This window comes from Triturus cristatus, chromosome 3_1 (assembly GCF_964204655.1).
Source record: "Triturus cristatus chromosome 3_1, aTriCri1.1, whole genome shotgun sequence".
Lineage (NCBI taxonomy): Eukaryota > Metazoa > Chordata > Amphibia > Caudata > Salamandridae > Triturus > Triturus cristatus.
The window spans coordinates 536410944-536987659 of record NC_140583.1 but is presented as its reverse complement, the minus strand read 5'-3'; the positions used below and the strand labels follow the sequence as shown (position 1 = coordinate 536987659).

At 44.6% G+C, this 576716-nt stretch overlaps 2 protein-coding genes and 1 long non-coding RNA gene across 3 annotated transcripts; 1 reads left to right on the top strand and 2 right to left on the bottom strand.

Annotated features, from left to right (window-relative positions):
* Positions 1 to 169189: 169189 nt before the first annotated feature.
* On the bottom strand, positions 169190 to 180790 carry LOC146860554 (uncharacterized). The gene is made up of 2 exons (XR_014979169.1): positions 180703 to 180790; positions 169190 to 169386 (listed from the first exon to the last, which is right to left on the bottom strand). It is a non-coding gene; the product is annotated as an uncharacterized LOC146860554 (long non-coding RNA).
* An 11852-nt stretch (positions 180791 to 192642) lies between these two features.
* On the bottom strand, positions 192643 to 278454 carry MRPL46 (mitochondrial ribosomal protein L46). Its single transcript, XM_085644468.1, has 4 exons — positions 278205 to 278454; positions 242114 to 242318; positions 240135 to 240308; positions 192643 to 195150 (listed from the first exon to the last, which is right to left on the bottom strand). The coding sequence occupies exons 1-4, from the start codon at positions 278415 to 278417 to the stop codon at positions 194900 to 194902; spliced, it is 843 nt and encodes a 280-aa protein (XP_085500594.1). The 5' UTR covers positions 278418 to 278454; the 3' UTR covers positions 192643 to 194899.
* Positions 278455 to 279266: 812 nt separating this feature from the next.
* MRPS11 (mitochondrial ribosomal protein S11) lies at positions 279267 to 469980 on the top strand. Its single transcript, XM_085644467.1, has 6 exons — positions 279267 to 279428; positions 320901 to 321020; positions 335050 to 335148; positions 343248 to 343377; positions 450980 to 451045; positions 469788 to 469980. The coding sequence occupies exons 1-6, from the start codon at positions 279361 to 279363 to the stop codon at positions 469893 to 469895; spliced, it is 591 nt and encodes a 196-aa protein (XP_085500593.1). The 5' UTR covers positions 279267 to 279360; the 3' UTR covers positions 469896 to 469980.
* Positions 469981 to 576716: the final 106736 nt, after the last annotated feature.

Here is a 576716-nt window from a genome sequence, read left to right as displayed (position 1 = left end):
GCTCCATGCATACGCGGGTGGGGGTACGGGTTTTACTTAGACTGTTGGGCTGGGGGGTACGCTCCATGCATACGCGGGTGGGGGTACGGGTCGTACTTACACTGTTGGGGTGGGGGGTACGCTCCTTGCATACGCGGGTGAGGGTACGGGTCGTACTTACACTGTTGGGCTGGGGCGTACGCTCCATGCATACGCGGGTGGGGGTACGGGTCGTACTTACACTGTTGGGGTGGGGGTACGGTCCGTGAGTCCGCGGGAGGGGGTAGGAGTCGTACTTACACTGGTGGGGGTGGGGGTACGGTCCGTACGTCCGCGGGTGAGGGTTCGAGTCGTACTTACACTGTTGGCATGGAGGGTACGCTCCATGCATACGCGGGTGAGGGTTCGAGTCGTACTTACACTGTTGGCATGGGGGTATGCTCCATGCATACGCGGGTGGGGGTACGGGTTGTACTTAGACTGTTGGGCTGGGGGGTACGCTCCATGCATACGCGGGTGAGGGTTCGAGTCGTACTTACACTGTTGGCATGGGGGGTACGCTCCATGCATACGCGGGTGAGGGTACGGGTTGTACTTACACTGTTGGGCTGGGGGGTACGCTCCATGCATACGCGGGTGGGGGTACGGGTCGTACTTACACTGTTGGGGTGGGGGGTACGCTCCTTGCATACGCGGGTGAGGGTACGGGTCGTACTTACGCTGTTGGGGTGGGGGGTACGCTCCATGCATACGCGGGTGAGGGTACGGGTTGTACTTACACTGTTGGGGTGGGGGTACGCTCCATGCATACGCGGGTGGGGGTACGGGTCGTACTTTCACTGTTGGGGTGGGGGGTGCGCTCCTTGCATACGGGGTGGGGGTAGGGTCCGTACATATCCGTCCCCACGCTATGTGATGCTTGTGCGGCCCGTACCCAGGCCTTTGCCACGTGGGTGCGATCCGTCCCGCCATTGTTGGGATGACGTGTGTGGGCGTGGTCCGACTCGTACCCACGCTCTTCAGGCGTGGGTACGGGACGTACCTGTCTGGTTGTGTTGCCGGTTCGCGTGGTGACGGACTTCCGTTGTGGCGGTCGCTGGCTTATCAGGACACGCCCCCACCCCCTCGTGGTGACCAGGGCATGGGAGTCAGGTATGTCCAGGCCATGTGTGGTGTGTGACTTATGTGGTTGTTTTGTGGCCTGCCCTGGTCCTGCCACCCCCACCCCACCCCACTTTCCCCCCTCCCTTAGTTATTCTGACCTTCTGCGGCGTCTGCGTCGTAACCTGTAGAGGAGGTGGACTGCTATGAGGGCAGGGATGACTCGTAGGTTCGGGTCCATGTCTGTCCGTCGCGTACTGGTACTCCTTGATCGCGTCGTCCTGTCGCATACGGGTCCTCCTTGATCGCGTCGTCCTGTCGCGTACGGGTCCTCCTTGGTCGCGTGGTCCTGTGTGTCCGTCGCGTACTGGTCCTCCTTGTTCGCGTCGTCGTCTGTCCGTCGCGTACTGGTGGTCCTTGTTCGCGTCGTCCTGATTTCCCGGCAGTTTTTGGCTGCCGCAAAATATTCACCGTGTGGGGTGACGTCGGTGCGAATCGTGATTCCTGGGTCGTGAATGGCTGGCTGCGAGCGTCCCTACGTCAGGTCGGCGCTTTTCCGGATCGCATTGGTAGGTTTTTTTTGGTCGGTCGGGCTTTTTTACGATTCGTACGGTACTGGTGTACCCGTGCGAATCGTAATTCCTTGTTTGTAAAAATTGACGACCGGGTACGCGTCGGACGGAGATTATGCTCCGTCCGACGGTTCGTACCCGGTTTTTGCCGGATCGTGATCGGCACCAGAGTGTTAATATGCCTACTGCAAAGAACGTGTACAATGCATTTTAAAAAACAGTATTTTATGTGCCAGTGGGTTACTGATTTTGTCACAGAGATTCATTCGTCACTGTGCAATTCATAAAGGACAATCGTAATCTAGCAGTGTCCTATAAATCAAAGAGCTGCTTGCAAACTGCTTGGTAAAAGTTAGCAACATATGTTTATTCCCAGTCTATCATTATCCTGATGCTGCTATGTTCCCATTTCCTGCACATGAACAATTTTGTAATGCTGTTTTGTCACTTCTATGTGTGATGCCTAATGCAGCACACATGGAAGTTACAAAACTTCATTTTTAATAAAGATTGTTTATGTGCAGGAAGGGTCACCTTCCTGAACATAAACAATCAAAGGTGTTTTGCTTTTTCCGTTGGAAAAAGCAAAAACGAGAAGAAATAAGGCATTTCTCCTCATTTCGCAAAGTTAAGACCAGGTTTTTCGTGGTCTTAATTCTGGTGCTGTCTCCTATTTAAGCTGACCTTGTAAATAGAGGGCAGCGTCAAAATCAATGGGTGTCGTAGTGAAACGCCCACTGCAACTCCCACTGCCCACCTTTTTCACGGTAAGCATTGCGTGAAAGGGGGCCTTATTTAAAAGGCAGCGTTAAGCAACAATAAGTGGCTTAACGCTGCCTTGTAAATAAGGCGAAGCCCCTATTGCCACAGGAACATCGCTAAAAGTGACGTTCCCATGGCGATAGGGACTTGTAAATGTGCCCCTGAAATCCTTAGAAATTCGAGTATTTGTTTTGTGTGCACATGTGTTTTTATTTTTTTGTAATTACTGTTTTAATGTTTGAAATTTAATCCTACAAATTGCTTGGGGGTCCCCGGCTTTCAGTGGTGACTCATTGGGGGTCCTCAGGAGTCAAAAGTTTGGGAACCACTGGTGTAAAACAAAAGATTAAGCTGTTGCAAGGACTAGACCCTTGCAGAGTGAGAAAACATACTGGTTTGCAAGGTCATTCTCTTGCTTGTCTTTCTAGGAAAGTTTGTGAAAGTGTTTTTCACCATTTCTGAATGCTGGCAGTACATCATACTCAAATGCGGAAGTTAGTGAGAAGGTTGTATTATGCAAAAAGTCCAGCACTAAAGTTAAGTGAGTTGAACAGTGCTCTTTTACGTGGGTCAGTTTCAGATGTGAAGCAGGTCTGTGAGGATATTGAGTTTTGTTACTTTGGGCCTCAGCTAGAGAGTGAAGAAACTGACACATTAGCAGAACAAAATGTTGAAGACAATGTAGAACCTGTAATTACAGAAAAATTTGAGGACGAAATCACAAAGTTTAAGGTAATTTCAGGTGAAAGACCAAATGTTTCTTGTATTTTTTGTCGGCGAAGTCACTATAAAAATCAGACTAGGGGTGTCAATCTGTATTTAAAAAGTGAAATAGAAGATAATGATAAGTGGATGGAATTTGCAACTTATTTGTTGGTAGAGGATTGTTTTGATTTGGGATGTGAGCAGCGTATTTGCAAATATTGTTATAATAAATTAGATGAGAATAAAATGCCTGCTAGAGCTGTTCATAATAATCTAGAGTTGGTTGCTATTCCTCCAGAGCTGATACATTTAAATACGTATGAGTCTATTCTGATACAATGTTTCACCCGTTTCAGGCTATTGTTCGTATGGAGCCCAAAACAAGTAAATTACCTCCATCAGAGATGCAAAGAGGATTGAAAGGAAGAGTTGTGTATTTACCATTAGATTTAAGGAAAAATGTTGAAACTATTGGTGTAGATCATGCAGAAAATGAGCCACTAGTCATTCTAGTTAATGGTGTTCCTACTAAGAATAAGAAAATCTGGCAAGAGTTAGTGGATGTTAGAAAAGTGCAAAAGGCATCATTATATCTGTTAAAAAATAATGAGTACTATAGAAATGTGTTTGTTGGAGAAGAAGAAATAGATTTAGCAGAAGATAGTGAAACATTAAGTGGACGAATAGAAAAAGTGGACATGTCCAGATGTGAAGAGATCTATGAACATTACAGTGTACATCCACTTCATTCCAAAGAGGTGATGGGGAATACAATTGAGTTGTTCCAAATGAAAAAAGCAACAGGAAGTCCCATGAGTGTATGGGAAGAGAGCTTGGAAGCTCGTTGTTTCCCGCAGTTGTTTCCAACAGGAAAAGGTGGACGATATGATGAACGTCCTGTGCAGAATCCTGCATCTGAATATCGGACAACAAGATTATATGCAGAAGATCCAAGATTTCGACAATGTATCCCTTATATGTTTCATCTTCTGTTTGAAAGTGACTTGTCTGGACTTTCATATGCAGTAAATCACATTTTAAAAACTGAAATGCATCTGCAAAATGTAACTGCAAAGGATTTTATGGATAGAGTGCATCAGAGAGATGATCATTAAGAATCTCAGTTGATTAATATGATGGCATGTCAGCGTTGAAGTACTGGGTTTTTCAAGTCAAGTCAAAAAGCTTTATTTCGATAAAAATTATCATAAAAGCATATACAAGAAAAGCATGATAAAAATAGGAGTTCATTAGGGAACAAATTTTACAGCAAATTCCTGATGATGGCTTATTGACTGGTTTAAAAGACATATTAAAAATACAAATTTAAAACTATGATTTAAAACTGTGATTTAAAAAGACATATAAAAAAAGCAATTCATTATGTCAACTAGTGCAGTTATTAAATTTGTTTCTGATAATCCAAGACCAGCCCAGGAATTTTGCCACAGCACAAACTAACACCAAACTTGTGTCGGAACGAAGAATACGTAAGGCAACTCGATAGTTCGAAATGCCCAGGAGACGACAGGCAGGGGCTAACCATCGTTTTCTTGGATTACTATACACTGGGCATTCAAACATAATGTGCGCTATACTTTCGACCTTTTCAGGGCATATCGGGCAAGTGGCAGGGGTCTGATAGGGAGGCTTCCATTTGCTAGTAAATTCGCGAGTAGGGAGGGTCTCAAGTCTAAATTGAAAATACAATGCTCTGTCCCTAGGTTTTGATATAAACTCAAGGAAGGGCTCAAAGTTAACTGTCTGCTTGAAGGTATAATAAGCTTCAGTTAGTCTTCCAGGATTAGGGCTACTAAGATCCCGATTGTCGATCCAAGCCCAATAAGCTTTTTTGATGTCAACCTTACTCACAGAGGTTCCGTGTTCCCAAAGGTCGTTGAAGCCAAGCTGGATAAGAAATTTTTTGATATTACGTAGCCAGCTTATTTTTTGGGAGCCAGATGTATTCATTATTTCTCTCAAGCCCTCAGTATATTTTTTCAACTCCGGGGTACGCCATAAGCGAGCCCAAAATAGGAGGGGGCGCAGCCTAGCGATGTCTTTAAATGAACGCCTACCCAAGTCACTAAAAAAAGGTTTCAAAGGAGTGCCCCTGGGCATTGATACTAGTTCTCTTAGGAATTTGTTCTCGGACAAAGTAAGTTCATCTGTGTTTTCGAACCCCCACAGTTCGGCTCCATACATAGCCGAACCTAATGCTTTGGCCTGATAGATCATTAATGCGGGAGTAATTGGCTTGCTCCTCGAGGAGCGATGTTCTTTAGCAATTACCCCCGCAGCCCGCTTATGATTGAGCAGCATTTTATGGATGTGGGGCTTCCAGCTCATATTGTCAGAGATCCTAATACCTAGATAGTCGAATAATTTGACATATTCTAGGGGGACTCCATCAGAAGAAATAGATACACTAGATGATTTACGAGATTTAAAAGAGAGGAGCTTAGTTTTGGAAGTGTTAATGACCAGACCTCTCATTGAACAAAACAAGTAAAATCTGTCTAAAAGCTTCTGTAACCCTGCTGGTGTCTTAGACAGTAGCAGGGTATCGTCAGCAAATAAAAGAGTGGGGACTTTTTCCCCCGCCAAAACAGGAGCGTCCGCCGGGACTTCTAGCAGAAATTTCACCACTCCGTTCACAAAAAGGGAGAAAAGAGTGGGCGCTAGTACACAGCCCTGGCGGACTCCTCTACTGACTGGGATCTAATCGGTGCGCTGCGCTTGACTACCCCATCTCACCCTGGCAAAATTCCCCTCATGGAGGCGTACCAGGAGGTCGAGGATATAAGGCGGAAGACCCAAGTCATAAAGGACAGACCATAGACGGTCACGGGGGACCAGGTCGAAGGCCGACTTCAGATCGATAAAGGCTAGATGGAGATTGCCCTTACCAATCTGCACAGTTTTCCAGTATAGCAATAGGAGCCTAAAGACCTGGTCAATCGTGCCCGTGAATGGCCTGAACCCAGCCTGATAGTGTGATAAGATGTCATTGTCAGTGACCCATAATAGAATTCGCTCCAGCAGGACCCTGCCAACCACCTTCTGACTAACGTCAATGAGGCTTATTGGCCGGTAGTTAGCAGGGTCCTCCCTGGAACCCTTCTTAAATATGGGTATGACCTCCGCCCCCCTCCAAGACTCGGGGATGGGTAATCCCTTAAGAAGGGCATTAAGTAGGATTGTAAAATAGACAGCCCAAGATTTGGGGTCAGAGCGGAACAAGTCTCCAGGTAGGCCATCTGGGCCTGCAGCTTTAGCTGGGACCAATCTATTAATAGCAGACACGACTTCTGTTTCAGTAAAGGAATCATTGTCAGGCGGGGTTAGGTCTGTGGGAGCAATAACAGAAAAAGCGCCGGTACTTTGTGCGCTGTCATCCGAGTAAAGTGTCGAAAAATGAGTAAACCACTCGTCATTGGTAATATGGTTGGGAATTGTATCAGGTTCTTGACCTTGGGAGAATCTACAAAGGTTCCAAAATGTGGTCCCATCCCTTGCTAGGCTGGCATCTTTTAAGGCCAGCCAATGAGATTCTTCCCATATACGCTTTGCGTTGTCAACAGCCTTCCTATATGTAGACCTAGCATTCTTGATTAGGATGCAATCCTTAGTTTTGATAGCGGATACAAGCATTTTTCTACTGGATCTGCACTCTGAGTTGAACCAAGAACCGGATGTTTTGTGTTTATGGGAGTTGTTAGAGGAAAGAGATGTAAAAAGAGACCCAATTGACTCAATGGTGTCTGCATGAATAGACACGGCCCTTGATTTCTCGTTAACATCTTCACAGGCTTGCCTAAGTTCAGCCGTTTTTAATAGCAGTATTTCTTTAATAGTGGACAGTTTTTGGGTGTCAACTGCAACTTTGGGCCATTTGAGATATCTTTTACAGTTAGATGGAATAACATCTCTTGTAAGCAATGTCGGACGATGATCAGAGGTTGATTGATCAGGGGTCCATAGGCTCTTTAGAGTCAGGCAAAGGGGGTTATGGTCACTGTCAATGGTAGGGACAATAACCATATCCACTGCATAATGCCAGAGTCTTCGGTCAATTAGAATATAATCGATTCTTGATGGGCTAGAGATTCTGTTGAAAGTAGAAGCTGCATGGAGGTCGGAAGGAAGTCGGCCATTAGCAGCTCTCAGCCCATATTCCATAACCAGAGCATTCAATTGAATTACTACTGGTGACCATCTCGTTATTGGGGGGACAGAAAGGGAGGGTATACCCCACCTAGTGTCTTCCTCTGCAACATCCAAAATGTCTTCAGTGGCAAGGGGTTCAAAAGTACAATTCAGGTCTCCGGCAGCCAGAATAAATGAATTCGGGGGGCAAGAGGAAAATTCCTCTTCTAAGATAGTGACAGTAGGGGACTTAGATCCTCCTTGGGTACCCCTAATGTAGATGTTAAAAAGCTCAATAGTTGGTCCCCCTTTCAACCCATTCAGGGTTAAGTGCAGCACGTCTGGAGACGGACATTGTACATGTCTGGCTCTGCAGGAAAGGGCTATATTAATCCATATTATAAGTCCCCCCGAGGGGCGTCCACGGCCAGTAGTGACCGCAGGGACGCAATAGCAAGAAAAACCTGATTTAAATAAAGGTGTGACACTCCAGGTCTCTTGAAATATACAGACATCGTACGTGGCTATAAACCTATTCCATTCGGGGAGTGAAAGTTTAGCTTTCAGACCCGCAATGTTCCACGAGATAATTTTAAGGGTCATGTTTGGTACTGAAGAGGGGGAAATGGCGGGGTCCGATGAGATCAAAGTTGGAACAACCCTAGTTAGCGCGCCTTTCCCCCTATCCCCGTTGAGAATGATGGATGATGATGTTAAGGAGGTCAATCTATGGTTGGGGATAAGAGCAACTTGGGTTGCTTCAGTAGGAGGTGGGGACGTATGGGACACAGTTGTTAGTCAGTCAATTTGTCCAAGTAAGGATGTTCCCTCGAGCCTTTGATAAGGTAACCCGCTACTCCACCCCACAGGGGCATGGCTCAATGTCGAAGGATGTTTAAACTGAATGGAAGAGGAGTCAGAGGAGGATGATCTATACTCCAGTGCAATGAGGCCCTCAGCTAAGTAATGATTAGCTAAAGTCAATTCAATCGTGTCCGTTGGGGAATTATTGGATCTTAGTCTTCGAGCCCTCAGGAGGTCATCTCTGATGACAGATCGACAACCTCTAGTGTGGCGGATCCAATGCGTAACTTTGTTCTGTAAAGATTCTTCACACTCATACCTATTACTCTTGGAGACTCCCACCATATGGACAATGGGCTGGGAATTGACCCCATGATTTTGCATTGCGGAGGATTTACAGAGTGGGTTGGGGGCTGCAGGTTTTGAAGAAAGATGACACTGATTAGTTGTGACATTGTCATGCAACGTTGAGTGCATTCTTTTATTAGAGATGGATAAGCCAGTCCCAGCTCTGGTAGATGGTATAGAGTTTAAACTAGCTTGGTAAGGTGGGACTGGCGGTTGAGTGGGCGTGATTACACTAGAGTCAGTAGTGGTAGAAGAAAAAGTGCATGGGGCGTGGGGGTAGTGAACAATGCTTGTTGGTACAATTAGTGGTTGCGGAGGCTGTATAAGAGGTCTTTTAACTTCTAATAATAATTCCTTAACTAGCACTTTTAGGTCACTAATTTCAAGTTTTAGTGCAGTAATGGTTTCCATAAGTAGACCCGGCGCTGGGTCTGCAACAGACACCCATTGTTGGCTGTCCATATGCGGGGGCGATCCAGGAGCAAGAACTCCGTCCCCGGGAAGGTCTGAAACGGCAGATATTGGTAAGCTAGAAGCAATGTCACAACAGTCTGCAGAGTCATTGCCCAAGTCAGATAAGACCTCAAAGCGGTTTTTACACAGAATGACAGTGGGCTCAAGAGGTACCCTGTTGACCACAGAAACACAAGAGCTTGAAACTTCGGTAGTTGATCCAAGAGTAGTAGTGTGGTTTTGGGTACTATCCAGAGCTGTTGATATTTGTAAAATAGAGGAAGGTGGGGCAGTTTTCTTTGTGAACATTTGGGGGATAGTAACGGGGCCTGAGCAGGGGTTACTAGCAGGTAAAGGAGGCGGAGACAAGGACACAATAGTTAAATCAGGATCCAGGAGCGTGGTACAATCGTCGACTAAGGATTCAATACGCTGTAGGGTAGAAGATGGAATAAGTTTCTTAGTAGATTTACGGGCCTTGTTTCTTTTGGCCACGCTGCCATTAGCGTCCGTCATTTTCCTTTTACCCATTATGGCTCTGGACCCGTCCCGCTAGATGATATATCAGCAAAGTACACTACAAGTATGGCAAAAGTCCCCACAAACGCAGCACAAAGTCGTACCTTCAGGCAATGTAGCACCCAATGTTGGTGATGGAACACACTGACCTCAATGCTCGGAAGACAGGGACGTGGCCCTGCCCTGCCTCCTCCTGCCCCGGACGGCCACAGACGGCCCGCCCTCTGCCCGGGCTCAGCCCGGCGCCGTCCGCGCGCGTCCCGCGACGCGGAGAGAGCCTCTGCTGAAATAGCGCCTCCGGGCGCGCTGGTGTCCGCCAGGAAGTCCGGTCCGGAAACAGAGAATGCCGGGAGCTGTAGTTCCCCCCCAGCTGCGGCCAACGATGGGGAGTGGCGGCGAGGGGAACAAACAGCGTCGGTATCCCGGGTGCGGTGGTGCCTAGAGGTAGGTCCGGTGTCTTTGGGCCAAGTGAGTTGCCCCCCCGCTCCACCGAGGGAGCCTCTGCTGAAATAGCGCCTCCGGGCGCGCTGGTGTCCGCCAGGAAGTCCGGTCCGGAAACAGAGAATGCCGGGAGCTGTAGTTCCCCCCCAGCTGCGGCCAACGATGGTGAGTGGCGGCGAGGGGAACAAACAGCGTCGGTATCCCGGGTGCGGTGGTGCCTAGAGGTAGGTCCCGTGTCTTTGGGCCAAGTGAGTTGCCCCCCCGCTCCACCGAGGGAGCCTCTGCTGAAATAGCGCCTCCGGGCGCGCTGGTGTCCGCCAGGAAGTCCGGTCCGGAAACAGAGAATGCCGGGAGCTGTAGTTCCCCCCCAGCTGCGGCCAACGATGGTGAGTGGCGGCGAGGGGAACAAACAGCGTCGGTATCCCGGGTGCGGTGGTGCCTAGAGGTAGGTCCGGTGTCTTTGGGCCAAGTGAGTTGCCCCCCCGCTCCACCGAGGGAGCCTCTGCTGAAATAGCGCCTCCGGGCGCGCTGGTGTCCGCCAGGAAGTCCGGTCCGGAAACAGAGAATGCCGGGAGCTGTAGTTCCCCCCCAGCTGCGGCCAACGATGGTGAGTGGCGGCGAGGGGAACAAACAGCGTCGGTATCCCGGGTGCGGTGGTGCCTAGAGGTAGGTCCGGTGTCTTTGGGCCAAGTGAGTTGCCCCCCCGCTCCACCGAGGGAGCCTCTGCTGAAATAGCGCCTCCGGGCGCGCTGGTGTCCGCCAGGAAGTCCGGTCCGGAAACAGAGAATGCCGGGAGCTGTAGTTCCCCCCCAGCTACGGCCAACGATGGTGAGTGGCGGCGAGGGGAACAAACAGCGTCGGTATCCCGGGTGCGGTGGTGCCTAGAGGTAGGTCCGGTGTCTTTGGGCCAAGTGAGTTGCCCCCCCGCTCCACCGAGGGAGCCTCTGCTGAAATAGCGCCTCCGGGCGCGCTGGTGTCCGCCAGGAAGTCCGGTCCGGAAACAGAGAATGCCGGGAGTTGTAGTTCCCCCCCAGCTGCGGCCAACGATGGTGAGTGGCGGCGAGGGGAACAAACAGCGTCGGTATCCCGGGTGCGGTGGTGCCTAGAGGTAGGTCCGGTGTCTTTGGGCCAAGTGAGTTGCCAGCGGTGCAGGGGAACACACCCTAAGACTTTGGGTTCTTCCTGTTTCAGACCTACAGAAACACAGAGTCTTCTAGGTGAAGTCAAAGATCGATTTATTGGCTGCAGACCAATTACAGGTATCCGAGAAGTACAATACAATGTATGTTCTCAGGAGACTGCTTAAACTTACAGAAACGGCCTTCTCCTTATATACAAAATATCATGCTTCAGGCACACATTCCTCGTTTTACGATAGGGTCATTCATATGTATTCATTACAAACGAAAAGGCAGAGTCATGATGACCATCCCACATTCCAGTTAAGCCAGCCCACAATTATTTACCCAGCGAGGCTCAGATCCCACATCAGATATCAGCAGCCCCCAATAAACACAGGCATCTCCTGTTGATAAAACAAGCCATAAAGCAGGAAGAGTCAGGTGTGAAAGACATTAGCCGGAGGCTTGTGTGGGAAAAGGCTTTATGGTGTGAAACCCTGATGCTAATCACAGGTGGCCGTAGGACGGGGAGCTCGTGGGACAGGACTGGCCTGGGGCAGCGGAGCCAAGCTGCACAGGTCACAGAGAAGTCAAATAGAAAGCACATGTAATCTGAAGGCCTGTGCTTGTTCGTAATGTGTAGCCTATGTGAGGGCAACCATAAGATGGCCACCGCTCCAAGATGGAACCCACGAAGTCAATGTATAATATCGTATACAATGCGCGTTTATCGATAAAACGTTATGCAAAGCACTTGTATATACTGCATTGGCCATTTGCGGTTTGCTAATACCGGAATAGGCAGGGGTAGGGCCCTGCCTCCTACGCGGTCCCAAATTTTAAAGTACCACAGACCCTCCTTTTGCACTTACATAGGCAATAACTATACTCATATCAATCCGAGTCCAGGTCTATATTCATGAAGTCATGGAGATGTTGCTGTAGCATCATCCTATTACTTAGCTCGTCCCTCAATACAGGTTTCCTTACACATAATGTAGCACAGAGGCCACATATTGCAGGAGCACACTGTATGCACAGACAGAACAGGAAAAGGATGGCTAAGATCATTCCAATGACCATCAGAATCTTCCAACCCCAGGCAGATATCAGTTCCCAGAACCACCCCACCTGTGACCAATCTCCTTTATCCACGTGTATAAACTCAGATATTTTATGCAGTTTGGAGATGGCTTGATAAACTGTTGGAGCGTTATCTGTTATGAAAATGCAACAGCTAGATTGGATGACCTTACATAACCCCCCGCGGTCTGCAAGTATGACGTCTAGAACCATGCGGTTCTGTAAAGTCATGAGGCGATCCGCTTGGAGCTCAGCTGTCAAATTACCAAGGGCACCAGCCGTTACATTAACAGTGGATTCAACCACACGAGTCAGTTGTCTCAGGTTCCTACTATTGACCATAGGTCCCCAAAACGGCAGGAAACCCAGAAAGAAGTCTCCCGCTTCCTGACCGGCAGTATCCTCCTTACTAATCACGCCTCTTACAACTCTGGTCTTGTGATAATCAGAGGCAGCAGTAAATGTCGGCGGTAGCAAGTTTGCAATATAACATGTGCCCGAGAAATCAGGGGGCAACCATGTATATGCTCAGTCGTTGCAGACGAAATATGTACCTTTGGCAGCCAAAAACGCAGGGGAAAACTGTGACAGAAAAGTGTAAGTTTCAGTACAGTCACTTCTCCCCAGTTGAGCTCTTGGATTCTGACCATTACCTTGTAAACAGAACCGACCTATGTGGGGCACGACCCGAATTGGGGATGAGGTTTTTCGCTGCCTTTCATCCAGACTAATGCTATACCCCGTCGCGTTCCACCCTACATAAGCTCGCAATTCATCCTCGGGAATAGATGAGTATGCGTCGATATCTCTGCTCATATCGGCGACTCCTTTCATTAAGGCTTTATTATTTGTGCTAGGTCTGATGGAACGCGGTTGTCGCGGGGAGTAGGTATCTAATGCAAAGAGAAACATGGTCTGGAATGCCCACGACGATCCATTATAGCTAAACGGCAGCACTAGATAAGGAATACCCTTGTTAATGGAATGTGGCAATAAACCACACACCCAGCAATTGGTTGTATTCATGACTAGTTGGTGCTGGTGCAGGAGTTGAATAAATGAGTTGTTTACAAACTCGGAACGTCTAGCTTGTTCATGTTTAGGCAGAGGGTGGAAAGAGTGTAAGGAGGCAGTAGGAGGAGGTATAGGCTGTTCAGTGGGTGCAAACGGCACTTGAGAGGAGAAGAATACATAACCTACAGTAAACACAATCATACTACATAGTATAAACAAACATAAAAATATAAAACGTTGGCTCTTCATTATTTTACATATTTTCGTTTTAAAGTTCATTTCCTCAGCGGGTCTCTCCATCTTGAAAAACTCCATCCTCTAATCGTGCCGCTCGCGGCGGGTGAGTATCTTCTGCTAAGGAGTACCCCTGTCAGTCCAGGGAACGCCCTAGACCAACCAGAACCGTTGACCTAACGTCTTCGGACTGTACCCCAAAGTCTTGGCACCGCGACCCTGCGGCTGAACCCGGATGGTGGTTCGAAAAACAAAAAATCAAAAAGTCCTTCAGATGGGAGAGCTATAATATCAAAAATAGTAAGGGAAAGGAATTTTTATTTGTCCATAGGCCTTGGTCTCAGGTTGTATCGGTTTCTGCCAGGTACTGTCTGGTCTTGAAACAAGAGTTCAGGCTCTGTGGTGTCCAATCGAATTGACGGTGGCACAGCTTCTTGCAAAATATCGTCACTTTCTTGTTCTGAAGCTGTGCCTCTTACGCGTGCATCACTAAATGGTACAAAACGAGGTACAGTGTCTGTTTCAGAATCAGCGATACCCTCCTGGACCCACTGGTCATATGGTAGAGGCAAAGGGATCCATTTACAGTGGGCGCCGTGAATCCAATTCTTTTTCCCTTTTACTCGAACCGCTGATCTTGTCGACAGAAGTACGAGGTGAGGGCCGATCCAACGGGGCTCATCGTTGCTCTTTCGCTGGAAGTTCTTCACGAGAACCCACGTGCCAGGGTCGATAGGGTGTCCTGGAGCTTCAGAGGCCTGGGGGAGAGTATTGTGCACCTGTTGGTGTAAAACACGCAATTTAGCTGTCAATTCATACAGATAGTCAAGCAGTACTGGATGTTCGATTTCGCTGAATTTTGTCGGTCTTGGCACACCCCATACATTGGCCGGGCGGCCAAAAATGACCTCATATGGGCTAAGTCCCACTCGTGAATGCACAGTCATTCTGGTGGATAGGAGTGCTAAAGGCAGAGCGTCAGGCCATTTAAGACCGGAGCTCGCCTGGATTTTGGCCAGCTTGAGCTTCAGAGTGCCATTGTAGCACTCTACTAATCCAGCTGATTGGGGGTGATTTGCAGCATGAAATTTTTGCTTTATCCCTAACCCCTCACATACATTCTTCATCACTCGACCCACAAATTCACTCCCATTATCACTCCACACCATTCTTGGCATTCCAAACCTAGGAAAAAATTATTTCACAAGGGCTTTGGCTGTGGATAAAGCAGTGTTGTCTTTTAGGGGATATGCTTCTATCCATTTTGAAAAAGCGCAAACAATAACCAGCACATATTTCAAGTTGTTGCACCTTTCCATGTGGATAAAATCTAGCTGCAAAACCTCAAATGGATATGATGGAGGCGCAAAATGACCAGCTGGAGTTGGGGTTCCTCTACCAGGGTTGTATTTCAAACATACCATACAATTCTTGACCACATTCTCTGCACACTTAGGAATTCCAGCATTCTGCCATACTGGAGCCAACAACTTACAGATTCCTTTCACACTGATATGTGCCATTCCATGTGCCATAGTAACCACTGGAAGCACATATGCATCAGGTAGCAACCATCGCCGATGTTCTGACAAATCAACCCAAAAACCATTCTCATCCAATTTACCCGTACTTTCTCTCCACTTGCTCAACTCTTTCTCTGTGGCTTCAGCTTGAAGGGACTTCACACTCTCTATCGTGTCTTCACACATTCCAACATCACCAACCCATCTTGCAGGGCCTGCAACATACATTCGAGTCTTCACATCTTTTGCCGTTTCTTTCGCGATTTCATCAGCAAATGCATTACCACGACCAACATCATCAGTGACTTTCTTGTTCGCAACTTGTATCGGTAGGGTCAGTGACTCAAGGAGATCATTCACCAACTTGCCATTCTGAATTTGAGCTCCATGCGAAGTCAGGAACCCACGTTCTTTCCACAATCGCCCAAAACTATGCGCCACGCCAAAGGCGTACTGACTGTCAGTATATATGTTCACTTTCATTCCTTCAGACAACACGCATGCTCTTGTAAGGGCAATCAATTCTGCTGCTTGAGCCGAATTATGTGGCACACGTGCAGTTTCAACAATCGTGTGCAAAGTCGTGATAGCATATGCAGCAGTCGTATCACCATTCGAAAGCTTAAAGCACGAACCATCCACCCATAAGGTACCATCACACTCAGTCAGGGGAGTATCTTTAAGATCTATTCTCCCTTTTGTCTCTTCTTCTGTTTTGAACAGACAATCATGTTGCTCAATCTCATCTAGGTCTGCTGGAATCGGCAATAATGTAGCTGGATTCAACGTGTTGCATCTCTTTATGTGTATATGGTTTGCCAATAATGTCAATTCATACCCTGACAATCGAGCACTAGTTAAGTGCTGTTGTTGAAAACTAAAACAGCGATATGATTAAGCATTCACTAAAGACATGAATTCTCTCTAGTTAAAACATGTTTCTTGTCTTATGTTGCCTAATGTCCGGACTCCATTTTGTATTGTCATGTCTCCACGTGCTTTGCACGAGAAGAGTCCTACCTTTTCGCTAGTTGCTCTTGTAATCTGCCTAGTAACAGTCTATAAATAGCTCCTTTGTCCATCTGGCGCATGCCCAGACTTGACCACATCTGTTATCAGTTAGTCCTTGTTTGACCATGTTTTCGTGGGCTCAGGAAATTGTTAACTCCGCCCATATATTGATCCTGTATCGAAAATGTCCATAAATGGTAATGAATTTTGCTCTATGTTGTATCCACCCACTTATGAGCCCCTCTGTTGTGTATAAAAGGGGACCACGTACGCAAGTTCTTTGTGCTACTCTATGCAATACTGAAGAGTGTTGTGTAGGTTGTAGGACCACCCTTAAGGGTTAATAAACTCTGTCTTTGTATTTGCAGTTTCCGTGCCAACTTCCTTCTAGCTTTTGTTACAGGAGAGCGAACCCTTGTATTCTGCGGGCCTAGCTGGGGCCTGTACTCATCAATTGGCGCCCGTCACGTGAGGCTCATCGGCGACTCGGATGCTCGAAGGACTGGTCGTGACGAAGGTGAGGAATTTGGCCGGGGATGTGATCACTGCCAGCGGCGTCTTTTAGTCCTGGCATCCCGAGGTTTCTTCCTTCCCTTCAGAGCTGACCATCTGGGTGGCGCCGGTCCTCGACTGAGACCTCTTCTGTCGGTTTGCCGTGTGATAGCCGTTTGGGCGAATTTTGGAACTTGGCAGTTGGAATCTGGACACTCTTGATTGGTAAGAACCGTTGTACGGTACTTGCCCCGAGTTTTGAAGCCTGGGTTGGCTATTTGAGTTTGATTTGTGATGACCGGTCATATTTTGTATTGATTATTGTGAGAATATATGCGTTGCAACACATATAGGCAGGTAATGTGGAGATATTTCTCCGGAGTTGTTTAAATTTGAACGGCGCAACGTTTAAGTGCCATTTTTGATAATACTGCATATTTTGCATTATTTTTGAGCATGCCTGCTTTTAGCGCACTCCGTAAGTGGTGCTGCTGCTTTGGAAACCGGTTAAATCTTGAGGAATCTGCTCCAGCCCCCCCAGAGGGGACTCCTAATAGGGATATGTATGTGAAGCATGGTCTTTCCTCTATAATGTACAGCACAGTGTGGAGGAAATACACCAAAAAGGATCCTGAGTTACGATGGCCTTTGTATGGATCGTTTGATATGCGTAAGATTGAGTATGTGGAACAGTGTATGTGTAAACGGCGTGCTCGACAAGACATGTTTGAATGTGTACGGTTATGGGTGAAGGAAGTGCGTGAGCGGGAGAAACGTGAGAAAGCGCTGATTGATAAAGAGCAGCGGAAAAATTATCATGTGAGAGCACAGGAAGCGAAGCGTCGGGAGGAAAGAGAACTGGCGGAGAGACAAGAGAAAGAGCGTAGGCTGCAAGTCTCGGGTCAATATGCTGTCCGCCAGCCACTTTATCCTGTCCTTACTAATCTCGAAGATGATTTTCATTTATTAGATCGCTCTCCGCCCCCTTATGTTGGCGCGTCTGCCCCGAGGTCACAGGATTCTGGATCGGTTTCGGATAAGGTAGACACGCGGTCCATGTTATCAACTGATCGTATGGGTGAGCTCCGGAAAATTTCTCTTCGTGCGCTTAAGGGCAAGCTATCTCTTACTGAATTATTGGAATTTTTGGAAAGTTGGCAGGATAGAGAGAAGTTGCATTTTGTTGTATTTTGTTGAAACTTTTTCTGATGAAGTGATCACTGCCTTTCGGAAATATTCTGATGTTTTTGAGCCCGATGATGTAGTATCAGATTCTAAAGCATTACGTAATGGTGTCTCTTCTCCCTCTAAGGTACCCGATGCGGTCCGACGGCTGTTTGCATTGCGGGACGCGGCGTTTGAACTCAAAGAGAAAGCACGCCAAAAGACAGGGGAGAAGGAGCAATCGGATTCACACGTCGGCGGGAAACAATCGTCTACCTCCCATTCAGATAAGAGTGAACTAGTGCATGCTAAACCGATGCGAGAGGTGGCACCTTTGTATGTTCCTCCTAAAGGAGCAGGAACTAGTCTAGACATGTCTTCCCCCGATGCTAGGGGATATTTTGTGTATAATTGGGTTTATACTCCCTGGCATAGGACTGATGTTATGGCATTGAAGAATGCATTGCCTGACCCCCGCAAGAATCCAGCGGCCTTTTACGAAGAGGTCGAAGGGGCCTTGAATTCTTGTACCATGGCTTTAGCGGATATAGATTTGTTCTTTGGGCTCATTTTACCACCGGATATGTGGCGATCTGTGCGGAAGGTGGATGATCAAGCCGCTTTTAAGGCCAAATGGTCTGAGATTGAGGATGAGGATAGGGAGAGAAAGCCCGCGCAAAAACCGCCCCAGCTTATTTTAGATCTTCCTGCTGCTATCTTGACTAAGTTGAAAACGATTATCCCCCCTAAAAAGATTGACTGGAATATGTTAGCCTCGTGTAAACAGAAGGTTGATGAATCAGTTTCAGACTTCTTCGCGCTTTGAGGAAACATTTCATGATTTCAGTGGTCAGTCGCTTACGGATGATACGGGTCGACATCTTTTTGTTGATAAATATTTGGCGAATTTATTACCGGGAATAGCAGCTCGTTTAAAAGCGAGTGAAAGTTCTTGGTCCACCTCGTCTCCGGCATCCCTCCTGACTCAGTATTATGAGCGTCAGGAACAAGAAGCGAAGGGGAATGAGGAGAAGAAATCGAAAGATTTGAAAACTAAGGTGATGCTAGCACAAGTGTATGGTCCGCCTCGTCGGGGTGTCGAAAGAGGTAGAGGAGGATTCTATGGTCCCCCTTCGGGTCGGTCGGATGTTAATAGAAATATGTGCGTATTGTAAACAGTTGGGTCATTGGGCTAGGGATTGCCCGGTATTATATGCACCTCGTCAGGGACGTGGTCAAGGACCGCCGAGAGGTAGAGGGGGCTTTTCGAATTTTAGAGGGAATTCCAATGATCGTGCTCGATTTGAGCCTAACGTGCAGCAACGAGATAGACCTAATGTGTTTGATCGGCAAAATCAGTATCAAATGTCTGGGAATGACCGTTCTGGGTACCATGATTCGCAGCATGCATAGGATTGCGTTGGGTGGGGGTTGGAATCAGTTGAAGTGCCAGTTGATCAGAGGGGTCCTTATGTTTCAGCAAATGTTCTGGGTTCTACTGATCGGTTCCTAGTTGATACAGGAGCTACTCGCAGTGCGCTGTCCAAGCAATTGGTTCCGAGGGCTCCCCCATCTGGCTTAATGGTTACATCGGTAGGGTTTGATGGTACACTCTCTCGAAGCCCTCTATCCCAACCCCTTGCATTTCATGTTGACCAACTTTCTGCACCTTGTCCGTTTCTGCTTGCCCCAAACACGCCTGACAACATTATGGGTCTTGATATGCTTAAGTACTTTAGAGCTACTATCCGCTGCTCCCCTACTGGAGTACGTGTGATATTAAACGATAATCACCCTATGACAGAACGGATGTGTGTGGTTGCAGAGGATACTGTATTAGCTTCTCTCCCTCGTACTTTGTGGGCCACTTCGGACACTGATGTGGGACAGATGGTGATTCCGCCTGTCCACATTAGTGTCCAGGAGGGTGCGGTATTACCACGCCTCCCTCAGTATCGTATTTCCCAGGAGGAGGCACACATACAGATTGTGCAGGATTTGATCAAGGTGGGAGTAGTGGAGGAAGTTCCCTACAACGTCTGCAACAGTCCTATTTTACCCATTTTGAAGAAAGATACCGATACTAGGGTTTATCGTTTTATCATTGACTTAAGGGAAGTGAATAAGATAGTGATACCTCAGTATCCAGTGGTTTCTGATATCACGACGTTACTTACTCTGGTCCCGCCAACGGCGACCACATTTTCAGTTATCGATTTGAAAAATGCTTTCTTTTCGATTCCTATTCATCCTGATAGCCGGTACCTTTTCGGCTTCACCTTGAATAATCGGTCTTATAGATTTTGTAGAGTCCCTCAGGGTTATACAGAGAGTCCTAGTATTTACAGTCAAGCATTGAAAAGACAATTGGATTCCTTTGTTCTGCCTGATGGTGTAGCCCTTATACAATATGTCGACGACATCTTGTTGGCGGCCGACACTCCTGAGCTGTGTGAGAAGTGTACGTTATCCTTGCTTTCCTTTTTGGCGTCTCACAATCACAAAGTGTCGAGGAAGAAATTGCAATTCTGTAGACCAAAGGTGACTTATTTGGGTCACCTTTTGTCTAAGGAGGGGCGTGCACTCACACCAGATCGTATTCAAGCAATTTTGGACACGCCAGTACCTTCCACACAGAAGGACGTGCGTGCATTTTTGGGTCTTGCTTCTTTTTGTAGGCAATGGATATTGGGGTTTTCACACATAGCTAAGCCATTGTTAGCACTTTTGACAAAAGATACCCCAATTCCTCTTCCCTGGTCGAATGAGTGTGAACTTGCCTTTCAGCAATTGCGACAAGCCCTTTGCTCAGCACCAGTGTTAGGGACCCCTGATTATACGAAGCCTTTTACACTGTACGTGCATGAGAAAGATGGATGTGCATTATCAGTTTTAGTGCAGATGCACGGCGACAAGCAGCGCCCTTGTGCATATTTTTCGGCTGTACTTGATCCTGTTGCCCGAGCATTGCCTGGTTGTTTTCGCTCGGTTGCGGCGACAGCTGTGTCAATACGCCAAAGCGAGGGAATTGTGTTATCTCATAAGCTATTGGTATTAGTTCCCCATGCTGTTGATGCTCTGCTTAATCAGACAAAGACGCAGCATTTGACCAGTGCTCGTTTAACGGGATATGAGTTGACGCTTTTGGCTCCTCATATTACGTTAAAGAGGTGTGCAACGTTAAATCCAGCCACATTGTTGCCGTTCCCGGAAACTCAGTCTGAAGCACGGAAAGCACACGACTGTATTCTTGTGACTGAGGAACAGACAAAGGGTCGTATTGATCTCCAGGATACGCCCTTTACAGATGTAGATGGAGAACTGTGGGTGGACGGATCATGCCTGAAGCTACCAGATGGTACGACTTCAGCAGCGTATGCAATTACCACATTACAAACAATAGTGGAGACAGCACGCATACCGCAGAAATCAGCTCAAGCAGCGGAACTGATAGCATTAACATGAGCATGTGAGCTCAGTACAGGATTGTGTGTGAATGTTTATACAGATAGCCGCTATGCCTTCAGAGTAGCGCACGATTTTGGCCTACTCTGGAAGGAGAAAGGGTTCCTAACGTCACATGGAGCACAGATAATGTACGGGGAGTTAGTTCATAACCTTTTGACTGCATTGACATATCCAAAGAAGATTGCTATAGTTAAATGTAGTGCTCATAAAAAGGTGGTTGATAAAGTTGGAGAAGGGAATGCTTTTGTAGACCGGGTGGCACGAGAGACGGCGATGCAGCCTGGCTCTACTGCAATGTATGTTGTGAAGTCACAGGCAGAAAGATGGCACAATGCTAGGAGAGAAGTGCTGGAGATACAGAGGACCGCTTCCGATAAGGAACGGGAGCAATGGTCCAATGATGGAGAATTAGATGATGAAGGGTGTTGGAGAAGTAAGCAGATGGATAAATGGAAGTTACCCACAGCTTTTGTACAACCTATGGTTCAGATGGCACATGGACTAGCGCATGTCAGAGCTTCCGCAATTGTAAAATTACTCACACAAGTTTGGGAGCATCCGGAGATCGCTAGTACGGCAAAGAGGGTAGTGTAGACCTGCGTGATTTGCCTGAGGTATAACCCAGGAAAGGGTACACGAACTCCAGCAGGAGGATTTGCAACACCCACTGCACCCTTTGAGGTTTTGCAGATGGATTACATTCAGCTTGAGCGCTGTAACAATCTGAAGTATGTTCTAGTAGTGGTTTGTGCCTTCAGCAAATGGGTTGAGGCATACCCTACGAAAGACAATACTGCAATCACTACAGCCAAGATGCTATTGAAGGAGTTCTTCCCTCGATATGGTGTTTGTAGATTGTTGTGGAGTGATAACGGACCTCATTTTATAGCAGACGTTATCAAGTATGTCCTGAAAGGACTGGGAATTACCCAAAAATTCCATGCAGTGTTTCACCCTCAGTCTGCGGGATTGGTTGAGAAATATAACGGTACTTTGAAGCTTAAGATCGCTAAGATCCAAGCTTCGACTTCTTTGACTTGGCCAGACGCTTTACCGCTGGCATTATTGTCAATTAGATCGATACCGCATTCTCAGACCGGTCTCACACCCTACGAGATCGTGTTTGGACGCCCAATGAATATTTGGGGTCCACCGAAACCGAAGTCAGTGTATTATGTACCTTGTGTAATGATGAATGATTATCTGGCACAGTTAACGGATAATTTGGTTTCTATTCATCAACAGGTTCGAGAAGCGCTCCCTGATCGGTCCACAGGCGAAGGACATAACCTCCGGCCTGGAGACCATGTCATGATCAAGGTGTTTGAAAGAACGAACAGTCTGGAGCCGAGATGGGTTGGTCCTGAGCAAGTCTTGCTCGCAACGAGGACAGCTGTGTGAGTCTCCAATCGGAAGAACTGGATCCACTCCTTGCACTGTCGTAAAGTGCCGCCTGGATTAGTGGAGCCTGCTGTATTGACTGACCATCGAGAAATCCTGACGGCAGAGACAAGCCGTGCTGTGGAACCGAACGACACTGAGGAGCTCTTCCCGGACCAAGCGATTCCTGGAGGCAGAAGGTATCATCTCAGACCGAGGAAGTGATTTCTTTCTGTATCAGGACACGTTGTCAGAACGGCCCTTAGGTTAGTGAAACGGAGAGCCAATGAGGCAAGGGGGGGGGAATCAGCCCTGCATTAGTGTAGTGACACCTGTCTTGGCCCGCTGGTGAAGAAATCAACGGCTGCCTAAGAGGAAGAGTTCTGACAACCTTTTAGTTTCAGGAAGATATTGACTTTTACTATAAAATGGAGAACAAGAAGAGTTTTTGTGCGACAAGTTTTATTATCATTGTAGCCATTGTTGGTATAACCACGTGGTTTGTTGAGGATGTGATTCCTGCCCGTGGGTTGCTTGTTTTGACTACTCCAGTGCCTGAGGAGCACTACTTTTACACTCTTCCATATCAAGAATTGAAGCATCGTCAGTCTTATTTGAATAATACTTTTATCCAGATGTTGCATCATACCCATGTTGCCACAAATGCTACGAACTGTTGGATATGTGGTATGATGCCAGCTCATCAGAAGAAAGGAGGAACGCCGTTCATACCTCTTCTTTTCTCTCATAATGGCTCTTGTAGAGCATGGTATACTTTGCTTTTTGCCACACGGAAACCTACAGTGGGACGACTACTTTTTAGACTTAATAGGGAATGTCATCAAGATAAAGAAGGCTATCCACAAGCGAATGGGACAATATGGGAGGGGGAAGAATATCGACCAGACAATGAATCAATTCCATATATCTTCACGAATACCAGAGACACTGCTGGGAATGAACAATTTGTGATTCAAGTGGCACAAGCTCAAGCGGACCTGTGTGTTCAGAGTGTGGGTCATATTCCTGTTGGTGTTAGTGACTGTATTATTGTGTTGAATATAGATGGATTAAATAATAGTACTTTCTTAGCTTCCTATAATACATATTTCGTATGTGGGAATAAGGGTTATTATCGCTTACCAGCCGGCTGGTCCGGAGTATGTTATGTAGCGTTCTTATTACCCCCTGTATTCTTAGCGCCTGCATCCTATCATAAAGATTTGAAGTTATTGAACAATGTAACTGTAAATAGGTATAAGCGTACTTTATGATGTTGACCAAACTGACACTAGCTTACAGCAGTATGTTGATTTTAACTTAGGATTGTTTTTCTTTGTTGGAGCTGCCCTAAATAGTAGGAAGGTTCGACAATTAACGAGAGTTGTAGAGGCTGTAACGAATCAAGCCGCTGCTGCTCTTGGGAATCTTACGGAAGAATTGCAAATTACTAGAATTGTTGCGTTACAGAATCGTATGGTATTAGATGTTATGTTAGCAGACAGAGGTGGAGTATGTAGGATTATCGGAAGTAGCTGTTGTGTATTCATTCCTGACCACACGCCATCAGTCTATAACGCTATTAATAAATTGCATAAAATCGCAGCTGAGATCCATACAGAAAATGGCACTTGGACCTTTTCTGGATGGTTTTGGGCATTGATTACTACATGGGGATGGAAAGTTTTAACTGGTCTCTGTATTATTGTAGCAGTTCTGTTTTCCTGTTGCATCTGTGTTCAGTGTGGTCCTTTACTCTGTTCTTTATGTGTGTCATTCTGTATTCCTGATAAGAAAGCTATTGCCAATGTCACCTATCAGAAACATTTAAACAAAGAGGTGGAGGAGATGATGAAAATTGACATATATGATGATTATCCTAACAAGCCGAATGTCTTCAGTGAATGCTGAAAGGGTCGTCTGTTAAAAACTAAAACAGCGATATGATTAAGCATTCACTAAAGACATGAATTCTCTCTAGTTAAACATGTTTCTTGTCTTATGTTGCCTAATGTCCGGACTCCATTTTGTATTGTCATGTCTCCACGTGCTTTGCACGAGAAGAGTCCTACCTTTTCGCTAGTTGCTCTTGTAATCTGCCTAATAACAGTCTATAAATAGCTCCTTTGTCCGTCTGGCGCATGCCCAGACTTGACCACATCTGTTATCAGTTAGTCCTTGTTTGACCATGTTTTTGCGGGCTCAGGAAATTGTTAACTCCGCCCATATATTGATCCTGTATCGAAAATGTCCATAAATGGTAATGAATTTTGCTCTATGTTGTATCCACCCACTTATGAGCCCCTCTGTTGTGTATAAAAGGGGACCACGTACGCAAGTTCTTTGTGCTACTCTATGCAATACTGAAGAGTGTTGTGTAGGTTGTAGGACCACCCTTAAGGGTTAATAAACTCTGTCTTTGTATTTGCAGTTTCCATGCCAACTTCCTTCTAGCTTTTGTTACAGGAGAGCAAACCCTTGTATTCTGCGGGCCTAGCTGGAGCCTGTACTCATCACTGTGTCTTGGTCCGATTTAACAATGTGTCCACAGCATGTGGAACCATTACAATCAATGTATTATCCATTACTAGTCCAGCAGACTGTCGAATAGACATAGCTGCTGCGGCTGTAGCTCTCAGACAACTTGGCAATGCCCTAGCTACCGGGTCCAAGGTTGACGAAAAATATGCGCATGGACGCGGTCTGTCGCCAAAAGGCTGTGTTAACACTGATAATGCGCAACCGTCCTTTTCATGAACATACAATGTAAAAGGCTTGCTGTAGTCAGGGGTACCCAACACAGGAGCTGAACATAATGCATCACCAAAGTCCCAAAAACTTTTCTGACACTCTTCAGACCATGGGATAGGATTCGGTGTATTTTTGCATGTTAATGCTAACAAAGGTTTTGCCAGCAAAGAAAAATTTGGTATCCAGTGCCTACAGTATGAAGTGATGCCCAAGAAAGCACGCACTTCTCTCTGTGTTCTTGGCACGCTCAATTGTGCAATGGCTTGAATTCTTTCTGGGGTCAGTTTCCTTCCCTCCTTCGATAAGAGATGACCTAAGTAGGTCACTTCTTGTCGACAATATTGCAATTTGGAGAGAGACACTTTATGATGAGAGGCAGACAAATGGCGCAATAATGACAATGTAGCTTCTTTACAGATCTTTTCAGTATCCGCGGCGATTAGCAAATCGTCAACGTACTGAATGAGGATAGCGCCACTCGGTAAAACAAGTGCATCAAGCTGCGCTTTTAAAGCTTGACTGTATATTGATGGGCTTTCACAGTAGCCCTGTGGAGCGCGTTTAAAGCGGAAGCTTCGACCTCCTAAACTAAAGCCAAAAATGTCCCTGCTCTCCTCTGCAATTGGGATGCTAAAGAAAGCATTCTTTAAATCGATCACTGAGAACCATGCAGCGGAGGCTGGAATCATAGTTAACAAGGCAGTTATATCAGGGACAACTGGAAACTGTGGCACAACAATCTTATTAACCTCTCTAAGATCAATCACAAATCTGTAAACAGGTGGCTGTGAAGGGTCCGTGCATTTTAAAACAGGTAAAACGGGACTATTGCAAACATTGCCTCTTGTCTCTTCAATTACACCCTTTTTAATCAAATCACTGACAATTGCTAACAACGCTTTCTGACCTTCATTGGAGATCTTATACTGGGGAATACGTGGAAATCTGACATTGGCTTTTAAAGTGACCACGTATGGCGGTATTTCCAAGAGACCCACATCATTGGGACCAGTAGCCCAAAGGGCATCCGGAAGGGATGACAATTCAGGCGGCATTGTATTCTTTGACAAATACATTGGGGAAATCACTTCCTTACCTAATGTAAGTTGTACTCCCGAGGGAGAACAATATAGTGTTGCATGCAATCTTTTTAACAAATCCAATCCTAACAGATTTTCACCACAACCTGTCGTTAGGATGAGGGGTGCTTTTAACTCACAAGGTCCAACAGAAAGGGGCATAGGACTAGAAATCGGGTTCCTAACTGGGGCGCCAGAAAAACCTACTGAAACATTCATTTCGCCAGACAAAGGCGCGCCAGGGAGTTTTGAATGCATAATTGAACTCTTTGCAGCACAGTGTCCAGCAGAAAAGGCTCTGTTACAGCCGCTGTAGTCACTTTAACATACGGTCCACTCTGATCCACTGGCACTGAAACAACTCCCTCTCTCTGTCTATGGCTGTCCTAGTAATCATTACCTTCCCCATTGTCGTCTTCTGCATAATAATCATTATTATAGTACTGAGCTGTATTACCAGTAGCATTGGCTTGCTGATCAAAGCTATTTATCGTATATTGAGGCGGAAGAGGACGCGCGTTATGGGGAAAATTTCCACGTCCTCTACCTCTAGGAGCTTGCTGACCACCTCTACCTCTTGCGCCATACGCATTAGTAGTACGCTGCAACAATTTAGGACAACTATACTTAAAATGACCTTCCTCTCTGCAATATGAACATTGGTTGGGACCTATAGAGATACGTGGTTGATAATACCCATTCATTTGCTGGTTATTCTGAAACTGTTGGGGTTGCTGATAGATACCTTGGGTTGGCCTATAATTATTCTGTCCTCCACTTGGCGGATAAGCCTTCTGTAAAAGGACCTTCGTTTTCAGTTCTTTCGTTTTGTTGTCTGTTCTATCCTTCTCGTCTTTATCTCTATTTTCGTAATACTGTGCATTAGCCAGTATTTGCGCTGAAAAGGAAACAGCCCAAGAACTCTCTGAATCTTTTAATTTCTTACACAACTCGGGAAGTAGATTCTGCACAAATTTATCAACAAATAACCGTTGGCCACCTTCAGTACTCATGTCTTGACCACTGTGGTCGATAAACGTTTCTTCAAACCTTGTAAAGAAAACGGACACTGTCTCATCTTTCTTCTGCTTGCATGCGGATAGTTTATCCCAATTTACGCGCATCGCGGGCATTATAGTTTTCATGTAGGTAATAATTCTATCAGGGAGTTCTGCTACGAGGGGCTCAGGTTTTGCACCACCAACTTGTCTAGTGTCTGCAGCAACGATATTAGCCCATGTGCCCCCTAGTTCTGCAGCATGATCTGTATTACGAATGGATCCCTATAAAGGCTGTGGAACAACATTCCCAAACAACATATCTATATCAGCCAGATTCATGACACACGATTCTGCAGTTTGTGATAACTCCTTATAATATCCTGCAGGTTTTTTACGGGGGTCAGGCAATGTCTGTTTAAGCGCTAACACCTCAGAACGCTTCCATGGGACATGTACCCAAACACGCTGAAAATGAGCTAAGACAGGCGGATTAGCATTTGCATCAGCAGGTCTCCAAACTGGAGGAACTTCACGCATCGGGTATTGGCGCGCTTTTAACTTTTTCCCCACAGGGAATTCTTGTTCGAACAATGATTGTTGACAATCATCATTCCTGAAGGACAGTAAAGTCGCAACTGCTTTATCTACATCGGGACCCACAATTGTACCTGTTCCAAAATCAAATCGCACGTGACACAATTCCTGTGGGATTGTGTTTTAACCATGATCCTCCAATTCCTCACAGAGGCTTTCACACATTTTGTCAAACACATACCTCTGTTTTGGGGCGTCCCATTGGTGAAAAACATTAACAACTGATTCCACCTCATAAAGTGAAGGGAAACCAATCCACCTACGCGCCATATGATCTAATACCTCTTTCTCTTCAGGATTAGGCAGCTGACTACGCAACTGCTTACGTTGTAAACCAGGGGTCATACTAGATGACCCAAAGAGAGGCGACATTAAGCTAGTAACTACATTAGCTAGTCGTTGTCGTGCTGAAGGAGAAGTTGAGGTGAAAACGGGGGGAAAGACAGAGGGAAGAAAAGCGGATTCAGATACCTGGGTAGTGTAAGGAAAAGCGCCAGGGGAGGCAGCTGACGTACTAGGCAAAGTCGCAGGAAGCGCAGGGGCAACAGGTAACAAAACTGGTGGCCCTTGAGAGGGCTGCACTGCAGGGATAGGAGCCAGCTGAGGAGGAGCTGGCGGCTTTGGGAAGACTTGCGGCATATTTACTGGAGGCTGCACATTTACGAGCTGTGGAGGCGCTGTGGCATTTTGCGCATACGGGGGTGGCAAACTTAGCAAATGGGACATTAGGGAATCCTTTTCTATCTCTTTTGTCTCATCTTGTGGTAGGGGTGACAAAACTGGGTAACATTTATCGATCCCTAGTTTGCGCTGTCTATGTAACTGCTCATTCATTTGTTCCTCCTCATTATCTTTAAATTGCACAGCTGCTTGCATCATTGACATACCTTTTTCTCTCTTATTCCTTTTCGCTAGCTTAATTTCCTTCTGTTTGGCTTCCTTTCGCCATAGGCGGAAAGAATCAAACATCGCCGGCCGGGCTTTCTTTTTAAATAATTTAACTTCCAAATTATCTAAGATATCTTTATCGAAACTACCATTTTGGGGCCATTTTAAAACACCGTCCTTTCTGGTGTATCGAATCCATACTTCATTATATGCAATGGGGCCCACGCCATGTTTTACATAAAGCTCATAAGTTGGAGTTCCAATTGGAGGAACCAGACATGAATCTTCTAACTGGGAATCCCTTCTACAACCCAAACAAAACAATCTTCTAAATACACTAGAACCAGGCATCTTCGCTCACTAGTCTAGTTTCAAACTTCAAAGGATTATCGATTACGATAGTCTCGTGAATACACAAGTCCTCTGGCTTTGGCACTTGCAAGCTCCAAATCAAAACGATCCCGAAGGATACCAAAAATCCCGAAGGATACCAAACAAACTGGGAGACGCTCCACTTATACTTAACTGAATATCGATGATCGATGGCGTCACCAGAAGACTCTCTCAATTGTTTCGCTCTACCAAATCGTCAAGGGTCCAAAACAGGGCGATTAATCAGGGCAGCAGTCCTTCGTAGCCGTCGGGATGCGGAGAACCTCCCAGAAAAGACTTTCGGACCACGTCGACATGCAGGGGTCGATGAAGTGGCGGCCTTCCTCCGGAATTTCCACACGAAGCTCCTCACGAACCTCTGGCTTGGATCAGTACCGCTGAAATCGCCCCGAGTTGGGCGCCAACTGAAGTACTGGGTTTTTAAAACCCAGCGGTGCAGTGGAACACACCCTAAGACTTCGGGTTCTTCCTGTTTCAGACCTACAGAAACACAGAGTCTTCTAGGTGAAGTCAAAGATCGATTTATTGGCTGCAGACCAATCACAGGTATCCGAGAAGTAAAACACAATGTATGTTCTCAGGAGACTGCTTAAACTTACAGAAACGGCCTTCTCCTTATATACAAAATATCATGCTTCAGGCACACATTCCTCGTTTTACGATATGGTCATTCATATGTATTCATTACAAACGAAAAGGCAGAGTCATGATGACCATCCCACATTCCAGTTAAGCCAGCCCACAATTATTTACCCAGCGAGGCTCAGATCCCATATCAGATATCAGCAGCCCCCAATAAACACGGGCATCTCCTGTTGATAAAACAAGCCATAAAGCAGGAAGAGTCAGGTGTGAAAGACATTAGCCGGAGGCTTGTGTGGGAAAAGGCTTTATGGTGTGTCAAACCCTGATGCTAATCACAGGTGGCCGTAGGACGGGGAGCTCGTGGGACCGGACTGGCCTGGGGCAGCGGAGCCAAGCTGCACAGGTCACAGAGAAGTCAAATAGAAAGCACATGTAATCTGAAGGCCTGTGCTTGTTCGTAATGTGTAGCCTATGTGAGGGCAACCATAAGATGGCCACCGCTCCAAGATGGAACCCACGAAGTCAATGTATAATATCGTATACAAAGTGCGTTTATCGATAAAACGTTATGCAAAGCACTTGTATATACTGCATTGGCCATTCGCGGTTTGCTAATACCAGAATAGGCAGGGGTAGGGCCCTGCCTCCTACGCGGTCCCAAATTTTAAAGTACCACAGCGTGGTACTAATGAATATTGGTACCGTCGACATGGAGAAATGAAATGTATGCTACGGAACTTGGGAACTCCTACATGGTTTGTTACACTAAGCTGTGCTGAGTATGCTTGGGATTATTTACTTGAATTTCTTCGAGAGGCAAATTCCAATATAAAAAATATTGAATACAAGACATCTGGAGAAAATTGTGCTCTTTGGATCCTGTGAATGTATGCAGATATTTCAATCATAGATTTGAAGCTATGATGTCTTTCATCTGCAATAAAAAGAATCCTCCTCTTGGAGAAGTTGTGGATTTCTTTTGGAGAAAGGAGTATCAAGCAAGAAGTGCTCCTCACATACATATGTTGTTATGGGTCAAGGACGCCCCCAAATTTGGAACAGATTCAGATGAAACTGTTTTGTCTTTCATTGAAGATTATGCTACATGTGCTCTTCCAAATAGCAGAGAAGAGAAAAACTTAAAACAACAAGTCTTACGATTTCAAAGCCACCGGTGTGGAAAATACTGTCGATGAAAGTACAAGTCAAAGGATAAGTTCTATACCAAATGTCGTTTTGGATTTCTACATCCTGTATTAGCCAAAGGAAGAGTGAACAGTTTTATATCAGCTGTACGACATACCATCACAAGAAAGTCTCTGAAAAACACCTACAACTTAAGAAGAAGCAAAGAATCAAAATACATAAATGACTACAATCCAGTTATTTTATCCATGTGGAACGCTAACATGGATATTCAGTATGTTGCGGACAATTCCATTGCTGTTGCTCGATATGTAACGTCTTACATTACTAAATCAGAAAAGACTGAATTGAAAGAAATGTGGGAAGAGATTTCTCACGAGAAGACTCTAAGTAAGAAATTATACAGTTTCAGTTTGAAGATGTTATCGCATCATGAAATTGGAGCATATGAATGTGCAGATAGGTTATCATCTGCAAGTCTATATTCCAAAAGTAGAAGAATCATTTGGGTAAGTCTAGGTCTTGCAGGAATGCGAAATCGGGTACTGAGATCTGTTCAAGAAATTGAACATTTAGCAGAAACTTACCCTGAAAGTACAGATATTCTGAAAACCAATATGTTGGACACATACTATCCAAAGAGAAGTCATCATCTTGAGAACATGTGTCTCTATGAAGTGCTGCAAAACTACACTTTTAAACGGAATATTACAGAGAACATCAATGATGGAAAATATGGAGTGATTGGTTCTGAAGGATGTCTGGTGAAACAAAGGAAAGGAAATTTAATTAATCACAGAAAACTGAGTTGCGACACTGGTGACAAAAGGGAATTTTACTATTTAGCCCTTTTGCAAATGTTCAAACCATGGCGTTCTGAACTGGAATTACTTGGAGATTTTTCCAGCTATGAAGATTCATTTAATGTTTGTAAAGATAGCATATAATGCAGTGCTTTCGCAAATTATGTCAAAATGTTGAATGATGAAATTGATCAAGAAGCTACAATTGCAGCTGAGATTGCTAGAGACAGTTCTCAAGACAGTCAAAGTTCTGCTGCACTGAGTCAAGATCCACTAGGACAACCAATTATTGATAATGAAGCAGCGATTGCAATGAATGAGGTGGAAACAGCAATGTATCAAGCACAAGAAGATGCAATACAGTTAGGAAACTTGGAAGAGCAACTAAATGTTGAACAGAAACAAATATATCAGCAAGTGAAAGAGCAGATTGACCATGGATTACTTCATGAAAAGAGAGTGTGCTCATGTACATCATTTCAACCTATCCGAATGTATGTGAGTGGTCAAGCTGGAACAGGAAAGAGTTTCTTAATTAAAGTAATTACAAGTTATCTGCAAAAAACAACTGAGTCGCATTTGTCTTGTGTTGTTACTGCTCCAACTGGGTTGGCAGCACATAACATTAAAGGAATTACTTTACATCGTTTACTAATGCTGCCAGTAGAGCATGAGAACAAATTGGAATACCACAAGCTATCTGGAGAAGCTTGTTGTGAAGTTTCAAGAGTGCTGAAGAAAATTAAACTTCTCATTATTGATGAGGTGAGCATGGTTTCAAACTTGATGCTTGCCTTTGTGCATTTAAGAATGCAGCAAATTCTTAAAACAGAGTATGACGTGTTATTTGGAGGAAAACACGTCATTGTTATTGGAGATCTACTGCAACTGACAACCGGTATTTAAAACACTTGCCCATGAAGATACCAGAAAGTCTCTTGGCAGTGTTGGTAATGTGAACATTTGGAGTAATTTTGAATACAAAGAACTGAAAACAAATATGCGACAGGCAAATGATGCTGAATATGGAAGTATTCTTCAAGATATAAGAATTGGAATTCTTTCAAAAAAAGGGAAAGAAGCTTTGAAGAGTCGATTACTTTGCAATGTCTTTCCAAATGACAATGCAGTTCCTGCAAAAGTGGACGTGGTAATTGCTAAAAATAAGTCAGTGATTTGCTTAATGCCGACACTGCGTGAGTGTTCAATATTCAATGAAGAATTATTAAAATAGGAAAATGAAGAAATTGTAAAAATGGAAGCCATCGATAAAATACTACATGAAGGAATCACTATTATTTTGACGGGTAAGTTGAGATCAAAACTAGATTGTTTAGAAAAAAATATCTAAAACTGCTGGTTTGGAAAAGATGCTGTATGCGTGTGTAAACTGTCGGGTAATTTTAAGGCGTATTTTGGATGTAGAGAAAGGTTTAGTTAATGGTGCAATGGGCAAAGTGGTGGATTTTGTGAATTATCAGAAAAAAGAAGGAATTGAATTTTTAAAAATTTAATTTGATCAGATTGATGAAGTTAAAGAAATTGGTCGTTGTTCAGTTCGTTTTTTGCTTGTTAAAGATTTATATGTCCGTAGGAAACAATTTCCATTTTCTCTGGCATATGCAGTGACTATTCATAAATCACAAGGATTAAGTGTAGACAGTGCATTGGTGAACATTGGATCTACTGTATTTAAAGAGGGTATGGCATATGTTGCTTTGTCGCGAGTCAGAACATTATCTGGTTTGTTTTTGATAGATTTTGATGAGGCAAAGGTTACTGCAGATGCAAACTGTGTAAAAGAGTATAATAGGTTAAGAAGGGTGTATGCTCCAAATTTAGGTCAATATCTTGTATTTGAAAAGCGTATGGTTGGTCGAAAAAGAAGGTTAGAAAATATCCGTTCTGAAGGTATCAAGAAAAGAAAAAAACAAGATAATGTTGTGATTGCAGGTAAAAAGAAATTGGACACTGTTGAAGAGATTGTTGGTTATCAGTTTGAAAATAGTTCTGGTGTCAACTGCTATGCTAATGTAGTGGTCAATGTTGTTTTTTATCTGGAAGGTTTGCAAGCACAAATTATGCAGAATCAGGAAAAAAGATTTTGTTCTCTGTTGCATTCTGTTTATGAAAAATTGACAACAGATAGAAGTAATATACAATCTGTTTCAGATGTTCGTAGTCTTTTGGATGTATGTTCTGGTTCTACACAATTTACACAAAATATCCAACAAGATGCTCAGGAATTTTTAATGTATATGCTTTCGATTTTTGAAAATGAAGGTGTAGAAATAGAAAATATTTTTGGCCTTTCTTACAAATGGGAACATTATTGTGAAAATTGCATGTATACATGTAGCACCAATGTAGACACTGAGAGATTTCTGTATTTACCGTTACCAGACTGTAAATCAGTGTCTTTCAATAAATTAGTGAAAGGTGCAATTCAAAACATGGAGTGTAGCCAATGTAAATCAGAAATGTAATCCTCATTATTCTTAACAAAATATGGAAAATACATAATTTTAATGATGCAACGTTGTACAGCTGATGGAAGAAAATTGGATACTTTAATAAAACAATTTGTAGCAGCACAACAATCAATTTCAGGAAGGACTTTTGTAGCAATTGCAATAATTTTCCATGATGGTCCTTCCACCACATCTGGACATTACACTGCCTATCTAAAATGTGACAAAGGCTGGACACTTTGTAATGATGCCCAGTTGGTTTTCAAACAAAGTTTTCTAGTGAATTACCAAATTCCTACCTAATATTTTTAAAGCCAAAGTTTTAGGAAGATAATTCACTCTCTGAGGAATTTATTATTATAATTTAATAGGACTACCATTGGACAATTGACATAAAGAAGGAGTGCAAAAATACCATTTGGCCTCAAGGAAAGGTATATTTTTAAATCATGGACTTTTTGGTGGTCATTCATTCGGTGATTATTTTAATGCGGCAACATTTACAGTTTTTATAAGTTAAAGTTATAAAATTGTGTAATCTGTAAGTATTTCATATATGTGTGATTAGTATTTTCTGGTATTTTACTGAGAATAGTATGTTGGTTTTTTTTAACAATCCTTCTGATTGTTTTTTTTTTGCCTGCTGTTAAGTGATGAGTACCATTGAAATCACTATTTCTAGTGAAATTCAATATATTCTGAGAACAGCAAAAAAGGCAAACAAATTACTTTGTGGAAATTATGTTGTGTTGTAAAAAATGTATTATTATATGTTATAAGTTTTTTTTTCTTTTCTTTCACAGATCCAAATTTTAAAATAAGCAATTTTTAAGAATTTATATTTGAATGAAAAACAGAAAAAAAATGTATACCATTTTTTATTCCTATTACTGTGAAGGTAAGTTTAACTAAGTCTCAATATGCAGAATGAAAAGGCCTGCAAGAAGCTACAAAGTTGAAACACGTTTCTAAAAACACTATGTTTATGTAGTTTTGAAATCTGACCATAAGCAGATATCATGTGACCTGCAAAAAAAGAGATTTGAGGGGTTCATAATATTTCACATTTTTAGCTGTTGAAGGACGGCAATCATTTCCATCATTCTTCTTTGAACATGTTTGCAGACAAAACTCTGTGCTTACTTTTATCATTCGCAAGAAATTTTAAAAACTAAAATATGTCACTTTTTGTAACATAGTTATTGTGTAAGATACTGTTTCATATTTAGAAAGAGAGGAAAAGGCACTCTGTGCACTTTTTATACTCCATGTAAATACAACCTCATCATGCAGACCACTTTGCGTTGATAGGGTGTTCTATAAGTGTTGTTGTGCATGATTGCACTGAATACTCATAGAACAAGACACATGTCTAGTTTTATCATAAATCATAAATCTCGATATGTGTGTGCATGCTGTACCATTCTAAAATTGGTGAAGGAAAGCACACCAAGGAGAATTGTTTTCATTTCTCCACATTTTTATATCTTTAATGCATGCTAAAATGTTCAGCATACATTGAAGGAGAAAAATACATTTTCTCATTGTTTTTGTGCAGGAAGGTGTGTCTTCCTGCAGAAAAACAAACAGCACATGACACAGATATCCTTGCACTATGGTGCAAGGGAGCCTGTGTCACCACATGGCTGCAGTTTAAGCAGTCGTGCAGAGAGAAGCATAGATTTGCAACATATTTATGTACATATGTTGCATCTCTGTGCTTCGGAAGTACTGCAGCACTTCCTTATAGTTCTGCACTTATACATTCACCATACGGTACTAATGCATTTATTCAGTCAATTACGTACTACACATACATTCATCTAAACTTTCACACACTAACAAAGACATTTAGCTCTTTTTTTAAACCAGGAAAGTTAGTTCTTACAAGAACTTTTCTGGGGTTTTCTAAACAATTTTTAAATTTTGGGGTTTTTTCTGCAACAAAAAAAAAACAAAAAACAAAACAGGAGAAACCAAACAATGAACTTCAGGGAACAATAAAAAATAAAAATAAAATAGCAAATGTGACTTTCTTGGCGGCGGCAGATCAGATCGATCGACTGCTCACCATAGCACAAAGTCGCATTGCACTTAGTGCAGAGCACTTTTAAAAATTGAAATTGAGGACGGATGTCCAAGGTTTGGGCTGATGGATGCACTCTTGATGTGCTCGGCTGCGATGAGGTGGATGGTGCAGGAGCAGGAGTGTTTCTCATCCGTCGGCACTCTTCTTTTGCAAGACTGTTTGGATGAAGGGTCCTCATGTGCTTCATCATACTTGCCGTGCCACAAGAGTATTTCTTGTTAGGATCCCCTCTCGATAGGACTCTTTTGCAAATCTTGCACGTGACCAAGGTGGCATTGATCTTATTCTGCCCCTCGGGAAAAGTGAAAAATGTCCACACCACTGAAGAAAAACGTTTTTTGAGTGGTGCCTCCGGCAAAAATTCATCCTCAGAACTATGGAGTGATGCAGGTGATGCCTGCTGCCTTGAAGCCATTTCTGGTTGAAAAAAGTTAGAGCTAAGTGTCAACTTAGTCTAAAAAATCTTCTTCTCTCCAAAGAGGTGGTTCTCCAAAGAAACTCAAAGAAGAATGATTGAAATGGGTGGGGTCTTTCAGTAGTTAGAACAGGAAGTGTAATGAACCAATCAAATCTCTTTTTTTGCAGGTCACATGGGATCCACGCACCCTGCGCTTACGCGGCACGCACCCAGCGCGCATCCGCGAAATTGAATTAAAAAGAAATATAGGATTAGATGTCAAACTATATTACTTTTATGACTAGTTTAGAGTTTGTCTTCAATTAATATTCACATGAAATACATAAATATGTTTTTTTAAATGTTAAATACTTCGTGGGATCCGTGCACCCACCGCGTCATAGACGCAGATGACGCATCGCGGAAGCGCGTAAATGTCGCGTTACGTACATCGAACGTGTCGCGTATAGGCTGGGAGTCGCGTACCGGTCGCATTGGAATCACGCACTAACCACGTACCCGACGCATACCATGCGCGGACGCTATCGCGTAGGGATCGAGAACGGTGCGCATAGGGTGCGCGGATCCAAAAACATGGAAAAAATATATATAAAATAAAGTTTTGCACATATAGTTAAAAAAAAAAATGAAAAATATAAAAAAATATATTTGAAAAACCCATTAAATTCAAATAATATTTTTTAATTTTTAAAAGAATTAATTGAAAAATGCATTTAAAAAATGGTGATAAAAAAGTATTTAAAAAAAATGTAATTAATGAAATTGACACACTGAATTTTTAAAAATATAGAAATCTAATCAAAATCATTAAACATGATATCTTCAGAGATAAGTTATAGATAGGAATTAGCATTAAAAAAACCTTTGAAAATCACTGAAAAAACCATAGGTTTCATGCACGTTATAGTTAGGAATTGGCATTTAAAAAACCTTTGAACTTCACAGAACAAACCATAGGTTTCAGGCACGTTATAGTTAGGAATTGGCATTTAAAAAAACCTTAGAAATTCACTTAAAAAACCATAGGTTTCAGGGGTGTTTTAGTTAGCTGGACATTTCCCTCGTACAAAACCCTAGAAATAGAGTGTGAGAAGATGCAGTAACTTTATCACATGGATGATTTCAACAGTGATGTCATCAGTGATGTCATTTGAGATGTCATCAGTGATGTCATGAGTGATGTCACTGACCATGTCACGAGTGATGTAATATGTGACGTCATCAGCAGTGCATTGCGGGGGCGCCAGTTATAGTTAGCTGAACTAACTATAACAGGGGAACATTCTGAGCGGACCGGAGCTGGCCAAAAGTTTGGAAAAGTTCGCGAAGATTCGTCAATTCGTAATCCGGTCCGCTCCTATCCTGAAAATTTCACGGTGATTCGTCAAGCGGGGGCCGAGAAAAAAGGTGGGTCCCAAAACGCGTTTTCCCCATGCATTTTCTCATAGGACCTGTTGACGCTGCTACAGCCCGAACTGCTGAACGGAATTACACCAAATTTGGCAAAGAGGTAGTCCTCAGTGCAGACTCGTGCCTTTTGCTTAAATGGTGTAAATCCGTTCAGTAGTTCCTGAGAAAGTTAGAGTTAAAGAGATAGATATATCTGGGTAGAGCCTAACCACACATCTCATCGTGAGATCTGATTGGCTGTCAGCACTTCATCCAAGAAGTGTTGGCAGCCATCTTGGGACCACTATACATGATAGCACCTTATTAAAAAGCATTGCAGTTAATAGAAGGGTTTAAGACTTTAGTTACATTATAAATCATTTGTTGATGGTACCATACTCATTTTAGGAATTGTGGTGTGTTCTAAGGTGATTTTACCATGTAAAAAAGCCTTATGATGAGATATCATTATTCATGTTTGAGAGAAAACTGTTTTCTCATGCTTTTCCCACAGAGGTTTGGAAGGTGATCTATAAGCTAAACTGGGAGCATATTTTCTGTAAATTCACATTATAGAAGTCTGAGGGCCCGTTTCACAGAACTAACTTAAGACAAAATCCTAAACTTACTACCATTTTCTTATTCACAGAAGGCACTTACTCATTTTGGTATTCACAGAAGACACTTACTCATTTTGGTATTCACAAAAGTTAGGAGTCCTAAAGTTAGGACTCCTAAATTCCTTCTGTGAATTCCTAAAGTCTTAAAATTACGATTTTTCTCAGTTTAGGAGTCCTAAAGTTAGGAGTCCTAACTTTACTACGCATAAACTGAGAAAAATCCTAATTTTAAGACTTTCGGTATTCACAGAAGGCATTTAGGAGTCCTAAAGTTAGGAGTCCTAACTTTACTACTACTAAATTGAGAAAAATCCTAATTTTAAGACTTTCGGTATTCACAGAAGGCATTTAGGAGTCCTAAAGTTAGGACTCCTAACTTCTGTGAATACGGAAATGAGTAAGTGCCTTCTGTGAATACCAAAATGAGTAAGTGCCTTCTGTGAATACCAAAATGATAGTAAGTTTAGGATTTTGTCTTAAGTTATTTCTGTGAATCGGGCCCTGACATTCTCAGTAAAACATGTACATCCAACAAGGGAAGAGACTGTCAGTTGATTCCTTTGTGCTCTACTGCAGCTTCCCAGAGTGTTCTAAAGAAGAGCACAAACAGTCCTACGTATGGCACACCTGAAGCCTAAAGTTGTAACTCTTAAAACATTTAATTTAATAAGGAACAACATGAGGGGGTTCCTTTTGCCATAGAAAGTATGATTAGTGCTGCAGAAAGAAAAATTAGGGCACATTTTGAATGACTTCTCAAATCCTCTTCTATTTCATTAAAAGATTCTGACATGCAGACTGAAACATGCACTTTCAATACCAGCAGCAGACTTCCCTGGTGAGCAGTACCTTTACTACAGTGATCTAATAAGCAACTAGAGTGCTAACATTCCGAATTTATGGCAAATGTGTGACATATCTGAATGCCTTCTTGATGGATTCAAAGTAGAAAACTGAAAGTATTTCCTACTGAGGAGACTGTAGTAAATGAAGAAATTAGGAAACTTCATAACAAATAAGTCTCCCAAGATGGCCACCAGAGACAAAAGAGCCCAAATATAGTACAAATATCACCCAAATGTAGCCTAAGTATAGCCCAATGGCAGAATGTCCCAGAGTGTTCTCAAGAACAATTAGAGCGCTAACAGTCTTACTTATGACAAAAGTATGGCACACCTGAAACCATCTTGATTGGAATAAAGTGGTAACACTTAAAACATTTAATTTGTAAAGGAACAAAATGAGGGGGTTCATTTTGCCATAGAAATTATGATTATTGCTGCAGAAAGAAAAATTAGGGCACATTTTGACTTCTCAAATACTCTTCTATTTCATTAAAAAGTTCTGACATGCAGACTGAAACATGCACTTTGAATACCAGAAGCAGACTTCCCTGGTGAGCAGTAGCTTTACTACAGTGATCTAATGAGCAACTAGAGTGCTAACGTTCAGAATTTATGGCAAATGTGTGACACATCTGAATGCCTTCTTGATGGAACCAAAGTAAACAAGCATTGAAAATGCAATAGGTCTCGCCCTCATTTAAGTTAAATCAATTCTGTTTGTAATTAGGTGGCTTTTTAGCTTTGCTTGTATTCGTGTTTTTCAAACTTTCATGTACATAACATGCATATGTATGCATATATGTATATGTAATTGAATGCATGCATTTATATTTGTATTTATATAGATATGCAGATTATATATATATTTATATATGTATGTATATATATACACATACATATATAAATGCATATGCATATATATGCACATATATATATGTGCATATGTGTGCGTGTAGAGAGAGGTAGAGAGGTAGAGGTGTAGAGATAGATGTAGAGAGGTAGAGTTAGAGAGGTAGAGGTGTAGAGAGGTAGAGGTGCAGAGAGGTAGAGAGTAGCAGAGAGAGAGGTAGAGAGAGGTAGAGAGGTAGAGAGTAGAGAGTGAGTAGTAGAGAGTAGTAAAGAGTAGTAGAGAGAGTAGCAGAGCGTGAGTAGTAGTGAGTAGTAGAGTGAGTAGTAGAGAGTGTGTAGTAGAGAGTAGTAGAGTGAGCAGTAGAGAGTGAGTAGTAAAGAGTGAGTAGTAGAGTGAGTAGTAGAGAGTGAGTAGTAGAGTGAGTAGCAGAGAGTTGTGGAGAGAGAGTAGTAGAGAATAGTAGACAGTGAGTAGTAGAGAGAGAGTAGCAGAGAGAGAGCAGTAGGGAGTAGTAGAGTGAGTAGTAGAGAGTAGGGGAGAGAGTAGTAGAGAGTGAGTAGTAGAGAGTGCATAGTAGAGTGAGTAGTAGAGAGTGAGTAGTAGAGAGTAGTAGAGAGTAGTAGAGAGAGAGTAGTAGAGAGTGAGTAGTAGAAAGTAGTAGAGAGTGAGTAGTAGAGTTGTAGAGAGTGAGTTGTAGAGAGTGAGTAGTGGAGAGAGAGTAGTAGAGACTGAGTAGTAGAGATTGAGTAGTAGAGAGAGAGTAGTAGAGAGTAGTAAAGTAGTAGAGAGTGAGTAGTGCAGAGTGAGTAGTAGAGAGTAGTGGAGTAGTAGAGAGTGGGTGGTAGAGAGTAGTAGAGAGCGAGTAGTAGAGAGCAAGTAGTAGAGAGTGTATAGTAGAGAGTGAGTAGAAGAGAGTAGTAGAGAGTGAGTAGTAGACAGAGTAGTAGAGAGTGAGAAATAGAGAGAGTAGTAGAAAATAGTAGAGTAGTAGAGAGTGAGTAGTAGAGTGAGTAGTAGAGAGTAATTAAGAGCGAGTAGTAGAGAATGAGTAGTGGAGAGTGAGTAGTAGAGAGAAGCAGAGAGCGAGTAGTAGAGAGTGAGTAGTAGAGAGTAGTAGAGAGAGAGTAGTAGAGAGTGAGTAGTAGAGAGTAGTAGAGTGAGTAGTAGAGAGTGAGCAGTAGAGAGAGAGTAGTAGAGAGTGAGTAGTAGAGAAGTAGAGAGTGAGTGGTAGAGAAAAGTAGAGACTAGTAGAGTGAGTAGTAGAGAGTGAGTAGTAGAGAGAGTAGTAGAGAGTAGTAGAGCAGTAGAGAGTGAGTAGTAAAGAGTGAGTAGTAGAGAGAGTAGTAGAGTAGTAGAGAGTGAGTAAGAGAGAGTGAGTAGTAGAGAGTAGTACAGAGCGAGTAGTAGAGAGTGAGTAGTGGAGAGTGAGTGGTAGAGAGTAGTAGAGAGTGAGTAGTAGAGAGTGAGTAGTAGAGAGTGAGTAGTATAGAGTGAGTAGTGGAGAGTGAGTAGTCAGTTCTCATAACATATCAATAGCTATGGTACTCTAATAAGTCTTCTGTGCAAATACTAAATCCAATCACGCTAATGATTTCAGGTTTGAACAACAGTATAGTAAGGATTTGAGCAAAACCGGCTAGTGAGCTTAATAGTGTGTATAATACATATGGTAATTTGTTAGATGATAATATATTAAGAATTATTCAAGAATTTCTTATTATTGCACTCAATTGATTAAAAATCTCTTTTTAGATCGTATCATGGATCAATAGCTGGAATACCATTTTGATTAACAATGTTCTACCGCAAGACTATTTGAAATTAAAGGCTTAATAAGGTGAGATTATCTTTCACAATTGAGCATTTATAATAAGGAGTCTATTTAGTATACTAGTTAACCTTGGATTATCTTATCTTTAGGAACGAGGAACCTAAAATATAGGGACAACATATCAAGGATGAAGAAATAATAATTCTTTCTTACGATTCAATAATACAGTAATAAAGGAAGAAGAGGTAATCTCTGCTCCTGTACCAGAAATATTGCAGTCTTTGGTATATGAGGTATCAAAGTTAGGTTGGAAATTTAACAGGCCCTTTTTCTTCTATTTTTCGGTTTAATATTTCTCAATCAAAATTTTTTTTTGGGGTGTATATGGATTTATGTATGTCTAATGCTTATTTTAATATGTATAACTTTCATAGATGGTTGCATTTGTTTGTAAAAATTCATTTACTACTGTTTAGAAATGTATGAAAAAATGTTTTGTTGTATGTTAAAGATAGATGAATCAATTCTAAAATATATATAATTTTTGTTTACATAACAGCCCTGAAGAAGCGCAGTTGGCGTGAAACACGTGTTGGCTTTTCTCTGTGATTTCCTTTTGTGAAACTGTTGGCTTCTTAAAAGAAATAAGAGAAAAATAAACATCATGAAACAAATGGAAGAAGACTAATCATTCATGGATTTTGAATAATCGACCAATATTGTTCTCAGAAGTTGTTTTTTGTAATATATATATATATATATATATATATATATATAGATATATATATTATCTACTGGCGGTCGCCAGTAGATAGTTATAGTTAGGACCTATTTTCCATAGGAAATCCACAACATTCTAGTGGGAATATCTTTGGCGCCGATTGATGAATCTTTGCGAAATTCTCCAAACTTTTGGCCAGCTCCGCTCCGCTCCTACCCTGAAAGTTTTGTGGTGATTCGTCAAGCGGGGGCCGAGAAAAAAGGGGGTCCCCATGCAATTTCCCATAGGATCTGTTGTCGCAGCTACAGCCCGAACCGCTGAACGGAATGACACCAAATTTGGCAAAGAGGTAGTCCTCAGTTCGGACTCGTGCATTTTGCATATTTGGTGTGAATCTGTTCAGTAGTTCCTGAGAAAATTAGGGTAAAAAAGTTAGTGATATCTATGGCCGCGGAGGATCCGCGGACCCTACCCACACCGTAAGCGCACCCTCCCCGAATGGAGCGCGCACCCTCCCCGAATGGAGCACGCACCCTCCCGATCGCACACTGAATGCTAATTGGCTGTCGAGCGTCTCTCTACATTCGAAACCAGGAACTGTTGGCGGCCATTTTCTGCCTCGGTAGAAGGGAGGCTGAAGAAGCAAGGGGAATAAGTGTGTAAAAGATAGAAAGGGAGCAGAGTGGAAATACTCTGACCCTCTAGAGGTGCTTAGGGGGTCCCAGAAGGACTCCCTGGGGCCCCCTTATTTTTTTAAAAACAAAGCTGCGAAATGCGCGCACGGATCCTCCCGCGGTGGGTTCGCTGATCCACGGCAACGTTTTTTGAAAAACGACAAGAAATCATTGGTTGTATAACAACTTTCTACACTGAAAGGTAGGGTGTATATTTTTGTTTTTTGAAGGTATGATTGTTATTGGTGAATAAAAACAGATTGTAAGGAACATTATATATGATAAGCTGATATGTTGAAAAGTCAAGCACACTTCCTGTCTTGTGTAGGAACATTGTGTGCTGAACTTGTGACCCGTGAGCTCAATGCAGTGTTCCATGACCTGTTTCTATGGTAACAGGCAGAAGGCAGATTGGGGGAAGGGTTGAATTGTATTTTAGTTGGAAAGGGTTGAAATGTTTAACCAATAGAAATGTGTGTTTGCTTTTGAGTTTATGTGCGAAGGATTGTGATTTGATGTTTACATGTATATGTGTGGAAAATGAAAGGGAAACTTTTTCATTCTTTTGCTGGGAATTGCACAGTGCAGAGATTCTGTACAAGAAAAAATGGTGAGTGATTGATATACTCCTTAATCTACAAAAGAACTTCAAAGATGAGTTATTTAATTGTGAGGGGATGTATGTAGACTATTTTGATTTTAATCAGACTAATGTATTTTTCCTGCTAAAGTGTAGGGAGTACCTTTTTTCTCTACAATGTGTGTGCATGTAGAAACCATTCTGTGATAGGCATTTGTGCTTTTCATGTGTTTGTAGACAGATAACTGTGCAGTTTTTATATTTTGGTAGAATTAGAAACCAGTCATTGTTTATGAATTTGAGAAATGAGTTATGTTATGTTTCTATACTAAAATGTAGTACTACTTCTAGATGAAGAAATGTGTTTTGATATAGTGCAAGGGATAGTGTTGTTTGTCTAGAATCACACAGTGAGTCTGTGTGCATTTGGGAACCGCTGTGAGAGAAGCATTTGGTAACATCGCGTATTTCTGACAGATAACTGTTTTAAAATCTGTCATGTTGTGAAGTTTTAGTAGCATTAGAGTCCAGTCTTTGCTTATATGTTGATTAAATGAGTCATGCCTTGACTCTGATGTGCTGCACTTAAATATGTAGATTATGTGCAGTCCTCTTACCCCTTCCACACTAGTGAATGAGTTTTGGTAAAGTCCTAGGATAGTGTTGATTGTCTAAAATCACACTGTGAGTCTGTGTGCATTTGGGTAAGGATTGTGAGAGAAGCATTTGGTAACATCGTGTATTTACTGACAGATAACTGTTTTAAAACCTGCCATGTTGTCAAGTTTTAGTAGCATTAGAAGCCAGTCTTTGCTTATGCGTTGATTAAATTAGTCAGGCATTGACATTAAAGTGTAGTCGTGAAATATGTAGATTGTGTGCAGTTCCTTTACCACTTCCACTGTAGTGAATGAGTTTTGGTAAACTCCTAGGGATAGTGTTGTTTGTCTAGAATCACACTGTGAGTTAGTGTGTATTTGGGATCACTGTGAGAGAAGCATTTGGTAACATCATGTATTTGCTGACAGATAACTGTTTTAAAACCTGTCATGTTGTGAAGTTTAGTAGGATTAGAATCCAGTCTTTGCTTATGCGTTGATTAAATGAGTCATGCTTTGACACTGATGTGGTGTACTTAAATATGTAGATTGTGTGCAGTACCATTAACTCTTCCAGAGTAGTGAATGAGTTTTGGTAAACTCGTAGGATAGTGTTGCTTGTCTAAAATCACACTGTGAGTCTGTGTGCATTTGGGTAAGGATTGTGAGAGAAGCATTTGGTAACATCGTGTATTTGCTGACATATACCTGTTTTAAAACCGGTCATGTTGTGAAGTTTTAGTAGCATTAGAAGCCAGTCTTTGCTTATGCTTTGATTATATGAGTCAGGCTTTGACATAAAAGTGCAGTCCTGAAATATGAAGATTGTGTGCAGTTTGCTTACCACTTCCATAGTAGTGAATGATTTTTGGTAAACTTCTAGGTATAGTGGTTGTTGTGTAGAATCACACTGTGAGTCTGTGTGCATTTGAGAACCACTGTGAGAGAAGCATTTGGTAACTTGTGTATTTGCTGACAGATAACTAATTTAAAACCTCTCATGTTGTCAAGTTTTAGTAGCATTAGAAGCTAGTCTTTGCGTATGCATTGATAAAATGAGTCAGGGTTTGACACTAATGTGCAGTACCATGTACTATTCTGTTAACTGTGGCAGAACTGAAAATGTAAAAGTTTTACCTAAGCACTGTCCTAGAAGTAGTCTGATTATTTAGTCAGTTTCTAAGTACCAAATAGACTGCTTCAAATGTCTATGCAGTATGCATGTAGTGTTCTAACATACTATACACTTGTCTTTTACACCTTCAATTCCCTAGTCAGTATCCATACACTTCCAGGAAATATCCTGTCACTTCCTTTGCAGTCCTCTAGAGACCCATTCAACAGCATGTACTAATCCATTCACTGTGCCAAAACTCAAACACTTATAAATTCACCAAGACACTCTCTTTCCAGTACTCTAATGATTCAGTCACTGCCTAAGTATTCATGCACGGCGCCAGGTCTTAGCATATGGACTTCTTCAAACCCCTATCCAATATGCATGCAGTCCTCTAAGCACCTACACACTTGTCTTTCACTCCTTCAATTCCCCAGTCAGTATCCGTTCACTTCCAGCAAACACCCTGTCACTCCATTTGCACTCCTCTAGTGACCCATTCAGCATAATGTACTAATCCATTCACTGCGCCAAACCCTAATAAATTCACCCAGGCACTCTCCATGCAGTACTCTAATCATTCAGGCAGTACCCAAGTACTCATCCAGTGACCCAGGCCTTAGTATATGGACTGCTTCAATCCCTTATCCACTATGCATGCAGTCCTCTAACCCCCTACACACTTGTCTTTCACACCTTCAATTCTCCAGTCAGTATCCATAGGTGCACAGTCTTAATATCGAAAAAAATATATCGAATGGACATAATATCGAGTCTAAAATATAGAATGGCATAATATCGAAGTACATAATATAGGCATTAAAAAATATCGAATTTACATTAATATCGATTTTTTAAAGTGTTTTGCATGTTAGTATATGTGTTAAAAGTGTATATTAGTTTTAGTAATGTATGTTTAATTATTTTTAAAGTAATGAATTTTATGTTATTTAATTTTTGTGTAATTTAATTCCGTAGCGGGTTGTGGGTTTATAGGGGATTAGGGTGGGAAGTAATTTAATTATAGTACATTAAATAATAATTTTTCGGAATTATTAATTATTTTAAATTTAATTTTGCGTTTTACTTCTGTAGCGTGTTGTGGGTTTATAGGGGAATAGGGTGGGAAGTAATTTAATTGTTATTAAGTAATTATTAATGGTGTTGATAATTAATGTATTGTATTTAATTATTAATTGGTAATTACATTTTAATAATTGGTAATTATTTGTTATTAATTTGTATTAATTGGTTAATTGATAATTATATTAATTGTATTAATTTATTATTCGAAGCGGGTTGTGGGTTTATAGGGTAATATGCTGGGAAGTAATTTAATTATAATGAAGTCATTATTGAAAATATTTTTGTGTACTGATAATTAATTTACTGTTAATTATTAATTGGTATTTTTGAATTATTTATGAATTTTTGTTATTGAAAATTAATTGTTTGTTAATTAATTATTAATTGGTAATTTATTAGTATTAATTGGTATTTAATATGTATTAAATGTTTATTTGATAATTATGGTAATTGTATTATTTATTATTTGTAGCGGGTTGTGGGTTTATAGGGGAATATGGTGGGAAGTAATTTAATTGTAAATAATTAATTATTGAAATTATTTGTGTATATTGATAATTACTATCTTATTCATTAATTATTAATTGGTATTATTTGTATTTAATAATTTTTGGTATTGAAAATTAATTGGTTGTTAATGAATAAATAATAGGTAGTTAATTAAAAAAATATTTATTGGTATTTATAATTAATTAATTATTAAATATGTTGTGATTGGTAATAAATTGTAATACTTTTTTTATTGGTATTAATAATTAATGTATTTTTAATAACATATTAAATTATTATTTTCCCTACTATTGCACTCACTGGAGTGGGAATAGTAAATTTTACCCCTACGCTATCCAACGCTTTCCCTACTATTGCACTCTTTGGAGTAGGAATAGTAATTTTTACCCCTATGCTATCCAATGCTTTCCCTACTATTGCACTCTTTGGAGTGGGAATAGTAATTTTTACCCCTACGTCATCTGACGTTTTCCCCACTGTTGCACTCACTGGAGTGGGAATAGTAATTTTTACTTCTATGCTATCCAAAGCTTTCCCTACTGTTGCACTCTTTGGAGTGGGAATAGTAATTTTTACCCCTATGCTATCCAACGCTTTCCCTACTATTGCACTCACTGGAGTGGGAATAGTACATTTTGCTCTCACGCTATCCAACGCTTTCCCTACTGTTGCACTCTCTGGAGTGGGAATAGTAATTTTTACCCCTACGCTATCCAACGCTTTCCTTACTATTGCACTCACTGGAGTGGGAATAGTAATTTTTACTTCTATGCTATCCAAAGCTTTCCCTACTGTTGCACTCTTTGGAGTGGAAATAGTAATTTTTACCCCTATGCTATCCAACGCTTTCCCTACTATTGCACTCACTGGAGTGGGAATAGTAAATTTTACCCTCTCGCTATCCAACGCTTTCCCTACTGTTGCACTCACTGGAGTGGGAATAGTACATTTTACCCTTCCGCTATCCAACGCTTTCCCTACTGTTGCACTCTCTGGAGTGGGAATAGTAATTTTTACCCCTACGCTATCCAATGCTTTCCCTACTGTTGCACTCTTTGGAGTGGGAATAGTAATTTTTACCCCTACGTCATCTGACGTTTTCCCTACTGTTGCACTCACTGGAGTGAGAATACTACATTTTACCTTCATGCTATCCAACGCTTTCCCTACTGTTGCACTCTCTGGAGTGGGAATAGTAATTTTTACCCCTACGCTATCCAACGGTTTCCTTACTATTGCACTCACTGGAGTGGGAATAGTAATTTTTACTCTTACGCTATCCAACGCTTTCCCTACTGTTGCACTCTTTGGAGTGGGAATAGTATTTTTTACCCCTATGCTATCCAACGCTTTCCCTACTATTGCACTTACTGGAGTGGGTATAGTAAATTTTACCGCTATGCTATCCAACGCTTTCCCTACTAGTGCACATACTGGAGTGGGAATAGTAAATGTTACCCTCCCGCTATCCAACGCTTTCCCTTCTGTTGCACTCTTTGGAGTGGGAATAGTAATTTTTAACAAAACGCAATCCAATGCTTTCCCTACTGTTGCACTCAGTGGAGTGGGAACAGTAATTTTTACCTGTACGCTATCCAACGCTTTCCCCACTGTTGCACTCTCTGGAGTGGGAATAGTAATTTTTACCCTCCCGCTATCCAACGCTTTCCCTACTGTTGCACTTACTAGAGTGGTAATAGTCAATTTTACCCGCCCGCTATCCTACGCTAAAAATATTGAATATTTTTAATTAATATTACGTCAATATATAGATGTATTAAAAATATATTTGTTTTTTACTTACATTAATTATTTATTAATTTTAAAGTTATTTAGGTATTTTTAAGTATGTTTTAGTTAATTATATTTATTATTTAATTAATTTTACATTACTTTTAAGACATTTTAAAAATTCGATATTTTGACCAACATATTTTTTACAACGATATTTTGGAATCGAAATTTTTGTACTTACCTGTTTGTAGATAGGGATTCGATATTTTGGCATGCAGTGAGCCAGGCCTTAGCACATGGACTGCTTTAAATGCCTATACAGTATTGATGCAGTCCTCTAATCACCTACACAGTTGTGTTTCATACCTTCAATTCCCTAGTTAGTATTCATACTCTTCTAGCAAACACCCTGTCACTCACCCAGTGTGTCTCCTTATAGTACTGTAATCATTTAGTCAGTTAGCATGTAGTCTTTTAGTCAGGTAGGCTTTAGGGCATGAACTGCGTCAAAGTAGTATGCACTATGCATGTAGTGTTTTAACGATCGTCACACTTGTGGTTCCGGACTATAGTTTCTTAGTCAGTTTTTATATAAAATGTGTTTGTACAGTAATGGAATAGTATAAATTTGAAAGTTATTAATATACATTTATTTGTGATTCTTTTTTAAAGGTACAGAACAGGAGTGTTTCTCATCTGTTTGCACTCTTCTTGTGCAAGATTGTTTGGATGAAGGGTCCTTAGGTGTTTCATCATACTTGCTGTGCCGCACGAGTATTTTTTGTTAGGATCCCCTCGTAACAGAACTCTTTGGCAAATCTTGCGAATGAAGAAGGTGGTATTGGTCTTTGTTTGCCCCTTGGAAAAAGTTAAACATTTCTTCACCACTGAAGAAAAACGTTGTGGGCGTGGTGCCTTCTGCAAAAAAAAAATCTCAGATTCGGTAAATATTTTAAAGCGGCAACATTTACAGTTTTTGTAAGTTAAACTTATAACATTTTGTTAGCTGTATACATTTTATATATCTGTGATTTGTTTCTTGTAGTATTTTGTTAAGAATACCATGTTGGTCTTTTTTTTTAACAATCTTTTGGATTTTCTAGGTCTGTCGTCGACATCCGTGGTTCCCACAGGAGTGTTCCGATATGTTGTTTTGTATTATTGTTGTTACATTTTGTTTATTAGTTTATTGTTTATATTTATGTTAATAAAAATATAAAGTTTGAAAATAGTTTATCGTTTATATATTTATTATTATAAAAAATAAAGTTTGAAAAAAAAATTATAACGTTTTTGGTTGTTCTCTTAACTGCTGTGTGACTCTTTTTTGTTCTTATTACTGTTATGGTGTTACATTTTGGGGCACTTATCGCTGGAATACTAGTGATATCTGCAGTTTGCACCAACTTCTGAATAGTGTGTTAGATTTATCTCAACTTTACTTCCGTTAAAGTGCTGATAATGAAATGGAGAGTAGCCGTTCCCGTGCAAAAAGACATGAGGTGCACCTTTGCGATTTATTCTAAATACTAAAATCCTATATTGTATTGCACTTAGGTATTGGCTGCACTTACAGTGTACACACGAAATCTATTAAGAAATCTCATTGTATTTATATTGATTGGGAATAGTGCGTCAGGTGCTGGATCTTGACGAGATACACTGCTCAGTTCGTATATTGTTCTGCACACGAAAAAAATCACATCACAACTTTCACACCAATTGCAATGCGAAACAAATTCCGGCGATAAGACACGTTAGCACCAGGGATTTTACACCTGCTTTCTGCTGGTGTTAAGCAGGACAACTACCTGCACCATGAAAGGTAACACAGCCAAGAGCCACACCAGAACACCCACAGGAGACATATAGTCAATGAGCATGATACAGGGATACCCATGAGGGCCAGAAGACTCATCTCAACAACTCCAGGACCGCCAATGCCCCCCAAACCCATATCTTAGTAAGTGTGTCCCTGTGGTCATTGTCTTAGCATGATAGGCACGAGCCCTGCAACATCATAGTGTGCTGTCACCTCAGCGTTGGCAGTGAGCCTGGATTTGTAGCTACGTACGCATCCTCCTGCATGCACAACTGGCGTGTGCTGGTCTGGGGTTCACCGGTCAGTGCAGGGGTGTGCCTATCCGGCAATGGGAACGGGGTGTCTCGGACATGTCCATGTACAGGAAGTGCGGTAAGTGTGTCTCTGTGTTCTGGTGTGGCCTGTTGCAAGAGCCGCAGCAGTCGATGTTGTAAAGTGGCATGCACCACCTCCAAACGGCACTGTGATGTTGTAGTTGGAATGTAGCAGGACATGCGCAAATAGGCATTACAATGGCGTGCCGTACGAGTGCACGAGATACAACAGCTCACCGTACAAAAGTGTGGGGACTTGTGGGAGGGAGGAGCAGCCGTTTGGCAGCATAACACACAGTGAACTCAACCATGTGCCACATGCTGAGCATCTCATCCATGATGACCACGGTCGCAGACATCCCACAACACCAACGACTGGCCTTTGTACACATCCTGTATGAATGCAGCGTGGTTTTCACTTCTATGCTCGTTCAGTGGTGTGATGTTGGCGGGTTGTGTGACTTGTGCTCCTTGTTGGTGTGTTTCATTTTGGCCATTGTTAGTCTATATGTGTGTTGTACTTAATTTTGCATGTGTGCCATTCTGCCCATCTCCCCTCCTCCCCCCACTCCCTGCTTCTTCCTCTTCCTAGTGCTGTTGTGTCTATAATTTTGTTAATGCACACATAAATACATGTAAAGAATAAATTAGAATAGTTCCTTGATTCTTTTAGGTTTCAAAACTTCTCTATTGGTTTCTTTTTAATTTTCCATATGAACCGGTTTTTTTTAATATTCAACAACACATAGAAGTCAGAAGTGCAACGTATTCTATCAACACACTTTCTAGAACATTCTACAATACGTGCAGGTTAAAAGTTCATCAATTTTTTAAAACTTTATGATATTTTTTGTAACATTTTCTTGAACATTTAACGACACATGCAGGTTAAAATTTGACGATTGTTTTAAGTTCGAACAGTGCCTTCCAAATGCAAGTAGCAGGTGTGGTTGAGCTGAGCAAATTGTATCCTATGATATGTACTCCACGTTGAAACTGCTTTTTCTTAACCAATCACAAAGATGCTTTTCCACAAAACTAATGTGCACACTACTTTTAAAAAAGAATGCTTTTCATGATATCTTCAGAGATAAGTTATAGATAGGAATTAGCATTTAAAAAACCTTTGAAATTCACTGAAAAAACCATAGGTTTCATGCACGTTATAGTTAGGAATTGGCATTTAAAAAACCTTTGAAATTCACTGAACAAACCATATGTTTCAGGGGGTGTTATAGTTAGCTGGACATTTCCCTCGTACAATACCCTAGAAATTCCCCTGTTATAGTTAGTTCAGCTAACTATAACTCGCGCCCCCGCAATGGCCTGCTGATGACGTCACATATTACATCACTCATGACATGGTCAGTGACATCACTGATGACATCACTGATGACATCTCAAATTACATCACTGATGACGTCATCCATGTGATAAATTAGTGCATCTTCTCACACCCTAATATAACCTTTGAAACACCGACTCAAAATTTCAGACGGCCGTTTTGACAACCATAGATACTCCAATACCAATAACTACTCACCCACTCATTGACTTTTAGGTCTACATACATCATTCTCCACTCACTGACCTGTACAGTCACTCATACTTACAGTCACTCTGTGCAATTATACACCTATATAGACACTCACACACCGCCAATCATCCATTGACGTACTGATACATCTAGTCAGTCATGCAAATAATTAATCACAGTAAAATTTACTCACCTATACAGTTAAAAACACTCAAGTTCACTTACTCATAAAAATACTAACAAATTCTGTGTCTTCCTGCAGAAAAACAAACAGCACATGACACAGATATCCTTGCACTATGGCGCATACAGCCACTCCCAAAATCACACACTCTCACATATAGATAGTTATATACTCTTACACACATATACACTGCGTTTCAGATATGTAGTTATTGACACATATACAACTGAGATATACATTCAATCACTAACACACCCATACATACACTCACCCAACCATACAGTCCATCACAGATGCACTCTTAAAAACATGCACCCACTGAATCACCCACTCACACATCTAGTCACAGAGTCACACACACCCTACCCACACAAACACTCAGGCACCCATACAGATACTCAGACAACCAATCAATAACCCATATAGACACTCATATAGCTATTCACAAAACCATGCAGCCACTTATACACCAACACACAGACACATACAGACATTCACACAGTTTAGTCACTAGTCTGCAGTAAGATACATTTAATGACTCACTTATAGACTTAGATACGCACCTAGAAAATCATCCATTCACACACTTGTACACCCACTTATTTTTTAACAGGCCTTTCCCTATATATATTAAACATAACAAAACTGTTCAGAAACACATACTCAATGGATGATTTCATCAGTGATGTCATTTCAGATGTCATCAGTGATGTCATCAGTGGTGTCACTGACCATGTCATGAGTGATGTAATATGTGATGTCATCAGCAGTGCATTGCGGGGGCGCGAGTTATAGTTAGCTGAACTAACTATAACAGGGGAATTTCTACGGTTTTGTACGAGGGAAATGTCCAGCTAACTATAACACCCCTGAAACCTATGGTTTTTTCAGTGAATTTCTAAGGTTTTTTAAATGCCAATTCCTAACTATAACGCCCCTGAAACCTTTGGTTTTTTTCAGTGAATATATATATATATATTTATACATATATACACATTGGTTAAAAACAGCCCCGAAGTGACCACAACTAAAACTTGGCTCAACTCCAGAAGAGGGTTTGTCAGGTGCACATCTTGTGTAGCGTGCAAGTATGGCACCAGTACAACCACATATAGAACCCCTTTTAAAAAGGATCCTGTTCCCATTACAAAGATGTTCACTTGCAAAACTGAGTATGCTGTGTATGTGCTGGAGTGTTCGTGGGACCTGCAATATGTTGGTAGTACCAAGTTTCAGGTCCACATGAGAATACTCTACCACATCAGGGGAATCAGCAATAGTGATGCATCATACCCGGTTGCCAAACATTTTGAGGATGTCCATTACAACAGTCTGGCACATCTAAAGTGCTTGTCGGACTCCTCAACTCCTCAGGATTGGAATGATGCTCTTAAATGATCCACCTCTCGATAGTTTCAAGTCTGAGTGCTATTATAGCGCAGATCAGTGAAGCGATCAAGCGAGGGAAGGAAAGGAAGGGGACAGCGGGGAAGGAGACCTGTAATGGCACGAAACAAAAGGCATCAATAAACATCTACTAATAGATTACTCTCCTCCTTCCTGTAATTATTAGGAACACGAACAAATGAACTACCTGTAAAGGAAAATAATGACGGGTTCCTTCTAGTTGATCCAGCTCAACGTATACCTCACAAGAACAGAAAGCGGGTATTTGTCAGACCCAGCGTGAACAAGGTACCATATAAGGCACTACAGAAAAGAAGATGTCACATTGTCAAACATATGCTTGTGTGTATCTCCCTATTAGCATTGCATCATTCACTCCCTCTGTAAATCAATAAACGTATGTACACATACCCATGTTCCCTTCGAGCCTTGCTTCACAGAGGACGTAAGAGACAGAACCTGGGTCTACCTTATTCCACTGCTAGTAGAACACACAATACAAAATAAAGTTTAGATGGACCCAAGTTAAATCATATAGCGTAGCTACTGATCAGTGCTCAGTAAGTTATCGCAATTCTGTACATTCTTACCCAGCTGGGTTACTGCTTGTCATGGCATAAAATATTACTCTTCAGATTACTCTTCCGAATATAGAAAGGTTTGGGACCAATGTAGAAGTTCCCCTCCGCATGAGTCAAAGGATGTCCTTAACTCTCCAACTTGAGGGAAACGCACTGCACGAGTGCCTACCAGCAAAGTACACATTCAGTGAGTGGCTGGTAGTATCAGTGTGCCTCACATTCCTTACACCCTGTACTGGTTTCACTACAACTTGCAAGAAACCACATACTTGTGTCTCACCAACGAGGAGGAATACCTAGCATAATGGATTCAATAGGAGTGTCCATAGAGACTCACATCCAACACAGGTAGTTAGGTGATGCTTATTACCAAGAGTAGTTACAATGTACCCTCTTTCAAGATAGGACTATGAGACTAGCATGATTAATAGAGGTGGTGCAGCCGCACCCTTACCGGACCCGGACTTGTTCCTGCTCAAAGGTTCCCAGATTGAGTCCCATACCGGGGCTCCGACAATCAAACTCCTCACTGGGATCTCCAAAAATGCGCCAATAGCTGAGCTCCGTACTGGGGCTCCAAAACCAACAGTGGTGGATAGACGCAAAGCGAACCTCCACTTGTTTCAAACAAAGAATACTCGGCAGCACTTCCGGGACGGAAGTGTGTATAAATCCCTTCCGTTGCCCTGCGTGCACGACGTGCCACCGCTGGGGTTCATGGGATATGTAGTCCCCAATCCCCAAGGCTAGCGGCACCTGCACCGAATTGCTGGAAACAGGACAGGGCTCATCGCGACTCCTGACAGTACTTTGTAGAGGACACTGTCTTACCCCTCAGATGAGGGGACAACCATGAGGCTATCCTACGCAAACTGGAAACTAAATATATCCTGGAATTAGATACTAAGGGGTCTATTAGGATGTAGGACGGTGGGACCACCGCCACGCTGGCTGTGCGGAAAAATGCCTTTTTCCACCCGCTAGCAGCGGACATCACGCCCGTCATGTTAGTATGGTCAAACATAGGCCAATTCCCGACCGCCACGGTGCGACGCACACCACCATCAAAGTGCCCCCGCCACCGCGACAGTGGGAGCCAATGGAGACCCTCCACCGTGCGGAATGACGTCCGCCCCTGTCCACACATTAGGATGACTCAAGCAAGCAGACGCACTGCAGTGGAGACACGGCCCAACCAGAGACACCGCCCAACCAGAGACGGCAGAAACTCAACAGCGGAGCGCAAAACCAGAGTCCCAGTCCACACCACCCAGACACGACCGCAATGGACCCAGCTCTACACTTCTTTCCGGTGCTGTACCTGCTACATCACCAGGAACTCATGGACCGCCGCTGACAACGCTGCAGGTACGCAATAACATAACACACAACCCACGGCCTGACACAGGGTCCAAATCCACATCAGACACTCTAGGGGGGATAGGGGCACATCCCCAAGGGCACCCACACATCACCCACCTGCCACAAATGCACCCCGCTGCATCCTGGACACGCAGCTACCGCCACCATGCAGCAATGTCCCGGTCACGTCACCGCAGCGGCGAACACAAGCAAATACATGCGCAATGCAGAAGGCACGGCCAGTACCAGGCATGGGCAGGGCATAAAGACCACAGGGCCACACCCACACACTAGCACACCCCATGAAGGCGCATGCCATGTGCCCCCCTTGTGCACCCCATGCACAACAACAAGCCAGGGCAATACATACCCTGCACCACACAACAAACAATCATGGAGACACAATGCAGGAGTGGCTGCACAGGAACAGACAACACACAGCACAGTAGCACAGGGCCAGGGAAACACACACTACACCACAAGCAATATCCAAATGGACAAACAGCCTGCAAAGTCACACATACATATCACAGACTGACACACACACACATACACATCCCTCATGCCAACAGCAATGGAGCACAACAAATAGGGAAACCAAAGTGGGCTGCGCACAAATGGAAGGCCATGGAGACACACAACAAGCATATATACATCACATCAACACAAGGAACAGAGCACAACACACTCACACCATCAAAGCACACATGGCTGGCACAGTCAGTGAAATCAAACCACAGACAGCTCAGTGCAACCACACAGGGAGACAGCAAGGCAAACCATGTATAGGCACAAGGATGAAAGGAAGGCCCTGAAGTCAAACTGGGAACAGCCACACATACATACAACTACTTCACAGGAGTACCCAAGTAGCACTACACAGAGGGACCATCTACACACCTCAGGCCTGACAAACACCAGTAAGAATCTACACACATACCCCCCTCACAGCAGCAGCACACAACACCAGTGCCAAACACACTGAAGGCTGGCAACACTTGGCAGGCAATACACACACAAACAACCACACACCCTGGGCTCAGCCACAAACATTACACACACACGCACAGGGATGCCACCACGAATGTGGAAACAAATACAACAGACAAACACATAACCCAACTGAAACACACACAGATTCACAACAACAACAACAGACATGCCCTGTGCAGCTAAATTGGGGAAAGGCAATGGGAGCACAGACACAACAGGAGTGCACAACCTCATCACTCAGGAACAATGCACAGACAACATTCCACAACACACACAAGAAGTGCACCATCACAGAACAACACAGCCACAGCAAACAAACAACAGATGCACAGGCAGAACAATCACATAGCAAACATAGCACGACATCAGGGGATGCACAACAGGCAATCACAAGGCAACATACACACAGCACAGCAAGCACAACAAGCTGTGTGTGCACACCAAACATACTAGACACACACAGACATCAGTGACAGAACAGCAACCCACACAACACCGTACAGCACATCATAAAGACAACAGCACACCCAGGAAGTGAAGCAATAACACAAACAACACACATACATCCAACACAACACCCAATAGATGCACAAGTCTGGGACACAAAGGTGGAAACAACTTGACCACAGGACTGGGCAGCACACACAGTAGAACTGCATAGCAGCAACCATGACTGACAAACAGCACCAGAACATCACACATGACCCATTGGGGAAATACACTGAGTGATACATTGACCCTGGACAAAGAACTGCACCACAAGGCACAGTTGCACAAATGAAGTCATGGGGAGGCACACACACATACAAACCAAGGGGACAGTTCACACCAAAGTGAAGTGTACTGCATGTCAGTAGGGGACATGGCAGGAGTGTACCATACACAAAGAGAGGGAGTGCAGACCCACAATGGGTAGGCAGCTGAAGCACAGATAGGGGATGGCATGACAACACACACAACATGCCACACTGGAGGCAAGAAGGCACCATGGGACAGCAAGGCATGAGAAAACACAACCACAATGGCAGTGTGGAGCAGCAGGTCTGCACAGACCCCACAAACAGCCACCAGACACAGGGATGTGCAACAAAACACAACACTGAATTGCCAGTAACACCCTCTGCATACTCACAAGTGACAAAAACAACAAGTAGGAGTCAGACAGAACTGCAAGGACACACCAACACACTGCACAGTGCACAACATACAAGTCACACATGGGCATACAACCACATCCACAGGGATGAACAATCAAAACAACAGGCACACAACTCCTGGGTGACACGTGTGTAGTTGACATTGCAGAGGCATGCACACATCAACACTCCCCACAAACTCACCCCTTCACACTGCACAATACCTGGCCATCCAAGAGCACACATGGAAAGTAAGCCATGGGACTAGGATGACTGGCCAACAAAATGACCACACACATACACCACTGGGCACAGATATAGAAAGAACACACACGATGACCCTGGACAGCCTGTCTGTAACACTGTATGCAGAAACCCACCCTCTGCTGGCAGTGCCCCCCAACCTGACATGTGTACAATAGAGCCAACATGAACTAATCAAGTAAATGACTACTGCTAAACAATCAAAATTGACACCATTGCCACCACAAGTATCTGGGCCAAGAAGAACTGACGAACCTGTCACCCCTGAAAAAAAGAGAGCAAGTGAGCCCAAACATTGAACATGTTGAAGTGCCACACAGACCATGTTGCACAGTAAATCATTTACACAGAGCAAAAGAACTTTATTCAGTAAGGACACTGACAAAATAGACAACTGGAGCAACTGTCTTTATTCACAAATTGCACAGATAGACACCATGAGAAGAGAAGAGTAAGGCACAAAATGTCCATGAGAAGCAGCACAGGGAAGGGTCCAACACAGCAGTGAACAACAAGGCCAGTGGCCAGGGCAGAGTGCAGAGTATGTCCATGAGAAGCTGCACAGGCAAGGGCAAAACAGCAGTGAACAACAAGGCCAGTGGACAGGGCAGAGTGCAGAGCATGTCCCTGAGAAGCTGCACGGGCAAGGGCAAAACAGCAGTATACAACAAGGCCAGTGGGCAGGGCACAGTGCAGAGCATGTCCATGAGAAGCTGCACAGGCAAGGACAAAACAGCAGTAAACAACAAGGCCAGGGCAGAGTGCAGAGTATGTCCATGAGAAGCTGCACTGGCAAGGGCAAAACAGCAAGGCCTGTGACCAGGGCAGAGTGCAGAGTATGTCCATGAGATAGACACCATGAGAAGAGAAGAGTAAGGCACAAAATGTCCATGAGAAGCTGCACAGGCAAGGGTCCAACACAGCAGTGAACAACAAGGCCAGTGGCCAGGGCAGAGTGCAGAGCATGTCCATGAGAAGCTGCACAGGCAAGGGCAAAACAGCAGTGAACAACAAGGCCAGTGGCCAGGGCAGAGTACAGAGTATATCCATGAGAAGCTGCACAGGGAAGGGTCTAACAATGCAGTGAACGGCAAGGCTAGTGGGCATGACAAAGTGCAGACTGAGTCCATGAGAAGCTGCACAGGCAAGTGTGCGACTATACCTTTCCTTGGCCAACAACACAGTCAGGGGGCAACAATGTGCAGTACAGGCCCTCCTGTGTGAGACACAGGTGTGTGAGGGTGATTACCACTCAGACTTGGCTGTCAGCTGGGAGCTGGCTGTGCCTCGGGGACTGTCTGGGCACTTAAAGGGGGAGAGAGCAGGACAGCTGAGGTAGAGCGATCAGTGTCTTGGCAGGCTGGAGGGCTGGTTGGACCAGGTGGCGTAGTGGCACGTGGAAGTAGAGTCATGCAGACGGGAGTCACGGTGTGACTGGGAGATTGTGGAGGTGTGCCCTTCCACTTCTTGGGGATCCTAAATGGCTTGACTGACTGTGGATCAATGGGAAGTGGTGTGGGCAAAACAGGCACACTCACCACCACTGCTGCAGTAGGTGCAGGCGCTGGCAGCCCTCTGGTGATGTGCTGGACCCAGCCGAACGCTTTGCCTTGCTTCACCTCTGCACCCCCTTCCCCTGTTTACTAGGTGCCACCCCTACAGTCCCCTCCGGCCCCTGCTTCGCTAGGCTAGGAATGGGAGTCGAGGTTGTTGGTAATACTGCCTTTGAGCCCTTCCCAGGTGTACCCTTGGCATGCACCACCTCATTGGTGGGCACAGACACTGTATGATTATCTTTGTGCAATGCCTTCAGGGGCAGGAGAGTACTTGGATGGGGATGCCACTGGGGCATGTGTGCCTGAGGTCTGCTGCTTTGCTAATTGTCCCCTGGTTTCGCCTGATGGGCTTTTCTCCCTGCACTGTGGGGTGCCTTTGGTCTTCTGTGGGGATGGTGTCTGTGCACGGGACCGCTTGGGTTGCTGCTGCTGTGTGCTCCGTGTGCTGTATCATGACTTTGATGTATGTGGACCGTGGTCACTACCGTCAGACGTGGCCACTGCCTGGGTGGTGGACAAAGGGACTGGAGCTGGACTGTGAGAATGTGCCTGTTGCAGGGCAGATGTCACTGTTGATGACAAAGTCTGGACTGTCCGGTGCAGCTGCCCCACGTCGGAATGTATGCCCTCCATGAAAGCAACCACCTAGGCCAAGTTCTTGTCGTGGTCAATGAAGGCATTTAGGAGAGCTGTCTGGCCTACACACAGCTGGCGCAAAAGGTCCACAGACTCAGCACTGATGGCAGCAGGGGGGACAGGGGCAAGGGCAGTGGTGCCAGGGGTGAAGGACACTCTTCCCCTCTTACTGAGGCGGACACGGGCAGCACCAGAGGAAGTGGCTGGGAGGGTGGTCAATGGCTGCTGTGTGGTGGAAGTCGATGCAGAGTCCCCGTCCCCTGTGCCCTCCCACATGGATGCATGCCCGCTGGCATTGGATGATGTGATGCTTTGCGTCTCAGGCTGGGACTCCTCCAGCAGACTCCTGTCCCCCTCTGATGCGCTGGTGACATCTGTGTCACTGGGCTCCTGGGCAGCTGTGGTTCTAGTTTCACCCCCACTGGTGTCCGTCTCCTGTCCCTCCGTAACCACAGGTGATGTTGCCTGGGAGAGAGAGATGTAGGGTCAGGTCAGTGGCAAAAAGAGACCAAACATATGCAAGCAATGCATGAAAAAAGTTGAGCAAATCTACATGTTGCACACCACCCTGTGCAATCACATCGTGCCAACTCACTACATAGACTCAAGCAGTGCATGGAAACTGTAAACTCAGGCATGAGTGAGCCATGTGATGACCACACAGCACAACACCCTGCTTGTGGCTCTGCTCAAACAGACACACAACTAGTTCTGAGCACACCTAGGGACATGATGGGGGCACACAACTTGTTGCCAATGACAGAACTGGATGTAACAGGAGGGGACAACACAGACCCAGACTACAACATGACAATCGACAATGGACATTAGCCCATTCCACCCACCATGTCGTACCTTGGGGACAATAGAATGCTGCACATTGCTGTAAGATATCTAGCCCTCCCCAATATGGGTGCATTCAATGGACACATTGATGTACGCACAGTCAGATTGGGCACACTGCCGTTCCCTGCCATGGGATTCCCAAGACTACACCAATTCAGAAGAAACCTGAAGAGCACAACTCAGAATGTAATGTGAAGGTACAGCTTCCAAATCAACTTTGTAAGTACAGGTAGGGCAAATGCATGCCACAGGCACCCAGGCCAGCAGCCACTTACATGCCACAGCATCAAACTACCAACATCACAGAGGCCAGCGCTGGCACAGGCTCTGTACACATGCAGCCGCTCCCATCCCCAGTCTGACTCCCCAAATGCTCACCCCTGGCTTGCTGCTGATGCTCCTTCAAACGTGCATCCAGCTCAGGCTGTGTCACCGCCAAGATGCGCCACAGTAGTGGTGTCATGCTGCGCCGTGCCAGATGCCCAGTGCGAGGAAGCAGCCCCAGGGTCATCTCCACCACATTCTTTGCCAGCTGGCTGATGTCATCCCATCTCTTGTGGCAGTGGGTGCACCATCGGTTTGAGACCCCCAGGGCTCACACCTTCGCTGCAATGGCCCTCCATACGGCCTTACGCTGGTGTACTTTGAGCTGCAGGCATGGGAGACAAGAGGGAGAAATGATCAGGTACACAGTGCCATGTACCGACATCCATCATTATAGCAGCAGATACAACCAAATCACATATCCAACGATAGATTAATCAGAGACTATGGTACAGCCCACATGTGACCCCTGCATGGGAAAAGCTGATGTTAAAGCATGCAGGTGTGAGGGGGAACACAGTTCCTGCACATCTCACATACATGCAGGATGCCAGCACTGAAACCTGCCTGCCCACATCTCCAGTCAATTGTTGGGTTGAGCAACACATACATCACATATCAACCTGTTTTGTGGGGTGACCCACTGTGTCCAAGACTGCGTAGCCCTCAATGTCCCTGCCCTATGAATAGATAACTGTGTCATGGATGTCACATTGAGGGACATGAACTAACAAATAAAAAATGCCCTTCACAAGGGCGGTTGTGTGCAATCTACAGTGCTGAAATCGGCCACAGATGGAGTGCAATGTGAAAAGACTGATGTCATACTCTGTAAGTGAAGTGATGTGTCCTTATCTTTGTAGACGGGGACTGTGCTGTCCAGCTGGGCTCACACTGATATGGACTACAGGGGCACACACAGCCATCCAGCCAAGCAATCACTGTCCTGACTACAGGATGAACAATCTTCTGTGTCACTGTATGGCTGACAACACAACACCGGTCACTCATACTTACATGTGCAGGGAGAGAAAGCTGTGGCATTGGGTACACACACCCTCCCACTGTAGACAGCATGTCAGGCAGTGCATTACACTACCCCACACTCCCAGGCACATACTGCATCAGTCCATTACATGTGTGGCCCCCCTGCCCTACCACAACACTGTTTAAGACTCACCACGACATTTGGGGCACCATATAGCCTTAGGTACTGTGTGAGCACCTCGTCCACCAGGACCTCCAGCTCCTCGCTCGTGAAGGGACTGGCACGGATCTCTGTCCTTGCCATCACTGTGGACGTGAGACAACAGCAGGGGATTTTGGTGGCGAGGGTCCCCAGGCAGCAGTCCCTGGAGGCAGCAGCTGGTGAGGGGTGTCAGGCAGCAGTCCCTGGAGGCAGCAGCAGGTGAGGGGTCTCAGGAAGCAGGCTCTGTGAGCAGTGGCAATGTGAGGCTCACTCCCACATATATAGCCCCCTGGGGTCGTTTCAAAGGTGCCAAGCTGCAGCAGTTGGTGGTCCATGTCTGCCTCTTTTAAATGCATCCAATGACCGCCTCCGCGTTGGTGGAGCATGCTAACCGCGACCTACAAAATTGTATCATGCCACCACTATTGAGCTTCGCATTGGCTCTAGGGCGAGCTCCATGGCGGTGTAACATCGCTGGGGCCCGTGGTGCGCTACCGCGATGGTGCATCTTTCAAATGCAGCCAATGACCACCTCCGCGGTGGCGGAGCACGCCTACTGCGATCTTCAAAATTGCATCATGCCACCGCTATCGAGCTTCACATTGGCTCTAGGGCGAGCTCCACGGCGGTGTAACACCGCTGGGGCCCAGACTGCGCTACCGCGATTTTAGTGGCGGAGCATGCCAAACGCCATTTCTACATGTCTCCATGCCTATGACTACTGCACTGGTGTGAATGGGGGTGCTGGTGACACACCGCCGGTGCTAGGCAATAGCTATCACGATATGGGTGCCATGCATTGACACGAGGCACCGCCATTCTGGTGGTGGAGCATGCCAACCGCCATTTCCACATGTCTCCATGCCTATGACTACTGCACTGGTGTGAATGGGGGTGCTGGTGACACACTGCCGGTGCCAGGCGGTAGCTACCGCGATATGGGTGCCATACATTGATACGAGGCACCGCCATTCTGGCGGCAGAGCATGCCAACCGCCATTTCCACATGTCTCCATGCCTATGACTACTGCACTGGTGTGAATGGGGGTGCTGGTGACACACCGCTGGTGCTAGGCAATAGCTATCGCGATATGGGTGCCATGCATTGACACGAGGCACCGCCATTCTGGTGGCGGAGCATGCCAACCGCCATTTCCACATGTCTCCATGCCTATGACTACTGCACTGGTGTGAATGGGGGTGCTGGTGACACACTGCCGGTGCCAGGCGGTAGCTACCGCGATATGGGTGCCATACATTGATACGAGGCACCGCCATTCTGGCGGCGGAGCATGCCAACCGCCATTTCCACATGTCTCCATGCCTATGACTACTGCACTGGTGTGAATGGGGGTGCTGGTGACACACCGCTGGTGCCAGGCAGTAGCTACCGCGATATGGGTGCCATGCATTGACACGAGGCACTGCCATTCTGGTGGCGGAGCATGCCAACCGCCATTTCCACATGTCTCCATGCCTATGACTACTGCACTGGTGTGAATGGGGGTGCTGGTGACACACTGCCGGTGCCAGGTGGTAGCTACCGCGATATGGGTGCCATACATTGATACGAGGCACCACCATTCTGGCAGCGGAGCATGCCAACCGCCATTTCCACATGTCTCCATGCCTATGACTACTGCACTGGTGTGAATGGGGGTGCTGGTGACACACTGCCAGTGCCAGGCGGTAGCTACTGCGATATGGGTGTCATGCAATGGCGATGGCCATCTGTCACACATCAACACTGCATAGTGCCAACATGTTCAATGGCACATCATTGTGCACACAATGCCAATGTTCAATTTACTCCACTGATGGCTACACATGCCATGTTTGTGTGTGTGTAACATACATTTGTCTGTACCCACTCATGTCACTTGAGGATTTGATATTGTTGTAGGTAGGACAGTGTAGTCCTGGACTGTACAATGTGTACACATGTCAATGTATTGAGGTCCAGTGACAATCACAGCAATGCTCGTTTCAATGAATGCTGATCTAATTAGCATTGCCTCTCATGTCTGCTCATGAACACATTCATCATTCCAGCGCCGACTGTGGTCATTGTGTGGTGGATGTGTGCCAGGTTGTAATGACGCATCAAGGTGTGACCGGTACAGCAGCTACGTAGGAGACAGTGGTTTTGATTAGTTACACATATGCTGGATGCTAGACTCCCAGGCGTGCACATGAGTACTGTGGCCATTTCCCTATGTCCATTCACATAGCCAAAGGTGGTGTTTGAGGTACTTGTCTTGTGTAAGTTGACACGTGTGCCCTTTGTGTAGCTGAAGGTGTCCCTCCATGTAAGCGGGTCTGTTAGTCACTCTAGATGTCAGTCATTGTTGTTGTTGTGTCATCCAGAACGTGATATGCTGTGCACATCTCTTGGTGTATTGTATTGACATGTGTCCACTATCAACTCCAATAGGAGGAGGCCAAATTTGATTCGTCACTTGATGGTGCTGGAGGACATGGAGGATGTTGCGATCATACGCAAATGCCGCCTGGACAGAGCCACCCTGAAGACCCTTTGTGATCCGTTGGAGCCCCACCTGCAGCCACGCAGGACATATCCAACAGCTTTCACCCCTACTTATAAGGTGATGGCAGCCCTGCATTTTTTTGCCACAGGATCATTCCAGGAGACTGTGACCAGCGCTGGTGGGATGTCACAACTGGTGTTGTGCATGGTGCTGCGTGATGTACTGTCCGCCATGATGCTATACAAGGACAGATACATCCATTTCCCCAGGGGTGCTGAATTGCCAGCTGTGAAGGGAGACTTCTAACCCCTTGGACACATCCCCAATGTTGTTGGGTCCATTGATTGCACCTGTCGCTCTTGTGCCACCACAGGCAAGTGAGCACATTTACCGCAATCGCAAGCATTACCACTCTATCAATGTGCAGGTGGTGTGCCTGGCAGATATGACCATCTCGCAGGTGTGTGCCAAATTCCCAGGCTCGACCCACGACTCCTACATCCTGAGGAACAGCATAGTGCCCTAGCTGATGGCTAATCTTCTTCCAAAGCATGCATGGATTGTGGGTGAGTATGCCTAGTCGTGTGGAATGCTGTGTGTGTGACCTGCTCCCCTGAGATGTCTATTTGTGTTTGTCATACCTAGGTGACTCTGCATATCCCACCCGTCCCTGGTTACTGAGCCCACTGCGGAATCCCAGATCCCTGGCTGAAGTCTGCTACAATGAGGCCCATGGGAGGAAACGTCGTGTGGTGGAGCGCACTTTTGGCCTGCTCAAGTCATGTTTCCGGTGATTGGACAAGACCGGAGGTGCACTGGCATACTCGCCCGGGAAGGTGTGTCAGATTGTTGTTGCATGCTGCATGCTCCACAACCTAGCCATTCGCAGGGAGGTTCCCCTGCTTCTGGATGATGGTGAGGACCCAAGGCCCCAGCCTGCAAACCAAGCCATGTCCAGTGATGAGGACAGTGGAGAGGAGGAAGGTGTTGACCTGCGTGAACAGCTCATCACTCGCTACTTCACTTGACGGTGGGTGGCAATTTGCAACATACCCATTGTCTGATGAGATTGCTGTTGTCGTGAAGGGACATGTGAGAATTGTAGCATTAGCCAGTTGTAGACTCAGTGGTGGTTGGACATGTTTCTAAGACATGTCATTAGGGCACATCAACGGGACGTGTATGTTGACACTTGGGGGCCATTGTGACATGTGCATGTTGGCTTATCCTGCTGTTAGGGCTTGTGTGATGTCTGTGATGCCACACCCAGACCAGTGACAGTTGTTCTATTGGGTTTCCCTAGGTGCCTTCCACTTCTCCTTGCCTACATACAGCCCATGGTCCTGGTACATTGCGATCATGTTGAAGACTGTACACCCTGCAATAAAGACGGAGCAGACACAACAACATGTGTGTGAGGATACTTTATTTACTATGGTGAGATGCAAGGGGGGTGTATATTTTAATGGGGGAGTGAGTTGACAGTCGTGGTTGGTGAGATGGTTGAGTAGTCTCCACATTGCTGTGGTGACCCAATCCAACAGGCAGATGCCATTCACAAGGCAGTGTGGGGTAGGACAGTCCAAAGAGTCAATGCAGCGGTGGAGAGGGTTGCCATCATGGCTGGCTCCGTGACATGCGTCTGGCAGGTGCTTTGCCTCCAGATACTCCCAGGGTCTTCATGGGACGGCCCCTTTGTCGTTTGGCAGGGGGGGGCCCTTTGGGGTCTGAGGACTCACCCCTCTCTGTGGGCACAGGGGAGGATGGTGAACTGTCATTGAGCAGCCCACCAGAGGGAGGGGCGCATGTCTGTCCCTCAGTACCGCCACTTGCTGGCCCAAGAGGTCTACGATTTGTCCCATGCGTCTGTTGATGGACCTCATCAGCAGGATGAGCTCGAGCCCGTTCGTCCCTGGGCCTGTTCGTATGCACCCAGGACTCTGGTGATGTGTTCCAGGGAGTGTTTCCCAGCCTCCTGGTGTCCCTGGGTGACCCTGCCCCTCCCACCTGCCCTGCTGCCATGGACCTGTTGCCTCACCACTGTGGGCACCCGCATCCTCTCCCTGCCCTCCTCCATGGGTGGTGTGTGCGGTGCATCCTCTGGGACAGGGAGGGTGTTGCAGGCAGCACTGGTGGTGGTGGTGGTGGTGGCGGTGGCCGCACAGGCCGTGACAGCAGGGGTCTGCTGTGGAGTTGTTGTTGTCGCAGATGTGGTGTGGGGGACGCTGGGGTCCTGGAACCTGTTGCTCCCTGGCACACCAGTTGGGCCGGCCTCGAACTCATCGTCCACGGAATCCTGGGAGTCAACATCCGAGAGTCCTTGTACCGGGGGTGGAGACTGGCTCTGCAGGTTGCTGGTGTTGTCCTCTGCAGTGAGTTCTTGGTCACCAGTGGGTCAGATGGGAAATGGTCATTGCAGTGCACCCGGCAAGCTTTGGGTTAGCTGTGTGTCATTCACATTTTGTACACTGCACTATTGACATATCCTCACATTGTTGACTGTGTGCAGTACTGTGCTCCCTGACATGATACAGTGGTACAAGCATTACTTGGCCGTGGTGCGAGATGTCAGGGCATACCATGCGAACCGTGTCCAATTGAGGTTTACTTGGACTTGTTGCCATCTAGGGCCTGGCACAACATGTGTTTAATTGTGGACTCATGGTTTAGTTGTCTGACCTAGCAGACGTCACATCTGGCCATGGACTGGCCATTGTCATCTCCTGCATCCCTTTGTTCTGTCATGTGCATATCTTGATTTGTGGCACCATACATGCTTTCATATTTTGAGAATGGTCCTTGTTGCACTTGCCCCATGGTGATGCACATGTAACTAGTTACTGTGCATGAATTTGCCCAGGCTTTCTTCTACTTGTGCATTGGTGTGTCACACTTTGGTGGTTGTGACAGTTTCCTTGGCTTACCTGTGTGCACACTGTACTTGGCAATAGGGTAGGTATGGCTCTGTGCAATGTGAGGGCTGGTGTTGTCATATGGCACCATTTAATTTGGGAAAAATGGGTGGGTGCACATACTGGCTACCTACCTGTAAGTTTGTTTGGTGTACTGCAATGGCTTCCAACTGCTCCTGGGTGGGGTGTGGGAGGGCTCCATCTTTCTAGGCTGTGGGAAAGGGGGCATGGTGGGAGTAGTTGTGCAGGCCCCCCACCCCCAGACACCCTCATTGTAAAGATGGCTACCTACCTGTAAGTCTGTTTGTTGTACTGCAATGGCTTCCAACTGCTCCTGGGTGGGGTGGGGGAGGGATCGATCCTGCTCAGGTGTGGGACAGGGGGTATGGTGGGAGTAGTAGTGCAGCCATCCCTGACACAAACACCCTCATTGTGAAGATGGCTACTTACCTGTAAGTTTGTTTGGTGTACTGCAATAGCTTTCAACCACCCTGGGTGGGGTGGGGGAGGGATCCATCCTGCTCAGGTGTGGGACAGGGGGCATGGTGGGAGTGGTAGTGCAGCCCTCCCTGACACAAACACCCTCATTGTGAAGATGGCTACCTACCTGTAAGTTTGTTTGGTGTACTGCAATGGCTTCCAACTGCTCCTGGGTGGGGTGGGGGAGGGCCCCATCCTGCTGAGGTGTGGGACACAGGGAATGTTGAGAGTAGTACTGCAGCACTCCCAGCCACAAACACCCTCCCAGGGAAGATGGCTAGCTACCTGTAATTTTGATGAGGGTTGTGTAATGGCTGACACATGCTTCTGGGTGGGGTGGTGGGAGGGATCCATCTTGCTAGGCTGTGGGACAGAGGGCATGGTGAGAGTAGTGGTGCAGGCCCCCCCACCCCTAGACACCCTCATTGTGAAGATGGCTACCTACCTGTAAGTTTGTTTGGTGTACTGCAATAGCTTTCAACCACCCTGGGTGGGGTGGGGGAGGGATCCATCCTGCTCAGGTGTGGGACAGGGGGCATGGTGGGAGTGGTAGTGCAGCCCTCCCTGACACAAACACCCTCATTGTGAAGATGGCTACCTACCTGTAAGTTTGTTTGGTGTACTGCAATGGCTTCCAACTGCTCCTGGGTGGGGTGGGGGAGGGCCCCATCCTGCTGAGGTGTGGGACACAGGGAATGTTGAGAGTAGTACTGCAGCACTCCCAGCCACAAACACCCTCCCAGGGAAGATGGCTACCTACCTGTAATTTTGATGAGGGTTGTGTAATGGCTGACACATGCTTCTGGGTGGGGTGGTGGGAGGGCTCCATCTTTCTAGGCTGTGGGAAAGGGGGCATGGTTGGAGTAGTTGTGCAGGCCCCCCACCCCCAGACACCCTCATTGTAAAGATGGCTACCTACCTGTAAGTCTGTTTGTTGTACTGCAATGGCTTCCAACTGCTCCTGGGTGGGGTGGGGGGGGGATCAATCCTGCTCAGGTGTGGGACAGGGGGTATGGTGGGAGTAGTAGTGCAGCCATCCCTGACACAAACACCCTCATTGTGAAGATGGCTACTTACCTGTAAGTTTGTTTGGTGTACTGCAATAGCTTTCAACCACCCTGGGTGGGGTGGGGGAGGGATCCATCCTGCTCAGGTATGGGACAGGGGGCATGGTGGGAGTGGTAGTGCAGCCCTCCCTGACACAAACCCCCTCATTGTGAAGATGGCTACCTACCTGTAAGTTTGTTTGGTGTACTGCAATGGCTTCCAACTGCTCCTGGGTGGGGTGGGGGAGGGCCCCATCCTGCTGAGGTGTGGGACACAGGGAATGTTGAGAGTAGTACTGCAGCACTCCCAGCCACAAACACCCTCCCAAGGAAGATGACTACCTACCTGTAATTTTGATGAGGGTTGTGTAATGGCTGACACATGCTTCTGGGTGGGGTGGTGGGAGGGATCCATCTTGCTAGGCTGTGGGACAGAGGGCATGGTGGGAGTAGTGGTGCAGGCCCCCCACCCCTAGACACCCTCATTGTGAAGATGGCTACCTACCTGTAAGTTTGTTTGTTGTACTGCAATGGCTTCCAACTGCTCCTGGGTGGGTTGGGGGAGGGATCCATCCTGCTCAGGTATAGGACAGGGGGCATGGTGGGAGTAGTAGTGCAGCCCTCCCAGACACAAACACCCTCATAGTGAAGATGTCTATTGTTGGACAGGCCACATGAAGGGCTTGCTCCCTCCCCGCATGACAAGGCCCAAGCCCCAGACTCCCAGGTGTTACCCACAAGGGCAACCCGCACCCCGTCTCCCGACGGAACTCCTGCCCCCGGACATCCATGTATCATGGGGCCGAACCACTACCGGCTCCCCCGGCCGGATCAGCCGCCATCTTGGACACTGCGCCACGAGGCCGCGTGGCCTCAGCTCAACCCTAACCCTGGGCCTGGCCCGGCCCCGACATCCCGGCACCACCATCCACCCAGGAGGTGAACGGACCACTTGGCAGGTCAATGGGAGAAAGAAGTGTCGATGGCTCTCCCCCGCCAGGTGCCAATCGCCCTCCAGCTCCCCCGGGCGCTGGCTGCACCCCCTGCTGGGTGTCTGGACTCCCTCATCCCGGACCCCCCGACCTCCCAGTGCGAGGGTCCGGACATCAAAGGGCGCCAGACCTATAACTAGGGCAGCTCCAGAGCAGGAAGGCAGTTGTATCCTGGAGTCGAGAGACACCGAGAAGAACTCAGCCTTGACGGACTACTGGCGCTGCCGTAGCCCTGCCTTGTGAATTATCGTCCTGCCTGCTGGCGCTGCCGCGGCCTTCTGCATCATCCATCCTCGTCGGGACCTGCTGGCGCTGCCGCGGACCGTTGTAACGACCACCTTCATCGGGACCTGCTGGCGCTGCCGCGGACCGTGTAACGACCACCTTCACCGGGACCTGCTGGCGCTGCCGCGGACCGTGTAACGACCACCTTCACCGGGACCTGCTGGCGCTGCCGTGGCCCGTCCAAGCTAGAACACCGAGCTCGAGGATTGTGAGCCACCCACCATACCATCTCAGCTACCAGATTGGTAACCAGACTGTCCCGCTACCCCCTTTTCCCAAACCAAGAGACTAGAACCGAGGGGACCCCTGAGTCCAGACCTCCTTGTACCATTTCATCGTACCTCAAGAAATCGCCTATAAAGAACGTTAAATCCTATCCCTGTGTGGTGTGTATCTGTGGGGGGGAAGTTACTCATCTATACGATCGCTGGAGACGGCTCTCCCCGGAGACCTCTCCCCTTGTCCTCGGCCGACCCTCCCGGTCCGTCTAACATTGGTGGCCAGCGGCGCGATCCGAATCAACGCGTAATCGTACAGAGAGTAGCTCACCCCACGACAAAACCACGATGTCAACCAAAGAGAGCGGATCCACCGAGAAATTCCAGATGGATAAATTGGAAGAGTATAGCCATCGTGAACTGAAACAATTCTGCATGGAACTAGGCATTGCTACCACCGGCCTGAGTACCAAAGACGATTTTAAGCACGCCATTGAGTCATGGGCAGAAACCGGGGTCGCCGGATCCCCAGACCAAAACGGCGCAGCATCGGAGAGGAACGCCACGGCTCCCGAGGAGCGAGGAACGGGCCTCTCGCAGGAAGAGATCCAAGAAAGAGAAAAAAACAGATTACATGAGTTGGAAATGGCACGACTCAAAATGGACGGTGAACTAAAATTAGCCGAGCAAAAACTGAACCTAGAACATCTGCGGCTCCGAGAAGAACGGGAAGAAAAACAGAGGCAGAGAGAGCTCGAAGAAAAAAGACTAACATTCGAACACGAGCGCAAACTGGCGGAAATAGAACTACGGAAGCAGAACAAAGAACCGGAGGTGCCCGAGCGACCGCGCACCCCGGGAGCGACAGAAAAGAAAGTCCACATCCCCAAGGATGTTGTCCGAGAGTATGTCCAAGAGACGACATACAACAGTGGTTCAAGGCCTACGAGATCGCCATGACCTCCCACCGGATCGATCGAAGTGACTGGGGAGCCGGCCTATGGGGGAGGTTCGTCAACGAAGGCCGCGATGCCCTACTGCAGCTCCCAGACCATCAGATGTCATCCTATGACCACATGAAGGCTGCCCTCCTCACCCGATATGGGCTCACACCCGAAATGTACCGCCAGAGGTTTCGGGACTGCACCCGGATCCCGGGTACAACGTGGGTGGAATATGTCAACTATTTCAGCCGAGCCTTCGAGGGTTGGATCAAGGGAAGCCACCTAACGACCTACGAGCAACTTTTTAATCTCATGGTGTGGGAGCACCTGTCTAACAACTGCTTCGTCGAACTCAGGCAGCACCTCCTCGACAGTAAATTGACTGACCCACGGCAACTCGCCACCAAAGCTGACCGGTGGGAAAGCACCCGAGTGGGCCGGAGAGGGCCACACGAGCAAAACCGGAACAACCAAGGTCAGCACCGTCCCTGAGGAGGAGGAGGAGGCCAGGGGCGAGGGAGAGACACCGTCCCGGCCACTCCCGCTGCCAGCTCCCCGCCCCCGGCCGGCCGGGGCAACCCCCCGATGCGCCCGGGGTTCCGAGCCAACGTCACGTGTCACCGATGCCAGCGAGTCGGCCACTACGCCAATGACCCGAACTGCCCGCAGAACCAAACGCCAAAACCCCGCCAGGTAGCTGCCGCCGCCCTGGGGGCAGAACAAATCTCCGAGGAACAAGAAGAATATGAGCAGGCACAACAAGAGTGGGAACCGGCCGCCATGGTTCTAGCGTTCCTAGGGGGAAGAGACATGGTCCCGCGGGCTCCCCTACCTGCCAACACCAGAAAATATAGCCAGTGGGTGAACATTAATGGGCGCCGGGCCGAAGCCCTACGTGACACAGGGGCCAGTGTGACGGCCGTCCGCTGTCACTCTGCCCCGTTCGCTCAGCCGACAATTCCGAGAGTCTATGTCGGATGGCCTGCGTCCCCTTCGAATGGGGAGGGGTCTCCGGCATGTTGAAGGTGACGGTCCGGGATGATGCCCCCGTGGACTGTCTCCTGGGGAATGATCTTGAGAGTTCCCCGTGGGCCGCCGTCGAAAGAAGAGAGCACCTGGGGATGCTGGGCCTCCCGGACTGGGCGTGCGTAACCACCCGGTCCATGGCTGCCCGTGCCATCCCCCGACCAGAAGAACCAGAATGGCCTGCACCTCCTCCCCCGATCGCTCCAGTAGAGGACACCGACTATACCGACCCCCCAGAGCAAACCCCCGAAGGGGTCGCCCAGCCCCAGGACCTTCCCGGCCTGGCTCAGTGGCGTCAAGAAGGGGGGCCCACCCAGGAACAGTTCCGCCAGGAGCAGAGGACCTGTCCCTCCCTCGAGGGACTCCGCCAGCAAGCCATCGCCCAGAGCGCAGGGGACTCCACCGGAGCCCATTGGGTCTATTGGGATAACGACCTGCTATACAGTGAACAGAGAATCGCGGAGTTAGGGGCCAGTCGAGTGCTGGTGGTGCCCCTCCGTTTCAGAGACTTCCTGCTAAATTTGGCCCACGATGTCCCCCTGGCTGGACACCTGGGCCAGGACAAAACCTACAGTCGCCTGGTGACCCACTTTTTCTGGCCGAGGATGCGAAACGACGTCCTCAACCACTGCCGGTCCTGCCCCACGTGCCAGGCCAGCGGGAAGAGCGGCCGCAAGCTCAAAGCACCTCTGCAACCCTTCCCAGTTGTCACCACCCCGTTCGAGAGGGTAGGAATAGACATTGTGGGGCCCCTGGACCCCCGCACAGCACAAGGACATCGGTTCATCCTGGTACTGGTGGACCACGCCACCCGCTACCCCGAGGCTGTGCCTCTGCGAACTGTAACAGCTCCGGTGGTCGGCCGGGCCTTAATGGGGATCTTCTCCCGGGTGGGCTTCCCCCGAGAAGTCGTCAGCGACCGAGGCACAAACTATATCTCGAAATATATGAAGTCCCTCTGGCAACAGTGCGGGGTCACCTACCGATTCACGACCCCCTATCATCCTCAAGGGAACGGACTAGTTGAGCGATTCAACCGCACACTCAAGGGAATGATTGGGGGATTGGAAGAGCCCCTCCGTCGCCAGTGGGATGTACTACTTCCGTGCCTCCTCTTCGCCTATCGAGAAGTTCCCCAGAAGTCCCTCGGTTTTAGCCCTTTTGAACTCCTGTACGGGCACCCTGTGCGAGGGCCCCTCAGCCTAGTCAAAGAAGGTTGGGAGATGGCCCCCCTAAAGACCCCTCCAGACGTCTTCAAGTACCTCCTGGCACTACACAATCAGACCCGGCGATTCAGGGAAATGGCAAAAGCGAATCTTGAGGCCAGTCAGGAGGACATGAAAAAATGGTACGATCAAAACGCCTCCTCCGTCGAATTCGAACCTGGTCAACAAGTGTGGGTGATGTCCCCCACCGAACCATGTGCCTTGCAGGACAAGTGGACGGGGCCCTTCAAAGTGGTCGAACGCAAGAGCCCCGTCACCTATCTCATCGATATGGAGTCTCCCCGGAACCCCCTCCGGGTCCTCCACACCAACAGACTCAAACCCCACTTTGTGCGCTCGGAACTCAGCCTCCTGATGGCTACAGACAGTGGGGCGGAAGAAGACTCCGAGCCTCTCCTTGATCTCCTGAAGACTCAGGAGAAAGACGGTTCCGTGGACGGGGTCCGGCTCTCCGATGCCCTCACCCCAGAGCAACGCCAAGGCTGCCGGGACCTCCTGCTGCAGTTTGCTACTCTGTTTTCCCTCACCCCAGGGGTCACCCCCTGGTGCTTGCACGACGTGGACACTGGGGACAGTCCCCCTATCCGACACCGGGCCTACCGTGTACCAGATCGGGTGCGGGCCTGCATCCAAGAGGAAGTGTCCAAGATGCTCACGCTCGGGGTCATCGAGCCCTGGGACAGCCCCTGGGCCAGCCCGGTCGTGCTGGTCCCCAAAGCCGCTGCCCCCGGCACCACTCCTGAGCTCCGATTCTGCGTCGACTATCGGGGCTTGAAGGCTGTCACCAGGACCGACGCTCATCCCATCCCCCGAGCGGATGAATTGATCGACCGCATGGGGGCTGCCCGCTACCTCAGCATCTTCGACCTGACAGCGGGCTACTGGCAGATCGGTCTCACACCCCAGGCCCAAGAACGGTCCGCCTTTTCTACCCCCGATGGCCACTACCACTTCAAGGTCATGCCCTTCGGCATGAAGAATGCCCCAGCTACTTTTCAGCGACTAGTGAACCAGGTCTTGGCGGGGCTCGAAGAGTTCAGCGCCGCCTACCTGGACGACATCGCTGTATACAGCCACCACTGGTCCGACCCCCTCCACCACCTCCGAGAGGTCCTGCAAGCCCTCCAGCGGGCCGGCCTCACAATCAAGGCCGGCAAGTGCCAAATTGGTCAGGGGTCCGTGACCTACCTCGGACACCAGGTGGGAAGCGGTCTGGTGGCCCCTCTGCAACTCAAAATCGCTGCCATCCAGTCCTGGCAACCCCCAGTCACGCAGACCGAGGTCCGAGCCTTCTTGGGACTCACCGGCTACTACCGGCGGTTCGTGAGGGACTATGGCAGCATTGTGGGGCCCCTCACGGGTCTCACGTCCAAAAACCACCCGAAGAAGATTAACTGGACCCCCGACTGTCAAGCGGCCTTCGAGAAGCTGAAAGCCTCCCTGTGCACCGCCCCTGTGCTCCAGGCCCCCGATTACAGTCGGGAATTCATTGTGCAAACGGACGCCTCCGACCACGGCATCGGGGCGGTTCTCTCCCAGCTGAACCCCGAGGGTCTTGACCAGCCGGTGGCCTTCATCAGCAGACGCCTCCTGGCCCGAGAACAGCGCTGGAGCACAATCGAGAGGGAGGCCTTCGCAGTAGTGTGGGCCCTCAAAAAGCTCCGGCCCTAACTCTTCGGTACCCACTTCCGGGTGCAAACCGATCATCGACCCCTGCAGTGGCTAATGCAGATGCGGGGGGAAAACCCAAAACTATTGCGCTGGTCCATCTCCCTGCAGGGGATGGACTTCACTGTGGAACATCGACCGGGCCAAGACCACGCCAACGCAGATGGCCTGTCACGCTTTTTCCGCCTCGACGAGGAGAGTCCCCAAGAGGATGGGTGACTCTCCCCGCCTTCAGCTGGGGGGGACGCATGTTGGACAGGCCACATGAAGGGCTTGCTCCCTCCCCGCATGACAAGGCCCAAGCCCCGGACTCCCAGGTGTTACCCACAAGGGCAACCCGCACCCCGTCTCCTGACGGAACTCCTGCCCCCGGACATCCATGTATCATGGGGCCGAACCACTACCGGCTCCCCCGGCCGGATCAGCCGCCATCTTGGACACTGCGCCACGAGGCCGCGTGGCCTCAGCTCGACCCTAACCCTGGGCCTGGCCCGGCCCCGACATCCCGGCACCACCATCCACCCAGGAGGTGAACGGACCACTTGGCAGGTCAATGGGAGAAAGAAGTGTCGATGGCTCTCCCCCGCCAGGTGCCGATCGCCCTCCAGCTCCCCCGGGCGCTGGCTCCACCTTCTGCTGGGTGTCTGGACTCCCTCATCCCGGACCCCCCCGACCTCCCAGTGCGAGGGTCCGGACATCAAAGGGCGCCAGACCTATAACTAGGGCAGCTCCAGAGCAGGAAGGCAGTTGTATCCTGGAGTCGAGAGACACCGAGAAGAACTCAGCCTTGACGGACTACTGGCGCTGCCGTAGCCCTGCCTTGTGAATTATCGTCCTGCCTGCTGGCGCTGCCGCGGCCTTCTGCATCATCCATCCTCATCGGGACCTGCTGGCGCTGCCGTGGACCGTTGTAACGACCACCTTCATCGGGACCTGCTGGCGCTGCCGCGGACCGTGTAACGACCACCTTCACCGGGACCTGCTGGCGCTGCCGCGGACCGTGTAACGACCACCTTCACCGGGACCTGCTGGCGCTGCCGCGGCCCGTCCAAGCTAGAACACCGAGCTCGAGGATTGTGAGCCACCCACCATACCATCTCAGCTACCAGATTGGTAACCAGACTGTCCCGCTACCCCCTTTTCCCAAACCAAGAGACTAGAACCGAGGGGACCCCTGAGTCCAGACCTCCTTGTACCATTTCATCGTACCACAAGAAATCGCCTATAAAGAACGTTAAATCCTATCCCTGTGTGGTGTGTATCCGTGGGGGGAAGTTACTCATCTGTACGATCGCTGGAGACGGCTCTCCCCGGAGACCTCTCCCCTTGTCCTCGGCCGACCCTCCCGGTCCGTCTAACATCTATCTACCTGTAAGTTTTTTGTGTGTACTGCAATGGTTTCCAACTGCTCCTGGGTGGGGTGGGGGAGGGATCCATCCTACTCAGGTGTGGGCCAGGGGGCCTGGTGGTTGTTGTAGTGCTTTCTGCCTGTACACATGTCCCCATGGTTATGTTGTTAGCTATGTTTGTGGTGAATGGGAGTGGGTGAATGTTAGTTCTGTGAGCCATGTTTTTGTGAGTGTGTGGTGCAGATGGATTGTGTGTGTCCTAGGTGGTGTAGCTTTGTAGTTGTGCAAGGCAGTATATAGCAGAGTGGCGGTAGTCATTTGTTTGTACTTACCAGCCTCCACTTCCCCGGCTACTCCTGTGAGACTCTCTGGATGCAGTATGGCAAGCACCTTCTCCTCCCATTGTGTGAATGTTTTTTGTGGAATGAGAGGGCCACCACCAGTCCTCTGAGCCAGCTCACGGTTCTTGCTCCTCCTCTCCTTGACCACCCTCTTCAGATCATGCCACCGCTTCATGATCTCCTTTTTTGATCTTGGGGTGGTCCCTACTGCATTGACCCTTTGGACTATCCTAGCCCACATTTGTGTCCTTGTGGCTAATGGTGTCTGTTGGACCAGGGTTCCAAAAAGCTGTGGTTCCACTGACTATCTCGTCTACGATGACCTTCAACTCACTCTCAGTGAATTTGGGCATTTTCTGTGTGGCCATGGTGTGTGGTGTGCAAAGTGATTGTGGGTGCAGGGGTGTGAGTGGTGGTTGTGGTTGTGCTGTGTATAGTGTCTGTTGTGCAGGGGGGTTAGTTGTGCTGGTTTGGAGGTGGTGGTGGTGCTGTGTGTGGTGTGGCTGGGGATGTTGTGTCCTTTGCCTCTCCTGTCTGCTGGGGTATGTGTCCCTTCTCTCCTGGAGTTTTGCAAGGAATTGTGGTCAGTGAAGGGGCTGGTTTTATACACAGCTATGCGGGTGTGTCCAATTGGGGTGTTGCTGACAGGTGTGTAGTCCTGGTATTTGTATTTTTCGTTTTGCCATGTGGTTGTGTCATTGGGGTGTGTTTTGTGTATTTGGGAGGCATGTCTAGTTTTCTGTGTGCACTTTTTGGCCTTCTTGTGGGGTTTTGGCTTGGTCGGCCATATTTTTGACGGTTCGTCCGCCGTGGTGACTGTGCTTCAGCTCTTCCGCTGGCTCTCCCATTCATACCATTGTGCGACCGCGGCGGTCGGAGACAGCGGTACGTACCGCGGGACCGTCGGGGATATACTAATTTCCGGGGCGGTGTCTCCGCTATACTTGTGGTGGGTTGTTGTTTTTCCGCCGCGATTCCGACCGCCGCGGATGGATTTTGGCCATCTACGTCCGCTACGGGCGGTTATTCTGGGCCTCGTACTGCCGCGGTCAGATTTTTTGGGCAGTTAGTGCTAATCTGGCTGCCGGTTTTCCCACGGGGCCGGCGGGTGGTTGTTTTCCGCTTCCATGGCGGTCGGGGTGTTTTTCCACCCTACATCCTAATGGACCTCTATGACACCCCAAGGTTTGAATTCCAGTGAGGACTTTTTTACTTGCCTGTGACACCCTTTAGATTCTATGCACTGATATCATAATGTACAATTTACTAGTATGCTGCTATTACTTATTTATAATTTTTTAGTTTTAATATAACACTTTTGCACTTTTTAACCATTAGGGTGGCACTTATTGTAACTGTAAATTTTCCTGAAAGAATCATAGAGAGAATACTAAAGGCCCACTTGGGCTTGACTTCCTCTTTCATGCACCAGCACTTTAGGCATAAGTCTTTAGATGGTTCATGGCCTAGCCAGGAATCTACACAAATAATTGGAAGGATATGACCCAAAAAAAGACATGAAATATTAATGTTTGTATGATTGGGAAGAAGGTTTTTACTGAATTTATCGTGCTTTGTCATATACCATTAAAATTGTTTTTTTATATTGATGAATAACTAATTATTTAAATCAATTATTTAATGTTTTTATCATTATGAATTAATGAGGTAATTTCTAATATTTATGCCCACTGGGGCTAAATTGTCATTGATATGTGCATTTTACAGACTTCTCATTAAGAGAGTGTTTTTTATTTATGCAAGTTAATTACCAAACCTCGATTCTAATGATTCTTTTAAATATTTATGAAAATAATTAATATTTATAACAGCTGTGACTTTTACCTTTCCTACGTAAATCGTGTTTAGGATGTTGTCTGGTTATCTATGAAATTATTTCTCTATGGCTATGATTTCACTAGTCATGTGTTATTGCACTTGCACTTTAAATGGTGGTACACTTCTCAAACGTGTCATGTGATCAAGGCCTCCTGAAGGCCGAAACACGTCATGCCAGTGGTGTTGGGCGTTTAAAGAAATAAAGAACTCTGCACTCTGCACTTAGACCTGGGTCTGCATTTGTCTGTTCCTGTGACCTTTGGAGTGATACAGCAAAGTTTATAGTATATATATATATATATATATATATATATATATATATATATATATATATATATATATATATATATATATATATATATATATATATATATACATATATATATATATATATTCATTTAAAAAACCATAGGTTTCACACATGTTATAGTTAGCTGGACATTTCACTCGTGAAAAACCATTGAAATTCCCCCGTTATAGTTAGTGCAGGCAACTATAACTCACGCGACCGCAATCCTCTGCTGATGACGTCAGATATTACATCACTGTATTTAGACACTTATTTACCCATGTCTTCTTCCATAAATTTTTAGCTATACATATATTACAAATATTTTTTTTTCAGAAAGACACATATGTCATCAGTGATGTAATATCTGACGTCATCAGCAGAGGATTGCGGTCGCGTGAGTTATAGTTGCCTGCACTAACTATAACGGGGGAATTTCAATGGTTTTTCACGAGTGAAATGTCCAGCTAACTATAACATGTGTACGGTGCGCGTACACCGCGATTTTTCGCAAAAAAATTAAAGGAAATTTTGGCCCTTGGGGGTCCTTCTGGGACCCCCTGACAAAGGCTAGGGGGTCAGGAACTGTCCACCCTGCCCCCTTTTCAAGTTCTCCACCTTTGTTTTTCACCCACTCAGACTGCGAGAGACAAAATGGCGGCCGACACTTCCTGGTTTCGACCGATTCGAATGTTTACTGAGATCTAACAACCAATCAGAATCGCACTCGCGCACGGCAGCGTGCGCGTACGGTATGTTTTACTGTACGCGCACGGTGCGCGCTTATAGATATATATATGCTTTTAAATGCTATTTTCTCAGGAAATACTGAACAGATTTAAACCAAACCTGCAAAAGGCACATCCCTGACCTGAGGACTACCTCTCTGCCAAATTTCAAGTAATTCTGTTCAGCCGTTCGGGCTGTAGCTTGGACTAAAGGTCCTATGGAAAAATGCATGGGGAAAACGCGTTTTGGGACCCCCCCTTTTTCTCAGCCCCTGCCTGACGAATCCCCCCGAGACTTTCAGGGAAGGAGCGGAGCGCCCCACCTATTTTAAAAATTTCGCTAGGATTCGTCAATCGGCGCCAAAGTTATTCCAAATAGAATGTTGCGGATTTCCTATGGAAACACGATCCTAACTATAACTATCTACTGGCGACCGCCAGTAGATAAAATATATATATATATATATATATATATATATATATATATATATATATATATATATATATATATATATATTACTGAAAAAACCATAGGTTTCACACAAGTTATAGTTAGCTGTAAATTCCCCCGTTATAGTTAGTGCAGGCAACTATAACTCACGCAACCGCAATCTTCTGCTGATGCTAATACTGTATTTAGACACTTATTTGCCCATGTCTTCTTCCATTAAATTTTAGCTATACATATATTACAAATATTTTTTTTTCATAAAGACACATATGTCATCAGCAGAGGATTGCGGTAGCGTGAGTTATAGTTGCCTGCACTAACTATAACGGGGGAATTTCATTGGTTTTTTACGAGTGAAATGTACAGCTAACTATAACTTGTGTGAAACCTATGGTTTTTTCAGTTAATTTGCAAGGTTTTTTAAATGCTAATTCCTAACTATAACGTGTGTGAAACCTATGGTTTTTTCAGTGAATTTGTACGGTTTTTTAAATGCTAAGTTACTTTACGCCATTCGTGGCGTGCGCGCCCACTTTACGCAGTTAGTGCCGTGCACGCACGGTGGTCACGCGGTGCACTGCGCGCACCCCGTGCCCACGTTACGCGGGATGGGCCATGTACGCACGATGCGCTTCGTGCACCGTGCGCACATGGGGGACATATTATGCGCTTCGTTGTGAACGTTATTCATTTGTACTTTCCATTTAATCATATAGGGCCATGCACAAATGGGGCCCTACGGGCACCATTTGCACACGGGGTGGGGAAAGTGTGGATAATTTTTTTTTTTGATAAACTTTTTACCGTACGCGTACGGTAAGCGTAATCGGCGATTTTTCGAAAAAAAAAAAAATTGTTTTTTTGGCCTTGGGGGTTGTTTGGGGACACATATATGGATGCTGGGTGTTTAAAAACTGAATATACTCCCCCTGTAGATGTTTTTTGTCTTGGTTTTTGCAGCCCCCCTCAGAGTGCGAGAGAGAAAATGGCGGCCGCCGCTTCCTGGTTTCGACCGATTCGAATGTTTACTTAGATCGAACAGCCAATCAGAATCGCGCTCGCGCACGTCACCGTACGCGTACGGTAAGCGCACCGTAAGCGCACCGTAAGCTGGCTCAGAGATATATATTGATTTAAAGGCTATTTTCTCAGAATCTACTGAACAGATTTACACCAAACCTACAAAAGGCACTTCCTTGACCTGTAGACTACCTCTCTGCCAAATTTCAAGGAACTCTGTTCAGCCGTTCGGGCTGTGGCTGTGTCTAAAGGTCCTATGGAAAAATGCATGGGAAAAACGCGTTTTGGGACCCCCCTTTTATCTCAGCCCCCGCTTGACGCATCCCCCCGAGACTTTCAGGGTAGGAGCGGAGCGCAGCGCCCCACCTATGGAAACAGGGTCCTAACTATAACTATATATATATATATATATATATATATATATATATATATATATATATATATATATATATATATATATATATATATATATATTACCTACTGGCGGTCGCCAGTAGGTAGTTATAGTTAGGACCACGTTTCCATAGGAAAACCTCAACATTCTATTTTGAATAACTTTGGCGCCGGTCGACGAATCCTCGCGAATTTCTCAAAATAGGTGGGGCGCTACGCTCCGCTCCTACCCTGAAAGTCTCGGGGGAATCCGTCAAGCGGGGGCTGAGATAAAAGGGGGGTCCCACAACGCGTTTTTCCCATGCATTTTTCCATAGGACCTTTAGAACGAGCTACAGCCCGAACGGCTGAACAGAATTACTCAAAATTTGGCAGAGAGGTAGTCCCTAGGTCAAGGAAGTGCCTTTTGTAGGTTTGGTGTAAATCTGTTCAGTAGATTCTGAGAAAATAGCCTTTAAATCAATATATATATCTGAGCCCGCTTACGGTACGCTTACCGTACGCTTACGGTAAGCGTACGGTGGCGTGCGCGAGCGCGATTCTGATTGGCTCTTAGATCTTAGTAAACATTCGAATCGGCCGAAACCAGGAAGCGGCGGCCGCCATTTTGTGTATTTCACTCTGAAAAAAAAGAGTGAAAACAAGGAAAGGGGGCAATGAGGAGAGTTACAGACCCCCTAACAATTGTAAGGGGGTCAAAGAAGGACAGAAAAGTACAAAAAAAACATTTATTGATTTTAAAAAAAATCACGGGGTACGCGTACGGTAAGCTTACGGTAAGCGTACGGTAAAAAAAAATAAAAAAATAAAAATGAAAAGCAGATTTAAGAGTTTAGAAATTAGGGAGCTCTAAAAAGAGCTGTTGTGTTTATGAAGTCATTTTTTTAGTGGTACCTACAAGTAAGTACCGATGCAGAGTCTAAGGTTCAAGAGGAAGACTCTGTTCCCTTCATCATTGAAGTGCACACCATCTCCTCTATAAATGTCTTGCATGTCTTAACGCAAGTTGTTGTGGTAAATGGCACCCATACCATAGTCACGGAGGAAAGCAGAAACAGATTTGTTGACGTGCTTTCTTGCTTTGTCAATCTGCGGACAGAAATGATTGGACCAGTTCCATTTTTGCCTTTGGCATATGTTGGAAAACACAAAGGCAGTTTTAGGGAAAAGTGTAAACAGTTGTGCAAAGGTGTCCTTCATAAGCATTTCCAGACCTACCCCAGTCAAAGTGCCTAGGTCATTGCCACCACAGTGCACTATTATGAGGTCAGGGTGTTGGATGTGCATGAAGGATTTCACCAATGGCATTAATTGGTGCCACTTTAACCCTCTCTGACCAATCCATTTAATGTCTACATTTGGCAAAGCAAGGTCTCTCACCATACCTGTTTTCTCTGCATACTTTTCATTCCAGAAGACATAGCTGTGCCCTACAATCCACACTGTGAACATCTTCAAAGGAGAACTGGATGCACTCAGGAGGTGTCTTTCAGTAGAATGGCAATATGGAAAGAAAGACAGTTTGGAAATGGAGGCATACATATTTTTTTAAAACAAAAAGAACTGATTGGCTGTTTCATACCATTCAAGAATAAAAACTAGTCTGTATGTGAAAATTAATAGAAGCATGTTTTGTATTGGTACAAAAAAATGTGTAACCAAAGAACAGTACTATGGATTTGCTGTTAGGTTTGAAAAGTCAAGCACTCTTGCTCTGTGGAATTGAAACATTGTGTGTCGAACTTCTGACCTAACTGAACACAGCAGTGTTCCATGAGCTGTTGCTATGGTAGCAGGCAGAAGTCAAGTTGGGGGAAGGGTACTAGGCAGAAGTCAAGTTGGGGGAAGGGTACTTTTGGAAAAGGGTTCGTTTTCAACCAATAGAAATGTGTGAATACATGTGAAAAAAAGGGGGAAGCACTGAGATTTGAAACTTACATGTATATGTGTGGAAAAATAGAGGGAAAGTTTGCCATTATCTGGTTCTGCTGAGAGGAGAGAGGTGAACACAACAGAGATCCTGGCTCTGATAATCTGCTGTTTGAGTGTCACATTTCTTTCACAACTAACTAATTTTAAAGGTGAGTTTACAGTTTGAGAGGGGATGTATGTGGTAACTTAAGAAATGAATAATAGAAATGGGAATTGTTTTTGTTGTAGTTACACATGGTGGTTTCATAATGTGTCAGTGTGTAAAAGTGATTTACACTTGCCCCGAAAAAAAAAAGAGCAGTAAGTGTGCTTTCAAATTGGCAAAGAAATTTCGTTTTGGGACTAATGTGAAAACATGACTCTGTGTGCATAGAAGAATTATAGGCAGAGATTTATTGCGTCTTGCTCTGGTGATTTCACAGTTGCATTAGATGGAAAGGGGGAGCGAATTTTTGGGGGAAGAAGCAGAGGCTTAGCACACACCCATGTCCTTGCCGTGTATAGTCATGCACAGTATTTACAAGCCAGTGGGGTTTTCAGGTTTAAGTCTGTAATGCAAATACATTCAGCATCACTAAGGCTGGTTGCCCTTGGTGGAGTGTAGGCAGTCACAGAGAATGCACATGGTGGTGGTCTGAAAAAAAAACAGCTTGGACACGTGCAATTAAATAAATCAAAAATAGTGGTTTCATAATGTGTCAGTCTGTAAAAGTGATTTCAAATTGTAAAAAGAGATTTTCACTTGGCCCGAAAAAAAAAGAGCAGTAAGTGTGCTTTGAAATTGGCAAAGAAATTTCGTTTTGGCACTAATGTGAAAACATGACTCTGTGTGTATAGAAGAATTATAGGCAGAGATTTATTGCGTCTTGCTCTGGTGATTTCACAGTTGCATTAGATGGAAAGGGGGAGCGAATTATTGGGGGAAGAAGCAGAGGCTTAGCACACACCCATGTCCTTGCCGTGTATAGTCATGCACAGTATTTACAAGCCAGTGGGGTTTTCAGGTTTAAGTCTGTAATGCAAATACATTCAGCATCACTAAGGTTGGTTGCCCTTGGTGGAGTGTAGGCAGTCACAGAGAATGCACATGGTGGTGGTCTGAAAAAAAAACAGCTTGGACACGTGCAATTAAATAAATCAAAAATAGTGGTTTCATAATGTGTCAGTCTGTAAAAGTGATTTCAAATTGTAAAAAGAGATTTTCACTTGGCCCGAAAAAAAAAGAGCAGTAAGTGTGCTTTGAAATTGGCAAAGAAATTTCGTTTTGGCACTAATGTGAAAACATGACTCTGTGTGCATAGAAGAATTATAGGCAGAGATTTATTGCGTCTTGCTCTGGTGATTTCACAGTTGCATTAGATGGAAAGGGGGAGCGAATTATTGGGGGAAGAAGCAGAGGCTTAGCACACACCCATGTCCTTGCCGTGTATAGTCATGCACAGTATTTACAAGCCAGTGGGGTTTTCAGGTTTAAGTCTGTAATGCAAATACATTCAGCATCACTAAGGCTGGTTGCCCTTGGTGGAGTGTAGGCAGTCACAGAGAATGCACATGGTGGTGGTCTGAAAAAAAAACAGCTTGGACACGTGCAATTAAATAAATCAAAAATAGTGGTTTCATAATGTGTCAGTGTGTAAAAGTGATTTCAAAATGTAAAAAGAGATTTTCTCTTGGCCCGAAAAAAAAAAGAGCAGTAAGTGTGCTTTCAAATTGGCAAAGAAATTTCGTTTTGGCACTAATGTGAAAACATGACTCTGTGTGCATAGAAGAATTATAGGCAGAGATTTATTGCGTTTTGCTCTGGTGATTTCACAGTTGCATTAGATGGAAAGGGGGAGCGAATTTTTGGGGGAAGAAGCAGAGGCTTAGCACACACCCATGTCCTTGCCGTGTATAGTCATGCACAGTATTTACAAGCCAGTGGGGTTTTCAGGTTTAAGTCTGTAATGCAAATACATTCAGCATCACTAAGGCTGGTTGCCCTTGGTGGAGTGTAGGCAGTCACAGAGAATGCACATGGTGGTGGTCTGAAAAAAAAACAGCTTGGACACGTGCAATTAAATAAATCAAAAATAGTGGTTTCATAATGTGTCAGTCTGTAAAAGTGATTTCAAATTGTAAAAAGAGATTTTCACTTGGCCCGAAAAAAAAAGAGCAGTAAGTGTGCTTTGAAATTGGCAAAGAAATTTCGTTTTGGCACTAATGTGAAAACATGACTCTGTGTGCATAGAAGAATTATAGGCAGAGATTTATTGCGTCTTGCTCTGGTGATTTCACAGTTGCATTAGATGGAAAGGGGGAGCGAATTATTGGGGGAAGAAGCAGAGGCTTAGCACACACCCATGTCCTTGCCGTGTATAGTCATGCACAGTATTTACAAGCCAGTGGGGTTTTCAGGTTTAAGTCTGTAATGCAAATACATTCAGCATCACTAAGGCTGGTTGCCCTTGGTGGAGTGTAGGCAGTCACAGAGAATGCACATGGTGGTGGTCTGAAAAAAAAACAGCTTGGACACGTGCAATTAAATAAATCAAAAATAGTGGTTTCATAATGTGTCAGTGTGTAAAAGTGATTTCAAAATGTAAAAAGAGATTTTCTCTTGGCCCGAAAAAAAAAAGAGCAGTAAGTGTGCTTTCAAATTGGCAAAGAAATTTCGTTTTGGCACTAATGTGAAAACATGACTCTGTGTGCATAGAAGAATTATAGGCAGAGATTTATTGCGTTTTGCTCTGGTGATTTCACAGTTGCATTAGATGGAAAGGGGGAGCGAATTTTTGGGGGAAGAAGCAGAGGCTTAGCACACACCCATGTCCTTGCCGTGTATAGTCATGCACAGTATTTACAAGCCAGTGGGGTTTTCAGGTTTAAGTCTGTAATGCAAATACATTCAGCATCACTAAGGCTGGTTGCCCTTGGTGGAGTGTAGGCAGTCACAGAGAATGCACATGGTGGTGGTCTGAAAAAAAAACAGCTTGGACACGTGCAATTAAATAAATCAAAAATAGTGGTTTCATAATGTGTCAGTCTGTAAAAGTGATTTCCAATTGTAAAAAGTGATTTTCACTTGGCCCGAAAAAAAAAGAGCAGTAAGTGTGCTTTGAAATTGGCAAAGAAATTTCGTTTTAGGACTAATGTGAAAACATGACTCTGTGTGCATAGAGGAATTATAGGCAGAGATTTATTGCGTCTTGCTCTGGTGATTTCACAGTTGCATTAGATGGAAAGGGGGAGCGAATTTTTTGGGGAAGAAGCAGAGGCTTAGCACACACCCATGTGCTTGCCATGTATAGTCATGCACAGTATTTACAAGCCAGTGGGGTTTTCAGGTTTAAGTCTGTAATGCAAATACATTCAGCATCACTAAGGCTGGTTGCCCTTGGTGGAGTGTAGGCAGTCACAGAGAATGCACATGGTGGTGGTCTGAAAAAAAAACAGTTTGTACACGTGCAATTGATTTTTAGTGTTTTTTAAAAAAAATAAAAAAAAGGTACGCGCACCGTACGCGTACGGTAAAAAAAAAAAAAAAAAAGGTTTTAAAAAACATATGTAAAAAAAAGATGAAAGATAAGGTTGGCTCTTAAAAGAACCGTTGTGTTCATGCAGGGACAGAGGAAAGGAAGCATGGGAAAATCATTCAAAGCTACAAATGTGCTGATCTATTTTGTTGTTCACTAGGGAAACACTGGTCTCCCTATGACAAATTAGACCTTTACAAAATGTGCAATGAATATCAACCTTCCGAAATCGAAGGTTCATTTCCAGAGGGCCAGCAAAAGGAGATTCTCCCCCCACAGATGAAGGGCTCACCTGACCTGCAGAAGAAGGAGTCAGCCCTGCAGATGATGGTCCAGGCTGAGCTGCTGTGGATGTACTGGCTCGTCTTTCTGAAGAGTTACCTCCAAAAAGATGACCATGTGTCCTTCTGTGTACATCCTGGAGGTGTCTCTTCATGGTGTGATTCCCAAAGGAATACTTCCTGTTAGGATTACCTCTAGAAAGTACACGCTTACACAGCTTGCAAGTAACTAAGGGTGCATTCACCTTTTGCTGGCCTTCTGGAAAAGTAAAATAATCCCAAACATAAGAAGGCTTTTGTTTCCTCGATCTCTGCCTCAAGACAGTGCTGCTGGTGCTAGCCTCACTCTCAGAAGAGCTCTGCTGTTCTGCCATCGTATCCCAAAGACAAACCAGCTCCTTCTCCTAAGGGATCACAAGCAGAAATGAGGCGAATGGGTGTGGTGTAGGAGAGTTCTAGAACTGAAAGTACTTTCAACCAATCAAAAGTTGTGTTTCAAGATCACATGACCTACCGTACGCTTACGGTGCGCTTACGGTACGCTTACGGCAAAAAGTACGCGTGCGCGTAAAAAAGACACGCGCTTGCGCGCATGCGCATAACAGTCACTCCCCGGCACTTCCGCGTAACGTGCGCGTGTGGCGTAAGCGCGCACGCGTCCCACGCGCAGTACGCGCGGCTACGCAAAGTACGTAACTATACGCAAGCAGCGTAGATAGATTACGGACGTTGCGTAAACCGTACGCTTACCGTGAGCTTACGGTACGCGTACTATAAAAAAAAAAAAAAAAAAAAATCTGGAAAAAATTTTTACATGTTTATTTTAAAAAATATATATAAAAAAAATATTTAAGGATTTTAAAAATTTAAGCATAGTCTTTATAAAAGGTAAGAAAATTAAATTAAAAATATGTTTGAAAAAAATGAAGAATAAAAAAAAAAAATAGCATTTAAAAAACCTTGCAAATTCACTGAAAAAACCATGGGTTTCACACACGTTATAGTTAGGAATTAGCATTTAAAAAACCTTGCAAATTCACTGAAAAAACCATGGGTTTCACACACGTTATAGTTAGGAATTAGCATTTAAAAAACCTTAGAAATTCACTGAAAAAACCATAGGTTTCACACACGTTATAGTTAGGAATTAGCATTTAAAAAACCTTGGAAATTCAGTGAAAAAACCATAGGTTTCACACATGTTATAGTTAGCTGGACATTTTACTCGTAAAAAACCAATGAAATTGCCCCGTTATAGTTAGTTCAGCTAACTATAACTCGCGCGCCCGCAATGCACTGCTGATGACGTCACATATTACATCACTCATGACATGGTCAGTGACATCACTCATGACATCACTGATGACATCTCAAATGACATCACTGATGACCTCACTGATGACATCATCCTTGTGATAGAGTGGCAGACCTCCTCTTCCCCTAATAAAACCTTTGATACACACATTCAAAAATAGAGACTAAAATTTACAAAACAATGGACATACCAATAACAGTTACAACAACCTCTTCAGTAATTCTAAGATCCACATACACATCCACTCATTCACCAACAGTCCAATACAGTCACTCATACATGTACTCACTTATCATATGTACTCATACACCTATACATCCTGTTACACAATGCCACTCATCCATAGAGCTACTCACACACATAGTCACTCATGCTAATAAAGAATCAAACATACATTTACTTGCATATACAGTTATACACACACCACCACACTTACTTCTACGGAAACTTACACATACTTAGTCTTTTAAACAATCACTTATAGAAATACATACTTATTCATACAGGAACTCTTTCAATCTCTCACTCTCACATATACTCACATATATAAACCAATAGTCACATATACTAGTTTTAAACATATGTAGTTACTCATAAAGACACTATTGAGACAGTCATTCACTCACTAACACACCCATACACACACTCATCCACCCATGCAGTCCTGCACACATGCTCTATTCAACACATACAAACAGTGAGTCACTCATTCATGCACCTATGCACTACGTCATACCCCCCACCGAACCATGCAGACACTCAGACTGATACTCAAAAAACCAACTAATAACCTATATAGACACCCATGTAGCTACTCACCAACCCATGCAGCCACTTATACACAAAGTGAAAAAATGATACAGATATTTATATATTTAAACATTACTCACTAAGCCATGTATTCACTATGATACACTTAATCAGTCAGTTACACAATCAATTTTTCAAAAAGAAATCATCCATTTAGACAGTAATATACCCATTTATTCTTCCATCAACCTTGAGATATACATATATAAAACATATTTAATTTTCAGAAAAACACACATTCACTGGATGATGTCATCAGTGAGGTCATCAGTGATGTCATTTGAGATGTCATCAGTGATGTCATGAGTGATGTCACTGACCATGTCATGAGTGATGTAATATGTGACGTCATCAGCAGTGCATTGCGGGCGCGCGAGTTATAGTTAGCTGAACTAACTATAACGGGGCAATTTCATTGGTTTTTTACGAGTAAAATGTCCAGCTAACTATAACATGTGTGAAACCTATGGTTTTTTCACTGAATTTCTAAGGTTTTTTAAATGCTAATTCCTAACTATAACGTGTGTGAAACCTATGGTTTTTTCAGTGAATATATATATATATATATATATATATATATATATATATATATATATATATATATATATAAATATTATCTACTGGCGGTCGCCAGTAGATATTATAGTTAGGACCGTGTTTCCATAGGAAATCTGCAACATTCAATTTGGAATAACTTTTGCGTCGATTGACGAATCCTCGCGAAACGGGGGGGTCCCAAAACGCATTTTCCCCATGCATTTTCCCATAGGACCTTTAGTCCACGCTGCAGCCCGAACGGCTGAACAGAAAACCTCGAAATTTGGCAGAGAGGTAGTCCTCAGATCAGGGATGTGCCTTTTGCAGGTCTGGTGTAAATCTGTTCTGTATTTTCTGAGAAAATAGCATTTAAAAGCATATATATATCTAGAGGCGCGCACCGTGCGCGTACGGTAAGCGCACCCTGCCGTGCGCGAGCGCAATTCTGATTGGTTGTTAGATCTTAGTAAACATTCGAATCGGTCGAAACCAGGAAGTGTCGGCCGCCATTTTGTCTCTCGCAGTCCGAGGGCGGTGAAAAATAAAGGTGGAGGACATGAAAAGGGGGCAGGGTGGACAGTTCCTGACCCCCTAGCCATTGTCAGGGGGTCCCCAAAGGACCCCCCAAGGGCCATAAATGTTTTTAATATTTTTACGAAAAATCGCGGAGTGCGCATACCGTGCGCGCACGGTAGAAACGGGAAAATAAAATCGCGGAGTGCGCTTACCGTGCGCGCACGGTAGAAACGGGAAAATTACACGAACAGCGTAACGAGGGCGCACGGTGCCCGAAGCGCACCTTGCGCACACAGAGCGCGGACGGTGCGCGAAGCGCACCGTGCGCGCACGGTACACGCACAGTGAAAAACCTTAAAAAATAAATAAATAAATAAATAATAAATACATAACTTAGCATTTAAAAAAACGTACAAATTCACTGAAAAAACCATAGGTTTCACACATGTTATAGTTAGGAATTAGCATTTAAAAAACTTTGCAAATTCACTTAAAAAACCATAGGTTTCACACATGTTATAGTTCGCTGGACATTTCCCTCGTAAAAAACCAATGAAATTCCCCCGTTATAGTTAGTAAAGGGAACTATAACTCACGCGACCGCAATCCACTGCTGATGACGTCAGATATTACATCACTGATGACATATGTGTCTTTCTGTAAAATAAATATTTATTAAATATGTATAGCTAAAGGTTAAAGGAAAGAAAAATGGGTAAATAAGTGAATAAATACAGTGATGTAATATCTGACGTCATCAGCAGTGGATTGCGGTCGCGTGAGTTATAGTTCCCTTTACTAACTATAACGGGGGAATTTCATTGGTTTTTTTACGAGGGAAATGTCCAGCTAACTGTAACATGTGTGAAACCTATGGTTTTTTAAGTGAATATATATATATATATATATATATACACATATACATATACATATATTATCTACTGGCGCTCGCCAGTAGATAGTTATAGTTAGGACCGTGTTTCCATAGTAAATCTCAAAATTCTATTTTGAATAGCTTTGGCGCCGGTTGACGAATCTTCGCGAAAATTTCAAAACTAATGGGGCGCTCCGCTCAGCTCCTACCCTGAAAGTCTCGGGGTGATTCGTCAAGCGGGGGCCGAGAAAAAACGGGGGTCCCAAAACGCATTTTCCCTATGCATTTTTCCATAGGACCTTTAGTCGAACGGCTGAACAGAATTACTTGAAATTTGGCAGAGAAGTAGTCCTCAGGTCAGGGAAGTGCCTTTTGTAGGTCTGGTGTCAATCTGTTCAGTAGTTCCTGAGAAAATAGCATTTAAAAGCATATAAATATCTATAAGCGCGTACCCTGCGTGCACCGTAAGCGTACAGTGCGCGCACCCTAACGTCCGCAAGCGAAATTCTGATTGGTTGTTATATGTCTGTAAACATTCAAATCGGTCGAAATCAGGAAGTGTCGGCCGCCATTTTGTCTGTCACACTGAAAAGGAAAGGTGGAGAACGTGAAAAGGGGGCAGGGTAGGGAGTTCCTGACCCCCTAGCGTTTGTCAGGGGGTCACAGTGGGTCCCCGAAGGGCAAAAAAATGATTTAAATGTTTTTTTTTAATTCGCGAGGTGCCCGCACCATGTGCGCACGGCAAAACATTTTTTTAAAACAAATATTTAAAAAAGAAGATTAAGTGTTTGGATGTTGGTTGGCTCTAAAAAAGAGCCGTTGTGTTTATTGAGTGTTTTTTGGTACCTACAAGTAAGTACCGATGCAGAGTCTAAAGGTCAAGAGGAAGACTCTGTTCCCTTCATCATTGAAATGTACACCGTATCCTCTATAAATGCCTTGCATATTGTAATTCGAATGTATGCCTTTGGCATATATTAGAATATACAAAGGCAGTTTGTGGAAAAAGTGACATCAATTGCACAAAGGTGTCCTTAATAAGCATTTCCAGACCTACCCCAGTTAAAGTGCCTAGGTCATTACCACCACAGTGCACAATAATAAGGTTAGGCTGTGGGAGATGTAGAAAGGTTTTCACCAAAGGCATTAATTGGTGCCACTTTAACCCTCTTTGACCAATTCATTTAATGTCTACATTTGGCAAAGCAAGATCTATCACAATACCTCTTTTTTCTGCAAACTTTTCACTCCAGAAGACATAGCTGTGACCTATAATCCAATTGCCAAACTAAAATCGTTTTTTGGCTAGAATCACACCATGAGTCTGTGTGCACACCGGAATTGATGTTACAGATTTAATACGTGTTGCTCTTGTTCTGTCAGACTTGCAGTTGTAGGAAAGTGACAGGCCGTGTGATAGGATTTGAAAAGCTCTGAAAAAAAATTGGTAATGTATTAAAATTACATAAAGGTATTTTCTTTTTAGTTTCTTTCAGGTATTGTTAAACAACAGTGAAATTAAATAAAGATGCCTATAAAGTCAAGAAAGAGAAAAGAACAGCAACAACATCTATATTTGAAGAAAACTGGACCAAAAAAAATAGTTGAAGAACCTCATGTTGGAAAAAAGAAAAAGACTTCTGGTAAGCAGACTAAGGATTTTTTTTTAAATATCTTCAAACAAAGAAAAAATGTTAAGAAAATATGCACTGCAAATAGTGTTTCAAGTACAAAACAACAACAGAGTCGACAGAAAATACGAAAAGCCAATGTTGAATCAGAAGTAAGAAAGAGTGACTTAACACGAAAAATAGATTTTAAAAACATTCGTAGAAAAATGTTTCAGAGAAGAGTGATGTTAAATTTGCTAAAGGATGTGAAAAAATATAAGAAGAAAACCAAATTTTATAAAAAAAAGAAATATATTGAAAAAATTGTTGCTAAGGCTTTGGAAATAAAACGAAAACTATTCATTTTAATGTTGAACAGGATGCGTAGATTAGAAAAATTAGTAAAAGCAATGAAGTCACAAAGCAAAAGGAAAAGAGTAGTGAAAAAAATAACTTTTGTAAAGTGTTCTTAGGAGAATGGAAGCATAGTTCAAGTACTGAGCCATTTTTTAATGAAGAGAGTTATCTTCAAAGTAATAGTTTGTTGCATGCAGTTGACACCAATGGTCGAGCTTATGAAGTTAAGGATGGTTGTGTAATGGAAAAGGAGAAAATGGTTCCAAGAAATGAGGAAGAAGTGTTAGCTGATGAGGTTATGGGGAGACGTCCTAAAGCCCCAGTGTACACTTGGAATTGTAGTAGTATTTGCACTGTGCGACAGGAATCTATTGATAAATTACGTGACTTCCTAAGAGAATATAGTAAAAAGAGTGTTAAACAGAAGATTAAGGTTCTTCAAAGACTAGACCCATGCAGAGTGAGAGAGAATACTGGTTTGCAATGACATTCTCTTGCTTGTCTATCTAGGAAAGTTTGCCAAAGTGTTTTTCACCATTTTAGGATGCTGGCTGTTCATCATACTGAAATGAGAAAGTTTGTGAGAACATTGTATTTTGCTAAAAGTCCAGCACTAAAGTTAAATGAGTTGAATAGTGCTCTGTTCCGTGGATCTGTATCAGATGTAGTGAAGGTTACTGATGATATTCAGTTTTGTTACTTTAGTCCAGAGGAAGAAAGTGCAGGAAATGACAAAGTTCTTGAGGAAAATGTGGAAGAGAATGTAGAACTCACTGTTAGTAAAAATTTTGAAGATGAAATGACAAAATTTGTTATCATCTCTAATGAAAGACCAAGGTGCCGATTACGATCCGGTAAAAACCGGGTACGAACCGTCGGTCGGAGCGTTTTCTCCGTCCGACTCGTACCCGGTTGTAAAACTTTACAAACATGGAATTACGATTCGCACGGAAACACCATTTCCGTACGAATCGTAAAAAACACCGACCGTCAAAAATATACGTACGAATGTGATCCGGGAATGCTGCGACGTGACGTCGGGACGCTTTCAGGCAGCGTTTCACGACCCAGGAAGTACGATTCGAACCGACAGCAGTCCGGACGGCAATATTTTCACGGCACCCAAAAAGTGCCGGAAAAGCGAAGTACGGCGTGAAACGACCAGAGTAGGTGGCCCGGTATGTGCCGTACCCCCCTCCAGCCCCTGTATGTACGCGCCGACCCCCCCCAGCCCCCGTACGTACGTGCCGACCCCCCCCAGCCCCCGTACGTTCGAGTCGTACCCCCACCCGTGTATGTACACCCGTGTACATGTCGAACCCCCCGTGTATGTACACCCGTGTACATTCGAGTCGTACCCCCACCCATGTATGTACACCCGTGTACGTTCGAGTCGTACCCCCACCCGTGTATGTACACCCGTGTACGTGTCGAACCCCCCCATGTATGTACACCCGTGTACGTTCGAGTCGTACCCCCACCCGTGTATGTACCCGTGGGGGTATGCACCGTACATACACGGGTGGGGGTACGACTCGAACATACACGGGTGTACATACACGGGGGATTCAACACGTACACGGGTGTACATACACGGGTGGGGGTACGACTCGAACGTACACGGGTGTACATACACGGGGGGTTCGACACGTACACGGGTGTACATACACGGGTGGGGGTACGACTCGAACGTACACGGGTGTACATACACGGGTGGGGGTACGACTCGAACGTACGGGGGTTGGGGGGGTCGGCGCGTACGTACGGGGGCTGGGTGGGGTCAGCGCGTACATATGGGGGCCGGGAGGGGGGATTCGACTCGTACATAGGAGGGCTGGGGGGAGTGTTGGGCGCGTATGCGGGCACATGCCTCCATGGTTGCTATGGGAGTTCGGTGCGGACGGTGTTTTTTCCATACGGTTGTAACATCGGACGCACGGGATGGATCGTAATTCCGCGGTCGGACTTCACTTTTCACATTTGTACGGTAAATCGTCCGTGGACGTGTCGGACACATTTTCCGACCCGAGGACGTGTGGGGAAAAATTCCCAATGTGATTCGTATGGACTTTTTCCCATGCGAATCGTAATTGCCAGTTTGTACGGCACTTGTACGATTCGTACGGTAAAAAGACCGGATACGAGTCGTACGGGGAATTTTTTTACCGGATCGTAATCGGCACCCAAATATTACTTGTATTTGTTGCCGGAGAAGCCATTACAAAATTCAAACAAGGAATGTTGATCTGTATAAAAAAAGTTAAAATGAAGATAATTATAAGTGGAAGGATTTTGCAACATATATATTTCTGGAAAATAGTTTTGATTTGGGTGAAGATCAGCGTATTTGTAAATACTGTTATAACAAGTTAGAAGAAAATAGAATGCCAGCCAGAGCTGTACATAATAATTTAGAATTGGTTGATATTCCTGCAGAACTTTCTGATTTAAATACGTATGAGTCTATACTCATTCAATGTGTCCATCCGTTTCAGACCATAGTGCGTATGGAGCCAAAAACAGGTAAATTACCTCCTTCGGATTTACAAAGAGGTTTAAAAGGAAGAGTTGTCTATTTACCATTGGATTTGAAAAAAAATATGGAAACAATTGATGCAGATAGATTGGAAACTGAACCATTAGTTATTCTGGTTAATGAAGTACCAACAAAGAATAAGAAAATTTGGCAGGAGCTGGTAGATGTACGAAAAGTACAAAGAGCAAATTTATATTTGAAAAGAAATAATAAATGGTATGAAACAATTTATATGGATGAAGATGAAGAAGTTTTACTAGCAGATCAGGAATACCAGCTGGGCAAATTGAAAAAGTGGATAAGTCAAAAGAAGAAGAAATTTATTAACATGTCAGCATACATCCTCTTCATTCTAAAGAAGTTATGGGAAACACTATTGATCTGTTTCAGATGAAAAAAGCACAAGGAAGTCCCGTGAGTGTATGGGAGGAGAGCTTGGAAGCTCGTTGTTTTCCACAGCTGTTTCCTACAGGAAAAGGTGGACGATATGATGAACGTCCAGTACAGATTCCTGCTTCTGAGTATCGGACTACAAGATTATATACAGAAGATCCAAGATTTCGTCAAAGTATTCCATATTTGTTCCATCTTTTATTTGAAAGTGACTTGTCTGCACTATCTTATGCAGTAAATCACATTTTAAAAACTGGAGTACATCTACATAATGTGTCTGCAAAGGATTTTATGAACAAAGTGCAACAGCGAGATGATCATTTGGAATCTCAATTGATAAATTTGATGGCTTGTCAGCGAGGAACTAATGAATATTGGTACCGACGCCATGGAGAATTGAAATGTATGTTACGGAATTTAGGAACTCCTACATGGTTCCTTACCCTAAGCTGTGCTGAGTACGCTTGGGATGATTTACTGGATTTTCTTCGAGAGGCAAATTCAAATATTGAAAACATCCAATACAAGACAGCAGGAGAATTGTGCTCATTGGATCCGGTTAATGTTTGCAGATATTTCAATCATAGATTCGAGGCTATGATGTCCTTCATCTGCAATAAAAAAAAATCCACCTCTTGGAGAAGTTGTGGATTTCTTTTGGAGAAAAGAGTACCAAGCAAGAGGTGCTCCTCATATTCATATGCTGTTGTGGATCAAGGATGCCCCAAAATTTGGAACAGATTCTGATGATGCAGTTGTATCATTCATTGAAGAATATGCAACATGTGCTATACCTAAAAGCACAGAAGAAAAAAACTTAAAAGAGCAAGTTTTACGTTTCCCAAAATATCGGTGTGGAAAATACTGTCGACGAAAGTACAAGAGTAAAGATAAATTCTACACAAAATGTCGATTTGGATTTCCACGACCTTTTCTTTCAAAAAGAAGAGTAAACATGTTTTATGTCAGCTGTGCGACATACTATTACAAGAAAATCGCCTAAGAATACCCACAACCTAAGAAGAAAAGAAGAGTCAAAATATATAAATGACTACAACCCAGCCATTTTATCCATGTGGAATGCTAACATGGATATACAGTATGTAGCTGACAATTCTATTGCTGTTGCTCGATATGTCACATCTTACATCACTAAATCTGAGAAAACAGAATTGAAAGAAATGTGGGAAGAGATTTCTCACGAGAAGACTGTCAGTAAAAAGCTATACAGTTTCAGTTTAACTCCTTCACTGCGGCGGGAATTCTGCTGCAGCGCTGGGGGGTGTGGGGGGGCAGCACGGTGGCGCTGTGCTCATGAAATTCAATACATTCTGAAAACAGCAAAAAAAGGGCAAATAAATTGCTTTGATAAATCTGGAAAAATATGTACTGCTTAAGAAAATGTATTGTTGAATATTAATACTTTTTTCTTTTTTCAGATCTTGAAAGAAAATTTAGGAAATGTAATCCATTTTACTTGCAATTAATAAAAAACATTTAAAAATGTTTTTAAATTTAAAACTAAGGTGGAGAACATGGAAAGGGGGCATGGTAGAGACTTCCTGACCCCCTAGTCTATGTCAGGGAGTCCCTGAAGCATCACAAAGGGTGAAAAAACGAATATTTTTTTTTTAAAAACTCATAGGGTGCGCGCACCCTAAAAAAACAATCGACAAATAGATTTAAAAAACAAGTTTTTGTGTTTAGATTTTAGGTGGCTCTAAAAAGAGCCCTTGTGTTAATGTAGGGACAGAGGAAGAGAAAAACGAAAAAATGAAAAAAAACTATAGCCTGGTGCATGAGTGCTGCTCTAATTTCCTCTCAATGAGATCAATACTGATCTCACCAATAGAAATGACAGCATGACAGTCCAAGCACCGTGTATACAGCCTTGCAAAAGAAGGGCATATATCCAGAGGTGTAGAAGTAGGAGAAGGCACCACCGCAAAAGAAGTGCTCGGCTGAGCTGTTGCGGATGTGCTCGGCTGAGCTGCTGGTGGGTTTTCACTAACAGCTAGAGAAAAAGTCGCTGGATGCACTTTTTCAACGTGCCTTAACATTGTGTGAATACTAAAAGAGTATTTCTTATTAGCATTTCCACGTGATAAGGTCCGTTGACAAAGAATGCAGGTGACTTTTGGTGCATTCACCTTCTTTTGGCCTTCTGGAAAAGTGAAAAACTGCCATATGAAGGAGTCTTTCTGCTTCCTCTGACTCTGTCTCACAAGAGTATCCTGTTCAGTCTCAGAAGATGGCTGCTGCTCTGCCATTGTATCCCAAAAACAGATTAGCTCCTTCTCCAAGTGAATCAGAAGTAATAATTAGGGGAGTGGGTGTGGTGTTGGAAGAATCTGGAACTGAAACTACTTTGAACCAATGAAAAGTGTTGTTTCTTGATCACATGACTTGCCATGAGGGGAGTGGGTGTGGTGTTGGAAGAATCTAAAACTGAAACTAGTATGAACCAATAAAAAGTGTTGTTTTTTAATCACATGACTTGAGGTGCGCCCTCGGTGCGCGCACGGCGGAGCAAGTACGCATGCGCGAATGTATTACGCGCGTACGTAGCGCGCATACAAAGCGCGCGCGCATGCGCGTATGTATTACGCGTGTACGTAGCGCGTATACATAACACGCGCGCATGCGCGAACGTACTACGCGCGCATGCACAAACTAAGCGCGCGTAGTACGCGCGCATGCGCGAACTTACCGCACAGAGCACACACGACGTACGCATGCATACGTGGACAACGTACGCATACGTACGTTATCTACGTACGCATGCTTACTTAGTGCACGCACCGAGCGCGCACTATGACGTACGCATGTGTAAGTAGATAAGGTACGCATGCGTACACAAAAAACGTACGCATGCGTACTTAGTGCGCGCACCGAGCGCGCACTATGACGTACGCATGCGTACGTAGATAACGTACGCATGCGTACACGAAAAACGTACGTGCGCACGTTAAAAAAAAAAGAAATAAAATGTATATAAGTTAATAGAGGATATTAACTATGCTGTTTAACTTTATCCAAATACAAAAAAAATGTTGAGCCATTCCAAATTAAAGGATACAGATAATCTATAAATATATACATAGGTAACTTGTTGTAAAAGAAATATATTAAAAAATATAATAAAATATTCAAAAATTAGCATTTAAAAAACCTTTGAAATTCACTGAAAAAACAATAGGTTTCACACACGTTATAGTTAGGAATTAGCATTTAAAAAACCTTGCAAATTCACTGAAAAAACCATAGGTTTCACACATGTTATAGTTAGCTGGACATTTCACTCGTAAAAAACCAATGAAATTCCCCCGTCATAGTTAGTTCAGCTAACTATAACTCGCGCGCCCGCAATCCACTGCTGATGACGTCACATATTACATCACTCATGACATGGTCAGTGACATCACTCATGACATCACTGATGACATCTCAAATGACATCACTGATGACATCATCCATTGAGTATGTATTTCTGATCAATTTTAATATGTTTAATATATATAGGGAAAGGCCTGTTGAAGAATGAGTGGGTGTACAAGTATGTAAATGGAGCATTGGTTACATCACACAAGATCAAATTCATTTTGGTTGTAGACATGGGTAGATTAAGTGATTTGACCAGAATCACAGAATGTTGAGCTGAAGCAGAAACTCCAACCTGGTTCCCCAGTTGCAAAGTCTGCAGCTCTGGAAGTAACACCACATCCTCTCCCCTAGGTGCAACATTTAATCAAGTGGTCAACTTGGTAAAAAAAACATAAAGATTACAAATAATGTAAAAGTTATTTGTCGCTATTTGAAAACTCAGAAAATATGTCCTCATTTTAGTTTTTTAGAGCAGTAACCATAATTTTGATGCAAATAAGACCCTCTCATATATGTAATTTCTAAAGGAAATTCTCTAGGTATTACAGTTTTGATTACATCAAGATGACGGCAGGCGTTCCACACTTTTGTGATAAATATAGAATGTTAGCAATCTAGCTGTTCATTGGGATACTATTGAGAGGCAGAGGCCAGGGGCACGGACTCTGAAAATTGAAGGCAGGTAGGAGAGTGCAGAGGCAACAATTTGACCACACTATGCAGGTAGGAAGGGCAGTGGCAGCACAACAGACTATGGAGGGCAGTGGAAAGGGGGACAGGGGCAACAAACCAACAATACAGGACTGGCAAGAGAGGCTGTGGCAATATAATAGACCATTGTGGGCAGAAGGAAGAGGCGGCAGTGGTAGTACAACCATACATGTCAATGTAACTCAAAGGGGAAAATCAATACCCCAGTTTTTTTTCAAAATCTCCCTCTTACCAATTTCAAAATGTTTGCAAGTATGGTACATTGGATCATGGTAGGCAGGAGGAATTGGGGTAGGGACATGGACTTGGATAACAGAGGACAGGAGGGACATGGAGAGGTGCACCAAACTGTCCCTACAGGGCAGGCATCAGGGTTTGCAGCAGCACAATACACCACACAGGGCATGCGGGACAGGAGTGCAGCACAACAATCCATAGAAATCAATAGGGAGGGGACAGGGCCATGCACATGGACAGCAGAGAACAGAGGGGAAAGAAGCAATGGTAGCTAGCTGACCATAATGGACAGACAGGAGGGAAAGCTGCAGCATAACAGACCATAAAGGGCAGGAGGGACGGATACGGGGCATTACAATGGAACAGACAAGCCAGGAGGTAGGGAATAGGGGTCTGCACATGGAAACAGAGGGCTGGGGGCAAGGGGGCAGGGCAGGAGCAACAAGATGACCATGGAGGTCAGGCAGGATGGGCACTAGAAACAAGACACACCATGAAGAGCAACAGTGAGACTATGATGGCATACACACAGTCCATGGAGGGAAGGTGGGAGGGGTCAGGGGCAGCTAGCGGACCACACAGGGAAGGTGGAAGGGGCCATGGCAGCACAGAAGACCATGCATGACAAGCGGGAGGGTTAGTGGCAGCACAATGGCTATGATGGGCAGGAGGGTGCAGGGGCATGCACGAAGAACCATGGAGGATAGAAGGGAGGGTCAGGACCTGGGCACAGACAAGAGAGTTCTGGGGAAGGGGCCTCACAACAGACAGCGCGGAGAAGGCAGGAGGAGCAGTTGCAGCACAACAGACCAGGGAGGGCAGAAGGGTGTGGCAGTAAAATGGACCATGGAGGACAGGAGGAAGGGGATAGGGGCATGGCATGTGGACAGGCAGGGTGGAGGTGGCAGGGACAGGTTACAGTCATCTGACAATGCTAGGCAGGTGGGAGGGGAGTGGCAGCTCAACAGAACACTCAGAGTAGATAGGAGTGGCAGGTCCATGGAACATTGTGGGCAAAAAGGATGGAGCAGGGGCATGCACAAAGACATCGGAGGGCAGGGGGAAGGAGAATAGGGGCAGCAAGCTAAGCACAGAGACTAAGCAGGAGGTCAATGATGGGCCATAGAATTGGCAATGGAGGGCAGGAGAAGTGGACTGGTATATCATGCTAAATGGAGGGCAGTGTCAGCACACCAGACCATGCATGGCAGGAGGGAGGAGGCTAGTCCATGGATTCAGACAACAGAGGATAGGGAGGAGGTGGATGGGGCAGCAAGCTAACTGTTCAGAGAAGGTGGGTATTAGGAACTTTATTGTTTTTAAAATGTTTGTCTGTGCGAACTACTTAAAATATGAACAAGTATGCAGCATAATCTCACTTTTATTCAGGAAGAAGAGGACATTTGTGACTGTGACTCCGGGCTCACTTGGCAGAAACACCCCCTGACCCTCCATCCCCATCGCAAAATGTAATGCCCGTGAAAAGGGTAGGTGGACGCAGTGTTATATAGAACTTATTCCTGAGAGCACGATTGAAAATGAAAACTAGATATAGTATATGGTATAAACTATGCACCAAAAAGTGTGATATAAGATGAACCGTGCGTGAAATATAATATGCAATACATTGTGCGCAATGACAGATTCATTAGAGAGCGCGAGATAGCACAGGCACTAGCGCATGCTATGCGATATTCGCCTTGGAGTTCTAATATGGACAGGGCAGTGTTGTGTAAACTAACTAGTCTCTAAAGTTGTAATATAAAATATGTGCTGGGGAGTGTAATGTTGCATATGCACTGTGACAAAGATATGGATCCCAGATTGTAATATGTATGGCATAGCGCTGTGCGTTATAACATAGGCATCGAGGAAGGCACGTTAGATGGGGCAATATAACCTGTGCGAAGGCAAGTGTGGCATGACATATTCACGGGGTGATGTTACAGTGCACATGGGCTACAGAGTGTCATAGCATACGCACTAGCTGGTGGAATACAACATAGAGGTGTGTGTAACTGGTGGGTGTAACGCAGCATTGGGCTCAGCTAGGAGCATGCTGTGACTCTCAAGTGAGGTTTGTCTCCTTTCCAGAGAGTAAAATAAAAAGTATTACACATCCGGCGGTAGATGTGTGTTTTATTAACCTTGAGGGGGGTTTCTTGCAGAGTTTGGTCGAATTTTTGTCGAATCCGCTTTGAATGGCTTGGTGTGCGTGTGTATTAAATGTGCCCGTCAATAGCTACCCATGTTTGTATAAATAAACGACAAGGGTGTCTACTTGGAGAGTACCCACCGGCGGGGGCACCGGGATTAGGCACGGTAGGGCGTCAGACACGTCAGAGCTTCACTAGCTGTGTAAATACATTCCACGTGGATTCATTGTATGCATAGTCACCTTTTAATGAATATCAAGCAAATCATCATGGTGATAGGTGCATACGGTTTGTCCAGCATGTTCTAGATGTTTCTATAAATATATATTTTTTTAAAATAATAAAAAAACAAAGGCCGGCCCCGGGGCCATAAGTGGCCTGAGGAGGGGGGCAACGCAGCCCCCTCCTAAAGATTTTTTTTTAAAAAGGCCATGACCCGGGGGTTGGTGTCCCCGGGGCCGATTAAGGCCTTGGGAGGGCCAAATTTATTTTTTCAACAAAATAAATTAGGGTGCAGGCCCTGGGGGAAGGGGTCCCCAGGGCCAATAAATTAGAAAAAGAAGGGGGCCACACAGCCCTCCTTCTTAAAAAAAATAAATAAATAAAAGACCGGCATCGTGCCGGAGGCCACGCCCCCTCCTTGCAGCACTCTGCAAACGCGCCCCCTGGCCAGTTGTAAGTTGGGGAATTAATTCCCCTTCAATACTGAGGGGCCCTGAGGGCCAACTAGCCCAACAGGTATCTCCAATATGCGCCAGGGAGCTGCGTTGCAGACAGGTGTTCTGAGGCCACGCCCCTTTTTACACCTCTATGCAACGCAGCTCTGTGGCGCTTACTGGAGGTACCTAGTGGGTTAGTTTGACCCTAGGGACTCTTAGGATTCAAGGGGACTTAATCTCCCAACTTAGAACGCCCACAGGGCGCGTTTACACAGTGGTGAAGGGAGGGGACGGGGCCTGAGTTGACGTGTGCAAACACGCACTGTGGCGCGTTTTAAGTTGGGGAAATAATTCCCTTTCAATCTTGAGGGACCCTGGTGGTCAACTAGCTCACCAGGTGCTTTCAGTAAGCGCCACTGCTCAGCGTTGCAGAGAGGTGGTGCAGCCGTGCCCCTTTTTACACCTCTCTGCAATGGCGCTTACTGGACGTACCTAGTGGGCTATTTTGCCCCTAGGGACCCTCAGGATTCATGGGGACTTAATCTCCCAATTTATAAAAACGGCCACAGGGCGTGTTTACACAGTGGGGAAGGGAGGGGACGGGGCCTGAGGTGACATGTGCAAACACGCTCTATGGCGCGTTTTAATTTGGGGAAATAATTCCCCTCCAATCCTAAGGGCCCCTGGGGGCTAACTAGCCCACCAGGTGCTTCCAGTAAGCGCCACTGAGCTGCGTTGCAGAGAGGTGGTCCAGGCCGTGCCACTTTTGACACCTCTCTGCAACACAGCTCTGTGGCGCTTACTGGAGGTACCTAGTGGGCTAGTTGGACCCTAGGGACCCTCAGGATTCAAATGAACTTAATCTCCCAACTAAAAATGGCCACAGGGCATGTTTACACAGTGGCGAAGGGAGAAGACGGGGCCTTAGTTAACGTGTGCAAACACACCCTGTGGCGCGTTTTAAGTTATGGAAATAATTCCCCTTAAATCCTGAGCGACCCTGGGGGCCAACTAGCCCACCAGGTGCTTCCGGTAAGTGCCACTGCGCTGCGTTGCAGAGAGGTGGTCTAGGCCGTGCCCCTTTTTACATCTCTCTGCAACGCAGCTCTGTGGCGCTTACTGGAGGTACCTAGTGGTCTAGTTGGACCCTAGGGACCCTCAGGATTCAAGGGGACTTAATCTCCCAACTTAAAACGGCCACAGGGCGTGTTTACACAGTGTGGAAGGGAGGGGACGGGGCCTGAGATGACGTGTGCAAACACGCCCTGTGGCGCGTTTTAAGAGGTAGTTTTAATCCCCTGCCCTATTATATACTAGGGGCTTACAGAGGAGGTCATGCTAATCACAGGGGGGCCCCAACGCATAGTGTTCCTTAGTGTATGTAGGTGTTTTCACTGTATTCTGAGTGTCTTTTAACATAGCACTGGCTCTAGGACTAGTTAGTCAGACTCAGTTACCACCAGTATCCGTCTGAAAAAGTTGAGGGTACAGGATGATTTTGCAACAAGGCTTCTTTCTGCTCTTCTGTTTGTTCTTTCTGCATGTTATCCTTCTTCCTGCACTTTTCTTCGTCTTTGAGGACTTCTGTTGCTTCTTTCTGCATTTCTTTTTTTTCTTTCTGTGCGTTTTTTCTTCTTTCTTCACATGTCCCATCTCTGTAGGCATAGTTAGAAATTAGCATTTAAAAAACCTTTGAAATTCACTGAAAAAACCATAGGTTTCAGGCACGTTATAGTTAGGAATTATCATTTAAAAAACCTTAGAAATTCATTGAAAAAACCATAGGTTTCAGGGGCGTTAGAGTTAGCTGGTCTTTTCACTCGTACAAAACCATTGAAATTCCCCCGTTATAGTTAGTTCAGCTAACTATAACTCACGCTCCCGCAATGCACTGCTGATGACGTCACATATTACATCACTCATGTCAGTGACATCACTCATGACATCACTGATGACATCTCAAATGACATCACTGATGACATCACTGATGACATCATCCTTGTGATAGAGTGGCAGACCTCCTCTCCCCCTAATATAACCTTTGATACACACATTCAAAAATAGAAACTAACATTTTCAAAACAATGGACATACCAATATCAGTTACAACAACCTATTCAGTAATTCTAAGATCCACATACACATCCACTCATTCACCAACAGTCCTATACAGTCACTCATACATGTACTCACTCATCATATGTACTTATACACCTATACATCCTGTTACACAACGCCACTCATCCATAGAGTTAGTCACACACATAGTTACTCATGCTAATAAAGAATCAAACATCCATTTACTTGCATATACAGTTATACATACACCACCACACTTACTTCTACAGAAACGTACACATACTTAGTCTTTTGAACAATCACTTATAGAAACACATACTTATTCATACAGGAGCTCTTTCAATCTCTCACTCTCTCACATACTCACTTATATACACCAATAGTCACATACACTAGTTTAAAACATATGTAGTTACTCATAAAGACACTATTGAGACAGTCATTCACTCACTAACATACCCATGCACACACTCATCCACCCATACAGTCCTGCACACATGCTGTCTTCAACACATACAAACAGTGAGTCACTCATTCATGCACCTATGCACTACGTAATACCCCCCACCGAACCATACAGACACTCAGACACTCATACTGATACTCAAAAAACCAACTAATAACCTATATAGACACTCATGTAGCTACTCACCAACCCATGCAGCCACTTATACACAAAGTGAGAGACTGATACAGATATTTACATATTTAAACATTACTCACTAAGCCATGTATTCACTAAGATACACTTAATCAGTCAGTTATACAATCAATTTTTCAAAAACAAATCATCCATTTAGACACTTATATACCCATTTATTCTTCCATCGACCTTGAGATATACATATATAAAACATATGTAATTTTCAGAAAAACACACATTCACTGGATGATGTCATCAGTGATGTAATTTGAGATGTCATCAGTGATGTCATGAGTGATGTCACTGACCATGTCATGAGTGATGTAATATGTGACGTCATCAGCAGTGCATTGCGGGCGCGCGAGTTATAGTTAGCTGAACTAACTATAACAGGGGAATTCCAATGGTTTTGTAAGAGTGAAAAGTCCAGCTAACTATAACGCCCCTGAAACCTATGGTTTTTTCAAATAATTTCCAAGGTTTTTTAAATGCTAATTCCTAACTATAACGTGCCTGAAACCTATGGTTTTTTCAGTGAATATATATATATATATATATAAACATATATACATACAGACACATATACAATAAAACTATACAATATATAAACAATTCATCAACAAAAAAAATTAATTAATTTAGACAATAAATTAAATATTGAAAATTAAAACAACTCCAAAAACACATTTACTAAAAATACTTAACATTAAAATAAATGTAAACATAAATAGTATAAAATATATATTTTTTTAAATGCTATAAAATCTATTTAACCAATATATAAAAACTATTGGAGTATAAGAATAATAAACATACTATTTCCACTGTAGTTTATGCAACAGTAGGGAGAGTGTTGGACTTCGGAGGGGTTAGATTCAATATTCCTACTCCAGTCATCGCAACAGTAGGAAAAGTGTTGGACTTTGGAGGAGTTATATTTACAATTTCTACTCTAGTCTGTGCAACAGTAGTTAAAGGGTTGGACTTTGGCGGGTTAAATTTACTATTCCCACTCCAAAAAGTGCAAAAGTAGGGAAAGTGTTAGAGTTCATAGGAGTGAAATGTACTATTCCCACTTCAGTCTGTTTGACAGCAGGGACAGCATTAGATTTCAGAGCAGTTAAATTTACTATTCCAACTCCAAACAGCACAACAGTAGAGAAAGTGTTGGACTTCGGACGGGCAAAATTTACTATTCCCACTACAAACAGCCCAACAGTAGAGAAAGTGTTAGACTTAGAAGGGGGGAAAATCACTATTCCCACTCCAGTTTGTGCAACAGTAGAGAAAATGTTAGACTTCAGAAAAGTTAAATTGACTATTTCCTCTCCAAAACTGCACAACAGTAAGGAATGTGTAGGACTTTGGAGGCGTACAATTTATTATTCCATCCCCAGTCTGTACAACAGTAGAGAAAGCGTTGGATTTCAAAGGGATAAAATGTACTCCTCCCACTCCAGTCCAAGCAACAGTAGTAAATGTCTGGGACTTCGGAGGGATTAATGTTCCTATTCCTACTGCAGTTTAAGCAAGAGTAGGGAAAGTACTTCACTTTAAACAAACTACATATATGCGTTACACCATAAATGAACAAAAAAAATAAAATCTTAATACAAAAACATATAATTAATATAGAAAAAAAAATATATATATGCATTAAAAAACTAAAATCAATTAATTAATTCACATAATTAGTGTTCAATAATTATCAATTAATAAATAAATGTAATTCAATTATTAATGAATCAACTTCACACCCTATTCTCCTACAAACATAGCTGCCTACAACAACAATATACTTAAAATAAATATTACATAATTTACATATTTAAAATCCAATCAAATAATTAGCTTATAAATAGCAATTAATAGTTAATGAATTATTACTTAGGGTCCTATTACAATGCTGGTCAGATGAGCGACTGACCAGCATCGTGTCAAAATGGAAACTGACTGACAAGCAGTCGGCGGTTCCATCTGACGAATTTGGATGTGACTGCCCATGAGTGTGACCACCCATAAGGCAGTCGGAAACATCAGTTTTCTCATTGCGGCTTGTGCAGTGGACAGAAAACGGCTGCAGCACAAGCCGCATTAGGAAAATGAATGTTTGCATACATCCATGCACCATGTGCCAGGTGTAGATGTTTGGGGGCACACCAGATGGAGACTGTGTAGGGATGTGGGCCCTGTAGGGGCACCTAAAGTCCATTTCTGATAGCCTTTCAATGGTGGTCGGACTACCACTGATAGGCTGTCAGAAAGGGACATCATAATCCCTTATTTTAGGGAATTACATTCCAACAAGTGGTCGGACAGGCTCCTTGAGCCCATCGTAATTGTTGGTTGGTTTCTCCACAGCAGTCACCGACTGCTGTGCATCATAATGCGGCAGTCGGACTGTGGCAGCAGATGTCGGTCGGATCGCAATCCAATGGACATCGTAATCGGCCCCTTAATTAACTTCCACTCTATAGCCCTATAAACCTAGCGTCACACAACTAAAATGCAACTAAAATAAATCTGTATTCTATATTTTACATAATTAAAAATCAATTAAATAATAAGTAACAAGTAACACATTGTTAATTAAGTATTACTTAATGAACTTCCCACCCTGAACCCCTACAAACCTAGCAGTACTCAAAAAAAAATAAGTTAAATAAATAACAATTCCATAAATTACATTATTAAACATCAATTAAAATATTAAAGAATCAACAGTTAATTGTTAGAAATTATTATTTAGTTAACTTCCCATCCTACACGCCTACAAACCTAACAGCCACAAATAACGTATAACTTAAATAAATAAATACATCAGTAGTACATAATTTACATAATAAATATCAATCACATAACAAATAAAATGTAATATATAATTCAGTAATATCCCCTTAAAAACCCAGCATCCCACTACAACACTGTTAATTAAAAATGTTTAAATCACTTAAAATGACATGCTTTACTTAGAAACAATTCATAACATTTATTTCAACAATAGTAACACATAAAATTATTATATCAACTAAAACACATTAAATAATTAAAAAACAAAATTTTTAACCACCATATTACTGAAAACGCTATGAAAAATATCTATATCATTTAAAATGATGTTACTTACCTCAAGTCATTAACTTTATTAGGTCATTAGACCATAAAATCAAATTTAAAAATCTTATTTGGGGAATATCACATGATAATAAAATCATATTACAATTGAGTTGTGGTTACTGTGCCAGCCTTTGGCATAAAACAATTATCAAATATCAACCAGTCAGGAGGGAATATTTACGATTATAAAATATCAAACAGTCAAGAGAAAATGTGCATAATACAATCTCATCTAAAAATATCACCTTGCAATGGAATCGTGTAGCAATCAGGCTGTGAGAGCTATATTACTTACCTCAAAAAACGATATTCTTGTCAACTATATTCCTGCCCTTTACAAAATAATGGGATAACCCGATAAGCGTCACAGGACCTGGGTACAATGTAATATGAAAAAGTTGGTCCTTGACTGGCTTAAAAAGAACAATTGATTTAGGAAAAGTATTGATTTGAGGGCTGCCAGAAGGGTCAACCACAGGTAATTAATATAATACAGCTGTGAATGTACACCCTGAAAGACAATTCCTCAGACTATACAAAGTATGTATACAAACTACACCCACATGTCTTTAGTTGATAAAATTCATTATTCATATATATTTCTCAAAGTTGAGTACATACATGAGTCAACAAGCAAGGATATTACCACACGAAAGTAATGAAAGGTTGCTCAAATGAAAGGGGAAGGTGGTGCTTGTGCTAGAGAAAGAAGGAGTGAAGATCAGAAGGTTTAAACTTAAACACTGTTCCTTATTTCAGAAAGATGCTGGTCTATGAAGAAACCAGTATTATAAAGCCTGTCCATGACATTTATTCAGCATATATTCTCATTATTAGTGAGTGCATGAATGCAACATCCCATTGTGGGGGACAACAGGTGGTACAGGCCCTTACTGAGGGGAATGCGTCGACGTTTCGACCAATCTTATGCGTAGAGGGCGACTTGTAACTTCCGCTTGCAGGTCTTCTTCTGGACAAGGGGGTGGGGGGAGCAACCGAATACTGGTGCCAGTAAAGGGTGTCCCAAGTAATTAATTCAATGTATCCAGGCGCCAATAAAGGGTGGGCCCGGCAACTATTCCCATTAGTAGAATAAGTCCACAAAATTGCGGTGAAGTCCTCAAGGGTAATGGAGAACCCAACTTAAAGATTTGACTGGAAAACGTTTTAATCCATTCCTGGAAGAATGAGGATGCGCCATGCCTCATGGAAGCTGCTCTGTCAAGTTTCCGAAGGATCTTTATTCCTGCATCATTATATTTTTGTACCACAATATTTTATTTCCAATATTTCTGTCTCCCGATATTTACGACTGTATATTTTGTCCAAAGACCCCTTATTGCAATAAGGATTAGGACAATTGAGGTGATGAAGAGGTAATGTTAAAATTACTTACCTGTATTCTTCATTGCTCTGATTCTTCCTCACTCGTTCCAGTACTTACGTTACACCCTCCCTCCCTTCTTACTCATCAGCCTGATTGGAATTGCTTGTTACAAAAGGAAGTGAGGTTAGGGAAGAGGGGTTGTTGGAAAATGGCCCTCTCTGAAGGGTCACCTCAAACTCTTTGCCTTCCTCCTCCTCCTTTTCTGATCTTCTCTTTGTTGGCCGTAGGACTCTGGGCACTTTACCACTGATGACCGGTGCTAAAGTGCAAGTGCATCTATACATAGTTTGATTGGTTTAAAGTTATTTGGCGTATTTGATTTACTTGTAAGTCCCTTGTAAAATGGTATATCATATACCCACGGCCTGTACCTCAAGTTCTACTAGTGGGGCCTGTAACACTATGTGTGCCACCCACCAGGCCTGTCACTGCTGTTCCTGTGTGTGCAGATCACTGCCACTTCAACTTGGCATTTAAAACTACTTGTCAAGCCTTAAACTCCCCTTTTATTAGATATAGTCAGCCCTAAGGTAGCTCTAAAGGCAGGGTGCTATGTAAGTAAAAGGTGGGACATGTACTTTTATATTTTGCATGCCCTAGTAGTGACAAACAGCCTATTTGATTTCTCACTTTCTCATAAGTTAGCATTGGGAATTCATTAATACACTTTTAAGCTCAGATCAGAGAAGAGTAGCTTGTTCATGTTTCATATGTTTGTAATGGTAATGAAAAATCTTCCATGCTGGTGACATTGGATTCAACATTACTGTTTTAGAAATGCCACTTTTAGGAAGTGGATATTTCTCTGTGTTTATAACTCTGTGTGCTTTGCAGCCTGTCTCCAATACACACCTGGGTTGGGTGATAGCTACACTTTGTCCATTCCCTCTAGACAGCCACAAACACAGGAAGGTGAGGCTCATCGGCATTCCGAGCACTCATCTTAATTCATTTGCATTCTGATTGGTCTTCTTGGACAGGGAGAAATGGGAGGGGCTGACACTTACATCTCAATGGGTAGTGTCCTGTCCTCACACAATGCATGGATTTACCCCCCCCCACACACACACAGGTAGCCGGGGGGACAAGACTGGGTTGAAAGGGAGCCTTATGCACTTCAGAGAGCTGCTTTGAAGTAACCCCCTACATCCAAGGCACTTTTGGGTATACATACTGGGTCTATGACCCCCTAAAATAAGACACTTCTGGATCTTGAACTGAAACTCTGTCAGAAGGACTGCTGTGCTGCTTAAAGGACTCAACCAAACTGCTTTTCTGAAAGTACTGCTTATCTGCTTTTTGTCCTACTGCTCCCTGACTCTGATGGAAAGAGCATTGGACTCTGCCTTCCCTCCAAGTGATCTCCAAGGCTTTGTTGGCTTGCTACCTGTTCCCGAAGTCTCAGGGCCCTTAAAGACTTCATTTTTGTTTTTACTACACTGCTGTAAGAGTCTGTTCTCTGAAAACTAGCGCGTAGCCCTGCATGAGATAAAAGTTCCCTGCTGAGCAAACAAGTGCTCCGCTCTGCACCAGAAAAGAGCTTAGGGGCTCATTACGATGGCGGACGATCGCTGCGGTGTTTGGGACCTCCCGCAAGACATGCGGCAGTCCCACCACTGCAATTAGGATGCGCCCGCCCTACTGGCGGGCGCGTCCAGGGGATTTAACATTGCGGACAGTGCTGCTGGCTGCAGCACCGTACGCAATGTTAAAAGGTGATGCTGTGCATTTCCCTGCACTATGTGGCAGGCACCAAGCGGTGCCTGCCACGCAGTGTAGGGAAATGGCCAGTGCAGCAACACCTCCCCCAAAACAAGGGGGGCCCACAATGGGCCCCCAAACCCAATCACCACCATGGAAAGGCAGTTTCCTAACAATTTGGTGGATGGTGCCTGCTATTCTGTGTTCCCACACATCTCCCAATAAAAGTGCTACCCCACTTGTGTGGCTGTTCCTAACCCCTGTGCCACAAAATACCCCAAAACGCAACCTGGAGACATCATATTTCTCCCCGCAGTGTCCTTGCTTTTTTACAATGTGGATAGCTGTGGATTGTGGGCCCTAGCAAAGTCACCACCCTGGAAAACATACCATACGCAGACATCTCTTACACTAGACACCTGTGGGAGTCCAGGGTGGTGTGAGTTGTGTGGTTCTAATGAGGTTTTCTTACCTAGATGCCCTTACAAACCTCAAACTGTGCTTAAAAACACATATTGTCCTTTCATGTTTGTGAAATGAAGTTCTGGAATATGTGGGGATCCAAACATTTCCTACCACCCGATATTCCCCCATATCTCCCGATAACAATGGTACCCCATTTGTGTGAGTAGGTGTTCACCCCAAGACAGGAGAGGATCCAATCGGCAACATGGAGAGATCACATTTTTCCATAAAATATACAACCCTTTTTTTGAAATGTTGGTGGCTTTAGAATATGGGCCCTGGCTCAGCCTGCACCCGAGGAAACCTACCGAACTGGCACATTTCTGAAAACTAAACAACTGTGGAGTCCAGAATTGTGTGCCTCACATGGAACCCATTGAGTTTTCTTATCCATGATTCCCTATGATTTCCCCCCAACGTTTTGCTTTCTATCTTCCTGTTTTGCTGACTTTGTTTTTGCCAGCCTTACGACTCTCTGCACTTCATCACTGCTAACTAGTGCTAAAGTGCATGGGCTCTGTCTTTTAAACATGTTAACATTGACTTAAACCCAATTGCCACATTTAATATACTTGGAAGTCTCTAGTACAATTTTACTACATGTACTTGGGACTTGTAAATTAAATGCTCCTAATTGGCCTGTAGCACTTATTGTGCCACCCACTTAAGTGGCTTTTAAACATGTCTTAGACCTGCCTTTGCAGCATGCTGGCAGTTTTAAACTGTCATTTCAACCTGGCAAAATAAACCTTTTGCCAGGCCTAAACCTTACTTTTTAATACATGCACGTCACCCCTAGGGTAGGCCCTAACAGCCCAGAGGGTAGGGTGCAATGTCTTTAAAAAGTTGAACATGTACTTTTGTAAGTTTCTCATGTCCCGTTAGTGAAAAACACCTACATTTCTCTACTGTGAGACCAATTTCTCCAATATGATAACATTGGGTTGCCTACTCACATTTAATAAGTGGTATCTTTCAATTGGGTGCAGATGGAAATGTCGAGTTTGGTATCTAAAGAATTGTAATTTAAAACCCTCTTTAATGGGAAAGTTGGAATTTAATAAACAATTCTGAAAATTACACTTTTAGAAAGTTGACATTTTTAGTCACTTACATTTGGTGCCTGCAGCCTGTATCCTTGGCCACATGACTAGATGCACCTGGTCTTTGTGTATTGCTCCCAGACATTGAGATACAAAGGGGATTGCTGTTGGCAAGATGAACCATCTCTGACTTGATGGGGAGGAGCTGTTACCTTCCAATATTGCTCACCACTTAGGCTGTGCCTGAGCACACTCACAAAGGGTTTGACACTAGTCTTTGTGACCACAGACAAGCTGGGGTCTTGGGTATGGAGGCAGAAAATTCCAAATACGGGTAGAATCTTTTAGAAACCTCTCCTTCTTCAAAATAGGCACCAGGGATAAATGATGGACCCTCAAATCCAACTCTTCAGTAGACCTCTGCACCTGTGGAAGACTCAGAAGGACTGCTGTGCAAGAAAGACAATAACTCTGTTGCCCTGCTACCTGAACAAGAAGAACTGGATCTGCATCTTGAATCCAGGCCTCCTGATAAGAGCCTTAGGGACAGACAAGGCTTCAACCACTTTTAACACAGCACCTGGGCTCTTTCTGCTCTGAGAGCTACTCTCCCAAGTGATGCCACCTCGGTCTTGGACCCTTGTAAGTGAGCCTGAAGGTGATCTGCCAGCCCAGATGTTGTCCTGTGAGCAGAACCGATGCAGCGCAATGCATCACCTCACAGCCGCACCTGAACCTCCAGTGCTTGATGCATCCCCAAGGCAGGACCCCCTGCTACACAGCTTCTTCAGAACCACCGCTGCATGTTGCATACTTGGTGCGGGAATATGCATTGGAAGCTCCTCATTGACAGCATCCTCGATGACGACACAGGACTTCACATTGCAAGCCCCTTGTCAACGGATCCTCGATGATGAGTAATCCCGTAGCTTCCGGGGAACCACCGCTGCACGAAGCATCCTCTACATGGGGTCTCGCAACGCTCCATAACCAGGATTTAAGGAACTTTGTTAAGCAGGCCTAACTTGGTCCCTGTATCTGGCCCGCTCTCCACTGTGATTAGCCTGAACTTGTGACTTTGCCTCAGTCTGACGTGACCAGATAACGACAGTTGGTGATTTGTGCTTAACATTTTGAAATTACATTTCTCTGGTTCTACTGATTAGATTTTTGCTGTTTTGGTCTCAAATAATTTATTAAATGTAACTCTATTTTTCTAAATTATGCTGTGTTTTCACTTGATTACTGTATGAAGTGCTACATAAATAATTTACACATTGCCTTTAAGCCAAGACTGGCTGCTTTTGAGTCACGCTACCAGAGGGTTGAGCAGAGGTTAATTTGGGTGTTGTTTGTGTCTCACCCTGACAAGAGTTGTGATTGTTGCTTGAGTAGGGTTTCACCCACCCAACCAGTAACCCAGTTTCTTACACCCGGCAAACCTTAAACTTTGGCTAAAAACATACATAATCCTAACATTTCTGAGAGGGGGAAAGTGTTTGAATCTGTAGGAAGCCACACATTTACTACCACCTAGTGTCCCCCAAGTCACCTATTAAAAATGGCACCTCACTTGTGTTGCTAAACCTAATAACTATGACATAAATGGGTCCAAAGCTCAATATAGACAGACCACATTTTTCCACTAAAATGTGACCACTTCTTGGCAACTAACTGCAAATTATGGGCCCTAGCTCAGCCGGTACCAAGGAAAACCTACCAAACCTACACATTTCTGAAACCTAGACAGCAAGGGACTCCATGGTGGTGTACCTTGCATAGATCCCATGAAGTTTTCTTCCCTTCAAATCCCTGCAAACTTCAAACTTTGGCTAAAAATACACATTTTCCTCATTTCTTTAAAAAAAAGTTCTGGAAGATGTGGGAACATGTCCAACCATCGACAGTTCCACCAAGTCTCCCAATAAAAATATTACCTCATTTGTGTGGGTGGACTAATGCCCACAACAGGAAATAGCCCAAAATGCAACACAGGCAGATCCCATTTTTCCACTCAAAATAAATCTTTAATTTTTTTTGCAACATGGCTAGCTGTGGAGTTTGGGCCCTAGTTCATCTGGCGCCAAAGAGATCTAGCAAACCCAGACATTTCTGAAAACTGGACCCCTAGGGGAGTCCACAGTTGTATACCTTGCATGAAACTCATGCCATTTTCTTGTCCACAAAACCCTGCAAACCCCAAACTTTGACAAAAAAACATAAATTTTCCTAATATTTCACAAGAGGAGGAAGTACTGGTACCTGCAGAGAGCCATAAATGTACTACCTCCGGCGTTCCTCCAAGTGACCTGATAAAAATAGTACCTCACTTGTATGGGTGAGCCTAACGCCAGTGACAGAAAAGGTCCAAAATACAACATGGACAAATCCCATGTTTTTTACACTCAAAACTAACACTTTTTTGGCAACTTGCCTAACTGTGGATTTTGAGCCCTAGCTAAGCTGGCACCCTTAGAAAACTCACAAATTTCGGAAAACTACACAGACGAGGGAGTCCTGGGTGTCGTGGCTTGATTGGATCTCACAATTGTTTTTACCCAGCAGCCCTTGCAAATTGGAAATTCCTGTAATCTGTGGGGAGCCAAACATTTCCTAACACACAGCATTACTCCAGATCTCATGATACAAAATGTTCCTCACTGTGGGAGTCTAGCACCCACAACAGGAAAGGGCTGACACAATATGTACACATAAAATATTTCCACTGAAACAAACCCTGTTTTCACAATGTGGGTAGCTGTGGATTTTAGGGCTTGTCTTGGCTACCAGCCAGGGAAACCTACCAAAATGGCACATTTCTGAGAAGTAGACAAGCAGTGGCGTACAGGGTGTTGTGTTTTTTATGGATTTCATGCAGTTTGCTTACTCGGAAGCCCTTGCAGACCTCAAACTATGCCTAAAACCACACAGTTTCCTTACATGTCTGAGATAGAAACTTCTGGAATCAGCAGGAATCCACAAAATGCCTACTACCCAGCCTCACCCCACTTGTCACGATGTAAAGGCTGCCCCACTTATCTGGTTGGGCATTTTGCCCAGACAGGAACCAATCACAAGCATGCTATTTGGATTACTTAATCCTGTAAATTATAATTTGAACACCCAGCCTTTTTAATTTTAAACTAAGTGGCTCTTTCATTAACTGATATGCATACTGCATATTGTGTGCAGCCAGTTTTGTCAAAGATTTACTCTTAGTTAGCACTCACAGCACATGTGTGCTTAATAATCGTGGGAGAAGCTGTCCAAGATTTACCCCTGGCAAAACCATGTCACATTGGTCTGCAGTTCCACAGAGATTGTCGCAAAGGAAATATACGCAACAGAGGTAGGAATGCAAATGTTACAACAAGTTTTTATTTGAGGAACTTTGCAACCTTCCAGCTACTGCAATAGTATATTAGATCATGAAAAGGCACTGCATACTCCAATCATCCTTACTTACATCAAGGAAGAAGAAATTCTGCATTGCACCACCGGCCAGTCAGTCAAAAATCCTTCATTTGGTTTTTTCATAACCATAAAGTGCAGGGCATAAAATATTTTCTTTTTGTCACTATTAAAATGTTCTGTTTGCAAAAGTTAAAAGGTACTTGTTTTTTTCATAAAATAATTTACATTTGCCCCTGCATATCTGACATAAATATTAAATCTGTCTTTTGATAAATTCATTCCTTTGTAGAGAGCTGTACACATTACAACTCTGCCCTACCATCATAAAGTTTGAGTTGTATTATCCTGGTGTTTTATTGTAGTGTGACATTTTTTATTAGAATGGTGTTACTGCTTTATAGATCACCATAACAGAACGGGGGGAGTGGGGATTATATATACAAGACAAATAGCAAAAGCACATGGAGAAATAGTGGTGATAAATAAAGGTCTCCAAAATTTAAAAGGATTAGAGTGGAACAGAGTGGGAGCAGCTACGGGCATGTAACAAGAAGCCAATGGAGATGGCAAGTGATTGTGAAAGCAAAAAAAAAGAACAAGAAACAGGCAGAGAATCTATGGAGAACACCACCTGATAAGGAAAGATTTCAAGGCACGACAAATGACTGTAGTCTGGCTTAGGATGGCCTCTCAGCATTAAGCTAACCCTTGGGGTTCACAATATTCTCTTCATTGTGACATGATCTAAGTTTTATTAAGAGAATTATGGGAAATGGAACTTGTAATGGAGAGATTGGAGGTAGATGTATGGGTGCCCTGGTGACGGAGAATACACTGCTTAATTTTAACTCTTGCGAGAATGTTAATTCGCATTACAAAATTATCCGTGAATGAGGTGCATGAGAGACATGGAAAAATGAGTAGACTGGATCTTATGGTGAGATTCCTAATGTAGGATCTCGTATGCTGCACAATTCCACAGTTGTATGGATATTTTTACGACCATTGACAGTTGCAGACCAACAATGGTGTCAGTAAAAGTAAAAGGAATTGGATGCATTTGGTAAAATTGCAACTGGGGGTATTTGTTGAATTTGGAGCTGCATAGATTCTCACTAAGTCAATGGAAATAATCCCGTTGCGTGAGAGCCAAATATGAAAAGGAGGAATGTTGTGGCAGGGTGAGCTTCCAAACATGTGTGATGTAGCATAAAAGCTGATCATTCTTTACACGACATAAAAACTGATTTTGACAATGAAACTGTAATGCTCACTTTGCACACATCTAGAAAAAGAACACTGAAACTGAGAAAAGCTGAAGTACCAGCACCGTAAAAGTGTGTTTGGATTTATAGAACAGAAAGAAGATCTTTGGAAATAATAAATTTAACAAAGTTGTTTTGTGAAGATTATTGATGGAAAAGTTTTCTATAATGCAAAATAACATGACTTGTTAATATGAAGCAGTATATCTATGAAACAAAGGAGTTTTACACACAATTGTGCAAATATTAATAATTAAATTTACCTTCATTGTAATGCACCATAACAAATGAAACACTGGTGTAAATTAAAATTGTTACACTGTATATGACTGACACATTTAGTATAATTGCTTGATATTATTAGAGTCTTAGATTTCCTAAAACAATTTTATTACAGTGATTAATAAGAATTCTAATATGCTCCTTGCCTTTGAGGACCAATATTGTACACCACTTTGTGTCAAGGATTCACATGTAACTGTCATCCTTGCCAACAGGGAATCACGCTGGTGGCCTTTGCCTATAAACCTACGGTTCTCTTGGCACCTTCTTCGGCATTCCACACTCTCATCCACATTTTAAGCGCTTGCACCCACGTGTCTTTCTAAATACACACTTTCAGTTCATCATGGTCTTAGTTATGATTCGGTATGTAGGGTATAGAGCTTGACACCTTAGGTCACTTTCTTGACAGAAAAGTAGGGGGTCTCAAAACTGGTGAGTCATCCTCAGCTGACTAGTCATACACAACAATAGTGAGTCATCCTCAGCTGTTGAGCCATCCACAACAACATGAGATAGCTGCCCAAGATCTCATGAGAACTCAAAGTCTCAACGTCCATCTTTAAAGCTCTGAACTATTAGTAGCCTGGCTCCTGAACATTTGATGCTTCACATAAAGGAATCCAAACTTGACGCATCTCCTGCCCAGCCTCCAAATTCAGATAATACATCAAACCTGGATAAAGGAAAGCTTGGTACCTCTACCCGCTGGCAAGAACTCTGCGCATTCATGCTGCAGAATATTCTAGAAACAGCTATGCTAGTGCTATTTAGCATCGCAGCTAGGTTTGGTGTTTATTCTGTATATTGTGTCCTCTTTCAACCTCCCTATGAACTCTTTATTTTTGTGTAATCTGGGGTGGTATCGTGTGAGGAGAAACACTAAGTGTGAGAAGTTGGCCTGGTATATGCTGTCCACTAGTTATAGTGGGCACCCTGTACCAGTCCAAAAAAACCCTTATTGATGATAGGTTAAAGACAACTTTTATTGAAAGCTATCCTAGTGGTAGCTATGGAGAGCAGCCTTCAGGTTAAGTCTTGAAGGAATGTAAAGCAGCTTGTTTTACCAGTCTATAATCTCTTGAATGGCTAAATGAAAGACAACCACACCAGGTATAGTTATAAAATATATATATGAAATGTATATATTTATTTCTAAACACACCCTCCTAGTCTCTTTATGAGGCTAGAGGTCAAAACACAAAAGTTACACTTCAAATATTACAGTAGAAGAGCAAAAAAACACGTCAGGCCATAGGGGCGAGCCAAACCATATACTAAAATAGTGGTATAAGAACCATGACTTAACTAGACACAAGGCCTAGAGCCTGTAGAATCACCGGGACCCCAAGGAACCACCCAAGGTAGTAACACAGGGGACCCACGGGGGCCTTGTGCAGTGTGAGAACACAGCCGCAAGTTCCCGTTAGCTTCTATGGGGAAAGTCGCGGTTAGATTTTTAAAGATTAGGGACACTTAGAAATGAGTCAGGACCAAACCCTTTGGGACTTAGGAAGTTCTAGGGTCAACACCAACGGGAGCCCCGGAGTACTCGAGTTACCTCACCCAGGGAAGCCGGGTGCATAGGTGTCAAATGGTGGCGAGTTGCGTCGTCGATTTCAAAGGGAGCTGGCAAAGAAGTGCTGCTGCCGGGAAGATGCGAAGTGTCCGAAGAGATCCAAGTCTGGATCGAAGTCGAGAAGAACCTGAAAGTAGAGGGGACAGAGTCTGGGTCACTTGCCAGTGACCAGGAGGATGATAGGCGGATGCCCACCGATGTTGGGTGATTTCAGCCACGAGGACCAGGAGGCGTCGAGGACAACCAGGAGCTGGATTCAAGCTGTCCCACGAAGGATGTTGAGTGCTGAAGCATCGGTGCCCGAATTGGACACAACAAGCCTTGGCAAAAGCAACCCAAGCAGAAAGGAGAAAGATGCTTTGGTGCAGACCAGCAAGGTCTGAGGGACTCACCACTCGGTAGGGAGTCAGGGCACGTCTGGAGCAACCAGGGAAGCCCAAGGAAAATCAAAGTTGCCTTCACAGGGACCCACCAGTCGATGGACCAGGGATCGCAAAGAGCCTCAAGAGGAAACACAAAATGGCAGCCCACGGGTCACTCGGGGTGACTAGACCAACAATCTTTGGGGGATTCTCTGCTTGAGGTGGGAGCTACAAGTAACCCCAAGCATGACTTCAAGAGATGTCGTGAAGTCAATGCACTTGCAAAAGTGCACGGTGACCCGGAGTTCTGGTTCCACGCTACTCACGAGGGCTGTGGGTCTCAGCTTTGCTGGGGACTTGGGTTGGCCTCTGAGATGTCTGGGCTGCAAATACTTCAGAGTCCGGCAGGAGCTACGGAGATGCAGACCGGCAAAATGCTTCTTTGGTGCCTGCCAAGCACTCCTTGACCCCAAGGGAGATTTATTCAGTCCTCTAGTCTGGAGTAGAGCATTGAAGTTCCAGGATTCAGCTTCAGTGCTTCGTCCAGGGATATCTAAAGTCCTGTTGCCAGGGGTTCCTTATTTATACCTAAGGAAGGAGTTGGACTAGCTCTGGGGACCCACCTATGGGAGGGTTTGGAAAGAGGGGTGGCTACACCCATTTCCTTTGTCCAGTTTCGTGCCAGAGCAGGGGCTGGAAGCCCCTGTACCGGTTTGAGCTGGACTATGCACAGGGACACCAAATGTGTCCCCAGTGCAGGACTTCAAAGCACTCTGAGAGTGCTCCCACCCAGCCCCAATACACATCAGCCTGTCTGGGAGGTGTTACACCTCCCTGTGACAGGAAACCTATTGGCCAGGCCTCCCCTGCCAGAGTTTCGGTCAGCAACAGGGGGCCAGACCCATGTCTGTGGCTGCAGCATCCATTTTGTGATGTCAGGGCTCTGTTAAGTTTCTACCAGGTACACCGGTACTGCCATGTCTCTCCCTCTAGATGGGTGAGATCATATTCTCACATCAGGATTTGATGTGGGGGTATGATTCCAAGGTGTTTGACACCAAACATGACATGTTTCCATGCAGCCAGTCCAAAGTTAGCATTAACCGTTTTAGACATAAAGCACTTAAGAGTATATGGTCAGGCTGCACCACTGACAACCCCGGAGAAGAGATTCCGAAGGCTGCAGAGGAGCTCAGCTCATGCCCGGGCACCCTCTCACATATAACCAAGCACCCTGCCTTCAGGATTGATAAGGCCTGCCATAGGGGTGACTGATAGGTTATTATGTGCAGTGATAGGTGAGGTATAGTGAACCCATACCTCAGTAAGGGGTGCATGCACCACCTTACCCAGGCTGCAGTAGCAGACCTGTGGTGTCATTTTGAAGGGCTTTCCAGGGGTGGCACAATACATGCTTCAGCCCCAGGTAGGCCTCTGGGGTACCTATGTCCTGGGTACATAGTATACCTTATACTAGGGACTCACACCTAAAGTACATGCAATCAATTCAGAGAGGAAGCAGCTAGGCTGGGGCCCTGAATAGCAGGGCCCCAGCCAGACTAAAGTAAAAAAAACAGTGCAATACCAGCAAAAAGTGGGGGTAACCATGTGAAGCAGATCCTACTCTCCTACACAAACCCCCCCCCCCAAACTCAGGGACATTAAACTGACCTTGACCAGTTGAGTCTTCATGTTCTAAGTGGACATTTCTGGAGAGTCCATCTGCAATGGAATGGTTACTCCCAGGTCTATGTTCCACTGTATAGTCCATCCCCTGTAAGGAAATGGACCACCTGAGCAGTTTGGGTTTCTCAACCTTCATCTGTTTTAGCCATAAGAGGGGCTTATGGTCTGTCTGAACAATGAAGTGAGTACCAAACAAGTATGGCCTCAACTTCTTCAGAGCCCAAACCACAGCAAAGGCCTCCCTCTCAATGGCTGACTAATGTTTCTCTCTGGGGGTCAACCTTCTGCTTATGAAAGCTACTGGTTGATCCTGACCTTCATCATTCAACTGTGACAGTACAGCCCCTCCCCCAACTCAGATGCATCTGTTTGCACAATGAACTTTTTGGAGTAATCAGGACCTTGAAGACTGGGAGCAGTGCACATGGCCTGCTTCAGGTCATCAAATACATTTTGACAGCTAACTGTCCACTGAACCTTTTTGGGCATTTTCTTAGAGGTTAAGTCATTCAGGGGTGTCACTATTGATCCATACCCCTTGACAAATATTCTGTAATACCCAGTCAGGCCTAAAAAGGCTCTCACCTGAGTCTGGGAGGTGGGAGCAACGCAGTCCATTATGGTCTGGATTTTGCTCTGCAATGGTTGAACCTGGCCTCCACCCACAAGGTGGCCCAGGTCCACAACCTGACTCTGCCCTATCTGGCACTTAGTAGCCTTGATAGTTAGGCCTGCTTTTTGCAGGGCCTCCAAAACATTCCTCAGGTGGACCAGGTGATCCTCCCAGGTGGAGCTAAAGACAGCAATATCATCTAGATATGCTGCACTATAGTCTTCCAGGCCTGTAGGTACGTGATTCACCAACCTTTGAAAAGTGGCTGGTGCATTCTTCAAACCAAAGGGCATTACCACAAATTGATAGTGCCCACTAGTGGTAGAAAATGCTCTCTTTGTCTTTGCATCATCAGCTAGTCTGATCTGCCAGTAGCCAGCTGTCAAGTCAAATGTGCTTAGAAACTTGGCTGAGGCCAAAGTATCTATTAGCTCATCTGCCCTTGGGATGGGATGGGCATCAGTCCTAGTGACTGCATTGAGACCCCTGTAGTCCACACAAAACCTCATCTCTCTATTGCCATCCTTGGTTTTAGGTACCAGGACTACTGGACTAGCCCAAGGGCTATCTGAGGGTTCAATGACTCCCAAATCCAACATCTTTTGGACTTCTGTCCTTATACAGTCCCTGACATGGTCAGATTGCCTGTAGATCTTATTCTTCACAGGCAGACTGTCCCCAGTGTCCACTTCATGAGTGCACCAGGTGGTCTGACTTGGAGTCAGAGAAAACATATGTCTGAACTGGCTGAGAAGTTTTCTGCAGTCAGTTTGTTGCTGGACAGTGAGGCTGCCTGCCAAGGCTACACCATCTACTGATCCATCATCAGTGTTCTGAGAAATCAGGTCAGGGAGTGGGTCACTCGCTTCCTCCTGTCCTTCATCATTAGCTATGAGCAAGCCCATGTCTGCCCTGTCAACATATGGTTTTAGTCTATTGACATGAAGTACCCTGTGGGGACTCCTAGGTGTTCCAAGGTCTACCAAGTAGGTGACATCCCCTTTCTGTTCAACAATGGTATGGGGGCCACTCCATTTGTCCTGGAGTGCTGCTGGGGCCACAGGCTCCAACACCCACACTTTCTGTCCTGGTTGGTAAACAGTCAGCACAGCCTTTTGGTCATGCCAGGCCTTTTGCAATTCCTGGCTAGCCTCAAGGTTTTTAGTTGCCTTTTTCATGTACTCAGCCATCCTGGAGTGGAGACCAAGTACATATTCCACTATGTCCTGTTTAGGGGGTTTGAGAGGTAACTCCCATCCCTCCTTCACTAGACACAAAGGACCCCTAACAGGATGGCCAAACAAAAGTTCAAAAGGGCTGTAACCAACCCCCTTTTGTGGCACCTCCCTGTAGGCAAACAAAAGGCAGGGCAAAAGGCTGTCCCATCTGTGCCTAAGCTTTTCTGGGAGATCTTTGATCATGCCCTTTAAGGTTTTGTTGAATCTTTCAACTAAACCATTGCATTGTGGGTGTGGTGAATTTGTAATTCACTTCACACTCCTTCCACATTGCAGTTAAGTAACTTGACATGAAGTTTGCATCCCTGTCAGATACTGCCTCCTTAGGAAAGCCCACTCTTGAGAATATACCCAAGAGAGCCCTTGCCACCACAGGTGCTGTAGTGGTCGTAAGTGGGATTGCCTCTGGGTACCTAGTGCATGGTCCACCACCAGCAGGATAAATCTGTGCCCATATGCAGTTTGAGGATACATGGGACCAACAATATCAATCCCTACCCTCTCAAAGGGAACCCCCACCACAGGTAGTGGTATCAGGGGGGCCTTTGTGGTTCCACCTGCCTTGCCACTGATATGGCAGGTCACACAGGAGCGACAAAACTCCTTAGTGTCTTCAGACATGTGGGGCCAGTGAAAGTGAGGGACAATTCTGTCCCAAGTCTTGTTCTGGCCCAGGTGTCCTGCTAAAGGAATATCATGGGCTAGTGTCTATAGGAAGCCCCTAAACTTCAGAGGTATAACCAACCTCCTGGATGCATCAGGCTTGGGGTCTCTACACTCTGAATAAAGGAGTCCATCATCCCAATAAATTTTATGGATGCCACTAGCATTCCCAGCAGCCTCATCAGCAGCTTGAGGGGCTCAAGAGAGGGACAGGTTTTCTGCTCCTGACTCAGATCTGACCTGGAAGGGCCCCCTGTCCCCAAGAACTCAATCTGGTCAGGTTCAAGCTCCTCTGGGACAGTTCCTTCTTCAGGCTCAAGATCATCTCCCTCAGGAGGCTGATCTGTATTCCGAGTCAGGTGGGAATGCACTGCCTTAACACTACTGTTCCTCCTCTTGGGAGGCACATGGTCCATTCTTCCAGAATCCAGGGCCTGTCCAGTGTTAGACATGTTGGCCTGTGACCTAGACACAGCAAAGACATGAGCAGGGATCCCTAACAATTATGCACGTGTCCTGAGCTCCACTTCAGCCCAAGCTGAAGTTTCCAGACCATTGCCAAGCAAGCATTCAACTGGTAGGTCTGCACTTACCACAACCTTCTTAAGGCCAGTTACCCCTCCCCAGGAGAAGTTAACAACTGCCAGAGAATGGTCTGTTCTGACATTGCTAGCATTGGTCACTTGGTAAATTTTACCAAGTATAATCTGCCCAGGATCCACAAGATCTTGCTCCTGTGTCCCTGAATGCCAAAGCCTCTTTTCCATTTATCAAAGGCTGCTGTCTGTATTTTCCCAAGTTACTTGGACTCACAAAGGAGGACATATCCATGCCTCCATCACAGACTAGGACAGCCTGAGTTGGAACTCAGACTAGTCCAGAGTCCATCTTAGAACCCAGGGTTAACCCTACTACACCCTTATTCTGAACATTACCACCACCAATTGTGGCTGTACTAGGGGGAACAGTTGCCTTAGGGGCAATGGTGGAGTTGGGTCTTTGGACTTGGTGCAATCACTTGTCCAGTGAGCCTTCTGTTTACAGATTGTGTACCATGGTTTCTTTTGGCCTCTTCCCTTGTTAGACTGTGAATCCCCACCTTAAGAAGCTTTTTGGGGACCTTGTGAAGACTTCTGGTCTTTACCCTTCTCCCCATCCTTGTCAGAGTTTTTAGGATCTTGCTTTTTCTGGTCACCACCTTGGTTCCGAACCTTCTGCCTCACCCTGGTTCTGACCCATTTGTCTGCCTTCTTTCCCAATTCTTGGGGAGAGGTCAGATCTGAGTCCACCAGGTACTGGTGCAACAGCTGATTTTGACAGTTATTAAGGATCTGCTCCCTAATAATTAAATTGTACAATCCTTGAAAATCATGCACTTTGCTGCCAAGTAACTAACCCTCCAGAGCCTTAGTAGCACAATCTACAAAGTCCACCCAGTCTTGATTCTGTGCCTTTTTGGGTATCTCTGAACTTTAACCTGTATTGCTCAGTTGTTAGGCCAAACCCTTCAACCAATGCACTTTTCAGACTGGTATAATCATCTGCCTCCTCCTCTCTAACAGTGAGGAGCTTATCTCTACCTTTGTCTGCAAAGGAGAGCCATATGATTGCTGCCCACTGCTCCTGGGGAACCCTTTGAACTTTACAGGCCCTTTCCAGTGCAGTTATCCATTTGTGGATGTCACCCCCACTCTGGTAGGGAGGGACAATATTATTCAGGTTTCTATGGTTATGAGACCTCTCCCTATCTCTAGAGATGTTGCTGCCACCGTGGGACTCTAGTCCCACCTTTTTTCTAGCTCTGTAGAGCTCTAGGGCCTCCTTACCTGCTGCTTTCTGATTTCAAGCTGGGCTTCCTCATACATCAGCAGTCTCTCTCTCCTCTCCTGGGAGGTTTCCCTCCTATGAGAAGAAATAAAGGTCCCTATAGATGAACCAGAATGGTTAGACTCCACTGAGGGAGATCTAGACCTTCTAGGCCCACCAACTCTTCCTGGAGGGACAAAGAGGGGGCCATTGTGGCCCTCTCCCTCATCTTCCTGGGGAGCTGGATTACCCAGGTCAAGATTATTGTCATCTTCCTGGCCAGCATCAGAGGTCAGGTCATGGGGAATTTCACCCCTAGGCCATTCCTCATTTGCTGCACCACCTGCTCTGCCTACCCCTTCAGACTCTATAAGTCTTCTGAGATCATCCAGCCTGAGTACCTCTATGAGATGCTGGGTGGTTGGGCTTTTGCCTGTCTTCAGTTTCCTAGCAGTGCATAATGCTCTCAATTCCATGAATGGGAGGTTATCATACTCGGAGACAAGAAGCCCATTGGCTTCTGGCAGGGACCCACTGGTTTCTGGCCTTGAAGACATTACTAGTGAGGTGTGGTTTATTGCACTACCTACTCTAGTGTGGCCTACTACATTCTCTTGAGTTGTAGAAAGGGTGTGCTAAGCCCTTAACACACAACTCTAAGTTCAGTTGAACTTACTGTATTCTAAAGCTTGTATTATATGTACCTAGGGTACCTTTAGTGGTTTTCAGTTAGTCACTCAATTGAGATTATCTGGTAAAACAATAGCAAGCTGGAACCCACACGCTGCACACCAATGTGAGAAGTTGGCCTGATATATTCTGTCCACTAGTTATAGTGGGCACCCTGTACCAGTCCAAACAACCCCTTATTGATGATAGGTTAAAGACAACCTTTATTGAAAGCTATCCTAGTGGTAGCTATGGAGAGCAGCCTTCAGGCTAAATCTTGAAGGAATGTAAAGCAGCTTGTTTTACCATTCTATAATCTCTTGAATGGCTAAATGAAAGACAACCACACCAGGTATATATATATATAATATATGTATGTATTTATAAACACACCCTCCTAGTCTCTTTATGAGGCTAGAGGTCAAAACACATAAGTTACACTTCAAATATTACAGTAGAATAGCACAAATACACGTAAGGCCCTAGGGGCGAGCCAAACCATATACTAAAATAGTGGTATGAGAACCACGACTTAACTAGACACAAGGCCTAGAGCCTGTAAAATCACTGGGACCCCAAGGAACCACCCAAGGTAGTGACACAGGGGACCCACGGTGGCCACCATGTGCAGTGTGAGAACACAGGTGTGAGCTCCTGTTAGCTTCTATGGGGAAAGTCGCGGTTAGATTTTTAAAGATTATGGACACTTAGAAACGAGTCAGGACCAAACCCTTTGGGACTTCGGAAGTTCTAGGGTCAACACCAACGGGAGCACCGGAGTACTCGAGTTACCTCACCCAGGGAAGCCGGGTGCATAGGTGTCAAATGTTGTCGGGTTGCGTCGTCGATTTCAAAGGGAGCTGGCAAAGAAATGCTGCTGCCGGGAAGATGCGAAGTGTCCGAAGAGATCCAAGCCTGGATCGAAGTCGAGAAGAAATTGAAAGCAGAGGGGACAGAGTCTGGGTCACTAGTCAGTGATCAGGAGGAAGATGCCCACCGATGTCGGGTGATTTCAGGTGAAGAAGGTGAAGCTTGACTCTTCAGCCACGAGGACCAGGAGGCGTCGAGGGCAACCAGGAGCTGGATTCCAGCTGTTTCTCAAAGGATGTCGAGTGCTGCAGTGTCGGTGCCCGGATTGGACACAACGAGCCTTGACAACAGCAACCCAAGCAGAAAGGAGAAAGATGCTTCGGTGCAGACCAGCTAGGTCTGAGGGACTCACCACTTGGTAGGGCGTCAGGGCACGTCTGGAGCAACCAGGGGAGCCCAAGGAAAATCAAAGTTGCCTTCACAAGGACCCACCAGTCAATGGAACAGGGATCGCAAAGGAGCCTCAATAGGAAACACAAAATGGCGGCCCACGGGTCACTCAGGGTGACTAGGCTGACAATCTTCAGTGGATTCTCTGCTCGAAGTGGGGGCTACAAGTAACCCCAAGAATGACTTCAAGAGACGTCGAGAAGTCAATGCACTTGCAAAAGTGCACAGTGACCAGGGTATCTAGTTCCACGCTACTCACGAGGGCTGCGGGTCTCAGCTTTGCTGGGGACTCAGGTCAGCCTCTGAGATGTCTGGAAATCCTCTCTCTAGGCTGAAAATACTTCAGAGTCTTGCGGGAGCATCGGCGATGCAGACCGGCAAAATGCTTCGTTGGTGCCTGCCAAGCAGGGGAGTCACTCCTTGACCCCAAGGGAGATTTCTTCAGTCCTATAGTCTTAAGTAGAGCATCGAAGTTCCAGGATTCAGCTTCAGAGTTTCACCCAGGGATATCTAAAGTCCTGTTGCAAGGGGTTCCTTACTTATACCTAAGGAAGAGGTTGGACTAGCTCTGGGGACCCACCTATGGAAGGGTTTGGAAAGAGGGGTGTCTACACCCATTTCCTTTGTCCAGTTTCACACCAGAGCAGGGGCTGGAAGCCCCTGAATCGGTTTGAGCTGGACTACGAACAGAGACACCAAATGTGCCCCCAGTGCAGGACTTCAAAGCACTCTGAGAGTGCTCCTACCCAGTCCCTTTCTAGGAGATGGTTACACCTCCCTGTGACAGGAAACCTATTATGCAGGCCTCCCCTGTCGGAGTTTCTGTCAGCAGCAGGGGGCCAGACCAGTGTCTGTGGCTGCAGCATCCATTTTGTGATGCCAGGGCTCTGTTAAGTTTCACCGGGTATACCAGTACTGCCATGTCTCTCCCTCTAGAAGGGTGGGATCATAGTCTTACATCAGGATTTGATGTGGGGGTATGATTCCAAGGTGTTTGACACCAAACACAACATGTTTCCGTGCAGCCAGTCCAAAGTTAGCATTAACCGTTTTAGATATAATGCACTTAAGAGTATATGGTCAGGCTGCATCACTGACAACCCCAGAGAAGAGATTCCGAAGGCTGCAGAGGGGCTCAGCTCATGCCTGGGCACCCTCTCACATACAACCAAGTACCCTGCCTTCAGGATTGATTAGGCCTGCCATAGGGGTGACTGATAGGCTATTATGTGCAGTGATAGGTGAGGTATAGTGAACCCATACCTCAGTAAGGGGTGCATGCACCACCTTACCCAGGCTGCAGTAGCAGACCTGTGGTGTCATTTTGAAGGGCGTTCCAGGGGTGGCACAACACATGCTTCAGCGTCTGATAGGCCTCTGGGGTACCTATGCCCTGGGTACATAGTATACCATATACTAGGGACTCACAAGGGTACCCCAGAATCCAATCTGGAGTGTACCTAAAGTACATGCAATCAATTTAGAGAGGAAGCAGCTAGGCTGGGGGCCTGAATAGCAGGGTCCCAGCCAGACAAAAGTGGAAAAACAGTGAAACACCAGCAAAAAAGTGGGGGTAACCATGTGAAGCAGATCCTACTCTCCTACACTAAGCATCAGTGCGCACTTTGTCAGCGTACTAGTGGAGATCACGCATTTACTAGCTATGAAGGTTTATACCATAGACAGGTTATGTGTTGTGATATATAATGTTAAGCTGTGACACTTGTGATATTCTTGTTTATGTACATCATCATGATGTTATACTCTGTTGCCCCTCCTCCAGTGTGCTTGATTAGTTGGCGCAGTATCTTGTTTCCTCTCTTTGGCAAATGCTAAGTACCCTTTACGTAGCATCTGTCAGTTTCCGTTTGGGTGATAAATCTGTCATGCTATCTGCACTAATATTTTTCTTATGATTACTTGTTCTTAAGTTGTTATCGGGTCCTACACAACCTAAGATCCCGGGATGATATTAAAAGGTGTAGATGACACTATAGATGACACTGTATTGTAATTGTCTGCTGAGGTTTGGTGGGGTGTGTAATGGGATGTTGTTGACAGCCCAATCGAGATCTTTTGTGTAAAAGAGAGGAGTGATTAGTATGTGCAGATGAAAGTTGCACGTATCAGAGTGATTCCCCGCAGAACGAGGTTTCATTTAACTGTGTGGTTATGTGACTTCTGCATGATTGATTTCTGTCAATTCTTTAGTAAAGCAGACCATTGATACTTGTTGCTATTTCATTGTATTCAGTTGTAAGTGTGTTGCTGAAAAGAGTGAGTTTGTGAAAATTGTAAAGGAGGGTGAGCTGCTAGGAGGAGTGAGATTGTAACAACATAAAGCACTGGGACAGGTCGATTGGTGTAAAGCCGTGCTGTTATTAGCTGTCAACATCACAAGGTGCCGCACTGTTATTAGTTGATGATTTGGAACAATTATTTTAAATAAAATATTGATTTTTATGTCAAAACAAACACTTATTTATAGGAAATTAAAAGTTTTAAAATTGTACGAGATTGTATAGATTAGATGTTCAGATACCTCCTGTAGGGTGGGAGAAGAAGCTCCGCCTAAAGACAATGCAGGACATTATATGTTGATAAACGTAGGGTTACACACAAGTATTTTGCAAAAACAATAGCACAAGATCACTGAGAAAGAAGGTGCAATGGTGCTTCCACATTATGATACATTGAATGTGAGAATTATTGAAAATATGAGGAGAATTCTATATGAAATTAAATCACAACCTAGACCCACACAATTTGAAGCACTTAAAAGCTTGGCTGTGTGTGGCTCACGGGGGAGAACAAGAGAGATATCAGGCACGAGCGAAAAAGGCAGTGCGTACTTATGCAGATTCACAGTGGGATGCAGAGCTGAAAAGGTGGAGAACTGACATGATAGAAGGAGCTAAAATATACCCATTATTGCAAAGCAGAGAAGGGGAAAAGGATCGAGGAAGAGAAAGAAGGATAACATAAGACAATCCGGAGAGAAAGATGAAAATAGTGACAGTGAATCTAGTGACAGTCTTTTAGACGTATTAATGTCCAAGCGACCACCTCCATATAATGAGATTCGTACGGAGGGATGTGGAAGCGAGGTTGTAGGTGGGAATACTTGATTGCCTACTGCACCACTAAGCATGAGCCCTGGTATGATCGGGTTTTCTCCTGTGCAGAAGGAGCAGAGAGTAATGGGGACTATTACATTGAATCAAAGTATGAGGAAATCCAGGGACTTGTGTTCCTGGAACCATACTGTCTGTATAGTCCCAGATGCACTTAGAGTTCCTGTTATCATTGGACCAGTGGTTTCTATATATAAACCTTGTTTCGGGGGAAATGGGATTCAAAACTCAGCTGTCCCTGCTCAACAACAAGCCTCAGAGTTACACCCATGGGTCAGAGGGTGGGAAAATGGTTCCTTTTTAAAGCAAGTTCTCCATCTACTGCAAGTGCAGACACATTTGTGCATCTGACTAGATTTTGACCTTTATGTTTGTTCCCAGGGTCACCAGAGCTGGGTTCACTTACTTGGAAACACCTCTTTTGTTATGTTTTAATCACCAAATTTTATTTGGTTTAACAGTACACACCATCATCCATGGATAGTTACAAGTAAGTGACATCATATTTCTGGATACGATCACTGAATATTGGCAATTTCACATCATAATTGCACATTTCAAATAGGCAGTCAATGATAAGTACATCAAGTCCCCCATATTTTCTCATGACTTCAAGTGCAACCTCAATCTTCGAGCTTGTTCTTGGTGCGGGTACCAATCAATGCCCTCTGCCACACCACCAAGGAGTGGGGGCTCAGGACGTTTCCAGGAGTCAGCAATGTCCAGTTTGACCACCAAAGATGCCACCCCTAGAAAAGTCCACTCTGAGCAGGATAGGCAACTCAATCCTAGTGTCCCAAGAGACTCTCCAGGTGGCCCAAGTCAAGTTGGTGGCCCAGGACCTCAGAGATTTCATGGCTCACCCAACTCCAGAAGGATGTCAAGAGTGGGCATGACAAGCCCATGGATCGGAGCAGTGTACACATAAAGTCCAGCTCATCTGGCCCATCCGTTGTAGTAGCTTAGTGGACAGATAAGTTGCGTGAAGATAATTAATCTGGACCATCCGCAAGTGTGAGGGAATTGACAGATACCTTGGGGCCAGACATGTCGCACGCTAGTGCTCGTCATCCAGCTTGATCACCCTGCCCTCCCATTTGTGAGGGAGGTGTTAGAAAAGATATGGTGCGTTGATCATTCGTGAGCAATAGAGCACAGAAATCGCTTCCTTGCGCAGATGACCAGTGAAGGGTTTCACCTCAAGGGGACTATATTCAGGGATCTCTGCATCTGCCAGGAGGTGACTCAGGAGAGCATGCACATCAGTGAGATAACAGAAGAGTTGTGGGTGAGATAGTCTATATTGGTCCTGTAGCTCCTGGAAGGACATCAGGAGCCCAACCTGGCGAACTTCACCCAAGTAGGTAATACCTATGCAGTCCCACTGAGAAAAGCCCACAAGGCTTGCAACCTGGCCCAGTCAAGTATCTCGCTACAGGGATGTCATGTCTGTGAGGTGGAGAGTCCATCGATTGAGGCACAGGGCTGCCCTCCAACAGAGTAGCGTCACTCGTTTGCAGGAGAGCATAGGACCGTCAAAGAGTAGAGCAAGAAGCCCATCAAAGCCTATAAGGTGTTTTTCAAGGTGATAGGCAGGATCATTCCAGCTGTGGTAAACATTTCATTAACAAGGACTAGGTGTGCTGCGAGATAGTACCCGTAGAGATCCGGAATGCTGAGGCCTCCATCAAACGGCGATTTGCAGGCCAATGTGAAAGACATATGATGTTACCCACCTGCCCAGATGAAGGATGTCAATTTTTTAAGTGCAGGAGCTAAACCACGTACATGGAATGAGATGAGGGTAATTCGCTAACACATATAGATATCGGGGTAAACACATCATTTTGAACAGAGCAATGCGCCTCATCGGATTAAATGGTAGGCGGCTCCACTTGTGTAAGTCTTAGTCCAGCATTGACGTGAGAGGGCGAAAGTTAAGAGACCCGGCCAGGTCTGGGAGGCAAGAGATGTAGATCCCTAAGTACATGAAGAAGTTCTATCTGGCAGGGATGTCAGGGCATCAGTGTTGTTCCGCCGTGTTACTAGCTACCATCACCAAAACAGATTTGCTGGTATTCGCACACAGACCTGATGTCTCTGCATATAGTCAGAGGATTTTAAGGCATCTAGGATCCAACATCTGTGGCTCACTAAGGAAAATAAGACATCATCCGCATATAGGGCAATGTGGTCTTCTATGTCATCTCCCCATTGCCAACCCCGAACCCGGGCATCGCAACTCATCAGGCATGCCAGTGGCTCTATGGTGAGAGCGAACAGAAGCTGGGGCATGTGGCAGCCCTGATGCGTTCCAATGCGGTCAGAAAATGCAGTGAGAGGACCCTATTCATCCGACCCTGAGCAGTGGGGGCACTGTATAGCAGCCCCATCAGTCTGCAAAAAGTGGGTCCAGAGCCCGCTCGTTGTAGCACGGCCTCAGGAAGGACCAAGAGACTGTGTCAAAATCCTTTTGGAAATCAACCAGCGGGAGAGCCAGATCATCCCCCAGGTTGCGTGTTTGAGAGCGTGACAGTTGCATCCCCTGACTGCAGTGGCAGGTGCTCTTCCCCGGCATAAAGCAGCATTGGTCCGGGGGTACGAGATATGTGAAAGTTTGACTAAGCCTCCTAGCCAGGACTTTCTCAAAGATTTTGACATCTGGATTGATGAGGGAGATGGGGCGATATGATGAGCAGCAATCTGCTGATTGTCCTGCCTTGGGTATAACCACAATGGTGGCAGTATTTTGGTCTGGTGGAAAAGAATTGCCCTTCAGTGCTTCTGGGTACTGTTTAAAAACATGAATGGGAACCCATCAGGACCATCAGATAATGCTTGTCCTACCTCCTACACAGATAGCAGCTGATCCAGCTGTCGGACCAAAGAGGGTGAGATAGATGGTTGGGGGATAGCTCCAATAAGGGGATGGCCAAGTTCATCCAGAGAAGTTAGGCAAGCCGCATACACACTCTGATAATAGTTTGTAAATGCTTGGGAAGTTGCAGGTAGTTCTTCATATAGGATGTAGGAGCCATCTCTAATGGCTGGGACAACCCTGCTAGAAACCTTCAGAGTCAGCAGCCAGTATATTAGTTTGCCCGGTTTGTCTCCTGAGGCTTATACCCTTTGAGAAGATACCCTCCAGTATTGCCGCACCTCCTCTAGTCAAACCTGACGCAATTTGGCTTTCGCCATCTCCAATGGACAATCAGCTGTCCCCAATCCGGAGCCACCTGTCCAACATTCCGAATCAAGAATCTGAGACTCAAGCTCCATTATCTGTGCCTGCCACTGCTGCTCTTTATGCGCACCTACACATTGAGATGACCCCGCAGTGTGGGTTAACTCACTACCTATAAGGTCCTGGCAGAGGGCACCAAGCACTGATTGTTTTTGAAGAAGGTGCGTATCTCCTCTTCCACAAAATCTGAGCAATATTGGCCAGCAGGTGCCATGTATTAAATCTCCACAAAGGATGAAGGGAGCTGAAGGGAGCACCCCAGTCAAGAAGGAGAGGAGCATGGTCAGATATGAGGTTGATTTAGAGTGGACAAAGGCTTTACACAGAAGCCTCTGATTTCCTTTTGTCCGATTAGGACATTGAACATATGAGAATACCAGGGATGAAGATGCAAATAATGGAAATTAATTCACAGTATCCAAATTTGTAGTGAATTAGAGAAGTGGGGAGTTAAATCGAAAAAAGAACAACTCCTAAAAGAACTACAGGAGAGCCGCCACCTACTAGAGGGGGTGGAGACAGAAGCTACAGGCTTTCCTTTACAGTACGTTCCTAGTGAAGGTTACATATATGTACCATGGAGTAGGAGTGATCTTGCGTCATTTACAAATGAATTTCCTATATTAAGAGAGAAGACTGTGGAGTGGTACAAACAAGATGAGCGGTTTGTGAAAGGTTTGAAGGTTTTGTGGCCTGATTTGAATACCAAGTTTGTGGACGGCCTGCAAAATAGCCATAGAATGGCCGAAGAGAGAGATGACAAGAGATCATGTGATTAATGGTCCTTCAGCTATAGTGATGAGGAAGTATGATCAGGTCATGACGTGGTTGAAGTCTAAGATGCCACCCCAAGATATTGACTCAAGATCGATCGGACGACCCAGAAACCAAAAGAGATGATTCATGCATACTATGAGAGATTGTTACAGGCATTCAAACAGTATAGCGGAATGGAAACACTGGAGCCTAAATATATGGGACATTTTGTGTCCAGGTTTGTGATGGGATTGAGACCTGAGATTTGAATGATGTTTCAACAGTATTTGATTTGCTGGCAGAATAAGTTGGTTGACAAGATGTTGAGATATGCTAAATATTGCAACAATGAGATTAAAATGAGGCAGAAAAAGGAGATATTTATGGTGGTAAAAATGAAGGCTGCTCAGAGAGAAATTCAAAATCCACCTTTTGTAGAGAATGCCTCTCCAATGCAGGGAGTGTATCAACAGGCAGCTCTGGCAAATGAGGGTGGAGGCGGATTTCAGTCACAAGGCAGAGGTTGACATGTCCCTATTGATCCGAGTACTGGAATTGATGTGGTTACATTGAGCAGGTCAAATCCATGCCACTACTGCAATAGGATGGGGCTTTGGAAGCAAGGATGTTATCTTAATTCCACAAATTAGTGTCAAACTTGAGGGTTTCTAACACCTCAGAACTCAAATTCCATGCAGCAACAGAAAGTACCCAGACCTAGATCTAAGAACTGTAATGTGCCCCAATGATGCAGGCTCCCCTACCTCCAATGCCACAGCAAGCTGCTAATGTTCCCAGATTTTCTTCATACCACATTCCGAATTTGAATCAGAATGTTTTCCAGAATAATAACCCTTACCAACTATTTCCCATGTTTGAGACAAGTCAAATTTTGGGACTGTTCAGTCTTCTTGATGGTGCCTGAAGGGGGAGGAATAGTGCATGCTTTGCAAAGTCTTGGAGATAGAATGGAGTGGCCCATTTATAGATGCAGAAGTAAACAGCTATGGCATATTATTTTTGGTTGATACCGGTGCTACCCATTCTACTATGAGATCATAGGATGTTCCAACCTTACCCACTTGGGAAGTTGTTGGAGTTGCTAATCAACAAATGATGAACCCCATTACTTACTGACGATGTCCCTGTCAAGATAGGAAGTTTTGATGATAATCATCAATTTGTGGTTTGTGATTCGAGTCCTGTGAGTTTGTTAGGATACGATTTGTTGTGCAAACTGAACTGCACCATATACTGTACCAAGAAAGGAATACAACTTTTAAGTTGGCAAATCAGAATTTAATTATTGGAATGTATCTGATGATGAAGACAGAAGACTTGACTTTAGATCTCTGAGATTCAGTGAGACCAGAGGTATGGGATTTTTCAGGAAAGGACATTGGACTCATTAAAGGATCTGAGCCTGTTCATATTCACATACAGCCAAAAGTGGAAAATTCCAGAATATCGCAGTATCCCCCCCTGGCCCCTGAAATGAATGCTGAAATAACTCCAGTGGTGAGCTGATGATTCAACAAAGTATACTGAAGAAGATCATGGGGAGTCCATGTAACTCACCCTTTATATGCCTGCAGAAGCCTATCAATAAGTATCGCCAAGTGTAGGACCTTTTGTGATTCTCTTTTGTCCTGTGATATTGAATACGGCTGTAATATTGTTTCACATTCTATGTGAGGCAGAGTGGTTTACTGTTATTGATTTGTGCCAGGTATTCTTCTCCATATTCTTGCATGAGGACAGTCAGTTCCTCTTCGCATTTAGGCTCAGGAACCATGTTTTGGCATGGTGCCATTTCCAACAAGGGTATACGGAGAGACTTATCTTTAACTAGATACTTAAAAAGAATTTGGAGACTGTTGTTTTGCCCTGAAACTCTTAGTCCAATATATTGACAACCTGTTGGTTGCGTCAAATACTTGTGGAACATGCAGAACTAACACTATTGTATTGTTAGTCCACTTGGCTGAGAAAGGACATAAGATGACCCAGAATCAGCAGCAGTACTGTTTGAGGGAAGTCCCATATCTTGGTCATCATGTCGAGAAAGGTGGAAGAAGGGTGTCACAAGAGAGAATTTTGGCGATCATGCAAATGAATCACCCAACAACACAGAAGGAAGTCAGGATGATTTTGGGAATGGTGGGATACTGTTGTCAGTGGATACCCAACTTTTCCCTAGTGGCCAAGCCTATAGAAAGGCGACACACAAGGCTGTATCAAATCTGGTGCCTTGGTACAATTACTATTTAATTGTCTTCCTAGAGTTGAAAGAAAGCCTCTGGCATGCCCCGGCACTAGGAATTCCTGATTACAACAAAGTGCTTTAGCTTTTCTGCAGTGAAAGTGAGAGCTGCACTCTTTCAGTGTTAACACAGAATCACGGAGGTGCCTAAAGACCAGTTGCTTACTTCCCACCCACGTTAGATCCAGTGGCTGCACTGCTACCTGACTGCTTTACAGCGGTGGCAACAACAGGTGTCAGCATCAACAAGTACGAAAGATTAGTAATGGGTCATTCCTTGACTGTTTATGTTCCTCATGCTGTCGAACGTTTGTTAATTAGAACGAGGACACTACACCTCACAAACAGCTGCCTGACCTGGTATGAGCAAATCATACTGGTGGCCGAGAACGTTTCCCTAAAGAGGTGTTCTGTTTTGAATCCTACCACTTTGCTATCCCTTCATGAGAATGTAAATGATGATGGTGAGGTGGAGCGTGACTGTCTCGATGTCACTGAACTATGCACCAAGCCGAAACCAGATGCACAAGATGAATCACTACCTGAATCTGATTAAGTATTGTTTGTGGATGACTCAGGTTTACAAGATCACAAAAGAAATTTAAGAGCTGCTTATGCAGTCTGTACTGTTTCAGGGGTAGTGGAAGCTGCTTCGCTTCGAGGAGTAGTCTGCGCACAAGTGGATGAATTGATTACCTGAGCATGCTATGTTTCAGATCGATTACAGGTGGCTATATTTACAGATAGTTAGTATGGTTTTGGTGTGGTGTATGACTTCAGACAATATGGTCCCTGAGGGGATTTATAACGTTATCAGAAAGAATCCCCTATCCTTAATGGGGAGCAGGTGAGAAAACTGTTAGAGGCTTTGCAATTGTCTGCACAAGTTGCAGTCATTAAATGTTCTACATATTGCAAGGGAGATGATTATGTGACAGGTGGCAACACATATGCTGACAAGGCTGCTCTTACGAAGCTTATACATTTATTGGAGGGTTTGTAAATGAATGAACAGACAAGACCAATTACAACTTTTTGCTCACAGTAGCTGATACTTGGAAGAGGTTACAGGAAGAGGTGTCAGAAGCAGAACAGCATAGCTGGTCAAATGCAGGTTGTGCAAAGAGAAATGAAGATGAAATATGGGTTTCAGGTAAAGGTAGACCTGTGCTGCCAAATAGTTTCTTGCTGCCAATGGCTAGATATTACCGTGGTCCGACTCATTTTGGGAGGAATGCTATAGTCAGATTGTTTTGCCAAACATGGTTTAATCCAAGGTTTAGGTTGATGGCTGAAGAATTATGTCACAGATGTGTTGCGTGAACAAAGCAAACACAAGGAGATGATGGACGGAGTGCCGAAACTTTTCAGACACTCACCCCAGTCACAGATCTGGGTTGGATCCATCATCATTCTTTAGCTCACTTTGCCACCTCAGTTCAGACCCAGCTGTATGCAAATCAGTCTTGACCCTATGCCTCATGGGAACAGTCCAGTCCGAACTGCCAAGCCAGGTCTCCCCTGAACCAGAAACAAGCATCCTGGGACCAGTTTCTTGGTACCACCCTTCATCAGACAGGCTAGCTTGAATCCAGTGGCAAAGTGAGCAAGGGACCCGCGTCTGGACATACCCTGCCAATTTAGGGCGAACAAAGCAAACACAAGGAGATGATAAACGGAGTGCTGAAACTTTTCACACACTCACCCCCAGTCACAGATCTGGGTTGAATCCATCATCATTCTTTAGCTCACTTTGCCACATCAGTTTAGACCCAGCTATATGCAAATCAGTTTTGACCCTGTGCCTCATGGGAACAGTCCAGCCCGAACTGCCAGATGTATTGTGTGCCAACATGACATGTAGGGAATAGAACCGCAGTAACATTGAGCCACATAGGGAGGTCAAGTGGTACCTTCAACAGGATACAAATGGTCTTTATTAAGATGCCTGTGTGCAATGGGCTGAGATACGCGTTGGTTGTTGTGTACATCTTTTCACGATGGGTCGAGGCATATCCCACAAGAAGAAATGATAGTCTCACAGTAGCAAAGTTGCTGTTGAGGAAGTTGATACTAAAGTTCGGCTGCCCGACTTCTTTGGAACTGGACCGAGGCATGCACTTCAATAACAAAGTGTTGAGGATGCTGTGTGCTGCCTTACAGGTTGAACAGAGACTGCATTGTAGTTACTGATCTTTGGCTTCAGGTCTGGTGGAGCAAGTCAATGGGACACTGAAATCAAGACTTGCCAAAGTGTGTGCTTCTTCATCTTTAAAATGGCCGGATGGTTTTCCCTTGGTGTTGATGACTCTGTGCAGCACACCCGATTGTAGGACAGGACTGTTCCTCCTAAGATCATCCTGGGAAGGGCAATGAGATTGCCAGCTGTACCTGTAAATCTGCTTGTGAACATTACAGATGAAATGATAATAGATTACTGTAAAGGATTGGCTGTGTGATGCATTCTGTGTCTCATCAAGTTGAAGCTGCTACAGCCCCACTATACCAGAAGCAGTGCAACAACCTAAGTCCCGGAGACTGGGTGTTGATGAAGAAGCCACAAAAGTTATGCTTGGTACCTCGTTGGGGAGGGCCATATCTGCTGTGAAGTACAGAGGTCTCTCCATTTGGATACATGCTGCCCATCCTCATAGGGTTTTATGCACCCTTGATAAAATAACAGCATCTCTCCCAGAAGAACCAGTGGTGGTCAAGAGATCACAGGAGCATGTTAGTCAAGCTATAGGGGAAGAGACATAAAGTGAAATATCACTTGATTGGCCTGAGGATAGTTCTGGAGAGTTAGATGACAAAACCGGTGAAGGAGAGGCGAATCCAGTGGTGATCATAACATAGACTTAGACCCTGAAGAAGGGCCTAGTGCTAGAGAATGCAAGGGGCAGCAGAAGAATGTTGGCCAAGAAGGCAAGAGAGAGGGAGACTGGTTCTGCAAGGAGAAAGTGATCTCTCAGATATCCCAGAGGATATGGAAGACTCAGTCCTGAGTGAATCAATCAACCTATCAATCAGCATTTGTAGAGCATACCCCTGGAGGTATCCGGTCACTGGGATGGGAGGTCTCCATTGAAAAGCTAGGTCCTGAGGAAACGGTGGGAGGAGGGAAGAAAACAGAGGGCAATAAAACTAGCAGAAGAAGGCAAAACAGAGGGCAGAAAAATTAGCTGAAAAGACAAAAACGAGCAAGAAACTAGTTGAACAGGCACAAAGAAAGGGCATCATGTAGACAGGCAGAAGAGAGTTGAGAACTCAGAGCAAGCTGGACAGGAGAACTGTTGCAGGGGGAGCAGGCAGGAGGACTTGCTCAATGGAGTTGCGCTGAAGCCTCTATTAAGTATGTCCTGGGGAGGGAGGGGCACTGAGTGGTAGGAAGAGGGAAATGGCAGCAGATGGGAAACGGTGGGATAAGGGAAGAAATGAGAAGAGAAAGGAAAAACAGAGGGTATAAAAAGAAGGTGGAAAGGCTAAAAAGAAGGGCAGAAAAAAAGAGTAGAAAAAGCCAAAACAGAGCAGAAGAGGTCAAAACAAAGGGCAGAAAAATGAGCAGAACAGGCAAACAGAGTGCAGGAAAATGAGCAGAAAAAGGCAAAACGGAGGGCAGAAAAACAGGCAAAAAAAGGCAAAATAGAGGAAGAAATGAGCAGAGGAGGTACTAACAGAGGGTAGCATGTAGACAGGCAGCAGAGGGTATCAGACTTTAGGCAAGCAGGAAAGCAAAACTATCACAGAGGGAACAGGCACTAGGAACTGAAGGAGGAGAAGAGACAACACTCAGGAGGTTGAAGAGAGCAAGAGTGCCCTGCCTGTACGCATTCCCTGAATGGACATACTTTCTTGCAAATGACAGGTAGAATGAGTTCTGGGAATTTTGGGATCATTGTGAAACTTCAGTTGAAACTTTGGATCTTGATCTCCAGCTTGATTATACCTTTTAAATTCCTCTGTTAACAAGACTGAGTGCCTTGAGACATCTTATCTTAGATGTGGCTGAAATTCCCTTTTTGGATGCAAACACGCTTCCTGTGCTAGTTGATGAACTGAACCATTTCATATTGGGACTGACAGTGAGTGAATTAGAACCATTTATTATTAAAGACATTTCAATGATTTTGTCGGGAAGAAAGAAGAGTACCAAGGCTCAAGGGAAACAAAAGAGGTTAAGGTTGTTTTCAGAAGAACACTGAGTAGGGCTAAGGAAGACTCACAACGATTCCTGTATACATTTTGTTGCATATCGTTTGAAAATTGTAGGGGTGGGTGGCAGGCTCCACTCAGATGGCGGAGTTTGTGGAGTTCTTGCCACTCCATACTCCGCTTGGAGTAAGGAGTTCGGCAGGGCTCCACCAGGCCACCGGCAGAGCAGAGTTTACAAGTGCGAGCACCGCTCTCACCCCTAATCTGCTGTCTTGGCATGCTTACCACAACGCAGGAGAAAAAATGTTTGCAGGTTCGGGTGAGGTGAGGGGGAGCAGCGAGTGAGAAACACTTACCGATGGTCAGGTCAAAGATTGTAGTGCGGACAGATGTGGAAGGGGCAACAAACCTCCACTACCTTGCCCTCAGTTGCAAACAGATGCGCAGGGCCCATAGCATGATTGTGTCTAGGACGCTGGGCATGCCGTGGACACCATCAGCGTCAATGGAGGGTGTGGGCTAGCAATAGGATTTTTGAAGATGTTGTGGCAGTACAAGGCAGTAGGTGTACTGTACATTATTCCTGCCCTCATACATTTTTTGCTGTGCCAGAAGAATGCACTATTTAGAAACTACACAACCCTGCTGTACACATGACACCATAGTGACTTTAAGAGACTTGAACAATTTGGACACTGTACACTTTAAAGCTTCCATTTCAGCAAGCACTGCCCACAGAGCAGCCAGTGAACCACTGCAACCTGCAGAGGTCGGTGCTGGGGAACTTGAAACTGCAGTGGGGAGAATCGCTGAAGGAGATGATACGGGGGAAGACAGCCCCGTCTCCCAGCATGGTCTGCTGACTAGAGCTGTCCATGCTTGACCTCCGCTTGCAGGCGGAGGTACAGAGCTTACAAAGGAGCACAGAGTCTGCAGGAGGGAACGTTTGCCATCCACAGCTGGAATGAAGGCTCTGCTGCACTTCCCTGGACCCTGGCCTAATGTTCAGTACTCGCTTCTTGGCCGTGGACTCTGGCGCGCCTGTGTGCAGACTGTGGAGGTGTGGTAAGGCACTTTCTGTTTCTGGCCTGGGAAGGTGGGTGATGGGTTGGTGAGACTGCACCCCGAGGGAGACAGTACAGACACATACAGTGTCCCCAGACAGAGCCTGTGCCCTTACCACTTGTTGAGCTGTGCCGCAGTGAGCCTCAGGTGGCATTGCCTTGCAGCAGCCCCAGCATCGTGCCCCTCATCGTCATCAAGTTGGCTGCAAGACAGGCTGGCCTGTGCAAACAAACACAACGTCTGGTCCTCTGCTAAACAGAACCTTCTCAGTGGTCAGGTCACAAAGTTACCGTGCACGCACTTCATAGAAAGTTCCTAGGTTTAATTAATTAATTCTGCCTGCACGTGAAACTCCACGGAATTCCACTGAGTTTTTTGGCAACTCCATGGAATTCCGCAGAGTAAAACTCTGCGAGCTCCGCCCTCCCCTAAAAATTGGATTTTGCTGTTTGCACAGGTGGAAAATGACAGAGAAGTCTTTGCAGCTGCTACATTCGCCCCAAGTTTTAGATTCCAATGAAGCAATGGAAGCCAATCTTAATAGTAGTAGGCATGGATACATCATAATAGGCACATTAATGGCATTAGCAGTAATATTAGTTATAGTGCTTATAGGGCAATATTCAGCTACAGATATAAGTCTCCTGTTGCCCCAACCATGCCACATTCTTCTGATAGTAACATACAGTTGTGGGGGGTTAAGAAATTACAAACAGGTGTATCAAGAGGGAATTTTGGAAGTTGTTATGTTTGTACTCAGTTACCTGCTTTTGCTTCAGAGGGAATTACTTATCATCAGCTCCCTATGCCATATGGCATTCCTTGTAGTCTACTATTAAGTATATTTTATGGAGAAGGTAGTTTTTAATATTAGTTTTCAAATTATGATGTAGTTCTCCCACAAGTTCCTCTTATGAAATATTTAAATAAGTATCCTTATTTTAAAGGTGCAGAGATTGCAGGCAAATATTTTCTATCCCTTAAGTCACTAGACACTGAATATGTACATAAACATAATATGACTTGTTTGATATCAGATGTGGAAAATACATTTTTGAATTTAGTGGAGAATTGATAGAGAGACCTAAAGTTTAAAACTGAAACTGATAAGCATCTTAAAAATCACATGTGGAGTAGCCAAGAAATTGAACATCAGGAAAAAGGAAATGTACCTGCCTTAGTGTTAGATTGGAAACACAAAGGAAAGTTGTGTATGCATGTTGATCAGAGTTATATAGATCAGTTGTTTCTAGGGGAAAGTGAATTTGAACATACTTTTGGAACAAGAGGGAAAGAGTCGTTTCTTGGAGGGACAAGATTCTGTGATTCATGGAGTCTATTTTATTGGTGGACAAAATGCAGATTTGAAATTGCCAAATGGATGACATGGTATCTGTTATCTTGGTTGTTTTACCAAAGATTAATCATGAAAAACATTTTGATGATCCTGAATGGGTAGAGAAATCCGAAACTAAACCAAGTGTTAGTGTAGCAGAAGTAATAGGAGATATTTTTGGCTCTATAATCTCATCTGTAGGTGTGATTCTGAATGGCCTGAAACTTAGAAAGCTGTCTACAGTAGTGGAAACAATTGGCTACTAGAACCACAATTTTCTTATTATAAGTAAATACCGAGATGATTGTGATAAGGTTGCGTTAGACATTTTTTGCTTGCAAAAGAAGGCAGAGTCTGTTGGATGTCAGCAATGCTGTACTAATATTCCAGACAAAAGTAAGGACCTGGAGAAATATATTAAGAATATATCCAGGTTGACAAATGATTTGAAATGGTACGAAGAGACAAATGCTTGGGAAACTAATGGGAATGGGTTTGCCTCAATAGGTTGATGGTTTGTAAGCTTGGAAAGTTGAATTATGAGTGCCATTTTGAAACCTCTTTTGATAATTGCCCTTTTTGCAATATTCCTATAACTGATCTTTAAATGATATCGGCATGCGCAAGCTAGACAGGGAGTAGAGGAAGTGAAAAGAAAGAGAGCGGATGTAGAGGTAGAAAAAGGTCAGGGCAGATATTATGATGATATGAAGCGTCTAGATGAGTCTAGACAAAAGATGCTCAAGACCACTAGATGTTGAGTGGTCTAATCTGATAATAATCTGATTGTAATCTGTGATGGCTTTATCACCATCAGAGGGGGGATTGCAGTAGCATAATTCTGGCTTCATCCATTTACGAATGGCTAGAACATATATATATATATATATATATATATATATTTATCTTCTGCCTTATGTACTCGTGTGATGCAATAATATCAATGAGATATGGTGCACTAAAGGTATAGAATGTGCATTTATTGCGCGCTCTGAATCCGGGTGACACCTAACTTCGTCTTTGTGCTACCTCTTCGTGCCGTGAGGGGAACGGCCATCGCGGGGGTGATTTCTTGCGAAGACCAGCATTGCCGACGACGTGAGGGGAACGGCCAGTCAAAAACTTCAACCCCCAGAATCCTTGGTACTGGGCGCTCGCCGATGACGACATCCGGCAGCGCCTAGGCCTTTCAAAAGACCTACAGGTGCCCCGCAGCACGGGACGCGCGCTCTGAATCCGGGTGATACCTACCTTCGTCTTTGTGCTACCTCTTCGTGCCTTGAGGGGAACGGCCATCGCGGGGGTGATTTCTTGCGAAGACCAGCATTGCCGACGCCGTGAGGGGAAAGGCCAGTCAAAAACTTCAACCCCCAGAATCCTTGGTACTGTGCGCTCACCGATGACGACACCCGGCAGCGCCTAGGCCTTTTCAAAAGATCTACAGGTGCCCCGCAGCGCGGGACGCGCGCGGGCAGCGCCCGTGCAAAGCCCGGGCCAAGGGCGGGCCCGTCATTGCCCGTCACTGACTGGAACTGCCTGGGCTGGACCATCCCTTTAACGTTGTTGCTGAGCTTATGTGCAAAAGGTATAGTTGTGCTTCATAGTCTATAGGGCAGTTGTTAAGTGTGCATTTCTTGTGCTGCTGAGCCTTTAGGGCCATTTATTGTTACTAATACAGTAGGCTATTACACAGCTGTTGACATTGTTTTTGAGTCCACATCTTTATAGGTGTGTTCCCAGCACGTGATGACGGGTAAAGGGAAGCGTACTGGTGGGGGAGGGTCAGTGCCTGGTACTCTGGACCAATTTATTATCAGAGCGGTATCAGTTCTAGAACGCGAACTAGCCATTACCGAGCAGCGTCTTTCTTCAGAACTAACTCATGCCAGACGCTCATCTATGAGAACACTAGCACTAGCAAAATCCCCCAATAGCCTAGCAGGGCAGGGTACTAGTGACTTAGCCCAGCAGGGGAACACCGGGGATAGCCCTATCACCTTATTGGCTAGTGGTGACACTATTGAGGCCCTGGGTGAAGCTGCTTCTACATCAGCTAGCTCCCCTAACCCCGCTGTAGCCTATCCCCAGACAAGGGCTAGTAAAAAAGTTATAAGACCTTCTAATCTCAAGAGAAAAAGAGATGGGGTGGCTCAAGGAGGGAGACAGGCGAAACTTCCCAACGTTTCGAAAAATTTATCTAATGTGACGGGTGTGGCACAGGCTGATGACCATTTACTCTTGGGTGAGATTACTAAAAGGCCCCTTGATCAGCCCCAAATTAGTGATCTGATCCCCCAGATTGAGCAGGTGGTGCGTTCTCTATTACTCCCCCTTTTAGAAAGGGTAAAAGTGGTCAACGAAAGGGTTGAACGTCTTGAACAAACTATCTTGGACAATTTTTGTTCACTGAAAAACGTCATTAAATTAGCTACTATAGATAGTGAAATGTCCAATGGGGCAAATTCTACTCCTATTGTTTTATCACCCCCCCCTGTTGATCCTGCTGTGTCAACTAAGACCAATCCCAGGGTGGCCCCCCTAAGGTCTTGGCCAAAGATAATTTCAACAATCAAGGTGTTGGCCAGGAAAGGACTAACTTAGGGGGAACCTTCAGCACTTATAATGCAAGCAAGGGCGTGAGCGAAGGAGCCAACTGGGAGGCTAGTGATAAAATCACTAAACCTCCTAGGGCTCATATTTATCTTCCTCCGGACTCCATACCTTATGTCGCTGTATTGACTGGTGTCCCTGAATTAAAAGATGGCAAACTGGAATCTTACCAACAACTTAAAAACAAAGTAACATTCTGGCTAAATAAGAACAGACCGATTCCGGATTACATGGATGGGAAGATCCTCTTTGCCAGAAGGGTTAGCTGGGTGGGACCTAGACCGAAAGACGTCCCAGGGGATTCCATTATCATTAATTTTGAAGATAGACGCATAGTGCGCTTCATTTGCGATCATCCATCCGTATGTGATTGGCCGGAAATTGGGGTACACGATTTAAGGCATTTTTATAACTTCGCCCCTAATACAGTTGCAAGAACTAGTCAAGACTGGGCAAGACGTGGAACCAACCTGGGGCTTACTATTCATTCTCCCGACTATACTAATGACCTGTGTCACCCTGTAGTTTTGGCCTGACCGGTGATAGAGGGGTCGATTCCAACGATGTCGCTCATGTTAAACACCTCTAGAGGTGTGTATAAGGGTGGAGCAGATGTAGCCCATTCCACGTCTAAGGGTGGAGCAGATGTAGCCAATTCCACATCTCACGGGGTGTCTAAAGTAACAGGAGCATTAACCTCAAAACTGGATGGTGAAAATCAAAGGGGACCTGAATTGATCTATGCTAGCCTAAACCAAGTTGCAAGGTACGGATCGGGGACGGGCTCAATGATCTCTTGGAATGTCGCTGGACTGAGGCCAAAAATGGATTCTCCACAATGGTCTGCATTCATTGGTGGCTTTGATGTTTGTCTCTTCCAGGAGACCTGGTCCTGTGAGCCCCAGTTCATGCAGGGTTTTCTGAACTTTTGTGTTCCAGCAATCCAGGGACCTAAGGGGCGTCCGATGGGAGGCTTGGTAACCTGGGTTCGACAAGATTTATTTCCAGGAGCAAACGAAGTGCCAACTAAGTCCCATGATATCCAACTAGTCAGGTTACCTTTGGGCCCCCTGGCTGACTTGGACATATATAATCTGTATATGAGAGGGACCAAGGGGTCTGGATCATGGGTTTTGGCTCATTTGGCTTCCCTTATTGACCAGCACTCAGGTGAGAGGGGAGTGCTTGTCTCTGGGGACCTGAACGTCACTTTTGAACCACTCTTGGATCCTGAGCTCGGGTGGGGTGTTGATCTTGAGAAAGACCAGCTCTGGGGAATACCGGAGCTTGACCTTGACCCTATTAAAAGGTGAACTGAGACCATTGTCCAGGTCAATGCTTTTTGTTATGAGCAAGGATTGAGGGCACTGAATGGTAGGACGCCAGGCGATAAACTAGGGGCCAACACATTTGACAACGGTCGGCACTCTTGTAGGATTGACTACGTCCTTTGCAGCCTGAAGCTATGGCGATCTGTATTAGACATGGTGGTTGAGGTAAGAGCTGAGAGTGACAACAACCCTATTTGTGTAACCCACCAATGGTGGAAGAGTAGCTATCTAGCAGCTGAGGACATGGAACCTAAGCCACCTGAAGTTGTTCCCTCAAACGACATGCGTAGACTTAAGTGGCGCGAGCTCAAGATTAACGATAAGGCTATTACTGATATAGATAACAAACTAGCCGGAACCATACTGGAGCTTGAGGGCACGATGCCTATGAGTCAGGTAGCGTTGTAGCCACTGAACTTCACGATACGTTGTTTGATGGAATAAGTCCACATTTTATGAAACCTGTGAGGAAATCTAAGAAGGCCCCACCTAAGCGACTTAGATGGTACGGCGGCGACTGTAGACAAAATAGGGCCAATTTTGCCATAGCCCTCTCTAGTGGACGCAATGATAGTGTTCACGCAGCCAGGCTACTGTACAAAAAAGCTGTAAGACTGGCCAAAAGGAAATGAGATGAGCAATATTGGCTTGATTTAAAAGGAGCATGCCCGGCTATTTTGCAACATCATTAAGTGGGATAGAGGAGGGCGGCCTGATAGCCCTTCTAATTATGTCTCTCAGGAGGAGTGGTTAAAATATTTTAAACCACAATACGCTTGTAACCCCTTATTCAATTTCACCTGGGTTCCAATTTATGTTCTCTACTCCCAGGGTCCCTTCTGTACACAAGATTCTTTGACGGCCCTGGGTTCTGTCGCTAGTGGTCGCGCTCCTGGACCAGATGGGGTCCCTTCTGATGTCTTTCTTTACAACAAAGACAGTTGGAGTAAGTACATCACTCTACTGGCAAACGCTGTGGCTGTAGGTGCGCCCGTTCCTAAGTCATGGGAGGGGGGCAGTTATAATCCCTGTATTTAAGAAGGGAGACAAGACACTCCCAGGCAACTATAGGCCAATTAGCCTAATAGATTCCATCCAGAAGGTGATCGGGAGGATGGTCCTGAATCAGATACTGGAGTGGATTGATGATAACAACATCCTGTCCCCCTTCCAAGCAGGTTTCCGAAAGCTAACTAGCAGAGTGGACCAGGTTTTCCGTTTTGTCCAGCTCCACTGGAAGGTGGTGACGCTGGGCAAGGGCAGCCTCTATGCCGCTTTTGTGGACTTGAGAGCTGCCTTTGACCTTGTGCCTCGTCTTCGGTTGTGGGCAGTATTGGAAAAACTCGGTCTCCCCAAAGAAATTCTGACACTGGTAATGCGACTGCATGAGTCTAACTATGCTAGGATCCAGTGGGGTGGGCCTGGTGAGGTTACTCCCGAGTTCCCGGTTGAGCGTGGTGTGCGCCAAGGTTGTACCATGGCACCCACGCTCTTCTCATTATACATCAATGGGATAGTCGATCACATGCTTTGTGTAAACACTGATGCTCCAAGGCTGGCAGGAGTTACCATCCCAATATTGATGTTTGCAGACGATACGCTTATTGTATCCAAAACTCGAGTGGTTTGCAAAGAGCCTTGCGCGAGTTTGATGATTTTTGTCTCGACCATGGTCTGAAGGTAAATGTGGCTAAAACTAAATTCATGGCCTTCAACCCTCATCCTAGTTTTCGTGGGAAAAAGGTATTCATAAATGGCCAGCCACTAGAGATGGTTAATAACTTTACGTACCTTGGTATGCACTTAACACACGATAATAAATGGCGCAAGCATATCGAAATGGCCACCCTGAGATTTAAACAATTATCTGGTGCCTTAAGTAGGGACTTTAAAAATCTTTCACAAAACCAATAAACCCTGTGCTACAAGTCTACGAAGCCAAGGCCTTAAGCTCTGTTCTCTACGGGGCAGAGCTATGGGGTTTTGATCAGCTAGCATCCTTATCTAGTGTTGAACACAAATTTCTCCGAAGTATAACTGGCCTTCCCCAGAGCACTCCTTTGATTCCTCTTAGATATGAATTAGGTAGGAGGTCCATCCTGGATATAGCAAAACTTCGACCGGTTTTATACTGGCGGAGACTCTGGACTACCCCTGAGCTCTCCCATTATGCTAACGGTCTCATGGACATCATAAAATCAGATGTGTTTCATAAAATCGGATGGCTGAAGAACCTAAAACGAGGCACGGAAAGACATGGGTATGGGGGGGTTATGGAGTGACCCGGTGGCCGCTCTGTTTCCATCAAAGAGATCCCTCAAAATGGCATACTGGGAAAGAGTTGAACTCCAGGTATGGAGTAGAGCTTCTGGGATGTCTGGTTGCTACCTAGAGGCTAAAGTTATACCTGCGCTAGAACCATATTGGGATCTGGTTGCTAATGTCGGAGACAGGAAACTTTACTTCCAGTTCAGAGCTGGTTCTCTGCCTCTTCGGTCTTTGACTGGAAGGTGGGCTAGGGCGCAGGAGGAATCATGCCCTGTTTGTGGGGCACAAGCAGAAACAACTGCCCACTTTTTGTTTGTTTGTCCGGCATTCATTACCCCAAGGCGTGTTTGGCTCTTCCCCATGTGTAAGATCTTAGGTACCAGGAGCAGTGCTGTGGCACTACGAATTTTGCGCACTGGCTCCTTAACAATTATTTCTGTGGCCCTAGCTAAATATCTGGGATGGGCGAGGTCTCTACGGAAAAAAGCGATCAAGCACACCCTAGAAGTCCCTTAATCAAAATTGGGGCTCGGGTTTCTTTTTATGCATCATGACTTATTTTATAACCTGGTGATTCATATATTGTAGTAGTCCGCGAGTCCTTTTAACCATGTATATCCATTTGTCAGTATCTTGACTTGTTAAATGTTTTTTTAATACTTTTTAATGTATTTATTGATGTCTTGTACTTCTCTGTACACAAAATACTGTGTTCTTTGTTTCATGTTTGTGTCTTTTATGATTCATTTTAAATCGAATAAAGACTGATGATGGTTTTTTTTTAATGTATATTGAAGACATTTATGTGTGTGTGCATATTAACGTTTTTCCTTTTCGGAGACTTCTGGATTTGAATCTTCTATAGGTTTAGATTGTAAGGTGGTGTGCTAAAATGCATTTTAACGCAGTGTATTTGCCAGGGATTAGTGAGAATGAATCATGTGTGATCAATGCTTTCTTTATAAATTGCGGCCAGTTGTCATTTTTGGTTAACAATACATGTATTAATTTATTGTGCCACATATTTGAGTACAGTATCATTTATAGGATTATATGTAGGTTGTAGAATTAATATGCATTTAAAGACAACTGTTAAGTTAGCATGATTGCGGGCCTTAAGCTTACAGTCGAGACATTTAATTCTAACATGAAAGTTGTTTTCTGCATGTTTTCTCCTCTGCAGGTGCAGACGGAAGGTATTCATTAGTTAGTAAAAAGCACATTGTATTTCAGAGATAGGGAGGCGGGGAAGAACTGGCACGGTTAAATAATTTTAATGAAGAACAAAGGGAGTGCTACCAGTTGGTACTATCAGATGAAAGGACAGATCAAAAGACGCCCCACAAACAGAGACTGGAATATGGGAGTAGTGTTCAAGGCACCAAGTTCCATCTCGAGAACTGGAAAAGTTCTATTATGAGTATGAGGTAATTTTTCTTGAATGTTGTTTGTGCAGTTTAATTAGTGAACCCACCTTGGGTTTAGTCAGATTCCCTTTAGACTTAGAGAGGTACAGACCTCTCTTGTCATCTCTGATTGTGTAGCTTCATGCTATACATAACTCCTTACTTATAAAAACCTCTACAGATGTTCTAATGCTGACACCTTTCTTGCTTCAATAGGGTTTCCACTATCCTTAGTTTAGTTTAGAGTTTAGTTGATGTTGTGAATCTTTTCGACGTATGGGGAGAAGGCTCAAAACGACTCATCTAGTCATCAAATTCTATTTCTTATTTTCTGTATAGCTGCCACACGAATTCTATTATGCTCCTTGCTGTTGAAGACCAATATTGTATGCCACTTTGGTCTTCCTTTGATAATCCTGTGTTTTTATAGTATGTTCTTGAGATTGATTCATATTAGTGTGGCTTTGAGTTTGTAATAAATCTTTTAACTTCAAGTTACTGACTCATACTTTATTGTGTGGCTTTAATGGGCACACTGTACCTTAAGATTCAAATTGTTGTTAACCCCTTTTTGTCTCACGCTACTAAAAAGGTCTATTGACCAGAGTCGAATTGGAAGGAATGGCCCAGTGCGTTCTCACTATTAAAAATGCTCCAGCACCCGAGAATAGAGATGTTTGGCTGTTTTTGAGGCTGGAAGAATTCTAGCCAAAGTATGTGCATAGTGTGCCAATACAACCAATCACATACAATTACTGAAGAGAAAAGTGAAGATGTTTTCTGGTGAAATTCAGAACGATTTTGCCAGGATAAAAAAAGATTCCATTTGTACAGCCCTTGCATTACAAATTTTGATCCTTGTTTCAAACAAGGAGTGCTAGCAAGAGAGAGCAGAGAGGCGTCTTAATGCAGTGTGATAAATGTGGTAAAGAATCTGTCACTGGATTTGCATTCCAGGCTTTACCACCTGCAGAAGAGAGATACTCGGCTATTGAGCTAGAAGATCTTGCTTGTTCATGGGTTTTAGAGAGTAGACAAGACAGGGCCGGCTTTAGAGCTGGTGGCGCCCTGTGCGACAATGTTTGTTGCTGCCCCCCCAATGTCCACCTCCACCACGGATTCTCTCACTAGCACCCTTTAACAGTCTCCATAACCACACTCTCTCAGATACATTGAATTAGTTATATAGCGCCACTCATACCAGTGTAGGGTGTCAGAGCACTTTGCATCACACACACATTACACAGAGACAATCAATCATACGTGTTTTAAATCAGAGTATAGGAAATGTTTACATAAGCCAAAGGACTCAAAGTGTAGGAGTCACATGTCATCCATACTGGTAGGCAGTATAGTATAAGAGTGCTTGGTGTGGAGAAGCACACACTCGAAAAAGAAACAGCATAGTTGGGAGTTTTCTTTAATAATAAGCATCAATTTCTAGTCAAATTAACCCTTTATGCAACATTAATCAATGTTCTAATGTATGCTTTGAAGTGTGTATGCAGTTCTGTGATGAAAGTTAATAGCTCACTGTTGAATATTAGGACTTTAAGTTATAAATTGCAAGTAACAAAAGGATGTCTCTTTTAAAAGCAGTAACCTGCTGATGTGTTCACATTATATGCACTCTGAAATCGACTTGGTACACGTTCTTTGCAGCAGGCATATTAACCCTCTGCACTAACTTCACAGAGGCCAAAACCTCAACTATAAAAAACACTGAGCTCTCGCCACGAAGATAATTAATCACACAGGTTATTTTGACATTTTTGTGAGGCCAGGCAATTGCCGGAGCAGCAAGTGCTTCAAAAACATAATAAACTTGCAAACACGGCAGGAAGCCAGCACCCGGTGCGGTGGCACCGGTCGCACCGCCCTAAAGCCGGCCCTGAGAAAAGAAACAGTTTCAGTTATAGACTTCCAGTAAAATACACGAGGATAGGTAATTCTATGTCAGGACCAGAGGCGAGGATTATGCTATTCTTTCTTCATTTTATTGAATAGCAGCCATTTGTAGTCAAGCAAAACAAACCACTATTCCCATGAACCATAGGGAATAAGAAACAAAACAATAGAGAGTCTCAGTCAAGAGTGTCCATGCTCTGCACCAATCACAGGCTCCCAATGTGCTGGTAGTCCCCTGTCTCTGCCCATTCCTCCTCTTTCTTTGCTGGTTGCAGCCAAGATAAGTCCAACGTTTTTTTCTCTACCTGTGTTTGTGACTGAAATTGTTTATTCTGTATTACTGTTTTATAGTTCTGTATTGCAGAGCGTGGTGCTTTCCTTCTCGCGCTGTTGCTGTACTTGGGGTTGTTGCACTTAGGCATGTAGCGCCATAGCGATTTCATTGCCATTTGCCTCACAGCGGTGTGCAGGTGGCGCGCATGTCAGGAACCGCGCATCCGCCGTGTGTTTTCTGATTTGTTTTCCCTTTCAGCGTGTATACTCTTACGAGTCCGCCGCTACTCGGCGGCTTGCGTTCGGCCGGTGTGGCGGCTGAGCTCCCTAGTGGCCTCGTTCTTCGGTGCCTGCGACCCGCGGTGACAGCGCCGCCTCGTTAGAGGGCGCTTGGGTCACGCGCTTGACGCGGCATGCGTACTCTGGATTCCACGAATTCTGACATCACGTCTAGATCCAGAGCACCGCTGCCGCGCGAACCTGGTCTGGCCTTTGCCTGCTGTGACACCCCTGACCTGGGTCTGTTGTGTATCTGGGGAATTATCCCTGTTTATTTCGCTGGGGAATTATTCCCGTGCTGCAGTTGGTTGTTACGTCCCCCCGAACGCCCGTAATTACGGGTCGGTACCTGCTGTTAGGCAGTTGTCAGCAGTCTTGTTGCTTAGTTAGGGGTTCGTATTTTCTAGGCCAAAAACGGTCCTCTTTGGGGAGTCAGTATCGCAGACAGAGTCTGCTGGGGACCCGTTTTGCTGCAGGCTGCCCTCACAATCTGTTGGCACCAGGGCTGTTGGGGTCCAGGGCTTAGCCCTTTTTGTTATTGTGTGCATTGCCCGCCTTTATCAGGCTGTCACCCAGCTCCCCTTATATTCTGAGGTACAATCCCTCACCTGGTTCCTGCTCATCTTCCCCTGGTGCTTAGTTGTTCGCCATGGCGGAATTCCAGGATGACGTCTATGAGGATGATCAGTGGGAGCAAGACCCCCTTGCGGCCCTTCAATAGAATGATGATTTCTATTACGCAGTAGATGCGTCCATCCTCAAAGCTGTGGAGCAGACTATGACACCCCTTGAACAGAGGTTGGTTCGTAAGATAGACCAAGCCTGTGATTGCCTAGCGAAGGCTTCTCAGGGGTTTTCTACCGCCCTCCAGTCTTCTGTTCCTTTGTCGGACTCTCAACCACCGGCAAAGCGCGCCAAGTCCGCTGGCCTAGACACCGATGCCTTTGACCGCCTCAAACAGGCATTTCTTGCCAGTACTGCCCCACAACCGGACCCTTCCAATACCCCTCCAATGCCCCTGGTTCCTGTTGAGGATGATGACCAGGACGATGATGATGACGCAGCCGGCCCCATGAGGCCTTGGCGCCCTTCTCACCCAGATCCTTCCTCGGACAGGCAGAATCTCTGTGCAGATATGTTGGGTCCTGATGATGTTCTTCATCCACGTTCCTCCGACTAGGCCCCCTCGGACAAGGTGGCCCAATATGTGGCCAGTCGTATCCACCGCCCGCTCGAACCCGCGACTCGCAACTGTCTTAGGGCAGAATGTCCTCGCCCCTCCCTGGAGGGGAAAGTGGCCGCCTCGCCCGGCATCGAGCCGAGAATGGCCACCTTCCTTCAGAAGTTTATCAAAGATCCTAAAAAGGGCATCGACAGGTCCTGGCGGGCGTGCCAGGACAAGCTCCTTGATATCCTGGGCCCAGCTACCAAGATCCTAGACATGGTGGAGGATGCCAAGGCTTCTGGTTCCCTCATTTCTCCTGAACATCTGTCCTTGTGGGCTCAGCGTGTGGTGGTGTTCCTGGGAAATGCCAACTGTGCTATTTCCATGGAACAGCGCCGGTCTCTTCTGATTAAAGTAGACCCGAAGTTGGGGGATCTGGCCGACTCTGAGGCGGGCGCTGTGGCACAGGACGGCCTCTTTGGTGAACCCTTTATAAAAGAGTTGGGGCGGTTTGTTAATATCTTTACCTCCCTGGACCGGGCGCAGTCCGCTATCAGAAAAGTGTTTCGCCCTCGGGTTTTCCGAGGGGCTGGACGAGGAAGGGGCTGCTCGTCCGGCTGTCCCAATCAACACAGGGAACAAGGCTCCGATAACAGGCAGTACCAAGACCAGGCCCGCATCGGCAACTTTTACCCCACCCAAGGCCGGAGAGACAAGAACAGAGGAGGAAGCGGTGGTGGCATCTCCACTTCTTCTGGTGAGTGTTCTCCCTTCTTCCCTTCTAAAAGTGGGGGGCCGTCTGGTGCGTTTTATCCTGACCTGGAATTCCATCACGGGGTACGCCTGGTTCCTGCAGACGGAGCAGGGTTTCCACATAGAGTTTCTCCGAACTCCTTCGCAACCCGTGACTCCCCGTCCGCTCTGTTTTTCCGTCGCAGACTCTGTTCTAGTCGATCGAGAGGTGCAGTCTCTCCTGGACAAAGGGGCTATTGCTCTCACCCCCATAGTTTTATCAGCAATCTCTTTTTATTGGACAAGCCAGATGGGGGAAAGCGCCCGGTTATAAATCTGCGCAAGTTCAACGAGTGGTTAGTCTACCGCCACTTCAAGATGGAGGGCATCCATCTGCTGCGCGATGTTCTTCGCCCCAACGATTGGATGGCGCATCTCGACCTCAAGGACGCTTACCTGACGATCCCGGTTTTCCCGCCTCATCGTCGGTTTCTTCAGTTCTCCTGGAGGGGCGAGACTTACGAGTTCACCACTCTGCCCTTCGGCCTGTCCTCCGCTCCTTGGCGCTTCACCAAGGCCCTTCGGCCGGTGATCGAGCGCCTGCAGACGTCGAGCATGAAATTAATCGTCTACCTAAACGACATTCTTTAGATGGCTCAGGATCCTCGGATGCTCTCGCGTCACCTGCAGTAGGCGGTCGACCTCCTTCCGAGCCTCTGGTTTGTCATCAACGAGGCCAAGTCTACCCTGGTCCCGTCTCAGACGGTTCTTTTTCTCAGCTTTACGATAGACTCCGTGGAGTACACCCTCAGCCTTCCCTCGCGCAAGATGACGAAAATTCATCACTAAATTCGGAGGTCTTTATCCCAGTCTCCGATCTCTTTCAGACACATTATCGGTCTTCTGTCGGACTCCATTCAGAAAATTACAGAGCCCTTCAGCATCTCAAGGCGGCGCAAAGGCCTTTCTTATTCCCACAAACTGGCTCTCTCAGCGGATGCCAGAGAGGAGCTCCAATGATGGCTCTCGCACATGGAGGCTTGGAATGGACGAGCCATTTTTGGGTACACACCAGATATTGTTATAGAGTTCGACGCGAGCAGGTCCAGCTGGGGCGTGCAGTGTGTCGACTTCACCACGGGAAGTGTGTCCTCTCCGTCGCAGCAGAAATTACACATCAATTGTTTGGAGCTTTTGGCGGGCTCGTTCGCGATCCAGTGCTGTACCAAGGATTCGATATAGTCCTGCGTCCTCCTCAGGATGGACAATGTGTCGGCGAATACATCAACCATCTAGGGGGCGCGCGCTCAAAGGCTCTCTCCGGTCTGGCAGCAAATTTTTGGCAGTGCTGCCTGGATCACCGGTCACAGAGGAGTATCTTCTGGGCCAGGACAACCGGGTGGCGGACTTCCAGTCGCGGCATTTTCACGACGGGAGTCTCTGGAAGCTTCACCCGGGAGAGTTTGCGGTCCTCCAGAGTCTCTGGGGGCCCTTTTTGGTGGACCTTTTTGCCTCCCGTCTAGATCACCAGCTTCCATGGTTCTTCAGTTGGAGGCCGGACCCCCTGGCGGAGAGGTCGGACACGTTCCGTCAGAATTGGGGGGAGGAAGCGGGTTACGCCTTTCCCCCGTTTGCCATGATCACGTGAGTGACAGCCCAGGTGAGGCGCCAGAAAGCGGATGTGGTGCTCATCTCGCCGATTTGGAGATCGCAAGTCTGGGTTCTGCAGGAGCTTTCTTGGGATTTTCCAATCCCACTCCCCCTGTTTCCGACTCTTCTCCTCGATCTGACAGGGAATCCTCATCCTCTCATTGGACAGGGGTCTCTGACCCTCATGGCATGGCAGATTACAGGGGACGATGGGAGGTCGCGGGCCTTTAGGAACCAGCTGCGGCGTTCCTGGCTAGAGCCTGGGCTGACAGTACCGTCAAAAGATACCGGTCCTCCTGGGTACGGTGGTGTCATTGGTGTGTGCGACGGAGTGTCGATCCCATGGCAGCAGATGTGTCCTCCATCTTAAGTTTTTTGTCCTCTCTAGTGGAAGGGGGTTTGGCCTATCGGACCGTCAATGCCTTTCGCTCTGCTATATTTGCTGGGCATGCCATGGTTGATGGCTCACCGGTCGGGGAACACCCCTTGGTCTGTCGTTTGCTCTGTGGCATCCGTCTGTCATTTTCCCCTGAGCCTCGTTACTCCCAACTATGGCATGTGAATAGGGTTCTGAATTTGCTGCTATCCTGGCAGCCGAATAGGTTCCTTTCTAGGAAGGAGCTTTCTGCGAAATTGGCCATGTTGCTTTGTCTGGTGCCTTGCAGACGGGTCTCGGATGTTAAAGCCCTGGATGTCTCGGGTCGAATTTTTTCCCCTACGGGGGTTACTTTTACTATCCATAGATGCACCAAGTGTGGAACGAAATCCATCTCGTATCCCGCATTTCTGGATTCCCCTAAACTGTGTGTGGTTGCTTGCCTCAAGGCATATGAAGTGATGTCAGAGGAGTTCCGCCCTCCTGGGGAACGCCAGTTTCTCATTTCTTTCAAGAAGCCTCATAAGGCTGTGTCTTCCCCCACAATTGCTCGCTGGGTAAGGTGGGTGATGCACGAAGCCGGGATCGACTTGTGTGCTTTTGGAGCACATTCTACGATGGCCTCCAAAGCATTTACCCTGGGAGCTCGTATAGAAGGCATTCTGAACGAGGCAGATTGGTCTTCAGACTCTCCCTGTAAGCGGTTTTATTTCAAACCGGTTATCGATATGGCTCACTTGGTGGTGAGCAAGCTTTAAACTAGCATAATCCTCGCCTCCGGTCCTGGCATAGAATGAAAAATTTCCTAGCTATCGTAACGGAAAGTTTTAATTCTATTAAGGACTCTGAAGAAATCTTCATGACTGACGGATATAAACCTACTGTATCCAATTAAGGAAAGGAGGTCTGGGATGCTGTTTTTGTTGACCAAGACGACAGTAACACCGGTGTGTACAATTCGGTGGAGAGGTTGCAGTAAATGTTTGCTAATTGAAAATAAGGGGGTGGGGGTCACAGAGTAGGGCAATAGAGCCACCTAAGGGGTTTGATGATTTTATTTGTGAATAGATGTGTACATCTTTCAATACAGTTCGCTTATATCTGTTATTGCCATTCCATTCCAAAAACTTTATTTTGGCCACAAAAGACCATAAAAGTAAATTTGACAATAAAACATTAACACGCTTAAAAAATATTTGCAATAATACATTCAATATTACCGAGTTCATTTTCGTTGAATTCACAACAGTTTTACAAAGATACACATAAGGAAGAAAAAGGGAACTCTGCCATATGAATGGTGATTATATATATATATATATATATATATATATATATTATCTATTATCTACTGGCGGTCACCAGTAGATAGTTATAGTTAGGATCGTGTTTCCATAGGAAATCCGCAACATTCTATTTGGAATAACTTTGGCGCTGATTGAAGAATCCTCGCGAAATTTTCAAAATAGGTGGGGCGCTCTGCTCCGCTCCTTCCCTGAAAGTCTTGGGGGGATTCGTCAAGCAGGGGCTAAGAAAAAGGGGGGGTCCCAAAACGCATTTTCCCCATGCATTTTTCCATAGGACCTTTAGTCCAAGCTACAGCCCGAACGGCTGAACAGAATTACTTGAAATTTGGCAGAGAGGTAGTCCTCAGGTCAGGGATGTGCCTTCTGCAGGTCTGGTGTAAATCTGTTCAGTATTTCCTGAGAAAATAGCATTTAAAAGCATATATATATCTATAAGCGTGCACCGTGCGCGTACGGTAAAACTTACCGTACGCGCACGCTGCCGTGCGCGAGCGCGATTCTGATTGGTTGTTAGATCTTAGTAAATATTCGAATCGGTCGAAACCAGGAAGTGTCGGCCGCCATTTTGTCTCTCGCAGTCTGAGGGGGTGAAAAACAAAGGTGGAGAACGTGAAAAGGGGGCAGGGTGGACAGTTCCTGACCCCCTAGCCTTTGTCAGGGGGTCCCAGAAGGACCCCCAAGGGCCAAAATTTCCTTAACGTGGGCATGCGGTGCGCGAAGCGCACCATGCGCCCACCGCGCACGCGCATGGTGAAAAACCTTAAAAAAAAAAAATACATAACTTAGCATTTAAAAAACCGTACAAATTCACTGAAAAAACCATAGGTTTCACACAGTTGCAGGCAACTATAACTCACGCGACCGCAATCCTCTGCTGATGATGTCAGATATTACATCACTGATGACATATGTGTCTTTCTGAAAAAAAAATATTTGTAATATATGTATAGCTAAAAATTTATGGAAGAAGACATGGGTAAATAAGTGTCTAAATACAGTGATGTAATATCTTGACGTCATCAGCAGAGGATTGCGGTCGCGTGAGTTATAGTTGCCTGCACTAACTATAACGGGGGAATTTCAATGGTTTTTCATGAGTGAAATGTCCAGCTAACTATAACATGTGTGAAACCTATGGTTTTTTAAGTGAATTTGCAAGGTTTTTTAATTGCTAATTCCTAACTATAACGTATGTGAAACCTATGGTTTTTTCAGTGAAAATATATATATATATATATATTTTTTTTTTTGTTAATGTCATAAAAAGGATTAAAAAGGATGCAATAAAAATGAAGATAAAAATTTTACAAAGTTAGGAATGGATATAACCTAGATCCTATGCGTAATCAACTATTTCTCTCCTCCCGGAATCAACTACTTTAAAAAGGGACGCCTAATGAACCACATTGAGTTTAAAAAGCATGAAACAGCAAACACTATTGGTGGGTGAGTTACATATTTTAAGACCCTCAGTGCCTCCGCGCAACGCACAAAGCCGATGTTCTTGCACAGTTGGATTAGCCAATGCTTCCGCGGCATGAGATAGGCTGGACAAAAAAAAGAAAATGTGGGTAATTGACTCTTCCTTGTATTTACAAGCGGGGCATTCACTATTGCTTTCTTTAGCCCATTTGCTGGTAAAAGAATGAAGTGGGAGGGACCCTATCCTAAACTGAACATAAAGTTTCATGGCTAAAGGGGGTTCGATGGTATCCAGAAAGGATTCCCTTTTGAACACGTCTTTGACTTGGAGAAACTCCATAGTCAAACGACCGTGAGAAGAACTTTCCTGGGTAACCGCTAGTTTGTGGGATCTATAACATCCAACTATAGCCACCCTGGGGGTCATTGGGCATGTTATGTCAGGTGTCCTCCATAAATCTGGCATACCTAACTTATATGGTTTAACCAGGAAATTTTCTTAAGAGTACAGGGAGCTAAACATTCCTTAAAGGTGGACTGTTCCGGGGTCGCCCATAGACGACGCCAAAATGTGATGGGTCTAAGGGCGATCTCCTCATCTATGGGCCTAATACTCAAGTCCATGCGAATAGGCAGCAGGGGAGTACTACGAGGGAGGTCTAGGAGCTGCCGCAAGAAGCTATTTTCCACCTTACTCAGATCAGAAGAGGGTCGGTGCCCCCACAGTTCTGCACCATATAAAGTAGCACCCCGTGCGTGTGCCTTATAAACTTCCACCAAAGGGCCCGCCGGTTTAAATGCAGAGGAGCTATGTAATTTCATAATCCCTCCCACCGTCTGTGTAAGCCTGAGCCTTGCCTTTGTCATCTGTGGTCCCCATTTAAAGTGTTCGGACAAAGTTACACCCAAATAATCAAACGCCTTAACTCTTTCCAGGGGAATTCCATAAAGAGATGGTTTGGGGCGAGTAGTTTTAGGGGGGTTGAAGACCATATACTTTGTTTTTAAAATATTGATCTCCAATCCCCTGAGCTTGCAGAAATTAGCAAACCCATCCAGAATACGCTGACTACCCATTGGTGTTTTAGCAAGTAGGAGGGTGTCGTCCAGCGCCGGCACCCTCCCTGAGGCTAACTTTGGGGCATCATTGTCTTTAATTCTATTGAGATGGTCAATGAGCCCGTTGAAAAAGAGGCAGAATAAAGTGGGGGCCAGGACACAGCCCTGGCGAACCCCTTTCCTAACTGGGAAGCGCGAGGTAAGCTCCCCGTATTTTCCACATCTCACTTGGGCAAAGTTGTCTTGATGGAGCCTTTGACATGTTTGATCTGAAGCCAGCCAGATATGGGGTCAAAATCAATTTTTTCTTCCATCCAGCCCTGGAGTCAATCTAAAAGGACAAGACCAAAAAGTTTTTGGGTGGTATTGATTAAACTGATCAGCCTGTAATTGATTGGGAGAAGAGGGCAGCCTTTTTTGTGTATGGGAACAATCTCGGCCCCACACCACGTGTCCGGGGGGGCTTCATGCCTTTCATAACATTAAATAGAACCCACAGATAGGGTACCCAGATTTTGGGATCCTCTTTGTAAAGTTCACCTGGTAGTTTATCTAGGCCCGGCGCTTTATTGCTATGGAGTCTATTAATAGCGTTGCCTACTTCGGTCATGGTGATCTCAGTGATCCCCTCACTGTCAGGTTCTAATATTACAGCGGGATTACCGGTACAGTCGGGACGGTCTTCCCTAGCTGAGTACAGCGACTCGAAGTGGGACTCCCATACTTCAGGAGCTATATTTGGCTCTATAGACAAGCTCCTTTCCCTATCACCAGAGCTTACTATTGCCCAAAAAGTTTTCAAATCCTTATTATCTAGGGCAATCCTGAGAGTTTCCCATCTGTCACTTTCCCAGGTTTTCTTTTGCTGTTTGGTTATCTCTTTATAACCGGCCCGGGTAGATTTAATTGAGGGCTTGTCCTTCGCTTTCAATGCCGCTAGTAGGGCTTGCTTGGCCACACAGCACTTGTCATTAAACCAAGGACATTTAAATCGTTTGGGTTCCCTCCCCCACATCAGGTGATGGAATACATCCACCAACTTCTCCAGTAGCTCTTGGTGCGTAAGAGCTGCCTTGTCCAGCTCCAGTAGGGGACCCCTCGCCTGCACTACCTCCCACATTTTAGTCAGTGACGGAATGGCTGCCTGATAAACGTTGGCCAGCTTAGGGGGTGAGTGTTGTATATAACCCCATCTAACATTTCTTCTATTGTTAGTCAATGTTAGTGCTCGGGCGGTCTATCCACTGGGGCAGCAGAGTTAGAACTACCAAGGTCCTCTGCTCTCAGGCTCAAAATCAAGTCGTTATGATCACTATCATGTCTAATAGTGATTCGAAAGTCAAGGACCCATCCCCACGATCTTGTTTCTACCAGAATATAGTCAAGTAAGGATGCTTGACCTGCTCGATTAAATGTAAGTTGTCCGGGGCGGTCCGATTTGGTACGCCCATTACATGCCCTTAGTGACGAGGCCAACGAGAGTGAATTAAGTTGCATTGCCAGTGTTGACCAGATCCTAATGGGACTAATCTGGGGATCGGGGACTGACCAGAGAATATCCTCCTCACTGAGCATGAAGTGATCCTGATCAGTAAGGGGTTCATATTGACAATTAAAATCACCCCCAACAATGAGCCGGATAGCTGGGTCCAGAGTTGGAATAAAGAGCCCTAACTGATCGATGGTAGCAGATTCCAGGCTGTTACTGACAGGTCTTGAATACACGTTAATTAGGGCGATTTTTACAGAGGAGGGAAAAGTGAGCAGAATACACTGGATGTCATTTGAAGGAGTTACCAACTGATCGGCTCTACAACCCAAATGAGTGTCCACCCAGATAGACAAACCGCCTGAGGGTCTGCCCCTTCCCCAAAGGTAGCAAAGGAATTGAAAGAGGCAAAACCCACCGGCTGAAATTCTTCCCTCGTCCAGGTCCCCTGGAACAGACAGATGTCCTGCTCTGCCACAAAAATCCCCCTGGATCTGGACAGGATAGTTTTTTTTTTTTTAAGGCCCGCCAGATTCCATGATAGAACCCTAATACTGTTATCTGTACCTCTTTTCCTTCTCAAGGCATCAACAGCACTGTTATTAGGGGCCACTTTGTCACCTTGTTGGACTAGATGGGAATTATCTGGAACAGGATTGGACTTACTGTCTTTCCTTGACTCACTATCTGGGGCGTTAGAGATAGTAACAGGGGCACATGGTTTCACAAGGAGAGTTTATTAACTGGGGAGGTATAAACTCCTATCCCCAGGTGTTCGCCTCAAACAATTCCCAGCATTACACTTCGGGTCCTGGCTGTATGGTCCTGAATTCCCTTCCATAATTGTCCCTTCCCTCAGGCAATCCACCGCCTCTAAGCTATCATATCTGTTGTTAACCGGGATGTTAAACAGAAATCGTGGATGAGAAACATCCCGGCATCCTTGGATTAGGGGTCTAGGGCCCCCAGTCAAGATGGGATTAATATCACGGCCCCTGTGGTTTGCCCAATGAGAAGGATAAAAAAATTCCAGAGGGTGGAGATTCATTCTAGTTGGAACATTAGAATGATAAGGAGAGGATTTGAGTAGGTTAGCAACAGTGATTGGCTTTCTAAAATTGATAACTGCACAGTCCCCAGGATCTATTTTTTCATCGTTGCCCACCCACCATACTCTACGGCCCATTGTGAACTCGTCGGCTTGAGCGTAATCAAACTGCTTATATCTAGCAAGCCAGAATAAGCATTTGTTACGAAGCTCGAGGTGAGTTTCCTTACTGCTATATTCTATTGGGGGGATTTCTATCAGAATTGCCACATAGGGGGAATATGCGGGGGGAAGGTTTATGTAGGGCAGGTTATAGTTTGTGCTTGCATGCTTTCCCTCAGTGTAAACAAGTGGTGGTTTCCCCATTAGGTTGGTCTTGGGGCCTGGGTCGATTGGCCTCTGAATGGATAAAGATCAAGGGGGGTGAGAGTGAGGTTATGCCCTACCCTCTAAACTTAAATTTGTGTTGCTTTGCTGTGTGACAACACTCTGACCCTTCGTCTTATGTCTGACTGGGGGGGCTTCGTAATTGTTATGGACTCCCTTTGCGAGGGGAGTAGTGGTAGTATGGATGGCTGCCTGGCAGCCCAAATCAATCCCTCCCCTAGGCATATTAAAAGGACATGTTTGTTGTTCTGTTCTTCTAGCTTCCCTTGGAACAGTGATCCTTTCTAGGTTGTCTAAACGACTAATGACAGGGGCCAGTTCTTCTCTAATTATGGCACTCACTATGCTCTGAACATCGTTCATCAAGTTCTTGGCCCATAAAGGGTAGGAGTGATCAATGTTAACGTCCTGAAAGTCACCCTGATTATGAACTTCCTCACATACTCCCTCTAAGTTGGATGGAGGGCCCTCGCAAGTTCTTTTTCTTTCTGGGCCAATCTCCGATTGCTGTTTGCGTTTCCCTGACTTGGGGATACTAGATGTAATTGTCTTCTTCCGCACTGTTCCCTTATTTGGAGCCTCACTAGGAATTACTAAAGGGGGGCTTCCAACTGGGATGGGGCCGCAATAGCTGGAATAAAGGCGGTTGGAGATGGGGATAGTGGGGGGTGAACTTCTAACTGGAGTGGGGTCTCAGTGGACAAGGCGGAGGCGTTTGAGGGTGGAATAAACAAAACCGGAGTAAGCTTGATTTCTGTATTGACCATCCCTATGGCCCTCTGAAGCATTTTATCTATAGAAGTTTGAGGCACTGAGGATTCAACCCTAGTTGTAGATCTGGGAGGCCCCAGCCTCTTCCCCATTCTGGGATACAGGAACCTTGTGTCCCAGCGTTGGGAGTATCAAACCTAGACACCTTTTCCTATAAAAACAGAGCCCACAACCAGCTTACAACCGGGGGATCAATTAGTGCAGAGGTCCTGTAGCTAGTGACCCACTCTCCTTAAACCCAATAGGGGGCCCCGACCGTCCACTTGCAATTGTACCAAGACACCAACACCAATAGCTTTGAGTCCTGCACGGCCTAACAGTCCTTCAAGGGTCGGCCAGTCATTAAGTCTTTTATTAATCCCCGGAAAAAGGGCGTCACAACGAGTCTTATGAGCCAAGACTGGCTAGATTGGCTAATCATGCAGGAATTCAGGCCTCCTAAAGTGTCAACACAGATAGTCTATGCAGCAGCAAATGGGAAGGGGTTCAACAAAACAAGAGCAAGTCAGTTACAGGAAATACCTTATAAATTGAAAGCTTACTCACTGGTGTTAACACAAGATGGTGAGAAATGGAACCAAGAGGACTGGCCCTGCCCTGCCTCTTCCTGGCGAAGACGGGCACAGGACGGGCCCGGGCACCGCCCTCACGCGTCCCGCACTGCGTGGGGCGCTCGTTGCTTTTGAAGCGCCTCCGGGCGCAGGTGCGGCGTCAGGTAGGCGTCGCTGGCAGCAGGGGGCTGCTGGGGCTTGTGGTTTGGTCCTGCTGTTCCCCTCACTGCGCTTGATGGAAAGATTAAAGCCGTTCCCCTCACGGCGCTTAATGGACAGATTAAAGCCGTTCCACTCACGGCATGTACTGGCGCAGGATGTGGCAGGAAGAAGCCGTTCCGCTCGCGGCAATCAGACCACATACCAGAACAGGTTATGTACCATCCATTATTGGTTCTTTGTATGTATCTTAGGTCTGTTGTGGTATTCTGTCCTATTTATTTGTATAGGATACGTTTCAGGACAGAATTCCATTGCCTTTAATTTATATTCCTTCGCATGTTTAATATTATGTATTCATTAATTTTAATCTCCCGAAGGAGGAGAATGTGTAGTGTGGGGTCAAGTTGGCCGATTTACCCAAAACTAATTATTCTGTGCCACCTTATTTTGTTTATTATGATATGATCTAAGTTCTATAAAGGCAATTATGGGAAATAGAACGTATAACAGGGAGAATGGACACAAACGCAGTGCCCCCAGGCCACAGAGAATAAACCACTTAATTTCAATTGTTGTGAAAGTGTTCATTCACACTACAGAGACAGAAAACGTGAAGGAGCCAGCGGTGCGGGTAGGAAATGAGAAACAGTCCCAAAATGCTGAATGGTAGCAAATAGACGCTGAATGTTAGGAAACGGCGGTGAATCGAGAATATAAATACAAGCAGGGATGGATGCATTGTTTGCATCACACAAAAAGCACCTGTTTAAGCTTGCCCTGTGAGATATATGATGAAAACTGACCCCATTTGGTTACAGACATCTCCTCGTCAAAACAATCTGGAACAAGCACACTTTTCTGATTTCACAGATTAATCCAAATCAGAAGACATCAACTAAAGGATTATTTAACTTCAAAACACAATCTGATTCCTGACCTGTTTGATTAACCATGGAGAGGTGACTGCTGAGCTTAGAAGGAACACCGCTGGCATGTCACAAACCCAATTATTAGGAGATCTCAAGTTGCAGAGCTGGATACACAAAGACAGACAGACACACACGCGGAGATACTAAGATAAATTACTATTTGTCGGTAAATACAGAGAATGAACGCTTTCGCTACCATGCTTGCAATTCTGTGTCGACATTAAACTTTGATTACATTTTCTTTCGGATGTGATGTGATTCAATCTCCAGCAGGACCACTTCATTCTGGTGCGTGAGGGCAGCTGCCTGCTTTTATATGTGAACATTTCCGAACCTGTAAAATAGAACAATAGTTCAGACTCATAAATGTGTAATGCTGGAACAAGACGTTAATGTTGCTGTTAAAGAATGTTCAATTGTGTATAAGGAAAGACAATATAGAGTGACTGTGTGCGTGTGTGTGTGTGAGAAAGACAGTGATGGAGAGAACATAGTAATATACATTTTCAAATGTTTGATGTATGCAGTTTATTCCATACATGACATCATCCACTTTAGCGTATTATTAATCTGCCTTTTCACCTAAGCCAAGCGATTTGATGCTCCTCAAAAACACTCTTTTCAACCCTTTTCAATTCTTACCCCTCACACGCTCCCAAATCTTGCATCTCAGTTTCAAGACTTGATGGGAGGAAATTAGCAGTGCATGGAGGGGGCGCAATTTATAGTTACTCGATGTTAGCAATGGAATTCCTGGTTGGCTGAGGTAGGCACCCCGGCCAGGATTGAACCATCACTCTAGTCAGGGCAAGGCAGATATACACTATAAGATAAGCTGTGCTCACCCTCTGGTAGCTTGGCACAGAGCCGTCAGGCTGATCTAAAGAGGCAATGTGTAAAGTATTTTTGCAACACATACACACAGTATCACAATGAATACACCACAAAAACACTCCACAAAGGTTTAGAAACATAGATTATTATATATTGGATGTTAAAAGAATCAATGCAGTAAAGCGTTTAGAAACAAGTAGCGCTAAAATGGTTACATTAGGTTGTGCTGGCCGGGGTAAAGCCAAAGTTCAGGTCAACCGCGATGGAGGGAAGGCTGACAGGTCCCACTGACAAAGTATGAAGCAAGAGTCGATGTTGAAGACTTGATGTGTGGAGTTGAGGGGTGGCGCATCATTGTCAATCCCGTGCACAGTGGTGAAGCATCGGTGCCAATCCATGCAGTCCATGAAAGTTTTGGTGTTGAACCCCTTTACAATGGAGGTGCTGCATCGAGGTCAAGCTGTGCTGTCCGACGTTGTTGAGCGGCACAGACCGTCGAGGCAATGTTGTTGATCGGCGTCAGCGTAGGTTCTGATGGTCAGAAACAGCTGCAGAACCCACTTCTGAGGCCCAGGCCTGGATTGGCACATCAGGGAAGGGAGGACTCACATATGGCAGAGTCCAGCAGCTGCAGCAGAGTTGAAGTAAGTCTTTGATGGCCCTGAGAATACAAGGACAAGCCAACAAGCCCTTAAATATCACTTTGGAGTGAAGGCAGAGTCCAGCTCTCCTTCAGCCGAATTAGAGTCTAGCAGGCAGCAGGGCAACAAACAGAAAAGCAGGCCTTCCAGATTAGCAGTCCTTTAAGCCGTGCAGACATTCTTCTAGCAGAGCTTCAGTTACATGTCTAGTAGTGTATGATGTGATGGGTCAGGGACACAGTACTTATACCTATGCCTGGGTGGTGATCTCCACCCCATTCGCGGAGTTTTCCACACTCGTTGGCAAGAGAGGAAAATACACCTCCAGGGGGCGGTTAAATTCCTCAACGCGGGTGGCCGTGGATGATCACAAGCACTCTTATTGAGAAACCTTTCATTCACATTAAGAAAGCTGCTGTTCGGGTAGAAAATCTATTCGTGAGGCAAGAAAAGAAGCAGCGCCCTCTCGCGCTGCCCATGGTGCCGTTTGCGCAGATTTTACAGCACGGGACAAACACCTGGATATATGTAGATGGGTACTCAGACACAACTATCCTTCCTGTGTGGTAGCTGTCTAGAGGGAATGCACAAAGTGTAGCTGTCACCCACCCCAGAGGAGCATTGGCTGTCAAGCACACATAGCAGTAAGTTTAGAGAAGTGTCCATGTTCTAAAAGTGGCATTTCTCAAACAGTAATGGTAAATCAAACTTCACCAGTGAAGAGGATTAATAATTTCGTTCCAAATATATCAAACAGGAAAAAGCTACTCCTCTCTGATCAGGAAATACAGCTTAAAAGTATATTAACAAATTCCCAATTATAGCCTGAGGGAGGGGTAGGCCTAACAGTAGTGAAAAACTAGTTTGGGGGTTTGTCGCTATCACCAGGATATGTAAAGATTAAACACACATGCCCTACCTTTCACTTACATGGCACCCTGCCTTTACGGTTACTTAGGGCCTACTTTAGGCATGACTTATATGCAGTAAATGGAAAGTTTGAGGTTTGGCAAGTAGTTTTAAATGCCAAGTCGAAGCAGAAGCAAACTGCACACACAGGCACTACACTGGCAGGCCTGAGACAGGTTTGACAGGCTAATGTGGGTGGCACCTTCAGTGCTGCAGGCCACCTAGTGGCATTTGACTTACAGGTCCTGAATATAAATGATACCTCTTTACAAGGGACTTACTAGTAAATCAAACATACCAATCAAATATACACCAACGTCACCATGTTTAGGGGAGATGTACATGCACTTTGGCACCGATTAGCAGTGATAAAGTGCTCAGAGTCCTAGGGCCAACAAAAAGAATCAGCAGAAACAGGAGGTATAAGCTAAAAAGTCTGGGGGAAAAACACCCTGAGGATGACAAATCTAACACTTGAGATAACTATAACTGGTGAATTTCAATGGTTGTGTTAATCTGAGATGATATGTTTTAACAGACATTTTCACCTAACTATAATTGCCTCTTTACCCTTCATCGTTTCAGTGAATTTCAAGAGTATTTTAAAATTTAAGTAATACTTACACTTTACCCTTTTTTTCCAGTGAATTTCTATAGTATTTGTTATTGTACATTTTTTTTTTAACATCAAGTAAGATGTCTGTTGCCGACTGCAGCGTGGGGTTGGGCACAGGGCATGCTAGCACCCAACCCCCCACTTAGCACATCCTTCAGTTTTCCACAGCAGGGGGTTGGGTGCAAAACATGCCGTGGGAGCTAGAGGCGCCTGTAAGTCCTGCGGCAGCTAGCACTCTGATTAGCAGGCTGCAACATGAAGAGAAATGTTGCAGCTACCATTTCAGGGCATGGGGACACAGTCCTCGTATCCTGAAATAAAAAAATATTTAGGTATATGGGTGATGGGTAGTGGTACCTTGACTCCCTGGACCCTTTGCGCAGGTCGGATTGGCTGCCCACGGGTGATTGGGCACAGGGCCCAGCCACAGGCCATGTCCTGCAGCCAGCCCTCCAAAGCACATGCCCAAGGGCATGTGTGGCGTGTGGGATGGCTTTACGTGTGGTAATACAATATTGCATTGTGTTAAAAAACAGAAATTGACTGAAAAATACAGAAGGTAAAGTGAAGTTATAAGTAGGTGAAAATTTCACGGATTAGGTAACATTTCAAATTTAAAAAAACACTGATATTGCCCAATTATAGTTATCTCTAGTAACTATAACTCATGCCCTAAAATAACGGACTCAAGCCCTTGTAATGCACAGCTAATTACCCCACATATTACATCACTCATGACATGTTCTATAATATCTTTAATAACATCACTGCAACATTTCTACCCCACATATTACATCACTCATGACATGTTCTATAATATCTTTAATAAGATTACTGCAACATTTCAAATGACATCATTGATGACAAAACTGTGCATGGTAGGCGGTGTCATTTTACCCTTTGGTTTTTCAGTGATTATATCACCTACTGGTGATCACCAGTAGGTATAGGTACAACCTAGTTTCCATAGGAACATTTTTTTTTTGTTTTGCCAATTACATTGGCGGCACTTGAAAATTTGTCATGATGTTTTCAAAATTAGTATGATTCTCAGTTCAGCTGGTGTGTTGAAAGTTTCGGGGTGATCTGCCAAGCAGGGGCTGAGAAAAAGAGGGAGCCTAAAACACGTTTTCCCTATTTAATATCCCATAGGGATTTTGAACATGACTACAGCCCGAATGGCTGAACGAAATGACACCAGCTCTAGCAGATATTCTTTTGCTCACCATGCCACCCCAGTTGAGACCTGGCCATACGCAAATCAGCCTTGACCCTGTGCCTCATGGGAACAGTCCAGACCGAAATGCCATGCCAGGTCCTCCCTGGACCGGAAACAAGAATCATAGGACCGGTTTCAGGGTTTCAACCCTCATCGTCCAGGTTAGCTTGAATCCAGTGGCACAGTGAGCCCGGGACCCATGACGGAATGCAGAACAAATCAAAACATTCATCCCTAGTCAAGAGATCTGAGTTAAATCCATTATTCTTTTGGTCACCATGCAACCCCAGTTTAGACCTAGCCATATGCAAATCAGTCTTATCCCTGGGCCTCATGGGAACAGTTCAGTCCGACCTGCCAAGCCAGGTCCTCCCTGGACCGGAAATGAGCATCCTAGGACCGGTTTCAGGGTTTCACCCCTCATCAGTGAGGATAGCTTGAATCCATTGGTGTAGGGAGCCCGGACCCATGTCTGGGTATACCCAGCGCACTTAGGGCGAGGAAGCAAAAGACACACAATTGATGGACAGAATGCAGAACAAATGAAAACATTCACCCCAAGACAAAAGATCTGGGATAAATCCATCATTCTTTTGCTCACCATGCCACCCCAGTTTAAACCTGGCCATATGCAAATCAGTCTTGACCCTGTACCTTATGGGAACAGTCCACCCTGAACTCACAAGCCAGGTCCTCCCTCTTCCATGGGTACTGTGCTCACCATGCCTCTGGAGTCAAGCTATCCTGGCTGATGAGGGGCGAAACCCTGAAACCGGTCCTTGGATGCTTGTTTCCAGTCCAGGGAGGACCTGGCCTTGCATTTGCTGGCTGGACTGTTCCCATTGGGAGCAGGGTCATGAGTGATTTGAATATGGCTGGGTTCAAACTGGAATGGCATGGGGAGCAAACGAAAAAACAAAAAAAAATGGATTTAGGCATAGATACCTATACTGGGGTGAATGTGGGACACTGTTCTGTATTCTGTACATCAGTTCTTTTTGCGTTTGTCACCCCGAGTGGGACGGGCATGCCCAGATGAGGGTCCCGTGCTCTCCATGCCACTGGAGTCAAGCTATCCTGGCTTATGAGGGGTGAAACCCCAAAACCAGTCCTAGGATGCTTGTTTCCAGTCCAGGGAGGACCTGGCCTGGCGGCTCAGGCTGGACTGTTCCCATTGGATGCAGAGTCATGACTGATTTGCATATGGCTGGGTTCCAACTGGAATGGCATGGGGAGCAAAAAACAAGGAATTTAGGCCCAGATCTCTGTACTGGGCTGACTATATTAAATTGTTCTGCATTCTGTCCATCAATTGTTCTTTTTGCATTTGTTAACTAGAGCAGCATAAGTAGGAGCACATGGTGAGGGGGTAGCTATTTTACATTCTTTTCTACTGAGAGAGGAGATGGTTTGCAGGAGTTCTGAATGGAATTTCAAATGAAAACAGATGTTACCAAATATAGAAATAAAACAGAGAACAACTAAGAGCTTTTGCAGGTATGTTAATTAGGGTGTAGTACATAAAAGTATATTTTGAAAAAATAGTGAGTATATGCAAGCTGAAAGAAAATGTGTAGCTTCTAGACACTAAGCTAGAACAGAAAATAGAAGGGTGCGTAGATGACAAGATGAACTAAAACTACTGTGAGCAGGAAAGGAGAAAGAGGAGTTGGTATACTGAAGGAATACCAATTGTGTTATTCCAGTATAAATGAAAGTGTTTGAAATTAGTTGTGGGTGCTTGCTTATAGTATGTAATTATAGTAGTAAGTCATTTAATAGTATGTAATTTGCATATGCACAGACAGTCAGGCAGGCACTTGCAGACCCAGTTACACTCCTACAAAAGCACTTATGCACCCATTACACATATAGCCAGACAGTGACTACCACACTCACTCACACGCCCATAAGACCATGCACACACCCATTTACTCACCTGCGCTTCCATGTTTGAATACTAGTTTGCCATTATAGTGTGGAAGGATACCACAGAATGCAATCTGCACCATAGGAAGAGTTTTAAAAGGCCTACTTCATCACTTTAGAGAAGGGAGAACCCCGATTGTAGTCGACCTTAGAAGCAGGGCCCATAAGAGTACTCGCTATGAGAAGGAGGGAAAGGAGTAGAGAAATTACTGGCAAAGGTTCCAGAGGAGAAAGGGGATCCCCCAAAGAGAGAGATCCCTATTGTATTTGATGCAGAAAGTAGTGTCTCCTTCAAAAACTAGTCCTCTGAGGCAGTCAAGGATGGACAGGCTGAGAGGGGCCCGAGTCTGCAGCTAGCCAGGTGCCCGCCCAGGAGAGAAAAGCGGAGGCTGAGAAACCCTTGGGGGAGAAAAGGGTCTTGTTGGCTCATGATGTGACTATCAAGGAGGTGGACTTGAAGGCCAAATAGCTGTTAGAGCCTAGCAAAAATGATGGGATCAAAATTACTGTGTCCAGTACAGAACATAGAGTTCATATAACCTGAGATTTGGTGGCTGACTGTAAGTAGGGCAGTGATACAGTTAGGTTGTTTCAGGCATATGAAGTAGCTCAAGAGGTACGGAGGATTGCTGAGGAGGATTGGGGAGCTGGCCTTTGGAGTCATATTACTGGTGATGGAAGGGACGCCCTAGTGGCCCTAGATAAGGGAAAGAGGTGGAGGTATCCCATAATTAAGGAGGCCCACAGAAGTGCAGGTTGAAATAGAGAGGCAGTCCTTTGAGGATTTTGCGGGGTACTTTTAAAATGTTTGTAAAAAGTACTCTTGTTTTTTAAGAAGCCTTTTATAACAGTTTTATACTTTTTTTTGCCAAAGAGAACTAGGAAGGAAGAACTGACCTTAGACTGTGAAAAACATAAAGGTTCAACGGGGAGGTAAGAAAACAATCAAATAATTCTGCTGACATTACTTTGGACATGAATGTGAATGGATACAGTACTTCCTGCTTTATGCTTTTTTCCTGTATCTTTTGGAATGATACATGTAATATAGGGTCAGAAGTACGACCAAGGAATTTTTGACTCGCAAATTGTGTCGCAATAGCGACTCGCAAATTGGTATGTACTAGTGTCTGCGACATTTATAGAGATTCCTAATAGGGTCGCAAATTGCATGACTCATGCATATTCATGAGGCACTTACAATTTGCGACCCCATTTGGAATGGCTGGCCCTCCCTGGCATGGTGGCCTGCTGGGCTCAGCAGAACTCCATGTGTGGGACTGCTTTTAAATAAAGGAAAACGGGATGCATTTAAAAAAAGAAAAATTAAATGTTTTTTTTAGAGCCAGTCACAAAGGGGAAGGGGTAACCTGGGAACCCCTTCCCATGTGTGTGCGGTTTACCACCCTTCTGTGAAGGGTGGTAAACTGCGACTGTTTTGCAAACGGAAATGCGGTCGCAAAACAGCCATACATGGAACGCCCCTTCCCAAGTCGCCAATCCTATTTAGCAAGTCAGAAATAAATTGTGACTCGCTAAATAGGGTTTGTACATGGCCCTGTAGGTTTTTGCATGCGCAAACGGGTCGCAAACCCGTTTGCGCATACAAAAACGGGCCGTACATCTGGCCCATACATAATGTTACAGTATGTTTTTGTAAAAAAGTTATGCAAGTTATCCCATATATATTCGGAAAAACTCAGAGTTAGACACCAAGTTTTGGGAGGGTGGGGTTTTTGTATAATATTTATGGTTTTCTCCCACTGTTCATTGATGATTCTTTCAACAGTGCATCACTTTTGGTGCATGAGAATAGAAACTAAGAACAGTAAAAAAAGGGAAAATGTACCCACAGAAGACATTTGTACGGTGAGAAGTATGTGGCATTTCATACAATGAGTAAGCATCTCACTTACATTTTTGGAAGGCAGGTGCTAAATTAATGACTGCAGCTGGTGGTGGTTCTCCCAAGGGTACTGTACAGGTGGACTGTCCTGCTGCACCTACTTGTCCTGCATAATTTAGTTGTGCCCCCTTTCTTGATTTTTTTTAAGTGCTTCCACATGGAAGTTGTCTCATGTAATTAATGCTTTTTAGTGCTCCTGGGTAGCTGCTTGCTGCAAGTATTTCAGTACAGATATTTATCTATAACCTTTTTTCTCCTTGACGGTATTGTAACAGCACTTTGTTTTGTGCACAAATGTGTATTTATAAATTGTTAAATAAGTTATGTTGATTGGTTAATCGTTTTGTTTAAATTGTTTTGTAATGTGTTAAAAATGTATTTGTAAAGTTATCAAAATGTATGTTAGTAATTTTAGTTATAGGTCACAAACACACCCACACAGGTACTCATACATGAACCCGCATACCTATAGAGTAATTTAAATAGGTAGAAAGACATACACTCATAAAGCCACTCAAAATCCAATGCAGTCATTCACACAGCCATTTACACATGCAAACTGCTACTTAGATAGACTCATACACCTATTCACAAACCGACACACACTAATACAGTAACTCGCACACCAATGCACACACGGATAGTGACTCACACACCCAGTTATACACGGATACACCCACTCTCACACCCAAGCACATACACCAATACAGCTACTCTCCTACCCAGTCATACGCTGATAAAACTACACAGAAACAAACACATTCATGCAGAGGGCAGTGCAGCCATGAATGCAGCCATTAACACACCAAGGCACTCACCGATTCAGCCACTGACATACCCAGGTTCACACTGATCGCACCTCTGACACACCTAGGGCCACACTGATACAGCCACTGACATACCCAGACACACACTGATACAACTACTGATACACCCAGCCACACTCCGATACAGAAACTGACACACCGGGGCACATACTCATACAGGCAATGACACTCGCAGTCACATATTTATACAGCCACTTAGACATTCAGCAAATACAGATATAGCATCGCAAACACCCATATGCATACTGATACAGCCAGTTACACACTCTCCGCCACATACTAATACAGACACTAACACAGCCTGGCAAACACTAATGTATCCAATAATACTCCCAGGCACACACTGATGCATACACCGACACACTCAGGCAGACCCCAATGGAGACACTGACACAGCCAGGCATACACCTAAGCAGACACTGACACACTCAGCCAAACATAAGTGCATCCAATAATACACCCAGGCACACACTAGTGTGTACACAGAGACAGTAGGTCAGACACTCACCCATACACTAACACACACCAATGCATACCCTAACACACCCAGACACACACTCATGCATACACGGACACACCCAGGTACACATTGACACACACTGAAATACCAGTTCAGACACTGACACACCCAGGCATACAGCAATGCAGACAGTGACACCCAGTCAAACAATAATGCATCCAATTACTCAGCCAGGCACACACATTCATAGACTGACACACCCAGCCAGACACCAATGCATCCAATAACACACTAAGGCACACACTGATGCATATGACACACCCAGGCATACAGAAAAGCAGAAACTCACACACCCAGCCTTACACTAATACATGCAATACCACACCCATGCACACACTGATGCATATACTGACACACCCACTGATATACCAATGCAGAAACCAACACACCCATACAAACACCAAAGGAGACACTGACACATCCACCCAAACACGAATGCATTCACTAACACAGGCATACAATGATGCATACACTGGCATACAATGATGCATACACTGACACACCCACTCTCACACGTATACAGTCACTGACACATTAAAAACACACAGCTATCTCTTTGTTTGTTACTAGAAGGGTTTTTAAACAGTTCTTTGTTTTTTTTTTAAAGTGAACAGGATAAGGGTATGGATGGGGAAATGCAAAGAAGCTTCAGTCTTCAAAAAACATTATTGTGGTCAATGGAAGCAAAACAAAAACCTAACAGCGATGCTTCTTCACTCTATCGAAGAAGGCACCCATAGAAGACATTTTACCAGCAACAAGCATGTGGCATTTTGTGCAGTGAATAGCCATGTTACGCAATTCTTCGCAGGCAGCTGGTATTGTAATAACTGCAGCTGCTGATGGTTCTTCCAAGGATGTTGTTGAGGTCGACTGTCCTGCTGCAAGTGATTTCTCTCACATCATCTGGCTGTAGACTCATTCATGAATTGTTTTTAGGTTCTTACACATGGAGCCTGTCCCATTTGAATACCTCTTTACAATGATTCTGAATAACAGCTTACTGCAAATATTCTATTCTGCAAGGTGGTGTGTCCACATCCCCAACAGGTTGTGGATCCTCATCATGGACAGATGATGTAGCTTCCGCCATTGTGTAAAAGCAGAACACCAGTGCTTGCGAGTGAACTCCTGAATCCGGTCCGTAAATTCTCGAATTCCCAAAACTGGAAGAATGGGTAACTTTGTTGGAAAACAGAGATAAGGAGGTTATATATACCTGTAAATATGTTCACACTGACATCATTAATGGCAATGTAGGGGTGAACATATGCCCAGTAATTTTTCTGATTTTCAGCGAATCTACGAATTCAGTCGTGGATTCAATCCGAGCATGTGATCGGGAGTAAAAACAATACAGTAGTAGTCCGTCTTTGTTTGCAGACCCGTGATGGTACCGTTGTGACCCAAAAATATATTTTTTAAATAAAATTCGCATTTTTACATTAAAAGAACTTGATTCACTTTACATTAACTACATATGAGATTTTTATGTTTTAAGCACATAAAAAGTATATTATAAAAAAAAAAATGTCTACAATACAAAAATTTATTTATTTATTTATTTGGCGATTTTTAGAGCGCGCAAATACCCAAGGGTGTCTCGGCGCTGTGGTTGCGGAACTCTCAGGAGGAAGGGAGGATTAGGCAGGGAACAACCATGTCTTTAGTTTTTTTCTAAAGTTGAGAAGGGTCGGAGCACACTTGATGTATAGAGGAAGTGTATTCCATAGTATGGCTGTAGCCACGGAGAAGCGTTTGTCACCCCAATTGGCCCTTCTTGTACGGGGGACCATGAGTAGATGCGCAGAGGATGAGCGCAAGGCTCTTGTGTGTTTAAGCGGTTGAAAGGCTCTTCTTAGGAATAGCGGTCCGTGATCGTGAATAGCCTTATATGCTATGCATAAAGCTTTGAATTTGATACGGCTCCTCACCGGTAGCCAATGTAGCTGTCGGATGTAGGGTGAGACAGATGCAAATTTAGGGATGGAAAGCAGAGTCCTAGCTGCTGCATTCTGCACTGTTTGCAGTTTATTGAGGACCTTCTGTTGTGCATTGAGTAGCAATGCATTGCAGTAGTCAGTTTTGGAGAATACTAATGTACTGACCAGGGTTTTGCCTGCATGTGGAGGAAGGTATGGAATTAATTTTTTTATCCTTTTTAGTATGTAAAAGGAAGAGGAAACCACTGAATTGGCATGTTGCTGGAATGACAGCTTGTTATCGAAGATAACACCCAGGTTGCGTACCTTCGTTACAGGTTCTGGGGGTTGTCCCATCTGGTGGGGCCACCATTGTGTGGACCAGGTGGGTTGAAGCCTCCCGAATGTCATCACCTACATTAAAAATAAAAATGTATTGTAATACACTAAGTACTAAAAATAAACCCCAAAGAATTAACAAAAAAAATAAACATTAGAGAGACAATCTTTTAGAAATGGAATTTGAAAAACCTTTCAAATTCACTGAAAAAACAAAGGTTACAGGGACGTTAAAGTTAGGTTCACACTTCACTCGTACAAGACCATAGAAATTCAGCAGTTCTAGTTACCTGAGCTAACTATAACTTACACCCCCTCAATGCACTGCTTATGACCTCACATACTACATCACTCATGACCGGGTCAGTGACATCACTACAGTACTATATTCTACACTACAGCTGCAGAAAGGACCACAAGGTAATTTCTCAAGTGAACTTGTGTGCATGTGATTTCGGCAATGTGATTTTCCATCAAGCATCTTCATCCACAAATGTGTGATAACATGAATCCTTGTGAAGAGAAGATTACGAAACTACAAAGAGGTAAATGTCCACCGAACACAGGTACTTACTCTTAAATATATGATGTTAGTGCTTCGTTGTTTGGTGCAGATGTCCTCGTATTCCTCTGCCTCAAGAATATGTCACAAAAATCAGTGGAAAATGTGCTCGGGGCCTTTTGGTAAACTGTCCATCAAAGTGAGAAAAGGCGCATAGACATTTGCATTCTACAAAGGAAAACAGGGTGGGCCAAACGAGCAGAGCTTGCAGATGATTTTGGGAATTTGAACACTCAAAGTAATTAAAAAGGACTCTCTTTTTATATTTTTACAAGGGGAGGGGGCCAAACCCCCCTACCAGGCCGATTTCAGCCCTTGGGACCACATCCCCAAGGCCTGACCAAAAATCAATGGAGGCCGATTTCAGCCCTGTGGCCTGGCCTCTTGCTACAGGTTGCCCTGAAGCCCACCCAGGGCGACAAGTCCCCAGCATTGGGGACAGCAGGGAGCCTCAATACTCCTGCAGTCCCTGCCAGCTCCCCGCCTCCACCAGGAGCCAGCATTGCTCCCACACATAGGGAACAGCAAAAAATGCTGCTCCCTACTTGTGTGAGCAATTTTTCCATCTCAGATGAAGACTCTGCTCACAGCGAGGGGGAGCAGTTTTTTCTCCTACTGTTTACTCTTTTTCCTTATGGCACCCCAGGACATAGGAGCAGGCCCGGGCAGTAGCAGACCCGAGGGTCTAGCCCACCACGGGATTCACCTAAAAACAAGTGTGGGAACCGTGCTTGTTATTTTTCCAATTTTGCGAGTCCGTCGTGAAATCGCGGCAAAAATTGAAAAACAAAAACATTTTTTGCCCTGGCAGAGTTGCTGTGGGACCCCAGCACCTGGACTATAGGGTCAGTAAATTCCTAGTGTGCTTCCTTTTCTTTTTTTTCTACACTTTTTGTTTGGGACTCAGCTCAGACCGAGTAAGAAAATGGCTGCCAACACTTCCTGCTTGAATCAGATCTCTGCACGAGATCGGGAGGATTCATGGAGGATATACACCTCTAGATAAACTAATTTTTCTTTAATATATCCAAAACTACTGCATTAATTTATACCAAATAACAAAAAGGTCACTTTCTGAACCAAGACCTACCTTTCTGCCACATTTGGTGTAATTCCGTTCAGCAGTTCGGGCTGTAGTTGTGTCTAAAATCTCTATGGGAATTAACATGGGAAACACACTTTTTTTACCCCCAATGTTCTCAGCCTCCGCTTGACGAATCACCCCAAAACTTTATATGCACATCTAGACAAATTACAGCACTTTTTTTCGAAAATTTTGTGCAGATGCGTCAAAGGGCGCTGAAGTTATAGGCAACTCAAAAAATGCGTTTCCTATGGAAGCTTGGTATAACTGCCAGTATGATGTATATTAAGAAATATATATTTAACCATCACTTAGAGTTAGGTCAAAGTATTCATATGAAGGCTGTGCACAGCAAGCGGTTGGCTGTCCGCGGTGGGTTGGATGCAAAGCCTGGCCGGAGGCCAGGGCTTGCAGGGAATTCCCTTCTGCAAATGACTGTGCACAGCTGGTGGATTGTCTGCCTGTAGCAGGGTTGGGTACAGGGCCCATTTATGAAATAATTAAAAAATGACACATTAAAACTATATATAAATATATATACACATGGAAAGCGCTAGACTTCAGATGGGTAAGATTTACTATTCTCACTGAAGTCTGTGCAACAGTAGTGAAAGCATTGGACTTCTGAATGATTACATTTACTAGTCCCACTCCAGTCTGTGCAACAGTAGGGAAAGAGTTTGACTTCGAAGGGGTAAGATTTACTAGTCCCACTCCAGTCTGTGCAACAGTAGAGAAAGTACTTCACTTTGAACAAATTTAATACAAGAATAACCCTATTAATTTAGGGCAAATATAAACCTCTTAATGTGATTATTCATTACCAAAACAAAAGTATACATATAAAAAAACCAAATATTAACAGGACTATTAAACAATTAAATAATTATTGATGATTTTAATTGTATCACTTAATTAACGTCCCACGCCATGCCCCCACAAACTTAAAATATAACTAAAATAAATAACACAATTTACATAATAGATAACCAGCTAAATAATTAACACTTAATAATTATTTGCTAAATTATTATTACTTAATTAACAACCCACCCTATACCCCTAAAACCCAGAAACCCACACCTAAAATAATTAAAATAAAGCAATGTTACATAATGTACATAATTAATGATCAACTAAATGATTAATAAATAATTGATAGTTATTACCTAATTAACTTCCCACCTTATGCTCCTACAAACCCAGCAGTCCGCACCTAATGTATATCTAAAAAATATATTTATTACACAATTCAAACTACTAATAATCAATTAAATAATTAATACTAAATTAATAAAGAATTGTTAATAATTTCTTAATTAAATTCCTACCTTATACCCCAACAAACCAACTACAACACTACAAATCATTATTAGCAATAAAATTATAAAGTACTTAATATTACAAACAATATTTAAAAATATTATTAACGATTATACAAACAATAACATGAATGAATATTTGAACTAAAACACATTAAAATGATAAAAAAACATTTTTGAAATCATTAGGAACAGTATTATTTAACTGGAATTTTTTTTTGATATTCTTGACAATTATATTTCTGCATCATATTTCTGTATCATTTTATTTTCGATATTTCTGTATCCTGATATTTACAATTCGATATTTTGTTCAAATACAGTTGAGAGGATCTGCCTCCACTTACTTTGGCTATGGGGACATGGCCTGTATTGTTCTGTGTTTGTCTGGAGACTGCAAAAGCATGTATCGTCTGGGTAGCATGTAATGGGATAATAGACTGGTTGGGTAGGTAGGAATGTGAGAACTCCAGAGACAGAATGTGTATAAGAGTGAATTCATTGTTTAGAGCAAGTGGGCTTTAGAAATAGTGTGGAAGCAGGGAAGATAGGCAGGAGTGCCAGAAACTGAAGCACAGTCGCTCGAAGGATGAATGTGTGACTGAAAGTAGCTGTCCTGGCCCCTTCACTAGCCGCTCCGGGAGCCAGCCCAAAGTTAAGCCGAACACAAGGAGTTCTTTGGGAATATACTTTTCCTCACCCCATCCCATGATATCAGTTAAAAGGATATAACTGAGGGAACCTCTATCCTTTTTTTCCGTTTCCTTTCCACCCTCATCCACTGGAAGAGCTGTGGGCAGAAGGCCAGCAGAACCTTTTCTTGTTACCTCTGTGTTTGCAAATATTTAAAAGAATGGGAGAGAATGGGAGCGACTGAAGGAAGCACGCCGGGGAAAAGGGAAAGTGAGAAAACAATAAATGCTGCTGGGTTGAGGACGCGCTGGTGAGGGCCTCTCTGAGGTATGGCAGAACACCAGGACATCAAAGAACATCGACCTAGCAGAAGTACCCTGGATGCAAGAGTGGATACAAGAGCACAATCATGCAACCAAGCTCTGCCTTGAAAAATGCACTCTAATCTACTACAACAAATTCACATCCCCCAGCATCCACTTTAAGGGTATTATAGAAGGATACAGTAAATGACCAGCAGGATGTTGTCCACTTGCAAGGGAGAAGTCAAAAGCGATGTGCTATATCCAACAGAAAAGCAATAAAGTCCCAAAGACAGAATATCCTACTGCCTGGTAGAAATAGGCACAGCATCTAAAGTCTTAATGAAAAGGAAACTGAGGTAACAGTCTAAAACAAAAAGAGAAGATCGGGAATGAAGCACACTCCCTTCACTTATCTGTTCATTGTCCAAGCTCACTGTTCTGTCACAGGAGCTGAATGGACTGAAGAGGGCAAAAAGACGGGAACAACATGTATCCCGCACAGCTACCGAAAAACGAGGACTCAGGCGATCGGCACAGGCACAGCTGCCGCTGCAGGCAGTAAAGACTTTGCGTAGGACAGAATTCGCAGCGAGGTCAATTGCAGCTGGTACAATGCGCTGACTGAAGGCAGCGCCGGAAGCCCGCCCAAGCGAGCCGAGGAATCCCATGAAGATACTACCAGGACGGCTGGTCACTGGTAACCCTAGAAGGAAGCCGGAACGACAAGCACCGGATCAGAGGATAGGAGGGGCTATATACTGCACTCCCTCAACATCTGACGTCTGTTGCCTCTTTCTGCGATAACTCCAAAGGATGTTGGGTAATGTAGTTTATCAGGCACTCGTTTCCCAGTCATTCCATAGTAGCCTGAGGAGGAGAGTATGTGCCTACGTGTACCCCCATGCCTCACACCGGTCACAGTCACAACAGTATCCCCCGCAAAGACAGCCGTCCTGGCGGTTGACCTGGTTAAGAAAACGTCTAAGCAGGCAAGGACATTTGAGGTTCCGGATGGGCTCCCAAGACTGCTCCTCCGGGCCCTAACACTCCCAGTCTACCAGGTGGTGGACCCGCCCCTCACAAGCTTGGAGTCTAAGATACTCTACCTCATACTCCTCTATCCTTTCAACATCCACAGGGTGTGGTCTGTTGGGTAATCGGGTTTGTGATTGACAGGGTTGAAGTAGGGACACATAAAAGATAGGGTGTATCCACTAGGTAAGTGGCAGGCTCAGTCGCATGACCACTGTGTTTACTACTTAATCGATGGAATAGGGGCCTATGTATTTGGGTTTTAGTTTATTGACTCCTTTTAAAAGCAAATTTTTGGTTGCCAACCACACTTTATCCCCCACTTGGTAATCGGGTTCCCAGGAGCGTTTTCTGTCAGCATAGCGTTTGTCATCTGACTGACCCTTGGCTTCCTGAAGCGCTGCACGCTATGTTCTTGCACCGAGGGGTGACTCGAAGAGTTGAGCCATTCAAAGGGTAGTATGTTGGGCTGACCTCCATTCTGGCAAAAGAAAGGGGAACAGCCCAACGAAGAACGCTCAGCATTGTTGTACACAAACACAGCCATCCAGAGTAAGGTGCCCCACTCTTCCTCGTGTTGAAGCGCAAAGCACCAAAGGCATTGTTCTAGGGTTTGGTTTAACCGCTCTGTCTTGCCGTAGGTCTGAGGATGGTAGCTGGTAGTTAGCCAGGCATCGATCTTCATTGAGGCGCACACCGCTTTCCAGAAGCGAGAGGTAAACTGAGACCCCCTGCCTGTTATCAGTACCGCTGGAATTTCATGGAGCTGTACCACATTCTGTAGGAAGGTGAACACTAGCTCGGAAGATGTAGGTATCTTCTTTAGAGGGATGAAATGACCCATTTTTAGGTCTCGCTGAGTCAGTGCACATGCGCTGTCGGAGAGACATTTTGTAGGTGAGTTTTCAAAGTGCTGCTGGCTGGCCTAGTGCTTGCGTTCACGCGAGCGCGATCCGCCAGCCTTCAGCAGCACTTTGAAAACTCGCTCCGCATCTCCACAATCATTGCTGCGCGATGACGTGCTGAACCAATGGTTTCTTTGCTGAGATGGACGCCGCAGCACTCCCTCGTCATTCTTTCGAGCCGCCAGCTTTGTTTACTTTTGCTCAAGGCCGCGCGATGTTTTAAAGCATTCTTTTTTTTTTAAATCCTCTCCCCTACACCCTCCCTTCTCCGACTCCCTCGTCATTCTTTCGTTATTCTAATGCTTTTGTAGCAGGCACCCGCGCACCACTCGCCAGCCTACTTTTGCCGCCGCGCGCGCACCATTCGCTCGGCGCGCACGCTTGTTTTTCATAGTTTGCGCTTTTTACAAGCGCTCCTGTTTTTAAGGCAAAATTCCACTGTAAGGTTTGTGAAATCAATACACCACAGTAGACATATATCTAGACTCTTCCCCTGCCTCTCCATCCCGCTTTGTCTCTGCTCTGGCTCTTCCTTCTCTTTGAATGTACCAGCGTGCTTCAGCCTGCGCCGTCACAGCAGAGCAGCGGAGCTAGGTGGACGAAGAAGAAGGGTTATGCTAGAGTCAAAACACGACAAAACCTTAGGGGGCTCATCGCTACCTACCACTCACCTGCTGGCTTACAGCATTGCAGTCTCCGGCTTGAGACGACTTGGGCTGCTGGCATAAACAAAAAAAGCATGCTAAAGGCTGCCTAATCCGACAGACACATCTAAATTTACAGCGCCAGGCACAAAGGGAAGCTACCAGTGCTTAGACCCGGGCACAGAGAAGGAGGGCTTCACACATTATTGCACAACTCTGTGCTTGCGTACACCAATAACCAGTGAATTCCTCAGATGTCTTGCATAATAACATCAGATATGAGCGCTTGTTCCTGGTTTAATTACTGTGCACATGCGCCACACTTTGTTTTAGCACGGTGCCCGCATTTAAATTTACAACACGAGTGCTGCGCTTTATGTTTGAGCCCAGAGCCCAATTTTATGTTTAAAAAAAGCATTGGCATAGCCAATAGGTCTCGCCTTTGGGACCTTATAAATATTTAGTTATCCAGCACAATATCCTTGGTGCAACAACATCAACTGTTGCATGGCTAAACACTTATAAGGTCCCAAAGGCGAGACCTATTGGCTATGCCATTGCTTGTTGTTAGATGATCCACAACCACCAAGATCACAGTATAGTCTTCACTGGGTTACATCTCCACTATGAAATCCATGCCAGGGAGTAGGGGGAAGAGGAATAGACTGGAGCAGTCCTACAGGTTTGCTGTGACTGAATTTTCCTTGTGTGCAGACAGCACTGTGTTTAACATACTGCATGACGTCTTGATGTAGGTTCGGCCACCAAAAATGATGCGTAGTCAAAGCAATAGTCTTTGGGTAACCAAATGTCCCCCTATAGTTGAATCACGCATCCAGGACAATGCTTGGGTTTGTAAGGCTTCCGTTGGAAGAAAAAGAGCCTGGGAGCGATACAGCAGGTCTTCCTTTTGTGTCCAAAGGGTTGGCTCTTCAAAAGTCCAAGCGTGATGATCCAATAGGGCTGAGCGAGCTTTTACTTTATCCAGGAAAGTGGCGGAGATAACCGCCGCTTGTTCTGGGCATGGGAAATCAGCGTTTTGGAGGATTACAGGCGGTTCTGTATTTTCTTTTTTGGATGGTTGATTGACCCTAGAGAGGGAGTCTGTGGGTCTGGACGGTATTTTATAGCAAAGTCATAATCCGAAAAGAAAAGGGTCCACCTCAATTGCCGTGGCGTAAGAGACCGTGCTGTTTTAAGGAACAGCAGGTTCCAGTGATCAGCTTAGATATCGACGGTATGGGCAGCTCCTAGTAAAAAATGCCTCCACTCCTCACATGCTCTTTTTATTGCCAGTAGCTCTTTATCTGTAATGCTGTAGTTACATTCGTTGGGAGTTCGCTTTTTGGAGTAGTACGCCACTGGATGCATTTGTCCGGTGTCGTTGCGATAATACACCCCCTAAAGCGAGGCATTGGTCTCCAACACGAATGGCAAGAGCACGTCTGGATGACACAGGATAGGGGCCTGTGGGAATCTTGCATTTAGTTCCTGAAAGGTTAGTTCTGCTTCAGCTCCCCAAACAAATTGAGCTCCCTTCTTCAGAAGCCGGGTGATGGGTTGCACAATGCGTGAGAAATCCTTAATGAACCTCCTATAGAAATTCACGAATCCCAGGAAGCTCTGCAACCCTTTCACATGCATGGTCGACTGCCACTCAGTGATGGCCAACACATTTTATTGTCCATTCTTAGTCCCTTCTCGATCACATAACCTAAGAATTCTATCTCAGTCACATGGAACAGGCATTTCTCCAGTTTGGCATTGAAGGAATTCTTCTGCAAGCGATCTAGCAAAGCTCTCATGTGTCCGAGGTGTTCTTCCATAGTGGTAGAGTAGATAAGAATATTTTCTATATAGGCGATACAGAACACATCGAGGTACCCTCGTAATATCTTATCCATAAAGATATTACATTACAAAGCCCAAAGGCCATCACTTGGTATTCGTAAAGTCTGAACTTGGTTCGAAACGCCATCTTCCATTCATCACCCTGCTTTACTCGTACCAAGTGATCGGCGCCACGGAGATCTTGTCAATAACGGTCATTCCACACTCATGCCGATCTGCAGGGTTACACGACAGGGCTGCCCGGTCTCCCTATTGCTGTTCGCAATTGTGATGGAGTCATTAGCATGTAAGGTGAGGCAGAGGCATGCGGATGCAGGGCGGAAACTTAAGCAGCCCCCTCTTGCTATATTGCTGTATGTGGACAATATGGTGTTTTATGTACACAACCCTGAAGTGCAGTTAAACGGTCTGATATGGGAATATATATCCTATGAACACCTCTTGGTCTCCGGATTAACTGGGATAAATGAACCATTTTTTACCCTAACACCTTTGAGCTGGACTTTCCTCTAGAATGAACGGTGGAAGCGGTCAAATACTTGGGGCTATGAATTCACAATGACGCGAAGAGTGTTCTCAGAGAAGTTTTTGGTCGTGCGTTAGGGTAGGTGTAGGAACAAGTGGAGAAATGGATAAAACTTACCCCGTCGCTGGCGGATAGTGTGGCTGTTTTAAAAATGATAGTGCTCTTGAGATTTATTTATTTTTTCACTAATGTCCATATCCGCCTGACTCAGGCATTCTTTACGAAACTGCACTCCGCTCCAATAAGAACGGTTTAGCCGGGTAAACAGCCTCGCAGTGGATGGGAGGTGCCCACCAGGCCTTATTCACAAGGGGGGTTCGGGGCTCCTGATCTCTACCTTTATTACTTATGTGCACAAGTGCATTTTGCGCATTACTGGTACTTTCCTCTGCCTTTCTTGCCACAAGTAGAGGTGGAGGCGGATGAGGCATACCCGGAACCATTGACTGCCTTGTTGCCCCGGACACAATCAGTATGGAGCCGGCTATAAATGTGCATGATAGGTTGCAGAGTTAAGACGTGACGGACGTTAGCTGGGAAGCTGCCACTGTATGCCCCAGCACAGCCATTGGCGCAAAACCCTGGCATCTCAGTAGCGTGGGAACCTAAAGCGCTCTCACTCCTGGCACAGGTAGGAATCGTTACAATGGGCAATGCATACCTAGAAGGCACATTTATTATCCTGGAGGAGATTCAGGCATGTAAGCCAGTACCCCGCTGTAAGTATTCACATATTATAGACTGAGAAAGGCTCTGAAAACGTTATATACATTGTATCCTTCAGAGCCGCTGACATTGAAGCCACTACAGACTATTCTGGCAGGTCCCTCCCGTATGAAATTGGTTACTCACTTATATGTTGCAGTGCAAGCAGACACTGCACCACAACACAGCAGGGGTATGGAGAGTTGATACTTGACACACCAATTGCAAGAAAGGATTGGGACGATTGTCGTGCTTTAACAAGACTATTAACTGCTAACTGCAATCTGCATATCAACAGTTGTATTATACACCTAAGTAAGTCACAGAGGTATAGGCTGAGAGAATCGGCTAACTGTAAATGATGCAAAATGCAAGATGTGGATTTTATGCACTTGGCGTGGTTTTGTGAGTGAGTGCAAATTTCTGGGAGCAGGCCACAAAAACCTTGTCTGATATTGTACTGGAACCGGTGAGATGTACACCTTAGCTCTGTTTGTTGGGCCTTGTGGACAGTTAAAGCTGCAGAATTGAAGGATGGTGTTGATCGCTCGTCTGTTAGCAAAAAGAAAAGTGGTTCAGTACTGAGATGGTAGAAGTGCCCCCAAATTACAACAGTGGTTGGAAGATGTGACATACTGTAGAGATCAGTTATCCTGCTATGCTGAAGAACTTCCACTACCTTCAAGGCTAAGAACTTTTGGGCCCCCCTTCCTGCGTATTTGCCAACATGAAATGAAAAAAGCATTTATACAGCGTGTAGCTACCCGGGGTCATCCCAGCGCTGATAGCGGTCAACAGTAGACACCACAGGAATACAAAGGGAAGGAGCCAAGTTTTAAGCAATTTCCGAAAGGCCAAATAACTGGACTCCTTACGTAAGCGGAGAGGAAGAATATTCCAAATCCTGGCGGCATTATAGGAAAATAGGCGGCCACCACTTCTGGCCTTATTGATCCTGGGAACAACGGCAAGATGCAAGTCGTCTGAATGCAGATGTCTATTCGCCAGGTAAGGCCGGGCAATAGAACGGTTGATAGATGGTCCCTTCCCTGCTAGCGTCTTGTGGACGATACACATGGCCTTAAAGTTAACTCTCTCCTGAATGGGGAGCCAGTGAAGAGATTTCAGGGCTGGTTTTGCAGATTGACGGTTCGGGTCCCAAGAAGTATCCTCGCTGCGCAGTTTTTTACCGTCTGGAGTTTTGAGATGGTCGCCCGAGGGGCTCCTAAATAAAGAGCATTCCCGTAGTCCAGGCGTGAAAGAATGAGCGCCTGGACCACTAGCCTTCTTGCCTGGAAGGGAAGAAGTGGGAGCACTTTTTGGAGCATCCTTAGCTGGAAGCCGCAACATTCCGCGACTGAACCTTGAAGCTGAGATCTTGTACAAGCAAAATGCCTAGACTTTTCATTTGGGTCTTAGGGGCAGGAACGGATCCCAGACAGGCGGGCAACGTTACTTCTGCTTTGAAAAGGGAGGAATTCCCTAGGATCATCATCTCGGTATTTTCTCCATTCAATTTCAAATATGAATGGTTCATCCACTTGGATACCTCTTCTAAATAGGGACGAAGGCTGAGAGAGGAATTATCAGAATGGTTTAGTGCTACGACAAGTTGAGTGTCATCAGCGTAGGTCACTATATGAACTCCAAAACATCACACGGTGCAAATCCCCCTGACGCCCCTCCTGTCAACAGAGTTCTCGGTCAGTCTTGGATTAATGTATGTAAATACCATACTGTGTAAAATTACTGTGATGCAGGAGTATTTTGTACACGATTGTAGTCATGCGATGTACATTCATGGTTTTCTATCTGTATGTGAAATGTTGTTATACTTGAATAAAGATTAAAAATAAAAAATAAATAAAAAGCTTACTTTATTTTGGAGAATACCATGTTCTTTCTGCGTTTCCTAGGAGGACAGACTCTGTGTTAGACTGCTGCTTTATTAATAGTTAGACATTCTTTGACTTTCTAACTTTCAGTCTATATGATTTATACTCCGTTCTTTCCTTGGGCTTTCTTCAGAGTCAAACCTTATGTTTATACCTCTTGCAGAATTATACTTTGACTATTTTAATCGAGTGGATTCCAAATTGACAAATTACTTTTTGCTTTATGGAATGACCATATTTTTTAATAAACCTACAAGGTTTTATCCTTGAATGCTTATTAGCTTTGGGCTAAGTTTTATGAGGACTCACAAATTGTTACAAAGACTCAGACAGTCCAGATCTTGCTTATAGAACCCTCTTAATAAGTTAAATAGAGTATCACCAATTTTGTAGCACACACAGAGAATGATTGAGGATTCATGAGAATGCGAGTGCTGTATTTTCAATGAGGAAAAATAACATTGTTGAGGATAGAGCACATTTAATCTTTGTGGATGGCTGACAGACTAGAACAACAAATCCATGTATTACATATCTTGGTAATAACAATCTCTTCTCTGTATGAGAAACTGAGCAATATGAAGGTTAAAACTAGCAATGGTTCCTAGCAGAAACTTCGACCTAACCCTCATGACATGTACAGCGATCATATACAATGTACTCCGTATAAAAATAACATTCTGTTAAAGAAAGTATGAAAGTAAAAGTATTCTTGTGATTCTTTGGAGTTTAAAGTATGCTGACTAATCCAAGGCTTAACTAATGTCTCGGCCTAGTGTATACCTTAATATTAGAAACAGTACTACCCATATAAATGCTTACCTTCTTTAAGGGCTATAGAATCAGGATTTTTCTATAATTTGCTACAATTCTGCCCAACTATACATCTTAAGCAAGTGGATTTTAGTGTTACACTTACTGATTCAGAAATAATGAAGACTTCCCCTCCAAAAGTTAATCACTATAAATTAACAAAACCATAAAAACTTGGAGTGTATTCTACATAAAATGTTCAAAGGAAATAGGGTATTTCAGATTTGGCTATCAACATGTGAATATGCCCAACTTGTAATTACGAGGTCTGCAGCAGATCCACATTTCATATTCTTTGCCCACAAGCATAGAATAGGAAACACCTATTGAAATGTCTACGGGATAAAGGGCCCAGAGAGAAGAAAACGTGGGAACCAGGAATGTGAGATTTGGTGAGTAAACACAGATTTTCACTGTGGTTCCCTATTCCCAAATTTAAAAAAATGGAATGGACATTTAATAGCACACCTCAGTAATTATTGTAACCTGTGGTATCAGTAGTAAATACTAAATTACTGATGCACTGTTCCAGCACCTCAATTAGCATATGATTAGAGAACAATCTGGATACAAAACAATCTTGTGAGCAACTGAGGAGCTAAGGGGGGGGCATTAATAAAACAGGCAGATGGATGTAGACTCTTGCATAAGAGTAGGGACATTGAAGTGAAGAGATTTCTATGGTGAGCAGTCCCCAGAGGCTTTTTTAAAGCTCCACTGAACACTGTATTCTCAATACAGAATTTCTGATTAAGGTGGGCTTGTTCCAAGTAGTACAATATCCATCTGCAACAATGAGTTTGGTATGCAGATGTGAGGCATTGTAAATGATGTAAACTCACTTTAAGCCAATCCTTGTTTATACTGGGACTCGGCAAAGACTGTTCAATCCTCTTTGCACCAGTTACGATTCAGCAACTGGAGAAAGGCTTTTAAGGGGCACTGATGCTCTGGACAATCTAGTTAGGCTAACATTGCTTCCATTAATATGTATTGGGCCATTGCCAAGGAAACCTACCTAAGTTCTTATTTGGGAATAGTTTTTCAGAAGTAGAACTAAGCAATATGCAGATTAAGGAATTTTGGAAAAGTGGGGTTGCAGCATAGTTGCACATTCCAAAGTAATCTCCAGAATGGGATCAGTTGGGCATTCTCTTTGGTATACAGCAGGAATAATTATGTCTGGAGGGATTTAGAAGTCTTCAAGGAAGTTTTAGGCCCATGTTAGGAAATGCATCAGAGACTCTGGCAAAAGCCACTCTCTAAGAGGGCATTATGGGCTGGTGCCTTAATACACCCCTAGGGCACGGATTTTTGTTTTTTTTTGTGGCGAAACACTTTCAGAAGGTAGGGAGGACCCCTTCTGAACATCAGGTGCATTCATTATGCACATTCCTTGCCTAGTCAGGACACACACGTTATGGTGTCAAACTTGATCCCTGATTGCTTTCCACGATTATACAAGAGTGTTTGTTTAGAAATGTCACATTTCGCGAAAAAATAGGAAACACACTAGACTAAATGTTTGATTGTAAGGTTTTATGGTCCATGCTCAAACATCATGTGGCTAATGTTCATGTTTTCCTTAAGAGTTTCCTATATTTCGTTCACATTGTAAAAATAACTGCTGCTTTTTTGAGAAAGTGCATACAATACTGGCTAGTCATGCAATGTTTTCCTTAAGAATAACTTCTAAAACAAAAAACCTGAATAATAAATTGAAAATCACTTTCCAAGTGCTACAGTACTAATACCCCTTTGATTTCAGTTTGCTCATTTTCTTTCATAAGGATAAAAAACGTTCTTGGAGAAAATGCGCACAATAACCCAGGTTAGAGGTTGCCTTGTACTAGTTTTGTAGCGTCCTTTATGGCACAGTTCAGCCGCTGTTGACGTTATCTCCATTGGTTACAGATCCAATATAAATTTACTGACTTCGGACAAATAGACTGGCTTTAAATAATCCTGCAGTTCACTCTTGCTGACCCAAACAAAGTTTTCTTTTTGCACCGTAGTTGCCAAATCTCCATTCTGTAGGTATGCTTTGAAGAAGAACACTTTGGCACCAATGCTGTCCTCTGTTCGGGCTGCCTTGGGGAATTTGTACTTGTAGAAGCCACAAGGTGCATTCCCTAGAAATCGCACTCGAAAGTTGCCACCTGTGCAATTCAAATAAATAACAATTATGAGAAATTCATGAAGAATACTGGCACATTACAACCACATTATGCGTTATACCTTCTTTCACACCGTCCAAGATATAAACTCCCACTAGAAAACCGTGACACAGGGACTGATCTTAAAAAAATACTCATACAACCATCTTACTTCAACAGGAGTACCATATGCCGGGTTGAAAAAACATTACAACAAACAAATGATGGACGGAATGCTGACAATGCAGACATTCTCCCCCAGTCAAGAGATCTGGGTTAAATCCATCGTTCTTTTGCCCACTACGCCACCCCAGTTCAGACATGGCCATATGCAAATCAGTCTTGACCCTGTGCCTCATGGGAACAGTCCAGCCCGAACTGCCAAGCCATGTCTTCCCTGGACCGGAATCAAGCATCCTAGGACCGGTTTCTGGCTATCAGCCGTCATCAGCCAGGATAGCTTGACTCCAGTGGCGTAGTGAGTAAGGGTCCCACGTCTGGGAATACCCATCCCACTTAGGGCGAAAAGCGTTACAACAAACAAATGATGGACGGAATGCTGACAATGCAGACATTCTCCCCCAGTCAAGAGATCTGGGTTAAATCCATCGTTCTTTTGCCCACTACGCCACCCCAGTTCAGACATGGCCATATGCAAATCAGTCTTGACCCTGTGCCTCATGGGAACAGTCCAGCCCGAACTGCCAAGCCATGTCTTCCCTGGACCGGAATCAAGCATCCTAGGACCGGTTTCTGGCTATCAGCCGTCATCAGCCAGGATAGCTTGACTCCAGTGGCGTAGTGAGTAAGGGTCCCACGTCTGGGAATACCCATCCCACTTAGGGCGAAAAGCGTTACAACAAACAAATGATGGACGGAATGCTGACAATGCAGACATTCTCCCCCAGTCAAGAGATCTGGGTTAAATCCATCGTTCTTTTGCCCACTACGCCACCCCAGTTCAGACATGGCCATATGCAAATCAGTCTTGACCCTGTGCCTCATGGGAACAGTCCAGCCCGAACTGCCAAGCCATGTCTTCCCTGGACCGGAATCAAGCATCCTAGGACCGGTTTCTGGCTATCAGCCGTCATCAGCCAGGATAGCTTGACTCCAGTGGCGTAGTGAGTAAGGGTCCCACGTCTGGGAATACCCATCCCACTTAGGGCGAAAAGCGTTACAACAAACAAATGATGGACGGAATGCTGACAATGCAGACATTCTCCCCCAGTCAAGAGATCTGGGTTAAATCCATCGTTCTTTTGCCCACTACGCCACCCCAGTTCAGACATGGCCATATGCAAATCAGTCTTGACCCTGTGCCTCATGGGAACAGTCCAGCCCGAACTGCCAAGCCATGTCTTCCCTGGACCGGAATCAAGCATCCTAGGACCGGTTTCTGGCTATCAGCCGTCATCAGCCAGGATAGCTTGACTCCAGTGGCGTAGTGAGTAAGGGTCCCACGTCTGGGAATACCCATCCCACTTAGGGCGAAAAGCGTTACAACAAACAAATGATGGACGGAATGCTGACAATGCAGACATTCTCCCCCAGTCAAGAGATCTGGGTTAAATCCATCGTTCTTTTGCCCACTACGCCACCCCAGTTCAGACATGGCCATATGCAAATCAGTCTTGACCCTGTGCCTCATGGGAACAGTCCAGCCCGAACTGCCAAGCCATGTCTTCCCTGGACCGGAATCAAGCATCCTAGGACCGGTTTCTGGCTATCAGCCGTCATCAGCCAGGATAGCTTGACTCCAGTGGCGTAGTGAGTAAGGGTCCCACGTCTGGGAATACCCATCCCACTTAGGGCGAAAAGCGTTACAACAAACAAATGATGGACGGAATGCTGACAATGCAGACATTCTCCCCCAGTCAAGAGATCTGGGTTAAATCCATCGTTCTTTTGCCCACTACGCCACCCCAGTTCAGACATGGCCATATGCAAATCAGTCTTGACCCTGTGCCTCATGGGAACAGTCCAGCCCGAACTGCCAAGCCATGTCTTCCCTGGACCGGAATCAAGCATCCTAGGACCGGTTTCTGGCTATCAGCCGTCATCAGCCAGGATAGCTTGACTCCAGTGGCGTAGTGAGTAAGGGTCCCACGTCTGGGAATACCCATCCCACTTAGGGCGAAAAGCGTTACAACAAACAAATGATGGACGGAATGCTGACAATGCAGACATTCTCCCCCAGTCAAGAGATCTGGGTTAAATCCATCGTTCTTTTGCCCACTACGCCACCCCAGTTCAGACATGGCCATATGCAAATCAGTCTTGACCCTGTGCCTCATGGGAACAGTCCAGCCCGAACTGCCAAGCCATGTCTTCCCTGGACCGGAATCAAGCATCCTAGGACCGGTTTCTGGCTATCAGCCGTCATCAGCCAGGATAGCTTGACTCCAGTGGCGTAGTGAGTAAGGGTCCCACGTCTGGGAATACCCATCCCACTTAGGGCGAAAAGCGTTACAACAAACAAATGATGGACGGAATGCTGACAATGCAGACATTCTCCCCCAGTCAAGAGATCTGGGTTAAATCCATCGTTCTTTTGCCCACTACGCCACCCCAGTTCAGACATGGCCATATGCAAATCAGTCTTGACCCTGTGCCTCATGGGAACAGTCCAGCCCGAACTGCCAAGCCATGTCTTCCCTGGACCGGAATCAAGCATCCTAGGACCGGTTTCTGGCTATCAGCCGTCATCAGCCAGGATAGCTTGACTCCAGTGGCGTAGTGAGTAAGGGTCCCACGTCTGGGAATACCCATCCCACTTAGGGCGAAAAGCGTTACAACAAACAAATGATGGACGGAATGCTGACAATGCAGACATTCTGGACTGGGGGAGAATGTATGCATTGTCAGCATTCCGTCCATCATTTGTTTGTTGTAACGCTTTTCGCCCTAAGTGGGATGGGTATTCCCAGACGTGGGACCCGTGCTCACTACGCCACTGGAGTCAAGCTATCCTGGCTGATGACGGCTGATAGCCAGAAACCGGTCCTAGGATGCTTGATTCCGGTCCAGGGAAGACATGGCTTGGCAGTTCGGGCTGGACTGTTCCCATGAGGCACAGGGTCAAGACTGATTTGCATATGGCCATGTCTAAACTGGGGTGGTGTAGTGGGCAAAAGAACGATGGATTTAACCCAGATCTCTTGACTGGGGGAGAATGTATGCATTGTCAGCATTCCGTCCATCATTTGTTTGTTGTAACGCTTTTCGCCCTAAGTGGGATGGGTATTCCCAGACGTGGGACCCGTGCTCACTACGCCACTGGAGTCAAGCTATCCTGGCTGATGACGGCTGATAGCCAGAAACCGGTCCTAGGATGCTTGATTCCGGTCCAGGGAAGACATGGCTTGGCAGTTCGGGCTGGACTGTTCCCATGAGGCACAGGGTCAAGACTGATTTGCATATGGCCATGTCTAAACTGGGGTGGTGTAGTGGGCAAAAGAACGATGGATTTAACCCAGATCTCTTGACTGGGGGAGAATGTATGCATTGTCAGCATTCCGTCCATCATTTGTTTGTTGTAACGCTTTTCGCCCTAAGTGGGATGGGTATTCCCAGACGTGGGACCCGTGCTCACTACGCCACTGGAGTCAAGCTATCCTGGCTGATGACGGCTGATAGCCAGAAACCGGTCCTAGGATGCTTGATTCCGGTCCAGGGAAGACATGGCTTGGCAGTTCGGGCTGGACTGTTCCCATGAGGCACAGGGTCAAGACTGATTTGCATATGGCCATGTCTAAACTGGGGTGGTGTAGTGGGCAAAAGAACGATGGATTTAACCCAGATCTCTTGACTGGGGGAGAATGTATGCATTGTCAGCATTCCGTCCATCATTTGTTTGTTGTAACGCTTTTCGCCCTAAGTGGGATGGGTATTCCCAGACGTGGGACCCGTGCTCACTACGCCACTGGAGTCAAGCTATCCTGGCTGATGACGGCTGATAGCCAGAAACCGGTCCTAGGATGCTTGATTCCGGTCCAGGGAAGACATGGCTTGGCAGTTCGGGCTGGACTGTTCCCATGAGGCACAGGGTCAAGACTGATTTGCATATGGCCATGTCTAAACTGGGGTGGTGTAGTGGGCAAAAGAACGATGGATTTAACCCAGATCTCTTGACTGGGGGAGAATGTATGCATTGTCAGCATTCCGTCCATCATTTGTTTGTTGTAACGCTTTTCGCCCTAAGTGGGATGGGTATTCCCAGACGTGGGACCCGTGCTCACTACGCCACTGGAGTCAAGCTATCCTGGCTGATGACGGCTGATAGCCAGAAACCGGTCCTAGGATGCTTGATTCCGGTCCAGGGAAGACATGGCTTGGCAGTTCGGGCTGGACTGTTCCCATGAGGCACAGGGTCAAGACTGATTTGCATATGGCCATGTCTAAACTGGGGTGGTGTAGTGGGCAAAAGAACGATGGATTTAACCCAGATCTCTTGACTGGGGGAGAATGTATGCATTGTCAGCATTCCGTCCATCATTTGTTTGTTGTAACGCTTTTCGCCCTAAGTGGGATGGGTATTCCCAGACGTGGGACCCGTGCTCACTACGCCACTGGAGTCAAGCTATCCTGGCTGATGACGGCTGATAGCCAGAAACCGGTCCTAGGATGCTTGATTCCGGTCCAGGGAAGACATGGCTTGGCAGTTCGGGCTGGACTGTTCCCATGAGGCACAGGGTCAAGACTGATTTGCATATGGCCATGTCTAAACTGGGGTGGTGTAGTGGGCAAAAGAACGATGGATTTAACCCAGATCTCTTGACTGGGGGAGAATGTATGCATTGTCAGCATTCCGTCCATCATTTGTTTGTTGTAACGCTTTTCGCCCTAAGTGGGATGGGTATTCCCAGACGTGGGACCCGTGCTCACTACGCCACTGGAGTCAAGCTATCCTGGCTGATGACGGCTGATAGCCAGAAACCGGTCCTAGGATGCTTGATTCCGGTCCAGGGAAGACATGGCTTGGCAGTTCGGGCTGGACTGTTCCCATGAGGCACAGGGTCAAGACTGATTTGCATATGGCCATGTCTAAACTGGGGTGGTGTAGTGGGCAAAAGAACGATGGATTTAACCCAGATCTCTTGACTGGGGGAGAATGTATGCATTGTCAGCATTCCGTCCATCATTTGTTTGTTGTAACGGGTTGAAAAAACAGGCATGGGTGTGTGCTTGTTTCACTAATCCTATTAGAAAGAATTGTGCACTGTCTCAAGCATGCAATGTTTGGAATCACTAAATTTGAGATTTTTTTCTGTTTTGCAGTTGAAGAATATTTTTGCTCAACATGTTTCTTTTTCCTTCCCCACTCAAATGAAAAGCAGCATAGATGTTCCTTATCAGAGGCACGTGCCCTAGGATGTTTCAATCATGTGGCTATTGAATTTTCAAGTTTATAAATATTAACTACATTACGCCCATAGTGCTTGTTCACTTCATTTCAACTGTCACACGAGACTCACTCTTCCAGAATGCATGAGTGAAAAGTAGGTAAATGAACACTTGCGTATTGTGCAGAGCCGGATTGGCCGTAGCAGGTTTCAGGCATTTCAAAGCAAACACAAGGAGATGATGGATGGAGTGCTTAAACTTTTCAAACACTCACCCCCAGTCACAGATATGGGTTGAATCATCATCATTCTTTAGCTTATTTCGAAACCTCAATTCAGACCCAGCTATATGCAAATCAGTCTTGACCCTGTGCCTCAAGGGAACAGTCCAGGCCGAACTGCATTTCCCCAGGAGGCTGAAAGTGTGGAGCAGGTTTTATTACTGGGAGGAGGTTTTGCTGGGGCGCTGCAAAATCAGCCCCCAGTAACAAAAGCTGCAGGGCTTAACACTTGCACCCCACCCTCCAGGGGTCTGGTTCAACAAAATTGCCAAGGCTGCTTTGGGTTCACAGTCCGGCCCTGGGGTTGGGTACGTTTCGCAAACAGGTGCCACTTGCAAACTATATCACGTGTACTGACGTCTGCACTTTCATCTTATGAATCAGACTTAAGTTGCACTAATTTTAGTTACACTTTCTTTCTAGTGACAGTGGAGTTGTGTGGCTCACTGGTTAGAGGCAGCAGACCTGGAAGCAGAGGACGGACCGGGACCAGGGTTCAATTCCCGACGCGGCAGGGTCGTGGACCAGGGCCAGGAGACTCGATAATTCCCGCCTCGGTGCCTACTCTAACCAGGGATCACACTCGGCAACTCTGGGCATTAGCTTGCCTCATCTCCACAACGGCCCCCCACATTCGCCGGGGATGCCTGGTTTCACCTTGGAGATACCCAGGAGGGACCATCTCACAGGGATAGCCAGGACGGGTTCCCCAGCGGTCTACAGCGCCACAACGCCTCAGGGCAGCAGTGCGCTTTACAAGACACATACATTTACATTTACAGTCAGACACACCCCATAATAATCACTTTGCAAATCAGGCACTTTATGTTCAAGTAAAGTATGAAGGCAAATAGAAAAGATATTGGATTTAAATGGATTACAATACTCAATACCCAATTAATTCCGTCACCATAAAAAATAATAGCTACGAGGAAGATATTTTCATATCTTGCTATTATGGCTAATGGGTGTAAAACTAGGAAGAACAAGTAAACACTGGTTTGTTAAAGGAACTTGCCATTATATTAACATTTTGCATGCAATAACGTTATTGTTATCACCCCCAAAAACAGTCATAATGAATTTAAAAATGAGAAAAAGGGTCGAGCAAGAAACAAACAGTAATGAAGCCTTACATCTGTACTCATACCAAAATGGAGGAGCGTCCAGACGGTCAACCATCAAAAAGAGAATATAACCAATGCCATACTACACAAATAATAAATGTGATAGCTAATTTCATTAATCTGAAACCCATGTCAGAATGGTTGTCTTTTGTACAAGCGTCTTTCAACAGCATGCTTTAGAATACATAGAATTTCCATGGCCACACAAACGCTGCGGATGTAGAAATTATTTTCTGAGGTCTGCTGGGGAAGAACAACTCTATTGAACACAACCATGTAAGTCTTTAGAGCTTGCCATCTTTGAAGCTTTGTTATAACACAAGCGTAGTAAGCACTCGGTATCAGACTGAATATGAAAAACCTAGATCTGATGGTCAGAAGCGCCACCATAATACTCGGCAGAAACAATAGGAGATTATTCTGACTCATGCTACAAGTATTCTATGAGACATTTAAAAGTAGGATGACTGCGATTTTTCATGATTTTTAAATATCAGATTACTTAGCACTATGAAATCTTAGAAACATTCTACAGGGAAATGTAACCCTGTGCTCAGTCACATGTCCACTAAGGTTCAATATAAAATAATGTTCCCCAAAAGCATAGGTAAAAAATACAGTTGGAATCGCTATCAAAATGTCCACTGCTGAGGAACCAGCGTTTGCACTAAATGTTCTTTTGTTGATCACGTTATTCAAAAGCTGTGATGCATGTGTAGTAAAAGAAAAACACACTGCTCTCAGTACAATTTCATAAAATACACACAAATAACACCGTCTAAGACTCAGGCTGATGTCATTGATTTGCCACCAAAATGAAGAAACTGGGACAGTATCAGTGGCGGCTGGTGACATTTGAAAGTGGTGTGACGTAAAGGTTTGGGATGAGTGCCCTTTAGTGAACGAGCTCCCTGTGGTGAGCGTTTCGTGGGTGTTCTCCTCACCCCCCGCCTCTGCCCCCGGGAAAATTTAGAAAAAAAAGTGGGCAAGTGATGCATTTTCAAGCAAATTTGAGGAAGGAAGAAAGTTAATAAAAAAGCAATTGTAGTTAGGACATCATTAGGACAGAAAATAATTTAAGGCTGTAACGCGTAACACAGGCTGATACTACTTTGCATAATTTGAAGCCTCTGGTGTCCTTTTAATAAAAATTCTTTTTTTTAAATGTATTCCGAGAGCGTCTATGATCCTATCATAAGGCAGAATACAAAACTCATGTAACTCCAAGTATTACAGAAACACACCAGGTCAGCTATGACTTTATTATAACTGTTGAAACGTTCTTCTGACATCCAACCACCAGCTCACTAAGCCATCATTTCAGTCACCACATTGGCTCAATACCATTTATATGCGTTATGTACCCTGAATGTATTTTTCTTTATAACCAGAGTCTGGAGACCAGACCTAAAAAAATAAAAAATAAATAGACAACAATTCTGATGAAGCAAAGTATTATTTGCGTGATACATTGGTTTGAACACAAGGAAAAAAAAAAAAAAATCTACAAAATGTTGCCATGGTGTGACTTAAAGCACACATAAGCATTTGCACAATGTATTTCGAAGTCTTGTACATGGTGTTCAGGAGTCGTGATAATGTTAAGCGAAGCTGAATCTGTAAGCAAAGCAGTTTCAAAGAAACTAATCCAACATTAGCATGCACGCAAACATGTGTAAAAGGTTACTGTATGAAAGGGAAGGCAGTGTAGTAAATGTGTTCAAATTAAAAGATGGCAACGTGTTTGCATGGGCCTAACTAAGACACATAACACCCACTCCTCTGACAAAGGGACGACCAATAAGCTATCTAAACAATCATTGAAAATTAAATAGGTCTCGCATTTGTTAGAGGTATTGGCATTGTAAAGGGCAATGTTTTTTACTTATGTAATAGGTCTTGCATTTTATCCCACAGTCGATAAGTGAATCCAAGTTATGTGCTTCACAAGACATCTACCGGGCATCCAGTTACAGGGCGCCTGCTGTGTACATGCTGGAGTGGAGTTCACCCACACTGGCTCTGTCACTAGCCACTGACATATTAGAGAAAAATACTGTAACAATACATACCCAGCTTCCTAGGTTTAGATGCAAGCTACTGCGCCCAGAGGCAATATGGTGGGGGGACAAACAAAAGAGTTTTTGTTTAATAAAAAACAAAATCCCCAAAAGCGTCCTTTTACATTATTGTAGCCCCATTTATTACTTAGAGGCTGTGCTAAAAAGCATCTTTTTTCCTCGCTATCCATCTCGAATGCACAACGGCAGGCTCTTTCGTTCCCAGCAGTTGTGTGCTCGCTACAGACAGAAATCAGAAGCTGCATGGAAGCAGTGAGTGTTACTTACCCGGGCACCTGGCAGTAACTTCCCCGAACCAAACAAGCAGCCCCAGAGGCCTGCTGGAACCTCGCCGACCTCCTCTGCTCCTACAGAACATGAGATATTGCACACGTGGAGGCATTTATTGCATACAGCCAGGAAGTGGCATGACGGTGGCTACGGAACACTTCTAGTAAACAACACTAGCACTTCACATAAGCAGCTAGGCACACTGTCACTACCATGGAGGGGCCGTAGTTCGAGAGGGCCAGGGTCTTCACAGTAAAACCGCTTTCTCCATGAAGAAAATCTAAAATTATTTTTAATGCATTGAATATTAGACGAGGGCCTAATTGAATGGTGTTGACCGAGGGCCTTTAAAGCAATTCTCTCCTACTCCAACAAGCATTGGCATAGCCAATAGGTCTCGCCTTTGGGACATTATAAGTGTTTAGCCATGCAACAGTTGATGTTGCACCAAGGATATTGTGCTGCATAATTAAATAATTAAAAGGTCCCAAAAGCGAGACCTATTGGCTAAGCCAATGCTGGTTTTAACATTGCACTGAGTCAGTCTGACCTGAAAAAAAATAGCAAACCTATTTTGACTTTAAATAAAAGAATACTTAAAAAATAAAAAATAAAAGTGAGTTAGAAGCAAGGGAAAAAACGGTGTACGTGGCCAGTGGATGTCCTCGAAAATGGATACAATTATGGACTAAATGGAATGTATACCGTGGGAACATATGTGAGCCCCCACTGGCCCCCTCCCTTGAAGAACAAGTAATGCTTTGCAGTCCCAGAACCGTGACAGCACAATAGTGTGAATACACTGTTACGCAACTGCTATAAATTGGGACCAACACTGTACCTTGCAGGAAGAATATGTACGCTTGTATGCCACTGCCTTTTGTTATTTGTTTATTAAAAAGAATTTCAAAAAAAAAAAGTGAGTTAGAAAAGATGGTCATTCAAAAAGCGCAGTGTGAAACAGACACGGAAAAACAGGCTCTAGAAATAAACCAACTTAACAATGCAGATGGAGTTCTTTAAACTGTGCAGCATTAAAACATTTGTCTTTAATGTACCATTATTTCCAATATAAATAAATAATGAAACACAATTTTTAAAAACGTTGTGTTGTCGTTTGCCAAAGCCGGAGTACGGCACTTCAAAATATGTGATAACGGGTATATTGAAAACTCTACTGGCCCTGGGGCGCTAGATTACCGAGCTGCAGTTAATGGTACTGGAAAGGAAATGTGCGGGTGTCACTCGCCATATAACAAACCAGGTTACGTCAGCGAGAGCATCTGTAGGGCACATTCCTGACCGTGGATTGCGTAGAGGGAATGGGGGATGTGACATACAGCAACGCAGTTCTTCACAAATTATTCAGCGTAAAAATCTCGGACACAGGGAAAACAACTCAACACTCGCCCTGACACATGAACAATTAATAGGATGTCTGAGCTGTGGAAAACCAATGAATTACGTATGTTGTGACCATTTACGAAAAGTCAAAACACAAATAAGCTTGCAGCCGCCTGTCGGCACAGTACTCGCCCCAAATACCCAATTTGTATGTGGCCGAGAAAGGTCGCGTTCCTGCGCTTAAATTACTTAAACCTACTAAAAAAGTCTACCTCAGTGGTTCCCAAACTGGGATCCGGGGACCCCTGGGGGTCCCCGAAGCCTCCGCAGGGGGTCCGCGACTACTTTGAAAATCGAATAATAATAACAGATCGATAAAGTGCAGATTATATATATATTCACTGAAAAAACCATAGGTTTCATACATGTTATAGTTAGCTGTACATTTCACTCGTAAAAAACCAATGAAATTCCCCCGTTATAGTTAGTGCAGGCAACTATAACTCACGCGACCGCAATCCTCTGCTGATGCTAATACTGTATTTAGACACTTATTTGCCCCTGTCTTCTTCCATTAAATTTTAGCTATACATATATTACAAATATTTTTTTTTCATAAAGACACATATGTCATCAGCAGAAGATTGCGGTCGCGTGAGTTATAGTTGCCTGCACTAACTATAACGGGGGAATTTCATTTGTTTTTTACGAGTGAAATGTACAGCTAACTATAACATGTATGAAACCTATGGTTTTTTCAGTGAATTTGCAAGGTTTTTTAAATGCTAATTCCTAACTATAACGTGTGTGAAACCTATGGTTTTTTCAGTGAATTTGTACGGTTTTTTAAATGCTAAGTTACTTTACGCCATTCGTGGCGTGCGCGCCCAGTTAACGCAGTTTGTTCCGTGCGCGCACGGTGCGCTTCGCGCGCCGTGCGCGCACAGTGAGCACGCGGTGCGCTTCGCGCACCGCGCGCCCACTTTACACAGTTAGTGCCGTGCACGCACGGTGGTCACGCGGTGCGCTGCGCGCACCGCGTGCCCACGTTATGCGGGATGGGCCATGTACGCACGATGCGCTTCGCGCACCGTGCGCACATGGGGGACATATTATGCGCATCTTTGTGAAATGTATTTTTTGTTAATTTCATAGTTGTGATAGGCCATGCACAAATGGTGCCCTGCGGGCACCATTTGCACACGGGGTGGGGAGAATGTGGATAATATTTTTTTTTAAAATTTTTTACTGTACGCGTACGGTAAGCGTAATCGGCGAATTTCCGAAAAAAACATTATTTTTTTTTGGGCTTGGGGGTTGTTTGGGGACCCCTATATCAATCCTGGGTGGTTAGGATCTCAAGAAACTGCCTCTTTACACATTTTTGGGCTTCGTTTTTGCTGCCCAACTCAGAGAGCGAGAGAGAAAATGGCGGCCGCCGCTTCCTGGTTTCGACCGAATCGAATGTTTACTAAGATCTAACAGCCAATCAGAATCGCGCTCGCGCACGCCACCGTACGCGTACGGTAAGCGCACCGTAAGCTGGCGCAGATATATATATTGGTTTAAAGGCTATTTTCTCAGAATCAACTGAACAGATTTACACCAAACCTACAAAAGGCACTTCCTTGACCTGAGGACTACCTCTCTGCCAAATTTCAAGTAATTCTGTTCAGCCGTTCGGGCTGTAGCTGTGTCTAAAGGTCCTATGGAAAAATGCATGGGAAAAACGCGTTTTGGGACCCCCCTTTTATCTCAGCCCCCGCTTGACGAATCCCCCCGAGACTTTCAGGGTAGGAGCGGAGCGTAGCGCCCCACCTATTTTGAAAAATTCACGAGGATTCGTCGACCGGCGCCAAAGTTATTCAAAATAGAAAGTTGCGGATTTCCTATGGAAACGTGGTTCTAACTATAACTACCTACTGGCGACCGCCAGTAGGTAATATATATATATATATATATATATATAGGCTAAATGTACATTTGAACATTTTAAAACATACTGTAAATGTGAAGGAATTTGTAACTGGAGGCTAAAAATTAAATTGGTATCCTCAGATTGATTTGCAGGAGCAGTGCAAGTGCATCAAACTGAATATAGTATGGATGATGAGCGGCCCCAATTGAATTTAGAAAAGCTCCAACAATTCTATTAAAATTACATTTTGATTTCCACTTTAATTATATGTTTTCTAATTAAATAACATGTGTTATTTGTGTATTTGTTTGATGAATGCTTTTTTTTTGTATTTTTGTGTATTGTTTAGTGGTTCAAATCATCAACATTGCTTAGGCTGGGGTCCCCGACTTCCAGTAATGACTCGTGGGGAGTCCCCGGGTTCGAATAATGATTCAGTTGGGGTCCCCGGGTTCCAGTAATGATTAAGTGGGGGTCCCCAGAAGTCAAAAGTTTGGGAACCACTGGTCTACCTGGTAGAAACGCTCAAGCGCTGGATTCAGAAGGTTGCCAGAAAGGTTGACTATTAGAAATAACCCTCCTAGGATTAGTGAGCAGTTAATTTTATTAGCTTCATTGCTACGGTAATGTGGGAAATATGTTTTCCCGTCAAGTGTGTAACTGCTTTCAAATGTATTGTGTTTGCCGTACCTGCAGACAAGCACGTTGCCTATCGCAGCGGTGCTGCAGGCGCACCGAAATCCGACGTTTAAATACACAAAAAACAAGATGCAGGTTTATAAGGGTCTTCACCGCACACAGATCGATTCAATGATTTAAAGTAAAGCTTTTGGGTTGCTGCGGGTCTCTGAAAGCCTGGTGCCGCCCGCCGCTGGGCTGATAGCTGCAGTGGTTTCAAAGCTCCCTCCCACAAGGGAAATCGCCAAACGTGCACGCGTTGCCAATGAAAGCAATACAATACGTGCACGTTTTTAGCCTAAAAAGGGAATCTATTTCAAGAGGTCTCCTCCTATGCAGCGCATGCGTGCTGCGTAGGCGAGACCTAAAAAGGACCTGAATTGTCTAAATAGCACCTAGTGAACCACTGGCGTAAAATAAGCCCCAGAGGTGCGGAGGTCCCCGAGCTCCAGGAGGCACCTTCAGCAAAAGTGGTAGATGGTGGGCTGGGCAGGGGGCCCCTTTTCTGTGCACTTTGTAGGGGGGCCCCCATAAGTTTTGTTAAGCCACTGTAGTGAACATAACTACACACCCAGAGCAGATGTATGTCTACTACAGTTTATCTCCGAGAGGGGGCGCTATTGATGGATAACGGATGCTTCTTTTTTTTTTTTTAACCCTTGATATCACTGGGATTTGTTTTATCGACGTCTAATGAATAAAAGGCTGAGTAAAACCACAGGGATTCGAACATGTGACTAATGGTACTGTACTGAGTCACCAGTCTGGGCCATGCTCGCATAGAACATGCACACAGCCGCAAGCAAATACAAGTAGAAGAGCACTCTCCTCAAAGCACATTTTAGCATAACATGCACCCACCAATCACCTTTACCCCAATGCAGCCAAGATTGTGACTAAAACTCTTCCTAGACCACAGCTCCCAGCTATGCCTAACTGTTTGGGCCTATACAAAATACTTCCATTTCCTGAGCCTGGCTTCCCTTGTTTTCCAACATTTAAAAGTGTGTGAAGTTAATTCAGTTTACAACGTTCTATACAAAAAGAAAATATTTTTTGTAAGCAGCCTGGCTGTGGATGCTTTGATCTAAAATGGAGCGTTTATGTATTTAAACCAGTTAATGAAAATAATTCTTGGACCATGCTTAATCACCATGTGAAGGTATATTTAGTTTTTTCCCGGGCTGTACAGACAGTCAAGAAACATCACTACTAGTGCAAACAGTGGGTGAGCCACTTCATGGTTGCAAAGTTCATATCCCTGAATAACCCCTTATTTATCAGCTGATGTACATTTGGGGTGGTCGCAGCCTAGGACACGGTGGTCTGGTAAGGCCTGCTATAATACAAATTACCATTAACCGTGTACGTTCTTTTTTACTGGGTATCTTTGCTCTGATTTCAACAGCTTCATAACGCACAAACACTTAAGGGAAACGCATTAAAAACACACGCACGGCTGAACAATGTAATAGAGCAGAGCCCAAGACCAACTCCTAAGTCTGTTTATTTTGCTTATTAGTGAGTGGATTGTTCATCAAGTGCAGGACGAATCTAAATGTGTTAAGACACGCAGGGTGTGTTACCAAGCAGGCGGCAGTGCTGTTCCACCTCCCTCAAACAAAGTGATGGTAAGTGGGAGCATTCAAGAGCAGGAGGGGCGGGGGACTTCTATTTCCTCGGGAACAGAGTGGATAATGTATTGCTTGATGAGCAGACCTTCAAGCAACAAGGTCAATGGCAAGAACCCACGTAGGGCTCTCTGCAAGCTAAATATGTAAAAAGGCATCGGTTATTCACAGGTTCTAGAAACGGTAAAAGAGCTGTATGTAAGAAAAAAAAAAACATGTTCGGATTAATGTGACTGTATTGCACTGTAAGAGTTTTGTAGCAGGCACATAAACCCAGGGAGCAATCTCACAAGCTGCTGGTAACAGTACTTGGATTCCCCTGATCTGAGCGCTATACGTTGGAGGACAGAATGAATTACCATGTGACTCTACCCGTCACGTGGGGTGATGGAGGGTTCTCAGTACTCCAGGGGTACCAGTTTAAAGTCTGACTAAACGATACTCGATTTGGGCCCCTATGGACATCGTCCTTACCAGTATAAGTAACAGACTTCTCCATAGGCACACAAAGAGTGCAGTCACAAACTTGTTGAAGAGTAAGTAAGGCACAGCTTCTGCGTGTAACAATTAAGCTGCTAAGAAAGAGGTGTTGGGAAGACGGCGGTGCTAAACAGTGGACATTTGTATACGAGGTTGTTTACCAAGTAAAAATATTTACAAAATGTGCGCCAGCTGGCACAGATAACCAAGCTTTAACAGGACCTAATGCATTCCAAGACAGAATTACAACTTCAGAACACACATGTAAGTCCGTCTGGTTGTATGCAGTGCGGAGGGAAGAGAGAGAAGGGGCCATACCACGCTCTAACAGAAAGAAGACTTTGAACGCGGTAGATGGCCAACAAAAATGTTCTCTTAGGGAAATCGCCTGGGCATCAACCAAGCACCCAGGAGAGGGACTTTGGAAAGCAGTTCAACAATAGAGGGCCGGCATTTTTGATTGGCACAGTAGAGAGGGAGTGCAGTTGATGGGCTTGGTTAAAGCCCATGTTGTTGATACATAGTCTTGTTGATACATAGTCTTGCAGATACATAGTCTTGCAGAGCGGCGCATGTGCGCTGACTCTAAGCTCGACCTAAAAATGAATGAACCTCTAAGTCCCAGCATGTCTGAAGGTGACCATCATGACATAAGGTGCATTGACAGCTGATCAAGGGAGTCCTTAGGTGTCAGAGCCACACCAAAGTGTCTGGATGACAGGGAACTATGTAATTTAATCTGGATCTGGCAAGGCCAACATAGATCAAGATCCATTCCCGACTTTGAGGATGTCCACATAGTATAAATTAAAATATAATAGGAAATATTTTAAATATATTCTGTACGAATCTAAAAAAATCTTGCATGGCTACAGCTTACCTAAATAAAATGAAAAAGAAAAAAAAATGCACACCCCCTCTGCTAAAACCACAGGTTTTAACATTTTCTCTGGAGTTTATAGGAGTATACATGGTATGAAAACATGGTGGATACCCTTATTCTAGAATATTGCCATTCTCTGTGTGCAGTATCACTTAACATATGGCTTTGCCAAATCAGTAGCACAGAACTTGCAAGGATGTTTAACAATCACAATTAACAGTAACACTATTTACTGCTCTTAGGGAGAGGACAAGTTGAATAAAAAACATGAACTACTGCATGCAACAGAAATATTATAGTAAGCAGTGCTTGAAATAGGCAGATGCCGAGTGCTGGGCATCTTTAGATTTTTTTTTTAAATTTTATTACCAAAAGACTCGAGAAACCACAGCATACAGAGTTAATGACAGGAGGACGATGTTTCCATGTACAATGAATCACAGATGATACATTCTCAGGAGGGGTGGGCCCCCCCGGTATTTCACCCCACTTCATAAATCTACTATCCACAGCCCTTGGTACCTCCACAACGGCAGCCATACCCATTCCCACCTTTTGGCACACCCCCTGCTCTTGTACAGTTTCCTCTGCTCTCTGGCACCAATCAAGGTCACGTTTCCATTCTTCAAGCGGGAAGGGGGGGGGCGGGGGGGAAGGCGAGGCTGCACCCCCCAATTCCTGGCTTTGCCATCCCAGCTGCCAACCATATGCCCACATATCTAGACCAGTCTGTCTCCCTTCTAATCATGAGAAGAAGCCACTTTGGGTCTAACGGGATCGGCTCACCCACCACCTCCGACATGACTTCTGTAGCCTTCTGCCAGAATGTGGCTACCTCGGGACACTCCCATAGTGTGTGTATGAAGGTACCTTCTTATCCGCACCCCCGAACGCACTGCGCAGACGTGGCACATCCCCAGGAGTAGAGGTGGGTGCGAGAGTAATCTATGCGATGTAGGATCTTGAGCTGCACTAGCCTGAATATGACGTGCATAGCTACTTCCCTGGGGCTCTGGAGTGCTTCCTGCCAATCTTCATCATTGAGGTCTCCTAGATCTCCCACCCATGCAGCCCTATGTGAGACCAAGGGGTCTGGGAGGTTGTTAACTAGTTTGTGATATATCATGGAGGTGGGTTTCCCCTGTATGGGTCCAGCAAAAGTAGATTCTCAAGCGGGGAGTATTCAGGAATCGAAACCCCCTTGTTGGATATGGGTGCGCAGCGCATGTTAGAGCCACAAGTGCGTGTAACTCTGCGATTCATGCAGGTCGTATTCTTTCTGCAAGTATTCAAACGATTGGGGTGATTCGCCCTTCCACATGTCTCCCAGGTACTCAACGTCAATCAGTCGCCATCTCCTGAATCCAGTCAGCACTGCCACCTCCCTGAGAGGATTACCCACCCAAGCTGGGTTCTGCATGTCAGCCGCCCAGCCCAGCCGAGGCACCTGTTTGCGTCCTTCCAACATTGAACCACCACCCTAGTATGTTCTGGCCAGTCCGCGCCCAGTCGGCGGCAATACAAAAGCGATTTGCAGTTGCCCTGCGGCATAGATTCCCTATCCACTCTGTAGGCCGGCTCTTCCATCCCGACATAGACCCAATTGTTAAATACCTGAAATTTGGGAAGCCCAATAGTATAGCTTGATGTCCGGGATTGCAATCCCCCCATCAAAGACGCCTCTATGTAATTTCTGTGGCGCAATCCTCGGCGTCCCCCCCCCCCCACTCACAACAGAGACCGAACCTCTAGTGTTATACGCTTGACGAACGTCTGCGGAAATCCGGAAGGGAGTGTTCTGCAGTACATAGAGGAGCAGAGGTAGCATCAACAACTTATACAGGGCTGCCCGTCCCATTATCGAGAGTGGAAGCAATCGCCAGTGACTCACATCTGCAGCCAGACGACTCATCTGCGGCCCCAGGTTTCTTGCCAGAAAGTCTTTCTGATCTCTGGTGATGTAGATCCCCAGGTGCTTAAAACCATCCACCACCACTGGGGCTGCACAACACTGCAGGACCCTAGGGGGAGGTCACGAAAGAGGAAAGATCACGGACTTCGACCAGTTGATGGTGTACCCTGAATAGCTACCGAACAATTTGAAGATGTGAAGGACTCGCGCTATGGAGTAGTACCGCCGTGCCAGATAGAGCACGATGTTGTCAGCGTATAAGGAGATACGCTCTTCCCAATCATCCTGCGCTCGCAGCTCCCAAATCTAAGGATCTCTCCTGACCCAATGAGCCAGAGGCTCCAATGCCAGGGCAAACAGGAGCGGGGATCGTGGGCACCCCTGCCGCGTGCCTCTCACGCGTGCTGTCGGCCCCTCGTATAGGAGTTTGACCCAGCTGCAAAAGGAAGGGCCAGAGCCCAGCCGCTGGAGGACCATAAACAGGGAAGGCCATTTGATACTGTCGAAGGCCATCGAAGCGTCCAATGACATTAGAGCCATTTGGTGGGAGACAACACCTTCAGTCATGTGCAACACCCCATACAGCCGTTGCAAGTTGTGGCTCGTGCTTCTACCCGGCATGAACCCCGACTGGTCCACGTGCACCAGATCTTTAAATACCGATAGCACCCTGTCCGCCAGCACCTTTGCCAAGTCCTTGGCCTCCACGTTGATGAGGGAGATAGGCCTATAGGAGATGTACTGATCTGCCGGTTTACCCTCTTTGTACATCACCACTACCGTAGCTGCCATTTGGTCTGCCGGGAGATGACCCACCTCTCGCAACATCTCTAGAAGTGGGGGAAGTAGGATTGTTGCCTGCTTTTTTAAAACCGTGAGGTCTGCTTCCAGGACGTCGCATGCTTCCGGGGGCACCGTTGGCATGTCGAAATCACTAAGGAATTTGTTGCAGTCCACTGCCAAACTTGTACTCACTGGGGCATATACGCGTTCGAAGTACACCGCGAAGGCCTATGCGATGTCTGAGCTGGTGGTCTGCAGTACTCCCCCCCCCCCGTGTCGTGGATCCCCACTACCCAGGACTTGTCTCTGTCCCTCTTCTCCAGCCACGCTAGGAGCTTTAGGGCCTTATCCCCAACATCGTATAGGCGATGCGGAGTGGCCAGCGCATATGCTCGCGCCTCTCCTTCTGCCAGGGCCCGCAGATCCCACTGTTTCAACACTAGCCGATGCCGCGCCTCCACGCACAACGCCGTCTCAGCTTCTCGCTCCATTTGACTAGTCTCCTGTTTGAGCTGTCTACATTGCAGGGTCTCTTCCTTTTTCTGTGCCCCAATCAGCGCCTGCCCCCTCAGCACCGTCTTGTAGGCCTCCCAGAGTGTGATATGTGATGATACTGTTACCTTATTTTCTTTGAAATAGTGCTCGGAACCCTCTCTGATCTTGTCCGTCAATGACGGGTCTCTCAGTCGCCACGGATCTATACGCGGGAAGGCCGCCTTATTGATGATCGGGCCGTTGAGCGTGGCACAGACCGGCACATGGTCAGAGATTCCCCTCGCCATATTATAGAAATCCGAGAAGTCACCTACCCTCTCTGTGTGTGTGAATAAATAATCAAGTCTGGAGAAGGAGCTATGCCTGGCTAAATAGAAAGTGTAGTGCCTCACTGAGGGGTTGTGCGCCCGCCATAGATCAACCAGACCCAGTGCCCCCGTAAAGTCCGCAAGGACCCGTTCCCACTGGGTGCCCCTTCGGGGCCCAGACCTATCCATTTCCAGGCACATTACAGCATTTGTGTCTCCCCCAATGAGCAGAGTTCCTGCGGGTAGGCCAGCTATGAGTGTGGTAAGTTGCGGGAGAGTTACCGAGTGTATCCCCGGCGGTATATAACATGAGCCGAACCCCAACCGGCATCCCTCCCACCTGCCCGCGCTGCAGCAAAACACCCTGCTGTGTCCGTCCATGTCTCAGTGATCACCAAGGGAAGCGCTTTGCGTATAAGGATGCCCACCCCCCTTGCCTCAGATGTGAACCCGGAGTGTACGACCAGTGTATAGCCGAATTGATCTAGGGCTTTACATCTGCTTCCCCTAAGGTGTGATTCCTGAATGAGAACAACGTCTGGGGAATGTCTCTTCAAATATTGCATCACTAGCGTGTGCTTAATTTTATGGCCCAGCTCGTTCACATTCCAAGACTAAACCTTTAGAGTGGCCAGGTCACCCATCAGCGCTGTATCTGACTGTTGGCAATGAGGCCCTCCCATAATTTCCACAACAACCCTCATGTTCTTGTGGATGTATAGGTCTTGAGTGTAACCCCTCCCGTGAGCAAAAACAAACAACAATCCCAACACCCCCCCTCCCTAGATCCCAGCGAGGTGAGTCCCCAACGTCCCACCTCCCTAACTTGCAGATTGCCTGTCGCCCTTGAGAAACCCATTTGTACGGGATCGTGGTGCAGCTTCCAGCGTGAAGAGATATCTGACTGGAATTTTCCAGCCCCATGACTGCATCCCATCATTCCAACGGATCTATGCCACTCTCCGTGAAGCCTCCACCACACCTTGTCAATCCAATGACATGTTACTGCAGTGTTTATGTCCAACTGCAAGAGTCTACGGCACAGTCCCATAGTTTCGGGTGTGATAGTATAGACACCCCTCTCTGGAAGAGCCCCCCCCCCCCCACCCAGGACCACACTTTGGTCTATACCCGCTGGCGATTGTCTCAACATGTACTCATCTGTCCATTGCTGTCGCAGCTATCCGCTGTGGGAGCTTCCGACCTCTGGGCCAGACTCCTCTCCGTTTCGGTCCGTTGCCTGTTGCCTGTGTCCTCCCTTGTGGCTCATCATGCGCCAGCCCTCGTACCAGTCGCTCGCCTCTTCCGGCCTTTCAAAGAAGTATGCCTTTCCATTATCGAGGATTTTAAGTCGGGCCGGAAAGAGCATCATATACTTCACGCCCTGCTACCGAAGGGCTCTTTTTACCCCATCGAAGGAGCGGCGCTGGCGTTGCACATGTAACGTGAAGTCAGGGAAAAAACGGATTATAGCATTCTCGTGTCTGATGTCTCCGTGGATCCGGCCCGCCTGCAGGATGGCGTCTTGATCCCTAAAGTTTAGGATACGGGCAATAATGGTACACGGAGGGGCCCCCGGTCTGGGCTTACCCCACAGCGCTCTATGGGCCCGCTCAATGGAGAACAATTGTGACAGACGTTTCGGCTTAAGTTGATTCAAGATTAAGTCTTCCAGAAAGAGGTCTACTGCTGGCTCCTCCATCCCTTCCGGAACCCCCACCACTCTGATGATGTTGCATCTGGCCCTACCCTCTTGGTCCTCGAGCAGGGCATATATTTCAGCCTGATTTTTCGTGAGTGTCAAGTAAGCCTGAGCGGAATTTGCGAAGGTGCCTTTCGCAAAATATGGCGAAACCGCAAAAAATCTCCGCAATCACGCGAAATTTTGCGTGATCGCGGAGATTTTGTCAATGCAGGAAGAACTGATGAAGCCATTCCATATAACACAAATTTCCAGCTTTCACGGAAATAGGTGGCTTTTAGAGAGGCCTTTAAAGTTTAAACGTAGGGAAGCATGTATTTGTCAGCATCTCATATAATATTAATCAAAAGCCTGCAGGAGCATTTTAAACAATTACTATAAAGTGTAATTACTTCCTGCAGCCGGAGAGTTATTGTATGAGGTAACATTATTAATGCGCTATTACCGTTGGAAGGGATGTATAATTAAGCTGTGCCTCACTGCTCTGCCACTATGATATGCACCGCGCTTTTAACGAGTCCTGCCCTTGTCATGTCTCAGTGCTGTGCAAGGAACGCAGAGGTGAGCCCAGCTCTGAACTGCACGAGCCATTCATCTTTTGGCATTAATTGTCGCTAGTTTAATGTCAAAAGCAGGCTCGGTCTTGCTTCAGCCAGCCCTAATAGAGCTAATTATTACAAGCAGTCTCCTTGCCATACTTCCTAGTAGTCATTCCAGCATGTGCGTGGTAGGCAGGTATGATAAAATACTAGCATTTTAATTGCTTATTCCGATGAAAACTGAGAGTATGCTCTGTTGCCTTACGTTATTTTGAACTCAACTTTTCTGCGCCACAAAGAGTATTTTCTTGTTTTTTATCACTGTACTTACAGAGTACGTCATGGAGCTGGAGCCCACCGAAGAGGGCTTTGTTGGGACAAGAGAGGAGACTGCAGATGTGGGAGCAGTTCTTGAACAGAAATGGTGCACTAAAGCATGACAGCGGTAGGCCAATTGTCAGTAGTGAATACGACCAGAAAGCGATGAGTTCTGTCACCACAGGGCCGCCATAGCTATTTACAGAGTCATCGTAGTACCCATGCGGTGAGCCAGTACAGAGTGTCAGTGGGAGCTGAGTTCACATTGGACTGACTGGAGACCCCCTAAAGCTGTGCAGGAACCCACACTGCGGAACAGGCCTTCAGTGCGCATGCGTTCATTGATCAGCCAAACCTCCCCAAGAGACATCAACGGAAGATTTCGCTAGTCGGATCATCTTCATGGCGTTAAACCAACATCATGGTCGGGTACTTGGACATGTCTGTGCAATTCTTGATGAAGGATATGTTGGTAATTCAAGCCGTATGAAAATGGCACATCAAATCTAAAAAACAGATCACTGCACACAGGGCGCAGAACAGTCTATCAGACTGAGTCTAAGCCATCATGGCCATTCTCCACTAGCCTTCCTCCCTTGATCGGTACCCAGGTGCCCCTCTGACTTGGCCCCGACACCTTTGGCTCGATAGCGTTTACAGAGTAACTAGTAAGGGTGGGCGACAGTTTATGTTCCCTCGCGGAAGTTGACATTTTCGCGTTCCGCGTGGAACGCGAAAACGTTAAATTTTTGCAATTTCCACGAGCGGAATGGAAATTGTCGCCCACCCTTAGTGTCAACACCCGTTTCTCCAGGCGTTTCATTTTGACTTAACTCCCCCAATGTCCGCTTCTGCTGTGGCCACTTTATCAGACAGCTTACGGAAGTCCACCCTTAGGAGGTTTACCTCCTTGGTAACTGAGTCCAGGTTCAGCTCGAGCATGCCTTTCAGCTCACTAAACGCCCTCATAATGTCTCTCAGGGTCAGGTCGGGGCCTTGTTTGTCCCCTTCATCATGCAGGTCCCTTCCGATCGCTCCATCATCTCGTCCCACAGCCACGGTGTATTTATCAATCTGGTTTGCCTGGCCGGGCCCCGGTCCCTTGGTGCGACCCATGCCTGTGTCTGTGGAAGAATGGGGCCACCGTCCACTGGCCTCTGCCAGGTCTGCTGTAGCCAGCACCGGTATAGGTGGATGAGTCTCTCGCCTGTGCCACACCGCTGGTTCGGACAGAGATCGGTGTAAGTGTGGCCCAGGCTCCCGGAGTGTTCTGTTGAAGCCGCTGCCCCAAGCCGTATTCCACCCCTGCTATCTGGTGGTGCTCGCCTCCTCTCACCACTCTACACTCAGGCTGTTCTTTGCGGCTGTCGCACCCCGTCCTGGAGATCTGGACGCGCAGCCCTCAGGGTCTCGCTTCACTCGCCAGGCCCCACAAGGACTAGGGGGAAAGTGGAAGCACTGGCTTCTTCAGTCGTACTCTGGCCAGCTGCCGCCCAGTTGTCAAGGAGCCCCCATCGGCGTCGGCGCGTCAGGCCGGAGACTCTCCGGTATCAAGCCTGCACCACGCCAGCATCAATGCACCCCCAGGGACCAGGTACCCTCAACCCCAGGGCAACTCTCCCAGCACCAGTCTTTGGGGGGGCTCACCACCTCAGTGCCTACTGTACTCTTCTCTGCTGCCCACTGGCTGTGTACGCCCTCTCTCTGCCCGTCGGGCGACTCGGTTTACCAGGACTGGCCTACGGGCCACTGCTTTCCTCGGTTGCTATCTCGCTGCCTCCGGGGGGGGCCACCCGAGTGTCAATCAGTGCACCGCACCCACTCCTTGATCTGCCGCTCTCTCACCGCTTTCTTCAATGTCGTCGGCACTGGATGCCGCCGCCGCCTCGCCTCCCCTTCCGTTGGCAGAGTGCAAACAGGCGTCTGCTGTACCGGATTCGTAACGGTGATTACTCCATCTTGCCTGTAGTCGCTTTCCCTCGTTCACTCGGTGTTGGGCTCCAACTATGCCGAGCTGCGCCTGGAGCACGGTGGAATTCGCTCTCCGACGCTTCCTCAACCCTTATTCGCTCAGCTAACTCAGCCTGCGGCCATCTTCCGCGGCTGTTAGCCACGCCGCCCGGTATCTTTAAAATTGAAAGAGCGAATACCAGCACTCCCTACCCCCTACAATCAGTACAATTCTCATTTTAAAATTCCTTTCATGGTTCCATTCCTAGTGAGGTAAATAAGCAGTAAGGGTGAGGCAGACAACACAGTACTCTCCAAATAACAAGCACACCTCAAATGTAGGTACAATATCCTCCTATGAAATTCTATACCTTTAAAAACCCCTCTCGCAGGAATGCAACTGGTATTGCTTTTACTCTGACTAACCGAAGCCTGAATTTAAATAGAGAGTGTATAAGCCAGGGGTAGCCAAAGTAGGTCCAGGGGGGACTGATCCGGTCACATTATCATGATTTCCACATATGGTCCATTACATATAATGAATCTAAATGTAATCCATGCAGTTAGTGAAAATCTACAAGGATCCAGCCTGCGAGCCCAGGTGGGACACAACTGGCAATGCCTGAAAGATTAGAAGGTGATCCAGTAGCCCCCAGTAGGACTTGGTTTAATCAGCAAATCTTGCTGATAATCCCAGCATCCCCACTTAACCAAACCGTGCCATACTGGGCAAAGTACTCCACCTCTCTGCTCCTAGATTCACTTATCTGCAAAAATGTCATTGACTACCAGTGCCTTTCTGCCTCTGTAACGATCGGTTAACAAAATAAAATATAGAAACTCACTGTCAATATAGTGGAAAACCTTCATGCAAGCATCACACACAGGCCAGTCACAGCACATAGTCTAACAGTACAGGAGACGAAAGGTTTCTAATCTTGGATTCTCCACTGCATCTCATCTTGTGATCCTGGGTAAATCACGCCCTCGCCTCTGCTCCATTATGTGAGAAAAGCAGCACGGATTAGAAAATGAATTTGAATAAAGAGTTTAAAAGGTGTTGATGAATGCTTACCTCTTTCCGCGCAGCTGAAAGGCCATGTAGGGAAATTAGGAGATTTTCAAATTTAGCAATACTGGACCTCAATTCAGCAAAACGACAAGTACTACACTAGTAAGTGACATCACGCAGGTTTCGAAATCTGATGTCATCACATGGGTGTCTACCTTCCTCCTACTCTTAGCCTCTGTGGATGGCAAACAAAAATGCTCTTAGTGAATTTACATGGGCGTCAACCAAGCACCCAGGGGAGGGACTTTGGAAAGCAGTCCATCAATTGGGGGTCAGCATTTGATTGGCACATTAGAGAGCGAGTGGCGACGATGGGCTTGGTTAAAGCCCATATTGTAGACACAAAGTCTTGCAGTGCAGCGCATACTCGCGGACTAAGCTCGACCTAAAAATAGAAAAGCTATATAAAAACAGTGGTATATAAAATTCTATGATTTGAAATCATCTAAACCCAATTCTAAAAAGGCAATCGTGTAATTTGAAAATCAAAGCACACAGAAAGCCATCTGCTAAAAATATATAACAGTCAAGCAAATCATGTTTAAAATAATTTTCTGAAAAATGTGGTCAAATTAAGAGTTCCCACCAAATGGAATAGCCAATTGTTTGTGTTTTCAGAGTGGTAGACAAAACATTTCTGTTCCCAGCAACCGCAGACGATGTTCCCAGAGGCGTACCTTGAAGCAGGTTTATGGAGCAAATGTGTTCCTATCCAGCCCCCACAGCAGCTGCTGAGGGTGTGACCATAGCTTGTAGGCGGTCCGCAGAGTCAAGGTCCATTTCACTAGGAGCTGAAGCATACCAGGATGACTCAAAAAATGCGTTCAGCAGCAATGGAATACACTGGGAACAACTATACAAATGGGCCTTTAAGGGGTCCACCAGTACATCTATGTCAAGTTTCTTTACCTTCGCCATGTGCAAGACTTATTTACACATAGGAACCTTTCTGTCACTCAGTATGAACAAGGGATATTATAATTTTTTCCACTGAGGTGGTGATAAAAAAAAGACCTGTTTTTAAACCTGAATGCTAACGTAATAAAATTGTGTTGTGGTCATGCCGTGCGATCTTATAGTGTTAAATATATGGTCACACTCGCACACAAAATACCTGTGCTTATTTATAAGTAGATAAATACACCTAAGCTATTTATGTACACCATCACACATTCATGTGTTTATCTAATGACAGTCGTGTATGCACTGCTGTCTATCCGCCGAATTTGTCACAGACTGGGTGCACACGGACATGGCTCCGTGTACGGCTTCTGACAGGTGATGCAGTGTGTGGCGAGACGATGGCAGGGTTAAAACACACAGTGCCTTGACTGGAGCTTATAGGTGAGGGATTGCCTGTGGCTGTTCGACTCACTTAGTGCAGCTTCCATGGTAGTTTTTTGATGTTATTCTTTTTTTATCTTTCTGAAGCTCCTGTTCTCGCTCTATTTTTTTCTTTAATTGGAACTCAGAGAGACCAACCGAATTCGCATTAACACAAGGCCCTGGCAGAGAGAGAGACATCCATCTTTTTTTGGGGCTGCTCAGGAGCCTTGATTCGATTTGTCTCCAGACTCGTTCGTTGATAATGGCCATTTGCCATCACTTTCTCTCCATGTTAATTTCAGCATCTCGACCTGACAGCTGGCCTAGTTGAGGGAACGTTGGCAACACAACACATTCATCAACATATTACTCCCATGGTAATAGGGACCAGTGCCACAACAAACACACATTAAAGCACTAATGAGGGGAAAATACATTTGTTGTCATTAATTAAAATGGTACTGCGTCCGTGTTCAAGCAGACTTGAGCCATGAGAATATGCGCACGCCTGAGCTGTTGAAAACGGGTGCACGACATGCCTTCTTTTAAGCAATATCCTTTCCCTGACATTTATAAAGAGCTATTTGGAACCGGAGCGAATAAAATGAGAACACGATTGGAATTGTATCTGTAGTTACGCAGCTCATTGTGCAAATAGCGCTACTGATGTCACTTAAATCACCACATACCTCAGCTCCAACAGTCTACATCAATAAGGGCGTAATAATGATCGGGTGTATCACAGGGAGAGTCACTGTGCAAGGTGAAAGCGGTCATTCATTTGAAATTCAGTGAACCCCCCTCGAACTCAGAGCCGTCTGGTTACTGCATCTGCTGCATTCTTATGAGGTGAGAATACTTAGTCTCAACCAAGGGGAAGGTGAGGGACGGGGTGCTCACCACAACCAGAGATTTCCAGGGTGTGGTTAAAAATAGTTGAACTCGGGAGGCGTGGTCACGACGCCGACGAAGATGGCCACCTGATTTGGGACCTCCGACGCACCGGGTCTAATCCCTGCCTGCCGGTTTTTGCATATTTCGGGACTATTGTCGTACTTTAATATTCGGGACCGCGTAGGGGACAGGGCCCTACCCCTGTCTATCTTGGTATTAGCGAACCGCAAATGGTAAATGCGGCATGTACGAGTGCTTTATATACCGTTCTAGCTATGAATGCACTGCGTACACGTTATTCTGCTTCACTACGCGGGTTCCATTTTGGAAGCAGTGGCCATCTTGTCATTGCCCTCACATAGGCTATAATGGAGTGAATACGGGCCTCACAGTACATGGGCTTTCCCTCTGACTTCTCTGTGACCTGGGCAGCTGGCTCTGCTGCCCCGGGTCAAACCGGTCTCACGAGCTCCCCTTCCTCCGTTCACCTGTGATTAGCATCAGGGCTTGACCCGTCATAAAACCCTTTAATTCTACACAGTCCCCCAGCTAATCTCTTCCACACCTGCTTGTTCCTGCTTTATGACTTGTTTCCCAAAACAGGAGATGCTCATGTTTATTGGGGGGTCTATTGACATACGATGTGGGATCTGAACCTTACTGTGTAAATCATTGTGGGCTGGCCGAACTGGAATGTGGGATGGTCATCATAACTCTGCTTTTTCGTTTGTAATGTATACCTTTATATGGCCATATCATAAACCAAGGAATGCGTGCCTGGAGCATGATATTTTGTACTTAAGGAGAAGTCCGTTCCTATGATTTTCAGCAGTCTCCTGAGAACATACACGCTGTTGTACTTCTAGGATACCTGTCATTGGTCTGCAGCCAATAAACGAATCTTTGACTTCACCCAGAAGACTCTGTGTTTCTGTAGGTCCGGAACAGGGTGAACCCAGAAGTCATAGGGTGTGTGCCCCTGCACCGCTGGGTCTAAATTACCCAGTACTTCAGTTTGGCGCCCAACTCGGGACGATTTCAGCGGTACCAGTCCAAGCCAGAGGTTCGTGAGGAGCTTCGTGTGGAAATTCCGGAGGAAGGCCGCCACTTCATCGACCCCTGCATGTCGACGTGGTCCGAAAGTCTTTTCTGCGAGGTTCTCCGCGTCCCGACGGCTACGAAGGACTGCTGCCCTGATTAATCGACCTGTTTTGGACCCTTGACGAGTTTTGAGAGAGCGAAACAATCGAGAGAGTCTTCTGGTGACGCCATCGATCAGCAATATTCAGTTAAGTATAAGTGGAGCGTCTCCTATTTGTTTTTGGTATCCTTCGGGATCGTTTGATTTGGTAATTTGGTAATTTGGAGTTTGCAAACGCCAAAACCAGAGACTCGTGTATTCACGAGAATATCGTAATCGATAATCCTTTGACGTTTGGATCTAGACTAGTGAGCAAAGATGCCTGGTTCTGGACTATTTGGTAGAATATTCTGTTTGGGTTGTGGAAAAGATTTCCAGCTAGAGGAATCATGTCCGGTTCCTCCGGTTGGAACTCCAACTTATGAGCTCTATGTAAAACATGGCGTAGGCCCCATTGCATATAACGAAGTGTGGATCCACTACACCAGGAAAGATGGTGTTTTAAAATGGCCCCAAAATGGTAGTTTTGATACCGATATTTTAGATAATTTAGAAATTAAATTGTTTAAGAAGAAAGCCCGGCCGGCGATGTTTGACTCTTTCCGCTTATGGCGAAAGGAAGCCAAACAAAAGGAAATTAAGCTAGCAAAAAAGAATAAGAGAGAGAGAGGTATGTCAGTAATGCAAGCAGCTGTACAGTTTAAAGACAATGAGGAGGAACAGATGAGCGAGCAATTGCACAGGCAGCGTAAGTTAGGAATTGACAAATGTTACCCAGCATTACCACATTCTAAGCAGAATGAGTCCGAAGAAAAGGAGAAAGATCCCCTGATGTCACATCTGTTGAGTTCGCCACCCCCGTATGCTCAAACTGCCACGGCGCCTCCCCAGCTTGTAAATATGCCGCCTCCAGTGCATATACTGCAAGCCTTGCCGCAACCGCCAGTTGCTTTGCAGCCAGTTCCCATCCCTGTAGCGCAGCCCTCTCAAGCGCCGCCAGTTGTGTTTCCAACTGCCCACGCACTTCCTGCGACTTTGCCTAATTCAGCAACTACCTCCCCTCACACTCTTCCTTCCACCACTCCAGTACCCGTCTCTACATCCTCTTTTCTTCCCTCTGTTTTTCCCCCTGTTCTCGCCTCAGCTTCTCCTTCAGCGCGACAGCGCTTAGCTAATGTGGTTACTACATTAATGTCTCCTCTCTTTGAGTCATCTGGTGCGACTCCTGGTTTACAGCGTAAGCAATTGCGTAGCCAATTGCCTAACCCCGATGAGAAAAAGGTAATAGATAACATGGCGCGTAGATGGATCGTTTTTCCTTCACTGTATAATGTGGAATCAGTTGTTAACGTTTTCCATCAATGGGATGCCCCGAAACAGAGATATGTGTTTGAGAAAATGTGCGAAATTCTCTGTGAAGAATTAGAGGATAGTGGTAAAAAATCCGAACCTGCAGGAGTTGTGTAGAGTGAGGTTCGATTTTGGAACTGGTATAATTGTGGACCGCGAAGTAGATAAAGCAGTTGCGGTTGTATTGTCCTTTAGGAATGATGATTGCCAACAATCATTGTTTGAACAAGATGTCCTTGTGGGGAAAAAGGCAAAAGCGCGACAATACCCTATGAGAGAAGTTCCCCCGGTATGGAAGGAAGCGGTTGCAGCTGCCGGTGGTAACCCCGCTGTGGCAGCGCATTTCCAGCGTGTTTGGGTGCATGTTCCATGGAAGCGCTCTGAGGTGTTAGCGCTTAAGCAGTCCTTGCCTGATCCCCGTAAAAACCCAGCAGGTTATTATAAAGAGTTGTCACAGACGGCAGGGTCATGCATTATGAATCTGGCCGACATAGACATGTTGTTTGGTAATGTTGTTCCACAGCCTCTATGGGGATCAATTCGTAATGTAGATCACAATGCAGAACTAGGGGATACATGGGCTAACATTGTTGCTGCTGATGCTAGACAAACTGGTGGTGCGAAACCAGAACCTTTAGTAGCTGAACTGCCTGGTAGAATCATCACGTATATGAAGACAATAATGCCTGCGATGCGCGTAAATTGGGACAAGTTATCTGCATGCAAGCAGAAGAAAGATGAGACAGTGTCAGACTTCTTTACTAGGTTTGAAGAAACATTTATTGACCACAGTGGGCAGGATATGAGTACTGAGGGTGGCCAACGGCTGTTTGTGGATAAGTTTGTGCAGAATTTACTTCCTGACCTGTGTAAAAAGTTAAAAGATTCAGAAAGTTCTTGGGCTGTTTCTTCTTCAGCGCAAATACTGGCTACTGCACAGTATTATGAAAACAGAGATAAAGACGAGACAGATAGAACAGAAAAGAAAACGAAGGAACTGAAGACAAAGGTCCTTTTACAGCAGGCCTATCCGCCACGTGGAGGTCAGAATAATTATAGGCAACCCCAAGGTGTCTATCACCAACCCCAACAGTTTCAGAACAACCAGCAAATGAACGGGTATTATCAACCACGTATCCCTGTAGGTCCCAACCAATGTTCATACTGCAAAGAGGAAGGTCATTTTAAATACAGTTGCCCTAAATTAATGCAGCGGAATGGTAATGTGTATAGCGCAAGAGGTAGGGGTGGTCAGCAAGCTCCTAGAGGCAGAGGGCGTGGAAATGCTCCCCAGAATGCGCGTCCTCTGCCACCTCAAAGTACCATCAATAGCTTTGATCAGCAAGCTAACGCGATTAGTAATACGGCCCAGTATTATAATAATGATTATTATGCAGAGGACGGTGATGCAGAGAATAATGATTACTAGGACAGCCATAGACAGAGAGAGGGAGTTGTTTCAGTGCCAGTGGATCAGAGTGGACCGTATGTTGAGGTGACTACAGCAAATGTAACGGAGCCTTTTCTGCTAGACACTGGTGCTGCAAAGAGTTCAATCATGCATTCAAAACTCCCTGGCGCACCTTTGTCTGGCGATATAAATGTTTCAGTAGGTTTTTCTGGCGCCCCAGTTAGGAACCCGATTTCTAGTCCCATGTCACTTTCTGTTGGACCTTGCGAACTGAAAGCACCCCTGATTCTGACAACAGGTTGTGGTGAGAATTTGCTGGGATTAGATTTGTTGAAAAGATTGCACGCTACACTGTATTGTTCTCCTTCAGGAGTACAAGTTACATTAGGCAAGAAAGTGATTTCCCCAATGTATTTGTCTAAAAATACAATGCCACCTGAATTGTCGTCCCTTCCGGATGCCCTTTGGGCTACTGGTCCCAATGATGTGGGCCTCTTGGAGATACCGCCATATGTGGTGACTCTAAAGGCTAATGTCAGACTGCCACGTATTCCCCAGTACAAGCTCTCTAATGAAGGGCAGAAAGCATTGTTAGACATTGTCAGCGACTTGATTAATAAGGGTGTGATTGAAGAGACAAGAGGCAACGTTTGCAATAGTCCGATTTTACCTGTCTTAAAACGAACGGATCCTTCACAGCCACCTGTTTACAGGTTTGTGATTGAGCTTAGAGAGGTCAATAAGATTGTTGTGCCACAGTTTCCGGTTGTCCCCGATATAACTGCCTTGTTAACAATGATTCCAGCCTCTGCGGCATGGTTTTCAGTGATCGATTTAAAGAATGCTTTCTTTAGTATCCCAATTGCAGAAGAGAGCAGGGACATTTTTGGGTTCAGTCTGGGAGGCCGAAGCTTCCGCTTCAAACGCGCTCCCCAGGGCTACTGTGAGAGTCCATCCATATACAGTCAGGCTTTGAAAGCGCAGCTTGATGCACTTGTTTTACCTAGTGGCGCTATCCTGATTCAGTACGTGGACGATTTACTGATCGCTGCGGATACTGAAAAGATCTGTAAAGAAGCCACATTGTCACTGTTGCGCCATTTATCCGCTTTCCATCACAAAGTGTCTCTCTCTAAGCTGCAATATTGTCGACAAGAAGTGACCTACTTAGGTCATCTCTTATCGAAGGAGGGAAGGAAACTGACCCCAGAAAGAATTCAAGCCATTGCACAGTTGAGTGTGCCAAAAACACAGAGAGAAGTACGTGCTTTCTTGGGCATCACTTCATACTGTAGGCATTGGATCCCTAGTTTTTCTTTGTTGACAAAACCTTTAGTAGCCTTAACATGCAAAGACACACCGAATCCTATCCCATGGTCTGAAGAGTGCCAGAAAAGTTTTGTGGAATTGCGTAATGCATTATGTTCAGCACCTGTGTTGGGTACCCCCGACTACAGTAAGCCTTTTACATTGTATGTTCACGAGAAAGATGGTTGTGCGTTGTCGGTGTTAACACAGCCTTTTGGCGACAGACCGCGCCCATGCGCATATTTTTCATCTACCTTGGACCCTGTAGCGAGGGCATTGCCAAGCTGTCTGAGAGCGACAGCTGCTGCAGCGATGTCTATCCGACAATCTGCTGGTTTAGTAATGGACAACACATTGATCGTTATGGTTCCACACGCTGTAGACACATTATTAAATAGGACCAAGACACAACACTTGACTAGTGCGCGGCTATCAGGTTATGAACTTACACTGTTAGCTAATCACATACACATAAAGAGATGCAATACGCTGAATCCAGCCACATTGTTGCCAATTCCAGCAGACTCAGATGAGATTGAGCAACATGACTGTCTGTTCAGAACAGAAGAAGAGACGAAAGGGAGAGTAGATCTAAAAGATACTCCCCTGACGGAGTGTGATGGCACTTTATGGGTAGATGGGTCATGTTTCAAGCTCCCTAATGGTGACACGACTGCTGCATATGCTATCACGACTTTGCACACGGTCGTGGAAACTGCACGAGTGCCACATAATTCGGCCCAAGCAGCAGAATTAATCGCCCTCACGAGAGCATGTGTGTTGTCTGAAGGAATGAGAGTGAATATATACACAGATAGCCAGTACGCCTTTGGCGTGGCTCATAATTTTGGGCGTTTGTGGAAAGAGCGTGGGTTCCTGACGTCGCATGGAGCTAAAATTCAGAATGGCAAGTTGGTGAATGATCTCCTTGAGTCACTGACCCTACCATTGCAAGTTGCGATCATGAAATGCAGTGCGCACAGGAAAGTCACAGATGATGTTGGACGTGGGAATGCGTTTGCTGATGAGACCGCGAAAGAAACAGCACAGAATGTGAAGACTAGAATGTATGTTGCAGGCCCCGCAAGATGGGTTAATGATGTGGGAATGTGTGAGAACACAATAGAGAGTGTGAAGTCGCTTCAAGCTGAAGCCACAGAGGAAGAGTTAAGCAAGTGGAGAGAAAGTATGGGTAAGTTGGATGAGAATGGTTGTTGGATTGATCTGACAGAACATAGGCGATGGTTGTTGCCTGACGCATATGTGCTTCCAGTGGTTACTATGGCACATGGAATGGCACACATCAGTACGAAAGGTATATGTAAGTTGTTGGCTCCAGTATGGCAGAATGCTGGGATTCCCAAGTGTGCAGAGAATGTGGTCAAGAATTGCATAGTATGTTTGAAGTATAACCCTGGTAGGGGAACCCCAACTCCGGCTGGTCACTTTGCACCCCCATCATGTCCATTTGAAGTTTTGCAGCTGGACTTTATTCACATGGAAAGATGCAACAACCTGAAATATGTACTGGTGGTTGTTTGTGCTTTCTCAAAATGGGTAGAGGCTTATCCTCTGAAAGATAACACTGCCCTATCCACAGCCAAAGCCCTTGTGAAGGAGTTCTTCCCTAGGTTTGGGATGCCAAGAATGGTGTGGTGTGATAACGGAAGTGAGTTTGTGGGTAAAGTGATGAAGAATGTATGTGAAGGGCTAGGGATAAAGCAGAAGTTCCATGCTGCAAATCACCCCCAATCAGCTGGATTAGTAGAACGCTACAATGGAGCCTTAAAGCTCAAGCTGGCCAAAATCCAGGCGAGCACCGGTCTTAAATGGCCTGACGCTCTGCCTCTAGCACTCCTGTCCACCAGAATGACCATACACTCACGAGTGGGACTTAGTCCCTATGAGGTCGTCTTTGGCCGCCCGGCTAATGTATGGGGCGTGCCAAGACCGGCGAAATTTAGTGAGATAGAACATCCAGTACTGCTCGATTACCTGTATGATTTGACTGTTAAACTGCGTGTTTTGCACCAACAGGTACATGATACTCTTCCCCAAGCCTCTGAACCTCCTGGACACCCTATCAACCCTGGTACGTGGGTGCTAGTCCGAAATTTCCAGCGCAAGAGCAACGACGAGCCTCGCTGGATCGGCCCTCATCTTGTTCTTCTTTCGACAAGATCAGCAGTGCGAGTGAAAGGGAAGAAGCACTGGATTCATGGTACCCACTGCAAAGTAGTCCCCTTGCCTCTGCCATATGACCAGTGGGTCAAGGAGGGTATCGCCGACTCAGAGACAGACACTGTACCTCGTTCTGTACCATTCAGTGATGCACGCTTAAGAGGCACAGTTTCAGACCAAGAGAGTGACAATATTCTGCAGGAAGCTGTGCCACCGTCAAATCGACTGGACACCACTGAGCCTGAACTTTTGTTTCAAGACCAAACAGCACCTGGCCGTCTCCGCTATAATTTGAGACCTAGGCCCATGGACAAATAAAGATTTCCTCACTATTTCCCTTTTGACATTTTTTTTGCTCTCCCATCTGAAGGACTTTCTTGATTTTTGTTTTTCGAACCACCATCCGGGTTCTGCCGCAGGGTCGCGGTGCCAAGACTTTGGGGTACAGGCCGAAGACGCTAGGTCAACGGTTCTGGTTGGTCTAGGGCGTTTCCCTGGACTGACAGGCGTACTCCTTAGCAGAAGAAACTCATCCACCGCGAGCGGCCCGAGTAGAGGATGGAGTTTTTTTAAGATGGAGAGACCAATTGAGGAAATGAACTTTAACGCAAGGATGTGTAGAATTGTAAAAAGTAAATGTTTTGTCTTTTTGTGCCTTTTTACACTGTGTAGTATCATAATGTTTATTGTAGGATTTGTGTTTTTCTCCGCTCAAAAGCCCATTGAACCCACTGAACAGCCTATACCTCTTTCTACTGCCTTCTCTCACTCTTTTCACCCTTTGCCTGAGCACGAACAGACCAGACGATCAGAGTTTGTAAATAACTCGTTTATCCAGCTCTTGCACCAGCACCAACTAGTAATGAATACGACCAATTGCTGGGTGTGTGGGTTAATGCCACATACCATTAACAAGGGTATTCCCTACCTGGTGCTACCGTATAGTTACAATGGATCGTCATGGGCATTCCAAACCATGTTTCTCTATGCTCTAGATACATACTCCCCTCGCCAACCGCGTTCCATCAGACCTATCACAAATAATAAGGCTTTGATGAAAGCAGTTGCCGATATGAGTAGGGATATCGATGCATACTCATCCATTCCCAAAGAAGAGTTGAGACCTTATGTAGGATGGAACGCGACGGGGTATAGTATTAGTCTGGGTGAAAGACAGCGAAAAATCTCATCTCCAATCTGGGTCGTACCCCACATGGGTCGGTTCTGCTTACAGGGTAATGGTCAGAATCCTAGAGCTCAACTGGGAAGAAGTGACTGTACTGAAACGTACACCTTCCCGTCACAGTTTTCCCCTGCGTTTTTGGCTGCCAAGGGCACATATTTCATCTGTCATGACCGAGCATATACATGGCTGCCCCCTGATTTCTCGGGCACATGTTATATTGCGAACTTGCTACCGCCGACATTTACTGCTGCCTCTGACTATCACAAGACCAGAGTTGTGAGAGGTGTGATTAGTAAAGAGGACACTGCCGGTCAGGAAGCGGGAGACTTCTTCTTGGGTTTCCTGCCGTTTTGGGGACCTATGGTCAATAGTAGGAACCTGAGACAGCTGACTCGTGTGGTTGAATCCACTGTCAATGTAACGGCTGGTGCCCTTAGTAATCTGACAGCTGAGCTCCAAGCGGATCGCCTTATGACTTTACAGAACCGCATGGTTCTAGACGTTATTCTTGCAGACCGCGGTGGGGTATGCAAGGTCATCCAATCCAGTTGCTGCATTTTCATACCAGATAATGCTCCAACAGTGTATCAAGCCATCTCCAAACTCCATAAAATATCTGAATCCATACACGTGGATAAGGGAGATTGGTCACTGGTGGGGTGGTTCTGGGAATTGATATCTGCCTGGGGTTGGAAAGTTCTGATGGTCATTGGAATGATCTTAGCCATTCTTTTCCTGTTCTGTCTGTGTATACAGTGTGCTCCCGCGATATGTGGCCTCTGTACTACCTTATGTGTAAGGAAACCTGTATCGAGGGCCGAGCTAAGCAATAGGATGATGCTACAGCAACATCTCCATGACTTTGCGGACATTGACCTAGACTCGGATTAAGATGAGTATAGTGATTGCCTATGTAAGGGCAAAAGGAGGGTCTGTCGTACTTTAATATTCGGGACCGCGTAGGGGACAGGGCCCTACCCCTGTCTATCTTGGTATTAGCGAACCGCAAATGGTAAATGCGGCATGTACGAGTGCTTTATATACCGTTCTAGCTATGAATGCACTGCGTACACGTTATTCTGCTTCACTACGCGGGTTCCATTTTGGAAGCAGTGGCCATCTTGTCATTGCCCTCACATAGGCTATAATGGAGTGAATACGGGCCTCACAGTACATGGGCTTTCCCTCTGACTTTTCTGTGACCTGGGCAGCTGGCTCTGCTGCCCCGGGTCAAACCGGTCTCACGAGCTCCCCTTCCTCCGTCCACCTGTGATTAGCATCAGGGCTTGACCCGTCATAAAACCCTTTCATTCTACACAGTCCCCCAGCTAATCTCTTCCACACCTGCTTGTTCCTGCTTTATGACTTGTTTCCCAAAACAGGAGATGCTCATGTTTATTGAGGGGTCTATTTACATCAAACGTGGGATCTGAACCTTACTGTGTAAATCATTGTGGGCTGGCCGAACTGGAATGTGGGATGGTCATCATGACTCTGCTTTTTCGTTTGTAATGTATACCTTTATATGGCCATATCGTAAACCAAGGAATGTGTGCCTGGAGCATGATATTTTGTACTTAAGGAGAAGTCCGTTCCTATGATTTTCAGCAGTCTCCTGAGAACATACACGCTGTTGTACTTCTAGGATACCTGTCATTGGTCTGCAGCCAATAAACGAATCTTTGACTTCACCCAGAAGACTCTGTTTCTGTAGGTTCGGAACAGGGTGAACCCAGAAGTCATAGGGTGTGTGCCCCTGCACCGCTGGGTCTAAATTACCCAGTACTTCACTATTTGAGGTCCGTTTCATGTGTCGGAGCACAGCGCGCTTCTGGTGAGCGCTGTTAATTGCACTTTTGCTGCCAAAATGACCGCGCTCTTCTTCTCCTCCTCAGAGCGCCCGCCATCTTGATTAATGCGCGACGCTCGCGCTCGTTAATGGCTTTATTTATTTTTTCTTCTTTTGTCTAAAATTGACCTCCTTGATGTTCTTCAAGCCCCGAAGACCGTTTTTTCTGCTAAACTGGATAATGGACTGCCCTCATTAATGCCTTGCCATTTTATTTTTTTGCATCACAGAAATGAAGTAGATTTCTCACTGTTGCGGTCATAATGTGAGTCTATATTTTTCCTACTGCAGCATTTTGCCACACCTTTGGTTTGGATATGCATTAAGACTGTATTTGGCGCCAACCTTGAGGACTTATTTTTGTTGAATGCTTTTGTTCTTCTATTCAATCGACTACCCTCTCGTGGATGTCTATTACTGTTCAGGTTTGGGGCATTTTTCCGGTCTTCAGTCTTCTTCACAATAAGGTTTTGCCCTTTCTTTCCTTTAACGCAGTGATTTCTTTGGCTGTCCTCAAGTTATCTTTCAAGCCATTCCTCTGCTTGCTCTTCAATGGACATTGTTATTACCTCTGAGTGGATTCCCTTACAGCCTCTGCTCCTTCATCATACAGTTTCCTCACTTATTCCACTGTTGCAAGGAATTAGATTTCTATGCGCTAACTACGCAATCCGAAATTTGTCTTTGTTCCCTCGAAGAGCACTCCTGCGGCATCCTCTTTACTTTCCTAAGCAACAGGTTCTTCTTCCAACGCAGCCCAAATGGCGGGAGTTGCTCTACCTCGCTCTTCTCCCTCAACGCAGCCGATTTTGAATAAGTCTTCTCCTCCATCCACATCTACTAAGCGTCTGAAGCATGACTCTTCATCCCCAGACAAACCGCCATCTCCCATCTCCATGGAATTGCTTTTAGAGGAAATTTGTGCTTTGCGCCTGTTTGTAGAGGAAACCAACAATAAAATGCAGTTTCTTGAGGAGAAATGGTCATCCACATCCATGGATAACAGAGTGACATCTGTGGAGCAGCAGGTTTCGGAGCTTCAATCTACTTCTCAGCGCATCTCCTCCTTGGAAAAGTCCGTTTTGGCTCTTCAGCAACATACTGAGGAATTGGAAAATAGAAATAGGAGAAATAACCTTCGCATTAATGGTTTGCCGGAGTCTCTGGAAGGGGATGACCCTGTACTGTTTTTCGCCTCCTTTCTTCCGAAGCTTCTGGATATGCCGGCTACCACTTCTCTCAGTATTCAGAGAGCTCATAGACTTGGCGCTCGTTCATCTACATCAACCAAACCACGGGGAGTCATTATTCTTTTTTTGAAATTCACGGATCTTCTTTCTGTCCTCTCTGCAGCTAGATCTAAACGTCATGTTTCCTGGTTGGGTCAGAGAGTGTTCCTCTCTCAGGATGTTTCGAATGCAACTGCATCACGACGGAAGGAATTTTTGTCTCTACATGCTCCTCTACTATCTCTTGGTGCTAGATATGGTTTATTTCATCCATGTATTTTCAAGGTTACTTACCAAAATCAAACATGGACCTTTCAAGATCCTGCTGAACTTAAAAACTTCATTCATATTCATTCTAATAGTGTTATAAACACTTCATCCTCTTCCTGTGGCTGACTGTTTAACTTTTTCTTCTTTTACAGGTTTTCGCCTCTGTTTCCATATGTTAGATTTTAGATTGTAGGTTCGCTCCTTCCACCATTTTTATCTAACTACAATACAGCTCCTTCCTCTGTTTATTAGTAATGTATACTTCCTGTTTTGTCTTCCAATCTTTTTAGACATCTCTACTCTCGGATACCCTCATGTCTTTCACTTGCTTGTCGTTCTTTAGTATTTAACCTTCTGTACCTCTTGGTGTATTTCTATTAACTCAAATATTTATTTATTTATTTATTTAATTAGATGGATTGATTTCTTCCCTATTTGGCTCTTCTTCTACGTCTTCCGTCCTGGTGCGGCCCGGTTTGGACTCCCGTTTTGGGAGACCCGTCTCGTTGAGTGTCGCCACTTTCCCGTTGTCCTATTTCGTGTCCCCCTCAGGTATGTTAGTCTCAGTCATCCTTTCTGGATATGTACTGTCTCTTCTTGTAATTTCTCCCTTTTGTCCTCTCCCTTTCTTCCTTTTCTTTCCCTTTTACTTGCTGACCAAGTTCATTTTTCCTTCATTTCCATTTCCTCCCTACTTTTCTACTCTGTCCTATTTTTCTATCCTCTTTTTATTTCTCTCATTTTTCGGCTTTTTAGTCCACGCATGTTTGATATTTTCTGTCTCTCCTGATTTTATGTTATTTGTAAATTCAATGTTGTTTCTTGGAATGTAAAAGGTTTTATTAATCCCATTAAGCGGCAGAGAGTTCTTTCCCATTTAGCCTCTTACAACCCGGATATTGTTCTTTTGCAAGAAACCCACCTCACTGAAATTGAATCTCTTAAATTAAAAAGGAATTGGGTAGGTACAGTCTTATTTTCACCTTCCAACAACAAAAAGAATGGAGTTGCCATCCTATGTCACAAAAAGCTAAAGTGCACTATTTTGTCACAAGAAAAGGACACCGATGGACGATGGATATTAGTTAAATTGCTACTTAACTCTATTCCTTTAACTGTTTTTAATGTTTATGGCCCTATGCAACCGGATTGTTCTTTTTGGCCTTTAATCACAAGAACATTTATTCAACATAAGGATGAATCATTTATTTTAGGTGGACATTGTAACCAGATTTTTGATTCATTCCTTGATCGTAAATCTGCAGTTCGCTTCATACCACACAAATCTCACAAACAATTTCTTGACACTATCTTGCAATCACATTTCATTGATTCTTGGCGACTTTTACACTCTGACACTTTGGACTACTCTTTTTTCTCTCCTCCTCATTCATCTTTTTCTCTTCTCGACTATATCTTTCTTTCTCAACCTTTATCTCAAAACTTATTGTCTTCTTCTATTGAACCCATTGTTATTTCGGACTATGCCCCTATTGTAACAGATCTTGATCTGCTTCCACCACGTCCCAAGCCCTCCTGTTGTCACTTTAATAGCGCACTTCTTGCCGATCCCAATTTCTCTTCCTCTTTTCGTTCTTTTGTTACGGAATTCTTTCTATTTAACTGTGACCCTAGTTCCCCTCCACATATTCTCTGGGACTCCTTCAAGGCCACTGCAAGAGGATTCATTATTGATTTTGTCTCTAGGAAAAAAAAGCAATATCTTCAAAAACGGAAAACCTCCCTGGCACATATCAAATCTTTGGAACACAAGTTTTATACCTCTCAGATAAATTTATGTCACCAGATCTCTTACGAGCAAAATTGGAATTCAATAAATTAACTACTGACAATGCATCTTCGATTCTTCTTCTTCGTAGTGCTCGTTATTATGGAGGCCGCAATAAGTCAGGAAAACTCTTAGCTAATTATCTTAAATCTCGTAAAGAACATACTCTTATCGAATCTATCTACTCTTCTGACAATGTTCTTCTCCATAAAGATAAGGAAATACTTGACCAATTTCAATTATTTTAACAACTCTACACCCCAGAATGCCCCCCTACTCCTTCTCTTATTCAGAATTATTTTGAGAAACTTCCTAAACCTCCAAACTCTCATCTTAACTTTCCGGATCTTGAAATTGACCTCTCATTACATGAACTTTCTATAGCTTTGACCTCTCTTACCAAAGGTAAAGCGCCCGGTCCTGATGGTTTTCCTGTTGAATTTTATTTGCACTTTTCAGATCTTTTATTGCCCAAACTGTTGACCCTTTTTCAATCATTTTATTAATCTGGTGAGGCGGAAGGTACTTTTCAGGATGCTACCATTTGTCTTATCCCAAAAGAGGGGCGTGACCATCAGCTATGTAAAAATTACCATCCGATCTCTTTAGTTAATGTGGATTATAAAATCTTTGCCAAATTACTTGCGATGCGCTTAGATCACTTTATGCCTAATCTCATTGGCAAAGAACAATGTGGTTTTGTTAAAGGTACTTACATCTGATAATTCTCGCTTATTTCTTAATGTCCTAAATAAAGCTTCCTCACTTTCAACCCCTCTTGCCGCAATTTCTGTTGATGCGGAAAAGGCTTTTGACAGGGTTGATTGGTCTTTTTTGTTTGCTTCATTACATTGGCATGGCTTAGGTCCCAAATTCATATCCCTTATCTCTCTGTTATACTCTGCTCCCAAGGCCTTGGTGCTTGTAAACGGTCAGCTCTCTTCACCTTTTACTCTTCGGAGGGGCGTTCGTCAAGGTTGTCCTCTATCCCCACTTCTTTTTGTCCTGGCTCTTGAACCATTTTTATCTTCCATTCGTAATAATACCTCTATTTCTGGTTTTCCTTATGGTAACAATCAATTGAAGCTTTCTGCCTATGCAGACGATATTCTATTGTTTATTTATGACCCAGAAACATCTGTTCCCCCCTTATTGTCTGAATTCAATTCCTTCTCTTTGGTATCAGGATACAAGATTAACTCAGATAAGACTGATATCCTTCCTCTCACCACAACCTGTCTTCCTCATCTTTTCTCCTCTAACGGTTTTGCTTGGAATAGCTCAAAGATTAAATATCTAGGTATTTGGTTCTCTAACTCTATTTCCTCTTCAGTTAATTTAAATATGTCCGCAGTTTACTCTAGAATTGAACAATTGCTCTCAGCCTGGAATCCTCTTTTTCTCTCCTGGTGGGGTCGATTGGACTCAATTAAGATGATAATAGCCCCTATTCTAATTTATACCCTCTTCATGTTACCTGTTAATATTCCTGCACTCTACTTTAAACGTATCGACTCTCTCCTTTCGCAATTTCTCTGGAAAAATAAAAAATCCAGAATCTCTCTTGCAACTCTTCGTAAACCCAACTCTAATGGTGGAGTTAACTTTCCGGATTTCCGTCTCTACCATAGGTCCTTTTCTTTACGACAAGCCTCGAGATGGATCTCAAGTCCTTCCCCTTTTACTCCTCTTTGGCTCCTCATTGAGCAATCATTACTATTGCCCTTTTCCTTCGCCGAAGTGGTACGCTTCTCTGCCAGGAATCCCTATTCCCTATTTCCCTTATTCAAACATACTTCTTCTCTTTTAAGATCTTTGGTTCTTCCTACTACCATTACACGTAGCTCCTTTTTAAATACCCCCATTTGGTATAATTCACTTATCCTTTTAAATAATAGACCCATCTTTTGGAAATCTTGGAGAGTGAGGGGCGTCATGTGGGTTAACCAATTCTATGATGGTGCATTACCTTGCTCCTTTCCCCAATTTAAACTTTTATTTCATTGTCCTCGGTCCTTTTTGCAGAAATTTACTACTCTCATGGCAATAATTCTTGACCGCTATTATTCTCTCCCTGCTTCAATACCTCCATCTACTCTTCCTAGAATTCTCACTACCCTCCCTAAAGCATCTTTTATCTATAAATTTTTCGCTTCTCCTAATCCGGACCGTACCAAAACTAAAGTGGAGCTTTCCTGGGAAGCCGATTTTGGTTGTACTTGGTCTGTTGCTCTTTGGGATAAACTTTGGTCCAGATCTTTAAAAATTTCTCGCTCTGCTTCTCTTACTCAATCCTTATTTTATCTGCATCATAGACTTTATCTCTCTCCTCTTTCCTGGTCTCGCTTCTTACCCTCTTCTGACTCTAAATGCTGGACTTGTGGTACTCCTAATGCTGACCTTCTACATATGTTCTTTTTGTGTCCTGTCGTTTCTACTTTTTGGGGGAAAGTCTGGATATGCCTTTCTCGCATCTTCACTCTTTCTACTCCTTTCTCAATCACTTTTGTCTTTTTGGGTAGTCTTTCTGATTCTTTAGATTGACCCGTACACTCACATGGTCTTTTCGATCTCACGCTTGCTCTTGCTTTCCAGCACATCTCATCTAACTGGAAATCTCTCACAAACATCTCCTTACAAGGCTGGTGGAACTCTTTATGTCATTTTCACAGACTTGATGTTTCCTTTGCCTCCGCTTGCAAACCTATACGTAATGTTGATCTTTTTTGGTTACCCCTCACCACATATCTCGATCAATTGGCTTTGAAGAAATCTATGCATATCAATTCAGAAAATTTTAAACCCCCTTGAACGACTTCAACTCTCTCCTTCTTGTTATTTCTTATAGGTTTATCCTGTTATATTTCTTTTTTATGCTGATCATTTTGTATCGCTCATTTATATAATTTGATCGTATGCTGTAATTATTTTATAGTTTATGGTGTGTAATGCTATTTCTTTATCCCTCCCCCCTCCTTTCCCTTCCTATCTCTCTCCTTCCCTTTATTTTTTAAATCCTCATAAAATGCTTTTTGTCTTTTTAACATTGATATTAGCATGGTTAATGTTTTATACTAGATTCATGTATGTTTCCTATGCACGCTAATATCTTTATTTGTTAACAAATTCTTCAATAAAGCTTTTCAAACATAAAAAAAAATAAGAAATAGTTGAACTACCCCACAAAAGTGAGGTGCGTAAGAGCCCATGTGCTCCAAGTCTGCTGTCTGGTCACGCCAACATGAACCTAACGAATCCAGCAGCTGCTCTCATGCTGTTTTCAGCATGAAAGAAGCATCAGGATTGGATGGAGCATACAAACTCAGCACTCCTTTTGCGACTGGAAGCCTGTGGCTGCAATCCCCAGCTGTTATGCAGTTTCTGGACTGGTGTGGGCAGAAGTTGCATGTCGGGCTGGCCGTCACAAAACAGTCGGCCAAACTGACATGCACAACCCGCACTGTTCTTGTCATTCTTGCTGCTGTCAATCAGCAGAAATCACCGGGCAGGGCCCTGCCCCCCACACTCGCCGATAGCAAGCACATCGTAGGCAACAAGAGTGATACCATTTTAATAATGTATTTGTTGTTGGTTTACAGCTGCACTCGCAGCAGACGAGACAACGCTCCTCCACCCTAAAGGAGAAACCGCCACTGCAGGGTATCTTAGGAAGAATCATCCGCTGCATGTTTATTTATTATCATTTGTTAACAAACAAAAATACAATAGTTTTTATCACTATCTTCACAAAACAAACACTACAGTGAAAAGCTTGCAATATAGTGGCCTGGTGACCATAGCAGTTCCACCACAACTTTGGGCAACACACTTAGAGCAGAGTTGCCCCAACTAAAAGATAAAAGGACTTTACAAAATTTGAACAACACAGAAAACAATGCAAGGATAGGTAGTAAAAGCAGAGATGCAGCTGTTTACCTGACACAGTGGATAAGGCTCGCTCAGCTGTCTGTCTCATAGTTTCTCCCTTCTCCCAATGTATCTGTGGTAGAAGCCAACTGTCCTGACTGCCAAGTCTCTCCTTGACCAACAAGATCAGGTTGGTGTCCAGCTTCCGATTTAAAGACGTTTTGTCATTCTTTGCATCTGCTTCTGTGAAATACATGATGAAACTTACATTTGTAAGATGTATTTCTACCATGATCATTCTTTTTGTCATAATGCCCTTGCTGGTTCAAAAGTGATGCATGCTTTTTGAAAATCAATACCCTATTTAAAATACGTGACAGACACAAGCATGCTGGTTTCTAACATTTATGTTGTAACATACTGTATGTCCTGTATTTTTTTAATCAGGTGACCATATTCAGCTCTACCCCCATTGTCCATCTCTTGCCCTTAATACGGTGAGAAACAAGGTGAATAATAAGACACTTTTAGGATGAGTAAAATTTATACTAGCCATAATAGAGCTCGTAAATCTTAAATTATGAAAACACAAATGCATTGAATCTAAAAAAGCCACTTGAAAACTGAATCATTCTAACGTACAGCAGGTCGAGGTGTACATTGGCATACAAGGTATGTAAATGATGTATATAGATGTAAGTTCTTTAGTAAAAAAAAAATGGAGAAATTAAAGAAAAACTGGTGGGATACAGCTATCCTGGACCTATGCTTGATAGCCCTATTAGAGGCCCTTCAAATAGAGCAGAACTGTGTTCTGCTTAGTAGGGGAAAAACAGAGATTTCGTATCAGGTCAACACGTCTGGAAAGTTGGTAGGGCTAGGGTAAAAAACGGTCACATGTAGGGGATACCAAGACTTGCGACTGCCATGCAACAAAACCCATCCCCCATCAAAAGCAACTGTTTTTCAGGAAACCATAAACTACCCTTATGGTCAGTTGTTGTCTTCTATAAGGTAGGCGGATTGGAGCTAAGAGCAATCCCGTTTTGAATGAATGGCACTCACCAGGTTTACAATCATAACTTCAAGCAAACCATTTATTACACCAACAAATTAAACAGGGTAGCTCCCAAATATCAAACTTTCTTTCATCGTACCATGCACAAATCAATATATCCAGGTGTTTTTTTGGACAGCATATTCTCTTTTTAGAGGTAATACAGACTCCTGCCAAACCAATGCCTTAGTATCCTCTTCCTCACCGTCCCTTCTGCACTTATTATATGCCACAGGTTTTTTTCCCTTGCACTCCCAACCACATTCCCTTCAATCCCTTACCCTCTTCTAGCTCTCTCCCTGCCAGTCATTTCGGTTTCCATTCTTGCCTACCCTTTCTGATCATTCCCATTCTTCAGTCATCTGTTTTGTCCCAGGTTCATATCCCTTTTTGTTTTGGTTCTAGCCGCTTCTTCTCTTCACTTTATTCCTGCAATGCTGCTCGTTTCTTCCTGTATTACTGCTCGTCCACCCTAAAATATTGGTCTTTGCACACATTTAAAATTATATATATATTTAGTCATGTGATCAAGGCTCATCCGAGCCGAAACGCGTCAGGACCGAGCAGGCAATAAACTTACTTTTGGCACTATATAGTGGTCCGTTTTCGTCCATGCTTGCAAGCTGAGGAGTGACGGAGTGCTGTGAATATATTTTTATATATATACATGTCCTTCCCCTGCCATTAGTTGTTTTTTTAGCTAAACGGTGGCAAGTGAGCTCAACGAAACCACTAGATGATGTAGATAAGCATTACAAATGAATAGATAAATAAATCAAGTGTACAGGTTAAAAGAAACCTTGAGTAGTTGTCACCAGACCTAGGATTGAAGACAGGACTGACTTTCAGCTAGTTCAGTTCACGAACATGGTATTCGAGGAATTGGAATTGCATCAGCAACACATTGTTTAAGAAAAACTGAAGTGATTGCTGAAGTCAGTCAAAACAAACTGGTGTAAAGCGGGAAAACAATTAAGAAATTTACAAATACCTGTAACTCGGGGAGCTAGACTAAATTGTCTCATTTTCTGCTCCCACTTGTCTTCAAGATCTTGAGTCATCACTATGTCCTTCCCTCCATCATCAGCAACATCATCATCTGAGTCATAATCATCGGACATCTTTCTTCTTAGTCTTTCCTCATCCTCCATAAGGCGGATTTCATGATCTGAATAAAGACTTTTCTCTACCTCCATCTACGTGAAATACCAAGAAGTTAGAAACATTCAACACTTTGTGCTCTCATATTTTACATTGTGACTATAATTGTAATATAGATTTCTACACATTTAGCACCATGCAATGTGACAAAACAACGCAAAATAAACACGGATGTAAACATAAATTCTCCAAAAATCATCTACTGTAGAAACAACTTGCTTATGTTCATCCTTTCCTGAATAAACAAGAGCTCCGAAAAGTTTAATTCTAGAAAAAAAAAATCCATTATTTGATCAATCATTGACGATTCTCTGCAATTGGTCCCTGTCTAAAGATCAAATATTTGTACAAACATCCCATTCAGATATCCTTGTTGTAGAGACACTTGAATGTTTTTCTTATTGGACAATGGTGTCTTTTAATTGCATCGATTTTGGAATAGGGTAAAATGTATTAACACATGTGTGTTCTTTTAACTTGATAAGCACAAAGGGATTTGACTGCTCTCACAGAGTGTATGCTTTGGCAGAGATAATAATACCACTGGATATTACTCATGTAACAGTCGATATGATTTCATGTTTCTAAAATAAGACAGATTGCCTTAAGGTCACTACGAGGCACTTGTGGATTCAGTTCAAAGCTAGAACTTGAATCGTAGGTTAATGTAGTTGAGTATAATCAATCACACTCATCACTCTGCCCAACCAGCCAGGTCTCCTTTTATAAAGTGGAGTTTGTTGGCTTTGCTCTCAACGTGGGGCTAATAGCATTTCAGGACTCAGGGCCCAAAGCACCAAATAATCTGCTCCACTGTTTTTGAAGGTTTGGTGCTGAATAAGATGCGAGACGGCCATTGTTATATTTCTAGCTAGAGTGTACTAAAGAGCTAGCTTTTACAATTAGTATGAACCAATCTTCTAGTGTGCTGAATTGTACTGAATGTTCTCCTCCAATCTTACAGAAGTCAGTAAAGTACATTCTAGATTAGTACGTGGTGGCTTAATTTATGAAGGTTTAGATGTAGCTCTATTGCCTTCTTTTGTGAAAGGCTTAGTCTACTATGCCAAGACTACACCATGTTATCTGCACAAAAATGTTTCTGGAGGAGGCGCTAAAACCAATTGTAGGAGGCTGACTTAGCATATGAAGCACCTTGCCCTAATCCAGACAACCCTTATGGTGGTCTTATATAACCATAGAAAGCTCTAAAAGTGGTAGCTGTGTGGAGCAGTCTTCAGGCTTAGTCCAGGAGGAGTGTTAAGCAGCTTGTTTTACCAGATCTAATCATATAGTGTAGATTCAATGAAAAAGAATCACACAGTGTATCAATAAAACTATGTATATTTATTATACAACACTCACTAACACATCGGTATATCTCCTACTCAGCGGTATCAACACAAATATACACAATACTTCAATTGGAAACAGGTAAGTAAGCACAATACACAGTGGTCTCCAGGGTGGCCAAACCATTTACTAAGAAAGTGGAATGCGAACTGCAACCGAAGTCGGGACTTGGACCAGGAGATTCAGAAAAGCTGAGTACACCAGGAACCACCCAAGGTAAGTACCCAAGAACCCCTCGGAGGCTTTGTGGAGAGTGGAAACACAGCCGCATACTCAATATAAGTCAACGAGAAAGTCACAGTTTTAAAGAAGAACTCTTCCCAGTGTACCCTGAAGAAGCCCTGAGGAAGACAGAAGGTTGGAGAATCACCACACCCGTGGATACCCCAGGAACCAGGATACCTACACCAGGGAAATTGGGTGCATGGGTGTGAAGTGATGTCCGAAACCGCTGTAGACCACAATGAAGGACTTCAGAAAAAATGCCACAGGCGAAGACTGTGCCAGAGTCTGTTGGAATCCAAGGGTGGAATCTTGAAGAGAAGAACCTGCAAGCAGAGGGGACAGAGACTATGCCACTCGGAGGTGACCAGGAGGCACGGAAGAGCAATGACCACCGATGACGGAAGATGCAAGAGTGATGACGGTGACCTTGTCGCTGCAGCTGTGAGGACCATTTGCCGCAGAGGAAGACCAGGAGCCGCTTACGAGCTGTCCCATGTCGGAAGTCGAGAGCAGGGGGTCGGTGTCAACAGATGTGGAAAAAGATGAAGGCGCAACGTTGGGACCAGCAAAGTCCGAGGGACTCACTGAGTGCAGGAAGGTCAGAGCAGGCCCGAACAAGCAGGGAAGCCCACTGAAGCAAGAAAAGACTCAAGAGGACCCGCAGGCCAAAGGCACAAAAAGGAAGGCCTACGGTGCAGAGGATGCGGTGAAGACGAAGATCTTGGCAGGAAGAGATGCTGGAGCTTCTTGTAGACCAAAAATCTTTGGAGTGCTGAGCCAAAAAGCCTTGGCAATGACAAATTGACACGGTGCACAGGGGTTTTGTTCCCATCAGTTCCAACAAGGGATACTGGCTTCAAAATTGGAGAGAGGACAGGTCAGGCCTCTAGGGAGTTGCAGTACCACCACCTGTGTTGCTGGGCCTTTTGAAGTCAGTGGGATGTCAGGAGCAGCATACCGGTCAACTTCGTTATGGTGCCCGCAGATGCAGAGGAGTGACTCCTTCACTCCAAGGAAGATTATTCGGGTGGCCTTGATGCCCAGAGGGATCCTGGCTGTAGCACAATCACAGGCGAAGAAAACTTGCAGAACAGCAAGACTAGGAGTGACATGGTTTCAGGCTTGAGTCTTGTCCAACAATGAATCTGACAACCCACCCACAGGTAAGCCCTCTTATATACTAAGAAATGAGTTAGAACGACTCAGGGGTCCCTTCCAGGGGAGGGGCTGGACAGAGGGGAGGACGCTCCCTTGCCCTTTGTCCAGTTTTGCAGCAGAGCAGGAGCCAAGGTCTCCCTGAACTGGCTCAAACTGGCGTATGCAAGGAGGGCACCAAATGTGCCCTTCAAAGCAATCTCGTGTCACTGGCAAGTTCTCCCACCGGTGCACAATACACTAAGTCCTGTTTGGGAGGTGGTCACACCTTCCTGTGGCAGGAAACCTATTGTTCTACTTTCCTCTGCTCGAGCTAAGCTCAGCAGGAGGAGGGCAAAGACATGTTTGGGATCGGCAGCAGCACTAATTTCCTGGCAGCCACTGGAAGGCTGTTACCGGGAGTACTGGGGGCTTACCGGAGGATCCCACCCATTGCATAGAATCATACCTCCAACACTGGTTACAGTGTTGGGGTATGATTCTAACATATTCCACCACTATATAGTTTGCCATCCCACAATGATGCCTGGCCACTATAGGTATCAAAATGGCTGACTGCATTTACAAAGACTGGATAATCGACTTCAGGGTTTGCAGGGGGTGTCCTGCTCATGCAGGGCACCCTCATACTTACAACCCAGCACACTGCCTTCAGGATTGAAAGGCCTGCCTTAGGGGTGACATATGTTTTAAGTGTAGTGATCTCAGATATTAGGAAACAGATCTGTCGCAAGGGAGGCATGTATTATGCCATGGGTGGCATAATACATGCTGCTGCCCATGGGAGACCCCTGGTGCACCTATGTTCTGGGTACCTTAGTAGCATATACTAGGGACTTACATGGGGTACACCAGTAGCCAATTTTGGAGGTACCAAAGTACTTACCATTACAAATTTAGGGAGGAGCCACAGTGGCTGGGGTCCTGATTAACAGGATCCCAGCCAGACTAGTCAAAATAACACTGTCACCAGTTACAAAGTGGGGGTAACCATGCCAGAAGGATCCTTCCATCCTACACCATTGACCTCTTTACCTATAACAACGGCTTTAAAAAAAGAGTTTGAAAGTTGATATCCGATTTGGAATTTCTGGTGGTATAATTATTGTAAATGGGACCTTATGAATATGGAGTCAGGTATATACGTGGTAATTAGTGTAGTGAAGAGACCCGTTTCCTGAACACTTTTGGGACATAACATGCATGTAGTGCTATGTCAGTAAAGAATAGGCATATATATCAACCACCAAATTATATCACATAAGTGGTGGTAGGTAGCGAAACATACCCTGATTAAAACAGTTCTAACAGCATCAGCTGTTACATCAACGACGCTGACTACAGGGACCACAGTTCTTTGGGGTAACACGCAGGTAGGTCAGCAGTGTGCGACCATTTTGATGTAACTATTTAGTGGCTCTCTGAGCCGGGGAGTCGACGGACTCAGGTTACGCACATGCGTTGCTACGAGAGGTACTAGACCTGATAATGATTTTAGCAGCTTACATTGCAACCCTACACTCTTTCCTACTCCCTGCTGACGAGAGGCAACTACCTCGAAACACGTGTCCAGGGATGGCTAACGCTATTCACACTTGCACTCACGACACGAGCATAGGTGTATCCGCCGACGCTGACTACAGGGACCACAGTTCTTTGGGGTAACACGCAGGTAGGTCAGCAGTGTGCGACCATTTTGATGTAACTATTTAGTGGCTCTCTGAGCCGGGGAGTCGACGGACTCAGGTTACGCACCTGCGTTGCTACGAGAGGTACTAGACCTGATAATGATTTTAGCAGCTTACATTGCAACCCTACACCCTTTCCTACTCCCTGCTGACAAGAGGCAACTACCTCGAAACACGTGTCCAGGGATGGCTAACGCTATTCACACTTGCACTCACGACACGAGCATAGGTGTATCCGCCGACGCGGACTACAGGGACCACAGTTCTTTGGGGTAACACGCAGGTAGGTCAGCAGTGTGCGACCATTTTGATGTAACTATTTAGTGGCTCTCTGAGCCGGGGAGTCGACGGACTCAGGTTACGCACCTGTGTTGCTACGAGAGGTACTAGACCTGATAATGATTTTAGCAGCTTACATTGCAACCCTACACTCTTTCCTACTCCCTGCTGACGAGAGGCAACTACCTCGAAACACGTGTCCAGGGATGGCTAACGCTATTCACACTTGCACTCACGACACGAGCATAGGTGTATACGCCGACGCTGACTACAGGGACCACAGTTCTTTGGGGTAACACGCAGGTAGGTCAGCAGTGTGCGACCATTTTGATGTAACTATTTAGTGGCTCTCTGAGCCGGGGAGTCGACGGACTCAGGTTACGCACCTGCGTTGCTACGAGAGGTACTAGACCTGATAATGATTTTAGCAGCTTACATTGCAACCCTACACTCTTTCCTACTCCCTGCTGACGAGAGGCAACTACCTCGAAACACGTGTCCAGGGATGGCTAACGCTATTCACACTTGCACTCACGACACGAGCATAGGTGTATCCGCCGACGCTGACTACAGGGACCACAGTTCTTTGGGGTAACACGCAGGTAGGTCAGCAGTGTGCGACCATTTTGATGTAACTATTTAGTGGCTCTCTGAGCCGGGGAGTCGACGGACTCAGGTTACGCACATGCGTTGCTACGAGAGGTACTAGACCTGATAATGATTTTAGCAGCTTACATTGCAACCCTACACTCTTTCCTACTCCCTGCTGACGAGAGGCAACTACCTCGAAACACGTGTCCAGGGATGGCTAACGCTATTCACACTTGCACTCACGACACGAGCATAGGTGTATCCGCCGACGCTGACTACAGGGACCACAGTTCTTTGGGGTAACACGCAGGTAGGTCAGCAGTGTGCGACCATTTTGATGTAACTATTTAGTGGCTCTCTGAGCCGGGGAGTCGACGGACTCAGGTTACGCACCTGCGTTGCTACGAGAGGTACTAGACCTGATAATGATTTTAGCAGCTTACATTGCAACCCTACACTCTTTCCTACTCCCTGCTGACGAGAGGCAACTACCTCGAAACACGTGTCCAGGGATGGCTAACGCTATTCACACTTGCACTCACGACACGAGCATAGGTGTATCCGCCGACGCTGACTACAGGGACCACAGTTCTTTGGGGTAACACGCAGGTAGGTCAGCAGTGTGCGACCATTTTGATGTAACTATTTAGTGGCTCTCTGAGCCGGGGAGTCGACGGACTCAGGTTACGCACATGCGTTGCTACGAGAGGTACTAGACCTGATAATGATTTTAGCAGCTTACATTGCAACCCTACACTCTTTCCTACTCCCTGCTGACGAGAGGCAACTACCTCGAAACACGTGTCCAGGGATGGCTAACGCTATTCACACTTGCACTCACGACACGAGCATAGGTGTATCCGCCGACGCTGACTACAGGGACCACAGTTCTTTGGGGTAACACGCAGGTAGGTCAGCAGTGTGCGACCATTTTGATGTAACTATTTAGTGGCTCTCTGAGCCGGGGAGTCGACGGACTCAGGTTACGCACCTGCGTTGCTACGAGAGGTACTAGACCTGATAATGATTTTAGCAGCTTACATTGCAACCCTACACTCTTTCCTACTCCCTGCTGACGAGAGGCAACTACCTCGAAACACGTGTCCAGAGATGGCTAACCCTATTCACACTTGCACTCACGACACGGGCATAGGTGTATCCGCCGACGCGGACTACAGGGACCACAGTTCTTTGGGGTAACACGCAGGTAGGTCAGCAGTGTGCGACCATTCTGATGTAACTATTTAGTGGCTCTCTGAGCCGGGGAGTCGACGGACTCAGGTTACGCACCTGCGTTGCTACGAGAGGTACTAGACCTGATAATGATTTTAGCAGCTTACATTGCAACCCTACACTCTTTCCTACTCCCTGCTGACGAGAGGCAACTACCTCGAAACACGTGTCCAGGGATGGCTAACGCTATTCACACTTGCACTCACGACACGAGCATAGGTGTATCCGCCGACGCGGACTACAGGGACCACAGTTCTTTGGGGTAACACGCAGGTAGGTCAGCAGTGTGCGACCATTTTGATGTAAACATCAGCGAGCCCACGCAATGAAAGCCTGTGATGGATGTTTGTCACTGTCTTCCAGATGCTCCGGAGGGTGGTGACAGAATGAGTGAGCCTTAAAATATGGTTGCTCATGCTTGTGAGTAGTCATCAGCAGCTCCGTGATGTGCAATTAGATGACAGAAATTGAAGCATTCATTTTTTTCATAAGAAATACAAGTGGGGTATATGTATGCATCAACCTTTTAAGTCTAATGGCTAAAGGCAAGTTGGCTTTTTGGGCATGTTCCACCTTTTTATCTACTCTCCATTGTCTCTTGTCAACTTCTTTCTCCAGTCACATAGCTCAGCTCTAAGCCTTTGAATGTTACACTAGTAAGCCAACTCCTATTGTAAAATGCTGCATCAATTTTGTAAGGAAATGTGCTTGAGTGGAAAATACTTTGGGTCACTGCCTTTTTTTCTACAAATAAGTGGTGGGCCCACCAGAACTAGAAACTACAGATGCTTTACTGTCAAGCATCCCTTTCATCTTTTTATCCTCAATCTTGTACCCTCTGCTGCCACTCATGAAACCAGATCAAATGCTTGCACACAGGATTAGGCGGTATTAGTTCCAAGGTTAGTTCACAATTGCTTTTCCTTCCTGACGCTCTCCCCAGAGCACTCCATTTTCCCAGTTAAATGTGAAATTCTGGGACATACATTCTCGTTTCATGAATTATAAAATCAGGATCACAATCCGCAAAATGCAACAAAAACATTGAGAGTTCTGCATCCAGTGTTCTCATCATGTCATTAAAAACTTCCTGCCCTAGTCATCTGTGTACACTTCTTTTAGCCATCATCCCTCTCTTATTTATCACACGTTTGCTGTCCTCTTCTGTAGCAGGTTTTCTGTCCCATCTGTAAATCATCACATCTCCTACGGCCACTCCCTCTCAAATCGCTTAACCAGTCCCCTTGTCTCGTCTATCGTGAAATGCCTCCTATACATTTTCCTGTCACATGTACATTGCCCCTCCTATTAGCTACCACACGTATCTAGCACATCTGTCATCTGTCCCATTTCATCTCCTGCTGTCACACACTACCACTCCTGTCACTTATTCACCTATACCCTAGCTGATCACCCGCTCCCACCAGTGACCCATCCCCAGATTGCCCCTCTGCTTAGGTCTTCCGTTCACAGCCCTCCCCTGACCTGTCTGAATCTCCACACCTGCAACAACTATTCCCGCCTCATGCTGCTGTCACCCAATTTCTGTCATTACATCCCAACTATGCTCCATCACCAGTCTCCTCTGCACTCAGTTCATGGTCATCCATTATTCAAGATATCTATACCTCGTCAGTTATTCAGTCACACCTTCTGACAGCATCATCCTTGCCACCCTCACCTCCCTCAGTTTATTTTCTGTTAACAACTTCCTCTCCTATACTCTATTTTAAAATATAGCTCAGTAAGTTAAACCTCATTGCTGACATCTAGTAATCCACAAGTCAAATCCAACTCAGTCTTCTAAACATCCAACATTTCGAATTATGAACCATTAAAGTCAGTAAAAGTTAATCATAAGATCTGTTACTCACGGTGTGTAGAAGTGGCAGAAGTGCAGTTGGGTTCTGCTAGCCACCTTTTGTCACCTGAACTATCCAGTTATATCGGCGTCTAATCTTATCTCTTTAATATCACGCATCATATTTGTCACTTACACCCTGTCAAAACACTTCCTCTCCCCACCGGCCAACCATGGTCTATCTTACCACATAAATTTAGGTTTCCTTCAGTGAGTGCAGCTACTACTTAGCATAAAAATATGAACGCATGTCTAACACTTTCTCCTTCAGTACAGTGCTCAGTGCAAGGGACACTGTACCCGTACTCTTCACAAAAGTCAATAAGTGACAAATGTTGCTATGACCCTAACAAGTCTGCTCCTATTCTGGAGGCTCTCCAACTTGTACCACAACTAGGTGACATTTTAAAATTAGGCGGATTGACGGTGAGCTGTCTTATTCTACAGAGTGGGGCAGGGACAGGCAAAATAGCCTAGGGAGCAAGGTTTTGCAGGGGAGAGGGTGCTACAGTTTGAGATGGGAAATCAGGGAAGGCATGCAGTGGCATTCTAGGTGGAACCTGATGCTGGAATGTGGAATCTTGGATGGAATGTGATTCAACAAGTGGCAGTTTGCCCAGGCTTTCCGTCCTGAGAAGCAGTTAGCTTTCTGTATACTGAATAAACTTGCATACCTCTACAATGCTGGGTATTGCATTTTGTGAAGCGAGAGATTTAACACCGGCGACGAGCAGGCTACGCGAGAGAAGCCTGGAGCTCTGTGGTGAGGAAGCTAATTTGTCATAGATCTGGAGGAGTTGTGCAGCGAGACAGAGGAGTTATGCAGCGGCCACGTGAGTACTTCATGTCAAATACATGTTTTACAACTGAGTTCAGGTGAGAGCCAAAGTGCGAGAGAAATTAAGAGAGCTTGAGGAGTCAGAGGCAGGCTCGAAGGTCTGCACATGTTGTCTCGCCTGTAGAGCCAGCATACCAGTCGTACCTGCAAGGATGTGCACATACCCACCTGAAGCATTGAGACATCTTGGTGCCCGTTTTGGGTGTTGCAGTACTGGCGACAAATTGAGCCCTGCAGTCTAGTCGTGGTGTACGAGAAATTGGAAAGTAGCCATATTTAATCAGTCTGGTGTGGGTTATACATACAATGATCCGCACACTACAAACATTAATAACAACAAATTGCAAGCAATTTATAACACCCTGATGCGGATTATACATACAGTGATTCTCATAATGCGATTGTCATACTTACAAATTGTGAGAAGTTCTAATGGTAATTCACACATCAGCTAGTTTCCATGATGGGTAAAAACATTTTTGTGTAAACAGCTTGTAGGTAATCAGTGATTTGCGGACTGTTCTTTGCACATTAACTGGTTATTCACACGTCTGTATATCTATGTGTGGGTACACCATGTCAATAACACCCAATAACTGAAAACAATACATTTGCTATTTATTTGATCCCAATTTCATGATGGATGCTATTACAGAACCTTCATCATTTCTTCCTAATCCAGGTGAACCAACTGCTGATTGGGTCAATTCAAAGATAATTGAGACGTACTTAGAATTGGAGGAGAGGTTTACAGTGATAAAAGAAAGTTTTCCATTCTAAAACATTGTGTAGTTCATGAAGGATGGGGGTTTTTATCTCGTTTACTACCATTAGACATAGATGATGAGGAGGAGCTAGATGTGTATGAAACTGAAATTAAACAACTTGACTTTTCTAATTTAAAAAAAGGTAAATTAAGCGGTAGCCAGGAACCAATTTCCTGGAAGAGGACAAATGCATCAACAGACTCTTTTGCAAGGGACTTGTGAATACTGGCGTCTAAATGTAACTATGGTCCTTTATAGGACCAAATGATAAGGGACCAAATGCTATGTAGAACGTGTGATGCTAAATTACAAGAACAACTTTCATTAGAGGAGGATTTACCACTTGCGAAAGCAATGGTTATTCCTCACCAATTTGAAGAAGTGAGATTGGGCATGCAAGAGCTGGCTCACAAGGTCACAGAAGTAGTACAGGGAATAAGGAAACTTGTGGGAGTAAAAAACGTAAAACATGCTGATACCAAGACTAAGGCACATGGCTGTGGTAGGATTTTATCTGAAAAGACGAAGTATGTATGTTTTAAGTGTAGTCTCCAGGTCCTTTATCAAATGACAAGTCATAACCAGCTAATGGTCAGATTTGTAGATATTGTAAAACTAAAGGCCATTACGCTAGGATGTGCAAAACTAGAAATTGGGAGAATGTGAATGAAGATGAAACTAAACCAAATTTAAGTCATATAACAGAAGTTGAGCAACATGGGTATGACATGCCTAATGAGTTTATATTAGGTGTGTATGAAATTGATGTGAATAAAAAGAAGATGCACCATTTTGTATGGCACAATTTGCATGTACAATTGTAAAGGTAATGGCTGATTCAGGGGCAAAACACACAGTGATTAAGGATGATTTTTTGCACTAATTTCCTGATTTAAACAACTCTTGCCATCTAACATTAAATTGATGGGGAATGGGAACAAATCCATTGATGTGACTGGATACTTTACATCTCATTGGGTTATAAGGGTAAGACAATTGACAAAGATATTTGTAGCTTAAGAAGGATCATGTCTGTAAGGATGGCCACAACACAGAGCTCTCATGATAACTCTCAATCCCAACCATACGGATCAGGTTTTGGGATGTAGTGATTTGATTTTACAAGTGAATGAGGATAATGCTATGATACAGTAGAATTTTTTCCCAAGGTATTCTCATCTAAATTGGGCTTATTAAAAAAATATTTACTCACAAAATCATTTTATAATATAATGCAGTGGCCAAGGTTCACAAAGTTAGGAACATACCTATATCTATGCGAAAGGCACTAAAGGAAGAATTGGAGAATCTGTGTAAGCAGGACATAGAAGAGATAGAATCTTCTGATTGGCCGCACCTGTGGCTGTTGTACATAAACAAAATGGCAAGATCAGAATATGTGTCTACTTGAGAGATCTAAATTATTCTGCATGGGTAGATTGCATTCATTATCCAATTCAGGTGAAATGTTTTCCCTAATAACAAGGTGCCACGGTGTTCACTACTTTAGATCTCTTAAGTGCATATCACCAAGTAGCATTGCATAATGACAGCAAACACTAAGTTATGTCAATTTGCTTAGTGCAGCTTCTCACCCACAAGGGTATCCAGGTGCTTCCTTCATTACACCAGAAGGAGATATTAGGCACAAAAGAATGCCATTTTGGCTAATTTCCTCATCAGCAATGTTTCATAGGTTAATGCTCAGATTTTTCAAGGACTAGCATAACATTATATTTTCAGGATAATATATTACAGTTTGGAAAGACAAAAAAGGAACATGCTGAGACCTTGTTTAAAGTGTAACAATTTTACAAGAGAATAGGCTTACCTTAACAATAGATAAGTGTAAATTTGAAATGGATTCTGTTGAATATTTGGGACACAATATTGGTAAACAAGACATATCTCCCAAAAAGTTTGGTCAAAGCCATTGAGTATGTCCTTAACCCAAAAGATAAAGACCAACTCGGATCGATTTTAGGTCAAGCAGAATATTATTCTAAATACATTTCTTTATTTTCTGACAAAACTAAACATTTGAGAGAGTTAATTAAAAAGGATCCAGGAATGTTTTAGCAAATTGTTTATCGAGACTTCCAGTTTCAGTTGAGGATAATGATGATACCCCGGTACAAGATTTGAAAATGGGCAAGACAGTGTCTACGTGTGAGGTGTGAGGGGGTTGTAGCCTGGAATCATAATGGTGGGAGGAATGTGAATCTGATGTAGAAACTCAACAGTTTTGACGTACGTTACGACAAAGTGGCCAAAGTGGCCAAAAAAGAGTTTATTGGATGAGAATTTGTTATCCTACTTTAACAGTGCAGATGAGCTTTATAAACAAGACGGTTTGTTGTTAAGGGGTGTACAATTACCTGACAGTTTGAGGCAAATCATAATTGATATAGCTGATGAAGGAGATCCTGGGATGAGAAGTATGAAAAGAAACATTCGAGTGGTGGACCTTTGGTGGCCTATGGTGCATAGTCAGTAGAAGATAAAGTGAAATCTGTATAGAGTGCCACCAGTGATAAATAACAGAAAGCAATTGACTATCACAAGGAACCCAAGTCTAGACCTAGTAGAGTGCGGGAAAGAGTATTGATGTTGCTGTTCCAATGTGCTTATACAATACTCAAGTGTTTTGTATTGTTTTGATGGATCAAATGTCACAATTGGCAGAGATAGAATTGCTAAGTCAGGTTACATCAAGAAAAGTGATTCAATTTATGAATTATGTTTTTGAAAGAGAAGGCCTTCTCCAAAGTTGTGTGATATATAATAGTGTATACCCAACATCTAAAGAAATTGTGTAGTTTTTATCTAGCCATGGAATTGAACACACATGCACGTCCGTAGATTATCCACAGAGCAATGGTATTGTGAAGAGATGGAGAAGTGCTTTAAAAGAAGGATTGCAACTTGCAGTAGAGAATGGGAAAGACTGTTATCAAATGATTAAGGAATTATTGTGGAGTTTTCACACTACATCCAGGAAGGCAGAAGACAAATTACCTTTTGAAAAGATGAGAAGTAGGGAAGCTACATGCAACTGAAAACAGATGTGTATGTGGGATGTAAGAAAAAAGGGTGAGTAATGGTCTTAACATTGGTGGAGTTGTCCAACGGTAAAGCTAAGATAACTGGTTTAAGTCCTTATTTAGAAAGTCAGAGGTGGTCAGCAACTCTACATGTGTGAGACTGGGTACGTGTGAAAAAAATGGAGACACGTTAAGGTTGGAGAATACAAGTTTTTTGACCCTTTGAAGATAATTAGAGAGTAAACAGGTAGTTGAGTTAATGGATGCCAAAGGAACAGACGTGTCTATTGTCACACAAAGGTATGGATGTAAACCAATCTTCAAATCAACCGAGACACTCCCATTAGGTGTAAAGATTACCATATGTATTAAATACAAATGAGGGGCTGATTGCGTTGTCGGTCAGAAAGCATTCCGACCGACTGTTTCGGAATGGTTTCCGACCGACTCTAGATCGGGGAGTCCGACCGACCGATTATGATGTTTCGGAACACCATTCGGTCGGACTACCATGGCCTTCAATTGGAGCCGGTGTCCTGACCGACTACACAGGCTCTCATTGAAAAAAGGGGAGAGCGCGGAAAACCTTGCACCCTGTGACAGGCACCCATGGTGCCTGCCACACTATGCATGGTTGGAAAGAGGAGACTCATGGGTACCCCCACTGGCCCCAACCGGAGGCCTCCAGGTGAAGTCGAACTACTGCTACTGGCCCCCAAAGTCGGATTCCGACAGCCAATCTGTGTCAGACTGACCGATTTGGAAAGGCTGTCCAAATTAGTCATCCTAATCGCTTGGTTGGAAATGCGGCCCGTAGAGATGTAAGAGTTGGCTCCGACCGACTGTGTGTCTCCGAATGCCATTCAGACGCGAGTCGGTACAGAGTCGGACAGTCCGAAGGGTTTTCGACCATCGTCATCGGTCGGTTTGAAAACAAGGCATTGGATTCAGACGAACCGAATGCCGTTTGGAGCCTTTCCGACCGACATTGTAATTGGCCCCCGAGTGTCTAGATTTCTTTGTAAATATCCCATTTTGCTCTCAAAACCTGTACGTGTCTAGTTTTATGATGTTTCATGTTCAAGTAAAAATCACACACACACACACACACACACATACATATATATATCACACACATACATACATATACATATATATATATATCACATTAGTTTTCAAACTATGGGGATCTATAGTAAAGTATTTGTTTTTCCATGATTATACTCTTATTGATTGCGTTAATATTTTCCCTCTGCAAATATCACTTTTGTTGTAGTTGTATAACGGAGGGGAATGTGTGGCATTCTGGGAAGACCTGGTGCTGGAATGTGGATTCTTGGATGGACTGTGATTCCACAAATGGCAGTTAGCTCAGGGTGTCTCTCCTGAGAAGAAGCTATCCTCTGTATACTGAATAAACTTACTAACCTATACAAGGATGGGTATTGTCGTCTGTGGAGTAAGAGATTCAACAAATGCTCACAACAGTTCTAAACAAATTTAAAAAAAAATTAAGAACTTCAAAATATCTGGTACAAGGACATGTCGCAAGTGCAAGACAGAGAACTAAAATGCAAGGGCTACAGCTGTCACCGCGTAGGGCTACATCATGGGATTAGCTCACCATGGGGGTGAATGAAAGCAGCAACATCAAGAACCTATAGCTAACGCTCAGTTTCCTCCTGTAACCAAACACAAAATAATACAGTCTGTCAGAAATTACCATCTTTTGCATCGTATTCCCCAGATAACTACTTTTACTGGCTGTAGAACTCTGTGAACTACACCCCTGCTAACCGGAATTGAAATGTCTGTGCTTCCTGCTTCCACATGATGGAATTGTTATACCCTTAATTGGTATATTTAACTTACCTTTAGGTCCCTATTATATGGTATACAGTCTACCCAGGGCCTGCAAGTAAATGTCACTAGTGGACTATAGAACCCATTGTGCTACCCACTGAAGTGAGTGCGCCAACATGACTGCAGGCCTGGAGGGTGGAGAACATGGTGGCCGGCTAGCGCGCGGGTCACGGGAGTGAGCTCCACTGAATGTGCTGGACCAAAAAGTTAAGGGGAAGCCAGGATGCGTTAACTTAGAGGAAAAAGAAAAAAGGTTGGAAGAGGAGGCATATACATTTCTAACCTTCTGTATTGTGGGCACGATGCTGCTGAAAATGCTACGGTTTAACCATGGCGTATGTGTCAGGCCTCAGAGACAAGTAGCAGCGCAGGACGAGAGATGCGCTCTAGCTGCGAAGAGGACAAAGAGCAGCGGCAAGGATTTCCTTCCGGGGCAGAGGAAGAGGAGGGAGCAAGGGGCCGAGCTGAAGGTGAGGGCAACTTGGAATTGAGAACACCTTTGGTGCACTGGCATGAGGTGAGACCCAAGAGCTCCCCCGGGGGCAAGATCGCTTGTGGGGAGAGGTGGTGGAAGAGCCAGTGCTGAGAGGGCAGCCTCTAGGGGACAAGCAGAGGGGGAATGCCACTCAAGCTACGTGATGAGGAGTGCCTGGAAAGGGGCTCTCCTCTCTGAACAATATTCAATATATGAGAGAGGGCCAGAGGGAAGTGTTGGAAAGGGTAGGGTAGACACCCAGGGCCCAATAGTCTAGACCTACAGTCTAAAGGAACGTATATTAAGTGTCCCAAAACTGAATTCACTGAAAGTAGATAGAATAACATGTGAAATAAGATCTGATGTTTCAACATTACATCAAATAAACTGTGGAAATTGGGGAAAAAGATAGACCCATTAAAAAAGTTGGGGACAACAGTTCAGGTGATGTTTCCGGCAATCCTAAAAGCGATGTATAATAACAAGATGCATAGCTTCCGGTGTTCTAAAGAAGTCGATTTTATAGAGAATATTGTTGGGTCTAGCAATAATTAGATCTGAAGAAGGAAGAAGATGAGTAGAAGATTTGGAAGGTTCTGTGTTTTTTTTTCTCTCTCTCCTCTCATATGTTACTTGGTCTGAAACAAAGGCTTTTTAATATTCTTCCCTTTTTTTGTACACATAAGTCGGATTGGCACATTATGTGGACTCACTCCTAAAGGGAGTAGGCCATGAGAAAGTCAGGGAAGGTTCTCCAGGGATGAAGGGGTTTTTGGGGGGGGGGCAGGAGTAGGGGTACTGGGTGGGAAGCATTCTGGGAAAAAGAAAAAATAACCTCAGGCGCTCCAGGGTCCTTAAATACCTTTTAACTATTGTGCATCTGCTCTAATGGGCATTTGCCTCGAAATAAAAAAGAGACAGTAGGGAATATGGTAGTTCAAATTAAGATTTTATCATGGAATATAAATGGGTTATGGGCGAAAGGGAAAATAGAAAGCTTACAGCAATATTTAAAAGACTCTCCTGCTCAGGTTATTATTCTGCAGGAGACGCACTTCATTGAAAAAGAGTGTACAGATTTGTTTAAACCTAGGAGATGGGTTCAATAAATGGTATGTACAAAGCATGACACAAACACAAAGGGGGTGGCCAATTTGATAAAGAAGAACCCTAGGATTACGATTAAAGAGAGAGTGCTTCAGATAACGCTGGGAGGTGGCTTATTGTAAAACTTGTAGGCTATGGTAAAAGATTCCCTTTAGTGGGTTACTTTGGCCCAAATGTAGATGGAACAGGACCTTTCAGAGATGTTAGTGTAGCTGCTAAATTTCCCGGATCCTATTATTCTGGTGGGAGACTTTACTGCAGTTATAGACAGCATTTAGCTCAATAAAAAGTAGGTCAATAGTCAACCAGAAAATGGTGTCTCAGATAAAACATGCCATGAAACAGTTAAGTCAATGTGATATCTGGGGAGAGAGAAAAGGATCCAGAAGAGGTTTTACGTATAGCAACAAAAGATATATCACCATCAATCCAGGGTTGACTATTTTGTAATAGACCGTAGTATAAAACAAGCATTCGCATAGCCAATAGGCCTCGCGTTTGGGAGCTTTAAGTATTTAGTTATGCAGCACAATATCCTTGGTGCAACAACATTAACTGTTGCATGGTTAAACACTTATAAGGTCCCAAAGGCTAGACCTATTAACAATGCCAATGCTTGTTTCAATCTAGAATGAAACAAACAGTTTGCCAAGAGTGGTTTAATTGGATATTTTTGAACAAAGATGGATGTACCTCTCTTCAATTGGAAATAAACTTCTAGATAGCAGGATGGTCAGGCTGATCAGAACAGATACTCATATCTATGAGAATTATTGGGTTTGTATTTATCATCATCATCATGTATGTCAACTGGGCTTTTAAGCAATCAGCAAATCAGACTTCAGGACCAGGTTTTTGCTGGATCAACAACACGTTTTGCGTGCGAGACGGCGTGGGCCTGAGGATTATACAGCTATGGATTATCGCTTCACATACAATATTACCGGGCAGGTGTGTGCAGCAGTTGGTTGCTAAAGGTTTTTCGCTACACTTTTTGCGGACGCTTTGTAAAACGTTCTGAGTCTCAAATATTATTCAATAAAACGCACATCGGTTTGGGGTCATTTGAAAATCAGGTTTCTATTACAACAAGCAAAATCGAGCTACTGCAGTTTGATGATCTCCATTTTGATGTTTACTTTTCCCACTGTTGACGATGCAATTACAAACCTAAAACTACTGTAACTCACCTATTAACCTCAACATTTTCTTTGTGCCTCTTATGTGTCATGAAACTCTATGGTGCTACGGCAAGAGAGTCTGTACAAAAGCCATGATCACTGAAAGGAGACTGTTACACTGTAGAGTAACATGAAGAAAGTGAGACAGGTGTGCTAGTTCTCTATGGCTATCCTGCATCAGACCATGATGACTATATTTACATCAGTGGGCCCGATACTCTGATGTCTTGAGCTTATATCTGCCAAGACACCTAAAGCCCCGGTACTGAGCTCTGAGCTGATCTCAAGTATCGCGTGGGGGGTGGAAGAGAGAGAGGGAGGGAGAGAGGGAGGGAGAGAGGGAGGGGGAGAGGGAGAGAGAGAAAATAGACATTAAACTGTAAATGCATAGAAAAAACACACATTTCTACCTACTGTATTATTTTTCGTCAAACTGCTCCTAACATTCTTATGTTATATAATTTTATAGTATGTTACTAAGTCTCAAAACAAGTTATTTGCAGCTGCGCTTAATCTGGCCACAAAAAGAGAACAACAATGCATTAAATTCGGGAATCAAAATCAGTCCTGTAGGCAAAACGCCACCTCAAGCTATCCACTAAAACTGAATTGTTAACGGCAAAACTGGCATTCAAAATTAAGTTATGCTCCGCATACTAGAACAGGCTAATGTAACTGCTGTTTACGCAAGCAAACTAGCATTTTCAAAAAAGCAATGTAGCTTTGGAGTCAAAAATACTTGCATCAAGGCCGATTTTGTGTACAACAGACAAACACGGAACACTAATACTTAGTGAGAACCTTTGGATTCTGTCTGCACTGCAAAACAAACTAAGAGGCCAGGGAAAAGGCAGAACGTCACATCAGTGGAGGATCTGGGTTAATAAGGCAGCAGGTTGGCTTGCCCATCAAAACTTCCAATGCGTCCTTGTTCGCTCAAGTGTGAAGGTCTTTGAAAAAAACACGAGCGAAGGCGGAGGGACGCTGGGACTCAAAATCGGTAAACTGCTTCATGAAAATACAGTAAAAAACTTCGAAGAAAAGCATCACAACATAAGAACGGACTCCGCATAACAAGGAAGCAGTGAGACAGCCAAGCCCATGTTAAATACTTCCCGAACTACATGTCCCATAAGGCTCTAGGAGGGTAGCATGAATGTGTACTTTCCCACACTGCACTGGGAGTTAATCAGCTGACTTGATCAGCTTATAAGCACACAGAAATGGCTCCCAGGTGCTTGGCTTTGTTTCCTGGGGGTTGAGCCACGCCTTACTCCTGGATTGTGTGGAGTTTATGCCCGATGCACTCAGTCTTCGTGTGGAGCGAAGAATCTTGGGTTTCCTGGAACATTATTCCCTCCAGTGCGAGGACGCACTGTTTGCCTGATTGCCTCTATTGTGTTTGTTAAAGGCAGAAGCGCGAGGACGTGCTGTTTGCTGACCTGCATCTTTTTTTTGCATTTTTATTGAGTACACAAGCGCGAGGTAGCGCTGAACGTGTCTTTATAGCTGCCCGTTTCCTGCCTGTGCGGTTATCGCGATCGGACGTGAGGACCCGCTTAGTGACTTGCATTGCATTAGTAAGGCGCGAGGTCGCGCTAACCTTGACCCGGCTCCCTGGTGCCTCCGGGGCTTTACTATGAAGGCCATTAATATGATTTTGTGCTGAGCTGGGGAAACGACAACGAATCACTCCAGCATTTCAACTCGCGCTAGGAAGCGCCTACATTCAAGTACTCCTCAGTTTTGCTGCAAGGACGATTACTAGTGCTGGGTTGCCTTGTTGTGTCCATCACCGTGTGAGTACTATAATTGGACATCGGCATCTGAGCTTTTATTTTGTGTTTGCACTCCTGGTTATTAGTTGGTCATAAACTTTGAATAACAGACACTAGTGCACCTTTGTTACAATGCTTGTGGAAGTTCTGCATTCTCTTTCGACTCCTATTTTTGGAACACGCCAGAAGAGTGCTATCTGCTGGCTCTAGTTTGGAACGCTGACACTTTGAGAGATATCTGAACAAAACCCTGCCAGGATAGTACGTGTAAGTGTTGAAAGTACACAAGATTGCTTTATAGAGGGGTTGAAATACAGACATAAGAGGTAGTTATATGTCCTAACCTGTGCCCTGTATATGTTTTTCTGTCTTGCTACAGGTTTCCTTATCGTAGTGACCAGCTCACCTACAGAACCCACAAGACCCTTCCTGGTGGCTCATTCCGGTCTCTTCGCTCCGCAGATATTACTCCCCTCTTTTGCTGTTTAAATAGCTAGGGGTGAATGGTCTCTGGGGAGAGGAGAGACATCATCGTCGCTCCCGTGGATTCTGGCCTGCTCTGTCCGGAGACACTCAAGGTCCTCACAGCCCACATGAACCTGCCACAATTATACAGGAGATTAGACTGCAGCACGCACCTCGGGAAGCTAAAAGAAATACTATCTGTGGCAGGGGAGGGGCTGTTAACTGAGAGGGGGAGCAGGAGGTGAGCCTGCGAGTGGTGCGTGCGGCAAAAGTGAAAGTGATCGTGAGCAATATGCGAGCACCATGACGAGAGAGGAAAGCCAGATGGCGCTTCTGCTCATCATTGTGCGCGTAACCGCACACTCTATGCCACCCCAAAGCTGTGGTTGGACTTTTGAAAGCCCACATACTAAATGTCTCGCCAGAGAAGCGCATGCGCTGGCTAAGGCAAGACCTAAAAAGAGATGCAAGATGTTAAACATATAGGGGACAATGTGTTGGACTATTCTGCAGTATTGTTAGACTTGGCCCAAACAAACAAAGTAGGTCAGGTTAGATGGACAATGAACCTTACCTAGCTGCGTGATCAAAAAGCTGTAAGATCACTTAGTATGGAAACAGAAGAATTCTTTCAAATCAATCTAGGATCTGCTGCTTTGGGAGTTGTATTGGCTACCTATAAAGCCTTCTAAAAGGGTAAAACAGGAAATCTGGTAGCTTTTAAAAGGAAAGTATATATGAGGGAGGTTACAGATTTGGAAAACCAGATACGGGAAGCAGAGGAAAAATTATCCAGATTGGGATTAGAGTTTAAAGAAATAGAGCCACTACAGTTATCACTATCAAATATAAAAATTAAGTTAGTAGCAATGCTGGAAGATAGGGTTAAAAACATGTGGAGGCTAGTAAACTTTCTCTTTTCAAATATGGAGAATATTGTAGTAAACTATTAGCCTGAAAAGCAAGAATAGATCTAGTGAGGAATGTTGTTGGTGAGATAAAATGCAAATACACTGGGATAGAGGTAAAAGACATTGAAGAGATCGAGGATGCTTTCCGAAGGTTTTTTGAAAATGTAGATCAAGAGGACCTGGAGGTTACAGGAGAAGGGGTGAAGAATTGGTTGCATCAAGATGACTTGGAAACATTAAGCAAGGAAAATAACACCTTTTTAAATAGTAACATAAGCCCTCCTGGAAGTTAAGCAAGCAATCAAGGCTGGTAAACAAGGCAAGGCAGCAGGCCCAGATCTTCCGCATGAGGTATATGAAGCCTTATCTGGATCTTCGTTGCCAAACCTGACAAAGTTATTTGGTGAGATATTCGAAATAGGGTTAACTATACCTATAACATAGAATGAAGCTATAATCCCATTAATCTTGAAACCGGGGAAATGTGCAAGGAATTGCTCATTATTTAGACCCATATCACTTTTAAACTGTGATTGCAAAATATTTGCTAAGGTCTTAGCTGAGAGGCTTGATGGAACTTCAGTGGAACTTATTCAAGAGGACCCGGAAGGTTTTTTTAAGAGGAAGAACATTGCATGAACTGACGTAAGGCCTAGTCGGCACTATAGATCTTCCCACCACATACACGACCACTCTGGCAGTAATAACCTTAGACGCTTTGAAAGCGTTTGATCGAGTAAACTGGGTATTTCTACAAGCCATGATGAAATCTTACAATTTAGGGAGTATATTTTGTAGGACAGGAGCTTTAATGTATCCCTCCCCGTGTACCAGAGTCCTAGTAAATGTAAATTTTACCCCCCACTCCTTCAGAATAACTAGAGGGATAAGGCTGCCCCGGTCTCTGCTAATATTAACGTATACATCGAACCATTTGCAAGAAAAATCTGAAAGAAAATGGGCATTCCCCCTTTTAGGTGTAATGACGGAGAAAAGAAAGTAGGCCAGTATTGAGATGATCTTATGATCTACACATCAGATCTACAGGCTACACTCCCAAAAATGTATAGGCTGACCTCAGGCTTTGGCCAGGTAGCTGGATATGCTGTTAACGACGACAAAACATAAAGAATGGCATGGAATATTAAGGGGGGAAATGAGCAGGTTAAGGAGATGAGGTATTTAGGGTTCAAAATTACGCAAGACATCGTGAGACTCCCATAGGAGCAAGAACAGCAAAAAATAATCTATTGAAGGTCAACCTGAGGCGAATGAGGACAAAAAAATAATAATTACTGCAGGCTTACCAATTGTAGCCTGGCTGTGCAGTTTTAAAACTGCAAAATCAACCTGTCAAATAACCCCTTTCGATAGATCAAAACTGTGCTTTCAAATATTAATAAGTCTCCCCTAAGTAGACCTTACTGCTCATAAGGCGGGTGCATGGTATTTAAAGGTAATGCAGGTAAAAGTTTAATGTTACACATATCCTTACAGTGAAAATGCCCCAAAAGCTATTTTCACCATAGCAAAGCTGGCTGTTCCATAGGGAAGCACTGAGATGAAATATTAAATGTAATAATGTTATCTCCAGTTAGGAAACATATACAAATGTCATACTTAGACTTTTGTAGAATATGTATTTCACTAGTAAAATTGGATTTTTAATAAATCTTTTTGAAAAATGTATTGTGATAAATTTACTTTTCCCTGCTTATTGGCTCTAGAGGTCCATTTGCATGAGCTCCAACAGTCACCTGGCCCTTCAATAGCACCCTTCATAAGTAGTTAATTTGCTCCCAGAGCAGGGAGCAAAGGACTTGGGTCAGAGGGGAGTATTGTTGTTCCCTTGACAGGATGGCCAGTGGTCTGAGAGTAATTAACTTCAAGGAGGCCTAGCTGGAGGTAAACACCTGGGGCTGCCGCTTCCCTTTGACCTCTCAGTCAGAAAGGCAGTAATCCTAGTGGGAGCGAAGCTGGTTTAGACTGACCATATAGGACAGACTACTCATTACCATGGAGTACACGAGCTCTTCACAGGGGAATAAAGGTCGTGCCATCTTGGTTTTAGGAAGATGAGGAGCACAGTGGGATTTTTTGCAGTATGGCACAGAGGAAATGCTGCCAAAGTGGTTATGGGCCTGTGAGCGTTTACCCCATTGGCCAGGGAGTGGCCAAGAGTCTCCCCCACCCACAGGCTGGTGCCAGTGCTGTCTTCAATGTTTTGGACCCTTGGATGGTATAAAAGTGCATTCCTCCTATCATCTCCTGAAACCTAAGACTTAGAAGCTTTTTGACTGCAAGAAGCTCAAGAGGACTGGAAATTCCTGCCAAGTCACTTCAACAAATGTGTGTTGCTGCTTGGTGAAAGATTCAAGCTGCTCCCATTCTGAACTTTGACAATAACAATTTCATTCCAGCAGGATCTCGTGGAGAAGGTATCCAGCCTTGTGGAGGACTCTTTTGGAACAGCGTCCAGCCTGGCCCCGCTGGAAGAATCCAAGTTCTAAAAAAGTGACTTAGTCTGAAGGTAGAAATCTTCAATGGGAGAAGGTGCCAAAAGTATAAGGCCGGGGAGCAACCTTCCTTGGGCACTAATTCAAATTTCTCCCACTTTGAATTTTCCCAACATAAGTCAATGGCTTCAGCAGGACCTTGCCCAGTGGCTATCAGACATTGTGCAGACCTCTTCGGCCACAGCTGTTGCCTTGCACTGCGGAGGATTTCTGACTTCCATTCCAGAAACTAAGTGCAAAGATAACACTTCTGACCAGGCCGAACCTGGTTTCTGTATCCGACCTGCGCTCCATTGCAGTCGGCTTTAACTTACACCTAGGTACCAGTCAAACACAAATAGGTGACCACGTAGGCGCTTAGCGTTTTTTTGCGCTTTTCTTACCCTTACCCTTTGAAAATCCATACCACTGGTTTCCCTTATTGGGTGTTTGATGTTTTGGTGTAATTTTATTCATTAACATTTACTGTATTCATCTAAAATGGTTTGGGGTTTTTCCGATGTGTTTTGACTATTACTTTTTTGGTGCTGCATAAATATTTTACATACCGCCTCTAAGTTAGGCCTGTATGCTCTGTGCCACAGCTACCTTGAGGTTTTCAGGTTCATTTGGTGATTTTACTGGTTCACCCTGTTAAGGGTTAAGGTTATTACTTAAGGTGGGAACTCACCCCGTCAACTAATACCCCAGTTTCTTACACGGACCAATGCGTTCCCATAATAATTTCAAAACAGGGCAATATTTTTAAGCCTGAAGATCCTATGAACATTGAAATTTGAGAGATGTATGGTTGATACTTTTCAATAACTCGTCACAGTCTTCATGCCATACATGGCAACAGACCCAATTCAGATGTGTTGTGTTATGTTCGGAGGTTTTGTATGGCGCTCGTATACCCAAAGGTGTGTAGGCGATGCGGGGAGGATCATGACAAGGCGAGTCAGGTACAAGTGTGGCCCCTGGTGTTAAAAGAGTCATGTTTTCAGCGCTTTCCTAAATTGTAAGAGGGATTGGGAGTTTAATTGAATTCCAGCAGAAGAGAATTTCATAATCTAGTAGTACAGGTGGCAAACCTTTTGCCACCCCAGTGGACTAATTTGAACTTGGGTACCTCAGCAGAGCGTAATGGTCCAACAAGTGTGTACCAGCGGGAATACTGTCCAAGAGCTATAGGTCCAGTATCGTGGAGTGCCTTAAAGGCAGTGCATAATGCTTTGAATGTAATCCTTTTTTCAACAGGCAGCCAATGTAAGTTTATCAATACTGTGCATGTGGATTGAAATTTGCGGAGATTGAAAACAAGTCGGGCTGCCGCCTTTTGGAGGGTCTGGAGTTTAAATAAAATGTTTTGTTGTAGGCCAATGTATAGTCCATTACAATAGTCTAGGTTGGTAAGAATTAGGGCAGACATGACTGATTTTTGTAAGTGAGGGGGAATACAAGGTAGAATTTTTCCCATATTTTTTAAAAGGAAGAAAAACAAAGATGCAGGATGGGTGGTCTTGATTTCCAAAGAATATACATATTTTTTTTTTTTAAGCAAAGAGTAGATGGATAAGGGCCCATATTTGGTGGCCACCATGCTAGGGACCAGAAATCAGTCTTTTTTCTGGAGAGTAATATTTCGGTCTTACCCCCAGTTTATTCTCAGGAAGTTTTCTGCAATCCAAATTTGGATTTTTTCAATACAGAGGTGGAATTGTGTGGCTGAGTGTGCCTGGTTTCCTGCGACTGACACGAGAATTTGTGTGTCGTCTGAGTAATACACAACAGAGTAGCCTAAGGTCTTAATACGTTTTACCAGAGGGCCAATATATTTAATAGGGTAGAGCTCAGTGATGCTCCTTGTGGGACTCCACAGGGAGAGATCTAAGGGGCGGATGAGAAAATTTCTAAGGTCATGTATTGTTCTCTATCAGCTAGGAATGATGTTTGTAGGGATAGGGGTTTATCTCTAATGCCAATATCACCCAGGCACTTTAGCATAATGTCGTGGTTGAAGGTAGGAAATGCTGCCGAGAGGTTCAATAGCATCAGTGCTGAGTTTTCTCCTCGGTCTACTATTGATCTAATGCTTTCTGCAGCAATTATAAGAGCGTATTTGTGCTGTGTTGGCTCCAGAATCCAAATTGTGAGTTGTTTAGTAGGTCATTTTCCTTTAGGTAAGGGGCTAATTGCAGATTATGGAGTTGATCTAGTATTTTTTGCTGGCAAAGAAAATTGTTCTATGGGCTGACAGTTTGTGAGATCTGATATTGGGAGATTTGCCTTCTTTATGAGAGGAGAGTAATGCTGCTTTCTTCCAAAGTTGGGTAAAGGAACCGGTTAGTATTATTTCATTGAAAATGCATGGGAGCTGTCCAGAGATTATCTCAGTAGCATGGTGTAGCACTTTGGGTGGACAGGGGTGTACCGGAGAACCTGATTTCGTGATAGCAAGGAGGGTCCTATTTTGTTCTTGGTTTATGGGTAAGAAGTTAGGAAAGCCGCATTAAGTGATACATTCTAGGTGGGGCTTTTGATCATTACATAATGTGGGAAAGTTTGCGGTAATAGTGGAAAAAACATTAAGTACTTTTGCTTGAAAGGTCTTTGCAAGCTCATTACAAAAGAGTTAAGCGTTGCTAGGCTTGTTTGGAGTTGTGTTTGATAATGCTGTATCCGTTCTAAACACTTCCTTGGTTACGTTTTTTGATAATTCAATTTTTCTGAGAAATAGGCAGATTTGCAAAAATAATTGATTTTTATTTTTTGAGAGCTTGCTTATATTTGACTTTATCCTCATCAATATAATGTTAGAGCTTACAGCAGACTTTTTTTGTTCTTTAAGGCTGGGGGAGTACCATGGTTCAGAGGGGTTTTTATGTTGTCCATTTGAAATGGTCAGTGGGGCTAATCTATTTATAGCTTTACTTACTAGATCTGATAATTTGTTGCCATTTATTAGGTTCTGTTATAGGTATATGGACAGATAGAGACTGTGTTCTCTGGGTTGGCTGGATTTAATTTAATGCCCGGTACGGCTCTTCCTGGTTATTGGGAGGTGAGGAGTAGGGGTATCTGGTTTGGTGTAGGAGAAGTGGACCAGTATGGCATAGTGATCAGACGGTAAAGCCTCCTGGAAGTGGAGGAGTAGGTGGTCTGTAAACATTCTGTCTAGAGTGTGTCCAGCCCTCTGTGTACCAGCTTTCACTATCGGACTAAGCCCAAACGTGGCCATGTTATACGTTAATGTATTAAACTCTGGGTCGCTGAGATTTTCTAGGTGATAGTTAAAGTCACCTAGGAGGGTAAAATTTGTTGTTATGAAACGCAGTTCTAAGTAAGGGCCTATTGCCTTCAAGAAGCAAGCTTTTGTAACAGGCCTGTACATAAGTATTCCATTGAAGGTGTTTTTTGCATTGAGGGTTATTTGAAAAACAAGAGCTTCAGATGCAGAGTTATACAGAAGTGGTAGATAGTTACTTGTGACGGTATTCCTAGAGATAATAGCAATTCCGCCTCCTCTACGGTTAGTGCGGTCATGTGTAGTTGTTTCATAACCGGGCGGAGTGGCTACGATGAATTCTGGCCCTGAGTCGACCAAGTTTCAGTTATAAATAATACGTCTATGTTGTACTGCTCTGTAAAGTCTTTAATTTCAAAACAGTTTTTGACTAAGGATCTGGCATTAATGAGGGTGCAATGAAAGTTCTCCGCTCTGCCCTTTTTTGTAGCAGTGAGCAGTGGCGCATTGCAGTCCTTGAAGTGCGGCTTTGGGGCAAAGAGACATGTTGGACACCCTGTGTTATCGCTTGCCTTCATTCCTGGATACAGGTAGATGCAAGTCTTTTGGGGCTGGTTGCACTGATATCAGCTCATCTTTAGATTAGGTTTTCCTAGCTGTGTTTTCAGCTATGAAAGGAGCAGGGGGGCTGGTGATGGTCGCTGTCCGGAAGGGCGCGGACAGGCTTGCCTTAGAAGCACTCGCGGCACGCCCGATTCATCATTTGTTTTTATCCTGGTGGTGCGTCGCACTAGACAGCTACCCTCTGGATGACGCTGTGGGAGCAGAAGTGAGTGGCTTGTGCTGATTTCCTCTACACAATCGGGTAAGCCTGCGGTGGACCATTAAGTCACTGGAGGGTATGTAGTTTTCCCCTTTTTAAATATAAAAGCTTTCCTGTATAAGTTAAAAATTAGCAAGATAGTTGCCTATATAGTCCAAGTCGGAGGTTCTAAAAACAGTGAGAGCAGCCCAAACAGCCACAGAGCCTACCTGCGAGACTCCTGATTTTTTTTTTTAAAGTAAAAATGGCCTTTTAAGTCGAGCCTCAACAGCGCGCTATCTGCAAGAACTGGTGTCTTTCTTCTGTGGGCTTTTGTCACACCTACCAAGTGCCATTGGTTCTTTCTTATGCCATTCCAAAATGATGGCTTTCTACTGGTACATTCCTTTCAATTGTACCTCCTTTGGGTGCTTGTTTCAGCTAAGGCGACTTCACTAAGTGATTGACTTTGTTGGCCAACACAGCTTCCTCTTGCATAGCACACGATAGCCCCTCCTCACATCTAGACATCGCAGCCTGTTACAGCCTGAAACTGTCTGTGTGGGCGGAATTCTGGTTGGAACAGGGATCATTTTATTTGGCCATCGCAACACACATATATGATTAACTTTAATAAACAATGCATTTTCCATGCATGTTAACATGAAAAGCCCTAGGGGCTCCCTTTTTTTGATGTTTTATATAGCGCAAACTCGACCCGAAGGTATTGACGTTTTACGTGAGCATCAGTTGCATTACAGATGGACACATTCATTTGTAGGCACAGGGAGATTAAGTGATTTGCCCAGAATCACTGGATGTTTGAGCCTCACGCCAGACTTGAACAGGGTTCCCCAGCTTCAAAGTTAGCCGCTCTGGCCATTCAGCTGTGTCGCTGAACAGCCAAGTACATCTATATTCCGGAGCTCTGGTTGAAGTTTGCTTCTGTTCTGACAGGTAAGGACGCCATGACAGGCGACGCAGACAAGTGCCTGGGACCGCAGGACCTGAAAGAGAAGAACGACGATTCCCTGCCACAAGAATGCTACATGGGGTTCAGGATAGGGGCGCGATCTATGGGATTTATACAAATTAACCCTTAGGATCGTTTGCAATGCAGATGCCTTGTCTGACCTATAAGAGCGCTCACAAAGTGTTTATATGCTTAAATGTGACGTGTTGCAGAAGCACGGCTCGTAGCAGGTGATACACGGATTTCCTCCCCACTAAAAGCACTGTTTATGTTACTGGCAGTGTCTGTCTAAGCCTTTTCTTTGCTTGAAAAAAGTGCTGCCTTGTGTCCGTGAATAGATATCTTCCACAGTGGTGGAAAAGGCAGCATATGTATGCTGACAGACATTGTTTTGAGGCTAATAATTAAACCCCACTCCACAGAGCCCCGAGGACTTTTTCCAATGGCTGAATGAGATGTTGTTAAAGAAAAGTTGCACTGTATGTCTCTGAATGACATCTCCCATAAGGTAAAGCTTGGATGTTTACACTCAAGGCTGCATTAGGGTAGGGAGACTGCAGAATGAACGTGCCCCTCTTTCAGGAACGAGGTATTGCACTTTCGTTTGTTTATCCAGTTGGTAACTTAATGCTTGTTTAAATTTGTAGAAACTTCCGCCAGGAAAGAAAACACCTACTGCAGAAATGTGAGTACCTTGTAAACCCGAAGGGCTTTCTTGCATGAAAATGCTGTACTAAATGAATAGCTAGGATCTAAAAACAGACAATATATATTAAATGTAACCTCAAACGATACAGAGATGGTCGAAAGGTTAATCATTTTTGTTGGCTTTGCATTCTCGCTCAAAACGATTTTTTTTAATCACTTCCATGCTTATGATTATGAAAAGGTCATTCCAGTTTGCAGTTGCTTCGTCCATTTTACATCAGTGCAGTACACATACACGTTATGCTCACATCACACAACTATTTGTGATCTCTCTACCTACCACATTCCAGGCACTGTAAAACAGACCGTGTTTGGAATTAAACAGTGTGATTCAGAGGATAACAAAAACGGCATGAAACACTTGAGTTACACGCAGAAAATGTTTGCTTTTGTTGTCTGTTTGCTTTCTGTGCTCCACTGAACACCCTAGCAGGTAGCTGCTTCTCCGGTCTCATCTGTAATTCCTCATTCGAAGTCCTCTAGGCAGGGCTGCTAGATGTTTGTCTGGTCCCGTTGGTAATTCCTCATTCTTCGTTCTCTACATTGTGCTGCTACATGCTTTGCTGACTTCATCAGTAATTCCTCATTCTAAGTCCAATAGACAGTGCTGCTAGCGGCTTCTGTGTTTTCATATTGTCCCTGCGTGGACACCGTAGTTCCGCCCTCTGTTGTCCCAGCTGATACGCCGTATCAGCTGTGATGTGATTAGCTGCCATCTGTCGTTGACAGTTGACAGCTGACCACTCAACCCTTCAGATGTTTTGCCGGCTCCGGTTCCGGAGCCCTGTGTTGGCTTATGTGGAATAAAGGAACTTTCAACTAGACTACGTTTGATTATTCAACAATTTGGCGACGAGCGCCAACACAAGAACCCACGGATATAAAATTTTTAAAGGACTTTAAAAAAAAAAAAAAAATTCAAAATAAATAAGGAAACTTATGCTTATTGACAAGGCATTACTCTGAAGGAAAAATACTTTGACAGTAAGTTTTCCCATCAAGTTATTCAAAGGTCAGTGACTGTTAATTCTTATGAAGAATCAATACGGACTACTCTGCATTATTTAACAAATAATTTAAAAAATATACGTCAAGGAAAGTGTAGAAGTAAACAAATGTTTCCTGTCGGCATGCACTTCAAGCAAGTAGTCTTGGCGTATGTATTAATTTAATGGAGATAAGTATGACTAAATGTTTCAAAAGACGGAACAGCGAGAGTGAACAGTTTTCATAAAATCCTTTCGTCAAAACATAATTTTGCCGTCAACTTTGATAAAGCATCTTCATGAAGGTTGGTAAAATCGTACCGTGAATGTGAAGCTACGAACTGAGGAAATTTCAGCATTAACGGCCATTCTCCAACGAACTCTCAGATGTTCACCTGAAATTTCTCAACCTCCCAGCGCGCATGCGCAGCGCACAAGCAACGTACTCGATGTCAACACACCATCTTGGACCCAAGGTCAGCAGTCTAGCTTACGTGCATCTACGTGGAAGCCATTTCGAAAAATCAACTTTCACAGTACACGCATTTCAGTCACACTCCGTGTTCATTGCTGGCATCACAAGCATCGCGCACTGGATCTCACTAGGTAAATCTTTCAGCGTGCTGAACCATATCTCATACTGCGCATGCATCTAGAGGAAGATAATCTTCTGCGCACATAAGAGTACAGTGAAACTCACTTTCCTCCACATCCAAAACGGAAGTGTATTGGAGGCAAATATTCAGGAGCTTAATGAACATTACTGTATTGGAGGCAAATATTCAGGAGTTTAATGAACATTACTGTTTATCTGATTCAGGCTGCTGGGAACTCACTACTTTACAAAAAAAAAAAAAAAGAGAACAAATTCAATTAACATTTACATATAGTACTTAACCTTGGCAGACCCTCTCAACTCCACAAACTTTAACATTGTTGTTTTTATTATTTTGAGTGCATTTTCAACACATCTGTCTTGCAAAGTTTCGACATGGCATCTGGCTGCATTTGGAATCTATCTCCACCTGAAACATTTTTACGTGGTGGGGGCGAACCAACATTAAAGTGGGAGGAATGGAGGGAGTATTTTCTTAATTACATTTCAACATTAGAGGAGGATGATGAGGTCAAACCAGAAAAAAATACAAGATGTTAATGTATTGCCTTGGTGCTGGTGGTATAAAAGTATACAACTCCATTAACAAAAAAATAAGAGCAGAAAATGAGGGCGATGTTTTTCAAAATGCTATAGATGATTTGAATACATATTATAAACCAACTGTTTGCGTAGGTGTGGATCGCTACAAATTCTTTCACAGGAAGCAAGGCAAGGATGAATCTATTGATGATTACGTGTCAGTGTTAAAGAATCTTGCTATAAATTGTCGGTTTGGTGCACTCCATGATGAGTTCATCAGGGACCAAATCGTTATGCAGGGTTCCAATGAAAATATCCAAGACAACTTGGGGGCCAAAGGCGAATACCCTTTGCAAAACATTATCGACATAGCTCGCAAGGCTGAACTGACTGGGCGTTGTGCCAAAGCAGTCCTGTCTGAAGAAAAAGAGAAGAAAAACTGTGAAAGTGTGAACAAAGTAAGTGACCAGAAAACCAATATAAAACAGAGCTGGAATAAAAGTGATCAAAAAACACTAAACGAAAAGCATGAAACAAAAAGCTGGGGGCGCTGTTATAGGTGTGGAAGTGCGTTCCATCTAGCAAATGACTTAAAATGCCCAGCACGTGAGGTGAAGTGTACTAATTGTGGGCTGAAAGGACATTTTTCAAAAGCATGCAACAGACGCAAAACCAAACAAGTGAAAATAGTTACTGAGGCCAATGAATTCAAACAAGATATGTCTGAAGAAGAAGATATGAATATGTTTGTCCTCAATATTGAAGACGGAATAAACGGAAATGGTGCATATGAGAGCGTTACCAAAACGAAAAAAACCTATCTGCAACATGACCATTGGTGGCATAGACATAAGTATAGTAGCAGATTCAGGCTCACCCTATACCATTGTCAATGAAAAGGTGTGGTCGGAAAAATTTAAGGGAAAAATTGGAGATAACCTAAATAAACCTGACATAGTAATAAAGTCTTTTACTGGCGAGCCAATTGATGTGCGAGGTTACCGAGCCCTCACTTTTGCCTACAAAGGAAGGGAGTCAATTTGTAAACTCTATGTAGCGATGGTTGGTCCATCCGTTCTGGGATGGATGGACCAGGGCAATCTCGGAATTATCCTGGATCCTAGGAAGCAGGACCCCGTGCTGATCATAGCAGAGCAGGGAGATTTAAGTAAAAACCTAATTGATGAGTTCCCGCGTATCTTCAGCAAGAAAATAGGTGCATTAAAAGGGTACCTGCACAAAATTAAACTTAAACCAATCACCACTCCAGTGGTAAATAAGGTCAGAAACATTCCCTTTGCCATTAAAAGAGAAGTCAAAGAACAACTCGACAATCTGCTAGGAGAAGGAATAATTGAGAGAGTGGAGGCTTCAGAGTGGGTCGCACCTTTAGTAGTCGCGAAACGACCCAATGGCAAATTGAGACTGTGTGTGGACCTGCGTGATCTAAATAAAAACATTGTGGTCGAGCAATACCCTCTGCCTACGATTAAGGAGATGCTGGCCACAACAAAGGGTGTAAAATGGTTTTCTACGATCGATTTGAAGTCGGCATACCACCAAGTGCCACTCCATAAAGAAAGTAAAAAACTCAACATTCATTACGCCGTTTGGATGCTACAGATTCACACGTGTCCCGTTTGGCTTAGCTTCTGCAGCCGCAATGTTTCAAAGATTAATGCATAATATGTTTGATGGTATCCCGGACCTTTTAATTTTTCAAGATGATATCCTAGTAATGGGTAGATCAAAAACTGAACATGACAAAAAAGTAAGACAGGTTCTTCAAATATTAAATGATAAGGGATTAACTGCTGAATATAATAAATGCAAATTTGGTTGCAACTCAGTCAACTACCTTGGACATCAGATTACTGGAAATGGTATTAGCCCAAAAAAAGAATTGATGGATGCCATCATGGACTCGCCGGTTCCCACCAACAAAGATGAACTGAGATCATTTTTGGGAATGGTGGAATTCTATGCGAGGTTTATTAGAAATTTCTCACACAAAACTTATGATTTGAGGCAACTCCTCAAATTGAAGAATAAATTTGCATGGTCAGATGACTGTGACAAGAGTTTCAAAAATATAAAAGAAGATATGTGCGCAGCACTACCCCTAAAGGGTTTTGATACTTCTCTTAGAAGCTTTGTGACAACCGATGCAAGCAACAAGGGGTTAGGTGCTGTGCTTTCACAAAAAGACTCCAAGGGTGTAGAATACACCATAGCTTTCGCATCACGCTCACTCACTCCCTCTGAAGAGAATTTTTCAGTGATTGAGCGGGAAGCCCTGGCTTGTGTGTGGGCATTGGAACACTTCTGGCATTTTGTGTGGGGCCGCAAAGTCACATTATGTACAGACCACAAACCGTTAACAAAAGTTTTTACCACCAAAGACTTGTACACGGCATCACCAAACTAGCCAGACTTTCTGTTCGCCTTTTTGACTTCATGTATGAAATCAAATATGTTCCAGGATTCAAAAACGTTGTCGCAGATTTCCTAAGTAGGATGCCTGTTGATCATCCAAATAATGAAACATTTTCTGAGGTGGAAGAAAATGCGATAGCAGCAGTCTTGGAACAGGACAGCGGCATATCCAGGGATGAATGGTTCAAGGAGCAGGAACACGATTGCACCATTGTGCAAGTGATAAAATTTCTAAAAAACGGCTGGTGCACTAAGAATAAGCTCAATGAGCAACTTAAAGCATTTTGGGAGGTTAAAAATTAATTGTCGTATGAGGATGGTTTCCTAATCAGGAGCAGTAAATTCATTCCTCCCCACAAGATCAGAAGAAAACTTTTAAAATTGTCTCACGAAGGGCATTTAGGCATAGTCAAAACGAAAGAGAGGGTTAAAAACATGTACTGGTGGCCAGGAGTCGGTCTGGAAATTTAACGTACGGTGTGCCCTCTGTATGACATCAGACAAAACACAGGTAACGTTCAGACCTCTCCATCCATTAACCAGCCCAAGCATGCCCTGGGAGAGAATAGGAATAGACATTATGGGTCCAATAACTGAAGGTCATGAAAAATGGTATGTTTGTGTCATAATAGATCATTTCTCTAAATGGCCAGAAGTACTGTTCACAAAAAATCCGGAGGCATTAAACATTGTAAAGTTTATGGATAGTATTTTCTGTCGCGAAGGTCTACCTAAACAAATTGTGAGTGATAACGGTACCCAATTTACTTCAGACATTTTCAAGGAGTATATTTTGAAAAACAATATCATTCATAAGACAACATCTGTCTACCGCCCAGCAGGTAATGGGGTAGTAGAGCGATTCAACAGAGTAATTAAAGGCATTGTACAAATTGCAAATAGCAACGGATTGCAGTGGAGTAGTGAAACACTGAAGACTGTTTGGGCTTATAGAATCACCCCATGTGAAACAACGGGACACAGTCCTTTTGTACTGATGCGTGGAAGGACACCGTTGTCTAAGGACAATGTAGGTTGGATCAAGGCAGCTAGGAAAGTTGATTTGTCATCCAAACTGGTTCATGACAAGCTTGCGGAGTCACAAGCAAAAGCAAAAGAGTATTATGACAAAAAACATGGGAGCAAAACTGTGGTACTAAAAGAAGGAGACTATGTGAAAGTAAAGAAAAGTGGGCATATCGCAAAAGGTCAAGAAAAATACACCCCACCGTTGCAAGTCCGTGAGGTGTATTGTGATTCTGCACTACTTAGTGATGGTAGGGTGTGGCATTTTTCCAATCTATCAGCATTCAGACATCCTGGGGAAGATTCAGATGCCCACACTTCAAAAGAACCAGCCAGTGGTTCAGGCCTGGAACCCAGCCCTGCGCAAGCAGGCGCTTGACTGTGACTCTGAGTGTGATGTGCCAATGGATCCTACATCAAGTGCCGACCAGGGTGTGGTGGCTTCTTCTGGATAGGTCGAGATGCCCAGTCCAAAGGAAGACAAGATCAGACGCAGGTTGCCATTACCACCGGTTTTGGACAATGTTATACCGGTGACAACCAGCAGGGCGGGTAGACTTCTGGGTCCGTCTGCCAGTTTAAGAGACTATATTTGTGAGTGAACTTTTTTTCCACCCGTTTTCCAGTTTCCCCATTTTCTCTGTTCCCAAGAGGGAAGGATGTGTTGTGTTTTCATATTGTCCCTGCGTGGACACCGTAGTTCCGCCCTATGTTGTCCCAGCTGATACGCCGTATCAGCTGTGACGTGATCAGCTGCCATCTGTCGTTGACAGCTGACCACTCAACCCTTCAGATGTTTTGCCGGCTCCGATTCCGGAGCTCTGTGTTGGCTTATGTGGAATAAAGGAACTTTCAACTAGACTACTCCGTTTGATTATTCAACAGATCTGAGTGGTAATTCCACCTTGCAAGTCCCCTAGACAGTGCTGCTACCTGCTCCTCTGGTCCCAGCAGAAATTCCTAATTTTAAGTCCTCTAGGCAGTGCTACAGTTGTGTCTCTGTTCACACATCCGCTACAAACCGCAATACATGGGTAAAAGACATTGTCATTTACAAAGCCAGAAGCTCCAACTCTACAAAATGCGAGACATATTGCATTGCAAATACTTGTTTTAGCTTGCCTTTGCTCGAATGCACGTGAAACCGGGAAAGGAAGTCCCCATATGTTTAGCTCAAATTCTCCTCTTTCATGTTTCAAAATGTAGCCATGCATGCATCCGCTTCTTTTACCCTTTCTACTGTGCTACCAAAACACATTTGCCCTGGTTACCTTGGCCCCAAAAAAACTCTTCTACCTGCTGCATCAAATGTGCCACATCTTGCTGCATAAGCGTCCTTTCCTGCGAGACCACTGCCGATCTCTGAAGACATACAGCTCCAAGCAGCCTCCAGGGGGTTTGATGGCTTCCTGCCGGTACGGTTAGCCATCTGAAAATCGAAGTACGTATAACGGGTAAAGCCCGACGGAAAAGCATATCTGTAAGCAACGGTCGAATGGGCGCAGCCATATTTGTGAAGTGACAGGCGGAGCAAGAAACACAGAAGAAGGACTAACATTGGGAAAGCGCTTCATGCAAAAAAAAACCAAACGACATTGTCGTGTTGTAGAGCTCCTTAGTTCTTAAAGAAGAGTAGGTGCCAAACACAAGGGCATGTTTTTGTATGAAACTGTTATTCCATTCTATGTCAATATTCAGTTTATTGAGACTTTCAAAGTACTATTTAATATGTTAAATACAATATTGTAACTTATTTTGATAAAAAGTGTTGTTTTAGAATCATTATATTTAATTGCTAAAATAATGCGGAGACTAACATGGAACAAATATAAGGACACGCTTCCCAGCTCTGTTGCAATTCATTTGGAAATGCAGGTTTCCAAAACGGTTGATTCTTTGACTTCCGGCTTTAAGGTACCTCACAAGGCGCAGGCTCTTTATACCCTTGCTTATTGTACAGGGACACGAAGAAGGTCGAGAACATTTTGGGCCTGGCGCTTGTATGTACAGGAAAGCATCGGCCATGCTGAAGTGTTAATATTTGTTGTATCAGCGGACGAGCGAAGAAATTCTTTAAACGAAATACATAATATTCTAATATTTTAGTTGTATTTTTTGACCAGTGTTGTTACTTTTTATGTTACATATTTTAATATTATCATAAACACAATAAGAAACACTTTTTTTTAAGCTACGCTTTAATATATTCGCAGGAGCGGAACATTTTAGCTTTGCATTAGGCGTAATTTTGGCTTTTAGAGCGAATAAACAAACATATTTCACATGAACCAATGTTTGGTAAAACACGCAGCGTATTTCTCTTTGCTTTTTTGTTGAGTCTCTTTTCTATTACTAAAGCAACCTGGCTCGTGTACACGAGATTCTGCGTCTTGGAGGCTGCCTAGCGAAGCTAAAGAAGCATCTCATGAATGCTACACCGTCTTTGTAGGTCATGAAGTCCTTAATTTCTGCCACGTGCAGACAGCTTCTTTACCGTGCAAGGTCCAGCGACACCATATGGTATGTTAAACCTATTATAATCACTTATACATATTAATGGTCATAAACATACTTTTATCAGTATCCTTCAGTCACCGACTGCATCCTTCTGTCACAAAACAACGCCCTTCTGTCTCACACGAGAGTAAGTCTCACAAACAACACCTTCATCCTCACTCACTGCAGGCTCTCAACACAACAACCCTTCAAACAAAACACACAGCCAGGGCTTTAAGTGGGATGAAAAATTGTAGGGGAAGAGGGGTCTCTAAAGGGGCGTGGCCTATTCAATTAAGGGTATGGTTGAGTTGTACTTTTCTGTTTTTTAGGTCTCGCGAGAGCTTTTGTAAATGGGGGATCTGGAAGTGCAAACGAGTGCTTTCAGGCCTCCAAATACAGTGCATGTGTGCTGGGCGCGCGCACCATTTGGCAGCCTGCACACCATTTGCTTTCACTTTCACGGCCGCTTTGATGTTTGATCGCGATCACTTTCACTTTTGCGGCCGCTTGTTTTGTCTTCCTTACTTATTTTCCTTTCTCCAAGCCTTTACCCATGGATGGCTTACTTTCCACCCTCATTCCCTCTATCTCACCTGCATTTCATTTACTTCCTCTATGTCTCTGACCCCCCCCCTTGCTTTCCTTCCTCATCCATGAATGTCTCTCTTCTTTACTTTATCTCCTTCTCCATGGCTCTTTCTCTCTTTTGCTTCCTTTCCTCCCTCATGACTCTATCCCTCCCTTGCTTCCCTTCCTCCCTCCATGAATGCCTCTCCTTTACTTTCTTTCCTTCCTCCATGCCTCTATCCTGTCCTATCATGTCCTAATCTGCTGCCCAGTAACGTCCTGCCTACGCTTCCCTTACCCCCACCCTTTCCAGCAGCCCGGGTTCTGCTCCCGGGGGGGTGGCCTCCACTAAGGCCCCCGGTCCAGCCACAATCCCCTCCCTTTGGGGTGAGGGGGCCAAACCAAGGGGCAAAGCACTTATATTCATTCTGCCTGTCTTCGCCATCCCGGCGTCACCTCCTGCCAGAGTGGGTCAGGCTGTTGCCTGTCCCCTGCCCTTATTTGCAGTGATATTGCAAGCACCCATTACTCTACTCCTCTGCATCTTCTCTAAAATAGACGCACTGAGTATTATTATTATTTCAGGGAAACTTATATTACACATTGCTTTCCTTGATGCAGCTACAGACGTTAGGTCAGGATGGGCTTTAGAGTCAGAAGCGCCTGGTGCGACAATTATTTTTCTCGCTTTCTTTAAGGATGTTGTTGTTATTGTCATATCCCAAATCACATGTGCCGATAACTCCTTCAGTGCTATTTGTAGATAGTTCTAAAATTGTGAACTTTGATTCAACTGTATTTCTTGCCAGTGTAAGCAACTCATTGGATAAGAAGTATTAGTTTTGTTTCCATATCTCTATATATTGACCCATCCTCTACAAACCAGTGACCTTTAGAACTAGCGATTAGAGCGGGGAATTTGATGCAGGGTCGTTCATAGAACTCAAAGATAACACTTAGAAATATAGTGCATATATTATTTAACAAAAAGTTAAGCAAGTGAAGGCATACAGTAAACACCCCCTAGGCTCGCAGAAGTGCCGATCACAAAAACAGGAAAGACTGCACTGTACGCAGCACAAGGCACACAGGCTGCACCCTTTGCTTGTCCTGTAATGTTGCCCCGTCTCTGCGTGGGCGCTGCGTCCAATGGGTACACGGGTCTGGAGAATTCATTCAAACGAGAAGGAGCCATTTATGTAGTTGGTGGTTCTAAAAATGTGGCATCGATCGAGTCTTCTTAGGCAAATACGGCACAACCCTGCTCTAGGTCACACCTCAGACCTCTGTGTTCTTGTCCAGCTGAATCGGGTCTTTAAACAAACACGCTGCGTGATAACCTCACCACACGGCTACTTTGATGCACTCAAGGGAGATGAATCAAATTCAACGACTCATCTAACCAATCAGAACACCCAGTCACTAATCCACCCGCTCATCTATCTACACATGCCCCTACCAATCTCACATTCTTTCACCCATCTGCCCACTCGACCATTCCTCCACCCGCTCTTCCAACAACCCACTCATCTATCAAAGCAGGTGCCCGCTGATCTCGTCATCCATCTGCTCCCTTGTCCCTCCCTCTAGCCGCCCACCTACTCATCCACCCACTCATCCATCGTCTCATCCTTCCCGCCACTCATCCATCCACTTATCCTTCCTGCCACTCATCTATCAAAGCATGCACCCGCCGTTCATCCATCCATTCATTCATCAGCTCACGTGTCCATCCCTCCGCCCGCCCATGTTGCGTGCCTGTGGGAAGAGTCCAAGAACGCGCATGTTCCCCGTTCCTCGTGCGCAGCTCCCCCTCTGTTTTTGCTCTTCACGCGCGGTGGGTGGCTCCAGGCCCTCTCACTAATTTGCTGTTTGGGCTGAGAGCGCCAGGAGTAATGAGGGGGCGTGAGAGGCAGCGGCGGCATGGCCCCTTCATTACTGGGAGTCCCTTGTGTACTACAGCAGTGCCCTGGGGGCACGCACGTAGACCCCTACCCAGCACTGTGTGCAAGACGGCCCCTGGTGTGAGCAGCATCTAGGCACAGTCCTAAAACTCCGAGCCTCAGAATGGAAAGTGTTGGGGCAGGACATTCAGAACTGCTCGAAGTTCACACATGTGATAGATAAGGCGAGTGGACAGGTATGTGGGAAGCATGGGTGAAGTAATCACAGACATGTCAAACTGTGGGAGATCATGTGCTTTATCTGCCTATAAATACAGTTCTCATATTTCCATGGAATTAGCCATTTATTAGAGTTTTTTTGCTCAACAACATGTCCGAGACGTTTCGCACAGACCATCAGTATGTCTTTAAGGTTGTGTGAATGCACGTTCTGTAACTTTTGAAAGTTTACTGTGCATACGGAAACTTCCCTGAGCTCCCTGACCTCGGCAGGGTGGTGGATTTCCCCTCCTGGACAGTGGCGTTACTGTGTGGCCTTCTGGCACGCATCTGTAGAATGGCTGGACCCCCAATGTACAGGGTTTGAAGATGACCACTGTGTCTGTGTGTGTAGACATCGACTGTATTAAATGCCCCTCTCAATAGCCCCCCGTGTAACTCTAGATTGGCTCTGGCTGTTGGGGGCCATTGGTGAACCCCTCTCACCAACAGCTTCAGAAGCATAAAAAGCATTTGCAATGCAATAGGTTTCGCATTTGCGAGAGTTTAAGCTACTAGCATTGCAAATAACAATGCCTTTTATTTGTTTTAAAAACCAAAACATAAATAAAAGACATTGTAATTTACAATGCGAATAGCTCAAACTCCTGTAAATGCGAGACCTACTGCATTGCAAATGCTTGTCCGTGGTTTGCCTCCCGACTGATGTTTAGTTTCTCCACTGACCTTTCTGTAACTGCATCCACATACATATAATACAACAACTGATTAGCCTGAAACTAGCCAGGATTATTGCATTATCAGTGGCTGTTAGCTGTTTAAGATAAATGAGTAACAACAATGATTTTGTTGTATATTACAAATGTTTCAATTCTGAAGCCTTGGGACTGTGCATTAAACATTATGGAAGGGTTAGTGTCTTCCGAGTGTCTCAATCACTCCCTTTATATTCACTTTGATAGACATGTACACCCTTTTCCCATCCACATCTCAGCCATCTGTGTAGCTTGCATCTCATCTATCCTCTTCAACACCTATTTCACTCCCCTGCATTCACTTACAGGGCAGGGAAGTCAGGTCATGTGAAACCGATTTACTTTCCTTGTTGCACTAGAGTGCATCAGGAGGTGCCTGGCTCCCGCAACGTTCACTATTATCACCGCCATCTTGGAAGGGCGGTTTTACTTATATGCTTTATTGTTTCTCCTGTTTCATTTAGTCATATTTCCTTTACCAGTAGCTGGGAGGGGAGCCTGTGAGACCCAGCAGGGGTTGCTAGACCTTAGTTTGCTTTTATTTTGACCTAACTTTGGTAGTTTTTAACTTGCGCTGAGGAGCGCTCTTGATCACGCCCCTTAGACACCTGATGCCGGGCTATAAAGATGGCCTGTCAGTGTGTTGAAAGGCAAGCCAGTCTGCGCTCGGACCGTGCTCAGCGCCAGCCCCTCTGCCAGTTTGACCTAAGAAAAATCAAGGGAATCGTCAGCCATTCAAGGGACCCCTTGTTTCAATCAATTCTACAGGTAAGACCTGTGTGGGCCCTCGGTTGGACGCCCAGCCCTGCGATCAACATCTGAAATGTCTGGCTTGTAAATTTTCTATTACTAACCTTCACTATAAGACACTCTGTGCCACCAGAATAATAGATGTGCTCCTCAAACTACTTGACACTAAGGGGTCGATTCCGACCTCGCTCGGAAGGGCTCAGAACGCGATCCGGCGGGAAAAAGGTACGAGTCGGACGTGTGTTTCACGACCGACTCGGACACTGTACGAGCGAGCAAGTACGATGCGAGTGTACACGTGTGTTCTGACCGAACCGTTTCCGGATCCGAGCCGCTCCAACTGACTCGTACGGACACGATTCGCACCGCGCAATGGAGACGTTTCACGACCAAGCGAGTACGATGTACGCGTTGGACAGCTGGATCGAGCCGAAGTTCCCCAGCTCGCAAAACGTCCAGGAAGCTGCCTTTGGGGGTCCGCGTCGGACCCCCATCACACGCAGCCTTACGACCCAGACACAGGGGGAGACCCAAGGGTCTCCCCAGCACAGACATGTACAGTGTGGATGGCACTGACACGTACCCACTGTAGGGGGGGCCCATGTGCGAGACGTACCCATTCAGTCAATGGGAGCCCATGTATGTGTCGTACGACCGGCTCCCATTGACTTCTATGGGAGCTTGGCCGAACCGAGTCGGGCAGCATGCGGCCGCATCGTACTCGCTCGGACTTCAGGGGTCCGTCTCGGTCGGAAACCACTCCAGGTCCGGCTCGGTTGGAGAGCTTTCCGACACAGATCGGAATCGACCCCTAAGTGTTGTAGCACACATATAAATGCCAGATCACTTGTTAAAAATGCAATAGAGTTCGTGGAGTTTATGGAGATGCAGAATCTTGGCCTGATCTTTGTCACTGAGACCTGGGCAGATAGAACATCAGACCCAGACTTATTCGCATTGCCAGCAGGCTTTAGGATATATAGACATGATCGCCCATTTAACAAGCATTTACAATGAAATAGTCTCGGCATTGGTAAAGTTAGAGCTATTGGAATTGCTCATGACATTATTTTTGTTTATGTTTTTTTTTTAAAAACATTTAAAGAAACGGCATTGTCATGAGCAATGCCAATAGCTCTAACTTTAACAATGCCGAGACCGTTGCATTGTAAATGCTTGTTCAAACAACCGAGTGATACTTGCGGTGTGGGACTTTACTCTAGCACACCAGGAGTGCAGACGGGTGACGTCAGGAAGTGACGTCACGAATGGTGGCTTGCACCATCAGACTTATTACCTTCCCTCGCTCACCCCTTAGATGCATTGCATCAGAGAAGCCCGCGCGTGAGCAGCGTTCTGAATGAGCCCCGATCTCGCCCCAGAGAGGCCAAAGAGTGAATGTGTGGCTCCATTTGCTCGTTATCGAGCTCGTAAAATAAGTGGGGGGACGCCGTCCACCCGCGTGGTACCCCAACTGCAGAGTGGTGTTCAGTCCATTCGAGATGCCAACCCAAGTGTTGTTACGATGTAGGACGTCATTCAGGCAACACAAGGGTTCTTGGGTTGTAGGGCTTCTGGCTAGTGTAGGATCATGACTGACGTTCAATGCCACCGATGGTTGTACATCCAAACACAGTCCCAAGTGCAGAGGCCACCCCCAAGGGTGCTTCTGGCGTGGACTATGACTCTAGCCCTTGGAGACTCAGAAATACTAAGCAGTCTCATCACACCCACTTCTGAGATGCCAACCCCACGTCGCCATACATATATAAATGATATCCTAGGACACCCCGTAACTTGCAGACGGCAGCCCGGACTCAACTTACAGTACCGGGCAGTCACTCTGAACCAAGGTCACACACTGTCACTGCACTGTGCTGCAGGGCGCGGGCGCTGCCAAAGGTCACCTTCTGCGGCACTGATGGCGGAAGGATGGAGACAGGTCAGAGTGGACCACACTGGACCATAGCTCTCTCGCTGTCGGACTGGAGGAGAAGCCCCGGCGTCAATCAATGAGCGCCGAGACACTGTGTCTGGGCCCGGGTGCAGGTTTCCTTCCAACCTCCTACAATTCACACAGTGCGGCTAATGGGCGCAGAAAGAAGTAACGAAATCGAAGAGGGCCGAGACCCCTTTTAATTGCAATCTCCAGGGGGTGTCCATCACTGCGCTGTCACCATACGTCTGCCGGCACTGGTCGCCTAAATACAAGCACGTACTAAGAGGCAAGCGTGTGCGACCGCAGCAGCGCCCCCATGCCCCTTCACCCCCCCACCCGCCTGCGAGGTATGGAGCGGGAGTTCAAACCGCAGCAGCCTGCACTTACTCCTGTCTGTGAGGACGAGGCGGGCGCGTAGGAGCAGGCCGCACTGACTGCTGAGGGCGACAGAGGGCATACGAAGGCTGCACTTACACCTGTCTGAGGTGTTAGACGGGCGTGTGTAGACTGCATTTACTCCTGTATGAGAGGATGAGGCCGACACGCAGCAGCAAGCAGAACTTACACCTGTCTGAGGAGTGAGACGGGCATGTGCAGGCTGCACTTACTCCTCTCTGAGGGGATGAGACAGGCATGCGCAAAAGTCGCTTACTCTTGTCTGAGGGGAGGAGACGGCCATGCGCAGTCTGCACTTACTCCTGTCTGAGAGGGCGAGACGGGAGCGCAGCAGCAGGCTGCACTTACTCCTGTCTGGGGTAATGAGACTAACATGCACTTACTCCTCTTCGAGGGGGTGAGGCAGACGTGCAGTTACTCTTTGCTGAGGGGATCAAATGTACCAGGAGTGTACTTACTCCTATTTGAGGGGGTAAAACGGGCGTACCCTTACTTCTCTCTTAGGGGGGATGAGACGGGCATGCACTCCTCTTCAAGGGGGTGGGGGTTAGGCAGACGTGCACTTACTCCTCTCTGAGGGGATGTGACGGGCGCGCACTTACTCCTCCTCTGAGGGGATGAGACGGGCGTGCACTCGATTTACTCCTGCCTTCCATATTTAGCAGGGCATGCGCAGGTTAGGGGCGTATTGTATCCTGTGCATCTTCCCCTCATTTGAATGAATGAATGATTAAACACCAGAGTGAAGCTGTGCTGACTGCCGATGTTGTGTCTGCAGGGTGATAGTCTAAACGCTTTTTTTCCCCAAAGGATAAACTGGTACGTGAAATCCTATCCTGGCGAATCCGGTGCCAATGCTGGGTGCCTGCAAGATCGGCCCGCTATACAAACACACTTCACAAACTGAATGCCACGGACGTGGAGTAATGCCCAGGTCTAACAAATGAACACAAAAAGAAAAGAAATGTGAGTGAAGGAGATACAGAGTTCTTCTCAATTCACCACCAGCACTGCCGTAGTGAACAAAGCAGAGAAGATGGAGGCGTAAGCCGCGGGCAGCTGCAAAAACATAAAAACACGCTACTATTGCGTGTCGGATCACAAGGTTATTTTTTTTATACGTGAAAAATGCATCCTTTCATTTACTTGAAGTGCCAGCTAAGAAGTATGGATTACATGAAATGGAGAGTCATGGTTGATCAATTAAACACACATTTGTCAACGTTACTCATTTAAAAGCTGCAGGGGTTGAGCAGGCTCCGAAAAACAAGCCGAGGGCACCGGAAGACACCACCGCCTTTCTCCGAGGCAGAGCAGAAATGCCTCGGAGAAACGCAGCGTCCTTTTCGGATTGGGGGCGTGTTTTGCTGTTATCTGGAGGAGAGAATGAGACTTCTTTTAAAAAACACGCCCCCCGATCCGAAAAGGACGGGGCCTGATCGGAGTGACGGGACCTCTTCTCCAATGGCTGGCCAGCATTGAAGAGGCCAGCCAATGGAGAACAGGGGAGAAGAGGGGCGGGTTCAAGCCCCTCTTCTCCAAAACATTAAATCTCTCGACTTCCGGTTCTGCCTTCGGCAGACCAGATGGTCCCGAGACCTAAAAAGGGTGGTGACCTTGCTATAATTTTTAGATACCACTTTAAAACAGTTTTTCATACTCTCCCCAATGTACAATTTTGTGAGTCCATAAATGTAAAAATTGAGCTTAATAGCCACTATTCCTGCGACACACTTCTATTCTACTGCCCTCCAAGGTCCATAGCAGCATTTATGCAATCTATTGGTAGTCGCATAGAATTAAAAGTACATTCAGTAGAATTCACAATTTTGGGTGATTTTAATTATCACATGGAAAATTCACTAGACATAGACTCAACAAATCTACTAGACCATATGGCAATGGCAGGTTTAATACAGAGAAGTTCAGGGCTCCACACATGAAGCAGGCCACCTCCTCAACAGCATTTTTACGGACAACTCACAGTTTAGATGGACATCTTTTCTCTCTCTGGCTTGGTTTGACCACAAGGCGATCATGTTCAAGATAAAAGAGGTGCCTGGGGAAGAACAATCCTGTCTACATGTAGGAAGCACAGCCCTCCATCTGTGATGTACCATTGAGACAAGACAAATTAGTTCCTCCCTTATCCAATCAGCTCGTTGATTTGTACAGATCTGGATATAGCTGCTTACAATTATCATCAATGGCTAGACTCATCTCTAAACCTGATAGCTCCAGCAAAATGCCACTGCAGTTGCAATATCAACCCTTCTGAGCCCTGGTTTAATGTAAATCTTAAATGTAAAAAACAGGAATGTAGGAGATATGAGCGTAAATCAGCCGATAAAGAGACCTTTAAAGCCAATATACAAACCTATAAAAAAACAGATTCAAACTGAGAAAGAGAACAATTTCACTGCAAAAATAGAAGAAACAAAGAATTCCACAAAGGAATTATTAGCAAAAGTTGAGTAATTATCGAAACTTCCTGAAACAAAAAACCCTACTATCACTCAACAATTTTGTAACACGCTAGCACTCCATTTTCAGTCAGTGTATGACTTTTTTTTAGATGCTAATCAACTTGCAGATCTAAAGAATAGATAGTCTTAATTGTATTCACAATCGCCAGCACTATTACTGTACCTCACTTTGGGCCATTGATAGTGGATCAGACGATAAAAATATTAAGTCAAGTCTGGCTTACCCCGGTACCCCTGCCCAGCCAGAATAATTCATCTGGTTTCTTAGATGATAGCCACTCATCTCACAACCATCTTTAACCTGTTTGATGTTGGATATTTTCTAAAAGATTGGAAGATAGGGTCAATTATAATGCAATGAAAAAAACAACCTTGATACTGGTGACCAATGTTCCCTCTAATTTCTTTCCTCTGTGTGTGGCAGTGGAGGGTCTCTGTGCGCTGCAACCATGGCTATGTGCACCAGGAACCAGACCGCGCGTGTGCGCGGCGCCAAATGTCACTCAGAACGTTTACTTTAAAAAGTGAAAAGATGGTGCATTTTCACACATTCAGTGCCACAATAAGTGTCTTAAGGGCAGTTTCCAAATTGGATAAACACGCCATGACATGAATTGGTTACACAGGCAAGTACACTTCAAGTTTAGAAAAGCACAAGACTTAAACGGTGGTACCATCATAAGATTTTAATAAATATTCTTATCTTGAGCACTGTTAATTGGGTAGGGAAATGTTGGGAGCCTATACAATATCACATATAAACAATAAGGGAGACATGTCAAGTGGCATCACTAGAGGGGTGACAGGGTTGCTTCTCACGGCGATCTTTGGCATTTTTCCAGTGGTGATAAACTCGATCTAGGTCATCTTTCCCGTTCAGGAGGTAGGCCTTTGTCCTCATCAGCATATCCAAATGCTTCTGCTCTAGTCTATTCCTCAATTTACTCTTGATAGTATTCATGAGGCTGAATCCTCGTTCACAATCTGCACTAGATGCTTGAAACGTTGCGCAGACATCAACAAGCTGAGACACCACACTATACTGAGCAGCATTGCGTACAGTGAAATTCACCATGTCTTGAAAGGTGGTAAATAACCCACCCTTTACATGTTCTGCCACCACATATTTATAGTCTCTGTATTGTCGAACAACATTACTAATGATTTTAGTATTTTATATTGGAAGAGTTTGATAAAAACGGGAACATGTAATGGGAAGGTTGGTGCTGCATCTCGGTGATTAACTTTTAAATAGTTAGTTTTCTTTCACAGTACAAGGCTCCTGCCAGGGCCAGGGTGGTTTCATACCAGTCCCCATACAGTGCACACTTAGTGCAGTGAGTGGCCTCTCCCCCCCCAAGAAAATTAGGAATCAATGGTGCACTCTACAACACATGTATCATTATATATTGACTTTTATTAGCTTTTAAGGAATAGTAAATGACAATCTTACAATGCACCAGCATACAACAATCTTTGTTGGGATTCCTCAATGATTCCCTTAATATCACCCTTCAACGGTGCCTCTCATTCCTCTGTCACATGTATTTCATTTGTTTTATAGCATCTCCCATACCAGTGGTTCCCAAACTTTTCACTCCTGAGGACCCCCATTGAGTCACTACTGACAGCCGGGGCCCCCCAGGCAATTTGTAAGATTTAAATGTCAGACATTAAAACTAATTCGAAGAAGAAAAAAAACCACACGTGTGTGCATCAAACAAAGACTAGACCTAAATTACTAAAGATTTTAGCACTTTCATATTAAAATATTTGCAAAAATAGAAAAATCCTAATGGGAAGGTTGGTGCTGCATCTCGCGACTAACTTTCCATTGTTTGGTTTTAGTTCACAGCCTGGGGCTCCTGCTCCTGCCAAGGCTGGACTGGAAACTTAAAGCTGCTCTGGCAAATGTTGGCAGACTAGTCCCTATACAGTGCACACCAAGTGAGTCTGACCACTACAAAGGGGGCATTGGAGGCCTCTCCCCCAAGAAAATTTTGGGGGAAATTGTGCATTTTACAACAAATTTGTCATTATATATGGAATTGAAATGATGACATTACTATGCACCAGCATACAACAATCTCTTGTTAATCTTCATCGATTCCCTCACTACTACCCTCCAACAGTGCCTCTCATCTCTCCAAAGCCCCACTGTCACATGTCTTTAATTTGTTTTATAGCACCTTTCATACCACTGTAGGGTGTCAGAGCACTTTACATCAAACACATACAGAGAGAAAGAATCATACGTCTGTAAATCAGTGACTAGAAAATGTTACATAAGGCAAAGGGAACTACAAGGTGTAGGATTCACAAGTCATACATACTGGTAGGCATTTTGTAAGAGTGCTTGGTCTGGAGAGCACAAACTCAGGATTCAGAACATAACACAGGGGTTCGCATTGACTTTACTAATAAGGATATATTTCTAACCAAACAAACCTTTTTAGCAGCATCGGGTTAATGAAAGACTGTGAAAAAGCATAACTTACTAACTTGTACCACGCGTTTGCTTGCTGCTCTTTGATGTCAGTTCATAGCTCACTGTGCTAAATGCAATTGGAACTTGTGAACTGCATAATAACAAAAGAGTCTCTGTAGCAAAAGTAGGAACTGACTGAGCTATGCACAAAACAATATACTGTTTTTTAAAATGCGTGGTAGACCTTTTTTGCAGCAGGCATATTAACAGTCTGGGCTTCCTGAGATGACTCAAAGCTGCCACTGGACAAACCTCCTATCTCTCTGTAGCAGGTACATTATTCACTGGAGTTATCTTGACCCTTTTATTGCTGCCCAAAAACTGCTGTTTATACAAGGAACTTCTCATTGCTTTTAAAACTGCTGCCTGCGGACCCCCCTGGGTATGTGTCACGGACCCTTGGGGGTCCGTGGACCCCAGTTTGGGAACCACTGTCTCATACCATTGTAGGATGTCAGAGCACTTTACATCACACACACAGAGACAATGAATCATGTGTGTAAATCAGTGTAGAGAAAATGCTACATACAAAGGGGCTTATAAGGTGTAGGAGTCAACTGTCATTCATACTGGTAGGTATTTTTAAAGAGTGCTTGTCTGGAAAAGCACAAATTCAGGATTCGGAACATATCACAGTGGTTAGCATTGACTTTCACAATAAATATGTATTTCCACCCAAACAAACCCCTTTAGCAGCATCAGGATAATGAAAGACAGGGAAAAACATAAATTACTAATTTGTACCATGCAATGTGTAAGCAGATCTTTGATGACAGTTTATAGGTCACTGTGCTAGATTATGATTGTCTCTTATGAGCTGCAGAGTAACAAAAGAATCTATGTGACAAAAGCAGTAACCAACTGACCTATGCACATAAAATACATGGTATGCGTTCTTTGCAGCAGGTATATTAACACTCTGTGCTACATGAGATAATTGAAACCTGCCCTATACCTCCCCATTTGTCCGTCTACCCCTCCGCCCCCACTTAGTACTGTCCCACTGCTTTTTTTTCCCCTGCTGCATCACTACTGTCCCTTCGTTGACTCCCATGTATAAAACATGACACGTCAATGAGACGTACATTTTTTGGAACAGACATGGCGCTGGCAGCAGGCTGGCACACTCTCCCAAAAGATGGCAAAAAGTGCTTATAAGCCACAGAGCGTGACCTGAAAATGGGTCAGTGTACAGACGAAGTCACCGGACATACAAGTTAACACCAGGCAAGAGCTGCCAGGAAAACAAACAAACAGTTTTATTGGTAGACAGCAGAGTCTACCAAGAAATCTGCCACCGGAGGCAACATCTAACTTGCTGTAAAAAAGCAACACGCAAACACTGGTACATGGTAGGAGTACCTGTGTGCGACATCTTGCAGGTATAGGAGCGCTTTAAATAAACACCGTCTTTACATTACATATTCAGGCACAGGGAGATTAAGTGATTTGCCCACAATCACAGGATGTGGGCGCGACCTCGAGGCTCGAACTCTGGCCTCTGGCCCCAAAGTTTCTGCCTGAAATAGTCCCTGCACCGCGCTTTACTAACAAAAAGAGTAGAGCCAGTTTCAAAATACAGCGTGTACTTTCTGAAAGTACACGCTGTATTTTTAAACTGGCTCTACTCTTTTGTTAGTAAAGCGCGGTGCGGGGACAATTGTGGCCTCTTGTTTAAGTATTGATGGTAATCACAGCCCGTGAAGGGGCTCCGATTACCATCAATACTTAAACAAGAGGCCACAGTCGTCCCCGCACCGCGCTTTACTAACAAATGAGTAGAGCCAGTTTAAAAACACAGCGTGTACTTTGGTACACGCTGTGATTGTAAACCGACTCTACTGTTTTGTTAGTAAAGTGCGGGGACGACTTTTGTTTAAGTATTGATGGTAATCAGAGCCCCTTCACGGGCTGTGATTACCATCAATACATAAACAAAAGACCACAATCAGCCCCGCGCTCTGCAGCCACATGCCCCCGAGCCCCCCAAGCCGCCACTAGCCGTCCCAAGCCGCCACTAGCCCCCCCAAGCCGCCACAAGCCCTCAAGCCCCCACAAGCCCCCAAGCCCCCTTACCTGCACTCTCCACGACTCCTCGCCGGCACTGCTGAAAAAAGTGCCTGGTTTTCGTGCTGCCCACTTCTTAAAGCGGCGGCGCGGCCGGCGCATCTCTCCGCCGGGACGTCCTGGAATCGTTGTGCACGCTCCACATCCGGGAGTGCACGCTGACGTCGGGGAAGGTGTGCGCGCGCCTTAAAGGGAACTTAGCTGGTGACCCGAATAATTACTGGCCAACCACTCGATTACCATTTCCTGCTAAATTGGTTGAAAAAGTCGTCAATCAGGAATTGACAACTTTCATAGACAAAAACAAGAGCCTTGATTCAACGCAGTTCGGTTTCCGTAGTCACCATAGCACTGAGCTAACACTAACCACAGCTATGGAGGAAATCAGACAGACAATAGATTGTGAGAGAAACGCGGCCTGATGGTATTGGATCTCTTGGCCGCATTTGACACAGTCAATCATGCTCTCCTAATCGACGGACTTGAATCGATTGGTATCAAAGAAAATGCGATCAAGTTTATCACATCTTTTTTTGCTGACTGAATTCAAACAGTTTCCCTTGGCGACTTTACATCAACAGCCTTTTCACTGAGTTGTGGGGTACCTCAAGGATCATCTCAGAGCCTCACTTCATTCAATCTTTATGTCACCCCACTTGCAGTGCTGATCAAATCCTTTGGTGTCTTGCTGGTCTCGTATGCTGACGATACACAGATTGTTGTGTCCGTAACTGGTAATCCTGAAGCCACAGCAGTTCAGTTTCATGACTGCATGCTACACATTGGTGATTGGATGAGCAGTAACTGTTTGAAGCTGAATTCCACAAAAACTGAAGTTTTGCTGTTTGGTAACAACCCTTCTTTATGGTCCTCCAACAGGTGGCCTCAAAAACTGGGGACTTTGTCTACTACAAGCAGCTAAGCAAAAAACCTGGAAGAAATTATTGATACAAGTTATCTTTTGAAGGACAGAGAAACCATACCACTTCCTTGTGTTTCTATATTTGGAAAATTCTTAGGAAAGTTTTGGCCTATGTTCCACTAAGCCTGCAAAAGACGGTAGTTACGACCCTCATCTCCTGTAAAGTGGATTACTGTAATGCGCTTTTCGTTAGTATTCAAATCCTTTTTTTTTTTTTTGCACAAGTTACAGATGCTGCAAAATGCAGCAGCCCGGCTACTGCTTGACATACATCTCAAACTATGGTCCAATTACACTGGCTCCCTATTGGTAAACATATCCAATTTAAAGCGCTTTGAATAACCTTCAGGGCATAACAAAGCCTTGGCTCTGATTTTCTGATACAATGTTCCCAAAGTTACATCCCAGTACGTTCACTGCGCTCTTCCACTATTGGAAATCTTGTAGTCCCTAGATTCAAGAAAGTAAACTAGGGCGGGAGGGGATTTGTATCATGTATGTCGAGGTTGTGGTACTCGCTTCCAACAGAACTAAAACATAAAGCAAATCTATTGGAATTCAGAAAGAATCTAAAAACGTGCCTTTTTTAAGTAAATAGCTTCCAGTATTTTTTTAATATTATGTTCGGTTTCTTGGCATGGCTTAGAGCCGAGATACCTCCGGGTAATTGTTGCGCTTTAGAAATTTTATTTTCATTTATTTTTCATCTGCGCACTTCAAAGGCATGCCTCTAGAAGCTTCTCCCCACTTCAAAGGCATAACTGTGTATAAAAGGAGGACATCAGGCACCTCCACTTAAGTACACTTCTGGACCTGTGATCACTGCCAGGAAGGACTGTTGTGCTGCTACGTGGACTGCCACTCTGCTGCTCTGAATGAACTGCTGCTCTGCTGTGATGACTTGCTGCACTCTTGCATGGGTGAGAAGGACGGGACCTGCATCTCTTGAACCCAGAGTGACTCTGAGGCCTAGTTGGTTGGCCTCCTGATCTGAAGTCTCAGGGACATAACAGGCTTCCAACAACCATGCATCTGCACCTTGACCCTGCGTGCTGTAAGTCTACCCTGCCAAGTGGTGCCACCCCAGTCCTAAACACTTGGTAGTGGGCTTAGGGTGCTTTGCCAGCCTCTGTGCATCCAGCAGAACCGAAGCATGGCCTCTGCTGAGTGGCGCAACTCTGAGCAGAACCTACTCATCTCCACCGTTGCGTGGATAGGACCAGTCGCAAAGACTCGCAGCCTGCATCGCCTTTGGAGCCGCCACTGCTCGACACATCCCCGGTGCAGGTCGTCACATCTCTCGACGACGCATTTGTACCCCATATTGCAGCCTCACAACTGTTTGAACCGACTCATCGCCCCGACTGTGTGCTGCATCTCCAACTTCAGACTTTGCATCACAAACCCCATCAACGGGATCATTGATGACAACGCAACAGGACTTCGCATTGCAACTTCACCGCATCTCAGAACCAACACTCAAGCCCCCCCCTCATTAGTAAGACAGCCGGGACCTGGGGGAAGGGGGAAGGGGTTCCTGAAATCGGTCCAAGAGGGAGGCAACATGCACCCCCCTAATTATATTTATAAACCCATCTTCCGGTACCCCCCCGCCCCCTCCGGGGGGCATAAAGAAAACAAGCGCAGGAGTTCGTGTTTTAAATTTTTTTTTTTACCACAGATTTGTGGATTCTCTGTGAATTTGCGGTGTAGGACTCTACCACCAGGCGTAGGGGGTCAGGGTATTCCTACCCTGCCCTCTTCTATTTTTATTTTTTTACCATTATTTTGGGACTAGGGCCAAGTCCTAAGATGGCTGCCACCAATTCCTTACTGAAGTGGTGGCAGCCAATTAGATCTCATTTTGATCCGCCGAACTTCTGCACTTCAGCATTCCGGGCTGTAGTCGTGTTCAAAAAATGAAAAATCCCCATAGACTTAACTTGGGTAAAACACATTTTGGGCCCCCCTTGACGGATCACACCGAAACTTTCAACATAGCGGATGAACCAAAAAGGGGACGTTTTGTGAAAATATGGAAGAGATTCGTCAAGCTGCGTCAAAGTTATTGGCAAAACAAAACTTTGGTCCTAACTATAACTACCTACCGGCGATGGCCAGTAGTTTTTTTTATATATATATATATTTCCACTGAGAATGCGTTTTACTCTACTACTGGATTTAGTGTGTGTGTGCGTGTGTATATATGTGTATATATGTGTATATATATATATATATATATCCGTCACAAGTTTGCCTGGAGAGAAGGAAAGCCCACACAGGAAGGTGAGTATTAGGCTGCTTTATTCAGTGGAGATTGCAGTGAAAGAACAGAAAACCGCTTCACGCAGTGAAGTCCAGTCCTGACGCGTTTCGTGCTCACAGCACTTTGTCAAAGGAAGACGGACTGACGCAGGATACCTCCGGCATGAAAAGCACACTTTAAATAATTTCTTCGCCTCAGTGGGCGTGGCCACAAACGTGTGGCCTGATGGTCTGTGTAGTGCTGAGTTTTACTACAGTGAGTTGCCGGTTGCATCTTCGGTGAAAAGAAAGTGTTACCCAAGTGGGTTGTGGAGCCGGTACCGCTGATTCAAACACCTCCGTTAATCACTCCACAGGCCCCTCCTGCTCCTTAGCTGCCTCGTCGTTTGGCGCTGCAACATGGGCTGCTCACGCAGCTGGGCTCACCTCGCGGCTCAGGCAAAAGCCGCAATACATCCGTCACAAGTTTGCCTGGAGAGAAGGGAAGCCCACACAGGAAGGTGAGTATTAGGCTGCTTTATTCAGTGGAGATTGCAGTGAAAGAACAGAAAACCGCTTCACCCAGTGAAGTCCAGTCCTGACACGTTTCGTGCTCACAGCACTTTGTCAAAGGAAGACGGACTAACGCAGGATACCTCCGGCATGAAAAGCACACTTTAAATAATTTCTTCGCCTCAGTGGGCGTGGCCACAAACGTGTGGCCTGATGGTCTGTGTAGTGCTGAGTTTTACTACAGTGAGTTGCCGGTTGCATCTTCGGTGAAAAGAAAGTGTTACCCAAGTGGGTTGTGGAGCCGGTACCGCTGATTCAAACACCTCCGTTAATCACTCCACAGGCCCCTCCTGCTCCTTAGCTGCCTCGTCGTTTGGCGCTGCAACATGGGCTGCTCACGCAGCTGGGCTCACCTCGCGGCTCAGGCAAAAGCCGCAATACATCCGTCACAAGTTTGCCTGGAGAGAAGGGAAGCCCACACAGGAAGGTGAGTATTAGGCTGCTTTATTCAGTGGAGATTGCAGTGAAAGAACAGAAAACCGCTTCACGCAGTGAAGTCCAGTCCTGACGCGTTTCGTGCTCACAGCACTTTGTCAAAGGAAGACGGACTGACGCAGGATACCTCCGGCATGAAAAGCACACTTTAAATAATTTCTTCGCCTCAGTGGGCGTGGCCACAAACGTGTGGCCTGATGGTCTGTGTAGTGCTGAGTTTTACTACAGTGAGTTGCCGGTTGCATCTTCGGTGAAAAGAAAGTGTTACCCAAGTGGGTTGTGGAGCCGGTACCGCTGATTCAAACACCTCCGTTAATCACTCCACAGGCCCCTGCTGCTCCTTAGCTGCCTCGTCGTTTGGCGCTGCAACATGGGCTGCTCACGCAGCTGGGCTCACCTCGCGGCTCAGGCAAAAGCCGCAATACATCCGTCACAAGTTTGCCTGGAGAGAAGGGAAGCCCACACAGGAAGCTGAGTATTAGGCTGCTTTATTCAGTGGAGATTGCAGTGAAAGAACAGAAAACCGCTTCACGCAGTGAAGGCCAGTCCTGACGCGTTTCGTGCTCACAGCACTTTGTCAAAGGAAGACGGACTGACGCAGGATACCTCCGGCATGAAAAGCACACTTTAAATAATTTCTTCGCCTCAGTGGGCGTGGCCACAAACGTGTGGCCTGATGGTCTGTGTAGTGCTGAGTTTTACTACAGTGAGTTGCCGGTTGCATCTTCGGTGAAAAGAAAGTGTTACCCAAGTGGGTTGTAGAGCCGGTACCGCTGATTCAAACACCTCCGTTAATCACTCCACAGGCCCCTCCTGCTCCTTAGCTGCCTCGTCGTTTGGCGCTGCAACATGGGCTGCTCACGCAGCTGGGCTCACCTCGCGGCTCAGGCAAAAGCCGCAATACATCCGTCACAAGTTTGCCTGGAGAGAAGGGAAGCCCACACAGGAAGGTGAGTATTAGGCTGCTTTATTCAGTGGAGATTGCAGTGAAAGAACAGAAAACCGCTTCACGCAGTGAAGTCCTGTCCTGACGCGTTTCGTGCTCACAGCACTTTGTCAAAGGAAGACGGACTGACGCATGATACCTCCGGCATGAAAAGCACACTTTAAATAATTTCTTCGCCTCAGTGGGCGTGGCCACAAACGTGTGGCCTGATGGTCTGTGTAGTGCTGAGTTTTACTACAGTGAGTTGCCGGTTGCATCTTCGGTGAAAAGAAAGTGTTACCCAAGTGGGTTGTGGAGCCGGTACCGCTGATTCAAACACCTCCGAAGCGGTTTTCTGTTCTTTCACTGCAATCTCCACTGAATAAAGCAGCCTAATACTCACCTTCCTGTGTGGGCTTCCCTTCTCTCCAGGCAAACTTGTGACGGATGTATCGCGGCTTTTGCCTGAGGCGCGAGGTGAGCCCAGATGCGTGAGCAGCCCATGTTGCAGCGCCAAACGACGAGGCAGCTAAGGAGCAGGAGGGGCCTGTGGAGTGATTAACGGAGGTGTTTGAATCAGCGGTACCGGCTCCACAACCCACTTGGGTAACACTTTCTTTTCACCGAAGATGCAACCGGCAACTCACTGTAGTAAAACTCAGCACTACACAGACCATCAGGCCACACGTTTGTGGCCACGCCCACTGAGGCGAAGAAATTATTTAAAGTGTGCTTTTCATGCCGGAGGTATCCTGCGTCAGTCCGTCTTCCTTTGACAAAGTGCTGTGAGCACGAAACGCGTCAGGACTGGACTTCACTGCGTGAAGCGGTTTTCTGTTCTTTCACTGCAATCTCCACTGAATAAAGCAGCCTAATACTCACCTTCCTGTGTGGGCTTCCCTTCTCTCCAGGCAAACTTGTGACGGATGTATCGCGGCTTTTGCCTGAGCCGCGAGGTGAGCCCAGCTGCGTGAGCAGCCCATGTTGCAGCGCCAAACGACGAGGCAGCTAAGGAGCAGGAGGGGCCTGTGGAGTGATTAACGGAGGTGTTTGAATCAGCGGTACCGGCCCCACAACCCACTTGGGTAACACTTTCTTTTCACCGAAGATGCAACCGGCAACTCACTGTAGTAAAACTCAGCACTACACAGACCATCAGGCCACACGTTTGTGGCCACGCCCACTGAGGCGAAGAAATTATTTAAAGTGTGCTTTTCATGCCGGAGGTATCCTGCGTCAGTCCGTCTTCCTTTGACAAAGTGCTGTGAGCACGAAACGCGTCAGGACTGGACTTCACTGCGTGAAGCGGTTTTCTGTTCTTTCACTGCAATCTCCACTGAATAAAGCAGCCTAATACTCACCTTCCTGTGTGGGCTTCCCTTCTCTCCAGGCAAACTTGTGACGGATGTATCGCGGCTTTTGCCTGAGCCGCGAGGTGAGCCCAGCTGCGTGAGCAGCCCATGTTGCAGCGCCAAACGACGAGGCAGCTAAGGAGCAGGAGGGGCCTGTGGAGTGATTAACGGAGGTGTTTGAATCAGCAGTACCGGCTCCACAACCCACTTGGGTAACACTTTCTTTTCACCGAAGATGCAACCGGCAACTCACTGTAGTAAAACTCAGCACTACACAGACCATCAGGCCACACGTTTGTGGCCACGCCCACTGAGGCGAAGAAATTATTTAAAGTGTGCTTTTCATGCCGGAGGTATCCTGCGTCAGTCCGTCTTCCTTTGACAAAGTGCTGTGAGCACGAAACGCGTCAGGGCTGGACTTCACTGCGTGAAGCGGTTTTCTGTTCTTTCACTGCAATCTCCACTGAATAAAGCAGCCTAATACTCACCTTCCTGTGTGGGCTTCCCTTCTCTCCAGGCAAACTTGTGACGGATATATATATATATATATATATATATATATATATATATATATATATATATATTACCTACTGGCAGTCGCCAGTAGGTAGTTATAGTTAGGACCTATTTTCCATAGGATATCCGCAACATTCTATTTGAAATAACATTGACGAATCTTCGCGAAATTTTCCACACTTTTGCCCAGCTCCGGTCCGCTCCTATCCTGAAAATTTCACGGTGATTCGTCAAGCGGGGGCTGAGAAAAAAGGGGGGTCCCACAATGCGTTTTCCCCATGCATTTTCCCATAGGACCTGTTGACGCAGCTACAGCCCGATCTGCTGAACGGAATTACACCAAATTTGGCAAACAGGTAGTCCTCAGTTCAGACTCGTGCCTCTTGCTTAAATGGTGTAAATCCGTTCAGTAGTTCCTGAAAAAATCAAAATCACATATATATCTGGGCGGAGCCTAACCTCACATCTCATTGTGAGATCTGATTGGCTGCCAGCACTTCATCCAAGAAGTGTTGGCAGCCATCTTGGGACCAATATACATGATAGCACCTCATTAAAAAGCATTGCAGGTAATAGAAGGTTTTAAGACTTTAGTTACATTATAAATCATTTGTTGATGGTACCATACTCATTTTAGGGATTGTGGTGTGTTCTAAGGTGATTTTACCATGTGAAAAAGCCTTTTTCTGTGATATCATGAATCATGTTTGAGAGAGAACCATTTTCTCATGCTTTTCCCACAGAGGTTTGGAAAGTGATCTATAAGCTAAACTGAGAGCATATTTTCTGTCAATTCACATTATCTTTCTCAGTCATGTGAGAATGAAGTCTGACATTCTCAGTAAAACATGTACATCCAACAAGGATAGCAGAGACTGTCAGTTGATTCTTTTGTGTTCTACTGCAGCTTCCCAGAGTGTTCTAAAGAACAACTAGAGCGCTAACAGTCCTACTTATGACAAACGTATTGCACACCTGAAGCCATCTTTAATGGAATAAAGGGGTAACTCTTAAAATATTTAATTTAAAAAGGAACATTTTGCCATAGAAAGTATGATTAGTGCTGCAGAAAGAAAAATTAGGGCACATTTTGACTTCTCAAATCCTCTTCCATTTCATAAAAATATTCTGACATGCAGACTGAAACATGCACTTTGAATACCAGCAGCAGACTTCCCTGGTGAGCAGTAGCTTTACTACAGTGATCTAATGAGCAACTATAGTGCTAACATTCTGAATTTATGGCAAATGTGTGACACATCTGAATGCCTTGTTGATGGAACCAAAATAAAAAACTGAAAGTATTTCCTACTGAGGAGACTGCAGTAAATGAGGAAATTAGGAAACTTCATAACAAATAAATCTCCCACGATGGCCACCAGAGACAAAAGAGCCCAAATGTAGCCCAAATATCACCCAGATGTAGCCCAAGTATATACCAATGACAGAATGTCCCAGAGTGTTCTTAAGAACAACTAGAGCGCTTACTGTCTTACTTATGACAAAAGTATGGCACACCTGAAGCCATCTTGATTGGAATAAACTGGTAACACTTAAGACATTTAACCTCTTCAGTGCCCATGACGAGATAGTCTCGTCATGGAGCACGGTCGCGCTGTGCCCATGACGAGACTATCTCGTCATGAACCCCACCCACTAATACAACGCCCGGCACAGGAGGGGGAAAGGGCGTGGCACAGAAGGGGTTAATTTAAAAAGGAACACTATGAGGGGGTTCATTTTGCCATAGAAATTATGATTCGTGCTGAAGAAAGAAAACTTAGGACACATTTTGAGTGACTTCTCAAATCCTCTTCTATTTCATTAAAAAATTCTGATATGCAGACTGAAACATGCACTTTTAATACCAGCAGCAGACTTCTGTAGTGAGCAGTAGCTTTACTACAGTGATCTATTGAGCAACTAGAGTGCTAACATTTAGAATTTATGGCAAATGTGTGACATATCTGAATACCTTCTTGATGGAATCAAAGTAAAAAACTGAAAGCATTTCCTACTGAGGAGACTGCAGTAAATGAGGAAATTAGGAAACTTCATAACAAATAAATCTCCCAAGATGGCCACCAGAGACAAAAGAGCCCAAATGCAGCACAAATATCACCCAGATGTAGCCCACATGTAGCCCAATGACAGAAGTGTGCAAAACACTTATTTTTTGTGTATTTGCAGTTTTATATAGTGCAGACTTGTCAGGTATTGGAGTGCTTTACGCGAGCATTGGTTACATCACACAAGATCAAATTCATTTTGGTTGTATACATGGGGAGATTAAGTGATTTGACTAGAATCACAGAATGTTCAGCTGAAGCAGAAACTCCAACCTGGATCCCCAGTTGCAAATTCTGCAGCTCTGGAAGTAACACCACATCCTCTCCCCTAGGTGCAACATTTAATCAAGTGGTCAACTGGATAAAAAAAATAAAGATTACAAATAATTTAAAAGTTCTTTGTCGCTATTTGAAAACTCAGAAAATATGTCCTCATTTTAGTTTTTTAGAGCACTAACCATAATTTTGATGCAAATAAGACCCTCTCATATATGTAATTTCTAAAGGAAATGCTCTAGGTATTACAGTTTTGATTACATCAAGATGACATCAGGCGTCCCACACTTTTGTAATAAATATAGAATGTTAGCATTCTAGTTGTTCATTGGGATACTGTTGAGAGGCAGAGGCCAGGTGTACGGACTCTGAAAATTGAAGGCAGGTAGGAGAGTGCAGAGGCAACAATTTGACCACACTGGGCAGGCAGGAAGGGCAGTGGCAGCACAACAGACTATGGAGGACAGTGGAAAGGGGGGCAGGGGCAACAAACCAACAATACAGGACTGGCAAGAGAGGCTGTGGCAGTATAATAGACCATTGTGGGCAGAAGGAAGAGGCAGTGGTAGTACAACCATACATGCCAACAGACTCGTTTCAGCCAGGAAACGTCCAATGTTTTTAAGCTCAAATGGGCTTTATTTGATCTGTCTCCTGTCTACAATCTCCTCTTTTTCAATGTAACTCAAAGGAGAAATCAATACCCCAGTTTTTTTTCAAAATCTCCCTCTTACCAAGTTCAAAATGTTCGCAAGTATGGTACATTGGATCATGGTAGGCAGGAGGAATTGGGGTAGGGACATGGACTTGGATAACAGAGGACAGGAGGGACATGGAGAGGTGCACCAAACTGACCCTACAGGGCAGGCATCAGGGTTTGCAGCAGCACAATACACCACACAGGGCATGCGGGACGGGAGTGCAGCACAACAATCCATAGAAAGCAATAGGGAGGGGACAGGACCATGCACATGGACATCAGAGAACAGAGGGGAAAGAGGCAATGGTAGCTAGCTGACGATAATGGACAGACAGGAGAGAAAGCTGCAGCATAACAGACCATAAAGGGCAGGAGGGACAGATCAGGGGCATTACAATGGAACAGACAAGCCAGGAGGGAGGGAATAGGGGTCTGCACATGGAAACAGAGGGCGGGGGGGCCAGAGGGCAGGGCAGGAGCAGCAAGATGACCATGGAGGTCAGGCAGGATGGGCACTAGAAACAAGACACACCGTGGAGAGCAACAATGAGACTATGATGGCATACACACTGACCATGGAGGGAAGGTGGGAGGGGGTCAGAGGCAGCTAGCTGACCACACAGGGAAGGTGGGAGGGGCTATGGCAGCACAGAAGGCCATGCATGGCAAGCAGGAGGGTTAGTGGCAGCACAATGGCTATGATGAGCAAGAAGGAGGGTGCAGGGGCATGCATAAAGGACAATGGAGGATAGAAGGGAGGGTCAGGACCTGGGCACAGACAAGAGAGTTCAGGGGAAGGGGCCTCAGAACAGACTGTCCGGGGCAGGCAGGAGGAGCAGTTGCAGCACAACAGACCAGGGAGGGCAGAAGGGTGTGACAGTAAAATGGACCATGGAGGACAGGAGGAAGCGGTAGGGGCATGGCATGTGGACAGGCAGGTTGGAGGTGGCAGGGACAGGTTGCAGTCATCTGACAATGCTAGGCAGGTGGGAGGGGGGTGGCAGCTCAAAAGAACACTCAGAGTAGATTGGAGTGGTAGGTCCATGGAACATGGTGGGCAAAAAGGATGGAGCAGGGGCATGCACAAAGACATCGGAGGGCAGGGGGAAGGAGAATAGGGGCAGCAAGCTAAGCACAGAGGCTAAGCAGGAGGTCGATGGGCCATAGAATTGGGCAATGGAGGGCAGGAGGAGTGGACTGGTACATCATGCTAAATGGAGGGCAGTGGCGGCACATCAGACCATGCATGGCAGGAGGGAGGAGGCTAGTCCATGGATTCAGACAACAGAGGATAGGGAGGAGGTGGATGGGGCAGCAAGCTAACTGTTCAGAGAAGGTGGGTATTAGGAACTTTATTGTTTTTAAAATGTGTGTCTGTGCGAACTACTTAAAATATGAGCAAGTATGCAGCATAATCTCATTTTTATTCAGGAAGAAGAGGACGTTTGAGATTGTGACTCTGGGCTCACTTGGCAGAAACACCCCCTGACCCTCCACCCCCATCGCAAAATGTAATGCCTATGAAAAGTGTAGGTGGACGCAGTGTTATATAGAACGTAGTCCTGACAGCACGATTGAAAATGAAAACTAGATATAGTATATGGTATAAACTACACCAAAAAGTGTGATATAAGATGAACCGGGGTGTGAAATATAATATGCAATACATTGTGCGCAATGACAGATTAATTGGATAGCGCGAGATAGCACAGGCACTAGCGCGTGCTATGCGTTATGCGCCTTGGAGTGTAATATGCACAGGGCAGTGTTGTGTAACCTAACTAGTCTCTAAAGTTGTAATATAAAATATGTGTTGGGGAGTGTAACATTGCATATGCACTGTGACAAAGATATGGATCCCAGATTGTAATGTGTATGGCGTTATAACATAGGCATCGAGGAAGGCACGTTAGATGGGGCAATATAACCCGTGCGAAGGCAAGTGTGGCATGACATATTCACGGGGTGGTGTTACAGTGCACATGGGCTAGAGAGTGTCATAGCATACGCACTAGCTGGTGGAATACAACACAGAGGTGTGTGGCACTAGGCAGGCACTGGTGGGTGTAACACAGCATTGGGCTCAGCCAGGAGCACGCTGTGACTCTCAAGTGAGGTTCGTCTCCTTTCCAGAGAGTAAAATAAAAAGTATTACACATTCGGCGGTCGATGTGTGTTTTATTAACCGTGAGGGGGGATTGTTTCTTGCATCGTTTGGTCGAATTTTTGTCGAATCCCCTTTGAATGGCTTGGTGTGCATGTGTATTAAATGTGCCCGTCAATAGCTACCCATGTTTGAATAAATAAACGACAAGGATGTCTACTTGGAGAGTATCCACTGGCGGGGGTGCCGGGATTAGGCATGGTAGGGCGTCAAGACACGTCAGAGCTTCACTAGCGGTGTAATTACTTTCCACGTGGATTCATTGTATGCATAGTCGCCTTTTAATGAATATCACTCAAATCGTCATGGTGATAGGTACATACGGTTTGTCCAGCATGTCCTAGGTGTTTCTATAAATATATATTTTTAAAAAATAATAATAAACAAAGGCCGGCCTCGGGGGATGGGGTCCCCGGGGCCATAAGTGGCCTGAGGAGGGGGGCAACGCAGCCCCCCTCCTAAAGAATTAAAAAAAAAAAAGGCCATGACCCGGGGGTTGGGGTCCCCGGTGCCGATTAAGGCCTTGGGAGGGCCAAATTAATTTAAAACAATTAGGGTGCATGCCCTGGGGGATGGGGTCCCCAGGGCCAATAAATTAGAAAAAGAAGGGGGGCCACACAGCCCTCCTTCTTAGAAAAATAAAATAAATAAAAGACCGGTGTCGCGCCGGAGGCCACACCCCCTCCTTGCAGCACTCTGCAAACGCACCTCCTGGCCAGTTGTAAATTGGGGAATTAATTTCCCTTCAATACTGAAGGTCCCTGAGGGCCAACTAGCCCAACAGGTATCTCCAGTATGCGCCAGGGAGCTGCGTTGCAGACAGGTGTTCTGAGGCCACGCCCCTTTTTACACCTCTATGCAACGCAGCTCTGTGGCGCTTACTGGAGGTACCTAGTGGGTTATTTTGCCCCTAGGGACCCTCAGGATTCAAGGGGACTTAATCTCCCAACTTAAAAAACGGCCACAGGGCGTGTTTACACAGTGGGGAAGGGAGGGGACGGGGCCTGAGGTGACGTGTGCAAACACGCCCTGTGGCGCGTTTTAAGTTGGGGAAATAATTCCCTTTCAATCCTGAGGGACCCTGGGGGCCAACTAGCCCACCAGGTGCTTTCAGTATGCGCCACTTCTCTGCGTTGCAGAGAGGTGGTGCAGGCCGTGCCCCTTTTTACACCTCTCTGCAATTGCGCTTACTGGCCTTCCATAGTGGGCTATTTTGCCCCTAGGGACCATCAGGATTCAAGGGGACTTAACCTCCCAACTTGAAAAACGGCCACAGGGCGTGTTTACACAGTGGTGAAGGGAGGGGACGGGGCCTGAGTTAATGTGTGCAAACAAGCCCTGTGGCGCGTTTTAAGTTGGGGAAATAATTCCCCTTCAATCCTGAGGGACCCTGGAGGCCAACTAGCCCACCAGGTGCTTCCAGTAAGCGCCACTGCACTGCGTTGCAGAGAGGTGGTCTAGGCCGTGCCCCTTTTTACATCTCTCTGCAACGCAACTCTGTGGCGCTTACTGGAGGTATCTAGTGGTCTAGTTGGACCCTAGGAACCCTCAGGATTCAAGGGGACTTAATCTCCCAACTTAAAACGGCCACAGGGCGTGTTTACACAGTGGGGAAGGGAGGGGACTTGGCCTGAGGTGACGTGTACAAACACGCCCTGTGGCGCGTTTTAAAAGGTAGTTTTAATCCCCTGCCCTATTATATACTAGGGGCTTACAAAGGAGGTCATGCTAATAACAGGGGGACCCCAACGCATAGTGTTCCCTTTTGTATATAGGTGTTTTCACTGTATTCTGAGTGTCTTTTAACATAGCACTGGCTCTAGGACTGGTTAGTCAGACTCAGTTACCACCAGTGTCCGTCTGAAAAAGTTGAGGGTACAGGATGATTTTGCAACAAGGCTTCTTTCTGCTCTTCTGTTTGTTCTTTCTGCACGTTATCCTTCTTCCTGCACTTCTTCTTCGTCTTTGAGGACTCCTGTTGCTTCTTTCTGAATTTCTTTTTTTTCCTTCTGTGCGTTTTTTCTTCTTTCTTCACATGTCCTATCCCTGTAGGCATAGTTAGAAATTAGCATTTAAAAAACCTTTGAAATTCACTGAAAAAACCATAGGTTTCAGACACGGTATAGTTAGGAATTAGCATTTAAAAAACCTTATAAATTCACTGAAAAAACCATAGGTTTCAGGGGCGTTATAGTTAGCTGGACTTTTCACTCGTACAAAACCATTGAAATTCCCCCGTTATAGTTAGTTCAGGTAACTATAACTCGCGCGCCCGCAATGCACTGCTGATGACGTCACATATTACATCACACATGACATGGTCAGTGACATCACTCATGACATCACTGATGACATCTCAAATGACATCACTGATAACATCACTGATGACATCATCCTTGTGATAGAGTGGCAGACCTCCTCTCCCCCTAATATAACCTTTGATACACACATTCAAAAATAGAAACTAAAATGTTCAAAACAATGGACATACCTATACCAGTTACAACAACCTATTCAGTAATTCTAAGATCCACATACACATCCACTCATTCACCAACAGTCCTATACAGTCACTCATACATGTACTCACTCATCATATGTACTCATACCCCTATACATCCTGTTACACAATGCCACTCATCCATAGAGTTACTCACACACATAGTCACTCATGCTAATAAAGAATCAAACATCCATTTACTTGCATATACAGTTATACACACACCACCACACTTACTTCTACAGAAACTTACACATACTTAGTCTTTTAAACAATCACTTATAAAAACACATACTTATTCATACAGGAACTCTTTCAATCTCTCACTCTCACATATACTCACTTATATACACCAATAGTCACATATACTAGTTTAAAACGTATGTAGTTACTCATAAAGACACTATTGAGACAGTCATTCACTCACTAACACACCCATTCACACACTCATCCACCCATACAGTCCTGCACACATGCTGTCTTCAACACATACAAACAGTGAGTCACTCATTCATGCACCTATGCACTACGTAATACCCCCCACCGAAACATACAGACACTCAGACACTCATACTGATACTCAAAAAACCAACTAATAACCTATATAGACACTCATGTAGCTACTCACCAACCCATGCAGCCACTTATACACAAAGTGAGAGACTGATACAGATATTTACATATTTAAACATTACTCACTAAGCCATGTATTCACTAAGATACACTTAATCAGTCAGTTATACAATCAATTTTTCAAAAACAAATCATCCATTTAGACACTTATATACCCATTTATTCTTCCATCGACCTTGAGATATACATATATAAATCATATGTAATTTTCAGAAAAACACACATTCACTGGATGATGTCATCAGTGATGTCATGAGTCAGCAGCGTTAGCGCCCTAATTTGGCTTTGTGGCATACCTCCTGATTCATTGTGCTTGGCGCCTCTGTCCTGGTGATTCTCCCTCCCGCCGCCGCGTCTGTGTCCTCAGCGGCCGCAGTGAGGAGGGACTACAACACCCAGGTTCCCCGGCGCATCAACACCGGAAGCAGCCTCATCCTCTTTCGCGCCTGGTGGCGCTTGAAAAACGGCTCATTTCCCCGCATCGCGGGATGCGCGCGGGCGGCGCCGGGCGAAGCCCGGGCAAAGGGCAGGCCGTCTGTGGCCGTCCGGGGCTGGGAGATGCTGGGCTGGCCCACCCCCTTTGATCTCCTGAACACATGGACTTGTTATATAGGTAAGATCCGTTGTTGCGCTGCGTTCATTGGGACAAACCTGTTAATGTCAATCCCATTGTGTTAAATACATATTTGCTACTGTGTTCGTGACCTCCGAGTTCACAAGGAAGATGGGGAAAACTGTAACTGTTACTGGACCCTCTCGTCCTAATACCAGACAGAATACATCTATTAATACTCCCCTTCCAAGTCTAACAGCCATAGACCGCGTGCTTCAAAAAACCATTGAGGTTGTCGCATCAGCAATAGAGAACACGGAAAGACGCCTCTCACTCCCTATTGGCTGTGCCCTGCCTGTATTGTCGGTTGATTCATCTACTACTATGGCTAATTCTTGCGACTCCATGCTGTTGACATCATATGTCGGATTACCAGGCCCTGATAAAAATCCTGAGCCATCTAAACTGAATCACATTGTACAATCCGATTTGTCGCCCCGGGTAAGCAGACTTTCGACCACACCAGTTCTCCAGGGGCAGGATTCAAGTACAGGACTTCAATTATTCAATGACTTTATTGATTTAGATGGCAATAATATTAATCTGTCGTCTAATGTTCCACAGTTGGCCATGACTCATGTTGTTATTTCACCGGTCAGAACAAGAGGGCAAAAGACCAAAAGCAAGCAAAAGCATATTGATAAGGAGCAGACTGTATATAAACATAGGGGACAAACCAGTAGGACTCATTATAAAAGGCAGCTAACCCTTTTGGTCGCAAGGGGGAATTACGTGAAGTACAGTCTAATGTTCCTGATGCTCAGTGTAATGATACTGTACATGTGGTTGGCAAGGATGGCTTCTGGGAGAAAATGGAAACATTATTATCGACACATATAGGGCCAATTATGGAGAAAATTTGTAACTTAGAAGTGCGGGTTGGTTCTATTGAACAATATATAACACAAATTCCCCATTTAACCAAGCCTACCCAATCTTTATTAGTTGCCCCCCAAACGGAATCCACACTAAATAATGCTGGGTCTATATCTGATTCACACATGATTGTGGGTGCCAAGGACAAGTCAAGAGGTCCAGTCATACATCATTTAGCTCCAAGTACTTTGCCTAATAGCGCCAATAATATCAGTAGTAATACAACTGCTAGGGGAAGTCGTGAGGGGAATGATATAGCTCTGCTGGAAAAAGTTGCCATTTCAATGGAAGGCACTGGGAAGCAAGGAGGCCCAATGATAGATCATTTAAGGGGTACATGTCAATCCGAAGATTTTAAAAGCAATAATGTTCCTTCTGTGATGAACTTGCCACCAGAATGTGGAGCATATGTTGCAGTTCTTTGTAATGTCCACAGATTACGGAAAGGGCAACTTGAAACAAATGTATCTCTTAAAAATAAAACCCTTTATTGGTTAAGCAAAAATTGTGGGTTTTCAATCTTAGATGCAGACCAGATCTTACTTACTCAAAGAGTGGGTTGGATAGGCCCCACAACTATAGGCTTTGACGGGGACTGCGTCATAATTAATTTTGGCTCACCAGTGTGGGTCCATAAAGTTTTATCTAGAGCCACCCCGCCCTCCTGTTGGGAATACAACACAACCCTATTGCCACTCGCCTATGTCTACAAATACCCTATGATTAACAACCCTGTTACTGGGCATAGGGCTTTTCACGTAAGGAACAATTGGCTGCCTATGGAGCCGGCTGCCAGTTCTGCGTTCTCTCCCTTACCACTTTATAATAGGTTTCAATGTCTGACACAAATGGAGGATAATGATTGACATGGAAATATAGTGGGTAATACAGTGGGAAGTATCGATAAGGGGTTTATGGCGAATTCTAACATAATTATAAGGCAAAGTGAAGCAATTAATAATCATCAGGATCTCACTATGATGAATGGGTTACCTGGTACAAATGACTCTGGCGAGCCTGACAACTTAACAGCTAGTATACCTAGAGAGCCTACTATGAATACAGATGTACCTACAAATTTGCGCAATGATAAAACCGTTAAAACACAAGAAGGGTATTCACTAATAACATGGAATATCGCAGGTCTTGGGAATAAATTAGGTACACCCTTTTGGCAAGATTTTATCACCTGCGAAGCGACATAATTTGTTTACAAGAAACATGGAGTACAGATTATGTCGCAGTGGAAGGTTACACCTCTTATTGTGTTAATGCGACACCCTCCTTAATGGGTAGAGCCAAGGGTGGATTATTGTTGCTAATTTCTACTAAATTGATTGGATGTAAAATTATTTCCTATTCTTTTATTGACATCCATAGTCAAGTTTTGCGACTATCATTCCCTGTCGGAAAGGATTTGGTACTAATAAACCGTTACAATAATAATTTTCGCAAGGATAGGGGAGCTTTTCTAGATTCACTGGAAAAAGAGTTGGACAGGGTATTAAATATTTCACTTAAGCTGGCGGTTGTTGTGTGGGCAGGTGATTTTAATATTCAAGCTTGCCCCACCACATTTACTAACTCTTGCGGTTATATGAAGACTTATTCGACCACCGCGGGGACTAAGGATGATATGTTACATTTCCCACATTGTGATTATGGCATGACCCTTAATGCTTTATTGGCTAAATTCGATCTATTAGATTGTACCGAGAGAAAGGGCCATATCAAATGTCCATCATTCACTGGTAAGGAAGCAAATAGTAATATTGACCACATCTTACTAGCGAGGAATAGTCCATATATGGACCTTTGGATAACCGAACAGGTGGTAAGTGACCACAACAGCATCTCTATAGATCTGTTGGCATGGGGTAACAAACTGACTAATATTGATTACACAATTACAGATATTCTCCCTATCAGGCCGAATGGTATGAGCATTAAGTGGGATGGTGTAGACCCATATAAGATCCAATCGGCTGTGGTTAGTAACTGTAGAGACAGTATCAATTACTGTTTAAGGGATGAGGTTACCCCTGGCAAATTATGTATGGAATTTTCTAATATAAATAATGTGGTTAGGGATATATTAACTCGGAAATCCAAAGGTCCGAAAAAAGTCAGAAAGAAGTGGTTCGATTCTGAATGTACGGAGATACTATCTAATCTAAAGTCAGCCTTAAGGTCCAAGCCTAGTGACCAAATCTTAGTCCGTAAGTTGCGAATTGACTACAAACAAGCTGTCCTTGCCCATCAAATGGCGATGAGAATAGATGCCTGGGATAAGCTAGGCTTTGCAAGTGATACTAAAAATGTTAAACTTTTTTGGGAAATTATAAATAGTCCCTTTTTAACCCAGCTCGTCATGGGCATTGAAGAGGTTAAAGGATGATCATATCCCTGAGCTGACGTCCTATGTCAACTGCATGGAGTGGATAAAACACTTTTCTAACATTTTTAACCCAGATAAGGTTTTCTTAGATCCCTTTTTATTAAATGATTCCATTTGGCCTTTTATGTCACTAACGATTTGCGTCGACGAGGTGCGAGAAGGGATGGTAAATAGCAAAGGGGGCAAGGCACCAGGCCCGGATGGTGTCCCGATTGACTTATAGAAAGATGCAATGGATCTCTGGGCACCAATCCTGATAAGAATTTTTAATGCTGCCTCTTTGGGGAATTTTCCAAAATCATGGGCTGAATCATTAATTGTCCCCCTACATAAGAACAGCTCACGATCCGAAGCATGTAACTACCGTCCAATTTCATTGTTAGATTCTTCAATTAAAGTGCTAAGTAGGGTACTTTTAAAAAGACTGGAAGATTGGGCCGCAGATTCAAATGTATTGACCCCAGTTCAATATGGGTTTAGGAAAGGCATTGGGACTAATGAACAATGCCTAAATTTGGATTTGCTTATTAATAAATATACTGTAGTGAAAGGAGGCAATCTGTTTTTATGCTTCGCTGACTTGAGCAGCGCGTTTGATCTAGTGGACCATTCACTCCTTTGGTCAGTATTGCTCGATTTAGGAGCACCGAAGGAGATTGTATTTTTCTTAGCTAGGCTATAAGGCTATACGAAAAACTTTCTTGCAGTGTCCGATATGGGCCCACTGGTGAGCGAACTCCCTTTTTTACTGTGCGTAGAGGCATAAGGCAAGGATGCGTTATGGCACCCTTTTTATCCTCCCTTTTTATTAATCAAATTGCATTAATTTTAAACAACATCCCAGCCGATGCCCCCAAAATTGACAATACTGTCGTATCTGTACTGTTATATGCGGACGACGCTGTCCTAATTTCCCGCACCCCTTTGGGACTACAACGTCTCATCGACGCTTTTACTCTTTTCATAAATGGTAGGAAATTGCTGATTAATAAATTAAAGACTTTCACCATGACATGTGGCAAAAAACTGAAGTCACCACGGTCCTTTTGTCTAGAAGGTTCAAAGATCCAAGCTGTCAAGACATTTTGCTATTTAGGTATCAATTTTGATGGTAACGGCAAATGGACCAACGAGCAAGTAAATATTGGACATAAAGTGAATAGGAATTCAAATGGTATTTTTCGTTTTGCAACGAAAATAGGGGACCATAGAATAAAGGACATGGTTACCATATATAATGCGAGATGTGTCTCTTCAGCTTTATATGGAGCTGGATTATGGGGTTATTCCTCTACTGTCCAACTTCAGATAAATGAAAACAACTTCCTTAAACGACTGCTATGTGTCCCGGCTGCAGCTTCTACAGATTTGATACATCAGGAAACTGGCCTTAAATATATATCTGACCTGGCTGCAGTACGCCCCTTATTATTATGGCGTGCAATATGGCATAAAAAGGAAACTGCGTTTACGCAGTCAGTAATTAAAGACTGCCTTAAGTTAGACCTTTGTCATCGTATTCCGTGGTTAAATTATATTATCTTTTGGTATAATACATTGTTTGGAATTAATATTCTAACAAATTCAGAGTATATAATACCTCTTTCAAAGAAGGAAATTAAAGACACATTTTTATTATATAAGATGGAAGAAAGAAATCAACAACTACGGACCCAAAAAACTTTTGTATTCTACAGGCAGCTTAATCTTAAGAGTGGGCTCCAGTCGTATTTGGTGGATGTGACTAGAAAATCGCACCGATTTGTATTAGTACGTTTAAGACTGGGCATTGTACATCACCTTGTATCCTTCCCTGTAATAGGGGCAGGTTCCAATTCGAATTGCCCTTGTGATAAAGTCTCTAAACAAAGCTGTTGCCATTTCCTGCTATTCTGTAAGTTTTATGTTTTCTTAAGGAAATTTTATTTGAAACCTATCCTTTTAAAATATAACATCCGTTTAACAGCAGACGCTATGAACTTACTATGTTCCCTTCAAAGCCCAGACGTCTGCTTTCATGTCGCATTATTTATTTTGAAGTGTAGAGCTGCCAGGAAATCCATAATTTTATGATTATGAGAAATGCGTTTTGTAATTGCCATCATGTAGCTGTGTACAAGTTTATTATGATTGCATGGTGGTGTTCTAGATAGTTTTATGTTTTTACATGCTATCTTATATATTGTTGTAATAACATGTGTAAAGTTGTCCTGCTACGGCCGTTTTGTATTTGTGCATTAGTTTTACTATGGCATGGTAGAGTTTCTACCATGTTATGGTTTTTGTACTTAGGCACACGTCACTTTATTTTGGTATGGGATGATTCCCAAATTACGGAATTCTTGTTCCTTGAGTAATAATATACTGATGTAACATGAATGACAACATTTTGTACTATGCACACATCTCTTTATCAGCAAGGTGGAGTTTATAATTCCGTTGGAATCCAAGTTTACCTTGTACCATCCACTTATTTATTAGCGACATTTGTCGGGCTTTATTTTAATTGATGCTGTATTTTTGTATGGTGCTTTATCACTCCGTGCGAGATACTGGTGTCGGTTCAGTGAATTGTCATTAGATTTTAAATAAGTCAAAACATGTGTCACAAATTTTTATTGTATTTTATTATGTGTGTTCAGCTTATATGGTTGTATTCATACTAACCGAATAAAAGCCTTTTGACTTGACATATGTAATTTTCAGAAAAACACACATTCACTGGATGATGTAATCAGTGATGTAATCAGTGATGTCATCAGTGATGTCATGAGTGATGTCACTGACCATGTCATGAGTGATGTAATATGTGACGTCATCAGCAGTGCATTGCGGGCGCGCGAGTTATAGTTAGCTGAACTAACTATAACGGGGGAATTTCAATGGTTTTGTACGAGTGAAAAGTCCAGCTAACTATAACGCCCCTGAAACCTATGATTTTTCAGTGAATATATATATATATATATTATCTACTGGCGGTCGCCAGTAGATAGTTATAGTTAGGACCGAGTTCCCATAGGAAATCTGAAAATTCTATTTTGAATAACTTTGGCGCCGGTTGACGAATCCTCGCGAAATTTTCAAAACTAATGGGGCACTCCGCTCAGCTCCTACCCTGAAAGTCTCGGGGTGATTTGTCAAGCGGGGGCTGAGAAAAAAGGGGCGTCCCAAAACGCATTTTCCCCATGCATTTTCCCATCGGACCTTTAGTCGAAGGTACAGCCCGAACACCTGAACAGAATTACCTGAAATTTGGCAAAGAGGTATTCCTCAGGTCAGGCATGTGCCTTTTGCATATATGGTGTCAATCTGTTCAGTAGTTCCTGAGAAAATTGCAGTTAAAAGTACATAAATATCTATATGCGCGCACCGTGCGCGCACCAAATGTCCGCGAGCGTAATTCTGATTGGTGGTTAGATGTCAGTCAACATTCGAATCGGTCGAAATCAGGAAGTGTCGGACGCCATTTTGTGTGTGACAGTGAAAAAGAAAGGTGGAGAACGTGAAAAGGGGGCAGGGTAGAGAGTTCCTGACCCCCTAGCCTTTGTCAGGGGGTCCCTGAAGGACCCCGAAGGGTGAAAAAAAACATTTTATATTTTTTCAAAAAATCGTGGGGTGCGCGCACCGTGCGCGCATGGTGAAAAACCCTTAAAAAAAAAACCATTTTAAAATGTTTATAAGTTTATAGAAGATATTAACTATGCTGTTCAACTTTATCCAAATTCAAAATAAAAGAGCTGAGTCATTCCATATTAAAGGATACAGTCAATCTATAACTATATACATAGGTAGTTTATTGTAAAATAAATATATAAAAAATATAATAATACATACATTAAAAAACCTTACAAATTCACTAAAAAAACCATAGGTTTCACACACGTTATAGTTAGGAATTAGCATTTAAAAAACCGTGCAAATTCACTGAAAAAACCATAGGTTTCACACATGTTATAGTTAGCTGGACATTTCACTCGTAAAAAACCATTGAAATTCCCCCGTTCTAGTTAGTTCAGCTAACTATAACTCGCGCGACCGCAATCCACTGCTGATGACATCACATATTACATCACTCATGACATGGGTAGTGACATCACTCATGACATCACTCATGACATCTCAAATGACATCACTGATGACATCATCCACTGAATATGTGTCTTTCTGAAAAATAAATATTTTTTATATATGTATATCTAAAGGTTAATGGAAGAATAAATGGGTAAATAAGTGTCTAAATGGATGGGTTTTTTTGTAAAATTTATTGTATAACTGACTTATTAACAGTATCTTAGTGAATACAGTGATGTAATATGTGACCTCATCAGCAGTGGATTGCGGTCGCGCGAGTTATAGTTAGCTGAACTAACTATAACGGGGGAATTTCAATGGTTTTTTACGAGTGAAATGTCCAGCTAACTATAACATGTGTGAAACCTATGGTTTTTTCAGTGAATATTTATATACATACATACACACACACTCACACTCACTCTCTCTAGACTGGACCATATCATTGTATAATTGTAAAAAATATATATATATATATATATATATATATTCCCTGAAAAAAATCAAAGCGAAAGTGATCGCGATGACGCACACGAGTTTTCAAAGTGCTGCTGGCGGCCGGCTGCGCGCGTGCACGATCGCGTGAACGCAAGCGTTAGGCCAGCCAGCAGCACTTTGAAAATCCCACATACAAAATGTCTCTTCGAGCCAGCGCAAGCGCTGGGGCTCAGCGAAATCTAAAAATGAATCCAAGACCAATTTAGAAAAATAAGTCCTATTTTTAGGTTTCGCCTGCACAGCGCTTGAGCTGTGTTTGAGAAATATATTGTTTTTAATATAAACTTAAAAGAGACTTACATCCCGCCTCCTCTCTTTCCTGGCTTCTCATTGGTTCCTGTGCTTGCAACTTACCTATTCTCCATTTCTATTGGCAGTAGCATATTTTCCACCCTTTACTAATGCGTGTTCCTCGTCTGTTTCACTTATCAGTTTCCCACCGCCGAAATACTGTTAACATCAGCTTTGGTGGACCTATATATTCTTGAAGTTTTGCCTTTTACTGTTGCAGCATATTTATATAACAATTTATCACTCCAAGAGATTAAGTGATTTGCATAGAATCACAGTATGTTGCGCGGCGCAGCTGAGACTAAAATCGGGATCCCCGGCTCTTGAGTCAGCATCTTTGGCTGCTGCGCCATATCCTCTCCCACTCTCGTGTTATCTGTCAGGGAGCTCTTTTCTTATCCTGGACGATGATTGATGAAAACAGCTCTTTATTTACTACAGTGGCAAAACCGATGCATTACCACTGCTTGTTATATAAGTTTTGATACCAAGAACTTCGATAGAAAATAAGTAATTTTTTAAATATTGAACTTTGCAGGTAAGTAAAGTAGTTACTTAAATGCACCTTTATGCACAATGCTTTTCTATGGGAGAAAAGGCATAAATAGCATACAGGTATTTACTTTGGGTCTTAAAGTTGTAGGGGCCCAAGTCAGTTTTAAAGCTCTTTGGATATGATGATATGAATTTTTGACCATGAAACCCGCTGATACCAAATTGTTATCAATGTTTTCTTGTCTAGTGTTTACAAGAAGAATATGTTGGTCTTTATTTGGTCCTCCCCATCCCCTCTTTAGTTTCATTGTTTTTTTGTGCATCTTTATTCAACAGCATAATGAATTGTACTGTATATTTGAAGTGTTGAATCGGAGATAAATTGTATATGAAATGTCTTTTCTACTCAATAAATAAGAAAAAGAGTTTTAGGGGATTCACAGGCCTGGGTGGTCTCAATCTTGGCATGGAGGGTCTGCACCTTACCCCCACCCACTAGGTGTCCCAGATACACCACCGAACCCTGCCCCATTAGGCACTTGCTGACCTTGATAGGCCTGCCTGTATGTGGAACAGGTGTTCCTCCCAGCGGGAGCTATAGATAGCTATGTCGTTTAGGTAGCCGCTACTGAATGCCTCCTTCCCTGTTATCCAACCTCTGAATGGTGTCAAGGGCATTCTTCAACCCAAAGGGCATCATTCAGAATTGGAAGTGACCTTCCAGGGCTAAGAACGCAGACCTCCATTTTGCCCCCTCAGGCCCATCTGCCAGTACCCAGACGTCAAGCCAAAGGTACTCAAGAACTTGGCATCTCCCAGCCTGTCAATTAACTCACCAGCTTGGGGGAGTCTTTGTGACTGAGTTGAGCCCCCTGTTATCCAGGCAGAACCTGTGTTCTGGGGTGGTGCCCAGAGGGGCGACTTTAGGTGCAGCACCACAGTACCGGCTAAGGGACTATTGGAGTACTCAATCAGCCCCAATGTAATTAATTAATACTAGCCCTCACTTTGTCTGAAAACCTGTAAATTTTGTTTTTCGCAGACATACTGTCTCCAGTATCAATGTCATGGGTACATAAGTGTGTAAACCCAGGGTCTGGAGGAAAATAGAGAGTGTCAGACTGTCCCAGCAAATGGCGATAGTCCGTCTTCTGTTCTGAATAGGAGCGAGGTTGATACCCTCTGCAGATCCATTTTGCTCCTTGGAGGATAGGAGGTCAGGGAGGGGTTCACTCTCCTCTTCCACCCTATCATCTGTCAACAGGAGTATGGTGACTGCAAACGTCTCACGGTGGGGTTTAAGGCCGTTGTCATGAAGTACCTATAAGGAATTTTGGGGGGTCTTAAGGTCCACAGGTAGGTGACCTCCCCCGTTCGCTCCTTCACCTCGTAGGGCACAGACCAGCAACCTTGGAACGTCCTGGGTTCCATAACCCAGACTTTTTGGCTAGGTTGAAACTCAACCAGGGTGGCCTTCTGATCATCCCAGCACTTCATGACTTTCTGGCTGGCTTCTATGGGGCTCATCATGATGTCCGCCCGCCATCGTTGTGGTGCTGGGACCGCCTGCCAGACGTGCGGCGGTCCCACCACACACCACTCTACTGTACTCCACTCTGCGCCGCTCCACTCTACGCCACTCTACTCTGCACCACTCTACTCTATGCCACTCTACTCTATGCCACTGCACTGTATCCGACTGTACTCTAAACCACTGCACTCTACGCTAATGCACTCTACACCTCTCTACTCAAAACCAAAGTGCTCCACGACACTGTACTCTATGGCAATCTACTTTGCACTACTGTACTCTATTTCAGTATACTCTATTCTGCAACACTCTATACCATTACATGTTACACCACACTACAGCACTGCACTCTTCACCACCATACTCTACTCCACTCTACTTTTCAAGCTCTACGCCACTGCACTCAGCAGCACTCCACTCCACTCTACTGTATACCACTCTACTCTATGCCACTGCACTCTACAACACACTACTCTGCACCATTCTACGCTACTGTACTCTACGCAGTTGCTCTCTATGCCACTCTACTCTGCGCCACTGCACTCTACACCACTGCACTCTATGCCACTCTAATCTATTCTTCACCACTGCACTCTATGTGGCTCTACTCTTCACTCTGCCACTATGCTCTGCAACACTCTTCTCAACGCCACTACACTTTTCACCACTCTGTTCTACACCATTTCTCTCTGCGTCATTCTATACCACTTTATTCTACTCTGCACCACTGTACTCTATTACACTCTACTCTGCAATACTCCACACTACGCCACTGCACTCTAAGCCACTCTTCAGTACATCACTGCACTCTACAACAATCTACTCTGCACCACTACTCTCTATGCCACTGCACTCTACTCTGCACCACTCTACTCCATTTCTTTCTACGCCACTACACTCTACGCCACCCTACTCTGCATCACTTTATGCAACTGCACTCTGCAACACTCCACTCTACACCACTGCACTCTACTCTTTACCACTCTACGCCACTGTACTCGAAGCAGCTGCACTCTATGCCACTCTACTCTGCGCCACTGCACTCTATGGCACTCTAGTCTACTCCATGGCACTCCAGGGCACTCTCCTCTATGCCCCAACCCTTTAGCGATGCTGAACAGCAGCCACGCTGGTGTAAAACATGGCTAACACACATTGGCAACTCCAATAGCTCTTGCATAAGCACGACCTATTGGCTTTGCCAAGGCTTGTTCACATTGTGTATTTATTGTGTATATTTGTATTGCTTTCTCGTGCCGATGTATGCGCAGCCTGCCTCAACTGATTAAATTTAATATTTGAAAAAACAAATAGTCATCTATTTATAATATGTGATTATCCCTACTGTGATTAGTTCCATGCACAACAGTGGTATTGATGATACATCTTTATGGACTAGACCTCTAGAGTGATTCCCTCTGTGGATGATCAGCTCAGTAGCCTCTGAGACAGACAGTGTTGGCCGGGCATTGCTTGCCGCTAGTGTGATGGTAGGCGGCTGGAGCTGTGTATTAAGTGCATTCACTCATTGGAAACATGTGACATGGCATTCCTAGTTCTACTCAAGTAAACTGTACCTGACACCGCTATCCAGACATAGTACTGGGAAAATATATATATGAATTAAAAAAGTAGTAATTCTCCACCCGTCGGTTGGCGTACTTATATGGGCGCAGAGTTACTGCTTATCAGTATGAATCGGTACACTTGAATAGTAGGTGCCGTGATAGTAAAAGATAGAATGGGAAAGATATGCGTCAGTATTCTGTCGTAGATGTGCTGTGTGAAGTTCATGGTGTAATGTGATTGGCATCCATTATTGCTATTTCTATTATGACAGGGCTCTCAACGTTGCTTTGTGCCGTGGTGTGCACACCGGAGTACAAAAGCTGCAGGGATCAGCAGAGAATGCCAGCAGGACTGCAGAAGTCCCAGATACCCAAAGCTCAAGGGATTTCCGGTAAGATTTGTGTTTTTTTTATGTTTGTAACAATTGGACTTTTAGTTGACTGTTTACTAAGGAGCTCGCACCCGGTCACCGTGATTATAAAAACACAGTCTGACAGGACCCGTGCATTTAAAAAGACGTTTATTTATTTTCTAACTGGATTTCAATGAAATCCTTACAATAAAAAAAATAAAAGACCTACATTTTAATAAAATATTTTTGTTTGCACGCTTTGTAAAGAATGCTTTGGTGCCTTTGGTCGTGAACTAATATTTTTGGCTCCTCTCTTGCTTCAATGAGTTAATGTTATGTCGAAAATGAATCCCAATGTCAACATTTGAAGAAAGACTATACAATGTTTTAAGAATAATGAATTTTTCCGCTGTGAAGCTGCCTTTATTTAGGCCTTGTGAAATAGCTCAGCGTGACAATGTTCTGCAGCGGAACATTTTATTGTTTCTATTAAAATATACTACTGTCTGTATATTTCTTACGAAAAATAGAAAGAGTGTTTGTAATAGCACACAACACAACAGGTTATAACAGTGTTATCCACCTTTTTTTGCTTTGAAATGGTTGGGATGTTATTTTACTAGACTCGGCGCCTCTGTCACTATCAAAGCAGCAGGTGTGATCCACATCATCGTTAACGTATCTTTTATTTTCCATCACTTTTTTCCATATGTTTCATCATTTGACATTCATAATATGATTGCATTATAAACTAACGTTTTCACGAAAGCTGTTTTCTTCTCTTACAATGACACAGGAGAAGCCCTATAACCAAGAGACCATATTTATATCTCATCTCCAAAACAAAAGGTTGAAATGGGTGGTCATGAGCAAGATTGCGGTGGCTCCCAGAGGGCAGCAGTGGATTGCAAGAAAGATACAACCAGTCAATATTATTATTAATTAACAAAATATATGCACACAACTACTTCATAAGGTATAGCTTATGATATAATGGGGTAGTGGTTTTTTACTTTGTGTATTTCTTAGAATGTGCACCGAGTTTTAGTCCCCAATAAAAACATGATGAACTCTTGAAACACATACCGAGACAGGCGATTGAGAATTAAGTGCCTGAGCTTTAACACATGCAGTAAGACCAAAAAAGATGAACATGTGTATGTTTTAATAAGAGTAGCTTTTCTTGTACCCAATAGATTATTGTACACAATCAATCGGAAGCAATGAACAAGAAACTAATAACAAATAGAAACAGGCAATGGCAAAACTAATTTGTCTCACCTGCAAGAGTCATTGGCTATATCAATGTTTTTTAACCATGTTGTACAGCAACATAACTGCTGTGCACAGTGGCTGAAAGTGAAACAAATAAAACACTGGTAGTGCTCCGCATCATAATGCTTTTTTAAATTTAACTTTCAGCCATGTTGGACAGCAGCGCACTCCATTCCACGTGGCTAAAAAACACTGACCACGCCAATAGCTCTCATAGGTAAGACCTTTTGGCTTTGCCAATGTGCTTTTTTTATTTTGGTAGGGGGGCACCTGGCTTTTGCAATCAAATGTATCAAGCAGCGGGATGTGAAGAGAATTCACACTCCAGTGCATCTCGGCAATCTCTTCTGCTTTTTGGCCACCCTGCCTCAAGAGAGACCAACTGTGAAAACGGTCACCTCACCTCACGTAAAGTATTTAGAACGGTAGTTCCCAACCTTTTGACTTCTGGGGACTCCTCCTAAACATTACTGGAACCCAGGGACCCCCACTGAGTCATTATTAGAACCCGGGGCCCCACATAAGTCATTACTGGAAGCTAGGGAACCTGGCCTAAGCATTGTTGATAAAAACATTAATCAAAGAAATACACAAATGATTATACATTTTATTTATTTCGCAAGCACCTATAAAAAAATGTAATTTTAATAGAAAGTTTGGAGCTTTTCCAAATTCAGTTGTGGCCACTCATTGTCCATACTATAGTCTGTTTGATGCGTCTACACTGCTCCCACGAATCAATCTAAGGATACTAGTTTAATTTTAGCCTCCATTTACAGAACGTTTTAAAATTTTCAATTGTACATTTAGCTTCTTTATTCACATACTCTTTATTAATCTGTTAATATTATTTAATTTTCTAAGCAGTCACGGACCCCCTGAGGAGGCTTTGTAGACCCCCAGGGGTCCGCAGACCACAGGTTGGAAACCATTGATTTATAATAATCCCTTAAATAAGTTACTAGGGTGAGGTGCAATATGAAGCACAAATTAAAACCTCATTTCCTCGTGCAACTCAGCAAGTAGAATAAGTCTTTTACTGTGGGGTGCCTGAACATATTCTTCAGCCATCTTTATTTTATATTTATTGGGAAACATTTTTTTGCTGAATGTGTATTTTATGCAACAGAGGGTGGATTATGTGGCAGTTGTGGCAAACCATATTTACAAGGAAAACGAAGCAGAATCGCTGATTTCAGTAATGATGATGATTATGATTATTCAATCGATCAATCAAGGTTTTTTAAAGTGCGGCAGATCACCTGTGAGGGCCTCAAGGCACTAAAGTTGCTAGCTGTTTTGCGATGATCTGTTCATTCGAACAGCCAGGTATTGAGTCCTTTCCTGAATCGCTGGAGCGATGAGGCGGTCCCGAGGTGGATGGTAAGGTTCTTCCAAGCTTTGGCCCCCAGGTGTGAGAAGGAGGGTCCTCCTCTGTCGCCTTGGCAGATCCGGGAGGTGTCTGCGAGCAAAAGGGAGGCGGATTGTAGGTGTTTGGTTGGTTGGTGGAAGGTCATGTGTGTTTTGATGTATGCTGGTCCCTCGTTGTGCAGGGCTGTGTATGCGTGGGTCAACATCTTGGAACTGGCATCTCTTCTGGATTGGGAGCCAGTGTAGCTTCTGGAGATATGGTGGGATGAGGGATAGTCTGAGGAGTTTGAGGAGGCGATATTCTCCTATGAAAAGGCATGGTACAAAATGGATTTAAATGGAGAGAAAAGCACAAGTCTGTTATAATAAATTAGTGGGGAGCTGCAAGAGGTGTCTCATTCAGAATCACTTATTTTTCATGGGCAACTAAAAGACAAACATATCTCTAATTTGTTCGCTCATGATCTTGCAAAATTTTGCAAGATAGTACATTTAGCTTCTATATTTAAATACATTTTATTAATTTGCTAATATTATTCAATTTATTATGAATTAATGTATGTATTTAATTCTTTAAGTAGTTGCGGATCTCTTGAGGAGGCTTTGTGGACCCCCAGGGGTCCCTGGACCACAGGCTGGGAACCACTGATTTAGAATAATCTCTTAAATAAAGTACCAGGTGGAGGTGCAATATGGAGTATGAATTAAAATCTAATTTCTTCATGCAACTAAGAAAGCTTGAATAACTATGTGAGGTGTCTGAACATATTCTTCTGCCATTTTTATTTTATATTTAGTGTAAATAAGTTTTTTGCTGAATGTTTAATTTATGCTTCAAAAACACAAGAGCAACCCATATGTCCATGTGAACTGCGTGATAGCTATTTAGCTAGCAACAACTGTTCACAAGAAACTCATTTTAAGAAAGTGATTTTCATTTTTGCAAGTATTTAACTTTTGCAAAGATTCAATCATAAGCCTGAAAAAGTAAATGTAAATGTAATATAATCAAAATATCTAAATGTATTCAATATATGCAATATTAGGTAATGTATTGTAAGAAAGTAGCCTGAAGAGTATATTGATTAATGCTCACTTCAGTTGAAATGAGTAATATATTTATTTATAATTACACTCGCTCACACACCAAAGTATATTTATAATGCATATGCAATAATTAGAGAATAGAAAATTAGTGACATTTGTGACCCCAGTCAAGTGACCATAACCAACTTGTATTAAAACATGAAGTGACTGTATTTTTTAAAAAACGACAGGTTATTGGAGTAAGAAGGATGTCATTTGTGATTCTGATTCACTGTTGCCGTTCAAGGACCAGAGTCTTTTCTATTGCTTTCAAGACTATCCTTAATGGTCTGATCAACATCTCGACCTGGATGGCGGATTGCTGCCTGAAATTAAATACCGACAAAACGGAGGTATTGTTTTTCAATCAACCCTCTCCTCCGATCTCTGGTGGCCGACGGAGCTAAACCCTCCCACCCATCCCAGTTGATTCTGCTAGGAATCTCTGGTTTAAATCTGACACACACCTCTCTTGTAAAGCCCAGATCTGCCAATTCTTCTGGACCTGTTTCCGGAAATTAAAAGCCTTGCGGAGATTCTTGCATCTCCTACCTATGGACTGTAGGAAGACTGTGGTCAACGCAATGTTTTACATCGAAGTTAGATTATGCCAATAGCCTATACTTGGGTCTTCCAGCTTACCTGACTCAAAGACTGCAAGTTATTCAGAATGCTGCGGTCAGACTCATTAGAAATATGCCGTTTCGTCACCACATCTCTCCCCACCTGCGGAGCCTCCATTGGCTGCCTGTCCAAAGGAGGATATAGTTTAAGGCGCTTGCCATCGCCTGTAGAGCTTCCAGGGATAGGGGCCCTGTGTACCTGAGACAGAGACTCTGGAAATGTCACCAGAATAGGGCCTTGAGATCCAATCTCCAGCAACTTCTTAGGATTCCCCGTTTTTCTAAAGCCAGGATTGGTGGTCGAGCTTTCCCAGTGAGAACTGCGTCTTTGTGGAACTCTATGCCTGACCACCTCCGTAAGGCAGAGACTGAACAAGTATTTCGGAAGGCATTGAAGTCCTGGCTGTTCGCCCGCTCGTAGTCCACTCCTCTCTTCTTCCTTTGCTGGATGCGCTGTTAGCGCCAGGACACCTCTGTTGGAGGCAGCCGTGTGCTGTATAAATGACCTATTGATTGATTGAATGGTTGCTTACGACATTTCGACCCAACTGTGGATATGGGGGTCTTTTCAGGACAGAGAATACCTGGGGACTGCAACGTATTAATTGACATTAGTGGGGTATATGAGGAAGCGTGTGAGGGCTACTTTAAGGAATATATACAAGAGAAGTGCTTACCTAGGGGCTCTTGAGCCCCTGTAGTAAGCGCCAATTCACTTTTTGCATGTCTTCTTAATCACCAATAGTTGTCACCCTTCCTTCCAGTAATTCAGGGAGGATATATATATAATATATGTATATATAATGGGATCAATACCTAGAAGCGGGGGTAAAGGCGGTTTAAATTAGCCTGTGCGTTATAATTAAAATATGTACATGGTGACAGGAGAGGATTTCTAATTCGCCATGCAGAGTGATTTTTCATTGTTTGATCCGAAGGGCCTCAGGTGGAGACCCGATCTGTGGTTCACAAAGTGGTCCTGAGAACAGGAATGCGTCTGATGTAAATTAATCGGATATATATTCTTAGGGTTCAGTACCTAGAAACAGGGGATGGAGGCGGTATTAATTAACCTAGCCGGTCGAGATGAAATGACATACATGGTGACAGGAGAAGTTTTAAAACTCACCATGTAGAATGAGTTATCTTTTATTATCAGAATCTCTTCTGGATGAGAACCTGATCCTCGTTTACCAATGCAGTCCAACGGGATGCGTCAGATGTAACTTTCATTCAGTTACAGAACCCAACATATGGAGTACTTAGATAAATGGCTCACCGCAAATCCGGCGAAGCAGAGGCTCGTGACCGTAGGATCTATGGGACCATAATATCAGTAATTAGCACATCAATAAGGAAGGAGGCCGCCGATGCTCGGCAAGGGGTCTCTACTTACTCGAATCACAAGGCCGTTGGAGAATACCAATCGGCAGTGCCTGAGGAGATTCACAGCTCCGACCCGTCCAGCACGCTCCGTTCCACAGTAATAGAATTAGAGGAGGGAGACGCTTTGTGCGAATGCAAGTGCGCGTAGGGTTAGTGTAACCAAAGGGCGATATTGGCGGCCATCTTAAGGAGGTGAACGTGGCCAACTAAACTATATGCGCTATTGTGAATGCTTATTATAAAGTTCATTCCAAATCTGACTAGGCATCAACCTACAACAGATTGCATACTCTAATTTACTAGACCACAGGATTTTTGTCATACATACTAGGTGTCCCCATAGAATTGGTCTAAGTGGCTGGATAATGGTAAACAGCCATCTTGTGGTTGTGGTCTGGCAAGGTATTTACCTATCGTGTTTGTTATTTCTTCTACTCATTCCTGTATACATCTGTTGGGGTATACATTGTTACTAGTGATGGTAGATGGATAATATCAAGAGCAAGTATACAACCCACGCATGAAACTATATCAGAACCAATTAAGATGAATTTACAGAGTATTCGTGAACATGGGATTGCCTATGGGTTAACAATGGCTAGAATGTTGAGGCAATTCACAATAATTCATTTTCACACTGATGACATGTTAATTGGAACCACCTAGTATATTTACAGCTGAGGATGAGCATCCAGAAACCATTTTTCTGTTTGTGTCTGGTATAGACAGGCACATACTTATTTCAGACTAATAAACTTGCACCATTCTTCCAGACTATTTAGCCCTTGTTGAATTGAGTTGCATTTATCAATCCATTTACATTCTAGAGCCTGCAAAATCAATGATATATCTCCACCTCTTATTGGGATTTTGGCTTTTTCAATGACTTGCCACCACAATTCAGCATCAGTGTGAGTTTGTTCTTTGTAATGTTGTACTAATGGGGCATTTTCTATAAGACATCATATTCTTCTCCTGTGCTGTCCTATACGTGCCTTCACTGGTTGTGATGTCTGACATATGTATATTATGTTGCACGGACACCAAATGTAGTAAATTACGTGTAGAACAATTTGTAGGGTTCTGTAGGGCCACCTTAATCCCTCCATGTACGGATTCCTTGGTGTTGGTAGTGTATTGGCAGGCTATACAACTACCACATTTGAGGTGACCTTTGATGGATGGTAATCCCCACATGTTTACAATAGTGCCCTCCTGTTTGTGAATGCTAGTGTCAGAGTGTACCAGATGATCTCTAATGTTTCTACCTTTTCTGTATGAGAACATTGCAAGTTCCTTAAATATCTTCATGGTATATATTCAGTTTGGGCCAAAGCCGCTTGATGGTTTTGGCAATTTGTATGTTGTGTGGGCAAACGGTAGTCACACAAATATTTTTCTTACAGGGTGTCTTTTGTTTTGGTTTTAGTATCTCTACATCAGACGCATTTCTGTTCTCAGGACCACTTTGTAAACCATAGATCGGGTCTCCACCTGAGGCCCTACGGATCAAATAATGAAAATTCACTCTGCATGGTGAGTTCGAAATCCTCTCCTGTCACCATTTATATATTTTGAATTAGAACGGACAGGCTAATTTAAACCACTTCACCCCCTCCTTCTAGGTATTGATCCCATCGCATATATATATCCACCCTGAATTACTGGAAGAAAGGGTGACAACTATTGGTTATTATGAAGACTTATGCTAAAAGTGATTTGGTGCTTACTACAGGGGTGAAGTGCCCCTTAGGTAAGCACTTCGCTTATATATATTCCTTAAACTAGCCCTCAAACACTTCCTCATATACCCTACTAATGTCAATGAATACTTTGCAGTCCCCAGGAATTCTCTGTCCTGAAGAGACCCCCATATCCACAGTTGGGTCGAAACGTCGTCGGCAACCATTAAGGATAGTCCTGAAAGCACAAAAAAAGACACTGGTTCTTGATCTGAAACCGTGAATTAGAATCACAAGATACATCCTTCTTACTACAATAACCTGTGATTTAAAAAAAAAAAAAATGGTCACTTCATTTTCTAATACAAGTTGGTTATAATCACTTCACTGGGGTCACAAATGTCACTAATGTTCTATTCTCTAATTATTGCATATGCATTATAAATATACTTTGGTGTGAGTGAGTGTGTCTTTTATAAAGATTTCTGTAATTATAGTTAAATTACTCATTTCGACTGTAGTGAGTATTAATCAATATACTCATTGGGCTACTTTCTTACAATACATTAGGTAGTATTGCAAATATTGAATTTATTTAGATATTTGAATTATATTACATTTACTTTTTCAGGCTTATGATTGAATCATTGCAAAAGTTAAACACTTGCAAAAATGAAAATTACTTTCTTAAAATGAGTTACTTGTGAACAATTGTTGCTAGCTAAGAAATATTTAATTTATGCAGCAGAGGATGGGTTATGTGTCACGTGTGGACAAACCGTATTTACGAGGAAAGCACATCAGAAACGCTGATTTCAGTGAAGATGATGATTATTCAATCAATCAATCAATCAAGGATTTTTTAAGCCTGGCAAATCACCTGTGAGGGTCTCAAAGTGCTGAAGTTGCGAGTTTTTCGCTGTGATCTGGTCAGCAGCCAGGTCTTAAGTTCTCTCCTCAATTGCTGGAGTGATGAGGCGGTCCTGAAGTGTAAGGGGGAGGTCGGTTCAAGCTTTGGGTGCCAGGTGTGAGAAGGAGTGTCCTCCACTGTTGCTTCTGTGGATCCAGGGGGTGTCTGCAAGAAAGAGGGAGGCAGATCATAGGTGTCTGGTTGGTTGGTAAAAGGTCAGGCGCTTTTTGATGTATTCTGGTTCCTAGCTGTACAGGGCTCTGTATGTGTGGGTCAACAACTTGAACTAGCATCTCTTCTGGATCGGGAGCCAGTATAGCTTCTTGAGGTATGGTGTGCTGAGGGATTGTCTGGGGAGGTTGAGGATGATATTTTCACTTATGAAAATCTATGGTACAAAATGCATTTAAATGGGGAGAAGAGCACAAGTTTGCTGTAATAAATTAGTGGGAATCTGCAAGAGGTGTCATGGGCAGCCAAAAGAGGTCTTATTAACATATGCCTAATATGTTCTCTCATAATCTTGCAGAAATTTGCCACAGTCATGAAGCGCGTGGAAGTGACAAGTGAAAAGACCGTACACATTGCTTTACCTGTTCAAGTAGCTTCATTTATACTCCTCATTACACCTGCATTGCTACAGGGTGCAGGTAGCCCCTCGGCAAAGAGTGCAGAGAAGCACCTCTGCCACCGCACATCCCTCAGGTGCAGGACAGGAAGTAAGTGAACTTCCTGTTCAGCTGAGAGGTTTGTTTACATACAGAAGGCGCTACTCACACATTGACATGCACTTCCTGAGAACAGTCACTTATACAGTGGGGAGCATGTGATCAGCTAAGATGCATCATGGTCATAGAAGGACGATGCTGGTGATTACACTATACCAAACCTGCGGTGGGCTTGCGTCCCTGGCTGTGAGTCTTTGACACAGCCTCGGTAGGTCTTTAGGACGTAACTGTCCTCTAAAATGCAGCCCTTAGAAGAAGCATTGGCAAAAAAGAAACGACGGCGGGCAAGCTAAAAAATTTAAAAAGTACCTACGAAAGCATGCCCAGTGGAAGGACAGACACACTGGTGAAGGAAGGAATGTTTAGTCCATGCCCCAGGGGACAAACACATGAATATGAAGTGACACCAGCACACGCTGAAGAAAGGCACACACGGAAATTTGTAACTATGTAGTAAACCAATGGTATGAAATGGGGCGGCCTCTAGGCCCTTTTTAAATAAACAAAATGTCTTGCAAGTGACATTCTATGCTGTGTCTTAGGCGAGACGTAAAAAAATTAACTATGCAGGTCTGTGACTAAACACCCAAATCATCTTTTGACCAACCTCGGCTGCACACTTCACTTGACAATGTATAGCTGGATTTAACCATCTGTGTGCCCTACCAACCCTGCAACTACAGGCCCTGAACTGCCTGGATGCGTTCCTTTTATTGTTCTACTTGGTCATGTTGGATCTGCGGACTGCTGGGACCACAAATGGGTTGTGGACACTGTAGAGTAATGCCTCTTTAATGCACCTAGAACCTAGACTAAGTCTGCTCAGTGCCAAACATGCATTTTTGAAAAAAAAATTGGGGGGCTGAATTTGACCATCTTGCCCCTTAACTCCTCATTCCGTGGGTTTGGAAATGCACCACTGCCTTCTTCCACCTTTTTGTTTCCTCCAGAAAGCGTACACTGGATTCAAGCTAGCCTGGCTGATGAGGGGTGATGCCCCAAAACTGGTCCCAGGATGCTTGTTTCCAGTCCAGGGAGGACCTGTCTTGGCAGTTCGGGCTGGACGGTTCACATGAGGGACAGGGTCAAGACTAATTTGCAATTGGCTGGGTCCAAACTGGGGTGGCATGTTGATCAAAAGAACAATGGATTAAACCCAGAACTTTGTGACTGGGGTTGAATGTTTGCATTGTTCAGCATTCCGTCCATCAATTGTTCCTTTTGCATTTGTCGCCCTAAGTAGGAAGGTTATACCCAGACATTGGTTCCGCGCTCACTGCGCCCCTGGATTCAAGCTAGCTGGGCTGATGAAGTGTGATGCCCCGAAACCAGTCCCAGGATGCTTGTTTCTGGTCCGTGGAGGACCTTGCTTGGCATTAGAGACAGGGTCAAGATTGATTTGCGTATGGCTGGGCCCAAATTAGGGTGGCCTGGTGAGCAAAAGAACAATGGTTTAAACCCAGATCTTTGTGACTGGGGGTGAATGTTTGCATTGTTCAGCATTCCGTCCATCAATTATTCCTTTTATAATCAATGAAGGTGACATAGTGCCTATTGCATATAAATTGCATTTGTATTCTTATACTGACTTGCTCTTGCTTCCACTGAATAAAATGCTGACTGCAGCACAGATGGCTGTCATTAAGGAAAGGGAAGAGGATGTAGCCTTATGGCTAGAGTGGTAGACATCCAAGCTGGGAAATCGGGTTCGAGTCTCGGTAACAACATCCTGTGATTCTGGGCAAATCACTTAATCTTGCATGTATCCTCATGTAACGAAACTGGTGCTATGTAAAGCGCTTTGATACGCGATATCTTCGGGTCTAGTTCGCACTATATAAAACTCGAATAAAAAATAAATCCCACTGGCTCACGTGAAATACATAATTGTCATTACTCCCGTCACAGTCTTAGAGGCTGTTGCACAAGCCAGTGTTCCTAACCCGAACACTTTGCATCCTAGATGGATACAATGGGCTACTTCCCTGACTGCTACTGACGTAAACGGTCTTTGACTCTACTTTACAAACTCAAGAATTTGTCCAATATGAACACAAATACCCCATGCCCAGTAATATATTGCCTCTATAGTATAGACACATAATATATTCTGATGATTCAGCCCAGCATGCTATAGGCACTAAACACCAATACTTGGTGGCATGTTGCGCGGTACATTATATCATGATTGATGGAAAATTCCATCTTCAAAAAACAATTACCCAGTCCCTTGGGATTGCACTGCACAGCTGGTTGAATTGAAAGCCTTGATCCCGGCACTCTAAAATACGGACCCTGAATTCCCCACACCCATAGTGTGCAATTCGTATTACTCTGTCCAGTTTTTTGAAGAAAATGTAAACTTCTGGCACCTAAATGGATTTAGAGACTCAAAAAGGAATTGTATAAAGCATAAGCTGCTTTGGGTAAAGGTGGCATAACTTAAAGACAGTTTGCCAGGGGCTGATGTGATCCACACATTGAGTCATCAGTGTGTTGGAATACACATTGTAGGGAATTTGTTGGCAGATGAAGCTGCCAAATCTGCACTTAAGTCTGCTACAGTAGCTCCGATTTCTCATGCTCAGGCGAGGGTAGATGAAGATATAATTGCTGCTGTCAGTGCTTCGCACAACAGTACCCCTTTACCTAAAAAATATCCAGCAAAATATTCCTTTTGCTACGATCCCTAGGGTGGGTGAACATGTGATTCCCAACCAAGACCGGAGGCTAGAATTAATCATAGCTACTCATTAGAGTGTAGCATCTGCCCATGCTGGTGTGGCGGCCACAGTTTCTTTACTAAAGAAAGCGCTGTTGGTGGCATGGTCTTTACAAGAAGACAAAGCAGTATGTCCTTAGCTTCCCTACTATTGCACACACTGGAGTTGCAATAGTAAATTATACTATTCCAAACTCCAGCGCCCCCCCAACAGCAAGTCATTGTAACGACTTGCGTTGTAGTGGCATACGTAGAAAATGCATGCGTTGTAACGAGTGCTATTCGTGTGGAGTTCAGATAGCATTAAATGATCTACCTAGAGGATCCTTTGGTGGTCGAACCCATACGAAGTTCTGTTTGGCATCCAGATGCACGTTCCAGAACTTGACAGTCCTGACATAGTGGCGGCAGATACACCTTTTGACATAAATGAACATTTCGCTGTCTTACAGGAACTACAAGATATTTTGCCACTGATGGAGTGAAGGAGCAACTAGCACCTTCCAGCTGGATTACAAAGGTTGGGGATCTAGCTTGATAGAAGATTGCAGTAAAAAAGGAGTTTGGACTATCTTACCGTGCACCGGTGCCATTCCTTGGCATTCAAAGTACAAGAACCGTGACTTTGCATTTGCTTGCTGGTTGTAAAGACAAATGACTTGTCTCATTAGACCAAGTAAAATTGCATCATGTGGCCAGTACTACATAGGAAGCCACAAGGACTCCTGGGTAGTTCTCTGACTCCTAATCTGCATATATTTTTGTGGGAACAGAGGAGCTGAACCTTACTGAAGGACTCTGTCTTCTGATTGTAGCAGGATTCCTTCACAATGAGCCAATGTTTTCAATATGTATTCTTGACTTATATATTAGTGTGTGTTCCTAAGTAGTCTCACCGGCTTTTTCCTTTCCCCTGGCCGAACCATTGACGGTTGTGGCTACTGCTGCTCCTGTTCTCTTAGGCTTTCTTTGCTATTTGATTTGACAGCTTACTACTGCTACTGTATGCGGACTTAATTGGATTTATTAAGACTCAGCTGAGTCTTATGGACTACTCTGAGTTCTGCTACTCTAATTTGACTTTAAAGATTTATGCTCCTTTGATTTCACTCTTTTCCATCGAATCCAAACTCTTTATAGGTTCGTAGAATCTAAAGCTCTGAATCTGATTCATCGAATAGGGAACTTACTCCTCTATGGAACATGCTCAATGCAGTCTTATTATTTGATGCTTGGTAAAAATAATTTCCTTTAATGAGATTTCTGTAAACATATTTGATTGATGGACTAACAAAAATAAGGAAAGAACTTTACTAATCGCTTACTGAGAAATAAAGTTTTGAAACGACAATACAACTCTCATCATTGACTGAACTTAAACTGTTAATTGAATGTAAGTTTGAAATGACTAACTTGCACCTTGACATGCACTCCAAGGTCCATCACTGAGAAGGATTTTCTGCAGAAAAGTGGACTTAACTCTAGTTAAAAACATTTTGAGCCCAGTCCGCCCTATCACATCTCTTTAAAGATCACTGCATCACAACACTGTAGTAGCCCACTTCTGCTTCCTCAACTCATCTACCAATTCAGTCATTTGTTGACCGTATCTTTGCCTTGGACCCCGTAAAGTACTCTGTTGCCTCTTGGCTGGGTTTATGCTATTCAAAAACCACATACATACATTCCATACACAAATTTTCTTTCTCATCTTTATGTAGTATTCCCATTTTGATTTGCTGATTGTATTAAGCCTTACGCTTATAGAGAAATTCACAAACTCTTTCAATAACTTACATAGTAAATTCCATTTGTCTTTACTACGTTCTGCCAAAGAAGCATGGGCTTTTATTGTAAAATAGTTATGTTCGAAGCCTTTGTTTTTCACAGCATCTTTCTTTTTGCATACCTAGTTCATTATAAAATCTCGGGATGACGCTTTACCTATGTCCCAAGTATTATGTAACAGTGTGACTTCATTGACATCACCCTTTAAAATCACTTTGCACAAAACTTCAGAAGCTAAAATTTATTTTTCATAACTTGAAGGACATCAATTAAATCCCTATCAAACGTTTCCTTTCTTGCAGGGTAATAAATGAAAATAAAAAAAACCTGGTGCATAATGTGAAATAATGATTGGATTGATCCCATTTCTGAATGTGAAAGAGTAGGAGTCATTACATTGTTACTTTAAATTGCTAGGTGATGGTTACATACATACCAAAACGTCTAATGTATTTTGTCCTATTTTTTCCTCACAATATTTGTCTACTTTTTTGCAGTCTTTTCCCACCAATGCCAGGAGAAAACAGCAGCTTAAGATGGGGAGGAAAGAAGTTTGAAGAAATCCCAATAGCTCATATCAAAGCAACATATAACAAGTAAGTGTTCTGCATGGATGAAAAGTTTAACTGAGTTTTGTCAGCTTTTATTTACATTATTTGTGAGACACTGTGTGTGTATAAGTGTAGGCTGAATTAGTTTGCTTCGAAATAATTTTATATTTCACTGTTCCACCCATGGTGTTCATGTGATAATTGTCTGTGAAGATTTTACTATTTCTAAAATTGTGTAGATTGTTTGTTTTAGTTTTATGTTGTTCAACTCTTTCGATCTGACAGACATTGAAAATTCCTAATAGAAACGGGCAGTCATTTATGAAAGTTTCATCTCATCATACTCCTGTCACTTGGACAAGACGGGGGAGCTTAAGTTCGGTAGTTAAAGTAACTTGTGAAACACATTCTGGTGATGCATTATGATTTAGGATTAGAGTTTAGCTGGTTGCTCACATGCCAACAATAATATATTTTATTAATTGATGAACTTTACCTGACAATACAAACTGGCCCACTTAAAGCAAAGATAAAGTATTTTTATACTTCAGCTCATTTTTCACAGGTCAAACAAGAATATCAAAAGAGCCATTGCAGTTGGGACCCCTAATTGATGGAGTAGCACAGAATACTGGTAAAGTAGGACTTCCTCCCATGAGCCTCTTAGTTAGCGGCATGACACTAAACTGCCTGATTGTCTTCAGGACATGCTAACAATAGCCAGGATTCCCTCCAAATTCCGTTGAGCCTAGATTATTGCGGTAGAGAGTATATGTAGATGTCCTTTCAATCAGTGCACACAAATCTTTTGCCCAAGTGCTTTTGGTGGTAGATAGTGCACTGTTGCATCAGAGCACAACAGTTTGCCTAGCCACCCACATTGCCATCCATATAAAAGGCTGCTTACACTTCAGGACCCCAGAGAGCTTTCAAAGTAGACACACAGGCGAGGAAATGGCAGCTAGAGTCCCAAACACCTCAAAGATTTCCCTTTACTCTTATTTAGAACTCCTGAATCATGGACAATTCTCAAGCCAAATGCAGAATGTGTACATTGTTGGACCCAGAGCTTTAGAAGTGGAGATCTGTGCTCCTTTGCCTCTCGATAAATCTAATCAAGCTCGGTTTACTTTCAATATTGATCTGCACTGTCAGTTCTCCCTTCGTATATGTAGGGGTACAATGGCAGATAGATAGTGCAAAAATTGGTAATTACTTGATTGTCTGTCACCATAGCTCTTAAATAAATAAGTGTTGCAGCTAAATGAGTTCCATGCTAGTTACTTGCAGCAAGGTAATTGCACGGCCTTGATGATCACCCTTACTCTAGCTTCTCGCCTGGACCCTATGATCTAGAAATTGAATTTTCTAAAGGTTTTCTACTTAAATGCCTTAGACACATTGTTGAGTCTACCTGCATTTTAATATCATAGGTAATGTCAGGCTCCCTGTTGTCAGCTTCCGTGCAATCTAAGTCCAGTCTTAACATATTAAGCACTTAAATCTTCTTGAAGATGTCAGAAAATAGAGCACTTTAAATATTTATTCTGCACCAACAATGTTAGTCTCGAAACAGGATTTGTTTGGGATTTCAGACTTAAAACTTGAAAAAATGACTTCATCTTATCACTTATCTATGTTCTAAAGAGTAGATTCATGAGAGCACGTACTTTGAAATGTCAAAGCTATTTTGGTCTATAATCTCTAATCATCACTCAATGTGAAACACCTAATGAGAGCAATTCCATATTTTTTTAACTCCTCTGTACCACACAAATACTTGAACATGTGAGCAAATAGTCTGTTCTAGAAGCCATATTATGTACTGATGAATAAAATGTATACCACCACTGGTTACCGTGCAACAAGCATCAAAACTGTAGTAATTCATAAACTGCTGCATCATTTTAGTTGATCCAGAAAGAATCCTCAATAAACCTCAATAAACTAGACCAATCCAAATCAACATCAGGTAAGGTATTGAAGTCTCCTGCTGAAAGCCTCTTTGTATACTGATAAAAAACTGCAGGACTCAGAATGGTATATTAATATTGATTAGGTGAGGCGATGGCCATGAAAGAGCCCATGCCCGACACTCACTGCCTTCAACCATTGATCCAGACACTCTGAAATGGAAAGATGTATGTATCAGTGTGCTAACTCACCTTGCTTGGGATTAATAAAGCCAATTTTCCCTACTGTAGTCCCAGCTACTGAAGGAAGCTACATGCACTTATCCAGTTGTGTGTGTCTCTTACAAAAATACAACATCAATACGATGCCTACAGCTCTCTGCATATCGACACACAAGATACAATGGGTGACAGCCTTGCCATAATTTATTGTGAGCTTCTCACTATCCCATTTCTTGCTATGAACCCTATTCTTAATCCTGAAACCCTGCATTTACACTGACTCCTTGTCATCCAATCTAATACATTGGAGTATTAGTTTATTGTCCTATTGGCCCTGCATCTGATGTTGGCCTGAAATTCATTGTTGATCATCACACTATAGCACTCTCTGCATTGAAAGTTTTATCTCTTGCCGATCTTCATATTCGGTTTGGCCCTTTCTTACTTTATCTAGAATAATGAAAGATCCCTGTGCCTCCATAGGGCTCACAAAAATAGTTCATGAGTCTAATCGTATAGCAGGGCACTTTACAGATCTGATATTTACCTCCACATACTCCTTGATAGGCAGTAGGTGTCTCCCCGTAGGCTGGACCGACCACAGAGCTATCTGGTTCTCAAAGAGCATGGGCAGTCTCACTAACTCTCACTCTTCACAAAACTCCCACTTTTTGCCAATACAATTTTTAAACAGTTACTTTGTTTTAACCTTCATTTGCAAATCTGGTCTGAAACTTTTTACACTGGGCTAAAGCTGAAACAATTTCCATTCTTTTCCTGCTCCCTTGTATACTATTATTACTCCACTTAAAAAAAAGTTCCTTCCATTCAAGGAGACCTACTACTCCTTGCTATACTAAAGTCCTCTCACATTCTAAAAGTGTCTGTATGGCTTTGGAAAGATCATGGCACGCAACCTATTTTATTGCATTTAAAGATATCTGTTTGGCTACTGTTTGGATGGGAATGTCTCCTGCATGGTGTATGGCATGTACCCCTGCCCTAGAGTGCCTAACTGAAAGTGAATCAGGTAGCCTGACTTTTTTTGTTGGCCTTTCAGCCACAGTAAACTAGAACGTGCACAAAGGGCCTGTCCAATGTAACACAAGAATTAGAACCTGTTCTGTGACCATAAAGAGCACCCCAAGCGTGCCCTCATAATCTCTAATAGACTACAGTCCATATCCTGGGTAGATCACATGACGCTGTGGTGGTAGAGTTCCATGTTTAGTGAATTAGTAGTTTTTACCAGATCTCTTTTGTGTGAGAGACTGTTGAGTGCGGTCTACTGACCCCACTTATGTAAAATTCCAGTTTTGTGTGACCTCCAGATCCTTGTGCTGACATTCCTGTTTGTGTCGAGTGAGTGTACGTGTGGTGGTTGTGTAGCACATATGTGGTACTAGATTGTGTATGGTGAGAGTCCTGAATATGGGATGTTTAGATTATCCCGGTCTAGCATGACACAAGATGGAAGGTGGCTGCAGCTACCTCATACAGTAAAAGACACTGACTGAATTCCTGTGGTTAGAGAGTGGAGATCCACACACTGAAGTGAAGGACAATGGAGACAGGGCTACACTTAGAAATTCAATGGAGTCTTCTTTAGCAAAGAACTCCTCACTTGTTGTTCCAGAGAGTCAGGGATCTATAAGAGGTTTCAGTTGTTGAGGGTGAAGAATGTAAGTAGGACCTGCTCTTGTATAGGTTCCTGGTTAGTGCTTTAAGAAGGCTGAATAACTGCAAGGCCATTCATGATTGCAAGGCTCAATTGGCTGTTGCTTAAACTCTGAAGGAAGAAGCAGCCTGATTGAAGTTAAGGGAGTGAACGCTCTTCATTCCTGAGGATGCTCGCTCAAGTATTCCAAGTGGAAGTTGCAGAGTTCAGGTAAGTCCAGAAAGTTGACAAGAAAAACAAAAAGTCCGAACATGGAGCTCCGACTTCCAGCCACCTGCACTGTTCGGGTCGCGCAATGCACTGGGTACTTTCTGGCTGTGAAGCTGTTCAGCAGTACGAACTTCTGAAGTGCCTACGCTCTGCCTCCTTCACCAGCGGACAGCAACAGCAGCCGAGATGCATCAGCTGTGAGAAACAGTTACCAAAATCTTTGGTACCCCCACCGGATCTCACTGAAGTATATTCAGCCCCCAAGGATCCAAGGTGGCCGCAAGGCAGCCCCACGTCTCCGACTCTGATCGTGCCACACAACCTCTGTCTGGACTATGAAAGGGATGTTTATGAAGTAGCGGATATCTATGAAGACCTTGAGGATGCCAGTGGCCTAGACACCTCACCAGACATTGGGTTATCCTCCCGAAACAAGGCTATGGCTACTGGAAGTTCCAACTCCTTCGCCACAGTGATCAGGAAGGCTGCAGAAGTCCTTGATCTTATTCTCCCTATGCAGAAAGTAAAAACAAATGTGCTAACCAAGGTCCTTAGCCCAGCCCAGTACCCTTACTACCTTTTAATGGGGCTCTGTTCTGGCGGGCACCTGGTGAAAGCCAGGATCTTGTCCTATTAGGGCTTCATTAGGGGATATTGACACAGGCAGCATAAATACGTATCTCAGCATCAAGAAGCCTCCCCGTTCATTCGGGTTATAGTCCGGGTTGGAAGCAGACAGCATCCAGGATCTCTGGGACAACGTACTACCCACATCCCAGCTCTCCCCTTCTGTAATCACAGCAAAACTGCTTTAATTTGTCCTCGCAGCACACAGTCGCCTGGTAGCAGGTCGAATCACCTTTCACCCCCCCAGATGGAGAGTTATGACCTCAGACCAATGGGCACTCCAAATCTTCATGCATGGGTATTCCCTACCCTTACTGTCCTATTCTCCAGACCTGCCACTCACACTGCAACACCGCCCATAGGACCACTTGTCCATACTCCAAGGAGATGTTCAGAGTCTCTTGGCTAAGGGAGCTATAGAGAGGGTGCAAGCATCTAAGATCAGGACAAGCTGTTTCTCCTGTTATTTCCTGGTGCTGAAAATGGACAGAGGCCTCCAAACCTATCCTCGATATGCAACCTCTGAACTTCTTATTTCAGAAAGACATGTTCATGATGCTCACTCTGGCCCAAACTTTTGGTCTGCCTTGGATCCAGACAACTGGATGGTACCTGCGGGATGCATATTTTCACATTCCCATCCTACAGTCCCACAGAGGTTATCTGCAGTTTCAGGCAGGCAAAGAGCACTTTAAATTTTCTGTGCTCCCCTTCAGACTCCTCATCGCATCTCAGGTTTTCACAAAGGTGATATGGTGGCCACAGTCCACCTACAGAGCTTGGGAATACCAGTCTTCCCATACCTACATGACCTGTTACTGAAGACAGCCTTCCTCTAACATTTGTAAACCACCTCCAGACGACTAACATTGTTGTTTTTTTTTTTTTTTAATGTGCCAAAGTCACACCTGACTCTTTCACAAATACTCTCTTTTATTGGATCCATACTGGATACTGTGCTCTTCTGAGCCATCTATCTGCCTCAATAAGTCAAGGACATTCGGGCTATGATTCAGATTTTTCAACCCTCAGTAAGAGCACCCGAAGCTTCTAGGCCAAAGACATGCAGTAGTGACTACTCGACTGCAATTTGTCCCGCTGCACGTCCCGCTCTTTACCCCATCCAGAATTAACAGTCATGATTGATGCATCATTGCTGGGTTGGGGAGGTGGAGATCATAGGTATCTGATGTCTGGCAGAAGCCCACCTCTACATCAACTTGCTAGAGTTGCGAGTGATTCGTTTGGCAGTGAAAGTGTTCCTCTTGATCATCAATTGGAAACGGGTGCAGGTTCTCACGGACAACATGACCACCATGTGGTATTGCAACAAACATAGCGGGGTAGGGTTATGTGTCCTGTGCCTGGAGGCTGAGCACCTCTGGAAGTGACTGAACTTTCAGGGTATCCCTCTGAGTGCTCAGCACCTGGCAGGCTCTTTGAAGAACAGGCTGACTAACTCTGTTGACGTTGCTTAATGGATCATGAATGCCAGTTAAACTCAGAGTTAGTGCAGGAAATCTTCCACCCATGAAGAGAACCCTGGCTCGATCTATTCACCACTGTAGAGAACGCGCAGTGTCCAAACGTTTAATCATTGGCTTTCCTCTGGTTTACCTCCGTACATGCCCATCTCTCTACTGCCAATGGTACTCAAAAAGATCAAGACACACCGAGCCCAAGTCACCTAGTGGTCTGGTCCAGCTGAGGAGAGGGTGTTAAGACGTTCTTTGATAGGACATTCTGTTGCAGCAGCAGAGTCTGCACAGTTTACACCCCTATGCATATAGATTGAACGAGGACAGTTAATGGGTTTCAGTCTTCCTCCGAAGTGATTGGTGTCATCCTGGCAGCCAGGCGTCGATCAACCAAAAATATATGTTTGCGTTTAGGCAATGTGGTTTGTAGATTGATGAAGGTTCGCTAGCTTCCCCCAACAGTAAAGTTTTGGAAAAGCCATGTGGTATTGCAACAAACATAGCGGGGTAGGGTTATGTGTCCTGTGCCTGGAGGCTGAGCACCTCTGGAAGTGACTGAACTTTCAGGGTATCCCTCTGAGTGCTCAGCACCTGGCAGGCTCTTTGAAGAACAGGCTGACTAACTCTGTTGACGTTGCTTAATGGATCATGAATGCCAGTTAAACTCAGAGTTAGTGCAGGAAATCTTCCACCCATGAAGAGAACCCTGGCTCGATCTATTCACCACTGTAGAGAACGCGCAGTGTCCAAACGTTTAATCATTGGCTTTCCTCTGGTTTACCTCCGTACATGCCCATCTCTCTACTGCCAATGGTACTCAAAAAGATCAAGACACACCGAGCCCAAGTCACCTAGTGGTCTGGTCCAGCTGAGGAGAGGGTGTTAAGACGTTCTTTGATAGGACATTCTGTTGCAGCAGCAGAGTCTGCACAGTTTACACCCCTATGCATATAGATTGAACGAGGACAGTTAATGGGTTTCAGTCTTCCTCCGAAGTGATTGGTGTCATCCTGGCAGCCAGGCGTCGATCAACCAAAAATATATGTTTGCGTTTAGGCAATGTGGTTTGTAGATTGATGAAGGTTCGCTAGCTTCCCCCAACAGTAAAGTTTTGGAAAAGCCATGATAGAACAAAACAAGAACTGTCAAGGCTAAAAGGCTGGGCGCTAATGCCAGACCTTTTGGCTTTGCCAATGCTTATTTTGTGTAGCAACAGTAATGAATCAGTGGATCTGAAACAAAGTGGTTAGTGAACCGCTACAAAGAAATGGTTAAAAAGAGGTGTACAACAGGACAGCACTGTGGAAGATAGAGTGATCAGGTTGATAATCTGCTGGGTGAATCAGTGCGACCGGGAGGAGGAAGGGGCTGCAGAGTGAATGAAAGGTAAGAATTCAGTAGAAGAGATGAGGGAGAAATATAAGAAGGGTGGAGTGGTGTTTGAAGGTGGGGACTTGGTCAATAGGGTCACACTTGCAGGTCTCATAGTGGATAATTAAACTAGAGCTAGGATGGGAGGTAAGAAGCAGTGAGTTATGAATGAAATGAGGTTTTTTCATGTGGGGAGAAAGAGGTTAATGGTGTGTTAAGAATGCAGGACACTGTGGTCATTGTCCAAGCGAGTTTATTCCCGCAATCACCAACCATCAAAGCCACTCTTGCCATTAACTCCTGAGTGACATGGATGGCTGGTCAGTACTTAATATTATAGATTCTGGATGAAACATGGAAGGGAGTGGGAATCGTGGAGGAAAGAACGCGAAGTGGGAGGGATGGAAAAAACAATATTCCACATAGTGTATGCCAACTGTTTCAGGTAGGGTTGTAACGGGGGCAGGCTTGGGTGTGCTTGCTATAAAAAGAAGGACTTGCATTTGTGTGCTTGCATTCAGGCCATTTGATTTAGTTTGTTTTGTTGTTCCCCTGTACAGCTGATACCTAGATACGTATGCTCATGATGCCCCTTATCTGATTTATGGGTTTTGTATTTCATCATTTTCAAACTTTTTTCTATAGCACGCACATTCAGCTCACGTCCCCTGAGAATGAGCCCCTTGCCCGTACCTCGTGCGGCACAGAGGGATTCAAGAATGCCAAGAAGAGCACCGCCATCGCAGCACAAACCGCTGCTATCTCCGCAGCATCAGTAAGGTTTACTTTTTCATTCAGTGCACACTTGATTATAGATTATGCTGGTTCACAGGTCTGATTGCTTTCAAAAGTGAGTTTGCCTTTTACAAAAACTGAGAGTATAATGAGACTAGAGTGAATAGTTTGTTTTGTATCTTCTACTGTAGTTTCGTCTTGTAGATTTGTTTACTAGGCCACATGGGTAATTTAAAACAACAATCTAGGTTTTTAACGTGAAATGTATTTATCTGTAGAAAATCTTAAAGAAAATAAATTGCGTGTATGAACAAACAGAAGTTATTAATAGCAAAAAGACCAATAAACAGTGTAACATCTCGACTGTAGTATTGCGTATAAAGAATATAGGAATGTGCTACAAAAAAGATGTGAGGATGCCACGCTCAAGTGTACCAAACGTAGAAGAGTGAAAACACAAATACAAAGCACCTGGAAGATAAAACAAATAACTGTCAACACTTTATCTAGAGATCACAGGAAAATGTGTTATAGCCTCAATGTTAACTGTAGGAAGCTAGCTCTGTACATACTATACCAAAGTAAAGTATAGTGTGCACAGAGTCTAGTGGATTCCCAAAGGCTTACAGAGGTAAAAGTAGATAATACCTTACTCTCTATTTGTGGTAGTGTGGGCTAGCAGTAAGGCTTTATCAGAGGGTAGTGTTAAGCATTTTACACACCCAGGCAAGAAATGATTTCACACACTCAAAAACTGAACTCTGACCGATTGTTTTGTATAAAAATATTTCATTGTATGAAACGGTGTGGGGTGTATGAATCCATGCACCGTAAAGCTGCTTTGGGAGGCCCTCGGTGCTCCCGTTACCAGTCTTCCAGACCCAGACAGCAAGCTAGGGCTGCTGCCAGTCAGAGACACGTTTCTGCCCTCTTGTTGCTGAAGCAAGCTCGGGCAAGGGAAGGCAGAACAATAGGTACCCTGTTGCAGGGAGGTGTGACCACCTCCCATTTATTGTACACACTCAGGCAAGAAATGATTTTCTAACACTCAAAAATTGAACTCTGACCAATTGTTTTGTATAAAAATATTTCATTGTATGAAACGGTGTGGGAGGTATGATTCCATGCACCGTAAAGCTCCTTTGGGAGGCCCTCTGTGCTCCCGTTACCAGTCTTCCAGACCGAAACAGCAAGCTAGGTCTGCTGCCAGTCAGAGACACGTTTCTGCCCTCCTGTTGCTGAAGCAAGCTCGGGCAGGGGAAGGCAGATCAATAGGTACCCTGTTGCAGGGAGGTGTGACCACTTCCCAGACAGGATTTAGTGTATTGGGGCAGGGTGGGGGCACTTGCCAGCGCCACATAGCCTTCGTGCAGGGCACACTTGGTGTCCTCCATGCATAGTCCAGTTCACACTGGTTCAGGGAGCCTTTGGCTCCCACTTTGGCACAAAGCTGGACAAAGGACAGGAGAGTATCCTCCCCTTTATCCAGCACCTCCTTAGGGAGCGACCCCTTAATGGTCCCTACCCTTTCCTTAGAGTACTTAAGGGCTTACCTATGGGTGGGTCCCTAGAGTTTGCTGATCCTGGGCTCCCACAGACTCTGAAAGGCTCAGCAACACAGTTTGTGGTTCTTCACATCCTTTGAGGCCTGCCCTGTTCTCTCACGAAGTTTGAGGCCAGTATCCCTCATCGGAGCCGCAGATCTTCAGGCTCCCAAGTAGCCCCAACCTCAATCAATCAATCAATCAAGGGTTTATAAAGCATGCTACTCACCCGTGAGGGTCTCAAGGCGCTGATGGGGGGGGGGGGGGGAGGTTGAGGGGTAGGCAGCAGTCAAAGAGCAAGGTCTTGGGGTCCTTCGTGAAGATGTGCAGATTAGGGGAGCGTCTGATGCTGACCTGGAGCTCGTTCCAGGTTTTAACTGCGATGTAGGAGAAGGCCCTTCCTCCTGTTCTGCTTCTGTAGATGAGGGGTGTCTCCGCTAGGGCGAGGTCGGCGGATTGGAGAGTTCTTTTGGGTGCGTGGAAGCAGACTATCGTTGAGGTATTTGGGTCCGATGTTGTGGAGGGATTTGTAGGCGTGAGTGAGAAGCTTGTAGGTTATTCTCTTCTCGACCAGGAGCCAGTGTAGGTCTCGAAGGTGGTGCGTCATGCGTTCGTGCCGAGGGGTCCCGAGGAGAAGTCTGGCCGCGGCATTCTGGATGGTTTGGAGCTTGTGTAGAAGGGTCCTGTTGATGCTGGCATAGAGGGCGTTTCCGTAGGCCAGTCTGCTAGTTATGAGTGCGTGGGTGACGTTTTTTCTGTGTTCGGGGGGATCCATTTGAAGGTCTTTCGGATGATGCGGAGGCATTTGAAGCTGGTGGAGGCGACGGTGTTGATCTGGCATGTCACGGTGAGAGAGGAGTCGAGGATGATGCCGAGGTTCCAAGCGTGGTCTTTCGGGGTGGGAGAACTCCTGAGGGCAGAGGGCCACCACGTGTTGTCCGAGGCGGAGGTTGAGGGTCCCAGGATGAGGACCTCGGTTTTCTCAGTGTTGAGCTTCAGGCAGCTGTCCTTCATCCATGCCACGTCCCTCATTCCTTCCTGGAAGCTGAGCCTGGTGTCCTCGGGATCCTTCATGAGGGAGAGGATTAGTTGGGTGTCATCAGCGTAAGATACTATGTTGAGCCCATGCTGTCTGACGATGGCGGCGAGGGGGGCCATGTAGATGTTCAAGAGCGTGGGGCTGAGCGATGATCCCTGTGGTACTCCGCAGTTGATCACTGTGGGTTCAGAGATGAAAGGGAGGAGCCTGATCCTCTGGGTTCTGCCGGAGAGAAATGATTGGATCCAGTTGAGGGCGGTTCCTTGTATCCCAGCGTTGTGCAGTCTGACTGCGAGGGTATGGTGTGAGACGGTGTCGAAGGCCTCGGAGAGGTCTAGTAGGATGAGGGCTGCGGTGTGTCCATGGTCGAGTAGCATGCGGATGTCGTCGGTGGCGGCGAGGAGGGCGGTCTCGGTGCTGTGGTTGCTGCGGAAACCGGACTGGGAGGCGTCTAGGATGGAGTGCTCTTCGATTAATGCAGTCAGCTGGGCTTTTACGACACTTTCTGTGATTTTGGCTGCGAACGGAAGCAGAGAGATGGGCTGGTAGTTGTTCAGGTCCGTAGGGTTTGCCATGGGCTTCTTAAGGAGGGGCTTGACTTCTGCCTGCTTCCAGTCGTCAGAGAAGGTGCCCGATTGGAGGGAGGCGTTGATGGTCCGTCCTAGTTCGGGGGCGATGGCGGCCCTCTGGTAGATGTGAGGTGGGCAGGGGTCCGTGGGGGCTCCAGACTGGGTTTTCCTCATGGTCGTGGTGATGAGTTCCACCGTAGCGGGGGTCTAGGTGGTGATAGTCGGCTGGTGGTCTGCGTTGGGGGGAGGGGTGGGAACGGCATCTTGTCGCTGAATTGGTCGTAGAGGGTCTTGATCTTCTGGTGGAAGTATGTGCTAAGCTTGTTGCAGAGTTCCTGGCATGGTGTGACATCCGTGACCTTGCTGGGGGGTTTGGTGAATTGCTGTATGATGTTGAAGAGTTCTCTGGCGTTTGTTGCGTTGGTGTCGAGTTTGTTCTTGTTGAAGGTCCAGCTGGTGGTAGTCCTTCAGGGCGCTCCTATGGTTGTTTAGGTATTCTGTGGTTTTCCGGCTTCGCCATATTCTCTCGCGGCGTCTGTGGGTGCGCCTGGCGACTTGGAGTTCTGTGGTGAACCAGGTGGCCTTCAGGAGGCGTTGTTTGGCAGGGTTGCGGAGGGGGGCGTTCTTGTCGGCGCATCTGGAGATCCATCGATGGAGTTCTTTGGCTGCGGAGTTGGCTTCGGTCATGGTGGAGGGGGGTCGAGGAGGAGGGTGGAGTTGAGGTGCTTCTCTGTGTGAGAAAGTGCCATCTTTCTTGCATGGTATGCCCCCACTTTTTGCTGAATTGCTGAATGTACTTTGACTGAGTGTGCCCTGGACTCCTGCCAATCAGGTGCCCAGGGCCTATGTTCCTTCCCTAAAAACATAAAACCCAAATTGGCAAACCCTGACCACATGTCAGCCCCTGGTAAATGGTACCCTAGGTACCCAGGGCCTTGTGACCAGGGAAGGCCTCTAAGGGCTGCAGCACTCATTGTACCACCCTTAGAGGCCCTGTACCCTAACACACACACACACACTGCCCTTGCAGCTGAGTGTCTGGGTACAAGACAAAACAAAGAGTCGACATGGCACACATCCCTGTGTGCCATGCCCACCACCTACACTGCTCTGGCATACATCAGCCACCCCTCTAGCTGGGTGCCCTTTGCCAGTGGTGTGGGCACAGGAGCAGGAGCCCTGTGCCCCTACAGTACCCAGGTCCATTCCTGGGCACTGTAAGTGCAGTGCTGCCATTTAAGAGTACATGGTGCTGAGAGCTCGTCAAACACGAACTCCACAGCACCATAATGGCAACACTGAAGACTGAGAAGTTTGGTTTCAAACTTCTCAGCACATTAAACCCACACTGATGCCAGAGTGGCATTTAATGTACCAAGCACCCCAGAGGGCATCTTAGAGATGCCCCCTGAAACCTAACCTACAATCCACGTCTGGTCTGAGAGGCTGCCTAGGCTGCCACACAGCAGACATGTTGCTGGACCCCTGGGTAGGAGAGCCCCTGCTCTCCTGGGCCTGCAACAATGCACATCCTGGGCGAGGTGCCAGATCTCCTCCCACAGGATGGGCAGGGGGAAGCTTCAAAGGCATGCCGCCTCTGTGAGCTTCCCCAGGCCACTGCAACCCCCCACTCTGGCGGGAAGCTTGGCCGGAAACCCCAAATAAGGACAGAGGATGTGCCAGCCTGCCAACCCCACCCCTCAGGTGGGGGAGGTGAGGTGAAGCACATCTCCGGGCTCTCGCCATCTTGAAGATGGGAAGCCCTGCCCAATCAGGACTAGGCTACTGCCCCCCTCCCACAGGAGAGAGTCAGGATAGGGGGTGTACCCACCCCAGGACAGGGACCCATTGGTCCCTGCCCTTCACCTACCTGTAACGTCCCTAAATCTAGTATTTAGGGGCACCCTGAACCTTCCTTCCGCAAATTCCAGATTCCGAAATACAAAGAAGAGCAAGAAGAAAGAAGACCTGCCCTGCAGCTGCTAAGAAGAGGAAGACACCAACTGCTTTGGCCCCAGCCCTACCGGCCTGTCGACCCTCGAAGCTGCTCCTGCTCCAACCCGGCATCTCTTGTGGCCAGCAACCTCACAAACCCCGAAGGACCTGGCTACCTTTTGGCTCTAAGCACCTGGGACTCCCATGAGTAGAGGCTCTACTCAAAATCTGCTTCTAATCCCTGGCCTCAGCCCGGAACCGCAAACCCTTCACACTCTGCACCCGCCAACCCTGGCCTGTGCCGGAGTGAACAAAGACCACGAGGACGACCCCACGGCGACTGTGACCCCCAAGTCCGGCACCCAAGGACTTCCCTCGATGCTCCTGACGACGCCTGCAGCCTCAGAACCCGGTGCCCCTCCAACTACCCAACTTACCTCTCGAAGTGGTGGTGGCACCTGAAGAATCTTCGTCCCCGAGCTTGCAGTCTTTTTCTAAACCAGAGCTTTCCCATTGAAACCAATTGAGCGCCCGAAGGCTCAAAAGCACCCTGCACCCAGCCGCCCGAGTGGCCCTGGCAGTGCAACCTCTACACCTATCTACTTCCCCATTTGCCCTGAGCAAGTGACCAGGAGCCCAGCTCCCACAGCCGCGTGGCCTGCTAGTCAGCAGCCACCAACCAAGGCCCCCCTGCCTCCCATAGGATAACATTGGGCCTAACTCTCTCTGCACCCGGCTGCCCCTGTGCCGCTGAGGGTGTAACAACTGTACCTACCTGACCCTGGGAGACCCCTGAGTCTATGCCCAGAACCTTAACTCTGCCAGTCGAGTTCTCATCTTAAAGCCGATAACTCAATTTTCTCCATAGGGTAACATTGACTGGTTTTTCCTGAAATTTCCTCTAAGTGTGGACTTTTCAAAACTTAAAATATTCACCAAAAATCAGCCGAGTAACGAATATACTCACCTGCTATTAGGTGAGCTCCCAGTGCTGGATCTTGGTACCCAGCACTGACTCTGAAAAATATTCACAACCGTACTTACCAGTAACCCAATTTTCTCCCATAGCAAACCATTGACTGTTTTTCAGTAAAATTTCTTCTGTCGATTTCTGCAAACTTTAAATATTCTTTAAAACTCGTATAAATTGTGAAAACGTAATTACTTACCTGTTTTGGATAAAGGTCCCAGTACTGAGTCTAGGCACCCAGTACTGGATTACAAAAGTAACGAAAACATACTATACCTGCAACTTGAATTTTCTTCCATAGGGAATCATTGTCTTTTTTCTAGGAAATATTTTCTAAGTGTCAACTTTTAAAATAGCAAAATATTGTCTAAAAATCATAACAATAACTAAGTTGACTTTTATCACTTGATTCTAAGTACTGACCCAGGACTGAATCTAGGATCCAGTCCTGGAATCCCAAAAGTAATCCTAAAAGTAATCTGTTGCAAATAACTTGAAACTTCCATTGAACTCAATGCATGATTGTGTTTAAAATTGTGTTGCCTATTGCAACCACTTGTAACTTTCTACAAAAGTCAATTGCATATTGCTAAAGTATTTATATAAAGCATCTCATTCTGAGAAAGTATATTTTAATACCTATTGTTGGTTCTAAAATAAAACAAGCATATATTTTTTTAATATATAAACCATTGGCCTAGAGTTCAGTTATTGAGTGTTTGAGACCATTTGCTGACTGAGTGTGTGCAACAAATGCTTTACGCTGTCCTCTGATACTGCCTTACTGCTCGACTAAGCTACCACTTTAGAGAGTAAGGTTATATCTAACTTTAGCCTCTACCAAACCTCTGGAGACTGTGGACTCTGTACACCCTGTCCTATTTGGGAACAGTATATACAGAGCCACTTTCTCACACTCTGTAATTTTGCTCCAGTTCCTTTGTGGCGGGCGTGGTGCCGGTTTGGGTGTGGTGGTGGTGTTAAAGGTGAAATGTAGGCAGTGGTAGTCGATCCAGGGGGGCTGCATGGTGTGGCTGAAGTTGACGTTTGACCCTCCTGCAAAGATGGGGTCGAGGGTGTGTCTTGCTCTGTTCGTGGAGGTGTTGACAAGCTGCTTCAGTCCGAGGTTGGAGAGGTTGTCGAGGAGGGCGGTGGAGTCGGGGTCGCTGCGGTTGTCGAGGTAGAAATTTAGGTCTCCTAGTAGGATGTAGTCTGTGGAGGTGATGGCGTGGGGTTCGACGAGGTCGGTGATGGCTGTTGTGGCAGGAGAGCTGGGGCTCGGGGGTCTGTAGGCGAGGGTGCCTCGGAGCGTGGTCCAGGGGGACGTCTGGATCTGGAAGTGGAGGTGTTCTGTGTTGGAGTGGGGGTCACTCGTGCTGGAGGTGGAGAGTTGGAGGGAGGTCTTGTGTGCGATGGCAAGTCCTCCTCGTGGGCGGTCCTACCTCTGGATCTTGTAACCGTTGGGGATAGCGGTGGCGATGTCGGGACCAGAGGTGGCATTGGTCCAGGTTTCCGTGAAGAAGGCGACGTCGGGCGCAAGGGTGTCGATGAGGTGTCAGATCTCTACGGCATGTCTGTGGAGGGATCGCACGTTGAGGAGGATGCACGTTAGGCCTTCGGTGTCCCGGGCGTCCCGTGAGCCTGCGACAGACGTGTCGGCACTGTAGATGGTGAATGAGCGATGGCAGTGTCTGCAGGAGAAAGGTCTGTGGGTGGTGGTTGGTGAGGTGTTCTGGCAGTCTGGGTGTCTTCTGGGGTTGAGAGCGAGGAGGGTGGTGGCGTCATATCGGTGGGGCTCTGGGGAGCCAGGGTTCCTGGTGCTTGCCGCAGTCGGGACGCAGGCGGGGGCAGACGGGCTTGCCTTGGGTGCGCCAGCGGCACGACTGCGCTGCGATCAGCATTTTGTAGAGGAGGGGAGGGACGCTCAGCTGGGAGGCAGGAAACAGGCGAGGGTAGGGAGGGAGGGGCCGCGGGTCCGGAGCAGTCAGGGATGAGGAAGAAGGGGACGGTGAGGGGAAAAGAGGGGCAGCGGGTACAGTGGAAGATGGCTAGGAGAGGAACACGCTGAAAGGGGCAAAATGTACAGTAATGAGCAAGAGAAAACATGGTAAAAGGGGCTACAGTTCACAGTAATGGGCAAGAGAAAAACACGCAGAAAGGGGCACAATGTACAGTAATGAGCAAGAGAAAAACACGGCATCTGCTGTGACCCAGACCTTCATTCCCACCACATCACTTGCATCGTGGACTTGCATTTTTGGTGAGCTGCTCGAGGTCCTCTCGCAACTCCAGTTCCTCCGGCCTGTGGGTCCTCTTGAGGGCCCACTTTGAATTCTTTTGGCTCCCCTGATTGCTCAGGGCCTGCCCTGACTTCCCTACGTGTGGTGAGTCTCATGGACCTTGCTGGTCCCGACATTACACCTTCTTCCACATTGGATGCAGTTGCCAAGGCTTGTTGTTGCTGTTGCCGAACGACGACCCCTCAACTCTCGACATCCGACGTGGGACAGCTCGTGTACGGCTCCTGGTCTATCAGAGTGTCGCCTGGTCCACACAGCTGCAGTTTCAAGGTCACCATCAACTCTCCTGCAACACTTGATATCGGTGTGCATACGTCTTCTGTGCCTCCTGGTCACTCCTGAGTGGCATAGAGTCTGTCCCCGCTGCATGCAGGTTCTTCACATCTTGAATCCACCTTTGGATTCTACCTGATACTTTCACCTTCCTCAGCAGCGGCATCTTCCTGAAGTCCTCCTTTGAGTTTAACGTTGTTTTCCGATGCCACTTCACACCTATGCACCCGGCTTCCCTGTTGCAGGTATCCTGGTTCCTTAGGTGTCCACGGGTGGGGTGGCTCTCCAACCTTCTGTCTTCCATGGGGTTTCTTCAGGGTCCACTGGGAAGGGTCCTTCTTCTTTAAAATTGCAACCGTGACTTACCCATTAACTTGCATTGATCCCGCGGTCGTGTTCCCACTCGGCACACAGCCTCCGTGGGCTCCTGATTACTTACCTCGGGTGGTTCCTTGGGTCCCCAGCACTTCTACGTCTTCTGGGTATAGTCTTAAATCAAGTCGTGGTTCGCGTACCACGATCTTAGTATTTGGTATGGTCTCTCCCTGGCGACCACTGTGTATTGTATTCTACTTACCTGTTTCTATTGAAAATAATTGTGTGCACTGTATATATCTCCACTAGGAGATACCAGAATGTGTTAGTGAGTATATTATAATAAATACATTTTTTATAAATATACTGTGTGGTTCTTTTTCACTTAGCTATACCTATATGATTACTTTCTGGTAAAACAAGCTGCTTTACACTCCTTCTGGACAAAGCCTGAAGGCTGCTCTCCACAACTACCACTTAGCAAGCTTTGTAAGGTTGTCTGAGACCACTAAAATCACAATAAGTGTCATCTGGATTGGTGCAGGGTGCTCACTTACATAAGTGTACACCATATACCAAGCCAGCTTCTCACAGATACGTTGACAGTATGGCAGTTGCTACACTACAAGCTAACAATCACACAGCACCATTCGTGAACCCACCCATGCATATAGTTAAGGACTTTTTTTTATTTTTATAGACAAACCCTTTCTAGTTTCTGCTTCTGTTTGCTATTCAATTTACAAGGGATCTCAACTGACCGTCAGAAGGAAAGGATGCATATGCATAGCACTAAGGTATGCAAATATACCCAGGCCCAGTGTGTGCATTTGTAGAACATTTTCCAAGGTTTTTCTCATTCATGCACTGGAAATTAAAGATAGATCTACTGTAAATGAAACCAGATTGTTGTGCTTTTGGAAGTGTTACTCTTCTGCTGTGAGCAGAGGGTGAGATGAGTTGACTGGGATTTCTTCAGCGCCCTTGCAGAAATCACTTTTTGTTTGCATGGGTGACTGACAGAAAAAACGTATAACTTTAACAACATATGTACCTTTCAAGAGAGTCTAATGAGGATGACCCATGGTCGCCTGCTTAGAGACTTCCCTGAATCAGCAGGGGACCTGCAATACAGCTTTAAAGCAGAGGACCTGGTGGCATTAGACCGCCACAATTAATGGGCAGCATTGTGCGATTGAAAGCTGCTATGCGTGTGCTCTTTATCTCTTGGTGTGCGCCGCCATAAAGAAGCTAAGCAGGGGCACCAGTGCTCACCTGAGAGAAAACGCTCCCTGCGATGTACCTCAAAGAATGAATGTCTTGGAAAAAAGTGATGAATTAAAAAGTAAATGAACTAGAAAACATTGGTCGGTCGTGATATGACACAAAAAGTGATGGAAAAGGCGAGGGCGATAGCATAATAGTTTTGTGAGATTTATGCAGCAAAATATACTACAATATAATTAACTCATGTGAATAGCAGGCAGTGGGACAGACAAAGAGCAATGGCACAAATAAGCCATCGTACAGATGCAACAAAATCCTCATGCTTCCTGTTTATTTATGTTCTGTTAGTTGTATTATCGTAGTCTGTACAATTACATACAACTCTGGAGACTACTACGTTCCCCCCACCCTTTCTTGCTAACTTTGTTCAGATAGTAGCAGGTCAATTTCCTTTTTTCTATATTATTCACCTTTTAATTCATCCCTGTCAAAAATTAGGTTATTAAATTGGAAGTGACACATACCAATTTAATGAAATTAATCTGTTTAGGTCAAAACACAATTGTGAGAGAATCTTTGCTCAACCCCTGGTAGCTATGGTACAGGATGCAATCCTCAGAGGAGAGAGTGTTTAGCTCAATCCATACCAACAATTATTTTAAGTCAAGAGAATAACACAATAATTTCCGGAACCAATTTAGAAAAATAGAGATTTTTTTTTAAATACACCATTCATATTCTACCAGTAATACATCAACATGTCACTGATTATAACTTCGGGGTAACGCAGGGGCAGGTTCCTGCTTCGGTCACCATCAGACCCCAGTTATACAAGTCACTGGGCCAGTCTTCAACGCCCATGTCTAGGAGATGAAGTGGGGGTGGCAAGGGGATATTTTTTGGATTCGGATCAGTGACTGGGCCTGCAATGCCTGCCGGGAACGTTTTCAGGGACATATCATTCTCTCATATCAGTCCATAGTGTCGTCTCCAACACCCTCCCCATATTTGCTCAAACTTTAAGGGGCAGCCCTTTGCTGCGCACCCCACCCTTTTGCCTTAAATGCAGTAGGTGATTCCCAGATTCCACATCTCTGGTGGGGGCCACAGGGTCCCCCCAGCTTTTTGTTGTGTATCTTTTTGCTTGGGTGAATCCCAGTGTGTAAAACAGTAATTGCTCCCTTGATAGGTCCATGTCGCCCGGTCTTCCTAGAAGTACAAATTGTGGTGTTGCTGAAATGTGTACTCCTAGGGTTTCTGACAGTTCTGCAACAATCTTTCTCCAGTAATGCTTGATGTGTAGGCATGCCCACACCGGGCTGTTCTTATACCCCTGGGGGAGTCTACAAAATTGCCTCTGTCAGCCTAACGCGGAGAATGCTGTTAAATACACGCTTTCAGGCGCTATATTTAGGCAGAAGAATCCATTTGAGATATCTAGTGTCATTTTGTATTTTTTCTGCACAATGTTATTCATTAATGCGGCACTGAGTGCATTTTGTACTGCAAATGTCTTTGTGCAAGTGTTTAAATGTCTGTAATCCAAAACTAGACGATATGAGTTGTCAGCTTTCATGACCGGAACCAAAGGATTATTCATTAGAGAGGTACAAGTTTAAATCACTCCTTCATATTCAAGTTGATCTAAGATCTCCCTGACCTGTTTTTTAGCTTCTTGCTTTATTAGATACTGCCTCTGTGGAGTCAGAGTATTTTTTAATGGAATTATGTGGTGAGTTGAGTCCTCATCCCATCCAAAATGGTTTCGGTATAATGCCGGGGCTAGGGCTACCGCCCACTCCCATGCATATGTGTATTTTAGGTATTTGGGAACAGGGTCGGAAAAGGCTGACAAAATTACTGTCTCCCCCTAGCGCAATCCATAACGAATGCTGGCGGCCAATCATGTTCAGCTAAAAGAATGTCATAACTAAATGTCAGGTTCTCCCAAAAGAGACCTCTAACTTTCCTGGGCTTGTCCCCCTCCATCTGGAGTGTTACCTCATATAATTTATGCGGGACGCTAACCCTAGTATCAGGTGTTTCCACTGTGATATAATCATTCAAGTCTGCTGTCACCAGAAATTCCATCAGGTTCTGGCGAGCTATTGTTACTTCTGCTGCACTGTGTAGCTTCGTCAGAGCCAATTTCCTGTTCAGTAGATGAGTCCTCAGAATTCTGGGCATGTCTGATCTTTAGACCTGCAACTTTCTTCTTTTTGAACTGAGGTTTTGTTTTAGGTTTTTCTTCTTTTTTGCAAGTATAGTCTGGAGCGTGTTGCTTGTCTCTGGACTTTGTACGCTCTTCTTGTCTGTCTTTCCCTCTCTGAGTTTTTCGTTGAACCCAGAAAGGAACGAGTGGAACGTGTATCAGTATCCTGATATCTGTCGGGTATTCTAATGTTGTCCCTATTCCTAAGGTTATGCCTCCTTTCGAAGGGCTCCGTTGGAGGAGAACTACCTCTGGATTGAGATCTATTTTGTTTATTCTTTTGTTTTTGCCCCACTTCTTCTTTGAAGAAGCAGGTGCCTGCTAAAAGGTGTCCTTCTCGGGACTACCCATCAGTTGTGGTTTTAATGCTTTCCCACCAAAACTGTCTCTGCCTAACTCTGCATATGCAGTCTCAATTATTTTAGGTAATTCATGTTCCTGTTTTAAAGGACTGAACTCACTTAAGCGCTGACGGATTGCCACTGATGCTGCCTCCCCTTTAATATTTCCCAATATTATAGCTGATACCTGGGAAAAATTACCTTGTAATTTCATCTCTGAGTTCAGAGCAGGTTCTGCTCCGTACTCATTTTGTATTTGTCTTAATACGTCTGGTATTACTGCTAATGACAGGATACCACGTGTCCTGGTATATATGGCATTGAAAACAGTACCCCAAGAGGTACAATCCTCTATCTGTGGGTGGTGTTATCCCCATGGGCAAGCAGATTGTTAGCATTCTGTGTTTTTCATAAGGGCTGATATTTGAAAATACAGCTTCTAGCTGTGTTATTTTCCGAGCTACCCAGAATGGCATTTGTTCACGTTGAGTCCTCAGAATTCTGGGCATGTCTGAGCTTCAACTTTCTACTTTTTGAACTGAGGTTTTGTTTTTCTTCTTTTTGGGAAGTATAGTCTAGAGCGTGTTGCTTGTCTTTGGACTTTGTACGCTCTTCTTGTCTGTCCGACCGTCCTTCCATTTCTGAGTTTTTCGGTGAACCCTGAAAGGAACGAGAGGAACGTGTATCAGTATCCTGGTACCTGTTGGGTTTTCTAATGTTGTTCCTATTCCTAAGGTTATACCTCCTTTCGGACGGCTCCATTGGAGGAGACCTACCTCTGGATTGAGATCTATTTTCTTTATTCTTTTGTTTTTTGTTGTCCCACTTCTTCTTTGAAGAAGCAGGTGCCTGCTAAAAGATGTCCTTCTCGGGATTAACCATCAGTTGTGGTTTTAATGCTTTCCCACCCAAACTGTATCTGCCTAACTCTGCATACGCAGTCTGAATTATTTTAGGTAATTCATGTTCCTGTTGTAAAGGATTGAACTCACTTAGGCGAAGACGGATTGCCACTGATGCTGCCTCCCCTTTAATATTTCCTAATATTATAGCTGATGCCTGGGCACAATTACCTAGTAATTTCATCCCTAAGTTCAGAGCAGCTTCTGCTCCTTACTCATTTTGTATTAGTCTTAATACATCTGGTATTACTGCTAATGACAGATACCATGTGTCCTGGTATATATGGCAGCGAAAACCGTACCCCGAGAGATACAATCCTCTAGCTGTGGTGTTATCCCCATGGGCATATTTGGGAATACTGCTTCTAGCTGTGTTATTTTCTGAGCTACCCAGAATGGCATTTGTTCACTTTTTGCGGGCATTTGACCCATTACTGCGTGTAAGATTTGTGGTGTGATTTTAGTTGCTGTATTTTGAACTGTAATTGTAATTGTGTTTGTTGTAGCCGTAGCTGGCTGGACCGTAAGTGTCCTCATGATGAACTGTGTCATGTTTCTGTAAAGTTTTATCAGTTCTTTGTGAAGTGTAAGTAAGTCTCCTCCTGGCATTGTTTCAATGTCAGGGTGTGGTGTGTAGGCTGCTAATACTGGCCATGTCACTCCTTCTCTTTCGAGCGGATCGAGTCTTACTTTATTTCTTGTATGGGGGAGGGCGCCCTTAAACCAGTATAAATGTTCTTGGTAAGTAAGTGGAACTTCAATGTCCTCATAGGGAAAATATTTGTCTGATATTCCACTTTCTGTGTAGAAATGAAATGTTTTTGTTCTTGCATTTGCAATGGGGAATGTAACCCATGAATAGAATACCTCTGTTTTATACGATTTGTGTACCTCAATCACGAAAGCTATCAGTCCACCCCTGGATGTTAGACCGTGTGTACCTAGTTTTATGGTGATGGCATTCCTAACATTTCCTGCAATGTGAATTGCATCTGCATCTTCCTCATCTGTTGAGAGATTTAGTTCTTACACAACTCTATCCCATTCCTCTGTAATTGTTTTTGAAAAAGGAAGAGCTTTTCAAGGGAACTAAGATCAGGTGTTTTGCACAGGTTTAGGAACAATGTGTCCTTCAAGCTAGATGAACGAACAGCCAATAAATAGAATTTACCCTACTCAGCTGTGGCGGAGTTTGTGCCTATCCACTCCAGATGTTTCTGAGGAATTGTGAGTAGGGCTTGCTGAGACGAGCACGACTGAACTTCTAAGATTCTACTTTTAAATATGTACCCAACCAACGTTTGCGGCGCCATGTCGTGTAGTTGCTATAAAAACTTATACAGGATCTACGCGTTCGGACAACATACACTGTAGGACTGGTGTCAGACTGATTCTAAACACCCCCACCGGATATGTTGACCTTCTGTATCAGCTAGCTCACACTGCCACTATATTCTGATGGATACATCTGCCAATGGATTCCTCACCTTGTGAATATCCCCTGCGCCAGCAACATTCGGAAACTCTTGTAGCAGTCCACGCCGATGAGGTCGAAGACGACGTCACAGAGACACGGCTCCGCTCGCGACTCCGCTGACGTCACCGACTCCATAAGAAGACCTCGTCGGCGTGATGACGTCAGTTCCCTTTTTTCCGCGCCGTCGACGCCAACGGATTTCGGGAATCTCTCTCTGTAGCTATACTGGTTACTTTGTTTTCTGCTGGTTTCTCTTTGTCTTCTTCTGCAGAATGTCGACTAAGAAGTCAGGATTTAAACCCTGTCATGAATGTGGGAAACACATGTCCATAACGGATCCGCATGACGACTGCGTGTGGTGCCTCTCATCGAACCATGATGTCGAGGGAGGTTCTTGCTGCAGCCAGATGAGTTCCAAGGCTCTTAAGGAGAGGGAAGCAAAGCTCTTCATCGCGAGGATGAAGAAAGGAAAAAGAGGCCGGAGAAAATCAAGATCGAGGTCGAGATCGAGGTCGGCGTCGAAGTCGACTTCGGGGCATGCTTCCAAATCCAGAAAGCACAAGAAGAAGAGATGGCATTCATCCCGGCGTCACTCGGATAGGGATGTGGCTCCGAGTTCAGCATCGCCCTCCCGACGCCGTAAGGACTTTGTGTCTCCCTCACCCGTTCCGGATTCGCCTGTTGGCCTGTCGTCACCTGTGGCTTCACCGGAACATTCCCCAGCTCCGGCCCCGGCTCCATCACCGACGCCAGCTCCATCTCCGGCTTCGTCCCCGGTCCCGTGTGAGGAGCCGCCGGCCCGAGTGAGCCTTCGTCTCCGCTGAATCCACCGTCGACGCCGGTCAGCCCGAGTCCGGTGAAGCCTGAGCAGTATCCTGCGTTTCCAGGACCAGGTCAGGACCCCACGCATTATCTTAATGCGATGTACGGGGTATTCTCCAGAGCCATGTACCCCTCTGGTGCACCTTCGGGTCCTATGCCCTTCAGTTTGGGGTTCCCCAAGCCTATCCTCAGGCTCCCTTCATGCCATTTTTTCCGGCGACGCCATCTTGACATCTACCGGCGCCGAGGACGTCAACACCGCTCCCTTCTTCACCGGCGCCGACTCGACCTCGTTCGACGCCAGCTGTTCCTTTGGATCCACGTTCGACACCGGCTCCGGCACCGTCTGATTCGGTCACGGCGCCGCCGTCTCCGATTGTAAGAATTAGGTCTAGGAGGGAGGCTCAGAGAGTGCTGGATGAGCAAAAATACCTAATGGAGGAGGTAGAAGAAGGGGAGCTCATGGAATCGAAGGATGATTTTGAGGAATTGAAGGAGGCTAGTGACCTGGACTTATCTCCTGAGTGGGAAATTACTCCTCCTTCTGATGCTCCTTCTAAAGATGTGGCGCCATACCATGCGGTTATAAGAAAAGCAGCTGAACTTTGTAAATCTGCAGTTGCCTTCAGCAGAATTCAAACCGAACATCTTAACGGAAGTGCTGCACTCTCCCACTACTGTTTCTGAGCCTTTACTCCCCTTTAACGAAGCCATCATTGAGCCAGTGATGGAGGTATGGCGTAAGCCCTTTTCTGGTCCGGCAGTTTCAAGAATCATTGCCAGGAGGTATAGGGCAGCTCCGGGGGACCCAGAATTTTTAACCTCTCATTTTCGTTCTCCTCCTGAGAGTCTGGTGGTTCAGGCGGCATGTTCAAGGAAATCTTCAGGTTCGTTTCCCCAGGTCCCGAGTGACAGGGAAGCTGAAAAACTGGATCAGTCGGCCAAGAAGGTCTTTTCTTCGGCCAGCATGGCCCTTAAATCAATGAATGCCACCTGTCTCTTGGGACGCTATATACATGCTCTCATGGACTCAGCGAAGCAGCTAGCCCCAAAACTATCAGAGTTAGTTTTAATGAGGTTCTTGCGGATGCCCAGGCGGCGGTACGTCAGGTGATCCAGAGTGGATTGGACACAGCTGACTCGGTAGAAAGAGTCATGGGATCTTCTGTTGCCACTAGGAGGAGCGTGTGGCTTAAGTCATCAGAATTTTCCGCTGATGTCCAATCAACGCTGTTGGACTTGCCTTTTGATGGCTCCGGACTCTTTGGCAAGAAGGCGGATGCTGCGCTTGAACGTTTTAAAGAAAGTAAGGCTACGGCTAAATCTTTGGGCCTTCAATCCCAGTCAAGGGGTTCGTTCAAGAGGTACAGGGGTCTCGGAAGGACAACCTTTCATACTTACAGGCAGCCCCAGCAGCAGCAGCAGCAGCAGCAACAAGACACTTCGTACAAGAGCTACAGAGGTAGACTCAGGGGTCACTCTCGAGGTCGACAGCTCTCCTCCTCTTCCTCATCCTCAGCCCCTCCCAACACCGCAAAGCAGCCCTAGAGCCACCATTCTGGATCATGTTGATCCTGTGGGGGGCCGGCTTACCCATTTTCTACAAGATTGGGAATTGGTTACTACAGACGTTTGTGTCCTAGATCTTGTAGAAAATGGGTACGCCCTTCCCTTTCGGGAATTTCCTCCAAATTACCCTCCTTGTCAAGGTGCTTGCTCGGAGGACCACCGTCTTCTCCTGAAGGAGGAAGTCCTGACGTTACTAAGAAAAGGCACGATAGAGGTGGTCCCAGAACAGGAGAGGGGTCAGGGATGCTACTCCCGGTATTTCCTGATTCCGAAAAAGGATGGCAGGTTGCGTCCGATTTTGGAACTCAGGATCTTGAATCTTTATCTGAAGCAAGAGAAGTTCAAGATGCTCACCCTTGCGCAGGTTCTTCAGGCGCTGAATCAGGAAGACTGGATGGTGTCGATCGACTTGCAGGATGCGTATTTCCACATCCCCATCCTGGAGTCGCACAGGAAGTATCTCCGGTTTACGGTAGGGTCGCAACACTATCAGTTTGCGGTCCTTCCCTTTGGTCTTACTACTGCACCTCGAGTCTTCACCAAGGTGATGGCAGTGGTGGCAGCCCATCTCAGAAGGTCGGGGATTTCAGTCTTCCCCTATCTGGATGACTGGCTGATCAAAGCGGAGTCGCCAGAGAAGGTGCTTTATCATCTGCAGGTTACAGCTCAGCTGTTATACAAATTGGGTTTTTCGATAAATGTGCCCAAATCTCACCTGGTGCCCTCTCAGCGCAACCTGTTTATAGGGGCCGTACTGGACACTACTGTGTGTCGAGCATTCCCTCCTCCGCAAAGGATTCTCGACATACAGGAAATGATTCCTTTGTTTTACAATGGGGTGGTTGTTCCAGTCCTGAAGGTCCTTCGCCTGCTCGGTCTGTTTGCTTCCTGCATTCTGTTGGTCAACCATGCACGCTGGCACATGAGGGTGCTCCAGTGGTGCCTCCGCAGGCAGTGGTATCAGCACAAAGGAGATCTCAGGGAGTCTGTGAGGATCTCCAGAGAAGCTGCGGCGGATCTGTCTTGGTGGAGAGTGGAGGGCAATCTGTCTCAAGGAAAGCCTTTCCATCTACCTCCATCGGTGGCTACAGTGATAACGGATGCATCCACTTTAGGGTGGGGTGCGCATCTGGGGGATCTGGAGATCAAGGGTCTTTGGTCTCCAGAGGAAAGGTTGCTTCACATCAACCTTCTGGAATTGCGGGCGATACGTTTGGCACTCAAGGCCTTCCTCCCTTCCCTTCGCGGTCAGTCGGTTCAAGTCCTGACGGACAACACTACCGCGATGTGGTATGTCAACCAGCAGGGAGGAGTGGGGTCTCTTTGTCTCTGCAGAGAGGCTCTGCGCCTCTGGTCCTGGGCTCAGGATCATCAAATTTGTCTGATGGCAAATCATCTGGCCGGAGTTCTGAACGTGCATGCAGACAGTCTCAGTCGGCAGTTCTTCGCAGACCACGAGTGGAGACTTCATCCGGAGGTGGTTCGTTATGTCTTTCGGATGTGGAGGAACTCCTCGGGTGGATCTGTTTGCCACTCACGAGAATGCTCACTGCCTGTCATTCTGCAGTCTCCAGTTTCCGATGCAGGGAGCTTTGGGGGATGCGTTTCAGATAGATTGGAGTTCACAACTCCTTTACGCGTTTCCTCCCATACCCTTGATTCCTCGGGTTCTGAGGAAGATTCGCCAAGACCGGGCCCAAGTCATATTGATCGCCCCGGATTGGCCAAGAAGGGTGTGGTATACAGATCTTCTTCACATCTCCTCGTGCCCTACGCTCCGTCTCCCTCTGAGGGCAGACCTCCTCTCGCAGTCGGAGGGGCAGGTTCTACACCCCCACCTCCAGAGCTTACACCTTCATGCCTGGAGATTGAACGGGGCAACCTGAATTCTTTTTCTCTCCCGCCAGATGTGGTAGATGTAATTTTGTCTGCCAGACGTCATTCCACCAAATCTATCTATTCCTATAGGTGGTCTAAATTTGTGCTCTGGTGTGGGGAGAAGTCAATTGATCCTTTGAGGGCTCGTTTATCTGACATTCTACAGTTTGCCCTTTCTCTTGCTCAGCAGGGTTTTGCTTTAGCCACTGTAAAGGGATATCTTTCAGCCTTGTCGGCATTCCTTTGCTTGCCGGATCAACCATCATTGTTCAAATCGCCTATTGTTTTACGTTTTCTAAAGGGCCTTACAAATAAATTTCCTCCTACTCCTTTTATTGTGCCTCAATGGGACTTAAATCTTGTCTTATCTTATCTGATGGGTTCTCCCTTCGAGCCCTTACACAAGTGTCCCTTGAGACTGTTGCCTTTCAAGACGGTTTTTCTTATTGCAATTACCTCGGCAAGGAGGGTAAGTGAGCTTCAAGCTCTGAGTTCAAAACCCCCGTTCTTGACCATTCATGCTGAAAGGATGGTACTCAGGACCAGGGCTGCTTTTCTGCCTAAAGTGGTAACTCCCTTCCATCTGGGGCAGTCCATTACCCTCCCTACCTTCTATCCTCCCCCTCACCCTTCCAAGGAGGAGAAGCGGCTGCACCGTCTGGACCCGAAGAGGGCGGTGTGCTTCTACCTTGACAGGACAAAAGACTTTCGAGTTGATGACCAGCTCTTCGTGGGCTTTGTTGGCTGCAGGAAAGGCAGAGCGGTGCACAAGCGCACCCTTTCCAGATGGATTGTCTTGTGCATCAAGATATGCTACTCTTTGGCTGGTAAGGAACCTCCAGAGGGTTTAAGGGCTCATTCTACTAGAGCGAAGTCTTCCACGTCTGCTTTGTCTAGAGGTGTTCCTGTGGAGGACATTTGTAGGGCGGCAACTTGGGCCTCCCTCCACACTTTCGCAAAGCATTACTGCTTGGATTCCGAGGTGAGGAGGGACGGACAATTTGCTCGTTCCGTCCTTCAGGACTTTCTGGTATAGAAGGGTGGACACCCTCCTCCGGGAGTGGGACTGCTGTGGGAATATTTTCACAATGTGAGGAATCCACTGGCAGATGTATCCATCAGAAGAACAAGTTACTTACCTTCGGTAATGCTTTTTCTGGTGGATGCAGTATCTGCCTGTGGATTCCTCACTGACCCACCCGCCTCCCCGTTATCCACCCTTGCATACCTACAATTCTAATGATGTTGTTTCAAACTGTATTTGTTACTGTCAAAGGCATTGTGTTATTTCTTTTGCCTACTTATTTATTCTTCACACTGTGTGTGTTGCATTGTATATTATGTACTGTGTATACTGTGTATATATTGCTGTCAGTCTGTCCGTGTGCCTGAAGGCACGGAAAAAAGGGCAGAACTGACGTCATCATGCCGACGAGGTCTTCTTATGGAGCCGGTGACATCAGTGGAGTCGCGAGCGGAGCCGTGTCTCTGTGACGTCGTCTTTGACCTCATCGGCGTGGACTGCTACAAAAATTTCCGAATGTTGCTGGCGCAGGGGATATTCGCAAGGTGAGGAATCCACAGGCAGATACTGGATCCACCAGAAAAAGCGTTACCTAAGGTAAGTAACTTGTTCATCTCATCTTACCAATGAGAGAATAGTTCTAAGCAGCCATTGAACATGACAACCATGATCCCTCAGGACCATGGAAACAATATACTACTTTTCGCTCAGTCACTTGTGCTTACTTAGTCTGTCTCTGAGAGATGCACAGAATAAACAGTCTGGGAGTTTTCAATAAGTATTTATTGTACAGTTGTTATTCTGGGGTAAAATAGATGAGCTGTAACAACCATCAGACAGTAACAGATATAAATGATTAGATGCACTATGAAAGTAAAAGGATGATAGAGTTCTACCATCTTGCGATAATCATGGATGCATACGAGTATATAAAATACAAGACAATAAAAGTGCGTACTCCTACGATGCCTCCTTATCTAGATGTCCACCAGTGTACCTAGCATGTGTGCAGGTGTTAAGCCAAGAATCCCTCTAGGATAAAGTCCACCGCATTACCTGAAATGAGAGACTGTGGGACCCCGTCTTGGTCTCGGGTTGGACACCCTGCGGGGGATCTTGGACCACTGCGAGCTGGTGTGTCTGCATGCAGTAAGCTCAGCGTCTCGCGTCAGTGTGTCGGCCGCTGGTCTCCTCTATGTATATATACCCAGAGGTGTCCCTGGGGGTTCCACCTAGCGAGGTATTACTTTGTCAGACTTAGGATGACGTCGAGAATTAACTTTATACATAGATATTATACAGGAGTTGTTAGCCCTGCTGTGCTGTGCTTCCAAGAATTCTCATGCAATATGTATGAGGTTTTTACCAGGGGAAAACCCCGCGTTCTGATTGCAGTGTCTTATCTAGGTAAAAGGTCAGTCACTAAGGACCGTTATGTATGTAATGTAGGGAAGAATATAGGTGAAGGGTTATGATGTTACCTGAGCCTATATTAGGGTACCTTTATGGAATATAACAGCTCCTGATGCGGTCTGGGTGTGTGTTGGATTTGGCTGGTGGCTCGCGGGTGGAACACGGATGGTGGGAGAGAGCTGTAATGGAGGTAGAGCTAGAATGTTGTGATTGTGTTTTTTTTAAATATTTGACTGGATGGATGAGGTAAGAGAAGGAATTTGGTGTGATAAAAGATGAATTGGCAGATGCCATTCCATGTAAACCATTTGACACACAGGATCTTAGCATAGTGGTGATGAATGCTAGCCAATACGGGTGGCATTTGCGTCACGTGTGTTAAGAGGGGCTGAAGCAACATACTCTGTTATTGAACGTGAAGCCCTAGTGTGTTAGTGGGGTGTGAATTATTTTAGAAGGTATTTGTGGTGTGTGAAATTCACTTTATGCATTGACAACAAACCATTGGTCAGTTTGGTTTCCACTCAAGGAGCTGGTAAAGCAACTCCCAGGATTGCCCAATGGCATTACATGCTACAAATGGAGGGCTGGAATGTTGGGATTGTGTTTCTTTGAATGTGGGCAGGTGCTTCTCCTTGGCTGCCCTGCTGATTGTACACTGAAGCTTGAAGTAAAACTTACTTCCACAGATCCTCCGGCTCCTGTGATTATTGACGCTTCTTATAATTGTGCCAGCCAGGCTGCCACTGTGTACACTGCTCCTGAGGTTCACCTGACCCTGGAGAGAGTAGATCTCTGGGCGCTGGCCCCGGGTACAGCACTTACCTTCAAAGGGTAAAGGTAGGGTTAGGGTGGTGGTACCAGGCTAGAGGGAGGCGTGAAAGAACTAGACGATGTGCAAATGTATAGGAAGTAAGTTATAGTTACTAAGTTATAGTTAGTGATAGAAGTACCAGGCTATAGGCAAGAGTAGAATAGAAAAACTAGGATATATGCAGGGGGAGAGTTTATAGGGTATAGATTGGTGTAGAAGTGCTACGAGATTTCCAGGGTAAAGGTACTAGGGTATAGTTAGGTGTAGTGGTACCAGGTTATACGTAGGTGTACAAGTCCCACAGTATAGGCATGGGAGTATGTACTAAGATCTAGGCAGAAGTGGAGATACTAGGGTGTAGGTAGTGGTAGAGGTCGTTGAGTATTGGTTGGGATCGAAGTGCTAGGGTATAGGTAGCAGCACTAGGATAAATGTGGGGCCAAGGTACAGGGGTATTGGCAGGAGTATTGGTAGGTACTGCAGTATGTATCAGGGTATATGTAGAGATTAAGGTATGAGTAGAAGTAACAGTAAAGGTACTATGCTATAGTCAGCATAAGGGTGGTAGGATATAGATGTACGAGGATACATTTAGGGCTAGCGGTAGATACCTCTCTCTATAGGTAAAGCTGGATTGGCAGTTTAAGAGGTACAAGTGTATAAGAAAGGAGGGAGGGAGGTATTAGAGAACCTGTACATATAGCGGAACTGGTAAAGACACTTAAGCGAAACATAGGAAGGTGCTTCATTGGTAAACAAAGCAATGAAGAGTAACTAGAGGGGGCTGAACAAAGAGTAGACGGGGATGGGTGTAGACAGGGCATTGCCTCCCGAAATGTGAAAGTATGTATGTATGTATCCAGCCTCACATACAACTTCTGCTGCTCATGTAGATCGCAGATACCTCCCTTGTTCACAAGGAGCGAGCTTTCATGTTATATGTTATCAAATATTTGCTTTTCTCTTCGGTGTGACTTGTTGCAGTCCTATTTGTGAGGTGGATTGGAAAACTCTTGCTACATCAGAAAATGTTGCACTCTTTGTAAAAGTATTTAGGCTGAAATACATACTATCATAGCTTTAGACATAAAGGAGCATGTGAAACAAATTCCACTAGATGGCAGCACTGTCCTTGTGGAAAGATCGAGCAACTCCAAAGCCGTAAAACGAGTGAAATTTTAAACGTTGACATTTAGAATACTACATCTAAACTACTCTTTCAAACGTGTTTTTAGTGTAGCCACTTTCTGAGCTGAATGGGTAGCAATTTCCTATATTTCGCTATTTTTCCTTTCAGTCGGTTCGTTTCGTCGTCTTTATTTGATGGACCAGCCTCTCGGGTTTTGCTGTATGTAAGTCTGTGTAATTAGCTTAGTACGCTGCAACTGAATTTTATCCCCTTTGGTCTTAATGAGATTTGATATTGTGGATGTTACAGTTCAAAATGAATAACTGAATTCAGGTTTTTATTTTCCGATGGGCTGTTATGAAAACAAGTCAAGATGTCTTAGAGGTATCCATACTTGTGTTCTTTCTACCTCCCTTTGTCGTTGAGACACACCTGCTGCTTAACTCATTTTCGTCTCAGCTGACACAATTTTGAGTCCGTTTGTAAGCAGTGAGGAAGCCTTGCTAGTGTTTTCCATTTGGGCAAGTAATATGGAGCCTCACTCAAACTCTCACACTCCACATTTCTGTAGCTGCCCCTCCTCGCCTGAGTGGATGTTTGCAAAATATCTGTGCCAACTTGCTCTGCTAGCGCCTAGAACGGAGGAGATGATCTATATTTGACACTTCGATTTAATTTTTCGAGTTTTAATATAGATAACGTCGATGTCAGTATGAAGGATACATTCATGTATAAAAAGAAATCCGATCTTTACTGACGAATTCGCCCATTGTGAACTCCACATCAACTCAACTCAGAAATACATAGTTAGCAGACCCTGAGACCCAGGCCCGAGGTTACTGATTTGACAGATTAATCCCACAGATAGGCGCAGCGACACCAAAACAGTCTTTGGAGATTAGCCCCAATAAAGCATAAACACCATAAAGTCAGATGCCACAACAAGTCAGGAACAGATAGCCAATCAGGACATAGCACACACAGTAAATGCAGTGATCACGCGCTCCCTATGCCGGACCGCTGGACACGTTGCCCATTGGCCGCATAGTTTCCACACAAGGTCGAGGCCCACCTGGATTCCTCATCCAATACATTAATTTATGGCTCCAAAGACAGAGGTTAGCCTTCCTTACCAAAAACAGGATTGCCAGAACTATTTTATTGCATTCAATGATCTATATAAAGATCCATGTTCGACCAATTGTAAATAGAGACAGTCCTCAGGCTTTGTGCCTTTGCTCCCGGCTTCATTGTTTAAATAAACGAACTGTTCCTGATTTGCCAAACAGCTCTTGTCTCTTATTTTTTCAAGGTATTTCATTTTCAAGCAACACAAGCACCAGCATTTACAGCTGATCGTTGTACCTCTTGCAGTAACTCGGAATAAGAAACATGGGCTAGGAATAATAGGAAAATAAATAGCATATTATTTAGCAGAGGATTGCAGGCAGTCGGTAAAGTGCATTAAAAAGAAGTATGGAAACTGTGATATTGCGTGCAATGTGGGTGGGGTGAGTGAGCATGTCAAAGGTGTGTCTAAAATAACTAAATATTCTGTAACTTTATCGGTCTGTCACCTTCAGGTAACTACGTTTAAAATAATGCACAGCTTAAATGAAAAGTAAATGCAAGTTATGTTAATCGGTGGGAAATGCACTATCGTCCATTATGAAACCTCTATTAGTTAATGCACTGCTCTAGAGAACCACAGAATTGAATCCTGGTTGGTGCAGTGGAGAATAGTGACTTATGTATGTTTAGTGCTACAATGTCCCAGTCTTTGACAGAAAGCACTATGAACATGTAAGTTATTATTTGAAACTTGCATTACACACAGTATAGGATAGGCTGCTACAAAAAGAGCAAAAAAGGTTTACGATAAAATAAGGACCTCCAAAAAATAGATCTTAGTAATACCCAGACTGTACGTAGGTCAAAAATAGTTTGTCTTTTAAAAGGACACAATTCCAGCTTAGCTGGTAGCTCCCTTACAATAACTCTCAAAAAAGGATAAATGTCATCAGAAAGCTTCAAGAGATTCCATCACTTAAAGCCAATAATGCCTTCCAAGCACCCTTTACATTTGCAAAAAGTATGGGCACACCATGCCCCTCAGATCCCCACTACTTCGAACACTGATTGCAGGCATGTTGCACTTGCCGTTCTTTTATTAGGTACAGTTGTCAAATGGACCTGTTGCAAAAATTATACACAAAGCGGTGCCCTTTTCAACTATTTTCTTTCTTCATTCTGCCTTTTTCAGCCATTCGCTTGAGACTTTCGCAGTTAGTCCCTGACTTAGACCAGTGGATTATTAATTATTTCTCGCCTAATGCTACTGGTTATTAGGTATGTCCTTCCCTCACCAAAGTGGACGGTGACTGAAAAAGGCAACGTGGCCCAGAAGTTAATGGAGCGATGCAATCAGGTCAGTGAAAGCCCGTAGTTTCCCTCCTAGACTAAGTCTGGAGAGCGGTAGACCACCACTCCAAGGAACTGCACTGTATCTTGTTCACACTGTAACGTCGGTGCCGATTGGACAGGCCCGCAGTCAGGGGCATCTCCCTGCAGGAAGTAGACATACAATTTATCCCAGTTGACCTCAAGTCCTGAGTAGGCCCTGAAATCTGACAACACTGTTATCGCTCCAAAGAGATCAGTATCCCTCCCCTGAAGATACAGCAACATGTCATCTGCAAACAGAGATGGGTATGTACAGTTAGTGGCAATGGTCAATCCCTAATAGTGAAGTCACTGATGAACCGTGCAGGCAAAGGGCTCCATGGCCGAGTGGAGAAGTGTGGCTCACTGGTTAGAGGAGGCATACCCTGAAGCAGAGGTCAGACCCGGGACCAGGGTTCAATTCCCGACGCGGCAGGGTCTGAGCCCAAGTGTCCACGGACTCGATAATTCTCACTTTGGTGCCTACTCGAATAATGGGTTCACACTCTGCAACTCTGGGCAATAGCTTGCTTAATCTCCACTGCGGTCCCCCCCCCCCCCGCGGCGGGATGCCTGGCTTTCACCTTGGGGATGCCCAGTACGGGTTATCTCACAGGGAAAAAGCCAGGACGGGTTCCCAATGCAAGCGCCGAGATGCCCAAGGGTAAAGTCGAGCGCTATATAAGAACTCACATACATACATACATACATACGCAAATAATAAGGGGGAGAGAGGGCACCCCTGCCAACTTCCTCGATTGACTGTGGAAGCGTCTGATATCAGCGCACTAGTACGAATCCTGGCCAAAGGGCTGGTGTAAACAGCTTCGTCCATTTGATGAAAGGTAGGCCAATGCCCTTATTTAGCATAGTAATATATATGAATTCCCAGCGGAGCGAGTAAAACGTCTTCTACTGATACAACCAGGGCCTCCGAGGGGAGATAATCCCGACGTTCCTGCACTAGGAATAATTGTTCAATATTAGGCATGGTACTAATAAATTAAGGTACACATGTGGGGGATCAACTGAGTAGCCAATATTCTACTCAGGATTTAATAATCTTAATTTAACATAGAAAGGTAAGAATCGAGCAGAAGTGAGTCCTTGTCTTTTTTTAGGGAGCTACACAACCTCAGCTTCCCACAGAGTAAAATTCAATTAGAGACCCATCTACTCCGGGCACCCTACTCCTTGCCATCTCTTTGATTGCTCCTCAAACCTCCTGCTCAGTGATCTCCCCACCCAGCTGTTTCACCTCCATCGAGTCAAGAGCTGCTGGAGAAGAGTGCATAAAATAGTTCAGCGTATCCACCTCAGCGTACTCTGATCCCGAAGAGTATGACTCACGATAGTGCTGTTAGAACACTGCATTTCTCTCCTTTTGCATGGCTACAACGTGCCCTGAGGGGTCACAAAGCTAAAGCATAGAATCACCTACTCCTCCCTCACGTTCACTCCAGCCAATATTCTGCCCGACTTCTCTTTCTCTGCATGCGCCTTAGCCGCAAATGCCTTGTAATGCGAAACCACAAAGGTGTTCCACTAACGCAAATAGCTTCTCCCGCTCCTTCAGCAGGCAACAACTATCTAGAGACTCCTCTAGTCCATCCAGGAGCCCATCCAACACCGCTTCCTGCTGCTGGATATCAGAAAAGAGTTGAGTACGAACCCATACTTTACTGGGAATACAGTATCCCTAGAGCACCAACTTCTTCTCCTCCCATTCTACTCCGACAGAAAAAGTCGAACCAGCGTTATCTGTCCAATACAGAGTGATGCGCTCCTCCAATAACACTTAAAAGGCCTGGTGGCCAAGCGTGCCGAATCAAAATGGCAGGTCGGGAGCTTAGGTTTAGACAGAGACCAATGAAATGTGCTCAGCATAGGAGCATGGTTGAAATACATTTTTTGCCTAGGTATTCCGGCTCCACCGCCTAGTCCTATAATGATTGACATGTATGAAGTGGATCAAGGCATACCTCGAGATCGTGTAGTCCAGAGTGATAGGAATACGTGCAGACTCAGATCCTCTATGCAATGGAAATCTGGCCCCACCACCTGCCGGTAGGGGACACTTTGTGAAAGGAGGGGTGCCAGGCTAGTGAAAAATGCATATTGATCCACGTTTGGTGCATAAACATTTAAGATGGCTACATCCCTGCCATCTAAACTACCCAGCACCAGAACATAGCCTTCCTCTGAGTCTGTAACCGCCCTGTGCAAGCAGAAAGGAACTCCTGGCTGATTCCAAATAAGAGAGCCTCACGAGAAGGAAGAGTAAAAAGTAGTGTAAAGCTTAGCCAGCCTGCATCCCGAAGGGCGCGTCCCTCCACCTCCGTAAGATAGTTCTCCTGGAGAAACTCAACATGGACTCCCTGCCGCTTCAAGTATGTTAACACATTATATTGCTTGGATGGGGAAGAGAGGCCTTGCGCATCCCATGTTAGAAATTTAATATAGGTAGCCATGAAAGAAAAACCAGGGCAAAGGGAAGTCGCCGTAACGGCCCACTGGTGCCTCAACTTCGGGGCACCTGACGGATCCCACTATACCAATCACACAGCTCCAGAGACCCATAGCCACTGCCAATCTAAAACACACACAACTAAACACAAACTTGTAACCCAATGATAACCCCCCCCCCCAACCCCTCAAGGAGTGAAATACACAATTATCCTTTCCAAACAACACCCCACAGAGACCCCGACATGGTACCAACAAAAGACAAGAGGGTCAACCAGATCCATAATGAGAGTATGTAGGAGGAAGGAGCCGCCAGCAGTAGGTAGAGACCCACTTCAACAAGACAATATGATAATAGTGCACGTCCCGTAAGCCCCCCTACCCCTTATATTAGAAGCATGGAAATTAAGAATTAATAGGCATCCAGCTAACCAATCGTCACAGAAATCAATGATGTTCAGAAACATCTCAAATCAAGTCATCCACAGGCCCTGGAGTAACTTCTGGCAGAATATCTTTAAGTTCAGGAGGAGCAGAATCCATAGAGTCTGGCGCGATGGAGCAGCTCGCCGGCGATATGGGGAGTGTCAAATCTCCTCCCGACCCCAAAGCGACAGCTGTCTCAACTGCCCTAGACTACTCCAGCGCCACATGAGACCTGGAAGGGCGAGACACTCCCCGCCGCTTAGAGTGCTAGAGCTTTGGTCACAAAGTGCAGCCGGTCCCGGATGTCTCAGATCACTCCGCACCCTTGTCATAGAGTTCAATCCAGTCCCAAGGTCCCAGATCTGTGAAGAAGTGCATGCTGTCTTCAGATTGGACCTGCAGACAGGCTGGGAAGAGCAAAGAGTACAGGAGTCCCAAGTCATACAGTTTCTTCTTTACTGCCTGGAAGGACGCCCTGTGCTTCTCAACTTGAAGAGTAAAGTCAGGATACAAGGACACCTTGGCATTGTCTACCACAAATGGGCCATGGGCCCATGCCTGATGCAGAAGATGGTCTAGGCCCTGGAAATGAAGAAGACGGGCTATCACTGGTTGCGGTGGAGCCCCAGTCTGGGGCTTCCGAACCGGAACCCTGTGTGCTCATTCCAGGGCGTAGAAGAGAGTCCCCTTCTGCACGTTCAGTCAACCCCACAATGCTTACATTGTTATGACTGGCCCGACCCTCCTGGTCATCTAAGCGGGTACTCAAGTGCTTTGTATGTGCCTCCAGAGCATTAATACGTTGGTTTGCTGCTTGAACTGCTGGCGTCAGTGACTGTACCGTGGTGTCCAAGGCCGATACCCTTTATGAAACCTTCTGCAAGTCTTCACTAATGAGACCCGGTTCCACAGACATTGAGTCGATTTTGCCCTTTGAGCGATCCCCTGAGGCAACAATAGCGACATACTTGTCGTCCATTTAAGCAGTGTCACCAGTGCCCTGCCTGATCTCCTGCCCGGGGGTGCCGGCAGCAGCATCGTCCTTGGTGCGTTGAGTGTGCCCCATTGTGGCTCTGAGGTGGGACAAGGGCCCCTAGCAGACACTCTGAGAGGGTCACAGGGAAAGGCCTCAATTCTCCTGATTTCGCAGCAAAAGAGGGATTCAGAGTCAGTGCAGTCAGTGTGCATACCAGGACATCACAACAGCAGAGTGCCCTATCCCTCAGCAGTGCAGTTGAGGTGGTGAAGAGGGGGCCATCAGCTATCAACAGGGGTCCCCCGAGCAGATGCTGCACCACGCATCCATCCCCAATGCTGGGTCCAGCCACATGGCCCCCATAGCCCCAACAAAAAGCCCAGCAAAGAGCCCCCCACAAGTCCTGGAGGAGGGGTAGTCAGGAGGCCAAGGGTGCACAGGCCGAGGCAGTGGGTCAGCCAGTCCACTCACCCAGAGCAGGGAAAGGCAGGAGGCCGCGGACAGTTGAGGCCAAGGTCCGTGGACCAGTGACCGCAAGAACCAGCAGCACAGCCACCACAATCACTTAGGGGCGAGGAGGTCAGTGAAGCAAGGGTGTGCTCGATGCCCCCCCTCTGCAGCACTACCTCTGGTGTTAGGCCCCAGTTCCTCAAGACATACCAGTACAGCCACATGTCAGCCCAGGGCATTCCCGTAAAGTAGGGCGAACCCAGATGTCTACACTCCGGTTGCTGCTCCAAATCACTGAGGGGCTCCTGAGTCTGCAGGCCCCCAGAAGCCACTCTGTGGGCAGGGGGATGATTTCCCTGAGATGATTCACCACCGCTACCACAGGTAGAAACAGGGCAGCTCCGGCTATCAGAGCGGAGCCTCCATTACGTATGCAACGTTGGCCAGGACAGTCCTGGGAAACAGGGCGGGTCAAAACTGCCACGCTCCGGATGATGTAAAAGTCACGGGGGCTCCTGAGTCCACAGACCCCCCAATGCTGCTCCCTGGACAGGGAGACAATTCCCCCTTGCCGGTTCACCGCTGCGACCACAGATAGACATAGGGCGGCTCCCACTATCAGAGTGGAACTGCCATTTTAGGTGCAGCAAAAATGCCAGATGCAAAAGAGCGCTGTGTCCCCTGGGCACCAATCCGCCTCACCCATGCCAGCACCTTACGACGCCGGGGTCCTGAAGCATTCAGTAAGCTTTCCCCATAGGAACGGGGAGGTGATGACAGCTGGGTGAGGTCAGGGAGGTCATTGTCGACGAAGAGCTCCGTAGCCCGCTCCCTCAAAGCAATGCGGCTGGCACCGTCCCTCCACCCACTCCCCCATGGATGAAACCGATGACGAAGCATGTCACTAATAGAGTGAGTGAGGGTTGTATATGAAAGAGCGGGTTTCTCCTCCCTTGTATCTCAAGATACCCAAGATGGTAATTTTGCCTGTGGGTCTCTAGCAGAGTAGAAACTTTATTTGTTCTGATAAAGACTCACATAGACAGTGCAGCACGAGTCATTTACATCCCCTGCCCCAAACTGCACCAGTGCTGCAGTTAACAGAAAAAAGATATTAAATCAATGAGAACTAGTCTGTCAAGACATGATAAGGAACTCTAAGTAGTGTGTTGTTACCAAAAAAGGAAAAGAAAGTTCTTCTTTCTTTTTTATGAATCCCTCACCCACCAACCTAGTTGGTGGCATGCTTCATCATCGGGCCCACCTGGTGACACCGAGTGTGTCCCTGGTGTGCTACAACGCCTGTGTTACAGAGGAGCTGGTATACTTACTGAGTGTGCAGTGTAGGTGACATGAAAGTGAGATTTAAAAGCTGTCCAGTGGTCCCAATTACCCAGAAGGGATTAACTTTAATCTTTGGGCCTCTGGCAGCAGTAAAAACAAAGCAGTGGATGTAGGTGGAGTGGTAATTAGGGGACTCCTGAATCCAGTGGGTGGTCTACATGTTTCAGCCAGGCCTTTAATATAAACTGGCTTTCTTCAGGACCTAGAAACGTGAAAAATTGCGATCTATACTGTGTATTGTGTATGGATCGTAATATGTGTGGCACATGCTAAGGTGCCCTATGTGTAAGAAGGCAGTTCCTTCTCAAAGCATTCCTGTACACACACAAACATAAAAAGACAAACAAACATACAAATAGGTTATAGGCACAGTGGCTGAATCACATCATAGATTACTGTAGTGCTCGTGGTAAAAACGGTAAAATAACGGCGCGGTGGTAGCATCGTGGCAATATTGAGTGATAATTATCGAGGTATGCGCTATTGTGTGTGATAAGGCACACAATAAATGTGAATAGTATAAAGAGAGGGTTATTCTCACACTAGCGATTTGCTATAAATGCCCCATGAGATTCCGGCAGAGGTACTGGCACTGTGAAGAAAAAGAAGGAGAAGAGGGCGCGGTCACCTTTTTGTAAAACCTGGAAGGGAAAAAGGTCTTACCCTGTTCGTAGCGGGAGAGCTGTGCCTAGTGGTCTACTTAACACTTGAATGCCCAGGACCTGTGGGAACACCTCTGTTGCTGCTTCGGATCTCCATGGATACTGGACCCGGGAGATCTGACTGTTTAAGTACACACGCGGCTGTTCAGCTGTGTCTCATGATCAGTTACGCGTGAGTAGCGTCTGTGGGAAGAAAAGACAGAGGCAACAGACTGCGTGTGCCGGGTGACGTGCAGGCGGTCGGTCGTGCTGGAGACTGGGACGCCTTGAGTAAATGTTCCCTATTAATAACGAAGATGTGGTGGATTAATGCGAAAAGCAGAGTATGCTTATTAGGATTAAAGTTATTATTACGGGCAAATGTGGGGGGAGAAAGGCCTCGCGCTCCACGTGGAGAAGGGGGTGTGTTGTGTATACAATCCCCAGAAATGGCCTCTGATTCAGAGTGTTTGTGGGGTCAAAGCGGCCCGCACTGAAATGTAAAGTAACATAAGTCTAAAGGCAACAGTGTGGGTGTGTTTGTGGGCTTGACGCTGGGCAAGGTTATGCCGGGCATCCATGAGATCAAAAGGGTCCCTATTAGAAGACAGGCAGCAGGTTGTGTTTAGGCCAGATAGTGTGGGGCTCTAGCTCCACAGCGTGCTGTGGTCATGTGCCCGGGATAGCGCATATAGTTATTGGACTCCTATGTAGTGGGGCGCTACCGTTGAGACAGAGTGCGTCATTTCTAGTAGCGTGACTGACGTGTCTCTAGAGAACGGTAATGGTGGTGGTAGTGACCCCAGGGTGGTGAGGAACAGAGAGGGTAATTCAGAATGTCAACTTATGCATAAGCTGTGCCAAGGGATGGAGTCATTTAGTCCATTGTGTTGGGTGGAAAGACGGTAAATCCATCGCTGTTCTTTGGTAAGCAAGAATTTGTCGTTATTCTGATTGGTGTAATCAAATTGTTCAATGACTGTCCATGACATGTCGTTTGTGGTATGGCCATGTTGTAGGTAGTGGTCTGTAAGGCGACTGATGTTCTTTTTGCATCGTATTATGCTTCTGTGTTCCACTATTCGTGTCCTGACTTTCCGCGTTGTCATGCCTATGTAACGAAGGCCACACGGGCACTGGATTAAGTATACAACATTGGAAGAGTTGCAATTAGTGTGCTGTAACTGTTTCCAGGTTTTACCTGGTACCAACTCGAGAGTGTTCGAAGGACATGTGAGGTGGCACACACTGCAGTCATTGCAGGGGTAATGTCCCGTGATTTTAGGGAGGCCCCATGTAGTCAGGATTGTGTTGGTGGTGGATTTTTGAGGGGTCTTGGGGCGGGTGGACACCAATCTGTCCTTAAGACTGCTGCCCCTTTTGTAGGCAAACAGGGGTAGATCCCATTTCCTGGTTCCTTAGTTTATAATGCGCCAGTTCTTCCTGATGATGTTGGAGACTTTGTTGAAGGCTGCATTGTAGGTGGTGACTCAGGTCATAGGTGGTCCAGTTGCCTCCCGTATTGTGTCTTCTAATAGAGCTTCGCGGTTTTGGTTGCGGGCTCATTTTTTCGTTTTCTCGATGATTTTCCGGGGGTATCCACGATCCTGTAGTTTAGATGCAAGTTTGGCTGAGTGTTCATTGTAGTCTGTGATTTTGTTACAGTTTCTTCAGATCCGTAAAAATTGGCCGAAGGGAAGATTTTCCCTTAGGGCTCGTGGGCGGAAGCTGTCAAAGCGAAGGAGGGAGTTTTTGGCCGTCGGTTTGTAATATGTGTTGGTGGTTAGTGTCCCTGCCTCAGCGGTTCTTTTGAGATCCAAGAATGCCAGTGTAGTATGGCTAGATGTGCTAGTGAACCGGAGATATGGGTCTCTTCCGTTCAGCCACGTTAGGAATGATGACAAGGTGTCTGTGTTGCCTTCCCAGATCATGAATATGTCATCAATATATCGTCGCCACACTTTGATGTTGGCAGAGTATGGGTTTGTGGACGGCGATATGTGGGTTTGTTCGAAGTGGTGGACATAGAGTCCTGCCACACTGGGGGCGAACACGCTCCCCATCGAAGTTCCATTGGTTTGTAAGTAAAATTCGCCTTTGTATTGAAAGTAATTTTCTTTCAGGGCTAGCGTGGCACATTTGGGGATAAATTCTCTAGGAGTGTGGTATTCCCAGGGTGTGTCCATAAGTATGTCGTTTAGGACCTGTAGTGTGGCATCTTGGAGGAGACTTGTATAAAGGCTCTCAATGTCCAGACCCACCATGAGTTGGGTGGTAGGATCAAAGGTTGTGTCCTGAATGATGTTAAGTAAGTGTTTGGTGTCTTTGATGTATGTGGGAGTTTTTTGTACCAGATGGTTGAGGAAAAAGTCACAGTATCTTGATAGGGGTTCCAGGAAGGAACTGATGCCCGACACAATGGGTCGGCCCGGTGGCGGTCTTGTGTCTTTATGAATCTTGGGCACTGTGTAGAAATACGGTACCCTAATGTTCTTGGTACACAGATATTCAGCTTCTTCTTTGGAGATGTGCTGAGCTTCCTTGGCCTGCTCCACTAAGGTTTGGATGGTGACTTGTAGTGTCTTAGTTGGATCATTCATGAGGCGTCTGTAGTTCCTAGGGTCATTGAGTAATCTGCGACATTCCTTGTCGTATTCCGTTTTGTCTTGTAACACGATGCCTCTGCCTTTGTCAGCCGGTTTGACGATGATGTTTGGGTTGTTTTGTATGGTGTTGATGGTCTCTCTTTCCTTTTTGGATAGGTTGTTGAAGGTTTCTGTTTGTCTCCATTTCTTCTATTTTATGGTAGACAGCTTGTTCAAAGGTGGAGATTTCCACTGGGACACTGGCGGGTGGGGGTATGAAAGTTGTAGTCAATTTCAGACCCGTCTCATTGCAGTTTGTGTTGGTGTCATCATCAGTGGGTTGTCGTTTTTCAAAAAAGGATTTTAGTTTGAGTTTCCTGAAATACTCGGCAAGTTCCGCATGGAGTTTAAACTTGTCCAGTTTGTTAGTGGGGACAAACGATAAACCCTTGTTTAGTACTGCTTCCTCATTGGGTGCTAATGGGGTGCTGGACAGGTTGAACACTAGTAAAGATTAATCTTTTGGCGATATTACAAGTGGCCGCTCGGTCCGGGTTGTTGCTCCCTTGTCTTGTTCCGGGTGTTGGTGCTCACTGATTCTTCTTGTTCTGCCCAGTGTACCTGCTGGTTGTTTCTTCTCCGTCCGCGGGATCTGCGGCCCTGCCCTAAAAAAGGCGGTCTTGGGTTTCCTTGATAAAAGGTTGGTGGTCCAAACTGGTACATGGGGGGCCAGTCAAAGTATGGGTTCTGTGGGGGATTGGCGAAAGGCGGGGGTCCAAAGTTGGGTCTTTGTGGTGGACCATGCCATGGTTGATGCCAACGTTGTTGTCTCCCTCTGCCCCGTGACTTGGAAGAGCCTGTACTCGAGTCACTGGAGACTGAACTGTTGTCTCCGGATGCATCACTCGATTTGTCCAATTTATTGGGGGCTATGTAGTTGTCCTCTGTGTAGGGATATGTCTTAGTGTAGGAGAATCTTTTTAGGTCCTTTTGGAACTTGGTTATTTTGGCTTGGGTCAGGTAGTCCTTGTACTCGGCCATTTCCTTATTTTGTTCATCCAGTTTTTTCTTGTATCCTGTTATAGTTGTTTTGAAGTGGAATGCCGTTGCTTGGATGTCAATGATCATGGCATCTGACAATCTTTTGGCGGTCTTGATGATAAGTACCAGCCAGTCCCTGGTACAGTGCCACGCGATCTGGGCCCAGTCCCTCCTGAAGTTAGTATAAGGCCATGTAGAATGGTTCTTATTCGGTGGCGTTTCTTTTCTGTTAGGGTGTCCCAGTCTGTTGTCTGTGCTATAGTGTTGGAGATGATAAAATCTGCCAGAAAGGAGGGGTCTGCAAGGATTTCACTGACATCGCTTTCAGTGAATGTTAAGCCCGGGTTTTCTCCCATGGCTGGTGGTTGGTAAACTCGCACAGTTCTGCGCTGCTGGTAAATGCAAGGGTATCAATGGGAGAGTGAGGGTATTGAAGAGCTAGTCAATATCCCGTAGGTAATATATTAAATCAATGAGAACTAGTCTGTCAAGACATGATAGGGAACTCTAAGTAGTGTGTTGTTACCAAAAAAGGAAAAGAATCATTCACTGTAAGTATATATCTGTGGCCGAGTGCAAACACTTTCTGTAGTGCCGGAACTAGAAAGTCAAGGATGGTGCATCACTGTTGGATTGCCACGGTTCATTATTGGGCAAATAGGTGGCATGTGCTAACCTTTTAAATCATCTGTGAAATTATCAGGAGCACCCGATCCAAAAAGGAGTAGTGTACCTCTGAGGGCAGTTTGACCCAAGCAGAATGTGAACTTCCTGCCATTGCTGTTCAGTAGTATACAAACTTAGTTGATTTATCATCTAAGAGAGAGGATGATCGGATTTACTAAAAATGTTCACCTTTAATGCTATCAGATCTACAAAGAGGTAATCCAAAACAAGGCAGCTCTTTCCAAACAACTAAAATGAATAATTAACTTCTAACGATACCGGTCTGAAACGCCTGTTATGAATAAAATGCTTGTAATGCTGTTCTCAATGGGAAATTCCTTTGTACTTGGTATCTGTGTAGCAAGCAGTGTGGATTAGATTGACTAATACAGACTTGCATACATCCTTGAGCCCTTTCAGAAAGCTTATAATGACAGCTGTAAAATTTAGTGCAGATGGTTTTCCAAGTTGTCAGGTATTGAGCATGAACCTACATATATTTCAGGGAACATAGTGAACAGTGTGGCATCAGCCATTGTTGAAAGGGGACAACAATGCTTTAGGAACCTCCAGAAAGAAATGTGGTCTTGAATATACAGAAAGAGGACTGGTAAAGAGTTCCAAGAATGAAATTCCTCCAGAGTGCCAGGGAAATTGATGATAGCTTTTTACTTGGCCACCTACAAGTGATGGAGCAACTTGGAGATTTAGGGTGAAAGAATACTAATGTAATTAAGAAAAACTCCACAAAATGGGCTAAAGATTCCTAGTTGATGCCACCTATAAAACGGTAAAAGGCAGCCTGGGAATTTCTCTGACTGAATATGCGATTACACATTTCTTTCTGGGTCTACCCAACCACTGCCCTAGATTGGTTGGTCCGTATAGAAAGGTCCATATGGTAAGGAAGTACAGAGGTAGCTGATGACTACTTCGACCACTTAACCCTTGCTAGGACTATCCATTTGGGAATTAAAGAAAAAACTGAGAAATGCTTGTTAGGACTACTCAGAAGCGAAATGCAGAAGCAGATGACAATTACTCACTCATATCATGTTGAGTGTTCCAAGAGGATAACATGCAGAGGCAGGTTTGAAGTATTGAAAACGAAGTTCCTTAGTCTGGTAAAAACCAGAATTAATGTGCAGTTGGTAGGCCACCCATATATCATACATGAAGGCTTAATACTTTGGCTATGAAGCTAGCCACCTCAAGAGGCTTCAGAACCATATCGTAGAGCTGTGGAAATTAGTTGACTATTTAGGGGCTGTTCAGTACAGTAATTGACTAATTAGAGTTATTGTCACTACAAGCCCTTAATAGGACTACCCAGACTATAGAAAGGAACTGGGAGACTGTTCAGTGATTAGATACCTTCCTGGTTCTGCTGAAGGGGGAATGAAAAGGCAACTTCGACGTGCATCGCATAGAGAGAGCTCAGGTCAACCAGACAGTGATGTCTTCATGAACAACTGAATTTGTTGATCTCACTGTAATCATCACTTCACTTTATTTGATTATTCAGAGATAATCCTAAATGTACTTGCAAAATTACATAAAGTGACATAATTAAAAACAAGTGCTCACTCGAAAATCAGTCCCCATAAAAGGATCCTAAGGAAATACCACATCTTGCACCAACCACGGATTATAAATATCAAAATGATGTTAAAATATCATTGTTTTACGATACTTTATGGTGCCTTTAAAATGCGCCCGCAAAGTAGAACACCGTTGGACAAGACAACATATGCAGAAAGTAGAGAGCAAGTTTCCACATATAAAATCCATAGGCGGTACATAATGTTACTAAATAACACCACGTAACAGGGCTATAACATTTAGAAAAAAATACAAAGTGCATGAGTGTTTGTGCGGAGTATTCATCACAAAGACATAATAATGTAGACAAGGTGTCATATTCACCCAACGGGAAAACGAGATGACTTCTGATGTTGCCCAGGTCAAATCTTGTGAATAAAGAATGTCCCCATAAATTATTAACCAGAATGAGATAGGGCTCTGTGCTGATAGTGGTTTAAATAATTGCATAATCCCAGATGGTTACTTTAGTAATCCCTTTGCCCTCTCTGTTCCTAGATTTTTGTGCAAAATACATATTTTCATCATTTGTGCTTCCCATTTGGCGATCAGGTGGGGAGCAGTAAGCAGGTCGGGACTGCCTAGGGCTTATGCTATCTCCTTGACGTGCCTTAGCAAATGGATCTTGTAACCTAGATCACTTCTCTCATTTGAGGGTAGCATGAGTGTTGCCCCTTATGTTAGCCATAAAAGCATAGGCTCCTGCTTAATAAGATCTTCCACAAAATGAAGGCACAATTTTTCATGGAGGAATAGAGAGGGTGGTCTGGGGGTGAAGGACTAATAAACCCCTACAGGAACAATTCTCTTCTAATTGTAATTGTTTGATGTTTTGAAATAGCAGCCTTGTACATCAATATCAGCAGACACTTATGATTATATTTTTCCATGGTTGGCAGAATCTCTTTCTTTCCCACTGTTCTTCGGAAATTGAATAAAGCGCCAATGGATTGGGTAAACTTAAGATACCTATTTAGAAGTCACAGAGACCAGGTATTAAGAGAGTCAAAGGTGACCACTAAATATAGAATAGAATATACCTTCACTACTCGTTTGCTCGTTATTGATTTTTATTGAAACCAGCGTGCAGGAGTTAACACCTCAGGCCATATAATGGGTTTTTTGAGATGTTGGTCTCAAGCTCCAGGCTAGCCATAAATTTAACAACAAAATTGTCAACTAGACCCTACAAACCACTAAGGGTATCTGATATTAGCACAGCATCATCGGCATATAATAGAGCCACGTGGAATTAACCTTAAGCATGTCCTTTCCTGACGAAAGGAGAAAGGCATTGAAACCATTAATATAGAAGAGAAACAAGATGGGGGCCAGTACAAAGCTTTGGCTACCCCCCTCACAAGCTGAAAGCGCCTAACACAATTACCCTTCGCCTCATACAGCAAGTCCCATTTTGGTCCGATTGGCCCGCTGCTTTGATCAGTTGACACAATCAAAGGCCCTACTAAGATCCATAAAAGAGAGGTAGCGTGCCCACCTCTTGGCTATGATATACTTGTTGATAATCAGATTAACACTCTGTTCCTGGGTGCCCAGTCCTTACCTAAATCCATACTGGACAGTTGAAAAGGCATTGGTATCTTCAGCCCAAGCTTCGATCCTGTGTAGGTTAATTCAGTCAACTAGTTTGACGATGGAATCAGGCAGAAAGATTGGCCATTCACATCGGTTGTCTTGCATATTTCCGTTTTTGAAAATGGATGCAATAACCGCAGTATGCGAGGAAGGTGGTAAATTGGAGCACACAGCTGCGTTTTAGACATTAGTGATACTGGGGCCCAGCACTCGAGGTTTTCCTTATAAAGGTCCATGGGAGCCTCGTCAGTGCCAGGGGCCATCCGTGAAGGACTAACAATGATAGCAGTGATAACTTCATGTTGCTCAAACTTGATATCCAGTGTGAATCAACGGGTCGGTCTGTGGTGCTCTATCTGGATTATCTATAGCCAAACAGTAAACAGACCTGAAAATGTCTACCCATTTTTCAGCAGCAAATTTTGTTCCCAAGCCTTCAGATGTTTCAACAATATTATTATTTGAAGTAATTATTTTCCAGAAGGTCTTTGTGTTTTTATTCGAACTGGCTGCAACTAAATTACCCCAGGTTTCCGCTTTGATAGCAAATTCCTCTACTTGATCGACAATTTGTATGTAGATCTCACTCTTGTTATTTCAGCCTGGACTCTGGGGTCGGCATTGAGGGCCATCCTCAGGCGTGTGTTGGCCACACTGAATTCTTTGTCAGACCAAGAATTTGGGGGGGGAGTGGGGACTAGTTAGTTCTGCTAGGGACAGATAATGCCTTGCCAATGCAGAAGCCTAGTGTAATAAATGCATCAACAGAGGAGGATTTGGGAAGAGATTCAAACAGCAGACAACTGTAGAGCAGAACTAACCTACTAACCTATCTTTCAAAGTATTTAGGAACAAGCTAGTAATATGAGCAGCCCACCACCTGAGCCCCTGATCCTCAACGGCTAAACTGGTTAACCCTTTCTCATGCTGACCTTCGGCACTAACTGGTAATGCTAGTTCATTGGGATTATGATCCCTATGGCTCCTGGCTCTAGTGCCTCCAGATCGGTCATATATACGATGTTGTTGTGATATGCATATATAGTCAATGATGATGCCACTGGCACTGCCAATAAAGGTGGTAAATTGTTTGCCTTGTTCCACCACAATGTCAGCAGTATTACAGAGGTCAAAACCCGATAGTGTACCAAATAGTCAGTCCCCCCTGCCGACCATCACTCTCATGAAAGACACTGAGTCCTCAAGCTAGAAGGATTCCAAAAGGTTGAAACTATTCCCTAACTTTGCATTAATATCCCCCCTAAGATAACGTTATAGCTCTTCATGATACAAAATATCATCTGATTGCAAAGAATAGGATGTCAATACTACAACTTTGGCATGTGAGTGTACAGCATTATAAAAATTAGCAAGAAAAAAATTCAAATGGTTATTAAGGTACATCCAGAAAATTTGGATGCCAGAGTGTGCAAGCTCAACGGGCACAATCTTGTAGTCAAAAGATGTTGTGGAATAAGGTTACTCTGCCCCCACAGGCTCTTCCAGAGTTGGAGGGGTGGCAGGAACACAGTAACTAAAGTAGCCATCCCAAACAATATCCTCAGTTGCCCAGGTTTCCTGCATCATGATGATGTTGAAATTGTGCATATGAACAAATAAGTCATCATCCGACAACTTGGAATTGATATCAGAGATGTTCCAACAAATAAAGTTAATTGGAGTTGGTTGAAGGTCAGACCTGGGAAGTGTCATCCTCCACGAAACACCCGTGTTCACAGAATCTAACCCAGCCAGCTTCAGGTCTCCCTGGTGATGTCAATCACAAGCCATTTATGTTGAAAAAGGGAAAAATGATTGTTAACCAGCAATTTGGTTCCAGGTTGAGGAGTTGAAATAGGCTGATTGTTTGGAAGGCCAATAATGGTCCCGCTTTGCGAATGTTTATAAAGAAACAAAAAAAGAAAACGGCTAGAGGTGATTGTTCAATATGATCCCTCAACTCCTGACCATGAGAATTTTGCGTCAGGAGGCGGCGGACTAAAACTGGGTGTTTAAAGTTTACAATCATACATTGACCACTAAATAGCTTGGGCATGGGTCCCACCCAATCTACCCCCCTTGTAAGTAAGATGTTTCCATATTCTACAGTTTTGAACTCAGTATGTTTGACAAGCCAGTGGAATACCTTATTTTTAAACTGCGTGGGTGATTTCATATTATCAGTGGCTAAAGCTAGTACGTTGGCCGTGATAACCACATAAGGGCATGCTTCCGGTAAGAGAGCGTAGGGAGGTTGCATGCCAGAGAGAACAGTCTTGGTTGAGGTTCACATTCAGTAGGCTGCAACTCATGCAAGTGGGCCAGCCTATCGGCCTGGAACTTCATGGGCCCCCCCCAATCTTAGGAAGTAGTAGTGGGGTGCTATGCAATGCACGTTGTGTTATTGCCATATGGTGGTAGGGGGTTTGCAGGATTAGCAGAGATTGAATCAAGAGGTTGGGAGGGAGCTGGGGATAGATTAGCCAAGGGCATATGAACTGACATCCTAGTAGTAGGCAGAGCACCTTGGGTAGTCAATTCCAAAGTAGCCCATCCAAAGGAGGTTAGGAGCTCCACCAGACGATTAATACATGCATTGATTATAGCTTTTAGTTTCCCCGAAAAATATCCCAACTGAGGTCCCCATATCTCTTCATCCCATCAGTGATGCCAATGTCACTCAGACCCACGATCTTTGGAGTATTAGATGTAAATGTTTTACAGTCACCTTTACGCTACAAAACAACACCACATAAACAAACTGGAGTACTTTAAAGTTCTTGGCTATGGAAAAACATGCATTTACTGATTAATAAAGCGTCTGAAGATATAGTTCAACTGGTATTCGAACCAGGTATTCAAATAGATTCATGTAACACTAGGATGTGGGCAGGGAACTGTAAAGGGAGCGCTTCATCATGATTTATGAAAATGTTTAACATTTACTGATACGGAAGGTCGATGACCCTTATTTGCAGGACTTACTGAGGAAATGTCTCAAAAGAATGATCAGTGCCATGTGGAGGATGGAGATTCAGTCACAAACTAGGTGCCATCTTAGTAGGATAGTTTATTTACTTTTCAATACAATTGAGTGCTCCACTACACAATACCAAATAATCTAGTTACTGGTGTGGCATGAGCTATTGTACCATGACCTGCATTTAGAGGACCGCAGGGAGGTTCCTTGAAAAGGACCATGACTGAAAGTAGGACAGAGTTTAAACCTTAATAACACATTTCACCTCATGTTCATGGTACATGGACAATACAGAACCAATCCTAAAACAGGTGGGACCATTATAAGGTATTGATACAGATCAGGGTATCAGAAATATGCCCACTACCACGGATAGAGTAATCTTCACAGTTACACGCACATGCATTCATCATACACTAGGGCCCATTTCACTAACATACGCTCCAATACTCTACCAACAATAAACCTGTGGGAGAAAAACCTCTAAAGCACCCTGCATCTATATCTAGGCGATAGGACCAGTTTAGTGGTTGCCTAACATAATATAAACAATCTATAAACAATAATCAAACAGAATTCAATAAATGATAAGGAAAGAAACAACCAACACCATGTTTAAAAGTTATATTGCTTTATCTAAAATTAGTCAGAATAAAATCGGAATAAATCATTTCTCATAGTTACCTATTCTAACTAGTGTCAGAACGGGTCAGGACCAGTCTCTCAGAAAAGTCTTTTCAGGATAAGGTCCTCAGCATCAGTCCTCAGCAACGCAAGATCACGCAGCAAGGCGACGAAAGAAAGTGTGGGGAGAGCCCTCCCTAAGCTAACATTTTATAATGCAAAATACAATGAAAACCCACATGAATTCAACAAGTAAAATTGTAGCACTGAGCAGAACGAGAAGGAAGGGATGTAACTTTGCAACATCTTGAAATCTCCGCTCAGGAAAAGTCATAATACGCAAACCTCGGAACAGGAACCAAAGATTAGAAACTATTAAAGTTCATTTCCCTCGGCAAACCGGCTTTAGCACAGAGTTCTTTCTTAGGCTCTTTGTTTACCAAGGACAAATCATTTCTTTTGGAGATCCTCCAAACTTGCTGATGTCCTCCCGGAAATTTCCATATAAGGACTACGGTCAGTTGTCTGTAACCGAATTCCAGCAGGGGTCTCCCTTGTCACATCACAGATTTCGCCTGCACCAGAGCTCAGCCAGGCTTCAAATTATCCTCAGTTATTTTCATGAAGGCCTCCATAGGCCACAATAGACCATCTTTAATTAAAGAGACAAAATAAAGATTACTACATCATAATGATTAAACAGTGTTAACCCCACTAACACCCTTATGTGTATGCATTTATCTAGCTTTGCGACATATAGAGCATTAATTCAGACAGCGTTTTGTGCTCAAAATAAATAGCACACAGCAACGTTTAAACATGAAAACTTGCATGTTATTGTGAATACATAAACAGCACACGTATGCTAACCCTCATGTAACCTTCTCTTGTGTTAGGACAAACAGGTTGATTAGTGAAACACACTTGCACAAGACAAATAATTAGTTGTTAATTATTAATAAATTAATAAAACGCATAGACATGCCAGAGCTTCAAAAGCCCCAGAATTTTCTAACAGAAAACTCTGCTCCAGCAATCCCCCCTTTGGTGATTTTATCACCAAATAAACCCAAAAAAAAATTAGTGAAAATTTAGTCCCATTTTAGGAGAAATCAGAAATGTCTTTTCCCCTTACACAACATTAAACACCAGTCACTCTTTCATCATCTCTCTTAGTCTCTAAATAAACACTCTCCCTCAATTCTTCTAATTCAATCTCTTCTGGTTCTCTTTTCGAATTTTTCGAATTCTTATTTTTCTTTTCATTTTTCAATTTCTCTTTCCCTCTCCTGTTTTTACAACACACACACACTAATCTCAGTATCAGCACAGCAACAATTATACAAGACAAGGGAAACAATATTCTACCTACGATAGTACTACCTATTTTTGCAATAAAATCTTTAACAGCTATCATCTTATTAGCTAGTTTAGTCCATAAACTCCCAGTTTCAAGTGGCACTAAATCTTCATGCAAATCAGTAATATTTTTGATATAGACCTTCAGGTCTTTACTTTCATCAGGAATGTAAGTGCAACAATGTTGAACTTTCAAAATTCCACAAACTCCACCCTCCTTAGCCAAAAGAATATCAAGGGCAAGTCGATTTTGCATAGACATGGCACGTACGGCACTTAACTCCGTATTTACCAAAAGAAATCCCCCTGCGGTATTTGTCGATAAACGATCAACCACTGTGGACAATTTCCGAATTCCATAAGCATTTAAAGAAATTCCCACTGCTGGAATCAAAACCCCAAAAATATCACCCACTATTTCAGACCAAGTTTCTCTCTTAAAACGTTTTAATAGGTTAATATCTTCTACATCACTTATTTTATCTGTATGAAAAATCTTAGGAAAAACCAAACCCACATAACATGTGCCATACCAATGGTCAGGCAACTTGTAATAAGCCTTGTTCCCACACACATAGTACACTCCTGGAAAAATAGTATCTTCTCCACCTCTGAAACCCCAACCAGTCGCAACGAAGTATGTATCATGGCACTCACTAGTCCCCACAAAATATGTATCATATTGGGATTTCCTTCTGGTAATGCATAGTTTACCCTTCTGCGGTGCATCTAGAGCCAAAGTTGGACTAGCCCCATTTCTCAACTCTTTTCCCATTTCAATGTCCCAAATTGTCTCACTCACTTCATATTTCCCTGCTTTCTCATGCATGTTCACTCTCCTTTCCTCTACCATATCCAGGAAAGCTTTCTCCTCTTCTTTCAAACTGCAAGTTAAATTATTCTTAAAAATGTAATCTAATGTTAGTCCTTTTTCTTCAATAAAAATCTCACCAAAAGTGTTCGCTTCTTTAGCTGGATTCAGCTCTTTGTTCATTGGCAAGTGCCCAAAAATACTATCTCTGTTAGACATGTTATAATCTATTTTCCCTAACAAATAGAAAACACTACTTAAAATACTACAAGAAATACCATATGTAGCTGGTAAATGATGATAAGTAACACCTTCTGAAACAGATGCAGGTAATTGCATGCAGACATAGCAATCCCTCACTTCCATTGTCTTCACATATTCATATAACAGTTTAGAAAAAACATTACTAGAAAAATTGTTAATTGACCTATCTTTATGTATGTAACTACTACTTCTAATTGGAACTACTTTTTGTGAATTCTTATCTATATTAGTCATGTTCTCTGTATCCATTCCAAATTCAACCTTAAAAGTAACTAATAAAACTAAAACACCCCATAGAAGCATTAATATTCCAGTACAACAGCAGCACATCTTGCACCACCTTTTAAAGAAGGCACATCTATTTTGATTATTCTCTATGTTAGCCATTCTGCTTTAACTTCTACTACTCCACTACTGTAATTAGAACTTTTCAATTCTTCAACGTTTGTTCCAAACTCTTCAGCTTCTTCAAAGATCTCTCTATTCACTCAGTCCAAGTGAATCCTTCTTTTACTCAGTTTGGATACTCATCATTTTTCACTCCAATTTCTTCAACATCAAATTGTATCAGATTTCCAACACTCGAATCCTCAGTATCTGACTCTTCTCTGATGTCAGTCAAGAGTACTTTCAGGATTTCACCAGTATCTTCCTCAACCACTTCTCTCAAGACCACTTCCGGATTATCTTGAGTCACTGTTTCTTCTTTTCCTTCTTCAGACAGTGTCACATAAGACCATTCCGGTGATCTGTACTTTTGGTTGGGTCTCTTAACTCTTTTTATTTCTACTGGTTCTTTTGTTCTATTTGATTCTTCTTCTTCAGCCTTTGAAGTTTGACTGGATACCTCATTCACTTGTTCAGCTTCCGATGTATTTGCTTTTATTATCCTGTATCTCAGTCTTTTCACTCTGTTGTTAGGCCAACGATCTCCTTTCACAACCTTTTTCGGCTTTTCTTTAACACTCCTTTCTCCAATCGAAGTTCTCTTTCTCAGAACTCGACCTTCTGTTTGTTCATTCTCATCATCCGATTCTGTTTCAATTGCCTTTTGCTTTCGTTTCTTAGCAGTTTTCTTTTCTTTCACAGATTCTTTCACCACTATTTGAGACTTCCTTACTTCTGTCCCTCCTCGGGTCTCCGACACGCAATCTTCTTGCTGTCTATTTGTCCCTTTACCTAGCTCCTCATCAATGTTCCCTACACCTCCTCGGGGGTCTTCCGCAATCTGTCCCTCTGTATCTTCTTCTGACCCTGTTTCTTCAAGAATAATCTCAAGTGGCTCTTCAATCTCCTCCTCTTCTGATTCAGGAGTAGTCTCAATGTGTTTTCTCTTTTCTTTTCTTTTTCCTCCACTGCTATTCGAAACTTCAGGCTCTTTCACAGAATCAGAATCTGATCTTCCTTCTGATACTCGCAGTGAATCTCTTGAAGCTCTCTCTGCTTCTTTTCTCACTGATTCTGTATCTTCAGGATCTTCACCATCACTGGAATCTGACTCTTCATAATACTCTTCACCAGTTCCCTCTCTCGGACTTGGAATTCTCAGAGTATGACTTGCATGTACCCAGTGTCTCACTCCAGCACACTTTACTGCAGTCGTTGTAGTCAGAATAACTTGTCTTGGCCTTCCCCACCTTGGAATCAAGCAATTTCTTCTTCTGTGCACCTTATCATGGGCTTGCTTCTTCTCAAGTGTGGTAGCTTCTTCTCCAACCTGGTGAAACACAGAATGAACTGCGTCAGCCAGGCCTTTACAGTAATCCAAAATCATGTCATCAGTTATTGTCATCAACTTATTCACAGGCACGAATGCATGGCGCATTGCACGTCCCATAATGATTTAATGCGGACTCAATCCTGTAGTTCTGTCTGGAGTAGATCTCATAGTCATCAAGACTAGAGGCAGAACATCTGGCCATTTCATGCCAGTGGCTAAGCACATTTTTCCAATTCTGTTTTTGATTGTGCCATTAATCTGCTCAACCACACCAGAAGCCTCTGGTCGGTATGCACAATGTAGCTTCTGCTGTATTTTTAATGCTTCACAAATCAAACCAATGAGTTCATTTTGAAAGTGTCTACCTCTGTCAGATTCAACTGTAACTGGAAACCCAAACCTAGGAATCAACTCCCTCAACAGTAATTTTGCCACTGTTAATCCATCATTCCTCCTTGTCGGGTAAGCTTCCACCCACCTTGAAAACAAACAGACTACCACTAGGACATACCTCAGTCTGTTCACTTGGGGCATTTCAATGAAATCAATTTGCATCCTTGTGAAAGGACCTCCTTCTCTGCCAATTGTCCCTAAACTCACCACTGTCTTTTTCCCAGTGTTAAACTGCTGACAAATTAAACACCTTTGACAGATGCTTTCCGCAATTGTCCTAAACTTTGCATTGTACCAGGTCTGTTTAAAGGACCTAATCATCGCGTCCCTCCCCAGATGTCCCTGGCCATGATACATCCTTGCCATTGACGACAAAATTGAGTTTGGCATCACTGGTCTGCCATCTCTGTAGACCCAAACATGGTCTGTTTCTCTTGGAGCACATCCTGCCTTAACCCAATCTCGTTTCTCTTCTTCTCCTGCCTCATCTTGTAACTGTTTCACTTCATCCCACGTTTCTAGGACATTAGTAAACATCACAGAAGAGAAAGACATTTCCTTTTTTTCTCTTTCCCTGTTAATTGATTGGTTTAGTTTCGCACAATACTGTGCCACATCGTTAGCATATCTGTTGCCAACAGTGATAAAATCCTCTCCCGAAACATGTGCTGCACATTTTACAACTGCTAACTCCTTAGGCAGCTGTATCGCCTCAAGCAATTTTCCAATCAGCTCAGCATTCTTTATCGGAGTTCCACCCGATGTCAAGAAACCTCTTTGTAGCCACAGTTGGCCAAAATCATGCACCACTCCAAACCCATACTGACTATCAGTCAACACAGTTGTTCTCAAATCTTTCCCAATCTCACAAGCTCTTGTCAATGCCACTAATTCAGCAACTTGCGCAGATTTTACTCCTTTCAATGGTGATGCTTCCATAACCTCTGAAACTTTGCACACTGCATATGCTGCACAAAGCACACCATTATCATTTCTCAGGCATGATCCATCCACAAACAGCACATGATCATTCTCAGGCAAGGGAACATCCTTAATATCTGGTCTTGGTTTCGTACAGTACTCAAGCACATCCAAACAATCATGATCATCTTCCATCTTTATACCCACATTCTCAATATCCGGCAAAAGTGTCGCTGGATTCACATTCGTACATCTTTCAAGAGTCACATTTGATGCTCCCAGAATCACCTTTTCATACTTAGTCAACCGACTATTTGACATATGCTGAGTTCTGCTTCTTGTCAAAAGAATCGCCACATTGTGAGGTACGAATACCCTTACAGGATACCCCATTATTATTCCCTCACTCTGTTCCAGGCTTCTGCATGTTGCAGCCACAGATTTTAGACAACCTGGTAAACCCACAGCTACAGGGTCAAGTGTCGATGAGAAGTACGCAATAGGCCTTCTTAATTGCCCATGTTTCTGGATTAACACTGAAAGTGCACATCCATTTCTCTCACTGCAGTACAGTTCAAACTCTTTTTCATAGTCTGGCATACCCAGAGCTGGAGCTTCACACATTTTTGTTTTGAGCTCTTCAAATGCTGCCAATTGTTCTGCATCTAGATCCAATGGATCTGTCATGTCACTTTTTGTCAATTTAATCAATGGCTTTGCTATCAGGGAAAAATTAATTATCCACTGACGACAATATCCCACCATACCCAGGAACATTCTCACTTCTCTCTGGGTTTTTGGAGCTGTCATTTCTCTGATTATTTTGATCCTGTCAGTAGTCACTTTTCTCAGACCCTTCTCAATATTATGTCCAAGATAATGCACCTCTTTCTTACAAAACTGTAATTTGGCTGGGGATACCTTTAACCCTCCATCTGCCAGATGATTCAGTAAAGCTATGGTATCCACTTCACAAGCTTCACGTGTCTTTGATGCCACCAGTAGGTCATCAATGTATTGTACTAGCACTGAGCTTTCAGGCATGATCAGACTTTCCAACGATCTTTTCAATAATTGATTGAATATCGAAGGACTCTCCGTATACCCCTGTGGGATACGACACCATGCTAAAATACGCTGGCCAAACCTAAATGCAAAAATTGGCTGGCTGTCATGATGCAATGGAATTGAAAAGAATGCATGACACAAATCAATCACTGTATACCACTCAGCATCATGTGGAATTTGATACAGAATCACTGATGGATTCGGCACGATGGGACAACATGCCACCACAATCTGATTAACTTTTCTCAGGTCCTGCACGATCCTGAACTTGCCATTAGGCTTTTTCAGTCCCATTATCGGTGAATTACACGGGCTACTCAATAGTTCTCTCAGGACTCCTTGCTGAATCATTTTCTCAATTATAGGAGTTATCCCTTCAATTATCTCTGGCGTCATTTTGTACTGAGGAATGTTAGGATATACAATTCCCTCTTTCACTGCAATTTTCACTGGATCTACATTATTCATCAATCCCACATCCTCTCCTGTAAAATCCCAAACTGCTCTTTTCACTGTGTCTCTCAGCACTTGAGGCAGATCCTCCGGATTGAACACTGGAAATGTACCAATTAATTCACTTTCTCTATTTTCTAAAGTCATCCGGTAGAAAACATCATCATCTGGTGTCTCAAAAGCTATTCCATCTGGTGTACAGAAAATCGTGCAGTTCATCTTGCATAATAAGTCCCTACCTAACAGGTTCACTGGGCTTGTGTCACAGACAATAAATCTGTGCATGTCTGAAAATTTCCCTATCTGTACTTTCACTGGTTCAGTAAGACGTGTTCTGATTTGTGTATTCGCTACACCAACTACTTGGATTGCTTCATCCGAGAGAGGAAGATTTCTAACATCTGTTGACCTGACAGTTGATCTTGTCGCACCTGTGTCTACTAAAAAAGTAACACCCTCTTCATTAATTTTCCCATCCACAAATGGTCCTGCCTGGTCTATTTCTAGAGTTGCACCAAGTATGCACTCTTCTTCCTCTCCTCGGCACCGTCAATAATCACCTTCAGACTCACTCCCTTCACTCTTTAACAAGTACTGTTGTACCTTGTTAGTACGTCTTGGTTTGTTTACCTGCTCATCATTGAAGAATCCCGAATCCTGACTGTACTTTTGTACCCCTCTATTCTGCGGTAAAGGTGGTTTTGGCTCTTGACTCTGCTGCTGTCTCACAACTTTCTGCTGTTGTTGCTGTTGCTGCTGGTTATTCCCTTCATTCTGCACCTGTTGATTTAAGGATTTACCCTCATTTAATGGTGGATTAGGACATTCCGACCTCCAATGTCCCAGTTGGCCACAGTTGTGACACGGGAACTTTTTCTTTGCTTCCTCAAGACTTCCCCTTCCTTTACCTGCAAATCTTGGTCTATTTCCTGTATTATTTCCTGGATTATTTGCCTGTTCCACCAACTGTGCTTCCTGTCTTTCTGCAACTTTCACTTGTGCCCACATTGCTTTCTCTTTCAGCTTTCTTTGTTTTGCTTCAATTTCATCACTGAAATATTTTGCATGTCTCAGAATCTCATCTACTTTCTTACTCTGCCAATCCACTGTGTGTTCACGAATTCTCTCACTAATTTCAGGTCTAAGACCATATACAAATCTGTATACAAAATGACTCAAATCTTTGTCACCCAGATGTTCATCTCCACTGAATTGTTTAAAAGCCAGTATCAGCCTTTCGTAAAAAGCATGAACCGATTCTTTTGCTTCCTGTTGTGTTCGATCTATCTTAACCCAGTCTGTCTCTTTTGGAGGAACTTTACTCTTCAGGTATACCATCACCTGATCGTACTTCCTCATCACTTCTGGATCTGGTGCCCCTGTTCTCGGATCTCTTGGATATTCCTCACTAGGCCAACTCACAACTATTTTACACTCAGTCCACAAGTCTGCTGGAACAATTATATCAAACAGACTATTCAGGTCAACCCACAGCACTTTTGACAATTTCACAAACCTGTCTACCTGCCTATACCACTCGACGGGCTTTTCTCTCAATCGAGGGAAATCATTCGTAAATGATAAAATATCCTGTCTGGTCCATGGAACATGTACATATCCTCCTCCAGGTATTTCTCTCATAGGAAACTGCTCCACTGGTTTCTCTTTTTCTCTCACTGGAAATGCTGAGTAAGTTGTTCTATCTTCAGATTCATCCCTTTTCTTATACCACCTATCCTTCCACTTTTCCACATCACCCCATCTACGCAATAATGCCACCATTTCTTTAATCTGTCCTGTTCTACCAGAATTATTCAAATTCTCTATGTCCTTCTCTGTGAAATCCATCCTGTACGTTTTCTGTAAAGCCTTTACTTTATCAATGTCAACTCCTTGCTCATTTGCTATCGCTCTCAGTCTATCATGTGTATTTCTTGCCCTCCATGTTATGCTCTTGCACATGAACAATAATTCACCATCATGATGACTTTTCAGGATTTCTGTCGGAACTGTTCCTGTCACAAGCTCTTCTAATTCTATACGTAACTTAACCACATCAACAACTTGTGAATCTTTATCCTTTTTCTGAAGAACCTTCATCCAGTCATTTAGGTCGTCAACTGTTATTTCCGCAGTTTTTCTCGCTGAAACTATTTTTTTCTGCGGTTCTAAAATTGGCATCCCTAAACTACTAGAATCACTAACATCCATGAATTCACTACCTGTGTCATGTCTTGTTTGTCTCAGGTCATTTCTCCCTGTTCTTTTACCTGAATCTCCTGAAGGACCAGCTGAATTATTTGCAATATATGGAACGACCAGCCCATTTTCACCTGCTCTCTGTCCATCAAACATAGGAATTACCGGACCTATAGTAACAGGCACTGTAACAGCTTCCATATTCATCGTTAACTCTCTAATTTTCTCAGTCAGTTCTGTTGTCGTCTTTGCTAATTGTCTGGCATTTCTGGCATTTTCCTCTCTGAAAGAACTATTATTTCTTGATTCAGATGTCATTTTTTCTTTCTCAACTGTATCTCTTATCGGAGAAACAACTGGTGTACTCTCTTCCGATTCTGATCTATATGGAGGTGGTCTCTTGTACATCATATCATTCAATACCTCATCCTCAAACTCTCCATATCTTCTCCTATCTGACTCAGAAACCCTTTCTTCTGAAGGAGCCGAAGCTTCAACTGTTCTCATAGGATATAATCCATCTGACATGGTAGCATCTCGCCATCTTTTCATTCGATCCTGATGTGTCTCACGATCATGTCTCCTCCCAAACATATACCTGTAGTACCCTCCAGACCTTTGCTTTTCTCGGTCATGAACTTCCTCTTCCCATTCCACTAAAGCCTCAAACTGTGTAGGTCTCGGCTTCGGATCTAAGCATAACATCTTTTCCCGTAAATTTCTCAACACGGCCAGATTAAATGAACCATGTTCTGGGAATGCTAAAACACCATCTTCTTTAGTATACCTGACCCAATTCTGCAACCATATACAGGTATGTAATCCATATTTCGCAACCATGAAGGATGCAGGTGTTTTCGTTGGAGGTAGCAACTCACCCTCTCTTGTTTTAACCTCCTTATCCTTGCTAAACCACTTCTTAACCTTTCCAAAGAACGTCTTTTTCTTTTTCTCTTCTTGATAATACATTTTAGCTAATACTTATTAAACTTTCTACTTTTAAGTCGAAAACTCAATTCTCGTTAACGCACCAGTCCTGGAGCGTCTACGTCACTAAGCAGCTCTTCCAATCCCTGCGCGACTCACACTAACGCACCAATCCTAGCGCGAACCCTATTCTGAATCACTATCCAATCAGTGCGCGAACCTTCTGACGTCAGTAACCGCTGCAGTCTCTGTCTCCTGTCTCTGTCACTCGTCTACCCCTCCTTTACAAAAACTCTCAGTAGACTTCGTGTGTCAAAATTTCTACAAAATCTATTAGTTACAACATGAAAACATCTCCATTGTCTGCTTCGCTAACCACAGAATAGTAAAAAGAGTCTATTTCTCAAGAGTCAACAACTTTACATACATCTCATAACTGTTTCCTCTAGGACGTATCCAAAAGAGTCTTACAATCAATAAATGTATATGCATTCACGCACATTCATACGAGAAAAATATAGTACATGCACACAGAATCCTGTTTCTTGAGAACAGCGCACAATCTGCCTCTGTACAGAATTATATCTCTCAACAACTAAGCAGCTTACCTCTACTCAGTTCCGCAAACAAGCTCAGAGAATACCTATTACTCCTCCCGCAATAAGCTTTAACGGCAATCCTTACGGATCCCTGGGACTTAAGACCAGAGTTTCACAGATAACCTTCACTACGATACACACTCCTTATATACCAGAAATGTTCTAATAGTAACATACAATGTCACTGATTCCGAACCCAGACAATGTGAACGCGCAACTTCAATTGTCACACGTAATTCCTTACAATCCCGTCTTTCCCGAGAGCAGCATATACACCTTCCTCTGCCCTACTACGGAACTGCTTCCAGCTTCCAAGTTCCAGAAGCACTACATTTAACTCAACATAACGACTCCAACATTTAGTATTAGTACATATACCAAAAACATCAAAATAGATCAATAATCAATAAGCTAATTTACAAGCAATCTTATCTTATCAGATCAAGACAACCATCTAAACCATCCTCTGCTACCAGAGAAATTGATACAGATCAGGGTATCAGAAATATGCCCACTACCACGGATAGAGTAATCTTCACAGTTACACGCACATGCATTCATCATACACTAGGGCCCATTTCACTAACATACGCTCCAATACTCTACCAGCAATAAACCTGTGGGAGAAAAACCTCTAAAGCACCCTGCATCTATATCTAGGCGATAGGACCAGTTTAGTGGTTGCCTAACATAATATAAACAATCTATAAACAATAATCAAACAGAATTCAATAAATGATAAGGAAAGAAACAACCAACACCATGTTTAAAAGTTATATTGCTTTATCTAAAATTAGTCAGAATAAAATCGGAATAAATCATTTCTCATAGTTACCTATTCTAACTAGTGTCAGAACGGGTCAGGACCAGTCTCTCAGAAAAGTCTTTTCAGGATAAGGTCCTCAGCATCAGTCCTCAGCAACGCAAGATCACGCAGCAAGGCGACGAAAGAAAGTGTGGGGAGAGCCCTCCCTAAGCTAACATTTTATAATGCAAAATACAATGAAAACCCACATGAATTCAACAAGTAAAATTGTAGCACTGAGCAGAACGAGAAGGAAGGGATGTAACTTTGCAACATCTTGAAATCTCCGCTCAGGAAAAGTCATAATACGCAAACCTCGGAACAGGAACCAAAGATTAGAAACTATTAAAGTTCATTTCCCTCGGCAAACCGGCTTTAGCACAGAGTTCTTTCTTAGGCTCTTTGTTTACCAAGGACAAATCATTTCTTTTGGAGATCCTCCAAACTTGCTGATGTCCTCCCGGAAATTTCCATATAAGGACTACGGTCAGTTGTCTGTAACCGAATTCCAGCAGGGGTCTCCCTTGTCACATCACAGATTTCGCCTGCACCAGAGCTCAGCCAGGCTTCAAATTATCCTCAGTTATTTTCATGAAGGCCTCCATAGGCCACAATAGACCATCTTTAATTAAAGAGACAAAATAAAGATTACTACATCATAATGATTAAACAGTGTTAACCCCACTAACACCCTTATGTGTATGCATTTATCTAGCTTTGCGACATATAGAGCATTAATTCAGACAGCGTTTTGTGCTCAAAATAAATAGCACACAGCAACGTTTAAACATGAAAACTTGCACGTTATTGTGAATACATAAACAGCACACGTATGCTAACCCTCATGTAACCTTCTCTTGTGTTAGGACAAACAGGTTGATTAGTGAAACACACTTGCACAAGACAAATAATTAGTTGTTAATTATTAATAAATTAATAAAACGCATAGACATGCCAGAGCTTCAAAAGCCCCAGAATTTTCTAACAGAAAACTCTGCTCCAGCAGTATCATATTCCTAAGATTCTAAACATGCGAGCGCCCCAAGATATGATATGAAATACAATACCCGGTGTCAAATAAATTGTAGTAATGCTTTGTAAGCCATGCAGTCATCAGAAAGAAGGTTCGTATCCTTTCAGGACATCTCAAAATAACAGAAGATTGAAGTTTCTAGGAGGAATTGAGCTGCAACACTTTGGATCAAAAGGTGAAGCATGCAAAAAATTGTGAGTGGTATTTGTCTGCCTACTTTTTATTGGGGCTTACGTGCTGTGTATTTTAGGGTTGAGGGATGTGCAAAGGATGCCTACTGCTTCTCTAGATGGTACAAACTGCATTTATAAACAGGGATAGATGAATATTGATTGATTCTATTCTAACGGTTGCCTGGGTAGTATTCCCTGTGGATGTTCAGAAGTCAAACATTTGTCAAAATAGAAGCATAAAAAACCTTGAAGCCTTCATATGTTATAAGCAGGAGAACCTAAGTCACACCTGCCAATGGCAAAATTACGATTTGTTTTCAGTGAGTGCTTAAGGCAGAGATAGCAGGATTGAAGAACGAACCAGTAAGTGATAAGATGTTTGAAGCCTTAAACCAAAAAGGTAGTGAAGAGTGAGCTAGGAAGAAATAAACCAAAAGATTGAGCAGATGCACAAGAAAGATTAAGGCACGGTGAGGTTAAAGGAAATAGTTGCAACATATAGGGACATGAGCGCAGATATTTGTGTACACAAGCTGGGGGCTTAAGTAGGGTCTGTGAAAGGGTACTGTACAAGAATCTAGAGTTGAAGGCCTTTTAAACAAAACGAAAGCAAACATGATGACTGTTAGAAATGGGACTCCTGGTTGGTTGAGGTATGCACCCAGGCCAGGCAGGAACCACCACTCAGGGTAAGCTAGATATACACTAAAAGATAACCTGTGCTCACCCTCTGGTAGCTTGGCACAGAGCAGTCAGGGTTATCCAAAGAGGCACTGTGCAAAGTATTTGAGTAACACACACACAGTAACACAATGAATACATCACAAAAGACTCCACACAGGTTTTAGAAATAATGTTTCAAACAAACCCAGACCAAAACAACAAAAATCCAATGTAGAGAAGTTGAGATATGGAATTTTAAAGGAATAAACGCAGTACAGTGCTTCGAAGCAAGTAGCGCTAGATCGGGGCGAAGTGAAAGCTCCGGCTACAAGACCCATGCAGGCTAAGCGATGATACGCTGTCCGATGCGTTGATCTCTAGAGGCAAAGCGCTGGTTCCGATGCGATGCTCTGATTTTACTTCTGCAACCATGTCGATGTGTCAGTTCTGCTACATGCAGTCAGGAGATGAGTTGAAATCCATGTTGCAAGTATCTGGGCCACTTCTGGTGAGCCAGGCACAGGAGCAGAGGTTGAGACTTTGATATCCCTGAGTGGTAAGCAACAGGTAGCAGGGCAAGACGCAGAAAAGCAGGTCTTCCAGATCAGCAGTCCAGTTGAATCCTTTAAGCAGCACAGCAGTTCTTCTGGCAGAGCTTTAGTTACAAGTCCAGTGGTGTCTGATTTTAGGGTGTCCGGGAACCCAGTACTTACACCCAAAAGTGTCTTTGATGTGGAGGTGACGTCAAAGCAGCTCTCTGAAGTGCACAAGTATCCTTTTCAACCCAATCCCGTGTGCCAGGCTATCTATGGGGGGTGTAATCAGTCATTTGTGCGGGGACAAAACACTTCCTGGTCAAGTGAAATGGTAGCTCCCCCTTCCATTCTGCCCAGGCTAGGCTATCAGAATGCAGATGTATGTGGATGGGTACTCAAAGAAACCTAGCCTTCCTGTGTTGTGACTGTCTAGAAGGAATGCACAAAGTGTAGCTATCGCCCACCCACGAGGTGTATTGGAGACAAGCTGTCTGGCACACAGAGCAGTAAGTGCAGAGAAATGTCCAGTTTCTAAAAGTGTCATTTCTAAAACAGTAATTTTAAATCCAACTTTACCAGTGAGGAGGATTTATTATTACCATTCTAAAGAAATGAAACATGAAAAAGCTACTCCTCCCTGATCTGGAATTGCAGCTTAAAATTGTATTAAAGAATTCTAAGTGCTAGTCTATGATAGAGGTAGGCCTCACTGTAGTGAAAAACAAATGTGGGTGTTTGTCACTGCCAGGACATGTAAAGATTAAACACACAGGTCGTACCTTATATTTACATGGCAACCTGCCCTTATCGTTACTTAGGGCCTACCATAGGGGTGACTAATATGGAATACATTTGGGATTTAAGGCTTGTCAAGTAGCATTATAGGCCAAGTCAGAGTAAACTGCACACACAGGCCATGCAGTGGCAGGCTTGAGACAGGCTTGAAAGGCTACTTATGGGGTTGGCACAATCAGCGCTTCAGGCCCATTAGTAGCATTTGACTTACAGGCCTTGGTTATATGTTATACCACTTTGCAAGAGACTTCCTAGCAAATCAAACTGGCTCATCAGGTATAAACCAATGTCACCATGTTTAGGGGAGAAGCACATGCACTTTAGCACTGGTTACCAGTGCAAAGTGCTCAGAGTCCTAAACCTAAAGCTAACAAAAAGAATCATCAAAACAAGAGGTAAAAAGCAAAAGGTCTGGAGAAAGACGACCACCCTAAGGATAACAATGACGTTCCATGACAGAGTAAGAACATCAATTAAAAAAAACACTTTTAAGAAGGCAATTTTGTTTGCCTCTACTACAATAAAATGTGCATAAAACGTTTGCCTTCACACGTATGCAGTTTAATGCAGACCTAGCTGTGTCCCTTCTGGGACCCAACCATATCACCTGCAAATTGGGCACAGATCTCTGAACTTACATGACCTATTAGTGGCTTCCGTTATTCTATGAAGCCCACCTTCTCAGATTGAATGATGGAGGAGGCCCAGCCTCATCTGTCCGTCGGGGAACACTATAGTCATGCCTGAACACGAGTTAAAGCACTATCGAGGTAGCCCAGACAAAAGGGATTTTTCATGGCTGCAGGTGCTTGACGAGCTGGCATCCTCAATAACACAGAAAGAGATAGATATCGGAATGTCAGCCAAACAAAATAAGAGTGTAATCCTTTGTGGTGCCAAGCCTTATACGCTCTGCTTTTAGCACCTTCCTCTTTTGGCCCATATGTAGAAGGGTGTTTCACGTTGTTGCAGAACCACTTTCTCAGGCAGAATTTTAGCCAAGTGATGGCTGTGACTGCGGCTCCATGCTGCCATTTTGTCACTTTGTTGCGCTGCTCATCCTAGCTTCGTTTGACAAGTGTGCACCATGAGTGTATTTATCAATAGGGCAGCAGGTGTAGTGCCACCAAGACTCACGCGATATCGGGCCTATTTCACCACGTTTATGGATGAATTTGTCTTTTTTAGGCAGCATACGGACAGAGGGGCATTTTCTCATCTTGTACCCGGTCACGTGACACTCGGTACACCACAAGTGTGCACTGTCCAGTGTAGAAAGCTCATGGCCTTCACACCACTGTTATTTATTATTATTTTTTTAATAAATGGAGCCCAAAAGGAACCGTGCTCCGCCACGTGGCCGAGCAGAACAATCGATCAACCTCACAACCAAATCTGTGCAAACCGCTGTGTATTTGCTTCTCATAAAGCATTATGGGCTGAAGATCACCTGAGACGCTGCCCTCAACTGGAAGCACTAGGTGCAGGAGACTAGGCTTCTGTGGCAGTGGGTAAGTCATCATTCAGGCCCATATTTTTTCTCAGAGGGAGGTTACTTTGACAGTGTTGTGGAAACCTGGCCCCTCTGTGTCACTCTGAAGTGCGCACACTACAAGCTAGAGCAGCAAACACCGGTCTTTACCAGAGATGGCAGCTATAAGATGACAAATAGTGATAGCCCCAATGGAGCAACCCTTAGCACCTGGGCACCAGCAGTGGTGCAGCCCTCAGAACATGGAGGAGATGCACTAGGGACATACTCCCCCTCCATCTTGAGTGGGGTGGGCGGCTGGAACAGCACTGCTTCCTTTAAGCTGGACAGCTAGTTCTAGCCATCCTTATAGCCCAATTTGTGTGGATGTTCACCCATGACGGCTTCTTCTAGCGTCCATACCCCTCTTAGGAGGTAGGGCAGGAGACGAGCGCTAAAAGAAAGAGAACAGGGGAGAGGTTGTGGTATTAGAGGCCAGAGCTGCTGACTTTGGAACTGGGAACCAGGTTTGAGGCTCATCAATGGCTCAGCCTCCTGTGATTCTGGGTAAATCACTTAATATCGCCATGTCTAAAAAAAAAAAAAAATGAAAGATACCTTGTGTGATGTAAGTAGTCTAATGCCTTCGGTTGACTTTGTGCTTTATAAAACTGCAAAAAATATCTTCTTTCCAGGACATCAAACTATGGGCATCATGGGGGGATGTGGTCTGCTTACTCCATGGTGTGGGGATGAAACAAAATACTAAACACGTTGGGACTGCAAATCTCATGCAACACTCCAACAACTGGTAGTAGTGCAATACAAGCGCTCTTTAGCAGGAAATACACACTGTCTGCTCAATCAAATCTCGATATGGGGGCAGAGCCAAAGCCCTTCTCATGGTGATTCACACGTAATTAAATTTGCATTCTCTCTTACAGATATATATGAGCATTTTTGTAACACGTCTAAAGAACCTGTTTTAGTAGAGCTATATCAAACAATAAAATGATTATACAACCTATGCAATAAAATACTTTGTACTAATCAAGAGAACGCTGTTGCAAGTCACTGATGAGTTTTAGACCTGATAGAGAAGGCTGAAAAACCGCCTTCCTTTGTAAGGTTGTGCTAAAACATTTTAACTCGCGTTTGAAGTTATTTCTTTCCTCATAGTATATAGTAATACCAGTACTCTCATCAAAAGTATTATGTCCTGGGCGTGTTGTGCCTACATTTCTAAGAGTCTTTCATATGAAGGAGTGTGGTTGCAAATACGTAGACTAAATGTGGAACCTGTAGTGTGAAAATAAACACACCAATACACACCTAGGGCCAGACGTACGACAGGATTTTGCATGCGCAAACAGGTTTGCGACCCGTTTGCGCATGCAGAATCCATGTGGGCCATATATTAACACTATTTTGCGAGTCGCAAAAAATTTCAAAGCGCTAAATTGAGTTTAGCGATCAGGAAGGGGCGTTCCAAGGGCATCCCTTCCTAATTACGACTCACAGCCCTATGTATGAATGTTTTGCAACCGCAATTGCGGTTGTAAAACTATCGCAATTTACCGCCCTTTTCAAGAGGGTGATCATGCAGTCACAGATGGGAAGAGGTCCCCAGGGGACCCCTTCCCCTTTGCAAATGCAGGGGAAAATATTTTTTAGGTACAGGCAGTGGTCCCAGGGACCACTGCCTGCCCTTAAAAAAAAAATAAAAACAAAACGTTTCATTTTTATTTTTTAAATGCATCCCTTTTTCCTTTAAGAAAACGGGCTGCATTAAAAAAAAATGGAAAAAAAAGCTTTATTTAAAAGCAGTCCCAGACATGGAGGTCTGCTGAGCCAGCAGGCCACCATACCTGGGAGGACCTGCCGTTCTCAATTGGGTCGCAAACTGCGAGTGCCTCATTAATATTCATGAGACATGCAATTTGCGACCCCATTGAGAATCGCAACCTGTGTCTTAGATACTGTTGTACATTGGAAATTACGACTCTCAATCGAGTCGCAATTCCCAATAGTCGTACATCTGGCCCCTAGTAACTTATTGCAACAACGTAATATATGCAGTTTAATGAAAGTACATTTAAAAAATAGCTATAGTCCATATTGTTCAGTAAAATTTCGATAAATGCCCTTTAATATTCTGAACTATGGACGTGCAAACAGTCAATGATTGTTCTTTACAGAGAAAAAGTTAGAAGAACAGAAAAATTGGTTGTATTTTTCATCGTTCAAACTGCAGTTTTAATTATGCTACATGGCCTGCCTTTCCAACTGTCTGCTGGTGCTTGCAGAAGGCGCTGTGGCATGAGAAGAGAAGTTATAACTTATTTCAGTTGGGTAGCTTCATCCTTTCCTTATAACAGGTTACCAGTGATGTCACAAACAGACTAATAAAACATTAGGCAGCCTTTTATAGAGGGATTGAAGGCTTCCATGTATTATAGGGAGATTTCAGAGAAACTAAAATGCACAGTGGCCAAAGGATTGATAAATTACTGTGCAACAGGAACCAGAAGAAGCCTCTACATTGCTTCTGAAACACTGAACTGCAATAACTGAAAACTATAAAGCCTTCAAAATTATGAAGTAGCAGCTGCTGCCCCTACTGTGAGAGGGAATTAATTTGTAGTGCCATAACTTGCCTCTCCCCTCGGAAAGGAAGGACAGGCAGCTGTTGAAACACCATTCACCAGTGTACTTGTTACAGTTCACAAAATGTGAACCGCTTTCAAAATGGTAAAACTTAACATTTAGGTATTCAGATGGTGTAATGACTCGTTGATCACTTGTGCAGAATTGATCCAATATTTCTAGAAGTAGTTAAGTGCTCTGCATGAAATGTGGTTCTGGTCTTGTTCCACTGTGCAGATTGCAGGGATCCACACCTTTAGTAGTCTTCACTAATTGACATCCTGAGCAGTTATCCAGACAGAATGGAAAGACATGAGATGCAGCTGAACCACCCTCTTTAGGCTTGGAGGGGGGTACTCCAGTTTGGGGTTGAAACACAGCTAATTAGCAAGGCAGTGTTTGTTGGAACTTGTGCTGTCGAGTTCTATATGGTGGCTAATCTGTAGATAAAAGCATTACTGTATTACCAGGAGCTGATAAATGATATGCTTTATATTTGCACTTAATTCCCTGCACCCAGACGTATTTAACCCCTTCAGCGCGGCGGGAATTCCCCCGCGGTGCTGAAGGGTTCGAGCGCGGGCGGGGCCATGACGGAACGGTTCCGTCATGAGCACAGCGCAACCGATGCTCATGACGGAACCGTTCCGTCATGGGCATGGAAGGGGTTAAAGTAGGAGAGATCTAAAATGTTCGTGTTTGTTTTTCAAATGTATTATTTTCACATGCATCATTCAAAAGATAAACAACATCAATGTTAAAGTTGTAAATTAAACCTATCTTAAAATTAAATATAAAAATTCAGCTGAAGGTGCACTTTATTCACTGATGATACCACACATTAAAAATGCGAGTTGGTTACCACAGCACATGCAGTTTGAATGTACAGAATGGGACGCTTGTGCTTCACTGTGAGTTTCTGCATCTCTGTGGCAAGAAATAATTTGCATTTGGCCATGTCTGAACTGGGGTGGCAGAGTGGGCTAAAGAACGGTGATGGATCAAACCCAGATCTGTTGACTGGGTGTGAGTGTTTGATTGGTTCTGATGCTCCGTCCATCGCCACCCCCTTTTGTACCGCTTTGTTCGCCATAAGTTGGCAGGGGTATGCTCAGACGTGAGTCCCTTGCTCACTTTGCTACTGGATTCAAGCAAGCCTGGCTGAAGACGGCTGAAATGCCAGAAACCGGTCCTAGGAAGCTTGTTTCCGGTCCAGGGAATGCATGGCTTGGCAGTTCGGGCTGGACTGTTCCCATGAGGCACAGGGTCAGACTGATTTGCATATGGCCATGTCTGAACTGGGGTGGCAGAGTGGGCTAAAGAACGGTGATGGACCAAACCCAGATCTGTTGACTGGGTGTGAGTGTTTGATTGGTTCTGATGCTCCGTCCATCGCCACCCCCTTTTGTACCGCTTTGTTCGCCATAAGTTGGCAGAGTATGCTCAGACGTGAGTCCCTTGCTCACTTTGCCACTGGATTCAAGCAAGCCTCGCTGAAGACGGCTGAAATGCCAGAAACCGGTCCTAGGAAGCTTGTTTCCGGTCCAGGGAAGGCATGGCTTGGCAGTTCGGGCTGGACTGTTCCCATGAGGCACAGGGTCAGACTGATTTGCATATGGCCATGCCTGAACTGGGGTGGCAGAATGGGCTAAAGAACGGTGATGGATCAAACCCAGATCTGTTGAATGGGTGTGAGTGTTTGATTGGTTCTGATGCTCCGTCCATCGCCACCCCCTTTTGTACCGCTTTGTTCGCCATAAGTTGGCAGGGTATGCTCAGACGTGAGTCCCTTGCTCACTTTGCTACTGGATTCAAGCAAGCCTGGCTGAAGACGGCTGAAATGCCAGAAACCGGTCCTAGGAAGCTTGTTTCCGGTCCAGGGAAGGCATGGCTTGGCAGTTCGGGCTGGACTGTTCCTATGAGGCACAGGGTCAGACTGATTTGCATATGGCCATGTCTGAACTGGGGTGGCAGAGTGGGCTAAAGAACGGTGATTGACCAAACCCAGATCTGTTGACTGGGTGTGAGTGTTTGATTGGTTCTGATGCTCCGTCCATCGCCACCCCCTTTTGTACCGCTTTGTTCGCCATAAGTTGGCATGGTATGCTCAGACGTGAGTCCCTTGCTCGCTTTGCCACTGGATTCAAGCAAGCCTGGCTGAAGACGGCTGAAATGCCTGAAACCGGTCCTAGGAAGCTTGTTTCCAGTCCAGGGAAGGCATGGCTTGGCAGTTCGGGCTGGACTGTTCCCATGAGACACAGGGTCAGACTGATTTGCATATGGCCATGCCTGAACTGGGGTGGCAGAGTGGGCTAAAGAACGGTGATGGATCAAACCCAGATCTGTTGACTGGGTGTGAGTGTTTGATTGGTTCTGATGCTCCGTCCATCGCCACCCCCTTTTGTACCGCTTTGTTCGCCATAAGTTGGCAGGGTATGCTCAGACGTGAGTCCCTTGCTCACTTTGCCACTTGATTCAAGCAAGCCTGGCTGAAGACGGCTGAAATGCAAGAAACCGGTCCTAGGAAGCTTGTTTCCGGTCCAGGGAAGGCATGGCTTGGCAGTTCGGGCTGGACTGTTCCCATGAGGCACAGGGTCAGACTGATTTGCATATGGCCATGTCTGAACTGGGGTGGCAGAGTGGGCTAAAGAACGGTGATGGATCAAACCCAGATCTGTTGACTGGGTGTGAGTGTTTGATTGGTTCTGATGCTCCGTCCATCGCCACCCCCTTTTGTACCACAAGAAATAATAACAAAAATATAGTGGAGGAGACACAGTTTCCAATAGGCCAGTGTACGGTGTCTCAGGAGAAGCAAGGAGGAAGTATTCTGTCATGCAGTGAGCACAAAATAATGGGAGACTCAGTAGTACCTTAGATACCAAATAAGTGAGCCCAATTCTCTAAACTGCAATCTAGAAATCTGAAATTCAATCGGTGGACTCTCGTTAAAGGCCTACAGTTGTTTTACTATCGGGAATATCAACCAGCGCTGCAAGGTGGGGTTTCCAGGACCCTGGAGAGATTTAAAGTACATCACAGCAAACATTGAACAGACCTTCAAGCTCACTAGAAACATGCAGAAAGAACATACTGGAAACAATGTACTGAAAGTGAGAGACATGTTATTTGAACTCCATCAATCCATACTAGTAGATGCCTCCGAATCATGCACAAAATACATTTTCCATAAGGGGCATTGAAACAATAATTCCACGCCTGGAAGACAAAACTGGGTGCAGATCCTCTAACTGTCCTGTGCTGTGACAGAAGCTGCTATAATAATGGCAAAAACAACAGTTGATGGATCGAATGCAGAACAATGTCATACATTCACCCCAGTACAGAGATCTGGGCCTAAATCCATCGTTTTTTTGCTCACCATGCCGTTCCAGTTTGAACCCAGCCATATGCAAATCAGTCTTGACCCTGTGCCTCATGGGAACAATCCAGCCCGAACTGCCAAGCCAGTTCCTCCCTGGACTGGAAACCAGCATCCTAGGACCAGTTTTGGGGTTTCACCCCTCTTCAGCCAGGATAGCTTGATTCCGGTGGCATGGAGAGCAAGGGACCCACGTCTGGGCATACCCTTCCCACTCGGGGTGACAAATGCAAAAACAACAGTTGATGGATCGAATGCAGAGCAATGTCATACATTCACCCCAGTACAGAGATCTGGGCCCAAATCCATCGTTTTTTTTGCTCACAATGTCGTTCCAGTTTGAACCCGGCCATATGCAAATCAGTCTTGACCCAGTGCCTCATGAGAACAGTCCAGCCCGAACTGCCAAGCCAGGTCCTCCCTGGACTGGAAACAAGCATCCTAGGACCGGTTTCGGGGTTTCACCCCTCTTCAGCCAGGATAGCTTGAATCCAGTGGCATGGAGAGCAAGGGACCCACGTCCCTTGCTCACTTTGGATTCAAGCAAGCCTGGCTGAAGACGGCTGAAATGCCAGAAACCGGTCCTAGGAAGCTTGTTTTGGCATGGATTGGCAGTTCAGGCTGGACTGCTCCCATGAGGCACAGGGTCAGACTGATTTGCATATGGCCTTGTCTGAACTGGGGTGGCAGAGTGGGCTAAAGAACGGTAATGGATCAAACCCAGATCTGTTGACTGGGTGTGAGTGTTTGATTGGTTCTGATGCTCCGTCCATCACCACCCCCTTTTGTACCGCTTTGTTCGCCATAAGTTGGCAGGGTGTGCTCAGACGTGAGTCCCTTGTTCACTTTGCCACTGGATTCAAGCAAGCCTGGCTGAAGACGGCTGAAATGCCAGAAACCGGTCCTAGGAAGCTTGTTTCCGGTCCAGGGAAGGCATGGCTTGGCAGTTCGGGCTGGACTGTTCCCATGAGGCACAGGGTCAGACTGATTTGCATATGGCCATGTCTGAACTGGGGTGGCAGAGTGGGCTAAAGAACGGTGATGGATCAAACCCAGATCTGTTGACTGGGTGTGAGTGTTTGATTGGTTCTGATGCTCCGTCCATCACCACCCCCTTTTGTACCGCTTTGTTCACCATAAATTAACAGGGTGTGCTCAGATATGAGTCCCTTGCTCACTTTGCCACTGGATTCAAGCAAGCCGGGCAGAAGACGCCTGAAATGCCAGAAACCGGTCCTAGGAAGCTTGTTTCCGGTCCAGGGAAGGCATGGCTTGGCAGTTCAGGCTGGACTGTTCCCATGAGGCACAGGGTCAGACTGATTTGCATATGGCCATGTCTGAACTGGGGTGTCAGAGTGGGCTAAAGAACGGTGATGTATCAAACCCAGATGTGTTGACTGGGTGTGAGTGTTTGATTGGTTCTGATGCTCCGTCCATCACCACCACCCCCTTTTGTACCGCTATAATAATGGCAGCTTTGTTAGGAATATTTTGTAAAAGAACCAACAAGGTTGCTTTTCTCACGACTAGATTGTTGTAGCATTTTATTTGTTAGTGGTAACTCATTCTTCCACAGCCCCAGTCCGTTGGCGCTCTTGGTAGGTTTGAGCATGATGTCCATTGTGTTTATATTTTGCTTCTCTGAATTTTCCTTTAGCTGCCCATTTTGCTCAAACAAAATTGCCAGTAAGCTTTAAGTTATATCACATCTGTCATGAACTAAACCCTGAAATGGAATGTCATCAAATATTGATGGCACTTCAGTCCACACCTATGAAAGATAGCCTTTAACCGCCTCATATATACATTAAATTAAATGCAGGACTGCAATGTCCCCCAAAAGCCCAGTTCTAGGGTAGATGCAAGTAGAAAAGCATAGGACTCATGGTTATCTGAGGTGACATGAAGTTCAGAACCTGATATGTCTGTTTACATTAGTGCCCATGATCTGTAACGTTGAAAGCAGATAAGAACCTTTAGTATATCATTCCCTTACAGCCTGTCTGTAGTCCCTTACCATTTTTTTCTATTCTGAATAGTGAAAAGATGTATGATTTCCTAGCCTTCTCCTATATATTCTGTCCACGTCTTTTCAGCATGTGGTGGTCCTTTTGCAAGCATATTTGATCAATTTTTTGGCCCAATGCTTTGTAGATTTGATATTCCTCTAATCAGTTTCTTTTTTAATTTTTTTATTGAAATATGGCACACAAATCAGAACGAAATTCACATTTCATTTTAGTCACCAATTGCAAATACATGGAATTTAGCAATAGTAAAACATGCTTTTGCCATACCACCATGATGTTATTAATAATGAGATATAAATAAGTAACCTAAACCCACAGAACAAACATTTAAATTACATAAAATCTCATGAAGGTAGCCAGGCATACAAGATTCATCCCCTTCCTGACTGGGGCCCACAACTTTATAAATTTTCGCCTGTTAGGGTTATACTGAATGATCTCAAATTTCAAACCACAGGCAAGAATGAGTTCCTTCCATTATGCCTTGAATCGGGTGACTCACCTTGTAACCATGCCATAGCAATGCAACTGTTGTCGCATAGAAGTAAACCTCAACAGGTTCTAGGGCATTAAGCTAAAAGGACCCGCCATGATAAACTTTGGATCAAAATTGGCATCATGCTGTAACAAATGATTTCATTTATTCAATAGTGTAGCTCAAAATGGTAAAAGGATAAGGCTAGGTGCAAAGATATGGGTAGCGTCCGCCCCTGGCTGCATTCACCGAAAGCACTGAGGTTGCTCTAAAGCCCATTCCAAACAATCTGTAGGGTGTATAATACATATTGTATAAAATCTTAAGAGCATGAGCTTTAAAGCGTGACATATTAAGTGTACTTTGGGCCAACTGGACACTAAGGGCCTGATTTAGATCTTGGCGAACGGTCACTCCTTCACAACCAAGTTGGATATCCCGTCTGTCGAAATATAAATCCCAAAGATATAATGGGATTTATATTTTGGCGAATGGGATATCGGTCACCGTTGTAATGGAGTAACCCTTCTGCCGAGATCTAAATCTGGACCTGAGTCTTATATCTTCCAAAGACACAGGCAGGCCTAAATTCTTAGTCCATTTAGTGACCAATTGATGAAAATTCCTATCATTAGAACTGCAACTACTAAGAGTCTGATACAAGATACTGATAGAGCGGCATTTAGGCACATGACAAAACAGGGCAGGAAAATGACTATGACTGATAGTGATTTTGTTGGCCAAAATATAAGCAACAAAGTTTCTAAGCTGTAAGTACCCAAAAAAGCTCTGACAGTGTGGCCCACAAAGATGTTGTAGAGACCAGATTGAAAGGAATACCCTATTGGAAGACAATTGACCGAGTTGTTTTATACCAGTCTGATCACTGAACATAGCCCTCTTGTATTTGCAACGGCATATTTAGATTTGGACCTAAGCAGGTGTTCCAATTGAAGGTTGAAATATTCCAAGCATTTTATTAGAGAACCAAATGTTATGAAAGACAAAACGTGTCTTAAACCTGGTGTGTTTGAAATAGACTGTATCAATCAAGCCCTGCAAGGGTGACGGGCTACAACTAAAAATACCATGCTCTGGAAAAAAGACACGACAATTGTTAGTCAAACATACCAACCAAACAAGGAGGGAAAGTGCAACCATAACGAAGAATGGGCCATACCACCCAGCTCACGTGCCAACTGCAGAAACCACATGACACATCGGGGTTTTTATAGACCCATATAAATCTTTGCCAGCTGACCTCAACCTTCTTTAAAAAAAAAACTCAGAAAGATATAAAGGTATGGACCTAAACAGATACAATAATCAGCCCTAAGTGAAGTTTACCCCATTTACGAAAGACAGTCATTGTTTTAAAATACAGCTCCTCATTGTTAAGATCAATAATATCCCCTTTGACAGAGGGAGATCCGAACCCCTAGATATGTGGCATCATTGACATATCAGGAATCTGAAGAATCGGGTAATAAAAAAGTGATAATCTGGGGTTTTTTCAATGTTCAATTTATACCCCGACTTTCTCCTGAAAAAGCAGGCTGCCTCTTCCTGCCCATGAGGGCTTGAGTCGGGGATGATCACAAAATGGTGATATCGACTGCATACTCCATTACCTTAACAGTGAACCAATTGAACCGCAGTGGGGGGATGATATCCGAAAGCTTCGACTTCTGTATAAATGGTTCCAGGTATAGTGCAAATAATAGGAGAGATAATAGACAGCCCTGACGGGTTCCCTGTTGAAGCATAACGCTATTTGATATTCTCCCCTTACTCACAATTCTGGCTGATAATGAGGTATAGACATATTAGACAGGGATAATACATTTTTCTCCTATCCCCAATTTAACCAGCACGACCACAGGAAGCCCCACAAGACCCTATGAAACACTTTCTCTGCATCCAGCGGGATCAATTGGTCGGGCTCTCGCTGCATTTCTGCAAAGTCCAAAGCGGAGATAGCCATATTAATATGGGCAGTGGTATCCCGCTCCATATTAAAACCATGCTGCATAGTATCTGTAAAAGTAGAAATAACTGAAGATAAACGATTTTCCAGAATACAATACATTTTATATCTGTATTCATCAAAGAAATTGGGCGGTATAATCTACAGTTAGGACGGTCTTTATCCTTCTTTAAAAATACCGAAATATATGCTACTACCCAGGATGTTGGTAGAGAAAATTAAAAAGATGGAGAGTTGACCAGCTTTGCAAACCTAGGAACTATAATATCAAGGAAGGCTTTATAAAATTCAATAGGAATAAAGTCAGGGCTGGATGTTTTCTCAGAAGCCAATTGAAACAATGCATTCCTAATCGCTATTAGTGTGTTTGGCGCATCCAATATTTTGTTTTGGGTAGCTGATAAACAGGGTAGGCTGACTGTTCTCAGGTAGTCATTGATAGCTGGTTGTGAGAGGGGGACTCTCCTCACAGTAAAGAGCAGCATAAAATTCCTGAAATATGGGTACAATATCCACAGGATCCGACCTAGTCTGTGCGGCTGGATTCCGGATGCTAGCGATTACATTCTTAGACTGCCTATCACTTATCTGAAATGATGGGAGCCGTTCCATCTCTTAACTATTTTCAAAACATAGAGCCTGTTTTGTCCTCCACGGCTGACAGGCTGCCTCTCAAATCTTTTTCTGTAATGTCATATGCGCGTTAGTTAAATGCTCAAATTATTTTTCCACTTCATTAAAATGGCCTGCGCAGACAATTTAAGAATGTTCTACCTCCAAGAAAAGGAGGTCAGCACAGGACTGTTGTTCTTAAAATATTCCCCTTTTATCACTCTAAATAGTATAGGTAAGAGTCTGACCTCGTACCACAGCTTTCATTGCATCCCACACTATTGCTGAAGAGACAGAATTCTGATTAAAGAGAGAGTATTCTTTCAGGCAGGTACAACAATATACTGCATGCTAAAACTATATCAATCCGGGAAGGGACCTTATGTGAGGCCAAGTAGAATGTATGACCCAGCACAGACCCCTGGCATGCACGCCATACATCAGTAAGAGCATGAGAATTCATGACCTGCCTCAGTGCAGCACAAGACTTTTTTCGTATAAAACGGCCATCAGCAAGCCTGAAGTAGATTCAGAACATGGTACAAGCGCCAAGTTAATATCCCCACAAATAAAAATGGGGGTACGCCACTGACTCAATTCTGATAGAACATTAAAGTGCAATGGATCATCCATGTTTGCTGCATGGAGCACACAAACAATTAATTGTACATTATCCTTCCATATGTGTGCAATAACCCACCTACCAGATTGGTCCATTTTGATTTCGTACCTTCCACTCACGATCCCTTGCTAACAGAGCCACCCCCTGTTGAGAGCCCTCCCCCGCAGATGCAGCCAGAATGTTATAGCACAAACTGTTCATGTTTTTTTAGTCCCTAATAGAGATAAATAAGTCTCCTGAATACAAAGAAGCCGAGGTTTGAGCATCATGAGTTCCTCCTTGACATATCAACACATTGTAGCCGTTCTCAGTCCATTGCCATCCTTGCTAAGTGAATGTATTTTCTGGCTACTACTTAGAACACTATTGGCCATGGATGAGAATCAAGAGCACAGCATTCTGTATGGCCATGCATTTAAACACACCCTTTGGAACTTTCCCTTTCTCTACTGTCAACATCCCAACCCCAAAAAGAAAACCATTGAGACCACCGGAGAGAGGCTCCTTACCCTTGATCATAACCCTAACCACCACCCCCAGAGCTGCCTCCTCCCCAGGCACCACCTCGGCACCCACACCTATCCTGTTTTCCCACAGGAAACAAGGATCTTGTCTGCCCCACACCCCACCCCAAGACCATTTTCAGATTTCGGATAGTCACTGATCAGTACCTATACCCAAAGAAGTCCCTAACGTGCCTCGCAAAAGCATCAAAACTAAAACTGCAATGACCGGCCAGAGGAGGGATAAGAATAATACTGCGGTAGAACATTAGACCAGAGAAATCTGGAGAAATGCCAGCAACTGTTATCCCCACAAGCTATATCATCTATTTTTCATTCTTCCAAGAGTTCAAATGTTCCTGTGCCCTAACCAGGTCCTAACAAAAGAATGTTTGACCCTAATAGAGGGTTCTCAAGTTGGCCGGCTCAAGGAGAGAGAGAGAGAGACAGTATCCCTAAGTATAACGAAGACTGGAATCTGTTTGCGCTGCTGCCATCTACTTACAACTGTGTTGTGGCTAAGATCTGATCTGACAGAAAACTCCATCCCACAAGATTTAGCTGGACTACAAGGGTGAGCAAGCTGCTACAGCAACTGTCAAAACATATATTTGCCCTCATAGATCAGAATGGCCTGTGGATACTTTAAAGCCCTGCCCTTAGAAGGTTTATGAAAAGGAGAGCAATGCACACACTGCACCTTGCAATTCATATCCTTATCTTTGAGTTGGAGAAAGGACTGACTAAATAAATGAACAGTGTATCTTCTGGCATCATCCCTCTCCTTTCCTTCAGGAATTCCAAGCACTTGCAGGTTATTGGGGTGCATACAATTTTCCATGTCCTCTATCTTGTGGGAAATAGCTCTGAGCTGTATTTCATGATCCTCTAATTGAACCTGCATTCGCTACGCTGTCTCCTGCAATTGGGTGGAGCAATTCTCCATGTCATTTAATCTTACATGAATGGTGTCCATATTTTTAGACATTGTGCACTGTGCTACCTGTGTTTTGAAATGTGCTGCCTTCAAAGACATTGAATCCTTCCGTTATTCTTCCCTGTGTGTTTGTAATAAAGTCTATATTGCTGTCAAGAAGGGAGCAGAACTTGCTGTGAGCAAATCTTCACTGCCCCCAGACTGTACTTGATTGATCGAACCGCGAGAGCCGGAAGAGGGAAAAGAGAACTGAAGACTACAAAATGACATCCAAAGGTTTCACACCCCCATCTGCAGGATGCAGTCTTCCCATATTGTCATCCAGAGAGTTACTGAGTGTAAGCTCCGTGCCCTCAGAGTAACATAAAAAGTAATCATCATCATCCTCAGCAGCATTTTCATCCAACCCGTCTTCCAGCACCTTAGACGATATCATGGTGGATACACTAGCAGATACACCAGTTGACTCATAGGAAGCCTGTTGAGGTTTCGCCTTAAACCTCCTTCTTTTATAACCCCGGCATTTGCCACCAGTGCGCTACGCATGTGCACTTTTGATCTGTCCATATAAAATTGCATCCTCTAATGCTGCTTTGTTTTTATTCTTGGTGCCCCTAATTCCGAGTCAGAGCCTGCTCCAGAGGCAGGGCTCTCCCCTTCTGACAGATCTAAAAGCAAAAAGAAGGCCTCCAGCATTTTTGGTGAATCTAGTGGAGTGCTGCAAGTCCCCGACATATTGCTGGCCATTGGTGGCATGAGCTGGGGATGGAGTATCTTAGGAGGAGTGACCGATTGCTGTACAGGCCGGACCCCCCCTTGTATTTGTCAGCTTATCATCATCAGGAGCCTCAGAACTGATAGTTTTACACTCCATGAGCAACATCCCAGCACACACTGTACACTGTTCAAGTACCAGCCCAATTGAGCGAGATTCCGAGGTCGTTTTTTCCACAAACATGCCAGCCCCAGTAACTGGAGGGGTTTTCAGGACAGAGGGGTCAGAGTTTAAAGACCCAGTGAAGTTCTTATCAATTTTTACAGGGCCCGATAAACCGGACCGATCTCAAGAATGTTCCTGTGAGCTACCCTATGGGCCTTCCGGTTTAGATGCCTCTAAGACTCTGTGGGATCCCTCATGCCATTTACTGGAAAGGTCAGTCATAGTTTTCTGCACTAACCAGAGGCCAAGGGGTCGGGAATGACCCCTAGGACCTGGGTGTAGGACACCACCCAAATCCCGTTGGGACTGTACTGACTAAACAGATAAACTAGTGTCGGGCAATAATGCAGCTAGGAGGCCATACCTGAGCTGATGATTTCTTCAAAAGATTCATTTTCTCCTCATTTACTCCCCTGCTCGCTCCTCCCTGCGCCATTGTGTCTGCTTGCTCCAAAATGGTTTCATCAACTTCTTTAGGATTCTTTTTTTTTTTAACTCCTTTTATTTAACAAGCTCAAAAGACAGTACAATTATGTGCAAAAGAGCATGTAGATTTTGGGGTTACATCACTACAATCGTAATTCTTAATTCAGAAGAACAAGGATGAAGGGGGGACACTTTGCAAGGGACACAATACCCACATCTAATGCTATCTGGTATCAGGGGAGGGAACACCCTGAAAAGTCACCTCACAGTGTTGGGTCAGTATCACCCTGGCTTGGTTCTTGGTTCTTTAGGATTCTTGAGCTCCTCTGATAGCTACTTGGGATCCCTCCACTCTTTGGGCTCCTTTAACTCCGGAACCAACTGAGATCTGCAAGCCCCTTCCTGTCCCTATAAAACTTGCAGGGTCTGGTCATTGTCACCACTTATGGCCTGCTGGAGCTGTCCTGGCAGGCGTTGTCCTGCCCCGGCGAGTCCATTGGCCCGAATCCATGTTTTTGTGTGCCGACACGAGTTCTGTGGAAATCCTGCCCGGCATACAGCATGATTGGGATGCTCCTCCTCCTTCAGTGCATTGGTCCGGCATGTTATGGAGATGGCTTCTTAGTACCGCGTACAACCACGCCGAGGAAGCCCGAGCTCCCAGAAGTAACAAATTCTTGTGGCACTGGGTTGCAACAGGGCGACAATAAGAGAAAAGACCAGCATTGCCTTTAAAACACTCCGGCACTGAATTTTGTGAGGCTGTACTAAACGACAACCCTTTCTTTTTGGCCATAGCGGGTAGTAGTGCTAGACGGTCAGAGCTCCTCAAGAGATCGAGCTAGTGAGACCGATCAGCAGCGTTCAGGCATCTTTATCCCAGCCCTCTCAGCTGTTTCTTTCTTTCGTTTTTTTAAATGTATTTATTATACTGTACCTTCTTGCTTGCTTCTGTATACCTCTTATCCAACTGTTACTGTGATTTCCAATTGCTGTAAAATGTTGACTTTTTTGTCCTAGCCCTCTGACACTGTTAAGAATTTAAAACCCAGCATTGAGTAGCAAGACGCCAAGTGGTATTTATGTATTGTGTATGCATTATTTGCATACCACCAACCTAACGGGGCTCTGTGTGTGGTCAAGGGCAAGCATACTGTCAACAAGTGATGGGAGAATTACCTATGTTTAGGGAGCAGAAGTGTATATAACTGCTTTGAGAAGTAGTGTACTTCAAATAAGATTGTCTTCAACTCTTTCCTAAATTAGAGTAGTGTTGAGGCAGCCCTGATGGTTACAGGGGCTTTGTTCCAAGGCCTGGGTGCATAGATTAAAAAGGCATATTTTTTTCTTTTTTACATTTCTTAGTTCCGGTCTGAACGTTTCCTACCTGTAATATGGCAGCAATCCTTTTTTGTGGGTATACACTGAAGAGACGCTGAACAGTCACTGCTGCTCTAATGCCTGAGAAGTGAAGAGAGAATCACTCTGCCTGACTAAACTATGTACAGAAATTAAGTGCATTAACATATAAATTATTTCAAAATACATTTTAAAAGAGAAAACTAAAAGAAACACTTGGAAAGTAACAAAATACTTAAGAATCTTAAATGTACCTAATATTACAAGTATGTAAAAGGCAAAGAAGATGCTAGTATAAAGTTATGTCTGTAAACACATTAAATTAAAGATAATGTAAGTTTCCACATTATTTAATGCATAAAGTGATAATTATTTCTCTGAAATTTAAATCGCTCACAGATCCTATAATGTTTAGCTTACACTGCATCTCGTAAAGGCAAATCCAATATTAACTTATATGGGATATACCTATCCAAAGGAAAGGACAAACAAGCGCTTCCTTTGGATGCATACAAAATGTGCGTCTAATGGCAGCTATGGCCAGGCAACAGCAGTGAAAGACAATGTGGAAAATATAAAAGGGCACAGCAACCCTCCTTCAATGGCTGAAAGTGAAATGGGAGACTAGTGCAAGACTTAAAGGAGGCGTCCACTCGTTTCTCCGCACCTACTGGGACAATAATAAAGCACTATGCACCAAATTTCCCACCACAAGGTATACGACAGATGCCTTCTGTCCCATTTTTTTAAAAGGGCAATAAGCAGAGAACAAAGAGCAGGTGTGCTCCTAAAACACAGAAAGGAAGAATGTATTCGTTATGACGATCAAATAATTACTTGTTGATGATAAAAGAATTACATTCTGCACAACTGTCTGCTTACCTTGACACAACAAACTATTTGGCTAATGGATGGGACATTTAAATTATACAATCAGAGGCCATTATCAAAATATTAGCATACCTTTAGTATTAGTCATCCTTCCAAATGAACAAATTAACACCGGCCCCAAATGTATTTCTATTGTAAATAAAAAAAGTAACAAGAATACCCTTAAAAAATCATAATGGACTTTGAACATCCAGAGATCCTGACAGTTTTAAAACGCTACAAAAAATACAAGAGTTGCACTTTAATTATAACCAGATACTGTGGAGACACCTACTCATCAGCAAAGCTAAATCCACTCTAAATTTAGAGTAGGCAACACACAGCCAATATGCATTTGAAATAAAAAAAAAACCTAGATCCTCAGGCTTGGTAAAGCCTAGTGAGATGAGATACCTAGATACTTTGACTTAATACTTGAATCTCAATATAAAAAATAATTAATGCAGAAAAAATAAGCCACTTTCTGGACTGCTACAAAGATACCTGCAGACAAGCAAACCAAAGTCCACCATAAGCACTGAGTTTGCGCCACACAGCTGATTAAAAAACCTAAAGCCTCTGGCTTTGTTACTGCTAATTAGGACGAGATGGCTAGACATTTTGACCTAATACTTGTGTCTCAATTTAAATAAAATAAATGATGCAGAAAAATTAAGCCTCTTTCTGGACTACTGCAAAGAAACCTAGGTTGAATGCCTGCACCAGTCAGATCACCGACGCCAATCAACGTTCCACATACCATATTGGAATGCTTTCAAAAGCGCACTCTTCCAAGAGGTAAGAACCAACAATCTAGGGGACAGGTGGCATAGCACCTTCCAACTTACTATTGGAAGACACTGCCCTACCCTGTACCAATTCATGGAGATTCTGAAAAATAAACACAGATACCAAGATCTACAACAAAAATTGTATATTGCTCTTATAGTGTGTCCACAAAATGCTATCCCACTAGGTGCATCTGTGACAGAACTTCGAATGGTAGAATTACTTGAAATCCATTCCGTTCACTTTAACTGACCTACCCTATAAGCCACACCAAATACCACCAACCAAAGCAGCAAGCCTACAAAGTGAACTCTGGCCGCTTAAGGCCCTCTTGACCTTAACATTCCGCCCCCCCACCCGCCCGGCAACAGCATCACTGGACTGCTGTACCTCAAAAAAGGCAAGCATTAATTGAAAGGATAATTGGAGTTAAAGAAAGGAAATAACTAGGGTGTCCTGCTCTACTTGAGGAACATCTTCCGTTTTTAGACATTTTGCAGCAAACGTATAAAAATATGATAAAGTCTCTTTAAAAGTGTATTTCAATGCCATGTAGATCTGATTCACTGTAGTACATTAGATTATATCCGTGCATTCAGAAGTTATTTTTTAGTGATAGTTTTCAAAAATGAATTTAGAAACATTCATGCTGAACGCCCCCCCTCCCCCATGACAACAATGACAATAGTGAACTAACAGACATGTCCTTTGTTATGTGAACCCTCTGCATGGCCAGGATTGCTATTATATATAAACATTATAGTTTATTAAATCAAACACAGAAGAAGGTTTTGTACGTTGTGCATCATGAACTCATGTATTTCAAAGTTCTATGTGATAACGGAGAAAAGGCAGGAAAAGTGAAATTAAACTAGTGCCCAGGACAATTTGGTCAAGTTAGGAAGTCTGGAGTGATACCAGTTTTTCTGGTTTCCCATTGTGCAATTCAGCCACTAGATGTACATGCTTCATTTCCCCTACATCCACCTTTGTACTGCCTGAAATCGCCACTCTGCTAGAATCAATGCGGCCCTCAGTCACGCCACAGACCAAATTCTTTTTGACCCCATGTTTTAGAGCCGTGGTACTCCTAGTACGGCCCACGGGCTGCTGGCGGCCCGGCATGACTTCTTTGACGGCCCGGGGACCTTGCAGATAATGTACCCATGGAGAGTGGAGAGAGAGAAAGTAGAGAGAGAGATTGGAGAGGGAAAGTGGAGAGAGACAATGAAGAGAGAGAGTGGAAAGAGAGTAGAGAGAGAGACTGACTGAAAGACTAAGATACTGACTTATTGAGAGACTGACTGACTGAGAGGCTGACAGAGATAGAGAGAGACTGACTGACTGACTGAGAGAGAGAGACTGACTGACTGAGAGAGAGACTGACTGACCGAAAAAGGGACTGACAGAGAGACACTGACTGACAGAGAGAGAGAGAGAAACTGACTGACTAAGCAAGAGAGACTGACTGACTGACAGACAGAGAGATTGACGGAGAGAGAGACTGACTTAGAGAGAGACTGACTTAGAGAGAGACTGACTGAGAGACTGACTTGACAGATAGAGACTGACTGACAGAGAGACTGGGTGACAGAAACTGACTGACAGAGAGAGACTGACTGAGAGACTGACTGAGAGAGTGAGAAAGACTTACTGACTGAGAGACTGACAGAGAGAGACTGACTGAGCAAGAGACTGACTGACTAAGCGAGAGACTGACTGACTGAGCGAGAGACTGACTGACTGAGCGAGAGACTGACTGACAGAGAGAGAGACTGACTGAGAGAGAAAGACTTATTGACTGACTGACAGGGAGTAAGAGACTGACTGAGTGAGACTGACGGAGAGACTGACTGAGTGAGAGACTGACAGAGAGACTGGCTGACTGACAGAGAGAAAGAGAGACTGGCTGAGAGAGAGGCTGAGATGGAATTGGGGTCAAAGTCTGTATGAAGCTATGTAATGCCTCTTAACATTGCTATTGTCTGCTACTAAAAATGTATTATCAAAATGTGTTCTTTGTAGTTACATCAGCTTTTGAAACATAGCATTGTCACATTGCCTAATGTTTTGAAATGGGTTTGATTTTTTTCTACTCTAGCCCGCCGCCCAACCCACTCACCCCACCCCCCCACGTACCCCACCCCTACCGGTGAGGCCCACGGCCACAAACCACACTGTAATTTTGGCCCTGACAGAAAAGTTTGTGAGCACACATGTTCTAGAGGAAGCGAGTAAAAATAAAAGAGAAGAAATTATAAGAGCCACAGTATCTTGGAGTCGAGAGCATGAGCTGAGAGTATGACTCCGGGTCTGGTGAAGACTTTGAGGGCAAATTAGACCTGGGTGAAATTTTATTTACTCAAGAAAATTTTAAATCTTGAATTCCGCTTACACAAAATTTCTCAAAATTATAAAATGTTGTATAGTTTATTACAGCAGAAAAGTGGTTCAGACAACAGATTACTCGCAAAGAGAAATGTTGTGCTTCAACCTGTGCCCTGCTGGTATCTTGAATTACTTACTAATTATTATGTCCACGTGTGAAAAAAAATAGTTGTTACTAGCAAACTACATTTCGGTCTAAGAGCCTAATTTCAATAACTTTCGCATTTCTTGTGAGAAAAAAAAACGGTTTTGCACATCCCTAACTCCAATGAACCCCAAAGTACAGCCCGCGGGCCATGGAAGAATAGTCGTTGTGCCCCGTTCGTGTAGCGAATAGAGAGTACAAACAGGATTAGCCATTGCCATCGATCACTTAGCCTAAAAGAGGAAAAGGACTGGCTGAAGCAGCCAGCTGCACCTGACCACCATTCCCGGCCTAATCCTTGCATTGAGCTGCGAGGCAGGCACCTGTAAACGTAGATTGACATTTGGAAAGGATAAACGAGGGCCCGCGTGTCTGTCTGTGCGCGGTGAACTCAGCTGGACATGAGTGCATCAAGCCGCTCATGTGTTTACAGATCCATTTTCACATCGTGGAAGGCGCGCTGGCCCCCTCCGTGCTGCAGGTGGCAAAAGCGTTTCTCAGAGCGAGGCCGTGCAATTTGCCCTTTGTATGTAGCGTGTTTTTTTTCTTTACCTCCATCAAGCTTGTTTTTCTTAGCAGCTTCGCAAGCAGCCTTAAGTGTGTGCGTGGGACGATGCTTTAAATTATTTTTTTTGTTGGTTGATCTGTTTCCCCACGGTTAAATATTTACTACAAAACCTGTGAAATGGCAGTACTGCCTAAGAATGTTTGTAGGAAGTGTGTGACAATACTTGGCACATAACCCGCACTGTAAATATTATGTGCTCACTAAATCAAATTCGCAGTATTGCTTAAAGCATGGCAAACACACAGCCCAACTTGTGGGTTTGTGCTTACGCTAAGCCCCATGAAACTATTCATGCTGGTCTGTCGTGTTCATTTTCATGTTGCATGGATGAATAATGCACGTCTTGTAGCACGAAGGAAGCCTGAGTAAACATTTAAAACGTTTGTATAATCCACCTGCATTGTGAACTAAAGTTGTGGGTCACGCTGTGCTCTGTTCCTCGCAGGGAAATCTGATCTGGAACGGGATTTGGCGGCTTCTCTAAATGTTCCGAGTCGGGCTGCCTTCTCGGATTCAGTGAACAGCTCTGCACAGATTGCTTTAATTGCCCACTGGTGCATAAGCCTACCTCCAGCAGGTGCTGCGCTTGATTAAATAACTCCTGTGCGCCGTGCGCCACCTCAAGAGCAGGGAGACATGCCGAGCAGTTTTATTCTTGTCAGAACCACCAGTTTGCTTCATGTTACGCTTGCATGCCGTTGTGAATGGAACCGAATACTCTAAAACGGGAATACACTTGTAATAATCAGGGAATATTCGTGTACAGTGAGTACAAATAGAAAGGAATGTCCCTTCTTCGTATTTTTAAAGGGAATTGAACATTTCGAGGTTAATTCAATGCAGGCAGGCAACTAGAGCCAAATTTCGGGGGGGGGGGCTGAAAAAGATTTCGGGGGGCTAAGTCTTCCAGCCATAGGCAGAGTGGCTGTAAGAAGGGGCGAAAACGCAACAAAAGCCTCATTACCGAGTAAATGGTCTTTTAAAGACCTGGGAAGTACTCGGGTGCGGCTGCAATTAGACGGACGCCAGCCCGCGAGGCTGTCTCAGCCGGGCTGACACACATGACGGGGGGGGGGGGGGGCTGAAGCCCGGTGAGCCCAATGGGTGTTGCGCGCCTGATTCAATGCGACATTTATCAGTACGCTAAGTATTGGTCCGGGAGTGCGGCTCCGCAGACTCATGATGCCATTTCCACCGGTCCCAAGGGTTTTTATTTTATTTTTAAGAGAAAAAATGGCCTTCAAGTCGGAGATGAAAAATATGGTTTGTTGACATTTACCGTGTGGAGTGAGAGCCTGAGCGCTCAAGCTGTAAGAGGGCTAAAGGTCACGACATCGGGTTCCAAGAGGTAAATAGTATACTGGAATGCCTTAAAATACGGGCAGTGATTACTCCCGACAGACTGAAGGCCTATTTGCTAAGGTGTTAAGTTCAAGCCAAGCACTGATGCATGCACTGTGGCTGTTACTATACACACATTTTCAACACAACTTTTTGTCCACCAACTGTGATAATGTAACGTAAAATGCAATGTTAATGACAATAATAATTAGTATTTAAACGTCGTTGCCCTTTTTCGTACGGAACAGCTATGGTAGAAGAAAGCATCTGCTTGCTTCCTGTAGCTCCTGTTTGCAATGCTTCCTGTAGCTCCTGTTTGCTTGCTTCCTGTAGCTCCTGTTTGCAATGCTTCCTGTAGCTCCTGTTTGCTTGCTTCCTGTAGCTCCTGTTTGCAATGCTTCCTGTAGCTCCTGTTTGCAATGCTTCCTGTAGCTCCTGTTTGCAATGCTTCCTGTAGCTCCTGTTTGCAATGCTTCCCGACCCGACGTGAGTGCTGGTGTTTAGCTTCAGACGAGCGCCTTGTCTATTTCTCTTCCTTGCGTTAACTTTCCTTTGAGCTCGCTACTGGCATAATTCCTCCTATTCGCTTTTCAAATCTTGGGCTCTTTTTCTCTTCTATTATAATGTGATTTGATGATTGTTTTAAGAACCCTGAACTGTTTCTTGGAGTCGAAATTCTTGAGTTGCATATTTAGGAAGCCTGTTAGTTATTTCATTGGGATGCAGCACTAGACTTCTTGTGGGGGCATATTATCAAGACAGGCGATAAAATTATCGCCGCTTTAGCGGCAGAAAACTGCCGCTACAACGGCGATAATGGGCTTGATAATATGCTCTATGGAATTCCAATTGAAGCCCATGTTAGATGTGAAGGACATCTAACCTGGGCTTCAATTGGAATTCCATAGAGCATATTATTAAGTCCATTATCGCCGTTTAGCGGCAGTTCTCTGCCGCCAAAGCGGCGATAATTTTATCACCTGTCTTGATAATATGCCCCTAAGTTAGCTAATCAAGAAACGGCGTTAAAATTATCACTGCTTTAGCGGCAGAAAACTGCCGCTAAAGCAGCGATAATGGGCTTGATAATATGCCCTTGAGAATTCCCATAGAAGCCCATGTTCTGGAGTAAACAGGGGCTTCTATGTGAATTCTCTGCAGCCAATTACCAAGCCCATTATCGCCGCTTTAGCGGTAGTTTTCTGCTGCTAAAGCGGCGATAATTTTAACGCTGTGCTTGATAATATGCCCCTATGTTAAGGAAGGTCCATTAATGTTTCCCTTCACTAGTCTACATACTTTAAGTTTGCGGGGCAGATTTTCACATATTTGGCGCAAAATAACGCAGTCATTTGGAAAGGCAAAACAGTGCAATATCTACCAAGATATGGCCCTGTTTTGCTTTCCCCAGCACTATCACATTTTTGATTGGCATGCGCAAATGCAGACACCCTTGCGCCATAGTGCAAGGGTGTTAGAATCCGGGGTCTCTGGTTGGCGCAGGTATGCACTTGCGACAAGCAGGGACCCTTTTCATCTAAGTCAGGGCAAAGGATCACCTCTTTAAAAATAACACCTGCTCACCCTCTAGGTAACGTGGCGCGAGCAGTCAGGCTAGATTTCCAGAGGGCATAAGGTTAAGCGTTCAAGTTGTCCCACACAATAATCACCACCCCACCACACAAAAGACACAAGGCTGTATTTATCAAAAATAGAAGTCTTTATAAAAAAAGGTTTCTTTCAGGCAGGTTGCACCAATACAGTTCTCTTGGGGAATATCAATCCAGTTACTCTTTAAATGCTTAAGGGCAGTCCACAGGTTTTAAAATGGCACAGTTCTATTTAAAATCAGCTCCTTAGGGTTTCTGGGCACTCCGTAGCGCCTTTGTGATGCTCTGGGTAAGGTTTTGACAGTACCTTGCCGTTTCTCACGCTTCCCGTGTGAGCCGGAGTACGCTTGCCGAGTCTCACGCTTCCCGCGTGAGCACCGGCAATAGGTTTCAATGCTGTTCGGCTCCAAGCAGGTACGGTTCGAACCACGCTGCTCCAGAGGCCAGTACGGTTCAGACCAAGGCTGGTACGGTTCGAACCAAGGCCAGGCAGTACGTCTTCAAAGCGCAATGATTACAGTTAATACGGACCGTACAAGCACAAGTACGACTCGGACACGGGCCGTACGATTTCAAACAGGGTATTATCAAAGCAAGTACGAGTCAGACTACGGCCCCAGGCACCAGGCAGTACGGGTCGAACTCAGTAGGGTTAAAAGGCAGTACGGTTCGAGTCCAGTGTGTTCAATGGCAAGTACGGCTCAGACACCGTACGTTTCAAAGGCGGTATGTTTAAAAGCAAGTGCGTTCCAGCCAGTACGTTTCACAGGCAGTACGGCTCGGACACAGTATGTACAAAAGAAAGTACGGCTCAAAGCAAGTACGGCTCGTACTTTTACCGCGATCGGCACAGTACCTTATAGCTTCACGGGGAAGGTTTGTGGCGGCCTCGCAGTCCAGTCCAGGGGTGTCCCACGTCGCGCTGGCGTCCCAAGTGTCCAGGGGACGGCGAAGCTTCGTTGGGCGCTCGGGCAGGATGCAGGTTGCCACGAAGGGGGACAGAAGCAGGAGGGCAGCCTCGGGGTGAGGTCACAGCGCCGCGCGCTGTTAGCTTCGGCCGGATACGGTGAACCAGGGCACTTTAGTCCTTTGCAGCAGCCTCTACAACCCGGCGGGGGTCACAGGGGCTCGGCGCTCAGGCACAGAGATCTCCTCCTTACTTTGCAAGCTACGGCTCGAGGGGGCAGCTGCTTACTTTGTTCGGGCTGACAGGCCTTTACGTTGCTCACAGCCACTCCAGCAGCAGAAGTCACGTTGCTCAGCGAGATCAGGGGATGCACAGGTTCTCCGGGGTCAGCTTGCAGAATCACTTCCAGGCACCTCTCTTCTTCTTTCAGGAAGGTAGCGCCCACTGTTCCTGGGGCGCAGATCAGGGGGCAAGTTCACCAGCAAGCCCTTGGAGATTGTTTAACAGCACAAGTTGATGCAAAGTCTTTTCCTTAAGTCTTATCCTCTCCTTCCAGCAGACAGGCACCCACTGCAGGCCAGTCTCTCAGGCAGAGAGACAGTATTCCTCCTTCAGCTTCTCCAGGTCCTTCTCCTTCAGGCAGAGGTTCGTCTTGGCGCAAACAGGATCTGATTTCTTAGGAGCCAGGCTCCTACTTTTATACAGTGATTCTTTTGTTCTTTAGCGCCAGGGGGCCTGGCTCAGTCCAGTTTTGGAGCACTGTGTTGTGGTGACTCTGCTCTTTCCTTTCAGCAGCAGGGCAGAGACATCAGCCGCTCCACAGGGGGCGGAGCCGGCTTTGTGCTGGCAGAGCACAGGTCTATTCAAGAGTCAAGGTGTACTCCTCCCACCCATCCTGGTGTAATCTCTCTCCCCACCACCTGGCAGCCAGCCTGTCTCCTGGAATTCCCCAGCCCTGCTCCTCACTGTTGCTAGGCAGAACACACACACACAGCGCAGAGGCGGACTGAATGGCCAGATCAGTAAATACTAACTTTCTAAAAGTAGTATTTACAAACGCAGGATATTAAAATAAACTTTACTAAAAGAAGTATTTTATTATTCTGAGTTCAGGCATACTAAATATGATTTTCTACCATGCTCTATGAGTCCACTGGGATTACAGCATGTAGTAATTCCAGTAGCCCATTCTGGCCTATGGAGAGCAGGTAGCCTCCAATAGTGAAAAACGAAAATGGCTGTAATTCACTATTAGGACATGCCACACACATCAGGGCATGTTCTACCTTATACCTACAATGCACCCTGCCCTTGGGCCTACCAGAGGGGTGACTAATATGTAGTTAAGGAAAGGTTTGGGGACTGGCAAGTAGGTGCACTTGCGCAATCAGCGCGACAGTACCAGACCGCGTGCAGGTTCTGCAGTGGCAGACCCTAGACACATTTTACTAGGCCGCTTCTGTGGGTGGCACAACCAGTGCTGCAAGCCCACCAGCAGCATTTGTATTTACAAGACCTGGCACTCCTGGTGCACTTTACTAGGGGCTGATAGTAAACCAAATAAGCCAAACATGGACACCAATCAATGTATACATTTTACCATAGGGAGAGCATATGCACCTTAGCACTGATCAGCAGTGGTAAGGTGCCCAGAGTCATAAAACAGCCAACACCAGGTCAGAAAAAATACAGGAGGAAGGCAAAAAGTTTAGGGATGACCCTTCAAAAAGGGCCAGGTCCAACAAAGGGTAGGTAGGGTGAATGCATTTTTTTCAAGCATAGGATTTGTACTGTGCTTTAATACCTTTCATACTTTGTATGTGTGCTGCACAGTACAGCACACATTCAAAGTTTGAAAAGTGTGGAGAAAGAGAACTTTTTTGAGGAGATGTATTTTAGGCGCAAATCTCTGTGCACCAGTGTTAATAGATAGAGATTTGCGTCAAAACCCATGCATGGTTGCATAGGAACGCACATTAACTCCCATGAAATGCCCTTGATGCAAAGTAGTGAATATCTCTGCTTTTCATTCATTTGAGAAACTTTCCTATGTAAATCAGGATTTGCGTTAAAATGTAAATCAACAACATTTTTCACTTGGTTAACCAGGCACAAAGTGTTGATAAATTGCTTTATTTGTATTGCTTCATTGTTGAATCATCCTGTGTACCACTTCATGGCTATTAAAATGTTGTATACTTTTGTTGAAAGCTATTGGAAGGTTTATGGTCTTTTCTCAGGAAACTGCTGTTAATTAGTAAATGAGGTGCATGTGTTCATTCCTACATCAACTCTGCTTCATTGTAAACAAGCATTGGCAACGGCAATAGGTTTCGCCAACGAGAGGTATTGACTTTGCCAATGTCTTCTAACCATGTTGTACAGTAAAGTGGCTGCTGTGCTGCTTCGTTGAAAGTTAGGTGGAAAAGAGCGACATGTTGCTGGATATTTTTTTCTAACTTTATCCGGGCTGCTGTACAACATAGCTAAAAGACATTGGCAAAGCCAATTGCTCTTCTAGGCCTGTTGGCTTTTCCAGTGCTTGCTCTAATAATCAAAAAGAACAGATGATGGACGGAATTACCCCTCATCAGCCAGGCTAGCTTGAATCCGATGGAATAGCGAGCACGGGGCTCATGTCTGGTCATACCCTTCCCACTTAGGGCGACAAATGCAAAAAGAACAGATGATGGACGGAAGGATGAACAAATCAAACATTCACCCAGAGGCACAGATCTAGGTTAAATCCATCATTTTTTTTACTCGCAAATTTTGGTGTGCCATAAATAAATCCTTTGTGAGATTTAATTGGTTAGAGAGTATGGCATTGCAGAGTCCTCTTCAAGGTCAAGCTAAAGACTAGGCTCTCATCTCTGCAGTGCCTTACTTGCACCTTTTTCAAGATATTTGCTTTCCTTAATCTTTACTGTGCTAACGATTACTACCATAATTAATTTGACTAATCTTCTGACACAGTCCTTCAGTCCCACTTTATCTTCAACTCTTAGCAGATGCTGTCTGAGTGTAGCAGGTGGAAGCCATATAATTAGCACTTCATAACTGTGGTAGCCACTTCCTCTATTCGGGAGATGTCTAGAGCCTTTGCCTCAAAGTCATTGATGTAGAACAAAGGGGTAACTTGATGTTGACACTTAAGTGTCTTGCGTTAAAGAATTATTTATCTGTAAATGCTACAGAAAAACTAGATTTTAAAGAAGATCAGTACTTTCTATCAACAAAATGGTTAAATTACAAGAGAAACATTCTAGAAAATCTAAAGTTTGAATATATGAATGCATATGGTATTTCCATAGCGTGAACCTAGCCAAAAGGCAGTGCATCAACAAGGTCAAAGACGGGCATAATGTCAACGAGAAATAGGAGCGGAAGCTGTATTGTGGACACGTAATGCATTGAGATGTAGTATATTATAAAGAGGGGAGTCCTCACCACCTTATTAAATAAGAGCAACTGTGGGGTGGTCCTGATGGATTAAGGGATAGTGTTCCTTATCCTGAGTTCATAGATAGAAAAGACATGCTGTCTTGTTTTTCTTTTGTGCGCTTCATAATCTGCAGTCGGATTGTGTTTTGGCTGCGGGTGTGCCAATATGGTGGAACTTGTCTGCAAGATAAGCAGGGTTGCTGATCGTGATGCCTTTGTAAATGATGGACCACAAGGGTGGCCAATGTTGTTCCATCAAGATCAGGATGATGTGATCATATTTCTTCAGGCCCTGGCTGAGAAGGGGTGCAGCATGTAGGATGCCCTTAAGAGGTGCCACTGTGGAATCCGATGGGACACAGAGCACGGCATTACCACTGTCAAGATTCAAGAGTACAATAGTTTGAACAGCAGTTTTAAAGTCACTTTCTGCATGAAGCAGCTTGAGTTTCTTTAGAAGAGGGAACTAGTACCATTTTGTCTTTTGTGTTTTTTAGAAGTGCGTTCTTTTAGTGTGAGGTTGGTGGCAGGGATGAAGTGGAGTTACTTGGCTTATCGTGAAACTTGGTATTCGAAGCCATCTAGGTTCATGTCATTGAGACAGGTTGGTACCGTCTCCAGTTTGTTGTTGTTTGTTGGTAGGCGCTGGATATTCAGGTCTGGATGAAATACAAGCATTATTTAAGTCATTGGATGTCTGAAGCAGAGGAGACAATCAAGTACTGTTTAGTGTCATGTGAAGTGCTCTATTTATCTGCAGCAAGTACATTATCTCCTCAAAGACCTTCTAACTCAATATCCTACCACTCTGATCTAAGAGTGTGGAACAGACTTTGGACTGCACCTGCAACGTTTTCCAGCTGGAATGATTTTGCCCCAATTGGTCATTGATTAGACCTAATTCTTTAAAGAGTGAAAACAAAAAGCGTCTTCATGCATTTGCAACTTGTAATTATTCCAACTTATTGTAACAGCCATGTTGTGAGATACTTTCAAGTCATTTCAACCCTACAACAATGGACAATATTTTTGTAGGGTCTTAATCAGCACTAGTCTTCCTCAGTCGCAGCATATTCAGGTCTGAATGAAATGCAAGCAGAGTCGGTCTTTATCAGCTTCGATCACATTCATGAGGTTTTAGGAGACAAGGGTACCCCGATATGTGAACCTGGGGTGATAATGAAGAGTTAAGAACAATGGTTCAAGGATGGCCCAAAAGGGTCCAATAGAAAAGGTGACCCAGGCAGGGTCACTTGTTTTTTAAGATAAGTGAAATCAATTCCGTAGGGAGCAGGAGACAAAGTACGTAAAGGGTCATGTAGGTCAAAAGATAGCAGGTATTTATTTAAACAAAGTCAATTTTAGAATGCTCACAAAATAAGAAAAGCGTGGTGTGAAATAGTGATAGTAGTTTTTAAAAAGACATCGCATTGACAACAATATAGTAGTTGAATTCCATAATTGATCTTTACAAGTTATAAAGAATTCATGTTGTGGGGTGGTCGACGGCGTTTCGAACCCAATTATTGGGGTTCATCTTCAGGACAGTGGTGAGCATGTATTTTGAAGTTAAACTGCCCGTAAAGTTCCTAGAGTCTCCAAAGTGGGAGGCAGGGGCTTCAAAGGTTAATTATTTGAAAACAAGCAGCTTGGCAGTACATAGATCCGCCTGGAGAATGTAATTTTCTTTAGAGGGGCGACAGGGCAGTGAATGGGAGCCTGAGGCCGAGCAGTCAGAGACGTCCTGCAGCTGTTGGGGCTGGCTGATGAATGCGGCTATTCATGAGCAAGATGAGCAGCTAAAGGAAAATTCAGAGAAGCAAAATATAACCACAATCGACATCATGCTCAAACCTGCCAAGAGCGCCAACGAACTGGGGCTGTGGAAGGGTGAGTTACCACTAACAAATAAAATGCTCCCACATTCTATTAGTGAGAAAAGCAGCTTTGTTGGTTCTTTTACATAATATTCCTAACAAAGCTGCCATTATTATAGCAGCTTCTGTCACAGCACAGGACAGTTAGAGTATCTGCACCCAGTTTTGTCTTCCATGAGTGGAATTATTGTTTCAATGCCCCTTATGGAAAATGTATTTTGTGCCTGATTAGGAGGCATCTACTAGTATGGAACGATGGAGTTCAAATAACATGTCTCTCACTTTCAGTACATTGTTTCCAGTATGTTCTTTCTGCATGTTGCTAGTGAGCTTGAAGGTCTGTTCAATGTTTGCTGTGACGTACTTTAAATCTCTCCAGGGTCCTGGAAACCCCACCTTGCAGCGCTGGTTGATATTCCCGATAGTAAAACAACTGTAGGCCTTTAACGAGAGTCCACCTATTGAATTTCAGATTTCTAGATTGCGGTTTAGAGAATAGAGCTCACTAATTTGGTACCTAAGGTACTACTGAGTCTCCCATTATTTTGTGCTCACTGCATGACAGAATCCTTCCCCCTTGCTTCTCCTGAGACACCGTACACTGGCCTATTGGAAACTGTGTCTCCTCCACTATATTTTTGTTATTATTTCTTGCCACAGAGATGCAGAAACTCACAATGACGCACAAGCATCCAATTCAGTACATTCAAACTGCATGTGCTGTGGTAACCAACTAGCATTTTAAATGTGTGGTATCATCAGTGAATAAAGTGCACCTTCAGCTGAATATTAATATTTGATTTTAAGATAGGTTTAATGTATAACTTTAACATCGATGTTGTTTATTTTTTGAATGATTCATGTGAAAATAATACATTTGAAAAACAAACATGAACATTTTAGGTCTTTATCAGCTTCATTCTCTTATGGTCGTTTATGGTTGATATGCACTCAGATTGTGACGGTTTGTTGCTTTCTAATTTGTCAATCTATTGCCCAAAATACTGTCTTTGTCCGTGATGTTGTGTTTTTTGTACACCTTGAGGTGAGAATTTCATTTATTTTGTCATTCTGTTTCTTCTTCAGTTTGCATTTCCAGGGCAGGGGCCTAGAACCAGATCAGGTTCATAAAGAGGTGCAGCATTACCATACAATAAATGTATATTCATGCAAAAGCAATTAAGCGCAGTTCCTGATAGCTAAAGTGCTTAAGAAACTGCAAGGATCTGAGCATATTCTCTGGTAAACAAATAGAAATATTTGTATGTTACTGTTATTATTCTGTATGTAATGTTTCTTTAACATGTGGTTTTTTGATGGTTCTGTTATCTGGCATAGTTTGGTGGGCATTTCAGATTCGAAAGCAGTTCGGTTTCTGTGTTTTTTGCCATGAGACGTCAGTGTGCTGTAACTATTGCGATATAAACGTGTTTCTGCTCAAGCATTCGCGTCCTTAGTGTGTGCCAAAACACTGCATGAATTTGGCAACGTTGATGAACTTCATGCCTGATCAGCACTGGAAACCGACCACGTCAGCAGCAGTCTTCTTTTCTCAAGAGCACCGGACTTAGAAGCTTGTGGTGCGTTGGACTTATGAATTTTTGCAACAATAGATGTTTTACCGCTTATTGCGCTCACTTCTGGCATAAGTATTACTGAGAACACGAAAACAGAGGCCCTGTGAATAACTGAGGAGAGAGGAACCAGGGAAAAGACAGTCGAGAGAAGAACAAAACCTCAACACTCCCTTCTAAATAAATATATATTTGGGTGTAACTCCAGAATTAGACATACACACAAAGGATACAAAAATATTTGGAAGAGCCAACATCCTACAGACAAATTCCTTTTTTTTTTTTTGTATACACTTATTTATTATTTGCTTTCATCGTTAATGAAACATATACAGACAAAAAAACCACGGCTGATAATCAACCAGTATACATTATTTCTTCAAATATTTTTGTGATGCACAAATATTTATAAAAAGCACCACCTAACCTAACTAATAAGTTGTGGATTAGGTGAGAATTAAAAGGCCTCTGTTCTCAAAACATGCTATTTTGGTGAAAAATGGTAGAGCAAAAGGAATGTAGTTTTGGCGAAGAGGGAGTGTAAAAGGTCCTTGCCAGATCATTCTCTCATTCCTGAGCTGTCTGGGGTTCACTCGTCCAATGCTGTGGTTGATGAAGTTGTTGTGGGTTTTGTGTGGTAACGGAGCCACCCGGCCCGTTCCAGCACGCCGTTCACGCATCCACGCACCCGGAGGGCGGGCACGCCCGACGGTATAAATAAAGGGGCGCGTGACCGCTCGAGGTCTTCGGCCCACACAGTAACCCCTGCTGTCGTGTCCTTATGTGTCCCATGCCCCTAGGCCTCCCCTACCCCCCACGTGCCACCGTAAAACACCACATTGGCGACGAGGGCGGAGCCTACCCGCGCCTCGCCTCTCCGGCACTAACAACTTGCCTGGGGGGGTGCCCGGCGCTCTCCGCAGAGGCGGAACGTGGAGGACCTCGCCGCGCGCGTCCTCGCGCTGGAGGGCAGCTGGCGCTCTGCAGGTGAGCTCGTGGCTGGCTCTGGCTCTGCCGGGGAAGGCCCCGAAGGCAGTGTGCAGCAGAGGCGTCCTCAGCGGTGCCTGAGGGGGAGTGATACTACTGAAGCCCATCTCAGAGAGAAAAAAAAAACAGAGAAAACCGGCAGGTCTCGCCTACGCGCAGCATCCAAGGGGGAGAGAGACTAATAAAGCACATCACAAGAAAAAATACCCAGCAGGTCTCGCCTACGCGCAGCATCCAAAGCAGCGCAGGTCTCGCCCACGCGCAGCACCAGCAGCAGCAGAGGTCTCGCCTGGACACCTGCCACGCAGCGTCGGTCTGGGGGCGCGAGCAGTGAAGGGTGACGAACATGACGACCCCGGCCCCCAGCGGAAGTGGCACGGCGCAGCAGCCTCCGCCGGCAGCCGCCGCGCAGCCCGCGGCCGCCGCGCCTGGACACAGCGCGGTGGCCCCGCTGCCGCCATTCAGCGGGTTGTCGGACCCCTCCACGGCGGCAGTGCGGTGGCGGTCATGGATCGGACGGCTGGAGCACTATTTTGTCGGAGTGCGGGAGACGGACAACACGGTCAAACGATCTCTCCTCATGTGCTACGGGGGTGAAGAGCTGTACGACCTCTTCGAAACTCTGCCGGACCGGGGGAACGACGACGACTATGCGGGCGCCATAAGGGCCCTGAACCGCCATTTTGATCCCCAAACGAACCCCGATTTCGAGTGGTTTAAGCTTCGCCAGGCGCGACAGGAAGAAAACGAAAGCATTGACGTCTTCTATGCACGCCTGCGGAAACTCTCGCTGTCCTGTGTGCTGCCAGACCAGAGGGCAGAGATTCGGGCTCAACTCATACAAGGGTGCAGGTCGGTCCCGTTGCGACGTCTCATCCTGCGGGAGCCAGGTATCACCCTTGAAAACATCCTGGTCCTAGGCCGGTCTCACGAGCTGTCCAATGCTCGGGCGGATGCGATGGAGGCGGCCCTCAATCGGCCGGCGACTGCCCCGAAACCGCCAGTGGTCAAGGAAGAGAGAGTGGACGCGCTGCAGAAGCGACCGAATCAACAGCGAGGAGCCGCGAGAGCTCCACAGGGCAGCACGTGCGGCAACTGCGGCCTGGGTCACCCACCTGGCGGCCGGTGCGTCGCGATGGGACAGACATGCCTGAAGTGTGGCCGAGCGAACCACTTTGCGAAGGTCTGCAGAGGTGGCCGAAGGGGGCGCGGTGGTGCTTCCGGCCCACGGGGGGCAACGGCGCGTGTACACCAACTGACCGCGGAGGAATCCGCCGCCCTGCGTGAAAACTCCAAGCCAGAGTTCGATGAAGAGGGAGAAGAAGAGGAAGTCTTCTTCGTGTCGTTCGTAGGCCGAGAAGGCACGAGGAGAAGACCGCCGCCCATGTGTGACATCATGGTGGCCGGGTCCCCGGTGAGTGCTCTCATTGACACGGGGGCGTCGGTGAACGTCATGGACAGTTGCCAGTATGAGAGGTTGTCGCCACGCCCACCCCTGAGACCCTCCAAAGCCCAAATTTTCACGTACGACAGTGACCGGCCACTGTCTCTGCGAGGGGTGATCGACGTTGAAGTCGTCAGCGAAGGCCGGAAGTTGGCCACGACATTCCACGTGGCGGAAGGCAAGAGGGGCACCCTGCTGAGCTGCCACACCGCCGAAGATCTGGCGCTGGTATTCTTCGCAAATCAGGTGCACGATCTGCATGCACGGGAGATACTGAAGGACTTTCCGATGCTGTTTCAAGGTCTAGGATGCCTACGCGGAAAGCAGTTCAGACTACACGTGGACCCGACGGTCCGGCCCATGGCGCTGCGTCACCGGAGAATACCATTCCTCCTGCGACCACAGGTAGAAGAGGAGTTGCAAAAATTGGAAGACTTGGGGGTGATTGAGAAAGTATCGGGTCCGACCCCGTGGGTGTCCCCCCTGGTCGTGGCGCCCAAACCCAAGCAGCCCGGCGCCATCCGACTGTGTGTAGACATGCGCCTCCCAAACAAGGCAGTCAAGCGCGAAAGACACCTCACGCCCACCATGGACGATATTGTGGCCGACCTCAACGGCGCACAGTGGTTCACAAAATTGGACCTCAACGCGGGGTACCACCAGCTTGAGCTCCACCCCGACAGCCGCAACATTACCACCTTCTCCACCCACGTTGGCCTGCGGAGGTATAAGCGGCTGAGCTTCGGAATCTCGTCAGCGGCCGAAGTTTTCCAAAACGCCATACGGGAGACTCTCTCGGGTCTCCAGGGAGTCATCAACCTAAGTGACGACATTCTAGTGTTCTCACGAACTCTGGAAGAACACCATTGACATCTGCGTGACACGCTGCAGCGGCTGGCGGATAGTGGACTCACCCTTCACGAGGCCAAGTGCTCCTTCTACCAGGAGTCGGTCGAATTCTTCGGCTACATCTTCTCGAGGGAAGGCCTGAGAGTGGATCCGAAGAAAGCGGTAGCGATCCGCGCTGCCCCGAGGCCCACATCTGCCACCGAGGTCAGGAGCTTCCTGGGGATGGCAACCTACTGCGGGCGGTTCATTCCCAATCTGGCGTCCCTGTCGGAGCCGCTCCGGCTTCTCACGAAGAGTGGTCATCCGTGGACCTGGACGGCCAAGGAAGATATGGCGTTCCAAGCGGTCAAGGACGCGCTGATCGATGACAAGGTGATGGCGTATTTCAGGCCCCACCGGCGGACAGAGGTGGTGGTGGACGCGAGCCCCGTGGGGCTGGGCGCAGTCCTGATGCAGGAGACGGAGGCGAAAGAATGGGTCCCGACCGCGTATGCCAGCAGGGCTCTGACGGCTACGGAGATGAGGTACGCGCAGATCGAGCGGGAGGCGCTGGCCATCAAGTGGGCCTGCCAACATTTCCATCTCTACCTGTATGGGCACGACTTTCGGGTGGTCACCGACCACAAGCCCCTGGTTCCGCTCTTCGCTGGCACGGCGAGGCTAGGGCCCCCGAGGATCGAGAGATGGGCGGTCCAGTTACAAGCGTACCAATTTGAGGTCGTGTTCCGACCCGGGGCCAGCAACCCAGCGGACTTCCTGTCCCGCCACCCGGAGCCGGTGCGCCCTGATCAGGCGGAGGAGGCGGAGACGGAGGAGTTCGTCCGACTAGTGTCGCAAGCTGCATGCCCGGTGGCACTCACGTTGGAAGACATCGGCAAAGCCACGGAACTGGACGACTGCCTCGTGAAGGTGAAGCGCACGCTGGCGACCCACCACTGGCGGAACTTCCTGGATGGAGTGCAGGCCCTCACCGAAGAGGAGAAAGTGTATCGACAGCAGGTGTGGAACGCGCGGAGTGAACTCAGCGAGGGGCCGCACGGGGTGGTCCTGCGAGGAGCAACCCTCGTCATTCCGATGAGTCTCCAAGGAGAGGTGGTCAGGTTGGCACATCAAGGGCGTCAAGGCATCTCCAAGACCAAGGCAAGGCTGCGGAGCAAGGTGTGGTTCCCGCGGATGGACGCGCTGGTTGAGGAAGCCATCCGCAGCTGTCACTCGTGCAACATCACGGGGGGGGGAACCGACGCCTCACCCAGTGATCACGGAGGAACCCTGTCTGGAACCCTGGTCCAAGCTGAGTATAGACTTTGGTTCGTTCCCGGATGGGCGACACACCTTAGTGGTGGTGGACTCACACTCCAAGTTCCCGGTGGTGGAAGTAGTGTCATCGACGGCGTTCAGCCAGGTGCGAGCGGCGCTAGATCGCATATTTGCCATGATGGGCCTGCCTGAGGAAGTCCGATCGGACAACGGGCCCCCGTTCCAAGGGCGAGAGTTCCAGGAATACCTTGCGGCTCGAGGGGTCAGACACAGGAAGATTATCCCGCAGTGGCCCCAGGCGAATGGGGAAGTGGAGCGTTTCATGCGCACGATGAACCGGGCGCTGAGAATTGGAGTCGAGCAAGGAGAAGATGCGGATCAGTGCCTCTCGCAGTTCCTAAGTGCCTACCGGCGGACCCCCCACTGTACAACCAGGTGTGCGCCAGCGCACCTTCTGTTCAAGAAGGCCCCCAGGGACAATATCCCGGCGAGTCATGTGTGGCTGCCCCCGCCGCTAGACCAAGAGGCGGCGCAAGGAAGAAGGCGGACCTCCAACGAGAAAGCCAGTCTGAAGAGGAGAGCCCGGGGGAGGAGTCTCCAGGTGGGAGACAGGGTCATCCTGAAGGACCGGTACCCGAATTGGAAGTATCGTACCCCATTCGAACCGGAGGTGTGGGAAGTGACCGGAGTGCGGGGCACCATGGTGTCCGCCAGGAGAGGGACGCGGACGGTAACGCGAAATGCGTCTTGGTTCAAACGAATAACATCTGGCGTCCCCGAGACCGACCAGGAGGAGGAAGAGTTTGAGGCCCCGGAGGGGGGCGGCTCACCAGGATTGCCGGCAAGCCCGTCACAGAACGCACCCCCACTGCCCGGGGCGAACGAGAGAGAAGGCGGGGCCCCCGCCGAGGCCGAGGCGCCCAATGGCCGAGGAGATGTGCCACGGAGTCGGCCGTATGGACTTCGGCCAAACCCGGCCCCTAGTAAGAGACTGAGAGACTTTGCGTGGTGTGCGCAAGAACTGAACTGTCCAGCGAGAAATGATCTCTGTATCTGAAAGATTGGAGGGATGTGGTAACGGAGCCACCCGGCCCGTTCCAGCACGCCGTTCACGCATCCACGCACCCGGAGGGCGGGCACGCCCGACGGTATAAATAAAGGGGCGCGAGACCGCTCGAGGTCTTCGGCCCACACAGTAACCCCTGCTGTCGTGTCCTTATGTGTCCCATGCCCCTAGGCCTCCCCTACCCCCCACGTGCCACCGTAAAACACCACAGGTGGTACTTAGTTGATGGTCTTCTTGATGGTCCCGACAATAGTTTTGCGAAAGCAGATGATAGTTCTGAGGGTTTTTCGCATGCTAGTGTGAATCAGTGTGGGGAACCTTTTGCAGGTTCAAGATTACGATGCGTTATGGTCGGCTGTGGGCAGACCTAAGAGACTAGTTGGTATGCCATGTTAGTTAAATGATTTTATTTTGTTTTAATTTTGTTTTGGTTTCGTTAGAGGGGAGGTGTGTTATATTCTGTATGTTATTTGTTTTTATTGGTTCTGTTGACCAGCGTGGTTCGACGGGGATTCCAGATTCTAAAGCAGTTGTTCATTTTATGGGATCTTTGCCAGAAGACGTCACTGTGTTGTTTTTACCTCGGAATAAACGAAAACTACTCAACTTTAATGTCCTTCATGTTTGTCAAAACGCCACATGAATTACAGTTACAAATGCTTGAAAACGCTGTATGCGTTCATACATTTAAAGAGTTCCATCAAGTGAATGGCCTTCCGGGCACAATGTGCTTGTTTCATATTGCAATAGGCTCACAATCGGTGCCCACTAACCGGGAAGTTTGATGTCTGAATCCAGCGTCTGCTTATTCTATTTATTTTTGTAATAGTTTTTATTGGCATTTTTTTTATTTTTGAACATATTTCCAATACAATGTAATTGTTTATTACAATAAAGTATGCATATAAGGCAAGTGCCCAAGAAAATTAGGGAGAGATAGCACAACGTATACAGTTATGCAATCAGTAAAGGCTGGACGCCTGAATGCTGACATCAGTGAGGAGCCCAAAGACAGAAACAATGAAGGTAATTAATAATTTTGAATACATACAGTTGAGGTCTAATGGAAGGTAGTGATGCCTGACAGTGCAATTATGAACAATAATGTAAGTGGGCAAAAAAGAAACTCCTACTCAATGAGTAGTTAATAAATGAGTAAAGAATATTGAGAAACAAAGTAATGGGTGCACTTATTCATAGTGACGGAGTAATGCATCACAAAGGTCGCAAAGCCGGTTGGCAGCAGTAGGACTACACAGGGTAGTCCTAATCAGTAGAAGAATCCCAGGTGTTATAATGGACACATCGCATAGTGTGGAAAGGGAGGTGGAGGATGCAGTCCGCAGGTGTTTTCAGGAAGAGTGTGGAGTTGCTGGTGCCTCCACACGGAGCTTCTCCAAAACTGTATACCATGTCTCAGAGATGCGGTATTTACGGAGACCTTCCACCTCCTCTCTCAGTAGCAATGTGCTGTCCTCCTGGGCCCATGCCAGCATGTATAGAAACCACGTGGAGGCCTCCGGGGAAGAGGGGTACTTCGTTTTTCCATTTACAGGTGATCAGCCGTCCACAAAGTACATTCCGGGTTTGTATTTATAGAGTCCCAAGATGCAAACTTACCAGGTGTAGTTCAGAACAGTCCCAATGCAGTGAGTCAAATATTTAATGACATCATTCCAATAGGTGGTCAGTGAAGGGTAGGACTGGAACATGTGCTTTGTTTCCACGTCTTGTGCTACATAATGGGGGCAGGTAGCATTGGTGATGTGGAAATAACGGTTTATTTTACTGGGAGGCAAGTAGACGCGGTGCAGAATATAGATTTGATTCAAGTGTTTCCGGGACACTAAAGAAAGATAGGTTAAAGTAGCTTTCTACTGCATCCCATGCAGATGGTGTTCTAAGGGTTTAAATGCCAGAGAAAATAAAAGGGGAGTCAACGGGCAATCCTGGCGTGTCCCCATTGTATTACGATGGGGTCCAAGATCTGGCAGCCGCTTTTTACTCTGGCCATGGGGTTGTAACCAGTCAGAGGAAGCGGACTCCTAGCCTGTACTGATGTAGTACTTCAAATAAAAAGTGTCCCTCTAGAGAGTCAAAAGTCTTATGTAAGTCCAGTATCAGGCACTCCGAGTGGGTGTATCGCTTTCGGGTGTTCAAATACACACAAAAAAGTATCAACGTTTAAAGGAGGTATTTCTGGCAGGCTACAAAACTGTTTTGGTCCTAGTGGACAAATTAAGGCACCAAGGGGCCAGATGATCCGCCAGTATTTTTGCTCTAATTTTATAATCTGTGTTAACAGTGAAAGAGGCCTTTAAAGACTCTAGTTCGAGCACATCTTTGCCAGGTTTGGGCAACGAAATGAGTAGGGCGTCATTCAATATAGTTGGCAAAGTCGATGCAGTAAGAGCGGTGTCATAGAGAGCCTTTAGGCAGGGTGCCAACAATGGGGCATACACTTTATAAAATACAAGCGAAAGCCATCTGGACACGGCGTGTGCTTAGTCTATGTTGTACAGTGGAAATGCCTTAATTCGGTAGACTGTTCTCCTACTCAAGTGGATCTTTGACAGTGTAACCTGCTTCATATATCGCCTGTCAATAGTTAATGCTTAAATTATTTGAGCTTCACGATTCTTCTTAGTCATTTAGTAACTTATTACCAAGTAATATCTACAACTGTAGTCACAGCAGCGCCACTCACAGGCCGATAGACGGACATTTGGCAGCTGTGTCTTCAAGCTTGCATTTCCTATTACCACATTAGAGGATGGCCAGAGATCTGAGTATCTTCTTTGACCACCATTGTCTTTGTAGGTTTCATAGTTCCATTCTCGTGGAGTAAAAGATCATCAAAGAGCCATGTGTTGCATTTGTTTTTTTAAATGTTTAATATTCTTAAGTGACACAGATGATACTGTCTCATAATACTTCAGGGTTGTAACTAGCTAATAATTTATATCATCTGTGATGTCATTGGTATTGGAGATGTGGATATTGTAAGATTCCTGTCAAAGTCTGTGACTTGTTTGAATGATCGAGCTTCTGTCAGATACCTTGTTTGTGGTATATTATTTAATTGGATGAAACACACATAAATGTTCATTCATATCATTCCGTGATCCTACCAACCCATTTTTATTTTAATCAGTGGACTGGTGTGTTATTATGTATAACTATGCAATATTTTGCCTTTTGTATGTGTAGGAGATTTAGAGACTGCATGCAGGTTAAAGTAGTTAAGTAGTTTATTTAGAGCTGTAGCCTATGTATTAGACACTTTTATTGCAATCAAAGTTCAAGTAGAGGTTTTGGCAGTTCAACAGATGTTGATCTGTTAAGTTCTCTGACAGCTCTATAATGAAGGCTTCGCCTGATCTTGGGGGAAAGGTAAGGAGCCCAGTAAAGTATCTGTCAGAGTGGATTAACTAATATAGCGATATATTTTATATATATATATATTCACTGAAAAAAACATAGGTTTCAGGGACGTTATAGTTAGTTGCACATTTCACTCGTACAAAACCATAGAAATTCGTCCGTTATAGTTAGTAGAGCTAACGATAACTCACGCCCACAATGCACTGCTGATGACGTCACATATTACATCACTCATGACATGGTCAGTGACATCACTGATGGCATCACTGATGACCGGGGTATCTCTTACAAACAGAGCTCCGGTATGTTTTCAGAAATGCTTTGAACAGCTGCCAGCTGACGGACCGAATCACAAAATGGCTTTTCAATGCCCATATAGTAAGACTTATGAACAGTTCGTACCTAGGCTCTCAGAGGGACAACTGCGGCCCGTCCGCTCAACTCACAGTGGCAGAACTACGAGCCATCCATTCCCAAAGGAACAGCAGCGTAGTAGCTCGCAGAGGTACAGGCACAGCAGCGTACTAGCTCGCAAAGGTAGACAGCTGCGAGCCGACGGACTGGCTTCTAAAGACATACCTCCGAAGTGGTGATGTTGGGCACAGGGAGCGTAGCGTGAAAGGGTTATCTTCCTACTAGTGTCCTGGAGTGGAAGTCGTGCTGCCTGGCTCTCACCTGTTTCTCCTTTTTTGTTAATAAATGTTAAACCTTCACTGCGTCCAAATCATCATTACACAGAGCTCCGCTATATAAAATTTCCCCCGGAACCTTTCTATTATATTTTCACTCGATGCGAGGCACAAGATAGCTGCTAACACTTCCTGGTTTCAAGTGTTAGCAGCCAATCAGAGGACAGTTCCTGCTTTGAAGAGTTAGCAGCCAATTCGAGGCAAGCTTGTGCTCGAGAGTAAGGCACCGACCAGATATATATATACTTTTTCCCTTTAATATCTCAAAAACTACTGAACGGATTTACACCATTTCAACAAAACCGCGCTTTCTCGACCAAGACCTTTCCCAATGCCAAATTTGGAGTAATTCCGTTCAGCAGTTTGACCTGTAGCCTTGTCTAAAGTTTCCTAGGGAAAATCCATTGAGAAAACATGTTTTCACCCCCCCCTTTTTTCTCAGCACCCCCTTCACCAATCACCCCTAAACTTTCAAGATAGGAGCTGATCAAAAAAGAGAAACTTTTTGGAAAATTTCATAAAGAATCGTCAAACGACGCCAAAGTTATAAGCAGATGGAGAGCTCTAGGAGGGGGGGCGCGCAACCCCCCCTCCCAACATGAGTGAAGCCCCCAAGACTACGGAGACCCCAGCGGGCACCTGCAGCCCCAGCGAGCCCCCGCTATTATTTTTTAAGAAATGCCCCCGGGACCTAGCCCACCCCGAGGTCTCATTAAAATAAAACACGGAAACCCGCAAACCCAGCACGAAATACGCGGATTTAAAAAACAAATTGGGGGCCCTGGGGGTCCATCTGGGACCCCCTGACCAGGCCTAGGGGGTCAGAGTGTTTTTTACTCTGCACCCTTCTCTTGTTTTCTACCTTTGTTTCTCTGTTTTCTAGCGACTCGCTTCAACCGAGCCACAAGATGGCTGCCAACACTTCCTGGTTTGGAGTGTTGGCATCCAATCACAGTGAAGCTCGTGCACAGGACTTAGGCTCCGCCCAGATATTGAAACTTTTATTTTTCTAATCTCTCAGCAACTACTGAACGGATTTACACCATTTAAAAAAAAGGTCGCTTTCTGACCCACGCACTACCTTTGTGCCAAATTTGGGGTAATTCCGTTCAGTAGTTTCAGCTGTAGCCTTGCACAAAGTTTCTTATGGGAAATTGATTTTTTTCACTCATTTTTTGGATTTCTCAAAAACTACTGAACGGATTTACACCATTTAAAAAAAAGGTCGCTTTCTGAACCAAGCTCAAATTTGGGGTAATTCCGTTCAGCAATTCGGGCTGTAGCTCGTCGCAAAATTTCCTATGGAAATTAACATGAGGAAAACGCGTTTTGGGGCCCCCCTTTTTTCTAAGCCCCCGCTTGACGAATCACCCCTAAACTTTCAAGATAGGAGCTGACCTAAAAAGTACAACTTTTTGGAAATTTTCATAAAGATTCGTTAAACGACGCCAAAGTTAATAGGAAATCAAAAAATGCTTTTCCTATGGAAACTAGGTTGTAACTATAACTACCTACTGGCGACCGCCAGTAGGTTATATGTATATCCGCTTTCACGTCCTGTATTTTAACTGTTGATTATTCATTTACACTATATGTTTATTTTAATAGCTCATGTAAACTTAGTCTAGGGAAACCAACAGATTGAGTCACTCTGTCCTGGTATAGCATTTTTCGTTGTCATAGATATAGCAAGTATTGGCACAACCAATAGGTCTTGCATATTTGAGATTTATTGGATTTGCAAAGGTTTTTTAGTTATGTTGCAAATGGATGAAAGCAATGTAAAATAAGCTGTATGACACACCTACTGTTGTCCGCTTTATAGCGCTTTTTTTTTAGTTTCAGTTATGCCAAACTGAATCTAAGGCTGCTGTATCATATGGCTAAAAAAAATTGACAAAGTCAATAAATAGATCTTGCATAGGCCAGACCTATTGACTTTGCCAGTGCTTGGTATGGAATGCCATATGGTAAATTATAAGTATTTGTATAGTGTTTGCAACGGCTGAAGTGCTAATGCTGTTGAATGGAGAATGCCCTTACCAAGGTGTTAGTGTGTCCAAATTTAGAAGCATTTTAGGGCCATACAAAAACTGTAAGAATGTGTCATGTAAATGCACTGAATGCAACATAAGTTCTAGATGGACAGAAAACACTAATAGGTTTCAGCTTTTATTACAGTGATGCTTTAGGCCATCTGTTACTTTTGGTGCAGTGGTTACAAAGAACCAAAAAAGCACTCCAAACTGCTTTTTTAGTTGTAAAATATAGCAATAAATGGTGTTCATTGGGTTTCCTAGAACTTTTGGCCTTTTGTGCCACTGCACATGCTGTACCTTTTCAAATCATGGTCCTAGTGCCTTCAAGGTTATTGCACTTGTTGCTGCTTCTTTAGTATTAAAATATAACAATAATTGTTTTTCAATGGGTTTCCTAGACCCTTTGGCCCCTGTGCCACTGCACCTGCTGCATTATTCATATCATTACCCTAGTGACTGCAAGGTATTGCACTTGTGACTGCTTGTTTACTTGTAAAATAAAGCAATAATCGGTGTTTAGTGGGTTTCCTAGACCTTTTGGCCTCTGTGCCGCTACACCATTCAACTCATGACCCTACAACTCATGACCCCATTGCCTGTAAGGTACAAGGTAACTGTACTTGTAACTGCTTGTTTAGCAGTAAAAAGTTGCAGTAATCAGTGTCTATAGGGTTTCTTAGACATTCTGCCACCTTTACCACTGCTCCTGCTGCACCATTGATATCATGGCCCTTGTGCCTTCAAGGACAAATGAGGAAATCATTTATATCCAGTAATATATGTGTTCCGAAAAAGGCACATTTGCAGATGTAATATATAATTATTGTGCCTTTAAACGTATCAAACTCTCGAAAACCCTTTGCCACTGATGTCATAAATAAAGCATATGCTTTACACATCAAAGTGTAAACCAAACATTGTTAATTTGTGTTACCATGTAGCTGGCTTTTTCCTGTGAAAAAATCTTAACCTGTGCTTGACAGTGAATGGGTCATAAACCAATATCACCATATGTTAGGCTTACGCTGAGACTGAAATGCATTTTGTTCCTAAAAAGGCAGTTTTACAAATTAAATGGACTCGCCAAACAAGATGAACTTTGAAAACAAACGTGCAAATGTTTTGTGCAGCTGAAGAACCAGATACCTTTTGAGATGGTGATGTCTAAAATAACATTTTTCAAAAAAGAGCACTAGCAGGCTGTGTGGAGAAAGTTAGCTGCATTCCTCTTTCCTATAAAAGCTCTCACTTTGAAGTCATTGCAGTCAGCATAAAGCAAAATAACAACAGGCTCCCACAAAAACACAGCTTAAGATTTGACCTCAGTCTTAGAATGCCCAGCAAATGCAATGAGATAAGAACAAGATTTAAAGCCATGTTTATTCTAGAAAACAAGTTTGTGGTAGAATAATGTAAATACTGCTTTAAAATGGGGAGGTACAAATTCAAGCTGCACATCCTAAAGCAAATGAAGCCAGCAAATGGAAAGGCAGAAGACATGAGTTACAAACCACAAAGCCAATAGCAAGCCACGGACATAATGCAACTTTCTGAAAGTCCCCAAGATGTCTTTCACATAGCCAGAGAGCTGTGCTGTCTGATAGGCCACGATCTAAAAAGTACAGCTGTCTTGCATAGAGGGCTCCAAAAGCATTATTGTGATGGTTCAGGTAGCCACCAGTTGCTTGTCCTGTTACAGTGTCAGTGACTACCGACCTTGTTTTTCGTGTGATGCCATATTTAAAGATCGATCAAGGCAAGGGGTTTTTCCAGAACGTTTTTCTGCCAGCACAGCAGGAACAATTTCAGCAAAAAAAGCAATGCTGGACGACCTGCCGTAGCCTTGTAATCACTGTCTGCATTTTGTCTTTTAAGGCCTGGTCGACATTTTTTTCATTTTACAAACCCCAAAAGAGAGACTTTGTTTCTGGAAAACAAAATAGCAATGTGCCAGACGTGCTGGGATGCCCAATGTGCAGGGTAATAGTTGTCTCTTACTGTGCAGAACCGCCATGCCTGGTTTGACAGTTCCAAGCAGGTAAAAACGATTCTTAAATGCTCACTTTTTAGGATAGGCTTTTCAACTTGTAGCCTGCAGAGCTGTGGCAGATGGATCCCAGCAAAGGGTTTCCAATGGTGTAGCCAGATGAAGCTCAGACTAGAGGGGGTCAGAGGTGAAACCTGTCAATTTTTTGCGGTTTTCCTAGTTCTGCTCCACCCTAAAACGAATCCATTAGTCTATAATTTGCCTGGACCTTACTTTTTATTACGTGTTTACATATTGTATTGTGCTTTTTGACCCGTGAATTCCTTACCATATTGGGCAAGGTTAAGCCTTGTTCTCAGCCAAGCTTTATAAAAGAGACAAGAGTACCTAAGGAAGCTTTTTGTTCATCTCTGTGAGTATTTGGTTTTAGGACGTTACGAAAGCTGTTACAATATACCTAAAGCAGTCAGTCAGCTTCCTTACGAATATCTCAAAATTTGAGCCAGTGTTTTCAGCAGGCGTGCATTTTTTGTCAATCTGCATTAGTCTGCCATTTGTATTGATAAACGATTGAACTGTTCAAGGGTTACCAGTGTGTGCCGCCAGTTAATATGCTCAAATTAAGCAGACGCCAAAAATGTCAGGACGATTTAAGATTACATTTGCAGGTTTTTGGTAAATTATGATGCTCATACTATTAGTATGTTGGTACAAATTTGGTAAAATGTAACTTAAATAGTCATCGCGGGGAAAGACATTGTGCCGTTGACAAAATTATATTGCAGTGATTTTGAGGTAGTGATTATCATTATATAACAGCTAGAAGTTAAAAAGCTTTATAAAATACTAGAATTGACACATAGCAAAGCAATGTTTTATATTCAGACGTAAAAAATATTGTTTATTAATATATTTTAGTTAAGTGTTTGACAGAAGTAGACCATGAATTCATTCCTACATCTTTTATTGTTTTCGAGTAAATTTACAAATTTTGAGTCTGTAGAAGCTTTTATTGTTTTTTTTTATTTTTATTATTCCGGTTGTACAAACTGTGTTAATAAGCATTTGCACGTCAATTCCCAGAGTACTTTTAAATCAATTTTGTCATATTCTAAAGATATTGTTTTGCGTGGTATTCCACTTTTAGGAGAATACGATTTATTTAAAGGCTAGGTAAAGCGAAAAAACCCAGAGAGATTGGTGTAATTGGAGAGTAGAGAAGAAAGATTGAAAAAGATATGATGACAGTGGTGAGGATAGTGAATTTTTACACTGTGGACCCAATTCTTAAAAAAACAAAAAAATTTCAGCAGTCTACTGTAGTAGTCGCAAGCTTATGTATGAAGTAAATGTTGAACTTACTAAAATTCACAAAGAATTCAGTGTGTATTCTAAAAACAGTTAATATTTAAATGTAGTAAGTGTGCATGGCCTAAGTGTCAGTGTGACACCCAAGTGCAATTGCAGTTGTACTCGCAAAATGCTTGTCAGTGTTTCTCCATAGTGAAAATCCCTTTACCTTTTCCACCCCTACCTTTTGCAGAAATAAGCAGTTGACCGTATTCAGGGTGGGATTGTGACTTAAAGTTTTTGGTAAATTCCCACAAACCTGTACCCACATGCGTCAAGTTTTCTGGGTGATCACTTGCTTTGGTAGTCGTACCCACTAGGGAATGCACAGAACCCCTGCCTCAAACCCCCTCCTGCCCGTGAGCAAGTCAATTCATGAGTGTAATGTCACACAATGCACACGTGAAATGTGTTATATTTACTCACATAATTTCAGCCTATATGCACAAATAACTGTGTGAACCGTACCCATCTAGCCAAAGTATAGTTGCTTATTTGTTAATAAAACACTTTTTAAAGAACCCTGTGACTATTTTGGATATACTTTGCCACATTCATGCGATGCACAGAATCCTTAAAGTTATTTTCAATAATGAACTTTTCAGTACATTTTTATGAGTCCAGGGGCCTCATGTAGGTGGCCTGGCATTTACCACTTCATAAATACCGAATCATACCGATTCGGTATTTATGAAGTGGTAAATGCTATGTAGGTATTCCTGCGGTAAAAATTACCGATTCGTAGAAATTCGGTAATTACCGAATCGGTATTTACCGATTCGGTAATGAGGCATACCTTCCCATTGATTGAATCAATGGGAAGGTATGCCTCATTACCGAATCGGTAAATACCGATTCCGTAATGGGGGGAACACAATCAAGGGTGGCAGGGTGTCAAATTGACACCCTGTTGCACCCCTGATTCCTGCATGTGTGCACATGTGGCACACATACATGCCCTAAGGGCATGTATGTCTGCCACATTGCACACTTCTAAGCGCTTGAAAATGCATTTGCAGAGCCATTCTTCATTTACCACCAACTATTAGTTGGTGGTAAATACCGACTCCACACGACACCCACACACTCCCCCTACATATCATTACAGGATTCGGTAATTTTACCGATTCGATAAATTACCGAATCCTGTAATGTGCCCCCTACATTGCAAAAGCCGGTATACGGTATAATTACCGAAAATCGGCCGTTACCGACCGGTATTGGGCTACCTACATGAGGCCCCGATGTTATATAATACCGCGTTTTGTCAGAAGTGAAATCAAATCATTGTCATACATTCTTGTTCATGATGTCCATGTAGATTTGCGCATCAGCTGATTTTCAATGCGTTGATTAGATATTTTATGTCCCCACAGAAAGCCACTGGTAAGGGTGTGTGCCACGTTCGAGTCGTCGTAAAGGGTCTGGGGCCTGGTCGGATGGTAAGTAGTTGTGGTATACATGCCATTTTTGCAACTTGCAGCCGTAAAATAAAGGCGTTTATTGATTATCATGGTAAATCTCATTGTATTTGCACTATAGAAAAGAGCTTACTTTCTTGCAGGCCATCGTTTGCGCTGCTGAGTACTTGTTCGCAACACAGGAGAAGAATGTCTTACATCCTTATCAGTAAAGTCATTATACTTTCCGGTTTTTAATGCATTTTGGGTAACGTCTAAAATGACATTTTAGTTAAACAGCATGTATTAGGAATTAAGGTTGGTCCCACAAATTAAATCTAACCTCCAATGGAAAGAGGCATTTCACTTACAACTGTCCTACATGTGGAAACTCCCTATACAAAATAGTCTGTGCCCTAAACTTTAAAACTCATTGTTAGACTTTTCAGCCTTAGAGTGGTCTTCCCCCAAACATTTTGCCTGCTTGCTTCCAATTTTATGTATTTTTTAGCCTCAGGCCAACCAGTTCTAAAGTGCATGTGCTCTCTCACATAAACACGGTTTGATTGACTTATCCACAATTGCCATATTTAATCTACTTATAAGTCCCTAGTACAGTGCACTTCAGGTGCCCGGGCCTGTAAATTAAATGCTACTAGTGGGCCTCCTGCACTGATTGTGCCACCCACACAGGTAGCAATTTAAAGATGCCTCAGGCCTGCAATTGCAGAGCCTGTGTGTGCAGTTTACACTGCCATGCCGTCTTGGCATTTAAGATCCCTTGCCAAGACCTAAACACCCCTTTTATTACATATGTCACCCCTAAGGTTGGAACTGCGTAGCCCAGCGGGAAGGATGCTATGTAATCAAGACTTGTACTTTTATATTTTTCATTTCCTGATAAACACCCAAATTTGCTTTTCCCTCCTGTGAGACCTACCCCTCTCATAGGTAGCATGGGGAACTCCTTATTACACTTTTCAGCTGTAATTCCTGTTTTGGGAGTAGAGCGGTCATGTTTCATATAATTGGAATGGTAATGATAAATCCTCTTTCCTGGTAAAGTCAAATTTATCATTACCCTTTTAAAAATACCACTTACAAATTTTAGAAATATAGCATTTTTCTGCTGTGCCTGCAGCCTGTTTCCAATACACGTCCAGGGTGGATGACAGCTGGACATTCTGTCTAGACCGCCTTAAACAATGGAAGCTTAGGTGTGACCGAGTGGCCATCCACGTCCTGATGGGTCATCCTGGGCAAGATGGGAGGGAGGGGCTGATACACCTGAATAGGCGGTGTCCTGTCCCCACACAAAGGGCTGCATACCCCTCTGAAATGAGTCTGCAGCCAGTGCTGGGAGGGAGGACTTCTGTGCACTTCAATGCCCTTCTCTTAAGTCGCCCCCACTTCTGAGTCGCCACTGGGTATAAGGAATGGACATATGACCCTACCACTTCAGTACACTACTGGATCTGTGAAGAACTCTGCCTGGAAAAAGTGCTGCTGTTCTGCTACCAGGACTGCCACTCTGTTGGGATGTTGCTCTGGAAGAACTGCTTTTCTGCTATGCTGCTCTGCTGCCAACTACCCTCTTCCCTTGAACCTAGAGTGACTCCAAGGGTATCCTGGTTTTCCCCCTGTTCTAAGTCTCTGTGACATCAAAGACATCTCATCAACCTGCAACCGCACCTGGACTTTGCATGCTGCAAGTCTTGCCCTGCCAAGTGGTATCATTCAGTCCTGGGTCCTTGGAAGTGGGTACAAAGTGCTACAACTGCCAGAACCCACACGGACAGCAGACATCTCATCATTGTCTCCAGTGTATGACTCGGCGCCGAAGCATTATCTTCAAACTAGTCGTTTGGCGACGACACATCACCTCCATGCTTCCTGCATCCCAACTTTGTTGATGACTCATCTAAGATACTTTTCAGCGGGCCAAGGCTAGTCCCTGTATCTGACCCGCACTCCATGGCATGAGTGTTTGGATTTGCCCTAGTCTAGCTCGACCAGGTAGCCTCCGTTGGCGTTAAGTGTTTAAGCACTACTTTTTCATTTATTCTTTAAAAATTCATAACACTGGTTATACTTCTTGAAATTTTGCTAAATTGGTCTTGTTTTGTTCATAAAAATATAAGCTATTTTTAGGTCTTAGCTAGGGAGTGATTGCGCTGTCTCTTCGAGGCATGCTGGATTCAGGTATGGACTGTAATCTCCATTGATTTTCTGACCAGCTTTTCAATTGGCTCATGTTACTGTCCTTTGTAAATGGTGGCTATTGATTTGTTTATAGCTTAGTAGTCCCTCCTTAGTACCTCCTTTTCTCCAGTTGTAACCTCCCATGAGGACCGCCCCGTTACATGTGTTGTTACTCTGTATGTTTGAATTGCAGACTGTGAGCGCTATTTTCTTAAATAACTTTTCCCTGCCTGCTGTTGGCAGGACTCGCTCTCCAGCAACCACTTTTTTTCTAACCAGCATGGCATGCCGCAGCGCCTTTGTTTTCTAATGTGCCGCTCGCAGAAACTGCACCCAACATAATATCTTATTTTTTAAGTCAACACGGCACGGCTTTTTAAAAGCCTTGCCGCAAGTCGTGTTTTATTTATTTATTTTTCAGCCTCGTATAATGTTTTAATTTTAGCACCGCAGCACGGTGTGCCATGCTGCAACTTAAACAATAGCGGCCGCGCCTAAACTGACTTATGTCCTTAAAAAATGCCATATCATAAGATACCCCACCGTTATATTTATTGAATACGTCCTAACATCACTAAGAACATATGACTATTCCAAGATGGCGCAGTTGTTTGAGCAGTATTGCTGTTTTCATTGATTCACTATGTGGGGCTCGGCGCTGGCTTGTCTGTGCCAGTGGCTGTCCTCCGTGCAGACAGCCGGTGCTGTGTGGGGGTGTCCGCGGCTTCCGCCACCATTTTGTTTTGCTTCAGAGTAAAAGGCGATCCCGGAGACGCACACTATTAGACATTTGCAGCGCAGCGTGTGAAAGTACAGGTGCAAGTAGACCGGTGCGTGAGGTATGTTAAAAGCTGTGGGGCTGAGAGAGTAGCCACAAAGCCTTGTTTAAAACATTTGTCTGTGTCCCGAGGCCTGCCATTGCTTCAGTCATTTGACAGCAAACCAACGTATTGACTGCCATGCCACTATCCGCCCCACATTCTTTATTATTACTCTAGTATAAGGCTTTTCACTTCTTCCCTGGTCCTGTCCTTTCACCCTCACCCCTCCAGCCCAGTAGCCCACTAGCCTAGCACCAACACTTTTCCAACCATGACTTTTCAAGAACTCGTGCTACATCTGTTGCCTCAATTCTGTCACTTGATGTAGCATTTCAGGCTGTTAGATCAATATTCTCCTTCTTCAGTGGGATGTCGCTATTCTTACCTCACATATGAATTATCACCCCTTGAACTGAACATCTGCCTTTCCTGACTTGCCCCCATAGCCACTGCTCTGTTTTGTTACATCTCTGTCCTATTGAAATCCAAAAGTGTGCCTGGAATTTGAAAAATGGAGAATGGATGTGTGAAAATGGGCTAACGTAGTGAGCACTATCGATAAAAGACATTGTGTTTACAATGCCAATAGTGCTAACTCTGACAAATGTCAGACCTATTCCATTGCAAATGCTTGTTCTAAACTGTTGTGCAGTCTTTCTGTGGTGTTTACAGTGTTACTGTTTGAAGTGCACAAATACTTTACACATTGCTTCATAAGTTAAGCCTGCCTGCTCTGTGCCAAGCTACCAGAGGGTGAGCACAGGTTAATTTATGGTGTGTATCTGACTTTCCTTGACTAGGATTGTGGTACTTGCTTTGACAGGGTGCATCCCTCTGCCAAATAGAAACCCAATTTCTAACACTCGTTATTTCTTGTAACCGGAGTCAAAAGAGCACTCGATCTCCGCAGTTGCATGCTTTAAAGCTCAACAGTATTATTTTGTTTTGCAGTAGAGCCAGTTATAACTATATAGCTTTTAGGCGGGCCCATGTTGTGGAATGACACACCTCATTAGATTGTGCATTGTGTGTGAAGAACATTCATGCGCATCTGTTGTTGCTTTTATATTCAGTATCTTATGCACAAAAATACATTTATAAACAGAATAGGTATTGCCCTGTGATTTTATATCTGTTTGCAAGCAGGTTAAGCCACCTTGTAATCAAATTGGCTTGCATCATGATTCACGTTTTTTATGGATCAGGACAAATACATTAAACGTTTGAACACTGTTGTTCTGTAATAGGACTCACTAGGCACAATCGCACACAAATATTCTTATACGTGCTTTTGGGATAGATGTTTTGAAGAGGCTTTATGGTGCATTAAATGTAATGCATGTGATTACTTTGTCAATCCAGTAAAGGGTTTTGTTGCTTTAGATTTCCCTCTCCCCGTTATCTTTCTGATGAGTTAAACTCCTATGACCTATGAAATTCTAAGAATCTAGCTGAAGCATGTATAGATGCTTAAAATAAGCTAAAAGGAATCCAGTAAAGCAAACGGGTTCATGTCTCTTTCAGTTGTTTTTAAATCAGACAGCCTTGGTAAAATGTTAAATGCTCATGTAGGTAAAGGGCTAATGGAATACTATTCATTATACTGGCTTTTTGTTTTTAAGACATTCATTTCTATGCGCAAAGCACAATACTATACAATATATTCCTTTTAATCACGGGATCAAGGCTCAAAAATAAAATATTTGCCACTGTATTCCTGGGATCCCTGCTTGTGATTTTGCTCCATACATATATGTCTGCCTGCTTGGCTCAGCAACACACACTTCTTGCTTCCATATCTTTTATACTCTAGAGACATCCAAATATTTTGTAACCAGTCCAAGAGCCCCAATCCTAGGAAAGAGCCCAGAACCCTCACATCGTGCATCTCACAAATAAGAAATGCACACAAAGTGGGCTGGTTGGCATACTTTCAAAGATCAATTACAAAAGCCACTGTCATAGCAGGGGAGATTAGACATTTAACCCCCTAGCAATTGTGGGGACTGCACTTCCTCAGAGTACCCTTAAGCACTCTCTCTATCTCTCTAGTGGCTCAAACACCTTTGTGAGGGAACATCCTGTCTAATCAGTGCATCCTAGGAGTGAGAACCCTGGTAATGCTCCTACTATTGGCGTTAGATCAGTAAATGGCGAGGGAACAATTTATCTTGCAAGCAGGTATGGGGCCAATCCAAGCTAATACAAGGACAGTGACAGAATTGGAAGGACAACCACTTGCCAGAAAAGACTCCCTTATTCACACCAAGTTTTTGATAGCCTTTAGTGGTTACTTGGCATGCATCCTCTCTTTTTACCTACACAAGAAATTGGAAAGTCCGGGTCCAGCAACTTTCCTCTAACTTCTGTGCCTCAAAAGAATGGACTGCCCGACACAGACAGCGCCAGTCAGTCAAAAATCTTTATTCGGCTTAATAACAGCCATAAAAGAACCAATAAAACGTTATTTTAACAATAATACGCATATTAAGATTTTAACTAATGTGAATGATACCCAAGAATTCATTTTCCGACAACATTACGAAGTCGAACTGCAGGGGAGATATACTTATAGACCATAAGACAGGTGAATTCATTATTTAAAAGAAGTAAATGACATAGTGCAGGTTGACACTTTCTAATATTTAAAAATCTTAATAATGGTTTTAAAAAAGTGGTTCTAGGGTTAAGATACAATTTACAAAAAAACATAAAGTGCAAGGTGCTTTGTGCAAAAGTTGAATTACATGGACACAGTTCTAATTTGGCATCACAATATGCATCACGTGGGTACGATACCAGTAAATGAGCAATACCCATTCTGAACCTAATCAAATAAAACATCTTTGCTTGATTAAAATAGAATGAGAAATAGGATTCAATTTGTGGGGAGCTAATTAGTAGTGAATGCTCAACGACCCTTTTTTTTTTTTACCATCTCTTGGCTATCTCTTTCATGCTTCAGGAGTAAAAGAAAATCACTTTTGAGCTTGGCCTTAGGAATTGCAGATATATTTCCGGGACTGTTAAAACAATCCTGCAATCCCAACTTCTCCAATTGTTCTTGCAAGTAAGAGAGCCATGGTATTTTTTTTGCATAATCCAGTTGTAAACGATCTAAAATTATGTCACGGTTCAGGACTGGTTCCTCTTTTACCCAGATGCTACGCCAAAGCATCAATGGTGCTAATTGCATGCGAAAGGATAATGGTATAACACCTAATTCATTATGACACATAGTGGCAGGGGTGCCTTCAGGTAACGTCAGCACTCGTTTAACATTAAGTTCTCAGCTCTTTGGAGACCCGATATGTTTGAGCAACCCCAAACTCCAGCGTCGTATAATGTAACGGCGCGTGTTCTTGCTTTATAAATATCAATAATTACTTTTATGGGGCAAGAACCTAATTTTTTTGTAAATCGAAAAATGACCTCCATATTTTTATTGAAGCCCCCAATCCTGGCATTAACTAGGTGGGACCAAGAGTTTTTTTCGTTAAAAAGAATGCCCAAATAGGAAAAAATTGGCACCTGACATAATATTTCATTCTTTATGTAGAAAGTTTTCGTCTTAGAAGGAGCTTTTCCTGCTACCAAGACGTATGACTTGGCAACATTTGTTTTTAACCCAAGATCGCTCATAAATTCGTTAAAACTGATTAAAAGCCTTTGTAAGCCCACCCCGCTTCTTGACATTAAAACGCAGTCGTCCACTTATAACAGGGCTGGTAAGATCCTACGGCCTAATATCGGTGCATCTATGTTTCCAATTCTGATATGGCTTTCTAAGTCATTTATATATAGGCAGAAAAGGAAAGGAGCAAGTACGCATCCCTGTCGGACCCCACAATCCATCTTTATGGGTCGGGTAAGCTCGCCAGATGCTCCATAGCGTACTCTACATGTGACAGCCTGATGCATTGCAGCTAAAAAATAGACAATGGAGGGATCAATGCCCATAAGGAGCATTTTCTACCACAATTCACCCAATCGAAGGCAGATGTCAGGTCCATAAACCCCAGGTATAGGGACCCTGACTTAGCCATGATGTATTTGCCAATGACAAGGTGCAGGTTAAGGCACTGTTCTAGAGTGCCCAGGCCCTTCCTGAAGCCATACTGGACAGCGGAGAACTTCCCTTTTTCTGTGACCCAAGTCTCTAATCTCTCCAGTATTACTCGTCCCATAATCTTGCAAGTGCTATCAATTAAAGAAATGAATCGATAGCATTTGGGATCTGATCTATCACCCTTTTTAAATATGGGAACTATTGTAACTGATCTCCATGACTCCGGGGGGCCCTGAACTGCATAGCATCTTAATATATTTGTTAATAACGGGTGCCACAAGGGGGTATTTGCTAGAAATAGGTCAGCGGGTATACCGTACGGCCCGGGGGCCTATTTCTTTACAGTCTGGGAGAGCGCCCTATTTACCTCAACTAAATTTGGGGGTTCCATAGGACAGGCCACATATTGGGAGCAAGCACCACTTTGTTTCTTAGTGCTATTACTATAGAGGCCGGCAAAACATTTTACCTACGATTCAGGCATGATTGTTGCATCAATATGGCCATTTTTTGTATCACCAAAATATTCTTCATTAACAGTTTCCCAAAAAAGTTTGGAATCTTTACTCTGTGATGCCAATTATAGTTTGCCCCATGCCTCTTGCCTAATTTCCTTCTTGCGTTTCTCCAGTGCGCGTTTATAATCTATGTGCGCTTGTCTCACTCCCACCCTATCTCATGGTATCATTTTTAAAATCTTAATTAATTTATTATGTAATTGGGAGCATTCCCTGTCAAACCACCTTTTATTTTTCTGTGAGCATTTCAACTGATATTTAGTTAAGAGCGCCTTTGTTGTCTCAATTACATTATACGATTTAATCACGGATGTAGCACTTGAATTTTCATCCAAACAATCCAGTATTTGCTCAAAGTTGCTCTTTAAAATCTCCTCCAGAACGATCTCAGGGTTGACAGAGGACCACTTCCGAGTTAACCCCTTATTTTTAGTATACGATATGGGGACTACCTTAACTGGTGTATTTTGAGGGACTGGTAGGATTGCTAATTGTAGTGTTAGTGGGTAATTGTCGCTAAAATGGATTTTGGGAATGTTAAAAACCACAGTTTCAGTGTTAAAATAATCAGACAGAATAATAAAATCAATTAGCGTCCCTTGACCTCTTCCAACATATGTTACCACATCAGAGTTTAAGCGCTCAATGAAGTCTAAAGTTAAGAAAAGTGAACATTTTAACAATAAAGAATTAAAAATGTTCCCACAAGGGTTGTGCTCAAAGTGATAGCCACCCACCACATCCCTTGTTAAATGGTGGCATGCCTCGCATTTAGACAGTGAGCACAATTTACAATTAAAATTACACCCCCCCCCCAGAGTATTGCATAGTCCATTTTTATGTCCTCAATATGTTTCATAAGTGCAGTTTCAAGTTCTTGGGCAATAGTAATATTTGCACTATTAAAATTATTATGATAAAAATTAATAACCACAAGGGTCAGATTACTCTTCAGAGAAATATTTATAATCTGGAAGTGTGGGGAGTCCAGCTGCAGTTTCCTAACTCTGCCATTCAATGTTGTGGAGATCATGGTTATTAAGCCACCTTTATCATGACCACCTACAGATGGTCTAGATGATGTGTGTACAGAGTAAAAACCATTTATATAGGCTAGTTCACGCATCCAAGTTTCCTGTAAACAAATTATGCTAAATTTGCTGACAAACTTAATTCCTAGTTTAACAGACCTGCTACATTCCAGAAAAGGCTACCATGAGTAAATGTACTAACATAAGGGGTGTCTTTATTCTCTGCACAACCGGTGTCAGTTACACCACGTTCTACTGTCATCATATTTGTTATTACAGTAGGGTTCACAACGCCAACTAGCTCAGCAGCAGTGCATACTGGCAAAAGATCTAATATACCATCATGAAATGGATTAGGAGAATTGGGCCTTGAATAATAAGTCGGGTTAATTGGAGTGTCCCGGAGCATTTGAGATTTTGATACTAGAAGAAGTTGGGGAAATACCTCAGGGGGCAGGGTAACTGTCTCTTTCTGTATCAGCTAAAACATGCAAAAAGGCTAGATTTAAATCTGGATCACCAGAGTCCCTCAACAGCTGACCATTCAGTCAGTCCACCTGATCTAGGGGGGAGAAGGAGTTGGAAGTTGGAATCATGAATGGAGAGAATATTTTAGGATGGGATTGGGCCTAGCCAATACTCACATTTGGCAACGGCCTATAAAAATAGCCGAGTGGTACGGCTTTGATAATTCCCCCCGTGTTATTGCTCCAAGGGAGTCTATCCGTGAGCCAGTGCAGAAATTTTTTATCCCTAAAAGACAGCGTCAATTTCTACTGGGCAGTAATTAAAGAGGCCTAATTCTTGGCCCTCCAATCCAAGGATTGCCTCAAATCCTACCCTTTCTTTCAGTCTACCGGATAGAATAATTGGATGCCTTCCTTTCATGTATAGTAGTCCCTTCCATCACTGACAGCCATTTAATGGCAGGTCTGTCTCATGGATTGCATCCAAAAACACTCTCTTGAGAACAGCTGCCAAAGCAACTAACTCCTACTGAAACATAGGTCCATGCACTCTGTTGGACCTGGCCATTTTTACATGGTTATCCCCAAACTTGTTGCCTTCCTTTGCCTATTTTTCTAACGTTCTTTTTGTTGGTTGTAGGACTCTATGCAGTTTACCCCTGCTAACCAGTGCTAAAGTGCATATGCTCTCTGTCTAAATTGTATCTGTGATTGGTTGATCCATGATTGGCATATTTGATTTACTAGTAAGTCTCTAGTAAAGTGCACCATATGTTCCCAGGCAAGAACAAAGCATGACAGTGAAACCTCTTTCGAGACTTGCACCCATCCTGCTATCCCCAAGGTTCTTATAATGAAATAAATATCCTAAGTGCCTCTATGTGCACACAGTTCAAGCACCCACAAGGGGCGGTCCTAACCGGACTATGCAATTTTAAAACAAAAATCAACCGGTGCACCAATAAATATTAAACAGTAGTCAAAAGAAATCAAATTCAATTTCAGAGATGTGTTTGCCAAATCATGCCACATGCATGTCACGTCTGAATCTTTTGTGAATTAAGAAGATTTGGAAAACACATCTCTGAAATTCAATTTGATTTCTTTTGACCTATGTGCCCAGGGTCTTTTTAAACCAAATGCTACAAGTGGGCCTGCAGCACCGGTTGAGCCACCCACGAGTACCCTGCAAACATGTCTCAGACCTGCCACTGCAGTGTCTGTGAGTACAGTTTAAACTGCCATTTCGATTTGGCAGGTGCACCAACTTGCCAGGCCCAAACCTTTCCTTTAATTACATGTAAAGCACCCCTACGTTAGGCCCAAGGTAGCCCCTGGGCAGGGGGGTGCAGTGTGTTTAAAAGTTAGGACATGTGCTGTGGTGTTTTACATGTCCTAATAGAGAAATACTGCTGATTTTGTTTTTCACTATTGCAAGGACTACCTCTCTCATAGGGTAACATGGGGATTGCCTTGAAATATCTTTTAAGTGTAATTTCCCATTGGAAGTTGATAGAAATTTGGAGTTTGGGGTCTCTGAACTCTCACAATTTAAAAATACATATTTTGGTGAAGTTAGTTTTTAAATTGCGTGTTTGAAAATACCTGTTTTCGAAAGTGAGCATTTTCTTGCTTAACCATTCTGTGCCTCTGCCGGTCTGTAGAATGCATGTGTGGGCTGGCTTACAGTCGAGTTCTTGTGCAGTCACTCTAGACTGTCACACAGAGGGAGTTAAGGTGTGCCTTGCATATCCTGATAGGCCATCACCAGGCTGATGGGAGTTCCTGAGCTTGAGTGGTGGGAGGAGTTGTCACTGACACCTGAATAGGGCTGTGCCTGCTCTTGCACAAATTAGTCTCTACACCCCTGTACTGTGTCTGGGGACAGGTCAGGGAAAGGCAGGGTCTTGTGCACTACAAAGACTTTCCTTTGAAGTTTGTCTACTTCAAAGGCAGAAAGAGGTATAAGTATTAGACTTCTGTCACCCCAAAATCAGAACACCTCTGGACTAAGGACATTCTGCCAGGAAGAAGAGCTAGATGCTATAGGAGGGACTGTCACTCTGCCTGTTGCTTTGTTGTGCTGGCTTGTTGCTTCTGTCCTGGGTGTGAAAGGACTGAACTTTGCTTTCTGTATCCTGCTTACAAGGTTCTCCAAGGGCTTGTGCGTGCTTTCCTTCTGTTAAGTCTCAGGGCCATCGAAGACTTCACCTACCAATGCCTGGGCTCTTCTGCTGACAACCCCGAATTGCCGAGTGGTGCCAAATCCAGTTCTGGGCCCTTGGAGGGGTAACCCAGTGAGAAAATCCAGGCATTGATTCTCAGCAGCTGTTTCCTCGACCCAGAACTGACGTGCGGAACAGGACGCATCACCTCCCTGGCAGTAAGGAGCCGAAGCATTACCGCCCCTGGGAGTAAGGAACCAACGCATCGCTTTGCTTTTCTGATGCCTCACCTCCCCTGCGCCTGTTTCATCCTTGACATTTGATGCATCCAAGGTACTTTGTGCTAAAAGAAACACATCCATAGATTGCTATGGACTGAACTTATTTAACATTTGGAAAGTGATATCTTGGCGCGTATATGTTGAATTTTTGTCGATTTTGGTTTTGTTTCATTCAAATAAATATTGCCTATTTTTCTAAACTGGTGTGGACTCAGTTTGTAGTGTTACCGTGTGTATGTACAAATGCTTTACACATTTCCTCTGAGATAAGCCTGACTGCTCATGCCAAGCTACCAAGGGAGTGAGCAAGGGTTATCTGAACTGTGTGACTCCCTTACCAGAGTGAGGCTCCCTACTTGGACAGGGTGCAAACCACTGCCAACTAGAGACCACATTTCTAACATACTCAAATTCCAATACACACACAGCCAGACAATTAAACGACAGAACCTGCTACCAGTCATTCCATAAACCCATTACTTTCCCCCCTTTTGCACCAAACACCTATTGTGAAAAGCCATTAGTCCACCTGCTTAGTCACGTGGCTTCCTTATGCATACTTTTACCTACATATAAGGAAGGTGAACCTACGCTGCTTTTACCGCACCAATATTATGTTTGGGGGTATTAAAAAAATTCCACTAGAGGCCACTTGAAGAGGATTTCGACCAAATTGGAGAGTGGGAAGGGTGAAGCCTTAGTAAAAAAAAAGAAAAAGGCAAATCTACGTAGCTTTCAGTGCTTCTTGATCCTACGTTAAGTGCTTCTTATGTTATGTTTAAAATCCAAAAGTGAAAATGTATCCACTTTATGATTTGAAACATGGAATACTACCTAAACTGTTGCTCCATCGTATCAACTATTCAAGAAATGGTCATTAAACTAGTGATGCACCATATAATGGCAGTTTCTTTCAAACACCAGAATATGCATAGTGACCAACATTTTGTTATTGTTGACACTATCGGTATTTAAACTGCTGTTGTTTAGAAGACAATATGCTCCCACTGTTGAAAGGCTTTGGGGGTGAAGGGGGTGCAGGAACTCTTCACCAGGTTGTGGTTTAGAAGAATTCACAAATTGAAATTGCTTTTAAAATGTAGCACAATAACTGGGAAATGCGCCTTTTCGCTCCTCCAGGATGAATCACTACATGGTTAGATAGAATGCAGGCCTTGTGAAACAAAGGTGCTCTCCTATCTTACACCGACTCTATGTTTTGAAATTAAGATATTTGTGCATCTATTACTATGTAGCCATGCCTTTTTTTGCCTCTGGATTAAATCACCTTAAGTACTATTTATTTAAATTTTGGGACCAAAGAAATTTAAGCCGGCATGAAAACACTACGTTTCTGTACCATTGCCTGCCATGACTGACACATTTCAGCTGGTTTAAGGATTTGAATCACAAGCATGAAATTCTTTCTGAAAAAGGTTTTTTTGTTCACTTAAAAAGTGAACGAGAAGGGCAGTCAATAGTGGCTAAAAGGCAAAATCTAAAATTTGTTTTTTATAAATTCACAAGTTAAGGTACTACCTTCAGGCTAGGAACCACAATCGGTCCTGGGTGGGTAGCTGAATATATGCAAAGGTATGTGAATATGTGACTGGCCATGACGGTGGATCAATATCTGAAGGTTTGTGTGTGTTGGTTTGTTTAACTCTTTGTACATGAATGGGAGTCTGTGGTGTGTAGTGAAATATTAGAATAGTGCTGTATCATGCTTTTGAGTATCTCAGTATGTGGACATCTGTCTTAAAGTTGTTTGAGGGAGTTTTATGCTGTATGTGGACATATGATAGTCTTTAGAGATGTGTGCATTTGAGCATGTGCTTGGATGCTTGCGACCATTTGGCATCAGAAAAAAATTAGCACGTGTGTATGTGGTCACCAAAGGTGGCGTCGTTCGGTTCGGTGTCTGCTTCATTCACGCCGGAAGTGACGCGTGCGGCACCTAAATATGTGCCACATCAGACAGCTCACGTCCGTTCTTTCCTTTCTTTCCCAGATAGCACTGATCCCGATTGAGCTACCCCTCAGTCCCTTTTTGACTGGTCTTTTGGGCATTTTTTTCTTCACCTTTTTTAACTTTTTTAATAGATTTCTACTCCTGGTGTTAAGATGTCAACTAAAAAACCGGCTGGTTTTAAAGCATGTGGCGCCTGCCACAGGTAAATTTCAGTGACAGACCCTCACTTGGTGTGCTTGTGGTGCCTGGAGCTGGGACAAGAATCCAAGGTGTGTGAGGACTACTGCGCCATGCACCCGAAGGCGCTGAAGGAACGATCCCTCAAGCTCCTTGCTGCCCAACATCAGTCAACTCCACAATGCTCGAGGTCCTGTCCACCTGGTAGGTCCTGGAACCATTTGCAGGGCTCCTTTCGAAGTTTCATCATGGCAATCGAAGTCTTCGGGGAAGTCGAGTAAGTCCCACAAGCACAAGACGTCGAAGAAGTCAAACACTCTTCGACTTCCCCGCGTCCATCAAAGACATCCGACGAGATGAGGGAGCATTGGCACTCCAGGCTACACGAGTCAGCGGGGTCTGAACCGGAGTCACCCTCCTAGTTAAAGGAGTTTATGAGGCCATTCGCCTTGTTTTTGGGTGGCCCCGCCCCTCTAGAGCACTGTCAGGCCCCATGGGTGCGGGAGTGGCCCTTAATGGAGCCATGCAGGCAAGTTAGCCGTCCACGCCAGTCAGGCCCCAAGGATCTCTCAGTAGATCCGGAGCAGAGCTGTCGGTGAAACAATACCATCTTCAGTATCCGCTTCACTGCCAAAGTCCCTGGTGCCACAGACGCCCCTAGGTGACACCATCCCCCTTGTCATACCTGGAGCCAGATGGGCACTTTCCAGGGCCAACCAAGGGACATTCTCAATGGAGCGGAGCCAGCGCCTTATTTAATGGATGGGTCTGGAAAGGGAGACGTTTGGGAGGAGTCTATAGACACTCATGAAGAAGGACCAGTTGAGGAGGACAACTGGTATGAGGAACTGGGTGAGGCCAGTGGGTTAGACACCTCACTTGGCAATGGCCTGGTTTCCCCTCCTACTGTTGCTATGGAGGAGGAAGCCTCTTTTGCTATGATGGTGCGCAGGGTGTCTGAGGTCCTGGACCTTAACCTGCCCTCCGCTGCAGTCAAAAGTAATGTTTTGACGAAGTTGCTTCAGCCAGGAGTTTCTCCCTCAGAACCTTTACTCTCATTTAATGAAGCCCTCACAAGCGTCCTACTTGGGGCCTGTTCCAAGCCCTGCGCAGGGACTCCTGTGAATAGGACGAGTTCTTACCACAATCGCCCCACTCCTGGGGATCCTGGATTCCTAACTCAGCACCCCACCCCAGAGAGCTTGGTGGGCCAAGCCACCTCATCGCACATTCACCCTGGCATGTTCCCTACCTCTCCACCAGAAATGGAATCCAAGAGGCCCGACACCTTCTGTAAGGGAATGTTCTATTCCACCAGCCTAGCACTGCAGTCTTTATTCTCATATTCTTCCTCTTTGTGATTCATTTATGCAAGGGCTACCTATGGTCCCATGGGAGGTCCAGGTCATGCTCTGAGGTGGTTGCAGACAGGAAAGATGCAGTAAAGTTCTCCCTCAGATGTGGACTTGACACGACCGACTCAGGAGGCAGAGCAAGTTAATCGTCCGTGGCCTTGTGGTAGCACACCTGGCTAAGAATATCTGGTTTTTCGAGGGATGTTCAGGCTTTCCTCAAGAACAACAGAGCGACAGCCATGTCCTTTTGCTTTTCTATGGTCCCTCGTCCACCTTTCGCCCCTTTCCTGGCTACAGAAGAGGTCTCCAGCTGCACCCAGACCTCCCCAGCCACCACGGCTAACATGCTTCCCAGCCTTTTCGTTGCAAGGGCATGGGTCCCAGTGACCACATGATACAGACAGCCAGCGGCCAGGTCTCTTCACCAACTCCCTGGCAGCTGCTGCCTCCAAGCCCCTTTAGTCTACCCCGAGACCATCATGGGCACCCATTGTGAGGCAGGATACGCCCTCACCTCCCACCGGTATTCAGTAGCATCAGACCATTGAGTACTACAGATCGTCCAAAGGGGCTTCTCCCTCCCCTTGGTGGCAACCTCTCTGCCAATTCCACCCACTTATGACTGGCTGATGGAGGGCCACCTCTCCTTGCTCCGTCAAGAAGTGCAGGCTCACTTGGCCAATAACTGGTTGCTGAAGGCGGGCTCACCCCGAGCAGTCGTCTTCCCACCTTCAGACTACAGCAAACCTCTTGCACTTACTGGAGTTCACTATCAACACCTTAGAGTTACACCTGACTTTCATTGTGGCTGTTCTGGACACAGTTTCAGTTTTGCGCCTACTCTCCAGAGCAGCGAGTCTAGTATATTCAGGCTCTGATACAGATGTTTCAGCCTTTAGCCTAGATTTCAATGAGACGGACTCTGATGCTGTTGGGTCTCATGGCCTCCTACATCCTGCTGGTGACACATGCCCGCTGGCATATGCGGGCTCTGCAGTGGGACCTGAAGGCCTAGTGGGCGCACCATCAGGGGAATCTCCGGCATGGTCCAGATCTTCGAAGGACCTGCACAGAACCTGCAGTGGTGGCTGGCGAACCGTGATTGAGTCAGTGGCAGACGCCTCTACCTTCCCCAACCAGACTTGAATGTACTGACAGATTTGTCACTTCTGGGTTGGAGTGGCCACCTGGGAGGGGTGGAGATCAGAGAACTCTGTTCTCCGGCAGAGTCCATTATTCACATAAACCTACTGAAGCTTTGGGTGATTCGATTAGCATTTAAATCCTTTCTTCCTTCGATCAAGGGTAGGCTGGTGCAGATGTTCAAGGGCAACACGACCGCCATGTGGTACTGTAACAAACAGGGTGGTGTGGGGTTGTGGACCCTGTGTGAAGAAGCCCTGCGCCTCTGGATATGCCTAGAAAGTCAGGACAGTTCCCTGGATGCTCAACACGTTGCGGGCTCTCTGAATGCCAGGGCGGACAAATTCAGCCAGAGATGCCTAGCAAATCACAAATGGCATCTCCACCCGGAGGTAGTCTAAGTCACTTTCAGCAGTGGGTAGAGCCTTTGTTATATCTGTTCACAAATGCCATGAATGAGCAGTGTCAGCAGTTCTGTGCGCTAGAGTCTCCAAGGCGGCTCTAGCTCAGAGATGCTTTTTCTCTTGAGTAGAGCTCCGGCTTTCTGTACATCTTTCCACCTATACCACCCCTGCTCTAGAGTTCTCAAGAAGATCAGGAATTTCCAGGCCCAGGTCATTCTTGTGTCTCTGCTTTTGGCACGGAGTGTCTGGTATACTGAGCTGTTGAGCATGACCGCCAGTCCTCCGGTCAGGCTGCGTCTTCGGGAGTATCTTCTGTCGCTGCAAAAGGGCAGTGTTCTGCACCTGTGCACCCACAGCTCCATGATTAGAGATTGAGCGGTAACAGTTGTCAGCCTTTGAATTTCCTCCCGAAGTCTGTGATGTTATTTTGACAGCCAGGCATCCCCCCACCAAGACGATATATGCCTGCTCTTAGGAAAAGTTTGCATCATGGTGTACCTCTCACAATGTCAGCACCCTGACTGCACCTCTATTATGAGTTCTTTCTTTTGCACTGCTTTTGGCCCAGCTGGGCTCTGATTTGGGTGCAGTTAAGGGTTACCTTTCTGCCATCTCTGCGTTTTTGCAGTTGGTGGGACAATCTTTACTCTTTAAGTTACTGGTTATGATTATTTTCCTTAAAGTCCTACAACATAAGTTTTCACTTAAGCCCTTTATTATGCCTCAGTGGGACCTCAACCAGGTCCTTACTTTTTTCATCTGCGCCTTTGAGCCTTTACATAATTGTCCTCTTAGGCAGTTGACCATGAAAAGAAGCCTTTTTAGTGGTCATTACATTAGCCATGAGGGTCAGTGAACTCCAAGCACTCTCAGCACACCCTCCTAATTTCACATTTTATGCAGACAAACTGGTCCTGAAGACACTTGCCTCTTTCCTGGCAAAAGTTTGGACTCCTTCTCATGTAGGCCAGATCATCACCCTGTCTACCTTCTTTGCTCTTCATTCCTTCAAAAGAGGACTGGTCCCAAAAGGAGTGTTGTCACTCTACCTTTACCGCCGTAAAATCAAGTGTTCCTGGGTTAAGTGAGAGCAAAAAAGTAAAAAGCTGTACAGAAGATAATAATCTCTAGATGGATTGTTCTGTGCATTAAGTTCTGCTACACATTGGCTGAGAAACAGCCAAATGTTCCTCATCGGACATCTGTCAAGCAGTGACGTGGGCATCCTTGCACATGTTCACAAAACATTACTGTCTGGAAAGTAATGTCCGTTTCTGATGGGTACTTCGCCTGTTCATTCCTGCATGATTCATTGGTTTGATCCGATTCGCAGACCCAGTATATATTGCTTGGTTATCTATTGAAGGTAAGGAATCTGCAGCTACAAATCTCTATCAAATTAACTAGTTACTTACCTTCGGTAAAGCCTTATCTGGTAGAGAGACTATCTAGCCGCAGATTGCTTATCAACTCTCCCCAAACTGGTTCATGTATGAGAGACAGCCCATTTCAGGGCCCTAGGCTTTACAACACCAGTGGTCAGTTCTCATTATGGCTCCGCATTCCTGAGGTGGAACATTGCAAAAGTAACTGAAGTCAGTGCGACGAGGTGACGCCTACATAGGTACCTCACACGTCACTTCCAGCACGGATGATCCTGACACAAAACCTTCAGGATCCAGTCTGACGCCTGGATATATTTAAAGGTATGGAATCTGAATTTAGATAAAGTCTCTACCAGATATGGCTTTACCAAAGGTAAGTAATGTGTTCATCTTACCCAGAGGTATAGTTGGGGGCACTCAGGGCCTTAAAGCCTTCCCTGTCTCCTTGTCTTAAGGAGATGGAGTTTTTGTTATATCCTCCATGCTCAATAGCAGCCTTTCTCAAATTGGAGGCGGGATCATTTAATATTTTTGAGCCCGCCACTCCTCCTTGTCTTCAGGCAGGAATGACTTGCTTTAAACCTCCTCCCTCCATGTTCAAGAGAGGGGTGTACGTGTTTAAACCTCTTCACCCTTCCATCTTGCCTAGGGTTATAGTGTGTAAGAGTTATATTTTATTCCCCTTCATGTATGGAAACATCTGGACAAGTATGCTTTCTTTTCATGATACATTTTTTGCATTGTACACTGAATGCTTAAAATTTATGTCTATTTTTTTTCTGCTTCTCTTTCAGGCTGCAATCAAGGGCTTGACTATGGGAGGATTGGAAGTAATCTCCATCACTGATAACACTCCAATTCCACACAATGGATGCCGGCCACGGAAAGCTCGGAGGATGTAGAAAAAATGGAATCCAGCTTAATCTAAATCCTAGTACTGCCTCAACATCAGTGTTTAGTTTGTTAATAAAAACAACTAAAAGCTTATGGACTGCTTTTTCATTTAGCAAAGCACGTGATGAAACAAATTCTGTCTTGCATAAATGCCAGAAGACAAGGAAAAGAGAGAAGCAAATTAAAGTTTCCTCCTCCTCTGTATGGGAACATATCTTTGCTTTAATACCTTATTCATTCAGAGGACATTACTAGAATCTATTTAAGGTATTTTTGAAATGGGTTTCTGGTTGGCTAGGGATGCACCTACGCCAGGCAGAACCCACCACTCTAGTCCGGGTAAGGGAGTTGCACACACACACAAGACAATCCCTGCTCACTCCATGGTAGGTTGGCAGAGCAGTCAGGCTTATCCCATAGGTAGTGTTTAAAGTATTTGCACAACACACACACCAGTGAAACACTAGGCACACCACAAAAAGAGACTCCATACAAGGTTATATAAAAATATCCTTTGTATTATACACCAAACACATTAGACTACATCACATAAATCACTGTGCCACTAGGCACTTTTCATAAAAAATGCATATAAACCACATAAGACCGCAATTACATGTACCACAAATCACCATACATCATTTTGCCAACAGACAATTGTCATAACTGTATATGTAGCACAATAACGTAATTATTTATAAGTTACCCATCTCATAAAAGCATTATAGAAATAATACCTTGCATCATAACTGTGAAGAATAAGTAGTCCCTACAAAAAGGGTACTCTCTGTTGTGGCACAAAGCTTAAACTGACACTCCTTCTAACTTCAGGGTATGAACTGCATCAGCCCAGTGACCCAGAAATGACCACGTATCCTTATGATCCTATCAGGTGCAGCTTCCCTGCACTCCAACAGAACTTTATAGGGTACTTCCGCATAAGCATATTCCACATGAAGCCTAGGGCACAGCTCGTCTAGGTTCCCCTCAAGTGCTCCCCGGTGAGTAATACCGCAGCTGCCAATGATCGTGTGGGAAAACTGCGAGTGAGGCCAGGGGCTCGTTCCCCTGATATGAGTCTCCACTAGGAACCCGCACTCTGCTGATGGTGATGGGGAGACCTCGCTGGATTTCACTCTCGTTGTTCAGCCAGCTGCAGTTGCCTGTGGACATGCGGTGCAACAGCCTCTATCTGGCCCCTTTCAGGTAGCCTCTGTCTGGCCCCTTTCAGGTAGCTCGTCTGAGAACATGACCAGTCTCAAGCACCCTTGCCTAGGCAGCACGACTCGGGGCAGGGACACGCCAGTCCCTTGCGGCACTCACTGCTCTTCCGGGTAGACGTTGCTTACCGTTCTCAGGATTTGCCAGGTTCCTCCCTTCACGGCCTGGGGCCTTCCATGGCTGCTGCCAGCTCTCCCTCTCAAGAGAGGTGGGGCCGGCCCTGTATTGGCTGATTCGCCCACACGCAGCACGTCAGGCAGCAACTCACACTGGAGCCCTGGTTGACGCTGGGAACTCGTTCGCGCCAGCTCTGCTGACGAGCGGCCGTGCCTTGGTCCCAGCACAACGGTAGTTTTTTTCCCCTTAATTAAAGCGCACAGAAGCTTTCAGCAATTAAAGCACCTGGAGGCTTCTCAATAAGGAAAGCACATGGACTAAAGAGCTACCCATGCGCTGGACTTGTAAAAAAGAGCGCTCCTTATGCGCACTTGTTAGACCCAGGATCCCTGGTTGGCTGAGGTAGGTACCTTAGGCCAAATAGGGACCCCCGTTTCCACGTCAGGGAAAGGAAGGACATCTTCTGAGCTAGCCCCCCGCTCACCCCCTTGGTAGCTTGGCACGAGCAGCCAGGCTTATCTTCTAGGCAAATGTGTAAAGTATTTGCAACCACGCTCACAGCAACCCAATGATAACACCACAAATGGACTCCACACGAGTTTTATAAAAATGAGTATACATTTTATATAAAAAGATATACGATAAGACCACATGATATGGATCCAACATATGAGTATTTGTAATATTCCTCCTGGCTGGTTGTTAGGCCAGCCTGCCCTTATAAGTTCAGGCCATATCAATGAGCACTTATAAACATTCCACTTTGCAATGTAAAAATAATGCAATCTGTAACGCAACAATCAGGTACTTCGTTATGCAGAATTAATGCAATGCGTAATACGCTAATCAGGTAGTTCGTTATGCAGAAACAATGCAGTGCGTCATACGACAATCAGTTACTCCGTTATGCAGAAATAAGGTAATGCGTAATACACTCCAGCACCGATCACGGTTCCTCAGGCGGTGTCTCCGCCATTCGTGCTGACTCGCAGTCAGCCTCTGTCAACAGCTACCCCCAACACGGGTATGGTATGACAAAAAGTGCAGCTCCGCACTCCATCCCCCGGTACTGCCACTCCCTTGGCCAGTTAGGGCTGCGATACGAGCCGAAGCAGAGGCACACGCTGCCGGAATGAGAGAGAGGCCGAGAGCGTCTCCCTCAGAGCCCGCACCCCACCCCAGGCATCGACACACGTTACCTAGGGGAGTCCGACCTCACTCTCCTCTCCTCTTCCAGCGACTTGGGCCTCAGATGCAATCTTTGTGAATTGGCAATGGCAGGCTCTTGCCGGCGGCTCAGCTCCTCCGGGACTGCCGGTCTGGGACGCTACTGCTACGAGGATCTCAGGCTGCCACAGGGCACACGCACACAGCGTCGTTGAGACTCACTTGAGCTTCGGGTGCACAATCACAGCGCACTCCTCATGAAGGTCTCAGGCTGCACGAAGAACACGCACACAGCATCGCTGAGACTCACTTGGATTCCGGTGCACACGATAACAGGACGATCCTCGCGAAGAGCTCAGGCTGCAGAAAGCACACGCACACAGCGTCTCTGAGACTCGCTTTGACTCCAGGTGTCCACGATCACAGGGCACTCCTTATGAGTGTCTCAGGCTGCAAAAAGCACACACACACAGCGTCGCTGAGACTCTCCTGGAAACTTTTGTGTTCCTGGGTTTCCGCAACAGAGAGCCATCTCACCTCAGTCCCTTGAGGATAAGTTACTTCAGGACACAGCACAGCAAAGTCCTTTCAAGCAGGGGGACACTGCACGCAGCAAAGTCCTTTAGCCTTTCCTTGGTTAAAACAGCAAACTGCAGGCCAGCCCCATAATACACAGCAAGGGTCAGTCCTTTCCTTCACTCTCTTCAGTTGCTTCTTCCTTGGCAAAGGTTTCTCTTGACCACGGAGTAGCTCCGGTCTTGTTAAATCTTGATCAAGCCATTCTCCAAAGTTCAGAGGCTTCAGCTGTCATAGTTATACCCCTCAATGGCTTTGAAGTCTTTGTGTTCATGGGGGCACTGACCCCTGTTCAAACCAGTTCTGGGTGCCTCCCTGCCAGTGACACCTTCTTCCTTTGATTAGTGGGAGTCTGGATTCTCGATCACTCGGCAGGAGATGGGAAAATTGTTTTATGGCAGCAACCCAGGCCTCTTCACCTCTAGGGGCTACTCCTCCCCTTACACTCCAGATGCAGGAAGCCTGTTGCTGTCTCGCGTCCTCCCCTGGGTCAAGACATTCCCCAGATCCTATCGCTTTCAAATCCAGTCAGTCTATCCACAACCAGAAAGAGAGGCACAGAAATGTTAGAGCACAAAACCCCAGCCACTTCTAAAAGAGTGACTTCTAAACACACAATGCAAAAACCACCTTCATAAAAAGATGTGTTATTACATTGTGAGTTCAGGCACACTAAACTTCACCTCTCCATCTTAAGCTTTTGGGAAGATAGGCTGGAAAACATATTACATAGCCTCCCAATTCGATCCTATTGGCAAGATGACTTTTCCACAGTGAAAATCGAAATATAGATTATTTCACTGTCAGGACATGGTACACACCTTAGTCCTACCTTTCACATGCACTGCACCCTGCCCAGGGGGTACCTTGGACCTGCCATAGGGGTTTCTGATGTTCATAGAAAGGGAAAGGTAAGGTCTGGCAAGTGGGTACAATTGTCAGAACAACATGGCAGTTTAACAAACTGCGCGCAGGCACTGCAATGGCAGGCCTGAGTTCCCTCTTTAAGGCTACTGGTGTGGGTGGCACAATTAGTGCTGCAGGCCCACTAGTAGCATTTGCAATACCAGCCCTGGCACACATAGTGCACTTTACAAGGGACTTTACTAGTAATGCAAACATACCAATCATGACAACCAATTACCGTTATACTTTATACAGGGAGCACTTGCACTTTGACACTGATCAGCAGTGGCAAAGTGCCCAAAGCATCTAAGTCTGTCAAAAATAGAGGAGGTAGAGCAAAAAAGTCAGGGGTAATCACACCAAGAAATGCCAGGTCTAACAGCATTCACTTTAGGAAAAGTGGAAAATACGGCGCACACCACACGCTCCAAAGGAGCAACCATAAAGCACTCATCACTTTCTTTTGCTTAAAAAAAGGTGAAGAACAGTACAGTCCCTCGCCTGCTCCAGCCAAGAGCAGTAACTGCAGGCAGTCCCACACCACACACCTCAGGGGCAGCACTCCTCTTTTAGTCCTCAGCCTTCCTTCCGGCTGGTTACTTTAGATCCAGCAGTCTTGAAGTCAGTCTAAACCAGCTCTGTCCATCCTGATGCAGCATTATCAAAGGGGGTGGAAACAGCATTGTGTAAAAGGAGACACAGCCTATTTAGGTGCAACTGAAACTCCTCCCACCACTCTAAATGCAGACCAGCTCCATTCAGCCCTGCGATGAGTCACCCAGCTAAGGCGGGGTACTCCTTAAACCCCCCCCCCCCCCCCCCCCCCGAGACTATCTAGAGTGAATGCGCATCCCAGCTCCTGTCACTCAAACACCAGACGCTGAATACACAAAGAGCCAGAGGCACACAGAATGGTGAAGTACGAAAATACCCACTTTCCAAAAGTGGCATTTTCAAACACCGAATTTAAAAACCACCTTTACCAAAAGGTGCGTTAATAAATTCTGAGGTCAGAGAGCCTAAATTTCCTATTTTCTATCTTGTCCCTATTGAAAGTTACACATGTATAAATGTCACAGTGCAACCCCAATGATAAGCCTATGGGATTGATAGCCTTTCAGTAATGAAAAACTAAATACACAGTATTACACTATCCGGACATGTCACTCGCAACAGTACATGTCATGCCTTTCACATACACTGCACCCTGCCCATGGTAGTACTTAAGACGTGCCTCACATGTAAAGAAACGGAAGGTTTGGGTATTTGTGAGTGGGTGAACATGCCAGGACAACATGGCAGTTTACAACTGTGAGCGCAGACACTACAGTGGTCGTAGACACATTTACAGGGCTTCTCATGTGGCTGGCACAACCAGTGCTGCAAGCCCACTAGTAGCATTTGATTTACAGGCCCTGGCACACACCGTGCAATTTACTAGAGACTTACTAGTAAATCAAATATGCCAATCTTGGCTTACCAATCATATCACAATTTATACAGAGAGAGTATGTACTTTAGCACTGAGCAGGAGTGGTAAAGTGCACAAAATCCTATAGCCAACAAAAACGGGGTCAAACAAATCGGAGGCAAAATGCAAACCGTTTGGGGATAAACCTGTCAAAAGGGACAGGTCTAACAGTTTTCATTTTTGTTTTTCTGCATAAATATTTTTCTTTTTATTGTTATTTCCTAATTTCTCACATTACAAATAGTAATTCAAAATTCTTTGCAATTCACTTTTTCAAATGTCATTTTTTTCAGAATGTTGCTATGTAGTTTTTGCTACATATTTTAGCATTAAATTTACAAAGCATATTTTCACTATGGTTGAGATTTCTTTAGGCCGTCAAATTAAAATATATACATATATTGAGCTGTGGGTTAGCCCTTTGCTCTTGATTTGATGGCTTTCTTACCTTTGCTTCTTATTCAGTGGCTTTCCTCTATATTTCTTTCCCAGCCTCTGGAGCATTTGTTCTTTACTGTCTTCACATTGGATGATGTGCCAACCTACGACACTATATAAGTGTACTTGTTTTCTTGATCTTTCTTGTGCTGCTTTCCCCCCTTAACCTCTCTCAACTCAACTTTGTTACTCACCTCTCCACCACAGCTATTCTATTGCTTCACTTCTGCTTTTGTTTAAATGTAACTCCACTCCGGTGCCTCCATTTCTCCATTTTCCCCTGCATTATTCCCTGCTACTCAGCCAAAATGTCGTAACCCCCACAACTTTGCTCCAATGCCCTTCCCTTTTTTAAACATTTTTATTTATGTATTTGATTGGGCAGGGTCCGGGTCAGCATAAGAAATTCGGTTATTGGTTGAGGGGGTTGAAAACTCTACTCAAGTAACAACCAGCATCCTTGTCCGCGTGAACCACAAAAGTCACAAAATTAACCTGTGCTTTCCCTTCTGGTAGCTTGGCACTAGAACTTCAGAACACTTCTGGACTAAAGTACATTCTACCAGGAAGAAGAGCTGGGTGTTGCTGGAGGGGAACTGTCACTCTGCTTGTTGCTTTGTTGTGCCGGCCTGCAGCTTGCCTCTTCTGCCCTGGAAGTGAAAGGACTGGACAGTGCTTTCTACATCCTGCCTTCTAAGGTTCTCCAAGGGCTTCAGTTGAGCCAGCCTCCTGTTGCATAAATCTCAGGGATATCAAAGACTTCCTCAACATCTTGTGACCAACACGTGGACTCTTCTGATGTGAGCCCTGCATTACCAAGTGGTGCCAAAACCAGTCCTGGGACGTTGGAACTGAGTGGCTGTAATATAATTCCAAGAAAATCAATATCCACTCTGCTACTTGCTCCGTGGCTTAGGGCCCTGCTCGTGAAGAGAACAACACATCGACCGCGACGACATTGCTGCCCCGGCCCGCCGATGACAGTGCTCCTAACCTCAGTATCGCAGAGCTCGATCCCTAGCGTGTGTGATTCGAAGGCTTCAGCTGCTTCGTCCCGACTTTCGGAACCGACTCCTGATATTCGGATTTCATTGCAAGATCCCCAAGTCCTCTCCGCTTCCAAAGGTTCTGTTTTGCGGCTCTGTCCGACACTGTATCACTGAGCTGTTGGATTTGTGTTGTTGTTCACAACTCCGTGATAGCCCTAGTTAGATTGCCCTGGTTGGTGCTATCACCTTCATGGAACTTCTTTAATTCATATAAATATTAGTTCTTTCTCTAAACTGGGGTGAACTCATTGTGCAGTGTTTTCACTGTGCTACTATGTGTGTTGGTACAAATGCTTTACAGATTGCCTCTGAGATGAGCCTAACTGCTCGTGCCAAGCTACCAAGGAGGTGAGCAGGGGTTATTTTAGCTGTGTAACTCACCCTGACTATAATAAGGTTCCCTACTAAGACAAGGTGCACACCTCTGCCTCCTAGGGACCCTATTTCTAACAACTGTCATATTTAATTTACTTATAAAGTCCTAGTGACATGGTATATAATATACCCATGGCTGTTAATTAAATGCTTCTAGTGGCACTTATTGTGCTCCCTACTCAAGTAGCCCTTTAAACCATGTCTCAGGCTGACCATTGCAGTCTGTTTGCAGTTTTAAACTGCCAAAACTGAATGGGAGGGGCAGAGCTGTGCACAGTCCCATTTCCATTTCAAAGGAGATGCCATAGCACACACACACAGAACTTCAAATTAGCCTTTTGTGACCACAGACCCAATGGAGCCTGGGCAGGGAGGAAAATCCAGGGCCTTCTATGGATAGAAAGCTGTTGACGTTTCAACCTCTTCAAAGATTACACCAGGTATAAAGATAGGACCCTCAGACCCACTCCTCTGTTCATTTACGGACCTGTGTATCTCTCTAAGGGGACTGCCAGGCTGCCTGAAGCCTGCTGTGTACTTCAGAGGACTACCATGCTGCTCCAAGAGGACTGCTAAGCTGCCAGAAGCCTGCTCTGGGATCTCAGAGGCTGCCATGCTGCTCGAGACACGCTTTCCTCCTTGGACCCAGGACCACCAGAGTGACTCAAAGAGCTAGTTTACTGGCATCCTATTCAAAGCTACAGGGACGCAAAAAGCTCCAACAACGTTTGAAGTGCACCTTGAACCAGTCTGATGTGAGTCCTGACCCTCCAAGTGGTATTCTCCCCCGCCCCCCCAGTCCTGAACCCTTGGAAGTGGTGCTAAACGTACCCAACCAGCCAAAATCCAAACTTGTGACTTGAAAATGTTCAGCCAAAAAGTGCTCTCAGAACAGAGAGGAGATCGGGACCTACCTGCTCAAGGATACGCTTAAGGTGCATGCATCAACGGTCGGCCTAACTTTGCCATAGCTCCCACTAGGTTCACTCCACAGCAGCAATTCCTGTTCAGATACTCCTCGCAAAAGGAGAATTGGGCCTCATGGAGCCCTCATCGGTTACTGCTTCCAGCTTTAGCCAGGGTTGGATTGGGATCAAAAATAGAACTGGGCAGGCTAAAAAAAAGTGGCCCAAATTTGCTGATTGCCTTTCCGCAAAACACAGCTTCTGCAAAGTTTTATGGAAAGAATGGGTGTAGGGGTATCTGACAGAGGAACGTTTTCTTAACTTCACTTAGATTTAAAAAACATACTTGGATTAGTTCACACTGGTGAACAACACATGAATACAAGTGAGACCACTTCTGTTCAGCCCCCCTGCCCCTCCTCAATCTGCATATATTAATGGGCCTGCCCAGCAAGAGAAAGGGAGTGACACCTCCGCCCATTGGTTATAGAGAAGTAATAGAGGCCCATCTGCATCCAGAAAGGCAGCTCAGGTCCCCACTTGGCCGCTGGTGGCATCTGAAACAGCAAAGACACAGCCCAAATCGGCCCCCAGGCTGCCCAAAACAGCAGCCCACAGCTGGAACTCGGACACCAGCCCCTTGGCCATTGTCCGAGGGCCTGCCTTTCCAATCCGACCCTGGCTTTGTCCCAATAGAGATCTTCGACTTACACAAATTCTGAACTAAGAAATCTTCACGGTGACCTTGTCCAGCAGCTCCCTGAAGGAGACGCCCCCTCCTCGAACAACGCTGGCTGCCTTGTTCCACTGAGCTTTACTTTCTCGTGCATTTTTCTTTGAAATTTCTGCTATGTTCAAAGGTAAGCAGAGACCGGGCCCAATCCACTTCCTGTATCTGAACCGCACTCCATTGTCGTTCGTTGGCCATAACTTTCGACTTTGCCCTGGTCTCACACAACTACATATCCGCTGTTGGCGCTTTGATCTTTTAGGCGCTAAATTGCACTAAAATCTTTAAAAAATTCAATTTAAAAATTAATAACTGGTTCTACTGATTGCAGTACTGATTGTTTAGTCATTTTGATGTCAAATAATTTATTACATTTTACTCTATTTTTCTGAAGTAGTTTGGGCTTTTTCTTGTCTTGTGTTTTCACTGTATTGCTGTTTACGTTTTGCATAAATACTTTACTCATTGCCTCTAATTGTTTGACTGTGTTTCTGCCAAGCTACCAGAGGGTTAAGCACAGATTAATTTAGTGACTTTTTGTAGTTCACCCTGATAATGTTTGTGACTGCTGCTTCAAAAGAGCCCACACCCCCTCAACCAGCAAACCAATTTCTCAAAACTTCAAATGAATTTAGACAAATATAATACATTTTAATGAATAAAATGACACCAAAACAAATTAAATCCAATCAGTAGAACCGAAGTTATGATTTTTTTATGTTTATAGTGCAAAATAGTGCCTAAAATATCAAAGTGCCGCAAGACTGGGCAAAGACAACAGTTAAGGCTGGCCGTAAAAGAGCCAGGGTCGTATAAATGAGGTAGATTGGACCTGATCTCAGCTTACCTTTGGACTTGGAAGAGATTTTTAAGAAAAGTTCCTGAGAAGGTAAAGTTTAACAGGACAAGGCAGCAGACTGTGTCCGAGGAGGAGTCTTTGCCTCCAGGGAGCTTCTGGACGGAGTTGAGGTGAGGATATTTACCTTCGGGCTTAAAAGTTAAAAATCTGCAGCGGGACAAATTTGCAGGCTGCAGCCGACCAGGGCTCCATGAGGCAGGATACTTTTGCCAAGCGGTCCAGCTGAACAGGATTTGCTGCTGTAGAGATGAACATGGTGGGAGCTACTGCAAAGTCAAGCCAACGGGTGACACACCTTGGACGGATTGACTGGCAGGTAGGTCCCAGTCTTCTGTTGGTTCTGAGGGCACTTTTAGGGGTCGGCAGGAGCAGCACGTCCAACACCACTGCCAAGGGTCTAGGACCTGGGGGGCACCACTTGGGGGTTTAGACTCACTCCAGTAGAGGCCAGGTGCACAGTTCAAGGTTTCTGGAGCTTATGTCCCTGTGGGTCCATCCAGACAGTCTTTCTGAAGTCTTGCACAGGTCCAGGAGTGTACTGAAGCGGCATTCTGAGGGTCCACTATTTGTACCTGATGCCAGCATCTTAAGTTGGGGGGGGGGGGGAGAAGGGGCATTTTGGCCTTCCGCAAACTCTGCTTCAGGGAAGGTCTTCCCTTCCCATGCCAAAGCTCCAATAAGTCTGGGGTGATAAAAGACTATTATCATGTTCCTTTGTGTGTGCTGGAGCCAAGCCATTTGAAGTTCAGGAAGAGTAGGGAATAGCTCCGCCTCCAACCATCCGGGCAGGAAGGCCCATTCTACCTACACTCAGTCCGCTTTGTCTAACTGCCAGGCAGGAAAATACAAGCCCCAGGAGCAGAGCCATTCACAGTAGTGACCCAAAACACTGGCATCAGGCATTACATGGTCAAGACAAGGAAATGCCAACTTTCTAAAAATGTACCATTTTCAGCACTGTGATTTAACATCCAACATGATCATTAAAGAGGATTTTACATTACAATTCATTAGAGGCTTATTACATTTAAACCAATGGTAGCCAAAGGGAGAGAGAGGCCTTACAGTAGTGAAAAATTTATTTAGGAGTTTTTCACTCCCAGGCCATGTAAAACATAAACCCTCATGTCCTACCTTTTAAATACAGTGCACACCCCCCTATGGGCCTTTAGGGCCTATATTGGTTGTGACTTATATATAATAAATATTCAAAATTGAGGTCTGGCAAAAGGTTGATTTTGCCACGTCGAATTGGCAGTTTTAAACTGCACTACAAAAAGAAACATGCACTCTTGCAGGGAGGACAGTGAAAGAACAATAAGCCAGAATAGAAAGAGAGAAACAGAAGAGAATAGGAAAATCATAGAAAAAAGAGAGCACCCAACACACAGTACGCATGAAAGCAAAGATAATTGTGCACTTCCTGGGTATTCTCTACCCAACCCCCTCGTCACCCTCCCACCCCTCCCTCCCCTGAGAAATTTGCATGCAGCAGGTGCGACGGCAGGAACATCAAACCATCCCCCGGAGGAATTGAGTGGACTTCATTCTCACGCTTATTTCCCAAAATGACATAAGAGTGTACAGTAAAACTCTGTCAACACTAGAGTGGTCCTTCTAAAAAGGCCAGCGACAACAACAAAACCCAGACAGTATCAGACTCATTGGAATTGAGCAGAAAAAGTATAACATCAAAGAGAATTAAGCATGTCCTTATCTTAACATTTTTTACACACCCATGAGTTGTTCCTGATTCTCTATTTCAAAATCAATAAAGCATTTGAAATTAAACTGCACTACAGGTTGCAAGGACAGGCCTGAGACATGTTTTAAAGTGCTACTTTAGTGGGTGGCACAATGATTGCGGCAGCCCCACTAGTAACATTTAATTTGCAAGTTCATGGTACATGTAGTACCACTTTACTAGAGACATACAAGTAAATTAAATGTGCCGATCAGGTGTAGGCCAATATTACCATGATTAAGGAAGGGAGCACAAGCACTTTAGCACTAGTTAGCAGTGTTAAATTGCACAGAGCTCAAATGCCAACAATAATAAATGCAGAAAACAGGAGGGGTGAAGGAAAAAGGTTTCGGGGGTAAACCTCACCGAGGATGTTAGGTCTAACATCCATGAACTGCAATATGCTACCAGACCAACCACCCCTTTCCTAATAAACATTTTGAAGCACATTTTATTTCGTTATTTTTATTTATCGCTGTAAGGTAGACATCCACCATCTTCTAACGGCAAATAAAAAATAAAACAAAATGGCGGCTGCAACATGGCATAAGCACGAGCATGTGTGGTGACACATGCACACGTATGGTGAAGCGTTTACTCCATAACACAGACCTGCCTTTGTCATGACAAAGACTCATGCATGCAGAATGATGCTTCTGTACACATCACCGTGGGGTTCTTTAATCCTTTTGTTTTTGGCCAGTGCTGTTCAGTATTGCCATATGAGCATTTGCTTTTTGTTTTGCTAATGTTGTGCATCGGCAATTCGCAAAGCCAATAGGTCTTCACTGCTTGTAAAAGATAAATGCTTGTTGTCCATGTAGTTATTCACCCTTACTTTCTACAAGTCATACATGCTTTATAATGGTTATTTTTGGATTTGTTAAAAGTAGTATTTCAGAACGTGCCACAAAAATGTGTCCAACCATTTATCGTGAGATACTTTACAGTAGTTCAGATATTGTTTAAATCAAGATACTGCAATGTGAATGATAGTCTACAATGTTTATGAAGGCTATGATGGAGAGCAGAAGATGACCTCGTATTTGACTCTTCAGCCTTCCAATTTTTCAGGTTGTACTCTGAAGTTGAAATCTTTTCCCATTACGGTTGTTTTACAGAACTGACAATCGTTCTTCATTGTCAAACTTACAGGAACAATGTGGATTTTCCTCAGAATAATGAGAATTTCTATTGTGCCATTGTGATTTTTGCAAACATTTATAGAGCTCATGTCACCAGGGCCGGATTGGGAAGGCAGGCAATCTGGCATTGGCCGATGGGCCGGTGCCTAAGGGTGACGTGGGCCAATTTCTAAAGGGCCTCTGCTTCATTCCTGCCGTCCTAGGCCATCGCACTTCAGGCTATGGTGTGAGGGGCGAAGGTGTTTAGTGTGACAATCTGCCTTAATTGTGGCCAGGTGTTGCTCTATTTGCTGGGTCATTCTTATCTCTGCTCCTCCATTGGGGCCGCAAAGCAGTGTCTTGCCCTTGAGCTCTCCCCTGCCAGGCATTGCTGGGTGGAGGCGGGTAGGAGCATTCAGGGTCCTCACTGGGGAGCAGCATTTTTGGATATGGGATCTACATCTCTGGTCCCACTGGAGCAGCAGTAGCTGTGCCCTTTTTCTTGACCACCTCCTCTGCAAGGCCATCACCCTGAGGCTATGGAGGGCTGGGGAGGGAGTGAACTAAGAGAAGCCTTCCTGGGGTGTATGTTTGTATTTGCATAGGCCTCGCTGTGAGGTAACCTTTTTTAGGCTTTTATTAAACTAAAGAGTATGCGGCATTGTAGCCAAAGCTGCCTACTTTGGCAGTCGGAGACCAGGTTCCAGTCCCAGCGTCAGCTCAACATCCTGTGATTCCGGGCAAATCACTTAACCTCCCAATGCCTAAAGTAAAAATACATGTGATCTTGTGTAGTGTAACTGTTACTCATGTAAATCGCTCCAATGCCCTAGAGCTGTGTTCACCTTATGTCAAACTATAAAAAAGCAATTTGAAAATAAAATGGCAACTTATTTATGTTATAAGATTCTACAAGGGCCAGAGCATGATAATCAGAGAGCACTCATTATATAAAAATATCCATATTCATTTTTAACATGAACATGGCTTTTCTGTCTGTTTTTTAGTTTAACTATTAGTCACGGTTCAGTAAAGCAGCTTTAGAAACAAATTAAGACTTTCTCATTTTTCTTCATGTTCGCAGTGGCCAGGATATTAAAATACAGGTCATGTTGGTAAAAACAGCCAGGTGGCAACCCTAGACAGACACGGTATTGTGGCACTTGGGCCATTTTATTTCAACTCGCCCACCTGGCCAAAATGCAGTGCTTCTAGTTTTCACCAAACTTACTAATTCTATAGGCTTTAAAATGCTTAGGTTACCAAACATTTCTCTAAAAATGAGTCCGATGAGACTAATCAAATGATGTTTTCTGAAAGGGCAAGACCCACAAATGTGGGCCACTTTTTTTGGGACTACCCGGGCCTAATTGCAATCCCAATCCAACCCTGCATGTTACCCATAAGAATGGCCTTATGTCGCTAATGATTCCAGTGCTTACAAATAGAAAATCGGAGTGCCATTCCGAAGCAAAAATGGTTTGAAATAGTGCATGGCTCTAGTGTAGTATTCCAAGGAGCACTCAATATAACATTAAGGGGGTTATTAGGATGGTGGAAGGGCTGCCACCGCTGGCCCGGTGGTGGCGGTCCTTCCGCCATCACTAACCGTTTTACCCACCGCCCAATTAGGATGGCGGTGGGTATCGCGGCAAACGCAAAGTCTGTTCGCCGCTTCACCGCCAAAGGCAATCGTCCTGATTGTCTGGCAGAGGGTGCAGGGCACCTAAAATGGTGGTGGTGCCTAGCAGGCACCGTCCACCAAATTAGGATGTGGGTAAACGAAGGGAAAGGCTGGCTGGAATTGGGTTTGGGAGCCTGTTGCGGGCCCCCTTTGTTGGGGGGGGCTGTTGCTGTACTGGAGGGGTACCCATGGTACTCCCCTTCATTTCCCTGCACTGCGTGGCAGGCACTGCGTGGTGCCTGCCACGCAGTGCAGGGAAATGCAGTGATGCCGTTTTCACATTGCAAACGGTGCTGCAGCCTGCAGCACCGTCCGCAATGTTGAAGGCCCTGGATGCGCCCGCCAGTATGGCGGGTGCATCCTAATTGCAGTGGTGGGACCGCCGCACATCTGGTGGGCGGTCCCAGCACCGCAACGATGGTGGGCGGATCGTAATGAGCCCCTTTATTCTCTGATCTCCATCCCCTCAGTCAGGTGGAGAAACAGATATGACCCTCATTAGGAGTGCCCGGCTGGCAAGGAGACTACCACACCTTTACAATATGATCCCACAAGGATCGGAATTTAAAAGGTGCAATAATTGCTGACTATTACAAGTTGTGCCCTAAAAATGTGGCATAACATTCAGAATCAGTATTTAATACACCGAATTCTGCATGTTCCGCCTTTTGACGGGCCTTGTCCCCCGATACATTTTGACAGGCTTGACCTGCTGGAATTTATCAGGTACAATTCCAAGGGTGTGATACTTATCAGACCACTCATAAATCAAATTTGTTTGCACAGGGGTTGCAGTTTAGCCCTGCACTTTTAACCCGGGCCAAAGAGTCTTGAATGCCAGGCCATAATTGCAAGGAGCAACTCTCATTCCCTCCTGAGGCAATGTAGACTTCTTAAGGTCAAAGTGATATACACTATGCCTTGGCTTCATGAGACTACAAGCTGCTTTATTTTGAAATCCGCAAAGTTGATCATGAACTTAAAGGTACCCTAGCGTTTACATAATCCATTCATAATGGCATGGGTAACATAATTGCTGGAAGCAGAGAAAAATATTAATTTGCTTTTGCCCCATCCTTTGACAGCAGTCGCCGGGCAGCCATCCTCTTTGGCCAAAAACAGTTCACATGATTTGCCAGCATCAGCTCTTAATTTCCTCCGCCCAAAAAGCCAAGTTTATGTTTCAGAATAAAAATCACAAGGATCAAATGATTAACTTGTATTTGACTCTCTTCAGACTTGGAGTGCATCGTGGGCCAGCGGTCCCGCACCGGCTTACTTCTTTGGAAAGCGTCACTAGCTCGGACAGCAACAGCTTTACAAAACACCACAGTGTCACATCACAGTGATTGGTGTACAGTGTACCCTTGATTGGAACGCTCACAGTTTCCTGAATTTGAGTGATTGGTCCTCCTTACCTCATGTTGAACCTTACCTTGTTTTTGAATGAAACGTGCTCCTATCAACCGCGAGTACTCTGTTCTACATTAAATTTATAAATATCCCTTGCTATGTAGTCATTTGTGTGCCTTAACTGATTAATCAATATCCCTCGCACTATGGTACCCTGCATCCCTAATTCTATTAAAGCAAGGTATCATGTGTATAGTATCCCACTAACCTTTTCAACACAACTTCCAACACCCAAACACAGCCACACGTGCACCTCCACACCCCCTAACCTCACCCACATCACATTTAACTGAACTCTGCAAATCTACCACAGTTTTCCCTATCTCATTCATGCAGATCAACAGGTTGAGTCCAAGGAATCAAAGGCTACGGCGCTGAGCTAATCAAATATAGACTTCTAGCCATTATTCTCAATAAAGAGGACTGGCACTCGTTCACCTCATCCCTGGCTTTGAGAAACTCTTCCTTGATACCCACCCAATCACACACCAACCGTGCATTTACGGAACTAGTATTGGCTGTGATAACCTATTCATATTTACCTTCTAAAATGGCATCCACATCCTTTGAGTGTCTCTCCATTTCTCAACCCCATACACCGTCACATTTCTCCTGATTCTCAGACTAAAACACACCGCATGTAACAGATTTGCACGAGTTAACTTTGAAAAAACACAATTTCAGTGACGGCAATCTCCCAATGGATTCCATCACAGAACTGTAAAAGGAAATTCACAGACATTGCTTCCTCGCTACAGCCAGCATCGGACATAACAGCATCCATACTCTTGAAAGGCAACACCATGAACAGGACTACCCTCCCTTATGGGTCTAGATCGATTACCCATAAACTCGCAAGACCACCGGGACAGTCTTCTTTACACAGTATCCAATAAATCTTGCAAAGCACAACCTAATCTGTCCCAAATCAAAACCCCTCACTCGGGATATTCCCCTTTGACATGCTCCAGCAAACACTTCTTACTGTTCCACCCACATACGTTCATTTATTTCATTTGTAAAGTGCAACTGATGCTCTGGAGGAGGATGTCAATGTGCTTGAACGCAACATAAGAACTGTCAGAGGGGAATAGTGTTGGGACCAGACATCAGTGTCAATGTTTGAATGCAGCCGCCAGTTGTGTTTAAGGTCAATAGTGGGCCCGAATCATTGTGAACAATGTCTCGTCAGCATGTGGCCACCGTCCCCACGCAGGGGAGAGCAGCGTAAGTAGTGAATGTGTCATGACGCAGAGTAACTAGCCAAATGCTGAAGGGTCTTGAGCCAAATAGGTTTATGAATGAAGAAGGCTGACCTAAAGGCACTTACAGCTTTAATATGCTGTGTTACTAACTGAAATAAAAGTAATAATTTGTAGATATTGTTTTGAATGGAGAACATGGGAATCGCTTTTTGAGATGCCTGGTGTATGTGTATGGTTAAGTAGCTGTATTTACGGCCGTGGTTGAGGTTCGCAATTGATGTCATTATTTTTCAAATGGTTGTCGGTGGTGTGCATCCGTGCACTCTGCCATATATATGCCCATGGTCACTACCAGTTGTTAGTTCTATATCTGACATGGCTTTGAAAATCTTATCACCCTACCCTCACACTTCTGGGCACCGTGCCACTGCACCTGTTGCACTAATGGTAGCTCAGCTGATGCACATACTGCTGAAAGAATCAGATAGTTGTTCCATAGTGCCCTTCACATTGCAGCATTGTAGGCAGGATTTATCATTTTGTTGATTGAGACGTTTATCACTTGTGGTGAATGAGGGATTACTGTAATGGATTTATAAGGTAATCATCTGAACGGTATGTTGCAGTATTGTTGCATTATAATGGAGATTTTCTTCGCTCTAGTGAGAGAAAGTCTTGATATTTTTAAAGACACAGAGGTGAGTATGATGCCTTCTTTTCTTGCCTTTATTTCAATAGCAGCAACAACAAAAACAAATACATTATACATGAACACCTAGCAAACAACTAGGGTAACACCTCACAATGGTATAAACCAATCACAATAGAGAATACTCTATAACCATCTTGACGGGGAGCATCAAACCCTCTTTTCTTGCATAGCAGTTCAAGAACAATGAAACATTGGAATAGTAAATAAAACAATTGAAAACACCGTAAGTAAAGCACAAAGGTCGATAATAACATCCAACAGGAGACGAGACACTCTGTCCCTCAGATATTTTTGATACATCTAGCATGTATCCTTCACGGTAGGAAGACATACAGGTTAGATTAATCATTCTGCGCCAAGAAATTCCTTTACTGTATTTATACTGATGCTGGCTGGATAGTTGATGTTGCAGGCACTGTTGGAAAGCAAAGAGGAGGGGAGTTGCGCAGTAGTCTGTTCGTAAAGCCCGTTTTTTAAAGCAATTTCCAGGCTTTTCTTACCTTTTAAACTGGCACAACTTCGTTTCTGTGGTCAGCACTTCCTGGAAACGTTGTTTTGATGATATTTTGTCCATTTGGAAAGGCTTTTGGTCGGGCTGTGCATTTTTCCAGAGCTGTCCTGAGGAGTGCTGCTAGAGTTTCCTGTTGGGAGGGCAGAGACTTATTGAGGAAAGAGCGAGGCTGTGGCCTTAACCACACCCAGAGCTGGTTCTAGATTCTGCAGAGCCTCCTGCTTTGGTGATATCTTATTTAATGTTGTTTTCTTTGCAATTGAAGTGAGTTTGAATTCATTATATATATTTTCCAAGGAAGTTATTAATATGTACGGAAACAATGTGCATGTTACAACCAACAAATGCTAACAAACAATTTCTCCTCCACCAGTAAAGTGAAAAATTGTGGATTCCAATCAGCATTTGTTAGTTACTTTATTGGAAGAGTTACAAGCAGTGCGTTCTAATACAGACCTTGTTTTAGAAACTAAAAATATTCGCAAAGACATGGGTAGCCTGTCGATGAAAGTCTCCAATAATACAATAAAAATTCAGGATAATAAAGTAAAAATTGACAGCATGTTGCCACTCACTGCAAAAATTAAGCCTAGGAATCCTCTATTAATTGAATTAGAAAATGGTAATAGGCAGTATAATTTGTGCATTTGTTAATAACCACAGGGCGTTGAAGGCAATGACTGTAGGCAATATTTGGAAACCTTGCTACCTGGCCTTTTACATTTAAAATTCCCAGAAAAATGTAAAATTGACTAGGCACATAGAATTACTTCTCATTGTAATCCAAGCAATGTCAAACCGTGTCAGGTGATTTTTACAGTCTTGCGTCACCATCATCTGGTTTTGACCTGAAAGCAGCAAGAGAGATCCCAACTCCATTGGTTAATGGAACATTTTTTATATACATCAGGACCTTTCTAGGTAACCTGTTAAAATGTGTACTTAGACCTTAACTGAGGTTTTATATATGGCCTTTTTGATCCATCTATTATGAGAATCTGGAAGGATGGTTTCTCAGTCTTTTCAACGCCCTGATGGTCTTTGTGCTTTTTTAGATCAGCATTCTCTACTCCCATGGAAATGAGTGACACTTCTACTTAAATTCATGCATTTAAATATTATCATTCTAAGCCTATATGTCGATTTGTTTACTATGAGGGCATTGTTTAGGCAGGTCAATCTTGTATATGCGTGTATGCGGTTCTGAATAGTTATTTATGTTTCCATGTTGCTTTAATATGTTCGTCCTTGTCTTTCCTTTTTCCCCTATCAACTTTTGAGATCTACTCTTTAATCTCTTAAGCTTTATTTTTTCTTTCCCTTTTCTATATTCTTTCTTTGTTGATTGTGGATAATATTAAAATAATTAAAGTTGTTCCATTTAATGTTAAGGATTTAAGACACCCTGTTAAAAGAACTAAAAATTTAGATTATTAAGCCAGACATAAGACAAACATTTGTCTACTTCAAGAAACTCTATTGATGATGCAATTTTTTCCTACATGAATAAACGATGGGTTGATAATATTATTTCTTCTCCTGCAGTCAATAAAATGAATGGTGTTGCTATCCTTTTTACAAAAATGTAAAATGTTCACATACTATCCTAATATACCGATACAGAAGGTCATTCTATCACAGTAAAAATAAAAATTGATACTATAATTTTTCATATAATTAACGATTATGGTACAACAAATGATAATTCTAAATTTTGTTTTAGCTTTACTTCTGAAGGGATTAAAATTGGGAATGTTCCCCCTATTATTGGTGGTGATTTTAACTTAATATGTGACCCCCCCCCTGCTGGATAGACATTCTCAAACTAAATATCGTCCCCATAAAGCTTATTTTATTATAAAATCCTTTTTTAAATCTGCCAAATTGGTAGGTATTTGGCGTCTGCATCACTCAAAAGAGAAACAGTTTACTTTTTTCTCTAACCCTCATAATTCTTACACTCAAATTGACTATTTGTTGATTTCTCATTTATTAATGTAATCATTTTCTGATCCTACAATTCATAATGTTTGTATTTCGGACCATGCACTTATTACAGGTGTTTTACAAATTTAGTTCCATTCAACAATCCCACTCAATCTGGAGTTTGATTATGAACATTGTTCTTAAGGAAAATAATAAATCCAAACTTTTGTCAGATGATTATTTTTCTTCCAATCCAGATGGATCTACTTCATTTGTAAATCATTGGGATGCATTTAAGGCATATGTCTGAGGGGCAACAATATCAATTATGGCACATGATAACAAAGCTTTTAAGGATATACTTAAGGAATTAGATAAACACATAGCAAAATATTAATGGCTCTTTATTTCATCGAATGACAATAAATATAAAAAGCAGTTACAGAAATTTAAATCTGTGTTAAACTCATTGTTAAGAAGAACTGCTGGTATACACATTTCAAATAATAAAACTAAATTTAATTTAAAAACTAATTGATCTGGATGACTTTTGGCAAATTATTTACTTTAAACAAAAGATACACTCCAAATTAATGTAATCCATGGCTCCAATGGTAAATTGGCACTATCTCTTAATTAAATTATTAATGAATTTTTGATTTACTATTCAAATTTATACAGTAATCCCCCAGCTTCAGATATGTTCAGTATTGATAAGTTTGCAATTCTGTGGTTTGTCTAAAATTACTCAGTCCATGAGAGAAAAATTGGATGTACTGATTTCATTAGAAGAAATACATTTAGCTATTAAATTACCTGGACCAGATGGTATTCCTGCTGAACTTTATAAATGATTTTCCCTTACCTACTATCTCATTTACTTAAAGTATTTACACACTTTAGTAATTCAGGATCTTCTTCAGGATCCTTTACTGAAGCTTTGATTATAGTTCTTCCAAAACCTAATAAAGGCCCCGCTATTGTTTCAAATTACTTCCCTATTTCTTTAATTAACCAAGACTGTAAACTTTGTGCAAAAGTTAAACACAGGCAATCTATAAATAATACTAGATTGTTGCTTCATGTTATTGAAGCTGTGTCATCTTTGCATCTCCCCGCTGGTGTCCTTGCCTTACATGCTGAAAAAGCATTTGACAAAGTACATTGGCAGTCTCTTTTTTGTACTTTATCTGCATTTAATTTTGCCCATTCATTTATTCATATGATTTCAGCACTCTATTCTGGTCCATCTGCTAGCCTTTTCATTAATGGTCAACTCTCTAATAAATGTGTTCTTTTCAAAGGCACTCATCAAGGCTGTCCCTTGTCACCTTTACTCTTTCTCCTTGCAATTGAACCTTCACTCATGTCCATCAGACACTGCATAGAAATAAAAGGTATTACTATCAATGATGCGACTGTAAAAACTTCAGCTTATGCTGATGATGTATTATTATATATTAGTAATCCTGATTCTTCCATTCCTCCCCTATTAAATCTAATTCAAGCATATTCCCAGATTTCAGGCTATACTCTAAATACTAACAAGACAGATTTTTTTCCCCCTAAATGTGCTTTGCACCCCTGATACGCTCCCCATTAATGATAAGATATGGCAAAAAGACAAACTTAAATATCTTGGTGTCCTATTATCTCATACCATTAAACCATTGATTACATTGAGTTGGGAATATATTCTTAACCTTATTAATTACTTAATTCATAAGTGGTCTGCTTTACACTTATCTTGGTGGGGCAAATTAACTGATTGTTAAAACGGGTATAGCTACAAAAATATTGTATCTGTTATTTACGATACCTACTCAATTTCCACTTACGTTTGATAAATCTTTAGACACTCTAATATCAAAATTCATTTGGAATAATAAAACACCCCATATAAGCTTTAAAAATTTGCAAATTGCAAAATGGAATGACGGTTTTGGTTTACCAGATTTAAAAAAAAAAAAAAAATTCATTATCAGAAAGCGTTTATTTTTAAAACAAAGTGCCTTTTGGTTCACCAATACTAAGTTTAGCAAGACAGCTTCATGGCTTCTTATTGGAAAAAGTTTGATATCACCGTTTCTGTTGCCTATGTTACTTACCAGGTCTTCTAACTCTTTAGTATGCAGATCTACAATACTAAAATCTACAAAATTAATATTGCAGGATTTAGATCCTTTTTTTCAAACACCTATTTCTCACACCTTAAGCATATCCATATGGTATAGCCCTGTTATTAAACTTAATTGAAACATACCATTTTGGAAATCTTGGATAAAAGCAGGTCTTTTTTACTTAAAAGATAGATATTGTAATAATACATTTTTATCTTTTGAAGAACTGCAACAAAAATGTATCCTACTTCCATCAGATATTTCTAAATACAAATTTTTATGGAATTCTATTCTTGATTCATTTCTCAGAAGAGTTCCAATGGAAAACGTATCGGATGTAGAGACGTATATTCAAACAATAGTTTCTTCCTCTCACGCTGTGTCATTGTATTATTAAAAATTGAATAATTTTGACAAAGATAACATTGATTTTATCTCTTCTTTATGGAATAATGAATCCAAACTATCTTTTTCTCAAGACGTATGGAGGAAAATATGGTTAAAGAGTGTCTCTGGATGGTTACACATGTCCTTATATCAAACAAATTATTTTATACTATTTAATTTTTTATGGACGCCATTAAAAATGTTTTTTGCAAGACTACTAAATTTGCCTAATTGTTAGCTCTATAAATTGGTTCCAGGTTCGTTAGAACTTTTGCTTTTCGAATGTAATACTGTCTTTAAATTTTTGAATGAGGTTTGGGATGTTATCATAAAAAAATTAAATTTATCGGATAAACATATTATATAATATGGTGATTTGTAAATCGATTTTGTTTTCAACAAAACTGTCAGATTCTAATAACAAGCTTGTTGGCTTTCTACTATCTACTGCTCTGAAATCAATTACTACCAATTGGAAAAACGCGTCATCATTGCCACTTCATATGTGGTGGTCATGGATAATGTTTACCTGAAAAGGAGCTGATCTAAATATGTTGGGTGTTGTTCACAACACATCTAGTTACCAGTTATTTTGGAAACCAATTAAGAATTATATAGCGTTATATCATTAATGTTTAACATTATATAATAAGTAAAGTCTGTTCAATTTTATTATCTAGCTCTGTTATAATATATATGCTAAACTAGCTGTTGTTCCCCCCCCCTTTATTTTTTTATTTTAAGTTTCTATTACATTGCAGTTATCAATGTATAGGTACAATGCATTGTATTTATCTAATCTTGTAAATTTTTATGTACCTCATCGGCGCTCTTTTTTGTTTGGTCTATTGCCTTATCATAAATTCAATCAAATATTTTGAACACAAAAATTAAAAAAAAGAATGCAAAGGGAGGGTTAATATTTCAGTGTGGTTGGATAAATATTCACCTCTGTGTCATTAAAAAAGACTTTCATTAACTAAAGCTAAGAAAATCTAAATTTTATTGCAAGACTTTTCAATGACAATTTTCAACATGAGGAATAGGTTTGCAAAAAGAATTTCTGGAAGTAACAAAATAACAAAACAAGTAGATACAATAGACCAGTCTGCTGATTCCAGAATACCACCCAAACCTGCCCTAGACCAAAAAACATGGAAGCCAATCGCTGTAGTGGAATGGGCCCAAAAAACTGAAATATCTATACCAGCGAAATTCATAACCTATTTGACCCAATGAACCATGGTTGGAAAAAAAACTGGTTATGAGGTAGAATAATGGATATCAGGAGTTGGGAGGAGGATGGTGTTCTCAAAGCCTTTCTCCTGGCTATATAGTCTTGTTAACATTTCCCTACACAAAGAAAAAGGGCTTGGAGAAGAAAAATAGGGATAGAAAACTGCCATGGAGTAAACTGATGGAGTATACTGAACAGAAGTTACATCTAAATCTTTGACATCAAAGAGACGTTTTAAAGAAACCACACAAAGAAGTACAGTTAATTTAGCAGATAGATCTTCAGACACAAAAAGGAGTTCTCGGACCAACTGAGAAACAAATTCAAAATCACGTTAATATCCCACATATGATTATACTTTGTTAAAAGAGGTTTTGAAAATCTTACTCCCTTTAACGGGCGACACACCAGAGGATGTTCTCCATCAGTTTACCATCAATTATTGTGTGTTAAGCTGAAACAGCAGATCTATAAGTGTTGATAGTTCTGTATGCCTTCGCTTGGCAGCCAGAGATTACGAAAAATAATAATTAAAATGACATGGGCAGAAAAGGGATATGCACCCTTGTCCAGAAACCAGCTATTCCAGGTGGATTTGTACCATTTTGTTGAGCTAAGTGCTTAGTGAATGGGTTGGGTAGCCTCCTGAAATTCCTGGGGTTTTACAGGCTGACTTGAAACCATTCAAAGCTACTAGAATGAGGGAATTGTCGAGAACCAGATTGTGAGGCTGACCCGGAGGATTCAACAATAAATCAAGAAAAACTAGAATGAGTACCAGAGGTTGAACAGATAGGCTTAAAACTGAAGGGAGCCAGGCTTGACCCTTCCACAACTGAATTATTAGAAATGATGTTGCTTTCTGGTGTCACAATTGTGTAAGCACACGAGAAACCATGATAAATGGAGGAAATGCATAATTCAGTTAAAGTGTCCAATCCTGAAGGATTCTCAAACCAGCCTTGCTTCGTACACCGTTTTCTGGGCCTTTCTCTTGACGAGGTTGGACTTCCTTGTCATTGCTGTGTGTCATTTTTCCAAATTGCCTGCTGTATTCGATGCACGACGCATGAACTCATTAAGCGGTACGAGACTGGTTCTCTTGTGAGTAAATTGATTGTCTTGCCACTATTTCAGAATTCGTCTTCCCTGCATTCGATGCAGGTCAGGTGAAGTTTTGTGTTTGAAGCATGGAATAGTATTGCAACCTCTGTGCTTTCTCATCCTGGTGTTGTGCGCTGGCTTGTGGCAAGTGGACTTCTCCCATTCAAAGCCTCTCGTACTTTGACATGTGCCGTTTTTACCTTCTGAATATTTTTTTACCCCACTTAATATTGGGACATTATCCTGAAGGGTGTCATTACCCCATGTATTTTCTGTGATTCTGTTATATTTGAAATTTGCCTTTGATGGTTATTATTATTTCTTTGCAACACTTTCTGTCCTAATGATGGCTCTGGTCTATCCTATAGTTGGGCTGAAACGTTGACCTTCTCTTAATAATGTGGACTGCCATAAGTGAATCACTTCATTATGGTTTCTTACACATATTGGTTATTTCTCATATTCATTAATCGTATGTCAACATAGCTGTAGTTAGACAGCCACAGATCTCTGTTATATCAGCATTATATGTGTTGCTGTGCAATTTGTTTAGCTTTTTTGATTAAAAAATCATATATGTCACATTTACTGGTGTTTTCTGGCATGCAAAGTGTTGTGGCCAAGAAGAAATTGGTGGGGACAATATTTACCTTATTTTTTTATCTTTTATTTCTTCTGTTTTTAATTATTTTGAGATATTTCAGGGGGTGTAATCCTTATGTGGTAGGCTTTACCATTTATTTTGGTTTTTATTCAAAAGCATATATATATATTCCTCTTCACTATAGGAAGTCACATTAATATATTAAATGCAGTCCCTTGATAATAAGCCAAAGTATAATTTACCTAAATTAATATTCTAAATACAATTACAATATGGTACTCAAAACTTGTATTCAGAGATTATTCTGCTGACAGGAGTATCATACCTTGCACCTCAAAGTAAATAGAAGTTGCATTTCTGAAAGACATTCCTCTAACTCAGCCAAAGGTGAGGGCCTTGTATGGCAGGGCGGATACAAGCCCTTAGGAGCCACGGAGAAAAGGAGCCACATATCAAGAGATGCAGCCTAAAAAAATGGCTTTTGTGAGGAGACGCAAGTGGGAGAAGAAAGTTCCAGATGGAACTGAGCACTCCATAAGACGAGTGTGTGTGAGTCAGTTGGACCACGCTATTATAGTGTAGAAACAGTGAGAGCAAACAAAGGTATTTTTCGCCACTATGCATAAAATCAAACCGCAACAACCATAATATTACATAAAACGTATTTAACCGTAAATAATGAAATGCAAATTAATACCTATCTTGACTGCGATCAGCAAGAGAAGAGGGTTTGGTCCTCCACACAAATTACCCCAAGAGGGGTATGTCAGCGTGGAATCAGACACAGGCACAAGAGGCAATAGAGTTAGAACAGAGTAGTCTTCAGTTGTTTCTTAAATTGAAGATGATCGATGCAAGTTCAAATCCAAAAAGGCAGCTTATTCCAGTAAAGAGGGGCCAGGTACGAAAACTAATTGCCCTCTGACTGGGAATTTGTGATCCTTTGAACAGTGAGCAGGGCTTTGACACTAGATCTAAGAAGTTTTGGGGGGATATGGTAAATAGGACCTTTCCCTTTCAAGGCCTTATGGGCTAAACAGCAGACTGGTACCTAGTGTAATGCCCGCAAAAGGGGGGAAGAAACGGCCCCAAATGGCAGGTTGCAGATGTGACACGCTGCAGTGTTCTGGACAACTTGCAATTTTGATAAGAACGTCGTCTTGGCAGAGGCAAACTGCAGATGACAAGAGCCTAGACCAAAAGTTTTCCTTGCTGTAAGTGGGAGGAAACGAAAGCCTCTTAATAGTAAGAGGGTTAGGGAGTATTCTGTATTGTGAATGGTTTATACCCTCTTTTACTGTAGTTGTTAGCTAGGAGTTCAGGGGAAATGTAGCTTTTATTTCTTGGCTGCTTTTGAAATTAAGGCAAGAAGGGAAGGCATATTAAGAGTCTCAAGTCTAGTAATAATCTGGCTTCCCACACATTGTTATTTGGCGTAGATGCTGAGACAGGCTGATAGACCTCTGTAGAAGAGCACGGAAGATCAAATATGCAAAAAGGTAGCCACAGATGATGGTGGTGCATTTTATTGAACTGCAGGGCCATACATGTCATACATGTCAACATAGTTCCATTCAGCTCACCTCTGGATGAGCATGTCCGTTCTTCAAGGGAAAGTGAAGTGTTGCAGCAGTTGACCCCCATCTGCTAACGACTCTCTTTTCTCTCCAGAATGGAAAATCAACCATATATATCAACAGACAGAAGTGATATCATTTAAGTTTGTGGTTCCCAACACATTTACTCTCAGCATGAAGGAGAAAGTGGGGTCATGTTATCAGGTAATATTCTGACCCGTGTCCACTTGTACCAGTGCAGTAGTGTGCCACTTTACAGTCTAGGATAAGTTACAGCTGTCTTGTTCCTCATGAGCAGGTGTGCCTCACTATTCATGGTTACTGAATCAGTCTTGTCTTCTTTCCTATCACCTTCTTTGAAATCTTACAACCTTTGGAATACAGTACTTGGTCCTTCACCTGGAGTTTCCGCTCCTCAGAATTACACGAGAACTAATATTTTCAATGTAACACCACATCACTAAGTGCTACCATCATCATTGGGTCCCTTACTTCAGTAACAGCTAGTGGGTTGACATTCTGAATTGCCTTCTGTTCACTATGGCAAGGGTACCCCCTCGAATGACAGTAGTATTTGTAACCCTCCTGCTTTTGGTCATTCATGGCTCTTCTCCAGTTGGCACGAATCAGTGAGATTAGGGAAACTCCACAGTGAGACAGCAAAAATGGTTTGCCATTATGAGAATTGTTTGGGTTAGGAATGTCCCCTGTGTGGTATGCAGGTGTGCCTCTTGCCCAGAATGACCAATTGCTGCATATCTGAATTCCTGACTTTCATTTTTGCTCTAGTGTCATGCTAATCTAGGTGTGAATGCAAGGGCCTAGGTCCGAGCCTGACTATGTGATGTCCTGGATCCATCCTGTGACCTGGAGAGGTGAACCATGCACGCATTTACTAGGGGAAGAAGACCCTGTTCCTGGGTATACCGCTTCGAGCAGTGGTGGCAGCATATCATGTTTTAGAAAGATTAATAATGTGATCAGTACCATGTACACATGTGCAGTGCATGTAACACATCTAGGGGTAGACTTTGTGTGCTAGTGAGCTTGAGTAATGGGGCCAGTGGGATTCATTTTGGATGTCTCTGGCCAAGCATAGCACAAGACAGAGAGAGAGAACTATTCTCCCAGACTGTGGAAGTGTATAAGGCTAATTTATAAATCCCATGAGGCTTTTTTGTTGGCAAGGACTGCTGGTTAGTCTTCTTGCATGAACTGTAATGGGGTAACCCCATGTCCCTTAGAACCTCGGTGTTTACAAAATGTACTACAAATGGTTCTGTCGGGTAACCAATTTATTAGCATTCCATTATGAATATGTAACAAGAAACACATAATAATTTTTGTCTTCTTGAGCTCGGTCATTTGGTGGTTGAGAGGAGTGGGACTGCAGTTTTTCTTGTGTGAGGTGAGGAAGTTTCTAAATCAGCGTGCCCTTGTGTCGAGCCAGCTCCACTTTAGTGGTTCATATGCATTTGTCCTTTTATGTCAGTGTCTGTCATCCTTTTGGGGATTGGTGCAGAAGTACAGAATCTAGCTATTCGTAAAACATTTTTTGGATATGGGAAGTAGTATTCGAGAAGTACTGCTTTATGTGTAAAAAAATATTTACAAATCTCTGGCCAGAGCTTTCTGCCTTTGTCTCTCCTACCTCTTATGTGAACAGTTCTTCCCCACAAATGTGGAGATCTCTGCAAATGCAGATATGAGTTTTTATTGTAAATGCTGGAGGGATAAGGTGGTAGTGGTTGGAAAATGGGTAATATCTATTATCAAGCCACCCATCTACAGGTGAAACTCACTACAACATCAGCCAATCAAGCACAGCTTGCTGACATAAGAAAGCAAGACACAGATAAAAAAATTGTCTCACCTTGTTGGTGAATAGATTTTTTACTTTGCAACTTATTTTTATGAACAATTATTTGAAGAGCAGAGGATCCACATCTTTGGCTAGTAAGCAGTCATTGCCAAATGTTGCTTCTCACATTATGTGCATTTTTCACATGGTTGCAAACTGTGAGCAGGAGTTCAGGTCACAAAGCTTACACCGACCTGCCATCCCTGCACATGCCAAAATACTGGCTGCACTCCGTTTCTTGGTTACTGTATCTTTCCAGAAGGTCCGTGAGAACACTGGGCATGTCACTCGTAGGCTAACCACAGTGGTATGAAATCTGATAGATACTTTTAGCTTCAGATTCAAGAACATAGAATACTCCCCAGATGTCAGACTGGACCTGGAATTTTTTGATCAGTACCCCTGCGTGCCGGTGGGTGGTGGTGTTTGGTTCCAAGTCGTCGACACTGGAGATGGCATGCACAGAGCCTAGATAGCCATCAACCTGCTGCTCTGATGTCAATTCTTTCCTTTATGCAGCAGATAGCGCTGATCTGTAAAGAGCTACCCTCAGTAGCTTATTGACTGTTTCTTTTCTCTACTTTTTGTCAAACTTCTTTGAGAGCTTTCCTGTCCTAGTGTGACATGATGTCCTCAAAAAAACCCACTGGTTTCAAACCATATGGTGGCTGTGACAGGCAGATCTCTGTGACAGACCCCATTTGGGTTGCTTGTGGTGCTTGTAGAGGGACCACAACTTCAAGACCTGCAAGAAATGCCGTTCCATGCACCCAAAGGCACTGAGGGAGTGATCCCTCAAGCTCCTCATGTACCTGACGAACCCACAATGCTCAAGATCCCGGTCACGAACAAGCTCACGGTCATAGAGCCACACCCGGCGGGCACCATCTTGTTTGAAGTCGTTGGTTAAGTTCATCTGTAAAAAGAAATCCAAAATGTCAAAGAGATCTTCGACTTCGCAACACTCGTCTAAGCCTTCGGACCCCAGGCCATGCACTTTGGCAAAGCCTGATTCAAGATCCACTTCGTGCTTCCCTGACTTTCTGGGAGCCGGAGCAACTCCTGCTCAGATAAAAGAATTTATGAAGCCATGCACCTCATATTTGGGCATCCTGAGCCCCTTGGAGTACCTTGAGCTCAGGAGAGGCCTCACAGAATCCTCATTGGCAAGTTCACCCTCGGCACCATTCAGACTCCATGAATCAGGTATTGGATCCAGAGAAGAGCAGGTTGTGAGACTTAGACCTTCCTCTACACCAGCCCCAATGCTGATGTCCACAGCTTCACGAATACCCCATAGTAGACCCATCCCCATCGTCATTCCTGTCTCAGACACAAAGCCAGGTGGGCATCGTCCGATGCTGGTTCTGGCACCTACCAGGACCATGCCCTCTGAGTCAGAGTCTGTGCCTATTTCATTGAATAGGCCTGGAGGGTGACAAGAATAGGAGTGGTCTGGGGACCCTTTTGGATATTAGCAACCCCTGGATTATAATGGGGACAACTAGCATGAGCAACTTGCGGAGGCTAGTGGGTTAGATACCTCAGTTGACACTTACTTGGTCTCTCCCCTACTGTGAGGGTGCCTCATTTGCTATGGTGGTGCGTAGAGCGGCTAAGGTCTTGGACCTTCAGTTGCATTCAGTGTCAGTCAAGACAAATGTCTTGACAGAGATGCTTCAGCCAGGAATCACCCCATACAAACCCTTACTCCCCTTTAATAAAGGTCTTACTGATATCCTACTTGGGTCCTGATTCATGCCCTGAGCAGGGGCTCCGGTGCACAGAACAATTGCCCACTGCCATAGCCCCACTCCTTGGGACCACAGTTTCCTTACCAAGCACCCCACCCCGGAGAACTTGGTGGTCCAAGCCTCCACCTCCAGGGTCAACCCTGGCACGTTCCCTACCACTCCAGAGGATAGGGAATCCAAGTTGCTGAATACCTTTAGGACCTTCTGCCACCCTTGGACTGCGGCTGAGCCTTTTGGGCCAATACTCATATGATCTGGGATTCAGTTGTGCAAGTGCTGCCTATGGTCTCTCCCAAGCACTGTATTTCTATTCACTGTGGAGCAACGCCACTAAAATAAAGTATTGTACACATTTACATATTATTGAAATTCAGTATCAAATTGTGGATTTGTTTCGTTTAAGCATGTCTTATTGGGGGGGCACTAGAGAGCCCGAAGCAAAATGGCCGCACATTAGTGCTGCCCTGCTGGTCAGGGCCTAAATCTGCCAAATATCCTGTGATTATCGCCGTCATCCCGTGAAAAGAACACTGAATATTGACTCCCCTGCGGGCAGTGAGTGCAAATATGTGAAAAGCGCTGTCATCGGTGCGCTGTGGGGCTTTATCCCCGATCGCAGCGAGACGGATTCGACATGGCGGCCCCAGCAGACCGTTACCGTGCTGATGAAGAGATACTGCTGCGAGTCGCCAAAGCTTGCTGAGAGTTGTGCTGTGCCTGCAGAACAATGCAACAGACTAGCGATCCTGCGGAGGGTTAATGGGCTGTTGTGCGAGGACTCAGCCTGTTAAAGAGTGCGCCCGATTGTGCGGAGACCGGTGAATATCTGAGAGCCCCGGTGAGTGCTATGCGGCCGGCGATTGGCTTGGTGCCGTGAAAGTTAGTGGAGGGGCTGCTGGCTGCGCCGTCCGCGCTGCGGACATCGAGGGCACCGCTGTGTTGATATCCGCTACCGGCGCTGGTGGGGCGCCATTGTGCAGGGCTGCGGCCCCGAATACGAGGACGTGTATGTGAATGGCCCATCTCCAGCGATAGTGCGGATGCGGAAAGTGAATGTTTGTATCTGGCCGGCCTGTGCACGCCGATAGCGCTGGATGTGACCTACCGGACTTGGAAGGCTTGAGTGCGAGGTTAGAGTGATAGGCCGACCCTTGCCGGAGATGGTGATTGTGTCTGCGGCCGCCATTTTGTGCCTCCCCTGATTCCCTGACGGCCATCTGTGGGAGCACGGAGGATGAACAGTGCGCTAGGAAGGCAGGGTGAACTGCTGCAGCGGACTCGGTGTAACTGTGCACAACAAGACAGTACTTGCTTGAGGCTAAATACAGCATGTGTATGTGTCACTGCATAGATCGGTCTGAGATATTGGAGTGCAAATTGCGCTAGGCACACGCGCCTGCTGGGGCACCCACCTGTGAGTCGCTGATGCTGGAGCAGTGGATCGCAGAATCGACTGCGGGATAGTGGACTGCTCTGGAGATTCGCCAATAGTGTGCCCTAGGACAGAGACTGGCAGCACATCCACTGTGGAAGGCAGTAATGTGAGCCTGAAAGGGAACATCTTGCCTGCCCGCGCAGGGCTGCTGCAGTGACAGGCTCACAATGACAACATGACCCTGTACCGTTGCTCCGACATCCAGCCAGAAAACTGATGATGGGGTAACTTGCGTATGGCATTACATAAAGAGCTGCGCAACTGTCGCTTGAATGAGGACTGGCCACTTTAACGGCAGCAAGAGACACTCGACAAGGCCACAGGATTTCATCAGTACTGCGCGGGGAGAACTATATACATTGCTGATCTGACCTGGAGGTGCATAATACGTGCTGTTGGGCAATAGTGAAATATACAGTCCATTATACTACCGGTGGTGTGTTCTGGTACTGGCTCTAACAATAGAGTACCCGCGTCCTTGAGACTCACCCCTATAAGATTGTCAGCTCTGCTTGTGGAAAGATGGGTAAAACGGATAAACAACAATCCAAGCTCCCATTTGAATATAAGTGCATAACTAAATCTTACACGTCGGCTGCATCAGACACCAAACCAGAACTGGAGACAAGCACCAGCAATAAACTGGAACGTATGATGCTTGTTATGCAGCACAGTCTGAAGTTGATTGACAGAAAAATAGATAGCCTCAATCTACAAATGGACAGTATGGCGAGGAAGCATGACAGACATGGCTCGCGCATCACTGAGGCTGAACAACGCATTTCCACTGCAGAGGACCAGGTGGGGGTTGTTAGTGCATCATGTGCACAAATGGAGAAGCTCCTGGCAGTTATACAGGCAAAAAATTAAGACTTTGAAGCCAGATCCCGGCCCAACAATCTTCGTATTATGGGAGTGCCTGAAACCATCAACACAGGCAAAATGGAGCTATACGTCGAAGCCATGCTAAAAGAAATGCTGGGTGCGGAAGACTTCTCAAATATGCTGATGTGGAGAGAGCGCATAGATCTAAATTATTGCGATTGTGACACCGCGGCTAAGACTGGCAAGGGAGAAGGGCATAACAACGTATCAGGGAATACAGGTTGCATTGTTCCCCGACTTCACATCCACAGTGCAGCAAGCAAGGCAGGAATTTCATCCAACGAAGAAAAAACTGCAGGCGCTGAAAATCCAATATGCTCTGCTGTACCCAGCACGACTCCGGATACAGCACAAAGGGAGGGCTAAGATTTTTACGTCACCAAAAGACGCTATGCAGTTTGTGCACCAGGTGGAGCGGCAGGAGTCCTCAAGAGCAGCAAGTGATGATGCGGACAATGATGACTGATGAACTCTGCAGCGCGATGTGCTGGTTCTGGTAACGTCCATAAAAGGTGGTGGTATTGCTGATTGATTTTGCTGTTTTCCTGAACTGTCCTTTTGTTATATGACGCAGTATTTAAGTTTCGGTGTGCGCTACAGATGCTGAGTATCCTGAATAGTTGAGTTGGTAATACTACATCTGAGATGTTGAGGTGATATGTCTAAGTGTACTGCACTCCAAGATTGCACATCGATTAAGGGACACATTTCGCTGTTTAGATGACATATGTTATATGGAACAATATATCTAACAAACTAGGCGGACGAGAGAGCAGGAGCACATATGACAATATCTGGAGTGAATTGTGGATTCTGCGATAGATGAATAATGCCCTCACTCCTTTAATAGCACGATGGACATAAACTATAACATGAGTATACTGGTTCTATGATAATTTGGACAATTACTACAAATGCTTGAGTGTCTAGTCTGTGTACACCAATGTAAGAAGACTGTAACTCATTTGCTAGCCACTATATTGGAGATCTGCTGGATGGGGGGTTCTTAAAACTGCCCCGACCCCCCCTTGTTACACCACAGTGGTTAGACGGCCACTGGTGTCCCCCTATGAGGTTATACCCCACGTTGATTTCAAGATATAATAGAACACTGTGTTAGGTGTTTATCTTTTAGATGAGAGGCATGATGTTGCATGCATATGTTCTTATGTTTCTAATGGCAGTCCTTCGCATAATTGGGATGCTGAAGTGGGTGGGGCATCTGGTTGGTGAACTTTATAACTGCACATGTTTGGAAAATGGAGTACAATTGTTGAGAATGGTGCGTAAAGAGTTAGGTGACACAGGTACATATGCCTATACATTAGACAGAGAAAAAAAGTGACAATCTCATCACATGGATAACATGGAATGTTCGTGGTCTAAATAACCTGGCAAAACCACGGCAAGTGTTGGCCTACTTAGATCAGCATAATATTCAGTTAGCTCTACTGCAAGAGACTCACCTCACTAAACATACAGCAGAGGCAATTGCAACTAGATGGGCTGGTGTGCGTTTAACAACTTCATACTCTTCTTATGCAAGGGGGTAATGATATTAGTTAAAAAGAATGTACCCTTTGACCTCCTACATGTAGACGCGGACGAACACGAATGCTATATAATAGTGCAGGGTGAATTATGTGGTACACTGATGACTATTGTGAATGTCTATGGTCCTAACATAGATGACCCTGGTTTTTATGAGACACTATGGAGCAAGATACATACATTGTCTCCGGCTGCGCTTATTTGCGGAGGCGACTTTAATGTTGTGCTAGTGCCCGATGAAGATCGGATGTCCTCTGCAGAGACCACACACAAAAAAAGCTTCCCTATCTGTACTAGATGGTATGAGAGATTTTGGTCTGCTGGATATCTGGTGGATGAGACACCCTGGGAGGAGGGAGGGTACATGTCACTCTTATGTTCATCAGTCGTGGTCAAGGCTTGACTTCTGGGTGGCCACGCACGATGTGAATACATGGACCACTACAGTCCAGCATCTGCCAAAGACTTTGTCAGATCACTTCCCGGTTTTACTGTCCATGATCATACCCACACACATGCCGTCACAATTTCAATAGCGCTTACAACCGTCCTCATTGCTAGATCAGGTATTTTGTGAGGCATTAGGAGCAGCAATAGCAGACTACTTTAGTAATAATGTAGGCTCAGTACAGAGCATGGGAACGATTTGGGAAGCGTTTAAAGTAACAATTTTCACAGTCTGCATAGGACTGCAAGCAGGTGTACTCAAGTCATTAAAAGGTACCATGAGGTGTCTTAAGCAGGAACTGGGGAGCCTTGAGCGAGAAAATGAACTTACAGCAGACAAGGCGACGTTGGCAGATATTAGAATAAAGATCACTGAATGTAATGAACTGAATCAAATTATTATACACAGACCCAGTGGCGCGAGTGCACATCAATGGATAGACATCTGATATATTTCAGATACAGCGTGGCACAAGGCAAGGATGCCCATTGTCACCACTACTGTTCGCTGTTGTACTGGAACCATTTGCATGCATCTTGCGACAAAGGTATGCGCAGGCAGCACTACGCTTTTACCAACGGCCCCTTGCTGTATCAATGTACATGGACAATACGGTATTATACGTTTGTGAACCTGACACGTATCTCGAACAACTTGTCCGAGAATATATCCGATTTGAATGGCACTCAGGGCTTGGTATTAACTGGGACAAATCGATCATTCTCCCACTCACAGACAGTACGCCGTGCATGGAGCTCGGGTTTCCACTGGAATGGAGCACAGACCCAGTAAAGTATCTTGGAATATGGATTCACAAAGATCCACAAGTGGTTCTACAGACCAACTATGGGAGGGCAATCGCGCGCTTGAGGAACAAGTAACTAGGTGGATAAAGTTGTCGATTGCAGACAGAGTAGCACTGATCAAGATTATTGTACTGCCTACATTTTTATAGTTATTCTTGAATATCCCTATTCACTTAACACAACACTTCTTCACCACACTTCGCACACCACTAATCACGTTAACATGGGGAGGGAAGAAGCCGAGAGTGAAGTGGGAACAGTTAACACTCCCATATGATATGGGTGGATTCACAGCTCTGGGTCTCAGACTATACTATCTCTGTGCTCAGGCACATTATGCCTATTATTGGAAACAAGCTCCCGATTTCACCCCACGTGTAGCTGTGGAGGCGGGTGCAGTCCACCCCATATCACTTAAGGCAATGATTGTAAATAATAGTACAATATTTGATAAAGGGCAAATAGATTCGGTACAATGCACAGTTAGCGCGTGGAAAGAGCTTGGAAAACGAGCACAGAAACTCCCGTTATATGCTCCAGCTATGCCACTTCTGCACCATACTGCAATATATTAATAACGGCATTCATAAAAAGCGCAAACAGCTACCTCAAGCAGAGGTGTCCCGGTGCTGAAGCAAGACAGAAGTGCAAGCAACAAGAAATGCTAACCTAGTCCTTCGGTTCTAGGCTGAAAAGCCATGTTTTCAGCGCTTTCCGGAAAAATGGCTCAGATTCAATCTGCCGCAAAAAGTTAGGCAAAGCATTCCATTGCTTAGTAGCCGCAACCATGAATGATCTCCTACCAATCCGGGCCTTCTTAAACCTCGGAACGCATAATAGGTTTAAGGAATTAGATCTCAGGAGCCTATTCTGTTTATAGCTACATAAGCGTTGTTTCAAATAGCTCGGGCATGTATCATGTAAGGAACGAAAAGCAAATGTCAGGGCCTTAAATTCAATTCTCCTGGCCACGGGCAGCCAGTGGAGTAGCTTAATGTGCGGAGAGATATGATGGTGGTAAGGTACTCGCCTAATCATTCTCGCAGCCGCATTTTGGACCATTTGTAGTCTTTTAATCAAATATGCAGGTAAACCTGCATATAGACTGTTCGCGTAGTCCAATCTGGCCGTGATCCATGGCATGTATGACCAATCGGCGACAGTCCTCAGGTAATAAATGGATGAATTTTCATAAACTTTTCAATTTGCCAAAGCAGGTCGAAGATACCTGCATGATCTGTGCTGAAAGCGAGAGATCCATCTCCCATTTAATCCCCAGATTTTTAGCAGACTTTCCCGGGTTGGGTGGAGAACCCATTTCCTGTGGCCACCATAGGTCCGCAGGCGGCGGGAGAGTATTTCCAAAGAATAGTACCTCTGTTTTCTCGGCGTTCAGCTTCAATATGTTGTTATTTATCCATAAGGAGATATCTGTCAAGCAACCCTTACAGTTCTTAAAGGCATTGTCCGCTTGATCTTTGAAAGAGAACACCAGTTGGGTGTTGTCGGCATAGGAAATAGCCTTCACACCCCAATTGGCTATGAGCGAGATCAGTGGCGCCAAATAGATATTAAAAATATCAGTGACGACTGAGACTGGTTCAGTCAAGATCCTACATGACACGGGAATACGCACATTGGGAGATATATTTTCTGATGGGAAATGCATCGATATCTCGACGATCATCGTGGAGGGACACGGCACTGCGATGACGATCTTTCTCTCTACCAGATTGAGAGCAGCAGTATGTGCGTTATACTCTTGTTTTCCGGCGGAGCCACAAACATTAGGGGCCCTGCAATTAATTTACACAACGCAAACCAGAGCTAGACTTGTCGCACGTCTGTACCATGTTTCACAAATAGAAGAGGTGGCTGGGGTGGAAGGAAACACTAGAAAAATGGAATGCTAGTCTCCCAGAGTCATTAACGATGGATGATTGGAAGCTGTGATCGATGTAATGCATCAAACGCAGATTTCCAACACTTAGCGTGGACCTGTCCAAAGGTCAATGAGTTCTGGGTACAAGTCTCGCACACCCTGACAAAAATAGTGGGGGAACCAATAGAATGCACAGTGCAAATGTGTTTATTGGGGAATGTTACACAGATACACGTTATTAATCGGAAACTAGTGGCTATAGCACTACTCTTAGCGAAACGAAGAGTCTCCATCCATTGGGGTGGGAGGCCCGCACCAACACAAAAACGCTGGTTGAATGATATGGTGTATTGTAGAGACCAACTTACCTACTATGCTGAGGAATTGCCAAATGCATCCCGACCACATAACATATGGGGCCCGTTAGCCTCCTATTTACTGACCACGCTTGATGACTTATAGTTTAATATGTATTGTAAGTGATATGTTACTCTTACTGAGCTGCTACCTGTGTTCAACCTATGAAGATAACTTTTTGATGTAAAGTACCAATCCAATCATTTGTGCTTTGTAAATGTATGTACATGACGATGAACCATCTGGTTGTTAATTTGTTTAAAATTCAATACATTTTTTTTTAAAAAGCATGTGTATTGGCGTTTTTCTTGGGTACAATTGACTGTTTGACTTGAAGCAATTCTGTTGGGACCAATTGTGATCTGTATCGTTTCTTACCCAGGTCATACGCCTTACTGGGTTTCCTCATTGTTTTGTAATGGTTTTGTCTGAGCAGGGGCCTACCTCTGAGGGCTCTTGTGAGGATTAATTCCTGTGATTACTAGGATTGTCAGTAATCAGTCACAAAATAGTAGAATTGCTATGTCAGAAAATGAGACATTAGGTTACACACAGATATATATAAATACAAGGGTAAACGGGGTCAGGGTTCCTGAGCTTAGCATCATCTAATATTGACCTCACTCTTAATGATAAAATTACTTGGTGGGAGAGACTATAAAAAAAACGTATATGTACAAGACTGCATGGTCACTTATTAACTATCTACAGGCTAACATTATACCAGTAAGACTACAGGTTAGATACGAACCTGCCATTTTTGTTGACATACCCAAATTCAAAGAAAACTTCAGCTCTCGACACTGGTTGGTTCTAGGGGTTGTGGCTGCCTGAGCACAGGTTGAGAACTGCATCCTCCTGAAGTGTGAGCCGGGAGGGACGCGGTACTGTAATCTTTTGAAATTGCTAGTTTTGCACATTCTGCTTTTAATGACTGAATCTTTGGGCTGTTATTACATTTAGGAGAAAGCTCGTTTTTAAACTGTATTATCGCTGGGTAGTGTCTGCGCCTCTGCACATGTGCGCTGACACTTCTGGACGCCATTGGAGGAAGGCGGGCAGCGGACCAATGATGCAACAGCAGGGGCAATACAAAAGAGATAGGCTGGCGCGAGCGCGCCCAACTGCATCCTCCTGAGGTGTGAGCCGGGAGAGACGTGGTACTGTAATCTTTTGAAATTGCTAGTTTTGTACATTCTGCTTTTAATGACTGAATCTTTGGGCTGGTATTAAATTTAGGAGAAAGCTCGTTTTTAAACTGTATTATCGCTGGGTAGTGTCTGCGCCTCTGCACATGTGCGCTGACACTTCTGGACGCCATTGGAGGAAGGCGGGCAGCGGACCAATCACGCAACAGCAGGGGCAATACAAAAGAGATAGGCTGGCGCGAGCGCGCAGCGGACGTGCGCAGCGGGCGCGCCGCTGGCGCGCCGAAGGCAAGCCCGTCTGCGCCCGTCCGCGCTCGGGTCGCGCTCAGCGCCAGCCATACTGCTTTCAGCTCCCCCCAGGTGAGAAGGGTGTGGACTAGAGAGCAGCTGTCTGCACTCTCACAGCCTGACTGCTCAATGCCTACACGTTTTGAACCTGATAAGATGGGAGTAGGAGGAAGAGGGTACAATGAGTTCCAGTGTGGGTCCTGTAAGTTTAACCTCAAGAGGGCTTCCTGGAAGGAAAATGTAGGCTCTGGCATACCAGAGGAATTGCCTTGTTCTGATCCTCCCTACAGGTCCAGTTTCGGACAATTAAGGCCGGCTTGATCAATTGCAGGTCCCTCCCTAAACATGCTGCGGAAATCTGGATGTTATTAAAAACATACGAATAGGATCTGCTATTCGTGACAGAAACCTGGCTGAGGGAGAGCTCAAACCCTGATATTTGTTTAGCCATCCCCATGAATTATAGAATAATCAAGGTCAATAGGGCAGACAATGGGCTTGGGGGAGACCTTGCCATAATTGTGAGGGAAGGTTGGGAAATTTCTTATAGGAAAATCGAGGGCGTGGGGCCCATAGAGGCCATGTCCTTTCATATTAAATTTTCCCGTAACTCCTCAATGGCAGGGCTCCTGGTCTATAGACCCCCTAACACTGTGGCCTCCTATTGGCCTATATTGTTTGACTGCATTGCGAACCTTTCTGTGCGATACTCTAATTTCACCGTTCTTGGTGACTTCAATGTCCATATGGACATTGCGAGTTGTCCTTTAGCCACCCAATTAGGAGATACCCTAAAAAGCTTAAACTTGACGCAAAGAGTATTACTTCCAACTCATGCAGCCGGCCATATCTTAGACCTTCTCTTTACTAATGACCCGGTTATTCAGGTGGATGAGCCCCTACCTGTGACCTGGTCGGACCAAATGTTAGTCACAGTTAGGCTGAGTAGGAAAGTTTCTGACAGCCCCAGTAGGTCTATCACAGAGAATAGAAGGAACTGGAGGAAGGTTACGCTTGAATCTATGGGGGATGAATTGCTTAACACCTCCCCTGTATTGTCGGGGAACCCCACCCTTGATGTTCCTCTTTTTAACTTGTGTATCAACGCAGCCCTGGATAAATTGGCACCGATTAGATCATTTAAAGTGTCTAGGAGTAAACCATCAGCACCGTGGTTTAATATGGAGCTCCGTAGAGAAAAAAGTCGATGTAAGAGGATTGAGCGAGTCTGGAGAAAGGACTACGAACCCTCAGCTAAGTGTGCATACAAGGCCGCACTGAGAAAATTCCATACCTTGAAACGCAGGACTATGAGGGACTTTGTGGCGAAACAGATTAGTGATTCTGACAATTCCCCCAGAGAGATTTTTAGAATAGTAGAGGGTTTTATGAAACCTCAGATGTTAAAAAGCCCGATCTCTCCATCTTTGGCTCTCTGTGAGGAACTTGCGGCATTTTTTCACAATAAAATTTTGACCATCAATTCTGCTTTTCCGGCTTTGGGAAAGCAGGACGAGGTAACTGTCGATACATCAGACAAATGGTCAACTTTTCGCCCTTTTGAGAAGGAAGTATCTCTGAAGGAACTGATGAAAGTTAAGTCAGGCTCTCCTCTTGACCCCTGTCCTGCCAGATTTTTTAAATTACTAGCACCCAAGCTTAATGACACCTTGAATTTAATTTGGAACACCTCTTTGGAGACTGGAATCTTTCCATCCGGCTGGAAAAAAGCCTTTGTTCGGCCAATCCTCAAGAAAGAGGATGCCGACTCATCAGAGCTCAAAATTTTTAGACCTATATCCTTACTGCCAGCTCCAGCAAAAATCCTAGAAAAGGAAGTCCAGAGGCAACTTTCGGACTTCTTACAATCTAACAACCATCTTCATGAATCCCAGTTGGGTTTTAGGGCAGGATATAGCACTGAAACAGCTCTCCTAGAGGTGGGAGAGTCAATTCGCGAAACTCTTGACCTAGGGAACTGTGCTATGTTGGTGCTGCTGGATTTATCCGCAGCTTTTGACACGGTCTCCCATAAGATCCTCCTGAATAGGCTACACCATGTAGGAGTGACGGGGACAGTGTTGCGATGGTTTCATTCATTTCTTGAAGGAAGGTCGCAACAGGTATTTCTACATCCCTATGTCTCCAGCTCTAGTTCTATGCCGTATGGGGTTCCACAGGGTTCTGCATTAAGCCCTACACTTTTTAATGTCTATCTTGCACCTTTGGCGGCAATTGTAGAAAAATGGGGTGTGCATGTTGTCTCGTACACAGCGAGACAGCCTTCATGAATTTTAGACAGTGCCTTTTAAATATCTCTTCCTGGATGACAGATAGCTGCTTAAAGTTAAACACTGATAAGACTGAGGTCTTATTTTTCAATCAACCTACCCCGCCACGTACCGAGCTATGGTGGCCAGCGGAGCTAAATCCTCCTCCGCTACCTGTAACCTCGGCGAGGAATTTGGGTTTCAGGTTTGACTCCCAACTAACAGGTAAGGCACAGATTACGCATGTCTCCTCTCAGTGCTTTTGGAGACTTAAGGCATTGCGTTGATTTCTGCACTTCCTACCTATGGACTGTAGGAAGTCAGTGGTTTATGCCCTAATTACTTCCCAACTTGACTACGCTAATAGCCTGTACATTGGTCTCCCTGAGTATCTGATGAGGAGACTACAGCGTATCCAAAATGCAGTGGCTAGGCTCATCAGAAATGTGCCACTACGATATCACATCACTCCCCATTTGCGCAGCCTACATTGGCTCCCAGTGAGGAAAAGAGTTCAGTTTAAAGCTCTTGTTTTGGCTCACAAAGCATTAAGAGGGGTAGGCCCTCATTATCTGAAGCGGAGACTCCAGAAATACCATCAAGCAAGAACGCTCAGATCAAACAGCTGTAATCTATTGGTCATTCCTCGCTATAAGAAGGCAAGGACAGGTGGTTGTGTCTTTTCTGTCGAAACAGCTACGTTATGGAATACTTTGCCAAACGATCTGCGACTGCTAGATGTGGAACTGCCTTTTAGGAAGGCCCTCAAAACGTGGTTGTTTGGGTTATCCTAAAAACAGCTGCTCCCTTCGGTCTATCTTTCCCTCCCCTCATTTTGGATGCTAGCGCCAGGACACTTCCGTTGGAAGTAGCCGTGCGCTCTAGAAATGCTAATAATAATAATAATAATAATATGAAAGAAGCTGCTGAACTCAAACGCGAAATAACTGAGGACAGCACAAGTGAACACCGGCGAGGCTCTTGAACGTCTAGTAAAAACAATACGTGATTTCGACACCAATGCACAGGCATGCAAATTAGACAAATTGGTAAGACATCAGTTCTATGACAAAAAGATCATGTACCACTATTTACAAGAGGATTATTACAAACAGGATACGGAGGGTATGTACGGATACGGATACGGAGGGCATGTATCCCACAAGAGGAAGAGGAGGCTTTTGAGGTTTTAGAAGATTTACAAACTACTCTGATTCCTCAGGAGCCAGAAGTACAGCAGCCACACTGAACAACCCGGCACTAGTTCAGGCCAGTACAATCAGGGTTACAGGCATCAGGAACAGCCCCAAGGCCCTTTGTAAGGGGACGGAAAACGAAGACCACCAACGGGCTAAGGGACCTCATGGAATCAGGGCCGACAGAGATGACGAGGTGGGGAGGTAGGAAGAACAGGGCTCAGAAACAGGTTTGTTTCCAACAAGAGAGCCACAGAAACATACAAACACGGAGGCAACATTATAAATGGTAGGGAGTAACAACTATGAACTACCCAATAATGACCACCAGGCATTGTTCCTACTACCCTGCTGAACTCCTTTAATCTTAAAATGGAACTCCACAAATGATTCCGTAAAATCCGGTTGCGCTATTACTTTAACAAAGTACCCACACGTTGAGCTCCTCTAATACTGGTTTGAGAAATCCATCGATCTTCACAACTCATACATCTTAAGTCTCATAAAAAATAATCATGTTTGAACAAGTGGTACTTAGGGATGTTATGAGTTTGGTCTCCCAAAAGAAATATGTTAATTTTAACATTTCCAAGGTAGAAGGTGAAGCACTCAAATCATTGAAGAACACAGATATTGTTATTAAGTCAGCTGATAAAGTTGGCGCCCTTGCATACAGAACACCACTGATTACAAAATGGAAATAGGCACTCAGCTACACCAAGCTAGTCTCAGATCCCCCTAATGAGCTTAGCAGACTAATCAAAGTAATAAATGATGTGGGTCTGGATGAGGGTTATCTTACGGAATTAGAATATGAGTTTCTCAACAGGAAGCAACCTCAGCTGCCTACTATCTACACCCTCACGAAGGTTCACAAAAATCTGACACACCGCCCGGGATGCCCTATAGTCTCAGGATGAGGTTCCATTTTGGAACCAATTTGTAAATACGTTGACTTTGTTATCAAACCCTATGCCGAATCCGCCAAAACCTACCTAAGAGACTCTATGGAAACTATTAGATTTGTTGATATGCTTTTAACCTTATACAACAACACCTGGTTACTATAAACATCTCATCCTTATATACTAGTATTTCACAGAGACCAGCTTTGGAAGTCAGAAAGACAGTACTAAACAATTGACCCCAACATGTTCAAGTTGCCACGTTCCCACTGATTACATTTTGAATATGCTGGAAATCGACATGATAGAAAACTTTTTCTTCTTTCAGGGAGGTTTCTTTTTACAGACCAAAGATGTTCATGTGGGTGCCAGCTTTGTGCCAAACCTAGCTATATTGTATATGGATAATTAGGAAAGCACCTTCATCTTTAATGAGGACAATCCATATCAGAATTTTTAGGCCTTGGGAAACGCTATATTATCTAGAGAGGTAATGAGATTGAACTCCTAGCGTTTCATGACTGGCTGAATAAAAGGTCGCAGGACATAATATTTACGGTCCAATACAGTCCCACAGGATTGACTCTTTAGCTCTTTCAATCAAAGCGGAGGAAGGGCTACTATATACCACTCTAGTTAGAAAAAGTAGTAAAAGAAACACCCTTATATGCTATACCAGTTACCACCCCAGACATTTGAGGGATAATTTACCTTACTGGCAATTCCTGCCACTGTGCAGAAATTGCTCACACAAAGCAGACTACTTTAAAGAATTAAAAAATGTAAGTAAAAGACTGGTTGAGAGCGGTTATCCCAGGAGCTTACTAAAGAAGGCCTGCAAGAGAGCTTGGTTTAACCCGAGAGAACCGTTAGAACCCAAATCACACCTTGAGGGTACTATGGATGCAATGATTCGTGTTACTACCTACTGCACACGAAGCAATGAGATAAGGCGGATCATAAACAACCACTGGAGATTAATATCAGATGAAATTGACATGAATGAGCCACATATGCATTCTTTGAGGAAGGGGAAAAGCATCAGAGACCACATTGTTTGATCGTATTGAGGGTTGAGTGGTGGCCTCTAGGAGAGAACAATGTGGAACTTACCCCAAGTCACTGAACACTTCAAATGTGGGCACTGCAAAGCATGTGATCTCACAATAGAGACCAAAACATTTAGACATAAGGAACATTTTCTTGAGCTCAAGAATCACACCAACTTCAATAGCACAAATGTGATTTATGCCATCCTGTACCTTTGTGAATTGCTCTACATCAGGCAGACACATCAACAAGTAAAAATACCTATACTACAACATTGTAGTCGGGTGAGATGCAAAGTCCAAGGGGCACCTTTAGTAGAACACTTCCATTCGCAAAACCATTGTGTGGAGACCCATAGATGGCTAGTCCTTGAGAAGGTCACCCTGGTGCCAGGGATGGCAATTTAGCTGACATTCTAAATCTGTGTGAGTGCAAATGGATGCACGTTTTGGACACCATCAATAAGGGGCTGAATGAACATGAGGCAGTTGTCCCTTCTAAATATGGCCTGAACACACCCCCCTTTTATCTTTATGCCAGGTCTATGCTGAAATGAATATACCCCTAACCCTGTTGAACACTGTATGATGCAATTTCTATGCACATTTAGACACAATCGCTAATTTACCCTTGTATCTTTCACATTTGATGCATGTAATCTAATTGCAACCTCCAATGTATTCTAATGCATGTAATGTGAAGATATCTACATCACAAGTAGGTTTATAAAAATTGATTTATGTCCCTCTATACCCCCTTTGGGAGGATGTACATGGACACTTTCATTGGAATGCATTATGCACCATGATAAACGATGGACGGCTAAATGTGATGCTTTTTAAATTGCTTATTTTCAATCACTTTGGGTCGGTCTATTGCAATTCATTGTGCATTGTGATGAGCGATGCATCGTTGTATGCTATGATATGTAAATTGCTTATTTTTCAATTATTATGGGTTTGTCTATTGCAATTCAATGTTGCACCTTACTTCTGCCCGACTGTATCTGGAATTTTGTTACTTTATCGAATCATACATTTTCCATCATACTAATATTTGTTATTATTTGAGAGTGTTAGGATATATAAATCACTCATAGTATGGAGGAATATCTACTTATACAACTATCCCATATCCCTATGCATTCGTGGCTGTTCCAGGGCTGTCTCACGCCGAGGATGTCAGCAGCTAGCAACTGTACTCGCGACACCGCATTCATACTGACCCCGCGCGGATCTATTTTTAGATTCTGTCATCGGTAGGCTTGGTTAGACTCGAGACGCTCCTGGAGACACTTCTAGTTCAGAGGTAAATCCCTTATGCTGTGCCACAGGGCAGCGGCACTGAATTGATATTTCTCCCAGTAGACTCTGTTTTTGAATTAATGGATAACCCCCGTTTTTCTTCAGTTGAGACTCCACACCTGATTGAATCTGTGTTTACGAATATTGATTAAGAAACTCACAGATTACTTGGAAATATTTATCCACATATAAGAATCCCTATGGTGAGTATTCAATGTACTTCATGTGACCATCCTCAAAACCTGTGAGTATCCCTTTAATTGATCGATGTGCAATCTACTTTCAGCACGTCTATGATCAGGATCCTACCAGGACCATGGAAGTGTTCCCTGTGTCTTCCTCTCACTAGGTGACTCACGGCCCATTCTTGATGTCCTCCCACTGATTGCACAACAGTGGTTGTTTTGGTGAGCAATACCACCTATTTCTATTGTATCCTCGTATATACCCTCAAACCAGTAATTGATTGGCTCTCCCTATCTATCTTGTAGGTTGCTCCCTCTTTGTCCTGATGAAGACCCCCAAACTAAGGGTGAAATGGCCTGTCCACCACCTGGGGTTCAAAACGTCAACATTTAGAACTGTTTCAACCTGTACTGGGATTAATGTCCACATCTTGATAACATGGAAAACATATGTTATATCTCATAATTGTGGATTGAAAAGATGCAAAATAATTACAGCCAGGCATCTACCTAATTGTTTGTAAATACTGTATATATTTGCGCTTTAATTACTTACTCTTTCTTATCTACTCACAAGTACTCTCCCAAGCACCCTATTTCTACTCAATGTGGAGCATTTCCACTATAATTGTGTATTGTACAAATGTACTTACTATTGAAATTCAATACAAAATTGTGAATTTAGTTAATTTAAATGCGTGTCATTGATGTTTTTCTTGGGTACAATTGACTGTTTAACTTGAAGCATTCAGGGGGACGTAGTTTGAGCGCATGGCAAGATGGCTGCTCTTTAGAGAGGCTCTGCCCTGCTGAGCACATATCCGCCCAATATCCGCCTACTGCACGATTTTGAAGCGCTGAAACCGAGTGCTCCTTACCTTTGGTGAATCCTGCCCGATGGGAGCCGAGATCGTTGCCTATAACCGCCGGTACGGCTGCTGACGAGGTGTGCCTGGTCCCCGCGTCTTCCTTACAAAATGACAGCCCCCACACGGCCCTGAGACCGGCGAGCCGCGTCTGCTGCTATGTGTCCCTGTGCCTAGCGGGAACTCTCTTGCCGCCTACGGATCTGTCCCAGATTGCGGTGCACGCTCGGTGCCCTCTTGCTGCCTGCTCCTAGTACTGCGTACCGGCTGGGTGGACTGTGCCCCTGCTGCCAGAGGAGGTCACGGAGTGGTGCCCCTGCTTGATCGGGGCCCTCTGATCCTACATCGCCTGTCCTGTGTCTAAAGGAGGGACAGCGCTGACTCCTGAGTGCCCGGCGCCTGCGGCTGTGAGTCGTGACGGTCTGACCCAGGCCAGTGGCTGTGGAGGCAGCGCGGGCTGGGGTTTGGGCCGCGCCCATGAGCTGTGGCTGGGTGCTGGCGCGCACGGGGAAGGTGCGGTGACTAGATTATGCGGCGATTAGTGGGGCTGTCTGGCTGACCTTGTACCTGCGTGATGGCATTGGAGGCGCTCATGTGGCACTGGATTGGGGCTGCTTCTGGAGATTTTGGTGCAGTGCAGCTTTGTGCTACCCTTGAGCCCATTGCTGGATTGCTGACCGTTGTGGGGACTTCATTTTGGCTTGTGGCTACCCCCTCATCTGCTGACTCAGATGGGGATTCACTTGTGTATGGCAGATCATCTCTATGCATTCCAGCTCCTGAGATAGACAGCACTGTGCAGCTATTTTACTTGTTGCGAGCTGCTCTGTGCCTGGGGGGCCACGCACCTGGCGCTGCCGAGACCTGGTGCTGTTGTGGTGCATTCTCCTTTCTGTGGTAGATAATGTTCTCCTTATTGTGGCTTGAAGTACTCAATTACTGTTTGCCTATCGGGGCTAGCGGCCTACGTATCCCTGGGCCCTCAGAATGTGAGGAACGTTTTATCTGGGTTCATTGGGCCTGTGGATTCCCGTTTAGATTAGCTTCCACTAGTATGGGGAGGACTGACAAAACCCAACCTCTCCTCATGTTTCAGGCGCGCAAATCCTCTAAGTCTTCGCAAAGGGCTGCCTCAAACTCTGAAGCTGATGTCCCGGCAGCAGGGCTCCCCACCGTAGAGACAACGCTGTTGGCCATGCAGTGCAGTCTCCAGTCCATAGAGGAAATGATGGCAGCAGTGAACCATCGATTGGATCGTATGTCGGCGCAGCTTGCGAAGCAAAATACCCGTATGGGGGAGGTGGAACAGCGTGTGTCTGCGACTGAGGATGGACTGAGTGAGGTCACTGGAAAGATGCTGAACATGGAGAAGGTCCTGTCTCTCATCCAAGCCAAGAACAAGGACTTTGAGGCTTGCTCCCGACGTAATAATTTTCGGATTACGGGACTTCCAGAATCCACGAATGTTAGCAAGATGGAGCTGTTCGTTGCGGGTCTGATCAAGGGCATATTTGGTACTGAACAGCTGTCCCCCCATGTTCATCGTCGAACGGGCGCACCGCTCCTTGTGGCGTGGCCTGTCCCAGGCACTCCTCCTCACCCGATTATAGCGCACCTGTTGAATTACAGGGATCGGGATTTTATTTTGCGTATGGCCGAGATAAGGGTGATATTGTACATCAGGGCAACTCACTCTCATTCTTTCTCGATTTTACAGTGGATGAGGGTTATCTCACGGAATTAGAATATGAGTTTCTCAACAGGAAGCAACCTCAGATGCCTACTATCTACACCCTCACGAAGGTTCACAAAAATCTGACACACCGCCCGGGATGCCCTATAGTCTCAGGATGTGGTTCCATTTTGGAACCAATTTGTAAATACGTTGACTTTGTTATCAAACCCTATGCCGAATCCGCCAAAACCTACCTAAGAGACTCTATGGAAACCATTAGATTTGTTGATATGCTTTTAACCTTATACAACAACATGTGGTTACTATAGACATCTCATCCTTATATGCTAGCATTTCACAGAGACCAGCTTTGGAAGTCAGAAAGACAGTACTAAACAATTGACCCCAACATGTTCAAGTTGCCACGTTCCCACTGATTACATTTTGAATATGCTGGAAATCGACATGATAAAAAACTTTTTCTTCTTTCAGGGAGGTTTCTTTTTACAGACCAAAGATGTTCATGTGGGTACCAGCTTTGTGCCAAACCTAGCTATATTGTATATGGATAATTAGGAAAGCACCTTCATCTTTAATGAGGACAATCCATATCAGAATTTTTAGGCCTTGGGAAACGCTATATTATCTAGAGAGGTAATGAGATTGAACTCCTAGCGTTTCATGACTGGCTGAATAAAAGGTCGCAGGACATAATATTTATGGTCCAATACAGTCCCACAGGATTGACTCTTTAGCTCTTTCAATCAAAGCGGAGGAAGGGCTACTATATACCACTCTATTTAGAAAAAGTAGTAAAAGAAACACCCTTATATGCTATACCAGTTACCACCCCAGACATTTGAGGGATAATTTACCTTACTGGCAATTCCTTCCACTGTGCAGAAATTGCTCACACAAAGCAGACTACTTTAAAGAATTAAAAAATGTAGGTAAAAGACTGGTTGAGAGCGGTTATCCCAGGAGCTTACTAAAGAAGGCCTGCAAGAGAGCTTGGTTTAACCCGTGAGAAACACCGTTAGAACCCAAATCACACCTTGAGGGTACTATGGATGCAATGATTCGTGTTACTACCTACTGCACACGAAGCAATGACATAAGGCGGATCATAAACAACCACTGGAGATTAATATCAGATGAAATTGACATGAATGAGCCCCATATGCATTCTTTGAGGAAGGGGAAAAGCATCAGAGACCACATTGTTTGATTGTATTGAGGGTTGAGTGGTGGCCTCTAGGAGAGAACAATGTGGAACTTACCCCAAGTCACTGAACACTTCAAATGTGGGTACTGCAAAGCATGTGATCTCACAATAGAGACCAAAACATTTAGACATAAGGAACATTTTCTTGAGCTCAAGAATCACACCAACTTCAATAGCACAAATGTGATTTATGCCATCCTGTACCTTTGTGAATTGCTCTACATCAGGCAGACACATCAACAAGTAAAAATACCTATACTACAACATTGTAGTCGGGTGAGATGCAAAGTCCAAGGGGCACCTTTAGTAGAACACTTCCATTCGCAAAACCATTGTGTGGAGACCCATAGATGGCTAGTCCTTGAGAAGGTCACCCTGGTGCCAGGGATGGCAATTTAGCTGACATTCTCAATCTGTGTGAGTGCAAATGGATGCACGTTTTGGACACCATCAATAAGGGGCTGAATGAGGCAGTTGTCCCTTCTAAATACGGCCTGAACACCCCCCCCTTTTATCTTTATGCCAGGTCTATGCTGAAATGAATATACCCCTAACCCTGTTGAACACTGTATGATGCAATTTCTATGCACATTTAGACACAATCGCTAATTTACCCTTGTATCTTTCACATTTGATGCATGTAATCTAATTGCAACCTCCAATGTATTCTAATGCATGTAATGTGAAGATATCTACGTCACAAGTAGGTTTATAAAAATTGATTTATGTCCCTCTATACCCCCTTTGGGAGGATGTACATGGACACTTTCATTGGAATGCATTATGCACCATGATAAACGATGGACGGCTAAATGTGATGCTTTTTAAATTGCTTATTTTCAATCACTTTGGGTCGGTCTATTGCAATTCATTGTGCATTGTGATGAGCGATGCATCGTTGTATGCTATGCTGTGTAAATTGCTTATTTTTCAATTATTATGGGTTTGTCTATTGCAATTCAATGTTGCACCTTACTTCTGCCCGACTGTATCTGGAATTTTGTTACTTTATCGAATCATACATTTTCCATCATACTAATATTTGTTATTATTTGAGAGTGTTAGGATATATAAATCACTAATAGTATGGAGGAATATCTACTTATACAACTATCCCATATCCCTATGCATTCGTGGCTGTTCCAGGGCTGTCTCACGCCGAGGATGTCAGCAGCTAGCAACTGTACTCGCGACACCGCATTCATACTGACCCCGCGCGGATCTATTTTTAGATTCTGTCATCGGTAGGCTTGGTTAGACTCGAGACGCTCCTGGAGACACTTCTAGTTCAGAGGTAAATCCCTTATGCCGTGCCACAGGGCAGCGGCACTGAATTGATATTTCTCCCAGTAGACTCTGTTTTTGAATTAATGGATAACCCCCGTTTTTCTTCAGTTGAGACTCCACACCTGATTGAATCTGTGTTTACGAATATTGATTAAGAAACTCACAGATTACTTGGAAATATTTATCCACATATAAGAATCCCTATGGTGAGTACTCAATGTACTTCATGTGACCATCCTCAAAACCTGTGAGTATCCCTTTAATTGATCGATGTGCGATCTACTTTCAGCACGTCTATGATCAGGATCCTACCAGGACCATGGAAGTGTTCCCTGTGTCTTCCTCTCATTAGGTGACTCACGGCCCATTCTTGATGTCCTCCCACTGATTGCACAACAGTGGTTGTTTTGGTGAGCAATACCACCTATTTCTATTGTATCCTCATTGTATATACCCTCAAACCAGTAATTGATTGGCTCTCCCTATCTATCTTGTAGGTTGCTCCCTCTTTGTCCTGATGAAGACCCCCAAACTAAGGGTGAAATGGCCTGTCCACCACCTGGGGTTCAAAACGTCAACATTTAGAACTGTTTCAACCTGTACTGGGATTAATGTCCACATCTTGATAACATGGAAAACATATGTTATATCTCATAATTGTGGATTGAAAAGATGCAAAATAATTACAGCCAGGCATCTACCTAATTGTTTGTAAATACTGTATATATTTGCGCTTTAATTACTTACTCTTTCTTATCTACTCACAAGTACTCTCCCAAGCACCCTATTTCTACACAATGTGGAGCATTTCCACTATAATTGTGTATTGTACAAATGTACTTACTATTGAAATTCAATACAAAATTGTGAATTTAGTTAATTTAAATGCGTGTCATTGATGTTTTTCTTGGGTACAATTGACTGTTTAACTTGAAGCATTCAGGGGGGCGTAGTTTGAGCGCATGGCAAGATGGCTGCTCTTTAGAGAGGCTCTGCCCTGCTGAGCACATATCCGCCTACTGCACGATTTTGAAGCGCTGAAACCGAGTGCTCCTTACCTTTGGTGATTCCTGCCCGATGGGAGCCGAGATTGTTGCCTATAACCGCCGGTACGGCTGCTGACGAGGTGTGCCTGGTCCCGGCGTCTTCCTTACAAAATGGCAGCCCCCACACGGCCCTGAGACCGGCGAGCCGCGTCTGCTGCTATGTGTCCCTGTGCCTGGCGGGAACTCTCTTGCTGCCTAGGGATCTGTCCCAGATTGCGGTGCACGCTCGGTGCCCTCTTGCTGCCTGCTCCTAGTACTGCGTACCGTCTGGGTGGACTGTGCCCCTGCTGCCAGAGGAGGTCACGGAGTGGTGCCCCTGCTTGATCGGGGCCCGCTGATCCTACTTCGCCTGTCCTGTGTCTAAAGGAGGGACAGCGCTGACTCCTGAGTGCCCGGCGCCTGCGGCTGTGAGTCGTGACGGTCTGACCCAGGCCAGTGGCTGTGGAGGCAGCGCGGGCTGGGGTTTGGGCCGCGCCCATGAGCTGTGGCTGGGTGGTGGCGCGCACGGGGAAGGTGCGGTGACTAGATTATGCGGCGATTAGTGGGGCTGTCTGGCTGACCTTGTACCTGCGTGATGGCATTGGAGGCGCTCATGTGGCACTGGATTGGGGCTGCTTCTGGAGATTTTGGTGCAGTGCAGCTTTGTGCTACCCATGAGCCCATTGCTGGATTGCTGACCGTTGTGGGGTCTTCGTTTTGGCTTGTGGCTACCCCCTCATCTGCTGACTCAGATGGGGATTCACTTGTGTATAGCAGATCATCTCTATGCATTCCAGCTCCTGAGATAGACAGCACTGTGCAGATATTTTACTTGTTGCGAGCTGCTCTGTGCCTGGGGGGCCTACGCACCTGGCGCTGCCGAGACCTGGTGCTGTTGTGGTGCATTCTCCTTTCTGTGGTAGATAATGTTCTCCTTATTGTGGCTTTAAGTACTCAATTACTGTTTGCCTATCGGGGCTAGCGGCCTACGTATCCCTGGGCCCTCAGACTGTGATTAACGTTTTATCTGGGTACATTGGGCCTGTGGATTCCCGTTTGGATTAGCTTCCACTAGTATGGGGAGGACTGACAAAACCCAACTTCTCCTCATGTTTCAGGCGCGCAAATCCTCTAAGTCTTCACAAAGGGCTGCCTCAAACTCTGAAGCTGATGTCCCGGCAGCAGGGCTCCCCACCCTAGAGACAACGCTGTAGGCCATGCAGTGCAGTCTCCAGTCTATAGAGGAAATGATGGCAGCAGTGAACCATCGATTGGATCGTATGTCGGCGCAGCTTGCAAAGCAAAATACCCGTATGGGGGAGGTGGAACAGCGTGTGTCTGCGACTGAGGATGGACTGAGTGAGGTCACTGGAAAGATGCTGAACATGGAGAAGGTCCTGTCTCTCATCCAAGCCAAGAACAAGGACTTTGAGGCTCGCTCCCGACATAATAATATTCGGATTACGGGACTTCCAGAATCCACGAATGTTAGCAAGATGGAGCTGTTCGTTGCGGGTCTGATCAAGGGCATATTTGGTACTGAACAGCTGTCCCCCATGTTCATCGTCGAACGGGCGCACCGCTCCCTTGTGGCGTGGCCTGTCCCAGGCACTCCTCCTCACCCGATTATAGCGCACCTGTTGAATTACAGGGATCGGGATTTTATTTTGCGTATGGCCGAGATAAGGGTGATATTGTACATCAGGGCAACTCACTCTCATTCTTTCTCGATTTTACAGTGGCTGTGTAGGCTGCAAGGTGGGAGTTTAGTGCTGTTAAAAAGTTCCTACACTCCAAAGGGGTTCCTATGCTATGCTATATCCTGCCCACCTGCCTTATTGGCCCTGAGGGGATCTCAAAAATTTTCACCAATCCCAAGGCTGCCCTGGAACATGCCAAACATCTGAAGCGGGCACGGCGTGAGTCTCAGGTGTCTTCGGAGAATAAGGAACCGTAGGGGCCTATCGCCCACCTGTTGAAATGTATCTCTGTTGACAATTTTTGCACAAATGCTGTGATATTGTTCTTAACAGCTCCTCTTTCTTTTCAGGTTGTTATGTCTGGGCCTTGCTGTCTGCACGAGTTCCTCCCTTGCCGGGGACTGGGGACACAGTGTGATATGCTCAGCTCTCAGGATCGCTCAGCCACCTCCTACTTGTTAGGAGGCTAGTAGCGCTCTGACAGCCCCCACATGGGAGTACCCCATCTGTACTGATTTGCTTTTTTGTTGTTGGTTGGGTGGGATAGGATGGGGTTGGGATGGCTTTAGCGAGTTGGGGAACCTGAAGTGGTTGGGGGGGCTGGGCAGAGGGTGTTACTGTAGGGCCTACTGGCACTTCTTTTCTACAATGTCGATGTATTCATCTTCTTATCCATGCATGAGGGCGATTGCTCCTGATTTATCTCTTCAGGGAGACTGTTATGAATGTTAGCCATAATAAGTGGTAATGTGAAGTTCCTAACATGGTATGTCCGCGTCCTGAATACCCCTTAAAAAGATAGTTTTTTTGCAAGAGACACACCTCACAAAACATTCTAAGAAGTCTGTGGGTGCACGTTGGGCTGGGGTGCGTGTTGCGTCCTCCTATTCTACCTATTCACGGGGTGTGATGATTCTGGTAAAACACGGGGTTCCCTTTACTGTTATATGGGCCGAAACGGATGAACATGGACAGGTGGCATTGGTGCATGGTCAGCTGGGTGAAGTGAGTGTGCTCTTGGTAAATGTGTATGGCCCAAACATTGATGACCCGGCCTTTTTTATAGATGTATGGCGCCGCATCTTGGGGTTTCCAGCCGTGGAGATTCTCTGGGGTGCGACTTCAATGTGTGCTTGGATCTGGCGCTGGATCGTGTGGGGCAGGGACATGCGCGGCGTAAGAACGCTTCAGAGGTTCTACTGGGACAGATGGAGACAGGAGGGCTGCATGATGTATGGCATCTGCGACATCCTGGAGCGCGAGAGAGTATGTTTGTTTCTTTTGTGCATGGGACGTGTACACGCCTGGATCTGTGGCGGGCCACTGAGGCTGCTTATACATGGGTAATCAGAATCAGACATAAGGCTCGTACGCTCTCGGATCATTCCCCGGTGCTTTTGGAACTTCAGATATCTGCATGCAAGAGACCCCCATTTGCATGGCGCTTGCAGCCCACTTCACTGACAGACTCTGTTTTTAAGCACACTATGGGGAGGCCATCTTGAATTATTTTCCCAAAAATGATGGCTCTATGGATAGGGCTGGCATTTTGTGGGAGGTATTTAAGGTGACTATCAGGGGGGTATGCATGGGAGCACAGGCTGGTGTGTTGCAGGATCTCAGGTGCAGAATTCATAAATTGGCAGCAGAAATATCTACTCTTGAGAGGTCCTATGAGTCAGACCCAGATCCTGCGACGTTGTCCACGATACGGACGCTAGTGAATGAACACAATTACACAGTGGATCAAGATTTGGTTCTCAGGTCCAGACGATGCACAGCACAATATTATGGCGAGTGGGGTAGGCCCAGCCGGTCGCTGGCACAGAAGCTGGCAGCTTCAAGGAGTCAAGAATACATCACGGAAATGTTAAATGACAAGGAGGCGGCTCACTACACCACACCCGAGATTAGCGCGACTATCCTTGACTTTTATTCTAGACTGTACGAGTGCAAGTCCCGGGTCCCCGAGGCGGACATACACTCCTACCTGGATGATGTTGCCCTCGGATGGCTATCACTAGAACACAGGGAATACCTTACACAACCATTTGATGTAGAGGATGTTAATTGCAATTATGTCTCTCACTACATGTAAAGCTGCGGGACTGGACGGGCTCCCCAGCTAATTTTATAAAGCTTACATTGATGACTTAGCCCGAGGCTTCTGGAAGTATATGCTGAGGCTTATGATGCTGGCCATCTCCCCCAACCTTGAAGGAAGCCCTTCTTGTTATGCTTTTAAAACCTGATAAGGTTGCTAATCGTTGTGATTCTTATCGGCCTCTTTCGATCATTAATATTGATGCCATTATTCTTGCGAAGATGATTGCTCTCCGTTTGCAGCCACTGGTCCCTCTATTGGTACTCCCTGACCAGTCAGGGTTTGTGCCCGCTAGGTCTACCACACACAATCTGCGCACAGTTGTTGCTACCTTACACTACTCCGACTTACAAGCGGTGGCCTTGCTGCTGGATGCAGCGATGGCATTTGATTAACTTCAGCTGTTTTAACCAGGATGGGACTTCCACTGTTCTTCCTTCAAAGGATTAGGGTACTGTATACTGGGCCTATGGCCAGAGTATGAGTCAATGGCTGGGTGTCTTCAGCCTTCCCGATTTGCAGAGGCACGCGGCAGGGTTGCCCCCTGTTGCCGATGCTCTTTGCACTTGCGTAGGAGTCCTTTGCTTGCAAATTGCATCAGCTGCATGCGTTGGCCGCTTTGCTTTTCCGGCAGCGCCCCCTTGTTGTCTCGCTATATGCTGACGAAATGCTACTTTATGTGCGCGAGCCTGCGACTTACCTGCCGGAATTATTCCAAGAGTACGTGAAATTCGACAGCTTTTCTGGGTTAGGGATTAACTGGGCTAAGTCAACGGTGTTCCGGCTGGCACGCGTGAGGTTGAGCTAGATTTCCCTCTGGCATGGACCCGGGACCCGGTGCAATATTTGTGGATCTGGCTGCATAGAGTTCCCGACTAGGTAATTTCCATGAACTATGGACGGGTTGTAACACAGATCACAGACAGGGCGGAGTGTTGGGCTAAACTTCCGTTGTCGCTGGCTGATCTATAGCAATTACGAAAATGTCTATTTTACCTAAATTGTTATACCTTTTTGTGAATATCCCCATCACTTTCAATATCTCTATGTTCAAGACGCTACAATCGACCCTACTGTCATTTGTGTGGGGGGGGGGGTAAGAAGCCACAATGTAGTTGGAATGTTCTGATGCAGCCATTTGATCGGGGAGGGTTTGAGGCGCCCGATATGCGCTTATATTATCTTTGCGCGCAGGCACAGTTTGCCCATTATTGGTTCTTTCCGCAGCAGTTCTTGCCGCATACGGCAATTGAGTCCAACGCAATATTCTCGATGCCGCTAGTGGCTGCAATGCTCTCTGGAGGGATCGGCGGTCCACGGACGGAAATTAATCCAGTACAGTGCACTGCCTGGGCCTGGCGGGCTCTAGTCAAGAGAGCACAGCTAGATTACCTATACGCCACAAAGCTCCCCATTGCTTCACATCCGAACATTTCAGCAGCTCAGGAGTGACCCGCGCTATGCACGTTAGAGAGTGTTGGTGTTACGCAGATGGGGGACCTGTATGAACAGGGTCAGTTCCGCTCACTTCAGGATGTACAGGTGGGTCGGAATTACAGGATGATGCTGGAATTCACCTATGTGAGAGTGCGGCAGGCAGTCAGGGCCATTTATCTTAACTATCCCACTGAACCACAAACACTACGAGCATTGCAGACAGTGCTGGCTGGTAAGGAACGTAAGGGCCTGATCACTAGGCTTTATGATGCGTCACAGAGAGAGAGGGAGCCAGGGGACCACCCTTCATATCTTAAGTGGAATACTGCACTGGGGTTTGAATCACCGCTAGATCACTGGAAATTTTGCTGCGAGCTGACTGGATGCCTCACGGCGAACTATAATCTACGTATCATTCATTTTAAATTTTTTCACCAATTAAATTATAGTCCAGTGCAATTACGCAGATTCGGCCTGCGGGACACAGCTAATTGTGTACGATGCGGGCAGGCTGATGCCGATTTTTCACACCTGGCGTGGCATTGCAATGGGATAGCTGCATTCTGGGCCAAGGTTGCGAGTGTGCTTTCAGATGTTGTCCTGGAGAGCGTGCGGTGTGAACCGGAGGTATGCCTGCTGGGTAATTTGAAGTATCTTAAGCCCTGCAACAGGCGGATGGTCACTGTCTCGACCCTGCTGGCTAAGCGTGCTGTGGCGCAATACTGGGGTGCAAAATCCATCCCTACTGTGAGGAAATGGATCAAAGACTTAATATATTGCAGGGAACAACTGGAGGCGTACACGGAAGAGCTGCCTGAGGCCTCACGACCCAAAAGATTTTTGGGCTCCACTGTCTTTTTATTGAGCCACCCAGATGTGTAATGTGTGCTTACTTCCTTACATGATCTTTTCCCCCCGTGTGACTGGCCAGGACTTATTGGCATGGAACTGCTCTTATGGGCTATCACTTATGTGTGCTCACATGGTTTTTTGGATCCAACAATTGTGAGATGCAAAATTGTTTAAGTGCCGGGAGGGGTGGTGGTGGGGGGGTGGGTACAGTTGTTTCTTTTGCATTTTCTATGTTCTACACGAAAACTTGCTTCTATCGACACCTGTGATGACTACATACTGCACCCCAGCCTTGGGGATGTTGTGTATACTTGTTGCAAGCATTTAAATAAACAAATTTATATAAAAAAAACTTGAAGCATTCCATTGGGACCAATTGTGTTCTGTATCATGTGGTATCAGAGGAGGCCTGAGCTAAACTCTCTCAGGATATTGCTGACAGGAGAGACAAAGCAAAATTCACTAAACAATGTAGACTATACACAACAGACTCACTGGGTAGAGAAATGTCTTCGTCTGCAGCACTTTGGCACCATGTCCAGCCTGAGAACCACTGACTTTTCAGGGCATGTCCAAGCCTCGCTTATGGAAATGGCCTTTGATGGCTCTCGTCTTTTTGAGAGTATACATACTCAGTGCTCGAGCGATTTAGGGATAGCAGAGCTATGGCCAGGTCTTTGGGATTCTCAATGTCCCCTTCTCAACCCCAGTCCACCTTCCGCCCCTTTCATAGCCACGGAACGGGTTTCCTACCAGGTCCATACCCTCCAAGCCACCATGACCACTAGGCTCCCCCACGTTTTTGTGGCCGAGGACATAGGTCCCATAGCCCACATAGGACAATTAGCCAGAGGTTGGGCCAGTCCTCTGCCCCCGTAACCCAGCAGCCACAGCCTCCAAACCCCTTTAGTTTGCCCTCCTACCATAATGGGCATCCAGTGTGGGGAAGGATACATCATCATCTGCACCAATGGAGGTCATTAACATCATTGGGTTTTACACACTGTCCAAAGGGGTACACCATACCCTTTGTGACAACCCAATACCTCCCACATATGACTGGCAGGCAAGGGACCACCACTCCTTGCTCCTTTAGGAAGTACTCGCTCTCTTGGCCTAGGATGCCATTGAGAGGGTGCCAGCATTAGAAGTAGGTCATAGTGGTTATTCCTGTTATTTACCGGTGCCCAGAAAGAACAAAGGCCTTCATCCTATCCTATTACTGTGCCTTCTCAACCTTTGCCTGAAAATTGAGAAATTCAAAATGGTCACACTCTCTCAAGTCCTGTCTGCCCTGGACCCAGGCACTGTATAGTAACGTTGGACTTGCAGGATGCATATTTCCACATACCCGTCCTGCATGCCCAAAGACGTTACCTGTAGTTCATGGTGAGCCAAGAGCACTTTCAGTTTGCTGTATTCACATTTGGCTTTACCAGTGCACCTCAGGTGTTCACCAAGGTGATGGAGGTGGTTGCAGCTCGTCTGTGGAGGTCAGGGGTTTCAGTCTTCCCATAACTCGACGATTGGCTGTTTAAGGCAGGCTCGCCATAGGCAGGCTCGCCATAGCCAGTCATCTTTCACCTCCAGACTCTGGCAAACCTCCTGCACTCATTGGAGTTCACTATCAACATGCTAAAGCCACACCTGACTCCCTCTCAGACAATTTACATCCTTTGATCAAGAGAAGGCTGGTGCAGATGTACACAGACAATACACTTCCATGTGGTACTGCAACTAACAGGGGGGACTGTAGAGACAAATCCTTGGGTAGGGCGGTCATCTGGGAAATGTGGATATCAGAGGACTCTGGACTCAGGTAGAGATTGGGCTTCAAATCAACCTGTTGGAGCTCTGGGTGATTTGCTTGGCATTGACAGCCTTTCTTTCTTTGACCATGGGAAGGCTAGTGCAGATGTTCACAGACAATACCACTGCCATGTGGTACTGCAACAAACGGGAAGGTAGAGTCATGGACCCATTGTCAAGAGGCTCTGCTTCTCTGCACATGGTGGGCTCTCTGAATACCAGGGCGCACAGACTCAGCTGATGATGCTTAGCAAATCACAAATGGCATCTCCATACATAGGTAGTGTAAGGTCTTTTTCAAGAGTGGTAAGAGCCTTGGTTAGAGTTGTTTGCCACTTCCGAGAATGGGAAATATCCACAATTTTACACGCTGGATTTTCCAATGCAGCTTTTGCTCGCAGACGCTTTTCGTCTTGAGTGGAGCTCCGGCCTCCTGTACGCCTTTCTGCAAATACCACTCCTGCTCTGAGCTCTCAAGAAGATTAGGAATGATCGGGCCCAAGTCATTGTTGTGGCTCTGGATTGGGCAAAGAGAATGTGGTATACCGAGCTCTTGAGCATGAGAATCGGTCCCATGATTAGTCTGCTTCTTCAAGAGAATCTTCTGTCGCAACCGCAGGGGAGGGTCCTGCACCCGAACCTGAGTACCCTTTACCCCCATGTGTGGAAACTGAACAGCGATAGTTGACAGGTTTCGTCCCTTCCTCCCAAAGTCTGTGTTGTTACACTGGCAGTTATGCATCCATCCATCCAGTCAGTATATTCCTTACGCTGGGATCAATCTGTGGCATGGTGTGCATGTATGAACATCAATCCCCTTTCTGTACCTCTTTCTCAGGTTTTTCTGTTTGTTCTATCCTTGGCCCAACAGGGTCTGCGCTGGGCATGGGTAAAGGCTACTTATCGGCCATTTCAGCATTTTTGTGGTTGCTGGACCAACCGTCTTGGCTCAGGTCACCTGTTGCGGCTAGGTTCCTCAACGGTTTACAACATGTTCCCCCCAGGCCATTCATCTAGCTCCAATGGTACTCAAAACATGTCCTGACCTTCTAATTTGTACGCTCTTTGAGCCACAGTTATTGACCATCAAGACTGTTTTTTAGTGGCCATTACCTTGGCCAGGAGGGTCGGCGAATTGCAGGCACTTTATGTGTACCCTCCCTACACCACCTTCTATCTGGTCAAGCTGGTACTCCAAACACATGCCTCCTCCCTTCCGAAGGTTGTGAGTCCTTTCGATGTAGGCCAGAACATCACGCTGCCTTACCTCATATACTCCACCTCATCCTTCAAAAGAGGAGGTGAGACTCCGCCTTGACCCAAAAAGAGCATTGTTGTTCTACCTTGATCGTACAAAAGAGTTCTGGGTAGACAAATCAGGCCTTCGTGGGGCATGTTGTGGTCAAGAAAGGAAAGGCTGTGCAGAAACAGACTATCTCACAACGAATAGTACTCTGCATAAAGATCTGCTACGTATTGGCTAAGAAGCAACCCCCTGAGGGCTTGCATGCTAATTCCACCATTGCCAAGGCTGCAACCACTGCATCAGCCAACGGAGTCCCTGGTCTGGACATCTGTCAGGAAACTTTGTGGGCATCTCTGCATCTTTACCAAGCACTACTTCCTGGACAGTTAGGTCTGTCATCACAGGCACATTGCCAATTCTGTCCTGCAGGACTTCCTGGTTTAAATTGGTTTTGTAGACCACCCATCTGCAGTTGGAAGTCTCTATTCGATGAAAAAATTACCTATCTTCATTAATGCCTTATCTGGTAGAGAGACTATCTAGCCACAGATTCCTTACCAAACCTCCCATCCTTCCCACCTGCGAACAGATTACAGTGTAAGGGTCACTCTTCAAAGTGCCTTAGAATTCCTCCACAGCACCGAATATGGGCCTCCTTAGCCCTGGGGGTGGCAAACAAAAACGTGGCCAGGGCATTGGGCAAGTCAGAACCTCCATCATTACGGGAGTGGATGTCGGACATGGACTGGTGTCAAAATGCAAAACAAGTGGTGTACAAAGGGATAGGGTGTCACAGAAAGTGGGAAAAGGAATGATGCCCTTGGAGTGACTTTAGAAAGATGTAGGGTGATAACTGTTTTCGCTAGGGCATTCAAGTTGACCAATGTGATGAATAGTCTGAATTGAGGCCCAGAATCTGAGCAGTACTGACTACAACATGTCTAGATGCGAGGGACACTGAACTGAGACCTATTGGCATTTATTTTCCTGTATATGTAACTTGATGATGAATGTATGATCCATGCAAACTGTATGATGCACAATCAATAAAAAGATGTTTTAAAAAAACAATATTAAAATTACACCCCAGTTGTCAGTTTTCATCATGGTTCTGCACTCCTGGTGTGGAAAGTTGTGAAAGGAACGGACATCAAAGCGCAGGGGTGGTGCTTATGTAGGCACCCTGAACAGCATTTCTGGTGAGGACAATGCTGACACAGAGCTGAACCCCACCCCCTACTGGCGCGCATGGGTACTGCTTTAAAACTTCTAGATCCAGTCTGACACCTGGTGAATATTCTAAGGTAAGGAATATATAGCTAGATAGAGTCTCTACCAGTGAAGGCATTACTGAAGGTAAGTAACTTGTTCATTACATCACCAACCGAATGCTCTATTTTATCAGGGAAGAGGAGGAGAGATCAAGGTCCACCTTCATGAAGAGCATTTTCCACCAGTATTGTGGAGAACTATTCCTTAATCTGCTTCCTCTTTTCGTGACACTTTTTCTTGAGCAACATCAAAGCATTGACATTGTTAGTTTCTGTCACATGAAGCCCCTTTCCGCTTCACTAAGTGTGCATATAAACAGATTATGTAGTATCATGTAATGATCAACTTCAATGGTAACTACAAGGTCTGTCTCATCCCCAGTGACGTCCCTCTTCTTCTGGAGTGGGACTCGCTGCATCATGAATTCTGCACCTGTGTGGCATCCTGGTAGTCAAGCAGTACAGGGGGATCTAGGCAGATGCTAGGAAGTGGGGTGAATTTATGTGATTGCAGGTTTAATGTTTGTACTTTGTGTAAGATTTAGGACATTTGTATTGTATTCCTCTATTCCCTTCCATTTGGAGTTATCTTCCCAGGCAGCAGCAGTCTCCATCACATGGGCTACCTAAATGGTTGAATGACATTACCACATGTGCCTTTGGAATGCACACTTTTACAATGCAGTATTCAGCATGCACATCTTTCCCACACATTTATATTGATTATAATAAAAAATTGTTTTATCACTCAAACCATTACCACACATGCTTGTAGCACGCATGCAGTTAATATGCAATTTTGAAATAAATAAGCAGATATGCGAGACACATTAAAAAAGCATAATAAACCACCTACTTACTGTAACGCAATATGTAAAAGCATGTACTATTGTTAAAAGGATATATGTTCCAACTATCTTAAAAATTGCCTCCACCAAGATGGCGGATGGCAGAAACACAGAAGGTTCCATTCATTTGGTAAAAAAACGATAGCAACTTAAATTAATGGTCCAATCAAATTTTGATTCTACAAAAAACACGATTTTTGTGGAATAATTTATTTCAAAATGTAATTGTACCTCACCAACACGTCCTTCCACCATTTTGTGAGTATTTCAATTTGTGAGCTCTCTGAAATAATCTGACTAGCAAACCAGTGCAGTAGTTTCTGTCAGAAATTACACTGCCACCTTCTAACACAAGTACTGATACCAACACCACAATAATTTAGCAGTATAATCAAATGATGTTTACTGAACAATATATTTTGTTAAAAGTATTATTTGTCATTCACAATTTGATTTCTAATTGAAACCATAATTTGTGATGCATGCCACATAGTGCAGTAAAATGCGCTACATGCCATTTTGACTTCGCGGTGGGTGCTGCTGTCAGCAAGATGCGACCATCCTGATTTGGTGTGCAGGACCTCTGCATGTATATCGGACGGTCCCGGTCTCCAACATGATGGCGGACGGACTCCAGTCTGTCCGCCATCGTAATGAGCCCCTAAGTGCCTGATTACAAAATTGGTGCAGTTGTGCCAGCTCTCCGCTGGCACAGCTGCGCCAAAGCCGCTCAAGGACTGCCGACCTGAAAATTAGTTCAACTCGTGCAAGCGGACGGTCCTTTTGCCTTTCCCATGGCGATGCCAGAAAAACAGGCACCGCAATGGGAATGGCAAAAATGTTCCAGCACTGCATGGACGATGACGTCCATGCCGTGCTTGAACTGTCGGTGCCAGCAGACAGGGAAGCACACGTTGAATGCATCCCCATAGCGGGGGTGCATTGTTCCTCCATCGCCAGCCTGTCCATGGCGGGGAGCCCACCATGAAATGGCTGGCGGTGGAGAAACACGTAATGTGCTCAGTGGGACTGCACTTGTCCCTCTCAGCATGTTACATTGGCCCTCCACTGTGCCAGTGCAAGGAAACTGCAGTTTCCTGCTAGAGGTCCACCTCTGGTACGACTTTGAAAGTCCTAATCCGTCCACTGCGACACCACTGCGATTGCTGGGGTCAAAGACTGCTGAACTCGTAGTTAGCACCAAACCTTTTTTATCTATAATAATGTAAACTATCAAAGAATCAAGTAATATGCACAATTTAGGGCAGAGTACATCACAAATGCTGATTAATGAACTAGAGGCAGATATACTGTTTTAATCCAGTCAGAGATAACCCCAGGGAAGGTAGTGGAGAGTGAGCAGGGGGTAAATGTACTATTCTAACTACAGTCGGGGCTAGACCCAGCAAACCCCTGGACAGCGGGCATGGTGGGACTTTCTACTCTAACTTCAGTCAAGAGGGACCCCCATGGAATGTGTTGGGGAGTCGGTTGGGGGCAAATTTATTAGATATCTACAGTTAGAGACAATCCTAATGGAAGATGCTGTAGAAAAAACCGAAATTAACAGTACATTTTTTTTTAAAAGGCCAGAAACAATAGAATTAACCAAAATGATACTAAATCACTATGACCTAAAATCTGACTATGAAAGAATAAAAGTGTTAAAGTTTGTGAAATTCTTTGCAGTAAGTCTTGTACCTTACTTTTCAATAGAAGTCTAAACAATGCATCAGGTGCCAGAAGAAGCCAAGCCAGAACATCAAATATGCAAGAAAACAAAAACAAGGTAAAATTCCATTAAAATATAACCACCTTAGAAACTAGACTTTTGAACAAAACAATTTTTGCATAGATTAAAATATAATTGCAGTATCCAAATGACATTGAACGTTTTCATTGATAAAATACATGTTTAATGCTTCAATAATAATTATTATTACAGCAGGGAAGGTGGGAGATAATAAAAAACAGGAAGCAAATTACTTGGGATGACCCCAGGAAATGTGCAGGCCAGTGGGAAGACGCCAAACTTACTATTATAACTCCAGTCTGTGCTGACCCCAGGGGGGGGGTGCTGGACAGTGACCAACGGCAATCTAACTAATCTACCTTCCAAACAGGGCTGACCATGGAAAAGGTCCTGAAGAGTAAGCAGAGTGCAGATTTACTATTCTAACTCCAGTCAGGGATAAACTGAGGTTGCTGGACAGTGGGCAGGGTGCAGATTTACTATTCTGACTCAAGTCAAGGGTAACCTCAGAGAAGGTGCTGGAATGAGGGTTGATTTACTATTCAAGCTCCAGTGTGGGCTAACCTCCGGGAAGGTGCTGGATAGTGTGCAGGGGGCAGATTTAGTATTCTGACTCAAGTCAGGGCTAACCTAAGGGAAGGTGCTGGATAAAAGATTTACAATTCTAACTCCAGCCAGTAACCCAGGGAAGTTGCTGGACAGTGGGCAGGAGGCAGATTTACGATTCTAAAAAGAACAAACCTAGGGAGAGTGAGTAGGGGGCACATATACTTTTCTAAGTCCATTGACGGGGACCTCAGGAAAGGTGCTGGACGGTAGTCAGAGGGTTATGTTAGTAATCTAATTTCGGTCAGGACAGACTCCATAAAGGAAATGGACAGTAGGTACTAGTCTCATTTACTATAACATCTGACAAGGGTAAGACATTGCATTTGCAGGAAAATGAATAATCAGTTGATTTAAAAAAAACTACATTATTTTACTATTTTGCTTTGCAGTTTCACTGAAATTGGAAAATTCGCGAAAGACAATATACATTCATTCAAAGAGAGGAAACAGGCTACTAAAATATAGAGGTTAGATTTACTGCAAAGAGAGAGGAACGGAGCCCAGGAGACACTGGATGTGTGCCAATTACTTTGCAACCAGTTGCAGAGGCAAATCAGTTACTCTAGGTAATCATGTTTTAAAGACAATAGAGCATAACCACTCTGCCTCTGCAACAGAAATTAAAGTTAGGGAAAGAAATCAACAAATTAAACATCTAAGTGCCTCCTCTAGTGAACCCTGTGGCTCGGTTTTGAGAGAGGCAGCACAAAATATTCCATCAGATATTTCTAGTAGCAGGCACGCATACCAAATTTAAGAAGGATGATTCAAAGACGAAAAACAGGTACGTAATCCACATCTTAGACCTCCTCATACTTTCTCTGAAATAAATATTCTCCACAAACACAATCCTTTTCTCTTGAATAATTTTTTTCATATGATAACCAGAAACTAGAACAATGAATGCTAATGTTCTCAACTCCTCATACCATAGTTACCCTCAAAAACTGTGATAGTTGGGTACTGGATCTAACTTTTAAATCTGGTCTACATCCATTTGCTCAAATATACATAATATATGCTATTATTTCTAATACCATAGTGCCACTCATTTATGCTATACTGCCTGGTAAACAGACTATTACTAATACTGAGTGTTTAACAATTGTCAAAAGTAAAACAAATCCTTAGAAAATTATCATTGACTTTGAAATTCAAATTTTAAAATTTTTTCTACATTATATCCAAATACAAGGCTATTTTTCCTACTTTTCTCTGGCGTATTGGTGTAAAATTTAAAAACAGCCTTAATAGAAGATTATATATAGAGCAGTAAAATGCTTTGTGTGTTTTGTCACAGTTCTAGGAAAAGTAAAGAAATATCACAAAGATTACTTCTACAATTGCAATAATTCACAATACTTAGGGCTGCAGGCTACCTTGAAAATCTAACATATATTTTGTACTACTAATTACTAATAATATACTCATTTGGCTTATGTTACTGTTTTAAACATGTCTGTCATTCTTTTTAAATTGGCATATTATTCAAATTAAACATGGAAATAAAAATATTTTTACTTACCCACAGGTGTCTTCATTTTTTCAGTTCCTGGTTATACTTTTCAAATAAAGATTAACCAAGAATCATCTTGATCAAAATGTATATTTAAATAAAAAACAACCCTTTGTTAACCACATATCTTTATTTTCTAAAATGAAAAAAGTGTTACCCCAAACATAATTCTCCAACTTTCAAAATAAATTATACTCTTCCTTTTGTTGTTGTCTTGATTTCTGATTCCTTTCTTCTTTACTTTTTCAAACAAAGTTTTGCATCTTGTCTGTGTAAAAAAAGACAATGGCAAAATTAAAAGGTTTCGCTTTAAATAAATAAAAGGAAAAAAAATATTGTATTTATTTTTTCGCAAAGTGCATAAAAAATTGATTTGTTTCTCTTTATTTACTTTAAAAAAAAAACCCACACCAGACATGACTACAACCTGTAATAGAATAGTTTGTAAATAAAAGAATGACATACAAATTTCAAACTTTAATCCCTTTTCTCATACATCCATCACTCACTCTTTGCATTAAATAGCCTTATATGTATATATTTTAAAGGTTAAACACTAACCTGACCACAGCTCTCTCTTCCGACTGTTCTCCACTGGAGGGCTCCACCGACTGTAGAAACAGATGCACAACCATGTACGTGAAAGAGTTCCATTGAAACAGAAGAAGAACATTTTAATTTATTGAAATGTTTCTAAAATGTTTATAGGTTTAAATAATTCTAATGCAAATTAAAAAAAATAAAAATATAGTTTACAAAAAAAAAGTTTTTCTTTTTTAATAATTCATTAAATATATATATATATTTTTTTAAATGTCTTCGTATTTTTATTGAAAATGCATTAGACTTCAACAGTACTTTTAATTTTTTTTTTAATTGTCTTTAATTGTTCTTTTTGTGAAATTTAATTAACCACCTGATAATAATTGTACATGTTTAATATTTGCTATTTAATTTAAAATGTAAAGAAAAATCTCAATTAATTAAAACTAAAGTATTAAAATTAATACCTGAGTCTTACTACACTTACCCACCCATTGTCCCTATAACCCATGCCTAGCAGGCATCCTTGTGTCCTGGTCCAAGAGTGCCTGCGTTGTAGGCAGGATTGTTTTTGTACAGGAAGGGACGCCTTCCTGCACAAAAACAATCCTGATAGACAGTTTTCCTCTTTCTACGTGTGCTGAAGAATGCAGCCCATATAGAAAGTGGAAAGAAATAGGAGAAATAAAGATAGTTTCCCTTGTTACGCCTCGCCTAGGGAGTCGTAGCATGTTGATACATCCCCAGGTCTACCACTAATGGTAAATCTGGGAATGCACCAAAAACCATGGGTGGATCCATTGCAACAGCCACGCTCTACCCATGGAATGCCTCCCAGGGGCACAGTAACACAAGTCAGCAATTGCGCTACCCTGCGATACGCTAGATTTATCAAGCCATCCAGGGCCAAGCAAGGTGGCCTTATGTGGTTTGATAAATCTCTCTTAGATTTTGCATCAACCTTGCGCCCCCTTCTGTGGTGCAAGGATGATGCAATATGTTGGTAAATCTGGCCCTAAATACATAGGTAATTTTAATTGTAATTATTTTTTTTTGTTAATAATAAATTAAGAATAAATACTCAGGTACATATTCTTAAACATCAAAATAAAGCTATTCCTCACCCAAACAATCCTAATGGTGTCAAATTATTTGTTTTATTGAAATTTGTTCAAAAAATATATAACTATAATTTTTAAATTTACATTTTGATATTTAATTTAAATACAAACATTAAGGGGCGTGGCTTGCCGTGTGGCTATATGGCTGCTCGATAGTGCAGCTCTGTCGGCCGACTCGCTAAAATCCTGCAGTATCCTGCTCCACAGCCGCCATCCTCGATAACAATCAGGTGGCACTCTATGCTACAACTGCGGAGCACACAGCGACGGCATCACTGGGGGTGATCGGTGCCCTTAAGCTGCACCGATCCTGCTGGCTGTACGGCGTGGCCAAAAGAACATGGCAGCTACAGAGCAGACCTGCCTGGAGATCGATTGTGTGGGCGTCTCTGCTTCGCTGCCCATGGCTGCTGATGTTAGCGGTGCCCACAGAGGACCACGACCCCATTCTGAAGCTCTGTGAGATGATCGGAGCCATCGAGAAGTTGGCGGTGAGGCTCCTGGCTGAAATTTGCGGCCCGACCATCAGGTGCGTTAAGCAATGCGGAGCTCTCCCGTAAGCCTGCTGAGGTGCAGTGAATGCTGTGTGCAACTTGATTAGTGAGCGGGAACAGGGGGCTGCAAGTGCGACCTTTTAGCCCCCCCCTCAGGACAATCGTGGCCCTGGGATGCCAGCATGCTCACAGCAGACCCATGATCTAATATGCCAGCCTAACAGCGGAGGAGCTAACGCTACCTTGATGGTGGGACGACCGGCGACAGGTGTAGCTGCTCCGCTCAGCATCTGGTGATTGAAGTGCCTCCCGTGTTTCCCGCTGACTCCGTGACCTTTTGAGACCCGCTCTTGTGTGAGGTAAGGTGAACGGCGAGAGGCTGGGGTGCGGTCTGCGCCCGATGGCTGAGTAAGGCCTACCTGATCTGCTGCGGACCCCACTGGCCCCCTCTACAATTTCTACATGAAATTGAGGTGGTGGCCCCACGTTCAACCGTTTCCCTTCCTGAGGCTTGGGGGAGCGCTGCACATCTGTGGCGGGAGCGCCTGGAGTCAAGAGCTGGGCGGTGTGTGGCTGCACGGCATGTGTTGCAACCGCGGCCTACTGGGCCCTCGAGAGTCTGTGCACTCATTTAACAACGTGGCCTTGGGCCCCCATTGCTGAGTTGTGGTATTGTTAGCGGTTACCTGGTGCCAGGCCTCCCCATCCCATCCCCCCATCTTCTTCTGACTGTCTCATTCTTTAGGACTGCACGTCTGGTCGCTCACGCTGCATCGCAGTGCTTTTCTTGTTGGGAGGTCGTGCTATCTCTGGCTGTTGGCGCTGGCTTCCACCTACCCAGCTAGAGTCCACAGTATTCCATGCGGGGTGTGAGGTAGGCGAGAACTAGCGAAGTTGACACATTTTTTTTACCATCTCATCACTGGCCGCCTGGAGTGGGTGTCACCTGTGTATTATTGGTACAATCACCACGCCTTCACTCCTCATGTGGCGGTTGAGGATGGCGATGCGCATCCTGTTGCACTTTCTGGCATCATTACACACTCGAAGAGAGGCACCCCAAAATATGAAATCAATATGCTAGATACCACCATTGCCGCATGGCATGCTATTGGGAAATTAGCAGCCAAGCTACCACTGTACGCTCCGGCACTATTGTTGGCACATCACGCGGCTCTCTCAGTTGCGCAAGAGGAAGGCCCGCTGCGCTCGCTACGTGACGCTGGTATAGATACAATGCAAGATCTTTATCCTTAGGGGAATTTTATTACCCCGGAGGAGCTTCAGTACATCACCAATCCAACGATGCTCTTCCAGTTCACTTTACATAGGCTGAAGCTCGCTATTAAAGCACACTACACTACATTTCCTGAGGAACCACCGTCTCTGCACTCACTGAAGTTACAACTGGTTGCCCCCACGCGCCGCAAGTCAGTGACTAAGCTATATAGGATGGTGCGGAAGGAGAAGGTCACAGGTCCAGAACAAAGCCTGACTTGCTGGAATGACAAGATTACCCCTCCGCTAACCCCATCCGAATGGGAACAAGTTTGCAAGCTTACCAGCTCCCTTACTCCAAATGGCAATCTGGATTATACATTTTAAATATATTCACCAAGTTTACCATAAATTGGGCCTTCGAGACACAAGTAGCTGCAAACGCTGCAGTCAGACAGAGGCATACTTCTAGCACCTAGCGTGGAAGTGTAGGCTGGTGTTTAGTTTTTGGGATGATGTAGTGCAGCGCATACAGACCATGGTTAGAACCCCACTGCAATGTGTACGACAGGTTTGTCTATTATGCCATGTGCCTCAATTAAAAGGTATTACAGGCATGTTTGTTCGAATTGCACTGCTGATGGCAAAACGTTGTGTGGCGCTGACATGGAAAAGTACTTTAGCCCCTCGAACTCTATGCAGAAGAGCTTTCGCCGTCATCTAAGCCCAATGACATTTGAGAACCTTTACGACAATACCTCCAGTCGCAAGTTCAGGAACGATCAATGTCTGACGAAGAGTGATGTTAATATGTTATCATGCCCTTTTCTAACTTGCTTATGTCACTATATATCATAAAATGCACAGTTTAAGATAATCTGTGAGGTCGATCAACTACATGCTGTTTGTTGTTGATTATTGTTTGTACTGCTCTGCAGGCAGTGATGCTGTTTATGTTTTATAAAATCCAATAAAGAGATTTGTTAAAAAAAATACAAACATTAAAGAAAAGAACATACCCAGGCATTACATTAAATAACTCAGAATTAATACATTACCCCAGCCATTGCCCCTGTAGCCCATTTATTCCGTCTTTTTGTGAAACTAGCTCAAAACATAATTAATTTGAATTGCAATTATCTTTTTTAAATAATAAATGTATAATTAATGCCCAAGTACTTATTTTTACACATAATAATAAAACTATTCCTCACCCACACATCCTAATGTTCTCAAAATATTATTTTTGGTTAAATTCTTTTTATAAAATTATAATTCATTTTTTAAACATTTTAACATTTAGGGGTCGATTACGATGTCCTTCGGAAACCATTCCGACCGAATCAGATTCTGTGAGTGAGTTTGACCGATTAGGATGGTACCAAACACCGTTCGGTCGGACTCCCATTGACTTCAATGGGAGCTTGTGTTCCGACCGAATACACAGGCTCCCATTGAAGAAAGGGCTGGTTGGGGAAAATCATGAATTCTGTGGCAGGCACCCAGGTGCCTGCCACACTGTGCATGATTGAAAAGGGGGGACCCAAGGGTACCCCTATGGGCCTGATTTGGAATCCCCTGGGTGAAGGGGGGTCAGCCACGGGCCCCCAAAGTCAGCTTCCGACAGTCTATCCGTGTTGGAACAACCGATTCAGAAAGGCTGTCTGAATCTGACATCCTAATCGCTCGTTCAGAAATGCGGTCCGTAGACCAGTACGAGTCGGCTCTGAATGACTCGGTTACTCCGAATGCTGTTCGGAACCAAGTTGGACAGTCTGAACGTTTTCCGAACATCATGATCGGTCGTTTGGAAATGTTTCCGAATCAGTCGGAAACAAGGCTTCCAAATCGTATTCGACCGAATCGAATGCCGTTCGGAGTCATTCCTAACGACATTTTAATTGACCCCTTAATATGTAATACATATTATGAAACAAATGTAAATTAAAACCTTCACAAAATAATACTCCGGTATTAAAATTAATACCCGAGTAATGTACTACCCCACCTATTACCTTTATATTCCATGCATCCTGTCCCAGTTGGTGTGTATCCTAATGTAATAGTTTATTAAAATTAATTGTAAATCAATTTTATTCTCAGAGTACTTTGAACATGCCAAGATGGCCAAAAGATTTGTATTCATTTTATATTCTTCTTAACCCTTTCTATGGGGCCGATTCCGATCCGGGTCGGAAGCTCTCCAGAGTGTTTTCCGACCGAGCGAGTACGATGCGGCCATAGGCTGCCAGACTCGGTTCGGTCGGACTCCCATAGAAGTCATTGGGAGCCGGTCGTACGACGCGTACATGGGCTCCCATTGACTGAATGGGTATGTCTCGCACAAGGGCACCCCCTACAGTGGGTACGCGTCAGGGCCATACGCACCGTACATGGTTGTGTTGGGGGGACCCTTGGGTCTCCCCCTGTGTCCGAGTCGTAGGGCTGTGGGTGACAGGGGGTCCGACGCGGACCCCCAAAGGCAACTTCCTGGACATTTTGCGAGCCAGACACTCCGGCTCGCACCGGCTGTCCGACGCGTGCATCGTACTGGCTCGGTCGTAAATCGCATCCATTGCACGCTAAGGTTAGCTTACGGCCGAGATGTACGGAGCGGTTTGGACCCGGAAATGACTCGGTCAGTGAATTCCACGTAGCTCGCATCGTACTTGCTAGCTCGTACAGCTGTATGAGTCGGGCAGAAAACACACGTACGGCTTATAGTTTTTCCGTCCGGATCGCGTTAGGTGCTCTTCCGACCTGGATCGGATTCAGCCCCTCAGTGTCTATACCACAAAAGTTTGCACTTGTAAAGAGGGGAGGTATCCATGATACAAACACAGTGATCAAGGCTTGCAAACGAAATGCATCTGTTTGCACATTTCTAATGGTGATTAAACGACCACCTGAAGATAACCCTCAGGAGGGAAACTAGTACCTATTTTTTTTGCCATTAACTGATGCTGTTTAGACTAATTTTCCCTCCCAAAATCTTTGCCTTCGTTGTTAAACCTAACTCTCAGACCACTATTTGCCATGGTATATTTTATACTTCATTTTAATACATTCACTTAATGGTATTTAGGGTCCGATTATGAGTTTTGCAGTCTGACCGCCTGACCACCGTGGCAGTCCCAAGAAGACGCCCACCATATTACGAGGTTCCCGGTGGGGCCAGTAGCAGTGTTTCTGACGGCGGTGTCTATTTATTGATATGTGTTGATGTAGGTGTGTATCTTTTTACTTCAATGTACACATATGCATGACACATTTGGAAAAATACCTACTACCAGTACTTTTCCATTGCTTGAGTGTAGACCATATGGGCCCAGTCCAGTCAATGGGTAAATAGTATATAAATAACTTACCTGGATATAGGCGCCAACAGGGTCGTTTTCTTCTAGGCCAAAATGCTGCTGTGAAGGGGAGCCCTGGAGGAAGGTATCCACGTCGGTGACTGAAGGAAGTAAACAGAAATGTGTGAGTATGCACCCAAATCCTCCGATTCTGATGACTCGTAGAAGGCGGTCCCACCACCATGGTCAGCTGGTCAGAAAGCCAAGTCATAATTCGGACAGCAGGGAATGTCTCTGTACCTCCCTATGACAACTGCTTTACCCCGACCGCCTTCAAGACGGTAGCCGAATGGCTGGCGGTGTTGCTGTTCCACCGGCGGTCTTTTGTTCATCAAACCACAAAACTCGTAATACGGTGGTCGGACTGCATAGTCAGTGGCAGTTAATCCGATTCTGCAGCGACAGGGGTCTTGGGACCGCCTAACTCATTATCAGTCCCTTAGTGTCTGTGCTGCCTGGTCTTTAACCCCACCAAGCATATCGCGAGTTTCCTCACCTCCACACTTTTCATGGCGGTGCGACCGCCATAAAAAGTGTTTGTGAGGAAACAAAGGGTGCCCTAAAGATCCCCCTTGTGCCTCATGCCATGTGGGTGCACACGGGGAGGCACAATATGTGCCCCCCTGTGTGCATGCACAGCAGTACCTGCGCGGCATGGACTGCAGCAGTCCATGACGCGCAGGTATTGCCTCTTACATTCCCATTGCGGTGCCTATTTAATAGGCACCACCCTTTGAAAGCCAAAGAACAGCCCGCCAGACAGGACAAAACTCCTAAAATGGTGGGCAGTTTCAAACATGGGCTCAGCGGTGTGGAAGCTGGGCGGTTCTGCACCATCAAATAAGGCCCATAGGTTTGTGTTGCAGCACCCCAACATAAGTGAAAGGTCCAGCATTAGGGACTACTGTCTTGAGAGCAACAAAAAACACTCTTGGCAAATTGCTGTCTCTTGTGCAGTACTACAAAGCTGGGAATGTTTGTAGAAAGCAAGTCACAAAACTCACAAAATTAGTGCAAATTGCAGACAGAGGCCCAGCGAAAAGGTACTCCATGTTTCTGATTGTCCATTGCAGGGGCATAACGCTGAACCCTGTGGCGCTGGGTGTTCCCAACCCTTTACGGAGCCCGACCCTTCAGGGGCCCCCCATTCAGCCCAAGACGAATTCATGTCTGTGCGACCTGGGAGAGTGAGGGGCCCCTCATCACATTCTGCCGGAGGGTCCCATCATTTTGGGTTATGCCGCTGTGCCTGTGCATAGGCAGAAATGTCTGTGTGAGAAGCACTCAGCACAAAGATTTCCCTTTGTGAATCTGGCGCTCAGGTTCCCTCTATAGGTGTATGCCATGTTCCTCTGAGATTGTGGGAGATGGATTGCAACCTTGGTGTCCGGCACATAAGGCAATGATCTACTGCAAATATTAACTTCTTATCAATGTCGAGGCATGACATCGTTTACTAGTGCAATCTTTCGTCTTAATGATGCCTTGGTGACTGACGTACACTAGTAGATCAAATCAGGGGGTGAGTGATTGTGTCATTATGTGGTCTCGAGAGTTCCAATGATCTTTCAAGTTGGAAAGTGCTCATCCTATACATGTGTTTTTATCTGAGTACAGGTTGTCAGAGTTTGGCGGAGTGGCAGGCCTCTATTATTTGACCCCTCACTGATTCCCCAGGGTCCCCAGCCTCACGCATACTAAAACCATCCAAGAATTCGGCCTGGTCTGCTTGACCCAAGTCAATAAAAAACAAAATCAGTATTTATTTAAGGAAGCAAAGTAAGGATTTAATACCTCCAGCATCATGATGAAGGTGTTGAACTCTGTGTTTGAGTATGTTAAGCATGCCTTATACACCTTATCCTCTACAAAAGAATAGTATCTCGTAGTAGCACAGCGCATAACCAGCATCGTTCATCGATGGTGTAGGAGTGCATTCGTGGAGGGCCTTCATGTGACGTGGCCTCCATTGTCCCTAGCTCCTTCATTATGGCAGCTCAATGGGGAAACAGGCCTGGGTCCACAGCAAGGCCGGTGTTTGCACGAGGAATCCTTTGGCCGTGCAGCAGCACCCTGCAGGCCTTCTTTCAACTAGGCAATAGTTGTGAAGCATGTATCAGCGCATAGGGGGCCAGGCTGAGGGGGTGCAGGAGTGCCGCATGGAATGTCAGACGGGTAGGATGGGTCTGGGACTAGCAAGTATGTGCACATTAGGAGGACGACGCCTGGTCCTAGAAGGGCATGCAAGTCACATCATCAGTATCAGTGCCACTGTTCCCAAAGGGACTGTGCTGTCCAAAGCTGCCTCATTATGCAGCTCTCTTGAGGACACGATGGGGCACTGTGCGCTCATGCACATTTTCACCTCCTAGGGCACAGCTGGGTCTATGTTTACCTTCTTCCCCCTCTACCCGCACGGCTCATGTTTCAAAACGTGCCATTATGGTTTTCTGTCTAGTGTGACTTTACCCTTCTGGAAATATAGCATCCCCAGCTCATAATGAATGAATTCAGGTATAACTCAACCCTTGGGTAGTAATGGGGATGCACGTGGCTCGGCAGTGTTTTTCTCGACCGTGATCATGGTTGTTGTTTTATAATTCTCAGATCTTTAGCTATGAGAAACCCGTGATACCTCACTTGTTGTGGGCATTCAGTGTTTTGTCTTTCATGGAATACTTTGCGCCATGACATTGGAATCCTGCACTGGATAATGGGCCCTTTTTGCTTGACTAACCCCTGGCAAATTAAAAGAGGCCTGGTAGTACAATTATTGTACTGTATCCCCGTTGAAGGGAGAAAAAAATCTAATCTGAAAAACGCGTGGCGCTACATACGGAAGTGTGTTAAATAAATACACACTTTTCTTATGTTACTTGTAGCTCGTAAATTAATTTAACCCGTATTTTAATGCTGTATGAGGTAATGAACTCAATCAACAAGGAGTTTCTAAACACAGCCAAGATGTCAAATTTGATTTGTTGTATTCCTTACTGAGAAAGAATCTTAACCTCATCGAACACGGCACACATATGATTGCATATGAACTGCATGGTTAAATAATTCAATTAGATAAAAAGACAAAGCAGAGACACCTGACACGAGGGAGGCGATGCATGTGCACTGCATGGACAAAAACACGCTGGTGCTTCGTCCACTGAATAATTTACAGATAGATTACTGTATACAATTTCGCCCATTTGTCTAATGCATGCTCTTTGCCTTTAAGAGGAGAATCGAGGTGCCATGGCAACCGCTTGGGGTTTAACTCACTCAAGGCCTCATTATTGAAATAACTAGCAGCAATGAATTGAAATACATATCTGCATTTGTATTCTAGAAAGGTATGCCTTCAACCAATGTATTCCGTTTTTTTCTTGTGTGGGCTTGTAAGTAATATTTGCATAGGAACAAATTGTCATCTGGAAAGAAAGGAAAAGGATGAATGAAAACGACCTTATAAGATCTCTATGTATTTTATTCGCTGGTAAATATCTAACACAAATAAACGTATTTTGTTATGGCTATCTTGGAGGTATAAACATCTAGGCAGCACAGGGAGATTTGATCCACTCATATATTGTAATAATATTCTGGGTCAGAAGTGAGATGTAATATTGTCATTGAGCGAAGGATGGGTAGTAGTGAGCACCAGTAGTAAAATGAATTGTGAATAATGGCTGAACAATTATATTTATGTAGTCTAGGTCTCAAACAATAGGGGGTCCTACCAGTCGAGGGCAATTCTGTCTGGTTTTATCTATTCATTGTCTTTCAGGCCACAGGCTGTTGCGAGCCCGGTGAGTTATAGAGGACGATCCTGTGTTCTCCTTAACTCAGTGTTAGGACAGAAAAGTCCTCTGCATGGTAGTGGACGTGTACCCCTGTCCTGAGTGCCCCAATTGTACTGATGTCTGGATCCCTAATGCTGATTTTTGTTGTCATGAGCAAGGTCTCGCCTGACCCTGGTCTGGTGAGACTTATTGAGAGGGCTCCAAAAAGTGCTACCAGGCCAGCCTAGAGCTACAGTGCATGTGCGCGGGCGCGCGCGCCACTTTTAGCGATTACTTTCACTTTAGCAGCCGACGGCCGCTTTGATGTTTGATCGCTATCCCGATCACTTTCACTTTTGCGGCCGCAGGGCCGCTTGGCATAGTCAATAGGTCTCGCTTTTGGGACCTTATAAGTGTTTAGTTATGCAACTGTTGCATGGCTAAACACTTATAAGGTCCCAAAGGCTATGCCAATGCTTGTTACCTTTGTTCTTGGAGTTAGACCTGCAGGCTCACTAATTCATAGTTTCGATGCTGTGTGCTTAACTCACCCCTTGACCTATACTGGATTGTTGTGGAGTCCTACGCAGCACTAGGGTGGTTTATATGTGAAGGGTGCAATGCAGGAACAGTGCAGTACTGTGCAGTGCATGTTGAATGCAGGTTCTGGATGTCTGTGTGAATGTAAATAGTACGGTACATGTAGGTTGTAGTTCTGTGTAGTGCGTGCACACTGAAAGCATTTCCTGGGTATATGTGTGCCTGTGAGTGGTACAATACATGAAGAGTATTGCACTGTGCATTGAATGCATGTTAAATTCACGCACTGGGTGCATGTGTGACTGTGATCTGTGAATGGTACAATACATAGCAGACTCTGAGCTCCCTTTTGAGATACCCAGGCCTGCATGGTAAAACATGGAGAGAAGGTAGAGGAAACCTTCCATAGACACATTTGTGTATTGCTCCATTCCTGTAAGCTGGGTGGTACATACTGGAGAAGGGAGAGTCTGGCTTCCCTTGTATACTTCTACGGGTGCTCTTTGGTTCAGACAGAGGTCACAAGGAAGGGGCCTGGACACATCTCAGGAAAAAGATTGAGCTGATAATGGAATCAAACAGTAGGGCTGAGACCCTGGGATGACCTTTTGATACATATATTTCTGTGGCTGACATCCAGATGTGAACTCTCGTCACTCCCATGGCCTGTGTTCTGGGACTCTCAGGTGTGTAGCCGCTCTTGCTGTGACAGGCTGCTCGCAAGAGGAAGAGAGGGTAGAGAAGTGAGCAATTCAAAAGAAAGCAGACCCCAACATAAACTTCAAAGTCTCACATTTAGTATCTGGAAATGGAATATAAGATGGGATTTTGAGACCCCACAAAATAGTCAATTGCCAAGCAGCCAGATAGGCTGTGTGAGGAGGAGAAACTCTGCAAGACTACTGCCTGTGACTAGGACTGGGTTCTCAGGCCTGCTAGTCTTCCTGCTGGGTGAGGCAGCGTAACACAGGGAATCCAAGACCACCTGCCGTGGAGCCTTTCACACCATCGCCTGCCTGCTTGCCAAGACCAGTGAGCCCTGTAAGGAAGTGGAGAGCGTTAGAGGGAGCGGGGTCCAGTGGGGAGCCCTGTTGAGTGGCTATTTTTGCAAGGTTTGAGGAGGCTGCTGCTGTAGACATTGGGTCGTTGCCTATGGGACGAAGTTGGCGACCCTCGTATGCCAGAGACGGACCAATGTGAAGTGAGCTGCGTGCATCACTACGGCGATCAGGCATGAGCCCATACGTAGTGAGGAGTTCAGCAACCCCGTATTCCAGGAGGGGCTGCCGTGAGAAGATAGCTGTGTTGTCAGGGCCATAGCCCTTGTGCGGAGGTGAGCCGTGACCCTGTATGCCAGGTTGGGCCACCAAAGAGGACTTTGCTGTGCCAATCGGACCGGAGCCCGTGTACAGTGAGGCTACGGTGATTCTGTATGCCAGAGGGGGTTGCCGGGACCAGCAAGGCGTGTGACCTGGTTAGAGTTCTCATCAAAGTGAGGACGCCCTGGGGAGCAATAGGTACCTGCAATAGGACAAAGGATTCACACCAGGATCTTTGCCCTACACTCCCACTGTGGAATGGACCAGAGATTTACCTTGCATGGAGGAGCCGCCAAAAACCCACCTAAATCAGCTGCTGCCGCCCCAGCACCCACGGAAGGGGCATGCTCAGGAACTCTGGTTGCTACAATCCGGCCCGTGGGGAACTTGTTCGTTAGATAGCGCTGAATCACTGAAACACTGTTGACTGTAACATAGAGTTAGTGTGGAATCCTGAGACTCTGATTACTAGTGGTTCAAACCTTGGATGTTGCCAATAGTGAATGGGGAATAACCACTATAGCTAGGAGCAAGGAATGAGTGAGACAAAGGGACCTGCCTATGAAGCACTAGATCCCTGACCTCAGGGGGACTGTATAGTTGTGTGTGAATGTAGTATTTACCTTTGTTTTGATAGCGGTAAAAATAAAATATTTGCCTGAACAATTATTTATTGCTGTTGCTGTGCGTATTTTGAGTTGTGAGCCTGTATTCACCACCTTTATCTACCTCCCTCCCCCCCTGAGAGAGCCTTGGACTGCTTGGACCACACTATTCCTGAGTGTCAAGTGCTGAAGAGATACCTGGCCCAGTTGCTGAGAGTCCATAGTAGGTTGGGCCCTAGGGCATCAGGAAAAAAAGGCCTCAACCCCCTTAGTTGGCCCCAGTGACCCATGCTTGTCTCATGGCCCTCTTGTGGAAATATGGATTTTTCTGGTCAGTTATGTCCCCTATCTTGGACCCCAACGGTTCTATGTGCATGTTACAAGTACATGTATGTTCCCTCCAGTTCCAGTTATGAAGACGCAAATACATGTGCGTCCACCGTTAACATGTCCTCTGTCAGATCCGCCATGAATAGGCTGGATATTCCATTCCTAAGTATGAAAGGCCATCGGCTTTATATGGTTCACTTATGCCATTTTACAGTCCAGGCAAGAAGGCCCTGATTCTGTCATCAAACTCTTCTTGCCTTCTGCCTCTGAAAGCTCCAGTCTGAGCCTGCATCTGTGACCATGAACTTTGTCTCATCCTCTGCGCGGCTCACGAAGCCTGACATCAGCTTACTGCCTGCCAAGAACTGTATTTCACCTTCAGAAATTATCTGCTCCGCTCCCTGCCCAATGCATTCCTGTCTAGTAGCTTAAGTAAACATTCTGCCAGCTACCGAGCAAAGGCCCGGCTTCTCTGTCTTCATGCAAGTAATTCATAGCCCTGTTACTATGGAAGACTCCTGCCCTCGCATCTAGTGTAGACACTTAGACGCTTGTACACGCACTAACATTCAGTATAGTCAGTATAGAATAAGATTCTACTCTGAGAGACCTCTCTTCTGGATAACACAGTTCTTTAAACATAGGATGTTAAATATGATTTGGGATTAGGTTGACTTGACCCTCCAGACTTCTGTCGCCACATGTAGAGCTAAATGTCAAGTCCCCTTCACCCCCTAGTTGCACGTCAATCACACGTCATGCTGCTGCGCGCACATTTCTGTCAAGTATTTCTGCTGACATTGCGAAATTCTTTCATGTAACCACCCCCTTATGACATCACATCTGATGACGTTCTTTCATCACTCCCAGTTACGCCTATTTTTGCTACGTATGAATATATTATCACCACTATCAATTGTTACGCCTCTTGTATTGGCCTCACTGTAATGCCTATTGTATAAAAGTAATTGATTGTCAATAACGTATGTACTTCACTTCCTGAACCTTCGTGGTGATGGAACCTGGAGCAACCGATTATAATCGACCACTGGAATAAAGCCCATTCCGAACCTCTAATACCACGGATTCTGCCTCTTATTTACTGAGCTATTTTATTATGTTTCTGTATCAAATTAAGTCCCGGTAATTAAATTATTTACCACATGAATGGCGCCCGAACAGGGACACTTTCTCATCTCACGCGCCGGCGGTGCGTTGCAGGCCCGGTCTCCTGCCACAGCTGGACGGACAATAACGCGTACCAGCAGGATTTCCTGTATCTCCCTCCGGTCAAGCGGGGGCGACTGAGGCTGCGATCAACACCCAGACGAGGCGGTGAGAAGTGCGAAGTATCCCGACCAGAGCCTAGCTGAGAGAGCAAGATCCGAGGTATACAGAGGCCCACCAGTTTTCCGAAGTCCCAAGTCGAGTCCAGTGTCCGAAGTGTTCGAGTCGAGTCCAGTCCGGTTCAAGTTCAGTTCCGTTCCGAGGCCTTCCGTTCCGAGCTACCCGGTGAGTACCATTACTGGGGAGGCGTTCTGGCGTGCACATAAGTTGTGCCGGTCCAGACGGGTTTGGGTACACAAATCCGGTCTGCACTGTTTCAGCAGTGTATCTGTACTGTTTAGCAGTATATCTAGTATATCAAGTATATAAATTCAGAATAATTCAGTTCAAGTCGAGTATTATGTTTAGTGATTAAGTTTTCTTAGATCGTCATCATCATCGTTGCTCAGTTAAATGTTAAATGTTAAATGTTTTAATAACGTTCTGCATATTGTGGTATGAATGACTGTTCATTATTGTGTTTATTGTATTAAGTTTGTTCAAAATCAAGTATCAGATCAGTTTTCAATATGCCGCTCTTTTCGAAATTAAGACAGATCACAACAAGAAAAGGGGTACTCGAAGAAGCCGTTCCTATTCCTCCTAGGGACACTCCAGGGTACTTCATGTATCATAAACATGGCTTAGACGCTATATTATTTCTTGATTTATGGGTAGACTACACTAAGGAATTGCCAGAAAGTCAGAGGTGGCCCGCGGCTGGGACCTGGGATGCAGAGTGCATCGTGAAAGTAGAGGAAGAATTATGGAAAAAGAAAGCTAGACAATCACAGAAAGATGCCATTGAATTATGGCGTAAAGAATCGTATAGACGTACAGAAAAAGCACGTAGACAGGAAGAGAAGAGTAAAGAGAATTCAAATGAAGTCCGAGAAAATCTATTAATTGAAGAAGGTGCACGAGTAAAATCAGAACAAATAAACAGACAAAGACATGCCCTTATGAAGGGTATGTATCCCCTTCTGGCCGAGGGATTACCTAAGGCTACTGCGGGGATACCAAAAGACTTGCCAACCCCATTATTTCCAATAAAGGTACATCCTAAGGGGCATCCTAGAACCGCAGAAGATGTTTTTCTTTCCTCATATTTAGATGACGCAGCTCCCGAGTATGCTAATCCCGCCCCACATAGACCGCCTGCCAGGGAGGTTCAACGCCAAGATCCAGTACCCGTATCCCTACAGCAACAAGTTCTGACACAAGTTCCGGCAAGCACATCTGTTTCTGCATCTGTTCCTACAGCTACTTCTATAGCTGTATCCACACCTATAGTTGCTGTATCACGTTCAACAAATCCTTTCACACCCGATACCCCAGACGGGGCTACCCGAGGTGCTACCAATATCTTTTCTACGCCACCTAGAATAAATAAACTTACTTTTCAAGAGTCAGCACATTCACGTACCCCCAAACTCATAAATGCCCGTACGCTTAAGGAACTTCTTATAGATTGTAGATATGACCCTGTGCCCGGAAAAGAGGACGAAATGACTCTAGCATCATTACGTATCAGACGAGCCGCGGTGTATTTAGGGAAGTTACCAGGAATGACTGCACATCTAGATAATATATACCATTTTGTCCAAACAGGGCGAGATTCTGAATGTATTAACAGAGCCATGGAATACCAGAAAGTGGAAATACAGGGGGAACTGTTACGTTTCCTCATAAATTGTGTGATCAGAAATCAAGACCGACCGGGGGTAGACCCGGAAGCAATGCAAATTCTTACCAGATGGAGCCAGAATATATCAGAAGGGAGACATGATAAGCAAAACTGTATAATAGCCATGTGCCGAAAGATCCGTAAAGAAATAGAACGCCTACACGAAGAAAGATTAGCGGTAGACCAGTTCGAACAAAACGAGGAAGAAGCATCAGGACTGCCCACAGGACAGTCAGAAACTATAGCCTATGTAGGTAGAGGAAGATCTTGTAATAGTACTAGATGTCTTACTGATCCGATACGTCCGATATGTCTAGAAAATAACAGGAATTTTCAAACACCAATAATAAATATAAGGTCTAACGAGCATTCATTCCAAGCCGCTGACAAATTACTGCGAGAACGAAGGGGTTATCATTTTCTCGATTCTATGGATGAACAAGAATTAGCAAGGTCAGCTGTCCATTGGGTTGACAGTCCCGGAATGTATGGTGATAATACAGTAGCACACACATTTTTGAATCTCACCCCAGATGAACAGCGTTTAGCTGGGATTTATATGGTTCAACAACTTCTTATACTATATAAAAGCCAACATTCAGATCCTGGTCCCTTACCTGATATATTGACTGAATTACTCACGAATAAATGGAGAGGTTCAGGTACTAAGCTAATTAAAGAAATACTAGAATCAAGAAAGCAGTACATTCTTTTTGTATGTCCAGGACATGTCTCACTGCCCATTAAGGAAAGAACCACGTATTACATGGACAGACAGAATCCCTTACGAGAAGTACACCCAATAAAAGGCGAGGACAATGAGTTTAAACGTGTATTTGTATATACACCCATATCGAAAATAGAGTTGTTAGAAATGAAGAAAGTGGTACCCAGTCATGACAAAGACCCAGCGGGTTTCCACCGAGAAATTAAAGACATGTTACTTATGGGAGAGTATACCTATCCCGACATTATGACAATATTAAAGGTATTAATGCCTGCTGGCATTTATGAAAAACTCAAGGAAAAAGAGTGGGAGGTGGGAGACCAAAAGATAGATTGGACAGCATTAGAAAATGAAGAAAAGGCCCGAGGTCCAGGTTCGGGGCTTGGGGACAAAACTAAAGCACTACCAGGTTTACTAGTACAGGTACTGCCACGTTTATTAACCACGAAAAAGGAAGACTGGGGTGCAATTTCAGCCTGTAAACAAAAGCAAGATGAAGACACTAGCGATTTCTATGCACGATTTGAAAAATGTTTCGGTATAAATAGTGGCATAAAAGCAAGTAGCGAATCATACCCACATCTGTTTGTGACAAAATTAGTTGAAAATTCCTTGCCCCAAGTGAAGAATAGAGTATTAAAATTCGAGAGTACCTGGCAAGGTAACACTCCATCACAAATGTTACAAATGTTACAGTATCATCACAATAGAATTAGAGAGGAACAAGATCATGAACAAAGACGCATGAAGGACACGAAAATGAAAATGCTAGTCTCCCAGACAGTTCCAGCTGAAGGACATAAAAAGGGTACGACACATTCTGGCGATTTAGCAGGACCTGTAAAAGGGACATGCAACTATTGTAAACAACTAGGTCATCATGTACACGATTGTCCAGTCCTGAAGCGTAATATCGCCACGGGTATTACAAAGGAAAGACCACGGCCACTTAGACAGGATCAGAATGAACAAGGAGCCTTGCAGCACGCACAGTCCATGCCAGCTCCACAACAGACTATACAGTTTGTGCCAGCTCCACCAGCGCTGCCTGTTGCTGCCACGCAAACCACGACACGACAACTGTACCAGACCGCACAGTATGACTATCCTGATTATCAACGATATGCATGAACTAGCCTAGAGAGGGAAGTTGACTTACCCCTTATCGAGATCCCTGTAGATCAAGAAGGACCTTATGTACATAGTGAATTATTAGGCCAAGACAGAACATTTTTACTCGATACAGGGGCAAGTCGAACAACTATAAAACGTAGTGAAGTTCCAGGGGCACCCCTCTCAGGCTCACAGAATATTTCCCTTGGTTTTTCAGGAAAACCTATTGTTAATGAAGTGTCACAACCTCTTCCACTTACGATAGGACCTTTGACCCGAACTACAGATTTATTGCTTACTAAATCATGTCCAGAAAACCTGTTAGGAATAAAGACATTGAAAGCTCTAGGAGCTATAATATGTTGTTCTCCGGAAGGAGTAAGATTGTTTTTACGTGATTTTAAAGGTCATTATGTGTCTAGAGACATGGATCCCCGATTGCAGACTTTACCTACACATCTGTGGGCACAAGGCCCTACTGATGTTGGTTGCATGAATATTACACCATATCGAGTCACACTAAAGGCAGGAGTGGTACTACCACGAATGCGACAATACAAGTTACCACCAGATGCTGTAGTGGCTTTACTACAAATCATTGACGAGCTCATTGCCCAAGGAGTGGTTGTAGAAACAGACTCCAATGTATGTAATTCACCGATAATTCCGATTCTCAAACGAACAGATCCGAAGGCCCCGCCAGTATATCGATTGGTTATTGATCTGCGCGAATTAAACAAGTGTATTGTGCCACAATTCCCTGTGGTCCCCGATATCTCATCATTACTGACAGCTATTGATTCCGAAGCAACATTCTTTACTGTAATTGATCTAAAAAATGCCTTTTTCAGCGTCCCAATAGATCCGGAAAGCCAATATTTGTTCGGATTTAGTTTAAATGGACGTAGCTTCAAATTCTCACGCGCACCTCAAGGATTTACAGAAAGCCCCAGCATCTATAGCCAAGCACTGAAACGAGAACTCGACAGTATCCACATGCCAGTTAACACTGCCTTGCTTCAATATGTCGATGATCTGCTGATCACCGCTAGAAGCGAACCCGAATGTGAGAAAGCATCACTGACAGTTTTACAATTTCTAGCCGAAAAGGGGCACAAGGTGTCCCCTTCTAAGCTGCAATTCTGTGTCCAGCGAGTTATTTACCTTGGTCACTCGCTGTCCAAGGAGGGAAGGCAGCTTACACCCGACCGCATTCAGTTAATAGCTAACATGCCAATACCCAAGACACAAAAGGAGGTGCGGGCTTTCATAGGCCTCACTTCATATTGTAGACAGTGGATCCCTCAGTATGCATTTCTAGCAAAACCACTCATTCAATTGACAACACAGGAGGCAGCCACATCGACTGTCCTCCCTTGGACTCAGGAACATACACTAGCTTTTGAAAGCTTAAAGAAAGCTCTATGCCAAGCACCTGTTTTAGCAACACCATGTTACAGAAAACATTTTACACTCTTTGTTACAGAACGAGAAGGTACTGCTTTGTCAGTACTCACACAGGAACAAGCAGGATCACACAAACCATGTGCTTATTTTTCTAGTGCATTAGATCCCGTAGCTCAGGCTCTGCCTGCGTGTCTGAAATCAGTGGCAGCGACAGCTTTAGCAATCAGACAAAGCGATGCCATAGTGTTAGGACATCCATTGACAGTACAAGTACCACATGCAGTGGAGGTTCTTGTGAATCGAACGCAAACACAACATTTGACTATAGCAAGACTTACAGGGTATGAACTAACACTGTTTCAGCCACATATAGAAATCAGACGTTGTAACACATTGAATCCTGCCACACTTTTGCCTGTAAATGGAACAGACCCACTAGCACATAATTGTATTGAAGTTATTACAATCACGACGAAACCCAGACAAGATTTAACCGATGTCCCATTATCAGACCCAGACCTGACGTTGTATGTAGATGGTTCATGTATGAGAAAAGGTACAGGAGAACTAGTGGCCGCTTACGCAGTCACAACAGACACTGAAATCATTGAAACAAATTGCATAAATACCTTGTCCGCTCAAGCAGCAGAGCTCGTCGCTCTGACACAAGCCTGTATTCAAGCCACAAATAAAAAAGTCAACATATACACTGATTCACGTTATGCATTCGGAGTCGTACATGACTTCGGCGTGCTGTGGCGAGAGAGAGGTTATTTAACTTCTCACGGTGCCCACATTCAGCACGGACCCCTCATTCATGCTTTATTAGATGCAATACATCTACCCACTGCAATATCAATTATGAAATGTAAAGCTCATACGAAAGTTACTGATATCATTTCTCAAGGCAATGATTTAGCTGACAGAACAGCTAAACAGACTGCTCAAACTCAAATATCCGACATGACAAAGACAATAGTCCAGACGCCAACACATTGTATGACGGTTAAAGATCCTACTCTTGACGTAATTGACATACAGACACATGCTACACCAGACGAAATAAAGAAATGGACTGAATTAGGAGGGATCCAAACCGACCAAGGATGGATGATGAAGGAAAAGTCTGTGTGGTTCCTTCCTGATTCAATGGTCCAAGTTATAATTAACACTGTACATAGTCCAGCGCATCTAGGAGAAAAAGCTATGCTAGATAGCATTCAACACATTTGGTTTAATAAACATTTACGAGCTGCAGCCAAACAAAAAGTTCGTACCTGTATGATCTGTTGCCAGTTCAACCCAGGAAAAAGCGTTCCCGTAGAACAGGGTGGATTTCATCCTCCTGATCATCCTTTTGAAGTCCTCCAGATGGATTATATCCAGATGGAACGATGTAGAGGATTCAAATATGTTCTCGTAGTTGTGTGTGCTCTTTCCCGTTGGACGGAGGCATACCCGGTTTCAGATTACACTGCCCCGACTACTGCCAAACAGTTGGTTCGAGAATTCTTCCCACGATACGGTTTACCACGTGTTGTTCACTCAGATAACGGTCAGCCGTTCTCATCCGAATTAATGAAACACGTTTCACTTTTGTTAGGCTATCAGTGGAAATTCCACTGTGTCCGACACCCCGAAGCAGCAGGTCTCGTAGAAAGACATAATCAGACTCTGAAAATAAGATTATCCAAAATATGCAGAGAGAAAGGTGTCGACTGGGTAGTAGCATTACCAGTTGCACTCTTTTACACAAGAATGGTAGCGCACTGTCGAACAGGGCTATCCCCGTATGAAGTGATCTTCGGCAGACCACCAAATATGTGGGGGACGCCTATACCACGCAAAATAACTGATATTGACTGTAACATGCTGACAGATTACTTGGCTTCCTTGATGTCTGCACTACAATCTTGTCGTTCACAGGTAGCTGCAGCTTTTCCTGACAACACTGAGGTGAAACCCCATGACGTGGTTCCGGGAGACTTGGTCCTCGTGAGGAACTTTGATCGAAAGACTCAGCTGGAACCTAGGTGGAGGTCACCTCAGCTGGTGTTGCTCACAACAAGAACAGCCGTGAAGATCGAAGGCAGAAAAGGATGGATTCATTCAAGTCATATCAAGAAATTTCATGGACTGAAATCAGATGTGAATAGCACACCTTGTGTGTCTTCACCCATTGACTCAAAACTTCCTTTTGTGGAAAAAAGTGACTCCGAACTTTATAAATTAAAGCTCAGGCCCAATCAGTCGAGCAATTTGATTGTTTAAGTCCTCTCCAAGGTGAAGCGGTTGAATTGTCTCTGACATGTATCCCTTGGACCTGAATAGAGAAAGCACCCGAAAAATGTTGAAACGACAGGCGTACTGTAAATCACTGCGTAGTCATTGCATAGTGACGTTATTAATTTTGTTTTTCTCAAGTCTTTTAATAATTACTGCAAGTATATTGTTGCACATATATTATCCTATTTCTAGACATGTTTACAATGTTACTGCTGAACATTCTTTTAGTGAATTACCTCCGCTTGAATTGTCATACAGATTTGCGCTGCGCAATAACACTTTTATTAGTATGTTACATCATTCCCATCAGGTTAGCAATGCTACAAATTGTTGGATATGTGGCCGACTCCCTCCCCATCAGAACTATAAAGGAATTCTACCTCTTTTTCCATACCCGTTCACGCACAACGGCTCCTGTGGAGCATGGTTTAGTGTAATTAATTCTCTAGATTCAAATTCTGCAGTTTATCAAGATAACTGGGTATGGGGAAATTTGAACTTAGTTTTGCTTAAAGTCTGCCACCCTAACAAGGAGGGACTTCCCCAGAGAACAGGAACTGATCTAGAAAATGAAGTGTATGAATTAGGTAATTTTACACTCAATTTTATGATCCTAAATGTCGAATCAGAAGCTACTTCAATTTTGCCCGCTATGTCAATATTTCCAGTAAAAGGTGAATTATGTATAAGAAAGAATGGTTCCATACACATGGGCCATAGTAAATGCACCACTGTAGTAGAATTTAGTGATCAAGGCAAGTCTACATTTAGAGCTTCCCGCCATTCCTATTTCATATGTGGTCAGACGGCATATGTACGTTTACCTCTAGATTGGGATGGTACTTGCTATATTGGATTCCTTTTGCCACCTGTTTTTCTAGCTCCTGCTGATTATCACAGAAATATTCATTTAGTATATAATAGAGTAAGGAGAGATCTCCCGATAGTCGATTACACTGAAACAGCATGGGAAAAATACACAGATTTCAATAAAGGTCTCTTTCCCTATATAGGTACCGTTACTAATAGTAAGCTGATACGTAGATTAACTAGAACCCTTGAAGCAGTAGTGAACGAAACTATTTCCGCCTTAGGCAATTTAACCGAAGAACAGTCTGCTATGCGGATTGTTGTGCTTCAAAATCGTCTTGTCCTTGACGTCATCCTGGCCGATAGGGGCGGAGCTTGTAGGGTCATCGGATCAAGCTGTTGCATTTTCATACCAGAAAATTCGCCATCTGTATATAAAGCCATAACTCGTCTTCATAAGATTGTAAGCCAGATACACCAGAATCCAGGCACCTGGACTTGGTCCGGTTGGTTTTGGAGTGTATTATCTACCTTTGGATGGAAGGTCCTATCTTTCCTAGGTATTGGCCTTCTCATACTATTCAGTTGCTGTCTATGTCTACAATGTGGACCAGCGATTTGTGGTCTGTGTGCCACATCGTGCATTCCACATCAAGATTTTCATTCAAGATCCCGGAAGAAGAAAGAAGAACAAATGATGCTATATGAACAGATCAATGGATTAATGAAGATTGATATTTCTTGACGGGCAAGTAGGGGACAAGGAGGGAATGTGGAAATATGGATTTTTCTGGTCAGTTATGTCCCCTATCTTGGACCCCAACGGTTCTATGTGCATGTTACAAGTACATGTATGTTCCCTCCAGTTCCAGTTATGAAGACGCAAATACATGTGCGTCCACCGTTAACATGTCCTCTGTCAGATCCGCCATGAATAGGCCGGATATTCCATTCCTAAGTATGAAAGGCCATCGGCTTTATATGGTTCACTTATGCCATTTTACAGTCCAGGCAAGAAGGCCCTGATTCTGTCATCAAACTCTTCTTGCCTTCTGCCTCTGAAAGCTCCAGTCTGAGCCTGCATCTGTGACCATGAACTTTGTCTCATCCTCTGCGCGGCTCACGAAGCCTGACATCAGCTTACTGCCTGCCAAGAACTGTATTTCACCTTCAGAAATTATCTGCTCCGCTCCCTGCCCAATGCATTCCTGTCTAGTAGCTTAAGTAAACATTCTGCCAGCTACCGAGCAAAGGCCCGGCTTCTCTGTCTTCATGCAAGTAATTCATAGCCCTGTTACTATGGAAGACTCCTGCCCTCGCATCTAGTGTAGACACTTAGACGCTTGTACACGCACTAACATTCAGTATAGTCAGTATAGAATAAGATTCTACTCTGAGAGACCTCTCTTCTGGATAACACAGTTCTTTAAACATAGGATGTTAGATATGATTTGGGATTAGGTTGACTTGACCCTCCAGATTTCTGTCGCCACATGTAGAGCTAAATGTCAAGTCCCCTTCACCCCCTAGTTGCACGTCAATCACACGTCATGCTGCTGCGCGCACATTTCTGTCAAGTATTTCTGCTGACATTGCGAAATTCTTTCATGTAACCACCCCCTTATGACATCACATCTGATGACGTTCTTTCATCACTCCCAGTTACGCCTATTTTTGCTACGTATGAATATATTATCACCACTATCAATTGTTACGCCTCTTGTATTGGCCTCACTGTAATGCCTATTGTATAAAAGTAATTGATTGTCAATAACGTATGTACTTCACTTCCTGAACCTTCGTGGTGATGGAACCTGGAGCAACCGATTATAATCGACCACTGGAATAAAGCCCATTCCGAACCTCTAATACCACGGATTCTGCCTCTTATTTACTGAGCTATTTTATTATGTTTCTGTATCAAATTAAGTCCCGGTAATTAAATTATTTACCACACTCTGAAAGGGGTTCTGACACTCAATTACTTTGTTTCACAATCCCATTCCCTCTGCCATTCACAATCCCATTTCTCATTCAAAGGATTAGTTGAAAAGCTCAATATTCTGAGGTTATTTTGAAGAGAAAGGTATTTGCCTGTGATGTCTTGAGAGAATTCTTGAGTATCAGTGCTTGCAATAATAGCCAGCTGCTGTTGTTGCAATTTTGTAGATAGATCGTCCTGATGTTATCAGAATATTGCTTGTAGGGGCTACAATACAGCACTGTCCCACTCTGCACTGTCATCTTTTAATGCATTTTATAATATAAAGAAACTCATCCCACGATGGCCACCACAGAATTTCTCTTTTTATTGACATACTTAACATATATAGATAATTAATTTAAATGTCATGCCTGCTTCTCATGTTCAAAATATTTCACTTTAATTTGTATTTATCTAATTTTAGATAAAAAGATAAAATGTTGATATTTCATTGTCCACACTAGTAATTGTGTGTAGGTGGTACTGTGAGTAGTTAATGTGGGGCATATTTATCAAGGTTTTTCATCACCCTTGCGCCACACAAGAGCATCGCAAAACAAAAATGAGATTTATCAAGCCACTCAAGGCCACCTTGCATGGTACTGAGTGACTTGATAAATCTAGAGTAAAGCAAGGCAGAGCAAATCACCAGCTGAACAGAAATACCAGCTTGCATGCACCCTTCTCATTAGGCAAGCATTCCACTGAATTATGGGACCTCATCGCCACCCTCACACCCGACATAGCCATCCTTACTGAGACCAGGCTCAACCCCAAAGTCAAAGTAGGTTTACTATTTAGTTAATTCAAACCCTAACAATATTTCATAATAAAAAATAAGACAATCAATAAAATCTGCCCATTTTTAAGACATAGCATGAATTTGTTACAAATCAATATATTAAAACATCTTGAGAGGAACATGGCGGCCGCGAGGTAAACGGCTGCAGACCACCGAGAGAGGAAGGCGTGTGCAATGGGTTCACAGGCGCCCCCTTGCCCCCCTTTACCCATTGCTGCCCAAACATTCAATGTAAGCTAAAGCCATGACACTAAAACGGTGTCCGTTTCCTTTTTTTTTTCTTCCACATTACCGGATTGCACGGTTCCAGGCAGGCTGGCGTCCCACTGGTGCGGCTCTGGCCTCGGTATCAGTGAGGAGGGGAGAGCTTCTGCATGGCTGAGGACGGCAGGGCTGCTACGGCGTGTCAGAGTTGCACGCATACTGAGGGGCAGAGTCAGCACAAGTCCGAGCACGGGCCACGGCGAGGTACACATAGACGCGCCGGTATGTGTAGAGAGGAGAAGCATTTCACTACAAGTACACCGCCACGTGGGCCCCCAGCAGGATGGCGAGGATCGAAGGGGCTTGAGTAAAGGTCCTACACAGCTCTTGCCCCTTATGGAGAGGATTAATTCGACATCTGCAGAGGTTGGTGAGAACACCGGTGCAACTTCAGATAGGATTTCTAGGTACACTTTGCGCACCAGAGCCTTCGGTACCTTGGGGAAACATACAGGGGTAAGTGACGATTCTACAATTCTTCCAGTTAAAGGGGTCCCCGGGGATATTACTGCTGTTGCCATCCCCCCAAAGGCTGTAAGTTTAAGAAAAGCCACAAAACAGCAAGGGAATTGCCCACGTGGAAGAGGGAAAAAATCTCTCCATTGCAGATTAAGGTTACCCCGTCCCTAAACTCATATTATAAGGTTCTGACACACACAATGGCATCAGGAGATAATGGAGATGCCGGAAATAAAACAACAGGGGTGCCTCTGAATGCATTTACGGAGTCTGAGAGAAGCAGAGTCAGCCCTAGCGCGCCCGCAATCAGCATAGGAAAAGAGGTGCAAGGGGGCCTAGAAATAGGAAAGAATTATGGTGCCCAAGAGACCCGCTTTCAGGTCGCAACGCAAAATAAGTTCAGTGTCTTGACTCTTCAGGACGAAGAAGAAATTGTGGAAGAGTCACAACAAGTTAAGGGTGGAAAGGCCCCCTATGTACAATCAGAGAACCTGTCAACCCCCTCAAGTTTCTTAATACAATCTCAGCCTTTAATGGCATCCCGATCTAGTTTAGAGATCCCAGATGTCCCATTGGCATCTATTCTTTTTGACCCGAAGGAAGAACTCAAAAGTCGGTTTAATACGTCATAGGCGAACCAAGCAGACATTCAAGCCTCTTGCACAGTACTGGTGCAAAAGGTAGACGATGTGGTTGCTCGGCCAGGGCAATTAGAGGTGGAAGTAAGCTCGATGCAAAAGGACATATCCAAAAATACCAAAGGTGTAGAGGCACTGGTTAGAGAAAACTCCAACCGTAGGGAAGATCTGGAACAAATAGAAAATCATTCTCGAAGGAACAATCATCGGATCTTAAACATTCCAGAAGCAGAGGAGGGGACAACGCTCTAGGCTCTGGTGATTAATCTGTTAATGGAGACGGCTCTGAAGGATAGACCAGACATTAACCTTGATCAGGAAATACAGCGGGTACATAGCGGGTACATAGGATCAATTTAAGAGGAATCCACAGAGGCAGAAGCCAAGAAAAGTCTTCATAAATTTCTTATCATATACAGTCAAACAGATCATCTTGCTGGCCGCTCTAAGAAATGGACCATACACAACATCCCCCCCCCCTCGTCTGCCTTTGTTGATCCTTCCCCCCCTACCATTCAAAACCTTCTCACCTCCATCCCTCCCCTCACCGAAGAGGTATTTCTGGAGATCCTCCCCAAAGTAAAATCAGGTTCTCCGGCAGACGTCTGTCCGGCGCGAACCCTCCAACAAATCTACTCCTCTTGTCCTGAACTTCCCATTGCCTTCCTTAACAACTCCCTAGCACAGGGAGTAGTGACCCCTACGCTCAAATCAGCCACCATAGTGCCCATTCTAAAGAAGTCCGGCGCTGACCCCTCCATTTCAGCCAACTACCGCCCCATTTCCCTGCTGCCCTTCCTGGGCAAGGTGCTGGAGCGCTATGTCACCGCGGTATTCAGCACCCACGTAGAGGCCAATGGGGGACTGGCTTCCCGCCAGGCTGGCTTCCGACCTAGGCACTCGACTGAATCAGTCGTGGTATCAGTACTGGACAACCTCAGGAAGGGCATGGATCACAACAAACACCAGGCGCTGGTACTCCTCGATCTCTCCGCCGCATTTGACACGGTAGACCATACCATCTTACTGTCCCGTGTCAAGGCGGCCGGAATTGAGGGATCAGCCCTGGTGTGGCTTTCCTCCTTCCTGAGGGACCGCACCCAGGCGGTCCGGCTACGAGATTTCACAACCACCCCACTCCCCGCCACCTGTGGTGTCCCCCAGGGTTCTTCTTTGTCCCCCCTACTATTTAATCTTTATATCTTTCCCCTCATCTTCGCTCTCCAGCAGCTGGAGGTCACCGTGTATAATTACGCAGATGACCTCCAGCTCATATTTGATCTATCCTCCTCTCCTCTTTCTGTCTCCAGCTTCCACCACACCATTACATTCATCAGGGACTGGATGAATCACAACCATCTCAAGTTAAACCCGGACAAAACCGAGTTGGTTCTTACCGGAGGTTCTTCCAGTCCCTGGAACTCTCTCTTCTGGCCCCCTACTCTTGGTCCCGCCCCCACTCCTTCTATCACGGTCAAAACACTGGGGGTTAAAATGAATAACCAGCTCACCCTTCACTCTCAAATCAGCTCGGTGGTTTCCTCCTGCTTCCTCACCCTCCGAACTATCCGCACTGTCGCTCGTTTTTTCTCCCCCCAGGCACTCAAAATGATTATGGCCGCTCTAGTGATATCACGACTGGATTATGCCAATGCTCTCTACAATGGCATACCAGCATACAGTCTAAGGAGGCTACAATTGGTCCAAAACCAAGCTGCCCGGCTGGTTTTTGGCCTCCCACGCTATCATCACTCCACACCACTCCTCAGGGAGCTTCATTGGCTCCCCGTTAAGGAACGCTCTCTGTTCAAAACCGCCTGCATGGTTTTCCAGGCTCGTCAAGGCACCGCCCCCGCCTTCATTTCCTCATTAATAAATGAATACGTTCCCTCCAGAGCACTCCGTTCCTCCACCAAATCCCTCCTTCTAATTCCACGTTTCAGGCGTAAAAAGTGGGGTGGGTCCAATTTTTCCACCCTGGCCCCTACGTTCTGGAACTCCCTCCCGGACCATCTACCCGCGGCCACCCATTATGTATCCTTCCGCAAGGAACTAAAAACGTTTCTTTTTAAACAGGCATTCCCTGTGTAATCCTCCCTTCTCGGCTCTACCACCGGTTCTCACCTTTGCCTCTGTAGCCAATACCCTCCACTAGCGCCAAGAAACCATTCGGTGCACGTTGCGCTTTATAAATGTTTTAAATTAGAAATTAGAAATTACAACTCAGAACCTGATGTTTACCATCAGATCGAAAGTATGTCACGCAACGGACCAGAAACAATGGGAGCTGGGAAAAAGAATGGGGGAGCTAAACAATCTGGGTTCTAAGGCCCAACTAAAATTTCCAGCTATGCTCCGCATTATGTGGAACAACCAAATGCGCAACATACGGTCCATAGATGAGGCAGATAGTTTGATAGATAGCATAAGGAAAGGCGCGGGGCTCTTGAGAAATGAACCTTTAATTTAGTTCAAGGAAGAGTCAAAGATGGATGTAAATGGGGAAAAAAAATATATAGACATATAAGAAATACAAATAAATAAAGAATAAGACACAGACATAGAGTCACATACATTAGGTGGAGATGGGAGGGTGGGACGAGGGATGGCTTGGTTTTAACCATTGGGATTCTATGAGACAATGCCTTTCCTCTTCGGTGGTTCCAACAGGCTTCATGCCTGATAGTTTTGGGAGGGATCCTATCGGGGGGGTAAAGGGTGGAAGGTAGCAGATTAGGGCACAGGGTGGGGAGCAATGGGAGAAAATATAAAAATCACTCCTCATCTCACGTATTATTAGGGTCCATTTTTAAAATTGTGAATCAGAGACCCTCGGGTCCAAGAAAGCTGGTGTTAAGACAAATGGCCGGGAAGGATAACAACTTACAAATCATAACTTGGAATGTAAATGGCCTAAGATCTAAAAATAGACAGAGACAGGTAATGAGGTATTTGGAAGAGTCCAAAGCCCATGTAAGTATTATACAAGAGACCCATCTAACGGCGAGTGAGAGTAGGAGGCTATAACAAAATCAAAGTTGGATAGGGAGCTATGCTGCCTCTGATCTATCAGAATACTCAAAGGGAGTTGCAATAATTATCAGGAAAGGGTCAGAAGTTGAGATGATCTCATCCAAAACTGATAGTTCAGGTAGATGGGTCATGGTCACCCTTAGATGTTCAGGTTCCGAATTTGTCTGTGCTGGTTTGTACGGCCCAAATGTGGACAATCCACAACACATAGTAGATCTGCAACTCATGGTAGCCGGGGCAGTAGCCCCTATAATAATAGGGGGCGATTTTAACACCCTGCTAGATCCAGCTTTAGATAGGTCCACTAGTAGGAGAGGGGCCTAAGCTCAAGCCCAAGGGACAAAGACAAGACAGGCTTTTAAACATATGCTATTTGAATTGGGTTTGGTTGATTCCTGGAGATATCTAATGCAAGGTAAGAGAGGCTATACCTTCCATAGTAAAAAATACCATAATTTTTCATGATTGGATTCCCTGTTAGTAGATAGAGAGTGGTCAGGGAAATTAAAAGAAGTCCGTATACTCTCATGGCACATTTCTGATCACACCATGGTCAGTATTTCACTGAAGGGTGTTAATAGGAGAAACAATGCGAGATGGATGTTGAAAAGATTCATCTTACTAGATCTAGATGTGGTTGCCCGCCTGAAAGAAACAACCGTAGAGTTTTTTCAGATTAATGCCCATTCAGCTCCAATTGGAGTCATTTGGGACACTTTTAAAACCTATCTTTGGGGGGGTCTTACAAATTCAGGTCTCGTTTAAGAATAAGGTAGAAAGGGCTGAGTTAAAGAAATCGGAGGAAGAGATCGGGACTTAGAAAGAAGAGCGCAGCAGGAAGCACAACGTAGAGTGGAGATATTGAAAAAGCTAGAGGAAGCCAGGCTGAACTATAAGATCAAGCTAGACACAAAATGTAGGGAAAGGTGGGACACGGGGAGTATGCAACATTTTGAGTACGGCGAAAAAGCTGGAGCACACCTAGCTTGGAAGTCGAGGGCCGAGAGGGCAAGAAATCATATTGGGGAGTTGGTCATTAACCCAGAGGGGGATAGTATGAACAATGAAGAAGAAATACACGAAAGTCTCGTCTCACTTTTCTCTGAGTTATATGCTGACTCAGAAAGACCAGACTAAGAGGTATTGAAACACTGACTAAATAATGTAGGCCTCCTGGCCCTAATGATAGAGGGTAGAAACAAACTTGACGCCCCCATTACAGAGGCGTAAATAAGAGAGCAGCTTAAACATATGAAGAACGGAAAAGCTGCAGGCCCTGATTCCGTACCAGTCGAGGTCTACAAATTGATAGTTGACAAGATAGTGCCGGAAATGAAAGCTCTTTTAACTCAGTTTATAGGGAATAAGGGCTGACTCCGATTTCTTGGAGAGAGGCCATAATTACTTTGATATTAAAACCTGCCAAGGATCTGAGGAGGGCTGATTCATACCGCCCAATTTCCCTACTGAATGTAGATCATAACATTTATACGGGTATCTTGGCCGTATTGACCAGAAAGGTTTTGTCCCATAGAGGCAAATACAGGAGCTCACACTGTCACTAATTGGAACACTAGACCTAGTAGTCGCTCGATCAATTCTGTTGGCGGTGATCACTATAGACGCCGCCAAGGCATTTGATCGTGTCAGCTGAGCATTTCTTTGGGCTGTTTTAGATACTATGGGTTTTAGCACGGATTTCATCAGGGCAATGCAAAAACTATACGAGCACCCCACTGCCAAAATCCTCCTAAATGGCTCCCTGACAAGGAGTTTTGACATTCACAAAGGGACGAGACAGGGTTGTCCCCTGTCTCCACTCCTTTTTGATTTATACATTGAGCACCTGGCACACATTTTAAGAACTGACGACTGAATTATTCCCATACACCAGCACCCTTCACGTAGTAAAATCACATTATATGCAGACGATTTGATAATCTACACTCCTGACCCGGCCCAAACACTAATTAGGAAGGAACAATTGACAACTGAATTCGGGGTGCTTTCTGGGTATTTAGTAAACGTATCTAAGACAGAAGTGATGTGTTGGAATATGGAAGACTGGGGAGGCAGAGTGAGTACAGAGATGAGATATCTGGGGATAGTTATTGCAGATAAAATCGATGAGATTCCTTCCTGAAATTTGAAGAGTGACGAAGGAAGTAGAGAGGCAACTAGCTAGGTGGAAGATCTTACCTCTGTCTATGTACAGGAGGGTTAACTTGATAAAAATGTCTGTTCTCCCGAAGGTAACATACCTCTTCAACAATATACCACTCAGTTTCCCTATAGATTAAATTAATAAAATACAGGGGAAAATATTGAGTTTTATCTGGGCATCCCGGCGGGTACATCTCTCGTGGAAAAAACTACGGAGTAGTCTTAAAAAGGGTGGGCTAGCTTTGCCAGATCTTAGACTTTATTGCATGGCCTTCCAATTTAAAAACATCCATATGTTGGTAGGGGAGCCCACTAGCACTACATGGGGGTCAATATTGGGAGAAATGACTAAAGACGGGCCCAGAAGCCTTTTTATAAAAATTAAGGCTAAAGGTCTTAAAATCAGTACTAAAACTGTGGCTTGCAGTGAGATGATCACTACAGATCGGTTATTTTTCTGAATTTTCTTCAATTTGGGAATCCCCAGGAACGCCGGAGTGCATGAAAGGCGCTTTGAGTTTGCCTTTAAAGCAGGCGGGGATAACAAAATGGGGGGACCTGTTAACAACAGAAGGAATGATTCCTTGGGAGGTACTAAACATCAGGACAGGTAATAAGCTATCCAGGTTCAAGTACCTGCAGCTCACCTCATGGTCTTCGACTGTTGCAGAGGAGGTGGGGGGTACACAGGACTTTGAGGCCTCACTCCAGGATATCAACCCGAGTACCAAAGATGTGGCAAAATGGTATGGGCAGTTTCTGGAGGCAGAAGATGAGAAACTGAAGGCCCCCTTTGATATCTGGACAAACACACTGCAGGAAGACAACATACAATCTTTGTGGATAGATTCCCTGAAATTCCTATATGCCTTAGTATCTCCTGCTAACTTTAAACGTCATCATTTGTTTGTCATTCACAGGTTGTATTGGACCCTGCAGAGATTGGCCAAGTTCGTGCAACAACCAGTCCCCTGTTTTAAGAGGTGCAATTTTTTAAGGGCCAATGATGTTCAAGTTTTCTTTACATGCCCAGTGATTAAAGAATTCTGGAAGAATGTAGAAGTCACCATAAGGGCTATTTTAACAGAGAACATAGTTTTGTCTGAAACATTGGTGCTACTCGGGGTGGACAGTGCCTCTCAACAGGCTTTAAGCAGAAAGCAAAGGGGCATACTATTCTATTTGTTGCTCTTGGCCAGACGAGAGATCTGTAAACGCTGGTTGGACCCCCTCCCTCCACACCCTGCAGCCTGGTTAAGTGCAGTAAAGTGCACGTGCAACATAGATATCAAATGCAACCCACACAGGTCAGAAGAGCATTGGGGGGGATTATTTGAAGTGGTCAGGATAGGGCTCTAATATAATGCTTCTGGTTGGTCATATACATCGATACTTGGTCCAATGATTACATCAGGCCATGGATTTGGTGGTGGCGGATCCCGCCACCTCCTTATAATAAGACCAGTGCCGTGGAGGCCATGAGTCTGATTCTGCTTGGACCACAGACGGATCAAGGCACACGGCCCAGAGTGCAGTAGCCATGGTGAAATGAGGACAACAAAAAAAATCATATATTAAAACACTGTTGGTTTAGTATTCTCAATTGTTACCAAGGATCTCAGTCTATTTACATCGATGGAATCCCAACCATTTCAGCCATTCAGGGTTCCGTATGCGGACCTGTAAAAAATTGAGTTTCTGGCATACCTTATGGGGAAACATGGTTAACTCCTTTTAGCTAGATGTTTTTGTGTCAAATTTTCAGGGCCTGTTCAAAGGAGTTAAGAAATGTATTAAGAAATCAATTTGCAATTCAATTGAGGATATGAGGGGTCTAGCCCTTTAATTATTGCAGCTCTACAGGTCCTGATTCTTCTAGCATTTAGAGCTTTTCTAAGTAAAGTGACTCATGCATTGTGAAATTTGGGACCTGTGCAAATTAGATGGATAAAATCCTCTTTATTGCTACCGCAAAGTCGGCATGATACAGGCCCATTGTGCACCCAGGTTGGCTGGTCCGCAATCGACGGTAGTTTCCCAAATCATATAGCCATCAACTGTCTCCTTAAGTAGATTGAGAATGTAATGCTCAAGCAAGAGTCTTATAATTATTAATCACAATCCAGGCATGCAACTTTGAGCTGAAGATGTTTTTATCAAATAGCAGTGAGTGGAATTTTGCTGTTTTGTTTCTTTCTTGTTTGAAGGATTGATACGGCAGGTTGTTGTTTCACAGCTCGGTCGTGCAGGTAGTTTGCAGGGATTTATACAGATAATGATTATATGGTGATATTTTATCCTCATCCACTTCTGTCCAAAGGGCTTTGTTAAGTGGAGAGTTTACCATGTTCTGTTTCAGTCGGTACCAAAGCTTTATTGTAGTGTACATTCTTCCTACTGTTTCGTTTAAAAGACCAAATTCAAGTCAAATCTGGGCCGGCGAAGCGGTCCGATGTATCTAAAAGACATTTCTAAAGGTTGAAACTAATAATTTGTTTAAAAGATCGTAGCTCTTTGCCATTAGAGCGGTCCTGGAATACGTTAGTGTTGGAAGCATTTTAGCCGCCATCACCACGAGCTGAGGTTTGTATGACGGCCCCTTCAGTTTTTTTTGCCAGGGTCTTAAAGGCGAATTTTAGTGCACTAGATCTCAGCGACATTTAGATTTTTTGCTCAAGATGGTTTTGTCGGTTATCCATATCAAACCCCAGATATGTATAACTTGTTTCTTCCTCTATCTGGTTGCCATCCAGCCAGATACTCTGCTTGATTCTCCGATGATTACCGATCAGCATTTTTTTTGTTTTTGATGTGTTTATTTCTAGTTTGTTAGATGAAATATATTCAGACATTTCGTTGAGAGTTCTTCGGAGACCAGTCTTAGTTAGGCTCATTAAGGGAATTGATGCGATTGAGCCTTTGAGCCAGGTCAGAAAGAAATAAGTTGAAAAGGTGCGGCGCCAATACGCAACCTTGTTTTAGGCGTTTGGTTGTAGGCAGCTTCCTGGATAGTCTAGTACTGTCGCTTAACTTAATTCTTATCCATGTTTGGGAATAGAATTGCAATATTCCCCGTAAAATTCTCCCTGGGATTTTTCAGGTTCTCAGTTTTTCCCATAGGAGTTGACGGTCCACACTGTCAAAAGCTGCCTTTAAGTCTATAAAGCAAGGGTGAAGTTGTTGTTTCCTCCGCTTGCAGTTGTTTGCTATAAGTGAAAGAGCTAGAATGTTCGTGATCATCCCTATGCCTTTCCTGAAGCTTCTCTGGTTAACTGGAATCAGGTTGAGCTTATTTGACCATTCCGTCAAATCGTCCAGAATGAGTGAGGCATGGTATTTGGCTTCCACATCAAGTCGGGCAATTAACCGATAGTTCGACTGACTTTTTCGATCTCCACCTTTAAAGATCGGAGTCATTATTGATCCTTGCCAATTCGGAGGAATGCAATTTAGTAGCTGTTAGACCTGGTACCATTGGCGTGAGTCTCCCTTCCATTTTTCGCTGTTGCCTCCTCTGTTTTAGATATCTTTTGCTGGTTTTAGATGCTATGGGCACTGTGCCACTGCTATTCAGTGCCACAGGGCAAGTGCTCCCTATGTTAAATTGATGTAATGGATTAGTGACTCCATGATTGGCTTATTAGATTTACTTGTCAGACCCTAGTACAGTGCACCATGTGTGCCCAAATACTGCTGGTGGGCTTGCAGCACTGATTGTGCCACCAACAGAAGCAGCTTATAAAGTGTGTCTCAGGCCTGCTATTGCTGAGCCTGTGTGCCGTCTAGTACTGCCATGTCGACTTGGTAAGTGCACCCACTTACCAGTCCCTAAACCTTCCCTTTTCTTCATATCAGACACCCCTAAGGTAGGCCCAAGGGCAGGGTGCATTGTAAGTAAAAGGTAGGACATGCCCTGATGTGTGTGGCATGTCCTGATAGTGAATTACAGCCAATTTCGTTTTTCACTATTGCAAGGCTACCTGCTCCCATAGGCCAGATTGGGCAGTTTGATTATAACATTTTATAATCCTAACTATCTCAGGGAACATGATAGATAAACAAATTTAGTATGCTTGAACTCAGAATGATAAAATACATCTTCTAGTGAAGTTGGTTTTAACATTCTGTGTTTGAAAATAACACTTTTAGAAAGTAGGTATTTTCTTACCTAACCATCCAGCCTGCCTCTGCTAGGTTGTGTATTGCATGTCTGGTTTGTGAGTGACAGGGGCTGGGGTGGCACCAGGAGACAGGGTGAGTCAGCACTAGGCTAAATAGACCTATTTGCATTGGAAGTGGTGGAAGGAGTAGCACCTGGGCCTGAATAGGGCTGTGCCTGCCTTCCACAATGCTGGCTCCACCTCCTGTGGTGCATCTGATGACCCTGGCCCACACTGACAAAGGGAGAAGTTGTGCACTGGCAGAATGCACCCAGAAATGGTTTGGACTAGGTACAGACACTCTCTGCCTTCAGAGACAAAAGATTTGTGAGTATAAATATTGGGGCCCAGACCCCAAGACTTTAGATCACTTCTGGGAATCAACACAGACCTTTTGCCAAGGAGAAGAACCAGAGAGGATTTTATTGGAACTTTCAACATCTTGAAGAAGAATCTCCAAGGGCTTGAAATGTGCTTGTCTCCTGCTGAAGTCTCAGGGATACAAGAATTCACCACCAGCTCCCCTCTGAATTTCCTCACTTGGGATTCTGTCTGCAGAAGCATGCGTGTTATTGGGAGCTGGAAGCGCGACTCAACGCGAAGAAGCGTGACACCGTCGCAGCTGTTACCATCACATCATCGGAGAAGCGTGTCGCTGCCGCAGAGGTCGTCGCCACATCGTCGCAGTTGCTTGTCGTCGCATCACCCGAGAAGTGTGTCGTCACCACAAGGGTCGTCGTCGCATCACCGGAGAAGCGTGCCACAGGGCCTGTATCGGCTCCAAAGTTACAGGGTTCACCGCACGGCTGTCGGGCATGCACGCATCGTCTTCATGTTGGCGCATCGCATCACGGGCGCCATATTATCGCATCGCACCGGATCGTCGCATCGCATCGAGGCACCATCTTGTCACATCACAACCGGAATGCACCCGAGATCGTGATACCTCTCCGGTAAGGAACAGACGCATCGCTTACTTTGCGCAAGCACTGAGGAACAGACACACCGCCTACCCCGAAGCAAGGAACAGAAGCTTCGTTCTCCCTGCGAACCTTTTGTTTGTTTTGTGTTACGCATTCCAGGTATTTTTGTAAGAAACATGTCGTTTTTACCATCAACTTTAACTAAGCTACTTCTACCATCTAAAAGTGTATTTTTAAGTACAGTATTGTGGATTATTGTCGTTTTGGTCTTGTGTTCAGTCTATATAAAGAATACTTATTTTTATAAAACCTGTGTGGTGTACATCTGTAGTCCTTCCACTGTGTTACTGTAGGCGTTCACAAATGCTTTACACACTGCCTCTGAGATAAGCCTGCCTGCTCGTGCCAAGCTACCAAGGGGGTGAGCAGGGGTTATTTAGGAGTTTAGCCCCCTTATCCTGACTAGAAGCAAGGGACCCTACTTGGTCAAAGGTACCTACCTCTGCCAACTAGAGACCCCCAGTTCTAACATTGGTGGTCAGCGGTGAGGATACTGAACTTGCATTTGTGACTCATATACAGTAATTGGTGTACACTACTAGTGAGTGCAGACCAAACGCAACCACATACATTGTGGTAGAATTATTATTTTTCTTCCTTGGAACTATTATTTTTTGCTAAAGTCTACCAATACTTATTGCCATGAGTCAACCAGCATCTAACGCATTAATGGATCTAGATTTTGAGGAAGATAGGGTGGATACCTATACTGTGAAACAGCTGAAACTCTTTTGCAGAAAATTTAAATTTGCTACTCAAGGCCTCGCCAATGAGGATGAGTACCAAAAGGTGCTGAGGGCCTGGTTGGAAGCTAAAAATTCCTCTGAGAATGTGGAGCACCCTGTGGTGGAGGCAGAGGATGCAGAAGGCAGCTAGATGGGCCATTGGGTCCACCAAGGGGAGAAAGTATCTTCCCCGCCAGGCAGCAGTGTTTCTTCCAAAGACCTGTCCCCAGGAGAGCTGGAGGATAGGGAGAGAAATAGAAGGCATAGAATGAAGCTGGCCAGGCTCAAGATGGAGAGTCAAAAGGATCTAGAGAATAAGAAGCTGGAGTTTGAAAATAACAAGTTAGCCTTAGAGAGAATGAGATTAGAGCATGAGAGAATGTTGAGGAAGTTGGAGATCAAAGATTAAAACTTAGAAATTGATCCCTCTGGTGGCAGCGCACCGTCTGTACCTGCAGAAGGCAGGGTATTTATCCCCAAGGATGTCATCAAAGATTTCCATAAGCATGAAGATATTGGGCAGTGGTTTACCGCCTATGAAATAGCAATGTTGGCCCAACGGGTCCCTGAGAAGGATTGGGGAGCGGGGTTGTGGGGCCGTTTTGTGAGTGAGGGGAGGGATACTTTGTTAGACCTGACTGTTGAGAATAGGATGTCTTATGCCCACATGAAGGAATCCCTGATGACAAGGTATGGGTTGACCCCAGAACTCTATAGACAGAGGTTCGGGAATTGTAAAAAGCTGGAGGCAACTACTTGGGTGTAATATGAATCTTTCTTTTGCAGAGCTATGGATGGTTGGGTGAAGGGCAGCACCTTATTGATAGCAAGTTAACTAACCCTAGGAAGTTTGCTGAGGAGGCGGACCGCTGGGTCAGTACCCGGGTCCACAAGGGTCATGTGGGAGACTTTGCCAAAGTTGGGTAGGGTCCCCAGCAGAAGAGTGGGGGGGACAAGGGTAAACAGAGGGAGTTCCAGAAAGGGACTCAAAGTAATTCCCAATGGAACCAATGTAAGGGTTCCTAGCCTCCCCCTGAGAAAAAGACAGAGCCCCGACAGGTAAATCTGTTCACCGAGGGCCCCCTACAGGCTTTCAGTGTAAGCAAGTGGGACACCATTGGTATGATTCCCAGTGTCCCCAAAAGGGGCAATATGCACCACCCCATCAGATGTTGAGTGTAGCCCTGGGAGGAGAGGAGATGGGTGCCCAAGGTGGGTGGGGTCCCACAGAAATGTCCCTTGTCTCTTTAGGA

Bases quoted from the DNA above. Each gene is read 5' to 3' on its own strand.
- MRPL46 (XM_085644468.1), bottom strand. From the start codon at position 278,417: ATGGCTGCGCCCATTCGACCGTTGCTTACAGATATGCTTTTCCGTCGG. The intron at 242,319-278,204 runs GTAGAAGAGTTT...TATTTCACGTAG, and splicing joins TGGCACATTTGATGCAGCAG to ATGGAGGTAGAGAAAAGTCT. The intron at 195,151-240,134 runs GTAAACAGCTGC...TGAATTGCACAG, and splicing joins AGCCTTATCCACTGTGTCAG to GTGGCAACTTTCGAGTGCGA.
- MRPS11 (XM_085644467.1), top strand. From the start codon at position 279,361: ATGAAGTCCTTAATTTCTGCCACGTGCAGACAGCTTCTTTACCGTGCA. The intron at 279,429-320,900 runs GTATGTTAAACC...CTATTATGACAG, and splicing joins AGGTCCAGCGACACCATATG to GGCTCTCAACGTTGCTTTGT. The intron at 343,378-450,979 runs GTAAGGTTTACT...ATGTCCCCACAG, and splicing joins CTGCTATCTCCGCAGCATCA to AAAGCCACTGGTAAGGGTGT.